This window comes from Phascolarctos cinereus, unplaced genomic scaffold (genome assembly GCF_003287225.1).
Source record: "Phascolarctos cinereus isolate Bilbo 61053 unplaced genomic scaffold, phaCin_HiC Scaffold_3;HRSCAF=262, whole genome shotgun sequence".
NCBI lineage: Eukaryota > Metazoa > Chordata > Mammalia > Diprotodontia > Phascolarctidae > Phascolarctos > Phascolarctos cinereus.
The window spans coordinates 132,233,051-132,809,766 of record NW_027555736.1 but is presented as its reverse complement, the minus strand read 5'-3'; the positions used below and the strand labels follow the sequence as shown (position 1 = coordinate 132,809,766).

The window sequence follows — 576,716 nt, the reverse complement described above, 5'->3', positions numbered from 1 at the left end:
CACAAATGGAAACTTTGTACTTACAGTTTTGATGGCAAACTGACCAGGGCGCCATCTAATTCTAATGTAGCAATCATTGAAAAGTTGGGTTGTATCCAGTGCATTAACTGCTATTTTCTAAATCTCTTCAAAATATTACTTAAGGTTATAAAAGAAATTTAATTTCTATTTGGAAAGGTGGTTTAGTTAATTGAAATTTTAACCCATGTTACCATTACAGTATTGAACTCAGAAGAGAAATAACACACCTAGTAAAGATTTTGCCTCTGACTCTTACCGGCTGGGTCACTTATGCTCTTTGCAAGCCTAAGGAGGCTTTATTCGTTAAGTTATGGACAGGTTCCAATTCCCTTTATGCCTCTACACTTGCTTTGCAGATCTAGAATGTTCTCCAGTCAAAGGTTTAATCAGGCATGCTGCTATAAGGCCACTTACCTTTGTTGTCTGAATTTATTGGGTTCTAATAAGTTAGTCGGTGTGAAAATTAAAATTATCATTGGTTGTTTTGTCAACTTCTTTCTAAAAACATACTGCCAAATGGAACACAACAGAAATGTGAATGATATTTTTGAATGAAATTATTTTGAAATAACTTTTCTACTCTCAGATGACTTTATAAACATGTGATCGTGAGCAAAGTTCAGAGAGGCAGTTGGGTTTAACAGAGTGTGTGGCAAGAGGAAGACTTGGATTCAAATCTTGCCATTCCCACAAGCTTTGTAACCCTGAGAAAGGCACTCTACCCCAGGTAGAGGAAACTAGGGGTTCTTTGGGCATTCAAATAAGGTTTACCTCGAATGGTTGAATGATAAAATTCACGTATAATTTAATCCAATTCAACAAGCATTTATTAAGTACCTGTGAACAAAGCACTTTGCCAAGTGATGGGGACACAAAGAGAGAAAGGAAAACAGAACCTGCCCTCAAGTAATTTACATTCTACTGGGAATAAACTTGTAGTTCTCTGAACTGGAGAAAGTAGAGACAACTAAATAAATACCATAGATAGATAGATAGTGTTTATTTACATACATACACACACAAAGTAATTTCAGCAGAAGTGCTAACAACAGGTGAGCTGTACAGAAAGGCCTTATGTAAGGGGGGGGGGCACTTGAACTGACCAGTAGATACTTCTTAGAGAATGAAGCACAACCTCAGCCTGTTAGTAAGTGATGGCCTGTACTGTAAGCTATTTGAGGGCACGACCTATTTTCCTTTTTGTCTCTGCATCTCGATCATTTAAAACATTTCCTAGTCCTTAGTAGGCATTGTTTTATATCTGTCTGTCTATCTAAGTATATGCTTGTTAATAAATACTTGTTAAGTGTATTGCAAACCGTTAAATAAATTGTTAAATGTATTACATGTGAACTTTATTAATCAAATATTCCAGATGAGGACCTGGAATTAGACAGTCTACAATTTCAACCATCAGGGTACAGCTATAAGTAGGTAGGCTTTTAGGCAGGGACGCTCTGATAAATGTTTAACAGCTGGCTCTGTGGGGGTGGGAGGAGGAGGGGAAGTGTTCACCAGCGACATTTTCAGGTTTAATTTGCATTGTTAACATCTTCTCTATCACTTTCTTAAGTCTAGAAAATTTAAAAAAAAAACAATAAATCAAGTGCTGATTTGTAGCATTGGCTGGTTTCTGAGGAATAAATGCTCATGCTAAAAATTTATCAGTGGGCTCTCAAGAGCTTGTAAGAGCTGGTTTCAACACACCATTGTTAGGAACCAGTTGTGAAATCAGTCATTCTGGATCTTTAATGGTCACCATAAAGCCATAGTCATATTGAAATCACATAGTGGCACAAATAAAGATGTATAATTCAAAGCCTGAGGATTCTGATGTGGTGGCCAGGGAATCTAGAAGGCAAAGTTAGGAACTGGGACAAAAGGGCTGAAGTATCAGGTCTTTCAGGAGGACAAAGCTGACTGAGGTCTTTTATACCGAGGCAGCCAAGGTTTATCTGATAGGTCTTTCCTGGCCTGGTTTTATGGGGGCTTCTCATCTCTGATGAGATATTCACTTCTGTCAGAGGGCAGGGGCTACATCTTTGGTACGTACAAGGAAGATCCCAGCATGTCTGAGACTACTCAGTTCAATGGAAGGGAGCAATCATGATCTGGAAGGTGGGGTTCAGGCCTCCTAATTGGAACTTTCTCCTTCCAAGATTAAGACAAGGGTTTGGGCTGAAGGAACCTTGAACTGGGCATGATGGTAGTTGAGTTTGATATACCATAGGATATTACTGTGAAATAACCCAACACAGAACAATACCAATTCAGTTAGGAAATCTGTGAGTCGAGGTTACCTTTGGACTTCTGTATCATGAAGCTAAGTGATGAACAACAAGATTGACTCTATTTTAGAGTAACAAACCAAACTCTCCTAGCAAACCAGATGAACTCTAAAGTAGAGTCAATCTTGTTGTTCACAATTTATCTTAGTGATACATGATACATATCATACACATACACACACCTGCACACACGAGTTCACTTGTGGGAGTACGCCATTGATGGTTAAGCACATTTATTTATTTATTTTTAGTGGCCAAATAGAACTTTCTCCAGTTCAGAGAATCACCTGGCACTACTGCAAATCAATCCAGCCTGGCAGAGTGAATAAAGAGCTAAACTTGAAGTTACAAAGGCCTAGGCTCAAGCCTTGTCTCTGACACATGCTACCTGTGTGTGACTCTGGGCAAGTCACTTAAGTCTCCTCAGTGCCCAGGCGACTCTCTAAGACCAAAAACTGTAGCACAGTTGTTATGTTGGTAGAGGGAGTTTCCTCACCAGGAACTATCTACACCAGTGAAATCATGGGTCAGGACAAAAGTAAATAAATCAATTTCACTGTCAATATGGTAGAGTGGAAAGAATGCTGGATTTGGAATCAAGTCTAATCTCTGATATGACCTAGCTGTGTGACCCTGGGCAAGTTACTTATGCTCTGCCTCAATTTTCTCATTTGTGAAATAGGGATAATAAAATTGGTACTACCCACCTCAGTGATTGTAGCAATGAATTTTAAACCTTAATGTATGATGAAAATGTGAATTATTATTCCTCCAAATAAACAAAGCAATGAAAGGGTACCTGGGATACATTCAGATTCTGAAAACTGTTTTGATGATTTTGAAAGCAAGAAGAACGGATGGATACCTATTTGGGTAGAGGGTGTTCTGACCATGCCTCAACCCTGCTCAAATAGTTTTAGTGACTCTCTATTACCTCTAGGATAAAACACAAAAATCCTTTCTTTGGCCTAAACCAGGACTTAAAGCCCTTCACAGTGTAGTTCCAGCCTATATTTTCAGATTGTTTTTACATTATGCACTCTTTCACATATGTTCTATGTTAATCTAGTTATTCCCTGGGCAGCAATGTGGCAAATTGGATAGAGAACTGGACTTGGAATCAAGAGGACCCGAGTTCAGATCTTGACTTAATGGATATGTGATTCCAGACAAGTCATTCAACCTCTCTCAGCCTCAGTTTTTCTACCTATAAAATGGGGATGATCATAGCACCTACCACAGGGCTATTGTGAGGATCAAAGGAGATAATATATGTAAAACAACTTTTCAAACCTGAATAGTAGCTCCATATAAATTAGAATTATAATTATTATTATTAGTTTTCCCCATACAAAATATTCCATTTCCCCTCTTGTTGATTTTTCAGTCCATCATCTGTGCTTGTAACCCACTTCCACCTCACTTCTGCTTCTTGGAATCTCCAGCTTACTTCAAAATTCAACTCAGGTGCCATCTCCTACACAAAGCCTTTCCTGATGTTGGTGCTCTTCCTAGCCATTCTTTAAATGATTTTCTATTTACTTATCTGCTGTTGTATCTGTGTCCATGTTGGATCTTCCTAGTAGATTGTCAAGTGCTTGAGAGTTTGGACTACTTCTTTTTTGTCCAGTCCCCTAGCATAGTGCCATGCACATAATATATACTTGATGATTGCTGCCATTTATATAGCAATTTAAGATTTGAAAAACATTTTACATGTTTTCTCTCTCTTGATCTTTACAGCCCATTTCACAGATGAAGAAGCTGAGGCTAAGCAAGGTTAAGTGACTCGTCATGGTTCACACAGGTAGTGTCTAAGATATGATTAAAACTCACATCTTGTTGGCTTGAAGTCTAGTGTTCTAACTGCTATACCACCTAGCTGCTTTACAAAATGCTTGAAGTGAGTTGAATTGAATTAGCTTCCAAAGTCTGAAATGCCATAAATGGTTCTCCAAATATGAGCTGAGGCGATGTGCATATTTGGAGTTGTAGACAGCCATACTCCGTAATTCTGGGCAATCCTCTCCCATTACTACTGTTTAAATAGGTACTGCTGTTTAAGATGTGCATAATGAAACCTGCCTGCCTTCTAGAAGTGCGAGGATCAATAAAATGATGTTGACAAAGCACAAAAGAGAGAATGACACACTTTTGGGCTCTGGAACCTTATTAGGTTATTGAATTTTTTACTATAGTTTTCATTCATAGTGTACTTGGTAAAAATTTATAATGGGTGTAGCCTGTACAGAAATTTTAAGTTTACATTTTCTCCCTATATTGCCCATATTTTTCAGATAGCAAAATAAATCTGATCTCATTTTTTCTTCTAAATTGCCCATACATTGTTACAAACTCCAGGAACATAATCACATAGCTATGTGGAAGGCTGCTGTGCCAAATTAAAACACTCAGCATCCCTAAGCACTGTTGGCAGCCTCCATAAGTACATTTAACAACACTAGCCCCACTGACATGAATAACCCTGAATGCGGTGACACTGACCTCACTACAAACAGAGAAACAGAGGATCTCAGGGCTTTAGATATAACAGGTGCTCAAGAAATGTGTGTTGAATGAATGAATAAATGAAAGCACCTAAATTATTCAGAATAACTATAGATTAATTTCACATTTTGGTCAGCACTTCACTTGATTTTTCCCATGTAGACAAAGCCCTAAGAAAAATGGCTGAGATATTTTTATTAGATCTATGTGGCTATACAGGCACCACCACGAGGCTATACTATCCTAGTATTTCCTAAAAGATACTCAAGGAGACTATCCCCTTTCCTGCCCAAATGTTATATCATGGACTTTTTAATTTCAGGAAAAGCCATGTTATTTGTAGGAGCTCTTGGGATTTTCCATTGCTTTTGTAGAACACTACGGGTTTTTTTTTTAGATGATGTATTAATTGTGGGCTTTGTACCAGGGCCTGGCAGAGCAGGGAGGCTCCTTTCCTGCAGGCAGAGCACATGCACTCTCTGGAGCACATGTTACTTCAAGAAGGGCTTAGGTCTCGGAGTGTCAAAGAAGCAACCACGTAGACAAAACGGGGAGGGGAGTGTCTGCACCACACAGACACAGCCCCTTTCATTCAAAGCCAATGTACCTGAGAAGGGGAGGGAGAAGAGTCAACAATATTTCATAAAGAGAGAATTTCCCCAACTCCTTTTTATTCTTGGCAGCAATTTCATGAAAATCTGAGAAGAGACACGGAAATGGAAAAAAAAAAGATTCCAAGTTCCACTCCAACTCAGAGGTGATTGTTTACCCAAGTAAAAAAGTCTCTGGTGAATAATTTCATTTATAATTAAATCTAATAATAAGCCAGTGTAGTTAAATTAATTTTGAGCTAATTCCACTGGAGCTGCATGTCCTGGTATCACTTCTGAACAGGAGGATTCAGTGTAGTCCAATCTGACTCACTCATTTACTTCCCAATAGCAGCCTCTGGGGATGGATGCGCTTCAGGAGCCTGATAAATAAGTGTTATTATAAGCCAGATAGTATACTAATGAAGTGTGCTGGGGGAAAGAATGCCTGCTGCATCAGTTCCAGGCTATAATTTCATTGTTGTCATTATTGTGAAGTTACTTGTGGGGCTGTGTATGTGCTGATCACACAGGAGAATGGATTTTCACGAGCAGTCTTCAATCCACATCCCAAATTTGTGCAAAGTTTCTTTGTGTGAGATTGAAATAATCTAAGACAGGAACAGGCAAGGCAACAGGGCTGTGGGCTTTTGTTCACTTTTCTTAGCTTACTAGGTTGGACCTATTCTTCGTTCTTGGAGCTTCATTCTTGGGGGGTAATGCTATGCCTATCCTATGACCACTTACCCACTCAAGTTCTGCTTCATTCCTTTAGCTTCAGGTCTGATTCCCTGTTAAAATGTGGTACAGCGGTGGGGCAGCTAGGTGGCCACAGTGGACAGAGTACCATCCTTAGAGTCAGGAGGAACTGAGTTAAAATTCAGCCTCAGACATGACACTTACTAGCTGTGTGACCCTGGGCAAGTCACTTAACCCTGACTGCCTCACCAAAAAGAAAAAAAAATGTGGTACAGCAGAAAGCCCACTCTCTGGAGTCAGAGGACCAACATTCGATTACCGCCTCTTACATACCAGCTCTGTGACTTTGGACAAGTCATTTACTCTCCAACCTTTGGTCTCCTCATAAACTAAAACAAGAGGAGATGGACTTGATGCTCCCTGATGTCCCTTCCAGATCTATGGTTCCCCTTGAAAGGACTGACACCTTAAACCAGGGGTGGGGAGCCTGTGGCCTTGAGGACCTAGAGGGCCTCATGTGACCTCCAGGCCGCCAGGTTCCCCACCTCTGCTTTAAACTGTTTTTAGCCGCTTTGGTGTAGTGGAAAGCACTGTAAACTTAGATTCAGGAGAGACCTAGGTTTGGATCTCATTTCCAGAACTTGCTGTCTATGTGACAATGGGCAAGGCATCCCACTTCTTTGAGCCTTATCTGTAAAACTGGGATTTATAATAATACCCAAGACAACATTACATAGTGGGGAGAGCCAGCCTTGGAGCTAGGAAGATATGGGTTTGAGTCTGCCTCTCACATATACTGGCTGTGTGACCCTGGGCAAGTCATTTCCTAGCGCTCCAGGTAGTTCTCTGAACAGTTTACAGAGAAGGTGCTGGTTAGTGGAGGGAGTTTATTCACTCAGGAGTTGCTTACAACAGCAAAATCCCAGTTTTATATCCCTAATACTATTGTTAATGTTTACCTCAGAAAGTTGTTGGGAGGAGCAAACAAGGTAATGTGCTCAAAGTGCCATTAATTGTTGGTTATTGGCATTTGTATTTTAGAGTGAATAATATTTTGATGCCTTTTTGAGGACAGGGAAAAAGCTAAATGGAAGGGTGGGAATAAGGTTTCCACAGAAGGCAGAAAAAAAGAGCACATCTGGGAGGCTCAGGGTGCCAGGGACAAACTTCACTGACTTCACAATTTTGTGAAGATTTCCTTCAGTCCTTCTGAAGGACAGCGTCCAAATTCTTCTCTTGTTGCATTTGAAGTCTCCCCCTGCCCAATCCCTAACTCCTGGTTCTTAAGCTCTTATTTACTGGCCTTATTTAAGTAGTTTTAACATTTCTCCTGAGCTGTGTTTATGGTCCAACTTATTGAATTATCCAGAAATCGAGGTCAGAAGTGATATCTTGCCCCTAGGAGATAGTAACAGCATAAATCATAGTGTTTGAGTAATTAAGACTGAAATGACATACAGCTGGTGGCCATTAATATGCAATAAGTAACTATCTTTGTATTTGCATAAGCACATTAAACACACTTTGTTGTTTGTTTGTTTGTTTGTTTTTTGTCTAATATCTGCCTTGAAGAATCAAGATTGACTTGTAAGAAGAAGGCTTTTGCTAGTATCATTTAAAGAGCCCAAATTAATTTATCCTGATACCGAAGGCTTACGCTTATCAATAATTATCCAGTTTTACTCCCTCAAACTTAGCTACAGATGTGCGGCTCTTTTGAGCCTAAATTGTTTACTTGTTATTCTATTTAGGCATCTTTTTCTGCGGCTTACAGTGCCATGGATAGTGACACTCCCCAGTGTGATTTATTGTGAAGGGAATTACAGTTCCATTCATTGGAAAATGCAGAAGAGTCACGGGAAAAAGGAGCCGTAATCCTTTTTGGCTATGAGGAAGACTGGGGAGCTTGACATTTAGGTTCCTGTGCAAGATGTAATTTCCAGCTGAATAGCTCAGGCACGTATCCAGCTTTTATTTTGGCCCCAACTGTGTGTTAAATGCAACTGACATCTCTTTTAAAAGCGCCTCACGACAATCAGAGTTGATGTGGCCGTTTTGTTTCCAGCCAGAGGAAGCAGCAGTTACACCAATAAGGAAATTGTGCTTATGCACGAGTGTAGTCTTGAGCTGGACTGAAGCACATGAACACAAGTGGCAGGCAAGGGTAGCAAGAAATCTCCACAGGATTTCCATTTAAAGGCTTAAGAAGGAGCGCGGAAGGGCCATGATAGAAAGGATAGAAGCGTTTGCTTCGATTTGTAGAAAAAAGAAATGCTAAACCCATCAGCAACCTGAAAAAAATATTAATGATTAAAATGTCAGAAGCTTAGGGAACGTGTCCTTTAAACTGAAACACTATAGGGAGATTCCTTGAAACAGCCCTTTACCATACTGAAGCTAGCCTACAATACAGAATATTACAGATGACCTCAGCAGAAGGCCAGCTTTGTTTGCACAACTAATCAAGTGGCATTTGGGACTTCATGTCTGTTGTATACTTGCTGCTGCTTCCTAGGACCACGAGAGAAGCAGTGAGGAAGAATGGAATGAGTACTAACCAGAGTCAGAGGAACTGGGTTTAAATCTCACCTCTGTCATTTATCACCTCTGTGACTTTGAGAAAGTCACGTAAACTTTCTAGACCTCAGTTTCTTCATATGTAAAATGAGAGGTTAGGGTTAGATAGCATCTAGGGTCCCTTCCAGTTCTAATTCTACAAACCTGTGCTATTTACTCATATTTGTAGCCTGAGTTGTACGTATTTTTATTTTTATATTGACCCTATTTTACTGTTACTTAATTCAGTTTGACATAATATAATTTTCTTTAGCTGTTTTATCTTCCTCTTTAAAAATTTCAAGTACTCTGAAGTTAGTGAGTTTATATATCGGAGTACCTTCTTGTCAAGAAATTTTCTTGAACTTGGGTGCTCAATTTATTGACAACAAGTATTTATTAAGTGCTTATTATATGCTAAGAACTAAGGATAAACCTACAAAATAAGACAGTTCTTACCCTGAAAGAACTTACCTTCTAGGAAATGAAACATGTTCACAGATAAGTGAAATGCACAAAATAAATTCAGTGATAGGAAGGGGGGATGTCAGTGAACGCAGGAATAAGGAAAGGTATTTTAAAGTAGGTGGCAGTAAGCTGAGGCTTCCAGGGCTCTGGGCATTCCAAGGGCCAGAAGTGAAGAGGCATGCAGTTGAGCCTTGGGTGTGCTACTCAAATAGTGAATCAGTTCATCAGAGCAGCACATCTAAGCCTAGGACATTTTCCTCTAGGAAGCAATGTATCTTGCTGGACAGAGAAATGCTACCAAGAAAGAAAACTAAGTAAGTTAAAACCAACCAGCTCTTAATCGAATCTATGGTTTTATGAACACAAAGAATCAGTTGGGTGCACACACAGGAATGTGCTGGCAAATGTTTAACAACCAGCTCTCAAAAAAAACCCCCAAAAACCAAATTCATGCAAGACACACTTTCAAGTTTAATCTTCACTGTAAAAATTTCTTCATTGCTTTCTTAAGTCTAGGTATTCAACAAAACAATAAATCAATGTGGATGTGGAGCATTTGCCCAATTTCAAAGGGTTCGGCTCCGGTGTGAGATGGCTGTAAGTAGCATATCATTGGGCACTCAAATCTTCTAAACTAGCCTTCCTCCTACTAGATAACAGCTGTTTCCAATTCACTGAAGAATGCCTTCAAACAGATCCATGGACTTGAGAACCACCAGAACTCACAACAGACCCATAATCGGTTTCTGATTTAGGCAGAATCTTCCATGGATATTGCAGGCCCCTCCACATTCAAATGTCTAGATGCCTTTCCTCTCCTTCTACTTTCTATAAAATTTTAAATAAATCTTTACTAAAATTGCCATGTCCTTGAATGAGTCCCTCCTTCAGATTGTACATACTGTTCTGATTGTAGAACTTCAAGATGTCCTCTTGTTGGAGCTAAGTCTTTATGTGAATATGTATGTATTTAATTAACCAGAGGCTCTAGTCTCAATGTGCCGTGCAGTTCTCTGTGAGTTTGTACTGCTTCTGCTCCACGTGCTTTCCTCTTCACTTACCTAGAACTAAGTTCCTAAAGCACAGGCCCCTGTTCTGTTTAAGTTTGCTTAGTTAACACATCAATCAATAAGCCCAGCACTTCACTAGACACTGTGTCAGAGTCTGAAGGACATTATTCAAAGGAATAGCAATGATAATAATGAGTCTCCTCTCTTTTCCAAGAGACATCATATCTGTTTTCTCTGAAAACTTTGCCTCCTACTCCCTAAAATGATTGTCAAAGACCCTGAATTCTGTGCCTTTGCAAAGCAAATGCTGATAATCATAAGATTTTGACTGCTATGCTCATGTGCCATGGGTCAGAGTCATTTAGTCCTCCGGTGTCTATTTCTGGAAGCAATATTAGAGAAGCTCCTGAGTAATCTTTGGCAGAAAAGCAGATTGAATAAATGTGATGAGTTTCATCTGGTAATAAGGATAACTGAGTTCAGTACCCAACAAGGCAAAAAAAATTGGAAGTAGATCAGAATTTAAGTTGGCCTTCTAAATTATGCACTGAGTGTTTCACACCATGTGGATCACACCACAAAAAGAGTCCCTTCAATGTCTCTGGGTATGGGTTATGTGCTGTGAAAGCCTGATCATTTATGTTTCAGTTAAAGTTTTTTTTTTAAAGTATATTACATGTTCCTACATCTCAAAAGATCTAGGTCCTAGTGGAAGCTGAGCTAGACATTTATCAAAAGGACACTCAAGGTAAAGCCAATGCAATTCTCTATTCTATGTCCCCCAAATATTTTAACAAGTTTTATGGAACAACAAGAGAAGCAGTGTGGTATGGGGATAGATGGCCTGTATTGGAGTAAGAAAGACCTCTGTTTAAGTCCCACTTGTGATATGTACTGGGTTGTGTAACCCTTAGACAGATATTTAAACCCTAAGTACCTCCAGGCAACTTTCTAAGATTATATGTTACAGTGAGAGAGGTTCAGATTTTTAAAAGGAAGGAAGGAAGGAAGGAAGGAAGGAAGGAAGGAAGGAAGGAAGGAAGGAAGGAAGGAAGGAAAGAAAGAAAGAAAGAAAGAAAGAAAGAAAGAAAGAAAGAAAGAAAGAAAGAAAGAAAGAAAGAAAGAAAGAAAGAAAGAAAGAAAGAAAGAAAGAAAGAAAGAAAGAAAGGAAGGAAGGAAGAAAGAAAGAAAAAGGAATAAAGAAAAGAAGAACGGAAAGAAGAAAGAAATTGCATAGCATGGTCAATTATTCACCTTGGGTATGATCAGAATAAGAGTTTGAATCTGAATGGGAGGGTAAACACATGTATGCTCAGAGTATTTTAAAGAAGTATCTCAGACAAGTGTGGCAGCATACTCCTCTAATAACAGTTACCCTAGGATGCTGATGCTGGCAGATCTCTTGAATTCAGGAGTTCTGAGCTGCAGTAGGTTAAGCCTACTATCTACATTGAGTTTGGCATAAATACGGTGAGCCCCCACCAAAAGTGGGGTACCAGTAGGCTCCCCAAGGAGGAGCAAACTGTCCCAGGTCAGGAACAGAGCAGGTCAAAGCTCCTGTGCCATTGAGAGTGGGATCCCATGAATAAACCCTGTTCTTCCAGTCTAGGCAAGATAGACAGTCTTTTAAAAAAAGTAGGGAGAACTCACTTTAAGGAAATTGGGCACCCTGAAATCTAAGCTGATAAAATAGATGAATTACAAAGGGTTTTACCATGGCTGCTTTAAATAGAGATTCTATGAATGTTCCTTCGTGGAAAAACTAGAAATGGAAGTAAAAAGAGTCAGTTTCATTTGAAGATCAATCAGAAAGTTTTTGCTTCTTTAAAAGCTATTGCTTCTTTAAAATTATGATGTAAATATAGGAGGAGGAAAAACAAAATTTAATTTACAGTTTTTCAAAAATTATCAGAATTATGAGAAGCAGAGTTGCAGAGTGGATAGAGAGCAAGCTTCTTGACAGAGGACCAGAGTTCATGTCCTACCTCTGATACAGGCTGTTGATGTGACCCTGGCCAAATTAATTCAGCTCTTTGTGTTCTAGGCAACTTTGCCAAGACTTAAAGTTGCAGAAGATATTTGTAATTCTGGAGGGAGCAGCAGTCTCTCCCTACCTTTGGAGAGGCTAAGGATCTATTGCAAGGTTTGAGCTGAAGGGTGGAGTTTCTATCACAATAGTAAAATTTTTAAATGCTATGCAAAAAAGCAGGAAAAAGTGGACACAGATGCACAGATTAGGAGTTAGCAGGGGGAGAAAAAATTGGTGTTGATTGAATCCTGGCTCCATCAGGTGAAAAGGGATTGGATTCAGTCAAAGGGACTCACTTGAGGACCTAGAGGGCCACATGTGGCCTTGAGGCCGCAGGTTCTCCACTTCTGACCTAGGTGCACCTAAGGTTATAGGGGAGCTTGCACGTATATCATTAACCTGAGAACAATGGCCTAGATTCACATGGATCCCTTTCTCAGTTAATTTTGAGGGACTTAAGAATACAGATCATTACTTTAAAAATCATCATCATAATTTACTTTCACATTCACATAGCTTATTAAACCCTTAGTTAGATCTCTGACCAGTTTAAATTCCATGTAATTAAGCTAGCCAATGACATCTATCCAATTTGCCCTTTCTAAGCAATTAAGGACTTACATGAATAAAAACAATTGAAGGATGAGCAGGCAGATTTCAGAAAAACCTGGAAAGACTTGTACAAACTGATGCAAAGTAAAATAAGCATAACCAAGAAAACATTGTATGTAATATCAGCAACATTATTTGATGATCAACTATGAATGACTTAGCTCTTCTCAGCAACACAATGATCCAAGACAAGTACACAGGAATCATGATGGAAAATGCTATCCACATCCAGATAAAGAACTGATGGACTCTGAATGCAGATGAAAGCATAACTTTTTTCACTTACTTTATCTTTTTCACAGTTTTTTTTCCTTTTGATGTGTTTCTTCTTTCACAACTGTGACTAATATGGAAATGTTTTACATAATTGCACATATATAACCTCTATCAAATTGCCTACTATTTTAGGAAGAGGGGAGGGGAGGGATGGAGGGAAGGAGAAAAATCTGGAACTCAAAATCTTGTAAAAATTAGTGCTGAACCCCAGTTTTTGGGATAAGAACTCACTATTTGACAAAAACTGCTTGGAAAACTGGAAAACAATAGGACCTAAGCTAGGTGTAGACCAACATCTCATACCATATGCAAAGATAAGGTCAAAATGGGTGCATGATTTGACATAAAGGGTGATATTATAAGCAGATTAGAAAAGTAAGGAATAGGCCACCTGTCAGATCTATGGGAAGAGGAAGAATTCATGACTAAACAAGAGACAGAGAACACTACAAAATGTAAAACAGATAATTTTGATTATTTTAAATTAAAAGGCTTTTGTAAAAACAAAACCAATGCAATCAAGATTAGAAGGAAAGCAGAAAGCTGGGAAACAATCTTTATAGCAAGTATCTCTGATAAAGGGCTCATTTCTCAAATATATAGAGAACTAAGTCAAATTTATAAGAATACAAGTAATTCCCCAATTGATAAATTGTGGATATGAACAGGCAGTTTTCAGATGAAGAAATTAAAGCTATCTGTAAGCATATGAAGTGCTCTAAATCACTTTTGATGAGAGAAATGCAAGTTAAAACAACTCTGAAGTACCACCTCACACTTAAAAAAAGGTTGACTAATATGACAAAAAAGGAAAATGATAAATGTTGAAGAGGATGTAGGAAAATTGGAATACTGATGTACTGTTGGTAGAGTTGTGAACTGATCCAACCATTCTGAAGAACAATTTGGAACTATGTCCAGAGAGCAACCAAACTGTGCATACCCTTTGATCCAGCAATACCACTACACTCTGTGTCCCAAAGAGATCACAAAAAAAGGAAAAAGACCCACATGTGCAAAAATATTTATAGCATCCCTTTTGTGGTGGCAAAATATTGGAAATTGAAGGGATGCCAATCAATTGGGGAATGGCTGAACAAGTTGTGGCATATGAATGTAATGGAATATTATTATGCAATAAGAAATGATAAATAGGCAGATTTCAGAAAAACCTGGAAAGATTTGTATGAACTAATGCAAAGTGAAATGAGCAGAATCAGGAAAACATTGTACACAGTATCAGCAACATTGTGTGATGATCAGCTATGAATGACTCAGCTCTTCTCAGTAACACAATGATCCAAGACAAGTACAAAGGACTCAGGAAGGAAAATGCTATCCATATCTAGATAAAGAACTGATAGATTCTGAATGCAGGTCGAAGCATATTTTTTTCACTTACTTTATTCTTTCTTGTGTTTTTTATCTGTTTCTTCTTTCACAACTGTGACTAAGATGGAAATATTTTTTACATGATAGCACATGTATAAACTATATCAAACTGCCTACCATTTTCAGAAGAGGGGAAAAGAAGGAGGGAAGGAAAAAATTTGAAACTCAAAATCTTGTAAAATGAATGTAAAAAATTTTCTTGACATGTAACTGGGGAAAATATACTATAAAAATGAATGCTAAAAATTGAGTTTGATTTTTTTAAAAATTGGTTTTGAAGTACTATCTAAATCAGGAAATAATTTAAAAAGAGTGAAATATTCTTTTTGTGCTGAGTTGTGTAGTGCAATGGAGATGGGGGGGATAGCAATTAGTCAAGAAGATGGTTGGATGAGAGAGATGCAGGTGTGTGCGTAGTGGGAAGGAGTAAGCCCAATCCTCAAGTGAAGGAACAGAGGCTGTTTAAAGGTTCTGTACAATGATTCTGGCTCTGAACTGTACCTCAGAGATTTGCCCTGGATTTAATCATCTTACCTTTTATATAGAAATAGAGGGGGCCAAAGAGGACATGAGGACACTTCACCAGCTTCCTGGATTCTCAGCCAGGGGAGAGTTCATGTCTCACACTCTGATTAACACTATCTTGCCTGTCCTTTCCACCTGGCAGACAAAGATGCTGGCTATCCGACTGGAGGCAAGGTTTACTTAACACAATTTTTCTCTATCCTGACCACCTCCCTATCTGCGCATTTATAGCCACCTTGGCCTGTTTTTTTTTGGTTTTTCTGGTTTTTGCTTGTTGTATAGCAATTTTAAAATGTCTTATTACAACAAAAACTCTACCCTCTAGACCCTGCAACAGATTCCCAGTCTTTCCCAGGGCAGGAAGAGAATGCTGCTCCTTCTAAAACTACAAATCCCAGCATCCTTTGCTAGCCTCTGGACATTTCTCTTTCAACCTGCAGAAGTTTGTCCCTCCTTAAGATAGATGGCTAATAGAGTGATAGATAGATGATAGATAGGTAGAATATAGATAGATAGATAGTTACATAGATAGATACATAGATAGAATAGATAGATAGATAGATAGATAGATAGATAGATAGATAGACAGATAGACAGATAGACAGATAGACAGATAGACAGATAGATAGATAGATAGATAGATAGATAGATAGATAGATAGATAGATAGATAGATCTCTCTACTTGCAGACCTTTTAACTTTAACACTTGACTAGCTTTGGGGAAGAGGACGGTGTGGCCTGTTCTGAATCTGCCATTCCATGATTAATTTTAAGTTTATTTCCCGTTTCATTTATGTTTGTTATGTCTCATAGCAGCCAGCTCCAAACAACAGATTAAAATCATTAACATCTGCGATTTTGCATCAAAATGTACAATAACTGGGCAAAGGAACAAAGTTTTTAGGGGATTTAGTATGGTGATGTAGACTCTGAAGTTAACCTGCTGTGTGACCTCAGGCCAGATCTCTAAGGGACGTTCGGCTCAGAGACAGAATCACTATACAGAACCCTCAAAAGCCTCTGTTCGTTTATCCAGTGATTATGTTTTTTCCTTCCCCTTATACACATACCTGCATCTCTCTCTTTCAACCATCCTTTTGACTTACTCTTCCTCCAACCCCCTAACTGCACTGTGCTGCACAGCTATAAATCACTGTGCAATTTAAAGCATATTTAGTGTGTGTGTGTTTTCTCAGCATAAACGGATGTTTTTGAAACCACTTTCCCTCCTAATAACTTTCTTTTGTTAACTTCAAACCCAATCTTTTCATAAATAATGCATTTGCCCTCTGTTGTCTCCATTACAAGTGTCAGATATCTCCCTGTTTTCAGCTGGAGCAGAGTGGCTTCTTCTGAGCTCACTTTCCTGTTTCTAATGGCCATTATGCTCACCTTTCACTCTGAACCATTTTAGCGGCTGGATACTCTGCTCATGTGTCTCTTTGATTATTAGTTACCCTTTTTAAAAAAATGTAACTTCCACTTTACATTTTTCATCTGAAGAACTAAAATGAATCAATAATCTCTGTTACCATCTCTTCCCTTCACCTCTCAGATATCAGTGATCATGACTGCACAAGAAGTTAGTTCACGTGGGTTGCAAAGGGAAACACTCCAGATCAATCCAACCAGAGTAAAAGCAAAGCACCTACAAAAAAAAAAAAAAGAAAAAAGAAAAGATCACATCCTAGCAGTGTTTGCAATGGTTTAGGATGAAGCCAAGGCCATCCCCTTTCTTTTTAGAGGTGTCAGAAACAATCCCACACCTCCTTCATAGTTGTTTCAATTAAATTTGTACCTTCTTATAAACCATCCTATATTCTAATTTCTCCCATGGGAACAACTGAATTGAACTCAGCAAACATTAAATATCTGTGTACAATGTACAAAGGCACTACACCAGGTGATTAGACAGTTGATGGTGACAGACAGATAGGTGATTGATTAGACAGATAGGATGGATCATAGATCTAGAGCTGAATGTCTTCTAGATCAAAAGTGGCTGTCAGCAGCCCACAAAACTCCCTAATGTAGCCAGAACTAGATTAAAATGTCACTGGGAAATGTTTAACAAAATAAATAAGAAGACAATAAAACACAGATAATGTTAATTTGTTGTTTTCTAAGTCAATATTCAGCCCACAGGGATCCCCTTTCTATCTGAGTTGGACTTCACTAATCTCACCCACCTCCCTCCTTTTACTGGAGAACACAGAAATTAAGTGACTTGCCTAAGGTCACACAGATGCTGTGTTGCATCCCCCTTGACTTAAAACGACACTAGAAATGTCTGAATCCCACTTTGAAGTCCCCAACTTCATCATATTTTCCCCATAACTTTCTGAGAACCCATTAGTACAAAATTCCTGCACCTAGGCTGTTGATGCCTGCCCAAAACAGTTTAGAATCTACTATCTCACTTCCTTTTTTCCCTGATTTCAAGCATTGTTTACTGGGTCCTGTCAGCTACAATGGTGATGTTAGCTTTGCATCTGAAACTATAAAAAGAGCTTTTTATTAACCCAAAGCATACTATGTATACGTATAGGTTTAGGCATGGTGGAAGTGGGGGTGAGGGTGGGGAGGAGGAATAGTTTTGAGATAGCTTGAAAATCCTCAGTATATAGTAGGGAGTGGATTACAAATTATTTCTCACAAAGAATTCCAAACAGTGCATCACTCTTCATTGACTTGGGAATCCAGTAAAAGTGCATTGCAAAGTGGTATTTGCCTGCATGGAGAGTTAACCTAAAATGTTTTAAAATATGCTTCCAAGACACTGTACTTGTATACTTTTTTATTTGCCTAGGATTTATTCTTTAGATCCGAAACAGAACAGTTAGAACAGAGTTGAGATAAGTTGCTTCTGTGTTTTAAACAGTCACTCCCTCTCCTCTGTTTTACCCAACCCACTCCTCTGCCAAAGTCTCCTCCACATCAAACAGCACAGAGCCTCTGACAAAATAAGAACTCACTTCCTTCTTTCCCTTGTTCCTTCTTCCTTCCTTTTTTTTTCTTTCCTCAATCCAGCCCTAGCCCAAGCTATTCCATCTTTCACTCATTTCAGTCTAGTCAACAATCCTCACTTTCAACCGGGAGTGCAGAGCCATGGCATAGATGTGGAAGGAAAGGCCATAGCTGGGAGTTGGGAGCAGGGGAACTATCAGGAAGAAGGAAGGAAGACAGGCTCAGAGGTAATGATGGAGCTGATCCTGTGATTAAGACAGTGGGCAAGGGAAGAGAGGTTTTCCCTATGGCAGCTCTGTGCCAATGGTGTCATGGGAAAAGCACCAGACTTAGAGTTAGGGAACCTGGGATTAGTCCCAACTTTGCCAATAACTAACTGCATGACTTTGGGCATGCCACTTAATGTCATTGGTGTTCATTTGCCCCTTTCTTCATTTATAGGTTCCTAAGTACATAATTCCCATGAGTCCATATGAAATTTCTTTGGCCGCTGGTACATTTTTTAAACATTTTTATTTGAAGTTTTGAGTTCCAAATTCTATCCTTCCCTCCCTCCTTCCCCTCTCCCTTCCCTGAGATGGTAAACAATCAGATATAGGTATATATATATATATATATATATATATATATATATATATATATATATATATATATATATATCCAGTTATGTAAAACATTTCCATATTAGTCATTTTGTATAAGAAGATTCGAATAAAGAAAAAAAAGTGAAAAATAGCATGCTTCAGTCTGTATTCAATCAATATCAGTTCTTTCACTGGAAGCAGACAGTATGCTTCATAATTAGTCCTTTGGATTTTCTTGGATCATTGTATTGCCGAGAATAGCTAAATCATTCATAGTTCTTCTTCAAAAAATATTGCTGTTACTGTGTCTCTTGGTTCTGTTCACTTCACTATGCATCAATGTAAGTCTTTCCAGGTTTTTCTGAAATCATCCTGCTTGTCATTTCTTATAGCACAACAACATTCCATTACAATCATATACCATAGCTTGTTTAGCTATACCCCAATTGCTGGGTATCCCTTTGATTTCCAATTCTTAGCCACCACAAAAAAAAACTGCTATAAATATTTTTGTACAAATAGGTCCTTTTCCGGTATGTATTTGGGAGATAGACCTAGCAGTGGTATTGTTGGGTCAAAGAGTGTGGACAGTTTTATAGCCTTTTGGGTATAGTTCCAAATTGCTCTCCAGAATGGTTGGATCAGTTCACAACAACACCAACAGTGCATTAGTGTCCCGCACTGGTGCATTCTTGAAGATCTCAATCACAGAGATCCTGGAATTCCTTCATCTAATTATGAGTTCACCTAGAAAAGACCTTAGCTTAAAAAGGCCAATGTCCCCCATTGCATCTAGGACCATCACCAATGGTCCTGTTCTATATCGTGCCACTGGACCCAGATGGCTCCAGATGACAAAGTGAGGCTGGGGACTTTGCACAGCCCTCCCTCACTTAAATCCAATTCACTTGCAAGCCATGGCATCACCTTTCTGATGTCATGGTCCTCTTCCAGAATGAAGGACAGACTACAGTTCACCTGGAATAAATCCTGAAACTATCAATGAGCATATCTGAAATATGAATCAAGTTCAAAATCCTTCACTTTGAGATGCCCTGAATTTTTAATAGTTCCTTTATATCCATGATCAAGGGAAAGGGGATTCTTTACTCTTTCAAGCATTATTTGGTCCCCATAACTCAAAGCTTACATTACTTGGCTACATAAGTTATATTTTATTCTGAGTTGGGTGTAACCTTGCATGCAGAAGCTTGGGGTGGAAAGCTGTTTCAGATTTCTCCATTGGGCACCTCGCCACACGTACATGTTGTATTAACTGCCGACAGCTATGCCCATCTAGCTGGCAAGTTGCAAGCCTCACAAACTGTTCAAACCACTTACAAATGCTCACTCTCTTTTTCCTGCTTTAAGACAAATATGTTGATACTGCATGTCCTTTATGTCAATAAATATTCAAAATCTTTCCCCAAAACTACAGTGGTGAAAGGGAAAAGGCAGAGTTCATAGAGCCTGAAACAACCTCAAAACCTAGGCTATTTTAATGGCTGTAACTGGAGATGTCATTGCATATATATTATTATAACATTATAACATATCATGTATGGAAAAGCTATATCATGGTTATCAGAAAGTCATAGGTGACAATGGTCATATGGGTTTGAACGGAACTTTCAAACCAGAGGGTAGATTCAGGTATTTTCCATACTTAAAAGGCAAAAAATTTGTGGGTCCAAGTATGTCTTCAAAGTTTCCTTGTTTTCCTTGTTGTCTCTCCCATCCAGACACACTCCATATTTACCCTTGCCCTTATGCTTTTACTGATTCTCTTCCCTTATCTTCCTTTTTTAGTACAAAATGTCTTACATTTAATATTTATTGGTTGATTGTCTTCACAGGTCTTTAATCTCAAAGATTTTGAATAGTCTTCTATAATCTATACTATTAACAAAACAAATTCCACCTCACTCAATTAGTTGTGAAGCTCAAAAATAAAGGCAACCACAAATGCTTATTCTAGGCATTTAAAGTGATAATAATGCCTCCAAACCCTTTGGACCACTGGTGTGTCTAAGGTACTCCATCTTTTGCTCTAAAAGTCTACCTGCAGCCCACCAAATCCTCACCCTCTAAAGCCTAACAGACACGAAGTCAATGAACATACAAGGGGGAACCTTCAGAAGATATATTTGACTAATTTTACAAGGTAAGGGGTATAAGGGAACCCCATTTCTTTCTGTCACCATTCCAAATAAAAGAAGAAATTATTTCCAGGTCAATCTTAGAAAATGTTTTTTCTTCTCTTACAGTACTATATTCTTTCTTTGGCTTTAATTTCCTTTCCTCGCTGCCCTTCTAGAAATAGCTCTACAAATATTTGCAAAACAAAAACACAACTTTCTTCTTTTGTTCATTATTCATAATCATTCCCCAGTTTTTTGGAGGAGAGTCTGTCTGGGCTTTCAGATTTAATTTTACGGTCTAGCAGTGATCTTTCTCATTTTTTATCCCTCTCTTCCTCCCCATTTTTGCCTATTCTCAGCCACACCTCTTCCTCAAGTGCACCCATTAAATAAGTATTTGTCTAGTGATTTTGACTAAATTAGAGTACTGAACAAACACATGCTGATAATGTTTTATGGTTAGCTTTGGCCGTACTTACATTTTTTTGGTTTGTTTCTTATGTATCTATTTTTTTCTTAGTTGGATTGACGTGATATAGATACTCTGGAAAAAAAGGTTCATACTAAGTTCATACTAAAGATGAGGGGAAAGGGAGAGAATTGGTAGATGGGATGAAGAGAAAGGAAAGGAACTGATAGACAGGAGGTGGGAGGTATAATACCTGTTGAAGTCATTTGCCCAATTCTAACCACATACCTCACACCCAATAGGCCTGATGCAAGTACAATATGACTATTGTCATGTTCCAGTGATACCACAGGCTCCTTAACTCTATGAGGAAGGCAAAAGAATCAGGAGAATGTATTGTAAGGAAATACAGTGTTCTTGTGAACTTCAGGAGAGGAATTAGTGACAAGGAAGATGAATACATCAAACATGGTTGCTTTTATTAGACTTCACTAATGCTTTACTCCTTAAAATTACTTTGTATTCATTTGAATGTGCTTTATATTTACTTGCATGTATGTGGTGCGCCCTCAGTAGAATGTAAGCTTTTTGAAGAGAGTATTTCTTTTTTTTTTTGTTTTTTGTTACTCCATGGTCTTGTCTAATGCCTCGAACACAGTGGGTATTTAATAAATGTTTGTTGAATTGAATCGATCTTTGGGTGACTATACAGCATAAGCATAGTTGAGTAATGATCTGGCAGTGTGCAGAAGGAGCAGCCATCCTTGATTGGGCAAGGGTGTAGGTCAGATTTGTAAATGCACTGGACCCTAGGCTGATGAACCTCCTTCGGGTAGACCAGAAACAGGAAGGCTAGCAGCTCCTCATCTAGATTAGAGATAATGTCAGAAGGCATGGGGCCATGGGACCAGTTGATCAATAAACATTCACTAAGTGCATACTAAGCACTGGGGATACAAAAGAAGGTAAAGGACAGTCCCTGCCTCTGAGAAACTTATGACCTAAGGGTGAAGACAGTACATAAATAATTATGTACAAACAAACTATATGCGGTACAAATTTGAAACAATCAACAGAGAGAAGCCACTAGAGAATTAAGAAGAGCTGGAAAGTCTTCCTGTAGACAGTGGGATTTTAGCTGGGACATGAAGGAAACCAGAAAAGCCAGGAGGCAAAGATAAGGAGGGAAAGAATTCCAAGCATGGAGGACAGCTAGTGAAAATGCCTGGACTTGGAGTGTCTTGTCTGAGGGGAGACGGAATGTCTTGTTTGAGGGATAGCAAGGATATCACTGGATCAGAATACAAGGGGTGGGGGTGGGGAAGGTGAAAGGGAGAGGGTTGTAGAAGGAAAATCCAGTGAGATTTGAGAATAGAGTGTAGGGTTAGAGAGAGAGATAGATGTATATAGCTTAAATCTAAGCATGTATTTAATTTGAGAGCCATCTGGGTGAGCAATGGACAGGATATTTTATATTCTGAATAAGTATATCCCTTGTAGTTTGTAACTTAATTTTCCTTCTTAAATAAAACACTGCCTAAACTTCCGATGCTTGTTATGGGGAAGAAGTAGGGAACTTGGTACAGAATACTGGAAGCTACAGGGATTGAATGGTGAAACACAAGTCTGAAGTGCTAAAGTAAAGTTTAGCCCAAGATCCAAGTCAAATAGTTTCACCAGAACCAGCCAGGGCTTTGAACTAGTTAGAGCAAATGAATCTGGGCACAGATTTTCCCTCTGGGAGAGGTTTAGATGTAATCTGTACCCCCAGGAACAAATGGGCTGCTCAGTGTGTTCTTATATGCCTGGGTGGCTTTACCCTCAAGGTATAAACACGTGGGAAAATCTTTTTTGGTTTCTCTCGATGAAGCAAGGCAGATACATTCAGCTTAGATTGAAGGTTATCTAGTCAACTAATCATAGCATTTATAACTAAAGGAACCTTGAAGATACTTTAGCCAAATCTCCGAGGCCTATAGAGGGATTTTTTTCAAAGTGATGCAATAGTAATCAATTGATCAATCAGCATGATTAATCACCTAGTATGTATCAGGTACTGATACATATGAAACATTTGAGCATATGAAGACAAAAAAAAAACCCAAACAAAAAAAACTTGCCCTCAAGGAATTTATAATCTATTGGAGGAGACAACTTGTACCCATATAATTATATACAAAGTAAATACAGGCAGCTTTTTGGGGTGAAGTCAGTATCTTCTGTGAAGGGGTCAGGAAAGGCTTCATGTAGAGGTGGCATTTGAGCAGATTTTTAATTCAAATCCAGCTTGTGTGACTCCCAAGCCTGGTGTGTGTTACAAGTTTTTGAGGCAAACCTGACTTCTGGAGATGTAGACAATTGTCAACCTTCAAACTACGAACTTTGAGCCACTGGGTATAAGTGGGAATCAGAGATGAACTTGTCCTGAGGCCTGTTAGTAGATTTTATCATGTTATTGGGGAGAAAAATTTTAATAAATTTCAAGGCATTGTTTAGAAATTGTTATGATGTATCATTTTTCTTCCTTTATTTGTATAAACTAGAACACAATATTTATGAGAATTAAATATATATCATATGTTTATTTGTTTTGTTCATGCACATAACTTTTTTAGCTATGAATCCCAAAGGACAAAGTATAGTGCTAACACCCTGCAAAACAAAATTTGAAAAACCAAGCTCAAAATATACTGCTTTCAGCAACTCTAAAACTTAAAATTAATAGAAAAAATGTAAAAGGTATCAGGCAGTTCCAAAGTACCACTGTCATCATTAGTTTTATTGGTGGGAGATAGCCATTAACATTAGCTGTGAAGCTACAAAATGCTGAACCAATGGTAATGGGTCTCAAATAAACAAATAATAATAATAATAATAATAATAATAATAAACAGAAGCAATGCTATTGCCAGTAGCATGGGTCTTGCTTTTCTATTTTTGCAGACATTGAATCACCTTGTAACCTCATTGTCATCCTGTGGCCTGGGCACTGTCAGGAGGTGGGGAACAGCCACATTTCCTTTAACTAGCTCTCACTTGGAATATCACATGCTGCTAGACCACTAGCAAACGAAAAAGTCTGCGGAAGGGGAGTTAAAAAGGAGACAGCGCTTTTACTTCTTCCTGCTTTTGCTTAAATGTCTTCTGATTCCCAGTAGAAAATTAGTCCAATATAATACTCCTTGATCATTCCTCCACTACGTTCTTAGACTGCCCCATTAGCAGCTCAGTTTCAGAATAGGTCCTGTTTCCTTGCCGGTTCACTCTGGAGGAATGTGAAGGAGCTTTCTTCAGTCAGACTTATCTTTAACTCCCTTCCATGCACGAGCTAATTATTTAAAGAAAAAGACAAGCTCATTTTCTTTTGAATTGCTGGTCATTACTGTTGATCTACTGTTTGCTATTCAGCCCATTTCTGCTGTACTCTGTATAAGAAAAGCTTGTCCAAATATTTTTCTTGATCCAGTTTTCTGATTCATCGTGTGCAGGAACTGCTGTAATTTCATCTACAGCATGACTCAGACAGAGGTACAGTACATAGGCCTTGTAAAAGGAGAGAGCCCCCAAAGTCTGTCCTGGTAGGAAAGTAGTGCAAGTCAGCTGCAAATGCTTTTACCCTGTTGGAATCAGCCAAATGTTTACCCTCAATAAACATTCTCTCCAAATTGACTAGTCTCAGATTAAATCTCTTTTGTCTAGGATGATTAATGGAGACCTGAAAGAAGCCTATGCAGAAGAGTGTGAGGTGCACTTTGTACCTTTTCCAAGGTTGTTGGGTGTTTGGGGTTTTTTTTAATTAAATTCATTTGCATCTCATAAATTACCTTGGCTGCAAAATGAAATACTCTGCTGCAATAGACAGGGAGTATGCTCCACTGAAACTATTCCCTACCCCAACCCCCATCCCACTCTCCCTTACTTTGACACAGGGGAAAAAACCCAGGGAGAAATTCCGAACTTCTCGGAAAACAGGAGAAGGGAAGTAACTGAGTGAGTGACCTAGATTCTCCATCTTAAGGACAGACAGGTAGAGCCCACTTATCTTTTTTAAGGAATATCATCAGCACACTGACATTTCAGAATGATACTTAGGAGAAGTAGGACCCAGACACTTATGTCATGTGTTTCTCTCATGGTGAAACAATGATTTCCTCATCTAGCAGGGTTTTCTTTTTCTGAAAATCCACAAAGAAAACAAGTTGTACTTCTGTTTCAATTTCTACCAAGAGACATATAGGAAAGCTTAACAACACAGCAGCATATGAGCAGCTTGAGCCCAGGTTCTTTTGTCATTTGGCTTTCCCAAATAGAAATGAGTGTCCACAGTGGGCATGTTTTCAGGCTAGCAAGGAGGGCACCCTAGTACTGGGCCGCCGCATAATTGTTTTGTAGTACTGATGAAGTAGTGATGTAGTACTGATTTAAAGGTCAATGTAAACCCACTTGGATGACTGGATATCAATGAAATGACATGCCTGTCCCCCTCTGCCTGGGACAGGCAGACTTCAGACAACTGTCTGAATAAATAGGCAGATCTCTCCCTGGGTCCTAAAGGTCAACCACCTGGGGTTTTCCTGACCAGAACAGGGCTCTGGGCTTCCCCCAGAGAAAGGGACCTGGCCACCTGCTGGCTTAGATTCCCAGAGCTCTGATGTAGAGGCCAGCTGCAGAAGGGCCCTGGCTGATCCCTGGTGATAGCTTCTGAGAGTGGGTCAAGGGGGCTCCTTCAGAGGAGACAGCTGCTTCTGTATCAAGGACGAGCTGCTGAAGCCCAGGGCCAGGCACACTTCAGGGAGACAACTGGCAGAAAGGAATTTTTTAGGCAATAAATACATCGATTAATTTAGTTTGATACTGACTTGCCTTTCCCGTGAGCAATTACTATTCTTCTAATTATTTAGATCTGTTTTTTTATTTCTATAATGATTGTTCTGTAGTGGCATTCATATATTTTTCTGTGTATTTTGGTAAATAGACACCCAAGTATTTTACACGAGCAGAGAATTGCTAGGAGAATTGCTAAGAGGATCACCCCAGATGGCATTGAGGAAGAAGGGAAAGGAGGGAAATATCCCCATTTAAGATGAGGAAACTGAGGCACAGAGAGGCTATGTGACCTGCCTGAGGTCCTCTAGATGGCTAAAGGCAGAGCAGGGGACTAAAGGTTGAGTCACCTGCCTCGAACCAAGAAACAAAACCACTGGATAAGGTGGGAGGAGTACATTTTATCCTCCACTTCCTCATTCTCTGCAGAATTTGGCTATTTTGTATCAGAAGACAGAAAATAAATTTAAGGATCACTCCTGCCCAAATCTCATTTTCTCCTGATTCCAGAGTATTTGAGGTGACTAAGTGTTTAAGGTCACAACAGCACACACCACTCCCTACTTCCCAATATAGCTGAGAAATACGCTCTTGCCCAATAATCCTCCTCCAGAGAATGAGGAGGCAGAAGGTTCATTACAGAATTTCTCAAGTGATGGGAGAAATAGTTCTGAGAGATAAGACTTAAGTGAAATAACACCTCCAATCCAAAGCACTGTTAAAATCAAAGGGCTCTGTGGCAGTTAGTCGTTACAGTGGTATGACTGCTTCCTCCACAGTATGGTAATTTTTCTGGAAAAATGCCCATTTCAATAATAATAATAACATGAATAACAATATCTATATAGCACTTTAATGTTTGCAAAACTTGTTCCTCACAATACCACTGTGAGGGAGGAAATACAAATATTATTTCTATTTTACAAGTGAGGATACTAATCACATAGTATCAGAGATAGAATTCAAACCCAATTCATGACTCCAAGTTCAATCCTTTTTCCATTACCTTCCACAAATGATTTAAAGAAAATAAGATGAATTTGAGGAACTGGAATTATCTGCTTTGCAGTGGGGAGCATGAGAACATTTGTTTGCTAGTGGGCATCCTTACTTGGGCACTAAAAATTGTCAGTAAACTTGGGTTTTTCATGCTTTTGCCTCATCTCTGTACCTGTTCCTTTCAGGACCTAGGAACTTGACTATTCAAGAGTTTGTTTTCTTGGTTTCAATATATGAATCTTAGATTATAAACATACATAAGGCAGGAACTTTTTCTACACAGTCCTTGTTGACTACAAAAAGTAGTCATGTCTTTAGGATTACAGCATTTAATGTTGTAAGGAACCTCAGAGATCATGTAATCCAGGTTCCTTATTTTACTGAGACCCAGAGAAGCTAAATAAATTTGCTTAGAGCTGGAATTGGATCTGACTCCAAATCAGGACTGTTTCTACTACACCACACTTAATAAAACCTTTTCTGTAGATGTTAATGACCTAGGGGAGGCATTCTGGTAAAGTCAGTACAGTTAAGACTTTTACAGCCAGTATGCAAATGGAGGCCACTAACCCTAGGAGAGGTCAGCATTCTTAATTTGCCTGTAGCACAGTATAGAAGACTAGATTTGGAGACAGGAAAAACCTGAATTCAAATATTGCCTCTGACACATTGTAGTTCTGCTATATTGGATCTTTTTCCTCTGAACCCAGTTTACACTACCTACCTCCAGAGATCTCAAAGCACTATATAAATATAAGTAGTTATTATATATGTATATCATATTTATATGTGTTATATCATATACATACAGTATTGTATTATATGAAGGGATGGCTGGATTTTGGGTGGTGAAGAGGCAGCCATGGAATGGAGAAAAGAATACAACTCCTGCCACAGGATTAGGTTTGGTACTGAATCATACATTTTTCTCTTCCGTTTCCGTTTTAGAGCACAGGGGATGGGTTAAACAAAAAAGTCTGTTATTTCTGTGTTGAACAAAGCTCAAGGTTCAGAAGGGGAAGGAACTTGTATCAAGTATAGTTACAAAGGACAATATCTTAAAATGTGCTATTTGAGACATAAAGTAAATGGGGGAAAAGGTAACAGGAAAACCCAAATAACTTGGAATTTCTTCTCTTAATTTGGAAGACAAGCAAATGTAAACCTTGCAAGTGAATTCAAGGTCAATGTATGGTATTTCAATCATTAGACATTCATAGATCAGCAGGTTAATACAAAAGCAGTCTCTGTAGATGAATTACATCCAGAAGTGTTATGTTAGTCCTTGAGGTTGACATTGAAAGGGTTCAGTTATCATAGGAAGAGTGAGCCTGTTTAATTTTGATAGGGGGCTTAATTATTTTGATAAATACTCTTCAGGTTTAACACTTTCACTTCAATTAGGACCGGGAATGAGATCCTTGCAGAATCCCAGAATCTCAAGGTTGGAAGGGACCTCAGATGTCCAGACTCCACCTGAATAAAACTCTCCTCTGCAGCATGCCCATGCCCAATAAGGGATCATCCAATATTTGTTGGAAGACCTCCAGGGAGAACAAAATCACTACCTCAACAAGGAAGCTTCTTCCATTTAGGACAACTTTAATAATTTGCAAGTTTTTCCTTTTATCGAGCCTAAAAACACCTCTTTGCAACAATCACCCATTCCTTACTCCTCATTCCGCCCTCTGAAGCCAAGTACAGTGGATCTTTTTAGATTCTGTTTTCTCTGACAAGCAGAAGGATCTTGACAAAAATGGCTAATAGAGCATTGATACCTAAGATAAGTAGGGAGATGATAAGAAAGCACCTAGCTTATCAAGTTTAAGTCATGAGACCCAGATGAACTACATCCCAGAGTACTGAAAGAACTGGCAGATGTGATGACTGTCAGTAATCTTTGAAAGATCATAGACATTGGGAGATACTCGAGAATGTTGTCCTGATTTCCAAAAAGGGAAAGAGAATGGAGTCTGAAAACTATAGACCATTAAGTCTGATTTTCACTCTTGAGAAAAATTCTAAAACTTCTTATTGAAGAGATGGTTTGTGAATATCTAGAAGAGGAAATGGTGATCAGAAAAAGCCAGCACAGTTTCATCAAGAATAGATTATGCCAGGCTAATATAATGCCACCTGAGTCTGAATTCATGTCTTTGGCTGTTCTATCTTGCTGTTTGGATTCATGCCAAAGTATGTCCTGCAATCACCTTTGCCTCCTGGATTCTCTGCTCTCCTTCAAGATTCAGCAGAAATCCCACTTTCTATAGGAGGCCTTTCCTGGTTCCCCTATCCCTACCCCTCCATTCTATTACTAGTGCCTTGCTTCTGAGATTAACTTCCACGTACTTCGTGTGTATCTTTTTTTGGTAACATAATTATTTCCATGTAGTCTCCTCCATTAGAATATGAGCTCTTTGAGAGCAGGGACTAAGTTCTTGCCTTTCTTTATGTCCCCAGCACCTGGTACATAGTAAGCACTTCATAAATGCTTGTCACTTGGTCAAAATGATTTCTAAAGTTCAAGTCTAACGGTGTCACCATCCCTACTCAATTAAACTACATTGTTAACCTATTATCCCAAAGAGAGAATATCACCTCCTATAATTCTTTACAACAGGGCCCCATCCTACCTTTCCAGCCTTATTCTACAGTACTCTCCTCCACATACTCTTTGGTCCAACCAAACTGGCCAACTTCCTGTTCTTCACAAACAATGTTCCATCTCCTCTCCTCAGGCCTTTGCAGGGGCTGTCCCCCACTCCTGGAAGCGTCCCCTTCCCATGCCTCTTGAAATCCCTGGTGTTCTTAAAGATTTAGCTTGAGTCACCTTCTGAATGAAACCTTTCCTCAATCTCCTTTTCTCTCTCTTCCCACCAATATCATCTTGTTTCTGTTTTGATTTCTTTTTATAGATCCATGTATACATCCTCTTCCTCACTGGAATGTATGTTCCTTGAAGGCAGGGACTATTTTCACTGTTGTCTGGTGCCTGGGCATACAGTTAATTGATTATTGTTGATTAATAGTGCCTAAGACTAGGGATGTGATAGTCTTTTGGGGCCACCCCACTCAGACCTCTTTTGGAGTATTGGGTTAAGCTCCACATTTTAGGAAGGACACAAATAAGAGCGTCCAGAGCAGGGTGATCAGAATGCTAATGGGCCCTGGGATCTTGCTGTCTGTGGCTCACTTGAAGGAATCCCCTTAGCCTGGAGAAAAACTCAGCCCCCAACCCCACCTAGCCACCAGTTACCAACCTCTTGTGGATATTTTTCCTTCCTGCAGAATGGACCACTACCAAGAGGCAGATATGCCGAGATCCATCACATCTCGGAACAGCTAGGTGGTGCAGCGGATAGACCATTGGGCTTGGATTTAGAAAGACCTGAATTCAAACTGGGCCTCAGACATTTACTAGCTGTGTGACCCTGAGCAAGCTACTAAACCTCAGTTTCCTCATCCCTAAAATGAGGATAATACTAGTACCTACCCCTCAAAGTTGTTGAGAGGACCAAATGAGATAATAATTGCACAGTGCCTAGCACATTGCAAGCACTATATAAGTATTAGTTGTTATTATTATTATTATTATTATTATTATTGATCAGTTTCCTCATCTGAAAAATAAGGATAATAATAGCACCCATCTCCCAGGGTTGCTGTGAGGGTCAAATGAGATATTAATTGCAAAGCGTTTAACACGATGCCTGCTGGCACACGGTAAATGCCATACAAATGTTACCTATCATTATTACCACCATGGCTAGCAGATTGACAACAGGTCCTTGCCCCTCCTCATCTACTCACATTTTCTAAAACGTGACCCTCTTTCTCTCACCTGCACTTTAGTTTTTGTTATCACTTGAAACTTTCTCATAATTTGTGTTTCAAGCAATGGTATCAGGCAGTTAAAAAAAACATTTTGGTCAAATTTTTCTGCTTTTAGATTCATTACATCTCCTCGGCATGTTGCCTGGGACATGACTTGATTTAGAAAGACAAGAAATAGTACAATATAGCTATATACTGCACGTAGAACATTAAAATCAGTATTATATAAAAGGTAAATTGTGGAATATTCTTTGCTTTGTAAAAGGATCCATCCAAAGAATTCCTTTAAATATCAAGTGTATATTACTTAGGATTTGACTTCACAAACATTTGATTTACACACAATTAATTGTTCTGAAACACTCTGACTATATAAGTGAGGTACACGTGCACAAATATTTCTCTGGTCCATTTTTACATAGATTCCTTTTTCTAAACATCCTCCTATAGAGAAAAGAAGGGTAAAGAAAAAAAGGAGGTGGGAAGGTATAGGGAGAAGGGTCAGGGGAGTGGGGAGAGAAAATGGAATTCAAATGCTCTGAACTTTAAAGAAAGGGCTCTTCTTCCCTCCTAGGTCACTCTGGCTCCTCACGTGAATCTTACATCTCCCAGCAGCTGCATCGCATTCAGCTCACGGCATCCTCAGAAGCGCCCTAATAAATGCATATCAGAAAAGCACTCTGCCCATAGGGACCAATTTCTTTTTCCATCACCTGTGTCTTCTCAACACAAAATTAAAGGAAGAGGCAGGTAATTGAGGCTTCCAGAGTTCCCTTGCTGCCAGGGGACCCCGAGTCCAGGCAACTTCTGGCCCCTTTGTCACTTCCATGGCTGCAAGGAGTGTTTGCTACTGATTGCTCCTGTTACTCATTAAAGAGTGAATCCACCCCCAGCATTGATTCCAACAGGGGGCCATTGTTCAGAATGTGCTGGTGTTTTTAGTACCTGGCCAGAATAATCTCTTCTTCCAGGGTCCCTGAGGCTGTATTCCTCCCTTCCCCCAAATACAGCTACCTGCACCAAGGGGATGGAAGAAACAGCAGCCTTCAGCTACCAAAAATTGGGGGAAAAAATCACAACACATGCCGGTGCATGTGTATAAGAAGATATTAGCTAACATTTATATAGCACTTTAAGGTTCATCAAATGCTTTATGTACAGTATCTCATTTCATCTTCACAAACACTCTGGGAGGTAGGTTCTATTGTTATTCCATTTTACAGATGAGGAATCTGAGGCTGAAAATTTTGAAATGATTTGCTCTGGTTCACATTGCTAGTGAATGCCTGAGGTAGGATTCCTACTCCGGTCTTCTGACTCCTATTCTATATATGAAGTCAAGAGTCAGCATTCTTTGCTACTTTCATTTCAATAGATTGGCAAAAACTCCTTGGCTGAATGGTGTACACAGAGGAGTTAAACGTGCTGCTGGGAATCCCATACACCCACCACACAAGAGTACAATATAATTGGGAAATATTAACTAAATAAAAATACAATAAAATACAGGAAATATCAGATTTTAAAACTAAGTCAATATGCTTCCTGTAGGATACTTATCTCTGTATTAGCAGCCCTCATTTCTATTTGAGAAGGACACCACTGATGTTTAGGAATACATCTTAAAATGTTCTTCCAAACCCATAGCTATAACTAGAAAAACTTTCACCTGGGATAAGGTGTATGGTAGGGAGAGGTGAGAAGAGAGCGGTGCTGCCTGGTGGAGATACCAAGGAAAGAGCTGCTGGGTAGGGGAGCATGGGATGAGGAGGCCAGTGCAGGGCGGGCAGGGGAGGATGGGTGGATGAGGCTGGAGATGGCCACCACAGCTATCAGTGTATTGGGTTAGACAGGGAGAAATTCTCTCCAGAAAAGTGCTATCAGCACCTTTTAATCTTCCTCTCTTTGGCAAAATCCCTGCTGTCCCAAGCTAGTTACAGCTCTGCCTAAATCTAAAATTTATTCCTTTCTTTTTAACCTTAGTTATAAGAAGCAGACCTCCTTCCCCTCATCCTCGCTGCACAATGCAAGTTAGCCTGGTGCAAGTGACCTTTTGCTAACCTCAGGTTCCCTCCATGAGAATCTGTCTGTTCTCTCTGTCCTGGCCACCAAAAAGAACATTATCTCTGATAAGTTCTCTTAGCCCCAAGTTAACTAATGGCCACCCAACCCTATCAGCCAAGTGTTATGAAAGGAATGCCGGTATGGCATCAGAGCCCTGCGTCACAGGACACAAAGGAGCCACCCCAGCTCTGACATCAGGGAAGGAAATGCCACATTTGAGTCAAAAGCATGGCTTGAGACTGGAAGCCTAGCTCTAGGAAAACAAATGCTTGCAATTCAGATTTCTGTGTTCTGTTTGGCTAAGTATCTGTTACCAAAGAAAACAAACTCCTCTGAGTGGATGTCTCTAAGCAGGTTTATCTCCTTCTGGAGGAGGAATAATCAGCAGGCGCAAAGTGGCAGAGGAGGGGAGCCATGTGCTACCAGCCTAAGCCAAGCTGCCAGAGCTGAGGATGTAGCAGGCCTGAGCAGCCAGCCAGCCTTCAGCTCCACAGGAGGACTCCATTCTCACCTCCCCGGCTGGCCCCACATAGCGGGAGAGGACCCCCACGCACTCCAGGCTTAGGTCTGGAGCGTTTCTGTCCTGATTAGTCACAGTGCCAGGTATCATCAGAGTTGCCTGGCAGAGAGTTTGGAAGCAAAGCCGAGAACAGATGCAGAACACAAGGAAGACCAACTGAGGGGATTTGCTGAGTCCAACATTGAGATGCTGTGTTGAGAAAGGGGGTTTGTTTAAAGGAAATAAAAGATTCCCAACTGCCTTTCCCCCCCCCCCCAGGAAGCAAAGATACTTCTGACTGGTAGAATCAGACAAATTAAATCAAACACAGGCTTAGCACTTCTGAGGGATGACATGAAAGATGCTTTGATACCACAATTTCTGACTTTTTTTTTTTTAGGCAATTGGGGTTAAATGACTTGCCCAGGGTCATACAGCTAGTAAGTATCAAGTGTTTGGTCTGAGGCCATATTTGAACTCAGGTCCTCCTGACTTCAGGATCGGTGCTGTATCCATTGCGCCATCTAGCTGCCCCCAATTTCTGACGTTTTGTATGAAGCCCATCCAGTGTAAAAGTATTCTTCATTTCTACTGATTACAATTGTTAAAGCAGAGACACATTGACATTCTGAGGAGCTGAGCCCAAGGAGGATCCCTTAATCCTTAGGGAAACAGGTGGATATTAGCACAGAGATAGGACCAGACAGCCCTCATTAGAATGGCTTTTTAAAAGCCTCAATCTCTCTAACAATCTTTAAATACAATTGCCTCTCCAATTTCTCCTAAGTTATTTTTACCATCACCCCTGAAGTATTTGTGCTTGGCCTGACTCTGAAGGGCCTACCAATCTGTCAATTCCCAGTTGTCTAAGTGATTTGCCCATACAACAGATGATTCTAATAAACTTAGTCTCCATCCTTCTGCTGTTCTGCCAGCTTGTCACGGAGTAGACAGTCTGGTTGGGCAGCTGCTGCCCCAGTGATGAGCTCCCAACGAGGAAGGAGTGGACAGGGGTACAGAACAGGGAGAGGCTGTGAATGAGGACATGGGCAGGTGTGAGTGACTGTCAGCAAGTCCTGGATTTCCCACGCTATAGGTCGTAGACTCTACTAGCACATACAATAGAAATGGCTTGGGATAATTCTTTCACAGGCATCTTGGAAGAGAAGGCAATTCTGCTGTTCTTAGCTCTGCAAAGCAAGGAAAGATTAGAAGGGAGTCAGAATTTGCTTGGGAGCAGAGGCTTCCCTGTTGTTGCTGACTTCTTGAAGTCCGGAAGAACTTACTAGTCATGTGACCCTGGGCAAGTCACATAACCTCTGTTTGACTCAGTTTTCCTAACTATAAAAGTGAGGATAATAATAGTTCCTATCACACGAGGTTGTTGTGAGGATCAACTGAAATGATATTTGTAAAAAACACTTAGCACAGTGCCTTGGACATAGTAAGTGCTATACAAGCACCTGTTCTCTCCCCTCTCCCCCATGGGTAACTAGAATATAGAGTATATTAAACGAGACTGAAGGATTAACAACAGTTGGAGAAGGAAACGGCAAACCAGTCCAGTACCTTTGCCAACAGAACCCCAAAAAGGGTCACAAAGAGTAGGACGAGCTTGAAAGCGACTGAACGCCAACATAGACCCAGGATCTGGATGGTCAGCTCCTGATAAACTCACGTCGACTTTCTCTGTGACCTGGAATACCCTCTCTCCCAGCTAAAGCGGCTGCTTCACTTGATTCTGCCCACCTAGTTCTTACCCTTCTCAAAAGCCAATTCAAGATTCACACCCCTCACTAATTCTTTCATGAGGGGGGGAAAGAGTATGGGACTGGGTCATAGACCTAGAGTAGGAAGGGACCTCAGAAGTCCAAACCCTTCATTTTATAGATAGAGAAACTGAGGCCCAGGGAAGCTGAGAGACTTGTTCATGGTCACACAGACAGTAAACATCAGAAGTGGGTTTTGGAGTCAGGTCTTCTGCTAGGTGGCACAGTGGATAGAATGCCAGCTGGAGTCAGGAAGATCCAAGTTCATATTCAGCCCCAGATACCTACTCGCTGTGTGACCCTGGGCAAGTCACTTACCCACTGCTTGTCTCGGTTTCCTCATCTGTAAAATGGGGATAATAACAATAAAAATACTAACCCTACCACACAGGGCTGTTGTGAGGATCAAATAAGATAATAATTGCAAAGTACTTAACACAGTGCCTGGCACATAGGAAGCACTATATAAATGTTATCTACTAGTATTGTTATTATCATACAATTACCATTATGTCATATAACATAATATGTAGTATATAATAATATGGGGCAGATAGATGGGCTCAGTGGATCCAGTACTTGGAGTGGATTCAGGAAGACCTGAGTTCAAATCCGGCCTCAAATATCTACTAGCTGTGTGACCTTGGGCAAGTCACTTAACCTGTTTGCCTAGGAGGCAGCTAGGTGGCTCAGTGGATAAAGTGACCAGAGTCCAAATCCAGTCTCAGAATACTTACTAGCTATGTGACTTAACCCATGGGAGAAGGAAATGGCAAACCACTCCAGTATTTTGCCAAGAAAACTCTATGGACAGTATGATCCACAGGGTCATGAAAAGTTGGACATGACTGAACAACAAAAAATATGACTAAACTGTGTGATCCAAGCAAGTTGATTTATACCCTGGGCCTCAGTTTCTGTGAAAGGGTGATAATAACATGAAAGGGAGAATCAAAGATGATAGACTCCCAGTATTTTGAAAAGTAGAAAGAGCTTTCCAGATGAAAGGTGTTAACCCCGGACTCTGCAGAATAGCTCTTCTTCCAAGTTCCCTCGTCTGCCTCTTACAGACTCTGTACTCTTTCTTGTCTTTTATGCCATGTTTCTATTCCTCCCCCAACTCAGTCTATCACAATCAGCAGGGATAGCCTTCTACACACAGTGGGCCCTCAGTAAATACTTTTGCCTGCCTGCCTGACCTTGGCCAGGCCAGTCACTTGGTTTTTCTGTGTCAGCATTTCCTCTCCTGTAAAGTGGAGATAATACTATTAACTGAACTCATGAGGGGTCTGTGCAGGAAAACGAACAAAAGGCGAAGCCCTTGGCAAACCTAAACAACTCTAAATGCTAAATAATCAAAATGCATTTCTACTCACCCCCACCTCTCCTTCAAAATACAGACTGGAGGTGAATGTAAATGATCAAAGGAGGAATAGGGACAGACCTAGTGGGACAAGGGGGATGGGAGTGGGAGGGAGGCCAGGCTTGTAGCATATAGAACACTGCTCAGGGTGCAAGGAAACAGGTCCAGTGTTTGGTGTGAAGCTGACATGGGTAACCACAGCAGCAAAAACCCCCCTCAAATTTCACACTCTCTACAGGGAAATATACCCCGGAGATATTAGTAAGCTCTATCTCAAGAGGTCTTTATCACACCTTCCTTCACCTCCCCCCCCCCGAAAATACTTACACCAAGGTTTCATGCAACCAAATAATTTTTCACAAGTGCAATGTAAATATGCTTTGATCACTGATACTTTCCTCACACCCTTCATCTTGTCTAGAAAATGGCCCCTCAGCCTTCCCCCAGTGTCTGCCAGGAGAGGAAGGAAGGGAGAAAAGGTTAACATATTGAAAGAGCTATCAAAGTGTCCTATGGCTCCGAGGAAAAAGCCAAGAATGATTAGATTCAACTCATTTAGGTGCAAGGAGGGCTGCAAAGAGCACAGGACTTCTGAGAACAGGAATCTAGGTCACCTATGATCAGAGCCCCTCAGCAGGCACATTCTCGGCTAAGTGAACTGAACATTGTCACAGAGATATTTCACCATCACAGGAGAACAGTCTAAAATGTAGGGTGGGTAGTTTTTTTTTTAAGTTAGCTTCTTCCAATCTTCCTCATTAAAACATATTTTCAGATAACAAGCACCTCCCTTCCTCACGTGAATACATTTTGTAAAGATGGTTTTTAAATGCAAGGGCCCCTAGGAGCTAGTCTATGTGGTTTTCCAAGTGTGTCACTGGGCAGATATAACCCTTCTGCATCTCCAGATACTGACAGGTTCCCTTTCATATCCCTTTAACTTGCTGAAATTTCTCAGCAAATTTGATGTCTGGTTCAAAGTCATAGAGAGCATTAAAGGGACAGTAAAATAGGTTTTCTCTGAGAAGAGGCTAAAAGGAGGCTAGGTTTGTTGATCCTGGAGAAAAGAAGCCTCACCCATGGCTTAGGCTACCTTCAAGTACATGAAGAATTTTTTTTTTAAACTTGAGATATACTGATCGGCTGTTCCGCATGTTTGCGGGAGACAACCAAAGGAAACAGGCTTATATCAAAGCAGAAGAGATTGGTATTGGACAGAAGACAGAATTTCCTGTCTTTTATCAACCTGAGAAAACTCTGCAGTGAACTGCGTAGGGAATTGTGAATCTCCATTCCTACAGATTATGCAAAAGAGAAGAACAATCTGACCTGGAAGGTAGAGGTGCCTAAAGGCTAGAATTAGTCTAGACTAGGAGTTCTTCACCTTTTTTTTTTTTTTGTATTAGGGACCCCTTCTCAGAATAATGGTTTTAAATTCATAAAATAAAACACCAAGGATAACAAAGGAAACCAATTATATCAAAAATACAACTATCTAGCTAGCTATTATACATTTAATTCACAGAACTCAGATTGAGAACCTCAGTTCTAGATGGTCTTGAAAGCTCTGTAGAACTTTCATATCCTTGAGAATATAATAATTCTGTGATGTGAAGACTGAAGAAAGAGGGACTTCCCCAAAGTACTACAAGTACTATTATACATTTAATTCACAGAACTCACATTGAGAATCTCAGTTCTAGATGGATTTGAAAGTTTTCATGTCCTTGAGAATATAATAACTCTGTGATGTGAAGACTGAAGAAAGAAGGACTTCCCCGAAGTACTAGAAGGGTGACATAATTGCTTTATTATCTTTTGATTCCTAACAAAGAGGTTTTAAACTTGAATAGCCTGAGGCTCGGTCTTTCCTTGGAAAGAGTGAAAGTGATGCTTACTCCTAGGCTTCAGAGAGCCAATAAACTGGATTTCCTTGATCCGGAGTTATATCAGAAAGTGATGGTTAGGGGTTCACTCTCTCACTACCATCAGTATCTTGGTTATTGACCACAAGATATGCGTTTAAAACTAATAGCTACTAATAGCTACAGGGAGATGTCTGAGTTTTCTGTGGGGTTTGTTTATACAGGATAACATTTGACATCATCAAGACTCGGTCGGATAGGGACTAGACTTATGATTTCTTTGGTCTAGAGAACTTCCAGATTAGGAATCTCTTTCTATCAATCAAACCAGCTCTTTTTTCTGCAATTTTTAATCTTAGAGAGATGCCTAGAACCCTGATAGGTTAGTGACTTATCAAGAGTCACACAGCCAATATGTGACAGGTGGTAGTTGAACAGAGGTCTTCCTAGCTCTGAGGCAAGCTCTCTGTGGTGACACCATGCTGTGCCCAGCTGAAAACATTCATTTTGCTCTTCCTCATTCCAGTACATACTGCAGCTCTCCTCCTTCTCTCCCTCCTCCTTCAGATATTCTGAAACAAAATATTTGAGTGATTTGAGTCCCTCAAGAGATCAAAGCAGGACAAATGCTCAATTGCAACTTGAGGGGGCCCATGCCTGCAATCAGGCATTCAACAGAGACATCCATTTGGAAGTCCTGACAGGCCTGTCAAACCCTACAAAGACTCACACGACAACTGTGGGAGTAACAGGTGTGAAGAACAGCAGGAAGTCAGCTTTGTGGTTGGCAGCCCCCAAAGGACACATTCTGTAGAGCTGGAAGGATGAGGGGGTGAGTGTGGGGGATAACCTGGGGTTAAGCAAGACATAAGGAAAAAGCTATGGAAAGAAAATGCAGTGGGATACTGTCGTTTCAAACCCACCCTGCGTGCTATCGGGATGTTTTGTACTATCTCCTAGACATCACTCCAAAGTGATATGTTTTTTTCCCCTTATGTCTCGTGTTCTAGAGATATGAAACCGTAGTTTTGATCATGGTGGAACAGGAGCTGAGAACCACTTACCCCCCAGGAGCTGGTGGAGGGAGGGAGGAGGGCCACATTTTGCAGCCAGCCACCAAGGAGGGGCCTGCAGTCAGAAGAAAAACTAGATTTCAGTTTCAGGAGGCCCCACCTCCTTTGGAGGTGATATGAGGTAGTGATTAAAGCTAGCATGCTAGTGGAAACTTCCCTAGAGGAGGAGGAAAAAAAATCAACCTACTACCTAGACAAGTGGAACATCAGTCTTGCCCTAGGGTAGGGACTGTTAACTATTACTTCCTGTAAGGGAATTACTACCTATTCGACCTTGGGCAAGTCTGAACCTCTCTGAGCCTCAATTTTCTCATCCGTAAAATGAGGGGCCAGGACTAGATGTCCTTTATGTTGTTTTCAAGCTCTAGAACTATGATCATAGGATTCCCTACACCCCTCTATTGTAGGATTCTACAATGCCGGGCACAGCAGGTTGGAAGGGCAGGTGGCAGGTCCAATAAATACGGATAAATGCTTGACTGATGGACATGAAGAAAATCAAGCTGCTCAGTTTTTTGGTCAAAGACCAGTGAGTTACTCCCTATTTATGTATCTACAGAGTCATCCACACAAAGTTCCTGCTCCTCCATTGCCCTGTGGCCACCCAGGATTTTGAAATCGGAGGTATTACTTTTCTAAAGACATCCGAGCAGGTTCTGCTCGCTGTCTCATAGGGGCTGTGGTGGTTAGTGGCACACTTTCATGAGCATGGTTTACCTGGGAGGTGGCAGGTAATGACAGCTGTCCTCCAAACCAGATGGGTAGAGGCCTGGGGCACACAGACAAACAAGATAGTGCCAAGCACCACTTGTAAGATCCTAATAACACTTTGTATTTTAATAGCCCTTTTCTCCCCAAGGCTTCAAGAACTTTTACAGACATGATCTCATTAATCTCTCATCTCGGGTGAGGTCGATAGATGGCCAGTGGCATGATTTCCATTTTCACAGTGGGAGGGGAAGGAACAGCTGAGGTATAAAGAGACTCATCAGCCTCACAGAGATGGGGTTTACCCACACCTAAAGCAGGCCTCTGAGAATAATTAAAGTGAAAAGATTAGGTATTAATATTAGGCATTAATGATAATAGGTGGAAAGATTGGGCATGAATATCTAGCTTTTGCCGTGTTACCTGCTGGAACACAAATACAAGATTCCTATCACTCCAAGATCCCCTTTGTATATTCTTGCCACCTCGTCTTTCCTCAGCCTGCTTCCTCCACCTGGAATGTACTTCCTCTTCCTCCTATCTGAGTCCAGGAAGCTGAAACATGTATTCTATAGCTAGAAGGTGGCCGAGTTAACACTAGAACTTGAGTTTCCTGTTTCCTAGGCCAGGGCTCTTTCCATTACATTTTGTTGCTTATCTTTACATGTTTAAAAGTTTTGTCTCTCTATGTACCTTGCCCCCAAAGTCTTAGTGCTGTTTGAAATTTTAGAAGCTTCCTATAACTGCTTGGGCAGCTAGATGGCCCAGTGGATAGAGTGCTGGATCTGGGATCAGGAAGACCGGATTTCAAATCCAGCCTGGTACTTACTAGCTGTGTAACGCTGGGCAAGTCACTTAACCCTGTTTGCCTCAGTTTCCTTATCTATAAAATGAGCTGGAAATGGCAAACCATTCTAATACCTTTGCCAAGAAATCCCCAAATGGGGCCATGAAGAGTCAGACACGACTGAACAACAACAAAAATATTTAAAAGCCTTTCATTATTTATAATTATTTATTTATTTATAAGATAATTATTTATAATTAATATTTAAAAGATTTTTTGAAACCCCTGCCTTGCAAGCTCCTCCCTAGGCATAGGCTGTATACGGAATGGGCATTACCTCAGACAAACTTGACACTTCGGAAAGACATCCCGGGCCACCGCCAGTCATCTTGACTTATGTCTTGCCACTGGATTTTGATGACTCTGAACAGCTCTGCTTCACTTAAATCCAATTCACGTGCAAATTATGACATCAGCCTCCTGATGTCATTAGTCCTCTTTGAGAATGAAGAATGACCAACAATCTGACACTTACATGTGTACCCAAGAGGATCTAGCATGGAACCTTGTACATCATGGACACTTAATAGATGTTCATTGAGCTTTTTCCTCTCTTGCCTTACCTAAATCCCTACCCTCTACTCTTATAGCAAGTGGTAGACACCTACCTCACCTTTTTGGACTGAGGCTATTAAATATGAACTCCTTCAGTCACCTTCCCTCATCCCTCAAAACTTCTCTGCCTCATCACCCACTCTATCCTCTTTTTCTCTGGTCACAGAAGTATCTTCACTGCTCACTAAGGTTAGATGCTCTATTTGTACTTTTTAAAGTCTCTTTTTATCATGAACTTAACAAGCATTAATAAACATGACCATTTCAGCATACGAAGAAAAAGAGGATTTATATATGAAACCATAGATTTAGGTTACGTAGTTTGCTTTTTTTAAAGTGCATATTAAATGTGATGTGGTAGTAACAAAATCACCCAGTTTGTGTCCCCATTGTGAACTTCTTTTGGTTTCCTTCTGTGCATTTGAAAGATGCTTTATTGATACTTTTTTGTCTTATTTCTCACTACCCACTAACTCACCTCCCCCACAGAAGCCTTTCTTTGTAGCAGATAAATCAACACCTAGGCCACATCTGAAATATGTCTCATTCTGTACCTTTAGTTAGACATCTCCCTGCCAAGAATAGGTAGAATGTTTCATCATCAGCCTTCTGAAGCTATGAGTAGACACTGACTACTTTAGTAACGGATCAGAATTCTGTAGTCTCTTGATGTTGTTTCTTTCTGCAGGATTGTGATCATCATGCAAGTTGATCTGATTCTGCTCATTGTATTCAGTACTAACTAGTTCATGCAAGGCTTCCCATGTTTCTCTGATTCAGTCATATTCATCACTTTTTATGGCACAACAATATTCTATTACATTCATATGCCATCATTTTTTTAGCCGTTCCTCAATTGGTTGGCATACACACCTTGTTTCCAACTCCGCTTCAATGAAAGGAGATAATGCAAATTCTTCTATATAGTTGAGTCTTTTCTCTTTGTCTTTGACATCCTTGGGATATATGCCTAGTAGTAATCTTACTGGGTCAAAGGAAATGACTTTTGGTTATAACTCTAGATTACTTTCCAAAATGGTTACCAATTCATAGCTTTATCAAAGAGAATGAATTGGGGTGCCTGTCCCCCCATAGACAGACCAACAATTGTTATTTTCTATTTTTGTCATCTTTTGCCAGTCTGATGGGAACGAGGGTACATCTCAGAATTGTTTTTATTTTCATTTCTCTTACTACTAGTGGTTTAGAGCATTTTTTCATGTTTTTTTGATAGCTTGCATTTTTTCATTTGAAAATTGCTTGTTCATATCCTTTGCCCACTTATCCATTGGGGGAATAACTCTTATTCTTATATATTTGTATCACTTCCCTATATATTTTGGATATTGGTCCAGGAAAGAAATATACTACAGAGTCCTCCCCAGATAATTGATTCCCCGCTAATCCCAGGATAGGGTCTGGATGTGTAATTTTATTCATTAGGTAGCACAGTGGATAGAGTGTTAGGACCAAAATCAGGAAGAGCTGAGTTCAAATGTGACCTTAGACAATTACAAGCTGTGTGACCTGGGCAAGTCACTTAACCTTTGTTTGCCTTAGTTTTCTCACCTATAAAAAGAGGATAATAATAGCATCTATCTCCCAGAGTTGTTGTAAGGATCAAATGAGCTAATAATTGTAATGTACTTAGCACAGTGCCTGGCACATAGTAAGCGCTTATATAAATGTTTATTATTACTATTATTATTCATTCATATATGGAATTTTGGGTAAGGAAACTCCCTCTAACAGTATAGGTTAGCACATTTTTTTTTATAACTTATGGTCTTAGAGAGTTGCCAGAAGCATTTATAGATTAAATTATTTTCCCAGGGTCATACTGCCAATATGTACCATAAGTGGGACTTGAGCCTAACTGTATTGATTTTGCCTCTGCAAGAGCTTTTCAAAGTAATTGAAATCGTCCATTTGATCTTTTCTGACTGCCAGACTCTGCCACCTACCCCCACCATACTTGTGAAAGGTATCTCCACTTTCCTATTTTATGATGTGATCTTAAATATTTAGGTCATGTGTCCATTTGAAGCAAATTATGGCATATGGTATAAGATGTTGATCTAAAGCTAATTTATGCTGGACTACTTTCTAAAACTACAAAGCAGCTATTCTACTGCTACTCTTGCTCCCATTATTTCCTGTCTCTTTCAGGAGCTTGCTGCAGTTATATCTCCCCTGTCATACATCTTCAATCTTTCCATCAATGTTGACACTTTTCCATCAGCCTATAAATGTGGTTAGGAAGGTCTCTCCAGTATGGTCAATAATGCTGTAACACTTGTTTTGAAAATATGAATTTATTCCAATGTAATTGATATATTAGGGAACAATTTAAATATAATGTGAATTTCAAGTTTACCCATGCATAATTTCCTCCAAGAGAAATAGCAAGAATAAAGAAAACTGTCTGTTTCAAAGTAAAGTGCCATATTGTTTGTATGGCTTCTGGGCAGAGGTGGACTGGTCCTCACTATTGTAGTCTACCTCCAATCCTTCACCTTAGGCCTTGAGAGAATCCAAGTGCAGGCTGAGCAGCAGCCCAAGGCCTGTAGACACAGCCAATTTATGCATTTCTTTACCATTTAACATATGTGAAACCGTGCTACCATGTTTAAAGGTTCCTATCTGTGTAAAAACATATCACTGACAAAGTTTTTAAGTATTGTGCCCCTACCCTCATTTTGCCTATGAATTCTATGGTTTTTACTGCTCAATTTTACAATTTTGTCAAATAGGGACTCCTTTCTCCAGTAGTTAATGTCCTTGAGTTCTACCTATAATCTTGGTCCTATTATTTCCTGCCTCTTTCAGGAGCTCCCTCCAGTTATATCTCCTCTTTCATACACCTTATCTTTCCATCACTATTGGCCTAATCAGTGATTTTTAGGAACATATATATTGCATTATAGAAGAACTGACTACTAAAAAAGCCTTCCTTTGACCCTTTTACCCCATATAGCTACCATGCCTTAAATTTCTGGACAAAATCATCTATGCCCTCTACTTCCTCACCACCCACTTTTTCTTCAGTCTCTCAAAATCTGACTCCCATTTCTGCCCTTCTATTGAAATTGCTCTCTCTGAGGTCAACAGTGACTTCTTAATCATTAAATCCAATGGAAAATTTTCAATTCTTATCTTCCTTGAACTTTCTGCAGTATTTGATACTGTGGGAGGATACCTCTATTTCCTTGGCTTCTGAGACACCATATTCTACTTGTTCTTCTTCTCTAACTGTTGCCTCTCCATATCTTTTGCTGGCTTCTTGTCCTGTTCCTGACTTCTTATATTGAATGTTCCTCAAGGTTCTGTCCATGGCTGTCTTCTTTCTATACACTCTCAGCTTTAACCACCATTTCTATTAGATTACTTCCAAATGGATATTTCTAGTTCTGATATCTCTACCTAGTTATCCCACCGAAATCTCAAATTCATTATGTCTAAAACTGATGTTATTTTCTTTTCTTCAAATTTTCCTTTTCTGTTGTTATTCTCTCCCTACACCAATCATTGCTGATACCATTCTTTCCCACTCTCACTGTCATTACCTTAATATGGCCCTCATTACTAACTGCCCAGACTATTGCAACAGACCCATTTTTCATTTTCTCCTCTACCCACATCTTTCATGTTCTTTGCAAACTACTTCTCCTTATGCATTGAACTAGTCATGGCACTCTTTAGCTCAAAACAAAACAAAACCTTTAAGTCCCATGTTTCTCTGACTGAGTCATATTTGTCACTTTTTATGGCACAATATTCTATTACATTCATATGCCACTTTTTTTTAGTCATTTCTCAATTAGTGGGCACACACTTTGTTGGAAAACTCTGCTATAATAAAAAAGAGCGGGATGAGTTGAAAATTTGTGTTCCCACACTACAATTCTATTCTCTCTCTTTTACACTCACCAATAACTGGTTGTGTTTTATCACCATATGCCCATTAGGGGAGAATTAGCACTGGAGAGAGCCATTTTTGTTCATTGTTCTTTTCACTATTTTGAAGATTTGGAAGTCTTTGGATGATATTTTCCCATTGTTATGCTCATGTGTTAGCTAGTTTGAATTTGGTATTCTAATCTGATTGACTAAGTAACTTTCACTCTAATTAGAACAGTAGGGTTTGTTCTTAATCTGCAACCATTTAATATTCCCTCTCATTAATTGTACAAAAATCTCCATGAATATGTAGATTTGTAAGAGAAGAGGAAAAAGGAGGTTATTTGACCTTGAAGACACATGTAAAATAGGTGTACATTCACCTACCCTCTTGCCTTGCTTTTATTATGTAGATTCAGAAATTTGTATGGCTCCAAATCAGGCTATTGTGCATTATAGGCAATCTTGTAGCCACTTAGAATTCAGAATTCTGATGAGCCACAGAAGTTTTAATAATTAGTGTGGTATTTACAGGCAAGCTGCTTGCTGTAATTTGCATGTAAATAAAAACGTATCTGTGAAAAGCAACCAGAAGTGGAATGCTAATAAAAATGTACAAGGAGTCAAAGGGAAAAAGTGGAAATAATTGAGGAAGAAGGAGTTAAGTGTCTCCAATGGAGGCATAAGCACAAGCCTTTAAGGAAACTTGCTCATTTTATGAGCTCATTTTGCCTTGCAAACAGTCCTAGCTTTTTTACTTCTTCACACCTGTATACCTTGCATCCTCATTAACCAAAGCACACATTTTAAAAGTATTTCCTCCCCCAAACACCCTCATCACTTGGAATGTATGGCTTTCTATGATTAATCCCAGCTGACTTGGAGAAGGACACTTCTCAGCACCATCCTAAGTGTGGGAACCAATTCCCTTCTTGGCGTCTCCATTAAATTGTTGAGTGCCTACTCTGTGCATGCAGCATGGTTCCTAAGTTATAATAAAAGGATGCTCTGGAATAGTTAGCCAGGGTTTCACACCAATATTTGTCATTGATGAACCAACATCTTACCTACACAATTATTTTATGTCACTGGAGGTGTCTGATTATGGGAAGGGAAGGCCTGATATTTGGTTTACTCCATTTTACATATTTTGATTAATCCTTGTCCCTAGCAGCTAAGTACCATGTAGAGATAGATGCACAGGTAACATTGAGACAGGGTTTTCTGAGACTGGAAGGACTTAAGGAACTAGCAGCTTGGTTTCTCAGTTTGTTCTGCCTCTGAACTGAAAGAGGGGCAAATTAGACCATTTATTTCTTTTTATCTTTGCATGCTGAGCAAATGAAGACTGAAACATTTGAACTGCTAGTCAGCTGTTTTCAGCTGACATATTTTACATTCTTTTTTGTTCTCAAATGACACTTGGAGAACTCTCCCAGTTAACAGAGCTTCACAGATGCCTAAATTATGGGGGGAAATACTAAGACAAATATTTTTCCATTGTAAGTAAAAACAAAAAGATATGACCTTATGTTAATATAAGAAATGTTTATGTGAGATAATATTAATAGAGAAAAGCAGAATATAATATGCATTCTAATTGAAACTATGTAAAACTGTTTCCAAGAAGCAGAATGGTACAGTAGCTAGAGGACCAGCCATGGCATCAGGAAGATCTAAATTCAAAACCTGCTTGGAACACATATTAACTAGAGGGGGCTGCTTAACCTCCCAGTGCCCCATGGGCAACTCTATAAGATAATAATTCACCTTCCAGTTACAAGCCATCATTGCTAGAGGAAGTTTTCACACAAGGAGTGCTTTTCTAGGTTGAATTCACAGTTGTGAACCCTCTCCCTCCCCACCCAAAATCTCCACATTCGTCAATAAAGGCAGGGAGGTAAAGTACAGGAAACAAGTTCTATAGTCTTGAGTTTGCTTTCATTTACTTTTTGCCTATGCAAAGTTAAGTTTTAAGTACATTAAAAATTATTAGACCTCAATGACTCAATATGAATCTATGATACTGACTAACAATTTCAGGCTTGTTATGTTATTTCTAACGGTTACCCACTTTCCTCACAAAGTTTCAATCACCAGGTCCTTATGGGCTGAATCAAAATACAAATGCCTGATGTTTCTGCCAATAGACTGTCCATGCACTCCAGCTTTTCCAAAGCTACGTTGCATCAATTTAAAAGGACCCTATGTCAATCTGCTTCAAAATGAGCTACTTTTTAAATGGGTTAGTGTACATTTTGTATCGTGTCACCAAATTACAGTGCCTAAGTATAAAGAGGAGGCATGGGAAACTGGAAAGAGTATTAGCCCTAGAGCTGGAGAATGTGGCTTCAGCCCCTGATTCTGACTCTCTCAATCTGACCTTGGGCGATCACTTCATTTCTTGGCTCTCTATTTTCTTATCTGGAAAATGAGGGAGTATTCCCTTCTAACTCTAGATCTATGATCTTATGTTTAGACTTTAAGCATAGAAAATACTATGTCCACTCCTTAAGATTACCTTTTCTTTTCCTCTGGCTCCATTATGCTGATCTACCTGTGAATAATTGAGTAGGGTCTTAAAAGAAAAAAAAAGCTAATAAAAAAAAAACTTGCTACCACTTTTTTTCCCTGATAATCTTTTTTTCCTCCTCCCTCTCCAACTCCTCCAACCAATTTTATTCATCATTGATTGTCCTTGATCCCTCCCCAACATGACAGTACTTTTTTTTTTTCAGGTATGGGTTAAACTAGATGACCAATAAGTTCTATTCTAAATCTGTCATTTTATGATTCTGAAATGTAAGGATTATGTAGGTCTTCTGACATTGTTTTCAGTTGACTTCTGTCCAGTTGGCTGAAGTAGACTGTACTAGCTTATTGATTGATCTTGTTTTAGCGACTCAACTTTCAGAGACCGATAAAAACACTAAAGAAAGTCCATGAGAAAGGAAGGGGAGGATGTTGACAAAAATATCAATGATAAACCAGCAACAGTGACTTAAGGCTGTTTTCATTTAAATTTACATGTGTTAATCTAATCCTTGAACTTCCTGGGCTCTGACCCTATAACAAAGCTTTAAAAGTTCAAGATTCATCTGAAATAATTTCTTTCTAACAATTTAGGTTTTTGTATTTTAGAGGGATTTTTAAAAATTATTTCCTCCAACCACAGAAAAGACCGTGATAAATTTGCATATGGAGAGGCAGTGTGGTATGATGAAATAGTCACTAAATTTGAAGTCAGAAGATCTGGTCTAGAATTCCAGTTCTGCTGTTTAATAACTGGAGGTCCTTGAATAAATCATCATTCTCTGGATCTCTCTTTCCTCAGCTATTAAAATGAGAGGGTTAATCTAGATCAGCAGATCTCGATTTTTTTTGGTCTCAAGACCCCTGTGCAATCTTAAAATGAAAACTTCTTTATTATTATGAAAATAGCTTTGACCATATAGGTGCCCTGAAAGGATCTCAGAGACCCCCCAGAAGTCCCTACACAACACTTTAAGAATTGCTAGACTATATAATATTCCTTCCAGATCTCAATCCCAAAATATTTTTAAAACCCAGGACTGTCAGTAAGAGCACAGCATCTCACGCATACCATATGGTATGGCACCTTATTTACCAATCAACTCAACCCCATAAGTCAAACACTCAAAAGCAAAACATTTCCTTGGCTGTGATACTGATTACACATTGTAATTGACACTTTTGGGGCAAATGTCTTTTGTTTCAGGTAGCTTTTAGTGCTACCTGCTGATGGCTCCCTACATCAAACAATCAATAAATTTTACACTTGTGAATGACCTTAAGATGTTGCTGATTTCTTACTCAGGTCCCTGAGGCAAGGATAAGTCAATTAGGAAGTACCTCTGGAACACTAATTCTGGAGTCCACGACCATCTCCGCTAGTACCACCAGTTGGTGCAATGTTGTCAAAATCAAAAAGGGTACAAAGTAAAATCAATAGCACTCGCTGATCTAGTAGTAGTGCCTTGAAGTTAAATATTGATTTATATCTGAGGAGGAAGTGATGTAATGCTTCCAAATGATTCACTTTCTTGGGGACAGAGAGGAATGTAGCATCTAACACCTTTTAAACTGGCTGGATTTACTTGTCTGGCAGGGTATGGGGATGCCTTTCTGAAGACAAGGAGCTGGACCAGCTAATCTCATAAGGTCTTTTCCAGCTCTATGAATTCTGAGTATTGGAGAAGACTAGTTTTCACAGTATAATACAAGGGTTTCATTTGAGAAAGCCAGAAATACCAGACAGATTCAATGAAGAGGCTGGTTTATTTTAAGGAGCTGGTCTAGTTATTCAGGCAGCCAGGGAGCTCTGTTTCAGACTCACAACCATCCTTGGTACTTCAGTCCAAGGACTAAAAGATCACCTGGCCTGTCCAAAATAATTCACTTTTGAATGCCAAAGTATAAGATTTTTACTCTCCCCAGCCCATTGTGGGCTCAGCCTATATACTGAGTCCTCAGAGCTACCAGATTTCCCCTTATAACCGTTTGGGTTTTGATTTTTCTATTTGAGCCTCTTTTCCATGGCTATATAAAGGTATTTAGATGACCCAGAGCTACCTTCTCCCACAACCCTGTCTATTCTAGATCCACTTCCCATTAGAAGGTTCACTGCTAGGTCAGTTCCCCCATCCCTCAGCTGTTTTGGGGTTGCCTTTTCATTTATCATGGTCCTGGCTAGAAGCTAGGACAAGTGATAGGGAAGAGTACCACTGCCTATGCATATGCTTTCTGGATGATTTGCTGTTTTATCTATACTGTTGTTTTTCTTTACTAATGTGGATGAATTAAGAGTTAACTGTGACTGAAAGTCAACTCTCATATGGAATGTTCTCTGGAAGTTCTCTAAAAAGTCAGTCTCTGATTCCTTTTCTGATTCCCTTCTAGGTAATGACTTTCTCCTGTGCCTCAGAGAGCACTTTGTTTTACACTAATATAATATTGGTCTTCTAGATTAATGCTTAGGGCAGCTAGGTGGTGCAGTGGATGAAGTACCAAGCCTGGAGTCAGGAAGACATCATCCTGAGTTCGAATCTGCCCTCAGACACTTACTAGCTGTGTGACCCTGGACAAGTCACTTAACCCTATTTGCCTCAGTTTCCTCATCTGTAAAATGAGCTGGAGAATGAAATGGCAAACCACTGTGGTATCTTTGCCAAGAAACCCCCAAATGGGATCATGAAGAGTCTGTCATGACTGAAATAACATCAGTGTTAATGCTTTATCCCTCTACTAAACCGCAAGTTTCAGGAAGGCAGGGACTATCTTATCTAAACTTTGAATCTCATCTAGAGGCTGAAGCCCAACCTACTGTGCTTTGTACACAGTAGGTTCCAAATACACATTTACTGCTGAAGGAAAGTCTTACTTCTTCTATTCAACAATCAAAGCTTTCTCAGTATATTTTTTAAAAAATGTTGTTGTAATACATTTGTAAATACATTCCTATACCTTGGAGTTATTTCCAGAAAAGTTTTTCGGTATCAGTAGGGGAGGGTTTTGTTTTTTTGGGTTTTTTTTTTTTTGGTATAGGAAAAAGCCTTCAAAGAGTTCTTTCATCCTTTGAATTTGGTATGGGCAGCTTGAACAACTTAACAGAAATTGTTTTTTGTTGGAGGAATTATTCAAGGCAAAAATCTGAGAATAACTTTATAAGTAGCTATGATGGTGCAAGATCTGGCTGGAAGAAGGGAAATAGCCCTTGAATGATAAGAAAAGGAATCCTGCTGCTGCTTAGGAAAATCAAAGCCCAACTAACAAACCAACAGCTCATGGAATGACCTCCCTCTTTCTGCTCGAGCTCACCAGCCTTTATGTAAGGGACATGGTACAAGAAGCAAAAGTACAAAATGGAAAGAAACCCCCAAAGTAAATGCTTAAAATGAAATAATTTCAAAATGACAATATTCTGCACTCCTTTAAACTGCACAAGAACAAACGGAAAGTGCTTTTTCAATGGAATGACAGAATTCAGCCTTTCATCCTCAAAGGCCTCTCTCTCTCTCTTTTTTTTTTGGGTAACCTTTCCCCGCTTACATCCTTTTCATTATTTCAGACATTCTTAGAGGATGGTGTGGGGAAAAAAAGGGGGGCCTTTCAACTTTTACTTGTTTGGGCAAATGTGGCCTGGATCCAGGACCTCTTTGTTCCGGCCAGGTTTGAGTTCAGGAGCATAATGAAGATTCTCTGCTTTCTTCCCTGCAGTAAAAGTCTGGGAAAATCATTCTGTAGCTGCCTTCCCCGGCCCCAAAGGTAACAAGCTGACCCTGCCATCCTTTTTTCAACATTTGTTAGTGGAGAGTCATAAAATGACCTATACAGCTGGTTAGCATTTGATTCCTAAAATAAAAAAAAAATTCATACAAACCTTATAGCAAATCAGAGACTCCCAAATCTCTGCCCCATGGGTAACATATAAAAAGCTCTCAGTCAGGGAGAGGTTTTAATGGTTATATTAACCACCGCAATCCAGGTAGACTGAGGAGGCCCAGGATGACTCAGGCAAAATTCCCAGGATTTCAGGATCAAGGGCTAGTTATTATTCCCATCTGCTTTAAAAAAAAAATTCTTAGACCAAAGATTCTTAAAGTGATAGAACCAAAAAGGGAGGGGTGGGTGTCAAATATATTAAGTGAAAGGGTGCATAAATCCTTGGAAATATAACATCAGAAATAAAGAATAGGGATAATAAAGGTTAAATTAAATCAGGAGTTCTTAACCTTTTTTCTGTCCTAGTCTCCTTTGGCAGTCTGGGGAAGCCTATGGACCCTTTCTCAGAATAAAATAGAACACACAACATTACAAAGAAACCAAAGTATAGTGAAAATAAATGCTAGAAAGAGAGAGTGAAAGAGACAAAAAAGAGAGAGATGGAAACAGAGAGATGAAACAGTAACACAGCCAATCAATCCACATTTATTAAACACCAACTATGTATCAAGCACTGTACTAAGTGCTGGGGTTACAAAAAGAACCAAAGACAGTCCCTGCTCTCAAGGAACTTTGAATCTAACAGGGAAGACAACATGCAAACAAATATTTATGAAGCAAGCTATATTCAAGATAAATAGGAAATAATTAACAGAGGGAAAACATTAGAATTAAAGGATGAGATTTTAGTTGGAACTTAAATGAAGTCAATAGTAGGAGCAGAAGAGGGAGTGTTCCAGCGATGGAGACAGAAAGAGAGAGAGAGAGAGACAGACAGACAGATAGAGACAGAGAGACAGAGAGAGACAGAGAGACAGAGAGAGACAGAGAATCTGTGAATCTGTTGTACCTGTCTAATCTTACTGGGAGCATGAGGTTTCCTGCCCAGGTAGGTGAGGTTTAAGTTCCATGAATGAATGAACTTTACCTAGGGGATTCACTGTCTTTTGCAGCCATCCTACAAAGTATCATCTGATAAGAGTCTCCAGAACTTTAAGAAATTTGTTTTGGTTTTAAGACACCATATATTGGCTTATACTGTATTTACTTGTGTACATCTATTTCCTACTAGAATCTGATAGAATATAATCTTCCTAAAGGCAGGATTTGTCGCTGTTGTCATTTGTTTTTGTGTCCCCTGCACTGAGCAGAGTGTGTGTGTCACATAGCAGACACTTAATACTTGCTTATTGATTGTTTGACTATAAGCTCCCTGAGGACAAGGACCATATTCATACCTTCTTATATCCCTTCAAGAATTTGCATAGAAATTTTCTTTTATGACACACTTAAAAATTTTTGAACACAAACACACATACACATGCAGAGCCTAGAGGATGGCAGGGCCAGCTTGTTACCTTTGGGGCCAGACAAGACAGCCATAGAATGATTTTCCCAGATTTTTACTGCAGAGAATCTTCATTATGCTCCTGAACTCAAACCTGGCTGGAACAAAAAGGTTCTGGATCCAGGCCACATCTGCCCAAACAAGTAAAAGTTTAAAGGGCTCCCCCTTTTATTCCACACCAACTTTTGAGAATCCTTTTGTCTTTTGCTCCGCAGTGTCTCACACAATGCTCTGCACATAGTAGAGCCTTAAGAAACGCTTGTTAGATTGTACAAAATGGTAGATACTCAGCACAAAATTGTTGACTGGATAAATGAATGAATCATTTCACCCCCAAAGTGGATCTTAGAAGTAATCCGGTAGAGTTGAGGAAATTTAGGCTCAGAGGAATGATAATAATATGACTTGCCCATGATAATGTGGCAAGTTAGGGGTACAGCAGAAACTGAAATACAGGGTTCCTTTCCTGACTCCTAGACCAATTGACATCCCACTATCCTAGAAGGCCTACCTGTGAATGAATTTCCCAACATGATTGAGAAAAAGGACTGGTTTGATTGATTTTCCTCAGGTTAGACAGCAAAGAAATGACTAAGCTATGACTCTGACCCAGTTTCCCAACTCTACACGCAATAGCTCCTTCAACTGGATCATGCTACCACATGCAGTCCTGTCTATGGAAACACCAGTGGGGTGGTTCCCCTATAACTAAAAAGGGAAAGACACACAAACAAGCCTTGTGATCTTGGGCATATCATTTGTCCCACTTTGGGCCTATTTTCTTGTTTGTAAAATGAAGGCAATTGTACAACAGCTAAAGGCTATCCCTTCCAGCTCTGTCATTCTTTGGCTCCAAGAATTATATGCAAACATGGGAGAAATAAAAGCAAAGCTGTATGTGATCTTTCCCTTGCTCCCTATCCCAAAGTGGTCAAATAAGCCAAACACCCACTGGCCTTCAGACATCTCCTCTCGCTCAAGGAATGTGCACTAATCTGAACCTAATCTCTAGATTCCTGACACGCTTAGACCAAATGTTTTGGGGAGTGTGTGGAGTAGGGGGAAGGGAAGGGGCGTTACTGACCTCCGTGTAGGGAGAATCTTAGCTAGCTCCTTAGTGCCAAACAGAGAACATAAACCAAAGGAAAATCTAAACATTGGAGGCTGCTCAGAGAAACTGGCAACTCTGTCTAGTCTTCACTGCAGACACCAACCTGGCTGGGCTGAATAGTTGGGGAGGCTGGTTAGCTTTGGGGCTGGTTGAAGAGATCTTTCCTTTCCCAGAACAGAAGAAAGGGCCAAGGTCAGTTTCGTTAAGGACATTCCCAGCCTTGATCTGCCCCTCTTGGGAGAGCTGGGGGGGGGGGTTGGGGAGAAGGCTTATCTGAGCCTGAAATGAACCTCTGAACCTTTTTAGGCTCATCCATCAGGAAACTCCTCCTCTGCCCTCCTCCAGAGCTGTCTCAAGGATTATATACCAGCACATAGGTAGTTACCATTTGAAAGTGTACCTTCCCCTTGAATTGGGCCCTATAGTTGACACACCCTACAATTATGTCTTATGTTTTAACGGGTTTTCCATTGTGCCTGCCTCTTCTCTCCATTTCTCCTCGGTTAATTGCCGGGTTTGTCCTTCACAGTTCAATGTTGTCATGTTAAGCCCTATTTGCCTCAGCTGCTAGGCCCAGCTTTTTTTTTTTTTGTGGCTTCAGGAAAGAAAAACCTTTGTTGCTCCTGGCAGTGCCCTTGCCATGGCAAATTCACTGGGATTTAAGCACACAAACTCTAGTCCATTTCTGTACTCATTTCACCCTTACCTCTTGCCCAACTCTGCATCCAATAGAGATTTCTGTGTACATTTATAAAATAATGGCAGTAGGCTTTTCATCAGTCAAACAGGGCAGTTTCTCTAAGCTCCCCAAAAGTCACTTGGGTTGTACAACCTCAACAAAGCAGGTAGTAAAAATTCCCCTGACATCAGAGTGTAATAGGAAAAGCACTGGCCTGAGTCTGCAGTCTGGGGTTCTAATCTTGGTTCTAGGGACCTCAAATGAGAAAGGACCTTTCAACAGCTATATATAAAAGGTGAAAGTTGCCCCATCCTTATCCCTCAGGGCTATCACGAATGTCTGGGCATTTTCCTGATGTTGGTAATCAGTGGAGGAAGTTTATCTAGAAATCAGCCTTTGGGTATTTGAAACTGGTGGAGGACAATGTTACTATAACAATCTAAGCTGACACAGTGAATGAAGATGTGACTGTGAAACCGAGGCAACCTGGGAGCCCCCAGAACAGACATCTGGGCCTGGATGAAAGAGGGGAAAATAAGAATCAGGGTGGGGTCTGGAGGCAGCTGTCCTCTGACTGTCGTTGGCTGGAGTGATTGTTCCCAGTACCAATCCCCATGGAGGAAAATCGGCCTTTGGGGGATTGTAATGATGTAGTCCTGGCAGATCTAGGGCCTCTCTCTGTCTCTAAATGAGGAAGGAGAATGTGGAGGGAGGGAAGGGATAAGAACACAAGAAAACTTAGAGCTTGGTGAGCAATTGAGCTTGAAGGCATGTATGAGTAAGTAAGTGTAAGATATTATCTTGCTGAACGATCTTGAAATAATAATTTTTCTTTTTAAAAGATTTTTAAAAACATAATTTTTTTTCTGCTAGGCAATGAGGTTAAGTGACTTGCCCAGGGTCACACAGCTAGTAAGTGTTATGTGTCTGAGGCCCTATTTGAACTCAGGTCCTCCTGAATCCAGAGCCAGTGTTCCTGCATAATTTCTTTTTCAAAAAAAAAAAAACAGTGTTTCAGAAAAAGTTTTCAGGGTGCTTTACAAATATCTCATTTTATCCTAACAAACAACCCTAGAAAATAAATACAATTCTTAACCTTACTTTACAGATGAGGGACCTAGGGCAGACAGGGTTAAGTGACTTCCTCAGAATCACAGAACTCATAAAATGTCTAAGGATGGATTTGAAGTCAGGTCTTCCTGATTCTAAATCTAGGGTTGTATCTATTGCATCACCCAACACTCTCTCATCTACTTTCTCTGGGTCCCAGTTTCCTTGTCTGTCAAACAAGGTTGGCTCTTTTTCTCACAAGGTTATTTTAAGGACTTGCTATACAAGTATAGCTATACAAGCATAAAGTATAGCTATACAAGTATAAACTGCTATATAAGCATTAGGTATAAGTGTTCCATAGACCTTGAAAGAGTACCAACAACTACCATTCAAATGTAAGCATAAGGTGCTACTTGGCCATTGGTTCTTGACCTCTGAACCATAGATCCATGGATTCCACGCAGTCATTGTGAGAGGCCTGTGGATTTGTATATGTACCAGCTATCTTGTTGAATGATTCAGTAGGATAAATAAGGAAACATGCCTTCTACAGATTGAATAAATGTCTCACATTTGCATACTGTCATTTTTCAGATGTATGTAAATGCTAGTGAGATTAATAAAACACAAAATAACATAGTATTTTGTCATCATGTGCTTTGCCACTAAGTAATTCTGTAACAGTACAACTATCAGGTCCTCAATTTGACATTTAAATGGGGTTACCTACTGAAAAAGGGCAACTAGCTGGTACAGTGGATAGAGTGCCAGACCTGGAGTTAGGAAGACTCCTCTTTCTGAGTTCAAATCTGACCTCAGACACTCACTAGCTGTGTGACCCTGGGCAAGTCACTTAACCCTGTTTGCCTTAATTTCTTCATCTTTAAAATGAGCTGGAAAAGGAAATGGCAAACCATTCCAGTATCTCTGCCAAGAAAACCCTAAATGAGTTCACAAAGAGCAGGACACAACTGAGAAATGATGGAACAACAAAAAACATACTCAAAAAGGCTGGAATCTCCTTTACTAAGAAGTTCCCAGGAGAACTGACTCGCTGAGAATTAGATTGCCAAGAATTCTCAGTAATCATCCCCTTAAGTCACCCAGTCCCCTTCCCCATTCTATACCCCTACTCTTCCTTTTGAAATAGAACCTGAGAAGATCTCAGATCCCATGCTGTATTTACTCATGTATTTACACATTATATCTCCAAGTAGAATGTAAGCTTCTCAAAGAATCAAAGAAGAGACTTCTTGTGATTCCCATCTTCATATCTTCAAGGCTTAATGAAGTGAATTGAATGAAAATGAATTGAAGGGACAGGATTTGATCTTACAGTTTCTAGTCATTACTCACAGTACTAGAAGCAGGCATTACCAGCAGCCCAAGGTCACCCACTGCCTTATCCCCATCCATAGAACATGTTCTCACTCACCAATTCTGTTCAACTCAGTACTCACGCCTCACACACTCTAACTCTCTCACTCTCTGATCTCACCTCAGTGTACTCCCAGAACATACTCTAACCACAAGCCCTAACTTTTCCTTCATGCCACCATGATCATAGTGCCAAATCGGACTCCCAAATCACCACTGACATACCCTGAAGCTACTTCCTAACGATCCCTCTCCTGCACAACTGTGGAATTGCAGACACTTGTTACTTGAAGCCACCCAGGGGAAGGTGGGTGTTGGGAAGCAAACTTTCTATGACTGGATATAACTATTTTTCTTTATCTCCTCTGTAGACCACATTGCCCCAAGGTCCTGATACTTAGGGTATATCAAACTGCTTCCTTTCACTTGGAAAAGAGTTTAAAAAAAGTGCTGTTCATCTAATGTATTAGTGGACAAATGGTCATTTACCCTACCAAGAATGACAGATCTTTAAATCAATTTTGCCTTTTCAGAGTGAAGGATATAAAAATAGGATCTGGATAGTGTGACTATAGATTCTTTTTTTCTTACATAAGCCTGAAAGTTCTGAATATGTCTATATACGTATCTGTATCTATCTATGCATAGAAACATACAAATATATATATATACACATATATGCATATATATGTACAATATACCTACATAGTTAACTATTTATATAGAATTACATACACACATATATCCACTTGACTTGTGAAGGATCTGCTGGCATTAAGTGGGGATACAACATGGTCAACCTACAGAGAATGTCAGGAACCCCAGTTATACATTTGGTTCTACGGGTGCCCTAACCCCATTTCCTCATTAGAAGAGAGGCCCTCTGGAAAGGGTGTGTGAAAGAGAAGCACTAAGCCCTGTTAGCCAAAGGAAACTGTTAAAAGGAACACAGATTCCAGGTCTCATGCTGCGCTGCTGTCCCTGGCTGGGCTGTATCAAGGAAGGAAGGTTAGCAATAAAAAGGCAGTGAAGCTATCCACCACTTTTCAGTATAAGTGATGTTATGAAACACAGTCTGGATTGGCTGGTTCCAAAAAGAACATTTCATGCTGCATTAGCTCTGTTGTGTCCCTATTACATGAGGTGTTGCCAAGATACAGCATCCCATAGAGCCTAGTGACAGGCTTGGCCCATGTTGTAAATCCCCAAAGGGAAGCTTATTGAGTGATTGTTAAACCAGCCTACCTGAGGTCCATTCAAAGTTCCTAAAGTTAGCTTGCTCAAACTGAAATTGAATTTTGGGCATAAAAGGTTTATTTTTATAGGTTTTTTTCTGTTTTGCCATTTCAACTGAATCCCATGAATTATTGCAAAAATAATATCGATGGGAAAACCAGTCTCATAGGATCATAGGATTTGGAACTGGAAGCATCTTAGAGATTTTCTATTTCAAGCCTTCCATATGATTGCAACCCAGAGAACTAAAATTATTTCCCTAAGGTTACACAGGTAGTAAATGACAGAAGCAGAATTTGAACCTATGTCTCAACTCCAAATATAATGTTCTTTCCATTATACTTTGAGCTCTGTAATTACTTTATAGCTACATTGCATAAGTAGCTCCTTTACTAGATTGATGGAATCCAGTCTAGGCTTAGAGTAGACACCCATAAAGATTGGCATTGATCCCCCAGGAATACTGTGGTTTAGGTCCCTGGATTTAGGTCAGAGAGGAAGAATGAAGATGATTAGTTCCTTGTTAATTAATATTTGTGTTAAGCTGGTTAAGTAAAGCACAGTAATGGCCTAGCCATTTGAGCCTTGAGCAAATATTGCTACAACAAGTTACTAGGCCTTTGCTTCCCTCCAGGGTCTTCTTTTTTTTTTAGAAAAGCCACTCTTACTTGAGGGATTAGAGGAAATGCAAAGGGTCTTAATCCACAAGGAAGAATAGGTGTTTCCTGGGCAAGTGGTCTCCTAATCTAGAGTTGATTCTGACCAAGGAACAGGCCTCTGGGTACTGTTCCTCCTTCACCTATGTGGGGTTGGTAAGCCAAAGAAGAGGGGCTTAGGGAGTTAGTACTGAGTGGAGCAGTCTTGTGGCTTGAGGTGGTGGATGGGTGTGGCTCTCATAGGAAATAGTGGACACCCACACAAGGTTTAAATTCTGTTGTTGGTTTTTTTGTGTCGGTTTTTTTTTCCCCTTTCTCTCTGGTGAGGCCAAGAAAATTTCTCAAGCCAAAGAAGGACACTATCCTGAAATGAAGGCCCAGGGTGGACTAAGGTTCTTGTCTCATTTCCAACCAGTTGTTTGTCCTGCTTTCCCTTACATATCAAGTTAATTTTATAACGGAGGGATGGTAGCCACAACCAGAAATGGCTTATTCTGAGGACTGACTTCAAATTGGCAATGCTCCTTGAAGTGGGGAGAATTAAAGGTTCTTACATTTGAGGCTATAAAGGGACATACAATTGGCCCCACAACAGCTTGATGCTCACCTCATGCCACCCCTAGGCCCAGCCCACATGATGACCCAGGCCTCCAACAACATAATGCATGCTGACGAGGGAAGAAATAATCCCAGTGTATGCTCATACGAGCCCTTGCCCATCCTACCAGGGGGGAACCAGGCTCAGGATATTGTGGTGGTGGTGGTGGTGGTGGTTGGTTATACATTTACACATATTTTCCATATCAGTGATCCCCTTTAACCCAGGTACCAATTTGTTATTTATATCTTTATATGCATATCTCATTTCAGTCATACTTCCAAGTCTTCCAAAACATGGATTGCCAGGGGTGTGCCAGAGCCAGGTCAAACTAGCTTAGTAGAGCCCATTGTTAAATGTTCATTGCAAATATTTCTACCTCAAAAATCAGCAAGGACTGAGGAGAGGAGATATGCATGTTTGTTGTTCATTCAATTATATCTGACTCTTCATGACCCCATGGACCATAGCATGCCAGGCCCTTCTATCCTCCACCATCTCTCAAAGTCTGTCCAAACTCATGTTCATTGTTCCTATGATACTATCTATCTCATCCTCTTCCATCACTTTTTCCTTTTTCCTTCAATCTTTCCCAACATCAGGGTTTTTTCCAATGAGTCCTGTCTTCTCATTATGTGGCCAAAGTACTTAAGCTTCAGTTTTAGTATTTGAATATTCAGTATTTGAATTCCAGTGAATAGTCTGAATGAATTTCTTTAAGTATTGACTGAAGATATCCATACAAAATTATAAATAACAAACAGTACAAAACCGTACAGAGTAAGAATCAAATGAGTAGTCACTACAAGAATTCAATGAGGGCTGAGAAGTCAGGTACCTCTTTGCGGAAGAGGTAGGAGTGGAGTCGAGTCTTGAAAGGCTTTCATATAAATAGAAAAAGAAGGGAAGATATTTTAGGTGCAAAGTTTGTTGTTGAATCATTTTTCAGTCATATCCAACTCTTCATTTGGGGTTTTCTTGGCAGAGAGACTGGAGTGGTTTGCCATTTCCTTGTCTGGACCATTTTATAGATGAGGAAACTGAGGCAAACAGGGTTAAGTGACTTGCCCAGAGTCACACAGCTAGGAAGTGTCTGAGGCTAGATTTGAACTAATGAGGCTTAGCCTTTCTGATTCCAAGCCCAGTGCTCTATTCACTGTGTCACCTAGCTGCCCCATACATGCCTTATTAGTCCTTAACTATTCACAAAAATAAACAGTCTTGGCCTGGGGTATTCTGGCTGGCTTCTGTCAGTTGCTCTTAGTTAGGGGTGGTAGTACATAACCTCAACTATAGATAAAAGGTCTATTAGCTTGCCCTCGTCTCAGAGAGGCTTTCTAGCCACCACACCTTAGTAGATGGGAACCAGAAAACCAGGGTCTGAACAACAGAAACCTGATAGGTGGTAGTAGTAGAGATCAATTTGGCAATAACGAATCAATCTGTTTCAACACAGAAGGGTTTTCTTATAGGACACTTATGGGGACATAAAATTGGAGAGGAAGGTAGGAGCCAGACTGTAGAAGTCACTGAATACCACTTTTTCCCCTTGTCACGTTGCTTGTCTTCCATCCCATTACCTCAAAGTCCTAACTTTGGATAGGTAATGGATAAACAAAAATCAGTAGTAATAGATTGGTAGTTATCAATGGATCATCTTGTCATGGTATCCAGGTAACAAATCTGCATTTTAACAGGCTTTTCCGGAGACAATGCCCTAAGCCAGAGGAGGGACTCTTGTGCAAGGTATAATAATAGATAATATTAATAGCTAACATTTATGTAGCACTTACTATATGCTAGGCACTGTGCTAATCACTTTATAATTATTATCTCATTTAATCTTCACAAGTCTGGGAGGTAGGTGCTATCATTACCCCCATTTTACAGATGAGGAAACTGAGGCAGGCAGAGGTTAAGTGACTTGCCCAGGGTCACACAGCTAGTAATTATCCGAAGCCAAGTTTGAACTGAGGTCTTGCTAACTAGAGACCCAGCACTCTAACCACTGCACCACCTAGCTGTCACTATCATAGTGTTGACAGGATTGACAGCTGCCAGGGTATTACAGGCACTGGGTAATAAGGCTTTTCAGTGTCCTTCAAATCACACCAAAACATTTCCTAGTTTTAGGGCTGTCTCTGGCCCTGAGCCCTGCAGGGTGAATCGTAGGACGATAGACGTAGAACTGGAGGGGATAGGAGAGACCATAGAGTCGGAATTCTTCACTTTATAGAGAAGGAAACTAAGCTCCAGAGAGGTAGATCACATAGCTAGGAAACAGCTGATGCAGGATTTGAACTCAAATCTTTCCAACTTCCAGACCACTTCTTCATCCATTGTGCCAACTAGCTGACTCACACATGACTGGACTAGAATCCAGCCTTGGCTTAGAGTAAACACTCCTCTGGCTTGGCATTGATCCCTGAGGACGGCTGTGGGCTCTCAAGTCCCAAAGATTCCAGGGATCCTTGGCATTAGGTCAGAGAGGAAGAATGAAGACCATCAGCTCCTTGTCAATTAAGGTTTGCATTAGGCTGGATGAGTATAGCACAAAGTGTCCTGGTTATTTGAGGCTTCAGCAAACGCTACTCTCTAAAGTAACAAGGCCTTTGCATCCCCCCGGGGTCTTGCCATTTAGAAAAGCCACTCTTGCTTGAGGGCTAAGAGGAACACAAAGGGTCTGAATCCACAAGGAAAGAGAGGGAAGACTAAATATTTCCTGGGAGTGCAGTCTCTTAGTCTAGATTTGATTCTGACCAAGGAAGAATTGGTTATTGAAGTTAAAATAATAGGAACAGAGGCAGCAAGTGACCACTCCATCATAGAGTTTCTGATAGAGGCGGGAAAAAAAAGGAAAGCCCAGTATAATCTGACATGCACACTATCTTTTTAGAAAGTGCTTTTCTAAGGATTCAGAGAAAGGGCAGGAAGGATTCAATGACCTAATATTCTGCAGGGGAAGTTGGCACAAGAAGGATGATGGAAAGCTCTTATAAAGGAAATTCTGAAGACATAGACAGAAATTATACTGCTTAAAAGAGACCATTGTGACAGAGCAACTAGAATGAATGGCTGGATCAATGAATGAATGGAAAACATTTATTAAACCCCTATTGTTTGTTAGGCACTATATACTAGGGATATAAACATAAGCATACAAGATAATACCTGCCCTTAATGAGCTTATATTCTGATAAAGAAGTTAACACACATGGAGGAGTGGTGGCCAGGAAAGTCAGAGCAAAAGGTTATTAAAAGGGTCATTTAAATGATATGCCCTTTCCAGAAACATGAACACATGCTAGTGCTCATTTGAATACTGCTCTTAGAGCTAGTATTGGAAGGGGGTGGGGAGAAGAGGCTATGCTCACAGCTGCATGATATGGAGATGGCCAGGAAGTTGTGTTGCGGGTCTTGATCTGGGTAACATAGAGTGAAGTCCCAGGGTTTGGATCTTGCCTTCTAGGTCAGAAGTGGAAAATGGAGTACAGATTATTAGATCAGGAGAATGCTATAGATCTGAATATACTTAGGTTTTAACAAAGCATTTTTAAAAGTCTGTCAATCTATACTTGTGGACAAGATCTAGAGACTAGAAGATAGAATGGAGAAATTAGAGTGAGGCAGAGCCAAGATGGTGAAGTAAAAGCAGTGACTTTCTTGAGGTCTCCCCCAAACCCCTCCAAATACCTATAAAAAATGGCTCTAAACAAATTCTAGAGCAGTAGAACCCACAAAAAGACAAAGTGAAACACATTTCCAGCCCAAGACAACCTGGATGGTTGATTGGAAAGGTCTATTGTGCTGGGATGGCAGAGGAGCACAGTTCAGTGTGGGACACACTGTTGGCAAAGACCTGGCCACAGTGAACCTGGAGCAGGCCTCAGGGGATTGAATCAAGGGGACCTGTGGCAGTTTCCAGACTTCTCAACCCACTAACACCAAAGACAATTTAGAAGGTCAACAGGAAAGTTCTGGAAAAAAAAAACAGGAAAGGTCTGTTGACCTTGGTGAGAGAGAAGCTTGGTCCCAGCCCCAGTCCTCATGCAGCCCTGGGGCAGCAGCTGTTTCCAGATCTGGCCCACAGATTGAGTGGGAATTGAGTCAGAGGAGGATTACAGGGATCTCTTTGCTGGTGCTGAGGCAGGATTCTCTTGCTTTGCCTGTGCTTGGAGCTGGGTAACAGTTCTGGGTGGTTGAACTGGGGCAAGGAGGAGCACTGGCATGGTAGAGCTTGTGATGGCAGTACAGAGAGAATCCTCCTCACAGTTCCAAGGCAGAAAAGAGTGCTTGTGGTCACTAATAGACCTGAGCACAGGCCAGGAAAGGTGTAAACACCTCACCCTTGATTATACCACTTGGAAGAACTGAAAATTTCTAGGTCCCTAGAAGCATCTCTGAAAACAGCTGCACAACACCCCCCCGCCCCCCGAAGCTTGGGACAATACATTCTCCACACTGGAAGCAGACCCCTACCTTAACAAAGAGTAAAACTCAAGTGATTGGCTGGGAACATAAGCAAGCAGCACAAAAAAGTCAGGCCATAGAATCTTACTTTGGTGACAAAGAAGATCAAAACATACAACCAGAAGAAGACAACAAAGTCAAAGCTTCTACATTCAAAGCCTCCAAGAAAAATATGAATCAGTCCCAGGCCATGGAAGAGCTCAAAAAGGATTTTGAGAAACATGTAAGAGAAGCAGAGGAAAAATTGGGAAGAAAAATGACAGTGATGCAAGAAAATCATGAAAAACAAGTCAACAGTTTGCTAAAGGAGACCCTTAAAAAAATACTGAGGATAGAGTGCACAGTTAGGTGGATTTGGACAGGTACTGTCAAGGGATCATTAACAGGTCTATCTCAACTTGAAAGGATGTCTCTAGTGGTGTGCCCTGTGATCTATCCTTAGCTCCATGGCATTTTTAATCCATGATTTGGATAAAGTCATAGAACCTATGTTTGTTATGTTTTGTTATATTTGCAGATGATACAAAACTAAGGAGGATGACCATTACCATCCTGGATGACAGTCATTCCCCTCCCAGCTCTGCTTCTGGGTCTCTTGGTTTTGCTACCATAACTCAGCTGCCTTCTCAAGCTGGAAGTTCCATCCCTCTGCCATGCCAGCCCCCTTCTCCCATTGCTGAGTTCCTTCTTTGACCTTCATTTTGGGATGGGCCCAGGCTGATCAGGCTTTTTTTTTTTTGTCTAGGCAATGGGGTTAAGTGACTTGCCCAGAGTCACACAGCTAGTGTTATATGTCTGAGGCCGGATTTGAACTCAGGTCCTCCTGAATCCAGGGCCAGTGCTCTATTCACTGCGCAACCTAGCTGTCCCCTGATCAGGCTTTAATATCCTCCCAGCTGTGCTTCTGGCTTTCTAAACTTCACACCTTTCTCCTTTTCAGCTCCCATTTATGTGTAGCTTTTCCTCATTGGAATATAAGCTCCTTGAGGGCAGGGACTGTCTTTCTTTTTGCTTATATTTATATCTTCAATACTTAGCACAGTGCCTGGAATATAGAAAATGCTTGATAAATGCTTGTTGCCTTGCCAAAAAGATCTTCACTGCTCCAGGTTAGTATTCTAGAATTATAAGATGAAATTTCACAGGGAAAAAGGTAAAGTACTAGATATTTTAAAAAAATCAACTTCAAAAGTACAAGATGGGAGAGCTATGGCTAGACAACAGTTCATCTGTAAAAGATCTGGGGATTTTAACAGACTGAAATCTCAATATGAATCACCACATGAAAGTGAAATGTCAGCTAAAAAAAGCTAGTGCTCTACTGGGCTGTTTAAAGAGAAGTACAGTGTCCAGAATGAGTAAAAGTGATAGGCCTACTGTGCTCTATCCTGGTCAGATGCAATCTGCTGTAATTGTCTTCCTTTCAGGGCACCATATTTCAGGAAGGACATTTACAAGCTGGAATGTATTCTGAAAGGAGGAACAAAACCAGTGTGAGGGACATATAAGAACTGGAAATGTTAATCTGGAGAGAAGAAGACTTGGGGGAGAGATGAGAGCAGTTTTTAAGTTTGAGAAAAGCTTTCATGTAGACAGATTCAACTTGTTTTGTTTGGCTCCAGAGGGCAGAAGCAGCAGTAACGGCAAGAAATTGCAAAGAGGCAGACTTAGGCTTGGTGAGGGAAACATTTTACTGCAATTAGAAGCAGGGATGTGCTGGAGTCAACTGGAACTGGCTCAGGAGAGCCAATTGTTAAATTTTCAAGGTGAGCATTCATACATTGGAAACTGGCAAATGCCACAGATTATGGCTTGATTTATTGTTCTGTTGATTGTCTAGACTTAAGAAAGTGATATAGCAAATATTAATAATGCAGGTTAAACTTAACTAAAACACCAAAAATGTATCATGAGTACTTTTTTTTTTCTTCAAGAAAGCTGACTGTTAAACATTTATCAGCACATCCCTGATTAGAGCTTTGCAAAAGTGGAATAGGTTGCCTTGCATCTTACCCTTCGCTGGAAGCTTTCAAGCAGAGATTTGTTGACAACCTCCCGGATATGGTGTAGAAGGAATTCTTAGTTAGAGATGGTTTGGAGATCTTTTTGAACTCTTGGATTCTGTAGGTTCTCAGTAAAAGAGACTTCCCCGAAGTGTAAAGGAGGGAGCAAGAAGATAGAAAAAAGCAAGAGACAAATAAAGAAAAGTAGAAATGCTAACACCAACTGAGTCTATTCCTACATTCTTCTTGGCTCACAATCTAGTCAAACTCCTCAAAGACCCCATCACTCCTAGAACTTCATTTTAATCACATGAGTGATTTCCCTTTATTTACACTGGGAAAGAATGTACATGTTTTAAGTGACCTTTATAAGCTCTCCTTGCCATTATCAATGTAATCAAAAAGTAGCCATTAAGATCCTGTTTGTACATGATACTTTAATAACAGTGTAAAACAAACAAATAAACAAAGCCCAAACATCTTACAGAGACAAAGAAGGCAGTGTAGTGTGGTGAGAAAGCCACTGGACTGGGAGTCAGTAGCTCTTTATTCTAATCCCCATTCTGCTTGTAACTGGCTTCAAGTCATTTAACCTTTTGGAGCCTCAGTTTCCTTATCTGTAAAATGATGGAGTTAGGTTAAATAAGGACCTAAAATTCTATGTTTTTAAGTCCCCTCTGCCTATCAGCATACAATTCAAGTCTCTTACAGAAATTTTCTACAGAAGAAATAGCTAAGACAAAATAGAAGCCACAACCTAATTCATAAGTAGACAGTATGATACCCATCAGTGTGATTTGAGGTAGAGGACAAAGTTAAGTATAAGTGACAATTCATGCCAGTTGTTGCTGAGTTTTGGCTGGCAAACTTGATGGGGCTGGCAACTTTTCAAAAGTGGTGTGCCAACTTGTTGACCTCTATGGGAGGTGGCTTTCAGTGGTAAAACAACCAGGCTTACTCTCGGGTGTTTTGGGGGAAGAGGGAGTGTTCAGTGGTGAGTGACTAGCAGACAAGTGGGTGGGGGCTTCAAGGAGAAATGTAGTTGGAAAAGTGGTGGTGAAGGAAATGCGGTAACAGTAACTGGCTGGCCAAAAATTGACTTCTGCCCCATCTTTGGCACACGGTTTGCTGATGCCTAAACTAGGGCAGTTGCCAGAGGTCTCTGAAGAGAGATTCCAAGGAAGCCCACGCTTCTATCTCCTTCTTGGGACAAGAGGGAAAGATCACTGGGTTCCAGGTCTGACTGCATCTTTGGTATCCCCAGTGTACGTTAGAACCTTACTCCTATCTTAGTGGATCGGCCTCTGTGGTTGGCCACAGTCCTGGATTGGAAGGCTGGCAGGTGAGTCATGCTGGGATCCAACCAGAGTTGTCTGCAAACCTCATTAACTTTTCCATACGCCCACCATGTTCTCTACCAGGCCCTCTGTGGAAGTACGGACACACTCTTTTGGGCCAGTGCCTCCCAAGCAAGGCTCTCAAAGCAAATGCCATAGTCAAACTCCTCCCTGCCTCTCAGGAAGTATCCAGCAACAGTTCTTTTCATTCCCAGCATGCCTCCTTTCCCTATCCCCTTCTTTGCCACCCTCTTCCAGCCCTCCTCCTCCCTTCCCTCCCCCACATACACACCCAAGATCTAAAAGTTACAAGAACAAAAATTCTAGGACTGTCCTCTGGTGCCGGGAGCCTGGCATGCCCACACCTTAAACAGGGCAGGGCCACAGCTACATGTCTGGTCTTGCTGGCCAGAGTGTGGGGAAACTATTCTTGGACCCTTTCCGAATGCTGGAACCAAAGACTGCTGTTGTGGCATTCATATTGGTCTCTGCCCCAGAGCAGTGGTGAACTAAACAGAGATTCTTGATAATAATACATATGCTTTTTAAGGATAAGGAGGGGAAAATCAGCACCAGGATGAATTAGAAAAAGAACATTAAAACAATTATGAATAGCTTTGCATCTCTATCACTGACTAGTAACTTAGATAAACCATTATTCAGAGGATGTTGACAATCTACAGAAAACAGACTCATGCAAAGATCCAGCAGTTTCCATTTTTTCTTCCAAAAAAGAATCCAGGCCATGTTACCTAATCAAGGTCCCACATTTTCTGCAATTGCAAAAACAATAAACAAGAGGTTTTTTAGAAACCACCCACAACTGGGCCCAGAGAGAAAAGTGAACCTCTCTTAGTGAATGAAATTGCCCTGCCTGGAGGAAATAACAACTAATATGAACATGAATACTTAAGTGGGATCTGGCCTGTAGATTCCACCTGAAGAGAGAATTCTGACAAAGATGAATAGAGAGCATTTGCACACACTACATTAATTGTGCAGCTATCAACTCCAGACTCAACACTACATTCCCAGGGAGGAATCTCTCTCCTTGATCTGCTTCACACCCAGAGGACACCCATAGGCTATCAACCTGGAAAAAAAAAAGGCAAGTGGGAAAACAATCTTATAATGCTATCTGGGGCTGACACCTTTGAGAAAGTCTTTCCATCTAGACCCTACCAGTTACTGGGTTTTCATAACAGGGAGATGAAAATTTAAGTGTTTTCCCTCCAAAACTTCACCCTAAATAAATCTGTAAAGGTTCTCTTGGGCCATTCAAAACAAAGCACCCAAGAAGCTTTAGCCAGAGCAGGAATTGTGTCTGCCACAGCACAACATGCAAGGAAAGGCCTACAGAAAACATCTTGGGTTTTGGGGAGCAGTGATGACAGCCCAAGAAGCTTTGTAAAGAAGTGATACAGAATGAGGCTAACCCTGGAGGCCACGACCACCTGTGTTCCCTTCAGTAGATGCTACAGACAGACAGACAGACAGACAGATGCACACACACACACACACACACACACACACACACACACATAGCTTTGTCTAATGGCTAAAAAAAAAAATAGCACTGAGGTTCGGGATTACCCTTATAATGCTCAAGTCTCCAGGTGCCCAAACTTTTCAGTGGGGTGAGAAAGAAAAGCAAGCCAATACCCCATCCCACCTGATTTCTCTTGCTGCCACGAAAACAAAAAAGAAAAATGAACGATCTTGTGATGCCTCTGCCCAAATAAATAAGCAGGATAACAAAGTTGTTGCCTGAGTAAATAGCCAGGAATAAGCTACATTTTTCAAATATTCATTTTGGAGCATTTTAATGTGTATTCAAATCTCTGGTGGCAAATACACACACACACAGAGAAAAAGAAGTCCTTTTTTTTTTGTACCACTTACTCATCAGGACTGGCCACCTGACTAACCAGAGGCCCCTGGAGTTAAGAACCTCTGTTTCAGGATGCCAAGCCGCTCAGAAATTGTGCTTTGGGCTATGAACACTCACACAGAGCAGACATGGGTGGTAAAGGCTGGGGTTTGCTTCTCTTATGGCTCCTGACTTTGTCAGTATGATTCAGGCTTCCTATCATTTTCATTCAAAAAATAGGAGAGCCTAGATGGAAGGCAGGGAAATGTGGCCAATTAGGATCTCCCATCTAATTATACCCACCCAGTTATGGGTTTTGAGAACTCCTGTTTAGAGTGGGCATGGCCTAGAGGAGTTGGGGAAGTGCCCATCATATCCAGGGGCTCCACCATGCCTGGGAGACTCACCAGCATGCAAATATAGTAGGGTAGCTGCTTCTGGGTAAGAGGAACCACATAGGCCATGGAGGGGAGACACAAGGGGACCTGAAGGCAGCAGCAGGACTGATGGAAATGATGAGCCACATGCAGAACTAGGCTGTGGATTATACTGCATCCATGTGGCCCCTGGAAAGAAGGAGTGAGTACAAGATGGAAACACTGAGACACATGTGAGTCTGCTCCAAAAGGGAAGAAGAATGCCAAATTGCAGGACAACAGGGCAACCCAAAGGGGATAAAGATGGTTGCAGCAGCAAATCATGGCACCATGGGCCCATAAGAAAGGGAAGATGAGTCACAGAGCCACAATGTGGAGGAGTAAACCTGCATTATGACTTTTACTAACAGAGTCATGTGGACTGTACTGGTCTGAGAAAGACAGGAAGGTTGATGCTCTAATAACACTAAGCTACACAGTGTGTAAGCTGGAAGGCCGATACAGCTTCCTGGAGGAAGTAGAAGGGTTTTTCCTGATTTTTTATGGGTTCAACTATATGTCCTTTCTGTATTTTGTTATGGAAATAATTTCCCTCCCATATTTAATGCTCTTATTAGACTGAGTGCTGATAGAAGAACCTAAAGGCCCATTATTTAGAAGCCAGATATTGACATTCTTAGAGTTTCCCTGCATGGGAGCATGATTCAGAGAGATCTTCAGAAGCCAAATACTGAGGTTCTCAGGGTTTCTCTAGTTGGTGGCACAAACTAGAAATCTTTGTATAATACGCACATCTGAAATTGTACCTGTATCATTGTGGCAAGAGGGGTACTCTGATATCAGGGTGATATTCTAGAGAAACTAACAAAGAGAACAGTGATTAAAGGTGCTATGGAGCACAGGAAACAACAGTGTTCTAGACTGACCCAAGTGTTCAGGAACATTCTAGGTAGCAAATGGTCATGAGGACAACCATGTCTAACTAAAAAGTGGGCCCATTCTCTAGCCATGTGGCAATTAGTATTTGTTGTTTACTTGATTAATACTTGAAGTTGATACTGTTCATTTTTTCTTTTGTCTTAGTTTTCCCTTGATTACATGTAAAGTTATTTTACAGAGTCAATCAGTCAGTTAGCCGATAAGCATTTTGACTCCAATTTTCTGTTAGGTGAACTTAGCAAAGAGGAAATTGGTCCACAGCTACCCTTAGAAAAGTGGAGGAACAGAACAGACCTTAAAGCCAGATGTGGCAGTAAGTCACAGTAACGATACCTGCAGATCCCAGACTAGATCTGTCATACTGGAAACAAAAATGCAAAAAAACCCTCTGCTACAATGAGAATATTTTTATTGTTCATTAGGAAGAATGCCAGGGATTTCCATTGTAAAGAGAGACAGACAGACAGCGCAACAGAGTCAAACAGACAGAAATAGAAACACAGAAAGAGACAGCTAGAGACATATAGACAGAGTGAGAGAGAAACAAAGAGAGAGACCAACACAAGGGAGAAAGAGGAGAGAACATTTATTAAGAACTTACTAAATGCCAGGCACGGCCTCATCACTAGTTGGGATAACTACTTTTTCCCTTCTCTAGTGTCTTCTCATCTTTTATCCATTCTGCACACTGCTGCAAGATGAATTTTAGCATAAACTGAACCATGTCCTTCCCTGCTCAGGAATCTATAGGATTCTTCCTGTTACCTCACAGATGAAGACCTGGCTTTGCCCTGTCTAACCAACTGTATTTTCTGCTACTTGAACAGGAGAAAAATATACCAGCATGAATTCTCCACTTCAATCAAACTGATTTTCCTAACATGTCCATACACTTATTACCTCTCATTGCATTGCTTAGAATGCCTTCTTTCTTCTGTAAATACTACTCATTCTTTCTAATCTGACTTAAATCCCACCTTTTCCACAAAACCTTACTTAACCATTCCTTCAAATATTGATCTTGAATTATACATAGAACAATAGAGTTAGGTTATGGCTGGAAAGGACTTTTGAGATTGCTCTCTTTTTAGAGATGAAGACATTGGAGTCTAGAGAGGCAAAGTATCTTTCAAAGATCACACAGGTTTGTAAGTAGCCGCTGGGATCTAAACCCAAGTCCTCTGGCTCTGAACACAATGCACTTTCATGGAGTCACAGATTTAGAACTAGAAAGAACCTTGGAGGTCATCTAATCCAACCTGTTCATTTTACAGACGAGGCCCAGAAAGGTTAAATATTTCGTCCAGGGTCACATAGGCAGTAAATAGTATTTGAATCCAAGATGTTCTGACTCTGCTATAGTTATTTCATGTGTCTTCATTTTCTCTCTCCTTAAAACTCAATGATTAGTTTCCTTGAGGGCAAGGACTATGTTTTCTCTTGCCTTTCCATTTCCCCATGGAGGATATGACAATTCTGGTCATATAGCAAGTGCACAATAGATTATGTGTAACCTTGATGGATTGTTTATATAGCTGCGGCCATTTATGGAGACTAACTCCTCAATTAGGTCCTACAGAAGATTAATGAAGGTTCTTCTCACATCTTGGCATCTTGGAAATGATTCTCCTAAAAGATTAAAAATTAAGAATGTCCAGGTGAGCAAGCATGACCAGTCGGTCTGTAGGGTGAGATATGTTCTTCTACAGTTATGATTTGAGGGGCACTTGAGAGATGGGAACTACCTTCCAAAACACATATCCCATAAGTCTCCAAAATCTTGGAATCACAAATGAGTTAGACAATAAAGTTTTTGTTTTTATTTTAAATCTCTAAAATACTCAAATGGATTTGAGATCTCATCAATCTGTGGGTTTTGTCCAATGACACACATAGAAACCAATTCCAAGCCTGTCCATCCTATGTGATTCTGGTCCATATCCTCCCAGAAGTTATTTGCATGGGCTCCATCCAACATGCTAGAGGCCTTTCTCACTTTAACCAGACATTGTGAAGGTACCAGTGGAGTACTTTGCTTATCTCCCTGTCATTCCTTACTCTTGCCATGTGACCAGCCCATCTTCTTTTTCTGTCATACAATTCTTTGATAACATCCTTACTCCTTTTCCAAGTTCCTCCATTATAGAAGTGGACATTTTTGGTGAGCTGTTTTATACTTTGTCTACCATTTATTATCAGACGGTTTCTGAACAAGATTATTTCTATTGTCATATCTTCCAAGGAATCTTGATTGATTTTGCTATATGGATAGGAGATACATTGTTTAAAAGAGCCTGTAAGGTAGTTATTTGTGGTAATCAATAAACAAGAAACAAGATGGAATCATATTCTCTACAATTTTCAGCCAATTATGAGATAGTAAAGATATGATCCATTTTTAATGTAATTTCTGAAAGCCTTCTTGTTTTCTCTAGTAACTTCACTAATGATACCTCAATTTGCATATAGATGACCCTAATAAAAATTTTGTATAGATTATAGAGTTGACATATAAGTTGGTAAGAGTGATTGATGCTTTCTTGGTCACCTTTTTATTTTGTTAAGTAACAAGAGGGTCTGAGAGCTTTTTCCCCTACAACTCTGGTATCTTTCCTTTCTTAGATCCTTTATAAATAGTCCCTCAATGACCCCACAATTGTATCATCTAGTATGTGATATATATATATATATATATATATATATATATACATATATATATATATATATTATTTTTTCCACACACACATATCTTCTCCAACTTGGCTTCTTTTCCCATTTTTTTTCTTAGTGTTATTTCTATACCCTCTATAAGCACTTCAGGGACTGTGGTGTAAAGATCCAAGTGTAGTCATTCCACTGTTGTTGATAAAGGAAATAGTTTGTTCTAATAATTTTTGCAAATGTATTTCTTTTTTCCTGTTTGTAGTCCTCTTCCCATTTTTATCCTTGAATGCCCTTGGGATGACTTGCTAGGTTTTCTTTAAACTAGTTTTGCCCTCAATTGTTTCTTTCTGTTTGTATAGTTGAGATCTCCAGAAGACCCCAGTTAAAACGTATTGTCTGTGATCCTCTTCCATTAGGACATAAGACCATAATCACTTAGATTATCTAGTTGATACTTCGATCCCTGAGAGGAGGACATGTAAGATAAATAATTTCTTTGGTGGGAGAAAGGGAGGAGTCCCACAAACTATGGGAAATCAGGGTTGGGGGATAGCCTGAGGGTCAAGAAGCAGGACCCAAGACTATGGATAAGTACTTTGGGTGACAAACTATCTACTTACTTCTGCCTAGAATCAGCCCTCTTAGCACAATCCTCTTTAGCTACGTTGGTACACAGGGAAAGCATCACAAAATATGCCCTCACATCTATTTTAAGAATGGAAGGCCAGAAAGAAGCACAAATAAGCAGGTCAGCTTTGAAAGCTATATGCTGAACTTAATAATTACTGAAAAAGAAAAGCAAGCTGGACTTACAGAAATCTGAAGTTTCATGTACAGCCCTCCTATTTTATATCTATTTTTGTATCTATATTATTTCTGTGTTTATTTTGATATAAATTTTTATTTGTTGTTTGTTAAGTTCAGAATGAAAAAAAATTCTTAAAAATTCCTCACCTCAAATTTTTAAGAAAAATTTAGTTGAATGGAGAGAGAGACCTTGGGTACCCCTGAAGATACTGTAATAGAGGTAGATTGGTAGAAGAAGACAGGCAAGTCAATGAGGAGTTCACTCGGCCACTTGGGAAGAGGAACATGAGGGCATCTGGTAGTTCTTGTTTCACTAATTATTTTTGCTTCCTAGGTGCTAAGCTCAGTTATTGCTACGCTGCTGAAGGAGCATACGTGTTGTTAACCCCCTCTGAGTTGTGGGCCCTGGTAGCCTAACTCTAGCCATAGTTTTATCTGTTAGTAGGTCAGTTGAACAGTCAGAAACCTACAGGATCTGCTTCTCTTTCTTCTTCCTTATTAGGAAAAGACACTCATTCCTTGTGATTCAATGGCCTGTTTCCCCAAAGCCTGCTTATATTGGCTATTGCCAATTTGTGTTGAGCTCTGGTGGTAAGGGAGCTGTGATATCAGTCAGTGGCTGGGCTGGTTAAAACACCTTGGACACCACTCTTGCTGAGCCCTTAGAAGGTAAAAGCTATATGAATTCACCACAGGACCACTCTAATTATTTGGGTTTTACTAACCCACTGATACTGTGTCTCTCATTAGAGTCAGACCCATTAAGTTCAAGCAACCTGACCCTCAAACAATGAAGAACTTTGAAACAATCCTCCAGAGCTCCAGGAGAGGGAATTTTTTTTTTTAAAGTTTGAGCCAGAGATTGAGCAGAACACAAAATGACCAGTAGAGAGGTCAGAAGGCTATGCTTTTGATGTACATATATGTGCAACAGATAACTAACTGTTCTGGGTGAGAGCTCTCAGTCAGTATTCAGGGCTTCCTGTTACTTATCTCTAGTTTCAAATTTATCTTCCACACTGATTTGAATTTTAAGGCAACATTAAGTGAAAAAGGGTTTAGAGGTAAATATTCACTCAATGCCACTGGCTTGGAGGATTCAAAGGAAAACCATTGGTGAGCCCTCAAAGTGATCTGGGACCAGAACTTCCATGACAAGTAGGCAACTAAGTTTCTTGTAGAACAAGTTAATTTGATGTTTGGAGTGTTAAATTTTCATTGAGCAGGATGTCAATGGGCAATGGCAAGGAGAGTTGGGATTACAGGGAAGGAAGAAACCACACTAATTAAATAAATATTTCTTGGACAATTACCAGGAGGCATCATGGTACAGTGAATCACACAAGTATCTCACCAACTTTCGAATCAGTACACTTGGGTTTGAATTCCAGCTCTGACATTACAAGTACCAAGTTCTGAAATAAGTTGAGGGATAAAGCATCTTTAATTGAGAGAACAGAGTAGCAGGAGGAGATAGGTAAGGAGGTAATGTGAGGTGGCAAGGTCTGGTCATCAGATTCCAGTGGCCCCTGGCAATCTGGGCAAGGAAAACCACTTCATTCTTCCTGTTTTGCCCTCCATACCGTGAATTCCAAGGGAAGGGGGCAAGGACATCAGGAACTTGAGATCCAGCTCAAGCTGAGTAAGAGGCCATTCTCTGCCTCATTTCTTACCTAGCCTTAATCACTGAATGGGCATTGCCTCAGTCAAACTGGGACCTGGGAAAGACCTTAGGTCTCCCACTGCATCCACGGCCATCTACAGTTGTCCTGATCTATATCTTGCCACTGGGCCCAGATGGCTGTGGAGGAGAAAGTGAGATTGGTGACTTTGCATAGATCTAATTCACTTGCATATCATGGCATCACCTCCCTTATGTCATGGTCGTCTTTGAGAAGGAAGGACAAATAGCAACAGGTTCCTTTACAAGGTAAAAACCCAGGCTACGGGATTTAAGGTGTGGTTCAGCTCAACCAAATGGAGAGCTTAAGAGTAGGAATGCAATGACATTACTGAAATTCTGACTTTACTAGGATCATTTAAGGGAGTGGCAAGTAATATTACATTTGGTATAGATAATTTCTGTTTTTATATTAACAGTTATATTAATTTTAATTTTCTGTCAAAAATGGGGAAGCCACTTGATTTCTCAGTGCCTCCTTATATGTAAAATGCAGGGGTGAGGAGTATCTATCTAACTGGGTTATTTTGAGCAAAGCATTTCATAAATTCAAACACATTATATAAATGTGAACTAGAAGAATTATTGTGGGTCACCCAAGAGGTGGTGTGAGTAGGCTGCAACAGAATAAAAACCAAGAATTGTCCAAAAGAAGCAGCATAAAATATGGTCCCAGTATTTTGTAACATCTGTATTTAAGAAATTTTTTTTTCATTTATTCATCAAGATGTGTAACTGGAAAAGGAGGTAGGCTAATGGGAAAAATGAAGGATCCCTGATAGACTCCATTGGTATCCAAGCAATGTCAAGAGAGCTGGACAAAGATTCCCAGCACAATGGGCAGCCTCACTGTGGAAAATTATCACAGAACGCAGGAAAGCACCTCACTGGAGAAGGCATGGCTAGGTTGTGCTCTGCATCGTTTAGACTTCTCAAACTGAAGTCCTGTAGACATCTTAAGCTTAGCATGTCCAAATCTAAACATGTCTTTTCCCCCAAACCCTCCCCCCTTCCAAATTTTCTTTGTACCACCATCCTCCCAGTTACTCAGTCCCCAAAACTAGGTATTATCTTCAACTCCTCACTGTCTCACTCCCCCTCTTTGTCATTCAAGGCCCTTCATAACTTTGTCCTTTTCTACTTTTCCAATCTTCTTATGCCTTACATACTACCACATACTCTTCAATCCTATGACACTGGCCTCCTTGCAGTTCCTCAATGAAGACGCTCCATTTCCCAACTACAACTGGAATTCTTTCCCTCCTTATCTCCATATTGAGGGCTTAGCTATTTCCATTCAAATCCTAGCTAAAATCCCTTTTACAAGAAGGACTTTCCCAATCTCCTTTAATGCTAGAGCTTTCCTTCCACTGACTGCCTCCAGTGTATCCTGTACATAGCTTTTTTTGTACACAGTTGTTGCATATTGTCTCCTCCATTAAACTGTGAGCTCCTGAATGTCTTTTGCCTTTCATTGTATCCCCAGTGCTTAGCTCAGTGCCTAACTAGTATATAGTAGACGCTTAATAAATATCTATTGACTATTTATACAGAATTAACAAGATCTGCCAATACCGAGAAATAACCATATCCTGGGTGACTCAATTACTCAAACAAGCCAAAAAGTGTTTTAAACCTTCTCTCTAATTTCATTGACTGGAGAAAGGTCCTATATAAACTATGAAACAGGTAGTTTTAAAGGGAACTGACCACTTTTCTCCATATGATCCAGGGTCCAAGTCCTAGATCTTTTTTCTTTCTTCAGCTCATTTCCCTCACTTTTTTTGTTCAATATGCTCCTATTAAAGAACAAAATAACAACAACAATAATAAACCTCTGCGTGCTCAGAGCATGAGGTTCAAGTGATATTTCATTCCTTATCCCCATTATGTTTCTTCAATATATCGAAATAAAATTTTGCTAATTCATCTAATGAACTAGTGATATAATTTAAATCTGATAATTATAAAATAGACCATAGTAGAATAAATCAAAACCCAATTTTTATATCATTGTATTCTGTGATCTATCAATTCCATAATAATAATGCCTAGCTTTTCTGTAGTACATTAAGGGTTTTTTTTTGGGGGGGAGAATTAGGCAATGGGGTTAAGTGACTTACCCAGGGTCACACAGCTAATAAGTGTTATATGTCTGAGATTGCATTTGAACTCAGATCCTCCCGACTCCAGGGCCAGTACTTTACCAACTGCACCACCTAGCTGCCCCTAGTACACTAAGGTTTGCAAAATGCCTTATGTGTTATTTTATATAAAATCAAATTGTGCCTAAAAAGAATTCCAACCACATTTTAAAATATAAATATAAAATGCAGAATATAGTCATATAGAAAAATATGTAAAATATAGAAATATACAAAAACAAAAATATGAAAAAATCTAAAATACAGAAAATACCATCTTTTCTCTATGTGGTAATAAATTCTTTGCATCAACAAATTTTTCCTGATATACAAATTTTGTCCTCTTTATCCCAGTTAATTTTGCTAGTTAATCTTATCCTTTTCTGGCCGGGCATAAAAAGATGGATCAGTTAAAATGTTAGATTTAAATGAAATACACAATTAGAACCTTGAATCTGAAATTTCATGAAGGTTTTACTTTGACACTAAAATTGTCAGCTTTTACTTGCTTCCTTTACAGACAGAGAGAAAGAAGAGGTGATCTCTCTCAGTTCTTTTGGGTTTTTGTGATTGTCCAGAAAAACCTCATTGTTATTTTGGTCCTATCCTGTCTTGCCACAGGCCTCCTGGACTTTGGAAATTTCCTCCTTTCCTCCCCTCCCTGCCTCCTCCCCACTTCCTTTTTCTGGAAATTTACATGCCAGATTGACCAGCCAGTTTCCAGTGTGTCCTTGCCTAGGACGTCAGAGATGAGAAACCAATCAGGTGATACTGAGCAAGAATCTCTCCCCTCCCAAAGCCCATCAAGAATCATGATCCTTGTTCGTATTACTGGGCTTTACTGGTTGTATCCCTTCACTGGCCCAGAGGAGAACGCTTTCATGCAAGCCCTGGTTTAGAGATGACAGCATCTTTCCCTTGCTGTCCTTTTCCCCATATTCCCAACCTTTAAGCCTTTTCTTGTGTGATTTAAAATACATTGGTTTAAAAAAAAATGTCATCTTAAGCATTTAGTGGTTGATCTGATTCTTTTATGAAACTTCCTTTAAGTCCTCAAATGACCAAAATGGATTGAAATGTCTTTATAGAGAGTACCTTCTCCAAACTAAATTAATCTAGTACACTAGCATTCACCCACTAAAACATCTGAAAGATTCATATACTTGTCTGTATACACTTGCATGAATTTTTTAAAAATGTAAATCACTAATTTACTTGTGGGATACTGTGTCTTTTAGAAGTAGTATTAGCTAAGGTGAAGTTAAGCTCATTTTCTGACTTTTTATTGAGGCCTAGCTTTGACAAACCTTGCTGCTGCTATCATTACTCAATTACTCTCGCTGGTCATCTGTTTCTTTTCACTGCCTTGCTCCATTCCCCTCCTCCATGTGTGAAGACTCCTCTGCCTCAACTGAAGTCAAGTCATAGAAATACAGAATTTCAGAGTTAGAAGGGCCCTCAGTGGCCCTTCTAGTTCCAACCCATGCCCCATAAAGAATCCCCATTACATGGATGTACCATCTGATTTGTGGTCATCCTACCTTCTTTGCCTAAAGAGCAAAAGCTCAGCTGCCTTCCAAGGCAAGATGTTCCACCTCTCTATCAAGCCTGAGTTTGCCTCTTTGCTGCTTTCACCTGCTGCTGCTTGTTCTACCTACTGGGCCCAAACAGATAAGTCGAATACCATATAAGAGAGTCTTTTAAATACTTGAAAACGGCTATCACGTCCTCCCCCAGCCTTTTCTTCACATGAAACATCAATTCCTTTAGCCAGTACTCATCTGAGATGGACTTGAGGGATTTCCCCATTCTCGTCCCCCCCCCCAGCTTATATCCTTTCTATAATGCAGCACCCAGAAATGAAAAAATCAGGGGAGAATACTGTAAAACTATCACCACCTTATTCCTGGAAGTTGTACTGTGTAATGCAGCGCAATACCGGATTAGCTTTTGTTTTGGTCACCATATCACATTATTAGGACAGCTAGGTGGTGCAGTGGATAGAGCACCGGACCTAGTGTTAGGAAGACTTGAGTTCAAAACCAGCCTCAGACACTAGCTGTGTGATCCTAAGCAAGTTGTTTAGCCATGTTTGCCTCAGTTTCCTCATCTGTAAAATGAACTGAAGAAGGAAACGAAATGGCAAACCACTCCATTATCTTTGCCGAGAAAATCCCAAATGGGGTCACAAAGAATAGGAAATCACTGAAATGACTGAACAAGAATAATCACATTATTGGGGTCGAAGTCCACTAAAACCCCTGAATCTTTTTCAGATAAATTAATGACCATGCCTTCCTATCTTGTTCGCATAAAGATTTCTTGAACCAAGGACTTGTACATTTATTCATATTAAAATTTCATCCTAATAGATTCAGCCTGTCTTAAAGCCAATTTCGTAGGAATCAGTACTAAACTCACAAGTTGGCATTTTCTATTCTCTTTTCTTTTTTTGAAAATTGGGTCAATATTTGTTCTTTATTCCTGCAGTGCTCTTTTGTTCTCCACAATCTTTTAAATGTCATTGACAATGGTTTAGCATTTAATCAACAAGCATTTATTAAGCATCTACTATTGTGACAACCCAGGAGAAACACAGAAGAAACAAAAGTGATGTGGATTGCCCAAGATTATCCAACAGAACTCAGACTAAAGCCCAGGCCTCCTGATTCCTGCTCCACTGAACAAGAGCACCAATGAACGTGTGAAGGTTTGAAGCAGATGAAAGCCTTTTAACCCTGGAAAACCACTCCTCACCTGGAACCTCTTTAGAGTTTCCATTTTAACTTTCATTTTTCTTTCCCCATCAAAATGTAGATTCCTTGAAGGTAGGAACTGTGTTTTGGCCTTTCTTTGTATGCTCTGCACTTAGCACATAATGCTTAATAAATGCTTGTTGACTTGACAAAAAGTTAACTTGATATAACTCTTTAAGATTTACAAAGCATGCAGGGGACACAGGAAAAAAAATGAAATAGTCTTTACCCTCAGGGAGTTTATGTTCCGTCTTGGGGAGGCAACAGTTACATAAATAAATAAATACAAAACATACACAAGGGAAACACAAAGTAATTTTTTAGGGGGACTAGTAGCTGGGAGAGTTAAGGAAGGCCTTATTTTAGGAGGTGGTACTTGAGAAGAGTTTTGAAGATAAAGAGGGGTTCTATGAGGTTGAAGGGAGGTGAGGAGGAAGAACATGGTAGATATGGGTACCAGCCAATAGAAATGCCTTGAGATGGAAGATGGAATGTTTTAAGTCCAGAACAGCCAATAGTCCAGTTTGGCTGAACTATAGCATACATGAAGAATAATATTCAATAAGTTTGGAAAGACAGACTGGAGCCAGATTGGGAAGGGCTTTGGATGTCACACAAGAATTCATATTTTATCCTAGTGGCACTAGGCAGCCACTGGAACTCTTTGTGGCACCATATGCTTTGGGCCTGTCACTGATAGCTATCTGCAAGAAGGATTGAAAAAGGAAAGGACCGGAGGCAGAGAGACCAACTAGGAAGCTATTGTAATAGTCCCAGCAGTAGGTGATGAGGGCCAAGCAGAGGTTCCCAAACTTATTTGGTCCACCACTCCTTTAAAAAAATTACTCAGTGCCCACCTGGAGATCTCCTTTCTCTAATGCTTTAACAAAAAAATTTGCTTCAAACTACTGCCTTCTGTCTGTCCCCCTCACCCTTGCATTGTTCCAGCACTCCTCCAGGAGGCAGTATTGATAGGAATAAAAAGAGAAAATTAGATAAGATATTGTGGGAGTAGAATCAACAAAATCTGGAAAATGATTAGATAGGTGGGGTAAGGGAAAAGAGTTAAGGACTCTGAAGTTGCAGACCTAGGAGAGGACCAGTTGTACTTATGGATTTTTCATTCTAGCTCTTTATATTCCTTCTCTCTCCCTCCAAGGGAAGAAGCCTATTTTGACCAAAATTGACTCAACAATGCTTACAAAATAGGCTACAAAATAGGATAAAATGTCTAATTTGAAGGTTTTTTCACATCACAAGCATTTTCACATATTCACATACTCAAGTAATTGGAAGGTCTCTAAGAAACACCTTTAAACTAGGTTAACAAGTCTGCCAGACGTGATGACTTAACCTGATTCACTTAATGAGGTTCATTTTCATTTGAAGGCTAAAAGCAGTATTAATGAGAACTGTTGTTCCATTTCCATCTACGAACTTCTTGCCGCTTTATCCCTAACTAATTATAATTTCAAGGGATGTTGGTATAGGCTACTCCTCCATTTTGTACTCAAGGTTTGGGATACCCAGAAGGTGGCCAGCTACAAATACTCTCAGGGTTCTAGGGATAACCCTGAGGATTTGTATTTCTAGTGATGCTGCTCACAAGCCCCTGTAAGTGTGCTTCTCACCAGCAATGAACCAAGACATATTTTTGTTGTTGTTATTGTTGTATTTTTTTTTAGTAAAGGTATTTATTAAGATAGTGTAGTAAGGAAATATGGTATCAGAAAGAGTCCAGGACACACTCTCTCCCACAAATACACACAGTTCCATGGCAAGAGTGGGCTTAAACTAAGAATACAATGACAGCAGGGCAGTTAGGTGGCACAGTGGACCTGAGTTCAAATCTGGCCTCAGACACTTGATACTTACTAGCTGTATGACCCTGGGCAAGTCATTTAACTCCAATTGTCTCACAAAAAAAAAGCAAAAAAAAAAAGATACAATGATAGTGAGGAACTTATGTAGGATACACACATGTCAAAGGAATAACTGATAAGTCCTTATGCCTTATGGTATGAAGTCCTTTTCCTGAGTCCATGACTGGCATTTTTTCTTCCCTGATGTTATGCTCCTAGAATTGGCCAATCTCAAATGACTGTCTTTCTAAATCCATTAGTCCTCAATATGTCACTCTGTTCCCAGGATACCTTATTCCAGAAGGACATGAGGCAGTTAGGTGGCATGGTGGATAGAGGCCTGGGCCTAGAGTCAGGAAGACCTGAGGAAGAATTCAAATATTACCTCACACACTTACTAACTGGGCAAATAAATTTATCTCCATCTGTCTCAGTTTCCTCACTGATAAAATGGGGATAATATTAATACTTACCCCACAGAGTGGTTGTGAGGATAAAATGAGGTAATATTTGGTAAGCGGTTTGCAACCTTAAAACACCATATAAATACTACGATTATTGTTTATTATTATTATCATTATTTCTTAATGGTCCAGCTTCTCTGATCCCAGTTGTATGCCACTAATCCATTTTCTTTGATGGTAAAGTCGATGGGTGGGGAAAATGATTAGTTCTTTCTCAGGGGCCCTACACCAATTCTAGAATCCTCAACTCCAGCAACTAGAGCACTTCATAAATGTATTATTCTCTGCTTGACCACCTGCCATTCTTATACATAGGCCTAGAAGTATGTCTGATTCTCCATTCACAAGATGTTTCTTGTCTGCCATCACGAGCCTTAATCCAGTGGCCCAAATCCTACAACTCTTTCAAACTGATAAATGACTTACACATTTTTGGGGGGGATGGTAGGAAAATTCCTTAGCACCTAGTTCATACTACTGATTGAGTGATTCAGTTGAGGTATCTGGACCTTCTGTGATTATATTAACTAAGACAGACGAAGAACTGTCTTTTTTACTTTTTTTTTGGTGTTGGAAAGGGGAAAATCTGTGCAGGCTTTTTGGAACCTAAAAGCCTTTCTGTAGATGAGCAGCATGATACTTGCATGATAGTGGAAAGTGTGCTGAACTTGAAGTCCAAGAGTCTGAGTTCTGGTCTAGACTCTACCAACTTACTATCTGTATGACTTTGGGCAAAAGTCAAGTAACCCCTGGAAGCCTTAGTTTCTTCATCTGTAAAATAAGCAGCTCTAAATCTGTGATCCTTTGATCTTCCTCTAGAAGCCTTTCAGCTACAGTCTTGTTTGTTTGGCTTGTAAGAACAAGAAGAGAAAGAGAGAGGATGAAGAAAAGGGAATTAACCTCTCAAAAATTATAGTGACCAACTCTCTAGAGTTCACGTGCTTCTTTAGTGCTCATGTGGTTAGGCAGCTGGGTGTGATTTGTGGTCTTCTTCCCGAGATGAACCTCCACAATGTGGTCATTCCTTGTGGGTGTTTTCTTCCTGGCCTGCTGTGGGTTCAAGGATCTCATTGGTCCTTTGAGGGCTAGAGGAAGGGAGTGGGAGAAAAAGGAAGAGAAAGAGCTCACAGACCCTGGGACTAGAGCAGGGAGGAGGCCAAAGCTTTCCGGACTTGAAAATGTTGATGTGACTATAACAATCTCAGCAGGAAGGATTTGAATCTTATGACTACCCTATTTGCATGCTTACAGAGATGACTGGTTTGTCAAAGGAGTGAAAATGTTGGTTAGGGAAGTGACCCCCCTCACTGACCTCGAATCATTTTCCCACCTGCTAAGGGTTGAGCATGAGGGGTTAGAGATGGGGAACGGAAGGGTGATTTGTGGCTCAAAGTCAGGAAAGAACCATGAATTATTTCAGTTGCCAAGTGGTATTCCCCTGTGGTGAGCTTCTTGTAAAAACTAAGCACCGAAACCTTATGCGTCCTGTCAAGCAGGGTCTCACCTCTCCTCCTTTCTTGTGACCAGTCATCTGTTAAACTGAGATATGTGGGGAAGGGGAGAGAAGTATTTCTTTCACTTGGTTGCTCTGATTTTGACAGGCATATGGAAACCCTTGGCTCTGATTTATAAAGCCACTGTGGTTTTCCACCTGAAGCATTAAGCTATTTGATGAAAACTTTTTCTCAGGTAAGTTTGAGTCATTGAAGCAAAACAGCCTGAAGTGAAGAGAGGCCTGTGATGTGGGAAAGGAAGCCTGGAAAACACCAACCCGCACCTGTCATGGGCAGCCGACCCCAGGAGGCATTTGAATGGGTGCATGCTGCCAGCTCCAGCCTTGTGCAGGATTTGCGGTGCATTTGCCATGAATCTCTTCCAGAAACGTTCCCAGGAAAGAGGGGGCCCTGCTTATCAGGAGGTTGATGGAGTGGAATCGACTCTATCTGACAGACAGATGTTCTCTGTGATGTTTTCCATGTGCACAGATTAGAGATATGCTAAAATGACAGGGCAGCAGTTTCCATTGTGCAATCAGAGAGAATTATGAGGAGGAACAAGTCACTGCACTCCCAGGGCTCTGATGACATGTCTATTCCAAGCAATAAAAAGGTCATTTGGTATCATTGTCAGGGCTATCAGCACTACAGTCTGAGTAAAGCTGATGATGTCACTTAGGCCTGAAAACCCCTCCTCTGATGAAGTATACTTAACACTTTAAATCTTGAATGCAAATATGTTTGGGGAGCCTGGGTGGGTCTCGTTGGGGTTTTTTGGAAAAAACAAACAAACATTCAAGGGACTTGAATGCCAAACTGACCATACACACATTTGTGTATCACTGCAAAGAGTTCTTGTTAAACTGTGGGTCTTTGGCTACAGACAGAGCCTTGCAGAAATCCGAATAACTGGTCCTTGTCAGTGAGACAAAGAAAGGGGACAAACCTCATGAGTACCCAGCATGCATGCACAAAAGCTGCAAACGATGCATTGGACTTGGCAGCCATGCCAAGTACAGGGAGTAAACATGGACAGCAAACATCTGGGACTTCTGGGCAAGTGATGATTTGGCAGAGAGGAGAAACAGGATTCTGCTTCTGACAGTTTTCTGTGAAACAGCCTCTAAGTTACTTGATTCAGAATTTAGAAACACATCAAAGACACCAGAGTCTCCAAGACTGGGAATGAGAGTCATTAGTTGTGGAAAGGAGCCAGTTCCAGTAGGCTAGTGAAATGCATCTTGATGCATCCTGGAGGGCAGGGATTGGGTCTTTCCCATTTGGCTTTATCTAGTACAGGTAAAATACCTAGTAAATGGGGGTGGAAAAGGGTTGGGAAATGTTTTTCAGAGTTTAAGCCAGAGACTTCATAGTATGGTATGTGGTACCACCAAAAGTTAAATGACTTGTCCAAGGTCCCACAGTCAGTGTCTGAGGCCATATTTGAACTTAGGTCTTTCTGACTCAGGCCCAGAGCGCTTTCTCTTGTGTGTGTGTGTGTGTGTGTGTGTGTGTGTGTGTGTGTGTGGTTTATATACTATTATATATTTATTGTTACATGTAATATTATATTAGTACTACATATATATATACACACACACACATATATACATCATGTTGTGTTTTGTTGTTTTTCAGTCATCTTTGACTCTCTGTGACCCCTTTTGGGGTTTTCTTGGCAAAGACAAAGGAATGGTTTGCCATTTCCTTCTCCAGCTCATTTTACAGATGAGGAAACTGAGGCAAACAGCAGTTAAATGCCCTGTCCAGGGTCACACAGCCAGTAAGTGTCTGAGGCCAGATTTGAACTGACGTCTTTCTGACTCCAGGCTTCGCGCTCGATCTGCAGCACTGTCTAGCTGCTTCTGTCAAAGACTAGGATATTTCCCCATATACTGATGTCATCCTGTGCGTAGAGAATGGTGAGAGTGCAAAGATACAGCCTAAATAAGAAGGACTCCATCTTACAAACTTGGCACTACCAATGTAGTCCTCTCTGCTTTCCAGGGCTACACTGTTCCCTTATATTTCTTTGCATTTACTTTGTCAGTCATTTCAGTTGTGTCTTACTGACCTCATTAGGGCTTTCTTGGCAGAGATACTGTAGTAGTTTGCCATTTCCTTCTCTAGCTTATTTTACAGATGAGGAAACTGAGGCAAACAGGGTTAAATGACTTGCCCAGGGTCACACAACTAGTAAGTGTCTGAATCCAGATTTGAACTCAGATCTGCCTGATTCCAGACCAGGCCCTCTATCCCCTAGCTGCATTTACCTGGTGTGGTTTTAAAACCCCCTTCAATGAACTATTCATTTCTTTCTCATAGGAATTTCAGAAACCAGCAGACATCTTTTAAAAGCAGAGCCTTAGATGGACAAAATGAAGCATTTCTTCCATATGCTAGAGGACAAAGCATGAGGTTACTTTCTGGGAGGATAATATCTATGACCTTAATTAGGACATACCAGGGGTTTTTAAGGTTGAAAGCCTTAGGCAATCTTCTCATTAGCCTAGTTCAAGTGTGAGGAGTTCCCAAGGCTATTTCAGCACACATCGATGTGGTAAAAAGGGCATTGGATTGGAATCAGAACACCTGAGCTTGAAGCATGGCTCCAGCTATGTTATGTCCTAATGTGTGACCTTGGGCACAATACGTGGGCTTCAATTTCTTTATGTGTAAAATGGCTGGATCTCACAACCTCTGAGGTCAGCTTAAAAGCAGTGATCCCATGTTGTCTCTCTTCTCTGAACTGTTCTAGCACTTACAGTCTGGACATCATTTAGCACTTAGCACTGGCCACGGAGTCAGAGAAGACCTGAGTTCAAATCCTGACTGACATTTATTAGCTACTGCCTCTCTTAACCTCAATTTCCCCATTTGTAAAAGTTGAATAATAATAATAGCACTACCTCAGACGGTTAATGTGAGGATCAAATGAGATAATGTTTATAAAAGATTTGTAAACATAAAAGCAATAGGCAAATATTAGTGGTCTTAAGGCAGCTAGGTGGCACAGCGGATAGAATGCCAGGCCTGGAATAAGGAAGATATGAGTTCAAATCTGTCCTCAGATACTTACTAGCTGTGTGACCCTGGGCAAGTCACTTAACTGCTGTCTGCCTCAGTTTCCTCATCTATAAAATGTGGATAATAGCACCTACCTCCCAGGGTTGTGGAGAGCATCAAGTGAGATAGTATTTGTAAAGGCTTAGCACAGTGCCTGGCACATAACAACCACTTAATAAATGTTTTTTCCTTCCTTCCCAAAAGACTGTTCCTTCTTTATATCCACTACAGAGATTGACACAATGCTGGGCACTGCAGGTACTCAATAAATACTTGTTGATTGATTGACACCCTATTATGAAATTATTATGAGATAAAAGGCAATGGAGTGAATAACAACTTTATGGTTTCAAAATGCCTCATATATCTTATCTTATTTGTTCCTCATTAGCACCCTCCCCCTTTAAAGTTAGTAGCATAAGTGTGATTCCTATTTTACAAATGAAGAAACTAAGGCTCAGAAAAATGAAATAAATGACTTACCAAAGATCACAGAGCCCCAGCAAGGGGGGTGGTTCAGGGGGAGCCAGAATTCAAACCCAGGCCTTCTGACTCTCAATCTTTTGTTCTTTTGAACTATAAACAATGAAGATTAAAGTTAGAATGAACAGGATGATCAAGTCTGGAGGGGTCAGAATAAGACTAAGCAAGAGCATCCAATTAAGCATACAGAGAAATGTTTGTTTTGTTCTTTCTCTACAACGAAATGATAAGCTTAATGATACCTAAATTTAAATCTTCAAAAGTATGTACATTTTAACAGTATGCACATTGAATTAATTAGATCCTTTTAGAAAAGGCAAAATGATAGAGCAGGATGGGAATTGTATTAGGAGTTTGAAGACCAGGGTGGTAGTCTTTCAACTAACTAATAATAACAATAACAATAGTTAACAGTTAAATAGCACTTTATGGTTTTCAGAGCAATTTACAAATATTATCTCATTTTATCCTAACAACAACCCTAGAAGGTAAATACTACTATTATCCCCATTTTATAGATAAGGAAAGCAGAAATTAAGTGACATGTGAATTTGAACTCAGGTCTTTCTGATTTCAAATCTAGCACTATACATTGTAGTTGCTCAAGAGCTTTGCAACTTTTGTCTAGTAATTTAACTTTTTTAAGTCATGTGTTCCTTATCTATAAAACAAGAGGGCTGAATTAGAGGATATCAAAAGTCACTTTGAGTTCTGACGCTCTACAATGAATCCATCACACAATTTTAGAAACTAAGGTTGTAGTTATTAAGTCATTTTTCAATTATGTCTGACTCTTCATGACCCCATTTGAGGTTTTCTTGGTAGAGAAACTGGAGTGGTTTGTCATTTCCTTCTCCAGTTCATTTTACAGATGAGGAACTGAGGGTTGACTTGGCCAGGGTCACACAGCTAGTTAAGTGTCTGAGGCCAGATTGGAGCTCACAAAGATAAGTCTTCCTGACTCCAGGCCCAGCACTCAATCCACTGCTTCACCTAGCTGCCCTAGAAACTAAAATAGGTGTATTTTAATTCGGAATAACACTGATGATTCATTTGCTCATTGTTGTACAGCTTAAACCAGAGTTGTCTCAAAAAGCTGCTTTCTAGTTAAATTTTTGAGAGTGGCAATGGAGTGCATGGGACATGAAATCAGAAGATCTAGGCTTGAGTCCTAGCTCCATCACTAATTTTCCTCACTTCATCATTTACAAAACTGGAAATAATAATTGCACTATCTACTATATAGTGTTGTTACAATTAGCAAATGAGATCATGGGATGCTAGAAGGAACTTGAGAAATCATGTAATATAACAACCCCCTTTTATACATAAAGTAACAGATAATGTTTGTAAAACAACTGGAAAGTCTAGAACTCCATAAAAGTAAGCTATGATTATCTATCTATCCTGGCTGAAGAAAATCAGTTAAGTACTTTTATTTATAATCTAGATAAGAAATTTCAGTGGATTTATGTCTTCAAAATGTAAAACAAACAAGCATTATAATGTAAATATGAAGACCAAATAGTAATCAGAGAGACCTGGTTGAATAAGACTGCCAAGGTCAAAGTGAGATAGCACATTTGGAGTTTTCAGCCAAGGTTTTTAAAGTGTGCATGTATGTATACATGTGTGTATAATATGTTTGTATATATAATACATGCAACATATATTGTAATACATATAAGAAAATCCATACTCTTCTCCTTAGTTATAGCTCAACAAAAAGTCTTTGCTTAAATAGCAAAGGAAAAGAATATTTATTTGAAATATTATAAGGTGCTAGTGAACATGTAGCTACCACAATTTTGCTTCTGAGAATTCCGTTTTAACCAGAGTTCTATAGGTAACAGTGCCTGACATATAAATAGTGATTAATAAATGCTTGATTGATTCATTATACCTTGTTTTCTACTGACAAACATGGTGCCCTCTGCTTCCCGCCTGTCATGTACAATTACTTCTGCAAGAGATCATTTAAAGGGGTGCTTTTGCTAACGTTTACTGAAGTCTATTTTAAAATGGTCATTACCAAGGTTTTTCTCTCTTATCATTTGTCTTTTATTATCCCCCAGTCAAGTTCCCAACTTCCCTAGAACTTTGCCACCATAACTTACCTGCCTTCTGGATCTTCTTTCAGTGCTTGGAGTCTTCTTACCCTGGAACATCCATGTCTCATGGGTCCACGTTGACCTTTTTCTCCCATTGGTGAGCTCCTCCAGGGTCTTTCCACTTTTGTGACAATCCAAGTGAACCAGACTTCATTCCCCTCACAGCTGTGTTTCCGCCTCTTGAGAATTCATCATCATGTTTCTATCTTTGCTCCACCCTACACAGTTCTGCCCCTTTTTATGTGTAGTCTTCTTTCATTAAAATGTTAAGTTCCTTGAGGTCAGGGACTGTCTTCGTATTATTTGTATTACCATGGTGCTGGCAAGGTGCTAGGCAACTAGTAATTGCTTAATAAATGCTTTTTTTCTTATTGTCTGCCTGATTAGTCCTATTTTACCTAATTATTTGATACCAAACGATTCACCAAGTGATTGCTTTTCACTTTTTGAAAGCAAAAAAGCCAAACTATAGGTACTTGAGATATGCTTTAACTGGTAAAGTTGGACTGAGTAGATCAAATCTATTTCCTCCTGTTTCTTCATGGGAACACAGATTTAGAGAAGGAAGAGACCTCAGTGGCCATTTATTCCAAACACTGCCCCCATTTTACAGATGAGGAAATTGAAGGCTGGGGAGGCCAAATGACTTCCCCATGGTCATCCAGATATTGAGCAGTAGAGCCAGTACATGAACTCAGGTCCTTTAAATCCAGAGTCATCACTCTTTCCATTGGAACATATTACCTCCAAGTAGATCTCAGGAAAACCCAGAGGCTAGAACTCAGGGTTCCATAATAACCCTCAGTAATCTCTGTTTGTGCTATGGATTCTGAATAGCAAGACAGAGTTTGTCACCGGAGCTCAGAACATTTATGTCTCCTCTTGGTTGTCTCTCTTAAGAAGCTGAGGTTGGAGATTTGTCTTAAAACCATCACTGCATTGCAGTATAGTTTGTTGTGTACTGTTTCGTTTCAGAAATTGAAGTCTTTCTCTCTGTATGTATGTAGATGTATACACACTCATATACATATATACGTATATATGTGTGTGTGTGTGTATACACACATATATAACTGTATATATACATTATTTGCATGGTGCCATGAGGCCTGCAGCCATACAATATCTATACAGGACTTGAATTGACTAGAGATCAAATGGAACTTCACACAGCTCTTGCTATTTTGTATTATAGTTACGTACTGTATTTATGAATTATTTTCTCCTATTAGATGATAAACAGTACGAAGGCAGTCATATCAACTTTGTTTCTCCTCCAGCACTTAGCATAGTGGGACAATAGGCATGTATTATTTATTGAATCTTATTTTTTTTTTGTGGTTCATCTGAACAACTATCTGTACAATCAATACCTTTAATTATACTGCATTATGGTAGAGTGATTTTAGTATAAGCTCTGTTACTAACTTGCTGTGTGATCTTGGCCAAGAGCCTAAACAGCATAGGATCATAATTTAAATCTGGACAGGATATCCGTCTCCTGGCTATCCCACAAATAAGACACTTTATGTCTCAGCTCCAAGTATTCTTTCTGGCTGTCTCTCTCCACCCCCACCTCCCATGCCTAGGATGCCCTCCCCCTGCAGCTCCCTGGGTTCCTTTAAGTCTCAACTAAGATTTTACCTTCTACAGCAAGCCTTCCTCAACCCTTCTTAATTCTCATGTTTTCCTTCTGTTAATTATTTTCTATTTGACCTGTATATAGATTGCTTTGTATGTATTTGTATGTACTTGTCTCTCCCGTTAGGTTGTAAGCTCTTTGGGGATAGGGAATGTCTTTTGCCTCTTTCTTTATCCTTAGAGCTTAGCACAGTGCCTGGCACATAGTAGGCACTTAATAAATGTTTATTGATTTAGTCTCTTTCATTTGACAGATGAGAAACTGAGGCCCAGAGCAGTTAAAAGACTTATCCAAGGCCACGCAGGTAGCAGAGTCAGGACTGGACCAATCCAGGACCAGGATTGAATCCAAATCCAGGATCTTCTCTACTGTAACATGCTAATTCATTCAACAAGTTAGTGTTCATTAAGTGCCTGCTATGTAACAGGAATGGTGCTAAGTGCTGGGTATATAAAGGCAGAAGGAAATAGTCCCTGTCCTCAAAGAGCTTATATTTTGCTGAAGGAAAAATGACAGATAGACAGATAGATAAAGCAAAAATAAAATACAAAGTACAAAGCAATCCTGGGGGACAAGAATTCAAGGGGCAAATGGATGAGGAAGGGGGTGAAGGGGCAGGGCCTCGATAATGTTTGAGCTGAGCCTTGAATGAAGAGAGGGATTTTAAGAGAGGACAGGCACAGAAATGGAAACTAGAATGTTGTGTCAGGAACAGCAAGCAAGTCAGTTTCTAGAAGACACTGTGAAAAGAGGAGTAATGTACAGAGTCAGATTGTCAAGGCTTTAAATGCCACGCAAAGCCATGTGTCATTTACACTGGAGGTTAACAGTGAGCCCCTGGAGCTTCTTGAGCAGGGGAGACGCATGGTCATATTGCCTCAGTTTCCTCAACTATCAAACAAGGGTAATACTATCTGTAGCATTATCTACTTTAAAGGCTTGATATAAAGTTCCAAGTGAGATCAGACATGAAGGTGATTTGAAGAGTTAAAAGCATTGAATAAATGTAAGGTGTTAATGCAAGTGACCAGATTAAGCTGAAAACATCAGCTTGACATGATGTTTTCTTTTAATGACTTAGTGAGTTTCACCATATGCACACAGTCTCTCATGTGGGTCTTTCCCCAAAGTCCACCTCAACCACTCTTGAGGGCAAAATTCAGAATACTTATTTTTATTATTTTTGTGGGGGCATAATTCACATTTGGTCCTACTATTTATGGCTTCTGGAGAAATTGATTCTCACTCTGCTACTTTCTGTGGTTTCCTGGGACATGTTGCCATTCTGTAAATGATGTTTTAGTTATTTTTTTGTTATTGTGCCATGAAGCCTGCAGGCGCTGGGCACCAGGTGCTGAAAAATTAAAAATTATCATCCATCACCATCATCAAAGAAAGGTGGTGTAAGATGGTTGCAACAGGTCCCATATTTCCTTAAGGAATTTGGACTCCTGTCAATTTAGCTCTTACTATGATTGAAGCTAAGAGCTTAAGTTTTTCTTTTCTTGATACCATACAGTTTCTCCACTCCCATGCTACCATCATAGTCACAAATTTTTTTTGGTGCAAAAATTTAATAATTTTGTATGCTGTTCTCAGTGTTGAGCACACAGTAGGTGCTTAGAAAAGCTGTCAAATGAGACGAGTTATTTCTTGTACTTGGAGTGTGGCTCCTAAGAATAGCATATTGTTTGGAAGCTGAGTTTTTATCAACCTAGAGACCTTAATTAAGACTTCCTGTTGCATATTTTTAATTGAGTTAGTAGCAGAAGAATATTTTTAGCATTGAAGTGATTATTCTGTGTAGCAGATACATGTGTCTAAATATACTTGGTTTTCTATATAGGGCACAATCTAACTTCAGAGTAGAATTCACAAGCGTTAAGGTATCAGGTAAGAACAAATTGGGGAGAGCATTTAATATAGACTTTTCATCTCTACTGGGTATTTAATTTTGCCCCTTCATATCACTTTTCCCCTTCCATATCTTTCTTTTGTTTTACCCTTTTGAGGGGTGAGTAGGCAAACTTTTCAGATTATTTATTTGGGTGTTTGTAGTTTCTTATTATAGTTGAATGAAGTTACCTAAGCTGAAGTTCTTGGACAAGTCACTTAACCTCTTTGGGTCTGTTTCCTCATTTATAAAATGAGATTAGATTAGATAATCTTTAAAAATCTCTTCCAAGGGGGCAGCCAGGTGGCGCAATGGATAGAGCACCTGCCCTGGAGTCAGGAGGAGCTGAGTTCAAATTCGGTCTCAGACCAGACACTTGATACTTACTAGCTGTGTAACTCTGGGCAAGTCACTTAACCCCAATTGCCTTGAAAAGAAGAAAAAAATCTCTTCCAGGTATAATATCCTATCACCTATAACATTTTACCCAAACTATCATAAAAAGAGACAAGCTCTAAAAAGAAAATAGTGGTTTTTAAAAAGGCATTAGAGTATTGCAGAAATTTACGATTAACATTTAGGGATGTATCAAAGAGCATAGTTTCAGATTAGAACCCTAGCTGGATTATAAGAAATCTGGGAAACATTTCCAAGTGTCCAAATAAAATTCTAGCGTTTTTGAGGAAAGAGTATATAGCAAAATCTTTCTGTTAACATGTAGTAAGAACTACCTTAGGTAAAAAGCAGACTTTGTCTAATGGGACATATAGAAAATATAGTTTGTAGACTGTGACTATTTATTACTGACCTAGTTTAAGATGTGCATTATAAATTCTTGTAAGGTCATTTATCTTAGAAAGAATTTACAGTGGGCGTTTGAATATACCTTATAATCCAGATTTGCTCCAAAGGACCCCCAAATTTCTATAAAATATCAATAACCTTGAGCTATTCTTAAAAGATTTTCCACCCCCTCCAAAATAGGTATTGTAAAGCCAAACTCATCAATATGATACAAATAAAAGATACGGGAAAAGGCAGAAATGTTTTAAAGTAAGGTAATTTGTTCAAACATCTTGCCAGACACAGACACATCAGCCAAGGGGGAAAAAAACAATTCTGATTATTCTTTTGCTACTTACACTATTAAATTCTGTTTCTTTTTAATCCTACTTAGTATGTTTATCTTTAGTGTGACTTCACTATTTTTTCAGTTTTTCTATTAAACATTTCAACTACAAAGACCACTTGTAAAAAGTCATACAGTATTTCTACAGAAACTGCATATTATCTCATTCAATTAAGGCTTGCTTAATGATCCTCAGTGCCCTAAGGGTTCTCTTAACCTTGAAATACTCATTTAGCATGCTACAGTGTAAACAGAGATTGGTTTCCTTTCTCTATAGGTTTTCTAAGTACTGAATCAATAGTCATCATTTCCTCAGCAGAATCACCACCACCATTATCAATCAAGATATACTGCATGCCACCCACCCATCCTCTCTGCCTATGGAAACAAAATTCTTCTACCAGTTGTGTTGCACTGGCATCAGCAAAGTCAAATGAAGGTTTGTGGCTTCCATTTTAAGTTACAGCAAGATTACAGCTTTGCATAGATACAGAGAACTTGGAGATGTGTACTATAACCCAAACAGATCAATTTATGTTTCTTTTTTACACATGATTGTCAAATATTAATTATATATTTTTAAGGAGAATATGGAAAGTAAAATAGTACACAAGATTAAAAAGTAGGTGCAGTAAATGGTATCTCTACTTGAGGTTTATATATTTATTACCTTCCTTCTACATGAATTCTAAATGTTTTTTGTTTTATAAAATAATGAAATATTTATTTCTTCTCTTCTACTCCCTTTACTTTTCACATAAAGAAAATTTCTTAGCCACTTGGAAATGAGCCAGAGAACTCCCAGTGGGTAGGATTTGCTCATCTGTATTTGAGAATACATCTTTTGTTTACTGCTAATCTTAGTCTGTGGTAATAATTCCTTGTCAGGTAGCCTCAGATTTTTCCATAAATTGTTTTAGCTCAAATTGAAAGATTCCATATCTTAATTTTGCAGTGATCCCTGGAAAACATCTCTACTATTAATTTTCTGGCTATGGCCCATGTTATGAATTTACTAAAGTTAAACAAAAGCTCATTTAAACAAAGTACAACTCTCTTTTTTTTTTTGCTTACTGTCTTAATAAGATGCAGGTTTGCAGGAATTTCCTATATTCACTGAAGACTAAATGGTTTCCAGTACTTTATATGCCATAATATCTTGGTCAGTGCACAAATATAAATTTTCAATCTAATTATAGCACAGTACTACTTTCATAATGAAACTGACACCAAACAAAAGCATCAAGTTGTTTAAGATTGTTCTAGTCAAAAAGAGCCAAATTGGTAATTTGCATTTCTAATAGTAGTAGTGATTTAATTGCTGGAAAGAATTATTCTCCCATCTGCCTTCCCCAGATAAGTTGGCAACAGCAGAAAAGGAAATCCTTAGGATTTCCTATGAAATAAATCAATCTTGTGGAAGTGATGTGAGCAAAAAACATGAAATCAAAATTCAGAAAAATATTTTTAAAATTTTTAAAAAAAATCCAAAGATGGAATATTTTTACTTTTAGAAGCGTCAACAAAGGGCTCTTCAAATTATTTATTATATTCTCAAGCATGGAGTCCTATGTTATTAATATGTGTCACCTAAAAAATCTGAAATGAACAGCACACATACTATTTCCACCTGGGCTTTGAGATTTTTTTTAAAGGCCAAACCTCTTTAACTAATTATTTTAGCTTAGAACAATTAGCAAGGAAAAAGAAAAAAATATACCAGAACATCATATTTAAATATTGATTCCTGGTATTAAAAAAGTCAAGACACACATTTTAGTCTATGTGAAACATTCTATAGACCCAGGAGGGGTGTAATTAATTAGTTAACTTACTTAATAACCCATGCACAATTAGAGGTTTAATAGTTTTTGATATTAAAAATAGTGAAAGTGGTAATGGTGGTGATGATCATGACATTATATCATAAACACAATCTTGTTTAATTAAATGTATTCTTGTTTTTATGGAACTAGATATCTCAACATTAAAACAATTATACTTTTTATAACAAAGTAGTTGATTCTGGAGAAGTATCAATGAGATTTGCATGAAAATATTTTGGATTTCCTGATAAAGCAAAGGAAACATCTGAAAATAAGACGGTTGTCCAAAGAACATAGCATTTAACAATTCCTTCCTACTGGGCTCTGTTTTTTGTAAAGACCTGGGTTCAGATCCTGTTCAGACAGTAGCTGTGTGATGATGGCAAATCACTTAACATCTCTGGCCTTCAGTTCACTCATCTGCAAAAAATGATGGGGCTGGACTCAAGGATCTCTAAGATTCCTCCCTTTCACCTCTAGATCAACGATCCTATCATCCAAGGGTATTAAACCATATGTGCAAAAATCAGGAACACAGTGATGATTGAGTACAAAGAGGTTTATACAAACTATAAGTACATTGATATGGGGGAGCTAGGTGGCGCCAGAGCACACAGAGCACTGGGCCTCTAGTCAGGAAGACATGCTTCAGATGATTACTAGCTGGGTGACCCTGGGCAAGTCACTGAACCTTGTTTGCCTCAGTTTTCTCACCTGTAAAATGAAGGAAAGGCAAACCACTTCAGCATCTTTGCCAAGAAAACCCCAGATGTGGTTATGAAGAGTCAGATATGACTTAAAATGACCAAACAGGAACAATACATTTACTGACCTTCCCATACCCCACTGGATATTTCAAAACACATTTGCACATGTTTTTACTCAAATATTTGGGAGTTTCTAGTTGAACTGCAATTGTATAATCAAGGAATGGAGTGATTAAATCAGTGAAGCTGATCTTGACTATGTGTTTTTGTTTTTGTTTTTTTAATTACAGAAGTAATGGCCTGGGCTTAGTATTTGACCAATAAGGACGGCACATCATGTCAGTTCAGCTACAGTCCTTAAGTTTAATAGCCACCATACCAGTAGTTCCTTTCATGTTGTTTTTATAGATAGATGAACTATCCAAAAAGTTTATTAACAAACATGTACAGTAAGTTGCATCACTGACTTTAATTTAAACATCTAGTAGGTTTTTTTTCCATTTTACAAAATGTACTTGGTTAAGACAATGAAGAGGAAATACATTTACACTTCTAAGCAATCACAGGGTTCAAGCTCAATAGTTATTCAACACAATAGCAGCTTTGGGAACAAAAAGGGGTACAGTTAATGTGTTTCAGAAATAAATGTATACACCCCAAATGAATGTCATAATGTCTTTCAAAAGACCAATGTACTCTTAGAAAATACTTTTGTTATACAAAAATTAAAAATCCTGGGTTATTAAAGGTTCTCAAAATTCATTGTGTAAATCAGTTAGAACCTGATATTCTGTAATGCAAACAGTGAAAGCAGTGATAATCCAGGCCTCTGTGGTAAGGTGAGTGAAAGAAGAAAATATCTTAAATCCTTGCAAATCTAATTCTTAATTGCATATAAAAATGTTACTAATTACGTCCAAGTCCTTTAGCTTAGTAGTCTGCACTGTAGTCAAATGCACTAGTACATTTGGTTGTATTATGTACAAAGCCTAAGGTACCATGCTATCCTGCTTTTAAAGACAGCAATAACATAGGTTTCCTCAGCAATAAAATAGGTTTCTTTTTCTTGTCAAGAATTCTCACTTGGCCATTTTATCATGTCACCTTCAAGTATGTATCAGCTAATAAGATGGTAAACTTGTTTCTGCATTGGAATAGTGAGAATAATTCTGAAAGAAATACAAAGCTGTTTTTTAAAAATGTAGCTTTAAAAAATCCATCATTTCTGAGGAGAAAATAAAGTATTTTGTTCTTTGAACTTCTAGCAAGTATTTAAGGAGGCCTCATTAGCAGTTAAGTAGGAGTAAACTAAAAGCGTTAAGATGACAGAAAAATGAAGTGGTCAGGCTTTTGTATAGAAATATTCTCAAAAAGAGACATCTTGAAGAGAGTGTATTTACAAATTCACCACAGTAATTTACATTTTAATGTTTAATCGTATTAAGCTGGGTTAGTGTTGCTCTAGTTAAGAATTCTCGTACATAAATCATCTAGAAAAAGATACTTTGACTACTACTTAAGTAATGTTTTGTGATTTAAGTTTTTCATAGTAGAAAGAATGCCTGATTTTCAATCAAAGAAACATGAACCTGATTTTCCTGTTGACATATTAAAAACTAGCTTTGAAAGTCTCAGTAGCATTATTTCATTACTCTGTTTTAAATTCAGAACAGCAAAGATGAATGCATTTTCCCCCCTAAAGAATGACATGCAGTGGCCCATAATCTGATCACTATGCTCATCTTGAAATAAGAGAAGTATTTTCTATACTAGTCAGACAAGCTAACATGAAGTACTTCTTTGGCAAACAAAAGGTAAGTTTACCACAGATGCCCCACTGAAGACAACTGATATGGGTTGGAGATGACATAGGGATTTAAGATACAATCAGTCAGAGCATACCTTTACTGTATCAACCTCCTATATACTTTTCTCTTTAAAGACTGATATTTAATTTGTACAATAGCTGAGCAACTGAACTTTTGTCTGTGAATTGACGCTCCTCAAATAAACTTCCTTGGGCACATCAACAGAAGGCCAGTTTAAAACTAGTTCCCTTCAAAGCAACAGAGCATTAAGGGTCTTGTTTCAAATGGTTTTTTTGGTAACCACTTGATCACTAATGCAGTTATTTGAATAAAAATGTAAGTGCCTTGATTTTCACTAGGCTGTTGTTAGCTATCACATAATTTCTTTTCTTAATTTTTTTAAATTGCCCAATCTGTAATGAACTCTCATCCAAGAAAACAAAATCTAAAATATGTACATGAATTTGTTTTTCTTTGCACTGTATTGGACACAATTCTAAAATACAGCATGGAGGGCACTATTTCCCAGGATATAACATTATGTCTAGCAGAGGAAAAAAATAAACAGCAGGGAATCTAGCATTAAATTTTCATACCCGACAGCACCAAGGAAGACAAATTATTATACCCATTTTTCATAAATTAAATTCTGGATCTATACCAGCAATTACAAGTTCAAATTCCACAAGGGCTGGTACTGTTAGGCATCTTTCCCGGCTTTCAAAGGCCAGTACTAAATTTAGATGCAGGAAAGCTGTATGGTTATTGGGCACTTTGTTATTATTGTCTAATTAAACCAATGTTAATAATGGACCTTTAATTTCACTTGATTCTTGAATATCAGGACAGTATATTTCATAGACACAAATCTCCACTTCAAAGCTACTTACTCCTGACATATGGCTGTGGAAAAAAAAATAAGATGCTGCAACATATCTATAGTCACTTAGACACATGGCACCAGCCACCAAGGCCTGAATCACATTTGTGAAACATCACGCCATATTTTTCACCCACTAACATATGTACATGTAACAGGTTACATCCACAACCTCAATTGTTCCTAAAGAAGTGTCCAGGGCACATGCTGCAGTTTCAATACTGATCTTCAGATCTATTATACTCTATGCTTTTGAAATGCCAAAGCTGAAAAGACCAAGTTATGAAAAGGAAAAGGAAAAGGAAAGTAAGAATAGTGCAAATAAAGTTGGAACACACATGTCAGGCTTCTTTCTGCCTTCATCATTCCAAAGTACTTTCTGGAGAGCAGGTGGTGTTATTGTGAAAAGATCACACATTTGTCAGTAACTGTGTAGGATTTCAGCACTGTTAAAACCTAGCATTTCAAATATAGGACAATTAATAAAATTTCATAAACCAAATAAAATCTAAAGCTCCTAGGTACTTTGAAAATGAACATGGCCATTCAAATGTGAGTGCCTGTGGTTAGTCCTTAAAAACTGACCTTCTAGTCTTGCCTTTTGAAAACTGCAGAATAAAATACTTTTACAGTAACCAAAATGCACACCTGGCAGCAAAGACATATTTAAAATGCCACCACACTTTCAAAAGAAGAGCAGAGATGTGTGGCACAAGAGGACTTCTATTGCCAGGGCATATTCTCAGGGGTTACCAGTTAATAATCTTTCTGTAAAAATCAAACTGCAGATCTTTGCACTTTCCCTGTGGCATTTTAAAAACACAGCTATGGGTAAAAATTAAGATAATTTAAAACATAATATATTAATAAAAATATACTATAGGACAATATAGAAAAATGATACTGCATATTTTTTTAGTTTTACCATATATAGGTTGAGGACTGCTATTCCCACATAAAAAAAATCCAAAACTGATCAGATTTAATCATGAACCACACAAAAAAGGGCACTGAATGCCACATATTTGTATGGTTGTCTTTCCCTTTCTCACTTCATTGAAAACGTTTAAATCTGCAGATTGTGGGATCTAATCCTTTTAAGACTCAAAGATTCCTCAGAACTCTCTAAGAATATCATCCTGGAGTATAAGAATATTTTATATTCAAATGGGCTGTTTTCTAATATTAAAAGGTGCATTTATTATCAGCATCTTCTCTATAAAGAACTTCCACCACAAAAAAGGGCAAGCTTAAGGCTCTTATTAATAAACTTGCATAAATAAAAACAAAGTCATGATTTTCTACAGGCTAAACAATCAGTTCCCTGGTGAGCTTTCAGAGGAGCCTAACCTGAGAAGTAGGCTATCCCACAAGTAGGCTTCAACACAAACCCATTTCCTAATGAGACAGTGAGGTTCTTTACAGCGTGGTAAGGAAGAGCTAAGAGACACTGACAAAGTTTCATTTGAGGGAATCGTGGCAGTTTTCTTCTGGGGAACAGAGAGCAGAGAAGACCAGGCTTATCATTGGAAGTATGTGTGTTTAAAAATTAATTTCATTATATTATCAAATTGCAGTTCTTCAGGGAACTGGAACTCGTTTTAAATTAGATTCAGGGAGACGCATCAAACTAAATAGCTTACATATGAGACACACTCACATAAAAAGAAAAACACTGGAGACCAAAGCTCCTTAAAATTTTTTGGATTATATTCCAACTTGGGAGGAGGGGAGAATGCATTCTACCTCTACAGCTCAATCATTACATTTCCAAAAGATTTCTGCAGTTCATCCAAATTTGATAGGGTAAGATTTAAGTGCCTATTAGTGTTCCTGACTGGGCACTTCTGCTGCTTTGGCACATAAACAGTATTCCAGTATCCAATGGGATATGCAGTCTAATACAGCTTTAAGCTGGCAACACTCCTGAGTAGTTTTAAGTGTTTATCAACTCAGTAGGTCAAAAGTCTGCAGACACTGGGTGGAGCAGCAGTAAGCTACAAAACTCACAGTTGTCCTCCTGGAAGAAACAAAAAGGAAAGAGAAAACATATCAACTGAAGATAAAGTAAATTAGATTTCTTGTAATACAAACACTTGCTCATTGTTAAAATATAAGGTGAGGCAATTTTAAAAAAATGAATGTAAAAAAATACATTCATTTGTATTTGTTTTTGTTGCTGTTGTTAGTAATTATTTCACTGTCTCTGAGTTAACAGTTCAGAGACGACCAGTCTCTTTGGTATATTCTAACTTCCCTTTAAAAAAAAAAATGAAGGATTGATCACATGACAGAGGCTTCTTTTGAGAAATAATGTCACTTTGTGACACAATAGAGAACACTCCCAGCTAGGCAAGTGTGTACAATGTAGCATTTGAATTTGTATGATGTCTCCCCACCCCTGCCTCTTAGAATCCTTAGTTTCCCTCAAGGCTTAACTTTATTATTCTAGATTAGGAGTTCTTTTGTTATCACCCTTTGGCAGTCTGGTGAAACCTATGGATCCCTTCTCAGAATTATGTTTGTAAATGCATAAAATAAAACACCTAGGATTACAAACAAAATCAATTTAGTTGAAATATAGTTATCAACATTTTTTTAAAAAAGTTAATAGATTGAGGTGTTAGAACCTCTCTAGATGTTGATGCTATCTCTCACCTCAAATTATTTTGTATTTACTGATCTAAGTGTTACACCCACTCATAGATTATATAAACTCTTTTGAAAGTAGGGGCTGAATTTTGTTTTATCTGTGTAGGACCAAGGCCTACTAAAGTGCCTTGCAAAGAGTGCTTAACAAATGCTTGTTTCACAGAACTGAGATGATGATATTCGAATAAAACTGTTTTTAAAACACTTTTTCATCAACTTTACAGGTCCCAGAACACCTAGGAGGAATGTATCACAGATTCTTTTGAGTCAGCAAGGAGGGACCTAACAAATCATCTGCCCCAACTTTCCATGCAAGGCATGGATCTCTTTTGCAACATTTGAGAGGACTGGGCACCTAGTTTCTGCTTGAACACTCAGTGATGGTGAACTTGCTTTTGTAATTATGCTCATTCCACTGTTGGACAGCTCTAAGTGTTGGAAAGTTTTCCTTCTGAGTCAAAGTCTATCTCTCTTCTATCCACTTGTACTAGTTCTAATTTCTAGAGCTACTGATTTAAGTCTATACTCTCTTCCACGTGATAGCCCTTCAAATATCTGAAGGCAGCTATGACATTCCCTTGCTTTTTTTTCTCCCAGTGTAAACATTTCCGATTTTGTCATCTGTTTCTCATATGTTTTCCAGAAAACTTATCCTATTTGTCCTCAAGTTTGTCTACATCCTCTTTAATTGGTACCCAAGACCTTATATCAGCCAACTGCCTATCAGATATCTCAAACTGGATGACACACAGATAGATATCTCAAACTCAACCTGTCAAAAACAGAAATAATTCTGTCCCCAATCTTCCTAACCTCCTTTTCCTGCCCAGGTACTACCATCCTTTCAGTCACCAAGCTTGGTGTCACCCTTGACTCTTCATTCACACTTCTCCCATATATCCAGTTTATTGTTAAGTCTTTTCATTTATATCTTAACAACATTTCTTGCACATAACCAACCCCTTCTCTCCAAACACATAACCACCACCCTTATAAAGATATTGTCACCTTAATGTTGGAACTTGTTCAATAGCCTGCTGCTTGGTCTCTCTGCTTCAAATGTCTTCCAATTCTAGTCCACCTTTCATTTAATTGCCAAAATGATCTTCCTAAAGCACAGGTCTGACCAGGTCACTACCTACTTAAAACACTCCAGTGGCTCCCCATGACCTCCGAGATTAAACATAAAATTCTGTTTGACTTTTAAAGCCCTTCTCAACCTGGCTCCTTTCTTCCTTTTCAATCTTCTTACCCTTTACTCTCCTCCATGTACTCCATTCTTCTCACAGGGCACTCCATCTCCTAACTCCATGCCTTTTGATTGGCCGTCCCCCAAGACTGGAATGCCTTCCCTCCTCACCACTCCGCTCTGGCTTAATTTAACACAGCTCACATCCAACCTTCTACAAGAAGCTTTTCACATTCCCCTTTCCTTCCCTCTGAGATTACTTTTCATTTTCACTATCTATATCTTGTACATATAGAGTTGTTTGCATGCTGTCTCCTCCATTAGAATGTGAATTCCTTGAAGTCAGAGGATTTGTTTTTGCCTTTCTCTGTATCCACAATGCTTAGCACAGTACTAGACCCCACAGTAAGTGCTTAATAAACGCTTGTTGACTAACTGAAAATACTTCTTGTAGGGTCTAACTAGTGTGGAGAACAGTTGAATTTATTACCTTGCTTGAACTGGATACTTCATTTCTATGAATGCAGTGTAAGATTGTAATGGCACATTTAAAAACCTGAATGAAGGAGCTCTACACTTTGTACAGCTTTGTGCAGTTTTCCCTGATCCTCTGAACTAAAAGTATCCTTTACTGCTTCACACATTCCATCCACCCTTTATCTGGACTGCTCTCTTGGCTCATTATCTCATTAATATATTTATTTTTTTAAAAAACTGTGTACCTCTGCAGCAGAATGCAAGTTTCTTGAGGGCAGAGGCAGTTTAATATTTTGTTTTTGCATACTGAACACCTTATACTGTGCCTTGAACCTAGTAGGTACATCATAATAATTGTAAATACTAGGCTTCAGTTTTTGTACAATGATATCATAGACTAGAGCAGGAGCAGGCAAACTATAGCCCACAGGCCAACTCTGGTCCACTGCCTGTCTTTATACAACCCAAGAGCTAAATAACTCTTCTTGGCTTGTCAGTCATATAAAGACAGGCAGTGGCCTGGATTGGGCCCACAGGCCACAATTTGCTGACCAATGGACTAGAGGCTTCTAAGATTCTCCCACTGCTAAAATCTACTATTCTCTAACATGGTGCTTCTAGTCTGCTGTTGGCTGCAAAATAAAATAATTATGCTTATTAGACCCATGTCTAAAATAAGAATGGGCTCTAGAAGGGGCCTGAGGGATTGTCCTGTTGTTAGTTAAGTATAAAAGTTATGTTCTATCCTAAAAAAAAAACCCCTCAAAACTCTTCACTTAACACTGTTACCCTCCTTAAGCTGCTATCTCTCCACTAACAAACTGTTAGAAATATTCTATGCCCTACTTCCTTTTCATCTACTCACTCCTTAATCTTTTGTGATCTGTCTTCTGTCCTTATCATTCTATTGAAACTTCTGCCTCTGAGGTCAACAGTAACATTTTTATCAGCAAATGGTAGAGCAGTGGATGGAGCGCTGGGCCTGGAGTTAGGAAAACTGGAATTCAAATCTTGTCTCAGACACGCACTAGCTGTGTGACCCTGGGCAAGTCACCTAACTTGTCTGCCTCAATGTTCTCCACTGTAAAATGAGGATCACAACAGCACCTACTCACAGTATTTTTGTCAGGATCAAATTAGGTAATATTTGTAGCATTTAGCATAATGCCTGGAACATAGTAGAGGCTTAATAAATGCTATTACCTTCTTCCCTTCCCAAATAAAATGGCCTTTTAAAAGTTCTCCTCATCTTTGACTTATCAAGAGCATTCAACATGGTTGACCATTTCCTCCCAATTAATAATTTTTTCTTGCCTTGGTCTTGTTGACTATTTATTCTCATGGTTCTCTTCCTTTTCTGTCCTGATTGATGGTTCTCCATCCTCTTATCTCCAAGGCTTCATCTTTGGCACTCTTCTCTTTTCTCTCTATAGTCTCTCGCCTACTAATCTAACTTACTCCCATGACTTTAAGTTATCAATGAAAACTTCGATCCTCAACTAATAAAGATTAAATTATCGTCATTGTGGCTTACTTCCTAGGGTAGAAAAGTGAACTAACACTGACTATTGTACAGTAATTTAGATATTAGAAATTGGGATTAATATGAAAAGACGCTAAGAAATACAGAAAGTACTTGGGAGTTTTCTTTTTGAATAAATTCCTGGTAAAAGCTTGATTTCTCATCTCTCTCTTTTTTTTACTTTAGAGTAGAAAAATTCAAATTAATTGAGGGTTCTAAGTTTTATTGCACACTTCAAAAATGTCATTATAATGAATAAACACAAGCAAGCTATTCTCACAATAAAATTCAACTAAAATTTCAGACTTAGATAATACTTTCACTAAACTTTATAAGAGAAAAGACAATTTATATAGAAGTAGCCTCACAATTTGTGTAGGAAATATTAAACATCTATGACATTTTAAATTTCAACAATATGACCAATTTGAAAAAGATCTACAATCTATATACAGTCTGCTTAAGCTGAAAATCTGATAATCAGAATCTCTAATGAAGAACAAGTGGAATACTGCTTTCTTTACAAGTCACACAGCTTTCCTAAGAAAGCATTTCTAAAATAACATTTATGTAGATTTTTTGGCTTCTGACCAAATTTAGACTTTGGAACTTGTTTTTATTTCATAAACTAACATTGCTTATGATCAGAAAAGTATCTACTGCAGAGACTCAGCAAGAGATTCAGAAACATATCTTTGGAAAGATTATACATCTGCTTGAGTGAAACAAATGCAACGAATTCTATTTTTCTCCTTTAACATTGCTGTTTGAAATGTTTTAAGCCAGTAATAAACAGACTTTTGGTATTACATAAATTTGTTTCCTACTATTTTGTGTAAGCTATCACTACTTCAGAATGATTCTACATTAAGTCATTAATCATGAGTAACAGAGTCCTCATATTTGCTGTTCTAGGATTAATTTATAAGTTTATATCAAATCATATGTGAGTGAAATAAGTCTCAAACAAATTAGTCTGAAATGCCAACTACATTTTTGGGAGTCTGCTGGCTAAACCTCCTTTTCTTTCTTCTAAGATAATTATGCAAATTGTAAATCATTTCACAGAAGGGATACATTTCACACCTCTACCCTTGATTTTTTAAAAAAGAGAGTCTTTAAGTAAAAGAATCCAAATCTACAAAGAGTTAGGATTTTCACTCACTAACGGCCCAGTGTTCATAGGATAATCATCCCTTTCAGATAACTGCTGCTATGGTTCCATTTTTGTACTAATAAGCCCCCAAACCTTATAGATTTTCTTTCAAGTAGGATCTTCAGATTATTTTGTTACTCTTGATCTTATAACAAGACATACTGCTACAAGGGCACCAACTGTTCAGTTGCTGAAAAGAATAGTTTTGATGGTAAAGCCCTGGATGATTCCATAAGAATTATGGCACCTGGCTGTGTGATGCATGACAGAAGTAATTTTATGTTAAAAAATAAGTCCTGTAGTAAAGAATACAAGGTAGCAAAAATAGTATGAAGAATATCTGACAAATTTTTTTGGATCAGATGAAGTGACTAATCTAACAGAGGCAGGGCGGCGGGGGGAGGCACATTTAAATTCCATTAAGAAGATGAGAACAACATTTTTAGAACTGTTACTGACTGAATGTGATTGGCACAGACTAGATTTCATGAAAATAAGAAATGTAGGTACCTGTAAACTCACTGAGTAATTAAAAACAAAAAAGGCATTATCCCTGCCTCATGTATATATATAATGCATACATATATATATATATATATATATATGTATATATATATATATATTCGAGTAAGCATTTATATAATTTAATTTGGTTGAATTAGCTGCAAACCAGTATGTGTGTAATATGCCAAACTCAGGTAATAATTTCCTTTTTTAAAAGCAACAGTCTCTTGAAAGGTCAAATTTATATTACAGACAAAATGATATAAATGACAAGAGAATCTGAGACATACTCACAAGTGATATATACATGTTTCTCAAGTATGTATTGATGGTTAAGTTCCCTCACTAGACATGAAGAGTAACATATTTGGGAAAATAAGTACAGGTAAAATAAAACATAAAGTGTCCTGTTTAAAAACACTTGTGTATCCTTCCACCTGTTTTTGGTTTAGGGAAAATATTTTGTCTTTCTATGTTTATACTATTTAGATAAAATTATTAGTTATTTGTATTTGCATTTTTAATGAGTTCTCTCACTTTTTGACATAATAATTGATTCATCTGAAGAGGTGTGCTTTACAAAATCCTCTGCTTCTAAAATTATTTTTTGTCCCTAAAAATAAGTAAGCAGTACAATTGTGTATACATGACAACAAAGTTCTAGTGATAAGTCTTTATGAATTATACAAGAACCACACTATACTGGAGTGTTTCACTGCATACAAACCTCAATTAAACAAATCAGCCCATTTCACTATCATTTTGGTCATTTAAGTGATACTATATTTATATCTGTAGATATATGGAAGTATATGGTATGGCTAAATTCAAAATCGGATAAACGTACAAAATTAGGGCTAAGTGGACACCTACTCTTAAGGTTGCCTATTTAAAACCATTTACCTGAATCAGAAGTGCTAGCACACAGAAGGAATTGCTTAACTTAGGTTCCAATTGTGAAATGTGACTTGTACAATTAAAACACTTTATAAAATGCCAAATACATTTTCATTTGGTAGCATCAAAACAGAAGTTCTTTACTTAGAAACAAATTAACACTGGTTTTGGGAATGCGGTCTAAAATAGTTTAATGCATTAACTCGCTAATTGTTATTCTCTGCTGTGGACACTAAATGATGTTTGGTCGACTAAGATAGTGATGAGTATTTATGTACGCTATTGGTATTTCATTTTGCTTCACAGTTCTTTGTGTTAAATTTAGTTTGGAGTCAACAACTTTCTAGAATTTGGTATTTTGGAATAACACACATTTTTTTTTGGAGGGAGAGTCTTAAATGCCAGCTTTCTACATTTATTTAGATATTAGGTGATCCAATATATTATTCTATGACAAGCAACACAAATGTTAGTGATTTTAAAAATGAAACTTATCAAAACCTTTTATAGCATATGACATAAGAACACAATTGATTTTATTTTCAGCAGTAAGACATCAGAGATTTAAAGATAAGTATTTGGTTTTTAATTACAAAAGAAAGTACTCTAAATGACCATGATAGAAACTGTAGTGAATTCTTTTATTACAATCTCCATGGCAACATGGGAAGAAACATGGCCTAGTGGACTGAGATGGAAGCCACAAACTCTCAATTTTAATCCCTATCCTAGCCATTAACTCATCGTGTGGCCTTAGGCAAGTTACTTTGCACCTTGGCATCTATAGCTTCTCTGCTACAAAATGGGCAATGCTGGTCGAATTCATTGAAATGTCACACCGTTTTAAGTGCTATGCCGCAAATGTTAATTTTTGCTCGATTACTAGTATTAAATCTATATTCTTAGGTTACAAAAGACTACATCTGACCTTCCAGGATCCAATTGCTTGTAGCTTTTTGGAGATGTATTTTTCACCTTAGCAGACAGAGGTAAATGTAAATGTAAATGTAAATGTGCTTGGCCGCTGCAGAATGAAAGAATATTGAATTCTTCTTCATCTCTCTCATTACAGGGAACATAAATGTGATTTCATACTGGAAGTCTCTCTCACTTAAAAAAAAAAGATTACTATAGGAAAAGTAGTTGGGAAAATCTATTTTTAAAAAATAAGTACTAATTTTTTTTCTATTTAGCTTCTTGGGGGCCACCTTGATTATATTTATTGTTTGAATTTCATAATTTCTATTTCACATTAGTAAGCAAGGATCACCATAGCTCTAAAGGACTAACACCTCTGATAAAGGCAAGATTCTTAAAAAGATAGTCTTGAAAGTAGAAGGATAATAAACACCATTTATATATTTCCTAATTGTTCATCTCATCAACCTGGGTTGTATCTTTTTAATAAGAAAATATACTATAACATACAAATTTTAAAAAGAGGCATCTTATTAGTGTCTATGGAAAATATTACACAATATTTTCCGATCAATGTTTAATTAAAACTGCTTATACATTAACATCTTTCTTATCTGGAAGTTCATTATCCAGAAACCTTACCAATCACAAATACGGCCCCAAACTTGAAAGACACTAAATAAGGATTCTGAGTTGGAGGGATAGATGTTATATAATTCATATATTTTGTTTATGGTAGACCACTTCTAGCCCTCTAGCTAATCACACAATTCTATCAAACTTGGTCATGTGGCTTCCCAGGCCACAGCAGATTAAGTCACAAATTAGAAAGGAATAGGGAAGAACTCCTATAAAGAAGTATACTGACACCAGGTAAAAATGACAAGAGATACTTGGGCAGAGTCAGGGCAATTAGTCCTAAAAATTCAAAAACATAATACACTGTGACTAAGTTTTGGTTGGAAAAAACAACTTTAGAACGCCCCTGTAGTTCACAGAATTTTTAATCGAAGAAAAGACCTTGGAGACTATACAGTCCCAGATAAAGATATCATCATAATATTGTACAATAATTAATATAAAAATTATGACAGTTAGTAGGAAAAGGTCAAATTATGCATGGTATATATTGAAATTTTATCTTATATTGTGGGTGGGCATTAAAGTCACAATGAGAGGTAAAAATCCTGTATAGTTAAAATTACCTGTTTCCTATAGCAGGTCTCCAACATTCTCTAGGATATTAGAAGCATTGTTACATTGGGATGAAGATTGGCCTGAAAATTGAGTGGATGAGGTGCCAGTGCTCACCTGCTAAGCGCTCTGTTATTGCCCCTCTTCTCTTTCTTTCCCCTTTCTTTCCCCTCTCTCTGCCTGATGCAGAGAAGTGTTTAGGGGATAGGTAGGTAGGTGGAGGATGAGAATAACGAAATCTATTGGTGGGGGAAGGGGATGACTGCTAGGAGAGCAAGAAGGTACAATGATGTTTCTAATATCAAACTCACTCTGAGACACAAATACATCCAGTGGCTTCTCAAACTCTGTTGCCACTCCTTCACCAAAGGCACTCACCTCATGCTTTACTGAGAATATATAAGCTACTCGTGAAATAGCCCCCTTCATAACTTCCCGTCCCTGAAATCATCTCCCATTCTCTCCTCTTTTATTCCAGGTATCCTCACTAGTTTCAAAAATACACCTAGCTGTGTGACACTAGTCAACTCACATAACCTCTACCTGCCTCAGTTTCCTAAACTGTAAAATGGGTATAATAATAGTACCTACTTCCCAGGGCTATTGTGAGAATCAAATGAAGTATCTGTAAAATACTTAACACTGTGCCTGGCACATAGTAGGTACTTAATAAATGCTTGTTTCCTTCTTCCCAATTGGGCATTTTGAACTAGATATTTTATAAGCATCTCAAACTCTGCGTGTCTGCTCATCATACCTGCCCAGCCCCTTGCTCCCCATAGCCTCCCTCTTCCAAACCTCTCTATTTTTGTTCAGAGGACTACCAGCTTTTCAGTCACCCTCTGGGTGCTCAACCTTGAAGTCATCTTTAACTCCTAGTTCTCCCTCCCCTTACATATTCAATTAGTTGCTGAGTCTTGTCATTCTACCTCCAGAGTAAGTCATGTCCAACTCCTTGTCTCCCCAGCATGGCCACAAGCCTAATTCAGGACCTCGTCAGTTCTTGCCACCCCTATTTCACAGATTTCTCACTGGTCCTCCTGTCTCAAGTCTCTGCCCTTTCCCATCCACCTAGCGCACTGCTGTCAGGGTGTTAGTCCTAAAACAAAAATTCTCTGCTCAAAACACTCCACTAGCGCCCAATTTCCTCTAAGATCAAACACAAACTCCTCTTTTTTGGCATTAAAGCCTTTCACAGACTGGCTCCAACCTGATTACAAATCACTCTTCCTCCTTCACTCTATGGTCTAGGCAAACTGACCTTTCTGTTCCAAATGCATAACACTCTCTTGTTTTTGTGCCTTTACACAAGCTGTACCTCTCCCTCTGTCCCATGTCTGGAATGCAGCCTCTCCTCATCTTAGCTCAAGTACCACATGAGTCCTTAACCTGATCTTCCCAGATGCTAGTGACTCCCCTCAAATGGTCTTTTATATATTTTGTCTAAATATTCATATTTATGTAGCTGTGGTCTCCCCAACAGGGACAAGGCCCATTTTACTTCTATCTTTGTATCCCAGCACAGTGTCTGGCACACAGCATATGCTTAATAAATGCTCGCTGATTTATGGACTGAATTGCCCATATTATTTATTTCTCTCTCTCTTTTTTCCATGCACATATAGTTATGTAAATTAACTGTGCGTTTGACGTGATTCCCATTATATTCCTTTTTAGAATGTATATTTTTGACAAATATTTGCATTAGAGACAAGAAAGGTATAAATGTATACGCATTTTAAGCTAATTAAATATCAGCAAAAAAATCTTACGTGGTGATATCTGTAGACAGTAACATGAGACTTCCTTAATAAGGCAATTTTGAATTGCATTTATATGTTGTACCTAAAAACAAGCCTAGGCTAACTGCAGAAACAAGCAAGAAATATATGGATGGGTGGCAACATGTATACATGGAATGAGTATCCACAGCAATGACAACAAAGATCCTCATGAATGTCTGAATTGCATTAAAATGATGATTATAAAAAGTTTTGAAATGAGACAAAGTAAACTCAATTTGTCTAGAAATATAGAAGTAGTTAATTAATTGAACATTTTAAACGCAGCTCCCTAAATCTATAAAATACATAAGCTAAAGGTATATTAGTGAATGTTTAAAAAATTGTCATATCATGACTACATATGTATAATCTATATCTAACTGCTTGCCATCTCAGGGAGTAGGGAAGGGAGGTAGGGAGGGAGAGAATTTGGAACTCAAAATTTAAAAAAATGAAAGTTACACATTTTTACACATAATTTGAAAAAAATATAAAAATTTTCATATTAAAAACTATCATGTTATTTTTAATAAAGCATTTTATTTTTAAAAATCTCTGTGCTTTTCTTTAGTGAACACACATCAAATATCAAGGCACTTAAGGAAGGGTTGAAGAGGTAAAATAGAAAATAAAAACCCAACACCCCTTCTCCCCGCAAATTCCAGGGTGTGGATTATCTGATGAGCCACACGTTCATTGGTTAGTAATATCTACTACCCCAAAGGGCTGGGTTAGCTATCTTATATAACTTATTTTTTCTTTCTTGGCATCCCTGACTGCCTAGAGGCTATTATGAACATGAAAGATGAGTAAGAAAAAACATAAAGAATAATCTAGTTTACATATTAACATGCTGAAAAAAATTCAGCATATTACAAAAAAAGATCTGATAAATAGCACTAGTCTTGCTAATATTAACAATATTCTCATTTCATTTAAGATACATCTCAGAAAACATATTGTGGACTTTTAAGGATGATAAGTTAAATGACATTCTTTTATTCTATCTAAGTTTTTCCTTGTATTTGACCCCTGTGTAAGGCTGAAATCTCAGTGTACATTTTGCTGTAATTACCCCTGATGCAGCCCCGCCATTGGTGTCTCTCTCAGGGGAAAGAGCTTTGGGTAGACAATAGTAAACATCGGCTCACTACAACGGTGACAATGTCCCAGAGGGCAGTGTAGCAGCTCCAGGAGACTTTTGGGTAATGAGATTGGAGACAGGAAGTTCAAATCTGGAAGATAAGATAAAACCATATAAATAAAATAAAAGAACAATTTTAATCAACATCAGTTTTTTTAAATGATACTTTCCTTAATTACCAAATATGTTCAACTTCATTAATGGTACCATGTTTATTCTCTTTGTTGTTTGCTATGACATTTTTGTCTTAAGTAAAAAATGGACACTATTTGGAAGTGAAAGTATTTCTATATTTTTAACAGAAAGATGAAAACAAAAACCACATTTTAAGAATGACCAGAAATAATACCTATGGACATAAGAAGAAAGAAAAATAAAGATAAAAAGTTATAGAAGTAAATATAAACATTTCTAGGTGTGAATTCACCAGGAGAATGCATTAAAGATTTCTAAGAGTCAGAAAAAATGACTAGTATTGAACAATGATTTATCAAGTTCACTAAAGCTACTTACTTATTAGTTTAAAAAATGAAACTGTATTATATTTATTTTCATAAGGAAAAGTTGGAATATTATAAAGAAAGCAAAGAATAAAGAAAAAATTTTAATCAATTAGCCTGTCCTCAAATTCTCCCAGAAGTTGTCACTAATTAAAGATGGTACTTGTAATACTGATTTGAGTTTTACGAAACAGATTTTTAAAGATGCAGCTTAAAGCATGATCAATTTTTACAAAAATGAAATTTTTAATGGATCACTATTATCAAACGAAACCTAAAATACATTTGAATTTGTCTTCAAAACAAACACTAATTACCTAGATATTTTCTTTATATTTTCTCTATGGATAAGGATTCAACAAGAATTCTTTAGCAAACTGTAATTTCATCATAGTTAAATCTGTTTAGGTTTTAAAAACAATTTTGATCTATATTAAAATTTACTATGAACTATGAATACATGTGCCTGGCCCTTTTTTATATAACAAAAGCAAAAGTCAGTGATTTTAAAAGACCTGGCTTTTGAACTACTTTTCCTCTTTAATGTTATCTATTGTTTTCCGAAAGAATCCTGAGTATCACTCCCACAAATACTGTAAAATCCACACACACCAAATATTTTCCAAAGCATGAAATCCTTCAGTTGAATTTGAACATGAGTATCTCATGTGCATGCTTTAGAACTAGAAAAGTCATGGGCCAGTTTTCAACAACGACTTTCAATTGGGGCAGAACTAAAACATCTCAGTTGTCAAGCTGTTCTGAAACAGCCAATGGCTCTTAATGTTTCTTTTTCTTTATGAATACCAAGATTGTCAGTTATGAGCAGGCTGAAAAGCTAGGAGTAAGCACTGTTGGGAGAAGCATTCCATTTTGCCTTAAGGATACACTCTTTTCAACTACTTTTCCAACTGAAAATTGGTCTTTCTCCACTTAAGTCAGTGAACAGTTTAAAGTCTTTTCATGTGGACTAAAATGTTTCCAATTTCTTTTGCATTTAAACCAGTCAAATTTTTACTTCTTATTATTGTCTTCTATAAATGAAGACATTTATAGGATTGCTATCTCTGTCTGCAATTAGGGATGAAAGGATCATCAGAAGACTTATAGTCTTTTCCACATTATGCATTAAAATAGAAATTGAAACAAAACCTTTTCCCCCTTTAATGTAAGAAATTTAAAAAAAATCCAATATACCTTTTATTAACTTGTAATAGGTGTTATACAGACTTCTCATGGCTAATTCTTGTAGAGGCAGGACATGATCTGTTTCTGTCCCTATAGATTTAACCTCCGCTGGGAGGAAAACAGTTAATTGCCCTGATGAGAATGAAAGCAGCTTCACCTCTGAAACTTGAATGGGAGAGCCACAGCTGCAGAGAAACAAGACATTCACAAAGTTGTGACCATTAATTTTTAAATGGCAATAAAAATGCAAAAAACAAAAATATATTTAAAATCAATGAGCTGTGCTTTGAGTACATAATTTTTCAAAACAAACAGATGCTAACCTGATTTTCTTAATAAAAAACCTGAAAACAAAAATATAAATTCATCAGGTCACTGCTTGACTAAATAAACACCAATTCCATAAGATATCTGGACACTTGCAACAAAAGTTGTGCAAATATTAGATTCTGTTTTGGACAATTAACCTTAAGAGGATCTAGACATTTTGCTTTATTCACTCAATTTTATTGTTTTTAGTACACTGCTCCCCAAATAAAATAGTTACTCCCTTCTGATGAAAAAGAAAAAAGGGAGGGATAAAAATGAGTAAAATCATGGCTTCAGTACCTTGGCTTACTATGAATCAGTCACCTCAGGAAAAACTGGATTTACAAAGAAAACTGAGTTTTAATAGCACTGGATATCTCCACTGGCTTTCTGTAAATCCTTTAGAAAAAATAATTACTGGCACAAATAAATACAAAACAATTTCTATTCCTTACATGTTGCCCCTAATTTAGTGAAGGGGAGCAATGCATTAGTGTTCTTTAATTGGAAAGTTAGTAAACAATTTTATTATTGTTGCCCTTTGTCTAGGATTATTAGAGTGGACAAAGCATCACATTTTTTTTCATTTTTAAAAATTCTGTTGATGTCTTTTGTTTATTACAAGTTTTTTACTGATATGCCCTAGGTCTTCCAGAACATTCTCTTGTAACAACAAAAAATAGTGAATGACAGTGGCTAAATCTGACAACACATGCATGATTATATACCTGCAATACCTGAGAAGTGGGAAGGGTTTCAACATTTATTCTCCAGGACCAAGACTGCTCATTGCATGCTATCTGAATTCAGATGTCTTTTAGTGTTGTTTTCATTTACATTTTCATATTCTTTTTCTTTAGACAAATATTATGTGCTAATAATATCTTGGCTCCCCAGAACACAAAATTAGATAAAAATTTACATTAGCCAGAAGTAGACAATGAAAGAAAGAACATATTGGATTGTTAATCAGAAGATTTCAGCCCCAGGCCCCGATCTGAACCTACTAGAGTGTAACCTTAGACAACTTGTTTAAAGATTCTGGATTTCAGTTCTCATGAGGAAGCTGGACCAGAGGATTTATAAAGTACATGCAGCTCTAAAATACTATTATTTTAAGAATTTTCTACAGGGAAAATTTGACAGACCAGAGAAGACATCCTCACTGTTAAGCAATGTTTCCTTTTGGCACTCATTTCATTTGATAAGTATTTGGGTACCTGCTATGTGAAAGATACTATGCTAAGGAATCTTTTGGGGTGTACAGAAATGTATAATATATGGTCTCTGGATTCAAGTTTACAATCTAGTAGAACAGATAAGTCAATGCCTACTAGAAGCAATCAAATTAGCAACAAGCATTATTAAGTACCTACTATGTGCCAGGCACTAGGAAGACCAATTAGGCTGGGGAGCAATTCACATAGGGAAGAAGTATATTGGTATGATCTAAAATGAGCCATCAATATTTAGCCAATTCTTCAGGTCTATCATTATTTTTGTTGAGTTTTTTTTTTTGTAGTAATATATTGTATGTCTATGTGTCTTGGTAGATGCTCAAATATTTTATACATTCTGTTGTTATTTTGATTTCTCTTTTACTGCTGGGTTTTGTTGATAAATACAATTGGTAATATATGAAAATGCTGATAATTTATGTGTTTTTTTATTCTGCAACTTAGTTGAAACTATTATTTCAATTAATTTTTAGTTGAATCTTTAGAGTTTTCTAGACAGACCAAGAACTCTTAACTTGAGTTCCATGGAGCCCCAAGGTGGGTATGGATAGATTTCAGGGGGTCTGTGAACTTAGATGGAAAAAAAAGTCTTCATTTTCACTACCTTCTAACAAAAATTTAGCATTTTCTTCAATAATGAGTACAGGAAACAAACTATAGTAGTATTAGCAGTACCTGTACTAGAGACAACCAATAGAAATGGCAAATACTTTTGTATCACATTACAGATGTTGAAGATGTCCTGAAATATTACTAATGCTAATCACTATTTCAAAAGAAGAGCGGGTTTATAACTGAAAAAGAGAAGTTTCTTCATAACTGAATAAACCTAACCTGGTATCTGTATACTCTGAATAATAGCTAACATTTATATACTCCTTTAAGGGTTACACAACACCTTTCATATACTCTCTCATTTAATCCTCACAGTGTGAGGTAGATGTTCTCACTGATTTTCTAATGATGAAGAATGTGGCCTATTCATGTCTGCCTATCCTATGGATCTCTTTCATAGTTTATCAAAAGCTTGCCACAGGGAGTCTCAGCACACTGGAGGTCATCCTTATTTTCTCCTAATGTAACAAGGGCACAAGTCTGTTCACTCATTATCTCTTGTTCTCTCCATCTGAACAGCCCATCCTCTCTTCCAAGCAAATATCTCCTTGATAACACCTTTTATTTCTAATTGGTCTCCTTAGAGTTCCTTGTTGGTCATATTTTAAAGCCTACATAATTTCTTTGCAGGGAGCTGAATTCCAAATCTTACTGCTGTATGTAATACTGTAGAATGCTGGTATTTAGAAGATGGACTTATGATTTCACGGGAAGATGGGGATCAGTAAAGAAGCTTGCAATTTCATGAAAGTAGTCCAGCCAGTCCACTCTCCTGTAGCAAGCATCTTTAAACAGGAAGCAGTGTGTTAATAGCTGGAGAGGCAAAAACAGTCCCTGGCATCAAGCTTCCATTCTAATGGAGGAGACAACATGGAAATCAATAGCAATAAAACATACAGAGAGAGTAGACCCAAGGTAACCTGAAAGGAGAACTATTTAGCAGCTGGGGGCATTGGGAAGGGCTTCTTGCAGCAGGTGAGCTTTGAGCTAAGCCTTGAAGAAAACCATGGAAACAAGATGGCAGAAATGAGGAAGAAGAGACAGCTAGGACAAAGGCATGGAAAAGGGAAATGGAGTGTCATGTGCTAGGAAAAGCAAGTAAGCTAGTGTACCTACATCACTGGTATGTAAAAATAAAGTATAAGAACCCTGAAAAGGCAGGAAGGAAGAGATCAGGTTATGAAGAGTTTTAAATTAGCAATAGAGGATTTTATATTTGATCCTGGAGGTATTAGGAAACCACTGGAATTTGCTGAGTGGGGGAGGGGGGAAAGATTTGTGCTTTATAAAAACAAGTTTGGCAGCTGAGTGGAGGCTAAATTGGAGTGGGGAAAAACTTCAGGCAAGGAGACCAATTAGAAATTTATTTTAATAGTCCAGGTGAGAAGTGATGAGCTTCCTGAACTAGTGTTATAGCTATGTGATTAGACTTATCCCCTCAGTTGAGGACCTTACCTCATAATTTTCCAAACTTCTCATACCTTCCCCAAATCCCACACTCCCCCAAACTTTCAGGTAAGGACTTTGCCTCATATTTCATTGAGAAAATTGAGGCTATTCACTGAGACCTCCCTCTTTCCCCTTCCTTCTCATCTCATATCACTCATGTTTTCCCCTCCACTATCTCTTTCACCCCTGTCTTGCATGAAAAAACGCACTTTTTTTTTTGGTCAAGGCAAACCACTCTACATTCACAGTGATCCCATTTCTTCCCATCCTCTCCATTAAGTTACCCTTGCTTTTATCCCTAATCTCTAATCTTCAGGCTCTCCCTATCTTCTGACTCCTTTGCTGTCTACCAACATACTCATATCTTCTCAATCCTGGGAAAAAAAACCCCAACCTTATTTAATCCAACTATCACTGTTGGCTGTGTTCTGAGCTGTGTCTCTTCCCCTTCTTAGCTAAACTCCTTAAGAAGGCTATTTTACATTATAGGTTTCCAGTTTCTCTTCGCTCAATTGTTTCTAAACCCTTCATAATCCTTGCCTAGATCACTGGAAGGCTCCTGCTAGGGCCATTCATTCTATTGTGCTACCTCATCCTCTTAGGCCTCTCAAAATTCCATCCTAGTTGCCTTGCAACTTGGTATGCCTCTCCCCCTTCCCAATTAATACCTTGGGAAAACTCCACCTTGAGGTCAAGTCTCTACATAGGGAAAGGGCCCAGAATCACTGCTATTCTCCACTAGCAACCTGCCTCACATCCGTATCTAGTCCCCTCAGTGAAGATGATAAACAATCACAAATAATTTCTCAATGATCAATACTCCCTACCCCCAACTCCATCATATTCTCCCCAACAGTGATTATTATCCTATACCTATCATTGTATAAACCCTGTTTTCTGTCTCCCACTCACTGCTCCCTTATTCTCATTCTCCTCAAACCAGCCCCTCCCTACACCTTCACCTCCTACTCCAATCTGCCCATCCCTTCCACTATGCTCTCAGGAATGTCTGTGCCACAGTTAAGAATGCGTCTTCCATCTTCTTGCACTCCCTGAAACCTGGCTCCCTCCTGATGATACAACTTCCCTGTACACCCTTCTCAACACTGATTGTACTTTCAATCATAACCCCCAATTCACTGGTTGCAGTAGGGGAGTTGGCAACCCCTCCACATGCTTAAGTGATTCCATTCCTTCTAGTCTTCTCCAGCAGGCTTCCTCCTCTAATACCCACTTTCCCATTAGTCTCTTGATCTACTATTTGCTTCCCTACTTCCTACAAACATACCCATGTCTCTCCCATCCTCAAAAAACCCCTCATTTGATTCATCCATCCCCAATAATTATCATCCTGTATGTCTTCTCCTCTTTTTCTTGGCTAAACTCTTCAAGAAGACCCATCTGCATTAAGTGTTTCTACTTGCTTCCTTCTCACTCTCTTAACTCTCTGCAGTCTGACTTCTGACCCATCATTCAACTGAAACTGCTCTCTCCAAAGTTACCAATGAGCCCTTACCTGCAAAATTCAATGACCTTTTCTCAGTTCCCATCCTTCTTGCCTCTCTGCAGCCTCTGACACTATCCATCACGTTCTCCTTAATATACTACTTCTCTCTAGTTCCTACTTGTCTTCCTTCTCTTCCTACGTATCTCTTCTCTTCCTACTTGTCTGACTCCTAAGGTTCCTTTTTCTGAAGCTTTATTCAAGACATGCCCAAAAACCGTGGGTGGCCCCCAGAGTCTGTTCTGAGCCCTCTTCTCCCCCTTTACTATTTTACTTGCTGATCTCATCAGCTCCCATGTACTTAATTATCATCTCTTTGCAGATGATTCTCAGACCTGTTTGTTCAGCCCTAACCTCCAGGCTTGTATATCCAATTGCCTACATTCACCATCTCAAACTCAACATGTCCTAAACTGAAGTTATTATCTTTCCTTCCAAACCCTTCTGACTTCCAAATTCCCCTATTACCCAGTGAGGGTACTGTCCTCTTCCCACTCACCTAGGCTCACAATCTAAGGGAGCATCCTTGACTCCTCCCTCTCTCTCAACCCCCATATCCCATCAGTTCCCAAGCCTTGTGGTTCCTACTGAACATAACATCTCTCATATAAGTCCCCATCTTTCTTCTGACACTGCCATTACTCTGGTGCAGGGCTTCATCACCTCATGCCTGGACCACTGGTTGGTCTTCCTGCCACAATTCTTTCCCTAGTTCAATACATTTCCACTCAGTTGTCAAACTGACCTTCCTAAAGTGCAAATCTGACTATCTTCCTTCCTTCTCTCCCCCTCCCATGCAATAAACTCCTGTGGTTCTCTCTTAGCTTCATAATCAAATATGAAATTCTTTGTTTGGCTTTTAAAGCCCTTCATAACCAAGTCCCTTCCCACCTTTCCAATCCTCTTACACCTTACATTCCATAATTTAGTGATACTGACCTCCTTGCCATTCTTCGCACATGACACTACCATCATCCTACTCTGTGCATTCTTATTGCCTGGAACTCTCTCCTTCTTCATTTCTCTCTTCTTACTTCCCTAGCTTCTTTTAAGTCTTAGCTAAAAACTCACCTCTGCAAGAACCATTTCCTAGTTCTCCTTAATCTTGATGCTTTCCCTGTGTGAATACTTCCAATTTAATCCATTTATATCTTGTTTGTACATAGCTATTGCATTCTGTCTCCCTGATTAGACTATGAGCTCCATGTGAGCAGGACTTTTTTTTCTCCTTTTTCTCCTTTTCCCCCCAGCACTTATCATAGAACTTAGCATATAGTAGGGAGCTTAATAAATGCTTCTTGCTTGTTTGCAAAAGTGTGGGACACTGCATGTATTGTCAGTTTTTTCAGTGTTGATTTGTTTTACTGATTTTTCTTTCTTCCTCCTCTCTTTTTAAAAAAGAACAAATAAGGGATTCCTCTCTGGGAGGAGTGAAGGTGAAGCGAACATGGGAAAATTTAGACAATGTAAAAATAAAAGATACTAATAGTTCTTTTTTTTTTAAAGACAACACAGAGAGGTATGTATCATGTGTTCTCCTTGAGAAGATCTGGTGTGTTCCTAGCTTTACTGACAAATTGCCCAAACATTCCAGTTTATGGTACCTCAATACGATTCTGCTAATCAATCAACTAATAAGCATTTATTAAGAGCTTATTATATACAAGGCGCTGTGCTAAGTGCTAGAGATAAAATGTTAAAAGTGAAATAGTATCCCTAAAGAGTTTATATGCTAATGGAGGACATAACATGTACATACATAAATATATATACAATGAATACAAAGTACTTCTCCACCCCTCAGACGGGAGGAAATGGGTGATTCTTATGCATTAGTGCCCCTGTGAGTCTGTTCTCATTGGTGCTTTTTTCTTTCTCATAGGTAAGCCAACATGTGCTCTTGAGACCTCTGGTGCTTCTCAATGGTTTTTGCTCACTGCTTTGGAGATGCTTCCTTACATTTTGAGACACTTGATTTTTTCTTTTTTTTTTTAAAGCTTCTTACTTTTCTGGATTTTTGAGGCTGCTAGAAATCTGACCTTTAGAGGTATGAGGCATTATTGTACTTTATGGAAGTATGTTTTCCTGTTTTCATAAAATCCGAATGTAAAATAAGTTACAAAAACTGAATCAATTTCATTAGAAAAATTCAAGGAAACAGGAGTATAGTGCTGTTCAGATTAAATAATGGCTAACAGCAATGATTCTGGCCTTAGTCAAACACAGATCTGTTTATCGCTACCATTAGGACTGAAGGATTTTGGACATGAAACACATCTGCTCCACATACTCTTTCCTGTTTTTGGATCTACATTAGAGCTGCCTCCTTGTCTTTTGATTGTTTTCTTTTATCATATGCCTATTTAGTAATCTTTTATTCCTAAAACTCTAATGTTTTATTTAAATCAAAATGGTGCCTATGTTAGCCACAATACATGCCTTTGTGACCCAGTGTTTCCTACTTTTGTTTTCCTTTTTTCAATGGACCCTATCATATATTAGGAGAAACTTAAGATGCATATGATACAATCCACATTTTTTTCAAAACTCTGTTAGCCTTTGCCACTTCCTCAGAAAACTTGAAGGCATTTGTTCCTTTCTGACAGATCTTATTTTTCCCTAAAGGACCATTTTCATTAAAACAACAATAAGGCACTAGTAGCTCTCAAATATTTAGTTCACTTTAGGGTCCATATACATCCTAGGCCTACTTGACTGAACTGCAACATAGTCATTTTTGCTAGTACCCCAGTATTTTACCACTTCATTTCCCCCTTGGTCATGTAACGGGATCTACTGGGCTAAAAAGTGATCTATATTTATATACTGCCCCAACAACTTATATGTTATCAATCAAAAATTTATTGAGCATCTACTGTGTACTCAACCTAAATATATAACATAATGCTTGCCCATAAGGAACTTAATATCTAGTTTGGAAACCTGACTGAAACACACAAAATGAGTAAACAATACAAGACCAAACTGTCTAGTATAAATTATAATGGTGTAGGGAATTTGAGAAATCTAAAGTAGCCACAAAAGTCTATAGAAAATGTGGGACTTGGGATAAATCTTGAAGGAGTTTGATGAGTATAGAGAGTAGAATATTTAAAGACATAACTAGGAATTTTTGTACCTTGAGGTAAAACATACCTAGGATATAGTACAGAGCAACACAGAAGGCAACCTGGTAAAGGAAGGGGATGTACAGTGTCACAGAGTGAAGCAGACATTCCTGTGGGATAAGACTCCTGGATTCAGTGAGGCCAGTCTGCTCTCCCACCCCCCAAATTAGCCACTTGGTAATTATTGCAACTAATTATTCTTGATAAGTAGGTGCTAAAGTAATTTCTCCCTGGTACTTCTTTGTGTTAATACAGTTACAGAAACTTAGTTACATCATTCTTAGAGGCTGCGAATGTTAAAATACTGTGGGTTGGGTTTTTTCCCCCCCTCTCCTATATGCCAATATAATCATAGACCAAACACAGGACTGATATTTGATAAATTTTTACATTAATCCAAGTTATTTAGTTAGATACATTTCTTTGGTCTTCCCTGACAAAAGTATCTTTATGGAAATAAACATAGCTTAGAGGTACAAACTCAGCATATATAAAGACTGGTTGTTCTAACTTGTCAGAGTAAGACTTTGGTAAATTGACAGGTACCTTGATTGTCCTGGGTTAAATTCCTAAAATGTTTTCCCTCTGTTTGATAGATTTGTATTAAGTTTTTGATAAACGCATTATTGTACTAGAGATACACTAGATTTAACAGCTGATGGGTTGATCCTTTTTTGAATGTTGTAATTTTTAACTTTAACTTTTCTTTACCCTCTTCAGACACAACCTACAAGTTACTTCTTTGCTACTCAAAAAATTTTAAGAATTTTGTGAAGCTTTTTCTAATTTAACGTGCTTAAGCTTATTTAAATTCCCAGGGGTATTTTGGACACCATTTCCTTAGCAGTTTATCATGTCTCTTTTTTATATGAGAGTAACTCATAAATGCATTGAAACATAGTGCATTGGAATATATAAGGTCATATGAATGCAATTCTCTTTTCTTCTTTTCCTTAAAATTTTAACTGCTAGGGGCTAAGTCTTTGCTGTAAGTAATTTATCCAGATACTTTCCGAAGACAGATATCATTGTTGTAATTATTAAATCAACAAATGAAAATAAAATGTAAATTTAATTCTTATTCTAATTTAGTGACTTCTGTAGTGTGGCCAAAACTGACCTTAAGTGATAAGTGAACAATTTATTAAATGAAAATAATAAAAAAAACTCTGATCCTTCAAGCAGTTTCTAGAATTTTTTTTGTCATTATAGTTAATCTACTTTGAAAATGCATAAATGTAATTAATCATATGAGTTTGAGGTGCAGCAGAACATTCATAACTTTTAGATTAAACTCAATCCCTCCATAAGAAACCAGGTCTTCTCTTTTCAGTTCTCTCTTTGCTCTTATGTGACTTCTTGTTACTTCTCTGTCATCATCAGGCAAGGCTGTTGATATCTCAGCCCCCTATAATCTTCTTCTCCAACTCTAAATTATGAAAGGAAGGAATCCAGGGCTGGGGCAAATACTTTACACTTTCATTCCTCTAGTATGGTCACTTTCACGGAATAGTTCACCCTAGACCCAATGGCTATGGTCTGGGAAAGTCCCAGGAGAGGAAGACTTTTCACCATTTTTATCTTACTCTTTTTCCCTTGGGTTCCTGACCTGAGGTTTTTTTTGCCTCACTCATCATCTGGGACATCTACAACCTTGGCTCCTGGAAATTCACATTCTTTCTGTTTTTCTCATTTTCTTCTCCTCTTCTTCTATCTTCTCTCAAGTCACTGTTTCTATTCCTGGCTTGTCTGCCTGAATCAAATATTACTAGCCAGATTTTCATCAGATTGCTCAGCTTCTATCAGTGAAATTGATTCTTCTACCTATGGCTATCTTGGCACTGATGTATTACTGTTTCTTCTCTATCTCTATCTCAGGTGATGAGTCACACATGGCCTATGTTTGGGTCCTTCTTACTGGTAGTGGATCCTGTAGACTTACATTTTTTGACATAATTACAACATGTAATAGGTATATAGCAATATCAATAGTTTTCCTTACTATCACACACTGACTTCCTGGATTAAGGTAGATTGGGTGAAGTGTGCATAGAGGAAATCTGGGATGAAATTTTGATTGAGGGACCACAGTATAACATATCTCAAGGAGGAGAAGATGCCAGAGTCATGTAAAAAATCTCAGACCATGTTAACACTGAAAAATGCAACTGAAAGAATATCAGTAACTAACCACATATATGCCTATACTCCTATCTATAAAAAATCTTTATGAGTCTTATTTATATATGAAGCAAGGGTATCTTTGATGAGGGTACTAGTAGTGAACAAGTGGGCTTTCCAAAATATTAAACAACGGACCAAAATTTTATCATTTCACAATTAACTGAAAGATGTAAAAAAACTCCACATAAATCTCATGATTATTGTTTCCCAATTACAAAAAAAGCATCTCATTTGGTGGAACAAAACAGCACTTTATAGGCTCTTTCACAACAGTGTCTCTCATCCATACATCTACATAATCAAAGATTTCTTGGGAAGTATAACTATAGAAATAAATAACCCTCTGGCAACAAATATAAAGCAAGGCAGGCAGGCAGCAAGCATTTATTAAGCACCATGTATCAGGTACTGTGCTAACTGCTAGGGTTAAAAACAAAAGAAAAATAATCCCAGCCCTCAAGGAGCCCACATTGTAATGAGAGGGACAACATGCAAACAATTATATACATAGCTCCTTCCCCTTCCAGTCTTCTTATACCATACTCCCTACCATACATTCTTCAATCCAGTCAGTGACTGCCTTGCTTGTTCTTCCAGAAATAAGACAATAAGCTCTGGGCATTTTTTTCTGGCTGTTCCCCTAGCCTGGAATGCTCTCCCTCCTCATCTCTGCCCATAGTCTCCTCAACTTTCTTTACGTACCAATTAAATCTCATCTTCTACAGAAAGCCTTTCCCAATCCTTAATTTTAGTGTCTTCCCTCTGTTAATTATTTCCTATTTAGTATGTATACAGTTTATTTATACATAGTTATTTTTTTTTGTCTGCCCCAATCAGATTGTGAGCTGCTTGAGGGCAGAGACTGCCTTTTGTCTCTTTTTGTATTCTCAATGTTTAGCACAATGCCTTAATAAATGCTTTTTGACTAATACGTTTATCAGCTGACTAACTTGCTACATGCAAAATATATATTAAATTGGGAGTAATCTCATAGGGAATGTACTAGCAATAAGTGGCAGAAGACAGAGATAAGGAAAGGCCTCCTCTGAAGGTAGGTTGAGATAAGGAAGGAAAACATTCCAAGTATAGGGGACAGTCGGTGAAAATGCACAGAGTCAGGAGATAAAGTGTCTTGTAACAGGAACAACAAGGAGGCCAGAGTCACTGTATCATAGCGTACATGGAGTGGTAGGAAAGGGCTTGGTTATCAAGGGCTTTAAAAGCCAAACAAAGAATTTTCTATTTGATTTTGGAGGTAAGAGGGAACTACTGGAGTTTACTGAATGGGGGTGAGGGAGGAAAGGAAGATGGTCACACCTATATTTTAAGAAAGTCAGTCTGACAGCTAAGTGGAAGACAGACTAGATTGAGAAAAGACAGACAGGGAGACCAACCAGTAGGCTATTGCAATAGAGACCTAACTGGCCTGTTCCTCAGACCTCTACGTAAAATGATTTTCATGTAATATGAATTTGCCCCTACCCACCCACTACACTTAGTTTATATAACAAAGGCATATACAAAATAATACCTTTATTCAAGTCATAAAATGTACTAAAATGCAGGCATATTAAATACTGTACGATGATAATAAACAGAATTATAAAATGAAAGGCAAAGTTGATGATAAAGCATGTATAGTTCTGTACCATAAAGTTAACATATGAGTGCATTATATTGCTCCTTCCTCACCCACTGCACCTAGCCTTTATCACTGGTGATTGGGAGGGTGACTTTTTTAATGAAGTTATCAAGAGATGTTTGGACAGTGGCTCTCTTTTTTTCTTCATATTATCCTCAACTAGTCATTGAACTTTTAAAAATTTTGAAAAATTTGTATCTACCTTTTCAATAAAAGAAAAAAATTCACTCAAATGATAAAATGCTTCTGCCAACTATTTCACTGTAAACCTTTTTGGTTCGACCTTGAATTCTGAAGCTTCTCTTTCTTCTGCAATCTTTGTAGCTAGCATTCAGTTAATAGATTCTTCTTCTCTAGAATAGCACTTTCTCTCTGTTTTGAAAAATAACTTGACCTCACACAAGCACTGCATTTTACATGCTCCTCTATCTAAGCAGCATCCCTTCACTATGACACCGCATAGACTAAGTTCACATGCTATCAATGTTAATTTTTCTCCTCCCTCATGTTTTCTAGTTATTTTCATTTCCAAGTCTATTGGATTATGCTTATGAGGTGGTTCATGTTTTCCCAATATTAGGATGACTACTGAACACAGGGATAGGCACAGTATCACTCACTATCTGCAGACACAGGAGAACTGACTCAAAGATGCTTCTCAGCTTCCCACCATCATTTATGCTACCTGTATCATACAGCATCTTATTTTGGAATGCAGACTTCTTTCAGAATTCTTTACATAAAGTCAAATTTGTGTAATGTGAACGTACATAAAGCAAGAACTACCTGTAGTTGAGGCATGAGGAGATGAAGCCCTGCATCAGGGTGATGGCAGTGTCAGAAGAAATATGGGGGCTTATGTGAGAGATGTTATATTAGGTAGGAACCACAAGACTTGGCAACTGATGGGAGATGGGGGTTGAGAGAGAGGGAGGAGTCAAGGATGCCCCCTTAGATTGTGAGCCTAGGTGAGTGGGAAGAGGACAGTACCCTCACTGGGTAATAGGGGAATTTGGAAGTCAGAAGGGTTTGGAAAGAAAGATCATAACTTCAGTTTAGGACATGTTGAGTTTGAGATGGTGAATGTAGGCAATTGGATATACAAGCCTGGAGGTTAGGGCTGAACAAACAGGTCTGAGAATCATCTGCAAAGAGATGATAATTAAGTACATGGGAGCTGATGAGATCAGCAAGTAAAATAGTAAAAGGGGAGAAGAGGGCTCAGAACAGACTCTGGGGGCCACCCACGGTTTTTGGGCATGTCTTGAATAAAGCTTCAGCAAAGGAACCTTAGGAGTCAAGACAAGTAGGAAGAGAAGAGATACGCAGGAAGAGAAGGAAGACAAGTAGGAACTAGAGAGAAGTAGTGTATTAAGGAGAACGTGATGGATAGTGTCAGAGGCTGCAGAGAGGCAAGAAGGATGGGAACTGAGAAAAGGTCATTGAATTTTGCAGGTAAGGGCTCATTGGTAACTTTGGAGAGAGCAGTTTCAGTTGAATGATGGGTCAGAAGTCAGACTGCAGAGAGTTAAGAGAGTGAGAAGGAAGCAAGTAGAAACACTTAATGCAGATGGGTCTTCTTGAAGAGTTTAGCCAAGAAAAGGAGGAGAAGACATATAGGATGATAATTATTGGGGATGGATGAATCAAATGACGGGTTTTTTGAGGATGGGAGAGACATGGGTATGTTTGTAGGAAGTAGGGAAGCAAATAGTAGATTGGGAGACTAGTGAGAAAGTGTGGATATTAGAGGAAGCAGTCTGTTGGAGAAGACTAGAAGGAACAGGATCCTTATACACATGGGGAGGTTAGCTTTGGCCAGAAGAGCCACCTCTTTATTTGAGATAGGAGTGAAAGAAGAGATAGTGGCGGGGAAGTCTTCTGAGTGATGTGACATGAAGAAGAGCAGAGAAGATAGAGCTTTGAGTAAATGGCCTAATTTTTTTCAGTGAAATATGAGGCAAGGTTCTTGAGAAACTGTGTGGAGAGGGAGCCATACAAGGTTTGAGAAGGAATACAGAAGTTTGGAAAAGCCACTGTCATGAGTGGGATAGTGAATTGATTATGTTTGTGCAAAAGGATTGCCTTGAAGCAGTGAGTGTCCATTTGAGATCATACAATATAAATTTGTAATAGATTCAGCATGGTTTTATTATTTCTTCTAGCTTCATTCAGTATCAAGTAAATGGGAGTAAAGGCAGCAGAAAGTGGGAGTAAACCAAGGGTGGGATCTGGCATCACAATATCTTCCACTGGATATTGTTACGGTAAGGGAAATGGGATTAATGAGAAAAGGACAGCGTACAGTGAACTGGTTCACCCAGGGGCCAAGATGGCAAAGGGAGGAGATTGTAGACAGTGTAGGGATGATAGCTTAGGAAAGAACTGATGGGTAGATGGAGTGGAGTTTATCAGGAGAAAGAACGGGGTTTGGAATTACAAGGCAGAAAGAGAGGTGGAACGACAACAGATTTTGCTCAGGTAAGGAAATTTCAGGGTTTGTGAACATGATGGTAATGGCAAGATCAAGGATATGATCATCTCTGTAATGCAGGCGAGATGGGAAGGAGAAGTAGGTCCTAGGAAAAGAGTAAGCAGAGGAAAAAGAAAGAGTGTTTGAGGTATCAACATGAATGTTGAAACTGCCTAGTGTGAGGGCAGAATTGGGAAGAGAAAGACAAAGAAAAAGCCAGCCAATGAACTCTATGAGAAAGGAGGAGAATGTCCTAGAGGATGGTAAACAATAGCCACCAGAATCTTGTTTGGGTAATAAATATAGACTGAATGAACTTCAAAGAAGGAGAGGTTACTGAGTGATTGTGGTAGAGGGTGAGCCCAGAAGTGGCAAGAAACATTCCAATTACTTCCGCTGACTGGTGAGTTGGACAAATGTACAACCACTGCTGGAAAAGGTGGCCAGAAAAGCTGTTATGAGGAAAAAGCCAGGTAAGTATGAGGAGATGGAGGGAGCAAGACAGAAAATTGTTTGCGATGACAGCTAAGTGAATTCTCCTATTTCCCCTTTGGGGTCAAGCTTACTCTTTATAATTTTGTAAAAACAATTTTTGATTTTTTGTATTTGCTATATTTAGATTGTTGAAGTCATGTATAAAGTTTTCTTGGTCTTATTTTACTTCACTTTCTATCAACTCACCCACGTCTTTCTGTTTCTCTGAAGTCATCATATCACATTTCTGGTAACTTATTTGTATTACGATAAATTTATGTACCATAATTTGTCTAGCCATTCCTCAATAGATAAACATCTACTTTGTTTCTAGTTATTTTCTAACATAAAAGTGCTGCTATAAATATTTTCAAGTGTAAGGAGTCTTTCATCAGTGATTTTTTTTTTCTATATTCTTAGCAACAGTTTCTGGGTCAAAGGGCATGGATATTAAAAATATGCATACATTTTTAGTTCCAGATTCACTCCTTTACTCTACCCCTCCTCCACCCATTGAGAAAGCAAGAGGGGCTGCTAGGTGGCACAGTGGATAGAGCACCGGCCCTGGAGTCAGGAGGACCTGAGTTCAAATCCAGGCTCAGACCAAACACTTGACACTTACTAGCTGTGTGGCCCTGGGCAAGTCACTTAACCCCAATTGCCTAAAAGCAAATAAATAAATAAAAAGAGAAAGCAAGAAATAGGAATACCTGTTATACATATGAAGTCATTCAAAACATTTCCAAATTAGCCATGTTGCGGGGGGAAAAAAAGCAAGAAAAATAAAGTAAAAAGCAGCACTTCAATCTACACTCAAAGCTCATCAGTTCTCTCTTGAGGTAGACAGCATTTTTTTTATCTTGAGTCCTTTGGAATTGTCAAGGAACACTGTATTGATCAAGAGTAGCTAAGTCTTTCACAACTGATTATCATTACAATGTTGCTGTCACTGTGTACATTGTCTTCCTAGTTCTGTTCACTTCACTTTGCCTCAGCTCATCAAGTCTTCTCAGGTTGTTCTGAAACCAGCCCTTTTGTCATTTCTTACAGCACAATAGTATCCCATCACATTCACATACCATAACTTGTTTAGGCATTCCCCAATTGATGGGCATTCCCTCAATTTCCAATTCTTCTTTATTTTTATTTTCATTTTTAGGAATGGGCATTTTAGATACTTTATTTACATCTGTGTTTCCATCCATGTAACCTTTATAAAGGGTAGCCATCCCATCAGAAAACACACATGCACACACACACGCACACACACACATACACATACACGCAATAAGCCATTAATTCACTTGTGGACTCAGACCACTGAAACTTCATTATTTTGTCACTCCAAAGTTCACATCTTATTCCTTTTCTCTTTTCCTTTGCACGATCTGATACGAATTATGAGCTCTCCATAAGGATCAGTCATTTTTTTCTCCCCAAAGATTGTTTACTGGCCCATTTCAGTTGCCACATAAGTAGAAGCATTGATGTGTTATGGCTGAATCTCTTTTCTCCTGATCCTGTGATGAGGAGGATCCTGTGATCAAGCTATATAGTGTTCCTTATTGTGAGGCAGTGGGACGTAGAAGAAACAACAATAGATCTAGAGTCAAGAGAAATGTAGGCTTGAATCCTATTTTACTAGTTGTGTGATCTTGGGCAAATCATCTCTATATGTATCAGTCTTCTCATCTGTAGAAGAACTGCTACATTTCTGTTAAGAGTTTTTACAAGGAAAGGATGAGGAAGTTTTTATGAGTAATATGGATATGTAAGCTATTATATTATTATAACTATAGATGATCTCTAATGTTTCTTTCAAATATAAATTCTATGACGTGACTACAAATTTCTTCTAATGTTTCTTAAGGAGACAAATAGAACAAAACTTGATGTGTGTTTCAATGTTATTTCTTCCTTCACAAAAAGTCTGTTTTTTTTTTAACTCAGGGCTCCTAAGACATATTATTTCTTTTCCTTTTTACTGTCCTACCCACCATCTGGTAGAGGAACAAATGAGTAGTGGAATGGTTTTAAAAAAGAGAAGTAAAGAGCTTAAAGAAAAAGGCATTTAAATATTTCTGAAACAATCAGGATTTTGTGTTTGAAGCTAGAGAAAAGATATGACCTTTCATGAATGAATTTTAAAAAATGTATTAAACACATACTATGTGTCAAGCAGCGTACTAAGCATTACGGAAAACAAGAGAAAAAAGCAAGAGTCTCTGCTTGCTCAAGAAATTCTCACTCTTATTGGGGGAGACCCTCCACACAATAAACAAAAAGTTCAGCTGCAGGGTGGATAGGAAGGTTTAGAAGTTCTAAGGGTACAGTGGCAAGTAGGTCAGATAACAATGGGGAAAGTGTTAGATGGGGAAGACAGTGAAGTCTGGAGAACCTTATGATGCAGTGGCAGTACAGGTAGTAAAGCTTAATGGTCCTTTATTTCCCCAGAAGGAACAGAATTGGTAACGCCTAGGTCACCCACATTAAATCAAGAAACCCAGATGGCTTATGGGTACTTCATCCCAGGAGGGCTCAAGGAAGAAAAAGTAAAGAGACAGGATGCCCCTGTGGTGATGGGTCTTCCCATCTAGCCCAGCTATCCAGGATGGACTCTGGGACGGCCAAGAAAAGAAAAGAAGGAAAACAAGGTGGAAGGGTGTGCTCCCAGCGGTAGGGGGTCTTTCCACTACCTGGTTCTCTGGGTTGGGTTCTGGGAAGACCTGAGAGAGATGGCAAGAGGAACTTGAGAGAACTGTTACTCCTAAGGTTCCCATTTAGCAAGAGGGAGAAGGACTAGATCTGTGATTTCACTGGCATTGGGAACTCCCTCTACAAATGTAGTTCAGCACCTTTTCTCAACTAGTCTTAGCTAGTTGCCTAGGACACTGAAATGTTAAATGATTTGTGTGCCAGAATGCGTCAAGTGGCTGGTCCTGAACCGAGGTCTTCCTATCTCTCAGGCCCAGCTTTCTATTCACTATGCCAAACTGCCTCTCATTATCTCTTAAACTGATAAATGAGAAAAGAAGAGGAAAAAAGAAACATCATCTCATGGCTGACTAGTTAATTTTAACATCTGACAAATCTACAATGGAACCAAATGTAAAAATACTTAAGTAAAAGGACAGGCATGCTATTTAGCCAATTTCAGTTTTTAAATAAAATGTAAACTTGCTGAAGAGACAGATGACATAGAGGATGAGAAGGGGTGGTTGAGCTGTGAGCTGCATCAGATATGAGACCAAAATACTCAGCGTCTACTTTGTTCTTAATTCTGTGTTAAACATGAGAGTTCTTTCTTATGATATAAATTTTATATATATATATATTTATATGATATATAAAGTATCAGTTTAAGGATCATTATCATAAGATTTTTATCCTGAAGAATAATTTTAAAAAAGCCATTTTAACCAAAAAAGGGGAGGAAGGAAGCAAGAACATGTTAAAAGCAGAGGCAGAATATGTAGGTAAAGAAGTATAAGTAAAGGAGCAAACATTATAATATGGAGAAAGAGGGGCCAACTGGGTAAAAAAAAAAAAGAGAAAGCAAATGGTTAAAGACTTCAGAATTCTGATTGCCATGAGTCCAAAAGAATGGAGACGAAACACGCCATTCACCTCCTGACAGATGCAAAGAGGAACTTAAAATGCAAAAGGTAATACACATTTTCAGACATGCCCAATGTGGAAATTTGTTTTGCTGCACTATTCAACCATGTATCAAGGTCTTAGTTTTTGTTGCTGTTGTTGTTTTCCCTCAGTGAGAGTGGGGGTAGCGGGAGAGACAGATTAATTTGAAAATAAAAATAAACCCCAAAGGATATTTATGCTCTGAAACACTTTACTTATTTCAATATACTTTTCTGCTATACAGTGGTGCTGCTCTGAATTAAAACTCAGGTACTGAACCATACTGCCAAAGAAGAACTGTGAAAATATACTGTATCTTGCTACTAAAAAAAAGTATTTTGATTCACTATTTCAATTTCAGAACAAGTATTAATATTACCATTGGGAGTAAATGTGGAACATTTATTGAAAAAATATATTTAAAATGGAAACAATTTATGTTGAAAATTACTATGTTGAAAATACATGGTATATAATAAATAAAATAAATTTTACAAAAGAAGGTAGATGGATAGTGCCACAGAATCATAGAATTCAAGAACTAGATGGAATATCATAGATTGTCTAGTCTAGGGGTGTTTAATCATTTTTTGTTTATAATGGACCTCTCCGGAAGTCTGATAATGTCTTTGGACCCCTTTCAGAATAATATTTTGTTGCTTACATTCATAACTGAAGGAAATGTCAAATTTTAGTCAGAGGTTAGTGAAAATAAAGATGTAATACTTTTTCCCATCCAGTTCAAGGACCCCATGAAACCCTGCCATACTCTTAGGTAAATCAGGAAATATTCTATTCCTATGGTCTCACCCTCTGCACAACTCCCCACCCCCACCCCTGCCTCAACCAATTACTGTACTCAAAGATTTACTTAGGGATATTTTTATTGGCTAGCTAGATGAGAGAGTGGGAATCATGAAGACTTAGGTTCAGGGGTATGCTACAGCCTATTCATACTGCCTTGTGAGAACTGACTGTTAAATTTCTAGTGTGAACACTGACACATTAGAACGTAGTAATGATGACAAATCAGGGCTTGATTTATTGTTTTCTTAATTGTCTAGATTTTAAAAAGTAAATGAGAAAATGTGAGCAAGGCAGATTAAAAACTTAAATGTGTATTCTGCGTTCATTTGTTTCAAGAGCTTATCGCTAAGCACTTACTAGCATACTATTTGTCTGAGTTCAATTCCTGTAAATAAGAGAATTAAACTTGATGACCTCAAAGGTCCCTTCTATCTCTAAATCTATGATCCTGTGACTTTTTCAGTGTATAAAAGAATATAAGTTCTAGCATATCTATATAATTAGTCATTTTTCCCTATGGATTTTTTATGTTTTCTGTTAGTAACACAATTGTGTTGTCATGTAAACAGCTATGGTATAGTGGGAAGAAAATTGAATTAGGGGTCAGAAGAACGGGGTGTGCATCTTAGCTCTGCCAATTATTAGTGGTATGGTCATGAACAGGTAACATTTTTAATTCTCAGTTTTCTGATTTACAAAATGAGGATAATGACATACTAACTCCCTCATGGGTTGTTGTGATCATCAAATAAGTTGACAGACCATACATAATGCATTTTGTAAACTATAAAGTGCTATATAAGTGTGTTATTTATTAGGATAATAACCCTTTTCTTTAATATTTCCAGAATCTACTTCTCCAGTGGGGGGCACTCCTTCCCTGACATAGATCACAGATCCTCTGGAGTTTGATATATGGTTTCTGAGAATTGCTGTGGTTAAAAAAAAAATAATTAATCACCACACAGACAATGTGATGATGATGAACCTCTCCACCTGGGCTGGCTTCTCCTTGGACAACAGACAAACTGTCTACTGCTGGGTTGGCATTTGAAGGCTTTCTAGCTCCAAAATGCCTGTCAAGCTTACATTTTGCTAACAGAACTCTCAAGAAACTATAGGGTTATTACTTCAACAACACAAAGAGACGTTGGAATGATAAAAATTTAACACACAAAATTCACTTAAGCAAGACACTTCCTAAAATCCAACAATTATAACTGTTTATTTTCCATGTAAAAAAGTAGATGTTTATTTTCTTTCTTTATATAAACAGGCAGCTGGAAAAATGATCCTTGGACGATCAATTTCATTATCTATTTTTTTATATTAGCCACATGCTCTAAAATTTTACTTTCTACCCAATATTTTATGTTGTAAAAATAATAAAAAGAAACATTAACACAATACGCTATAATTTTTTTTTATAGAAAACACTACAAAATAATATATTCCAAATCAGCCATTTGCAGTTAACTTTTGTGTAACTATGAATTAGGTGAACTCTGTGCTTTTGAACTACATTCTGAGATCAAGATTCTAAAAATTCTAACTCTGTTTCAATCACTGACTTTACATTAGCCTTGGGTAAATTGATAAATTTGAACTATGCCACTTTTCTATGTCCTGAATTTCTAGCACAAAAATAAAGATAACACTCACATAGTTGCTATAAAAATGGACAATACATAAACATAGTTCCCATCTAAACATACAACTGTTACATACAAATAGCTAACCTACCTCTTCAGTAAGAGTTTCTCTTCCTTCTCTGCTGACACAGTATCTAGCATCTTGGGAGATTTAGGTTATCAGTTAGTCATACATATTGATCAAGTAAGAGACAACTGGCTTGCTTAGACTTGGATAGATGGTGCTGGGACCACTTTGGTATTCTTGTGAGAGGAACTGAAGCAGCCAAAGATATAGCAGAGCCAGCATGGACGTTGTTGGCTTCGCCTTTAGTGCTAAGGTTGAAGCAATTCCTTTCCTTGGCAAATTGTTTTAGCAATGAACTTTTTTTTTGCTTTTTTGTTTTACCAAAAAGCACCAATATTGATTCTAATTAGCTGACTGGTCACTCTGGGTTATTAGAATGAAGTTCTGTATTGGGGCAATATTTAACATGCTAATTTAAAAATGTTTCCAGTAGGGATGGTGCTAGATAATACACTTGTGACTGTAGTAAACATGCTCTGTAGTGCTGTACAGGAGGAAAATTACTAAATTCATGCTGGATCTTCCAGTTTCGGTGAATTTGCTATAAGTGAATTTGCAGTAATGCATCTGAATTTATTCTTCTTTTTACCAGGAGGTATTCTAAATAGGTGAGTATCTGAATAAAATGTTTAATGCTTTAAAATGTTTGTATATGAAATTCCTATCCTTTTTGGGAGAGTTTCTAATTATCTTTGTTATATTAGTAAAAAACATTTCATATTAGAACTATCGATAGTAGAAACTTTTGGAGTTATACAATTATTGATTAATGAAGCAGAAGTAAAACTGCCCATGCAAAAAAGTTTAATTATTATATATAATATGAAATTAATCTTACCCACTGCAACCGATGACCTTATTATATAAATAGGAAGGCAGGCCTTTCAGGTGAATGTTGTTATCCACATAAACATACTGTAGCTCTCGAGATCGACCTAAATCTGGGCCAAAAAAGGATATGATAAGACAGGTAGCTCTGGTATAATGGAAGGAACACTGGACTTAGATTTGCTGTAGGATGGCATAATGACAAGAATATTAGATTTGGATTTGGAAGAATTGCACCCATTCCAGTTCTGCTCCTTATGACTTGTGTGATCTTGTGAGAGTTATATTAACCTCCTTCCGTTTCAGTTTCCTCAAATGTAAAATGAAGGCATTGTACTAGATGACCTTTAAGGCCCCTTCTCACTCCAAATCTATGATTCTTATGAGTTCTGGTTCTGCCATTAGCATAGTGCATGACCTTGGTCAAGTCCCATAACCTCTGTGAGATTTGGTATGCTCTTCTGTAACCAAGGAGACTTGGACTAGGTGGTAAAGCTGCCAAGTGCTGTCATTTTTTCTATTCTAATGACAAGAGACAAATACCAAATAAGATAAAGACAGAAACTGAATAAACAATATTAAAATGTGCCTCTATTCCAGATTTTAAAAATCGTTATTGAAAAGAATATGAAATAGCACTGTTCAATTCAACAAATATTTATTAAGCACCGATATGAAAGGAACTGACTTAGATACTGAGGATGAAAAAGATAAAAATTAAAGTCACTGCCCTCATGCAGTTTATATTCTACCAATAATAATGACTAACACTTGTATATTGCTTTAAGGTTTGCAAAGTGTTTTACATATAATATCTCATTTAATCTTACAATTTTATAGGTGAGGCAACTAAAGCTCAACAAGGTTAAATGAACTGCCCATGGTCACAAAGCTAGTACCTGTCAGAGGCAAAACTGGAAACTAGGTCTTTCTTCACTTCTAATCTAGTGTTCCTTTCACCACATCTTATTTTTTGCCATAGATAAAAATCAATAAAACTTATTATAGCACCACATGAAAACTTGGAAAATGAGCATTAGGGACCTAAAACTGGAATATGGCTCTGAAAGGATTTACTTTGTTCAAAAAGAACATGATAGGTCAAAGGAGAGAGTGGTATTGTATATTTAAAAGGTATGATTAGTAATCTAGTGTTTGACAAACCCAAAGATCCAAAATTTTGGAACAAGAAATCACTATTTGACAAAATTGCTGGGAAGACTGGAAAACAGTATGACAAAAACTAGGTGTAGACCTCACATCATATACTGAAATGAGGTTAAAAGGGTCCATGACATAGACATAAGTAAATTATGGTGCACTGAAGATTTTTCCTGTCAGAATTACGGATAAGGGAAGAATTTATGACCAAATAAGAGATGGAAAACATTACAAGATTAAAATGGATAATTTTGATTGCATCAAAAACTTTTTAAAGTTTTTGCACACACAAAACCAATGCAGCTAAAATTAGAAGAAAAGCAGGAAGCTGGGAAAATTTTTTAGTGTTTATCTGAAAAAGGCTTCATTTCTCAAATATATAGAGAGAAATGAATCAAATTGATTTGAATATAAATAATTTCACAGTGATAAATGGTCAAAGGATATCAACAGGCAGTTTTCAGAAGAAATCAAAGCTATCTCTAGTTACATGAAAAAATGCTCTAAATCATTACTGATTAGAAAAATGCAAATTAAAACAATCTGAGGTACCACTTCACATCCATTAGATTGGCTAATACGACAGAAAACAAAAGTGACAAATGTTGAAAGGGACATGGGAAAATAGGGACACTAATGCAATACTGGCGAATTTGTGAACTGATCTAACCATTCTGGACAGCAATTTGGAACTATGCCCAAAAGGTTATAAAACTATGTATATCCTTTGACCCAGTAATACCACTAGCAGGTTTGTATCCCAAAAAGATAAAAGAAAAAGGAAAAAAGGACCTATATATATATACAAAAATGTTTGTAGGAGCTCTTTGTGGTGGCAAAAAATTGGAAATTGAGGGGATGCCCATCAATTGGGGGATGGCTGAACAAGTAGTGGTATATGATTATGATGAAATACTATCATGCTATAAGAAACAATGAGCTAGAATTCAGGGGAAGGGACCCTGTGGCCTTGAGGTTGCATGTGGGCCTCCAGGTTCTCAAGTGTGTCCCTTTGACTGAATCCAAACTTCACAGAACAAGTTTGTTTGAAGTTTAGATTCAGTCAAAGGGCCACACTTAAGGACGTAGAGGGACACATGTGGCCTAGAGGCCACAGGTTCCCCATCCGTGATGCTCTCAGAAAAACCTGAGAAGACTTACATGAACTGATACAAAGTGAGATGAGCAGAACCAGGAGAACACTGTACATAGTGTACATACGATGATCAACTGTGAATGACTTGGCTATTCTCAGCATTATAAAGACCTGAAGGACTTAGAATGAAAATACTCTTTTCTCTCCAGAGAAAGACTGAAGGAATATGAATACAGATTGAAGCATACTTTTTTTAAAAATTTATTTATTATTCTTGGGTTGTTGTTGTTGTTGTTGTTTTGAATGTGTTTTCTTTTGCAATGTGGCTAATGTGGAAATATTTTGCACGACAGCACATATATAACCTATATCAAACTGCTTGCCTTCTCAAGAAGTGGGGAGATAAGAGAGGAAAGGAGAGAACTTAGAACTCAAAATTTAAATGAATGTTAAAAATGTTTGTTTACATGTAATTGAGAAAAAATAAAAATAAACACCATATGTACCAAAGAAAGGCATGATGTGAGAAAATTCTAGAATCAGATTAGGAAAGTATATTAAGAACATGTGGGTATAGATCAACTAAGGTAGGAACAGAAGCAATATTGCCCATGGTACATATTATAAGCTAGCCGGACATAAAGAGAAATAGCTAAGGAGTACAGGAAATATTGAACCTGTCAAATAGGAATAACAGAGTGGGGGGGGAGCTTAAATTATCCCAGTATAATAAAAGCTCCTCAACAGCAAGAACTGTATTATTGTCATTTTATCCTCAGAGCCTAAATTATTATACTGCCTAGCAAAAAAGAAACATTTCATAAATACTTGTTGGATTGAATACAGACTAAGGACAACTGCTGAAGATTTCTCTCTGCCAAAGGCAAAATAGTTAATAAATTATTCTTGACTTGCATTAATACTAATTTTATCTTATAAAAGCTGGGGAAACCAATGAAAGAAATCTCTCGGGGGGCAGCTAGGTGGAGCAGTGGATAGAGCACTGGCCCTGGATTCGGGAGGACCTGAGTTCAAATCCAGTCTCAGACACATAACACTTACTAGCGGTGTGACCCTGGGCAAGTCACTTAACCCCACTGCCTAACCAAAAAAAAAAAGAAAGAAACAAAGAAAGAAAGAAAGAAAGAAAGAAAAATCTCTCTATTAGAAATTGAGTCTTACCTACATGAAGGAATGGCTCACTGGAATGGAACTATGGGAGCCTTAGGTAGAAATCAACATTTAATATTAGAATTTGTATCAAAAAAGAAAAGAAAGCCAAGTATAATCTAACATGATTTCAGGAGAGTAGAATTTAAAGGGTTCAAAGAAAGGACAGATAGACTCCTATGGAATAAAGTTCTATAGGTGAAGTCAGTATAGAACCAATGGGAAAATCTCAAGAATGACATTCTAAAAATATGAAAAAGGAGCAAGTCTGTTGAAAATTAAAAGAAATGTCTGACAAAATTAATATGGGTGTACCAGGAACTCATCAACTACATTAGGTTTCAAGGAGATATATTAAGGAAAATGAGAGCAAGAGGATGTAATGGAAAGTGAATGACAAAAGGCATCGGACAATGTCAGGAATGTTAATGTTCAGATTAAGCTTAGGCAATCAAGTAAATTTAAGAACCACATAAAGGTTTTTGTTTTAAGTTATAATGACCAAAAGAGAAGGACAAAAGAAAAGAACTGTACTGCTGTCTTGGGGAGGATGAGATGATAGCAACAAGGAAGCAGAGCTGCTCCAACACTTATTTTGCTATTTTTTTTCATTTTTTTCCCCTATCCACACATATAATCTTTGGACTGGATTAAAAATGGCTAACAGGGAATAGGTTTCAAAGATAAGCAGGGAGATGGTAATGGAACATCTTGCTCCTCTGCTGAATTCAAGTCACTGAACTCAGGTCAATTATATATATCCTAAGGTACTAAAAAAACTGTATGATGTGATTTTTGAGTGTCAGGAATTGTCAGTGATCTGTCAGTGATTCCAAGGAGAATAATAGAGATACTTCAGGAGGGCAGAAGGGAAAGATCTCAGTTTTCATAAAAAAAAAATAGATTCTTCATAGTGCTCTCCAGTATCTTTCTTCCTCCCCTTTCCAGAGAGATGTCCCACATAACATATAGTTGGTTTTTTTTTTAAGAAGGAAAGAAAATCAGCACAACTGACTCATATACTGAAAGTCTGACAACATGTGTAATGTGTAATATCCATAGATCTTCCACATCCACAAAGGGGTGGGCTGGGGAAGTCTTCTCATATCTCTTTGTTCAAGTCATGTTTGATCTTTATAATTTGTTAACATTCACTTTAAAATTTTTTTGGTGTGTGGTTCTATTTCCTTTGTTGTAGTTACTGTGTACATTCTTTTCTTAAGAGAATCGATTCTACAAACTCTAAGCATGATACTAACTCTTGGCAAAATTCTACATAGTTAATGAATATAGAAAAGGAAGCAATGCCTGAAAAGTGCCAGCATGGCTTCATTAAAAAATGTCATGACTGACTAGACGGAGAGGGGTGGTCAGGGGAATAGTACTGTGAAGTAGATTTGGAACTGGCTGAATGGCTGAACCCAAAGAGTAGTATTAATAAAGTTTGATGTCACCTTGAAAGAATGTCTCTAGTGGAGTGCCACAGAGATCTGTCTTTAGTCCTATGTTATTTAATAGCTTCATCATTTACTTGGATTAAAGGTGTAGGTATCAAATTTGCAGATGACAGAAAGCTGGGAGAGATAGCTAACAGTAGAAGATAGATTCAGGATTCCAAACAATCCTGAGGGCTTAGACTATTGGGCCAAATCTTAGATGAAATTTAATGTCTAAATCAAAGTCTTATACTTAGATTTAAAAAATCAATTTCATAAGTAAAATATTATAAGAGGTGTAGACAGAAATCAGTTTATCTGAAAAAATACCTAAAGGTTTTAGGGTACTGTAAGTTGACTGTAAGTCAATAGTTTGATATGGGAGCCAAAAAAGCTAATGAGATTTTAGGCTGCATTAAGAGAAGAACGGTCTCACTGTACTCTTCTACAGTCATACAATGTCTAGAGTATGATGTTCAGTTTTGGGCACCATATTTTAGAAAGAGCATAATCTTGAGAGTCTATAGAGGAGGTCATCTGGGGCAGTGAAGGGCTTCAACTAGGATACATACAGATGTATATATAACATAGAGAACAGAAGACTCTGGGAATACATGATAACTGTGTTCAAGTATTTTTTAAAGGGTTGTCACATGAAAGGAATACGATTTGTTCTGTTCACACTTAAGAAACAAAACAAAAGAACACTGGGCAGAAACTACACAGAGGAGGGTTTCAATGACTATTACAAGGAGAAGTTTCTTTATAACTATAGCTATTAAAAAATGGAATGGGCTATGAGGGGTAATGAGTGCCTCACCACTAGATTTAAATTTTTTTTCATTTACTTAATTAATCTTTACTTAATTAAACAATTACATCTGAAATCTAATATTCATTTTTTTAGGAAATATTTTGAGTTCCAAATTCTTTCCCTCCCACTCTTTCCCAACCCCTTGAGAGGGCAAGAATTTGATATTGATTATACATGTGAAGCCATGCAAAACATTTCCATATTAGCTATGTCACAAAAGAAAACACACACACACACACACACACACACACACACACACACATGCACAAAACCAAGAAAACATTTTAAAAAGTATGCTTCAATCTGTACTCAAAATTCAACAGTTCTCTCTTTGGAGGTGGTTAACATTTTTTTAACATGGGTCCTTTAGAACTGTCTTGGATCACTGTCTTGATCAAAGAGGCTAAGTCTTTCACAGTTGATCATCCTTACACTATTGCTGTTACTGTGTAAAAAGTTCTGGTACTGCTCACTTCCCTTTTCATCAATTCATGTCTTTCCAGGTTTTTCTGAAAGCATCCTGCTTGCCATTTTTTTTTTAGTGACCTCCTAGCTTTTATTACACATTTCTATAGGTCTACTTCTCATAATAGGTAGCCTTTTCTTTTTTTTTCTTTGATATAAATTTATTTTTAGTTTTCAACATTCACTTCCACAAGTTTTTAAGTTCCAAATTTTTACCCCATCTCCCCCCTCCCCCCACCCCAAGATGGTATGCATTCTGAATATCCCTTTCCCTAGTCTGTCCTCTCTGCTATCTCTCCCCCCTTCTCTTACCCCCTTCCCCTTCTATTTTCCTGTAGGGCAGGATAGACTTCTGTACCCCATTTCCTGTATTTCTTATTTCCCAGTAGCATGTGAAAACATTATTTTAAACATATGTTTTTAAAACTTTAGGTTTCAAATTTTCTCTCTTCCTCCCTCCCCACCCACCCTCATTGAAAAGGCAATCTGCTTGCCATTTTTAACAGCACAATAGTATTCCATTACCATCAGATAACCACAATTTGTTCAGCTATTCTCCAATTGAGGGGAATCTCCTCAATTTCTAATTCTTTGCCGCCATGAAAAGAGCTCCTATAAACATCTTTGTACAAATAGATCCTATTGTGATACATTTCAATCTTTCAATTGTTCTGGGTTAGACCTGACTCAAGTCAGTTCCCTAGTAGTTTAGGCTCTATATTGGAATGAAATGAGACACTCATGTCATTCAGCAGTTAACCAAAGAGATTCATTTAGCCATTGGACAAGGATATTCAACAGGCATATGCATGAAGGACACAGTTACTTGATTCAGCTGCATAAAGCTCACCTGTCTCTGAGTTGCCTATTTTATTCCACCAGCCAAACATCAGAGCCATGCTGAAGTCCTCCTGGTGAGGTCACCTGAAGTGATATCTACTGCCTAAGCCCTTAGTCCCCTGAACTAATCAATAAAATCCTAAGGATGATCTTGATACCTTCAAAGGAAAAATTAGCCTAACCTGTAGGAGGATGTATGTTAGGATATCGCTCCCACATCAATATAATGTGACAGCCAGAAAAGTTAATATAAACTTAGGCTGCATTAATATAAATATTTTACCTAAAGAGAGGGAGGTGATAGTTCCATTATATTCTACTTTAATTAGACCACATCTGTAGTAACATGTTTAGTTCTAGGCATTACATATTGAAAGGTCGCTGACAAGCTTGAATATATCCAGAGGAGGCCAACTAAGATATTGATCAAACCAGAAATACAATATGAAGATGAACGAAATGAAGGATGTTTACCCTGCAGATGAAAAGATACAGAGTGGATGTGATAGCATTCTTGAAAGATTTGAAGTGTCATTTGGGAGAGGGATAAGACTTGTTTTGCCTGCCTCTGGAGGAGAAAACTGAGTAGAAGTAATAGGGAGGTAGATTTTGGTTAATATATGGAAAAGCTTCCTAACAAGTACCTGTTTAAAGATGGATTACCTCAAAGGGAAGTTAATTTCCCATAAGTAGAGGTCTTGAAGTAGATGTTGAATGATCACTTATTGAGGATGTTCACAAATAAGATTCATTATTTGTGTAGAAGCTGGGCTGGATAACCTTTTTGGTCATCTCTTTTACCATATGTGTATACAGTATTATAAGCACTTCTGCAATTATTTTTTTCTGTATTTCTTTGTAATTAACAAAGTATTCTATTTGAAATACTCTATGTGAAAGATGGAGTGGTGTCAAACTCAAAGAGAAACAAGGGCCACTAAACCATATATAAGGATTCTTATAGGTGCATGTTGACTTAGAAAACCATACATTAACATTATTTATATTTTATTTATTTTGTTAAACATTTTCCAATTACATTTTAATCTGGTTCAGGCTTTACTTGGGAATATTGTAGGCAGTGCTGTGGCCCACAGGTTGTATGTTTGACTACTCTGGTGTAATAGGCAGAGTGCTGGACTTGAAGTCAAGAAGACCTAACTTGGAATCCTATCTCAGACACTTTTTAGCTATGTCACTTAACTAGGCAAGTCACTTAACCTCTCTCGGTCTCAGTTTCTTCATCTATAAAATGGATATATTAGCACCTAACTCAGGATTGTAGTAAGGATCAAATGAGGTTACATACATATGTATATGTATGCTCACACTCATATATATATATATATATAATTATATATATATATATGTATATGTATATATGGAAAGAGAGAGAGAGCGAGAGTGAGAGAGAGAGCAGGGCAGCTCCATGACACAATGGATAGGGTGCTAGGCCTGAGGTCAGGAAGACTCTGTGAGTTCAAATCTGGCCTCAGACATTTATGAGCTGTGTGACCCTGGGCAAGTCACTTAACCCTGTTTGCCTCAGTTTCCTCACCTGTAAAATGAGCTGGAAAAGGAAATAGTAAATCACTTCAGTGTCTCTGCCAAGAAAGCTCAAATGGGATCACAAAGAATTGGACATGACTAAATAACAAAACAATAACAAAATTTATAAAGTGCTCTTCAAACCTTAGAGAAATATATATACTAGTTATTATTACTATGAAGGGAAGTTTTAAAAATGTTTTGTAGTGATTTAAGTACCTATTGACTTTTCCTATCTGATCATAATAGACTATACAAGACTATATTCTTAGGTACATTAAAAAGCATACTGCTTTAAGATTAGGCTTGACATGACCCAAGTTAGGGTTAGATTACAATTTATCTTTCAGAGAGTAATGCTTTCCTCTTTCTATTTCCTATTAGCATATGGAAGCTACTAAAGCACAGAGCTTTCAGGAGAGGGCTCTGAAATTCTATTCAAGCTGACACAGCACAACTTGCTAGATAGGCTGGAGTAGAATTAATTACCTTGCAAGAGAACAGGCAGCAGTGGTTATTCTGTGACAGTCTCATTATGACACTAGCTTAGTTAATTTAATGTAGCTTATCAATGCAGTTGTCAATCATCATTTAATTGACAGATTGAAACGTACTATTTGATGCTATTGACAAACAATAGTATTTTATATATGGAAAATCTGTGAGATGTTTTTATATTTTTAAAACCTAAAAATCTGGTTACCACAATTAACTTTGGAATAGGCTATTCATTCACTAACTAATAAGGTCAAGATTTTAAAAAAGCATCATAAAACTGAGGTAACAACTTTAAGAGGTAGTTTATTTTTTCCTTCTATTAATGTTTATGTGTCGATACCATGTAATATTTTTAAAAGCCCTATTTAAGAAAAATACTAGGCATGTGAACTTTATAAAGTAAGGAAGTTCTCCATCTGCTACAAAGAACTTTTTCATGTGGCTTCTGCAAGTCCTGGATTCTGTCTAAAACATTTCCACTTTCCTTCTTTTAGACTCCCAGATCAAAGAACTTTCTTTCAGAAATAAGCAAAAGCTATGATTTCTGAACAAACTCCATTTTTATTTTTTTAAACCTCAAGGCATTAGCATATGTATTCCACATGGCTGAAGATGGAACAAAAAGGTCTTGTGTATCTGTGCTGGTGTTTTTTTAACCATATCAGGAAAGCAAGCATGGAGCAACAGCATGTACTGGATAGACTAAAACCTTTGTTTATCACATAGGGACCATTCTAAGACTCATTTATTTTATAAAAAGGTGATTTCTCAATAAAGTGAATGGAAAAATACAGTCAAAGTACCATGTCATTCAATGCAATGGGCCAAAATAATTTGTATGGAATAATACATCAATTTTTATTCTAGTTCAAATAAAATAAAAGCTGAATATCATATAACTATTAGTAACAGCAACAAAAGCATGAGGTATGGGGTTTGTTTACTGTGAATAAATGGCACTCTCCAAGTCCCATTTCTTCTAACAAAACTAAGAATAATTTACAGCAAACTTCCAAAGTCTTTAAAACAAATCTTTTAAATATCTATCAAATAAGTCTTTTGGGGGGTAAAGAAGGACCTCATTCAGACTGGAAACACAAGAGCTTGATCTCACTAGTAAATGGTTATGACCTGCTCTGTTTCCAACCTGGGTTGGTTCGTCCTTCTTTAGGTAGTCTAGTGGCTCACTGCTCCTGAGGGCTCATCATATTGGTAACAGACTTGGTATGGATAGCAGATGACCTAGTCCACTTGAGAGATCCACCAGCCTCATCCTCATGTCCCCTAGTTGAATGGATAACAGATATTCACTTGGATATGTCTTTTGCAAAGATTTATCTTTAACCACTTGAGATAAAGAAAGATTCCGAAATGCTCTAGGTTCTTTTTTAAAAATAATTTTATAAAATAAATATATTATAATTATATGTTATTATATATACATATATAATTATAATTATAAAATAAAAAATATTTTAAACTAAATCACTGTTACAAAAGCAGATTATTTAAGTTTGATGTACTTAACTTTATAGATAATTAATATTTAAAAACAAATTTAATTAAAAATTAAAGTGAATTTTAGTAGTCAAGAGTTCATACTATCCCTAAATTAAACCCTAGAAGAGTCCTTGCTTTCCTTTGTTATGGCTGACAAATGACCAAAGCAGATATTTGTTTCTAAAAGAAAATAGAAATATCTCTAAATACCAAATAAGTTCCAATTTACAGATTCAAGAAAGATGAAAACAAGCACAGATGGGAAAAGAAATCATGCCTGTCTTCCTAACTTAGCTCTGAAACATGCAGTAATGTGCTCTATCAGAACTTCAGGACAGGTATCTGTGCTTTGCATCCCACTCCAGTTCTTTACTAAAGTTCGGCTGATGTTGAGTTTTAGAAAGGGCATGCTGGCCCTTATAATATCTATCAATTTAATGAATTCAGGAAGCGAATGGCAGCTTAATTAATGGGCAAACTTTACCTTTTTTAGGGGGAATCTACAATACTTACTTGCTTCAAGAGTCCAAATACATTAGTCACTCAGCCAAAACAAACAAACAAATTCCAAAACATTCATTAAGTGATTACTATGTGTTAGATGTCTGGAATACAAAGAAAAGGAAAAACAATTCCTGCCCTCAAGAGTTCACATTTTAATAGGTGAGAGAAAATATAAATAACTAGGTATATACAAGATACATAAATAGTAGATGGAAGGTAATCTCAGGAGGGAAAACACTAGCAGCTGGAAAAGAAAGCCTTTTTGCAGAAGGTAGTGTTTGAAGGAAGTTAGAGATATCAAAAAGCATTGGAGAGGAGGATGAGCATATCAGGCATGACGGACAGCCAGTGAAACACTATGGAGTCTGGAAATGCAGTGTTGTGTGTGAGGAAGAAAAGAAGAACTGTGTTGCTGGATCACAGAGTATATGGAAGGGAGCAAGGACTAAGAAGACTGGAAAGGCAGGAAGGGGTCAGATTATGACAAGCCTTACATTTCAAACAGAGGACTTTATATTTGATCCTAGAGGTATTGGGAAACTACTGAGTAGGGGAGATCAGATTTGCCTGTACACTAGAAAAAATCACTTAGGCAGCTGAGTGTCAGATGGATTGGAATGGCAAGACCAATTTATTGCAACAAATAGTCCAGGTGAGAGGTGCTGAAGGCCTAAACTAGAGAAGTTATTGTACGAGTAGAAAAAAGAAAATGTATATATGGGATGCTGAAAAGGTAGAAATTACAAGATTTGGCAATGGATTTCATATATAGGGTGAGTAAGAATGAGTAAGCTTCCACACCTAAGTGACTGAGAGAATGGTAATGCCTTTGACAGAGATAGTGAAGTTGGGAGGAGGGGAGGATTTAGAGAGAAAGATAATAACTTTTATTTTACACACATTGAGTCTGAGATGTCTGAAAGGCAACTGGTAATGTAGGACTGGAGGTCAGAAGAGACAAAGGCTAGATGTGTAGCCTGAGTGTGCCTGTGCTCATGCCTATGCTCATTCATTCTTCCATTCTCTCTCTTTCTGTCTCTCTTTCTCTCTCATTCATATGTACATATCTCCCTCCTTTCATATCTATATTATCTACAGATGCCTATATATATTATTATATATGAATAGATATTTATAGATATAAATCAACGAATCATACCTGTAAATAATATAAATGAACCTACAAGAGCTGACAGGATCACCAAGTGAGATGGTATAAGGAGAAAAGAGAGAGGGCCCAGGATAAAGCCTTGGTGTACATTTGCATTTAGTGGACATGGATTAAGAACGAGCAAAGGACACTGAGAAGTGCTCAGAGAAATAATAAGAGAACTAGGAAAGAGAAGTGTAATGAAAAAGCCAGAGAAAAAAAGAGCAACCAGGAGAAAAATGTGATCAGCTATATCAAAAGCTACAGAAAGGACAAGAAGGATAAGGGCTGAGAACAGTCCATTAGATTTTGAAATTAAGAGATCATTGGTAACTTTGGCAAGAATAGTTTTAATTGAAAGATGAGATCAGAAGTTAGTTGACCGAGTGTTTAGAAGATAGTGAGAGGCCAGGAAATAGAGGTACCCAGGATAGATAACTTCCTCAAGGAATTTAGCAGAAAAGGGGTGAAAAGACATAGAATGTGAGCTATTGTATGGATATTTCATCTGCACTTCTGCTACTAACCCTTGTCATCTCCAGCTAAATAACAATAATAATCGCTCACATTTATAAAAGTTTTGGGCTTTGCAAAGCACTTTACAGATTTCTCATTTGCTTCTCACAACAACCCTGTGAAGTAAGTACTTTTATTATTCTTTTTTTTTTTAACAAAGAATGAAATAGTATGAGAGGAATTAAGTGACTTGTTCAGAGTCACACAACTTCAAGTGTTTAAGGCAGTGTTTGAACTCAGAATTCCTTCTTCCAAGTCCAACAATCTGTGCACTACACCATAGCTGCAGAGGGCCTCAAGGAATACGAGGATAATTGTTTTGTAAGAGTTTATTCACTGATGAAAAGGAAGCATTCTGTCACATTAGCAATTAGGCTGCTTATATTCTAAGCCACCTTCATGCAAGACAGCCATACATTAAGATATCTGTTGTCATTAAACTATAGATGACTATAAACAACAACTCAGGCCCCTCAAAATATCTTTTTAGAGCAAAATGATTTCTACCGAATGGTTCTACAGCATTCCAGGAACCCTAATTACTACTAGGCCATGTCTCTAGCATTATCTGTATGTGAATGGTAGGCAGCAGTGAAGTAGGCAATAGATTTCAGGCTGTAATTAGGAGAACTAAGAGAAGCTAGAGTAAAGCATAATGGACTAGTATGGAAGTGGACTGAACCTGGGGCAGAATCTAAAAGCCAATGGATCATTTAGATCCTCTGGTCTGTAACCAGGTGAAGTAAGGGCACTAAAAATTTTGGGGAAAAACTCATAAGTCAATGCTAGGTATAAGCAAGAGTTGGGATAAAAAGGATGAGGACTAGGGCAAACCAAAAACTAGGTGCAGCTAAGTGAGGCAGTGGATACTGCACTGGGCTTGGAATCAGGAAGTCATCTTTGTGAGTTCAAATATGGCCTCAGACACTTACTAGCTGTGTGACCCTGGGCAAGTCACTTAACACAAGACCCTGCATGTCTCAAGTTCCTCATCTGTAAAATAAGATGAAAGAAATGGCAAGTAACTCCAGTATCTTTGCCAAGAAAATCCCAAATGGGGTCACAAAGAGTTGGACATGATTGAACAACAACAACAACAACAAGACAAACTTTAAGACAGATAATAAGCAGACAGATAGGAGTTAGGAAGACACAAATATCAAAGAGGAGAGAAAAGCCAAATGTCAAAATTTGAAAGTAATGATTAATCAATCAATATTTATTTAGTGCCTATGAAATGTCAGGTACTTTGGAAATTATCCCTTTCCTTAAGGAGTTTATATTCTATCAGGGGAAAAAATGTAAAGGAAATTTGTTTGAGGGGAAACATTTTCGAGGGGATAGCAACTAAAGGGGATAAGGAAAAGTCTCCTTTAAGAGAGAGAATTCAAACTGAGGCTCCAAAGAAGTCAGGAATTCTAAGAGGTGGAGATGAACCAGGAGTCAATTAAAAGCATGGGGATAATCTGACCAAATGCACAGATATGGGGGATGAAATGAAGTGTACAATGAAGAACAATTAGGTCTATTTGACTGGACCACAGAATGTAGGAGTGCGAGTAAAATATAATAATTCTAGAAAGGGAGGTTGCTACCAGATTGTGCTGGGCTTTGAATATTAGAGGGCTTTGTATTTTATCATTAAGGCAACAGAAAATCCCTGGAGCTTTTTAATCTAGGCAGTGATATGGTCAGAACCTCAGCTTTTGGAATACCACTCTGGCAGGTGTGTGGAGGATGGGTTGGAATTCTGAGACAGAGTAAGACATAGGGAATACAATTAGGAGGCTACTACAATAGTTCAGGCAAGAGGTAACGCAGGTCTGACCTAGGACAGTGTTTGTGGGAGTAGCAGGAAAGAGAAAGATATAAGAGATGATGTGTAGGTAGAACTGACAAGATTTGGCAACTGTTTGGATATGGAGGTGGGGGATGGGGAGAGAGGGTGAGAAAATGAGGATGACTTAAGTTGTAAAGTTAGGTGGCTTGAAAAATGATGTTCCTTCAACAGAAAGAGGGAAATTAGGAATGGAGGGAAGATTGATAGGGAAAGATAAGGAGTTCTCTTATGGATGTATGTTTGAGATGCTTCTAAGATATACGACTGGAAATATTCAATAACAAAGTTATAATGCAGGATTTGAGCTCAGGAAAGAGAATAATATTACATGCATAGAATAGGGAGTTATCTTCACAGAGATAGCTAAACCATGAGGCCTGATAAGATGACAACATCATCCATCAACAGCATTTATTAAGTGCTTACTACGTGCCAGGTACAAGGGACATAGGCACAAAAATGAAACAGACCCTGCCCTCAAGAAGCTTACATTCTATTGGGAAAAATAAATACAAGATAATATGGAGGGAGAGGCATTAACAACTAGGCAAATTGGGATGAATATTTCTATAGAAAAAAGATGGTACGTGAGCTAAGCTTTGAAGGAGACTAAGGATTCTAAAATGCAGAGGCAAGGAAATAGTATATCCCAGGAAATGCGGACAGCCTGTGCAAAGACAAGTTTAGTGGAGAGGTAGAATGTTGTGTGTGAGGAACAGCAAAGCCAGCCTGGTTGGACCATAAAACATATGAATGGAAAGTAATTTATAGTAAGGATGTAATGGTGGATTGGAATTAATTAATCTTTAATGCCAAACAGAGGAATTTGTATTTGATCTTAAAAGAAGGAGGGAGCTGCTGGAATTTATTGAGCCAAGGCAGTTATATGATCATAACTGGGCTTTAGCAATAGCAACTTGGCAAAGGAGGATGGACTAGATAGGGGAGAGATTTGAAGCAGAGCAACCAATTAGGAGGCTAATTGTAATAATACACAGAAAGGCGATGAGGACCTGAACAAAGGCAGTAGCTGTTTGAGTAAAGAAGAGATAAATGTAAGATATTGTGGAGGCACAATTTATAGGACATTTGACTGAAAATATGGGAAAAGAGTAAGCTAAGGATGACAAGAGTGACTAGGGGGAAGGGGGTATCCTCAACAGAAATAGGGAAGTTCAAATATACATAGAGAAAAGAGCTCATGACAGAGTTTTACACATATTGAGGGGGCAGGATGATCCAGCAAATGAGAATGAGAAGGATCCATCATGTAAGAAGAGAAACAAAAGTGAGCAGTGTCATAAAAACTTTCAGTATTTAGAAGTAGATGATTAACAGTGACAAACTCTAAAGAGATGGAAGGTTGAGGATTAAGAAAAGGTCATTAGGGGGCAGCCAGGTGGCACAGTGGATAGAGCTCTGGCCTTGGAGTTAGGAGGACCCGTGATCTCAGACACATGACATTTAATAGTTGTGTGACTCTGGGCAAGTCACTTAACCCCAATTGCCTCACCAAAAAAAGGAAAGAAAAGAAAAGAAAAGGTCATTAGGGTTGAAAACAGGAATCAGTGAAAAATCATTTATTAAGCAACATGTGAAGCACTGTGCTAAGGTCTGGGTATACAAATACAAAAATGAAGACAATTCTTGCCCTCAAGGGGTTTATATTTCAATAAGGGAAGATAAAAAATGCCAGAGAGGAGATAATTTGGCTTGAAAAGTTACAGGAATGAGTAGAACTATATAGAAAAATAATGACAGCCCCTTTCTGAAAGCACTAGCAAAGTGGATTTAATTATGCCTCCAGACCTAGAATATGGGGGAGGAAGAGTACAAAGGGACTTTTCTCCAAATGCAATGGCCTCTGACACTTTTGATCACTCTTTTCTTCTTGAAACTCTCTTCAATCTGGGTTTTTGGGACACCACTCTCTGCTAGTTCTCCTCTTATGTATTAGACTGCTCCTTCTCAGTCTCTTTTGCTGCATACTCATTCATTTCAGGCCCTCTAACCATAGGTGTCCAATTAGGCCCTCTTCTGTCCTCTCTCTCTATACTGCTTCACTTGGTGAACACATCAACTCTCATGGATTCACTTAGGTTCTCTATTCTGATCATTCTCAAATCTATTTACCCAATCACGCTGCTATCCTCCTATCTCACAACTCCAACTGCTTTTCAGACATCTTGAACTGGATGTCTAATAAACATCTTAAATTCAACATGTCCAAAATTGAACTCATTATAATTTTTTCCTTATCATTAAGCCCTTTCCCCTTTCAAACATTCCTATTACTGTTGAGGACAACACCATGTTCCCAAGTCCCTCAGGCTTGCAACCTAGGAGATATTTTGGACTACTTACCATCTCTCACCTCCTATATCTAATCTTTGACAAGGCCTATTTACTTCACCTTTACAACATCTCTCAACTATGGCCCCTTCTCTTCCCTGACATTGCCACCACTCTGATGCAGACCTTCATCACCTCACTCTTGGGCTATTGCAATATCCTTCTGGTAGATCCATTGCCTCAAGCCTCTTCCCACTCCAATCTATTCTTCATTCAGCCACCAAAGTGATTTTCTTAAAGTGCAGGTCCAACCATGTCACCCCCTTACTCAATAAATTCCAGTGGTTCTTTATTGCCTCCAAGACCAAATACAAAAGCCTTCGTTGGCTTTCAAAGCCCTTAGTAACCTAGCTACTTCCTAACCTTTCCAGCCTTCTTACACTTTACTCCCCATCATACAGACTTTGATCCAATGACACTGGCCTCTTTGATGGTACAAAAATAAGATAATCCATTCTCTTGCTTACTTGGACATAAAGTAAATGCCCTGTCTTCTATTTTGTCAATAAAGTATGAGGCAAAGTTCTCTTCTGAGAAGGAATAGGAAGGGTGTGATATGGGAGGCTTTAGAAGAGGAGCTTTGGAACTGTCACTTTGGGGAACATGATAGAAAGTCAATTAGGGAACTATAAAAAGACCAACATATAGCAGTAAAGGTAAAATTAAGATGGGATAACATATTTGCCATGTACCTACTCTGGTACACTTGTTTAACTTCTGCTAGCACGACAGTAAGGAATCAGGAGAAGTCAAAGGCACAAGCATTTTCTCTGGTTGTCACATATGCCTGGAATGCTCTCCCTCCTCTACTCTGACTTCTGACCTCCCTGGCTTCCTTTAAGTATCAACTAAAATCTCACTTTCTGTAGGAAGCCTTCCCTAGTCCCTCTTAATTCCAATGTCTTCCCTTTGTTGATTATTTCTCATTCATCCTGTACATAGCTTGCTTTGTAAATAAGTTTGCATGTTTTCTCCTTCATTAGATTGTAAAAACTACTTGAGGGGAGGAACTGTCTTTTGCCTCTTTTTGTATTTCCAGGGCTCAGCACAATATCTGGTACATAGTAGGCATGCATATATGTGTATGTGTGTGTGTGTGTATTTTGTTGTTACTGTTGTTGAGAAGATGACTGCAGAATAAAGTTAAGTAAATATAGCTGGGACTGGCCTAGATGGAGTGGGAGGAAAAGGAAACCACCAATCAAGATTAAATGTTTAAGAGATCACTAGTAACTTTGAAGAGATCACTTCACTTAAGTGATGAGGTTGCAAGACAGATTAAAAATAATTTAAAAGTAAGAGGAGAGAAAGTGAAAGTGGTGAGCATAAATAGTTCTTTCTAAGATATGGGACAATTGCTGGAGGGTAAGATAAGGTGAAGTGTTTTAGGATGTTGAAGACATGGGCATGTTTGTAGGCAGTATGGGAGGACATTGTAGTAAGAGAGAGATTAAAAATTAGAGAGAGAGAGAGAGAGAGAGAGAGAGAGAGAGAGAGAGAGAGAGAGAGAGGGGAGAGAGAGAGAGATAGAGGATGGTTATAAGGGAAATCTGCCAGAGAATATGGGAAGAGACAGGACCAACGGTACATGTAGGGTACAAGGGCTGGCACTGATGAGCATAAGGGCAATTCTTCATCATAGACTGGAATACAGGAGGGAATGGGGGATGATATCAAGGGTTTTCTGGATGTAGAGAAAAGGAAAAGACAAATACACTGCAAATAGCCTCTATTTTTTCAGTGAAGTATGAGGCAAGGTTCTCTTCTGAGAGGGAATGGGTAGAGTATAGTATGGGAGGCTTTTAGGAGAAAAGCTCTGGAACCGCCACTTTGGTTAATGCGATAGTAAGTCAATGAAGGAAATATTATAGAAGTGAAAGTCTAATTAAGAATTACATATGTCTAGTGTATCAGCTCAGCAGAGTGTATGATTTTCTTTATCACTGAGGGAAAGAATTAGGAGAAGTCAAAGGCAAAGCAAATGAAGAATAGGTTGAAGGTACCAGAACCAGGAAAGAATTTGGAAATGCTGTTTCTTGCTTTGGGCTCAACAGCTGTTACATATTTTCTGTTTAGAGAGAAACCAACCCTAGCATGGCTTATACAATGTTCTGTAACAGTGAAGAAAATAAATGAGAGCACTTGGCTGAGATGAAGAGTGTGAGCATGTATGGGTTTGTAAGGATGGGAAAAGCAGCAATTTCGGGCAGGTATACCCTCACCAGCAGACAAAAAGAATGGTGATGGCAACCAAAGTGTCCATGGGGCTGAGTGACCCTAATAAAACCCTGAAATAAGGATATTAATGTGACCACATTATGTGGTCTGAAAGAATGTCTAACACTTCACAGGATTATTCCTGGCACCAAGGGGGAATACATGACTGAGGAAACATGAAAACAACATGGTTACTCACACTTGCATTCCTACTCATGAAGACAAATAATCCTTATCTGCTTATGGCTTTGGAAAATCTGTGCATGGGCTTATATATACCTGCCCTATAAGATGGTGATTAGAGAATAAGGAATATTCATTCTTCAGAAAAAAATGTCAAATTGTTTCTTTTCCTTTGTCACATCATTCCCATTCTTGATCTGTTTACTTAGGAAGGCTGCTTGTTTCTGAAAGTTTTCTTTGTTTAATTAGCTTTTTGAACAAATAATTTAATTGTTACTTAGGGAACAGTAATTTCCAAAAAATTATGAAAGTTAACTGTTGGTTGATTAAGTGAATTTAATTTTTCCAGTGTTTTAAAGAGTTCTTGAAGAGATTTTCGAGTTGGAAAATAAAAATAAAATATATAATGTGTTGGCCAAAGTTTCTTTTCTTCCAAGGGAACAATGACAGTTCATTGCCCTCAGAGATAAATTATTCATAAAGAAAAAAGAAAAATGCTTTTGTGAATAAAAAAGCATCAGAGTTATTATGACAACTTAAGGCTCTTTAGGGCTTCATATTTCAATTTTTAAATGGCCTTTTTTTGTTTACAAGTTAGTGAAATAATTCAGTTCTCAGTGAAAACAAATGCACTGCTTATCCTAGAGGCTTATGTTCTTTGACATATAGTGAGTCAAATTAAATCACTTATGAATCTATGGTGGATAATATATTACTATTAGCCACATGAGATTTGTAATTCAGCAGGTGGTATAGCCTATTATAGAAACCTTTAAAATAATACAGTTTTTTATTTTTAAATTTTTTTGGTCTGGCTCTCTTACTGATTATAGCATCTTGGTATTTTAGTAAAAATTCTAGTGTTTTAGTAAAAGGAATTTATCTCTTTAGTTGGAAGTCAAGTTTTCATTAGTGTCCACCTTTTTTTTTTCTAAACATGCCACATCCTTTGTCAAATAAATTCAATTGGATTCAAATAAATGGGTTAACACGAGTTTTGTAAACTGGGGCAAGTTACAAAGGCCTTTCTGATCTTTAGTTTCTTCTTGTATAAAAAGGGGAGTCAGATTTTGATAGTACTTTTATTATTTACTTCACAAGGTTGTTGTAAGGGTAAAGTAAATGGTAAAGTGCTTTATAAATGTGATAGGAATAAGGCATTTTGGGTAACGCCTAACTCAGGCCAGTCCAGTGATTTGGGTTTGGGGATTAAAATGCAATAAAGTACTTATAGATCATGAAATGCAATACAAACAATTCTACTGACAAGAGATTAAAAGAACCAATTTTAAAAGGATATCAACTCAAATACAATACTGCTCTTTTCTTCTACAAGTCCTCATGTCGACCAGCCATCTTAGGTCAGAAAGGCATTCCCAGAAGGCTGCAGAAGCTCAAGAAAATTTTGGATACTAATTTCCCTTGGCCTTGACCTTTTATGCCTTAGAAAGCAAGAAAATTCAATAGCTTCCTCAACCACTTAAAGGACCAGCCCACATCAAAAAGGTCCCATTATGTAGGGACTAGACCTATGATTGATGACTCTGGAGGAGAGAATGAGGCTAATGACTTTGTGCAGCTCTATTTCACTTAAATCCAATTCACAAACAAATCAGACATCACCCTCATGATATTATTGGTCCTCTTCAAAAAATGAAGGACAAACTACAAGGCTTATGACTTCATTGATGACCTTGTAGATGAGGAAATTCTAACTTTAACTCTCTCAGTTTCTGTCTCTAGCTGTCATTGCATATCAGCATCTTCTCTACAAATTACAGTCTTAGCTTCTCAGAGCACTAAGAATTGTTAAGGATTGCACAATAGCTAAGAATTGCTGTGAATTGCTAAGAGTCACACAACCAGTATGTGTCAGAAGTTGAACTTGAACCCAGGTTTTCCTGGCTCTGAGGACAACTCTGGAAACATTATGCCACTCTGAGTCTCCTTATATATGTGAACTACTACTACTGCTATTAATATTTCAATTTCACTTTCAGAATACTTATATCTTGTCACATTTCAAACTTTAATATAAAAATCTATTTAAAAATTAAAAATATGAGAATATTTGTAGAAGTGCCTTCTGGGTATAAAAAGATATTTCAACAGCAAAAATAGAAGACTTAGGACTTAAAATACGCTTTCTTTGTTAAACAGTAATGATATATTGTATATTATAAAAACTGAATAAATGTGCTTAAAGAAAACAAAGAATAAGCTTCTTTCCCCCAGATAGTGAAATATTTTTAATAAAAATTTATTGACAAATGTAATCACTTACCAAGTGGCAAAAATGCAAGACGGTTCCCAGCCATGGAGAGTTCATTGAGGCTAGGAAGCTGGCAAAGATGGCGAGGTACACACCACAAGTGATTTCGGTCCACAGTTAGATACTGCAGAGAAAGGCACATATGAAGCCTCTCTGGTAAAGTTAGCAAACGATTGGTAGAGATGTCTAGTGTCTGCAGCTCCTTCAAATCTCCAACCTCTACAATCAAAATTAACATAAGATAGCACTCTGATTAATTTTATTTCCACAAGCACAATGAATAAATGAAAACTGAATTAAATCGATTCAATAATAAAAGACAGCAAGTAGTTAACTATCAATAATAAAGCACACAATTTTAGGAGAAATGCAAATACTTCTGAAACAATTAACCTGGATAGCTTCTCTAAACTAGATTGCTAGGATTCAATAATAGTTTTTAGGTGTTGATGTGGAGCAATAGGGGAAGTTGAAAAAACAAAAGGCAATGAAGCAGAGCCAGAACTGTGCTGAGGTAACTTCAGTTTCTTTCTGGTCACTTAAAAATTACTTACCAAGATCAGAGTAAAAAGAAGGAAGGGTCTTAAATGGTCCACCTAGACTGATAACTGTTGCTTGCAACTGTGAAATAATTATTTACTGTTAAACAAGACATGAGAATATAAATTAAATATATACAAAGACATTTTGGAGAATGTAATCATGTACCTAAATAATAAGGTGATAATGGCAAGATGACAGAATATGAAGTGGGTGAAATTAGCTAAGCTCCTTCATGGAGGATATGAGTTTTAAACAACATTTTGTATAGGGGTCACATGGCTTGGCACTCTCTTCACTGTAATTCATAACCATGTCTTTTTAACTCCCTTATTTAAGTTCAGGAAGATAAATAAATATCTAGCAGATAAACCCTACAACAAACAACAAACAGCTGGTCATTGGTACATTTATAATCACTTCTCTATTAGTGGTGATGGATTTTGAGTAATTCACATTCTCTTGCCCAATAACTTTTTTTTTGTTTTTTTTGGGGGTTTTTTTGTTTTTATTTTTTAAATTAACTTATTTTGAATTATCAAAATAACTTCCATAAGCTTATGAGTTTTAAATTTTTCTCCCCCTTCCTCCCCCTCTTCCTCCCCAAGATGGAGCACAATCTGATATAGGCTATACATATACATTCCTATTAAACATATTTTCACATTAGTGACATTGTAAGAATTAGAATTAATAGGAGGAATCACCAGAAAGAGGAAACAAAACACAACAGAATAAAAAAATAGCAAATAGGATGCTTCGATCTGCATTGAAACTCCATAGTTCTTTCTTTGGACGTTGACAGTATTTTCCATCATGAGGCCTTCGGAGATGTCTTAGATCCTTGTGTTGCTGAGAAGGGTTAAGTCTATCAATATTAATCATTGAACAATGTGGCTGTTACTGTGTACAATGTCCTTTTGGTTCTGCTCATCTCACTCAGCATCAGACCATACATGTCTTTCCAGGTTTTTCTGAAGTCTGCCTGTTCATCATTTCTCATAGTACAATAGTATTCCATTACATTCATATACTACAACTTGTTCAACTATTCCCCAGTTGATGGGCATCCTCTAAATTTTCAATTCTTTGACACCACAAAAAGAGCTGCTGTAAATATTTTTGTACATGTGGGTCCTTTTCCCATTTGCATGATCTCTTTGGGGTATAGCCCTAGAAATGCTATTGCTGGGTCAAAGGGTATGCACATTTTTATAGCCCTTTTGGTATAGTTACAAATTGCTCTTCAAAATGGTTGGATTATTTTACAACTCCACCAAAAATGCATCAGAGTTCCAATTTTCCCACATCTTCTCCAACATTTATCATTTTCCTGTTTTGTCATGTTGGCCAATCTGATAGGTGTGATGTGGTACCTCAGAGTTGTTTTGATTTGCATTTCTCTAATCAATACTGATTTAGAGCATTTTTTCATATGACTATAGATGGCTTTAATTTCTTCATCTGAGAACTGCCTGTTTATGTCCTTTGACCATTTATCACTGCCCAATAACTCTTGAGATCAACAACCTATTTCAAGATGGCTAATTAGATAGTGTAAGGAATGCAGTCTTGGACAGTGAAAAGTTTTTCTTATGTTAAGTTAACTGACCACTTGGCAAATCAAAAATACCCTACCCAACTAAGCAAATCAATGCATTTTACTGACTGAAATCACTCCAGTTGGAATATCATCAAATTTTTGATTTGGTTAAGATGAAAGAAAACAGAAAAAAAATACATTTGTTCATCACAAATACTACAGATGATAGATATTATTGATGTGGGTATTCCTTCCATGACTTAGGAGATCTATGGCCAGAAAATTGAGGAGAATTATTAGAGGAAGTTTCTTGAAGTACACTAACTGTGACTCTGTGGACCTTGCCTGATACAATATTAGTCATCATCACTAGTTAAGCCTATTTTGTTTATAAGATTTTCAACAACTGTCCTTCACACTAAAATTTCTCATCCAATGCCCTTCTCATCCTTCTTACCTACCAAAGCCAAAACTAGATAAAAAAGACAATTATCTTACATGTTATTTTTTAGATAACTAAATCCAATATTCCTTTACATTTATTTTGAGGATATGGTTTACTTTCCAAATTTCAGGACACTGTCTCTCCTCTCAAGGATAACTTTTACATCAGTCAGAGGACCCTGCCTGTAAAAGGTGCTCCTGTGTGACCCTGGGCAACTCACTTAACTTTGACCGCCTCACCAAAAAGAAAAAAAAAAAGAAAAAAAAGAAAGGTGCTCAATAAATGTTAAGTGTGACTTTCAGGTAATATTAATGAAACTGTGAAATAACTCTAAGTCTTTAACTGACTAGCCAGTTTTTAATGGTATAATCATGTTTTTGTGATCAAGTCTAATAGTTTATCATTACATTATTTGATGACAAACTATTAAAAGATAAGCAATCATCAATGAATCAATCAATAAACATTTCCTAAGTACCTACAATGTGCCAGTCACTGTGCTAAGCACTGGGGATACAAAAAGAAGCAAAAGACAGTCTCTGCCCTCAAGGAGCTTACAATCTAGTGATGGATCCAACATGCAAACAAATATATACAAAGCAGGCTACACATAGGATAAATAGGAAATAATTAACAAAGGGAAGGCACTAGAATTAAAAATCATTGGAGAAAGCTTCACGTAAAAAGTGAGGTTTTAGTTGGGACTTAAAGGAAGCTGGGGAGATCAGCAGTTAGAGTAGAGGAGGGAGAACATTACAGGCATGGGGGACAGCCAGAGATAATGACCTGGAGGATGAACTGGTTTGGGGAGACTAGAGGCAAGTGGACCCATCAGCAAGCTATTGCAATAGTTCAGGCATGAGGTGATAAGGGCCTTCACTAAAGTGGTGGCACTGTCAAAAGAGAGAAGGGGGCATATTAGAGAGATGTTGCAAAGATGAAATTGGCAGGCCTTGGCAACAGCTTAGGTATGGGAAGAGGTGAGGGTGAGCGGGGAGAAGGTGAGAGACAGTGAGAAATACAGGAAGACTCCAAACTTGGAAGCCTGAGAGGATGATGTTGCCTTCTATAGATTAAGAGGGAATTAGGAGGTGGGAAAGGTTTAGGGGAAAAGCTAATGAGATTTGTTTTGGACATAATGAGTTTAAGATGTCTATTGGACATCTAGTTCCAGATGTCAGAAAGCCTGCTAGAGATGTGAGATTGGAGGTAGACAGAGAGAATGGGGCATGAAAGGTAAGATTTGAGAATCATCAGTACAGAAATGGTAATTAAATCCATGGAAGCTGATGAGATTACCAAATGAAGTAGTATTAAGGGAAAACAGAAAAGGGCCTAGGACCTAACCCTGAGGGACACCTATGGTTAGAGGGCATGATCTTCAACAATTATTGAGCATTTACACTGTGTTTTATGCTAAAAATCCATAGAAGTATAAAGATATGATCCATACCCTTACAGAATTTACAGTCTAGGTGGAAAGAGTGGACATAAGATAAATAACAATACAGGCAGATGTTAAGTGACAAATGAGTAGCAGCATAGACAGTAGGTTTGTGTTGAGCTAATCTCAATAGACATAATGAGATACTCTGGAGAAACTCCTTTCATTTTTTCTAACCACCAAAATATGTCTATGAGAAGCAAAAGGAATCTAATAAGTCAAAGATAAAACATCTTGAATGCGGGCTGAATTTTTACAGAAAGCGTTAAGTGATTGATTTAGACTTGCATGGGTTCTTAAGCTAGGGTCTGTGAACTTATTTCTAAAAAAAGTTTGATGACTCTTTCAATATAATTAGGTTGTTGTTGTTGTTGTTGTTGTTTTTAAATCCTAGGTATTTTGTGCATGTAAAACTTTTTTTTTTCTGAAAAGGGGTCCAAAGGCCTTACCAGACTACCAAAGGAGTCCATGACACAAAAGGTGATGATGATGATGATAACAATGACAGCTAATATTTATATAACACTTTCTATTTACAAGACATTGTGATAAGAGCTTTACAATTATTAACTCACTGATCCTCACAACCCTAAGAGGCAGGTGCTATTATTATCCCCCTTTTACAGATGAGGAAACTGAGGAAAATGGAGATTACATGACTTGTCCAGGGTTGCACAATTAGTAAGTATCAGAGACTGGATTTGAACTGAGTTCTTCCTGACTCCACGCCCAGCATTCTATTCACTTTGCTACCCAGGAGGGAGAATCTGGTGGGTAACCATATCCTCAACATAAATATAAAGGTATATTAGAGTTAGGTATCTAGAAAATAAAATGTAAGAACTACCCTTTTGTTCTAGGTTTGGCTTTGGTAGGGGGAAAGGGCATTGGATGAGAAGCTTTAATATAAGGGAAAATTGTTGAAAATCCAGTAGTAACGAATCTAGTGGTACTGAATGATGTTATATTAGGAAAGGTTCACAGAGTCACAATTAGTCTACTTCAAGAAATCGCTTCTAATTTTTCTCCTTAATTTTCTGGCCATAGATCACCTAAGTCATGGAGGGGAGTAACCATATAAATGATATCAAACATCTGAAGTATTTCTGATCATAATGTGATCACTCCTCCAGTTACACATTTGCCCTGATTCCCTTTCCTTCCTTTTTTTTTTTTTCTGGCTGACTAGGTTATATTTCTGTGTTAGTAAGAAGTTAGTGAATATGATTTGACCATTTTGATATGTTTACTCTGATTAAGAGGATCTTTCTGGAATAGGAATATATGCAGTCTCAAATCAAATCATGACAGGATTAACACAGATTTATTAAGGACTAAACATTTTCAAGGAAAGTCTACTGGTTCCTGTGGGATTTTGCTATTGCAGGTTTATACTCATTCTTAAGAAATCAGTTATTATCATATAATTGGATATTAGTATTTATTTTCTTGATAATAAAGTTAGTATTTAATCATTTTCTTTGCTGACATAACTCAAAAATCTCTGACTTTTTTGAAGTTCACTTTATCTTATCAACCAATTCACATCATAGTAGAGTTTACTAAGTAATTAAAAATCTTTCTTTAGTAGCTTAAAACTGAATTTACTAAGATTTCTGGGGACATCCTGTATAACTAAGAATCATGTCAATAATATTTTTACAAATTTATTCTATTCCATGACAGATTTTCAAATGTACTTTGAAATATCAAATTAATAGTACCTCATGTAAAAAGGGCAAAAAATAAATTTTTATTATTATAAGTCAAGACTAAGAGATAAGTGTAAGATATCCTGTGCAAAACCAAAGACGCAAAACTTTAAATACTTAATCATTGACCTCAGAGTAAAAGAAATAATATATTTATTAACATAGTATATGATTATATATAATTGTATATTATTACATATTACAGTATATACATTATTATATATTATATGATATAATTATATAATATATAATATATTCCTAATGTATAGAAAATAATCATCTTAATATATAGAAAGTTTCCTTTGTTATAAAAATGTCTGGCTGTTTAGTTTTTGCTCTGGTTGGTTGGTTGCTGTCCTTTGTTCTCAATGAGGACCAAAAAGATATCACTATGTCAGAATCAAGTTACAGTGTGTGCAGCTGTGGCTGATCAGACCAATATGAGCTTGGAAGGCTCTACACACAGGTGGGGCATAAATAGGCCATGTGAACATTTGGGGTGAATTCTCCAAATTTGTGCATCTCAAGTTTCTTTTGAGTTACTTCAATTCTGCTTTGCTCATACAGCACAACACCTTCTTTGATTAGGGCACGCTATGCCCATTCCAAAGTTCTTTAGAGAGACCTTGAGAATGTCCTTGTATAGCTTCTTTTGACCACCATGTAAACACATGGCTTATGTGAATTTTCCATAAAATAGTCTTTTAGGCAAGCATATGTTTGGTATTTAAACAACATGACCAACCCACTTGAGTTGCACTTTCTGCAGGAGAATTTGAATGTTTGGCATTTTAGTTCAGGAGAGGACTAGAGTTTTTGCTCTATAGTTTAAGTAAAATCCTATGTATAATATGATGGATAATTAAATAGTGATTATCAATAACAGAAAGCATATTTGAAGAAATAAAATCAAGCAAGTATTAAGTAGATAAAATTAAATATTTAAAAAATATGATCATTTTGTAATAATCCACAAATTCAAGGATATTCATATATACTACATATGTGTATATATTTATGTACATGATAGATATGTGTATATCTATGTATGACAATAATTACCTAAAATGTCCTTGCTGGGCAACTGTAGTCAAATGTATGTATGTTCTAAGAGACTTAAGTGTGGAAAAAAATAGGTGTCTGATGAAGAGTCCAAAAATCATGAACAAGAAAGAGATTTTCGATAGCAAAAAGTATTCAGCATAAACCAAAAGGAGACTCAAATTCATCAAAAATTTCAACCCTGAGGAGGTCAATTAATCAATTAAATAATCGACAAACATTTATTAAGCACTTACTATATGCCAGTCACTGTGCTCAAACGGCTTGTGCCAGAGAACTTATGCTTCTGGGAAATAATACTTGCTTCACATGCAGCTTATATTCTGAACGTATGGATCAAATGATACTATATGTAAAGTGCTTAGCACAGTGCCTGGCACATATTAAGTACTTAATAAATACTTGCTTGCCCCCTTCTCATTTCCCTTCCCTTATCATCTTAGGAAGAGGCTAAAAATGGGGTGCTTAGTTTGAGTAATATGGCCTATGGGACCCAAACACTTTTCATTTACTAACACTAACATGTTTCCTAATTCCCCAGTAGCTAATATCCTGCTTCCACAAAACTACTTTGCATTTGTTTCGTACGTGTTTATTTATGTACATGCTATCTATTCCAATAGAATGTAAACTACTTGAGGGTAGTGACTGCTTTACTTCTGGCTTTGTATTGCCTAGCACATTAAGAGAACTTAAAAAATGCTTGTTGAACTGAATTAAATTGAATCTTATGGTAGGCAAACTCCCAAATCCTTCTCTCCTAATCCTAGTAATTCAAAGCTACTATCCCTGTAGTAAAAGTTCCTTCCTCCTATATCTTTCTCTGCACTCTTATTCTTATACACCTCAGCTCTCCATTCCACATTCCATATCATATGGACAGTTTATAAATGCATATCAAAATTAACATTTACTAATTTACTAAATACAAAGCACACATACATATAGATAGTATACATTATCCTTATCAAAGTTGTATACGGTAGCTCATCTACATAGGTCAGGAGAATCATAATACATAACATACATAGCCACAACATATATAAAAATTGCCAACAGTAGAACAAATTCACAAATCACATGCAATGTATAATAGCACAATACAGCAAAGTAAAATATGTAGATTAGACATACAGGTCATATATAATACATGACATAAAAGAAAGGTACCTAACATAGCCAAAATATAAAGGCCATGTGCCATATACAACACACACAACAATGTTGTGTACTGCATTCCAAACCTGGACATTTTATTCATATTACATACTGAGGTTCCACATGCATATTATATGTACTCCACTAATGTTCACTATCTACCTATATTCTTTCATTGCTCCTGGAGCCTCATAAGTCAATGTTGCCTCAAGCCATATCATATGGACATGCCAAAGGTCAGTTATGCAACCTTAATATCCTGAGACTCTTTGGCCTACAGTACCAATCCTAGTCTCATAGATGGCCTAAACTGATGATGGCTATCTTCAGTGCTGCCTCTTTCCATTCTTGATCAGGTAGATTCTCTGAGTTTAGCATTAATTCAGGGGCACAGACATCTACTATACTGGGTCAGTCTTGTTTGCTTTCCCTGACCATCAAGAAAAGATCAAAATGCTACATCTGAATTATGATCCAGATATTCTCCATATGGGCTATTCATCTGGGTCCAAAAGTCTCTTCAACTGGTAGGCAAGTTATTCTCAGGGCTGCTTGGTTGGTTCTCTATTGCTGCTATCCTCGAAATCATAAAGGAGCTCAACTAACTATTCTATGGGCAACAGGAAGTTATGATACATTGTTTTTGTAGGACCCTAACCATTCTCCAGGGCTATTTTCTAGACTGGCAGATTTTTCAGTCTTTTACTTACCTAGGGGAAGCAGAAGGAGAATAAGGAGGATGATATTCTACTTGTCTGCTATCTTACTTCCCCCCCCGCCCAATGATCCTAAGATTTCATAAAGGGCCTCAATTCTCTGGCTGGAGTTCTTGACATCAAATTTGAAGCATTTATACCATTGCATGTTTCTTTCTAAGTTTTTTTGACCTGAGGCCACAAGCTAAGGAAAAATACTTCTTCAATTGGTCTCTCAGTCAAAGGATGCAGTAATGGTAGTGAGTCTCCAAGTCTTCTCCATCTTCTAAGACTCCAAAACACAACTCAACAGGCAAACGTGGCTCTCGTCCAAAATCAGCCAATATGAAGTAGAAGACGTTTTACCATTCTGGGTGGTATTATAAGCATGAACAAGAAATTCCTCAGAGTGACTTTACAGATTTTTCTGCTCAAGCCTCGAGATCTGTAGCATGTTCTGCGGCATGTAATTAAAATGATCTGGCTGTAGGTCTCCTTGAGGATGGCAAGGCACAGCTCCAGACCTCTGATTCCTGGCAATCCAACACCTCCTTGAGCAGCTTGTCCTCATCCTTCACTTGTCAGAAAACACTATTTAGTTGCCAAATGGAGAGATATTGTGGCCAAGGGAAATACTGGTAAAAAAGAATAACTCGTTTGTAAAATCTTACAGAGGAGGGATGGAGCTAGACTATACTGCTCAACCTATGTTTTGTCTGCGGAAGTTTTCTGGTGTTTTATGGGAACTAATATGCAAATGAAATTTCCCTATTACTCACTGTCATTGAGTGATGTGAATTTTAATGCATATTATGGAATCTGAAATGGTATAAAGTATGGTTTGGTTGGGGGGGGGTCAAGGAGGATATAAAGTGAGAAGCCTCTAGTTGAATTATTCTTAAATTCTGTGTGAAGTTCCAACTTATGTGTTACGTACACGCAGGGCAGGTTGGGGCATGTTCAGCTATAATCAGTCATGCAGTGAAATGACAGGTAGCATACTGTTTTATCAGTTTGTTGGTGGGCATTTGGTAAATATCCTTATTGTTTCTAATCTTCTTTCCATGAGTGTTTCCGTACTTTATAGCTGTTGGTATACATTACTTAAATTCTTAGCATGACTCAGGTGCCAATGATCCAAAATAGTTTTGTTGAACCAACTTTTTTTTTTGGCTTTTAGGCAATTGGGGTTAAGTGACTTGCCCAAGGTCACATAGCTAGTAACTGTCAAGTGTTAGGTCTGAGGCCGGATTTGAACTCAGGTCCTCCTGACTTCAGGGCCGGTGCTCTATCCACTGTGCTACCTAGCTGCCCCTGAACCAACTTTTAAATCTTAAAGATGAAATTTTACTCTTCTAGTAAAGAAGACATTTTCTCTAGCTGTCTCTCATGCCTGGAACACTCTCCCATCTCCACTCTGGCTACTGACTTCCCTGTCTTCCTTTAAGTTCCAACTAAAACCCACCTTCTACAGGAAACCTTCCCTAACCTCTCTTAATTCCAGTGCCTTCCTGTGTTAAATTATTTCTATTTCTCCTGTATATAGCTTACTTTATATGTATTTCTTTGCATGTTTTCTCCCCTATTAGATTGTAAGCTCCTTGAGGACACGGGCTATCTTTTGCCTCTTTTTATATCCTCAGTAGTACCTGGCACATAGTAGGCACTTCACAAATATTTATTTATTGATTAGTTGGTTGTAAAATAGATAATAAGGATAAGGGCCAGGCCTCTAACTTGTGCTATATCAGTTGTGCCAAACTATTAACAGGCCATATACACGGATTTCAACTCATGCCATGTACACTTCCTATGATTTAGAAAGAAAAAAAAGATCTTTTAACAACTAATCATCAGTAATCAACAAACATTTATGAGATGTATCCTATGTGTAAGGTATTCTGTTAAGTGCTGGGGATAGAAAGAAAGGAAAAATAGAGTCCCTGTGCTTAAGAAGCTTACATTTTAATGGGAGAGACTATATATAACAATAGTTTGCTATTTCTGCTGAACAAACACATCCAAGTCTAAACACACACATCCAAATCTACCATTAGCTATAAGATCTGTTTTCTACAGAGAAGAACTACATGTATCAAAACTACCAGAAACTTGGAAGATGAACCTGATGATTTATATTGCAATGACAAGGCTTAGAGAGACAAGGTAACAAGGTTGTGTTGCCCAATTTGAAGTAATTTTTCCGCTTTTAGATCCTAATTTCAGACCTAAATAATCTTGTTAGCAATCTTGACCTATCTAAAAATCAAGTTGAATCTTTAGCTTTTAGACAAAAGGATGGAATCTGCTAGAAGTGGTGTATCAAAATATCTTCAAACCATGATACTTCTTATCATAAGCTTTAAATAATAAAAAAGAAATATTCTTGGCATAACTGTGGGAAATCAAAAGTTACAATGCCTGGGCTAGGATTACAACCTAGGTAAACCAAATAGTTTTTTTGTTTTGTTTTGTTTTTTGTAAATGGTGGTGGTGGAGGCAGCCCATCTAAAATGTCTTTAAAGGAAAGAACTGATTCCAAGTAAGAAAAACATGGTAAGATAATCACTAATTAGGCCAGAAAAAAATTTTCTTACTACAAGTGCCTATTAAAGTTGGTTCAGTGAAACATATTGTCAAGAAAATAGAGAAGAATGACAAAAGTGTTCTTTATCTGCATCTGAAAAGTAAATTTCCAAGAATCAGTAAGGCTAAAATGAATGGGAGAATATTTATGAGCTTTTAAACAGGGGAAGTGATGAAATATAAACATTTTATAGAACAACTGAATCAAACTGAAGAACTAGAAAAAAAACTTTAAAAAGTGAGCAAAAACTTTTTGAGAAACTACAAGGTGAAAATTTTTTAAATAGCTATTGTTTTCTTTTGTTTTTATATCATCTTCCTTGTACAAATATAACCCTTTTCTTGCTTCTACAATTGTGGCAGGGAAGCAGTTCAGCAAAACTAAATAACACATAAATTGAGTTTGACCATATATGAAATGTTTCATACCCATAGTCCCATACTTCTGCAAAGAAAGGAAGGAGGAAACTTTTCTTTTCTCCAAGGTCAAATTTGATCGTTATTAGAGAGCAATCAATTTTAATTTTGCTATTTCTGTTTTTTCTATTTCCATTGTTGTATTTTGTATATTCTATTCCTAGTTATTATTTCATTTTGCATCAGTTCATAAAAATCTTCCCTTGCTTCACTATAATCTTCATATTTATTGTTTCTTATATGGTAGAATATTCTATTACATTCGTATGTACAATTTGCTTACCCATTCTCTATTAATAGGTATCTATTTTGTTCCCAATTCTTTTCTACTACAAAAAGTGGGCTATAAATATTTTGTTGTACATGGGAACCTTCTATTTTTGCAATTTTATATGTGTAATCCAGCAGTGGGATCCTTGGGTCAAAGAGTATTGTGGAAATATTAGTTACTTGCTTACTATAATTCCAACTTGCTTTCCAGAATGGTTAGACCAATTTATAGCTCCACCAATATTTTATTAGTATGTCTACCCACAATTCCTAATTAATTAACATTATTTCCTTCTTTTGTCATCTTTGACAGAAGATTGAGCATGAAGTGATCAGAGATACTATGATTTTTTTTTCTAATTATTTCTTATTATTGTTGACTTGGAGAAATCTTTGATATGATTGTTTATTGTTTGCAATTATTCTTTTGACAACTGTTAGATCACTTGTTATCTTTTGAAATTCACAAGATGGTTCTTGGTCATATACTGGGTATCTCAAAAATTTTAAGTAAAATTTAGCTTAAAACTGAACTAAAACTTTTGGGATACCTTGTATTTGTGTTACTTTATACATCTTGGATATGAAGCTCTAATCAGAAAGATTTGATAACAAAGATTCAAGGCAGAAAATTACCAAGAAAGGGTCAATAATCTTGTCAAAAGTTATCACCATCATTATCATTATCATCATCATTATCATCAAAAAATATATCACCCAAGATCTATTTCTTATATTCACATTTGAACTTCTTCCCACAAAAACTTAACTGCTATTAGTGATAAGCATAGGGAAGAATGTCCACAATGGAAAAATGATATCAAGGCAAGAAGAGTATAAGAGTTCTAACTGACTGTGTGAGTGCTGAGAAAGGTACTCTATAGATGATTCCAAGGAAATCTAAAATTAAATTTAAAATATAAAACGGTCATTTCTATGAAAGCAGCCTAAGTCTAAAGTCACATCTGAAATAAGCACAAACAATATTTTAAGTTTCACCCATTTTGATGGGTATGGCAAAAAAAACCCCAAAACTTTTTTTTTTATCATTGTTGTTTAATATGGTAAGCAGCATTGCCTCTTAAAACAGAAAGAAACAGTGCAAGGAAAAACTAGTTCAAAGAAAGTTTTGAGACTCAACTAAGCAAAGCAGTCCTGAGGGCATTTAAGGATGATTTGGAAAGAGGACAACAAATGAAGAAAAGATTTGCAAAGATTTTTTAATAACAAACTCTTTTTACCAATATAGCCATTGATGCCCCACATTTAGAACATAACATGACAGTTCTGGTCCTGTTCATGGAGGAAGTGAGAATGACAGTCAAGCAAACAAAGACAGGAAAAGTCATTAGAAAAGACCAAGCATACACAGAGAAGGACTGTGGTGACACAGTTTTAAAGGTAAGGATGGCTTGATTTTCAAGGTGTCTGAAGAAAGAGGAATGATACCAGATGTGTGTGTGTGTGTGTGTGTACACACACACACACACACACACACACAACATATATACACACACACTTAAATTCAGACTTTATTATTAACTAACATCATTGAGAGAACATCAACAACTACCCATCCATAAGCCTCTAACTGTATAAAATCTTCATGAAAATAATCTCCATATCCATTATGGGCTCTTCTAATGAGTATTAGAGGGAAGATGTAGATTTTTTGCAAGTGATAGTCCATAGTACATTTATCATCATATAAGTGACTGAAAAAAGTAAAAGACACAGTATCCTATGGTATATAGTTCATAGTATTTAATTTTATAAAGCAAAACGTGACCATAAAGGCTCTCACAGAATCACAGAATTGGAAGGGATTTCAGTAGCCATCTAGTCCTGAAAACAATCTCCACTAAAACTTTCAGTCTCTACTTGGAGACCTTCATTGAGGGGGAACTTACTAAATTCTAGGGTAGGTTATTTATATTTGTACAACTCAAATTGTTAGGAACTTTTTCTTGATATCAAGGCTAAATTTATCTTCAACACTTTATTCTTGTCTATCCTTGCAAGCAAACAGAATAAACCCAATTTGTCTTCCACATGACATGCCTTCAAATACTTGAAGATTTTTCTCAAACCCACCCCCTCAGGTCTTCTCTTCTTCATACTAAATTACATTCCTAGTTCCTTCAACATATTTTATGAACTGAAAGATCTTCATAATCCTGGTTTCCCTCTTCTGGACACATTCTAGCTTATCAATGTCTTTTTTCAACTGTGCTGTCCACAAATGAACAAGATGTAGCTTAATCAGGGCATGGTGCAGAGGGGCTATCAAGAAATCTCCCCTAATGGAAGTCAGTTGCAACAGTGTTTTTTGAAGCCCCATCCCCATCTTGAGCATGAAGCACACAAAAACCCCTGAATGTTTTTCTGCCTTGTCCATTTTGTACTTGCGAAGTTGTTTTTTTGAACCTAAGTCTTTATATTTATCCTAATGAATTTCATTTTATTAAATTCAGTCCTATGCTTTAGCCTGCCACTCACTAAGCTCACAAAGTCCTTAATAAATACCTCTTGATAACAAAGATAAAGAATCCAGAAATCCTTAAAATGTATATTTTGTAAAAATATACCTTAGAATGAAAGAAAAGAATAGCAGTCACCAAAATAAAGACACAAAACAAATATAAAGAAGGATGATTTTAAAATTCTGATAGAAATATTACTCTCTGAAATAAACAAGAGAAAGTATAATTGGAAATGTTATTTTTTTACGTCTGAGAAATACTAAAATACATGAGCTCCTTCTTCATCTCTGTAAGAGTTAAGAAAAGAGATCCCATAAGCTTACAGTTCCTATTTCCCTAGAAGAAAAAATTTGACAAGATTAACTCAGTAGAGCCACTTAAATTGTACTACTATGCTCAAAATATTCAATAATTTCAATTTTCAGCTATTTAAAGGCTGAAAATGATTTAATTATTATCACACTGTAATTTACTATAGAATTGTCAAGACAATAGCATAAAAATATCCTAGGAAAAACAATTTTAAAAGAAGACAGTAAGTACCATTCAATAAACCTGATGATGCACACTAAGTTAGCAAAAGATTTAAATGGGGAGAGGAAGGAAGCCACCCACACCATGCCAAACCAGTGACCACATATAGTCAATAACAGGTTTTGCTATTTTCAAACACTAGCTTTTTCTGGTCTCACTGTTTTTAAAAACAATTTTCACATTTTAACTCCCAAGCACTCCATAGTAAGGAAAACTGGCAGGGAACCAAAAAACTTAAATTCTAATACTTAAATTTCAGATTTTGGTGTATAAACATTATTTTCCCCATTTTCCTTCTCTCACATTTAAAATTCTCAACTTTTGGCCCCTCAATTTATTAGATCTAAAAGGATAGGTTTTCAAGTTAGATCTACTCCTGCAGCAATACTACCACTGTTTGTATTTGTAAATGGCTCTACTTTTTGGCCTCTTTGCAGATAAATATAATTATCAGCATATTATCAGGTCAGCTCTGTCCAAATGTTGACTTACTGATATCTAATTTTTAAAAATCAGCACACTTTAAAAGACTATTGACACAAATGTCAATGTGTAGCACTTGAATGAAAATGAACAGAACAACACAATATATTGGAAAGTACTGTGAGACTTTCAGGCTTTAAGAACTTGGTTTTGGTAAGTCTGAATGGCAGAAAAAGACAATTGGATAGTTCCCACTTAACTAATATCAGAGTTAACATCTTTCACTTCTTAGAAAGACTTGAAGAGATTTCACTAACCACAGGCTAGGCTGGTTAGCCTTTTCCATAGTTACCATCCAAAATCAATTGCTGGCCCTGGTGCTGATGTTGCAGATACTCTTGTTGAGGTAAGAATACAAAACTGCCTCTGATTATGGCACAGCTTTGGTTGCTGAGGACTGTTTACTGGAGTTAGTTGTTCCATCTATTTTGGCAAGGGGCTAGGTCTGTAACAGCAATAAGAATCTAGTAGGGTGCCACACCCACTGTGAGAAATTATACTAGTCTCCCTTGGTCATCTTAGGATTCTACAGTGTGCAACTCTGGGATAGTTGGGTTACAGTTACATACCTGCAAGACATGGGTTCTTTTTAAAAAAAGGATTATAAATTATTATTTTATTTTTTAGTTCAAGAAAAGGCTGCAAACAATATGTTAGTGGCTGGAGCAGAATTCCTTATGCCTCAGCTAAAGTAAAAAAGGTAGAGGTAGCGATTATGATGTCAGACAAAGCAACAGCATAAATAGATGTAATTAAAAGAGATAATCAGGGAAACTACATTTTGATAAAAGGTACCACAGACAATGAAGTAATATCAAAAGTTTTTATAGCAAGTTTCTCTGATAAATGCTTCATTTCTCAAATATGTAGGAAAGGGAGTCAAATTTATATATAAAAAAAAGAACCATTTCCCAATGGTCATAGAATATGAAAAGGGAATTTTCAGAAGAAGAAGTCAAAGCTATCTATATAGTCATGTGAAAAATGCTCTAAATCACTATTGATTAGAGAAATACAAATTAAAATAACTCTAAGCTACCACTTCATACCTATTAGAAATAACAAATACTGGAGGAGATGAGGGAAAATAGGTACACTAATTAACTGTTGGTGGCATTGGGAAGTGATCCAATTATTCCAGAGAACAATTTGGAACTGTGCCCAAAGGGTTATAAAATTGCATACTCTTTAAACCAGCAATACCACTACTAGGTTTGTACTCAAAAGAGATCAGAGAAAAAGGGAAAGAACTTACATGTACAAAAATATTTATAGCAGCTCTTTTTGTGGTGACAAAAAATTGGAAACTGAGGGAATGCTCATCAATTGGGAACTGCCTGAATAAGTTGTGGCATATGATTGTGATTGAGTACTTTTTGTGTTATAATAAATGATGGGGAGGATATTTCAGAAGGAATATGGCAAGACCTATATGAACTGATACAAAGTGAAGTGAGAAAAAACAGGAGATCATTGTGTACAGTAACAGCTACATTGTAATGTTGATCAGCTGTGAAGGACTTGGCTACTCTGATCAATGCAATGATTCAAGACAATTTAAAAGGGCTCATGATGAAAAAATGCCATCCATCTCCAGAAAGAGAGAATTAATGAACTCTGGGTGCAAACTGAAGTATAATTTTCTTGCTTTTTAATTTTTTTGTGATGTAGCTTATATGAAAACATATTTTGCATGATTTCAAATGTAAAAACAAGTTAGCAACATTAAGAACAAGAATTAAACTTTATAAAAAGTCAAAGATAACAAGGATTGGGGAAGAGAGAAGAAAGGAGTATACCAGTACTGTAGGAGACAGGAAGACCAGATCCTCTCATCTGTATCTGCTCCAGAGGGGACTGATCATGAATTCAGAGCCTTTGGCCAGGGCACATAATGGAGCATACAGTAAGGGGAAGTCAGAATTCATACAATTCTAGGGACTACAGTTTTAGAAAAACATCAAAGGACAGCCAAAATAGTATACCCAACCAAAGCTCGAGGGTTGAAATTCTCCTTGGATCACTGGCATTACTTTTTTTTATAGAATTGAAGCATAGAAATTTCATAAGTTCCATCTGACATATTTTAGCTCTTATGAAACATTCTTGTAAAATCTTTGCATTAAAGAATTCTTTCATCACTTTTCTAGCTTCTTGTACTTTGCTTCAAGTTTCTCTGAATATGCATTCAACTTGTAGGCTGCCTGTTCAAAAGCTGCTACTTATTCATCAGTTAGAGTGATCTGATCCAGACAAGAATGAAGTGATGCATATTTCAGACATGAGTGCTAAAGGTTTCTACTTATGAAACTATGAATTATGCCATGCAGGTTGCCCAACATGGACAAGTTATAGTGGAGAGTGCTGTCAAAAGGTGATCCACTGAAGAAGGAAATGGCAAACCACCCTAGTATCTTTGCCAAGAAATGCCCATGGACAATTCTAAAATGGTTAAAAAAAAGATGACATTGGAAGGTGAGCCTTTCAGGGCACAAGATGTTAAATATGCTACTGGGGAAGAGTGGAGAACAACTACAAGTAGTTACAGTACTAATGAAGTGGCTGGGCCAAAGCTGAAAGGAAGCTCAGCCGTGGATGCATCTGGTGATGAAAGGAAATTCTGATGTTGTAAAAATCAATATTGCATAGGAACCTGAAATGTAAGATCTATGAACCAAGGTAAGCTGGATGTGGTCAAAGAAGAGCTATTTAAAATCTTAAAAGATGATGCTGTTAAAGTACTGCACTTTATATGCCAGCAAATTTGGAAAATTTAACAGTGACCACTGGTTTGGGGGAGAGTGTAAAAGCTGGCTTGAAGCTTAGCATCATAAAAACTAAGATCTTGGCAACTGGTCCCATCACTTCCTGGTAAACAGAGGGAGAAGAAATAGAAGCAGTTTCAGATTTTATATTCTTGGCCTCAAAGATCACTGCAGACTGCAACTGCAGCCATGAAATTAAAAGACACTTTGCTCCTTGGAAGGAAAGCTATGGGAAATCTGAACAATGTGCTAAAAAGAAGACGGGGCAGCTAGGTGGCAAACGGATGAAGCACCGGCCCTGGAATCAGGAAGACCTAAATTCAAATCTGGCCTCAGACACTTATTAGCTATATGACCCTAGGCAAGTCACTTAACCCTGACTGTCTCAAAGAAAAGAAGAATCAAAGAAAGAAACAAAGAAAGCAGAAACATCCCCTTGCTGATAAACATCCATCTAGTCAGAGCTATGATTTTTCCATAGAAATACATGGGTGTGAGAGGTGGATTATAAAGAAAGCTGGGCTCTGCAGAATGTTTATTTTTGAATTGCAGTGCTGGAAAAAACTTTTTTGAGAGTCCCCTGTATAACAAGGAAATCAAATCAGTCAACACTTAAAGAAATTAATTCAGGCCATTCACTGGAAGGTCAAATATTGAAGTTGAAGCTTAAATATTTTAGCCACATAATGTGAAGACAGGACTCATTCTGGGATGTTGGGAAAGACTGAAGGCAAAAGGAAAGGATATAGTAGAAGATGAGATAGATAGTATCATGGAAACAATAAACAGGAATTTGGACAGACTTTGGGAGATAGTGGAGGCCAGAAGGGCCTGGTGTGCTATGGTCCTTGGAGCCACAAAGAGTTGGACGTTGACTGAACAGTGAAATATAAAAGAGGTCTTCTACTAAGTCTTTAAACATTTTGAAGGTACCAGTGCAGAACTTGGACTATTAATCAGTTAACAAGCATTTATCACGCATTTACTATGGGAAAGGCATTATGCTAAGCGTTAGGGATACAAAGAAAGACAAAAATATAGTCTCTGATCTCAAGAAGTTTACATTCTAATTGAAGAGACAACATGCAACCCCCCCCCCCCCACACACACACTTACAGATATATACAGAATAAATAGAAGGTAATTTGTATTTCTTAACTCTTGTTATATAACTGGCCCACCTCCTTTTCTGGTTACTCACTTACTGGATATTATCTTTTACAGGAAGTAATGTAATAAAATGGATAAGACTGATAGACTTGAAGTTAACAAGAGCAATTTTGTTTCAAATTGTACCTGTGATACGTATTTTAGATGTGTGATGGGGACAATAATAACTGGAGTACCTGACTCACAGAGTTAGTGAGACTTAAATGAGATAATGTAAAAAATAGCAGTTTGCATTCTTTAAAGCACTACATAAATATTAGCTATTATTATTACATTATTTCTTGCAGCAAATTATTATTGTTACATGTTCTAGCCCATTTATGCCCACCACAATTCTGGCATTGCCCTTTGAATAAGTTACAATTCTGACCGTTCAGAGATTGAGGTGTTTTAACATCACTGGAAGAACAATGGTATTTTAAAAATGAGTTCGTTTCAGATAGCAGCTTGAAATCACTGAAAGTGATGCAAAGTTCCCTAAATCCAATTCAGCCTACTCCTTTCCTCCTATTTAATGCTGAGCCCACTGTATAATCTCAGTACCCATCCAAGACTCATGTACTGATGGACTAGCTCACTATGCAGTTTATCAAGCTTTGTATCATAATCTGAGCATAGTTTCCAGCAGGATATCTGGATCTTTGGGTACCCTAAACTCAGCAGTTAAAAACCAAATTTATCATATTATCCCCAAACTTTTGCTTTTCCTCCTCTTCAATTCTGTTTATGGCACTAGTACTCTCTCAAACAACCTGGCCTTGAAACTTTAAGAATCATTTTTGATTTATCTTTTCCCCTCACATCCAATATCCAATTAGCTGTTAAATTCTATTATATCTAATGGTACAATCTCTCTGAAATTAATCCATTTTTTCCTATTGCCACTGCTACTACCTAAAATTCGATGGTTTAGTGCCTACATTACAGTATCCATCCTATACACTGCTGCCAGAACAAAAATCTTCCTAAAATATAATTCTGATTATCAAATCCTCCCTACCCAACTCCCCTCCAGCATCACATCTCACCAATATCTCAAACATCAAATGATTCCTCATCACCCAGTGAATATATTCACTCACTTGACATGTAAGATCCACCATAATAAGGCCCCAACCTACCTTTAACAATGGCAACAACAAACATTTATTAAGCACCTACTATGTGTTAGACACTATGCTAGATACTGGTGATAAAAAGTAAAAAAAAAAAATTAAATAGTCCCTGTTCTCAAAAAGCTTATGTTCTATCAGGTGAGAAAACATGTACATACAGGGTATATGAAGAATAAATAAAAAATAAGTGCATGATAGAGAGGGAACACTAGTAGTTTGGTGGGTCAGTAATGACTTTATGTAGAAAATGGTATTTGAGCTGAGTCCTGAAGGAAGTGATAGATTCTCTGAGACACAGGTGAGGAGAGAATGAGGATAGCTAGCGCAAACACATGAAGATGGAAGTCAGAATGTCATGGATAGGGAACAAAGAGAAAGCCAGTTTGGCTTGTCAATAAAGTGTGTGTGAAGACATAATGAGGCTGGAAAGATAAATTTGGGCCATATCATAAAGTATTTTAAGAATAAAAAAGGAATATATGTCTATATTACTTTTCCAACCTCATTTTTCCATTATGCTCTTTTATGCATCCTATGCCTAGCTAAATGAGAGTATTTGCTGTTCCTCAAACATGCCCACACTTTCCAACCTCTGTATTTTTGCTTATATTTTGTTCCTTCTAGCAACAGGGCCCTCCTCCCACCTTTTATGAAGCTTCACTTATTCATTTTCCATCTTCTTTTCAAGGTACAACTTAAATGCCACCTTTTTCACAAAGCATTCCTGTATGTCATCTACCATAACACTTTTATATCTCTATTAATACGCTTTTATATTCTACCCTACATTATATTTGTTTTAGAAGTAATTAAGCTTCAATGATTTCAAATGTTTTTATTTATTATATCATTTATTAATAATTAGCCTTTTTTGAATACGATAATTTCTCACCTACAATTTCAGTGCTTTTTTCAATTATGCATGCTACCATGATATAATTATTTATCTAGACATATATACATATGTATGTACATACACACAAATATATACACACAAATGTATATGTAACTCAAGGGAAAATGAATATTTAAATAAAAATAATGATTTATATAAGCTTAAGAGGAATTAGAATGGCAAAATGGAATTATGAAATATACATAAAGTTTCACCTTATTTATTTGGCAGCTGTATGTAGAATGCAGTCAAGAACCAAATGAAGCAAAGAAAGAAAAAGAAAAAGAAAGAAAGAAAGACTCAATTGCCAAGTAGAAAGGAATAGACCTTAGATATCATCCAGTCTAATCTTTATAGATAAGGAAACTGGGGTTCAAGAGAGAGGAAAGGACTTAATGTCATACAGTTAATAAAACAGACCCAGGATTTAAACCCATCTTCTAAATCCAAATTTATTCAACTTTTTCACCTCATTTCACTGTCCAATCCTGGTATTAATTTAGTTGTACTTATTCAGTGCCTATTATATAGAAAGCAAAAGATTCTTTGAGACTAAAACCTATCTTTAGCTGCTGAACTGCTCACTAAAACTACTAAAGTCACAAAATAAGAAAATGTGTAGGGAAGGAAGAAAAACATTTCTTTCATTAGCAATTTTCATGGTGTAGCTTACTGATGAACTTTTCTCTCTTGTCAGTATAGTGGCAAATTCAAAAATTCCTATGTGCCCACATAATATAGAAGTCTATAATATTATAAGGAAGATACATTTTCAAAAGCTATGGTTCCAATTTATAAGAATCTTTGATTCAAGTTTAAGGTGCAAAATCTTATTTGATTATTGAAAATAAAACCTGTTTGAAATAATATTTACATAGCAAGGATCATGTGAATAAATGATGAGATAGTAACAATTAACTTCAACTTCATCTATCATAAAATCATCTCCCTATGGAAATGTTATTTACAACTTAAAATTCAATAAAAACATAACTTTTTGAGAGAATGAATGGTTTCTTTGTTTTTGTATCCTCAGTATCTAGCACAAGCTTTTGCATGCTAGGAATTCAAATGTTTGCTGAATTGAGCTGAATACAATAACAAAGTAAAACAAAAAAAAAGAGAGACCATCAACCAAAGTAATTTAACAAATGTAACACATTCTTAAATATTATAATTCATTTAAAAGCAGGAGATATCAAGTTTCTATCGCACATTTTTTAAAATGTGAAAGTTATATTCTGAAAGGTATGGATTAAGGGCGTATTATGTGCCAGGCACTGTGCTAAGTACTGGGGATACAAAGAAAGGCAAACAACAGATCCTGTTTTCAGGGAGACAACACGCAAATAGCTTTGTACAAACAAGATAAATGTAGGATAAAGTTAATCCTTTTCCTCTATAATTGGAAAAATGTACTAAAATATTTTCAATTTACCCTTTCAATATAAATTCCCAAATTAACGGCTCAAGAAAAAACTAATCACATGTCAAGAACTAGGTGAAATCACAACTCTGAACAAAAAAGGAATAATTTTTTAGTTTTCAAATTTTTTGATAATTTGTCTTCCTGTAATGCAATTCATACACAATTTTCTTTATAGAATACTGATGATCTTTAGGAAAAACCATTACAATTATTTATTACATAAGATGCCAAGAATCTCAATTTTTAAGATGATTTATAAATATTAATTTAACTTCTGGTACACTATATAGGAAATATTTATCCAGTGGCATACAAAGGGAAGAAATGAAACATATCAATCTTTTTGGGGGGGACTTGGTCTCCCTATCTCACCCTTGCTAGAAGTATAGAGACTATTCATGGGCTTTTCCCATGGCTGATATACAAAAAAGCCATAATATCCTCTATCAACCTGAGCCAGTTTGCCAGTTTTGGTGCCTTCTACTACTGCAGGCTCACCATACTGGTTAGTCCATACTACATATAGTGTGGAAATCTGATTAGCTTTAGCCCTACAACAGCTGAGAACTAGCAAGCTTAAGTGATCCACAGCCTTGGCCTCCACAGAACCAGGGATTAGAGGTCAGCTCTACTATACTGAGCCAAATCCTATTAATCTTAACAATCTTGTTATATGCTATCTGCCTCCAGAGAGAGAAGTGAAGAACTCTGAATGTAGACTGAAGCATATTTTTTTAAACTTCCCTCATTTTTCTTCTTCTTCTTTTTTTGGTTTGTGTTTTCTTTTGCAACATGGCTAATATGGATATGTTTTACATGACTTCATATGTATAATCCATATCAAATTGCTTGCCTTCTCAAGGAGGGGGAAGAGGTGGGAGGGAGGGAGAGAATTTAGAACTCAAAATTAAAAAAAAGAATTAAAAAAATTTTTTACATCTAATTGAGAACTATTTAATGAAATAAATAAAACTATATTGAAAAAAAAACCCTAATCTGGTTATAAATGAAACCAGAAAACAAAAGAAAGTTACAACAAAATAGGACAGATTATGGGTTTTCCTTGGAGAATCAAATAAAGGAGTTAGTAGGTTGGTTTTATCATGTTATCCAAAAGCAACAAAAAGCATAATTTCATGGGATACTTGGTCACCACATATTGCAATGATCATGCTAAACATCTGCAAAAAGGCCACTGTGAAGTTAATTGCTTCTTACGTGTGAAGATCTATTACAATGAAAAGGTAGGGAAATTCTAGAAAGAACTTAGGAAGAGCCTCTAAATTCAATCAATATATACTTTAATACTCAGTGACTTCAATCCAAAGATTGATATAAAGGAAGACAGAGATAAATGTTTTTTTCAAAATATAGCCCAACATAAGAAAGAAAAAAAAAAGACCTAAAAGAAGTCAAATTGGCTTTGCAGGCTACATACAAGACTTACAGTTATACATGACAAATACTTTCTTCAGGAAGAAAATTATAAACCACTGGGACAAAGAAAGAAATGAATAGCATTACACAAAATTACAATGACCATATTAATGGACAGGAAATATCCAGTTACTAATAAGGGAATCATTTCAGACAAGGAACTTGTTAGAAATAAGAAAGAATTCAATGCCAAATAAGAAAAATAAGAATAATATAGCAAGCAACAGACCTATTTGAACAAGCTATTCATGCTGAAAAATAGGAAATAGATAAAAGATCAGACATAAAGACAACATAAATCAATCAACTAAACAAGGCAAAGAGCCTAAAAACTACTTCATCTCTTTGCCAAATACAAATATATGGCAGTTAAGGGCAATATCACTTTAGAACATAAAGTATAAAATATTAGGGAGAAAGATGATAAAAGATCATAAACAGTATTGCCCAATAAGAAAATGAGAAGTAGAGTTATATTATGATGATAATCAATTATGAAAGACTGAGCTACTCTGATCAATACAATGACCCACAATTCCAAAAGACTCATGACTAAAAATGCTATTCACTTCCAGAAAGAGAACTGATGAATGAGTAGAAAATGAAGTACATTTATTTTCACTTGCTTTATTTTTCTTGTATTTGTTTTTCCTCACAAGACCGCAATATGGAAATGTTTCCCATGACTTCATATGTATAATGGGTACTGAAAATATCAAAATTAACATTACCTCTAGTCTCTTCTGTACCGATTCTGATAGTGTAATTTATTATATGCTGTATTGCTTTTGTTTGTTTGTTTTTTTGGTAGGTTTTTTTTTTGCTTTTTCGTGAGGCAATTGGGGTTAAGTGACTTGCCAAGGGTCACACAGCTATTAAGTGTTAACTGTCTGAGGCTGCATTTGAACTCAGGTCCTCCTGACTCTAAGGCCAGAGTTCTATTCACTGTACCACCTAGTTCCCCCTGTATTGATTTTTATACTTGAATCTGCATCATTTCCCTGAGTTGAGCTCAGGAATTCTGTTTTCCCTCTGAGTTAAGTTTAAATTTATAATTGATGGGAAAAAATGTTATCTACTACACCTTCATCTTCTGGGAAAACACCAAAACACCTGATGTTATATTTTAAATCCAGAAGCTAGCTCTAAGAAAAACACTGTTTCTGAACTGTCCTTGAACCGCTAAAGAAAACCTTATCACCCTAACAAATCTTTCTAGGTGTCAGGGAATCTGCTAACTCAGGTCCACTAACAAGGTCTGCAATATGCATATGGGTCCCACAAATCAACTGAGCATTCCCCTTTGATAAAAGTGGGGTGGTTACTAGCCCCACATGGATTCTAGCCCACTCTTCTTGATACAAGCAATTATGTTATCCTCATCTCCACAATGCTTTCAGCCCTGTAACAAATTGCATTGTTTTCCCCATCTACTCAACTCTGTTGATTCTCCTGTACTTTCCAAAACTATATGAAGGGCTAGTAAGCTTTACTTCATGGTTTTTAGTCACTGAGAGATATCATTGACCCAATTTATTGGTTACTGCTAGGTTAACTAATAAATTGTTTATGCTTAGACCACTGTGTCTCTGTAACAGTATGAAATTGCTCATCTTCTCAATAGATGGAAGAATTGGTGGAGGGAGAGAATTTGGAAAAGAAAAAAATATTAACAAATTAACCAAAGAAAATAAAATTACCTATTTATGACTTTTACCACTGACTTTTTAAAAAAAAATTCTTCATATATTTTAGATGTCATGGTACTTGTCAGATATGCTATCAATATTTTTCCCAATGTTAGTTTTCTTTTCATTATAACTTCTGTTGCACAGAAATCTTTATTTAAAATATAGTCAAGCATATCTATCTTGTCCCCAATTATTCTATTTTTTAAATAAAGATCAACTTCCCTTCTCTAAGATGAAAAACTTTATTCTATTTTTTCTTTTTTTTTTGTGAAAAAATCTAAATCTCTCAATCAGTTGGAATTCATGAGGGTACATGATAAAAAATAAGGAACTAAATCCCTTTTCCTACCTAAAAGCTATCACTATTTCCAAATACATTTGAGATATTATTCTTTGCTCAATTTATACTTCCTATAGGTTAATATAACAAAGCTATTGTATATACATTCAGATGATTGGGTATATATATATATTGATGCTGGTGTATCACCTGTATTCCAAATATCTTTTTTTCTATTCCCTCCCCCCACAATAAAAGACAGCCTTGATGATAACTACTTCATAATATGTTTTAAAGGACATGGAGTGCAAAGTCATCATTATCAACATTACTCTTGATATAATTTTTTAAAAACATCACTCTCACTTCCTAGTGACCTTTCTGTTGAACAGAACAATCTCCTATAACAAATATAGTTAAGCAAAACAAATCAAACCATTAGCCATATCTGGAAAAGTATGTCCCATTCCTTACCTGTCTATGCTTTCTATATTATCTACCCAAACTTTGCTGATAGGACGAGGTGCGCTTTACCATCAAGCTCTCTGAAACCATAATTTGTTACTGTATTACTCAAGAGTCCTAAAGCTTTCAACATTATTTTTATTTACATTATTGTAGTCATCATGTAAAGCATTCTGTTTCTGCTTACTTCACTTTACATTAGTTCATATAAGTCTTCCCAAGTTTCCCTTAAATCTGTGTTCATAATTTTTTCATTCTATTATATTCACATACAATTTGTTTACCTATTCTTTAATCAATGTGTACCCATTTTCCCTTCAGTCCCTTGCTGTTACAAAAATTTCTGCTATATCCAGATTTTTTCTATTCAAATCTACCCTTTCCCCTCTTCTTTTCATTCCTTTAGATGGATGTGTGTGTATGTACATACATATATATATGTGTATATATACATATACATATATTATATTTGTATATACTTATTTGTGGTATTGCTTGATCGAATATATAGTATGTTCACTGTATAAATTATTTGCTGTATAAATTAATTTTAGCATAATTCCAATATAGAATGGGTTAGATCAATTATTAGGGAATACATACCTTTCTTCTCACATCTCTATAATATTAATTATTTTTGTCTTCTTCATCAACCAGATGAATATAAGGCAAAAGCTATGAGTTCTCTTAACTGAAATTTCTCTTATATTGGGATTTGGAGTAATGTTCCACATGGTTGTTGATGGCTTGCATTTCTTCCTCTGAAAACTGCTTATTCTTATCTTTGACTATTTATTTCTCTATTAGAAAATAACTTTTTTTCCTTATAAATTAGTATCAATTGCCTTTGTATCTCAGATATTAGATGTTTATCAGGGAATTTTTATAGTGACAATTAACCAATTAACTATTTATCTTCTAATTCTAACTGTATTGATTTTTGTCTCTGCAAAACCTTTTGAATTATATTTAATCAAAATAGTCTGTTTTATCTTCTACAATCATATTTATTCCCGTAGTCACATTTGTGCAAGGTGACCTTCTAATCTCTTAATGATGAGATCTTTTGTATCTAGGTCACCTATCCATTTGGATTTTATCATAGTATGTGGTGTAAGATGTTGGCTCAAACCTCATTTCTGCCAAATAGATGTCCAGTTTTCTCAACAGTTTTCATTAAATAGGGTGTCTTTATTCCCATGGTTCGTGAATCCATGGATACTTTACTGAATCCAAGGATACTTGGATCCACTGATTCCAAAGTCTTGCTTACTTATTCTAGTTCAGTGATCTACTTTGTTATTTTTTAACCAGCATAATTTAAGACCTATTAATATTAGGTCTATTCATTCCTAATTTTTTCCTGCATTTCCTCCCTGAGTTTCTTTTTCCTTTAATTCTTCCAGGTGAATTTTTTAATTTGATTGGTAATAGCACTAAATCTGAAAATTAATTTAGGCAATATCATCATTATAATTATTTTGGTGACTAAATCACAGGCTCTAAATATCTCTTAATTATTTAAGTCTTTCTTTACTTCCATAGAGTATTTGTGGTTGTAGTCATGAATGATTCTTGGTTGATTCCCAAATATTTCATGTACTGTATAAATTTTTAAAAATGGAACATCTTTTTCTATTTCCTCACGCTGGGCTTTGTTAGTTAAACATTTTTAATAAAGGATTTAAACTACTACTAGGTCTGTATCCCAATGAGATAAAAAACAAAAAGAAAAAAGGACCTATATGTACAAAAATATTTATAGCAGCTCTTTTATGTGGTGACAAAGAACTGGAAATTGAGGGAATGTTCATCAATTGGGGAATGGCTGAACAAGTTGTTCTATATAAGTGTGATGGAATGCTATTGTGTTTTAAGAAATGATGAACAAGATGCTTTCAGAAAAACATGGAAAGACTTTCGTGAAATGATGCAAAGTGAAATGAGCAGAACAGGAGAACATTGTAGACAGTAACAGAAATATTCTATGATGATCTACTGTGAATAAATTAGCTATTCTCAGTAATATAATGATCCAAGGCAATTCTGTAGGACTTATGATGAAAGGTGCTGTCCATCTTCAGAAAGAACTGGTAGAGCCTAAATGTAGATTAACGATACTTTTTATTTACTTTATTTTTCTTAATCTTTTATCTGTGTTTTCTTTCACAGAATGACTTACATGGAAATGTGTTTTATATGACTACACATGTATAACCTTTGTCAAACTGCTTGCCTTCTCAATGGGGTGGGGGGAGGGATGGAAAGAATTTGGAACTCAAAGTTTAAAGAAAAAAATAATGGTAAAATTGTTTTACATGTAATTGGGAAAAATAAAATATTAAATAAGAAAAAACCTACAAAAAAGGTTTAAATTTATATCTCACTACATTGCTGAAATATTATTTCAACTAACTTTTTTACTGAATCTATATGATTATAAATAAAACATTATAAGAAACTATAAACATAAGAGTAAATGTTGCCTCATCTTTATCTATATTATTTCCCAAATTTCTTTTTCTTGTCTTATTGCTCGTTAGCATTTCCAGAAATCTATCATGTTTTAACCCTATCTTTAATGGAAAGGCCTCTAGTATTTCTCCATTACAAATAATGCTAATTCAGGACTTCTGGGAGCCAAGATGGTGGGGTAAGCAGTAAATAGCTGTAGCTCTCCCACATTTACCTCCAAACAACCATAAAATAGTGCCCCAGAACAAACCCGGGAAAAGCAGACCCAGTGGAAAGATGGGGTGCGGTCCTTTGGTCTGGGAGAGTCGGAGGATTGGCAAGAAATGTCAGAATCACTAGGGTAAAAGGTGAGCGTGGTCCAGAACAGGAAGTATTCCAGCAAGTCAGCAGCAAGCCCCACCTCAGCAAACCATAGAAGACTCTCTGAGACCCTGTGTGGTGGTGCAGGCAAATGCCTACACCAGGATCCACTATGTGCCTTAGCATAGCCAGGGGAATTGCCAATTCCAGCTCTGAGAACTACCAAGTATTTCAGTGTAGCTCTGGGTGGGCAGGCATCCTCTAGGGGCCAGACTTCCATGTGCTTCAGTACAGCCCAGGGCAGAGGGGCAACTTCCAGCTGCCTGACCACCCTCTGCTTTAGTGCAATCCCAGGTGGGCAGGCATTTGCCAGTGGCCAGACCTCTTTGTGCTTCAGGGCAGCCCAGGGCAAACAGTCATCCTCCAGGGGCCAGATCTCCACAGCTTCAGTGTAGCCTAGGGGAAATGCAAAAAAACTCCACCTGGCCTCAGCCTATGCCAGATACTACCACTAGGACCCCAGCTCAGCACCAAGTAAGCTGCCAGACCCCTACAGTCTCCAGCTGCCAGCACCTGAGGCCCCAGCACACAAAACCAGTGACCAGGTTCCTGGCCTCCACACAAGAAGCAGGGGACAGTGCCCTCTGTGCTCCAGCATGAGACCTCAATTTTAAAAGCCGCAAAATAGGCAAAGAAGAGCAACGAGCAAAAAAACCCATTGACAATAGGAAGGTACTATGGTGACAGGGAAGATCAAAACACAAACTCATAACAGGACAACATTGTCAATATACCTACATCCAAAACCTCAAATGGGAATATTAGTCTCAAGCCCAAAAAGCCTTCTTGAAAGAGCTCCAAAAGGATTCTAAAAGTTAGATGAGAGAGGCAGAAGAAAAATGGGAAAAGAGAAGTATGCAAGAAAGAGTCAACAGCTTGAAAAAGGAGGGACAAAAACTGACTGAAGAAAACAATTCCTTAAAAAATATATTTGGCCAAATGGGAAAAAAAATCCACTGAAGAAAACAACTCCTTAAAAAGTAGAATTGGCCAAATGGAAAAGGAGATACAGAAGCTAACTGAAGAAAATAATTCCTTAAAAATTAGAATTAGGTATATAAGCTGACTTTGATGTGATGATAAAAAAAATTAAGGGGTGAAAAAAAAGGATTGTACTGGGAAAAGAGGAAAGAGGGAAGCAAAATAAGGTAAATTACATCACATGAAGACGTGCAAAGACCTATTATAGTAGATGGAAAGAACGGAGGTAGATGAGCATTGTTTCAGCTTTACTCTTATCAGATTTGGCTTAAAGAAGGAATGACATTCACTTGGTTATGGAAATCTATCTTACCCTGCAAGGAAGTATAAGGAGAAAAGGGAAAGAAAAGGAAGGGAGGTTGACAGAAGGCAGGGAAGCAGTGATCAGAAGTAAAACACTGGTTAGGAGGGAAAGGGAAAAAGGAGAGAGAAAAAATATAAATGGGGGAAAATAGGATGGAGAGAAAGACACAATTAGTAATCACAACTGTTAATGTGAATAGGATGGAAGCAGATAGCAGAGTTGATTAAAAACCATAATTCTACAATATGTTATTTACAAGAAATAAATCTGGAGCAAAAAGATACACACAGAGTAAAGGTAAAAAGCTGAGGCAGAATCTATTATGCTTCAGCTGAAGTAAAAAAAAAAGAAAGCAGAGGTAGCAATCCTGATCTCAGACAAAGCAAATGCAAAAACAGATCTAATTAAAAGAGATAAGGAAGAAAACTACATCTTGCTAAATAGTACCAAAGACAATGAAATTATATCAATATTAAACATAAATGCACCAAGTGTATAACATCCAAATTATTAGAGGAGAAGTTAAGTGAATTACAGGAAGAAATAGACAGCAAAACTATAGTAGTGGGAAACCTCAACCTCCCCCTATCAAAACCAGATAAATCTAACCACAAAATAAAAAAGAAAGAAGTTAAGGAGGTGAAGAAATTTAGAAAAGTTAGATATAATAACCTTCTAGAGAAAACTGAATGGGGATAGAAAGCAATATACCTTTTTCTCAGAGACACATGGCACCTACACAGAAACTGACCATGTACGAGGGTATAAAAACCTCACAATCAAATGCAGAAGGGCAGAAATATTAAATGCATCCTTCTCAGATCATGATGCAAGAAAAAGGCCATGGAAAGATAGTCTAAAAATTAACTGGAAACTAAATAATCTAATTAATCCTAAAGAATGAGTAGATCAAACAACAAATCATAGAAATAATCAATAACTTCATCCAAGACAATGGCAATCATGAGACAACATACCAAAACTTCTGGGATGCAGTCAAAGCAGTTCTTAGGGGAAATTATAAAATTCAAAATGCTTACATGAATAAAATAGGGAAACAGGAGATCAATGAATTGGGCATGCAACTAAAAAAGCTAGAAAAAGAACAAATTAAAAACCTGCAATTAAATGTCAAATTAAAAATTCTGTAAATCAAAGGAGAGATTAATAAAAATGAAATTAAGAAAACTATTCAGCGAAGAAATAAAACTAAGAGCTTTTTTTAAAAAAAAGAAACCAATAAAATGGAAAAACCTTTAGTTAATTTGATTTTAAAAAAAGAAGAAAACCAAATTACCAGTATCAAAAATTAAAAGGGTGAATTCATCACCAATGAATAGGAAATTAAAACAATAATTAGGAGTTCTTTTGCCCAACTGTATGCTAATAAATCTGATAACCTAAGTGAAATGGATGACTAATTACAAACAATATAAATTGCTCAGATTAAAGAAAAGGAAAAAAATACTTAAATAGCCCCATTTTAGAAAAGGTAATTGAAGAAGCCATCAATGAACTCCCTAAGAAAAAAATTGCCAGGACCAGATGGATTTACAAGTGAATTCTACCAAACATTTAATGAATGATAAATTCCAATACTATACAAACTATTTGGAAAAATAGGTGAAGAAAGAGTCCTACCAAATTCTTTTTATGATATAAGTATGATGCTGATACCTAAAGTAGGAAGAGCCAAAACAGAGAAAGATAGTTATAGACCAATTTTTCTAATAAATATTGATGTAAAAATTTTAAATAAAATATTAAGAAAGAGATTATAGCAACTTATCACAAGGATAATACATTATGACCAGGTGGGATTTACACCAGGAATGCAGGGCTAGTTCAATATTAAGAAAACTATCAGCAAAAGTGACCATATCAATAACAAAATTAGCAGAAGTCATATGATTATCTCAATAGATGCAGAAAAAGCTTTTGACAAAATACAACACCCATTCCTATGAAAAACACTAGAGAACATAGGAATAAATGGAGTCTTCCTAAAATGATAAGTAGCACCTACCTAAAACTATCAGCAAGCATTATATGTAATGGGAATAAGATAGAAGTATTCCGAATAAGATCAAGGGTGAAACAAGGATGTCCATTATCACCCCTGTTATTCAACATTGTACCAGAAATGTTAGCTTTAGCAATTAGAGAAGAAAAAGAAATGAAATTAGAATAGGAAACAAGGAAATAAATCTATCACTGCTTGCAGATGACATGATGGTATACTTAGAGAATAGTAGAGAATCAATTAAAAAAACTACTTGAAATAATTAACAACTTTAGCAAAGTTTCAGGATATAAAATAAACCCACATAAATCATTGGCATATCTATACATTACTAACAAAACCCAGCAACAAGAGATAGAGAAATTCCATTTAAAATAATTATAGACAATATAAAATATTTGGGAGTCTACTTGCCAAGCAAACCTAGGAACTATATGAACACAACTACAAAACACTTTTCACAAAAATAAAGTCAGATCTAAGTAGTTGGAAAAATATTTAGTTGCTCATTGGAAGGTTGAGCTAATATAATAAAAATGATGATTTTATCTAAATTAATTTACTTATTCAGTGCCATACCAATTAAACTACCAAAAAAGTATTTTATAAAGCTAGAAAAAACAATAACAAAATCCATCTGGAAGAACAAAAGGTCAAGAATATCAAGAGAATTAGTGAAAAGAAATGCAAGAGAAGGTGGGCTAGCTGTACTAGATCTAAAACTGTATTATAAAGCAGCAACTAAAATTATTTAGTACTGGCTAAGAAATAATGTGGTGAGTCAGTGGAATAGGTTAGGTACACAAGACACACAATAGTCAATGACTATAGTAATCTACTATTTGATAAACTCAAAGACTCCAGTTTCTGGGATAAGAACTATTTGACAAAAACTGCTAGGAAAACTGGAAAACAGTATGGCAGAAACTAGGAATAGACCAACATCTTACACTATATACCAAGATAAGGTCAAAATGATTTAGACAAAAAGGGTGGCACCATTAGCAAATTAGGAGAATAAAGAATAGTTTACCTGTCAGATCTATGGAGAAGCGAAGAATTTATGACTAAACAGGAGATAGAGAACATTATGAAATGCAAAATGGATAATTTTGATTAAATTAAATTAAAAAAAAGTTTTACACAAAAACAGTGCAACCAAGATTAGAAGGAAATCAGAAAGCTGGGAAACAATTTTTACAGCCAGTGTGTCTGATAAAGGCTCTTTTCTAAAATATGCAGAGAACTGAGTCAAATTTATAAGAATACAATTATTTTCTAAATGATAAATGGTCAAAGGATATGAACACACAGTTTTCAGATGAAGAAATTAAAGCTATCTATAGTGATATGAAAAAATGCTCTAAATCACTATTGACTAGAGAAATGCAAATTAAAACAACTTTGAGGTATCACCTCACCTATCAGATTGGCTAATATGACAGAAAAGGAAAACGATAAATGTGGTAGAAGATATGGAAATATGGGAACACTTGTACATTGTTGGTGGAGTTGTGAAATGATTCAAACATTCTGGAGAACAATTTGGAACTATGCCCAAAGGGCTATAAAACTGTGCATAGCTTTTGATTTAGCAATACCACTACTAGGTCTGTATCCCAAAGAGATCATAAAGAAGGGAAAAGGACCTACATGTACAAAAATATTTATAGCACCTCTTTTTGTGGTGGCAAAGAACTGGAAATTGAGGGAACATCCATCAGTTGGGAAATGGCTGAACAAATTGTGGTATATAAATGTAATGGAATACTATTGTGCTATAAGAAACGATGAGCAAGTGGACTTCAGAAAAACCTGGAAACACTTACATGAACTGATGTTGAGTGAAGTGAACAGAACCAGGAAAACATTGTACATAAGTAACAGCATCATTGTGTGATGACTAACTTTGATAGATTTAACTCTTCTCAGCAAGGACAACTATGATCAGCAATGATCTAAGACAACTCCAAAAGATTCATGATGGAAACTGCTATCCACATGCAGAGAAAGAAATACAGAATCTGAATGCAGATCAATGCATACTATTTCCTCTTTTTTTTTTCTTTCTTGTGTTTTTTTTTCCTTTTCACAAGAAGTTTAATATGATTGTACATGTATAGCCTGTATCAGATTGCTTGCCATATTAGGGAGGGGAGAGGGCAAGGAAGGAAGAAGAAAAAAAAATTGGAACTCAAAATCTTAATAAAGTGAATGTCGAAAACTATCTTTACATGTAATTGGAAAAAAATAAAATACTATTAAGTAGAAAACAAAAGAAACAATGCTAACTCTTGGTTTATCATATTTAGAATAAATCTTTATTCCTATGTTTTTAAGCGTTACCATCATGAATAAGTGTTATATTTTGTCAAAGGTTTTTCCTGCATCTATCTAGTGATATAACCATGTGACTATTTTTTATAATAACATGATTTACTCTACTTAAGATTTTCCTAAAGTTAAGCCATCCCTAAATTCCTGGTATAAATCCAACCTGATTATAGTAAATAAAACATTTAGAAGATAATGCCGTTGCCTTTTTGCCAATATGTTATTTAGTTTTTTCTATAAATATTCATTAATGATATTGGTCCATAATTTTCTCTACTTTACATCTTTGGATTAGGTTCAGGACCATATCTGTCTCATGGAAGGAGCTTGATAAGGTACCTTTTATCTCCATTTTTACAAACAATTTTTGAAATATAAGAGCCAAACATTCTTTAAGTCTTTGACAGAATTAATTTGTAAGTCTACCAGAGATTTGAGGTATATTCCCTCTTCTGTGTTCACTTATATCTTGTTCAATTTCTGCTTCTGATACTAGGTGATTCAAATTAACTATTTCTTATTCTGATAATCCCAGCATTTTATGTTTACAACTATTCATTTAATTTATTGTATTTAGTTTTTTTGGCAAATAATCTGGTATAATCATTTCTTAAAATTTTATTTCTTTTCTTTTCCTCTGTTGTCAATTCCTCTTTTTTATTTTGGTAATTTGATTTTCTTCTTTCTTGTTTTGGACTAAATTAGCTAATGGCTTTTCTATTTCAATAGTCTAAAAAAAACAGCCCCAAGTTCCTAGCTTTATTTATCAGCTCAGTGTTCTTCTTTTTAATTATTTGTCTCTTTTTTGTTTTTCAATTTTTATTTTTGTGTGTAAATGGTTTTTGAAAAATTTGTTTTTTTAGTTTGCTTAGAAAAAAAGCTGACTTCTTCATCAATTTAGTTCAGGATCTCGTCACCCCTCACCTGGATTACTGCAATCACATACTAATTAGCTTCTGCCTCTAAACAACCCCAAATCCACATAGTTTGCAACATGATATTCTTTGGACACAAATGTATGTCTTCTCTTTCCCCTCACGTTCTTCCTTCCACCCACTCAATAAACTCCAGTGGCTCCCTATTTCCTCTAGGATTCTTATAAATTCCATTGGCATTTAAAGTCCTTCACAACCTGGCTGAAAACTACCCTTTCTGCTTGGCATTATTCCCCTTCTTATACCCTTGGCATATAGCAGAATGGGTGTTTAATATATGCTCAACTAATTGATACTCTCCCATTTAACTTCTCCCAATTTATCTCTTTCAGTGATTGGCACCATCATTTTCCTAGTCATATAGGCTGAAACCTGGGATTTATTTTTGGCATATTCCTCAGTTCCAACCCCTAGATCTGGCTGGTTGGTTGGGTGCTCAAAAAGGACCAAAATGATATCACTATGTTGAGGTCAAGGTACAGTGTGTCCAACTGTTGCTGATCAAACTAATAATATGAGCTAAGAAGGTTCTACCACAGATTGGGCACAAATAGTCTGTGTGAACATTTGAGGTGGAGATGTCTCTAAATTTGAACATCTCACATTTCTTGTGAGCTACTGCAATTCTGGTTTGCTAATAGGACACAGAGCCTTCTTTGATATGAGCACACCATGCTGGGCAATCCTGTGCCAGTGTCTCCCACTTCTCACAACTAATTGCAAAGTTCTTCAGAGAGACCTTTAGAATGTCCTCATATAACTTTTTCTGACCTTCACGTGAGTGCTTGCCTTGTGTGAGTTGCCTTGTGTGAATTCTCCATAAAAGTTTTTCAGGCAAACGTACATTTGGCATTCAAATAACATGGCCAGAGTTGTTGTCAACATGATGGAGTTGCACTCTCTGCAGAAGAGTTTGAATGCTTGGCAATTCAGTTCAAGAAAGGACTTCAGTGTCTGGTACCTTATCTTGCCAGGTGCTCTTTAGAATCCTCCTAAGACAATTCAAATGGAAGCAATTCAATTTTCTGGCATAGCACTGGTAGACTGTCCAGGTCTCATAGGCATACAACAATGAGGGCAGCACAATGGATCTGTAGACCTTCAGGTTAGTAGGCAGTCTAATACCTCTTCTCTCCCACATTTTCCTTTGGAGCTTCCCAAAGATAAGCCAACTCTGGCAGTGCATGCGTCAACCTCCTCAGCTATGTAGACATCCCTAGAAAGCATACTGCCAAGGTAAGTGAACTTATCTACAGCATTCAATTTTTTTTATTTGCTATAAATGATGGTTCTACATATGGATGGTCTGGTGCTGGCTGGTGGAGAACCTCTGGTTTTCTTTGAGGCATTTTAGCCTCAGAGGCTGCACTCAGTGCACAATCATCTGTGAACAAAATATTGTGCACCAACTCTCCCTCCACTTTAGTCTTGGCCTGTAGGCTTTTCAAGTTAAATAATTTACTTTCAGTGTGGTAGCTGATCTTGATATTATTTTTGTTCTTACTGAAGGTGTCCGACAACACTGCTAAAAACATCATGCTAAAAAGCATGAGAACAAGCACAAATCCCTGCTTCACCCCACTGGTGACTGGGAAAGCATGAGAGCATCATCCATTACCCAGAACCCTTGCAAGCATGCTGTTGTAGAACTAGCATATGATATTAATGAACTCTGGGCAACCAAAATTTGCTGTGATCTTCCACAAGCCCTCAGGACTGACAGTATCAAAGTCCTTGGCCAGATTAACAAACACTGTGTACAGAATTCTGTTCTGCTCCTGCATTTCTCCTGTCAGGCAGAAAACACCATATTAACCATTCCTCAGCCTTTCTGAAGACACAATGACTCTTGGGTAGATGACCATTTCCAGGTAAAGGATCAAGAAGGTCTCTGGGAAGAATCTTGTCATCAATGACTAAGAGAGAGACACTCCATACCCTGGGATTGTCACATGATAGCCTATTTCCTTTTCCTTTATAGAAATGGATAATAAAGGCATCCTTGAACTCCTGGGGGATAATCTCTTGCTATATAACCTGGAAGATTTCAGTCAAAAGCTGACTGAATGAGTTCCACCTGCCTTATAAATCTCAGCTGGAACAGAATCATCATCAGGTGCTTTGCCACATGAGAGAAGCCTAACGGCATTCAAAACCTCTTCTTCAGTTGGAAGTTCAGCTAAAGAGGGATTGACTTCAACCTGAAGTATACAGTCAACGGCTTCAGGATTAATTGATGACAATCTGCAGAGAACATTATGTAAATGGTGGGCCCATCTCTTCAGGTCAGGTCCTTATGACTACTCAATGTAGCTCCATCAACGCTGACTAGTTGAGATGTACCATGAGTCTCTGGCCCATAAACTCCTTCAGGGTATCATAAATGCGTTTTGGATTGTGACTATCAGCATAAAACTGAATTACATCTGCCATCTTACTGAGCCAAGAATGCTGTATCTAAGCTTCACTTGCACTTTACTTTTAGTTGAGTTAAATGCTGCCTTCTTAGAGACTGATGAACTATTTGGTAAGCCCTGTGGAGTTCTCATTTTTCATTTAGCAGCTTCTGAATTTCCCTATCCTTTTAGTCAAATCAGTCTTGATGTTTGCAAGTGTCTGGCCCAGATGAGTATTTATGGTGTTGTACACTGAATCTCTGAAAGCTACTCATGCCTTATCTGCTCCACTGTTGCCAATCATGTGCTGGCTCAGTTTTCCCTCCACGTTAGCAACAAACTGTTCATGCATAGAGAAGCACTCTAATCTGTTGACATTAAATCTTCTGCTAGTCATCTTGCCTTGGGGCTGCTACTTTCTTGAATGTGAATGTTTAGTTTGGAGAGGTTTGGAGAGAATTGGTCTAGCACTTTGCACCACACATTGCCTTTGTCACTTTCATATTCTAGTTCTTCTCCTTACGATGAAATAGTCTATTAAATGCCAATGTTTTCTGTGAGGGTACATCCATGAAGTTTTATTGTTGTTAGATAAATGGAAGACAGTGTTGGTGATGAGAAAGTCATAAGACACACAAATCTTCAGTAATAAATGACTATTGCTGTTGCTGTTTCTGACTGCATTCCTCCCATGGACTCCCTACCATATTTAATAGTTTGTGCCAACTCTGGCATTAAAGTCAAACACTATTATAAGCTTGTCCTCTTTTGGTACATTGATGATGAGGGTCTCCAGATCTTCATAAAATTTTTCTTTGACCTCATCAGAGTTTGTCATGGTGACAGGTGGCATGGCACTTTTCTGCAAGTGGCAATAACATTATTATGAGTCTGTCATTTACTCTTTTTGGGAGGCATACAAACTTGTTGACTAGATTAATTTTTATTGCAAAACTGACATCAGCTTCATAGAGCTTCTCATCACTGTGGCTACTCCAGAAAAACTGAATCCAGCTCCAACTTCACTAAGTTGGCTTTCATTTGCCAGCTTGTTTCGTTCAGGGCTACAATTGGGATGTGATACCTGCTGAGTTCTCTCACAAGAGCTGTTCATCTTCTAGGTCTAGTGTATTTCGTGCTATCCACGAGCATGTTCACATTGCATTTATCAATAGTGAGTGGAATCATCTTTGCAAATGTTCTTGTACAATTTTTTGTATTTTGGTCATGGGTTAAGATCTCTGCCTGCTCTGGTAAGCCGGCCAGGGATATGTTGAGTGAAGCAGAAAATTTTTAGGACAGCTTTTCTAGCCCCTTTCTCATGCCAGGAGGTAAGCAATGCAGTCCTTAAAAAAGACTGCTCAAGGGGCAGCTAGGTGGCACAGTGGATAGAGTACCAGCCCTGAAGTCAGGAGGACCTGAGTTCAAATGTGGCCTCAGACACGGAACATTTACTAGCTGTGTGACTGTGGGCAAGTCACTTAACCCCATTGCCTAACCCTCCCCCCCCAAAAAAAGAGACTGCTCAAAGGGGCAGCTAAGTGGTGCAGTGGATAGTGCACTGGCCCTGGAGTCAGGAGGACCTGAGTTCAAATCTGGCCTACGACACATGATATTCACTAGCTCACTTAATCCCAACTGCCTCATAAAAAAAAAAGACTGCTCAGACATCCAGGGAGCTGCTAAATCCCACTGGTGCTTCAGCCCTATGAGAACCACCTGTGCTCAGAGTTGTGATTATAGCTCCCACTGTATCTATACCTGCTACTTCATCACTTGCCTATTGCCACAGGACTTCGAGGTAGGTAAAAATGGTAAAATGGTATTCTGACTTGTGATTGGATTTCAATGAGGCAGAGTTGGGAGTTCTTGGCCTCACTCTCTCTTCCTGAGTCATTAGAGTCCAGTGCCAAAACAAAAGTCAGGATGACTGGTGATGAGTTGGGATGTAGTGGATAACCTTGGCATCTTCAATTTCTAACCAAGCTCTAAGTGTTCCACAGCACCTGATTCAGCTGTCTTCGTGCCTGTTGGAACAAATTGTTTTCATGTGCCCATTCCACTAGGGGAAATCTTCACCTGCTTGGGGTAGACAACCCCCTAAATCACTGATGGGTTTGAGGCTCATTGGTTACTTTCAACCAGGTTTTGCTCATCTGCCAACAGTTTACTAGGGGTATGGTCACTATGCATGCTACAGCTTCTTGGAGCCATAGATGAGAGTTGGCTGACCAGGTATATACCAAAGGTGAAAAGCAACCCTGAAAAGGGCTAGGCAGCCCTCATACCAGAGGTACTGGTCTTCCCTGAACATTCGTATACCCCATCTAATTAAAGAATCAATGACTACTAGACATGGTGGGATCTTAAGGATGATCTAATCCAAAACTTTCAGTTTACATATAAAGAACCTGAGGCTCAAGATGTTAAATAAATTTTCCCAAAATTATATGGCAAGTAAATGCCACAGCTAGGACTTAAACCTGGTTCTCTAGACTTCTAGTGTGGTGCTGTTTCTACTCTGCTATGCTTAATTTTACCTTGGGACTATCTCAGCTTGCACAGGTCACGAAGGACTGAAACTTGCTTTTAATAGATTGTCCCATTTTATAACTCTGAATTTTTTACATACCTTGGCTTTCTTTATATCTGTGCATAGGAGAGTGGAAATACCACCATAGGCATGAAAGCAAATGAAGCAGGTGCTGTGGAACACTTAGAATTTGGTTAGAAATGGAAGATGCCAAGGTCATTCACTGAACCCCAAACCATCACCAGTCATCCTGACTTTTGCTTTGTCACTGGATTCTAGAAAACCCTGTAACAGATACTCAATTGATATTTACTTAATGGAAATCCTTTCTCATGATGATATAAGAAATTTGTTTTTCTAATATTATTATGAGAAATTTTATTGGTGGTTTGCTTCTAATTTGTTTTATACTTCCCACTTTCCTTCTATACTTCGATGCAGCTGTTATCACAGTTTATGCAATTCTTATCCATATCTGTCCATAAATAGAAGATCTACCCAATTCTCTGGAGGATTTTTCTGGGTCTTTTAGTATTTCATGGATATCAGTACTGCAATGCCAGTGGAGACTGATCATTTATTATCCCTTTCTCTCCCTACATAAAGAATGGAACTCCTGTTCTGAACCTAATTGTCTCTGATGGTACCTTTTTCACTAACTCTTAAGGACAAGTCTTCATTTTGGTAATAATATTGCAGACTGTTTAAAATTACAAGGCACTTTAGAATTATTTAGCATGAGATATGCTAAATTAAACTCATTTTTTTTAACTTTGATAACTTGTAAGTTTTTATTTTAAATGTATTTTACTTGCCTGACAGCAGTTGTATAAAACTATGGTTCCACAAAATTTAAGAATTTATAACTCATCCATAACATGGATAAAAAGTCTTATTTCCCTAATTACTTATACATTTCAGTTCAGTGGTGAAGTGCACAATAAAAAACAAAGATTTAACCGACATATTAACACATATTTTGTTATGAATCTATGTTACTGAGAAGTTCATATATTCTTTTATGTTAAAGAAAGAAACTTTCAGCACTCACACATTTCCTACCAAACATAAGTACTATAGAAATTTGCCTGACAGTATTAGTGAAATAGAGTAGTCTATACACAAAAATAAATTTCCTTTAGGGATAAGAAAACAAGTCTTCAGACTAGTAATTTTTTTGGCCTACAAAATAGTACTAAAAAGTGGTAATACTGTTTTCTTGGTGCCAGTATGCTGTGGTGTTATGAATCTTTTGTTGTACTCTAAGAAATACCATATTACATTAACAAAGCAGCTTTCAAAAGTCCCTCAACAGGCAGGAAGTAACCTAGAACTGTGGAAAGAAAATAACCATAAAACTAGTAAGCAGACAGAGAACAGTGCATGGTTCTATGTGGATAGATGAGTCATTTTGATATTCACTATAGGTCATATTTTATACAGAAACTTTAGTTTTAAGCAAAATTTCCAGGAATGGATTTACATTTCTTTCAAACACGATGCCTGCATTTCTATATCCATAATTTAAACTGGCAGTTTAATAAAACAATCATCCACATGGTAATTCACCAAGTAAAACCAATTTTACAAATACTATTTTTACTTTTCTCCCAAATTTTAGAGGATATTTAATACCTGAAATATTTCATATAAAATCTTCAAAGATGCACAAACCAAGTATGATCTTCCGTTGTTATTTTATGTATTTCTAGAATCACTGAAAGTTGGATCTGAAAGGAATCCTGGCTCTCATGCAGTTAAACTTTGTTCTGTTTCACAGAGAAGAAGACTAAAAACCAGTTTTATGACCAAGTACCAAATCCAAAGTACTTTTCACCGCATTTCACTGCCTTTTCAACGAGGTTGCTCTTGTGCTTTGGTACAATGGAATGCTGGATTTTGAGTCAGAAGGTCTGAATCCTGGCTCTACTCCTCACTACTTGTGTAATACTTTGGGAAAATCACAACTTCTCCAGGTTTGAGCTCCTCATCTGTAAAAATGAGGGGGCTGGACTAGCTGTCTTGAAAGTTCATTACAGCTCTAAATCTATGATCTTATGACCTTTTAAAAAGAGAAATTGGTGGAACTTAGAGAAAATATAAGAGGCACATCAGAAAATTCATTCTAATGTTATCCAGCAGATTAAATGGAGCTTTTTAGTATATAATTGGACAAAATAGTTTCTAATAACTCTCTTTATTCCTCCTTTGTTTTGAATTCTATTTCATTTTTTGATACTGATAATTTGTTTCTTCTCTTTCTAAATTTCAATTAGCTAAAGGCACATCCCTTTTGTAAGCTGATTTAAACTCCTAGTCTTATCAGTTCTTTGAGGTTTCTTCCTTTCAATTTTATAAATCTCTTCTTTGATTTTCAAAATTTCTATTTTTGTGTTTAGTTCATGTTTTTAACTTTTTTCCAGGTTTTTTTTTTGAAGATGCAAAAACAATTCACCAATTTTTTTTCCTTCTCTCTTTCTAATAAAAGTGTTTAGTGTAATCCAAATTTCCCCTATATGGTGTCTTTGGCTATATCCCAAAAGTTCTGATATACTATCTCACTGTTATCATTTTCTTTAATGAAATTATTATTGGGAGCCAAGATAGAAGAGTAGAAGTAGCAACTTAGCCAAATTCCCCCAACATTCTCCCCCAAACAATTTTAAAATAATGTCTCAAATCAAATTCTGGAGTGGCAGAGGAAACAAAAGGTCAGAGTGAGTTATTTCTCCAGCTTAACACAACTCAGGAGGTTAGCAGGAGAAGTCTGTGACACTGCAGTAAGTGCTGTCCAAAGTGCCAGTGGTAGATGTTGGAGACAGCTGTGACAGTGGCGGCAGCAGCTTTGGTAGCTCTTAGACCAGAGATAGTAAGGAGAACAGAAAAAGATTACTGGGGACTCTGAGCTGACATTGGTTACAGAGATTGCTATAGTTTGGCAACCTATTACTTATACACAGTTCTGGGTAACAGTTTCAGGGCACAGAGAAATGTTTGTAATTGGTCATAAGAGAGTAGGGGCCCTGGTCACAGTTCCAAGGCAGAGAAGAGCACTAGTATTTCTGGCTGCAGGACAGTAGGGGATCTGGTCACAGTACAGCAACAAGAGGAATACTAGTGCTTACAGCTGTTAGGTGGAATAGGTGTCCTTCCTGGGTAAAGACCAGAGCACAGACCAAGAGAACAGTGACCACACCTCTCCCTGGATCATACCACCTTAGAAGCACTAGAAACTTGCATACCCTCAGAACTAACTCTGAAAACAGCACCATGAAAAAGCCTGAAGATTGGGACAATGCCTCCCTACCTCTAGGTGAGTAGAGCTCAACTTTAACATAAAGTTCAAAGTCAAGAAATAGGTCAAAAAAAAAGAGCAAACAACAACAACAAAAAGAACTTGACCATAAAAGGCTACTAAGGTGGCAGGAAAGACCAAGACATAAACTCAGAAGGCAACATGAAAGCAGTTACAAGCAAAATCTCAAAGAGAAATGATAATTGTACACAAGGCCAACAAGGAATCCCAAGAATTCCTGGAAGAATTTATAAAAGAGACCAATGAATGCGAAAAATTGGGAAAAGAAATGAGAGTGATACAAGAAAATTATTAAAAGAGAATTAACAGCTTGGAAAATAGAGGCACAAAAATACAAAGAAAATAACACCTAAAAAAACAAAATTGGCCATATGGTAAGAGTCACAAAAGTTCACTAAAGAAAATAATTCCTTAAAAATTAGAATTAGACAAGAAGATGCTAATGACTTCAAGATCAAGAAACAACAAAACAATGTCATAATACAACAGATAATCAGGGAAACTACATTTTGCTATAAAGGTAGCATAAACAATGAAGTAATTTTTACAGTACGTTTTTCTGATAAAGACCTAATTTCTCAAATAAATAGGGAACTGATCAAATTTATAAAAAAAAAAAGAGCCATTTCCCTGACTGATAAATGGTCAAAGGATATGTTTTCAGAAGAAAGCAAAGCTCTCTATAGTCATATAAAAATGCTCTAAATCACTAAGGATTAGAGAAATACGAATTAAAACAACTCTGAGATATCACCTCACACCTATTAGAAATGAGAAATGCTGGAGGGGATGTGAGAAAACAGGTACACAAATGAATGCTGGTGGAGTTGTGAATTGGTCCAACCATTCTAGAGAACAATTTGGAATTATGTCCAAAGGGTTACAAAACTGTGCATACCCTTTGACCCAGAAATATTGCTACAGGGTCTGTTCTCCAAAGAGATCAAAGAAAAAGGCAATGAACCCATATGTATAAAAATATTTATAGCAGCTCTTTTTGTGATAGCAAAGAATTGAAAATTGAGGGAATGTCCAGTGATTGGGGAATAGCTCATCAAGTGGTAGTATATGATTTTGGACTCTGTGCCAATTCCTGGCTCTGTGTTCTGCCACATTATTAGATGGGCCAAGTAGAGTACTGACCTTAATTTCCTGGCCTCCTAACAGTGGATTTCATCTCTCTTGTGTGGCTAGGCTCAAGCTTCAATATTCCCAGGCAGAGTTCTGTGGCTATTTGTCTCCATCTGGGGAAGTGTCTTGTTCTTCCTGAGTTCATCTAGTTTCACTGGCAAGATCTTCGTCCAAGGCTAGGATTTCTGACTGTCTTTTTGTATAGTCCTGAGTTGAATGAAAGAACTTACTGTTTCTCTTTGTATTTCTTGATTATTTTTCCATCTGGTATCCTTTTAAAATCACTGCTGTTCTATATATGTAAGAGAAATAAGCTCCTCTTGACCCTATCATGAAACATCTTATCTTGAACTCTCCTTATACTGGTTCACTGTGAACAATACCTCCTTTTCTAGATGTTCACTAGTCACAGCTTCAATATGTTATGAGTGTGTGTGTGCGTGCGTGTGTGTGTGTGTGCGTGCATGCATATACTTGTGTCTAGGAATAAATATACAATGGCATAACGTTTGCAGAATCCATTCTCTTCCTTTTAAAAAAATCTGGTATATCTTAACCTTCTCCAATATCATAGTCATTATTCAGTAAGGATTTATTATTAAGTATCTAGTATATAGTAGGTGTGGTACTAGGTACTGGAGAAACAAAAACAGAAATTAAACAATTCTTGGAGGAGCTTGCATTCTACTGGAGATAAGATTTACAAATATAAGTATATACAAAGTGAACACAAGTTAATGGTGGCAAGGGATGGGGAGTAAATGATGCTAAGCTAGGAGGATCGGTATAAAGACTTTATATATAAGATAGTGCTTGAACTGAGCTTTGAAGGAAACTAGGGATAAGCAAAGATTAAGAAAGAGTACATTCTAGACATTGGGATAACTTGTGCAAATGAAGTAGGCAGATGTTGAGTATCATGTGTGAGGAATAGCAAGAAGGACAGTTTCCCTGGACCATATAGCATATGAAGTAATATAATGCATAATAAGCCTGAAAATATAGGTTATAGCAATATTGTAAAAGGTTTTAAATGCAAGAGGAATTCTTACTTGATCTCAAAGGTAATAGATAGCTACTGGAGTTAACTGAGTCAAAGAATACCATGAACAGACTTAAGCTTTAGAAAAATCACTTTGGTAGATGTGCAGAGAATGTATTGGAAATTTAATAGACTTGAGGCAGAAATACTAATTAAGAGGCTATAGTGAGCCTCTGGGTCACATGAGCAACAAGATGGTGAACTAGAATTTCCTCTAATCCCCACAACCTCTCAGCCATCTCTAAAATAGAAATTATGTGCCAAAGATAAAGTAACTCCAGCTGTCTGCATATTCTAGGACACCTAGAACTCAAGAGAAGGTGTTAAAAAAAAACCCCAAACTCACGAACTAATGCTTCCTTACTCTGAGCTCATTCAGCTCACTCCCCTACCTTCCATGCTACTGCAGTGAGGCTGCACTACCAGACCCAAGAACATGACAGAGTTTTACAGCAAATCCCATCTCCAGAGCCTAGTGCCTTTTCCCTCTTTCTAGTGCCATGAGACCCTAGCTCCAGAAATTTGCCCTGGTTGTGACAGACTACAAGGTGTCCACAGCCCCACAGAAGCAAAAGCCTGCCAGGGGCCACCATCCTGCAACACTACTACTGTAAAGCTCTGAACTGCTGGTGCTAGAGCAAAGAACTAATGACTAGAGGGAGCAAGACAAGATACCAGGGTAGGACACTGTGTGTTCTAAGGCATTCCACTAAGAATAAGGGAAAGAGTAGAACATCCAGCTGAGGCCAGTTCTGACTACTCAAAAAGTTAGGTAGGACAGAGACTTGAACTGTGAATTGCTCAGTGTGATGCTTTGAGATCTAGCCCCCAAGGAAACCACAAGCAGAGCAGAGGGAGTCAGAAATTCTGTGATAGAGAAAATAAGGGGTGGAAAGACTGAAATTACCAAAGATTTCAGAAAGAAGAAATCTCAAAGACCTTGAACATAAACAGATGAATCAACAGGAACGCAAGTAGCAACAGAAGGAAATATGGCCTTCAGAAAATGAGTTCAAGTATCTATGAATAAATATTGCAAAACAAAGAAAATGATTCAACACTTGGTGAAACAGAGGATCCTGTGGATTTTGAGGAAAATATGGGACTATAACATGCTGTTCCTAAGTGGTTCCAAAGAAAAATGAGAACTATAAGAATAAAATATATGGCTTGCATAGCAAAAATACTCAGAATAGAGAAATTAGAATCTGTAATGGCAAGTCTTACCAAAGAATCAAGAGAACAATAGATTAGGAACGCAAATACACAAAAGTGAAGGACATGATGCAAAAAACAGTAACATTAAAAGAAAGTATACTCACTATGCAAGCAAAAAAGAGGCTCCAGAAATATTCCAGATGAGAGGTAATGAGAACCTGAACCTACGCTATTCAAGAAAAGAAGAGATGGATAAGAGATGTTGTGGAGGAAGAATAGAGAAGATGTGACAAATGACTGGATATGTGAAGTAAAGGAGAATAAGAAGGCCAAGATGATTACAAGGTTGTAAAATTAGGTTACTTGAAAGATGGTGGCACCCTTGACAGGAATAGGTAAGCTTAGAGAGGGATGGTTTTGGAGGAAAAGATAATGACTTCTCTTTTTTATATGCTGATTTGCAGTTACCTACAGAAAACAGTTTGAAATGTCCAATAGGTACTTAGTGACGTTATAACAGAGATCAAAAGAATGAATGACTATGATTGGATGTTTGTGTGTGTGTGTGTGTGTGTGTGTGTGTGTGTGCTTATTCAAAAGCTGTTTACTAAAAGAGAATGCATTCTTTACATGTTTACAAGTAAAGGAACTTAAAACATTAACATAAACAGCAATTTTAAAGGAAATAATACATCAGTTTATGTTTGTTTATTTTTAATCAAAACTGATTTTCTTTGGGTTGGGGTGGGAAGGCTAGGTTCCTTGAAGTAGTTATGAATTTGGAAAGAGAAAAACTCATGTAACTTCATCTACATTTTCCTGAAATCTGCACGAGTCCATTTACTTAAAAAACACACTCTTTGGATGGGTGCCTGGAATACCAAACCTGCCCTGTTGTGCATAGTTTTATTCCTGTTTCTAAATTAGGAAACCAGATTGAGCTATGTCTATGCCAGCATTGGAACAGAAAAGGCTTGAGATCCTTAGTTTGTATCTTTCCTTCAAAGTCAGATCATATGATATTTAATCATTAATTAGAGATTGCCCAACTAATTTAACCTAATAGAAAGCAACATTAAGAAAAAATGAAATTAAAACAAAGAAAAGTGAAAATATACAACAAAGTCCTTTTTTGATAATAATCAAAAAGATGAAAACAAATTAATTAGCATCATTTAAGATTTAATATCAATGCCTGTTTTTAGAAAAGCAAAGTGCTGAAGTCTTTTTTTGAGCAGTTGAAAGCTATTTCTTTTACATGGCAATAGGAAAGAGAGGCAATTACATGCCACACTTTATGAAACTTTAACTGAAATACTTTATGTAAATTGCTGTTTAGAAAAACTAAGAAGGGTATTAAAGGAATCTTGACTGTAGAAACACTGAGTAGTTCAGAAGTACACAATCATTTATATGAAAACTAAATAAAGCTCCTGTATTTTTATGACAACTTAAAATAACACATAAAAAGAGAGGAAAAAATATGTAATTTTTCAAGTGTAAAAATTTTACTTGCCTTTAGTAAATCAAACTGCTTAGCAAAAAAGAGACAGTGGTAATCATTTAAAATCCCTAAAGTATTTTAGAAATATACTACCATCTGATCTAAAGCTAAAAATCTGCTTTACAATTGACAATTTGGGTCTGTTATAAAATTATTTCAATGATACTTATATCAGATGCAAGCCACTTAATACTGACTTCAAAGTACTATAATTTATTTTAATTCTCTCCAAGAGCAAAATTCAAATGACTATCTTATTTATTACAGAAGTTTATGCTCTTTACAGAAATAATAAATCTAGGAGTAAAAGACACTGAGTAGGAAGTTTCCTCTACAATATACTCAACAAGTGATTCTGCCTCTAGCCTTTGCATGAAGAAGAAATGGGGAGTTTACCTTTTCAAAATGCAATCTATTCCAAGTTCAGATGGCTCTAATTGTGGGGGAATTTTTCTCATATTAAGCCCTGACTTATGATTTCCTCCCAGTGTTCTTATTTATGCCTTCTTAATTCTGTAGAATAAATATAATCTAATATAAGGCAGCCTTTCAAATACCTCAAGAAGGTATCATGTTCCCATCAAATCTTTTGTTCTCTTGCTTAATTATTCCAGGTTCTTTAACTGAGATTATCAATTGAAGGCAAACTTTTTAGTTCTCACCCCTAATTCTTATCACCTGTTTTTGGATGAACATTCTTCAATGTTCTCTCTAAAATAGGATACTTACAACTAGACACAATACTCCATATGTGATCTGACAAGGACAGAATACTATATCAACCATAGCAATAACACCTCTGCTCTAGATACTATGTTTTTTAATTAATGCAACCTAAAAATCAGCATGATCACTGGTGTTGGAACCAAGAAGATCTAAGTTTATGTCCTTCCTCTCATATATACTGGATGTGTCACCCAGGGCAAGTCACTTAACCTCTCAGTACTCTCAGCAACTCTAAAAAACTCCTGATGGAGTTTATAAGGAACAGGAAATCATAGGTCTGATTCCTGCCTCTGCCCCCTCCAAAAAAAATAAATAAATAAAAAACAAAAAACTTTTTCCACATGAATTGTAAAACCATGTCTCCCCAATGTTTTTGCAGTTGACTTTAAACTACTGTTCACATTTATCCCTACTAAATGCTTTATAGTTGGTTTATCCATTCTAAGGTCAGTATCTAGATACCTTTTAAAAAATATGTGTATAGATACATACACAAACATGTATGTTTTATTAAATAGGTTGTTAGATTTATAAACTATATCACAAAAGCAGTTTCTTATTTTTCACCCCATCTCTCTTTTCATCAGACAGGCTTAATTTAAAAAAAAAAAAACCAAAACTTTTAAAATAATTCTACAATAAGGGCATTATATGTACAGCTTAATTTACATTTATTCCAGCAATTTTTATATACTTTCTCAAATGTGAATCTTTCTATTAGATTTTGAGCTCCTTGATTGAAGGGCACTATGATTAAGGAAGACCAGGAAAAGCTTCTTCTAGAAGGTGAGACTAGCTGAAAATTGAAGAAAGCCAGGAGGTAGAGATGAGGAGGGAGTGCCATGTATGTGGGGCTGGCAGGAAAAATGCCTGGATTTGGGAGATGCTGTATCTTTCGTGAGGAACTGCAAGAAGGCCAGTGTCACTGGATCACAAAGTACGTGGGGCCAGTAAGGCAGGAAAGTTAAGGGGGGAAAGATTATGAAGAGCTTTGAACTTCAGAGAATATTTTATATTTGATCCTGGAAGCAATGGGAAACTACCATACTTGACCGATTATGGGGGATGACATAGTCAAACTTTCACTTTAGGAAGATCAATTTGATAGCTGAGAGGAGAATAGATCAGACTGAAGAGAAACTTGAGACAGGGAGGGCACCCAGTAGATTACTGTAATAGTCCAGATGTGAGGTGATTAGAGCCAGCATCAAGAGGCTAACAGTGTTAAATGAGAAAAGGAAGCTTATATGAGAGATGTTATGAAAGAAGAAACAAAAAACTTGGCAACTAATCGGAGGATGCTACCAAGGTTTTGAGGCTAGACGATTAGGAGGATTGTGTACCCTCAATAGTAATGGGAAAATTAAGAACAGGGGAAGGTTTTGGGGGAAAAATAATAAATTCAGTGTTGGACATGTTGAGTTTAAAATGTCTACTAGAGATCCTGTTTGAGATATCCAGTAGGCAGTTAAAGATGCATGAATAAAAGTAAGGGGGGACGTTTAAGGCAGAAGAAATAGATGTAAGAATAATCTGTATAGAGATGACAGTTGAATCTATGAGAGCTAATGAGATCATAAAGTGAAATAGTATATAAGGAGAGGAGAAAAGGGCTCAGGAAAGAGCCGAAGAGGATACCTACGGTTAGTAGGTATGACCTGGACAATGACCCAGCTAAGGAAATTGAGAAGAAACAGTTTGTCAGGTAGGAGAGCCAGAAGACAGCAGTGTCACAAAAAGCTAGAAAGAAGGCAATTTTATGGAGAAGTGGGTGATAGTGTTAAAGGCTGCAGACAAGAATTGAGAAGAGGCCATTATATTTGGCAAGTAAGAGATCATTGGTTACTTTTGAGAGAGGAGTTTCATTTGAATCACGAGATCAGAAGCCAGACTGCAGAGAATTAAGTAGAGAGTGAAAGAAAAGGAAGTGGAAAAATCAATTGTATATAGGCCTTCTCAAGTTTAGCCACAAAAGGGAGAAAAGATACTAGAAAACAGCTAGATAGAATGAATGGTCCAAGTGAGACTTTTAAGGATGAGGAAGACAGGAATGTTTGTAGGCATCAGGGAAGCAGCCACTAGAAAGGAAGAGATTAAAGATTCATCAGAAAGTAGGTAAGATGGATGATTCAATCTGCTGGACAACACAGCATGGCATGGGATTACTTGTGCATGTAGAGGGATTCACCTTGACAGGAAGGGCCACCTTTTTAAGTGAGACAGGTAACGGAAGATGTAGTAGGGGAAGGCACCTGAGTAATGGAAGATGAGGACAAGGGAAGAGAGAGTTCTATGGGAATGGCCTCATTTTTTTCAGGGAAATATGAAGTAAGGTTCCCAACTAAAAGGGTTGAGAAGAGGAGTCATGAGAGGTTTAAGGAGGGATGAAAAGTTCTGGAAAAGCCTTTGCAGAGAATGGAATAGTGAACTGGTTAGCGAAATGTAAAAAGGCTTCCTTGCTATAGTGAGGGCCCAGTTGAAATTATGTAACAAATTTCTAGTGGCTCCATTAGTACAACTTTGTGCTTTTCTCCATCTTCTTCAGCAACACCGACTAAGAGCAAAGACAAGGGATGGTGGGGGTAATGCAAGGCTGAGGCTTGGTAGGGCAAGATCTTCTATAGGATAAGGGGTCAAGGAACTCAAAAGAAGATTAAGACAGCTTATACCTACCTGATCCTCCTTGTCGTTATATCCTTAGTGGAAATCATGGAAGGATCCCATAATTGCAAAACAAAATTATGTATATAAAACATAACAAATAGCAAAATAGATATTTTATTTATACTTTCCATTGCAACCGGGGTTCTCAAACTATGGCCTGTAAATCACTAGTAAAGGTCTTTTAAGTCATTCCTTGTAATACGAAAATTCATAATATAGAACTATTTGTGTATTTTATTCTGAAACAAATTAGTATTTACCTAGTAATATACTCTATTCTTCTAACTGTCTGATCACTCCTACTCAGTCTCCTCAGCTGGATCTTCATTCAGATTATACCCACTAATCTCATTCCTTGGCTATCTTCCCTTCTTTCTTTATATTATTTTTCTTGGTGATTTCATCATTCACATGAGTTCAATTGCCACCTCTCAGCATAGGAGTCCCAGATCTACCAATACAGCCCTAATCTCTCTGCTAAGCTACAGTTAATCTCCTATCAACCACTGCTTCTTGGACATCTTAAACTGGATGTACTGTAGACATCTCATATTCAACATGTCCAAACCAGAATTAATATATCTTTTCCACTAAACCTTTTCCTCTTCTCAATTTCCCCATTACTTTCAAGGGTACCACCATTCTCTTAGTCACTCATGCTCACATCCTATATGCCATCATTGACTGCTCACTCATATTCACACTATCTATTCAATTTGTTGCCAAGTTTTGTCATTTCTATCTTCCTTGTATATTCCCCTTCTCTCCACTCACCTAGCCATCACCTACCACTTTACTTCCTCACTTACTACCTTAGCCTTTTGATTGTTCTCCTTGCTGTGTCCTTCTCAACTGGAATCTATTCTCCACTCAGCTGCCAAAGTGATTTTTCAAAAATACGGGTGTGATGTGTAACTTATAATAAATTGCTTACCATCTTGGGGAGGGGAGATGAAAGAGAGAGAAGGAGAAAAAAATTTGAAACTCAAAATCTTATAAAAAAATGAATGCTGAAAACTACCTCTACATGTACTTGGAAAAAAATAGTAAAATACTCTTTACAAAGAAATAAAATACTATAGAATCTCGGGTGAAAAGAAGTAAAGGTGTGACCATGGCGTTCTCCTACTCAATAAACTTCAGGTTCAAATCCAAGATCTTCTGTTTGGCATTCAAATTTCTTTGCAATCTGGCCCCTTTTTGCCTTTACAGTATTCTTACACTTCACCGACCCTTTATATATATTACAATCCAGCTGCATGGGCTTTCTTGATGTTCCTCAAACATAGCACTCCGTTTTCTTGCACTGCGCCTTTCTACTGGCTGTCCCCTATGTCTGGAGAAGGCTCTCTCTCCTGTCTATCTCCTCCTGACTTCTTTGGCTTCCTTTAAAACTCAGCTAACTATATCAAACTACATGCTGTCTTGGGGTGGGGGACAGGGAGAGATGGAGAGAAAACTTGGAATTCAAAATCTTATGAATGTTGAAAACCAAAAATAAATGATTTTTAAAAAACAGCTCAAATCGCATCTTCAGCAGATTTTTATGCACTTCCCACTACTAATACATTCTTTGATATTAATACATACTAATACACTGCATATATCTTGAATAAACAATTTTCTTCTACATATTGTCTCCCCAAGTAGAAACAGCTCATTATGGCTAAAATTGAGTTTCTGCCTTTCTCTGTAACCCCAGCATTTAGTATAATGTCTTGAGTAAACACTTAATAAATCCTTACTGACTGACAAACTGTTCTATTGATTTTTCATCAAAAAAGTGCAATTTCCCTCCTTTCTTCTGGTGTATTTTGTGTATGTTTTTGTCTTTATGTGCAATGTCAAAAGAATAACATTTTTTGCTAAACACATTTGATATCATTTTAAGTGATAAAGGAGTTTTTACTTTCTAAGTCAAATTACTAAATTACTAATATGGAGTCACAGAGGCAAAATAACTTGAAAGAATATTTAGCAGAAATGAATATTTACCTAAATGTTTTAAGATTTTATAGTGAAAAGCAGAAGAAGGAGACTTCTAGGCTATTCCTTGATTCCCAAAATTTATACCCAACCTTCAAACATTAATCTCTCCCCTGAACTATAATACATAGTCCAGCTGCCTGCTAGACACTTCTACTTAAATGTGTTGCTATTATCTCAAACTCAGTATTTAAAAATGGAATTTATCTTCTTCCTCCCTCATTTGACTCCTTGGCCATCTCCTCCTCAGCTATCATGCTACCACAACAATACTTCTCTCCCTCTTTCCAGTTATGAAACAATAATTAAATTAAGTCTATCATTCCTCCTAAAAAAAAGTATGTCAATCTACTCTCCTTTGGCTGACCTCAAAATACCTGTAATTTTCCAAGTCACAATATCCCTCCTTGGTCACCCTACATCTGTGTGCTGAGACCTTTCAGAATGTAAGCTCCTTGGAAGCAAAGCCAAAGTAGTAGGAAGCAGAAAGCAAACCATTGAACATGTGTCCCCCCAAAACCCTCCTCCAAATAGATGTAGACAACATCCCGGGCAGAATCCTTATAGGGAAATCCAGAAAAAAATCATAGAGAGTCATATGTTTAGCTCAGGTGAGCCTAGGAAGACAGAGCACATATCTGCAGGCCCTGAGAGCAGAATCAGGCCAGGAAAACACTATGCTACATGTGGAGCACTGCAGCATGCAGGGCAAGTGATGGCCAGGGCCCCCTTAAGGCATGGCACTGCAATGGGGATAAGTGGCAACTTGCAGCTTTGTCACCCACTGCATTGATCTGGGTCACAGAGTCGGGGTGGGTTAAGAAGGGGGCCTGAACCTGGAGAGGAAAGTGCTGGGGGTACACCAGGAAAAGAGGAAGTTCAGATGCCAATAGCAGCAGCAAGGTGACTCAGACCCTATGCACAGAGCAGTCTCAGCTCTAGCAGTTAGCACAACCTATAAAGGAACGACCATAGCAAGGATCTTAGAGTAAAGAACAGCTTACAGATCTGTCACTCTGAAACAGCAAAACTACTTAGCTTATAGGGGCCAATTCCTGCAGCTGTCCACTAATGTTCAGATCCAAATCCAGGCCAGGAACTTACAGAGCTCAGACCAGGGGGGCAGCAATTAGACTTTGCCCTGCTTCTGACCACTTGGTAAACATTGAAAGCTTGCAGGTCCCCAGACTGCAATTGTGATTCTGAAACAAGACAACAGCCAATATCCCAAGAAAGCAACAACAGGATCAACCCACACCTTCCCTCTAGAAGTCATAACATCAAGTTTAAATTCAGGAAGTACGCTGGAAGAATGAGTAAACAAACAAACAAAAGAATCCTACCATAAAGAGCTACTATGGTGGCAGAAAAAGCTCATCACAAACCCAGAAAAAGAGAATAACTCCCAAATATCTATAAGCAAAGCCTTGGAGAAAAACAGTTTGAGCACAAACTCAATTAGAATTCCTGGAAGATATGAAACAAGAGCTTAAAAAAAGTTAAAAAATTTTTTTTATCGATGACATAGAGAATGCTTGAGGAAAAAAAACTGGAAAAGAAACAAGAGCTATGGAAAAAAGAACTGGAAAGAGAATTAATGTTTGGTACAAGAGGCAGTGCGAAAATACCTATTTTCTATTTGATTTTACTCTATAAGTGATTTTATTCAGTAACCATAATCTGTGCACTATGTAACAAACTTAAGCCTTTTCTCTGTCTCTGAGTGTAGAAACTCATGAGTTCAAAGATTCAGTCTCCCCTCTCTCTGAAGTTTAAGGCTTAAGCTTTCCCACAATCACTGTTAAAGAAAAATTTTGTTCCCAATACTCTCATATAACATTATCTCAGCATACCCTGCAAGGCTTGTGTATTATCCCTGAGAAGCTGGACTAACAGACCTTGTCCCATCTTTAGCAACTAAAAAGGTGGTCTTATCTAATCCCTTAGCTGCCAGTGAGTCTACATACCTGGGTCCCTATCAATAACCACAGGATGCAGCTGGGACCTATAAATTCACAAAAGCATTCCTTAGAGATAGAGAGAGGTGGTCTTCATCTCACACATATGCTATGCCCATTTTTGTTGATACATCTAATCATGATCATTCACCCTTGTGATACTGGCTGATTACATGGTTTTTGTTCTGTTCTTTCTTTTATGCTTGTAACAATGAGTTACATCTTCAATTCTGGGTCTTTGGCATAAAAGAATACAAGTCACTGACTCCTTAACAGGTACGATGTTCTATTAATAAATGTTATCTTGCTTGAAAAAATGTGCCTCAGTTTACATTTTTATTAAATTTCACATGTGACAATAAACTCCTTGAAAATGAGACTGGATCAAATAAAAAACAATCACTCCATGAAACAACAAGAAATATGAAAAAGGAGGAGGAAGAAGAAAGTTATCTCACAGAAAATACAATTGACTTGGAAAGATAAGAAAAACCTTAAGAAACACTGGACTATCTGAATGCCACAATCAAAAAAAGAGCCCTGACATCATATTGCAAGAAATCTTAAAAGAAAACTGCCCATATCATTCAGAACCAAAGTAGAAACAGAATCTACCAGTCACCTCCTGAAAGAAACCCCAAAAGTAAAACTCTCAGGAACACAATAGCCAGAATCCAGAGCTTAGGTCAAAGAAAAAATACTGGGAGCAAGCAGAAAAAAAGAATTCAAGTACTGAGGAGCCAGAGTAAGGACCATATATGATTTAGCAGCCACTACTATTAAGGAGCAAAGAACTTAGAATATGATATTTCAGAAGGCAAAGGATATGAGCTTAAAGACAAGAATAACTTACTTAGATAATAAAAATATGCAAGTAGACATCTATACAATGAAGGAGGAGATGGGGAAGCATCTGATAGTCATCTGAGCTAGTCAAAGGAAAAAAGAATACATACACACAGAATTAGGTATACATTTCATTCAACAGAGAAATAGGAGGAAAAAGGAAGAAGGAGGAAACAGGGAATTAGAGGGAGGGCAGATTAAGGCAGGGATCAGTCTTAAGCAAAACAAACTTTAAGCATGTACAAAAATATTTATAACTTTTCTTGAGGTGATAAAGAATGAGAATCTGAAGGGATGCCCATAAATTGGGGAATGGCTAAACAAGTGATGGCATATAAATATGATAAAAAAAAGACTGTACTATAAGAAATGATGAAGATAGTTTCAGAGAAACCTGGGAAGACATATGAACTGATGTAGGATGAAATATGAACAGAAGCAAGGAGGACAATTTATACAATGACAACAATATGGTAAAGACAAACAGCTTTGAAAGAATTAGAAACTCATTAGCATAATGATCAACCACAATTGCAGAGGATTAATCACAAAACATGCCAGGTGGACTCAAAAGTTCAGACTGAGACAAAAGTTTTTGGACCTGGCTAATGCAGAATTTTATTTTGTTTCACTATACATGTTTGTAATGCATTTCATTTTATTTGGTTTTCAATTGAGGGAGTCAGGGACAGGGGTAAGAAAGCAGATTTTTGCTGACTGAAAGAAATAAAACATAATTTTAAAAAGAATGTAAGCTCCTTGAGGAAGGAATTTCCTCTGATTTTTATTTGTATCCTCAGTGCTTAGCACAATACTTGGCACACAGCAAGTGTTTAGTAAATTTTATTCATTCTCTGAACTCAATATGCTGTCTTCATATATTCTCAAAGGGTGAAAATGAATTCCCTCTTTCCATATCTCTACCTAATGAAATCTCTGTCTTCATTTAAGGCTGAATGATTAGCACAAGTGTCTGGCACACAGTACAGCCTAAGATGCCACTTTTTCCCACAAACCCTTTGCTGATTCAACCCAACTTAAGTACTCCTTCCCTCCTCTAACTTGTCCAAGTTTTTAATTTAAGAACTACATTTTCTCCTATCACAGCCTACCTTGGAATATGCTTATCTGTGTAAATGCCATAGTTTCCCAATAGAATATAAGCTCCATGAGACAAAAAGGAATGATACAACAAACACTGAAAAATATAGAAATATAAAGTATCTCATGTCAAAAAGAAACTGGCTTGGAAAACAGATCAAGGAGAAATAAAGTATCATCAGACTCTGAAAGCCATAACCAAAATGGGAGTCTAGACATCATATTTCAAGAAACCATGAACAAAGCCTCTTAGAATAAGAAGGGAAAGCGAAAATAAAGAGAATCAATCAGTCACCTCCAAAAAGAAACTCTAAAATGAAAACTCACAAAAACATTATAGTTAAAATCCAGAGCTTCTTGGTCAAAGCAAAGTATTGCAAATAACCAGAAATAGTTCTATTACTGAGGAGGCACAAGGAGGAGCACACAGTATTTAGTAACCACAACCATACAGGAGTAGAGAGCTTGGAATATATTACAAAAGGCAAAAGATTTATAGGCTTATAATGAAGAATAACTTAACCAACAAAACTGATGATAACCCTAAAATCATCTTGTTTTGTAATTTTTGTTTTGCTTGTTTACTATTTTATTGATTGCTTTTTCTTACCTCTTCTTTTTAATCAGGTCAACTAAAGGTTTAGCATTTTTGCTAACCTTTTCAAATAACCAGATTTTACTTTTATTATTTCTATAGTCTTTTTAGTTTACAGTTTATCTATTTCTCTTCTAATTTTTAATATATTCTTTTGTGCTAATTTCAGCTTTATTTGTTGGCTTTTTAGGTTTTATTTGTTGGCTTTTTAGGTTTTTTTAAACATATAATTAATCTTTCAATTTTTTGTTTAGTTAACAGATTTTTAGGGATATAATCTTTCCCCAAGTGGTAGTGGTGTCCTAAAATTTTTAGTATGTTGTTTTAACATAATTTCATACACAATTACAATTTTATGATTTGTTCTTTGATCTACCTATTTAGGATTTCATTGTTAAGGACAAACGTGCTCCCTGATGGCTATATTTATTGCCTTATGGTCTAAAAAAAGATGTTTTTATTATTTCTGTCCTTTTCACATTTATTGGAACTATCTCTGTGACCTAATATACAGTCAATTTTTGTAAAAGTTACATGGGCTGCTGAGAAATATTGTTTAGCAGCTCCATTTAGAAGATACCACAAATCTTTTCTTATAGTTTTTCTTTCAGCAATCTACTCAATTTTAGGTTTTTACTTTTTAAAAATTTGTTCAAAACTGAGAGATATTAAAATCCCTGGCCACTATCATATTCTTATCTATGTCTTCTTGTAATTTAGTTAATTTTTCCTTTATGAATTTTACACTAACTTATTTAGAGAATATAAGATTGCTATGGGTTTGTTATTCATAGTTGCTTTTAGCATAATGTAGTTTTCTTGTTGATCTCTTTTTATGTTATGTAGTTTTGTTTTTGCTTTATCTAAAATCATGATTGTTAACACCTGTTTGGTTTTTTGATTTAAATAATGCATGGCAAATTATGTTCCAACCCCCATTTTTATTTGCTGTATGTCTTTAAGTGTTTCTTGCAAGTAATTGATTGTAGGCTTTATTTTCTCATTTAAACTGTCACATACCATCTTATTGGACTGCTTAATCCATTTACTTTTAAAGTTATGGATGTTAGATTTATATTTCTCATTTTCTCTCATTTTTTTTTCTTAATTAGGCTTTCCTCCCTCCTTTTTCTCCATAAAGGATATCACTTAGTCTCTTCCATTACCCTATTCCCACCGACTCTCTTCCCCTCCACCTTCAACTGCTCTTCCCATTCAGTTTGTTGCTTTTCTCTTTAGTTTTAAAGTTTTGCCTAACTTGTTGATTTATTTTTCTTTTCTAATTTTTTCCTTATTTTTTCTCTCAGTTAGGTAATCAAGTAAAATTCACCATCATCTTCTACCCTTCAACTTGTTTGTGTTTTTTCTTCTGAACCTTTTTTTTTCTAAAAAGGATTTCTTTCCCTCATTTTCTTCATTATTTCTCTTCGCTCTCTGTGTACTCTAGACTTTATTTTTTTTATTTCATGGTCCTACTTATTTATTTCTTCTTTAGTTCAGGAATTTCTCATGCAATTAAAGCTTTGGAGGTCCCTATTTTGAGTTCCTTCTAAACATTTTCTATTTTAGTGCCTTGTAGATATTGCTCCCATATCCTTTTTTTTTCATCGTGCCTCAATATTAGAATTATAAATACTTGGAGGAGATAGGGAAGAAAGTGCCCTATAATAGATATTTTCCTGTGTCCCTGATTATAAAGTTCATTACTACACCCTGCCCTTTATATGATTATTTCCCCCCATTTGCCATGAAATCTCCTAGGTCCATGACTTCCCATCCTTATGGCTGCCAGTTTCCCTTTCCCCCAGGAGCACTAACTCTCTTTCTTCTGAAGCAAGATGCTGTCTATGGAGGCAAAACATTTTCTCAGAGATAATGGTCTCTCTAAGCAACAAAGCCATTATAAAGTTCCCTTTTCTTCCCACACAATCTCTTTCTTTCTCCCTATGGGAACATTTTGCAGTTGGACTCCCTCCTAGCAGAGAATCAAAATGTCTCCTTTTCTTTCCCCCTATTTTGATTCCTGCCTTTGTTACCTCACTGAATCTCCTTAGGCCATCTTCTTCCTGAGAGACTACAGGAGTTATATTCCCTTCATTGCTTACCACTGACTTTATTAGGCTATATTATACATTACCCTTTATCTTGTACCTCTCCTGTCCTCTTTTAAGTACCTTCTCATTCTGCACACAAACAAAAACATAGACTCATCATATATAGGTGGTGTATTATGAAATTTATGAAACATATGAAATGTTTCAGGTCAATTCCTCCACCCTCAATTCTTCTATTTAAATCATCCTTTCACCTTTATCTCTGTGTACTTTTAGAAAGAAATCTCCCTGTAGTTATTTTGTCATTTTTGTTTTTTAGTCTACGGGTATTTTTTTCTTGATAATTCCCACCCTCTCCCCAGGTTATTTATTACATTTATGCCTTCCTTGGATTTTCTACTTTTTTGTATTTCTATCACTTAGAGTTTACAAATTAAATAATATGGTCTTGTCTGGTTTTCTTTGTAGAAATGCTTCAAATATCTATTTTTATTAAAAGTCAGTCTCTTTTTCATTGAATTTTAGGCTAAGGTTTGTAGGGTATGTCACCAGGGGCTAAATCTTGAGGTCCCTTTTGTTTTTCAGAATGCATTATTTCTTTCTTTCTTTCTTTGAGGCAACTGGGGTTAAGTGACTTGCCCAGAGTCATATAGCTAGTGTTATATGTCTGAGGCCAGATTCGAACTCAGGTACTCCTGACTCCAGGGTCAGTGCTTTATCCACTGCGCCACCTAGCTGCCCCTATATTCCACTCTTTCTTGCAGTTTATGGTAGATACAGAACAGTCTTGTGTTATTTTAATTTCCTTTCTTTTAATTTTTTAATTAATTATTTTTAGTTTTCAACATTCACTTCCATGAGATTTTGAGTTCCAAATTTTCTCCCTCTCCCCAAGATGGTGTGCAATCTGATATAGACTCTACATATACATTCATATTAAACATATTTTCACATTAGTTATGTTGTAAAGAAAAGTTAGAACCAATGGGATGAACCACAAGAAAGAAGAAAAAACAAAACAATAACAACAAAAAAGAGAGTAAATAGTATGCTTTCATTTGCATTCAGACTTCAAAGTTCTTTCTCTGGATGTGGATAGCATTTTCCATCGTGAGTCTTTTGGAGTTGTCTTGGATCCTTACATTGCTGAGAAGAGCTGAGAAGTTAGTCATCGCACAATGTGGCTGTTACTGTGTACAATGTTCTCTTGGTTCTGCTCACTTCACTCAGCATTAGTTCATATAAGTCTTCCGAGGTTTTTCTGAAGTCCACCTGCTCATCATTTCTTATAGCACAATAGTATTTCATTATATGCATATACTACAACTTGTGCAGCCATTCCCCAATTGATAGACATCACCTCAATTTCCTATTCGTGGCCACCACAAAAAGAGCTACTATAAATATTTTTCTACACGTGGGTACTTTTCCCTTTTTTATGATCTCTTTGGGATACAGACCTAGAAGTTGTATTGCTGGGTCAAAAGGGATGCACAGTTTTATAGCCCTTGTCATGTTAGCCAGTCTGATAGGTGTGATGTGGTACCTCAGAGTCATTTTGATTTGCATTTCTCTAATCAATAGTGATTTAGAGCATTTTTTCATATGACTATAGATAGCTTTAATTTCTTCATCTGGGAACTGCCTGTTCATATCCTTTGATCATTTATCAATTAGGGAATGACTTATACTCATACATTTGACTCAGTTCTCTATATATTTTAGAAATGAAGCTTTTATCAGAGATACTGGCTGTAAAAATTGTTTCCCAGATTTCTGATTTCCTTCTAATCTGGGTTGTGTTAGCTTTGTGTAAAATCTTTTTAATTTAATGTAATCAAGATTACTCATTTCACATTTCATAATGTTCTATATCTCTTGTTTGGTCATAAATTCCTCCCTTCTCCATAAATCTGACAGGTAAAGTATTCCTTGCTCTCCCAGGTTGCTTATAGTATTAGGCTTTATATCTAAATCGTGTACCCATTTTGACTTTATCTTGGTATATGGTGTGAGATTTTGGTCCATGCCTAGTTTCTGCCATAGTGTTTTCTAGTTTTCCCAGAAGTTTTTGTTAAATAGTGAGTTCTTATCCCAGAAGCTGGAGTCTTAGGGTTTATCAAGCAGTAGATTACTATAGACATTAACTATTGTGTCTTGTGTAACTAACCTATTCCACTGATCCACCAGTCTATTTCTTAGCCAGTACCAAGTAGTTTTGATGATTGCTGCTTTATAATACAATTTAAGATCTGGTACAGCTAGGCAACCTTCCCCTTGCATTTCTTTCCATTAATTCCCTTGATATTCTTGACCTTTTGTACTTCCAGATGAATTTTATCATTTTTTCTAGCTCTATAAAATAATTTTTTGGTAGTTTGGTATGACACTGAATAAATAATTTAGGCAGAATTGCCATTTTTATTATATTATCATGGGTAGGCTGAGCTAATGTAATAAAAAAGACAGTTTCCTTTCCTTTATATCTGAAGTTCTTTCTTCTGGTTGCTTTCAGAATTTGTTGTCTGCAACTGAAATTGCAAAATTTAACCACCATGTCTTTTGGACTTTAAAGCACAGGGCAGTTTCTGGTGGTGATCTGTGGATTCTTTTGATAGGCACTTTGTTTTTTGTGTTCAGAAGTTCTGGGCAATTTTCTTACATTATTTATTGCATTATAATATTTTGATTTTTTTCAAATTTTAATGTTTTAGGAGTTCTAAAGTTGTCTCTATGTATCCTATTATGGAGGTCATTATGTTTTGCTTGCATAGAGATCATGATTTCTTTTAATATCAGTGCTTTTTGCCTCTCTTCTTCCAGACTGTCCTTCACTTCCATGATTCTGCATTCCCAATCCACTGCTTTCTCTTTTGTTACTTTGGTAAGATTTGCCACCGCAGATTCAGTTTTTTAAAATTCTGCCAATTATTTCTGCCACACAGGTCATAAATTCTGTTTTCTCAATTCTTATTTCTCTCTTGAACCATTAGGGAACATTCTCTTCGGAATCCAGAGAATCTTTTGCTTTATCAGATATTGATTCATTTTCCTTTGTCTCTTTTGTTAGAGCTATTTGAAGCCCTTTAGATGATCTGTTGACCAAATTCCCTTCTCCTTAATATCTTCCATCTAGGTTTATCACCCTGTGCTCAAATTTCTTTACTAAGACTTCTTCCTCCTGAGATTTTCAGTAATTTTAGTCTTTTTTCCCTCATATTCCCTTCTTGTTCACTTTCTGACTCCTTCCCTCTGAAAGCAGCTTCCTTATGGGCTAGACTTCAAAACACTCTGAGATTCTTCCCACATTGGAGAAATCACATTTCACTAACCTCAATCTCTGTCCCATGTGACTTCTAGGGGGTCAGAACTGGCCTTAGCCGGATGCAAGTCCCCTTTCCTTTAGGTCTGATAAAGCCCCACATACATGCTGTCATCTTGCCCTAGTTCTTACTGTTTTTTAATTCTCAGGTTGACTGAAGTCTGCTGGTATACTATGCTCATAAACAGAGAAAGCTTTCCACATTTTTATATCTCTACCTCTGCAGCACAGGGTAGGGATAGGGAGAAAGTTGAGTTTGGCTGCAAGCCTCTAGGATGGGTTGTGCAACTCTACCAAAGCATAGCAGCTAATGAGGGAGAGAGTGCTGAATAAGTCAGGGATAAGGGAGTAGCTTCTTATGCTGTTAGTTCATGGATTTCTTACCTTAATATGGTTCTTGGTGTCTTAGATCAAAAATGTCAAACACAGTCCATGGGCCCACAAAACTTTCTCAAGAGCAGCCTGATTCAGGGTCAAATGTAATTGGCAAACATTTAACAAAATCAATAAAAAATATAATAAAACATAGATAATGTCAATATGTGCCTATGAGGATCCTTATGTATATAGTTTAGTGGACCTCATTTCTATTTAGGTTTAACACCACTGTCTTAGATCATGACAAGAACTGTAATTCTACTATTTCTTCTGCATAATTCTTATTTTGGAGAGTTTTAACAAGTCATGGTAATAGGAGAAATTGTCTAGTCCTCCATCTTGTTTTTCATAAGACCTGGTAGTTGGGAATATTCAAGCAAAGCAAGTTAAATCAACTCTAAGGTTCCACTTCATACCTATTATATTGGCAGAGGATAAAAAAAGAAAATGACAGATGATTAAAAGGCTACAGGAAATCAGACATATTAATGCACAGTTGGTGAGGCTATCGATTAGTTCAACCATTCAAGAAAGCAATTGGGAACTATGCCCCCAAAGGAAGTCAACTGTCAATACCATTTGACCTAGCAACACCTCTACTAGGCTTATCCAAAAGAGATCAAATAAAAAGAAAAAAGGACTCATATGATACATGAATATTCACAGCAGTCATTTTTGTGATAGCAAAGAACTAGAAACTAAGGGCATGCTGATGAATTGTAGGAAGGCTGAACAAAATATGGTACAAGAATTTAATGAAATATTATTCTGTTATAGGAAACAGTTTTAGAGAAAACTTGTACAAACATAAGAAATTATGCAGAGAGATGTGAGAAGAACCAAGAGAGCAATTTATAAAATAACAATCTTATAACCTTACCCTGAGGCCTATGTACTGATTGGTGAGTCCTTGTCCAGAATCGTCATATCAAGAGAAGGTCCAGCTATGCTGCTTACTTCACTTTCAGCTCACACTCCAATCTGCTCTACCTCCACAATGGTTGCCTTGCTCCCTTGCTTACTTTCCTTTCCTCATCACCTCCTACTTTCCCCTTCCCCACTCCTCCTCATTCCAGCTCCCCTTTATGCCTTGTTTTTCCCTATTAAAATCTAAGGCCCTTGAGATTAGGGGCTGTGTGGAATATAGTAAGTGCTTAACACTCTATCTATTTGTCTTAAGAACTTTGATCAACACAATAACCACCCAATGGTCAATCACAATTCCTGAGAACCCATGAAGAAGCAAGTCACCCATCTCTTAACAGAAGGTTGATAGTCTCAGGGTACAGAATGAAATACATTTTTTGGACACGGTCAATGTGGGAATCAGTTTTGACTATGTTTATTTGTTACAATGGTTTTGTAACAAAGAAAAAAGAGAGATAAAGGAAATAGAAAAAATAAAGAAAAAATGATTTTGTTAATTTGTCAAATTAAATTTTTAACTATTAGAAATGATGAGCAAGCAGACTTCAGAAAAACCTGGAAAGACTTGTATGGACTGATGCTGAGTGAAGTAAGCAGAACCAGGAGAACACTGTACACAGTAACAGCCTCATTGTATGATGACTAACTTTGATAGACTTAGCTCTTCTTAGCAATGCAAGGATCTTCCAAAAGTCTCATGATGGAAAATACTATCCACATCCAGAGAAAGAACTATGGAGTCTGAATGCAGACCAAAGCATACTATTTACTTTTTTTCCCTTTTGTTTTGTTGTTTCTTCTTTCTTGTGGTTCCTCCTATTGGTTTTATTTCTTCTTTACAACATGACTAATGTGAAAATATGTTTAATAAGAATGTATATGTAGAGCCTATATTGGATTGCACATCATGTTGCGGAGGGAGGCAGGGAAGGAGGGCGAGAAAATTTAAAACTCAAAAGCTCTATGGAAGTGAATGTTGAAAACTAAAAATAAATTAATTAATGAAAAATAAAATAAAATAAATTTTTTTATTTAAATTTTTTTTTCACAATGAAGATGCTCTTTAATTTGAATTTATATATTATGACTTACCCTGGGATCTCTTTACAAATGTTATTGGAGGTATTACAATTACATTTTTTGAAAGTGCAACACAGAGAATTAAAATGAAAGAGAGCAAGAGATAACACGGTAACATTTACAATATTTTGGAAAAGCTTTTTAAAAGAGTGGGAAACAATGATAAAACTCCTTGGGAGCTTGTGTTCTTATACTTTACTATCATGGCTCCAAGTAATAAAAACTAGAATAAAGCTTTCTGGAAAAAAATTTCCCTTTGAACCTGTAAGTAAGCATGCATGTGTTCAAACCACATGAAATGGTCCTATTTCAATGGCTTTTAAAAAAATATAAATTTACTGATTTTTAGTTTTCAATATTTATTTCCACAAGATTTTGAGCTCCAAATTTTCACCCCATCTCACCCCTCCCCCTACCCCAAGATGGCATGCATTCTTAATATCCCTTCCCCTAGTCTGTCCTCTCTTCTACCTTTCCCCCCCTTCTCTTATGCTCTTCCCCTTCTATTTTCCTGTAGGGCAGGAGAGACTTCTGTACCCCATTTCCTCTATTTCTTATTTCCCAGTAGCATGTGAAAACATTTTAAACATATATTTTTAAAACTTTAGGTTTCAAATTTTCTCCCTTCTTCCTTCCCCACCCGCCCTTGAAAAGGCAAGCAACTCAATATAGGTTACACATGTGCAGTTATGAAAAACACTTTCATAGCAGACATGTTGTGAAAAAACTAACTCTATTTCCCTTAATCCTATCCTGCCCTCCCATTTATTCTATTCTTTCTTTTGACCCTGTCCCTCCTCAGAAGTATTTGCTTCTGATTACCCCCTTTCCCAATCTGCCCTCCTCTCTATCATCCCCCTGCTCTCTTGTCCCCTTCTCCCCCTATTTTCCTGTAGGGTAAGACAGATTATGATACCCAATTGAATGTGTATGTTATTCCCTCTGTAAGCCAAATCCTATGAGAATAAGATTCACTCATTCCCTCTCACCTTCCCCCATTTCCCCTCCACTGTAAGAGCCTTTTCTTTTGTTTTTTTGTGAGATAATTTACCCCATTCTACCTCTCCCTTTCTTCTTCTCTGAGTATAATCCTCTCTCATCCCTTAATTTTATTCTCCAGATATGACCCCTTCATCTTCAACTCACCCTGTGCTCTCCATCTATCAATCTATCTATCTATCTATCTATCTATCTATCTATCTATCTATCTATCCATCCATATAATTTTTTCCTCCAACTACCCTAATACTAACAAAGGTCTCATGAGTTATAAATATCATCTTTCCATGCAGGAATGTAAACAGTTCAACCTTAATAAGTCTCTTATGATTTCTCTTTCCTGTTTACCTCTTCATGTTCCACTTGAGTTCCACTTGAAAGTCAAATTTTCTATTCAGCTCAGGTCTTTCCATCAAGAATGCCTGAAAGTCCTCTATTTCATTGAATGATTATTTTTTCCCCTGAAGGATTATACTCAGTTTTGCTGGGTAGGTGATTCTTGGTTGTAATCCTATATCCTTTGCCCTCTGGAATATTATATTCCATGCCTGCAGTCCTTTAATGTAGCAGCTGCTAAATCTTGCGTTATCCTGATTGTGTTTCAGTAGTACTTGAATTGTTTCTTTCTGGCAGCTTGTAATGTTTTCTCCTTGACCTGGGAACTCTAGAATTTGGCTACAATATTCCTAGGAGTTTTCCTTTGGGGATCTCTTTCAGGAGGAGATCTGTGGATTCTTTCAATTTCTATTTTGCCCTCTGGTTCTATATCAGGGCAGTTTTCCTTGATAATTTCTTGAAAGATGATGTCTAGGCTCTTTTTTTGATCATGGCTTTCAGATAGTCCAATAATTTTTAAATTCTCTCTCCTGGATCTATTTTCCAGGTCAGTTGTTTTTCCAATGAGATATTTCACATTGTCTTCTAATTTTTCATTCTTTTGGATTTGTTTTACAGTATCTTGATTTCTCATAAAGTCACTAGCTTCCAATTGCTCTATTCTAATTTTTAAGGAAGTATTTTCTTGAGTGATCTTTTGGACTTCCTTTTCCATTTGGCCAATTTTGCTTTTTAGGGCATTCTTCTCCTCATTGGTTTTTTGGACCTCTTTTGCCATTTGGGTTAGGCTATTTATTATTATTTTCCTCAGTATTTTTGGGGGTCTCCTTTAGCAAGCTGTTGACTTGTTTTCTTTCTTGCATCACTCTCAATTCTCTTCCCAGTTTTTCCTCTACTTCCCTTACTTTTCAAAATCCCTTTTGAGCTCTTCCAAGCCTGGGGCTGATTCATATTTTTCTTGGAGGTTTTGGATGTAGGAGCTCTGACTTTGTTGTCTTCTTCTGGTTGTATATTTTGATCTTCTTTGTCACCAAAGTAAGATAATATAATCTGACTCTTTTTGCACTGCTTGCCCATGATCCTGGCCAATTAACTTGAGTTTTAAACTTTTTGTTAAGGTAACAGTCTGCTTCAATGTGGAGAATGTACTGTCCCAAGCTTCAGGGGTTTATACAGCTGTTTTCAGAGATACTTGTAGGGACCTGTAAATTTTCAGTTTTTCCAAGGTGTTATGATAAGGGGCGAGGTGTTTACTCCTTTCATGGCCTGTGCTCTGGTCTATTAGTGACAAAAGTACTCCTTTTTGTCCTGTAACTGTGAGGAGGGTTTCCTCTCCACAGCCACTACAAGCTCCACCATACCAGCGCTTCTCCTCACCCCAGGACCACCGTCCAGAACTGTGACCCAGATCCAAGCACAGGAAAAGCAACAGATTCCTGCCTCAGCACTGGTAAAGAGATCCCTGCAATCCCTCTCTGATGAGCCACTGGATTCCCCCTCTGTCTGTGGGCCAGAAGCTCAGGAGGCAGCTGCCCTGCCCAGGACCATGCTCTGGAGAACTGGAACTTGAGACCCCACGTTCTTCTCTCAGCACCGCAGAAACAGACTTTTACCACTGACCTTCTAAGTTGTCTTTGGCATTCGTGGATTAAGGAGTCTGGAAACCACCACAGCTGCCTGTGATTCAGTCCTCTGAGGCCTGCTCCAGGTTTGCTGAGGCCTGCGTGCCCACGCCACACTGCGCTCCTCTCACAGGCTAGCATGATATACCTTTCCGATCAACCATCCAGGTTGTCTTGGGCTGGAAATTTTTTTCACTCTGTCTTTTTGTGGGTTCTGCTGCTTTAGAATATGTTTAGAGCCATTTTTTTATAGGTATTTGGAGGGGTTTGGGGGACAGCTCAAGAAAGTCATTGCTTTCACTCTGCCATCTAGGCTCCGCCCTCCAATAAATTAAATTTTTTAAAAAGAATTTAATCAATTTACAGTCAATATAAAAACTCTTCCATCTAAAAGAGCCTTGGAAATGTCCTCTTGCCTAATGAAAAGCATACGGTAAAAACATTTTAGAAAACCTTAATGGTTCATATTTAGAGTAATTATTTTTCAGAATAAGAAACTAAAAAACTGTGCATTAATATGTCAGATTTCCTACTTAAAAAAACCTAAAAACATGGCAGTTGACATCTTAAAAATAAAAAAAATCATTATTAACTGCAGAATTTTAAAAAATCATTATTGATGTCTTACTACAGTATTTTGTTAAAGAACTGTGAAATCTGACTAGTGCATCAAAAGCTCCAGCAGTTCCTACTGAGTTATAAAGACATTGAGTCCAGACTTAGTGACAGGCTGTCATCTGAAGACTAACCTTACCAAATTCAGAGAAGATCATCACCAAAAGCAGATGATGTTTTACTATCCACAGTAGCTCACAAAGACCATCTGCTAAGGTGGGGAAACTATGGTCTGCATCAGTTCTAATGATAAGTATTTCCCAACTTAAGACCAACTTAAGACCAATCCTAGTAACATACATGCAGAATCCATTAATGGATCCAGCTTCTCTGGCTCAAGAGACCTTTCAAAGCAGGTGCTCTACTGACACAGTCCTCAAAAACTGACATGCTATGAAAGCATTCAAGTAGAACTAAACTATAATGTTCTATATTCTCCAAATATGTGATGATATACTAAATACAATACAGCACTCTACTTATTTTGGCCTACATTAAATATAAACAGATATCTACTGAAATGAAAGACAAGACAGCATAGAATTAGCCTCAGAGTTAGAAAAACTTATTCAAGTCATGCCTCTGACACATATTGGCTAAGTGACACTGGGCAAGTTATTTAACCTCTCAGAGTCCCAGGCAACTTTGTAAGACTATAAGTTCCAGAGAAGATGTTGATCTGCATTAGTGGAAGAGAGGTTTTTCAGCTCCTCACAATAACAAAATAACAGCTGAGATGTTCTGCTAATGCGCCTACAAAATCCACTGAAATATATAATTGTGCCAAATTTATAGATCTTGAACAATCTTTTATAACTTGAAATAACCCCAACTTTGGATGCTGAGGATACTGAAATCAATATTGCATTAACATAAAAACATTAATATAATACAATTAAACATTGGGTCTTCATCTCATACTAGGTTCACAGTATGGGTATCTTAGATAAAATAAATGCCAATCTCTTGGATTTGACAAGATTTAGATCCCTAGTAACTAGAAGTGATAACACTAAGCCCAAATGGAACTAATTTTGTTTGGTACATATACTCAAATGGATTTGGAGTTTCTCTCCAAAGAGATTGAAAGGAACCATATATACTTAGCCATCCTATGAGAATCTTATCTATGTCCTAAAATTCACCAGTGAGGGTCCACCTAACATGATGTATGTTTCCTCAATTTCTCCTGACGACTCAAAGGGACTAGTGGAGCAATCTGGCTCTCTACCTGTCATTCCTCAGTTTTGCCACAGGACCCATCTTCTCTTTCTGCTATACAATTACTTGAAGACATTTTCCACTCCTATTCTTTGGAGTTTCTCATTGTATATGTTGCAGTCTGCTCATACTCACCTTGTTCCTTTATATTCCTTTCTGTGTAAAGTTAATCATTAGTTCTTCAGAAAAATAACAGAAACACTCAAAATAATACTGTTCAACTAGTATTTGATAATAACCATCAGGTGAGGCATGAAACAGGGAGATGTATGCTCACCAAAATATTTGCCACTGAGATGGAGGAAATCCAGCAGAGTCTAGATTGAGGAGTGATTGTCAGTGAATCAGTGAGGTCTTCTATATGTTCCTGAATGCGGATGACATTGCATTGATCACAACATGCTCCAAGGCACAGCACTCTCCTGAAGCAGATCTCTAAGCACTCAAATGAATTTGGTCTTTACATACACACAGGGAAGGCCAAAAGGATGAAGAATAACTACTGCCCAGATTTAAAAATGCATCTGATTAGATGCCCTGTAGAACTTGTCCAACACTATGTATATCTAGGGCAAACAATAAGCTGGGGCTGAGTTGAAGAGGAGGTAGAGAGGAAATTGGACTGCTTGTAAGGAAATTACAAGTAATTTTACTGCACCTAAGCTTCACATCACAGCAATGGCCCATCTTATCAAAACAGACATTTTACTGGAACTACTAATATGGCAGTGAGACCTAGAACATATCCTACTGACTAAATAATTGGTTTGCTTTGTTTAAAGTATTTATGGTTTGGGTTTCATCTTTGGTACTAACATATACTGTCTAATTTCAATGACTTGCAAAGTAAAACTACTATATTGTTTCCTTTTTTTTAGTATTAGAACTTCAATTTTTAAAATAAATCACCCTTCATTAGTGAGGTACTTTTACTATTCCCTCTTAGTAATAAAGATTAAAACCTGAAAGAATGGCAAATATGGATGCATAAAAGAAAAATACAGGATTTTGTATGATACACTTACTACCATTTTTTAGTATACATCTCAGCTAATATTTAGTTTAATTAATTCAATAAACTTTAAAAACTTAGTATGCACAGGTTAGACATGAGGAAGGGAATGGTGCAGGGAAAGACTGGTACACACTTTAAAATAGGTGCTCCAAAAAAAGTATATAAGACACATTTCTAAGCTTAATCTGCATTACTAACATTTTCTTTATCACTTTTAAGTCTAGACAATCAACAAAATAAACCTTAATTTGTAGCATTTGCTGATTTCCAAGGTGTATATCTCATACCGAAAATTTAACAGTGTAAATGCTCAGAATAAAAATTTAATAATCAGTTTAGCTTGTTCAAACTGGCTCTATTACACCCCTGGGCTGTGTAACAATAAAGATGGAAGTCATATTACAGTCAGTTAATCAATAAGCATTTATTCAGCTTCATCCATGTGCCAGAAATTGTGCTAAGTGTGAGAGATACAAAGAAAAGAAAAGAAAAAAAGACAGCCTCTGCTCTCAGGAAGCTCAGTCTATTAAACAACATGAAAACAGTTATGAACATACAAGACATATATAGTTTAAACTGACGATAACAGAAGAAAGATGCTAGCATTAAAGGGGATCAGGAAAGGCTTCTTGTAAAAGGAGGGATTTTAGCTAGGACTTGAAGTCAGGGAAGCTGGGAGACAGAAATAAGAAGGGAAAGCACTCAGTGAAAATACCCAGTCTGGAGACTGAGTGTCCTGTGAGAGGAAAAAAAAAGAAGTCTGTTGTCACTAGATCACAGAGCATACAGAGTGTAAGGAGACTCAAAATATAGGAGGGGGGAAAGCTACAACGGTTTTGAACAGCAGAGGATTTAAAATTTTATCTTGGAGGCGATAGGAAATTAGTGGAGTTTACTGAATGGGGAGGGAAGGAGTGTGGGATGGTAAGACTTGTACTTTAGGAATATTGATTTGACCACTGAGTAGAGGATGGACTAGAACAGGAAGAGATCTGAAGCAGGGAGATGAACCAGAAAGCAACTACAATAGTTCAGCTGTGAAGTAATGAATGCTTACACAAGATGGTAGCAGTGTCAGAGAAAAAGGTATATATATGAGAGATACTGGGAAGGTAGAATCAGTAGACATTGCCAACGTATTTGATATAGGGAGGGAGGAGTAGAGGATGACACACCTAGGTTGTAAAGTTGGGTAATTTGGAAGATGGCAATATTGATAATAGTTGGAAAGTCAAGAAGATGGAAGGGTTTAGGGGAAAACAAAATGACTACAGTTTGGGACATCTTGACTTTAAGACATACAGTTCAAAAAATGTCCAATAGGCAGCCAGGGATGCTAAACTGGATGTTAAGGGAGAGGTTAGGAATGGATAAGCAGATCTAATCTAAGAACCATCAGCATTGAGATGATTCCATGGGTGCTGATAAGAAAGAACTGATAAGAAAAACAGTATAGAGACAGAAGAGAAGAGAAGAAAAGAGGGCCCAGAGAAGAGCACTGGGAAATATCCACAGTTAGTGGAAGTGCCTTGAAGATCCAATAAAGGAGACTGTGGAGGAGTCCAACAGGTACATGGAATTCTTATTACAAAGGGTTGGAGAGAAAATAAGAGCATTGGGTACAAACATTTTCCCCAAAAATTTGACTGTAGAGAAGAAAGAAGGGTAAAGTAGGTGTCATATTTTTAATATCTTTTATGAAGTCATTCATTTGCTCTCCTCCTAGTATGGCTGGGCCAAAGCCAGTTGGCTAGTCTCTTTGTTGATGATGGCTGCTATGTCAGGAAGCCCTGTATTCCAATCTCCTACAGATCAAGCACGTGAACCAAAGTAATAGGGCAAGACACCAGAAGCTGAACTAAACAAAAACATTTACCCACAAGTAGTAAGAGCTTGCATAATGGATTACTGAGGGTATAAAGAATTACTGAGGGCCAAACTTCAGAATGCTCTCCTTCAAATTATTAATTTTAATGGATCTGTTATCCCATTGGTGTGGATATTTTCTCTGTGGGTATAGATAAACTGCCCCTATTTTTTTTTATCCTATGAAATTCTTGCCCAAATATTTCCATACATCTTCCATCTCCCCAAAATATGGAAGGATTTTCTTTGGTTCTTTTAGGATTTTTTCTGGGGGGTACCAATCAACATAGAGTCCTAGAGCTCACTGTTAAGGGGGAGAAGATGGCATATGTAAGCAAATGGTTTCTTTTTAAAATAAAATTTTATTAGTATACTTTTATTTTTGCATCACCTACATTTCCCAGTGTAACTCCTTTCCTTTCCCAAAGTCATCTCTTATAACAAAAATTTTCTAAGAAAAACCCCAACAAAAATAAATGTTTCCTGTAAATCTGAATGGCCACAATGTCTAAGGAGTGACAGTTGACATCTAACATATTTAATCTAAGGAATCAAGGACCTTTTACAATACCTGTAGGGTTTTTTCCTTTTCTGTTTTTTTTTTAACTAAGGTTTTAATATATCAGTTTTCTTTACTGATTTTCAAATGCATATTAACAATTGAAGCAAACTATAATATAAAGTCTTATTACAAGTATAAGAATCCTTTATTTTCAACTAGTATCAAGCATTTTGCAAGAGTATGGAAAATAATTAAATTACAGGACATCAATGCCAATATTTTCTAATTGTGGTTAAGTAATATAACCATATCAAAATTTATTTTAATTATTCCTCATTACATAACATTAGGCCAACCCAATAAGCTTTCACTCACTAAAACAATACTTAACTACAACATTATTGGCTGAGTAAACAATCTTATTTTAAATAAAGTCCTACAAGATGCTATAACTTACTTATAATCAACATGTATATACAAATAATAAATTAAAGAACAAAAATAAGTATCTTTTATGTGTGGACAACATTTATTTTTGAGAACTACACATTCATTCTAATACTCAAAAGCCTTTGGTTTTAAACTATGCTCTCTATCAAATGATTTATATCAGTGATCAAAACATGAATATAGTCTATTCTTCTGGGGAAGATAGTTTCTGGAAAACAACACAAATAAATGTACTGAATTAAGGCATAAAATGTAGTGAATAACGGCACAAAAACACAGAGAAGAGCTAACAAATAGCCATTAATAAATACAAACTACTAAGTTGCCAGACTGAGACATTAAAATATAATATTGGAATTCCTTTCAGTAACAATAATATATAAACCCAAGTTGTGTAAGAAATTCAAGATAATTAAATTAACTCTGTGCCACTCTTTAAAAAGAGGATAAATATCATTTCTAAAACCCCTTTCCTTTTTACTTACAATGGCACAACCATTCTCATTCAGGCTATTGTCACTTCATAAGGACTGTAGCAATGGTCTCCTACCTCTCCTTTCTGATTCTTTACTCAAATGCTAGAGTAATTAGATACTTGAAGATAATCAACAAGTCTCCCCAAGTCTTCACTTTTTAGGCTAAATATTCCCAATTTTTTTGACTGATCCACAAAAGATACAAACTTAAGATACTCAATTATCTGATTTGCTCTCTACAAACACCTGAATCTCCCATTGAGATGCTTTTCTGCATGTCTTTGGCAACAATGGAGAACAACACCAGCATTTTAAGGGTATTTGCCAACCTTGGCTGTCCACTGGAATCACAGCATTAGAAAGCCACAAGACTGCAGTGTAACAAATTCTGGACTTAAAATCAGGAAACCTGGAATTGAACTCCAAGCTCTGTTCCTTACTGCCAGGGTGACCTTACCTTTTATTGCTAGTTAGCAGTGTCTTAGACAATAATGCTTCCTTAATATTTGCTGAAAGGGCAGCTAGGTGGCCAAATGGATAGAATGCCAGGCCTGGAGTCATAAAGATTCATTTTCATCTTCCTGCGTTCAAATCTGGCCTGACACTTACTAGCTGTGGGACCCTGGGCAAATCATCTAACCCCATTTGCTTCAATTCCTCATCTGTAAAATGAGCTAGAGAAAAAAATGACAAACCACTCCAGGTACTTTGCCAAGAAAACCCCAACCCCAAATGGGGTCATAAAGAATTGGACACAACTGAAACAACTTGACAAAGTTTGTTAAAATGAAGCAATAAAGTCATATAATTGTGACCTTACATTTCTATAGCACTTTGAAGTTTACAAAGTACTTATTCTACTCAAAGTCTGTAAAATAGATAATACAAAGATTATTATCTCAATTTTACTGGTGAGAAAACTGAGTCTTGAGAAGTTAAGTGACTCACAGTCATATAGCTAGGAAGTAACAGAATAAAGACTGGAACCTAAGTTTGACTCTTAAGACATTACAAAAGATAGTTAAGAGAAATCCAATTAACTAAAAAGATGCAAAGACGAGATATAAGAGAGAGAAAATTTATTTAAATAAATAGAATAATCAGATGGAGCAAAGAAAAACGCAAAGAGGCACCTCAACCTCCCTGGATCTCAATTTCTTCCTTTGGAAAGTGAGAAGGTTGGACTAGATGGTCTCAAAAATTCTATGATTCTATTACTTAGTCACTAACGAGCCATGTGATATCTTTAGATCCTTCCATATCCTATGAACATCACCATTAATAATCCTAGAATTTTTAAGTGATTCAAAATGCAAAATAATGTCAAGCAATGACGAAAAAACTTATATTCTCTAAGCTTAATTATTTATGCCCTCATTTAATTATACAGCTAAGACAAAACCTGAGAGGAACAAAGTTATCTACCAGTCTGCAAATATATGGGCTGGCAATGAAATTTGAAATTAATTTTAAACACTCTGTTAAGTGATATAGCACTACATTAGAAACAGGAAAATTGAAATATGAAGATTGAAATTTTATTATCAATGTAATGTTCTTCCCTCTATAAATATATTATGTAAAAATTTGACTTTTATATGTCACTTCATTTCTTAAAAATGTCATATACAACAAATTGAAATTAATCTGTTTCTTCACTTTAGTCAAATAAAACACCATTTGAGCATTTTTATTTATTTCTCTCATTCTCACTAATTGTACTTTCTTTTATATGTCATCTCTATGCCTAGAACCATCCCTTAGTTTTAAATCCATCATGATGATTTGGTCAAAATGCAATATAAAATTTACATCTTCCATTTGAAACTTAATCTATTACAGGAAATATACTCTACCTAATTATATGAAGTACAATGATTGCATTTACACTCAAAGTATCACTAATACCACCATTTCTTCTTTCATATTTTTAAAAAATAAAAAATAGTTGAGTAGAGTATATTGTCTATTAATTTTTTTCTATCGAGTCTAAGATTTCAGAAAGCTGATTAAAATTCTATGACCTCAATATACATTTATCTTATTATATAATTCAGTTCAATTGAACAAGCATTTATTAAGAGCCTACTATGATACAAAGCAGAATGCTAGGCATGGGGGGAAATCCCAAAACATTTCTTGATTTCAAGGTGCTTACATTCTATTGAGGGGACACAATATTTATGGAGATAAACAGAAGGTCATTTCAGCAGGGATAAAGCACTAATAACTGGAGAGATCAGGAAAGACTTCTTATAGAAGGTAATAAACTTTATAAAAGCTAGAGACTCTAAGACACAAAGATAAAGTGGAATCACATTCCAAGCTGGGGGGAGAGAAAGGTAACTATCCATGTAAGGTTACAGAGATAAGGAATGGAATGCTTATTTCGGAAAAGAGCTAGTAAGCCAGGTTAGCTAGAAAGTAGTGTGTGATGAGTAGCCATGACCTGGGAAGCAATGGCCAGACACCAAGGGGCTTATGGTTAACTAATCAAGAAAGTGGAAAGATGGGCTACAACCAATCTTTGCCACAGTAGCCAATTATAAGACTTGTCATCAATACAAGCACACCGACTTCTCCCCCTCTAACCCTTTTCTCCCTGCGCAAGCTCTCAATCTCCCAGGTTCTCAGCTCAGCATGACTCTGGGGCAGTGACTGTGATTAAGAGTTATTTTAGGGGCAGCTAGGTGGTGCAGTGGATAGAGCACTGGCCCTGAAGTCAGGAGGACCTGAGTTCAAATGTGACCTCAGACCAAACACTTGACACTTACTAGCTGTGTGACCCTGGGCAAGTCACTTGCCAAAAAAACAGAGTGATTTTTAAGGGGGGAGCATTTTCATTTTGGGTGAGACTGTAGGAGTACTACAGGAAAATAGATGGGTTGTGAGAGTTTACAGATCTAATTACATTATCATTCCCACAAAATTTACCTTTCTTCCAAGCTACACTACTACTGTCAAGAGTATCATCATCCTTCCAGTCACTACGGTTCAAAATCTCAGTATCATCCGTGATTTCTCACTCTTCCTCACACCATACCTCATATCACTCCTCCGTTGCTTTTTCTTTATTTATACTGCCATCACCTCAGTTCAAGACCTTATTATTTCCGTTCTGAACTACTGCAATAGCCTCATATTTGGTTTCCCTGTTTTAAGTCTCACTGCTTTTCAATTCATTATCTACAGAGGTACAAAAATGATTTTCTTAAAACACAGGTTTAACCAAGTCACTACCCTACTCAATAAGCACCAGTGCTACCTGACTGACTTTAGGACCACATATCATTTTATTTTTATCTCATCCTTTTAAAATTTCCATTTTCTTGCCTAAGTTTTATAAAGCATGTGAGTACTGTTATAATGTAATACATACATAATTTATAAATAAACTTATACATATGAGCTCAAAAATTTTTTACCAATGAGTGAGAAATCAAAAAAGTTTGGAGACAACAGTTCTATACAAGTGGTGATAAAAGCCTGAATAAGAGTCCTGGCCAAGTGAATGGCAAGAAGGGAATAAATATGAAAGATGTTAAGCAAGTAGAATTGGCAAAGCTTAGCAAATGATTGGATCTGTGGGTTGATGAGAAGAGTGAAGGATGACTTTCAGGTTTGTGAATCTGGGTGACTAGAAGATCTTGGTATCTTCAACAGAAATAGGTTAGTTTGGAGGAAAGATGGGTTTAGGAGATTGCTTCATTTTGGATATGCTGAATTTGAGATAGCAATAGTACATGGAGGTAATGATGTGCAGTAGGTCTTGGCAAAAAAGGATGGAAGCTTACAAGAACAATAGGAATGGACAGACTGATTTTGGAGTCACCTATACATAGATGAAAATTGAACCCATAGTAACTAATGAGAGGACCAAGAAACAGTGGGTAGGCTGAGAGTAGAAGAGGACCTAAGCATAATTTAAAACTGAGTGTCATCCTGTTGTCATTTCAGGGTTGCTTAACAAAATAAGAGAAAAAAAAGACTAGCATGCTGAGAATGTGTTAAAAGGACTTATTCATAAGACTAGTTACCTTATTATTTTTAACTTAAGTGTCAAATATACTTAAAATTCTAAGTAAACACAAATCCTTTATGAAGCCAAAGTTCAAATTCCAACACTGTGGTTGAATAAATCAAAAGAAAAAATTTCTAAAACAGACAGTGTACTTTTTAATATATCATTTTAAAAATAGCATTTGATGGAAAAAATACAGTCAAAATAATTTAACATACAGGAATAAAAGCCTCCAAAAACATGGTTTAGCACAGAAACATCAAATAATATATTCTATTCTGCATGTCCCTTTTTGGAAATAAGCAAAAAAGGGGGTAGGAGATAGAGAACAATATAGATGTATATTTAGAAGGCAAGGGAAAATGTCTTAAGCAAACCAATTTATTTAAATAAGAATTTATTATTAATAAAAAGTTAAAGATCTTAGAGTTGCACCTCTAACCTCTAAAAACAGTATTACATGCATTCTAATCCTATAAATTGCTATCTTGGCTAAATTTCACATTAATTGTTATGAACATCTCCTTTAAAGGTTTAAAATACTGACTTTTTCCATAATATTTAAAAACAAATGCACTTTACTGCATTCCTAGATACCAGATATGATAAAATTTAGTTATCATTAAATTTTATGCTAAATATGAAAGGACTGTCCAAATTCCTATTTTGTGGTAGACTTTTATTTATTGTATTGATTTTTTAATAGGCAATCAAGTAAGGGTCTGAAATTAATTTCTTTAAAAGGGATTTATTATTAAAATGATACTATAGCTATTATAACAAGATTTTATATTTAGACAAAGGCTATCCGTTTTCTTAAAATGTCTGGACAACTTTTATAGTCATGAATTTGAATCACCTTTTGAAGGTGTTTGAAAATATTACAAAGTAATATTTCTACAAATAATATTGGATTTTAGTGCTTTATAGAGATGTAACATGACTTAATCAAATGCTCAGTAAACATCACTATTAACTCCAATTTTTATTTTTATTTTTACCACAAGCTCTTGATATGAATTTGATTAGGTCCATATGAGCAAACAGCTCAACACAATTAAGCAAATATTTATTAAGCACCTACATATACACATACATATATATATATATATGCATATGTATGTGTGTGTATGTGGGGTACATATACACAAATACCTGGCGCTATTTTTTAACTTAATCAATTTCTCAACATGTTAAATGGAAGAAAATGCCACCTTTTTCTATCTTATTAAAGTTGTGATAAATAATTTTTGCAAAGCCACAAACAAGTAAAGTCAGGAATGAATGGCGTAGCTTTTTTCTACACAAAGATTTTCTAAGAATAGTGCACCTAAAACGAAGAGAAACAAAATATAAAACTGCATGAATACTGCTTGTAGTTTCATATCAAACCACCTCTATGTGTTTTCAGGAAAAAAAGTGCTATTGGTCATGTCAGCCATATTCCTTAGCAATCCTCTTTAGAAGCTTTATCTTCAAATAAAAAGGACAACTGTGTAAGTGTGTAAATACATGAGCAAAACTGGATTTATAAGAGTCTAACCCTATAGTCTTAGACTGTGACTCACCTGGAGGTAAGAATTTTAGTTGGTTATTAGCTAATCGAAGGTGACGTAAGGATCTTAGACGACCAATCTCTGGGCAGACTATTTCCAAGGCATTGTCACTCAGATCCAGACACTGGAGCTTTACAAGGGAACCAATGGCTTAAATGATACAAAACCAATAAAAAAATGAATTTCAACCACGTTCAGATCTTGATGGGATTATTCTATCAAAAATATTTTAGTATTAATATCCATGTCTGAGTTGATTGTGAGATAGTAAAGCATAAGTATAATAGAATATTACAGAAGTGAACACTCACAAACTCAAAATATACCCAAAGAGAAGAAATAAAAATTAGAAATGTAAAAATTCAGACACAACAAGACACAAAAGGTCATTTTTTTCTGAGATACTGCTTTTATTTGTACTTGGGATTTAATTTGGACTAAATTACATAAAGTCTAAAACAAATGAGGAAACTTCAAGGTTAAAAACTACCAAATATAACCAAAGTATTAAGTAATAATTGGCATTGGGGGAGACTGGGACTCAGGATCAAGGTTTACTAATAAAAATGCTATTTCGTTTTTTCTTCTCATGTAATTAGGAAAATCACAGCACTTAGGTATATTTGAAATTTTAATAGAAAGGTAATAAACTTAGTTCACATGAGAATGAAAAAAAGTGTATTAAGAAAAGCTACAGTAAACTTCTTTGCGGGTTCTGGCAGCAAGCTTCTTCTGAAAACAACAACAAAAACTACTTTACAAAGCAAAATCAATGCTAGTTTGTATATAGTACAAAACTGCAAAGGAACTTACCTTCAGGTACAACAACTATATTATTTGAATGAAGGTACCTAGGCAAAAAGAGAAAGCAAAATTATAGCTGGTTCTCTCCAGTGTTTTGTTAGATCATCAATTAGCAAAATATTTATTTAGAAGTTTATTAAATAGGCAGAGATCAGGAGTCTTATTATATGAGCCTTATCAGATCATAACCAACTACGATAAAACATAGAATCTACCATTGAATGTATTTTCACATTCCATTCAGACTATGGTACCAAGAACCCAAATTTTTCTAGTAAGTTGTAGCTATTGCTGATCACATTAAAAATCATTCACAAACACAACAATTACTTGCTCTAATAGCAAATCTTTAATCTATGAGTATACCAAAGATCTTTTATGAAAATGAGGAACTTACAGAATGGATAAATTGAGGGGGAAGGAAGGAGTGATTCTTCATTTTATACCAGAATTCATCAAATGGTTTAGTTCCCTTACTCACAAAAAATGGTCAGTTTACAAAAACTGGATTTACATAAAATTTTTAGGGACACACCTATGCATAAAACTACAAAAATTTAATATATACCTTTTAATTTGTGATGGAATCATAGAGTAATCACAGAATACATTGTTCAAGGATGTCCAGTATGTCTAAGCAGTTGCAAGATGTGAATCAAAAATGAAAAAAGTAAAATTTGTGTCTGATTTACAGCACCCTCAGAAATATTAAGCCACTCTAGAATATAATTTTCTCTGTCTGAAATAAGCTTTAATAAACAAGGAACTAAATCCTTATTTTCTAAAATTTAAATATGTTGACAAATCCAGGCAGCTCTAAGCACAGGAACAATTTTACAGCTAAGCATCTTTAGTACACTCTGGTGGTGAATAAACACAACTACAATCATTTGAACATCATGTAACCTTTCTTACAAGGCTATTTAATAACTGATAATTATAAATTAATATAAGATAGAATATCTACAGCATTAATTTAAAACATAAACTAATTTTGGTAAACTATGTAGTCAACATTTACATGGTTTTGTTTCTACTATTTTTTTTAAACAGATCAATAATAATTTATATCTTCCCAGCAGCTACTAGAAAATACATCTATTTTCAGTCTAACTATATTACTGTGATTTCTTCTTAATTTTCACAAATACTAAAAGAATTTTGATTTCCTTTGGAGATAAAGGAGAAAAGTGCCCATATGGGGACTAACAAGCAAAAATGTAGACAGGAATTTGTGTTAAGTCCTAGCGTACTGCTTGAAGCACAGCCTAAATTGAATTATGCTGGAGCACGTAGTTCAGCGACAGTGGCAAATTTGAGCCCAGGCCTTACCTGAAAACCCAACGCCACATTCACTATGTGAAAATGCCTCTTTCCAAATGCATTTATTTTTTTCCCAAATAATGCCTGTCACGCCTAACAATTTAAGGGAAAGAAAAACCGAACTTTTAGGAAACCATTGTCCAGTTAATTAATAAAATCATACTGGACTGCCAAGTTTCTAGTTCCAAAATAACTTAAACAAAGGTATATTTCTAGCATGTACTTTTTTTGGTGTGTGCTCAACATTTTCCACCTTTTATAACACTCCAAACATTAATTCTAGGCAGGATTTCCTGCCTCTTATCAAGTAAAACTGGACATTCTTTGTGCCAAAAGACAAAACACAAGTAAGTGAAATGCACATATACAGCAATGTTTCATTAGCACAAAAGCCAAGACACCCAACTGAAAAATGGGGAGCATAAGAGCAGTTTTATGCCGGCAACAAAATTGTTGGCTATTTTCATGTCTATTTTGTTTACTCAAGGCCTATCTAAAAGTATGTATCTCAAAATATCCATATTTTCTCCATTCAACTTCAGCTACAAATAGAGGTTACATGACCTTGCCATCACCCACAAGTTTAATGTCTTTATTTATGAGTTCCATAATTCCTTTATTTGTTCCCTGTTTTTTAAAATCATTCCAACTTTCCCTATGTCTTACAACCCTCTAATCCTGTTCTTCATCCTAATGATGACTTCCATTCCCTCTACCTCTCAGTTCTTTCCTAGGCATTCATCCCAACACTGACTACACTATTCGTCCTCCCCTAGCTCTAACACCTTGATTAACTAACTCAACTCTACACTATCTTCCATCCCAGATTCCACTGTCTTATCACTGATCACATCTTGACCACTTCTATCCTGGATTACTCCCACCAACCTACCAACTTTTCTCCTATTTGCTTCCTCCAAATAGAGCTGGAGGAAGTTGTGAAATGTACAGATTTATGTTCTACGATCTCATGTGGGCTCTCACTGCAGCTGGGTAAACATTCTATTCCTCCCTAACAGATCTGCTTTTCCATTCTCCACAATGGCTGTTCCAAACTTCTTTCCTCAAACATCCTATGCCACTGCCCCTTTCCCACAGCCTCAATGCCAAACCTTCCTTATACTTCATTGAAAGAATTGAGGCCAAAAAAAAAAAAAAGAATTGAGGCCATTCATTGAGAGCTCCCTCTTCTCCCCTCTTCCTGTCTCCACATCTTCTTTTACTATTTCCTCCTTTCTGATCTCATCCCTTTCTGACTCCAAAGCAAATTGCCCCACTATTATCCCTATTATCTCTCATCTTCTCCTTATCTAATGCTTATCTCCTAATCTAATGCTTCCTTCCTTGATGCCTACAAATAACAGCACTCCCATTCTCAAAAAAATCTTCACTTGATTACACAATTCCCACTAGGTATTTTTCCATATCTCCCCTCACCTTCATTGCTAAACTTAAGAAAATCATTACAATTGGTGCCTCCACTTCATTTTCTCTCACTCATTTCTAAACCCTCACCAATGTAGTTTCCTAACTTATTATTCAACTGAAGCTTCCCACTTCCAAGTTACCAATGATCTCTTCACTGCCAAACCTAACAGTCTTCTTGACCTCCCTGCAACATGTGATACTGTAGATCATCTCTTTATGGATACTCTTTGCTCTTCTGGTTTCAGGGACACTCTTGGTTCTCCTGCTACCTATCTGATCATTTCTCAGCCTCCTTCACTGGCTCTTCATTTATGTTATACTCTCTAATCATGGGTAACCACCAAGGCTCTATCTATCCTAGGCCCATTTCTCCTTTTACTTACTCTATACTATCACTCTTAGAGATTTTATCAGCTCCCATGGTTTCCATTACTATTTTGAAGCAGAGGAATCACATCTCTATTTCTAGCCTATAATCTCTCTTCTGAGCTACATTCATGAAATCTATAACTGCTTCTTAGATGTCTTGAACTGGATGTCTCATAGGCATTTCAAACTCAACATGTTATAAACATAACTCATTAGCTCCTCTCCCCCTTTTCCAAACTATCCTATTACCAATGAAAACTTCACCATCCTACCAGTCACCCAGGCTGGTATTCTTGGTATTCTCAATGTTTGAGAATCTTAAGTTCTTAAGGATTCCTTGATACACCATGTCTTATAGTCATCTTTTCTCCACTCACACAACTCTTACTTAGACTACTATCTCTCACCTGGATTATTACAATAGTCTTCTGCTTGATCTCTCTGCCTTAAATCTCTTATCATTCCAATCTATCCTCCCTCTACTCAGCTGCCAATGTAATTTTTCTAAAGGGTTATTATGAACACATTAGCTCTCTGCTCAAGGAGCTCTAGAGACTCCTATCACCTCTAGGATCAAATATAAAGTCCTATCTGGCATTTAAAGCTCTTTATAACCTGGTCTCTTCTTTTTTTCAATTATAAATTCATTTTTTTCTTATATATTTTTAATTCCGAATTCATTCTTTCCCTCTCCCTTCTCCCACTCACTGAGAAGGCAAGAAAAATCAAACTCATTACATATATATATATATATATATATATATATATATATATATATATATACACATATATATGTGTGTGTGTGTGTGTGTATGTGTGTGTGCATGTGTGTGTGTATATATATATATATATATATAGTTACACATTAGCCATGTTAAGAAAAAAAAAGCAAGAAAAAGAAATAAAGAGAAAAAATGCACTATAATCTGTACTCAGTTCATCAGCTTTCTATTTGGAGGCAGATAGCATATTTCACCATAAGTCTTCTGGAACTGTGGTTAATCATTGTGTTGATCAGAGTTCCTAAGTCTTTCAGAGTTGATTATATTTACAACATTGTTATTACTGTATAATTGTTCTCCTGGTTCTGCTCACTTCACTTTGTATCAGTTCTTCCCAGGTTTTTCTGAAACCATCCCATTTCTCATTTCTTACATAGTATTTCATCATATTCCTATCCCGTAACTTGTTTCCAGTTGATAGACATCCCCTCAGGTACCAATTCTTTGCCACCACAAAAAGAGCTGCTATAAGTATTTTCACACATATAGGTCTGCTTCCTCTGTTTTCAATCTCCTTGAAGTACAGACCTAGTAATGGTATCAATGGATCCAAGGGTATGCACAGTTTAATAGCTTTTTGGGTATAGTTACAGATTGCTTCCCAGAATGAATGAACTAGTTCACAGCTCTACTGATAGCTCATTAGTTTTTCACTATTTTCCAAAATTTCCTCCAGTATTTGTCATTTTCCTTTTTTGTCATCTTAACCAATCTGATGGTTATAAGGTTGTAACTCAGAGATGTTTTCATTTGTATTTCTCTAGTTATTAATGATTTAGAGCATTTTTAAATATGGCTATTGGTAGCTGTGGTTTCTTCTGAAAACTGCCTATTTCATATCCTTTGACCATTTATCAGTTGGGGAATGGCTTTAATTCTTGTAAATTTGACTCGGCTCCCTATACAGTTTAGAAATGAGACTTTTATATCCACATCCAAAGAAAGAACTATGGAGCTTGAATGTAGATCAAAGCATATTTGCTATTTTTTCTTCTGTTTTGTTTTGTTTCCTCTTTCTTGTGGTTCCTCCTACTGGTTCTAATTCTTCCTTACAACATGACTAATGTGAAAATATGTTTAATAGGAATATATATATATATATATATATATACACACACACATATATATGTCTCCTATATCAGATTGCATGCTATCTTGGGAAGGGAGGAGAGGAAGAGGGAGAAAAATTTAAAGCTCAAAAGCTCACGGAAGTGACTGTTGATAAATCAAAATAAATTAATAAAAAAAAGAATTGGAAATTGAGGGGATGTCCATCAACAGAGGAATGGCTGAACAAATTGTAGTATATGATTATGATGGAGTGCTACTGTTCTGTAAGAAATGATGAACAGGACACTTTCAGAAAAACCTGGAAAGACTTACATAAACTCAGCAGAACCAGGAAAATATTGTACACAGTAACAGCAATATTGTATAATGATCCATTGTGAATGACTTGACTATTCTCAGCAATACAATGATCCATGACAATTCCAAAGAACTTATGAAAAATGTTATGCATCTCCATAGAAAGAACTGATGGAATCTGAATACAGATCAAAACATAGTTAAAAAAAAAAAGAGAGAAATGAGACCTTTATCAAAAAAACTTGCTGCAAAAATTTCCCCCTAGTTTCCTGCTTTTCTTTTCATTTTGCATTGGTTTTATTTATGGAAAAACTTTTAAATTTCACATAATCAAAGTTATCCATTCTACTTCCCATGAGCCTCTCTATTTCTTGTCTCAGCATGAACTCTTCTCCTATTCACAGATCTGACAGGTAATTTCCTTCATGTTCCAATAATTAGTTTATGATATCACCCTTTATCAAGTACCTATTTTGAACTTATCTTGGTCTACAGTATAAGATCTTGGTCAATTGCTAGTTTCAAGCACACTACTTTCCAGTTTTCCCAACAGTTTTTGTCAAATAGTGAGTTTTTGACCCCAAAGCTGGGGTATTTAGATTTATCAAACACTAGGTTATTGTGCTTATTTGATTCTTTATATTGTATACTAATCTGTTCCACTGATTAATCTCTCTTTTTCTCAGTACCAAATTGTTTTGACAAATACAGTTTTGTAGTATAGTTTGAGATTTGGTACTGATAGGCTCCCTTCCTTCTTATTCTTTTTCATTAATTCCCTACATATTTTTGACCTTTTATTTCTCTAGATGAATTTTGTAATTTTCTCTAGCTCTATAAAGTAATTCTTTAGTAGTTTGATTGGTATATGACACTGAATAAGTAAATTAATTTAGTTGGTGTGGTCATTTTTATTACATTTGCTCGACCTATAATGAATATTTCTCTAATTATTCACATTTGTCTTCATTTGAGCGAACAGTGCTTTATAATTGTGTTCATACGATAATATGACCTCACCTTATTTTCCCAGCCTTCTTAGACATTATTCTTCTCCATGCATTCCACATTCTAGCTACACTGGCCCATTTGCAGTTCACGGCACAAAACAATCTATCTTCCATCTCTGTACACCTTTATGCTTGTTATGTTCCATGCCTGAAATGCTCTGCCCCCTTACCTCTATTTCTTAATTTCCCTAAATTCTTTTAAGACTCAACTCAAGTCCCACCTTCTGCAAAAGGTCTTTCCCAACTCTCATAGTTGTTAATGCCTTCCTCTTTCAGATTATCTTCATTTACTCTGCACATTTCTTTTATATCCTAGTAATTTACATTTTATCTCCACTATTGTGATATATGTTCCTAGAGGGTTGGTACTGTTATTTTGCTTTTTGTTGTATCCCCAGTTTGGCTCATTGTAAATGTTTAATAAACACTTGTTGATGAATTATGAGTTAAGACAGATAAAACATAATAAATGAAATAAAAGGTACATTTTAAATATATTAGATCATTAGTGTGATCACTCATTTGAAAAGGTATCATTAAGACTTTTGAATTATGAGAATTATAAGCTGAAGAAACATTTCCAATGTTTCAGAGAAAGAGTTGTTATTTTAGCTCTTCTTTTAATCAAACATTAGTATACATCATGGCTAATAAGAAATTTTAAAAATCCTATAAAAACAGAACACTGATCTGACAAACAAGATACCAGAGAAAGTAGTTCTCAAAATAACTCTCTCATCCTATAACTTCAAAACCATATGAAATGCTCCAAATATGTAGTAATTAAAAATTATACCAAGAAGAAGAGAGAAATGTCTCCATACAATGTAAAGCCTTCTCAAATATCAGCAGAGGGCTGAGCTATATGAAAAACCCACTTACCCTAACCATCTGCCATTGTTCATTCCAAGACCAGCCTGAACAACCTGATAGACTCTGGCTGTGGTAGCTTCTACTCTGTTCCCCACTCCTCACAATTCCCCATTAGACCTCTCAACGGAGAGAGGACAATGAATTTGTTCAGCCAAAAGAGTGGTCATGTATGGAGGAGGTGAGAAAGGCCTTGAAAAGCAGAGGTGACAAAGGAAAAATGCAAAATCAATTATGGTGTTTTCTCCCTAGAGCTTCCACCCAGCATGGAGCCACAGTAAAACTAGGTGGCACAGTGGACAGAGAGCTGGATCTGGAGTAAGGAAGACCAAAGTTCAAATCTGGACGCAGTCACTTACTAGGTGTGTGACCCTGGGAAAGTTACTGTCTGTCTCAGTCTCCTCACCTATAAAATGGTGATAATATAATGGCAACTACCTTCCAGGGTTATTGTGAGGATCAAATGAGACATTTGTTAAGCAGTTAGCACAGTGCCTGGCACACAGTAGGTGTTTAATAAATGCTTGCTTCCTTCCTTCTTCCTCCTCAACTCCCAACTCAAGAATGTCACGAAAGCTGTATGGCCCTTATGACGTGGACAGAAGAAAACATAAGATAGAGTGGAAGGGAGAGGAGCACAAATAGCTCCAAAGCCTTATTCAATGGACTGATTAGAAGAGATGGATGGAAGCAGCAAGAAGACTGGAAAAAGACTAAATATAAATAGAAAAAAAACCACAAGGATTTTTTTTTTGGAAAAGCAATTTCATTGTCGTAGGAACTCCAATAAGAAACTTCCTCCATCAAAGCAGATCAGCACCACTGCTGCAACATATTGTCTTTAGAAAGTCACTTCAGATACTGAGAGGGTAAGTTGGTTGCTCAAGGTCACACAGTCAGTATGTGTGGGCCTTGAACCTAGATTTTCCAGCTCTCTATCTATTATGCCATTTTGCCTCTTTAGAAGTAAGGTCAGAAAAGAAGAAATCACCCTACTCCCTTTTTTAAATTAAAAAGCTAGAAGTTCTTAGATAAGCCAGCAGTGAGACTCATCATAGGGGAAAATGAATAAAAAACTTATGTGAAAACACAATGAATAAAATATTATGCAGTGATGGAAAGCAACCTGAAAACCCCAGTGAAAAAGCAGGCAAGACAATGAATTTTATCTAGAAACAAAGGAAAACAATCTCACATTTCCATCCACTTTCAGATATTTCAAATTAGATGTCCAGTAGGTATCTTAAACTAAACATATCCAAAACAGAACTCGTTATCTTTCCCCCACACCCTATTCCTGTTACCCTATTACAGTAAAGGGCAACAACATCTTCCTAATTCCTCAGGCTCACAACAGAGGAGTCATCCTTGACTCCTCGCTATCTCTTACACTCCCCCATATCCAAGCTGTTGCCAGTGCCTGCTGACTTCACTTCTGCAACATCTCTTGAATTCTCCCCCTTCTCTCTGGCACTGCCACCACTCTAATGCAGATCTTCATCACCTTACTACTGGACTACTGCAACAGACTGCAACAGACTACTGCAACAGGGTCTGCCTGCCTCTACTACCCCTTCTTCAATTCATTCTCCACTCAGCCACCAAAGTAAAATGTAGGTATGACCATGTCACTCCCCTATTCAATAAAATCCAGTAGCTCTCTATGCCTCCAAATCCTCTGGCATTCAAAGTCCTTCATAATATAGCCCCCTCCTACCTTTCGATTCTTATATCTTGCTCCCCACCATATTCTCTCTGCTCTGGCTTCTTGGTTATTCCATAAACAGGACACTGCATCTCTTGGCTCTGTGCATTTTTTCTGAATGTCCCCGAAGCCTGGAATACCACCTCTTCTCAACTCTACCAACTGACTTCTCTTGCTTCCTCTAAGTCCCAACTAAAATCTCATCCTTTACAGGAAGCCTATCCCAACCTCTTCAAATTCTAATGCTTTCCCTCTTTTAATTATTTCCTATTTATCCAGTATATAGCTTGCTTTGTATATATGTATTTTTTCATATTGTCTCCCCCATTAGATTATAAGCTCCTTGTGGGCAGGGACTTTCTTTTGTCTCTATATCCTCAGCATTTAGCACAGTGCCTGCCACATAGTATGTATTTAATAAATGTTTATTGATTGATTAAATGTGTAACCTAGCAGTTTTCAGAAGAAATCAAAGCTATCAATAGTCACATGAAAATATGCTCTAAATCACTACAGATTAGAGAAATGCAAATTAAAACAACTCTGAGATATCATGTCACACCTATCAGACTGACTAACACGACAGAAAAGGAAAATGACAATTCTGGAGGGAATGTGGAAAAATGGGTACACAAAGGCACTATTAGTGGAGTTGTGAACTGGTCCAACCATTCTGGAAAACAATTTAGAACTATGCCCAAAGGGCAATAAAACTGTGCCTGCCCTTTGACCCAGCAATACCACTACTAGGTCTGTATTCCAAAGAGATCAAAGAAAAGGAAAAAGGACCTATTTGTACAAAAAATATTTATAGCAGCTCTTTTTGTGGTAGCAAAGAATTGGAAATTGAGGGGATATCCATCAACTGGGAAATGGGTGAACAAGTTGTGTTATCAATTGTGATGGAACACTACTGCACTATAAGTGATGAAAAATGCTGTCTACCTCCAGAGAGAAAACTGATAAATTCTGACTGCAGACTGAAGCAGGTTTTTAAAAAATTTATTTTTAATCTGTGTTCTCTTTTGCAACATGGCTAATATGGAAAGATGTTTTGCATGACCTCACATGTATAATAGAAATAAAACTGCTTGCATTCTCAAGAAGGGAGGAGAACTGAGAGGGCAGGAGAGAATCTGGAACCTGAAATTTAAAAAAAATGATTGTTAAAAATTTTTTACATGTAATTGGGAAATATTTAACAAATAAAAAGAATTTTTTTTTTTAAAAAAGAACGTGGGGGCAGCTAAGTGGTACAGTGTATACAGCTCTGGCTTTGGAGTCTGGAGGACCTGAGTTCAAATCCTGCTTCAGACACTTCGACATTTACTAGCTGTGTGACCCTGGGCAAGTCACTTAACCCTGACTGCCTCATCAAAAAGCAAAAACAAACTAAAAAAATGTGTAATTTGGGCACCATGGACTGAATATTTAGATATGAAAGTTCAGCCCAACAAAGAGAAGAGTGTGCCAATCTGCAAAAGATACAAATAGAGAGAAAAGTGGGCAGCTGGGTGGCACAGTGGATAGAGTACCGGCTCTGGAGTCAGGAGGACCTGAGTTCAAATCTGCCCTCAGACATATAACACTTACTAGCTGTGTGACCCTGGCCAAGTCATTTAACCCCACTGCCTAACCAAAAAAAACAAAACAAAACAAATACAGAGAAAAAGACAAACAAAAACACAAATAGAACATATGAAACAAAATTTGAAAACTGAAAAGTCTGAGGTTAGGAAGCTATTTATACATATGGATATACATGTGTGCATGCATATATTCATATATATTTTATACACACACACACATATGTAGACACAAGAAAGTGATCTATTAAATTAATACAGAGAGAAAAATTTCCAGTATTTTTTTTCATAACCCTATCCTGTGATTTCATTGATGTAGGGATCTTCTAGTGAAGAAACTCCCTCTACCCATGAAGACTGGTACCTCTTCTATAACTACAGTCAGAGTTGCCAAGAGCATTAAAAGATTAACTGACTTGTCCAGGGTCAAAAACCTCAGTCTTCCTGACGTGCAGTTAGTCTCCAAACACTAAGCATTGCTGCGTCTCCAATTAGAAGGAATGCAATGACAGTTTGAATCAGCTTAGCATAGATTTGAAGCTGAATTAAAAGCTAACAAAGAATTCCTGAGGTTGGGCTGGACAATGGAAAAGAACCATAATAAGCATTACATAGAAGTAGAAAATTTCCAAACATTTGGAAGGCACTAACTGATCCAGATCTGAAACCAGTATCCCCTGATTCTTCAACAGCAGATAGAAAAACTAGGGGTTTTCCAATTACCTAGGGACTATACACAAGGTGCTAATTTTCTCAGTAGTTATAGGAGATTCTGAGTCAGGGTTCTCAACAGGGACTGATAATCAACAGGAAAAGCAGCCCAGGTGGTAAAAATGGCAACATATTTAAGGAAGTTTTCCCATCTTTTCAGGGACAGAGATTAGAGATGCCCAGGAAATTGGAACTATGAAGCCATGAACTTTGCCTGGAGAAATGCCAGTTAAAAATGTAGTCTGCCTCAATCACACATGAAAGAACAATTCAAGGTCCCATACTAAACCCACAAAGAGTTTATATAGAATTCAGGAGCCAAAAGGGCAATGGGAAATCTAGACAGAATAACAGAGAAGCTCATTTCGATCAGTGAAAAAAAAGATAAAGAAAAGCTTCTATATTAATAACGGTATCACAATTCTGTTTTCTGAATGTAATCAACATGAAATGCCCAAACTGGCAGATACAGAAGTGGATGTAGTCAACTAAAACAATGTTATTAGACTGTCAATAAGTTTTTGCGTTATATTTCATGTTGCTTTCTTCCATATCTATTAAGTACATCTATGCTTTTTTTTTTAACTGTAATTATAAGAATGCTTTATAGTGGTGTCACATTTATCCATCTCAGTATTATCATTTTGGAAAATATTATAAAGTTGTGTTGTTCAATACTGTAGATCCCAACAAATTCAATTCAGCAAAAAACATTCTATTTTGTGTTATGGTTGTTTGTTGAATTAAATTTGTTAAAATCTACAAAATTAAAAGTTAATGCTATAGATATAGTATTGTGACTATAAAAAAGCAACCAAATCAACTGACATAGGAAACAGAATACCATATTTCAGGGGAAAATGCCAATTAGTTTCAGGATATCTCAAATTTACTCATTCATTCAACATTTATTAGGCTTACACTGTGTGTGAAGTTCTGTGCTAGATACCAAGGTAGACAAAAAATTTAGATCAGACAGTCCCTGACCTTCTTTAACAAATATTTATTAAGCAATTACTAATGTTACTGTGCTGGGAGCTGAAGATTAAAAAAAAGAAGTGAAACAGTTCCAGCCCTGAAAGTTCTTTCTTGGATCACAATACAGAGCTGTAAGGGACCTTAAAGTCTAGTTAGTCCTATTCCCTCATTTACAGAAGAGGAAGCTGAGGCAAAGATAAGTTAAGTGACTTGCCCAAGGTCAGTCTGAAATGGAAATAGTGACTCCCTTCATGAAGCTTATATCCTAGTAAGAGGATAAAACACAAATCAAGATAGTTAATTTTTTAAATTGCATGTTAAATGTATTAAGCAATTGTGTAGCACTTTTGTGTTGGGTTGGTTTGGTGTACGTGTGTGTGTGTGTGTGTGTGTGTGTGTGTGTGTGTGTTTTTGTTTTTTTGGTGGTGGGAAGCTTATTTAAAAGGAAATCATTACTAACCAGAGGAAATCAGGGAAGGCTTCAAGGAAGAGGGAATATTTGAGTTGGACATTAAAGAATGGGAGGGAACTCAACAGTTAAAGTGACATCTCAAATTGAATATGTTTTAAATGGAACTCATTATTCTACTATCATCCCAAACCCACTTCTCCAAATTTCTCTACTTCTATTGGGTGTATCAACATCTTTCCAGGTGCCAAGGTCACAATGTTAGAGTTAGCCTTGACTCTTCCTTTGTCCTCCATTCTCAAATAGTTGCCAATTCTTGTTGATTCTACTTCTGTTAACATCTCTCAAAACCATCTCCTCCTTTCCATTCACAAATTCACTGAAGTAGTTTCAGCCTTCATAACTTCTTGACCAGAGTATTGTATTAGCCTCCTAATAAATCTACACTCTTCCCTCTATAATCCTTTCTACGTAGAGCTGCCAAAACAGATCTAACTATGTCATTCCCCCGCCCAAAAAGCCTTCAGTAGCTCCCTATTGACTATAGGATAAAATACAAACTCCCCAGCCTAATGTACGAAACGTTCCTCACTATGACTATGTGTTAGGGCTAATTCTAGCCCCCAGTAATTAGTTTTAGTCAGTCTTAAAGATGTAAAACACCCCCAGTTAGAAAGTACTAAACAAAAAGTCCTAAGCAAATTTTAATAACTATATTATAATGTTGAGTCTGCAGAGTAGATCAGGATGATTAAGAGTTAACTCAGAAAATCAGTCCATGAACAAACTCAATGACACCTTTGTTCTTTGTTTTGCTATGAAGCCCCTTATGAGGTAATGGCTACCTATGTAGAAGAATGAAGCCCTGGGCTCTGTGAAAGTTTTTCAGAGTCCAGGCAAGGCCATGAAAGCCCGACACCGATTTCTAAGACAAAAGGCTCTAAAACTTACAAAGTGAACAACAGGGTGAGTGAGCCAAACTTTCTCCCCACCTATTTCCTTTTTTTTTTTTTAATATGTGACCATGTAGGTGGAGAGAAGGTGACTAACATGAGAAATACTGTGGAGACAGAATCTACAAGATGTGGCAACTTTACTGATAAGACAGTGGCACATTTAATAGAAACAGAGTGTTAGGAGGAATGGGTTTGAGGGTAAAGAAATTAGTTCTTTCTTTTTTTTTTTAGAAATGCTGAGTTTGAAATGTGGAGATGTTCAGCAGGCAGTTGATGTAAGATTGAAGTAAGGCTCTGATACAGCCAAAGGCCCTACATCTGAATCCCAGCTCTGCTATTTATAGTAACCTGTATGACTATGGGCAAGTCATTTGCCCTCTCAATATATCATCTATAGAGTGAAGGGGTCAAATTAAATCAGGGATTCTTAAACTTTTTTTTGTATCCTAGAATCTTTTGGCAGTCTGGTGAAGACTATAAATCTTTTCTCAGAATAACGCTTTTAAAAAATTGAGGGAAATGCTAAATTGCCTTCAATAAAGGTTACTGAAAATAAAAATTACATTTTTTTACCATTCAAGTTCAAACACATCTCTGAAATACACAATAGGTAGGACTCACAGGTTCCAGGTTGAGAACTCTTGGATTAAATGACATTTAAAGTGACTTCGAGCTCAAAATCTCTAATTGTAATCACAAAAATGTTTTAATTCAATGTAGGAACAAAAGCCAGTGTGAAAAGGGTTAAGAATTAACAGTGAGAACTTGGAAGCATTGGATATAGATATTATTTTTGAGAAATTCAGTAATAATGGGCAAGATAAAAATGTGTTAGAGAGAAGAACTAGCAAGTCAAAGGAAGGGTTGGTTTTTTTTCATTTTTGAAGACTGAGAACCTTGAACATATTTATAGGCAGATGAGAAGGAGCCAGTGATTGAAGATATATGACAGAGATATGCTGGAGCTAGGTTCTGGAGGAGTCAGAGGAAAATGGAATCAAGGATAGCAACAGAGGTATCCTAGTGGAACATAAGCTTATCTTCTTTGTAACCAGAGAGAAGGAGAAGAAAGGGGTGTGAGGATGGTGAGAAATTTTGAAAAATGGAGGTAGAGCTGAGGGAATTCATTCTGGATGGTCCTAATCTTCTCAATGCATGGGAAACTAGAACATCTCTTCAATTCTGCAGGTTTTAGAGAAAAGGAGAGAAAAAAAGATATCAACATCAATAATAGTAGAGTAGGTTAAGAGGGGCAAAAAATAAGGTCCCAACTTAGGTTATATAACAAAAATGTACTGGATACTCCAAACAGGGGTGGGGAACTTGTGGCCTTGAGGCCATATGTGGCCCTCTAGGTCCTCAAGTGGAGCCCTTTGACCGAATCCAAACTTCACAGAACAAACTCCTTTAATAAAAGGATTTGTTCTATAAAGCTTGGACTTGGTCAAAAGGCTGTACAAGGACCTAGAAGGCCACATGTGGCCTTGAGGCTGCAGGTTTCGCACTCCTACAAGTCTAAGAGATACATTGCCCTAGAAATAATACCTACTTTCTCTAGCCATAGGAAACCTCAAGATTCTTTCAAAAGTCAAATTTCATGAGTCTATGGTTAAACAAAGAAAATACATTTGAAAAGAGCATTTACTTTAAGGTCTATCAGAAATAGAAATCAAAGCACTAAGTCATTAAAAATCATTAATTAAAGTGATATATTCTATTACTAAAAGTAACTTATGACTATTTATACTACAATATATATATTTTTAAAGAAAGTTAACACTTACAATTCCACAAGGTTTGGGAGCTTCTGAGCAAGATCTTCTGGCTGGAAAAAAAAAAATTCAGGCTTTACTGTTTTTAGTTCAAGGAAAAAGCACATAAAATTTCTAGTTATCATAAATACATGCTACTATACTAGTATTAAAATAATAAACATATCGTGAAAACTGAATATGACCGTTCAGGTTACTAAAGTTTTGTTAGGTTTGCACACTACGTTTTGTCAAGAATGACACTTTTTACAGCATAGTATAGTTATCAATATATGGGATGTCACTAAAAAGATAAACACATTTTAATAGTCGTGTTTTCGTGAAAACCATTTTTTGGTTTGTAACTGTGGTCACTGTTACTATTTGCAGTTCCATTTATTCATTGAATTTGACTAAATAAATATTAAGCTTCTAGCCTGATACAAGGTACTGATGGAGATTCAAATTCAACAAACTCAAATTAAAATTTAAAGAAACAATTTATTACACATTTGGATCTAGGACAGAAACAAATTCTACATAAGGCATGATCCCTGACCTCAAGGACCTTACAATCTAGTTCAGATATTTAAGACTGGTACAATTTCAGGTGCTCACAAAATTATAAGGGTTCAGAGGGAGAAACAATCCCTTCCAGCAGGCTGTGTAAAGATATAACACAGTATCTGGGTTTTAAAGAACACTCAGTATGTCAATATGCAATGATGAGAACTGCACAGCATTCCAAACCAGGAAAAGAACATGAAAGGCAACAGGATGAGAAAGAAAGCATGGGACAATGTTTAGGAAAATAGCAAGTCGTAACAACTTTTTTTTTTAATTGCATTTTATAGTTAGATTCAAAGACCTTCCCCAAATATTTACATGTATTATCAGGGCTACTCCAATCTGATTGTTACTTTTCTAAGTGGTTTGTGCCTCCCCATTTCACAGGGTTACAATATTTCTTCCTTGCTATCTACATGTCTGCAGTCACATCACATGATTAAAACAGGACACAGTCACTAGATAGTGAAATATTCTCATGAACAAACAATGAACAGATCCTCCCTTCAAGGAGCTTACATTGTACTAGGTAGTTATACCATATACACAGAAATATAGATAAAGTAATTGGAAGGTGAAAGCACTAACAAAGGAAATGGGGAAAGGTTTAGTGTAGGAAATGGGACCTGAGCTTAAGCCTTAAAGGATGTTAGTGACTTCTAAAAAGCAGAGATGAAAAGGTATATTCCATATAATGGGGCACAGGCAGAGTATCAGATGTTAATTTCAGGGAACAGCTACTAGCTCTGTTAGAGTGGAATATAAAATTTTGAAGGGGACTAATATGATATTTCCGAGAAAGTAGGTCGGGTTGTAGATGAAAATTTGAGTAGGACATGGACATGGTCCCACCAGTGCCTTAGGAAGACTAATATGGCAGATGTGTGGTAGATGAATTACAGAAGGCAGACAGGAACCAGGGAGACCTAAATTATGCTATTATATTAGTATAAGCAAGAAGTGATAAGTATTTGAACTAGGGTAGGAGATGTGTGAATAGGAAGAACACAGCCACAAAGATGTTTTAACGAAATGTGGTAATCAATTAGCTATGCAGAGAAAGGGAAAGAAAAGACCCAAGAATTACTCCAAAGTTTTGAATTTGGGTGCCTGGAAATATGTTTGAGTCCTCAACACAAAAAGAGAAGTCTGAAGGGGGAAACAACGTTGGGAAGTTTGGAGGAGAAATAAGATGATCAGTTCCATTTTTAATAAGGGTTTAGAATACTTGCAAAATAATGGCTGAAATTTAGAAACTGTTTAAAATTGGTGAAACTCTACATGTTATCTCATCTGCACCACTCTTGTTGAAAAATTTTTCTCCCTTTTTCTCCCCCCACCCTCCCCAAGATGGCGCACAATCTGACATAGGCTTTACATTTACATACCCATTAAACATATTTTCACGTTAATGAAGTTGTAAGTAAAAATTAAAACCAATAGGAGGAACCATCATAAAGGTGAAACAAAACTCAACAGAAGGTAAAAATAAGTAAGAGCGATTCGACTTCCATAGTTCTTTCTTTGGATGTGGATAGCATTTTCCATCCCGAGGCCTCTGGAGATGTCTTAGATCCTCGTAATGCTGAGAAGGGTTCAGTTTAACATTCTTAGTCATTGCATAACGTAGCTGCTATTGTATAGAAAGTCCTCTTGGTTCTGCTCACTTCACTCAGCATCAGACCATACAAGTCTTTCCAGGTTTTTCTGAAGTCAGCCTGTTCATCATTTCTTATAGCACAATAGTATTCCATTACATTCATATACCACAACTTGCTCAGCCATTCCCCAATTGACGGACATCCTCTCAATTTCCAATTCTTTGCCACCACAAAAAGAGCTGCTATGTATATTTTTGGACATGTGGGTCCTTTTCCCATTTGTTTGATCTCTTTGGGATATAGCCCTAGAAGTGCTATTGCTAGATCAAAGGGTATGCATATGATGTTTGAAGCCCTTTGGGCATAATTCCAAATTGTTCTCCAAAATGGTTGGATCATTTCACAACTCCACCAACAATGTATTAGTGTTCCAATTTTCCCACATCCTCTCCAACATTTATCATTTTCCTGTTTTGTCATGTTGGCCAATCTGATAGGTGTGATGTGGTACCTCAGAGTTGTTTTGATTTGCATTTCTCTAATCAATAATGATTTAGAGCATTTTTTCATATGACTATAGATGGCTTTAATTTCTTCATCTGAGAACTGTCTGTTCATATCCTTTGACCATTTATCAGTTGGGGAATGGCTTGTGTTCTTATAAATTTGTCTTAATTCTCTATATATTTTAGAAATGAGGCCTTTATCAGAAAGACTGGTTGTAAAAATTCTTTCCCAATTTTCTACCTTCCTTCTAATCTTAGTTGCATTGGCTTTGTTTGTGCAAAAACTTTTCAATTTAATGTAATCAAAATTATCCATTTTGCTTTTCATAATGTTCTCTATCTCCTGTTTGGTCATGAATTCTTCTGTTCTCCATAGATCTGATAGGTAAACTATTCCTTGTTCTCCCAGTTTACTTATGGTATCAGCCTTTATATCTAAATCCTGAACCCATTTTGACTTTATTTTGGTATATCGTGTGAGATTTGGGTCTATGCCTAGTTTCTGCACTCTTTTTCAAATGTGTTTCCTGTAAACAACATATTGTAGGATTATGGTTTTTAATCCATTCTGCAATCCGTTTCCGTTTTATGGGAGAGTTCATCCCATTCACATTCACAGTTATGATTACTATCTGTGTCTTTTTCTCCATCCTTTTTCCCCCTATTTATGCTTGTCTTTCTCCTTTTTCCTTTCTCACCTTCACTAGTATTTTGCTTTTGACCACCGCCTCCTTCAGTCCCTTTCCCTTTTTATTATCCCTTTCCCTTTTCTTCCCCTTTAGGCTTACTGCTGCTTCCCTCCCTTCTTTCCCCCCCTCCCTTTTCTTTCCCCTTTTCCCTCCTACTGCCTATAGGGCAAGTTATATTTCTATACCTAACTGATTATATTATGCCCTTCTTGAGCCAAATCTGATGAGAGTAAGGTTCAAACAATGCTCCCCCCACCCCAGCCTTCTTTCCCTCTGCTGTAATAGGATTTTGTGTCTTTTCCTGAAATGTAATTTACCCTTGTCTGCCTCCTCCTTTCTCAGTACCTTTTCTAAGATCAGACTGATCCACTTATTTGGATCCATTTAATCCACTTGATTAGATTTTTTTTTTATCATTTCATGAAAGTCAACTAATATCTACCCTCTTTATGTATACTCCTTTAACAAGGTGTAATAACAATACAGTTCTCAAGGGTTGCAAGTCTCATATTCCCTTGTAGGGGTTTACACAGCCCCCCCCCCTTATTAACAACATATTGTATCCTTCTGTCCCATTTACCTTTTTAGGTCCTTCTTGAGTCCTGTACTTGAAGATCAAATTTTTTGTTGAGCTCTGGTCTTTTTATCAGGAAAGTTTGGAAGTCTCCTATTTTGTTGAATATCCACCTCCTCCCTTGAAAAATGATGCTCATTTTTGCTGGGTAATTGATCCTTGGGTGCATTCCAAGCTCCTTTGCCTTACGGATTATCATGTTCCATGGCCTGCGGTCTTTTAATGTAGAAGCTGCAAGGTCCTGTGTAATCCTGACTGTGGTTCCATGATATTTAAATTCTTTCTTTCTGGCTGCTTGCAGCACCTTCTCTTTCATCTGGTAATTTTGGAATTTTGCTATTATATTTCTTGGCGTTGTCAATTTGGGATCTCTTTCAGGTGGTGATCGGTGGATTCTTTCTATGGTTATTTTCCCTTCTGGTTCTAGGACTTCTGGGCAGTTTTCCTTTATGATTTCCTGAAAGATACTGTCCAGGCTCTTTTTTTCATCATGATTTTCAGGTAGTCCAATAATTTTTAAATTGTCTCTCCTGAGTCGATTTTCCAGGTCGGTTGTTTTACTGATGAGGTATTTTACATTTTCATCGATTTTTTCATTTTTTTGTTTCTGTTTGACTGATTCTTGCTCTCTCATAGAGACATTAGTTTCCATTTGTCCAATTCTAGTTTTTAACAGATTGTTTTCTTCTGTTAGTTTTTGTACTTCCTTCTTCAACTGGCCAATTGTGTTTTTTAGGGACTTGTTTCCTTCAGCATACTCTTCTGTTAGATTTTGTACTTCCTTCTTCAACTGGCCAATTGTGTTTTTTAGGGACTTGTTTTCTTCAGTGTACTCTTCTGTTAGTTTTTGTCCTTCCTTCTTCAATTGGCCAATTGTGTTTTTTAGGGACTTGTTTTCTTCAGTGTATTTTTTTTCCAACTGGCCAATTGTATTTTTGAAGGACTCTTTTACCTCTCTCATTTGACTATTAAAATCCTTCTTGAGCTCTTCTAAGAAGGCTTTTTGGGCTTCAGACCAGTTCATATTCCCTTTTGTTGTTGCAGATGTGGGTTTGTTGACAATGTTGTCCTCTTCAGAATTTCTGTCTTGATCTTCACTCTTCTCATAATATGAAGCTATGGTACGTTTCTTTTTACTCATGGTGTTTCTTTATTCCCTGGCCTTTAAAGAGATTGAGCTCTCCTGCTGGGGAACAGAGGGTACTGACCCAAGCTTCTTGTGTTGGGAGCCTAGGTCTTGGTCACTGGCTTTGGTTCTGGGGCCTCTTATGCTGGGAATTGGAGGCTGTAGGTTTCTGGCAGCTTACCTTGTGTTGGGCTGGAATCAGCAAGGCTGGAACTTTCAGGCAATTCTAGGTTGCCTGCTTTTCCTTTCCTTTAGCTTTCTTCCGCTCCTTTTAGATGGCTGCTGCAGGATGTTTATCTGCCTGGGGCCCCCTGCAGTGTTGTCTCCCTCGTTTCTGCTAATGCACTGGGAGATTCCTTTGTGGTGGAGTGCCGAGGCTCCTGGTGGTTTTCTGAGCTGGTTTCCACCGGTTCCCCACCCTCACTGAGGCACTCGGAGGTCCAGGTGTTGGTGTTTGCCTGCTCTACCACCTGGGCTTCAGGATTTCTTCACAATTGGAGGCTTCAGGGCTCCTACAGCTCACCTGGTGTTGGGTTGGAATCAGCAAGGCCGGGGCTTTAGGAAGCCTTTAGGTTGTTTTCTTCACCTCCTTTCAGATGAATGCCGCAGGGTACTTATCTGCCTGGGGCCCCTTGTTTTTGCTGAGGTACTGGGAGACCCATTTGCTGCACTGCTGCTCCTTGTCTTTCTTCTAGTTCAGGTGTTCCAGGGTTTTTTTTTTTCCTGGGGTAATATTTTCTGGGTTTTCAGAGGTTGATAGGGGAGAGTGAGAGTGACTACCTTTTCACTCCGCCATCTTGGCTCCCGGAAGCGGAAGTCCATCTGCACCACTCTTAAACAACCCTGTGAGGTAGGACCATAGGTATTATCATATCCATTTTACAGATAAACAAAAGGGCTCAGAAAAGTTCAATGACTCATATACATGGTCATATAGCATGTCAGTGGCAGGGTTTAAACAAAGGTCTTCCTGACTTTCAAGACAGTATGGTATCTACTGTATCTCTAAATACAGGAAGGTTATGATCTGTATCAGAGAAGGGAATACTCTTTTAAAATATGACAGAAACTGCTAACCTCAGTCAATTAAAATATATGCTAGAAAGCACCATACTTATACTAATGGAAAGACTTCATTTTTAGTGTTTCCATCCTGCTTTTTAATGTACAGTATAAACCTAACAAATTCACTATAATAATTTCTGCCATTTAGACAGCACTTTAAGGTTGACACAGTGCTTTACCTATGTAACTCAGGTCATACGTGTAATATCTCAGCCAGGTGAGGTAGGCACTATTATCCTCATTTTATAGAACTATTGCAGAAGAGTCAACAAGTACTTATTCAGTTCTTACTATGTGTCAGGAACTGTGCTAAGTCCTAGGGATACAAAGAAAAGAGTGCACGGTTCTAATGAGATAATATGTAAAATATGTACCTATAAGATATTTACAGCATGCATTGCAGGTAATCGCAGAAGAAAGTACTGGCTGGAGTTGGGGAGAAACACGGCAAAAGGCCTCTGGAGGAGGTTAATATCTGAGCTCTCTTAAAGGAGGCCAGGAAGGCCAGAGATGAGGACAGCAAAGATTTCAAGACAGGGGAAAGTGAAAAAGCATGGAGTAGGGAGATGAAATGTCATACCAGGAACCAAAAATAGGTTGGTGTAGCTGGATCATAGAGTATATGGAAGGGAGTAAAATGTAAGACTGAAAAGGTAGGAAGGAGGCAGGTTGTGAAGGGCTTTAAATGCCAAATAAAGGCATTTACATTTGATCCTGAAGGGAATAAGGAACTATTCAAGTTTATTGAGTAGGGGAGTGATATGATCAAACTTATACTTTAGAAAAATTATTTTGGCAGCTGAATGAATGATGGATTAAAGTGGAAAGAGACCTGAGGCATGAAAACCAATCAGAAGTCTATTGCAATAGTCCATGAATGAGGCAATAAGGGACCTACATCAGGGAGGTGGCAGCGTGGGGAGAAAAAGGAACACATATGAGATGTTATAAAGGTAGAAACAACCATACTTGAGAATAGCTTGGATTTGTGAGATGTGTGTGTGTGAGGAGTGAAGGCTGACACTGCGGTTGTAAGCATGATAGGGAAATGGTGATGCCCTCTATAGTGATAAGAAAGTTGGGAACATGAGAGGGTTAAAAGGAAAGCTAATGAGTTCTGTTATGGACATGCTCAGTTTGAAATGCCTAAGGGACATACAATTCAAAATGTCCAAAAGTCAGTCGATGAAGTGAGACTTTAGCTTAGCTGAAGGGCTAGATATATAGATCTGGGAATCTTCTTTGTAGAGATGACAATTGAACCCAAAGGATCTGATGAGAATACCAAGTGATACAGAGGAAGAAGGGAAAGAGGACCAGGACAGAACCTTAGGGGACACTCATAGTTAGTAGGCATAGTCTGGATGAATACCCAACAAGGAGACTGAGAAGGGTGATGAGACAGGTGGTAGGAGAATCAGAAGAAAACAGTATCACAAGCAGTGTCAAAGATTGCAGAGAGATCAAGGAGGATAAGGACTAAGAAACGAATATTATATTTGGTGGTTAAGAGATCCATAATTACTTTAAAGAACATAGTTTCAATTAAATTATGAGGTCAGAAGTCAGACTGCAGAGAGTTCAAGAGCACGAGCAGAGAGGAAGTAGCTGTACCAAGTATAGATAGCTTCCTCAGGTTTAGCCAAGAAGGAGAGGAGATATAGAATGATAATAAGATGGAGGTAGAGATGGCTAGATCAAATGAGAGGGTGGGTTGTTTGTTTGTTGTAAGGATGAGGGAGACACGAATATATTTGTAGGCACCAAGGAAGGAGTTGATAAGAAAATAAAAATCAAGGGATTGGGGATGATAAAAAAGGCAATTTGATGGAGAAGATAGGAGGGATGAAACATCTTGAGTTTGCCTTAGCAAGAAGTGCTACCTCTTCATGTGAAAACAGGAGTGAAGGAGGATTTAGGGGAGGAAGACAACTGAGTAATGTAAGATGAGGAGGAAGGGAGAATATGACGCATACTGGGAATGGCCACAATTTTTCAGTGAAGTAAAAGGTGGGATCCTCACGTGAAAGGGTAGGAGGAAAGTTTTTTGGGAATGGGAAACAGGCTGAGGAGAAACAAGGCAGTTTGAAACAGCTGCTTTGCTTAAGTGAAAAAGCAAATTGATTAGGGAGGTGCAGAAGGATTGCCTTGCTTCAGTAAGGGCTCAGTTTAAGTTATAAAACATTAATTTGTAGTTGACCCAGTTAGAATGGTTTTGTCATTTTCTCTACCTCCATTTACCAGCATGTGAAGAGAAGCAAAGGATGTAGATGGTGGGAATAACAGAAGATTGAGATTTGACAAAGCATGATGTACAAAGTATGTACATACACACATATGTACACCCCACACATATGTGTGTATAAAATATATACATATGTATATATAGTATGTACATGGTTGTTTACATGTTGTCTTTCTAGCAGGGTCTGAATTTTTTGTATCCTCAGTGTTTAGCACAGTATCTAGCACATACTAAGTGCTTTAAAAATGCTTACTGACTGACTCGTGGGCAATTACAAAAGTATATCTGAGTTAACTCCAATCAAAGCAAATTGAATACTACCACTGGAGTTGGATAACTTGTTCTGTTTATTAGTCTTGTGAAAAATTTGCTTAAGTTGATGTGATTTTTATGTATTTTTGAGCACATCACTGAATACTCAGCTACCCACTTAAATCTGTTAAAAGTTTCTTCACTTCTGGTTTGCTGGTTAAAAGAACATTTTTTTCTGTTTATAATTCTCTTAATGCAGGTTAAAATATAATCTTGTATTTCTTAAGATCACTGTTGTTTCAATTCTAAAACTGCAAAACTCTTCAAAATCTTTTGCATATCTTCTTGTGGGCATAAACTTCCAAAGAATAGTCATCAAAATACAGAAGCTTTTGGATCATTATCTCATATCCTTTTGAGTTTGAAGAACTTGCTACAAGCAATCTAATAGAAGCCTGGAGTTCTTTACCCTCAAATATGGCTATTTAAAATATCATTAATAAAATGGACATAGTATAGAAATAGGCTCTTCATTCCCCCCACTGGCCCCTGGATACAATGGATTAAACAGGAATATATCAACTAACTAGATATACAATCATAGAAGATTTCTATGTACCATTCACAGGTGAAGATGGAAAGGGAAGGAGGGGTTTCCAAGAAGGAAGGATTTTTTCAGTTAGATATCTGTTCAAAAGGGTTTGTCATAATTTGCTCACTTGCAGAAAACAAGATATGATGGTGGTTGTCTTTCTTTTCTTGAAGATAGCTGAGTGGAAAGATTTTAAATCCTATAACATATTCCTCAGTTTTTCATTTTAAGGACAACCTTATTAAGCTTGAAAAGCAGCTTGGCTGTTTAATTTTGCCCTCCCTCCTCCCTGTACAAATTACCTATGTCAATGATACTCACAATATTTAGAGTCACTTAATAAAAAGTGGTATCAGAGAGTCAAGCTTACTGTTTGTAACTCTATCTTACTCATTTAAGAAGGCTGCTGTGGTGGGTCTTTCTAGATTATATTTTCTTGATCCAGAAGCTTCAGTCTGAGCTGAATAGACTGCTTTTCCTTACACACTAACTTAATGAAATTCTGGAATACATTAAATGTAAATGTAAAAATGTAAAATAAATTAAATCACTCCAATATTATACAGAGATATAGTCACCTGAACTTGTTATTGGGGACAGTCATAGATATCTCATTCTTGGTAATCAAATGATGATAATTCAGATGATTCTTCATTCACTCAACGAACACTAAGTACCTACTATGTACAATGAATTATGCTAAATTCAAGGCATTATAATAAAGTAGTAATATTAGCTAATGAAGGACTGACTCTCTGTTCCTGAGATTTCCAATTATGAAAAACTTCTATTTTCCCCCAGTATTTTGCCATCAATTGTCCTGAAGACCTTTAATTTCATTGGCATCAGATAATCCAAGTGTGGAAACACCCTTCACTAATGCACATCAGCAGCATATCTGTAAATAATTTGTCTTAGAGGGTTTCTTGAGGATACTGAGAGGCTGACTTATTTGCCATTGGTTACCCAATTAAGTATGTTGCAGAGAAAGAACCTGAATCTAGCTCTTCCTCACCCTAAAACTAGTCTTTTTATCCATGAAATACTCTTTGGTGTCAATATACATGCTAAAATCTCTTCTGACAATTAGCTTCTCAGATACTAACACTATTATTCATCTATTCAATTCTACAGAATATTTTTCCCCGTTATTTTTCACATTGAAATTGTGTTTTTACTAGAATCAGTTTATTGGCCTTAATTAAATGTAATTTTACTTACTTTACTGCTTTAATTTTTTTAAACTACTAGCCTATGTGCCAAGAATGCAATCCACACAGGAAGCCAAATAGGCTAAGCTGTGGCTGCCACCTTCTGACGCTTCACATTATTGCTCTCAAGTTCTCTGTACATTAGAAACATAAAGAGCATGGAGGGAAATATCTGCACTGCTCCTTTTGCTACTTACGTATTTTAAACCATTTTAATAAAAGTTACTAAAATAACTTACTGGAAACTACTGGGTTGATAGAATTTTTGGTAATTATGATATTATACTTCAAAATAAAGTGTTGGATTACAAATGTGAAGATAGCTAACATTCATACAATATTTTATGTTTTACAAAGCACTTTACACATTATTTCATTTGATCTTCTTGGCAACTTTGTGGCAGTTTTTTAAAAAACAATAGAGATTTTCAGTATATAAATGACAGTTACTACATATAGGATATACCTAATACATACTCCTATGTTCCCAGATGCAATAGTGATATTCTTATTTTATGGATAAGGAAAGTAAAGCTCAGAAAACACTAACTGACTTGCCCACAGTCATACAACTAGCAGCAGAGGTGGTATAATAAACCCAGGTCTCTCCTAATTCCAAGTCCAGCACTTTTTCTACCATGATGCCTTTCAATAATGTTCTAATCATTCTAATCTTGACCCAAGTAATTTAATTTCTATTCTGAGGTTTTCAAAATTCCAAGTACTTATTTCAGTACTTTAAGGAGCTATGACTTCATTAGGTGAAGATATTCCCTTTACCAATACCGATCACAAACCTTCTGCATCTTTACTTAGTATTCTGGATTTTCTATGGCCAAAAAAGTTGTCATTCTATGGCTCATTCCAATTCCATAGATCATTTCATTTCCATGGATAATTCAATCTGGTGATAAGTCTTTCCGAAGTTAGCTAGGCTGGTCTTCAGATAACCAACAAGACTTAGAATCTAACATTGGGCTCATAAAAGAAGCTCTTCCTGATTTATAGGGCTTTCCAGGGGACCCAAGGTCACTTCCATGCCATGAAGTAGTTATAACATATTGTAGAAATCTCTGCTATCATTTCCTTTTAAAAACTGTTACTTTGAACAGCATAGTAATAAACTTCATTCAAAAAAGTCCTAACAGGCACAAGAATTCATAAGACCTTTTAAGTAGTTGTGGTAATATTAAATTCTGACTATAACAAGAATTAAAAAAAAAATAAGAGTTCCTACTAGGAGGAATACTTTCCAGATGATCTGGTCACATCATGTGCATAATTAAGTGTTCTTTTTAACGTTTAGGTTTCTTTTGCCAAATAAGGAAATAAAATTTAGTAGGTTTATACCTTTGATATAAAAACTTTAAAGACTGACAAGCAATAGTTTGTTAAAAGAGAAAAGAAAACAAGATCAAGCTATGCATTGAAGTTCTGGAATACAGAACCTCATATTTACAATAGCCTGATACATCTGAGATAAAGAAAGCCTGATGTCATGATCAAATCACACTTCAGAGTTGTTTCCTTTCCAATGTATGACTTTAGCATCTCATGTCAAATAAGAAAAATTCAGGTTATAGAACATTATACTAAAGAGTGTTAAGATTCTGAATTCTGTTCTCATTTGTCCAACTCAAAAGACGACTTCAAGAAAGGCAAAAATCATTGAAACCGACAAGAAAATGAAGTTAAACTGCTTTCTAAACTCTAAAATAATGACTGTCTCATTTCCATAGCAGAAACAACACAACAGTGCAGTAGAAATAACACTAGCTTTGGAATTTAAAAAAATTGGATTTCAATTCTCCCTCTGCCACTTATTAGTTATGTTACCAAGGATGAGTCACTATACCTACTATTTTACTCTTGGTCCCTTACATGTAAAAGGAAGAGCTTGGACTCTCTAGCATCTTGAGGAGTTCTTCAACTTCATTTCATTCACTGAGCACTTACCAAACACAGGAACTGGGATAGGTGCTGAAAAATGCAGAAATATTAAGAGAAAGTCCCTTCCCTCACGGAGTTCACAATCTAGCAGGGGAATATATAAACAAATAATTATAATATAAAATATCAAAATATAAGAGCAATGTAAATCAAATACTGTGCTAAGTCCCTTTAAATTCTAAAATTCTACAATCTCAGGAAATGTCAAACTGATGAGCTAGCAAAATTTTCAAAAAATTTTCTCTGAATGTAAAAGGGGGCAGGCAACTATCTTATAATTATGGTTACTACAGAATTAGTAAATGTTGTAGAACAGCATTTATTAACAACTTTATAAAAAGGGGCACAAAATATCATAAATTTATTCCAAATCAAGATCTTTATTAAAGTCCTCTTTTAATGACCTACCAAGTCATGAAAGTGATCCTGAGTTTTCGGTTATGTTAGTGAAACACAATTCCTGGCAGTGAAAGGTTCAAGTACAGACCTGGTAACAGGTTATATCACTGTCCTACTAGCAGGCTAGCCTAGCTAAATTTGGAGAAGATCATGATCAGTTTAGCTAAATGGTTTTTAATTTTTCAAACACAGCAACTCTGTAAAACTGAGGAGTGGCTGGAATCTACATTAATGGAAAGGGCACCAATACCAACAAAACCACAAATCATGAAGTGCCAAAGTAACTAACATACCTAAAAAGCATCAAGGTCATTTCAGAACTCTAAAATAAAAATCTAAGATCACAGAGTAATGCACGGGAAGTTCACATTTCCAAAAGCCTGGCTATTATACAGTAGAGATGCATCACTTATTATGATTATTTTTCATATTTATTATGGTTATATGGTTTTTCTACATAAGTACAAAGATATTTTTAAGAGAAAAAATGTTCTATATTAAGAATGGAAGCAAAGTTGAACAAGCTGTTTACTCCTAAAATGTACTTTTCCAGATCTTGTTTTTAAATTATCAACTAAATATTACTTTCAAAAGAGGTAAAATAAATCTTTTAGATTCTTTGTGCCTATGGGAAATGCAATTAATGGGAAAGTATAAATTATGTAAAAGTAAATGAGTTAACTAGAATATTTCCTATTTTAACAATCACAATAATAAAGTAGATCAGAAATAGTGAGTAAAGTTATCATATTGTGAAATTGCTGCAAGCTAGGCACACAGATAATTACATTTCTTCACTGTTAGACTGGAGATGCCTTTAAGTAAACTAATAACATATTGAAAGGGTCCCTGGAGATAGTATAAGGGCTATGTAATAATAAAAATAACAGCTAAAATTTACATAGCACTTTAAAGTTTGTTTAACCTTTACATGCATAATTTCATTTGGGCCTCAAAATAGCCTTGTGAGGTAGGTGCTACGTGGAAAATTATGGAAAAATGAAAATTATTTCACAGGACATCAGTAAATTAGGAGCACAGAAGATTTAATGAGGCAAATGTAGAAGGGTTAAAGCACATGGGTAAATTTTTATTATACAAATAAATTTCATTGAAGACATACAATATTTAAAACTCTTTGGATTTTTGTTATTGTGAGAAAAATGCTTTCAAGAATCTACCCCAAATACCTAAATTACTGAAAGTATATCCATTGTATATCCATTAAGATGATGCAAGTATTTGGGGCCTTGGGTTTATTAAAACCTAAATTAAAGTCTGTTGGAGATCCCAGAATCATGGACTTTCAGAGCTATAAAAGCCTTTAGTGGCAAGCTAGTTCAAGCCATAATTGAAATAGAATATCCTCTTACAACATATCCAACAAGTAGTCATCCAATATGATCATGCAAATAGCCTACTTATGGAAGAGATAATAAAACAAGATATTTTCACAAAATTCTGGAAAAAAGGGAAAAACCCTGAAAACAGGCTACATCACAAATTTTTAAAACAAAGTTCTGGATGACTATGCTACAAATATGTTTTTGTCAAAAAAATTTCTCGAACATTTAAACATAATGTCCCACAACTCCTTGTAAAGTTTTATTTCTAGGGTGTCTACATTCCACTACACTGAGAATCAGATGACAGCCCTGTTGCTACTACATTCATTTCCACTAAATTTCATTTAAGTTATCAAGTCATACACAAGAGGAAAAACTAGCCACAAAGCAAACTGGCCTAAGTTTTAAGTTTTCCATAACCTAAGCAACAAAAGGACAAATTGTTACAACTTCCTCTTTCCTGTAAGGTTGAAGGTACCTTTAAATGTCTAAAAAAAAAACACCTTTACTAATATTACAACTATGGGGATTATTATACTGTTAAATCCTTAGGATCCAGACAATCATTTTATATTCAGTTATATTAATGTAAAAATTGCTTTTACAATACCTATTAAAGGAGTCAGTATTTTTATTACCAAAAACAATACCACATACATCAGAACAAAGTTACAGATTCAACATTATTATCAGGACATTGTTTTGTCATAACATACTTTTCACTGTGTCTGGACTGTGACATACGGTTGTGTGGACAACCTGCAGGGCTGGTATAACAGTATATAAGTCTTGGATAGGTATTGAAGATGAACAAAGACCTGAATTCAGTACTGAGTAGGAGTAAAGGAGCCTAAAGGGCCTTAGAAAATTTCAGTTCTGCTAATGACCCTCAGCTTCTCCCTGAAACAAAGTCTCAACTTTTTAACATCAAAATTCTTCCTATGATGCTGGATGGCTATGAATCATGGAATACCACAATCTTTGAAAAATTAAAGTTGCTGGTGATACATATGTAATTGAAAAGCACAAGGCAGACAGGAGAAGGCTACAACATATTATTAAAGAACTGGGGAAAAGAAGCTGTGTAGATATGTATGACCAGAAAAAAATATAGGTCTATCACGTAGCTAGACATACTGCACAGAATATGTGCTCCACTGATATCCACACAATGTCAAGAAGTCTGCAGGAAGGTCTTCAACACAATGAATAGAACCATTGTGAAGGATTTAATGAATTTGGGGTGGGGGGTGGGGACCACAAGAAAACAAGTCACACAGGATAAAAAGGCAACAATGAATTGTGAATTAAACCAGTAGAAGATGTATTCATTTGGATGAGAAATCACAGATCCATCCAATTACACTTTAAAAATGAAAAAAAAAATCCACGTGGTTCAGGAAAATAGGAAAAATAATCAAAGAACATCTTTGCAAATCAGACAAATTATATGATAGAATTAAACTAAATTTGAGGATCACAAAGAAAATATTTCTTTAGAAAGGAAAAGGTTTTTTTAGCTGAAGTGACTTGAAGGAATAAGTCCATCTCACACAAGTGGAACTAAGATAAATCACTTAGTCTTTTCAATCAGTCTGTTTATAAAAATTTAAAAAGAAAATAAAGAATGACAAAATATCAGTGCTACATAGTACCTTGAACATTATCCAATCAAATGTATATATTTTGCGGATAAAGAAACTGAAGTTCACAATTAATAATAATAACAATAATAAATATCATTTATATAGCACTTCAGGGTTTGCAAAGCATTTTACAGATATCTCAGTTGATTCTCAAAATGATATCTGCAAACTAGATATATTATAATCTGTGTTTTACAGATGAGGAAACTGAAGCAGGTACAGGTTAAGTGACCTCCCTAGGATCATATCGCTAATAAGTGTCTGAGGCTGGATTTGAACTCAGATCATCCTGATTCCAGGTCTAGAGTGTTATCTACCCACCACTTAGCTGCCTTATATGAAATAACTTGCCTAGAAAGTTAAGTGGCAGAGTGGGGACTCACAGATTGTTGTGCACAACTAGTTCACTCAGCTACAGAGCCTACCCAGGACCTAAGATTTCCCAATCACCTGAAGAATCAAGACCAGCCTGATCTTTCAACTCCCAGCACACATTGATGAGGTGGGAGAAAGGATGGCAGCAACTCCGTTTATTTTTAGCAAAGCACTTACTTATATAGTAAAATAACAGGAACTCTTTCTCAAGTTACAATGACGTATAACCCATGCTGTGCTCAAGGACAGTGCACGCACAGTCCGTGCACATATCTACCACCAATCACAAATACACTGTTACTGACTAATGAGTAACTAGGGAAGTTAGAGATGCACAGAATGGAGCACCGAACCAGGTAACCTTTGCTCATAGATCAATCACCTGAGAGGGGCCTCCGCCCATCAGTGAGACCTCATGAACAGCCTGTGGCCCTCTACATCCTTACAGATCTCCAACAACAGATCTTCTGAATTCAAGTCCACTAGACAGGACAACTATCCTACTTAATATATTTTGATAATTGATTGGGTGATAAAAACAGTATGCTGGTTAGATAAATGGCACTTATTTCAAAAACACAAAAAATTCAAAATCCTTTAGTCACATAAAATACCTACAATATTAGGCCAACTATTTAAAAGTCTAGATTGTAAGACATATGTTCCTTTAGTTCACAACATAGTTTTGGAAGGGATGACTTCAAGATCAATTTCTGAAGCTTCTAGTACCATGTACATAATATTGTAGGTCCTGAATATGTATATTTGTTGATTTAATAAACATAATAGTATTTGACGTGTGATATTTAGCCACTGAAGAACAATGGGCTCACACTTTTGGGAAATATTTGTATAATACTGACTTATGTACCTTCTGTTCAATTATATTATCTTGCAAAGATACCATGTATTCACTGACATTAAAATTACAGGGGAGACACAATTTTAAGAAAACCCTCAAGGACAGGTCCCAGTTTATAAAAGATTGTGTTACAAAAGTTCATTTGTACGTTGGTCACTTGAAATTTGGGACAAATTTTTTTCTAGAAATAAAGTTGGCAGGTCAGCACATAAATACTTAATTTACGAATTACATAGAATAAGTAAAAGTAACAATAAAGATAACAACAATAATGGTAGCTAGCAAACTTTAAATGGTAGCAAACATTAAAGTTTGCAAAGTGCTTTACAAATATTATCTTATTTGATCCTCACAACAACCCTGTCAGGTAGGTGTTATTATTATTCCCATTTTCAGTGGATGAAATTGAGGCATAGCAAAATTAAGTGACTTTCCCAGAATCACTCAGTTTGTAAGGGTCTGAAACACAATTTGAACTTGGGTCTTCCTCACCCCAGATTCAGCGCATGCTATATCCCCTGCACCACCTAGCCGCCTCTCCTAGTAAAGATTAACTACCACAGTTAATAGTGTTCTATATGAAAATATATTCAGAAAACTGCCCATTGCAGTGACATCAAGGATTCTCCAAATCCAAAGTACTAAAGATTGCTCCTATAACCTGAATTAAAGGCTCCATTAAAGTAGAAGCTGAAGAACTACAACAGGGACACAGATATATGGTCTAGGAGGGTAAGGGAAGTTGGAGTCTCTTGCCAGGATAAATTAAGGCCTCCTATCTCTCCCAAGTCATCTGTTTTCTTTCTTTTTAGACCTTGGGATTAGCCTGCTAGGTGGCAGAGTAGATGGAATGCTGTTCCTGAGGTCAGGAAGCCCCAAGTTTGAATTCTGCCTCAAAGGGTTGTTGTAAGGATCAAATGAGATAATAAAGTGCTTTGCAAACCTTAAAGTACTATATAAATACTGATTATTAATCACCACTCCTGTTACTTCTACCCAAGGTTTCCTGTCATCCTAAGACTACTGTAGAAAAGAATGCAGTATTACAGCTTTCTCCCAGGACACAGAATTTTCAAGGTGATGTAAAGGCTTTTACTCCAATAACTTAATCTCAATAACTTTACTCAATAACTTAATCTATGTATAGTTAGGATGGAAGACACATTGAATTTGGATGCAGAGGATCTTCTTTTGAATTTCAGCTCTGCTACTTAGTTTAAATTATCAGTTTACCTCTTGGGATCTATTTCCTCCTCTGTAAACTCAGGAGATTGGACAAGATGATTTGGATGACTAGATGATCTCTTGACTTCCCATGCTACTTCCAGCCATGACTATTGCTCCAATCTATCTCCTTCTTAATCCATCCTCTATACAGCTGCCAGTGATTTTCCTAAAGCAAAGATCTGACCATGTCACTCCCATATGTAATAAACTCCAGGGATTCCTCGTTCCTTTAGGATCATATACAAACTTCTACCTCACATGTAAAGCCATCCACAATCTAGCTCCAACACACTTTTCTTCTTTGTATCCCCAGAATTTAGCAAAGTGCTTTGCACACAGTAGGTACTTAAAAAATGCTTGTTGACTTGACATTTCCAGCCTTTTAAACAACATTCTCATTCCCATATTTTACAGTCCAACTAAACTGGTCTTCTAGCTGTGGCTCATATATGATATTCAACTTCTCAGCTATGTACCTTTACATAGGCTACCCACTCCTCCCTACCTGTGCCCAGAATGTACTTACTTGTACTTACTACTTATTTTCACTCTTTGAATCCTTTTTTTTTTTTAACAACTCAGCTCTGAGCTCTTAGAATTTATTACCACTGCTGATCCTCCCAGCCACTGGAACTTCTTTTCCCTCAAATCACTTTTTTATATATACATATACGTATATATTTACATACATATGTGTATATGTACCTGTACACACACACACACACACACACACACACACACACACACATATTGTCTCCGCCAACAAAATGGAAGTTCTGTAAGGGCAAGCCTATTTCATTGTCTTTGTAACCCAAGTGCCTAACAGGATGCCTTACACACAGTAGATGCTTAATAAATGCTTACTGATTTGACTGATTCAAGGTTCATACAATCAACTTCTATCACTCTCTCTCCCTATTTGTTGCTGTCATCTTCCAAACTGCAGGTCATTCTTTCAACTTTTTAAACAACTTGAATACCTGGCTCATACCTTCTACTCAATCTTATCCCCTTTTACCATACTCTCAAGACTCATATATTCAGTTTAGCAAGTTCTCTGACAACCTGACAGCACATTCCTCAACTCCAGTGATTTTCCTTCTCTTTTCCTCCTTCCCTTTAGGCACCCACTGACAAAGTCAGACCTCACCTTAAAACCTCACCATCTTTGGGAATTGTATCAAGTTCAAGATCAAGAAATTATAAATTTTACTTTCTAACCACTGCTTCCTATACTACATTAAGCTATGTCTCCTAACACTCTTATTGACACCAAATCTACTTTTCATCCTTGGTCAGGATTGGCTTCCTGACCAATCCATATCATACACCAGCTTCATTTGCCTCCTAGAATGTACTGTGGCATAATGGATAGAAAGATGGTCTTGAAGACCTGATTCAAATCCCTTCTAGCTAGGTGACCCTGGGCAAGTCATTTAAACTTTCTTGGCTTCTGTTGCCTTTTCTGTAAAATGGGAATAATAAGAGCATCTCCCTCACAAAGCTGTTGCAAGGATCAAATGGAATAATATATGTGAAGTGCTTTGCAAACCTTAAAAGGCAATATAAATGTTAGTTAATTGTTATCAGTACTAATCCTGGACCTTAAGGATTTCTCACTTTCATTTCTACTCTCTACTCCCCTGTCCCTCTGACCTGCTGCCCATCAAATTGACTTGATTTCTCCTGCTGCAAATTCATAATATATAATTCCAGATAGGCCCTAATTGCTACTCAAAATAGTACTACTCTACCCTTATGGACTTTTCTAATTTACCACAGGAATTACTTCATGCCTTTTCATCTTTCCTTTCACCTCCAAACACCACTTTATCCCTACATTTAGAGTAAATAACTTGTCCTACCACCTTCCTAAAAATATAGAAAACATCTACTATGTACTCCTTTAGCAGCCATCCTTTATTTCTCAAACTTTCTCAGCATTACTACCCTTTCTTTCCTCCTTCCCTTTGGTAACAGAAAAGATATTCCAACTACTCCCTAAAGCTAATCTCTCTACCTGCACCCTTGCTCTCATTCACTCCAGACCTTTCTCAAACCTCAATCCAGCTGTCACTGCCCTTACTATCATGCTCTTCAATCCCTCCATCATTTGCTTCCATCTTACAGTAAACATACTCACGGGAAGGAGACAGAGGAAAAAGTTAGAGAAATAAAAGAACCAGGAGCTCTGAAGCCAAGGAAGGAGAGAAGAGCATCCAATAGGTGGTTAATAAAGTCAGAAAGTGAAAAGGTTCAAGGAGGATGAGGACTAACAAAAAAAAAGTTACCGTGGAGAAACTAGTTTCAACAGAAAAGTATGGAAAGACTGAAGAAAGCCCAGGTAGTGATGAAGTGTGGTGTAAATTTTTTCAAGAAGTTTTACAGTGAAGGAAAAGAAAGAGATAAGATAGTAGTTACACAGGATAGAAGGATCAGGGAAAGCTTTTTTTAGAAAAGGGGAAGGCTTTTTAAAACCTCTCTTAAAGGAGTAATGTCACAATACCTCCCTTCTCTGACCCCTATCATTATTGGTGACCTCTCTATTACATTATAAGTCTCTTGAAGGCAAGAATTACCTTTTCTAAACCTTTTTATTTCCTCCAATGAAAAACACAGTACTCCCTACATATTTAATAAATGTTTCTTGTAGCTTAACAGTAATAAAAGTTCTATAATGTAACATTCACACTTCATTTCTCATGATAAAAACACTTCAACATAAGAAAGCCAGGCTAAAAATTGTTTGTCACATGGCACTTGTATGAATTCTTTTTATATCTGAGATCACTGTACTTTTCCAAACTTATTCCAAAATACCTCCCTCTAAGTATTCTGTCTCTAAATTGGACTACTTATCAACTCTTTACACATCCCACACTAGTAACTCCAGGCTTTTGCGCACACCCTTTTTCTGCCTAAAATGTCCTTCCCCCATTTGTCTAATGAAATTCTAATCTTCTGCATCCAGTCCAAAGGTTACCTCTTTAATGATGACTACCTTGATCATTCTAGTCGGAAATGATTTTTTCATCTACAGATCTCATATGTACTTATGATCTGTTTTGTATATGTTTATTTGTCTATGTGTTATATCCTCTTATTAGAATGTTTAAACTCCATCACAATTGGGACACTTTATTTCTCTTTATGTCTTCTCCAAGACAAATGTCCAGCATACAGTAGGTATTTAATAAATGTTTGTTAAATTTAACAAAAATTTTGAAAAAGCTCAAAACAAAAGGACAGAAAAGTTAAGTTACAAAAGTCTAAAATGATTGCTGTAATACTGGAACTCAAAATAACACTTACTAAAAATGTAATGCTACTAATAATATACTAAGCCCTGAAAATAAAAGACACATAAATGTTCACTGCTTGAGACGGTAAAGATAAGGAAGGAAGAGGGGGGAGTGGGCCTGACCCATGATTTCATGGGTATAGAGAACTTGTGATTAGCACATTCCCCCTGTTCTTTAAATTACAGTCCTAAAGAGTTGCTCAGACACTTCGGAGGTTAACTGACTTGCCCTGGGCTACATAGCCGGTATATGTCCTCTGTAGTCAGTTCTCTGTCCCTGTCACTAAATGTTTCACCACACTTTCAGGTCACTATTAATATTCAACATATATTATCTTAATTCTTAACATACATTAACCACATATCAAGGCAGTATCTCCTCAAATGGGAGGGCAAAAAGATAACAGGATGTGAAGATTTAATTTCCAAATGAATAGTCTGTTGAAATGAGAACAGAATGGAATGATTCACAAGGAAACAATGAAACAACATAAACCGATCCTATTAACCAAATAAGAAAATGCTGTGAATTATGTATTTGTATTGCCCATGTACACCATTAGATAATTCTCTTTATAAAAATCCCTAGAACAAAACTCTGATTTTGGTCAGCATTAATTTATAAGTAAATATTTAAAAATAAAATACTGTTTGCACTTATCATACCAAGGTTGTAAGGGAGTTTCTTTTCATATAGAGTCTTTCCAAGTACTGCAGGCCCTCATCTTTCAGTAACTCCATTGGAAAATGGTGTAGATTCCTGTAATTTAAGAATAAATTCTTGTGCTTTTCCAGCTTCGCCACAGAGATTGTCTTACAAAGTTCTGATGCCATGACTGAACCTGTCCCATCAGCCACATTACAGCACTACATCTTGTAAAGTACGGATCTAAAGATAGAACAAGAAAATTTTTAAATTACAGTTGATCTCTTATAAGCATTTATAATACATCATCATATAAATTAGTGTGTAAAGTGGCTTACATCCAATATAGGAAATAAAGACACTAAAAAATTAATTATCCTATCCAAAGCTTTTTCAAAGTCTTTTGCAAACTCTAAAATAAAATTTACTAAAAAATTTACTTTTTCACTTTTCTCAATCATCAAAATCTTATATATATATATATATATACATATATATATACACAAACACACACACACACACACGAACATATATATCTCAACATAAAGTTTTATAAATAAAGTCACAGCTTAACCAAAACAAAATGATCAGGACATTTAATTCAGCTAGAAAAAGGTTTTTTGTATTAATAAAATATGCACAATACCTTTTTTGAAAGATTCAAACTATTACACACATATAAACACACACACACACACAAAGGAAACTTGTAAAAAATTAAATCAACAAATTCTACTTTTTTCAAAATAGCTCCTTCAACATATCTAAAACATTTTAATAAAACTATAGGATGTGATCAATTTTCACTTATTCATCCCACTTATATTTTCACTTCCTAAGTACTATCTAGTCCAATTTTATTTTGTTTTTCCTTTTTCTTAGTTTTGAGGGTTCTTAGGAAGAAATGAGCAAAGGACAAATCCTGGGAATCACAGTTTTGTTTGCTTATTTTTACTTGAATGACAGAAGGATACTGCACTGGGAGGCAAGATCAAAGTTCTAACCTTCCCCACCATAAGCTACTCCGCTTCAGCTACCTTCTCAATGAAGTTAATATTTTACGGGACCAGAAGAATGAACTGCTTTAGATCCCTTCTAGCTCTGAGACCTATCACATACTTTCATTCATGTTAACTCCATAAACATCTAAGGAACTGCAAAACAGAGGTACAAAGAAGTTGCCTTTTCTCCAACCTAAGAATTTCAGCTTGATTTCTTTGATTACTCTTTCCAAATTCCTTTTGAAAATAAACTCAAGGTTTTGAAAATCATGAATTTGAGCTTACTTAAAGCAATCTACACATTCAGAGTGCCTCATTAAGCTACTTAACAAAAAATGTATGATCTCTCAATGAATTTCATATTCTTAATCCATAGTAATAGAGAAATCCCCACTTCTAATAATTAACGTAATTTTATTGAAAGGCAACATATGAAAATTCACATATATTACTAGTACAACACAAGAATTCAACATATTCCAATATTTCTGATATCTGATGATTTATCTAAATCTATGGAATATGTGGTTTTTTGTTTTGGTTCGGTTTTTTTTGGTGAGGAGTTTGGGATTAAGTGACTTGCCCAGAGTCACACAGCTAGTAAGTGTTAGGTATCTGAGGTCAGATTTCAACTCAGGTCCTCCAGGCTCCAAGGCCAGAGCTCTATACACTGAACCACTTAGCTGGCCCTGGAATATATTGTATGACCTTAAACATACTATTTCTTTGAGTCACAAGTCCCTTTCTGTAAAATGAAGGGAATAGATCATCTTTAAGTTCCTTAACAGCTCTACAATGCTAAAATTTTATATAGAACGGCAATCTTTATATTGCAATGAGAACCAGTCAAATGGAAGGGAATTGGGAGGAGAGCTAGAACACCTATAATAAGTTTCAAGGCAGAAGAGAGTGAAGCCAGACCATTTTTCCTTTGGCCTATGTTTATAAATCTATCCTACTTCATCCTAGAACCTCACTGCCCACACTGCTGCTTTATATTATTTGAATAACAAGGAAAACCCACTCCAAATAGAGAGTCAGAAAAGTCCTATACACTTAAGACTATGGAGTGATTTATTTGAAGCTCTCCAAAGCAAGTATAAACAAGCTATAACACATAACCAATAAGAAATTTCATTAAAAAAAACAGAAGTAAAGGGAATCAAGAAACTAGAATAGGAAGAGAAGATCGGATAGTCATGTGGCAGGAGTAAGGAATGACAAGTTGGCAGACCAACTGTTCCACTGGTACCCTCACAAAGTCAGAAAGTGAGGAAGGCCTCCAGTGTTTGGGCAGTCCCCCATGACGATTTTTGGGAGGACATCAATAAGAATTGCTCAGGATGGGCAGGGGTGGGTAGGCTGTGATCTTCATCAAAGGAGGAAACTACTGATCTTTACAGAATTTACACAGATTCACAGATACAGATGAAATATTCAGTATGACTTCAATTAGCACTTCTGTGCAGGTGACTTCCAAATCAAACCTAACTAATCCCATTTTATTCAGTGCTGTATTTCCAACTGTTTGCTGGATAGAGATGTGCCTGAAACAGTTTCCTACCTGTCTGATCATTCCTTCCCTGGATCTTCATCCAGGTCACACCTTCTAACTATGGGTATCCTATAGGGCTCTATACTGGGCTCTATATACTATTTCATTTTGTGATCTTATCTGCTCCAATAACCTCTCTATTCTAAGATCTATTAATACAGCCCTAACCTCCTAAACCACTCCAACCGCCTTCTGGACATCTTGAACTGGATATTCCATAGCTTAAGCTCAAAACTGAACTTATATCTTTTCTTCAAATCCTCCCTTCTTCCTAACTTTCCATTTAGTAGTAAGGGCACCAACATCTTCCTGGTCACAACCTAGTCACTCTCTCACCTCCTATATCCAATCAATTACCAAGTCCTTCACAACATGTCACATAAGACTCCTTCTCTCCCCTCTGACACTGCCAATTACCCCAGTACAGACCCTTATCACCTTACACCTGGACTATGGCAATAACCTACAAGTGAGAGTCTCCTTGTTTCAAGTCCCTCTCCATTCCAGTCCATCCTCCACTCAGCTGTCAAACTGATCTTCCTAAAGTGTGGGTTTGAACATACAGCCCTCCCTGACCAATTCAATTAATTCCAGTGGCTCCCAATCACCTCCAAGATCAAAAATAAAATCCATTGTTTGGCTTTCAAAGCCCTTCATAACCTTGTTCCCTCCTACCTTTCCAGTTTTTTTTTAATACTTTTATTCATCTCCATTTATTATTCAATCTAGTAAAACTAGCCTCCTTGCACAATACACTCTATCTCTCCACTCCAGACATTTTCATTGGCTGTTCCCCATGCCTGGAGTGTTCTCCCTCCTCATCTCTGCCTGCCAGATTCCCAATTTTCCTTCAAGTTCTGGCTAAAATCCTTCCAACTATAGTAAGGTTTTTTTTTGTTTTGTTTTTTACCAATCCTAATTTTGTTGTTTTCTGTTGTTTCCCCCAGTAGATTTTTAGCTCCTTGACATTAGGGAATTTTTTCCCTTTTCTTTGAATCCTCAGTGCTTAGCACTAGTTACAGTGCCTAACACATAGGATGTGTTAATAAATACTAGACTGTTTTGGCACTTCAAACATGCCTAAAAATTCTCCCCAATGAACTATTCCTCCTAACTTGTCTATTTCTGTTAATGGCACCACTATCTTTCCAATTTAAGAACCTTGGAGTAATTTTTTTAACTTTTCCTCTTTCACCTACACTCATCCAATCAACTGCAAAGTTCTATTACTTTTACCTCTGCAATCTCTCACATCAGGCCACTCTTAACTCTCACTAAAACACCCTTAGTTCGGGCTTTCATTTCTTCTTCCCTAGACTGCTGTTACAAAGCTTATAACTGGCCTTCCTGTCTCCAAGTTGCCCTTTCTAATCAGTCTTTCACATCAATGCCAAGTAATCTTCCTAAAGCATTGCTAAGTTATCACTCATCTACTCAAAAGCCTTCAGTTAGTCCCTAGTGTCTGTTAAATAAAGTTTAAATTCTTGACTCTGCCATTCAGTCTAACTCCAGTCTAACTGTTCAGTCTTATCTCATACAATTTCTTTTTGGATAGTCTATGTTCCAGCAAAACTGGACTACTTTTTGTTCTTCATTCTAATTTCTGCTCTTTCCTATCTTTGCAGCTTTGTTCAGTCCTCTATGCTGGGAATAAATTCCCTCTTCACTATTTCCCTCTGTTTAAGTTCTTCCTTTTTCAAGGTCCTTCTCATATTCCATCTTCCCATTAAACTTTTCCTAATCTTCTTCTCTCCTCCACAAGTAAAAGTGATCTCTCCCCTAAAATTTCTCATAGCACTCTGCCTGGGTCTTTTCTTTGTACTTATCTTTCTCCCTTGTATTGTGTACTTATCCTTGTTCCAGCACCCCAAAGGTTTGTATCCACAGACTCTAGCATATAGTAAATAATTAAATGTTTGTTGAATTAAACTGAATTCTCTAGCCCAACATAGATGAGAAAACTGGAGCCAACTGGATCAAATAACTTGCCCAAGGTCCCACAAGTGAAAAGCAGAACAGAGACTAGAACCTAGCCTTCCTGACTCTCAAAAGCACTGATGAGCCCTATTAATTTCAATTAAAGGTCTCTAAGATTTTTCAATTACAAAGTAGTCATATCAGTGGGTTTAAGAGTGATCAATGCCAAAAATAAGATCACACAACACTAATAATACCTATTACTGTTCCACTAATTCCACAGCAATCATAGGCAAAGCACAGCCTTCATTTATATACTAAAAAATACACTACAAACATTCACTTCACTACTTTTTAGTCTGTAAACTTTCTTATTGATGATAAATAAACACTACTATTAATCACTTACAGGCTATATATAGTCCACACTATGAAAATTCAGGTCTTCCAATAGGTTGCCTTCTGAACATGTTTCATTGTGTTTTTTTTTTTACTGGAATGAACTTAGCATAATGCCTGACATATAGTAGGTATACAATAAATGTTGATTGATTGATTTGAATAGGAATCTGAATATTTCAATTTGGAAATAAGGTCAAATATGATGAGAAAATTATAGAGGGTATTCATGCCGTGAACATACTAAGAAATGTGGTTTTACACCAAGTCTCTGAGGACAGGATAAATTAGAGTCATTTTTTCCTGAGTCTGATAACTGTGTAAGTCATTTCAGGGTCAAAAAGTAGGGCTATGTGATAAAGACAAATGAGTTTAAGTTTTTTCAATAATTTGGAGGCAAATTTTGTAAAAACAAAAAAGATATAATGTTCCTGCTTTCACTATACATCTAGATTAAGACCAGCACTTTTCTCATATTTTAAAGGGAGTGGGGGGAAAGTTTGGACTAGTTCACCAAATAGCTCTAAAATACTATGACTTTTTAATTAATTCATATTCTCTAGAAGCTTTTACCAGAGAACTGAGAATGATACACAGGTCATTCTAGGTGACAGAGACATGGATATGGAGTCAAAACATGTGGTTCAAATCTTGTTTCTGACACTTAACTAACAGAGTTGATCACGGACAAGTAATTTAAAATCTCTGTGCCTTCTGTGCACTTCTCTTCTCAGAATACCTTCCATCTATCTACTCTCTCTCTATATATAATCTTATTTGTATCTTGTTATTTACAGGCTGTCTCTTCAATTAGAATGTAAGCTATTTGAAAACAGAAACATTATGCCTTTGTTTCCCCACTTCTTAGCACAGTTTGGAACATAGTAAGCACTTGTGCTTACTATGCTGCCTGACTCATCTGTAAAATGAGATGCTTGAATAAGGCCTAGATCTGTGATCCTATGAAAATATATCCTCTTTAAAAAAAAAATCAAACTCCTGTTAACTCTTCCACCCCACCCTATCCCTATTTTAAAAGGGGAAAAGGAAGTGAACAGACTTTTACTGAGTGCCTATTATGCTCCAGGCACTAGGCTGAGTGCTGCTCTAGGCACTGTGCTGAGTGTTTTTACAAATATTACCTCATTTGATCCTTACAACAACTCTGTCAGGTAGGTGCTATTATCTCCATTTTACAGTGAATGGAAATGAGGCAGAGAGAATTTATGGACTTGTCCAGGATCACACAGTTAAGTGTCTGGATTTGAATTAAGAAGCTGTATTTGAATTCAGGTTTCCTGACTTCAGGCACAGTACTCTATACTCTATGTGACCCAGCAGCCTAAAAGGAAAAGACTTTTTTTTTCCTAGGTGGTCATCTGAAAGGAGTTCCTTCTCTAGAAAGAAGCTTCACACAAGAGACCTCAAGGCTATCACCCCTCCTAATTAACACTACTACACCAGCCAAGCAACTCCACATCCTCCATTCAGGAAAAGGGGTGTCAAAATGGGTAAAACCATTTATATTCCCATACACTCAAGAGATATACACTTTCATATGACAACCCTTTATTTAGCATTACAACATGAGCCAACCAACTCCAGGGATATCAGCATTTATATGACAATTTACACACATACACACATACCTTCACAAGAATTGCTCTAAATTAGAACTATTATAACCAATTCCAAGGATGTTGGCACATGTCTAACTATACAAATACACACACACACACACATCCTTCACTGACAGTTTTCTAATTACAACTCCAGGGGTGTCAGCATGTGTTTGACCATTTACACACACATACACAAAGTCTCAAATTAGCAGTACTACAACTAGCCAACCAACTGCAAGGGTGTCTGTCAGCATGTGTCTAACCATTTACTTACACACACACACACACACACACACACACACACACACACCCCTTCATGGACAGTCCTCAAATTAGCACTATTACACCAAGCCAACCAACTCCAGGGGTGTCAGCATATGCCTGACCATTTACACGCATACACAGAGAGCCTCAAATTAGCACTATTCCAACTAGCTAACCAGTTCCAAGGGTGTCTGTCAGCAAGTGTCTAACCATTTACACACACACACCCCTTCATGAACAGTCCTCAAATTAGCACTATTACGACTAGCCAACCAACTCCTGAGGTGTCAGCATGTGTCTGACCATTTACACACACACACACACACACACACACACACACACGCACGCACACACACATCCTTCACTGACAGTTTTCTAATTACAACTAGGCAACAACTCCAGGGGTGTCAGCATGCGTGACCATTTACACACATATACACAAAGTCTCAAATTAGCAGTACAACTAGCCAACCCACTCCAAGGGTGTCTGTCAGCATGTGTCTGACTACTTACACACACACACACACACACACACACACACACACACACACACACACCCCTTCACGTGACAGCCCCGCAGTCAGCAGGCCGGGCGCCTCCAGGGAGGGGGGCGCTCGGGCGGAGGGCGGGGGTGCGGGATGGGGAATGAGGGGGGCGCTGCGGGATGGGGGCGCGGACAGCAGCAGGCGAGGCCCGGCCGGGTGGGGTCAAGACAGACGGGACCTGGAAACGGCTCTTTCCAGTCAGTCCCGGAGGGGGCGAAGGCTCTGGGGGAGACACCCGGGAGCCGGGGGCCGCCTGGGACCCGGAGCCCCTTGTCCTTGGAAAGCAGCCCCGCCAGGCGGGGGCGGAGGTCCGGATTTGGGGGCGGCGGAGCCGAGATCCGGGCGCGGATGCGAGGACGAGGAGGAGGACGAGGAGGAAAAGATACTCACATCCACTCCTGGCCGAAGCCCGCGGCTTCGGGCTGTCCCCTAGACGAGGCTGAGCTCCCCTAGGCGAGGAAGGCGGGGAGGGGAAGGGGCGGAGCCGTGTGGTCTGGGGGCGGGGGCGGGGGAGGGGGAAGGCGCGGTGGGGGCCCCCAGCTCCGAGTGATTCACGCCCCCGGGATCCGCGCCCGGAGGGGCGGGAGAAAGGAGAGGGGAAAGGGGTGGAGTCAGGGCAGGGAGCTAGGCGGGAGGAGGCGGGGCAGGAGGAGGAAGGAAGCCTCGCGAGAGCGAGACACCCTGGTTCTCGCGGTATCTGCTCACACACAAGAGCGCGACTCTTCCGCATCGTCCTGTAGTTGTCTGTGTTGAGTGCTGTAATCTTTTCTGCGCTACTTTCGTGTTTTGTTACTGCTCCGATGATCGGAGGTCCCTGTTCCTCCGAGCCGCAGGGTTTGGGAATGGGTGTCTGCTGACTCAGCAGCTGCTGTTCCTCGCAGGCCCTCCCTCCAGGATCGTAGAATGGCGCCCCAGGCAAAGGAGGGAAGGGACACCTGGCTGTGAAAGCTGCCCCCCCAGGGCCCGTGCTGGTTGCTACCGTAGCGCTGGCGAGCTGTTTGTGCCTTCCCACTTCAGGACCAAAACATGGCCTCTCTTCCCACTTAGGGTACAACCGTGAATGACAAATTTTACCAGTACAAGAGAAACATAAAGTAATAGGAAGCATTTTGTTTTTCAGTTGTGTCCAACTCTTTGTGGCAGCATTTGGGGTTTTCTGGGCAAAGATACTGGAGTGAGGCAAACAGTGAAGTGATTCGACCAGGGATACACAGCTAGTTAATGTTAGAGGCCACATTTGAACTCAGGAAGATGATTTTTCCTGTCTCCAAGCCCAGTATTCATTCTATCGACTGAGCCACCTAGCTTCCCCAAAGGGAAGCATGGCTGACTGTTAAGTGCTTAACACAGTGCCTGGCACGTAGGAGGCGCTATGTAAGTTAGCTAGTAGTACCGCATAGGGATTCGGCATCGGAACCAGAGAGACCTGGATTCAAGTCGCCCATTTGATAAATATGGTCATTTCTTAGAGCCCTGGGCAATGCTCTAAGACAACAAACACAAGTTTCAGGACCTGCATTAGTAAAGGGAGTTTCCTCATACTAGCAGTTCCTAATACAGATGAAATTGCATGTCCAATTCTTATCTGTATTCTAAAAAAGCATAGGTGAATGTCAAGTGCAGTATTTCTCTGCAGAAATCTACTTGGAATGGAAAGAGCACTGAACTTGAAGTCAGAATTATGCAAAGCAAATTAATAGTTGGGTGACCTTAGACAAGCTGCCTTATTTCTTGAAGCCTCGATTCTGATATGTGTAAAATGAGAATAATAGTACTTAAATTATGTAACTGAAAGAGTGAGAACCTAAGTATATGTAAACTCCTTTATGCCTATCATGGGCTTTTAAAACATAAGCTTTTACATAATGTTCACTGACCTAGCAAAGAGTCACAGATTGGAAACAGCAAAGGGCTGTTTCTAACCCTGTCATTTTATATATGAGGAAACATGATTCAGGAAGGATAAGTGGTTTGTCCAGTCAATGCCCTGCTACAGAGTTAGCGTTTGAACTGGTTGGTGCTTTTTTCCCACTAAACTCTGAACAACCTGCCTCCAAGAACTTCAGTATCTTTTGGATGAAATATGACAACAATACGTATATTTATATCATATGTTAGGAGTAAAAGAACTTTATATACATTGTATCATTTGAGTCTCAAAAACAATTCAGAGACAGGTTAGTAGTTATACCCCTTTAACATTTGAGTGAAGGGAGGCAGCAAGGTAGCGCTAGTGCATAGAGCACGGGCCTCATAGTCAGGAGGACCTGAGTTCAAATGTGACCTCAGACACATAACAGTCACTAGTTGTGTGACTCTGAGCAAGTCTCTTAACCCCAATTGCCTCACAAAAAAAGAAAAACACATTTAAGGGAGATCCCCATAGGTCAAGCGATTTGCTCAAAAAGGTACAAAACTATTAAACTGCTTCAGAGAGATTATAACCCATAGACTAGTTCCAATCCAGTGATATCTGCTACATTGAGAGTATACCGCAGAAAGGATAGTGGCCTGGGACTGACAGATAAATGCGATTCTTAGACAGATTTTCACTTCCCTTGCGGTGAAAAAAATTAACACTAGGTTGGGAGAACAAAGTCTTAAAAGAATAAAGCAGTAGGGGCTTGCATTTCCATTTTAAAAAATCTAATGTGAGCAAAATCATTTTTCTTTCAAAACGTGTGTAGCAAAGGTCTCTGGATACATGAAAATATTAATAAAATCGATTATTCAAAATTTACTCCTTGGAACTAACAACCACAATCAATGGCGTTTCTCATCAACATATAGTATTATTTCTGTTTAGATTTTTAATAATAATAGTAATAGTAACAACTCTTGTGGAAAAATGCTGGATCTAAAGTCAGAGGAACTAAGTTCAAAACCCTGCCCTACCATTCACCATCTGAACTGGGTAGGTCAATTAACATCTCTGTGCTTTTAATGCCTGCTTTAAAAAAAAAAAAATGAGCTTCTCCAGTTCTAGATCGATGCTCTTACAGCACGTAACATCCTGATTTGAGAATTGCCCGTTTAGTGTCTTTACAATGCTAAATAATAGGATTTAAACATCTTTACAAAGCACCTACACATCTCGGTTACTAATTTTTAAACTCTTAAAATTAGTTTATTTTTTCAAATGATGTGATTTGGCTTTAAGGAGAGGCCTAGCAAATAGAAAGCCAATCCCCTTTTAAAATTCCCGCCTTAGGTTCCCAAGGATTGGGTCACAAACTTTGACTGGAAAGGGTACTTCAGGTCTTTTGTTCCTTATTGGCTAAAGCTGCATCAATCACTTCCCTGATCCTGAGCTTTGTGAAATAACGAGTTGCTTTTCCGGGATATGGTTGCCCGATTTTAGTTTTAAGCTGTTTGAATTTAGTCACTTCCGTGGACATTAATCTATATAAAGAAGTATAAAATTATAAAGCAGCAATTAAAGTTGCCTGGAAAGCTGCAAATAGACGGCTGTGCAGTTTGCCTCACAGTGAAGTGGAGCAGCTTCTCCGAATCCACTGTAAGTTGATAATGGGATTTATAGCAAAGTTGCCTGTTTCTTGAAGTTGTCCAGGATTTCTCTCCAATTTTAAAGAACTGTTACCGCTGTCAGACGTAAACCAAAGTAAATGAATTGTTAAAGGACAGGAGTCAAAGGAAATCAAGAAACAAGTTTTTTTCTGAGGGTACAAATTTCTCTTTACATTCAAGTGTTGGGGGGTGGGGTGGGGAATATTGTATCTAAAAGCAACTTTTAAAATATTATAAAAAAGAATAATGATTATCTTTGACCACCTTAAGGTACTGTTTTTGTTTGTTTTGGCTTGCTAATATTCATAAGATCACATGTAAATATATACTTTTAAATGAAAGGGATATTTCTTTCCATTAAATATATTCCAAATAACAAATAGGAAATACATTTATAACATGTTTTGCTACAAACTTATAAAACGAAATGAATATCAGAATAAGACTTGGGTCTTGAAATTGTGTGCCCCTTTTTATCCTTAATTCAGTGTTTTTCCCCCTAATTTTTGTTTTTCTCCTGTGACTTTGCCTTCTATAAATAAAAGGACAAATCTGCCAAATAACCGCGAAAGAAACCAAAATGAGAGGACAGAAGCAGATTTATAGCTAGAAAGTTATAACTTTTCAGTATAAAAATTATAATTCTTAAAAGATAAGGCTATTTCTTGAACCAATTTGTAGCTCCTAGGGTATGCTATTTTAAGAACATTTCACATACATTCATTCTAGACATTTTTGCTGGGTATCTACTGCCTTCAAAGTACTGTAGTAGGTCCTACAAAATGAACTTTAGGCACAAGCCCTCATTTCAAGAGCTTATGGTCCAATTGAGATAAACACAAAACATTTAAATAATAGTACAATAGAGTATTTAAATACTACATAGGTCAGGGAAAGAAAAGATTAGCACAGTCTGAAATGCTTAGAAAAAGTATTAATTGGTTTAGGAAATAAACTGAGCCTTGAAGGATGGGTAGGATTTAGAGAGATGGAGAAGAAGGTGGAGGGCATTTCGGATTAGGCGATGAGAAGGGAAGTAGTGGCAGGATAGGGGTGGATGGAGGAGAAAGAATGTGAACAAAAATCTGATTTAGTAATATTGAAGATCTGACTGGCTGGAGTGGAGAATTCTTCATGTTGTGCATTGCTGAGCAAGATTCAGGCTGTGAAGAGTCTTGAGTGGCAGGCTGAATGATGAGTTGGGACTTTATGCTGTAAGGCAATGAAAAGCTGTTGAAGGTAGGTTTTTTGTTTTTGGTGGGGTTTTGTTTTGTTTTTGGTCATTTTTTAAAAAAGGAATCATACAATGATAGCAGGTTTCAACATTTAACTGGCCGAAGTATACAGGATGAGTTGGAGAGGAAAGTCTAGAAACAAGGAGAGACCAGTTAGAAGTTATTGCAACTGTAGAAAATGGCAGATTAATAATTGATCTTATAAACCTCTATGTGTTTTAATGTTTAAAAGAGCAAACGCTTTTAATAGACTCTTGGTTGAATAAAATAAATCCTGATGCATCATTTTTTTTTTCATTTCAAAAGCATCTTTAGTGTTTTGCCATTGAAATGAAACAAGATTTATTTTCATTTTTTAATAGTAACACCTTTACCAAGGTGGAGAGACAGGTAAAAATGCAATTATTCAGTAATAATTATTGTCCTTTTATATTTAACATAAAATTCATTCTTCCTTTCCCTTAGAATTACAATATAAGATTTTTTTGGTGCAGTATAATGATATTGCTGATATCTCAGTAAAGAAGAAGCTGTCACACTTCGAGAAGATTGATTCCATGACCAGGTATTCATGTTCAAACTGTAGACTAATACTCAGCCAGAGCCAGCAAAAGGAAAAATTATGAAATAATAGATACTTGTCTTCAGATCTTGGACCTCCAGATTCATTTGGCTTTTTACTCACTTTGTTCCCTATGTCTCCCTTCCCTCTGCCCCTGTAGGCACCATCATCCCCATGTCAAAACCTGCTCTGGAGAAAGGATCTTAGAACCATTCAAATTAAACTGATAACATCCTTAAAATTACTCATTACAAAGGGTAGTCTGAAAAACGACCTTTAAGCCCTTAAAGTAAGTAAATGAAGCTCCAACTGTGAAATTTCTAGTCACTCAGGTTTGTAAACTGAGTCATATTCGTTCTTCCCTTTTTTCATCTCCCAAATCCAGTCACTTGTCAAGTATTTTTGAGTTTACCTCCACAACATCTTTTGTATTTGATAGACATCACCTTAATTTAGGTACTCATTCCTTTTACCTATAGTATTGTAATATATTGTAATACCTTCCTAATTGGTGTCCCTGCCTCCAATCTGTACCCCCTTCAGTGCATACTTCTGCCAAATTAATGTTCCCAAAGCATAGGTCTGGCCATATCGTTCCTCTGCTGAAGAAGTGATTTCTTGTTGGCCCTAGAATAAAATACAAAAATCTTATATTTGGCCTTCCATGGTCTGGCTCTAACCTCCCTTTCCAGACTGATTCACCTTGCTCTATTCCAGGGACTCTGTGTTCTAGTCAAAGTGACATCCTTGCTTTTCTCCACCCATGACCTTCCATCTCTTGCCTCCATGCCTTTGCTCTCTGTCTTTACCCCGTCACCTCCACCTTTTGGAAACTCTAGCTTTCTTCAAGTCTTAGTTTCAGTGTCACCTCCTGCATGAGGCCCTTCTTGGTCCCCCAGTTGTTGGTACTCTTCTTCCAATTACTTTGTATTTATTTTGTCTAAATTTGGATTTATTTCTCTGTGTATTTGCCCTCCTCTTCGCTTCACCAGCAGAATATAAGCTCCTTGAGAGCAAAGATCATCTCCAGTGCCTAGAAAAGGCTAACACAGTCCCTTTCACATTCTTAGCACTTCATAAATGCTTGTTGGGTTGAATTGAATCAAAGGCCCCAGTGGCCTCTTGATTTCATCTTTCCCACCTTGACAGAGGGTCTTTTCCTGATCTCCCCTTGCCTGCTGGTCACTTCCATGAGTTCTTGATCTGGCAACCACGGGAGGGCAGTTGTATTTTGATATTCTTTTTATTATTGGATTGTGTGTTTTTAATGTTTAATTATTAAGTAGTTTTTTTCTTGGGTTTGTAGTTTATAAACTGCTATTGCACTTAAGCCAAACATGGCCTTAGTTCCCGAAAAGCCTCAAAGAAGTTAAGTGACTTGACTAAGGTCAAAGCTAAAATTCAAATCTTTTTCTAAACATAGACCTGAGTTTCCTACCACTCAGGCCATATTTGCCCATTGGGAGAGTTTTTGTCAGTAGACTCCCTGAAATTCAGATAGAGCATTCTCAGATATTCCCTGGGGAGTTAGAAAGACCTGTTGGACTCTTCATTTTCCTAATCCCACACATCCAAGTCCTACACATTCCTTCTTCATGTGATCTTTTGCAGTTCAATTTGATTCAACAGACATTTATTAAGAGCCTATTTTGTGCAAGGTGCTGTGTTTGGCCTTGGAGTCAGAAAATATGGGAGGCAGCAAAGTAGAGGAGGTACAGCCCTGCCTCTGAGAAAAGAAGGCTTGGAGTCACATGCTGCCCTTAAATGCTTTCTGCTTGCCTGTCCTTGGGACTCCATTTCCTTATGTGTGAAATGTGGAGCTAGGGATTAAATAGATGCTCTCTGGGGTCTCTTCCAACCCTAGAAATACCAAAGAAATCTCAGCCCTACCCTAGCTAGCAGTTTCATGTGCTTGAGATGGCATTTAGCCTCTGTTGGCCTCAGTTTCCTCATATGTGTAATGGGGATAATAATGCTTTCTCTACTTCACAGGACTGTTGTGGAGAGAGCACTTTGTAAAGCACTCTAAATATGAGATATTATTATTATTATTATTATCTTCACCACCACCCCTTAATTTTAGTACTAAGTATCTCACACTTGTACTATGGCAGTAGTTCCCCTAATTGTTCTTATTGCTTCCAGTCTCTTCTCCCTGTATTATATTTGAATAATAACCTTATCAATTTTCCTACAACATCACTTAGTGATCCTATCAGTCTTTACCTTAAAAGTCTTCAATGGTATCTTTCTGATCATCAGTCAAAATTCAAAGTCCTTAGTTTGGCATTTAAAGCTCTTTACAATCTACTGTCAGTTTACTAACCTTATATTCCACCTTTCCCCTAAACATACCATTTGCTCAAGCCAAACAGGGATATTCATGATTTACTTAATGTGGTTTCTGAATTTTCTATACCTGGAGTGCCTGTGTGTGGTACAATTGAAAGCCAGAGAACCTGGGTTTAAATTTCTACTTTGCTACATAGGTAGCATAGGTAGACAGCTCATTTAACTTCTCTGGGCTTCAGTTTCTTCATCTGTAAGATTAGGAGGTTGGACTAGACGACCTGTAAAGTCCCTTTCACTTTAAATCACTTCTAGCACTTCTCACTGTTCACCCCTGTGTTAGCAGCCTTGCCACTTTGGAGATGCTGCCACTCTGAGCCCCTCCGAGTTGGTGAGTCTTTAGCTCAGACCACTATTTCATAAGGGGACCAGGCCATACTTACTTCACACCCAGCTCCACTTATTCTTCAGACTTCTCTCCTTAACTGTGCATTCCCCCACCATCCCCACCCAGCTTTCCAGCTCTGCTTTATGTGTTATTTTCCCCCCTTAAAATGTAACTTTCATGAGGATAAACACATGCATTTGTATCCCCAGTGCATAACACAATGCCTGATACATCAGAAGCTGTTAATAAATACTCTATCTGTTTTTCTAAAACTGTCTCCACTCCCATCTTCGTATGAAATCAGTTCATCCTTCAAAACCCCGTAAAATGCTACCTAGTGCATGAAATATGCCAATCTCACCCTCCTCTGAACTTCTTCCTATAGCTCTTTATTTGTCCCAGTCTTATGGCACTTGTCACATACTGCTTTGTATTATAGTACATTGAGACTATATTCTAGAGGATCTTAAATACAAGACTAGGTAGTGTGGATGTTATCTGGGGGGCAACAATTACTATTTGAAAGTTTCTAACTTTGAGGTGACAGGATTCCAGAAGTGCTTAGTGTAAGGAGAAATTCCCTAATAATTATAACTATCCAAAAATAAAGTGTTTCTTTTGGGAAAGAGTACATTGCTTCTCTCTAGAAGTTTTCAAGGAAAGGTTGAATGACCATTTATGGAATATATTATACTGATCTTAAGATCATAGATTTAAGACTGGAGGGGGGCAACTAGGTGGCACAGTGGATAGAGTCAGGACGACCTGAGTTCAGATCTGGCCTCAGACCAAACACTTGACCCTTACTAGCTGTGTGATGCTGGGCAAGTCACTTAACCCCAATTGCTAGAAGGAAAGAAAAAGAAAGAAGGAAAGAGAGAGAATGAGAGAGAGAGAGAGAGAGAGAGAGAGAGAGAGAGAGAGAGAGAGAGAGAAAAGAAAAGGGAGAGATTAAGTGATTTGTCCAAGATTGCACAAGTGGTAAGGGATAGTGTTCTGACTATGAATTGTTTTCAGTCTAATCTACCATACTGCCTTTGAAGTGAATTATTCCTCAGGTCTGTATTGAACTAGATGACCTCCAAGGTCCCGTCTAATTCTGGAATTCTGTGATTCAGAATTCTCCCTTAGTAGCTTATTAAGCACTTTGATGGTAGGGAGCATGTATTTTATTGATCTTTGTGTTTCCTACACAGTTCCTTGAACATAGTAGGTGATCAACAAATATTTGTTGAATGAATGAAAAGTGTTTATTGACTACATTATTCATTGTTGCTAAGGTAAAAATGAAGTTAATGGTGTTCTGATAGCAATAGAAAAAGCCTATGGATTCTATGACAACCACAGAATTCAAAATTTTCACTAAAAAATTCTAAAAGACAAAACAAGCTTAGAAAATATTTTAATAATTTGAAAAAGTATTTTTGGATAAGCCAGTAAGGTAAGGTTGGAAGTATTGTAACTAAATCAAGACCAGTAGGAAATTGGGTAATCATGATCTGTGTGACTGTTATATATGGATTAAATAGTACCTATTTGCTATAGTACCTATCTTACTGAAATTTGTACATGTGCTACTCTTAATATTAAAAGGTAAATGAATATTTCTAAAAGTAGCTTGATGAGTTGCTATGATTTATGACTTTGAATGTTTTTGTAATGTTCAAAATTAGAAGACAGATAACAGAAAATGCAAGAGGATCAAGAAACTCAAATTTCCAGTCACCTAACTGAAACCAAGGATGCCCTCTGTACAAGATCTAAACAGATTCAAAACGAACTGCCTAGTAATCCTATTGCAACCTCCTAAACAGAAACTTCTGGAGTGTGAACAAAAAGTAAAGTTTCATTTCAGCATTCATGAAGTAAGATAACTTCTTTCATGCACATTTTATCTTTAATGAATTACCTGCTTTCTTATTTCAAGCTGCATCTGCCTGACAGCCATAGTGGGTTACTAATGGAATCTAAGATAATAATAATATCTAAGATTTATAGAAGTACTTTGAGGTATGCAAAGCACTTTATATAGATTTTATAGTTTGAACCTTACAATAATCTTGTAAAGTTGGTACTGTTGTACCAGTTTTACAAATGAACTAACATATACCCAGAAAGTATGAGTGATTTGTCTGAAGCCTTGCAGCTACAATGTTACGGCTGAGATCTGAACTCAGATTTTCTGCCTCCAAATCAGTATTCTTTTCCTACACCATGTTCGCCTCCATGCCCGTTAAGGTCAACTTCTGACTTTTTAAGAATCTATGATTGTTTTTGTCCAGTTGGTACAAAAGAACTAAACTAAAGAAACTAAAGAACTAAAGAAAAATTGGGGTTATATTAGAGGACAAACCAGGGAGCAGAGTTAGGGTGAAGTCTTTGTCTATCTTGGTCAAGGTTCTCATAGTAAAAACCATGACTGGAATGCCCAAGTCCTGATGTATAATGTAGTATTGTCACTGTTCTCATGCTCTTAGAAACTTGTATTAGGGACACTGTAAAGGTAAATTTAAACACTAAGAAATATTTGAACCTTTTTATAACTTCACTTCCCCTAAAATGCTTTATTATACTCACCTACTATCTGCCCTCTTCTTTAGTCTGCCACTACTCTAGAAAGCTTCAGATGTAATCCAGGTTTCTTCCTCTAGGACCACAGGGTAAAGCTTAGGAAAAATTCTACCAACATAGCAAAAATTTGAACTCAACTCTTTAATGTTAGATTGGAAACTTGGGTGTTCCTGGATCAATCACCAAGCTGAGTTCAAGTTCTTATTTTAATATTACCTAATCTTAGGCAATTCATTTAACCTCTTTGGGCTTTAGTTTTCTCATCTGTATATTAGAAGATTGGGCTAGATGACCCATACAGCTCCTTTGAGGTCTAAATTTATGAACCCTCTCTACCCTCTGTAGCTATGACTAAGGGTAAGCAGATAAGGTGCAACATACACAAGGGCATAGTAAGGGACATTTTTAACATTACTTTTATTTATAAAATTCGGGGGGGGGTTGTTTGTTTTTGCGAGGCAATGGGGATTAAGTGACTTGCCCAGGGTTATAGTATCAAGTGTCTGAGGCCAAATTTGAACTCAGGTTCATCTGACTTCAGGGTCGGTACTCTATCCACTTTGCCACTAGCTTCCCCTAAAATTCTATTTTCCATGGCATATAGGTATTTGTCTTAAGTTAAATTGTAGTGTACCAGACTGAAAGCATAATGCCTCTGGTGGGCAGTAAGTGGCAGACTTTGGTTTTAAACGTTGCTTAAGGTGCTCAGTGCATTGTTGCAGTTCTGACAGTGTATATCCTAGCAGTATTCTCTTCAGCCTCTCCCACAACTCTGCCTTAACCTCTGTTTCTTTCACACTTGACTCCTACCTTAGCCTTCTTTCATTGACCGGTCTAAACCCCTTCTCTAATTTCTGTCAAACACTGGCTGCTGCTCTAGGAATGTTGTTCTGATAGACCATAACCCTGAACTGACTGAGAAGTCATTTGAGCCTTGGGAAAGAGCTTAGACTGGATATAGTTAAAAGACTTAGAAACCTTCAGACACTGTGGGGTCTGGAAAATAAAAAGCGTCTCCCTTTTCTTATATTGTAATGTTGATTGTTGATCCTGCTGATCTTGTTTGCATCAAAGGCTCTAAGTCTCTGAATTATTATACTTTAATTGCGCACTATGATTGCCCACTTCTAAATCTTAAAATCTCTTAGATCTTAAAATCTTACAATCTATAGAAAGCTCTATAACTGTCACAAGAGTGTGACATCAAAATCAAGCAAATAATGGAGAAAAATGAGAGTTGAGGGGTAGTTAAACCTTAGAAGTGACTATTTCTTATTAATTATTGTATTTTCACTCTTTTTCACATTTTAAGCCTATTTTCTTTGTGTGTGTGTGTGTGTGTGTGTGTGTGTGTGTGTTTTGTTTTATTTTGTTGGGGGTTTTTTGTGAGGCAATTGAGGCCAAGTGACTTGCCTAGAGTCACACAGCTAGTGAGTGTTATGTGTCTGAGGCTGAATTTGAACTCGGGTCCTTCTGACTCCAGGGCCAGTGCTCTATCCACTGCACCACCTAGCTACTCCAGCCTGTTTTCTTAGAAATCTCTTACAGTGGTCTGTCATAGAAAATGTGAGAGAAAAATTTAAAAAAGAGCTCACCTTTACAAAGGTTATAGAAATAGGGGTATTTGTAACATAATAAGAGAATTCATATCTCAAATACAGTCTCAGTGGTTTTTATTATCCTTATTTTCACTCCACTACAATGTGGCTTATCTTTCTCTGTAGTTTTTCTGTCCCTACAAACTTCAAAAAGAGTTCTTAGTTTGAAACCATATGCAATACAGTAGTGTATATGATATGAATAAGTGAACTCAGAAAGCCAAATGAAACTCTCCTCTATTGGAAAAACCCCTGTGACATGAGGTTTTCTTAACCTGGGGTTCACAGATACCACTTCCTCCTACTACAGTGTCCATGGAAAGATTTCAGGGGTCTATGAACTTGGATGGGACAAAATCAAATCTTTATTTCACCTTAATGAGTTTCCTTAATCCTATGTATTTTAGGCATTTAAAAATATTATTTTGAGAAGCAAACCATAGGCTTCATCAGAGTGACAAAGGGTCCATGAAACAAAAAAAAAGTTAAGACCAAACTAAGCAAGCACAGCCAAACTGAAGAGGCAACCTGACTTTTGTGTCTTTAGAATTTAGATTCTTTACATGGCTAAATATTTATACGTATGTGTGCGCATGTATTTCTTCTCTAATAGTATAAACAAGCTATAAAAGAACTGGTGCGTGGTGTGGCACTAACAAGAATTTGTTATGGAGACCATCATTGGAAACTAGCAGAAGCGCATGTTAATTTGGCTCGAGGATACCTACAGCTGAAAGGTGAGCTCATTACAGATGGATGGTTAACTAGTTCCTGTCCTTTCTACAAAGTTATTGGTTTGAACATAACTAGATGAATGTGGATTTGGGTTATCTCAGATTTAAATGTCTGTTCTCTTGGCACACATCGAGATGACATTCCAAAGGAAATTTGAGAAAGAGTGCAGAGTATAGGGAGAATATAAAGATTGAGAAGTAAAGAAGTAAAAAGTTCAACTCTAGTTATTCTTTCCATAGTCTTTAAAATAAGGTTCTTAGGAGAAAATAAGTTTACTGGGTATGATGTGAGTTTTTAATGTGACTACTATTCCTCTTATAATCATCACAACTTCACTTAACACCTGATAATGTATTTTTTCATATTATTTTCTAGCTTTCATATCCTTGCCTCCTGTAACTAGATTATAAACTCCTTGAGGGCAAAGACTGTATCTTATGATATTTTTTTGTATCCTCCTCTGAACCTAGCATAAATCTAGGCACATAATTCTCATTAAAATACTTTTAGCTTGACAGATAAATATGGGACTTATACAAAATTTACGACAGTTAAAGGTCTATAAGAATCACTATAATAATAATGTTTCTTTAATTTTTTTGGCTTCTTAAAAATACTCTTCTTGTATTCTAGACATGGGTATATAATTAACTTCATGTTTTGACAACCTTCTGGGGATTAGAGGTATAATTCTGTGTAATTAAGAACGTAAAGCTCAGAGAGCATTGAAGCATGACTCTTTAATAGAAATCATGGCTATTTCTCTTGATTTTAATGGGGTTCTTTAATGTCATCTTCATAACATTGTCACTCTAATATTGTAAAATGAGTCAGTAGAAGAAACTTGAAATATATACATTCCAGGCACTTAGTGGTTGTATTTTTGCTGCTAGTCTGTGCCACGTTTACTTATTACCACATGAGAAATATGTCTATCAGATGATTCAGATATTTTAATGCCTCACAAAAATTTTAGTGGTAGAAGATTCCTTTTATAGATGGAGAAACAGAATTTCGGGGAGGGAGAATAAATGATTGGCCAGAATTATATTGGAAACCTTTACCAAGGGAATTAAAATTTACTCACATCTAATTTCTTGTTTGGAATGCTATAGCTTTTAAATGCACCATTTATTTTCTAATAACTTGTAATTCTTCATACCTCTAATTGTGGAGAGAAATCAAAGAAATTCAATTCTAGCTTGTTTTTATTATCTTGTTTTTAAAAAAGATTCTTTTTTAGTAGAATTTTACTTGAAGACTTAGAGAAACACATTTCCCTTTTATAGTCATGAAACTGTTTTCAGATAAACTGTAATGAAGGTTTTGCCTGAACCTGCCCAGCTGTGCTTCATGCTGAGATGCTCAACTCTGCTTCTCAGAATGAATTACCATGTGAACATTAATAATATAGGAAAGAAACATCATTACATTCACAAGTCATTCACAAATATATTCCAGTTCATTGATATGAAAGAAAGACTTAAACCTCTTTTGTGTGTGTGTGTGTGTGTGTGTGTGTGTGTTCACAGGACTCTCATTACAAGCAAAACAACATGCAGAAAAAGCCAGAGAAATTCTCCTCACCAATTCATCTTTGCCTGAAGAAAGCATAGATATTTTCAGATGTTCAATTGACCTTTTTCATACTTTGGGAAGAGCTCTAACTGAACTTCAGAAGTATCCTTTTTCTCCTTCTTCTTTGTAATTGGAGGCCCTGTTCATAGTTTGTATATTTAATTTTCAAGACCAAATAGTCAAGATGATTCATAAAATGGTACATAAAGGACTAGGAGCCAGGATAGACTGGGAACTGGTGATCAAGAATAAATGACTGAATATAAAATTATCCTTAATGCAATTCAGATTAAAGGAAGCCTCACAAAATTTAACAAAAGCTGAGAGACTTTCAAAGGAGCTATTGGACCATGGAAAACTTTTAAAGGAAGAATGGGTAGAAATTCAAGCCAGGATCAAGTTGGCTTTTGCACAGTAAGTTTTGAGTTTTGGTTATTACAGTATAATGGTGAAGATCTGCTAGTAGTATTTATCTTCATAAAGTAGATGCCTTCTTACAAGATTATTCTTGGACTCAGAGTCATTTCCAAGTAGTAGAAGAGGAGAAGAGCAAAACTGTATTGTAAATCTAATCCCAGAGTTTCATTATTAGTAGACTCTGATTAGACCTGCAGTACTCTCCAAGTTTATCCTTATATAAACCCCTCCCTCTACTCTTCCTTCTCTATTTCATCCTCCTATGATTAAATGTTTGGGAATGGATAACACATAGTAGGCATTTAATAAGTACTTGTGGAATTGAATAAACACATATCTCATAGTCAAAGGAATAGAAAATGTGTTCTTGATGTCTCTACAAATAAAGAAAATGTGTATGTATGGTAGCACACCCACTTTATAATCTGATGATCAGGTTTGCATCTCTTGTTTTCTTTCCCCTAATGGTATTATTCTATAAACCAGGGGTTTAAACTATGGCCTGAGGGCCAAATCTAGTCCCTCTGCTTGGTTTTTACATTTTTAAATAAAGGGAGTTTTTTGCATTTAAAAATATTAAAAATATTCTTAGTTCCTGGCATTGCAAAAAGAAGCCAAAGGTTAGATTCGTGGGCCATAGTTTGCTGACCTCTACCTAACTTTGCACCTGCTCCCTGGCTCACAATCATACTCTGTTCTCTCTTGTCATTCCATTTTTACCTGTGTTTATTACCAAGCCACAATTTTCTTCCTGACACAAAGATTCACATGCAGCTGGGACTAGTCTCTTATGCTGCACCTACTTAATCATCAGTATCAAGAGAATATCTTGATGTACCTAAATACTCCTGGGGAACTGACAGCTGAAAGCCTTCCTGCGCTCACATATTCTCAGATGCACACCTGTTCCTCTTTTATGAGCATCATTAGGGTCATATTCTTGCCATAACTTGACCACCACCTTCATCTTCCTCTCCTCTCCATCTATATTTTAAGAAAAAGTCCTGTTAAAACTTTTAAATTTCATGTTAAGTTTTCCAGCATTATGTGATCATGGTGTTCCATGATTCATAGCCATATGATATCACCAAAAGAATAATGATGTTAAAAATATGGACCTTAGAAGAAGGGAACAACTTGGAGTCAATGAAATTTCCCAGATCTGATCCAGTCCATTCATCTCTATACCACTATTACATTCTGAGTTCAACTCATTGTCCATGTAATGTACCCATTCATCTATACATTATACTCTGGGCAATATTCTTTCTTCATTCATTTGTTTTTTCTATGAGAATTATTAAATTGATATCCTTTTAACTATCATTCCTGGAGAGCTTTCCCTTCTCCCCTATTAATTATCTCATCATGGGGACACCTTCCCCCACTTTCTCCTCTTGCACCCTGGTCTCACATGAAGAGTCAGCTCATCTCCTTGCCAAAGCTAACATCACAATGTGCACCTCTATCCCATCACCTTCCATGGCACTGGATATATAAATTAGTTTAGGTTAAATTGTTATTTTTATTATATTGATACTGATTGCCCTAGGGGATTCTTATAGGGTGTAGTCACAGAAAACAGAAGGAGAACAGTGGAGATACGTGGAGCAGCTGAACTGCAGGAAGGGAGTGTGAAGGTGTTGAGGAATTACAGACACAAGGCCACAGAAATGTCCTTGAAATTATCTCTACCCTGGAGCAGGGCTGCTTAGAAACTACTGGGGTATGAGGAAGGAACAAGATTTCTTAGGAGCACTTAGAAATTTCTGGTTGGAGCAGGATAAGGGCCTAGAGTTTCCTAGAGGTTGACACTTGGTATCCCCAGCACCTGGGACATAGTAGGTGCTTAATAAATCTGTTGACTGATTGACTACCCTATCCTTTCCCCAAAGTATAAATACCCAAATTATAGAGAAGAAAAAAGACAGTTTGCATCTAAATACTCACAGGTAATTGATATGTTTATGTTTTTCAACATTCCAAGTTCAGTTTTTTAGGGAATTATATTGATTTTCTTATAATTTCCTAAATCATGATGGGTGCACCTAAATTGTATCATCAGACCATTTTTTTAATCCAAAAGGGAAAGATGTTACTCAAAGATATGTGCCTCAGAAGAAAGACACTTATTAATACCTATGTGAGCTGTCAGATATATTTATACTTGGTGAGGTAGGAAGCCATCTTGTCATTTCCTCATTGCCAATCCAGCGTCACTTTTTACCATCTGTCACTATATCATCATAATGCCCAGTATTTTCAATGCAGTCCTAACTTGGACCTGGAATTACATTTATCATCCAATGTCAAGTTTTGCAATTCTGTGGCACCTGATAGTGACCTCAGTGAGACTCCACATGGAAACTTCTCCTGCTTATTTACCACCAAAAGGAAATGCTTTAGGAATATGTGTTCAATTCCCTTACAGCCTTTTCAGATACTTCAAGACCCTTTTATCATTCCTGGTGATCTCATTCTAGGTCTTTGACCTAAGACTGGAAATCAGTGTCCAGGAACAACATGCAGTCTTCTTTGTTTTTTCTTCCCCTTTTCGTTTCATTTCTTTAAAATTTTTATTTATTTTTTTTTTTTTAGTTTTCAACATTCACTTCCACAAGATTTTGAGTTCCAAATTTTCTCCCCATCTCATCCCTCCCCCCACCCCAAGGTGGCATACATTCTGAATACCCCTTTCCCTAATCTGCCCTCCCCTTTTATTTCCCCCCTTTTGTCATATCCCCTTCCCCTTCTATTTTCCTGTAGGGCAGGATAGATATCTATACCCTATTGCCTGTATATCTTATTTCCCAGCTGCATGTGAAAACTTTTTCCTTTTTTTGTTTTTGGCTAGGCAATGGGGTTAAGTGACTTGCCCAGGGTCACACAGGTAGTAAGTGTTATGTGTCTGAGGCTGGATTTGAATTCAGGTCCTCCTGCACCCAGGGCTGGTGCCCTATCCACTGCGTCACCTAGCTGCCCCCAAAACAATTTTTAACATTTGTTTTTAAAACTTTGGGTTCCAAATTTTCTCCCTTCCTCTGTCCCCACCGAACTCATTGAGAAGGCAAGCAACTTGATACAAGTTATACGTGTGTAGTCATGCAAAACACTTCCATAGTAGTCATGTTCTGGAATACTAACTATATTTCCCTTCATCCTCTCCCGCTCCCCATTTATTCTATTCTCTCTTTTGACCCTGTCCCTCCTCAGAAGTGTTTGCTTCTGATTACTCCCTCCACCAATCTGCCCTCCCCTTTATCATCGCAACACTCTCTTATCCCCTACCCTCCTATTTTCCTGTAGGATAAGATAGATTTCCATATGCAATTGAGTGTGTATGGTATTCCCTCCTTAAGCCAAATCCAATGAGAATAAGGTTCACTCATTCCCTCTCACCTTCCTCCATTTCCCCTCCACTGTAAAAGCCTTTTCTTGTCTGTTTTATGTGAGATAATTTACCCCATTCCACCTGTCCCTTTCTCCTTCTCTCAGTATAATCCTCTCTCAACTCTTAATTTTATTCTCCAGATATCACCCCTTCATCTTCAAAACTCACCCTGTGCCCTTCATCTCTCTATCTATCTATACATGTAATTTTTCCCTCCAACTACCCTAATACTGACAAAGGTCTTGTAAGTTACAAATATCACCTTTCCATGTAAGAATGTAAACAATTCAACCTTAATAAGTCCCTTATGATTTCTTTTTTGTTTACCTCTTCATGCTTCTCTTGAGTCTTATATTTGAAAGTCAAATTTTCTATTCAGCTCTGGTCTTTTCATCAAGAATGTTTGAAAGTCCTCTATTTCACTGAATGTCAACTTTTTCCCCTGAAGGGTTATATTCAGTTTTGCTGGGTAGGTGATTCTTGCTTGTAATCCTAACTCCTTTGCCCTTCAGAATATTATATTCCAAGTCCAGATCCTTAATGTAGAAGCTGCTAAATCTTGTGTTATCCTGATTATGTTTCCACAATACTTGAATTGTTTCTTTCTGGCTGCTTGCAATATTTTCTCCTTGACCTGGGAACTGTGGAATCCTTGGCTACAACATTCCTAGGAGTTTTCCTTGGGTCTTTTCTCTTTTGGGTCTCTTTCAGGAGGTGATGGGTGGATTCTTTCAATTTCCATTGTACTCTCTGAATATCAGGGCAGTTTTCCTTGATAATTTCTTGAAAGGCTCTTTTTATGATCATGGCTTTCAGATAGTACAATGTTTAAAATTATCTCTACTTGGATCCATTTTCCAGGTCAGTTGTTTTTCCATTGAGATATTTCACATTGTCTTCTATTTTTTCCATTCTTTTGGTTTTGTTTTACAATGTCTTGATTTCTCATAAAGTCACTAGCTTCCAATTGCTCCATTCTAATTTTTAAGGAAATATTTTCCTCAGTAACTTCTTGGACTTCCTTTTCCATTTGGCCAATTTTGCTTTTTAGGGCATTCTTCTCCTCATTGGCTTTTTGGACCTCTTTTGCCATTTTGGGTTAGTCTATTTTTTAAGGTGTTATTTTCTTCAGTATTTTTAGGGCCTCCTTTAGCAAGCTGTTGACTTGTTCTTCATGATTTTCTTGCATCACTCTCATTTCTTTTCCCAATTTTTCCTCGACTTCTCTTACTTGCTTCTCAAAATCCTTTTTCAGCTCTTCCATGGCCTGGGACTGATTCATATTTTTCTTGGAGGCTTTGGATGTAGGAGCTTTGACTTTATTGTCTTCTTCTGATTGTATGTTTTGATCTTCTCTGTCACCAAAGAAAGATTCTATGGTCTGACTTTTTTTGTACTGTTTGCTCATGTTCCCAGCCAATTACTTGAGTTTTAAACTATTTGATAAGGTAGAGGTCTGCTGCCAGTGTGGAGAATGTACTGTCTCAAGCTTTGGGGATTTTGTACAGCTGTTTTCAGAGATACTTCTAGAGACCTGTAAGTTTTCAGTTCTACCTTTCCTGGCCTGTGCTGTGATCTGTGAATGACCACAAGCACTCTTTTATGCCTTGGAACTGTGAGAAGGATTTTCTCTGTACTGCCACTACAAGTTCCACCACACCAGCACTCCTCTTCACCCCAAGACGTCCACCCAGGACTGCGACGCAGATCCAAGCACGAGCAAAGCAAGAGAATCCTGCCTTAGCACCAGCAAAGAGATCCCTGCAGTCCCTCTGTGATCAGCCACTTGATTCCCCCTCAGTCTGTGGGCCAAGAGTTCCGGAAGCAGCTGCTGCCCCAGGGTTGCACCAGAACTGGGGCTGGGACCAAGCTTCTCTCTTACCACAGTCCCAGACATTTCCTACTGACTTTCTAAGTTGTCTTTGGCATTTGTAGGATGAGAAGTCTGAACACCACCACAGCTGCCAGTGATTCAGTCCTCTGAGGCTTGCTCTGAGTTGGCTGAAGCTTGTTCTTTGCCTGTATGCCCATGCTGAACTGTGCTCCTCTCCTAGCCTGGCGTGATAGACCTTTCCAATCAATCATCCAGGTTGTCTTGTGCTGGAAATTTGTCTCACTCTGTCTTTTTGTGGGTTCTGCTGCTCTAGAATTTGTTTAGAGCCATCTTTTACAGGTTTTTTGGAAGGCTTTGGGGGAGAGCTCAAGCAAGTCACTGCTTTCACTCCGCTGTCTTGGCTTTGCCTCCCTCCCATTTCACTTTTTTAAAAACATATCTGGGGGTATAGGTAGCAGCTAGGTGGCACAGTGGATAGAGCACTGGCCCTGAACTCAGGAGGACCTGAGTTCAAATCCAGCCTCAGACCAAACACTTGACACTTATATATAGATGAATCCTAGATCCCAAGTAAATTTGTCAGGTTGCAGTGTACATCATTTTCTGTTACATCCTGTATCTATTTCATAACCAACAATACCTAGAATTGACAGCAGATGGTGCTCCTGGTATTCTTATATGTGAAATAACGAAATGTTAAATGATTTCAGGAGTAAAGTTGGAGCCTTTCAGCTTAAGTTATTCTTTAAATTGAGCTGAAATTTATTAAACTTTGACTCTCCCTCAATTTCTATCTTAATTCATGACTTTTTGGTTCCCATGGAAAAGTTATGATAAAAATTTGTATAGAACTTACTGTGTACCAGGCACTGAACTAAGTGCTTTACAATTATTATCTGATTTGATCCTCACAACAACCCTGAGAGTTAGGTTCTGTTATTATCCACATTTTACAGATGAGGAAACTGAGGCAACCGGGTGAAATGGCTTCCCTAAGAACACACAACTTAAAAATGTCTGAGGTTAGATTTAAACTTAGGTTTTCCTAAGTAAAGGTTTTTATTGAGTTTGCTTTGTCTCTTTATTGATGGTAGGATCTAGTTCAGGGGTTATTAACCACTTTTGTGTTATGGATCCCTCTGGCAGTCTAGTGAAGGCTATAGACCCCCTCTCAGAATAGTTTGGTTGTTTTTTAAAAATTTAACTTAATTTTCAGTTCTGAGTTCTCTCCTCCTATCTCTACCTCCTTCACTCATTGAAAAAAATCAAGAGAAGAAAAAAAAGTGACAAGTGTTTATAGTCAAGAAGGACAAATTTTTATACTCAACTGGCCCTGTGCCCCCAAAATATCCTTCATTTTTCACTCTGAGTCCATCACCTACCTGTCTGGAAATGGATAACGTGTTTCATTATGAGTCCTCTGGAACTATAGTTGGTTCCATTGTGTTAATCAGATTTCCTGTCTTTTAAAATTTTTTTGCCTTTTCAGTGCTGTTATTATTGTATAAATTATTCTCTTAGTTCAACTCATCTCAGTTTGCATCAGTTCGTACAAATCTTCCCAGGTTTTTCTAAAATTATTTCCTTCCTCATTTCTTACAGTATAATAGCATTCTATCACATAAATATATCATAATTTACTCAATCATTCTGTAATTGAAGGGCATATTCTTGGCTCCCAAGAAAAGAGCTGCTTATGTACATATAGATCTTCTTGTTTCTTTGATCTCTTTAGGATATAGACCTAGTAGTGATATTGCCGAGTGAAAGGGTATACACAGTTTAATAGCTCTGGGGATGTAGTTCCAAATTGCTTTCCAGAATGTCAGGACCAATTCATAGCTATAGGAATAGTGCATTAAAATATCTGTTTTCCCAGTCCCTCCAACATTTGTCTTTTTCCTTTTTTGTCAGTTTTTCAATCTGATGAGTGTGAGGTAATACCTCAGAATTGTTTTACTTTTAATTTCTCTAATTTTGTATTAGTGATTTAGAACATTTTTTCATAAGGATTGATAGTTTGCATTTTTCTTCAGAAAACTGCCTCAGAGTGATGTTTTAAATGCATGAAATAAATACATAAAATAAATTCCCTTCTAATTCAACTTTAAATTACAGTCGTTCCCTGTGCCTTTTAGATATCCTTCACTTGTTTCCCCTTCTTCTGACTAGGTTTTTTCAGTTCTATAAATCAGTGTAATCATTGGAGAACAAATCTGAAGAGTCTTTTATTTCTTGGCCATGGAGTTGTATTTTGTTTCTGAGTAGAGTTTTTGTTTTTGTTTGCTTTCAAAATTCAACAAAGTAAACCACTGAGAAAAGTGGAAGGGGAAGAAATACCTCAACCTTTTGCCCCATATTAATAGTTATCTTCTGGCCTCTCACTTTTTTTCAAAATTTTTTGGTTATTGGCCAGTTTTTATGCCTTCTTGTGCATTTTAAAAGTATGGCCTATAAAACTTTAGGGAAACAACTCCCCATTGAGACAGTTCCTCTTTTTTAAATTAAATGTTTTTAATAAACAAAAATCTGCTTTCTCTGTTTCCTGCCTTTCACCCTTCACCTTACTCCCTATTGAAAAAGAAACAAAAACAAAACCCCTCTTACAAACATATATAGTCAAGAAAAACAAATTATCACATTGGCCATTTCCAAAAAAAAATATGTCTTAATCCGTACGTCGAGTCTACCAGCTGTGTTTCAGGAAGTAGATAGCATTTTTCATTATGAGTCATTTGGAATTATGGTTGGTCGGTTTTTCATAAGTCTTTCACAGTTTATATACATGATAATTTACAGTTATTGTTGGCACTTTATAAACTTTTTTTGGTTCTGCTCACCTCACTTTGCATCAGTTTATACAAGTTAACAGTTTTGTCTGAAACCAACTCCTTCATTATTTCTTACAGCACAATAGATTTATATACCATAACTTGTTCAGTTGTTCCCCCAAGTGATAGGCACTCTATCAGTTTCCAATTCTTTGCTATTGCAAAAAGCTGCTATAAATATTTTTGTACATTCTTAGTTATGGTGTATTTTTCTTAGCACTAATCCCTCTCTTAACCTATCTTTCCTCTTCTTACCTCTTCTTACTTTTCCTCTTTTCTTCATGTTTCCCTTTTGAGTGAAATGTATTTCTGTACTCATTTGTGTACTTTCTTTTTGACAAATTTATATAAAAGTGGGGTTCAAATGTCACCCATTCAATGTTTCTCTTCCTCATTTGTATAGATTTCTATTTGTACACTCTGATTATGTCAGATAATTTCCTCTATCCTTCTCTTTTTTTCCCCCCTAGTGTGATCTCCTTCTCCATTTCCAGTCCTCTTTTAAGATTATCAAAACATAATAGAACCACTCCCAAATCTGATTAGACTCTCTCTATAACTTCTGATGATGATAGGGTTCTGAGGGGACACATGTTATCCCTCCCCATAACAGAATATAAAGTATCCTTGTTTGGTCTCTTATGTTTACTTCCTCACATTTACCCTTTTATGTTTCTCTTGACTTCTGTGATTCCACTTCAGAGTTTCATTGTAGTTCTGATTTTTTCATCCTGAATGCTTAGAAGGCCTTTCAACTAAAGATCCACTTTTTTGCCCCATAGGGTGAGTAAGTTATTCTTACTGAGTACATTGCTGAGTCAATTATTCTTGCATGTAAACCAATTTGCTTTGACTTTTGGAATATCATATTCCAATATCTCTACTCATTTAAAGAGGTGGTTGCAAAATCATGTGTGATCTTGCCTGTAGCTCTTTGATACTTTAATCCTTTGATATTTTTTTGAATGCTTGCAATCAAATCTGGAATATCTGGATTTTGCCTCTTATCTTCCTTGGAGCTCTCATTTTGGCATGTATTTTAGGAGGTAACCAGTGAAGCCTTTCTGTTAATATTCTGCCCTCTGATTCTAAAAGATATAGGCAAGGAATAAGTAGTAGACTGCTGTAACTTTCCCATATTCACCTCCAAACAACCATAAAATAGCTCCCCAAAATAAATCTTGAAACAGCAAAACCAGCAAAAAGATGAGGTGAAACAATCTTTTAGCCCAAGAAACTTGGAAGATTTGGCAAGAAAGTTCTGTCTCACTCAGGTAAAGGGGGAACACAATTCAGGACAAGAAGTGCTTCAGAGTAGCCCCGGGCAAACAGGCATCCTGTAGTGGCCAAACCTCCCCATACTTCAGCACAGCCTTGGGCAAACAAGTAGACAGCCAACCCTGTGGGTACCTAAGCAAAAAAGCAGCCTTCAGAAGACAGACTGCCATGTGCTTCAGTGTAGCCTCAGGGAAATGAAAAGTCACTCCACCAGCCTCCGCATAGGACAGATACCGGCACTAGGACCCCAGCTCAGCACCAGGTAAGCTGCCAGACCCTGACAGCCTCCAGCAGTGCCAGTTACTCTCCCTTAACACAGTACCAGACACAAAGGTCCCTCTGGGGGCCTCAGGGCAACATTAATGCAACATCAGGTAAACAGCCAGGGCCTGCAGCCACTGGCATAAGAAGTCTGAGACAGTGCCCTTCCACTCCCAGGAACAGAGCTCAAATTTAAAAGAAAGGGAAAAAAGCCAAAAAAAAAAGATGACAAAAAAAGAATCTGACCATAGAATGTTATTATAGTGACGGGGAAGACCAGGATACAAACTCAAAAGAGGACAACAATGTCCAAACCCCAAAGAAATATGGGAAGTAGTCTCGAGCCCAGAAAGAACTCATGGAAGAGCTCAAAAAAGCTTAAAAATCCTGTAAGAGAGGTAGAAGAAAAATTGGGAAAATAAATGAGAATGATGGAAGAGAATTATGAAAAAATGAGTCAACAGCTTGGAAAAAGAAAATAACTGTTTAAAAAGTAGAATTGGCCAAATGGAAAAGGAAGTCCAAAAGCCAACTGAGGAAAACAACTTCTTAAAAGTTAGAATTGGGCAAGTGGAAGCTAATGACCCCATGAGACAGCAAGAATCAATCAAATTCAAAGAATGAAAAAAAATAGAATATAAAATACCTCACTGGAAAAACAGCTGGCCTGGAAAATAGATCTGGGAGAGAGAATCTCAGAATAATTGGATTACCTGAAAGCCATAATCAAAAGAAGGACCTGGACAGCAACTTTCAAGCAAAACACTCAAGGGAAAAGGTAAAAGAGAGAGGACAAATAGGAGGAGGAGGGAAATACACAGTTAGTAATCATAATTGTGAATGTGAATGAGGTGAAATCTCCCATAAAAAAAGAAACAGCAGAGTGGATAAAAAAAACCAGAAACCTACAATATGTTATAAGAAATACACTTGAAGCAGAGAGAAATACACAGAGTAAAGGTAAGGGATTGGAGCAGAATCTATTATGCTTCAGCTGAAGTTTAAAGAAAAACACATGTTACAATCCTGGTCTTAAAGAAAGCAAAAGCAAAAATAGACCCAACTAAAAGGGACAAGGAAGGAAAATACATCTTGCTAAAAAGTATGATAGATAATGAAGTATTATCAGTACTAAACATATATGCACCAAGTGGTATAGCATCCAAATTCTTAAAGGAGAAGTTAAGGGAGTTACAAGTTCATGACCAAACAAGAGATAGCATGATGAAATGTAAAATAAATAATTTTGATTATATTAAATTAAAAAGCTTTTGCACAAACAAAACCAATGCAGTCAAAATTAGAAGGAAAGCAGAAAGCTATGAAACAATCTTTATAGGAAGTGTCTCTGATAAAGGCCTCATTTCTAAAATATATAGAGAACTGAGTCAAATAAGAATACAAGCCATTCCTCAATTGATAAATGGTCAAAGGAACAGGCAGTTTTAGGATGAAGAAATCAAAGCTATCTGCAGTCAGATGAAGAAGTGCTTTAAATCACTTTTGATTTAAATCAAGTGCAAATCAAAATGACTCTGAGGTACCACCTCACACCTATCAGATTGGCTAATGTGACAAAAAAAAAAAGGGAAATGATAAATGTTGGAGAGGATGTGGGAAAATTGGGGCACTAATGCATTGTTGATGGAGTTGTGAACTGATCCAGCCATTCTAAAGAGTAATTTGGAACTATGACCAAAGGACAACCAAACTGTGAGTGCTCTTTGATCCAGCAATGCTGCTACTAGATCTGTATTCCAAAGAGATCATAAAAAAGGGAAAAGGACCTGCATATGCAAAAATATTCATAGCAGCCCGTTTTATGGTGGCAAAATGTTAGAAATTGAGGGGATGCCTATCAGTTGGGGAAAGGCTGAACAAGCTGTGGTATATTAATATAACAGGATATTTGTTGTGCAATAAGAAATGATGAACAGGCAGATTACAGGAAAACCTGGGAAGCCTTGTATGAAATCATGCAAAGTAAAATAAGCAGAACCAGTAAAACATTGTACAAGTATCAGCAACACTGTGCGATGATCAACTATGAATGGCTCAGCTCTTCTAAACAATACAATGATCCAAGACAAGTACACAGGACTCACGAAGGAAAATGCTATCCACATCCAGATAAAGAACTGATGGACTCTGAATGCAGATCAAAGCATATTTTTTTCAGTTACTTTATTCTTTTTCATGGTTTTTTTTCCTTTTGATCTATTTCTTCCTTCACACCTGTAACTAATATAGAAATATGTTTTACATGATAGTACATGCATAACCCATATCAAATTGGCTACCATTTTAGGAAGAGGGGAGGGGAGAGAGGTCAAGAGAAAAATTTGGAATTCAAAATCTTATAAAAATGAATGCTAACAATTGTCTTGACATGTAGTTGGGGAAAAATAAAAGACAGGCAATTTTCTTTTATGATTTCTTAAAATATGATAGCTAGGCTTTTTATATTTTTGGTCATGACTTTCAGGTAGTCAAATGATCCTTTAATTATTCCTCCTCTTTCCAGATTAGTTGTTTTTGCTATGTGTTAGTTTATATTTTCTTCTATTTTTCTAGTCTTCTAACATTGCTATATTTCTTGTCTCATGGAGTCATTTTCTATTTAGTCCATTTTAATTTTCAGGGAGTTTGTTGCATAGGTAAGGTTTTGTACCTCTTTTACTTAGCTGTTAATTTCTTTCCAATTCTTTTTTCCATAGCTCTCTTTCTTTTCCATTTTTTCCCTTTAGTACTCTTTTAATGTATAAAAATGTTTAACTCTTAAAAACTGTTCATTTCCCCCCCCCCCAAGGATTCTAGTGGAACTTGTGCTCAGGATGTGTTTTTCTCTGTGACTTTACTTATAGATACTTTCAAGTCATTCTCTTTTTCTTGGTTTGTGTCTTAAGCTTTTCTGTCACAAAAGTACCTCCTTATAGTGGGATTATTTTTTTTTTATCTGCTTATTGTTCTAGACCACTTCTTAACTTCAGATTTGATATTAGGGCTTGGCTCTGCATACTTCCAATGAGAATATTTGGGCTAGTCCTGCTGTTGCTTTCTTGGAGTATTGAGTTTTGTGTTATTCCAGGATTTCAGGGACAGTTCAAGCTGAGGACCTGGAAGCTTTCAGTTTTCCTAAAGTTGTCTGATTCAGGGCAAAGTCTGATTTCTGCCTTCCTAGCATGAGTTCTACATATTCCTAACTTGGGTTTGAGTTTGAACAACAGGTCTGTAAGGCTTGCCCCAGTTGAAATTCCAGGAGACTACTGCTGAATTCAGCCACTGTCAGTCTATTTGATAGCTCTACTTGTTCATAGTGACAGAAATGTGTGCTTTCTTTTGGTCTGGAATTCTGGCTCTGATTACTTTGCTTTAGATTGGGCTAGAAGCTAGAACTGCAACCCTGCTCCACCTTTCAGGTCAAAGGCACATAGCTGTTATTTGCTTCTGAATTTACCCTATGTTTGGTACCCAACATAGGGCCTAGACTGTTTTTCATTTAAAGGCATAGGTCCCATCCTCAGTCTAGCCTACATCTGTGACCTGGAATTTGGAAGTGAGCAACAGAGCTGCTAGTTAGTACCTATTCCTGTACCCTGTACAGGTTTAGGTTTCTCCATGGTGGATTTTGGACCTCTTCATGATCTGGTACACACCTTCTCCCTTCACTGGAATGGTCTGTGGGGCCAGTCCTAGCTACTTTTTATCCCCAGTGTCTGCAGGCCTCTGTCTATTTCCCTGTGCCAATCCATGTGGGAAAATGATTTAATATTATTTTTTCTTGAATTTCTTAATCAGTACTCAATCTAGTGTGTTTTCTAGATCTACTTGGAAGACTTGTGGGATAGAGCTAGTTAGACTATATTTGTTCCTTCAACACTGTCATCTTGGCTTAACCTCTCAAAACAAGTCCTATTTAGGAATATTTTCATCTTTCACTATAACATTTTTGATGGCCCTTGTGCCATTATTTTACATTAGTTATTAGAGGTATCTAAAGCTTGTTCAAAATTCCCTTTGACTGGCATTCATCCTGTGTTTTATCTCTTAAATACATGTTTTTTTTAAAAGATATTTTCTTGTTTTCTTCAAGCATCTTCAATAAGTTACTCATTTGTCTCTCAGAATTTAAAAAATATTTTTCTTTTAAGGCTTATCCAGGAAACTATTAGATATTAAAATTTGTTCGTTTAGTACATTGGGATTGCTGGCAACATCAACTATCTTGAATTTATTTTTATTTATGAAATTGTTTTCTTTCTGCTTCCCTCTGCTGTTAAGACAAGATCTTATTATTCATTGCTTCTTAGTGCTAGGAAGACGGTATGATTAGAATCAGAATCTTAGATTTAGAAAGGTCCTACTTGATAGTCAAACCTGTATGTGAAGAATGAATCAGCTTTCTAGCTGATTAATAATAATTGAAGATCTTCAGTTATAGGGAATTTATTACATCTATAGTCAACCTATTCTATTTTTGGATAACCTTAATTGTCATCTCTATATTTCAGTATTTTGATGCATCTGCCATGTCATTAGTATGTATACTTTTCAAATGCAGCTCACAACCCATCCTGTGCCTCTTCATCGTATATAATTCTTATCCATGACTTGTAAATCTCCTGTAAGGGGCCCATCCAAGATGCTGGAGGCCTTCTTTTTCTTCTTTCTTTTTTTTTTTTAAATACTTTTGTTTTTATTGATATTTATTTTTGTATTACAGACTTTTATGAATTGCTCGCCATTTGTGACAAAGTAAAAAAGTTAAGTAAAGCTAATAATACAGCAACTTCAACTGAGAGTTCAAGAAATATTTCATGTCTGTAGCACCTCTAATCTCTATTTTTTTTAATTAACCGAAACCTATTTTCTTTCCCTCTCACCCCATACCCCATTGAAAAAAAAAAAGAGAACAGAAAAGAAAAAAAACAAATTTCTTGTAACAAATATATATATATATATATAGCTAAGCAAAGCAAATTCCTCAATGGCTGTACACAAAAATATATGTCTCAGTACACCAAACCCAGTACTTCAAAGTTGGTTTGGGTTTTTTACAGTATTGTATAAATTGTTCTCTTGCTTCTACTTGTTTCGGCCCTTCATAAGCCTTCTTCAAAGAAGAAGTCCTCAGTTTATGTAGAGCTTATTCTCAAAAACTTTATAGAGATGGGAAAATAGGCATATGGGTTAGAAGTTAGGGATATCTCCTTGATAATTTTTTTCAGTATCAGTGTCCATCAGTTTTTCTTTTTTAAAAAATTTATTTATTTATTTTTAGTTTTCAACATTCACTTCCATGAGCTTTTAAGTTTTAAATTTTCTTCCCCTCCCCCCACCCCAAGACAGCATGAAATCTGACATAGGCTCTACATATACATTCATATTAAATATATTTTCACGTTAGTCATGTTGTAAAGAAGAATTAGAACCAATGGGAGGAACCAGAAGAATGAAGAAATAAAACAAAACAACAAAGGAAAAGGAGAGCAAATAGTATGCTTCCATCTTTATTCAGACTCCATAGTTCTTTTTCTAGATGTGGACATATTTTCCATCATGAGTTTTTTGGAGTTGTCTTAGATCCTTGCATTGCTGAGAAGAGTCAAGTCTATGAAAGTTAGTCATCATATAATGTGGCTATTACTGTGTACAATGTTCTCCTGGTTTTGCCCACTTCACTCAGCATCAGTTCATGTAAGTCTTTCAAGGTTTTTCTGAAGTCTGCCTGCTCATCATTTCTTATAGCACAATAGTATCCCATTACATTTATATACCACAACTTGTTCAGGCATTCCCCAATTGATGGGTATTCCCTCAATTTCCAATTCTTTGGCACTGTAAAAAGAGCTGCTATGAATATTTTTGTACATGTGGGTCCTTTTCCTATTTTGATGATCTCTTTGGGACACAGACCTAGGAGTGGTATTGCTGGGTCAAAGGGTATGCACAGCTCTATAGCCCTTTGGGCATAGTTCCAAATTGCTCTCCAGAATGGTTGGATCAGTTCACAACTCCACCAGCAGTGCACTAGTGTTCCAATTTTCCCACATCTTCTCCAACATTTATCATTTTCCTGTTTTTGTCATGTTAGCCAGTTTGATAGGTATGATGTGGTACCTCAGAGTAATTTTGATTTGCGTTTCTCTACTCAGTAGTGATTTAGAGCATTTTTTCATGACTATAGATAGCTTTAATTTCTTCATCTAAAAACTACCAGTTCATATGTTTTGATCATTTGTCAATTGAGGGATGACTTGTATTTTTACAAATTTGACTTAGTTCTCTATGTTTTAGAAATGAGGTCTTTATCAGAGACACTGACTGTAAAAATTGTTTCCCAGCTTTCTGCTTCCTTTCTACTCTTTGTTGCATTGGCTTTGTTCATACATAAAAGTTTCAATTTAATGTAATCAAAATCATCCATTTTGCAATTCATAATATTCTCTATCTTGTTTGGTCGTAAATTCTTCTCTTCTCCATAGATGTGACAGGTAAGCTATTCCTTGTTCTCTTAGTTTGCTTGTAGTATCAGCCTTTCTATCTAAATCACATACCCATTTTGATGTTATCAGTATAGGGTGTAAGATTTTGGTCTGTGCCTAGTTTCTGTCATATCATTTTCCAGTTTTCCGAGCAGTTTTTGTTAAAGAGTGAGTTCTTATCCCAGAAACTAGAGTCTTTGGATTTATTAGATGGTAGATTACTATAGTCATTGACTACTGTGTATGTAACCTTTTCCACTGATCCACCACTCTATTTCTTAGTCAGTAGCAAGCAGTTTTGACGATTGCTGCTTTAAAATACAATTTAAAGTCTGGTATAGCTAGGCCACCTTCCCTTGTATTTCTTTTCATTAATTCTGTTGATATTCTGGACCTTTTGTTCTTCCAGATGGATTTTGTTATTGTTTTTTTCTAGTTCTATAAAATAATTTTTTGGTAGTTTGATTTGTATGGCACTGAATAAGTAATTAATTTAGGTAGGATTGTCATTTTTGTTATATTAGCTCAGCCTACCCATGAGCAACTGATGTTTTACCAAGTATTTAGATCTGACTTTATTTGTGTGAAAAATGTTTTGTGACTGTCTTCATATAGTTCCTGAGTTTGTTTTGGCACTTAGGCTCCCAAATATATTATAATGTCTACAGTAACTTTAAATGGAATTTCTCTTTCTATCTTTTGCTGTTGGGCTTTGTTGGTAATATATAGAAATGACGATGATTTATATGGTTTTACTTTATATCCTGCAACTTTTCTAAAGTTGTTTATTATTTCAAGTAATTTTTTACTTGATTCTCTAGGATTCTCTAAGTATACCATCATATCATCTGGAAGGAGTGATAGCTTTGTTTCTTTTTTGCCTATTTTAGTTCCTTCAATTTCTTTTTTTCACTTATTGCTAAAGCTAACATTTCTAGTACAATATTGAATAACAGTGGTGATAATGGACATCCTTGTTTCACCCCTGATCTTATTGGAAATGCTTGTAGCTTATCTCCATTACATATAATGCTTGCTGATGGTTTTAGATAGATGCTACCTATCATTTTGAGGAAGAGTTCATTTATTCTTATGCTCTCTGGTGTTTGTAATAGGAATGGGTGTTATACTTTGTCAAAAGCCTTTTCTGCATCTATTGAGATAATCAGATGATTTCTGTTAGTTTTGTTGTTGATATGGTCAATTATGATTATAGTTTTCCTAATATTAAACCAGCCTTGCATTCCTGGATAAATTCTACCTGGTCATAGTGTATTATCCTTGAGATAAATTGTTATAATCTCTTTGCTAATATTTTATTTAAAATTTTTGTATCTATATTCATTAGGGTAATTGGTCTGTAATTTACTTTCTCTGTTTTGATTCTTATGTTTTAGGTATCAGCACCATATTTGTATCATAAAAAGAATTTGGTAGGACTCCTTCCTCTCCTGTTTTCCCAGATAGTTCATATAGTATTCAAATTAATTGTCCTTTAATGTTTGATAGAATTTGCTTGCCAGTCGCTTTCTTTTTCATCATGGCTTTCAGGTAGACCAATAATTTTTAAATTATCTCTCCTGGATCTATTTTCCAGGTCAGTTGTTTTTTCCAATGAAGTATTTTGTGTTTTCTTCTATTTTTTTCATTCTTTTGATTTTGTTTGACTGATTCTTGATGTCTTATAGAGTCATTAACTTCCACTTAGTTCTAATTTTTAATGAAATATTTTCCTTCAGTTAGCTTTTGTACCTCCTTTTCCATTTGGCCGATTTTATTTTTTAAGGAGTTCTTCTCTTCATTACCATGAGTAATATCAGTCCTACCTCTATCTTTCTTACATCTGTCTCCTTTTATCCTCTCAAGCAAGTATCACCTAGTACAGGTTCTCATCCCCACTTGTTTAGATAATATTAATATCCTTCTAAATTATCTCTGTGTTTACAGTGTCTTTGCTTTTTAAACCACTTTCCACATAGCTACCCAAAAAATACTCCTAAGAGTGAGGTCTGACCACATCACCCCTGATAAGAAAACTGTCAGGATAAAATGCAGGCTCCTCAGCCTCACATTTAAAGTCCTCCACAATCCAGCTCCAACTAGCTTTTACAGACTGTTCCCCCTTTATCTATTCCATGTTCTTGCCAAAATGAAACACTAGTTGTTTCCTGAACTCAGCGTACATCTGTTTTTCTGTGTTCTTACGACTAACCCCTCTGCCTATAAAGAACTCACATATGTTTTTAAGAATGCTTGTCTTCAAGGTTCCTCCCTGAAGTCTTTTTTAGACCACTCTCATTTATTAATTCTTCTCTCTCATAACCTACAAAGAGAAAAGTATTGGACCTGTGATTTCATTGATAAAGGAAAGTCTTGGATGAGGAAACTCCTTACCAATGGACCTCAGCACCTGCTGCATTTTATAGTTTTTGAGAGTTGCCTAGATCACTGAGAGGTTAAGGCACTTGTCTATTTAGTTAGCAGGGGCCAGAAGGAGGACTTGAATACAAGTCTTCTTGGTTCTGAGGCCACGTCTCTATCCAGTATACCATGTTGTATCTCATAATCTACAAAATATAAGGTATATAAGTATGATAATCAAGAATACTTCCTAAAACATAGGAACATAGACTTTGGGTTGATGTCAAATGTCACAAAAGGAAAGAGCATTCTAGTCAGATAGGGCCCTTTGCTGTTAGTAAGAGAAACACACTAGCTAGAAAATAGTAGGATATCTCTACCAAATGGGAAAGTGAGAAACTTACTCTTACTCTTCAAATTACCTTGCATTTACTTACGTATTGTGAGAGGGAGCGTAGCATGATTGATATAAAGCTGGTGTTGGAGCCAACGCAACCTAGGTTCAAAGTCCTACCTCTGACACAGTTGAGCTGTGTGATCCTGAGCAAGTCACTTAACCTCTTAAAGATCTAAGCAATTCTCAAAGATGAGAATTTACAGAGAAGGTGCCAACTTCATTGGTAAAGTGCACTCCCTCAGCCTGGAGATCCCAGATTCAGTCCCTTTTCTATACATGTCATGTCCACCCATAGAAAGTAAGCTCTTTGAGGACAGGGACTATTTCATTTTTATTTTTATATTCTCAGTGCCTTTCTCCAGGGCCACCTTTCTATTTGATATTTCACCATATCTTTCCTCACTGCCTCAATCATTTGGGAGTATCCAATATCAATGAAATCACAGGTCCAGTTCTTCCTATATCCAGTGCCTAGAAGAGTGCCTGGAACGTAGATAATTAAATTGATTTAACAAATGGAAATTTATTCATGTAAAATGTTATATTTATTTTATATAGTGTCGCTAAACTTGGGATCTTTTTTTTTGGTTTGTTTTTGCTAGGCAATGGGGTTAAGTGACTTGCCCAGGGTCACACAGCTAGTAAGTGTCAAGCGTTTGGTCTGAGGTCACATTTGAACTCAGGTCCTCCTGACTCTAGGGCCGGTGCTCTATCCACTGCACCACCTAGCTGCCCCATGAACTTGAGATCGTATAGGTATGCTAATAGGGCAGGAACTCTGGCCCTGCTAAGTTGAATAGGCTCTTGGTACATTGCCAGGAACACATCTGCTATCTGAGGACTAGCTTGGCTAAATGTAGGAAAGTTCATCCCCAAAAGGTTGGCCACCAATGATTTTTTTTTACCATGACAACTCATATGTATGTGCATGTGTATATCTGTATAAAAATATATTTGTATATATATGCACATACATGCATCTATACATATAGTGACACATATACATATATGTGTATATATACACATGTACATAACATATACATATATGCATAATCCACAAAAACTAATAAAGTTTGTGCAATAGAAACTTGAAAGATTTGAAAAGTAAATAATCATATTTTACAAGAAAAAAATTAAACACAAATCTTAATCTAGCTTCTTCCTTCCTCAAACAAGCTGTAAGAGAAAGAGTTTTACAGTGTTGTATGAAGCACTCATTAATCAGTACCTTAGGGCCTCTAGGGGAGAAGTTCCAGGACGAAAAATGTTAAATCTTCCTCAGCAAAATCTACTGGTCCAGGAGGTCACAAAATGGTGAGAATATAAAGTGGGAGAAATCGGAAATAGGAAAGCCAATTAGGAAGTAATGCAGTAGTCTGTGTGAGATGTAATAAGGACCTGAACTAAAATTGTAGAAGTAGGAGCGGTAAGGAGGTGACTAATTTAAGAAATATTGTTGGTGGTAAAATTGGTAGGATTTAGCAACTGATTGGATATTAAAAGTGTTGGCTAAGGAAAAGTGAAAGATGAGCCTGGATAACAGGACAATAGTGATGCTATTAATAAAAATGGAGAAGTGAGGAAGAAGAGCAAGTTTGAAGAGTATGAGATGATTTGATTTTTGGAAACGTTGGGATGTGCAACAGAACAGGTAGCTGGCAAAATGGGGCTACAGTTCAATTAATGATATTCTTTTTTCCATTAATATAGAGGAAAGCCTCAAAGCTATTTTCACGAAATCAAACAAAAGCAAAGCCTATCCTTCATTTATATAACTGGATAATGGAAAGGGGTCAGTTTTTAATTAGTTTCTCATTTGTGCCATAGAAAAATCTCACTTGCCCCATTTCTAATTTATTTGATTCTGTTGCTTCACTGTCAGTGAAAATCCTATAAATCATCTTTCCTTTTGTTCTTATATACAGTCTTCTCACACATTTCTAATGTTTTTTTTATTCTACTTTTGTCATCATAGCAATGATAAGGTTTAATTGCTGGTTCCATCACAGATCAATAAATGTTTGTTTATTGCATAGTGAAACAAATCTGCCACTGCCATATTATCTTTTGTAGTTCATTTGAAGATAGCTTCTCATTCCATGTTCTTTAGAGCTACTGCAGCTATATTTTCATTCAATAAAATATGTTTGCCTTTAAAATTTGGGCTCGCCAAATATAACATACTGCATTGCTCTGTTGTTCAAAAATCTTTATCTTCTCATCTGTTTAAGTATGTTTATGAGAGCTATCCAAATACATTATGGACATAATAGGCTTATATCTATACCATGGAGATGTTAAGGAAAAGTACTCCCTAGTTTTACATGTGAAAAAAAATTAAATAGCGGAAGGTTATAAGGCATTTTCTGTTGATTCGAGTGGGTCAGTGATTAAGTTAGGAATCAAATTTGCCTGTACTGATTTCCTGGTATACACTGAACAACCAACTCTAATATTGTCTTTTGAAACCTAGAACATTCATATTTTCCATGCCTGTTTTGTATTTTTAAAAACTGATTATTGTGTTTTAGGTGAGAAGCCAGAAAAACAAAAGTTGGTAATATCTGAATGTTTCCATTTCTGGAAGCTCTATTAATTCTAGAACCGTGTTACAGCATGATAGCAGTGACATATTTCTCTGTGCAGGTTAAATAATATATTTCAAGTTATTCTAACGGACATCACATTAATAGATGATAATAAAACCCAATATTTCCTTATCATCCTAACTTTTGTTTATATCCTAAGAACCTGAAAAGAAAATATACTAAAGTTCTCCCTAGATATAATGTATTCTAGAAATGAAAGGAAGTCTTTGTGGAATTTTTCTTTTGTTTGTTTGTTTTTTAGGCAATTGGGATTAAGTGACTTGCCCAGGGTCACACAGCTAGCATGTGTCAAGTGTTTGGTCTGAGGCTGGATTTGAACTCAGGTCCTCCTGACTTCAGGGCTGGTGCTCTATCCACTGTGCCACCTAGCTGCCCCAGGAATTTTTGTGTGATATAAAAAAACAATTGAATAAAAGTCTCTTAATTTAGGGCAGTCACAGCAAGAAATCATCTGGGTTACATTTTATTTATAACTCTTTATACTCAATATGCGAAATTCAGTTTGAAAATTTTTTGTTGCAGCTTTTCATTCATGGAACATATGCTTACAGTTTTGTATCACCAATGGAATGAATAAATAAGTGCAATGAAGGCAGGGACTATTTCATTTTTGTTTGCCAGCATCTAGCATAGTGCCTGGCCCATAATAATAATTAATAAATGTTTACTATGTGAATGAGTGTGCTTCAGACAAAGAGGCCTTCCAGTAACCCACATTACTTTGTCCCTAGCACACTAGTCTTCTCAAGTCTGCCTTTGTACTGTACATTTACATTTCATTTGTGGGCATTCATTGATATATCAAGTTGCTTTTGTGTAAAGAAATACCTTCTATTTTTGTCTCTTAATAAAATTTAAACAGGTCCCTCATATCTTAAATAGAAGAGTATTGTGAAATTTGTTGCTTCCAAAACAGTTATGTAATATGAATGAGATGTATGTTTTCAAACATGGGAAATATATTGATTTGTTTGAATTAACTACACTTCTTCACTACAAGGGAGTGCTCAGTGAGGATAGAGAAGAGGAGAATTCATTCAGAAGTGACATCAGTGTAACTAAAAGAGTATCAACAAAACATGTATTTTTTAAAAAGTCAATAATGAATAATTTAAAAATCTAAGTTGTTTAGTGGAGAAAGTATACAAAACATATAACATTAGAAATTCAAATTGTAATCAATGAAGGAGTATTTATTAAACATGGACTATGTACCAGGTACTATGTAATTCCAGGAACTAGAATTACAAATAAATAGTGACCCTACTCTTAATGAAGCTTACATTTTGTTGGGGATTCCTTTGTAAATAGCTTTTCCATGAATAGATTATTGCACTCATAATTTTTCTAGTTAAATTTAGCTTGTTCAACATTATAATAGTCAAAGGAACTATTAGCAAGTATAATCAAACAACTGGAAAAACATATTCCTGTCTTTAAGTTTGTTCCACATATGAATTTAATGTCCTAAAAATAAAAGATTAAGGTAGAAAATTAAGGCTTGGAAACTTAATCAGTCAACAGAAATGCAGAATTTCTCTTTGAGCCATTACTTATGTACATCATAATTTCTTAGCCATTTATGTGCCTGAGAAGTTTGCTTTTAATCCTCAAATCAGGAATCCTTGGTTAAATAGAATATTTGAAAAATTAGCTAATAAAATCTATTTCCTATCATTCAACAGTCTTCAAATTCAATTTATATTTCTCATGTGTTGTAGCTAAAATTCTCTCCCTATTTATTGATCGATTTTAATTAATAATCTGAATGTGATTTTCATTTTATTGCTTACATTTTGTATCCTTTGTCCCTTCTACCTTAGCTGAAGGGATAAATACAAATTGTCATTTTCTCTGTTCATCTCAGTATGTACTTATCTGTTCAAATTAATACGCAGTAGTTTATAGAAAAGATTAGGTCATTGAAAGACCCTCAGTACATAGCACCTTTAAAAAATTTTTATTAATGTCTTCTATTTTTTATGCCATCATAGTAATCTCGAATTTCCCCACCAACAGAGCCATCTAATAATATTTTTTTAGAGAAGAAAAAAAGTCAGCACAACTGATCAATGTATTGAAAAAGTCTGAAACCATGTACAATATATAACACTTCTGGGCCTCCTACTTCCATGAAGAGGTTGGTTGGGAGTATCCTCTAATATCTCTTCAGTCAGGTGGAACTTGATCTTTTATAATTTTGTCACATTCACTTTTGATTTTTTTCGTATATAGTTGTTCTTTCCAGTTATATTGTTGGAGTCACTATGTATATTGTTTTCTAGGCTCTGCTTACTTCACTGCATTAGTTTGTATAGATTTTCCCATGCATCTCTGCTCTTTACACATACCATTTCTCATATCACAGTAATATATTCCATTACATTCATGAACCACAGTTTGTTTAGCCATTCCCCAAATGATGGGCATTTACTTTGTTTCCAAATGCCTGGTAGAATGCTTTTTTTCTCACTTTTTGAGAATAATTTGTGAACTATGGTTACTAACTATTCTGTAACAGTTTGATAGAATTCCATCAATACTAGTTTTTTTTTCCTTTGGTAGTTCCTTTATACATAGATTTATTTCATTTTCAGAGATTGAATTATTTAAGATTTCTCTCTGGTCTTCTTATAGTTTAGATATGTTATATTTTTGGAGTTATTTCTTTTGTAGTCTTAATTTTGTTAGCATGTAACTATACATAATACATTCAATATATTCTGATTATCCTTTTTGTTCTGTTTTGTTGTAATTTCACCATTCTCATTTGCTAATTTACAGATTCAATTTTTTGCTCTCTTCTTTTTAGTCAGATTCTCTAAAGATTTTTTGATTTTACTGGTCTTTTCAAAGAACTAGCTTTTAGTTTTATTTATTATGTTTGTGGTGGGTTTTGTTTCCAAATTTCCATTTCTCCTCTAACTTTTACTATCTACTGTTTTGTGCTTATTTTAAGTTTAGGTTTGTTTATTTGTTGGCCTTCTAATTTTTTAAAATGCACAGTCAATTCATTAATCCTCTCTTCTTCTATTTTTTTAAATGTATATTTGTAAGGATATGATTTTTTTCCCCTAAAGAATCCTTTAACTGCATCCCAGAAGTTTTGGTACATTGTTTTATCATTGTAATTTTCTTTTGCTTAGTTACTAGTTGTTTCTGTAATTTGTTCCTTGATGCAATCATTATTTAGGATTTCATTTTTAAACGTGTGTGTGTGTGTGTGTGTGTGTGTGTGGAGTGTGAACCAATTACTATTTTTATCGCATTATGGTATATAAAGGATGTATTAACTATGTCTGTCTTTTTGTATTTTTTGCAATATCTCTGTTCCCTAGTACATGGTCAATTTTTGTAAAAGTTCCATTGGTGCTGAGAAATAAGTATATTACTTTTAAGTCTCATTTAGAAGACACCATAAGTCGTTTAACTTGTTTTCATAACGATTTGTTCAGTTGCATATTTTTTTTGTTTATCTCTCTTATCTAAAACTAAGAGATATAAAAGTCTCCTGTTGCTATTGTGTTTCTATTTATGTGTTCTTGTAGCTCAAATAATGTTTCATTCATGAATTTGGATGCTAAGGTGTTTGGAGAATATAAGTTTATTACTGGCATTGATTTGCTGTCTATACTTTCAGCATAATGTAGTTCCCTTGTTTAACCTTTTTCATTTTTTAAATGTTTGTTTTTGCTTTGTCCTATTGCATGATTACAACCCCTGCTTTTTTTTTTTATTCACTTGATGGATAGTAGATTTTCCCCCCATTCCTTTAGTTTTATTTTATGCATGCCTTTATTTTTCAAATGTGTGTTTTATAAACAGCAGATTATAGGGTTTTATTTTCTTATTCAAGCTGTCACTATTTTTCATTTTATTGGCTTATTTAATCCATTCCCATTCAAAATTGTGAGTTAGGTTTATATTTTCCTGCATCTATCTCTAATTTTGTTTTTATCTTTTCAAGTTATTATTTTTCCCACTTTTGACATAAACACAGTACTGTTAATTTAACTGTTACACAATTACTTTAATCCTTTTTTAAGATGACTCTATACCCACTGTCTTTCTTCCCTTTAGGCCTAGTCCCTTACTTGTTATTCCTTTCCCTTTGGGATTTTGCTTATTAGTTCTCTTTTCTCTCCTGCTTTTATCTTATTACATAGTTCTTTCTCCTTTTTTCCTTTAGTCAAGTAACTTCCCCTTTCTCCTGTCCTTCAACTACTCTTATTTATTTTATTTTATTTTATTTTTTGTGCCCCTTTCCAGAAGGGATTTCTTATTCTCTTCATTATCCATCTTCTCTTTCTGCACACTGTAGACCCTCATTTTCTAATTCGTGACTCTTATAATTATCTGGTCACTCTCTCTGTTCTCTGTGTTCCTCATACAATCAAAAGGCCCAAGGTATCCATTCCAGTCTCTCCCCTCTAGGCAGTTTCCGCCACTGCTTGTAGAGTTTGTCCCACAGATTCCCCTCTTCCATTATATTTCACTCCCAGAACAATGCCACTTATGGGTATGTGTCTTAGAGGACATTGCCCCATTGTAGACATCCTTCCAGACTATATCGCTATTTATGCAGCCCATTACTGATATATTCTCCCCTGGTTACCCCCTTTTCTTCATTTGCTTCAAAATATCCTCAGCAGGCTCATACCCTCCTACTCCTTCAGGTGCCAGTTGCCCTCAGGAGATCTAACTCCCCTCACCCCCAAGGTAGAATGAGTAGGTTTTTCAAATACCAAATCCTTTAGTCTACACACAGCTCATTATTCCCATTTCCCTTCACAGACCATATCTGTTCACCCATAAGAGCATTTGTCAGTGGAATCCCCTCCCATCACCAAATTAAGACCTCTTTCCTTTTCTCCCCACCCCCTCCTTTTCAGTCTTTCTCACCTCCTCCTAATGTACTCTCCTGTAGGCTCTTCTGAGAGACCACAAGAGTCACCTTTCCCTCATTGCTAGCCCTTGATTTGACCCTGACACATCACATGTTCCTCTTTGTCCCCCATCACTTTCTCTCCCCATGTGCCTTCCTATATTGTAATATAGTTCCACCAAAAAAAAAAACCTATAGGCAGGTTGTCAGTAAGTTCTGTCCATAATGCCCCAGGCACATCTCTTCACTGTTATCTCCATCAGACTTCTGCCTTCATCCTTGTTTCCTTGTGTGTACATTAAGAAGGAAGTTTCTTACTGGTCTCTCTGTTGTCACTCTTCCTCTCCTTGCCTGCTGCATTTATTCACTCCTGCATTTCTATTGTTTGAGGTGTTCAAGAAGCAAATAATCTCTTCAGTTCAGTTTTCTTTCCAAAATTGTTTCAAATACCTCTTTGTTATTGAATGTCCATCTTTTTTAATCTATGGTTAAGCTCAGATTTGCAGAGTAGGTCAACCTGGGCTGCATCATGAGCTTCATTGCCTCTTAGAACACATTATTCCATTTCCTTCCATAGTTTCTGATGGATGAAGAACAGTGTTACATTGTTTTCATTTCTTTCCCTTTGTATTTGAAAGTCTTTTGATTGCTTGTAGAACTTATTTCTGAATTGAATGTTTGAATTTAATTACTATAGGTCTTGAAGTTGCTACTTTTTCTGGAAATGATCTATAAATTCTTTCAGTTAGTATTTTATTTTCCATGTTCAGAAGTTCTGGGCATTATTTCCTAATTCTATTATTCCTTACATTATGATGTTGAGGTTTTTGTCCTTTTGTCTTCTTCTGGGAGACCTACAATCCTTAGGTTGCCCTAAGTGACCTTTGCATAAATAGAAATGGCACTAGCTAGATTCTGAGCTCTTTCCTTCAGGCTTAGTGGAGTTCTGCAAGTACACATACACACATACGTGCATGATGTCCTGTCCTGTGGCGTTGCCTGACCATACTGCTGTTGGGGTTGAGCAGAGGTCTGCAGCCTAGATACGAGGTCGCCACAAGCCCTACAAAGAGGGAGGGGGGCCTGGGGTGCCAGGTTGAGTTTTGTTGTAGGGCCATGTAGTGGATCCTCTGGTCTACTAATGCAGCCTCATTGTAGATAGTGTAGGAGTTAAGAAAGGAGTGTTAAATGAGCTCTAAGTCAGTGAGCATCCTTTTTTTGTTTGTTTTATTTTGGTTTTTGTTTGGTTTTGGAAGAGGGGAGTTTTAACCTCCTTTTGGATTCTGGGTGTCATAGAACATTAAAACAACTGAAGTTGCTTTGTCTTTGGCTCATAATTTCTTTTTTGGAAAGGTTTGAGAGGTGTGAGGATCTGACAAAATGTTTCATCTGCCATCTTATTGCTTATGTCTACACAGCACTTTTAAATCAAGTTTTGTGATGGTGGTCTTAGGGAAATTATTACTTTTAAATACAACAAATTTCTCTAGTAATAACACACAATTTTATAAGCAATACTTTAAGGTTTACAAAGTGCTTTGTGCATATTACCTCACGTAATCCTCCTTGAGGTAAGGCCTATTATTTCCATTTTATAAAAGAGGAAGCTAAGTTCAGGAAGGTGAAGGAAGGGGGGTCACCTAGCCATCCAGGGTCTGAGGGCAAGATGTGAGCCCAGGCCTTCCTGACTCTAGGCCCAGCTCTCCATTCAACTTTGCTAATTTCATTTTTGATAGATTTAATTTTTTATAAGAGCTTGAGGGCATATGGTCTCACAGGGAAATCATTTTTCACACCCCTAACAGCCAGGGCAGCTCTAGTAACTCAATTTCCAGACCCCTTTTCCTGTAATGCTGTGTCTCTAGTGGAAAATTACATTGTAGGAACAAGAGTGGGAGGCAGGTTTCCACTTTGAATTCTGACCTGGACACTTTTTAACTATTGTGGCCTGAGTAGGGTCAAAGGCAGGACTAGAATCCTTCTCAGTGCCTTTTCCTAAAATTGGCATGATATTCCAATTGAGCAGAAATATTTAGAACCAAATTACTTAATGTTTCTCGCCCTTGCCAATTTAATTTTTGAGGTTAGACATACTGGAGGACTTTAGAAGGGTCCTAGGAGGAACATTTCTGTCTAAAAAGAATGATTTTTTTTCCAAATCTGTAATTTTATTGGTATAAGAAACCCACAGGAGCAAATTCCCTCTATCAATGCAAGTCAATCAACAAGCATTTATTAAGTTCCTGCTTTGTGCCAGGCATTGTGCTAAACACTGGGGATACAAAGAAAGGCAAAAACCAGATCCAGCCTTCAAGGAACTCATAGTCTAATGGGTAGATCAGCATCTTCTCTTCAGTATATATTCTTAGAGAGTTGCCTAAGGCACTGAGAGATTAAACAACTTGCCCAGGGTCACACAGCCAGTAGATGTCAAAGTCAGAACTTAAACCTAGGTCTTCCTGATCCAAGACTCTCTATCCACTATGACTAACATATCTCTCATTAGAAACTGTATATCAAAATAAGCACTGGGAGTGATGATGATGATGATGATGATGATGATGATGATGATAAAAGTGGCTTCAGTGTTTTAAGGTTTGCTAAGTGCTTTACTGATATCTCATTTTATCCTCACAACAACACTGAAAGGGAGGTGTTGTTATTACCACCATTTTACAGATGAGGAAGCTGAGGCAGACAGAAGTTAAGTAACTTGTGTAGCATCATACAGCTAGTGTATTTGAGGCTGGATTTAAGCTCAGATCTTTCTGACCCCAGGTCCAATACTCTACTGAGCTATCTAGCTGCCCTCAGAAGACAAAAACACTTGAACCTAGATCTTCTTAACTTTGAAGCTGACTGCTATACCATGCTCCCTCTGTGAAAGCACTGTTAAGAATTATAATGATATTTATTTAAAACAAAAGGTATAAGTATACAACATGACTAGGGGGTCTATTATGGAACTAATTTTGCTTAGAAATACCTCCAAATGAGTTTTTCAAATACATGTTTTGTGAATATTGAAAGAACATTTCATCAAATGTATCTTTCTTTAATGTATGTGTGTATGCACATATGTGTGAAAGGAAGAGTCATACATTTGATGAGCCATTCTAAAATATCAGATAAATTTATAACTCATTTGGGTTAACTTGAGAAGAAGCATGGGATAGTGAGTAGTAAGGAAGGAAACCTTAGGTTCAAGTACTAACCCCTGACAATTGAAAGTTGGATGATCATGGACAAATAACTTACTTAGCTTTTCTGAGCGTCAGGTAGTTCTTAATATATTAATTTATAGATGAGTTGTCATATACATTAATGGAGTGAATTCCTATGTAGCAAACCAGAGATTCTTGATTTATAGACTAGTTTACTTTTTTTAATTTATGGAATAAAACAAGCATTTCTATAACATAGTATAATAAAAAAAAAGATGATTGCACATGAAACTGCAAATCTATGTACAACTTGCTATTTCTTTTAAATATATAATAAAATTATCATATAAATTTTGGGCTTTTTCCTTTTTTTTCTTCCTCTCACTCCCTCCCTCCTACCCTAGACACAGATATGTATATGTATGTGTGTGTGTGTGTGTGTGTATACACACACACATATACACATACATCTGTACATATATGCATATATGTGTATATGTGCATATATGTGTGTATATATATGCAAAGATGTGTAAAATCATTCTATACATCTATTAATCAGTTCTTTTCTGGATGCAGATAGCATCTTTCTTCATAGATCCTTTGTAGTTAATTTGGGTATTTATAATAGTTAAAATGACTCATCCACTCAAAGTTGTTCTTATAATGATATTGCTGTTACTGTATACAACGTTCACTTAGTTCTGCTTACTTTGCTTTTCATTTTATGCAAGTCTATCCATGTTTTTCTAAGATCATCATTTCTTATACCACCATAATATTTCATCACAATCACATACCACAACTTGTTCAGCCATTCCCCAGTTGATGAGCATCCCCACAATTTTCAGTTTTTTGCCACCATAAGGAGAGCTGCTATAAATATTTTAGAACATATAGGATTTTTCCCCTTTTCCCCTAATCATCTTTGGAAATTGACCTAGTGGTGGTATTATTGCTGGGTCAAAGGGTATTTGCAATTTAATAACTCTTTGGGCATAATTCTATATTGCTCTTCAAAATGTTTGGATCATTTCACAATTCCACCAACAATGAATTGGTGTCCCAATTTTTCCACATCCCCTCCAACATTTGTCACTTTCTCCTTCAATCATTTGAGCCAATTTCAAAGGTATAAAATATTTCAGGGTTGTTTTAATTTTCATTTCCCTAATCAGTAATGATTTAGAGCATTTTTTCACACAACTATAAATGTTTTGATGTCTTCATTTAAAAATTGCCTGTTCATATCCTTTGACCATTTATCAGTTGGTCATTATTATTGGTTTATCAATTGGTAATTATTTATAAATTAACTAGTTTACTTGAACATGAAATTGGATATTACTTGACTACTAGTCATCAACTTCCTTGTGACCTAGTATTCCAAATTCCAGTTATACTTTTCTATAGTCTCTTATCTTAAGAAAAGGAGAAATTCTAATCTGTAAATCAGCCAATATAATATTTTTATGGCTTAAAAATACTAGTTTCTCCCCCACCTTTTTTGTATTCAATGATTTACAAGCTTTTATTATTTCTTTAATAAAAAAAAGTAGAATCACCCAAGTGAGATCATGTTGACATTTATATTTGTGTTATTAGTATTCTATGACTTATACAGACAGCATTAGAAACAAAAGAACTATTCATTTAGGCAGTTACTCCCTTGGCAAAATCTGTGTCCTTTATGGACACAAAAAGGGGGAAATGAATATTTTTTCCTATTCTGAAATATTCCGGGAATAATTTGATTCCTTTAAGCTTAGTTATGTGGGAAAATTACAATTCAAAATTCATTTTTGAAACCATATGTTTGTTTCTTTATATTTATGAATTACTTAAAGTTTTATCTGTTAGGAATTTAATGGATAAAAATAGAAACTTCTCAGACAAGCTTTAAAAATTCTCCATAATCCAGATCTAACCTATCTTTTCAATCATATTTTATATTATATACTCTTTTATATATTGTATTCTATGCAAGCTGGACTCCAAGCTGTTAGTGAACTGAACGTGCCATCTTTCACCCCTGCGCACTCTCCCCAGCTGTCCTCTGTGCTTGAGATGTGCTTTGGCCTCATCCCCATCAGCTTCATCTCTCCCATCTCATCTATACATTTTAGAGTCCATAAAGGCTTAGTTCAGATGCCAGTACATCTATAAAGCCAGCTCTGATATCCCCCAGTAGATTAATGCTCTCTCCTTTCTCCATTTATCTTGCTTTAAGTATCCCCTTATAAATATCTCCCAGCAAACTTTTTGGAGGGCAAGGGCTATTTCATTTTTTAATGTGTATCCCAAAGCCTGGAACTCTACCCTGCACATAGTCAATGTCTGATAATTATGTGGTGAGTTTAATTGAATTGAGCCATTAACTTTTAGCCATATGCTACAGTGCCTTTTCTAAAATTAGAAATCTATGGAAGAAAGTCTTAAAAGATTAAAACAAGATGTGTAGAGTTTCAAAGGCAGGGGTTCTTAACCTTTTTTCGTGTCATGGGCCTGTTTGGCAATTTGGTGAAGCCTATGAACCCCCTTCTCAGAATAATGTTTCTATCCAATGACACTGACCTTCTTGCTGTTCTCAGTCTCAGCTCTGGGCATTTTCTCTGGCCGTCCCCAGACCTAGAATTTGTTCCTCATCTCTTCCTCCTGGCTTCCTTTAAGTCCCAACTATCATCCTGCCTTTTACAGGAAATCTTTCCCAGTCCCTCTTAATTGTAGTACCTTCCCTCTGATAATTCTTTCCTACTTATACTGTGTTTAGTTTGTATATATTTGCTTGCTTATGGTCTCCTCCATTCATTTGTGAATTTCTTGATGGTGGAAACTGTCTTTTGCCTCTTTTTGTATCCTCACTGCTTAGCGCAGTACCTGTCACATAGTAAATGGCTAACAAATGCTTATTGACTGACTAAATGCATAAAATAAAGTATATAGGATTATGAAGGAAATCAATTATATTGACTTACAGTTAATTTTTTTTTAGAAAAACAAATTCATGGACCTCAAATAAAATCTCCTTTTCTAAGGAATATTTGCTGTCCAAAAACATTCTAAGTTTAAATGGTATTGTCATATTTGCTATGGAACGAATCCAGAGTCAGGATTTCCCTTAATTAGCTGCATAATCTAAGACTAGTGGTCAATTGAACTATGGTCTTCATTTAGTCCTGTTACTATCCTCTAATAATATATCAAATTTAAATGAAGTATTTGTCAAATTATGGATGATGTACCCATTTAGAAATTTTTAGCTATCAGTTTATTTCAAATTGGCTATCTGAAACACAAATTAAAAGTTTACCTTAATACTTGTCAGTAAGTTGGGCACTAAATTTCACTAAAATTGGTCAGTTATTTTGAAAGTTATTTTGGAGTGAATAATCATACTATAAATGCTTAGTGGTTAAAATGAAATGAAGACTTTAATACATTCATTACTTTGTTGCATTATGTTACTTTATACATCAATAGTATTATCCATTTTAAAGCTTTCTTTTTGTTTTAATAAAAGGTCTGTACTAAGAACAAATAAAGCAAGACAAATTCTGCACCACTATGAATTCTTTGTAAAAAAAAGTTACTAATTGTCCTTGAAAATTTTGAGAAATGAATTTTTAATGCTTTATTATAGCCATGTAGGATATGGTGATACTGTATATAGAAACAGATGCTGACAAGACAGCTTCTCATTATGAGTAATTCTGGGAATGTTTCCATAGTGTCACATTAACTTGTGAAAACTTAGCCCACCACTATACAGCCTTTTTTCAAAAAATTCTTTTCAGTGTTCTGCATTTTAAGAAATAATTTATTATTTTTATTTTTTTAGGCTGTACCAGATCCAAAAGAAATCAGAAGAGGCTCTGCCCTACTATGAAGAATCTTTGAAATATATTGAGAGTAGTAAAGGTGAAAAGAGTCAAGACTGTATCCCAGTATTGAAGGAGATGGCAGATGTGGAACAGGCCCTGGGAAATTATAATTCAGCAATTGACCATCTTGTACAGGTAAAGACAATGGACTGCCAAGTATGTATCTTTTTTTTTTTTTGAGGCAATGGGGGGGGTTAAGTGACTTGCCCAGGGTCACACAGCTAGCTAGTAAGTGTCTGAGGCCAGATTTGAACCCAGGTCCTCCTGACTCCAGGGCTGGTGCTCTATCCACCGTGCCACCTAGCTGCCCCCTGAAGGCACCTATAAAATATTCAAATTATAATACCTCACATTTGTATAGCACTTTGAGATTTGCAAAACTCTTTCCATACAACCTTTCATTTGTTCCTTATAATAATTCTGTTGTGAGGTGAGCATTATTATTATCATCCTTATTTTACAAATAAAAAGACAGAGGCTCAGAGACTACGGTCAATATAGCTCATAAGTATCTCAGGTAGGATTCAAATTTAGGTCTTTCTGACTCCTGACTTAAAGTTCAACTCTATCCACTGCACCACACAGGTTCACAAAGAGTCATATAGAGTAGTGGTTCCTAGCATGTCACTTTATACATAGAAGGCTCTCAATACATGTATATTGAATTATAATTGAGTTTCAAACATATATAACTCTATCATTACACCATGCTAGGAATAATTAGGTTCATAAAATTTTAGAACTGGAATGGATTTTTGGAATCTTCTAGTCCAACCCTTTCATTTTATAGTTGAAGGAAGTTAGGCGTAGAGTGTTTTGCCCAATTATCTGTAAAATATATGCAACTGATAAATATTGTTTAATTACATTGATTTGAATCCCCTATATGTTTAGTAAACATACAGTGGGAGATGCCTCTTCCAGCTTAGAACCTTTTTAGAGCTTAATATGTGTGGGCATAAAAAGTCCTTGTTATTTTATATCGTATTAGATATGAAATTTAAATAATAAATTACATTTGCTAGATATTCTTTTGCACATTAACTTGGAGCATTGCTAGTCATGCTAATCTATAGTTATTCTTCTCCATAAATTGAATTCTGTTCAAATGTTAGGATTTTTATGAGTATTTCTTTTCATTGCAACATTCCTTCATGTCTTTGAATTCTTAGACCATGTTTTAAAATGAAAATGTATTTCTCTGATATTTTTATGTTCAATTAAAAATTCATGATCACAGTAAGAATAACAGATCCATTGATTTCAACTGGAATACAAAATGGCTGGTCACCTGCAGATTACTGAGAAACTTCCTCATACCTTATTCATTCTGCCATATCAGTATAGTTATCCCTTCCACATTGCCGGGATTAGAGGCATAGCACAGTGCCCCCATGATCTGGAAAATCCACATAAAGTTTTTTGGCCCTCTCTTCCTAACAAAGAAGAAATCTGAATTTTTTTCTTTTTCTTTTATGGAGTTTTTACATTATCTTATTGTAAAATTTGGGTTAAATATTTGGGCATGACTCCGCATCATCTCATGGCCTTTGCCTGTCATCTGCAGCTTCTGTGAAACTCCTCAAAATTCTTCTTTTATTTCTTATGCTGACCCACAATATAATGAAACCATGATGAGGAAAGTCATAATATGGAAAGGATAACTATATTCTTTCTATTGTGCCACAGATAGACTGCCTTTTTTCCTCCTGTCTCTTAAATCTTCAAGGGCTGAGCTCAGAGTAACTCCCAACGTGTCATTCTCAGCTTTATCCCACTTTATGATAAAGTTCGAAAGGCTTTATATAGATAAATTCTCAAAATCTACATAGCCATTTGGTGAGAAACATTTTCAATTTAATTCACTTCAACAAATATTTATTTTTAAAGCATCTACCACTAAGGTAGGCCCAGAACAAACATAATAACAATACCAAAGCAATCCCTGTCCTCAAGAAACATTCAACTATAAAGATACAAAAAGTATGTTGTAAATATGAACTCTAATTATTAAACATTTAGCAAGGCTACAGTTTTTGTTAGAAACTCCTTGTAAGTTATATAAAGGTACAGTGTGATTTCCTCTTTCTTTAAAAAAAAAAGATTCCAGTCTCATAGAGTCAGAGTGCATTTTACTAAATGCACATAAAGGAATATTGTTCTTTTTATGTTTCTTCCTCCTCCCTCACCCCACCTCCTGCTTTAAGACTTTTCATTCCTTTGTGGTGACAGAAATGCCCAAAGAAAAGTGACCATTTTTCTCCACTGCTTAAAAACATTCCAAGATATATTGGTATCAAAAATGTGAAAGAGGACTGCAATAAAATGGGACCTACTGAGCTACTATACAGAGAGCTCCTCAAACTGGACAGCTGATGAATGAGCTAGTTCAATAGCCATCAGTTATTGCCTGGCAGGTAGTTGTGAGAAAGCTGCACAAACATCATGATTTCTGGAACTCCTCATGACAGAATTTGGCAATAGAAACTTACTTTCCTGCCCCTCCCCCCCAAAAAAAGTCATGGTATTTCTTTTCTGTTTCTGTCTTGTAGATATGTGTGTTATGAATTCACTTATTGCCTTCTCTTGTCTCTATGACTTGAACCACATAGTTCTCCTTTCAGTTTTCAATGAATTTTATGTGCCAAAAACTAATTAAAAATTCCGTGGCAATAGATTTTGGGGAAAAAGAAAGAAAGAGACATGATATTTACTCATCAGTTGTTCTGAAGATAAATAATTGTGTCAGAGAAGACCCTCAGAGCATAGTGAATAGTTAACAATATCTACCTGTATGTAGCAAAATAGCATAATACCCATCAAGTAAATAATTAAAATGTGACAATGGTTCTATGAGGAATTCATTCCACAAGAAGATTATTTTTTCTTTACAAGTATTGATGAAGCCCTCAGAATGACTTAACAGATTGAAAACTGGTACCTAGCTACAGTACTTTCCCTAAAGTCTCTCAGCATAGCTTTTTTCTTTATTTTATTTTGTTTCTTTTTTAGCAAATACCCAAATTTAGATGACACCTACAAGTACTGTACCATATAAATGAAGGGTAGCATGATTTAGTAGAACACTAGGAGGGAAATCATGAGACCTAGGTTCTATTTCTAATGACCTTAGATGCTTCAATTCTCTAGGTGTCAATTTTCATATTGTACTATGAGAAGTTTCTACTAAATTATCTACAAGGTCCCTTCCAACTCTTAAAATTCAAAGATTCTACATGAATTTAACATCCAAGCCTGACATCTTTTAGTCTTAATTTTTCGCTTAATGTACATTACTATATAGTACCTCAGTGCTATAGTACTGAGTACCTCAGGGGGAAATCATAGGTTTATGTGTCTAGTCTAACCTCTTAATTTAATAGATTAGAAAACTAAATCCCAGAAAAGTTAAGAAACTTTCCCAAGTTTACAAATGCAGAGTATAATGGAAAAACTTCAAAAGCTTTTCATTTCTCATAGGAGGCTAAAACAATAGCCTCTTATTTGGTCTGCCTGTCTCAGGCTTCTCCCCACTCTAATCCCTTCTCCATACTGCTGCCAAAGTGATATTCCTAAAATCTGGAAGTGTCATGCACACCTCCTTTTCCCTATTCAATGTTTTTCCATTATATCTAGAATTAAATATTAGTTTCTCAATTTGTCATTTAAATCTTATCATAACCTGGCTTATTCCTACGTTTCCAGGTTTGTTCCACATTGTTCTTCTCCATGTATTCATCATCTGGACTCATCTCTGTTCTGTACCTATGATGCGTCATCTCCTGTCTCTATTCCTTTGAACAGGTTGTCCTCCATGACTGCAATGTGCTCTCCCTTCTCACCTCTGGCTCTTAGAATTTCTGATTTCCTTCAAGATTCAGTTAAAATGGCACCATGTATTGTAGCCTTTCCTAATCAGGTGCTAGTTCATTCCCAAACCTCCCTGTATTTATTTCATATATGTTATGGATAATACTTATAAATATATGCATATGTTATATCCTCTGTTAGAATGTGAGCTCCTTAAGGACAAAGACTTTCACTTTTGCTTTGGTATTCCCAGTGCTTAGCATAGTACCTGACTCAAGCACTGAATAAATGCTTATTTAATAATTGATTAATTGGATCTAGAGCCTCAGAACCTTGATGCCTGTTTGACCTTTGGAAAATCAGTTAACCTCTCTAGCCCTCAGTTTCCTCATTTGTAAAATGAAGGGGTGAGACTAGATGACTCCTAAGGTCTCTTTTAATACAAATAAATTTTATTCTTTCTAACAGAATCAGAATTTGTTTGCTTTTAACATTTTAAATTTATTTTTAAAATACTGAACTTAACAAACACCAAATAAAATGGGCATGCCCATATACAAAATAGAAAAGAAAAAGAGGATCGCACATGAAATTGAATATTACATGTAGTTTGCTTTTCCTTTTAAGTATATAATAAATTCAAGACATAACTTTCAAACCTATCTTGCTTGTTTGTATTTCCTTCTGGCTTTCCTTCTGTTCTCTTCTCTGCATTAAAAAATGCTATAATGATTTTTTTTGACAACCTTTTGGATAGCCTTCTGCTCTCCCCAACTTCCTTTACAATTTGAAACAAAAAAAGAAAAACAATATGCATAGGCGAGCAAAACAAATTCCCACATTGCCCATGTGTAAAAATGTATGTCTCATTCTGCTCCTATCATCTCTTTATTAGGAGGTAGAGAGCACTGCTCATCATTACTTGTCTGGAATCTCAACATTCTGTTGGTCATAATTCTTAAGTCTTTCAAATGTAAAATGTAAAATTGATTTTAATACTATTTTTGAGACTTAAGCTATCATGGATTTAATACTCTCCTAAACCTTTTAAGTCCAAACTCCTTACCTTTGTAACCTCAACCTTCACCTATATTCCAGAGAAACTTGCCTAAAGGCCAACTTTTTGTCTAGTAATTACCTCCACTTGTGAATTGAATCTCCACACCCTTGTGTCTTTGTAACCTCACCCACACTACCCACTTAACTCAAATTCAAGTTAATTTCAATTGTGAGCCCTAATTTACTACACCTAAATCTTGCAGATCCTATCATCCAAGGATTACTCCCATCTTTCAATGAGGAAGTAATGAGGAGGAGCTGAGAGGACTCTTAACCCACCTCCTCATTAAAATGTCTATCAATCCAGATTATCATGGTGTAATGTCCTGAAAAGTGATTAAGAAGAAGTGTCAGGAATATACAAAAGAACTATACTCTACTATACAAGAAAGATCTTAATATCAAGATAACCATAACAGTATGGTTATTGATCTAGAGCTAGACATCCTGGAGAATGAAGTCAAGAGGGCTTTAGGAAGCGTTGCCAACAATGGAGCTAGTGGGGGTGATGGAATTCCAGCTGAGCTAATTAAAATCCCAAACCATAGTGCTGTTAAAGTACTACACTCAATATACCAGCAAATTTGGAAAACTCAACAGTGGCCACTAGATTGCAAAAGATCAGTTTAGGTTTCAGTCCTAAAGAAGGGCAATGCCAAAGAATGTTCAAATTGCTGAGCAGTTGTGCTCATTTCACATGCCAGCATCATTATGCTTAAGATTTGCAAGCTAGGCTTCAGCCATATGTGAACCAAGAATTACCAGAAGAGCAGGTTGGTTTTTGAAGAGGCAGAGGAATTACAGGCCAAATTGCCATCATTTGTTGGAATGTGGAGAAAGCAAGGGAGTTCCAGAAAAAGAATATACTTCTGCTTCACTGACTACACCAAAGCCTTTGACTGTGTGGATCACAGCAAAATGTGGTGTTCTTAAATAGATAAAAGTACCAGGTCATCTTTCTTGTCTCCTGAGGAACCTGTATGTGGGCCAAGAAGCAACATTTAGAACCAAACATGGAGCAATCGATTAGTTTAAGATTGGAAAAGGAACACAACAAGATTGTATATTGTCACCTTATTTATTCAATTTATATGCAGAGTATATCACATGAAATGCCAGGCTGGATGAATCAGCCAGAATTAAGATTGCTGGGAGAAATATCAACAATCTCGAATATGCAGATGATACCACTCTGATGGCACAAAGTGAAGAAGAATTTAAAAACCTCTTTATGAGGGTGAAAAAGGAAAGTATAAAAGCTGGCTTGAAGCTTGACATTAAAAAAAAAACCTAAGATCTTGGCAACTGGTGCTATCACTTCATGGCAAATAGAGGGAGAAGGAATTGAACCAGTGTCAGATTTTGTATTCTTGGGCTCGAAGATCACTTCAGATGGTGACTGCAACCATGAAATTAAATGACACTTGCTGCTTGGAAGGAAAGCTATGGTAAATCTGGATGGTGTACCAAAAAGCAGACATCACCTTGCTGACAAAGATCCATATAGTCAAAGCTATGGTTTTTCCAGTAGTGGTGTATGGTTATGAGAGTTGGACTACAAGGAAAACTGAGTGCTGCAGAATAGAAGCTTTTGAATTGTGGTGAAGACTTTTAAGAGTCCTTTAGACAACAAGAAGATCAAATCAGTCAATACTTAAAGAAATTAATTCAACTCAGGCTATTCACTGGAAGATCAAATACTGGAGCTGAAACTTAAATACTTTAGTCACATAATGAGAAGACAGTTCTCATTGGAGAAGACCCTGATGTTGGGAAAAATTAAAGGCAGAAGGAAAAGGGGTCAGCAGAGGTTGAAATAGTGTATCATGAAAACAACAAACATGAACTTGGATGGACTTTGAGAAATAGTGGAAGGTAGAAGGCCTAGTGCACTGTGGTCCACAGGTTCATGAAGAGTCAGACATGATTGAACAACACCACCAAATGATCAGGCCAGTCAGAAAAAGACATACTGATGGCATTGGAGATTTTGTTCTGTCATCTTGCTAATTGTTATCAAAGACCCTGTCACCCCTCATTCAGGGTCTTTGGTCATTGAGAGAGGCCATTGATACAATTTCTTGGTTATTGCTAGCTTAATTAATAAATCGATCATGCTCAGAAATAACTTTGTCTCTCAATTTACCTTAATCTCTACTATAACACAAAGTTGTTGTTTTTTGCCATACTTATTATGAAAACTGTCCTCCTGGTTATACTCACTTCACTCTGTATTGATTTATACAAGCCTTCCCAGGTTTCTCTAAAACTATCCTTTTTACTAATTCTTACAGCATAATAACATTACGTTATATTCTTATACCATAATTTATTCAGCCAATTCTCAGTGGATAGGCACATCTCTGTCCCCTAACCCCCACCCTGCTTAGTTTCTAGTTCTTAGCAATAACAGAAAGAGTTGTTATACAAAGTACACACAGGTCAATCTCTTTGGAATATAGGTTGACTAGGTCAAAGGCCTGGATCAACTCACATCTCTATCAAGAGAGCATTAGTGCACCTGTTTTCCCATAGCCCCTCCAACAACTGTCATTTTCCATTTTTGTCATCTGGAGCTGGAGGTAAATAAAACTTCAGAGTGGCTTTTATTCATATGTCTCTAATTACTAGTGATTTGAGTGCTTTTCTCCATTTTCTGTGGATAGTTTGTATTTCCTCAAATGAAAACTACTTGTTCATATCCTTTGACCACTTATCTATCTTTCAGAGACTTCTCTTATCATTAAATACTTAAATCAGTTCCTTATGTATTTTGGGTATCAGACTTATATCAGAGAAACTTGCTCAAAGGTTCCCCCCCACCCACAGATATTAACTATTTCTCTTCTAATACCAACTTCATTGATTTTGTTCCTACAAAACATTTTAAATTTTATGTAGTGAAAAAATTATCTTGTCTTCTGTGATCTTCTGTATCCCTTATTGGTCATGAACTCTTCCCTGATCCATAATTGTAAGGGTATTTCCTTTGTTGCTCCTCTAATTTATTTTTGATGTGACCTTTTATGTCTAAGTCATATATCCATTTGGAGCTTATTTTGGCATATGAAGTGAGATACTAATCTAAAACTAATTAATTTTATATTGCTTTCCAGTTATCCAAGCAGTTTTTGTTAACTACTGAGTTGTTTACCCAGTAGTTGGGTTCTCTGAGTCTATCAACAACATACTACTTTGCTTATATTTTCTGTATGTTGTATACCTAACCTGTTCCACCGAGTGACTTTTCTGTTTTTTAAACTAATACCAAACAGTTTTGATGACTTTTTGCTTTGTAGTAGATTTCAGTATTTCCCTCCATATTCTTGACCTTTTTGTTCCTCTATGAATTTTGTCATTATTATTGTTATATTTTTAAATCAGGTTGTGTGATCTCAAATACAGCTCTCATTACATTACATCACCAGCTTATAGACTGAATGGGCTATATCATGTTCTGCCATAAATGAAGCCAAAATCTTACACGTTACATTTTGTGTGGAAGAACTAGAGGTGAGTCTGTCCATAAGGTAGATGTCAAGCATTGTGAGGTCAATAACATACATCAGCATTCAGTGGAAAGAGTCTTGAATTTGTATTCATGAGATCTTGAAGGCAGAAAGACAGTAGAAAAAGCACTGGATTTGATAAACAAAGGTTCAAATCCCATCCATGCCACTTAATACCTGTTTTATCTTGGGCAAATCACAACCTCTTTGGGGCATGGTTTCCTTATGTGAAGAGGTTTTACTAGGTGATCTCTAAGGTTCCTTCTAGATTTAGATTTATGATTCCATATACCTATGCTTATTATAGTTAATTGATCAATTAACATTTATTTAGCACTCACCATGTGCCAGGTACTGTACTAAGCACTAGAGATACAAAGAGAAACAGTCCAAACCCTAAAAGAACTTAAATTCTAGTGGAAAGGACAACGTGTGTGTGTGTGTGTGTGTGTGTGTGTGTGTGTGTGTGTGTGTGTGTGTATGTGTATATACATATACACATAATACAGTACAAATGATGCCAGACTGTAGCTCATGATAGATATTAGGGCTGAATATAGAAAACAGGATGGAAATTATATTAGACCTATGGGTCCTGATGAGGGTTACCAAGTAAAAGGGCATAGGACAGAGCCTTGGGGAACCCAAGTTAAGAGGCACTATATGGAGAACCAAGAAATAGAGGTGCAAAAATTCAGGGAAGAAAGATGTCTAGGAAGAGAGCATAGTCAACATTGTTAAATGCTACAGAAAGGCCACGAAGTCAGTCAGTTAAGAGGCATTTATTAAACATCTATTGTGTTCTGGGTACTGTGCGAAGTGCTGGGAATACAAAGAAAGATGCAATAAAAAAAAAAAAGACCAGTCTCTGCTGTCAAAGAACTAACAATCTAATAGAGGAAACAATAGGCAAATATATATGTACAAACAAGCTGTATACAAGATACATAGGAAATAATCAACAAAGTCAAGACACTAGAATTAAGAGGGGCTGGAAAGGCTTCTTGTAGAAGGTGGAATTTTAACTGAACTTTCAGGAAGTCAAGGGGCATCAGGAGATAGAGATGAGTAGGGTGAGCACTCCAGGTATAAGAGACTGCCAGTGAAAATACCTGGAGTTAAAAGGTGGAATGTCTTGTGTGAAAAAAAGTAAGAAGGCCAGTGTCACTGGGTTGCATAGTTTGTAAGAGGAAATAAGGTATAAAGTACTAGAAAGATAAGAGGGTGTTGAAGGACTTTGAATGTCAAATAGGATTTTATACTTGATCCTGGAGGTGATAAGGAGCTATTAGAGTTTACTGAATAGAAGGATGACATGGTCATATTTATGTTTGAGGAAGTTCAGTTTGATAGCTAAGTAGAGGATAAACTGGAAGAGGGAAAGATTTGTGGCAGGGATACCAACCAGAAAGCTATTTCAGTAGTGATTAGGTGATGAAGGACCTCTCCAGGGGATGAAAGTATCAGAGGAAGGAAGGGGGCATATATGAGAAATGTTGTGAAGGTAAAATTGATAAGCCTTGGCCAAAGAATAGATATGACAGAATGGAGGATGTGGGTAGAGTCCAGTATGATACTTAGGCTGTGAGCCTGGATGACTAAGAGGATGGTTCTGCCCTTGGCAGTAATAGGAAGTTAGGAAGGGGTAGAGGGTTGAGGGGGTTGGGGGGAGGATGAATATAATGAGTTCAATTTAGTATATAGAACATCCAGTTTGAGATGTCCAGTTGGAGATATGAGACTGGAGGTTAGGAGAGAGGTTAGGTCTGGATAAGTAGCTCTCAGAATTATTTGCATAGAGGTGATACTTGGATCCATAGAAGCTAATGTGATCACTAAGTGAAATATTATAAACAAAGAAGAGAAGATGCCTTAGAACAGAGCCCTGGAGATCACCCCTGATTACCGATTGTGACCTGGATGAGGATCCAGCAAAGAAGGGGTGGTCATACAGGTAAAAGAAGAACCAGAAGAGACTGGTGTCATGAAAGCCTAGAGAGAAAATAGTATTAAGGAGAGGGTAATCAACAGTATCAAAGCCTGCAGAGAAGTCAAGAATGATGAAGATTGAGTAAATGCCATTAGATACGGCAATTAAAAGATCATTAGAGAGAACAATTTCAATTGAATAATGAAGTTGGAATCCTGAGAATAAAGAAGAAATTGAGTTAATAGGAAGTAGGAGCCCTGATTGTAGATGGCCTTCTCAAGGTGTTTAGTGACAAAAAGGAAGAAAAGGAACTATAGCTAATGAGGACAGATGATCAAGTTATAATTTTTTTGAGGATGGTGGAGACATGGGCATGTTTGTTGGCAGGGAAGCAACTTGTAGGGAAAGATTGAAGATTAGTGAGAGAGTGAGATGATGAGGAGACAATATTGGAGATGATGAGATGGAATGGGATCACTTGTGCTTATAAAGGAGTTAACTTTGGTAGTTTTCTTGAGGTAGGGGTGAATGAGGAGATTGGTGGAAGACATTTGAGTAACATGAGATGATCAGGAAGACAGAAGAGGAAGCTCTTAGCAAAAGACCTCATTTTTTTTCATTGAAATATGAGGCAAGATTCTCAGCTGACATGGTAAGAGGAGGGGAACTATGAGAGGTTTAAGGAGAGATGAAGAAGTTTGGAAGAGACACTGTGGTCAGTTGGATAGTGAGTTAGGAAAGGTCTAAAAGGTTGCCTTGCCTCAGTAAGGACCCAGTTTAGATATGTGACTTAAATTTGTAGTGGTCTCAGTCAACACAGTTTGATGAATTTTTCCATCTTTCTTCAACAGCAAGTTAGTAGGAAGAAGGGCAGTGGGTGATGGGAATAATCCAAAGCTGATGCTTGGTAAGACAAGATCATTGATAGGATAAGAGGACAAGAGACTCAAGAAAAGAGTTAACTAGTTCACTGAAGGGTCATGATGGGGAATGAAGGAAAATGTAGCAATGGCCTGGCAAAGAGCTGAAAAGTAAGACATTGGAGGCCAAGGTGAGGAAGATCTCTTAATTGCCAAATCCAGTGGTCTTTTCTCAATCCCTATTCTTCTTGACCTGTCTGTGGCCTTTGACACTGTTGATCACTCTCTTCTCCTTGATACTTTCCTCTCTATAGGTTTCTGGAACACCACTCTCTTGGTTTTCCTACCTGTTAGACAGCTAGTTTGCTGGATCCTTATTCAGGTCTAATCATAGGTGATCCACAGGATTCTGTCCTGAGCCCTCCTTTCTTCCTCTGTACTATTTCACTTAATGATCCCTTCAGTTCCTATGGATTTAATTGCCATATATATGTTGATGATTCTCAAATCCACTTCTAACCTCTCTGTTGCCCTCTAGTCTTTCATTTCCAATTGCCTTTCAGACATCTCAAACTGGATGTCCTGTAAATGCTGGTGGGTCAGCTTGACTTAAGTCTGTCCCCACTTCAATCCATCCTCCATTCAGCAGCCAAAGTGATTTTCCTAAAGTACAGGTCCAACCATGTCAACTCCCTACTCAATAAATTCCAGTGCTCTCTATTACCTCCAGGATCAAATTCAAAATCCTCTGTTTGGCATTCAAAATCCTTCATAAAATTCCCCTCTCCCTACTTAACAGTCTTCTTATACCTTACTCCCCTCCCCTCTTACCCCAAGTATTCTGTGATCCAGTTATACTGACCTCCTTGATATTCCTGACACAAAACATTCTTTCTCTCAGCCCCAAACGTTTTTCCCTGGCTGTCTCCCATGCCTGGAATGCAATCCCTCCTCATCTTCACCTCCTGGTGTCCCTGGCTTCCTGCAAGTCCCAGCTAAAATCCCAATTAATTATTTCCCATTTTTCCTGTATAGAGCTTGTTTGTATATCTTCCTTGCTTGTTGTCTTCACCATTCGATTGTGAGCTTCTTGAGGGAAAGGAATAGGTGTATGAACAATGACAGACTGAGGTTCAGAATCCATGTGATGGTGGGAGTTTGTTCATCGTATCCCCAGTGCTTAGCACAGTATCTGGAACATAATAGGCACTTGATAAATGTTTATTGACTGACTGACTGATAGGGTTTGAGGTTGCAAGGTGGAAAGAGAGAAGGGATGACAACCACTTATGATCAAATAAGGGAATTTGAATTCATGAATATGAAAGTAGAACACCCCTGAGTGATGGCAAGATCTAGGGTATGACTGTCTCTTCCAGTAGCTGAGGTAAAGTAGAAGAGTAGGTAAAGGGAAATGATTAACTTAAAGAACTGGAAAGTTAGGGCGTTTGAAGGAATATCAGTATGTATTTTGAAGTTCATTCATATGACAGGAGGAGTTATAGAAAAGAGAAGGCCTATGCATAAGGCACTGAATTCGTTGAGGAAATATGGCAAGCGTCCTAGATATCAGTAGATAACAACTACTAACTTTGATTTGGGTGGTAAATATGGATAGAATGGATTTCAAAGGAGGAGAAGTTACTGAGTGATAGAGATGGAGACTCTGGAAGTGACAGTGGGGAGCAAGAAATATTCCAACTCTCCCACTTTGACCAGTCAGGGGTTATAAGTCAAAGTACAATCAGTGCTGAAAAAGGTGGTCAGGGAAACTGTGTCATTAGAAGGGTGTCAGGTCTCAGTGAATGCAAGAAGATGGAAGGAATGGGAAAGGGAAAAATTTTTAAGATGAAAGATTTGTTACCTGTGGAGAAGGCATTCCAAAGAGTACAGTGGAAGAAGTGGGTAGCTTTAGAATGGAATTTGTGGAGGGTTGGTTTGAGGGAGATGAGGATAAGAGAGCAAGATAGTGGGACAGAGAATAGGTGTATGAACAATGACAGGCTGAGGTTCAGAATCCATGTGATGGGATGAGTTTGGTGGGGTGGGAGTTTGTTCATCGTTTTGGAGGAGGGAAAGATGGTAGAGAGGTACTACCCCAGGAACAGGCTTCAGGCCAGGCAACTGGTGGAAGGAGAGCACCTTGAGGATTGAGAATACATTGTCAAATTTGGCAGTTAAGGTATCATTGGTAATTTTGGAGACAGCAATTACTATTGAATAGTGAAGTTATTCATGATACTTCAAGAAGTAAATAAGAGGAAAGGAAATAGAGGCAATGAGAATCGGCAGGTATTTATAAGAGTTTGTCTGCAAAAGAGAAAAGAGATAAAAGAACATTAGAGGATGGTAGAGTCTGGTGAAGTTTTGGTTTTTTTCCCTCAGATAAGGAAGCCCTGGACATCTTTGTCAGCAACAGGGAAGGAATTAGCAGATAGAGTGATAGAGACTTAAAGGTAGAAGAGGGGAATGATTGAAGAGGCAATCTGCTGCAGAAGATGGGAGAAGGATAGTATCAAGGCTACATGAAGAGGAGCCTGACCTGAAGAAGAGAAGGGCCACGTTGTCAAAAATTATATTATGGGATCTTGAAATGTCAAAAAACAAGAAAGATGGAGCTCATGGGAAATAGCCTCTATTTTTTTAGGCAAAATATTAGGTGAGGTCCTTAGCTGAGAGGATAGGGAGAGTAGGAGGTTTAAGGAAAGAAGAGGAGGTTTAGAATAGCCTCTGGGGGGAGTGGGATTTGGGATTAATTAGGGAGGAACAAAACCATTGCCTAACTACTGTGAGGACCCAGTTAAGGTTAAAAAAAAAATTACATTTGTAATGTACCCAGTCAGCCTAGGTGGGTATAATTTTTGGTTAGAGTGTATCAAAGATCAATGGTGAATCCAGGACAAGGGGGGCAAAGGATTTGAGAGGAGAGGAAAGAGTGGAGTTGAATTGGTAAACTAAGGGTCTAAATAGGAAAGGGAAGAAAATTAATTCAGAAACGGGGTTATGGCTTGAGGAAGTCCTGGATTGTGGTGAGGACAGGTAACACAAAGATGAGCTAGAATTGAGTATGGTCATGGCAGTGGAATACTTGTGGGGAATAATGAACTGAAGATGTGACTGTCCCTCTTTTTTTCTGAAGTGACTAGCCAGGGATCTAAGTAGGTCATGGGAGTCTGAGGAGATTGAGGAGTTGGATCTAGACTAAAATCCAAAATATTTTGCTTTCCTTAAGTCCCTCTAAAAACTCAAAAGCAGAAACAAGATGAAACATAATTGTGTTTTTTGTTCACTTTAGGAGAGAAAGGACAAGCATCCAAAGTGTCTATTTTTTGGTGCTGACTTAACATTGTGAAGTTATCTTCCTGTCCCATCAGAGAAGCTATAGTTGATATCAGGAACATTTTCCTCAGGTTCTGTCTCAAGTTTCTAGAGGAAATATGCTTTGTTTTTTATTCTTATTTTGCTTTTAGGATATCCTCTGCACACCATTGCTTTTCTTTGGGTGATTTCATTTAATTGGACAGGTTTCCAGCTTTCTTTCTTTACTCAATTAGGAAGCAAACAACTTCATGCCTCTAGGCTCAAGTTGCTTCATGGGAAGGCTTCCCTACAAGGAATAGAAGGGAGAGGGAATGTAGCAGTGACTGGGCTGTAAAATGACCTTCCCTTGTACACCAGAGCTAGCTTCCAGCTGATTATTGCCAGGGCAAGGTTGAAAAACATTCAGCTTAACCAACAGTCACAGAGTGAGGTTGCAAATTACCTAACTTATCATGATGATGAGCTCCGTCTTTGCCATAATTCTAGGTCACTAGACACTGTAACCTCCTTGACATTCAGTAGAAAAAGTAGTGTTATTTACACAGCATAGGTTGATATCTTGAACTTTCAGCAAAAGATTTCCCTCAAAGCCCACTTAATTGCAAAATAACAAAGTTTCTATTGGCAAGCTACTCTTTCTTTTATGACTCCCTATGTAAGTGAGGCTGCCGTGGGAAGTTGTTTTATTGGTGGTGATTTGTCATTATTTAAATAACTAATCAAGAATACTCATCTTAATAGGTATGTTCTTCCAAGAGCTTATTATTGTATCTATATAAACTTAATGTAGATTCCTCCAAAATCTTCTGCTCAAAAACTTCTCTTGTTATGTTTCCTCCTTGATTTATCTCCAAACTCTGCCTTCCTTCCCATTACTTCCACATTACTCCCCTTAAACTTCTATTAATTCAGAGTTATTTAAACTTTATGATACTTTGCAAGGAATCAGTTTACATTCAGTATAGATGGATTTAAATGATAGTTTTCTCTCTCTTTGGCTACTTATACTTTTTTCTCTAAAGACATAAATTCACCAATGGAAAACCAAAAATAAGCATCTCCTATATTACTGAACAGAATCTTCTAGACTAACCAAAACCAGTCATTGACTACCACTGAACTGTAGGATGGTTCTCTTTAATCTTTCTAAATAATAAATAGAAAAACCTCTGGGAAATTTAAAAGATTGGGCCTGATTGCCTGCTGCTATTTATAAAATTCTTTTTATCAAAGGTTGAATTAATGTGTTGTCTCAATGTGTAATTTGAAGTTATAACCTGTATTTTATGGTAATGTCCTGAAGCTCTAGCACTTTTAAGGTAATTTGCTTTATCGTTTAAATTCAACAAATATTTATTTAGCATCTGCTTTGAGTAAGGAATTATGCTGGGTTCTGAGAATACAGAGAATTTATATAGTGCATTTTTACAAAAATCATTCTAACTGTAATTTTCACAAGCCAACTATAAATATGATTTAAATTTTTTTTGTGGTTGATTTTTAGGTCTCTTCCTTAACCGTATAAGTGAATGGTATGTGAGATATATTCCAGTGTAAATCCAGTCCATTGAGATTTTTACAGATATGAAAGGATAAATCCTTACAAAGAGTTACACCTAAACTAGAGAAGATTTTATTCACCATATGTTGACAATGAAATTTCTCAAGGGTTTATCATAACAGTTGTTCCACGGCATTTTAGTAGACATCTGCTAAATGTTTATTGAATGCTTTTACACCTTAAAATAAGCAGGCTGTTGAATATTCCTTAAGGAGTTTATGTGAATTTTCTTGAAGTCTAACCTTCAGTATGACATCACTTTTTAGACTCAATTTTCAAAGAGTTTTCACTTTTGATAGATAAATAAATAACTGTGGATAAAATTTTGACAAAGTAAGCTCCTTGAGAGCAAAGTCTGGGTTTGGTTTGGTTTGGTTTTTGTTTGTTTGTTTGTTTGTTTTCTTTGTAGTCTTACTACCTTATAAATAATAGGCACTTACATGCTTATTGGATTTGATTGGATATACTGGGACATCAAACAAATAACTGACCTAACTGTATCTTAATGCTTCTATATGTAAAATGGATATAATAATATCTTACCTTTACCTACCTTGTATAAATGTGAGACATGACATAACATCAAAATACTTTTAGGTCCTTAGAGATTAATGCCAAGATTTTATTCCAAAAGTCTATTTTTAAGTTACCTTACGAATTGAAAAATCGAATCACATTTTATAAATGGTGGCTAAGTTGGTAGGAGCCTATTTAAACAATAATATACCCAAAGGGAGACGTAGCATGGTGTAGTAAATAGGGAACAGACTTTGAAGCCAATGAGTTGGTTCAGGTACCACACACTAATATAAATACATGCTAACAGTGTGACTCTGCAAATGTCACTTAACATAGCAGTGATGCAGGCAAAAGTGTTAAGACTAGTAATTGCAGAATTGTTGTTGATATGCATTAGTGAGAGTACCCTGTAGAGTTAGAACCCTGACAGAGTTAGAACAAACCATGCCTAAAGCAGAAATCCCAATTACGACATCCCCACATGTGTTTATACAGCTTCTACTTGAAGACCTCCCTAGATGGGAAATTCTCTTCTTTGCAGGGCTGCTTTTAGAAAGTTTTATGTAGAATTCAAATATTGCCTCTCTCTCTCTGTAACTTTCACCCACTGCTCCTAGTTCTACTTTCTGGACCCAAGAGAAAAAAGCTTAATAATTTCTATTCCGTATGAGAGTCCCTGAAATATATGAAGAGAGCTAACATGTCATCTCCAGTTCCCTCAACTAATAATATCATGATGCTGAAGTTTGAAGCTACGTCAAAATCATAAAATTCTTATGCCCCAAGGGCTATAAAACTGTACATACCCTTTGATCCAGCAATAACACTGCTAGATCTGTATCCAAAGAGATCATAAAAAGGGAAAAGGACTCACATGTACAAAAATGTTCATAGCAGCTCTTTTTGTGGTGGCAAAGAATTGGAAATTGAGGGGATGCCCATCAATGGGGAATGGCTGAACAAGCTGTGGTATCTGAATGTAATGAAATATTATTGTGCTATAAGAAATGATGAGCAGGTGGATTTCAGAAAAATCTGGAAAGACTTACATGAACTGATGCTGAGTGAAGTGAGTAGAACTAGGAGAACACAGTACAACAACATTGTGCAATGATCAACTATGATAGACTTAGCTCTTCTCAGCAATACAATGATCCAAGACAATTCCAAAAGACTCATGATGGAAAATGCTGTCCACATTCAGAAAAAAAACTATGGAGTCTGAATGCAGATCGAAGTATACTGCTTTCACTTTTATTTTATTTTTTCTTTCTCATGGTTTGTCCCTTTTGTTCTGATTCTTCTCTCACAAGATGACTGATGTGGAAATATGTTTAACATGATTGTACATGTATAACCTATATCAGATTGCTTGCTGTCTTGGGGGAGGGGAGAGGGAAGGAAGGGAGAGAGAAAATTTTGGAACTCAAAATCATACAAAAATGAATGTTGAAAATTGTCTTTACATGTAATTTGAAAAAAAATACTATTAAATTCAAAAAATAAAAACCCATAGGGTTCTGTGGGATATTTAAAATTGCAGCATGCAATTAAAAATAGAAACTTTGAATCTAAAGGTCCACCTAGATCTCAAAATGACATCTGAAAATACAGAGCTGCAGGTTATTGAAAACCCAAAAATGAGAGGGAAAGGTATATGAGAGGTTAAAGGGATATTAAAAGTGACCCAAAAATCATAATTATATATGCAATAATCACAGATAGCCACACAAATTCGTCCTTGAAAATCCAACATAGAAACTTATTTCAATGAACTCAGTGTTACACTAATATTATATTATTTTCAGGCTACAAAATAAATCTCCAAATATTAACAGCTTTTTATATCATAATTACATAACCCAAGAAGCAAAATTAGAAAGGGAAATTCCATTCCAAATAACTACAAAATGCATAAAATATCTTGGGATCATCCTACCAACGCACAGAAGAGACTCTTGTAGATTCAGTTACAAAGTGCTCCTTAAATAAAGAACAACTTTAAAAGTTAGAGGAAAAAATAAAATAATAAAAAAAAATTTAAAAAGAAATATTGGGGAAGCATTCCCAAAAAAAAGCTAGAGGAATATTCAGTGCTCACGGCTAGGCTGTGCCAATATAATAAAAATGACAATACTTCCAAAATTAATTTACACTTTTAATCCTATACTGATCAAATTACCAAAGGGATACTTTATAGAATAAAATAATAATTCATTTGGAAAGACAAAATATCTAGAATATCAAGGGAGATGGTGAAAGGAAGTAGAGATAAAAGGAGAATAGCACCTCCAGACCTCAAACTATATTATAAAGCAGTAGTCATCAAAACTATCTGTAACTGGTTTAAAAATAGAAGGATAGATCAGTTAAATGGACTAGACAGGAAAGAATCAGAAATAATGTAATTCAATGATCCAGTGTTTGATAAGATGGCAAACATAAATTACCTAGACTAAAACACCTTATTTGATGAAAACTGCTAGGAAAACTGGAAAGCAGTCTGGCAGAAGTTAGACCAACACCCTATACCACCTTGCATAACACATTCTAAATAGATATTTGACCTTAATATTTAAAGGTCATAGTATGAAAAAAATTAAAAGAGAAACAGATCATATACTTCTCACACCTATGGGTAGGAGATGTGTTCTTAACCAAACAAGAGATAGAGGCAATTACAAAATATAAAATAAGTAACTTTGATTACATGAAAATGAAAAATTTCTGCATATACAAAATTAATGTGCCTAGGATAAGAAGGGAAGTGGTCAAGTGGGAAAAAAAAAGTCTCTATGTCAGATTTCTCTGATTAAGGTTTGGTATCCAAGATATATCAACAATTTATATTTATACATACATATATATGTATATTACTATTACCCATTTCCCAGCAGATAAGTGGTCAAAGGATGTGAATAAAAAGTTCTCAGAAGAAGAATTGTAAAGTATTCAAAATCACATGAAAAAATGTTCCAAATCACTAATAAGAGAAATACAAAACAAAACACCTCCGAGGGTTCATGTCACACTCTGCAAATTGGCAAAAATGACAAAAATGTCAGTAACCAATACTGGAAGGGTTGTGGAATAACAGGCACAGTAATACATTGTTGGTGAAACTGTGAAATGGCACAACCATTTTGGAAAGGAGTTTAGAATTCTGTAAACAAAGTAGCTAAAATGCCCATGCCCTTTGAACCAGAGACTCTATTACTGTGCTTATACCCTGAGGCAGCCATTAAGAAGAAGAGAGTCCTCATATACACCAAAATATTTGTAACAGCATTTTTTGTACTAGCAAAGAATTGGAAACAAAGTAGATGTCCATCACTTGAGGAATGGCTAAACAAATTGTGGTTCATGAATGTAGTGGAATATTATTACTGTGCTGTATGATGAATTCTGAGGAGCATGTAAAGATCTGGATGAACTGATACAGAGTGAATTGAGCACAACCAAGAAAACAATATTCCTAGTGATTACAACAATGTAGCTGGAAAGAACAATACACACTGAAAAGTTCAAAAGTGAATGTAATAGAATTATAAAGATCAAGCAAGACTGGAATTAAAAGATATGAGAGTACACCCCTAACATACACCTTTGTGGAGCTCAGAGGACCACAGGTGTTACACATTACACATTTTTTTTCAATGGCTTTTTCAATGTGTCAATCAGTTATGCTGATTTTTTTTCCTTTCTAAAAAATAGTATTGGTTATTTGGGATGGCTCTCTGGGAGGGTGAGAGGCAGAGATGCTTGGGATAATGATGTAAGAAACAAGAAATCAACAAAAACATATGAAAAAAAGTCTTTTATATAGTTATAATGGCCTATACGCAAGTACATCTGGCATGCAATGATAGTGCATTAGACAAATGCAAAATAAAGTGCTCTAAGTCTGAATGGGGAAAGTTGTCACCTAAGTTATGAATAAGAAAAGACTTCATGGAGGAGACAACATTTGAACTGAGTTTGCAAGGGTAGGGTAGGAATGGCGAAGGTAAAAAGGAGAAGTCATTCTAAGCATATGGAACAGCCTGAGCGAAAGCAAGGAGACAGAAGAGGAAGCATGTATTTGAGTGCTCCCCCAAAACTTCATTTGGTCAGAGTATGGAAAGAGAGTGAGTGTGAGATACCCCTGGAAATGATAGCAGTACCTTATGAAGGTTCTTGTACACCAGGCAAAGGAGTTTGTATCTTAATTGGTAGGCAAGAGGATGCCTGTGCAGATTTTGTGCACTGAAGATTTTTAAATCCCCAGATTGAACTAAATATACCAGTCTTTACCTTTTGCTACAAGAATGACAGCTGTTACTCAAACAAAAATCTCTCCTGAAGAAAAGCACAACTCAAATATAACTCACTTAATTTACTCCAAATTTTTCATTCTCTTTTAAAGCAGTTTTTATTTTCCCCAAATGACAAGCATATTATCATTTGACACTTTGTAACTAAGCTTTATTTTGATCCTTGAAAGTTTAGTATCAATCATGAATTTCAGAAGTCTTTTCTGAAGACTTGCCTTTTCAGGTCAAGTAAAGACCCTTAACTAATTTGGGGTCCTTGAAGTTACGGATTTAGTTTACACTCTGTTGTCTAAAATAATAAAGGGATCCAGATGTATCTATCTTATCTATTTATCTGTGTCATACCACCAGATTATGAAAGCCTGTTTTGTATAGTATATTGTGTAAAATCTACTATTAGCATTTATGGGAGAGATGTTAAAAACAACACTTCCAAGTGGCAATTTGGTGGTAGATTTGGAGTTAGGAAAACCTATATTCACATTCCTCATTAGATACTACCTATCCCGTTGATCTTGGAGAAGTCACTTAGTGCCTCTTTACTTAAGTGAGGCTGTAAAATGGGGATAATAATAGCAATCTACTTTCCAGTGTTGTTGTAAGAATCATATATGTGTGTGGGTATGTACATATATGCACATGTGTGTACATATGTACACATCTATTTAGTATTTTTCAAACATTAAAGCGTTATGTAAATGTTAGCTATTACTATTAAAGACATTCTTAATTTTAAAGGTATTTTAAGCTCATTTACAAGCTATTAACTCTGGCTTTGTATTCCTGACAATCTGAGACAATTGACTCAGCTGAGTGTAACACAGTGGTTATGCCAGCAATGTGTGGAGTTGATGGATTCTTGAACTAGTCAACTAAAACGAGAAAATACTCTAGTATAGGAAAGACTAGATTTGGAGTCAGAAGACTTGGGTTTAAATCCCAGTTCTTTTACATTCTGCTTATAGTATTCTTGGGCAAATCATGTAATTTCTCTGGGTTTCAGATTACTTACCTGCAAAATGAGAAGATTGGATTACATGATTTCTAAAATACATTCCAGCTCTAAATCCTAAAATCCTGTGTTCCAAGGCCATAAACTGCTTTCCTTACCCAATTTGTTGTTATTGGTCATACTTCATTTTCGAAGCAGACCCCAGTGACATCACCAGTGATGTCTTGACTTGTGCCAATCTCAAAAATATGTGCTCTTGGTCATGATGGGGTTAGTCTTCATTCATAGTTCAATAACTATTTGAAGGCGACCAGGATTGTGATATCATTGATATAAGCTGGAATCTTCCAGCAAGAAAGCTACCTCAACGATGTAAATTTGCCCCTGTTCTACAACTTTAGAGTCTAAGATAGTTGTCTAGGGTACTGAGAGATTACATGATTTGCCTACCTCTGTGCACCTGGCATGTTCCAGATGTAGAACTTGAACCTTAGTCTTCCTGACTTTGAAAAAGCCTGCTCTCTGTCCACGGGATCTTTCTGGTTTTCATTTTTTAACCACCTCTTATATGTAAAAATCACCATTCACCATGCCTCTGCTCACTTTAGTTATCTAACTTGGAATAGCCCTCCTTTTTTTCCACTACCCTTCTACCCAGATGAGCTAGTGGTAGTTTGTCCTTTTTTACATGAAGCCTTCCAATACTACTCCAGCCACAGTGATTTCTTATTCCTCTCAATTTATTCCAGTGATTTTATTAATTACCTATTCAATTGACAATTAATCATTTGCTCCTGCGACATCTCTTGTATTGTTACCTTGAATTGTTTTCAACTCTACTCTTATCACATATTATTTTGCTTTATTTTCCCATTACATTGTAAGTTCTTTGAGGACAAAAACTAAGACAATGTGTCAATGGATAGAGTATTGGATTCAAAGTCAGAAAGACCTGTCTCAGACATTTATTGACTGTGTAATGATCAGTAAGTCTCTTAAGGTCTCTAAGCCTTGTTTTGCTCACCCATAAAATGGGGATAACAAGTTCAAATTAGAAAATGTATGTAAAATACTTGGAAAAATTTAATGCAACTTTATTGTTATCATTATTGTTTTGTGTTTCCTTGTATCACCCATAGAATGAACCACAGTGTACTATACACAATAGGTCTTCATAATAAAGAAGCAGTATGGTAAGTGTAGTATAGGGGGAAAGAATGTTGAATTTGGACTCAGGAAAGATTGAGTTCAAATATCACCTCTGGCACCTACAAGATATGAGATTGGTCAATTTGCTTAACCACTCTAAATGTATTTCCTAATCTGTAAAATAACGAAGTTGGTATAGGAGAGCTCCAAGTTCCTTTCAGTTCTAAATGTGTGAATCTTAAGGCTTTATGCTTATCTCTGTAAGGACTGTCATATCTTTTAAAAGTTATGTCATATAAACATAACTGTTCCCTCTGTTCATGATGACAGGCACATCACATCACCCAGGATCAAAATCCTTCCATAGAAGAAGCCGCAGACTCAGCACTCTCAATTGCCCATGCTGCCATTGCCTCTTCAAGACCTGAGCACAATGGTGAGAGAGATTGTTAAAAAAGCAAAGGGCACATGCATACTACCCATACCCCCTACACATACGTCTATCTATGATACAGTTTCCTAAGCTGATTTTTAAATGAGTTGAACAGAAGGCAAAACTTAGCTGCAGTGCAGCTGAACAGGGCAAATTTCTGTGAGTCTTTCTTATTGGTTTGTTTAGTATTTCTGGCAATGACATTCTGTTCTTTATCTGGGCACACTGGAGGCCTTTGATTTATATCCCTGTGTATTCTCCCTCTGATACTTTTCCTTTTAAGTAGGAGTTAATCTTCCAGGAGAGTAGGAAAGACAGCTCTTAGAGCTTCCCAGAAACTGTGTGCTCAGTGTTGAACTTCAGAGGAATTTGCTTTACTTGCTAAAGGGGTCTATTTTTAAAGATCATTGTGTTGTTGGCACAGCTGCAAATGACCCAATAGATAGACTCCTTGCCTACTGAAATCCTGGCTTCAGAATTCCCCAAAGAATTGAGCTTTCAGTTATGATACAGCATCACAATTAATAAGATATCCAAGGGGGGGGAAAGCTTCCTGTGACACATTTTTTTCTGGCTTTTACCCAGTCTCATGTGTGGTGTGCTATACTTTTGGAATTCTTGGATTTGGCCATGGGAGAGAGATATGAACTTAGAGAGTTACCCATAATGATAGTGAGGATGAATTTCAGTGGCACACTTATTTGTTTGAAACTTCATATATACAAATAATATGAAAACACTGGGATATGTTCCGATATTTAGAGAAAGGGAAGATTAGGGTAAGAAAAATCATGAAAAACCAACCAAAATATTTGCATGTATGTATGTATAAAATCTATTATATAAATTATATTGTATTTTATATTATATAAATATGTTTTATATTATTCACTATTACATAAATATATAAATAAATTGTTGTTGACTGGCTGATCACATGGGTCAGAAAACCCAAATAGGTGCCTGGGAATCTTGAGGCAGAGGGAAGGATAGGACAATGGTGAAGATAAAGTTGGGGCAGAGATCCTTAGCCAGATTAGACACCAGATCCTAGAACTAGAGATAAATGGACACAGATACGAAACTAATGACTTGTCCAGGATCACAAGGCTATTAAGTGTCTGAGGCAGGATTCAAGCTTAAGTTTTCTTGTCTCCAAGTATATAGCCCTTTATGATCCTTTATCCACAACTCCACTCAGCTGCCAAAACAAGACTGGGTATGTCACTTTTGCAGGATTTATGTGAGGCATTATGATGCAGAAAAAGCCCTGGGTCATGTCTTTTGTCAGGTTTTTCTATCCCCAGGAGCTCCATATTTTAGACCATTGTTAGCCTCATGTAACCTTCCTCAAGGAGCAGGGGCCATTAGGTGGTAGGGATAGGAAGACAAGAACCCACATCACTCTAAACAGATTTACTTCTGAGCCAGCCATTTGAGTCTAGTATAATATCTTGATCACTCCAAAATCAAAAAATTTCTTCTACTTGTTTTCTGATTCCTGAATTTCCTTTGGCAAGTAAAGATGAACAGATAAACAAAATAACAACAAAACAAAATAAAAGGCCTTTTATTGAAGCAATATAGATGCTTCAGTGGATCTGTGATTTCATTTTTTTTCCCTCCAGTGCTGAAAACAGAAATCTATCCATGCCTTCTCATCCTGTGTGATTCTTGTTCTTAGGATCATACATAGAGATCATAGATAGGATCTTAGGATCATAGATAGATAGAGAACTGGAAGGGACCTTATACCATCTGACCCAGCTCAATTGTGTTACACAGAAACTGAGGCCCAGAGAAGTGGCTTTCCCAGAGTCACACAGATAGGAGAAACAGAATTCAGACCCTAGTCCTCCAATGTAAGACCCAGGGGTTTTTCTGTATCATAATGCTTCACATAAATCCTGCAAAAGTGACAGATACATCCAGTCTTGTTTTGGCAGCTGGGTGGAGTTTTGTGTAAAAGGTTCTTGGAGTCAAGAAAACCTAAATTTGAATCCTGCCTTAGATACTTAATAGCTTTGTGATCCTGGACAAGTCATTTAATCTCCATCTGCATTAATTTCCTCATCTAAAATTGGAATGATAGCACCTACCTCCCAGGGTTGTTGTGATGATCAAGATACATAAAGCATCTTATAATCCTTAAAGCACTCTATTAATGTTATCTATTAGAGGCTCATCTCTAAGTTATTAATCTTCTCAGTTCTATCCATTGCTACTCTCTTCCTCTTGAGATTACCTCCTATTTATACTGTATATATCTTATGAGTAAATCGTTGTTTATATGTTGTCTCAACCATTAGAATGTATGCTTCTTGAGGGCAGGGGGCATGTTTTTACTTTCTTTATATTGTCCTTGCTTACTGCAGTGTGTGGCACGTAGTAAGCATTTAATAAATGTTTATGATTTTAACTAATCAATAGATTCACTGGCTGTCCATTGGGTATCACTCACTCTCATTAAATTAATGTATATCACCTCCTTTTCCAGCCTTATCTGTTCTTGTTCCATATCTTTCTTGTCACTTCTACACTGTCATCACTGGTAATGGATTGTAGCCTGTTTGTCCCTATCATAAATGTTTCTGTGATGTCATCATGCAGCATAGCAAGTGTCCTGGGTCAGGAATTAGAGGGTTTGGGTTTGAATCTTGGCTCTGACACTGTATACTTGTGTATGACCTTGGGCAAGTCAGTGAACCTTTATGACTCAGTGTTTTCCTCTGAAAAATGAGGGATTTGAACAAGGTGACCTCTGAGCTTCTAACTCTAAATCTTTGATCCTATGACATTCAGTCCATCTGACAGATGTGTAAAAGAGAGCTTTTTAAATCAGCATAGGCCTAAAACCTAAAAGAAATAAGGCCTTTTGGACAAGTAGAAATGTAATCCAAAAAAGTGAGAGGATACAAAGTCTGGGAACTGTATTACCCATAGGCTATATCATTGCACTGAAGTTCCTGAAGATATGGGAAGGGCTGCTGAAAACTTGATATACTGGTAAACTTTTTTTTAGGCCTAGATTTCATAAGATCAACCTATAAGGCAGCTGGTGATGTGTAGTGGATAGTGTCCTGGGCCTGGAGTCAAAAAGACCTGAGTTCAAATGTGCCCTTAGACATTTAGTAGCTGTGTAATCTGGGCAAATAACTTAACCTGTTTGCCTCAATTTCCTCAACTGTAAAAAGAGGACAATAATAGCAGCTACCTTGAAGAGTTATGAAGCTCAACTGAGATAAGATTTGTAAAAAAAAAAAAAAGAAAGAAAGAAAGCACTTAGTACAGTGCCTGGCACATAGTATGTCTTTTATAAATGCTTATTCTCTTCCTTTTCCCTTCTCCCTACAAGGGTATGTAAGGTGGTCTGTAAATAATAACCTGAGGCTGGCTGGCTTCCCAGAGCAGCCCTTGTCAAACTTTGTATTAACATATCTCACCAACACTGTCAAGGATTCAAGACATTTGCCTTATGTTTATAACTTTTCTCACAAGGGATATTAAAATAAAATAGTTTTGAGGCCAAGTACATTTCAATATAAACCTTCTGAAGGCCAAACAACACTACTCATAGTCAGCCTTGTTTGGAAGTGTTTCCTCTTACTGCAAACTGCATTCTTTCCAAGCTAGGAGTTTTAGAGCACTTTGTAATGTATTGCTAACCAGCATGACAGGCTTTCAGCCTTCTATACAAACCCTTCAGAAGGGTTAGGTTTTTTGGTAGCTATTGCATGTTTCTGACTCATACTGAGTTCAAGATAGATTAAAAGCCCCAGGGTTTTTTGTATGTGTGTTTGTTTTTCCATATGCATATGTCAAGCCAGTTCTCTCCCATGCTATTTTATGGTGTTTATACCTATTAAATATTTTATTTTATTTAATTTTGGGGTTTTTTTCTCAGTGTATAGCACATAATAAATGCATGTTGAATTGAATTTCTGTCCATCTTTCCAGCCTATTAAAATAGTAAGACTGTTGTGCTTGTAGAAATGTAAGAGATCTTTCTTGAAAATCAGCTAGTACAACAGCTTCATTTTGTGAACTATATACATCTAGTTACTGTGATTTCTGTTACCCACCAACTAGAGTCTACAATCACAGAATCATAGATCATATGTTTAGAATTAGAATGAACTCTAGAGGTGACCTAGACCCACTCCCCTTATTTTACAGATCAGGAAACTGAGACCCAGAGAGGTAAGGTGAGTTGTCCAAGGTCACACAGATGATTAAGTAGAAGAGCTGTGATTTAAATTCAGGTCCCCAGACTCCAAATCCAGTGCTGTGTTCACTACACCATGCAGCCTCTCCATCATATTAATTACTTCTTCTAGCTCTTCCTGTTATCTGAGAATTGGTAAGTCAAACTACTATGTATTCATACAAGTCATTGACAGAAATGTTGAACAGAACAGGTCCAGGGTCAGGACTAAGTATAATACCTTCCTCCAAGTTGACATTAATCATTTCTTTCTTGCTTAGATGTTGCTTAGAAAGTTGATTCAAAGTTACTTCCAGGTAAGAGAGACAGCTAGGTGATGTAGTGGCTAGATGGCTAGGCCTGGAGTCAGAAAGACCTGCATTCAAATATGGCCTTAAATACTTACTAACCGTGTGATTTTGAACAAGTCACTTAATCCCTGCTTATTTCTATTTTCTCTTCTGTAAAACGGAGATTACTATAGCATCTACCTCCCAAGGTTGTTGTGAGGATCAAATGAGATCATAATTATAAAGCATTTAGCACAGTACTTGGCACATAGAAGTGCTATATAAATGTTAGTTAATATTATTGTTATCGTTGTTAGCTTAAAAGCTAATTACTACCCTAAAATATTTGAGCATCTTACCTATAAAGTAAATGCTACCTCCATTTTAGAAAAAAAGGTAATAACTACCACTACTACTAACTCTCCACTCCCCAGCTATAAATACATTTTTGTCCGTGTTTCATTTCATATTAAAAAATGTGATACTGAACTCAAGAAGCTTACAGTATAACTGGGCATTCAAAACATAGATGGAGGAAATGAGAATAGTTACAAAGCAGTGTATCAAGAGATAAGAAACAACTTGGTATAACCAGAAGAAATGAATGATCAGAGAAGGTTTATAGAGCAAAATGGAATCAAAGTGGGGTGGCATTAATCTAAGAAAGTTCTCTACAGGAACTAAGTCCTGAATAAAATTGTAAAGAGTTGAAAATATCAATTGGTGAAAAGGAGTAAAAAGCATTTAGTTTTATTTCTTATGTTGCAAATACCACAAAAATTGATCAACATTGTTAATTAGAAGACCTATTTCTACCTTAGTAGAAGACCTTTTTGCTTGTTTCCTGTTCTGACTGACTAGAGAAAACTTCATTTAAACATTTTTCTAAGCTTCTATTCTATGGGAGAATGCTGTGACACGCAGTGGGGAATCTACAAAAATTAAATGAGATTCAGTGTCTGCTTTCTAGGAATCTGTAGTTAGTTCCTGCTCTGCAGTTCACTGATTTCATATTTATAAAGAGGTAGTATTTTTGCCCATTCCCAGTTCTGGTTTTACCAGATCTACCTGAGGCTGCTACCCAAGGCCCTCTCAGATTGGAAAGGACCACAGAGGCTATTGTGGTCCTGACCAATACCTAAGCAAACATCCTATCACTTCATTCAGTTTGAGGCCCTCCAGGGATGAAGACCTCATTATTTCCCAAGACAACCAATTACACTTTTGGACATCTTTAGTCATTAGGAAGATTTCCCTTACATTGAACTGAAATCTGCTTCTCTACAACTACCTGAGTAACCCTGTGTGAGGGACTTTTACGTAATATTTAAATCCAGTGCAACTTGTCAGTTTTCCTGTTGTTTGATGATTGAGTACTCTTGGGTTAATGCCATGCTAGAATATGATTTTTCCTGTCTTAAATTCCCAAGTGTTCTTAATGGTTTTTCATTTAGTATAGTGTATAGATTACTTTCATGACAGTTACAAAAGATAATTGTCAAATTTTACATGAAGAGTTCTCTTTTAATTAAAACTATCCCCATTGTTCTAATTTTTTTCCACCCTTAGATTGCCTTAGGACAACCCCAGGAAAATGAGCACTGTGTCACTGGGATTTATTTTAATTAAAAGCCACCTGACCAGAGATCTGCCAAATTGTAATCATACCTAAATACCTTTTCAATGAAACATTCCCTTATTTTTGTCTATATATGTCCATGGATAGCAGAGTCCATTAAACTCCCTGACGGAATTAAGTAGGTCTGAATTCTCAAATGAAATCATCCACAGGGATACTTTGAAATGGGATGGCATTGCTACTACACCGTAAAAACTGATTCTCATGAAATATAGCTGCTGAAGTGGGCCTAATTTTTTTAATCAGAGTCTCAAAGGAGGCCTTAGAGGTCTCCTAGTGCAACCTAGACCTAAGCAGTAATTTCCTATACATCATCCCTCCTCCCCCTCCAAAGTAGTCATCCAGCCTTCACTTGAAGAATTCAAATAATGGGGACCTCACTATCCTTTTAAAAAACCTATTCTACTTTGACACTTCTCTTTTAGGAAATATTTCTTAAATCGTGCTGAAATGAGCACCTTTGCAATCTCTACTTGTTTTCTCTTACCTCTGCTCTCAAGGGCCAGCAAAACAAATCTAGTCCTTACATATGACAGTTTCTCAAATACTTAAAGACTGCTCTCCCTAAGTTTTACTCTCTCCCTGTAAGAATCTGGGGCATAGTTTCTATTCCCATCACTACCCAGCTTTCCCTATTGATGGTTTCCCTATTCTCTAGTTTATCAATGTCCTTCCTAAAATGTGCCACAACTGAACATTGCCATCTAGAGTTAATCCAATAAGGACAGAGTATAGCAGGACTACAAACTTAATTGTCCTTAAAAACGATGCTTCTGTAAATATTGACTGAGTTTTTGTTAGATTTTTTAGGCTGCTACATCACACTGCTGGCTTATATTGAGCTTGTAATCAGCCCACAAGATTTCTTTCACATGAGCTGTTGCCTGGATATATAAACTTCTCAAGCCTATACCTAGTATCTTGAATGTTTTAACTAAAATGTAAGATTTTACACTTAGCACTATTAAATTTAACTACAACAGTTAGTCATCTGAGTTTATCAAGATGTATTTGTATCCAGATTCAGATACTTATCAAATGAAATTTTATAAGCTATTGCCAATTTCAGTCTAATACAATTGGCAATTTCAGTTGCCAGTTTCATTTAAGACATTGACAAAAATGTTTAATAGAAAAGCCAAGGACCTTTCATTAGACTCCTCCCTCCAGGTGAACATCCATCTATTAATTGTCACTCTATAAGTCCTATCTATCAACCAGTTCTTTTACTTTACAACCACTTTACTCACATCTCTTCATCTCAGCCACAATGATACATGAAAAACCTAGTCGTATGCCATGCTGAAGGCCATTGAAAAGGCACCATGGTGCTTTTTTCTATTAGCCTAGTAACTTTCTAAGAAAATTAAATGAGGTTTATCTAGCATCACTTTTTCTCGATGAACCTGTGCCAGCTCAGAGTCAGTCAATAAGCACTGATTAAGTACTTAACTATGTGCCAGGCACTGTACTAAGTTCCAGGGATTCAAAGATGGACAAAAGATAGTACACACCCTCAAAGAGCTCACAGTCTGATGAAGACAACATGCAAACATATAAATACAAACAAGCTATATACAACATAAGCACTAAAATTAAGAGGGATTGGGAAAGGCTCCCTGTAGAATGTGATATTTTAGCTGGGACTTGTAGGAAGCCAGGGACAAAAGGAGGTAGAGATGAGAAGGAAGAGCATTCTAGGTATGGAGGATAGCCAGGGAAAATGCTTGGAGCTAAGAGATGGAACATCTTGTGTGAGGAGCAGCAAGAAGGCCAGTGTCACTTACTCACAGAGTTCATGGTGGGGAGTAAGGTATAAGATGCTTGAAAGGGGAGCGGGGGAGGTATGTTATGTAAGGCTTTGAACACTAAATCAAAGATTTTGTATTTCATCTTTGGAGGTAATAAGAAACACTGGAGTTTATTGAATAAAGAGATTACATTGTTAAATCTACACTTTAGGAAAATCTCTTTAGTGGCCAATGAAGGATTGATTAGAGTCAGGAGAGATTTGAAGCAGGCAGACCCACCAGCAGGCTATTGCAACAGTCCAGGCATGAGGTGATGAGGGCCTGTACCAGAATGGTGGCAGCTCAAGAGGAAAGAAGGGGGCATATTTTAAAGATGTTACAAAGGTGAAATTGGCAGGACTTGGCAATAGATTGGATATGAGAGATAGCAAGGAATAAAGAATGGCAAATGCATTACAAGCCTGAGGGATTAGGAGGATAGTAGTGCACTCCATAGTAAGAAGGAAGTTGGGAAAGGGGTGTGGGGGTAGGGGGAAGAGGAATGAGTTCCTGGTTAGTTTAAGGTGTCTGTAGGACATCCAGTTCAAGGGTAGAGATGGGAGACTAGAGATCAGCAGAGAGATTAGGCCTGAATAAGCAGATTTGAGAATCATCACCATAGAGATGACAATTAACTCCTTGGGAGCTGATGACATCACTAAGTGAAGTGGTGATAGAAGAAAAAAAGAAGAGGGCCCAGGGCAGAACCCCTTAGTACCCCTACTGTTACAAGGAATGACCTGGATGAGGATCCAGCAAAGGAGACTGAGGAGCAGTCTGAGAGGTAGGATGAGACCTGGGAGATGAGAGTGAATGACAGTATCAGAGGCTACAGAGAGATTAAGAAAGAAGAAGACTGAGAAGAGGAGTTTTGCTGAAAAAGGCTGAAGAAATATGGAATGATAATCAGCATGGATGGAAGGATCAAGTGAGTTTTTTGTGGATGGAGAAGACATGGGCATGGGTATTCACGAAAGGCCTTAGCTTGAAAAGGCCAAGGTCTCCTGCTGCATCCAGGACCATCTCCGGTCATCCTGATCTATATCTGGCCACTGGACCCAGATGGCTCTGAGAACAAAGTGAGGCTGGTAACTTTGCACAGCCCTCCTTCACTTTAATCCAGTTCACTTGCATGTCATGACATCACCTCCCTGATGTCATGGTCCTCTTCAGAACAAAGGACAAAACAGCAGCAGCAAGATGTTGCCATCTGCCTTGCCCCACCTCATGCATCATCCCACTGCCAACTCCTCCTCCACTCTGACCCATTTTCTACTATTTGAGAATGGTAATCAACTCAATGATAGCATGGCTTCTGGAAGGGATGTGACAATCCACTGCCCATTTCAGCATAGATAGGCGAGTAGAGTCCATAGAAGGAGGTTTTGGTCTGAGTAGCAGCAGGGGACTGTGAGAGTGGTCTTCCCCCATTAGATTGTAAGCTCTTTAATGGCAGGGAGTCTCACATTTGATTTTTATCCACAATGCTTATCACAGTGCCTGGCACCTAGGTGCTTAATAAATCTTCATTCATTCACCCATTCATCTACAGCTTTTCCCTTTCTAAGCTCTCATAAATTATCCCTTTAATAATGACTTTCAGAATTGCCAGAAATTGAAATTGAGCTCATAGGCCCCTAGTTTAAAGAACCCACTTTCTTCCATAATTGACTGTTTCCAAACGTTTAAAAAAATTACTTTTTAATAATTACTTAGTAGTTCTGCAGTCTTGGTTACAAAATCTTTCAGAATTCTGAGATATAGTTCACCTGAATCTCAAATCAGCTTGGTTACTCATCAACCACCTCCTGCTGGGAGGATAAAGCCACTAACCCCAAAGCCTCCATTGAAGGAGGAAGCTCAGCTCAGAACATCTCATCTCTCACCTATCTGACCTACTTTGGGAATTCTCTGACTTTTTGACCGTGCCCCAGAAAACTCATTAATGGGAAAACCTCCTCAGGATATCCAGCAAGATCCCATCAATGTTGTTACTGTATCACGATCCTCTGTCCCTCTGCTTGAAGGGTGGAGCCATGAACTCCAAAATTGCCATTTAAGAAGGGAGGCCAGCTCAGAACAATTCACTTTTCACCTGTCTGCACTACTTTAGGACTTCTCTGATTTTTTTCACCCCCCCATGTCAGATAACATCCCCCTCAACCTGCTTTTCAACTTCCTTGTTGTTTTTGTGTGTTGTCTTCCCCTATTAGATTGTAAACTCCTTGAGAACAGGGACTCTCTTTCCTTTTTGTCTTTGTATCTCTTGGGCTTAGCATAGTGTGAAGGTGGCTTGATGCTCTCTTACCATCTCCTTAGTTGCATACACTTTTATGGATTTATAATCTCACTTGTTTTGAGCACATTTTGTTGTTGTTCAGTCATTTCAATTGTGTCTGACTCTTTATGACCCCATTTGGTGTTTTCTTGATACTGGATATTGGAGTGGTTCACCATTTCTTCTCCAGCTCATTTTACAGATGATGAAGCCAAGGCAAATAAGGTTAAGTGATTTTGCCCAGGGTCACACACCTAGTAAGTGTCTGAGGCAGGGTTGAACTCAAAGTCTTCCTGATTCCAGGCCTGGTGCTCTATCTACTGCATCACCTAGCTGCTCATTTTGGGTACATATTACTCTCTAATCTATGCCTTCTCATCCTTGCAATTTCTCTCTGTTGTCTCTCCATAAATTCTCCATAGAGAGTTTCCCTACTGTACTCTGGATTCCTTCTTAAAAATGTGTTGTAGATATGAATGAGTGCACCTTTGAGGCTCTCCCTGTGTTATCCCTCATTCCCAATACATGGTCAACTTTTTTGTTCTATCTTTTCCTGCATCAATATCATTCTTCTTAATAAAGAAAACAATCAAAATAGGAGTTGAATAGTTTTGTCATTTCTTTCATTTATTTTCATCTATCCTTTCCTTGATCTTCCTCTGACCTCCAACAAAACTAGAACAAAAAAAACCTTTTTGCTTGACTTTAACTTCCTTTGCAAGCTTCAGTTCACTTCACTTGAAAATAACTACATGGAAAAAGGAAAGAACTACACAGACTCTCTGTGCAGTTACTTTTCCTCAATACCTACTAGTTATAAATGCAGTTGGAATGAAAACATGGAAAGACTGATGACACTGGGAGTCAAGTCAAGCACCTGTGCTCTTGTGGATGCTAATTTCAGATTTGCAGACTGATTCACTCTCCTATATTTTAAAAAATGATCTAACCTTCTGCAGAGGTCCATATCAAGTTGCTGACGATTCAAGATCAGCTTTCTAAAGTAGAGAATATCCTATCTTGGACACCATGTATAAGAAGTTCAAAGGTTTTTTTGGCCACTCGTGGCCTCCAGTGCACTTAGTTTCATGGAACAAATTCAGTCATTCAAAGGTAGAGTCCTTATAAATGAGCCATGCTTACCTTCCCCATGGAAAACTGTTGCTAAACATCCACAATGGCATACATAAAAGTATATATAATAATTTTCTGTGGCTAAAGGATTATAGGTGTCATTTATAAACAAATGATGATGATGATAATTAACAATTTATTAGGCAAGCAATATAAGAATTATAATAGATTAATAAACTGATGATGAAACAGGTTAAGTGAATTTGTCCATAGTCATACAACTAGTTGGTGGCAGAGTCAAGACTCAAAACTAGGTCTTCTAATTCTAATCCCAGTGTTCTCTCTACTCTGCCACACAGTTCAGAAATGATAGTTATTTAACTTCCACAGAGCAGTTGGTATTTTGTGACAGAGAGGACAACTTAATTATATTCTGTTTCGTAAATAGATTTTGTTTTGTTTTAACATATGTGCAGCTATACTTCAAGCTTTAAAGGATGAGGGCTCAGGGTACATAGGAGACTAGAGAAAATAGAACAGGAGGTAGAAGTATACCAAATACAAACTTAACCTCTTTCAAAATGTTGTCCACGAGCTAACTCTATACCCAGGAAAGAGAGGATAAATTGTCTTCTAGCCTCTTTCACCTGCTTCTAAAATTCAGGCTAGTTCTTTTAGTTCTTCATGTAGTTAAGCTACATTATGGATTAGATAAGTATTTGTTATCTGATTAGAAAATGTAAGCACTAATCATATCTATGGAAAAATATGTTCCAAGTTCCAAAACCAGTGTACAAAATAACTTTTGGACATAAGCCATTTTTAAGTTAATGATAGTGGGAGAGGGTAAATAGTGATGCCAAAAAAAAAAAGCAAAGAAGGTAACATACAAAGGAGAGCAGAAGGTAGTTTAGAAGAGGACAAAGGCAGGACAGTGTTAGTACTATCACTTTAAATCTTGATAAACAAAACCTTCAACTAACCAGGTATTAGTCAAACACAAAATGGTGTTAGTCAAACTCCTCTGCCTTTTATATAGACTTATATCATACTGTACAGTAAAAATTAATCTTCACAACTAAAAAAGACCCTGAATAATCAAGGAAAAGAAGACTACTTAAATCTGAGTTAGCCAAAATATTCAGTTAGTCATAAATCTTTATTCTATACCAAAGGTTCCCAAACTTACTTAGCCTAGCACTCCCTTTTAAAAAATTACTCAGTGCCCCCCTGGAAATCTACTTTCTTTAACCCTTTAACAGTTGGGTTTTTTTTTTAATTTGCATCATTTCAAACTACTACCACCCCCCTGGATCATTCTAGTGCCCTCCCAGGGGGCAGTCTCATCCACTTTGAAACCTATGTTTCATAGCATTCTGATTAAACCTAATTTTACTAATATTATTCTAACCAGATGAATAGATGCTATATTGATGCTCAGTATTTGTTGTATTTAATCAAATAAAAATTGTTTCAGCATTAAGTAAAACAACATAATCATTCCAAAAATCAATTAAGAATTATGGTTGGTATGTAAAAAATGCTCCAGATAACTAATAATAATAGAAATGAAAAAGACAATGCCAGGGCACTATCTGACACCCATCAGACTGGCAAAGGTAGCAAAAAAGGAAAATGACAGTTGTTGGAGGGGCTGTAAAGAGAATAGGAACAGTAATGAATTGTTGATGGAGCTGTAAATTGGGAGATTTTTTCTGGAAAGCAATTTAAAACTAAACTCCAAAAGTCACTAAACTTGCATACTCTTTGATCCAGTGATAACATACTAGTTTTATACCACAAAGTAAGAGACAGAGGCCCATTTATACAAAAATATTAATAGCACCATTTTTGTTGTAGCAAAGAACTGAAAATAAAGTGGATGTCCATCAGTGATAGAATAAACAAACTATGGTATATGAATATAATAGAATATTATTTTATCATAAGAAATGATGAAAAGGAATAGAGTTAGAGAAACCTGGGAAAACTTGTATGAACTGATGCTGAGGTCAACACAACTAATTACAATGATCACAGCACTGGAAAAGAAAACAACTAAAACTCTTATCAATGCCTAATCACAAGTCCAGCAAATTAATGATGAAACATGTTTCCTACCTCTTCGTGGAGAGATAAGAGACTATGGGTATAGAATGAGATGTGCATTTTCAAACACAACCAGTACAACATAAATTTGTCTTGTTTATCACATGGACCATAGGATCATAGATTTAGAGAGGGAAAGGTCCTTGAGGGCCATTGAGTCCAACTCCTTCATTCTAGAGAAAGCTGTGACAGAAAAAGGTTAAGTGACTTGTCCACAATCACACAGTAAGTGGATAAGGTATAATTTGAACCCACACCTTGCTGGCTTCGAGTCCAGTGCTCTTTACACTACATCACAATGTGGAGGGCTTTTATTGGGGGAACAGAATTATGAGAGTACAGGGGAACTAGTGATAGTGGTACAAAAAAAAAGAACATTAATGAAATATTTTTTAGATAACATAAAAGAGATGAAAATGAAGTTTGAAGAGGACACAGACAGGGTGATGTTAGTTCTGCTATGTTAAATTTATACATATATACATATTGCGCATATATATATATATTTTAAAAAACAAGCTATATGTAACAAACTATAAAAACAAGCTACATACACACACACACACACTCCTTATTTATGACCTTTTTTATGGGCAGTTACTCCTACAATCCAATGGAGGAAAAGTACAGTATCAGCTAGTACTGGCGTCATGGAGTGAAGAACTATTTGTTTTCATTTATCTCCCCCTCCCTCCCCAGCCTTGCCTTACCCCCATCCTCCACACCAACTAATCCTTTTTCTGTGAGCCTTAAAAAAAAATCAGGAATAAGGTCAAATGGAAGTTCTCCCTTCAAACACCAAAATTTCATTTTCATTTTAACCTTTTATTTTTTGGTAAAAAACTTTCCAAAATGTGTTATATACTTCCCTGCCTTAAACAGGGGACAAAATAGAATTTAACCTTTTCTTGAAGCCTTATGGTTGTTATCATGAAAATCAATTAAAAAAATCATAAAACCATTTTGGTGAAAATCAATACAGTAATGCCCTTAGGACTTATTGCCACGTTTGCTATAGCTTTAGGCTGTGATGCTTTTTGAGTTCTTGTATCTGTGTTTTATGGTCCTTTTTCTGTCTCATCCCTCTATCAGCTGTCACTTCTTGCTGCTATCTGTGTGCCTGCCTGTATCTGTCTTCCTTACCAGCTCTAAATTAACTGCATCTAATCAAAATGGCTAGAAGTTTTCCTAAGAATAGCAGTCTGAAAACATATGAGACATTGATGGTTAAACTAACAATGGAATCTCTCTTGACTCTATGGCCCAAAAAATTACTAAAATGAAAATTACTAAGTTATGTATCTAATCTAAGGAAACTTTATCACTGTATCTAAAAGAAAAATAAATAGGCAGTGAATTTTGAGTATTTTTTCTATAAAGAAATTGCTTAATCTTTAGTGTATGAACTTTATATACTCATTTTGGCTGTCCAGAAACCTTGTTTGCTTCCTTCCACATTCTTGGCTATGTCCTAGATAAGATATAATGATTAATTACATCATTATGCAGTCAGACAAGTTATGGTTCATTAAAAATAAACAGACTCTTAGATTGCTGGCATCAGTAAGGAACCAGTATTGTATGGTCAGATCCTAATGACTATCCAGTATTAAAAAAAAATGCATGTTGATTTCCTGTCTGGAGGATTTTTGTTTCTCTTGTACAAATTGTCATATTTATGCCTTCTTAAAGAGAAAATTAAGATGTATGAAGGCCTGGGAAAACCAGTTTGACATACTAGCTTCATGGTCATGCGGCAATTCACTTAACCTCTCAGCTTGATATGTAGCTTCTTTATTATGTGTTAAAGTAGGAATAATAATACCTACTCTGCCTATTTCATATGGTTATTGTAAGGATGAAATGAGATGTTGTATAAAAATGGGCTTTGAAAACTTGAAAAATATTGTTAAAATGTGATTATAAAATGAATTGCAAACCGTAAAGATACTATATAAATGTTAGCTATTATTATCATAAATCTTTTCATCTCATTCATTTCATTGGTGGGCTTGTTTACTAATTTTCAGATAGATCATCATTACCAAAAACATGTTATTCTAATGTTTTTCTTTTCCTTCCAAATCTGGTGGCAGTCTTCATTTTTTTAATTTTTTTTTTTCGTAGATGTGGCAGAGCAATATTTTCAAGAAAGTATGACTATCCTTAAGAAAGCCAGAGGAATAGCCAATGACAGATTTTTTGCAATTCAAGATGAATTTTGTCGTTTTCTTCGGACTACTGGTAAACTAAAGGTAAGAATTTTGGAATGGGATTAACAGATTTCAATTCAAAGGCTTTAAGTGCTGATTTTTACAATGGGAAATCAACTTGATCTTCAAAAGACTGTTTCAAAATGGTTAGAAGTATCCATAAGAACAGCAGTCTGAAAACATGAGACACTGATGGATAAACTAATAATGGAATCTCTCTTGACTCCATGGCTGGAGCTATAGCTGTAGTTGGTATGTAGTAATTAATAGTGTGAAAAGAGAACCCTGTTTAAGACCATAGAGGGAAGTAGTGCATTCATCTGAAACCACAGGAGTAGAAGTTCTGATTCACTGACACTTGTCAATCAACTACACGATTGTGCTTTGTCACAGAACATGAAGATGGACCAAACATTCAGAATTTGTATTAATTATGAATATGTATAGGAGCTATCTGACCATTATCCCTAAAATTTAACAACTTCCAAAGATCCACGTTATGCCACATTTTTATTTTAAAATCAAAACAAGTCTAGGTTTTGTGTGACAAATCTTTATTACCAAGCTGGCTTCCTTTGCCACTTTGTCTACTTTTTGAGTCACCTACACCCTGCAATAAGTCTGTATGTGTGCGCGCATGCATGTGTGCATGCATGCATATACACCCATATGTGGAAAAGAGGAGCTCATTTTCATACAATATTGTCCATATAGTATTCTATTACTTGAAGAACAAGTAAAGTATGGCAGTGAAGTAAAACTTCTGCCCCCAGATTCATTCCAAAGCAAAATATAAATGAATTTTAGATAGCCTGCTTTTTTGGATTATCTGTGCCACTGGTCTTCATCAGATAAAGAGTTGAAGATGGTCTTATTGATCCCTGCACCCTAAAATCTAACCCAGAGTACATATAAGCCATTTTGATCAGCTTTTAGAATAGAATCTCTGATTACCATTGGCTGTTCTGTGCTATGGTAGCAGGCTGATATCTCATCCTTTTTTAACAGTTTGTGGCCTAAAATTTTGCTACATATACTAATATATATTGAAGATAATCCTGCAGATAAACTGTTTGAAACACTTTATCCTTCACATTTCAGAATCACCCTGTAGGTTAGAGGTTTCAAATATTTCATCTGTATGTAAACACTGCTATAAGATTCTGAATTTTTAATTTTATTGTGTCATTCTCTTGCTCAGAGTCTTTGACTGGCACCCTGCTGGCTATAGGACAAAATCAATTCCCTTAGCCTTATATTTAAAGCCCTCTATAATCTAGCACCAACCTTTCTAGATTTTCTTTGCACAGCTTCCCTATACAACCCCTTTCCTTCACTCAAACTGCTTTACTCATTGGGCTTGCCCATCTAGATTGCTCTGCCCACTTCCCTCTATCCAGATCTTTAAAGACTCAGCACAGTTTCACCTGCTTTGTGAAATGCTCCCTGATCCCCCCAACATAGAGTAATTTTTCCTTCCTGTAAAGCCATAACTAGGAATTTTGTTGAGCATGGAAAGGTAGGAAGGATGAGGAGAAAAAGACCATAAAACACCTAGAAGTAGGTAGGGGTGGGGGAGTCCACGCCCTGCCATGTAGTATGGGCCAGGGAACAATCTGTGTGCGACAAGGCTGGAGGTTGGCATACAGAAACAGGGTGTCTGCTGGCTTCCTAGTTTAACTAATTATTCATGATAACTGGGCACTAAACTCATGTCTTTCTATGCTGCAGAAAGAGTGAAAATGCTGTCAGCTCTTTCCATACCTTCCAACAAGCCCCACCCTAATTATGATTCTAGTTTCCTCCAAACTCTTGAAGCACTTTTTAGCTGTAAAATTCATTTTGGCAGCTAATCATGCCTTAAGATATACTCCTCTCTTGTTGTGTATTACTTAAAATATTTTATTGTTATTTAACTTTTCCTGTCTCACCTACCCAGTGAGATTATAAGCCCTTTAAGGGCATAGACTATTTTATGCTTCTTTGTATTCTTGACTAAGTGCAAGGTGCAGGGCCTTTGCCAGTCATCTTGACTTTTGTCTTTCCCCTGGACCTCTGATGAGTCTGGAGGAGAAAATGAGGCTGATGAGTTTGTTCAGCTCTGCCTCACTTAAATCCAATTCATTCACAACTCTATACACCACTCGTGTGTTGTTATTAATCCTTTTTGAGAACAAAGGAAAAACAACCAATTGCAAGGAACTAGTCAGGTCATTCTTCACTATGTGCCTTGTACATAGTCAATTAAAAACATTTATTAATTTGATTTTTTTTCTATTTTGTATGACTCAGAAGCTAAGTATGCAAGTCATTTGAAAAGAGAACTCCTAAACTCTGTTCCCTTCATTGGCCATATACAGCCAGTTAGTCATTTCCTTTGGAAACACTTGCAGACTCCACTCTTTCTCTGATGTTCCATTCATTTTCAACAAATGTGTGACACGCTATCAGGCAAGCAAAATAGCTAACAAATCTAAGAACAGATAAAAAAAAATGAAGCCAAGCACAATTTCTTTTTCTTAAGAGGTTATTTCATTCTGTTTAGCAGAAATTTTTGATATTGGTAAGACCATTAAATGATTTGTTTTATTATTGTGCATATATCAGCAGGCCTTTGAGTCTCCAAAATAAGGCCCCTTTTACTAATGTGTTACATAGTAGATAGAGATATACTCCTCTGAGTCAGAAAGACAAGGTTTCAAGTCTCACCTCTGGAAAAATCACATCACCTTTTAGTGCCCACAAGCACTCTTTCTGACTTTGAAGTACAGCAGAAGGGATGATCTTCCTTGGAAGAGGAAGCTCCTTATGTGAAGCTTCTCCCACAAATGAAATCACACTTCAAGTTTAAGAAAAAATTCTACCTATATTTCTGAACCCATGAAACTCATTTGAAATGTGTGTGTGTGTGTGTGTGTGTGTGTTTAGGACTAGACTTGTACTTTCATTGGTAAAGGTTAACTCTCTGTACCAATGCAGATCTCCCATCTGCTCTACAACTTACAGTCTTAGAGAGTAGCTTGAAGCATGAGAGGTTAACAGTCTCACAGCTAGTATATGTCATAGGTGGGATTTGAACCTCAAGTCTTTCTGACTCTGAGACTAGGTATCCATATTGTCTGATATACAGAAATGCATCTATACATATAGGTGTATGTGTGTACATATATGTAACATGAAAGTATCATTCATATATGTATATATTTGAAAATATTCCATAGCTAGTTCGTGCAACTTATAGCTAATCTTCAGTTTAACATATCTTTTAATAGTTTCAGGGGCAGCTAGGTGGTGCAGTGGATAGAGCACTGGCCTGGATTCAGGAAGACCTGAGTTCAAATCCGGCCTCAGACACATAACACTTACTAGCTGTGTGACCCTGGGCAAGTCACTTAACCCCATTGCCTAAGCCCCCCCCCCCAAATAGAGTATGAGATTCAAATGTTTTTTGACAGGATTTTGTCAAGTTCCAGTACATAGTGTAGGAGATTCAAATGTTTTTGACAGAATATTTTTCCTAGCATTTTCAAGTGAATAACTATAGAGATTAGCTAGGAAGGCATTATTTCATTATTTTCTGACCAACTCTAGGTTTGTTTTTTTTAATTCCATAGCTGGGATTAAAATATTCCAATAAATTAAACCAAACAAAAATGTCATGTCATGTTTCTGTGTTTACTTTTAGTATCTGAAATTATTTATGAGAAAATACTCTGGAATGCATCCTAGATTTTATGAAAGCATCCAAATTAGAAAGAATAGCTTACAGATTTTTTTCCTATATGAGTGGAAGAAGATCTTTCAACTAAAAATATTAAATTATTTCACTACTCAATAAAAATGAACAAATGAAATACCAAAATGGGCTTTCCTTCTAATTTTGTGGCTTCATTCTCTTTATAGAGTTATATCATCCAAAAGTCCTAGACCACATACTCACATTTTAAAAAATGTAGTTGTGCATTCCTGTCTCTTGTTTAGATGAAGAATATTATAAGGTATTTGTACAAAACTTCATTCTTCCAAAGAGTAAAAATACATAATATTCTTAACAGTCAACTTGCTCTTCATCAACTTCTGAACCTTTCCAACAAAATAGTTTTTTATTCCTTTTATAGAGAGCAGCTCAAATACTGAAGGAGTCACTAGATGCCAAAGTAGCAACATTTGGGGATGTCAGTCCTGAAGTGGCAGGGACTTACTGTTTCCTTGGAGAAGCAGACCTGGCACAGGGAGACCAGAACATGGCATACAGGAAATTTAAGAAGGTAAACCTAATAATAAGTCAAGACAAATGCCTACTTACTCCTCCCTCAACATTTGTTGGGGGGGGGGGGTGAGAGGGCGGAGTGAGAACTGGAGGGTGGAGCTTAGGGCTATGGAAAAGCTTTATTTTAGTAAGCTGATATCACCTTTGATCTGAACAAACCACAGATGATATCAACTTCTTAGCTAGTAATCTTCTGCAGATTTCATTTTTAACTGAATCTTATTCTTAGAGAACCTTCTTATTAGTTCTGAAAACATGTAAAACATAGAGACCAAGAAGGAAGGGCTTACTAATATCTAACAAGAGTGAAAGAGCCAACTCTAGCACCAAGAGGGACGTGTTTACATTTATAGTGTCTCAGCTTGCACCTAGACCTGAAAAAGACAAACAGAACAGACCAAAACACCATTTCTTTGAGTTACAGGGCCTAAAGTGGGGGGGGGGGGTGTTGGGGGAACAGTATTGAAATGTAGCCCTTCCCCCACCCAGCTCAAAGCATGGTGCCCATGCTGTGGGTAAATGGGACCTTAATTCGCCCCTACCTCTCATGCTGTCTGTTGGTTGCAAAGGCAGTCTCCCACATAGGTGCCTCCATCTCAGGTGCTCTTAGATCTGGGCACATGCAAAAGCCAGTTTATAATTATAAGGATTAATTCTCTGTGTAGCAAATGCAGGGAAGAGAATATCCAGAATTTAAGTTAATGTAAAATTAAAATATATAAAAAATAAGTTAAATAAAATGTGGACCCTAGACCTAAACATAGCATTACAAAGTTTGTAGTGAGGTTGGTTGGTTGTCTTTTGATTTCTAGGGCTGTTGCCAACCTCTGTGGAGAGCACTGCTATTGAAGTTGCTCTTAATAACCTACAAATCTAAGAGGATAAGGAAAACTAAGGGTTGTAGCTGTTATAGGTCCCTGCTCATAAGCTGCTGGTCCTAAGCTACACACCGTTGCTTATTTCAGGGATTACCACTTTTCTATCACCTGACCTCTGCTCTTCGAACAAATCTGTCTCCATGAATCAGGATTGAAGTAGGAGAGGGGTGATGGAGTATATAACAGCTATCCTTAGGTATCGGGAAGAATTCAGGGATAAATATATAGGATAACAGACCTTGGAAGCTTCATAGTGTCAGGCCCACCCCCACCCCACACCCACACTTTTTCAGATGAGGAAATTGAGGCCCAGTGAAGTTAAATGCATTATCAGAGGTGGGATTTGAACCCAAATCCTCTGACTCCAGGTCTCATTCCTTTTCCACTGTACCACCCTCACTGCCTCCATGTGAGATCTAGTCTTAAAGGACAGACAGAGGCCTAGGGAAATAGTCACATAGACTCACATTCATTATTGGTTTCTAGGAGCTAAAGATCAATTCATTTATAAGTAATTTTTGGAATGAGCCCTGGCACAAATAAAAGATGGCAACCTTTTATTTTTTCAATTTATACATTAAAATTCTATTAATTATAAACTCCAAACACAATGTCTTCAAAATGTGAAGGCAAAAAAGACATAAGCTTATCTAGCAGTTTACCAAAATTAGAGAAAGACACTGAAACATGTATTTATGTTTTGTGTATTGTGTGTATGTATGTTTACACATATTATATATACATACTACACACACGCACACCCCCCATATAATCATTTTACTTAATGTAAGGCCAGTGGCTGGCTCATCAGTGAACATGCAGGACACGAGTGATTACTGAAAGCAGGCTCTGTTACATCTGCTGCTAAATGGGAACTTTTTCAAATGCCACATTTAGCATTTGGGTTGTGTGAAGCCAGCAGCTCTTAAAGTTACCAGCTAAGTGTGGATTTTCTGCTATTTGTATCACAACAGCAGCTGCAGTTCCTAAGTTTCCAGCTTAGTAGCCTGGAATCCACTTAACTGTAGCTTTTCCAGATGTATTCTTGTGCTGAATGGTCTAAAGTATGATTATTAAGGGTATGAAAAACAGACCAAGGAAGCAAAGCAGAAGGTGGGATTAAATTACTAAATAGCATACCAGATCATTTATCTGCCTGTAATGAAAACACAGGGATTCTGTTGGCCTCCAAAGGGAATTTCAGTGCTCAAAATCAAAACATTTTTCCATTATAAAACCCTGGTTTTTCTTCTAAAACAAGTATAACTGCCATCATTTCAAGGTAGGTGACAACATTCAAAAAGAATTCATAAGCAGTCTTACAGTGGCTACTGGAGAAAGGTGTTAAACACAAAGAATTCTGTTTTATAATACAAATTGATGTTGTGAAACATCAACACTAATTGTGAACATTAACATTATTTTTGAGGTGTTTCTGTGTGTGTCTCGAAAAAATACACAAACTTGACCAAGAAAAAACACATTGATAAAGAAAATTTGAGACCATGGTGTGATTTTGACTTAACAGAATGTTAGAACTGGAAAGTACCTTAGAGATACCAAATCTAACCCTTGTTAGAACTGTGGAATTGTTATGGAACATCCAAATATCAAGATTTCTGGTGGTCTCTGCTCATTTTGCCTGAGTCACTGCCTGTGTTTTTAAAGTAAAATAGAAATACATTTAATCAGGTCACTAATGAAAACATTTGGTGTGAAAAACTACTAGTATATACATTTACTCATTCCTTCATTAACCCAGATCTAAAACCTTCATTTTATAGGTGACAAGATTCAGACTCAGATATGCTAAGTGCCCAAGGTCACACATCAGGGTTGCAGCTGAGTAGAGACTTCAGCCCAGGTTTCCTCTGTTCCTATCCATTGATCATGCTTGTCCTCTGTGCTGTGCTGTTTAGTAGTTACTCAGCTACTTAGAGGGTCCAAAAGCAATTAGTGTACACTGAGGAACAGAAATGTACTTTTGCCCAGATTGTCCAGGTTAAGATGGTATCTAGAATTTTCAGGGACTTAGATACTGAAATAACTTTGAACACCTATGTTCATCTATGAACATTAAGTTCATAGATGAACGATCTTCATCAGATACTTAGCATATCCTTAAGTAGGTTGTTCCAGTGCCAGAAAAAAGTGATGTTCAATAAGGGCAAGGGAAGAAGATATACTTGGGAAAGAAAAACTAAAACTAAACATAGATCAATGGACTTTGTAAGAGTATGTATGGCCCATTGGCAAGCCAAACAAGCCACTGCATATTCTTGTATTATATAGCTCACAGGTAAAAACTTGCCAGTGTCTCCCCTGCTTCTACCCTATCTCCATCCAGATGACTCATTCTCCTTGCAACAAAACAATTTCCTTCAATAGTCTGTTCTTCCCCCCTTAAGTCTCCCACAGTACAGATGTCAAGTTCCCAGAGGGCTGCAGGTGGACCTGTAGCTGGGAAGCATATTAAAATATAATTGGGGAATATTTAACAAAATAAACTTAAATGCAGTACAACATATATGTCAATTTGTGGTTTTCCAAGTCAGTATGTGACCTGTAGGGATCCATCTCTATTTGAGTTTGACATGACTACATAGTATTCCCTTCCCCAACCTGAAAAAAATCAAAGCCGTTTGTTATAGGCTTCTTCTCTATCACTTGACATCATCCCATATTATCTCCTCCTTTACTTCAGTCTCTTTTGAAGAGGTGGCCTTTCTCACCAAGGCTAATCCCTTTGCATGTACCCTTGATTCATTTCCCTCCTTTATTCTCCAGCATATTGCCCTACTACTCTCTCCCTATATACTAGTTTCTTCCCTACTGTCTACAAAAACACCCACATCTCCTCCATCCTTAAAGGCCCTATCATTCTGCTAGCTATCACCCTATATTGTTCCTCCCTTTCTCAGTCAAACTATCTGCAGTCACTTGTATCTACTTCCTTTCCTCTCATCTTCTAAACCCAACCACATCATCAAACTGAAAATACTCTTTCCAAAGTTACCAATTATCTCCTGATTGCCAAATGAAATAGCCTTTTCTCAAGCCTCATCCTTCTTTATCTCTTTGCAGCATTTGATACTGTTGACCACTTCCTCCTGAATACTTTCTCTTCCTTATGTTTCCATAACACTGTTCTCTTCTGGTTCTCCTCCTACTTATCTCTTCCTTCTCAGATTCCCTTATTGGATTATCATTCATGTTATGCCTCTAAACTGTGGCTCTATCCTGGGCCTTCTTTTTCTTTCTTCATTCTTTCATTTGATGACCTTATAATTCCCATGGATTTAATTATCATTTCTATGCAGAAGATTCCCAGATCTATATGTCCAGCCCTAGTCTTTCTTCTGAGATTTGGATCCACATCACAAACTGCTTCCTGGACATTTGGAACTAGATGCCCTATAAGCATCTCAGACTCAGCATGTGCAAAGTTGGAGTTGTTACCTTTCTCTTCAATCTCTGCCCTCTTCCAAACATCCCTATATTTCTTAAGGGTACCACTATCCTTTTAAATCACCCTTGATTCACTAACTTAGTGTCTTCTGTCCTTGTCACATACTGAGTCAATTGCTAAATCTTATAGTTTTTACCTCAGTATTTCTCACATATATTACCTTATCCCTTCTCACAATGCCACCACCCTGGTACAGGCCCTCATCACCTCTTTCTTGCAATAGCTTCCTAAAATCAGCAAAGTGTTTTCCTAAAAGATCTGATCGTGTCATTCACCACCACCCACTACACACACACTCAATAAATTCCAGTGGCTCCCTATTACTTCCACAATCAAATATAAACTCCCATTTCTCATTAAATGCCTTCACAATCTGGCTTCATTGAGGCTTTCCAGCCTTATTACACATTACTTCCTTCCACACATTCTTCAGTCTTACTATGCTGATCTACTTATCTTCACATACAACACTCCATCTTCCTTCTCCATAGCTTTGTACCAGCTACTGTCCTATGCCTGGAATTCTCTCTCTCATTGCTGATCCTTGGAATTCTTGATTTCCTTCAGAGACTGTGTAAAAGTGCCTCTTTCCACATGAGACCTGTATTGGATCCCCCAGTTTCTAGTGCTTTCCTTCCCTTTCCCCTCACCAATAACCTTATTTTGAATGTGCTTTGTATATACCTATATAAATGTATGTCATATCTCCCATTAGAATATAAGCTGTTTAAGGGCAGGAATGGTTTCACTCTTGTCTTTGTATGCCCAGCACATACTACATATAGCAATCACTTAATAAAATATTTATTGAATAATTTTTAAACGCTTGGTTTTTATGGTGTAGAATGTAAATATAAGTGACTTGACACATTTATTTCACAGCAGATAAATAAAAAAAAAGCTTAGCAACATTTTTAATCCATCTGGATTCTTTTCATTCCAATTCTATATCAACTTCAAACCAAAACGAGAAATTCACTTTGTGTTGCTGAATCCAAAGAAGGGTTGCCATTTGAATCCTTGGTAGGAAAGATTTGGAGAGCAGAGAATGCAAGCTATTAGAACTGTGGAACATCCAAACATCAAGATTTCTGGTGGTCTCTGCTCATTTTGCCTCAGTCACTGTCTACGTTTTTAAAGTAAAATGGAAGTACATTTTACTCGAACACAGAAGAAATGAAATTATGGCAGTACATATTTTATAATTAATTCATTTTGCATTTCTTGCCTAATGTCACTATAGACATTTAAAACTTTCCCCAGTCAGGTCACTAATGAAAACATTTGGTGTGAAAAACTACTACTACATACACTTACTCATTCCTTCATTAAGCAACCATTTATTAAGGTGCCTACTGTGTGCCAGGTATGAGGCCAAGCATTTGGTAAACAAAGACAAAACAAAAATATAACAAAATTATCCCTGCCCTTAACTAATTTACATTCTGTTGGATTAATAGAAAGATTATCTACCCTGTCTTCTTTATTTAACATGACCTTCTTGACCATAGTAATCATAATTTCAGCTTTGGTTATATGTTATCAATCTGTTCGATTTTCTAATCTGGCATCCTTTTAAGACTGTTTGAGCTAGATTTTAGCCAGAGACAAAGAGCATAATTTCCCTGGGTGAGAGATCTAGAAAACAGAGACGTTGCATGCGTGTGGCTTTTCGATGCTCCACATAGTTCACAGAATGGCAGATACATCCTGCTCTAATTGTCCTGACCTTTTGGTTTTGGAGTAATAGAGCTACTAAGGAGCTATCACCAGCTTCAGCCACCAAGAGGGTCAGAGAATCAGGACACAGACTAATGATGATTTTCATAAACTGTGAAACACCTGATCATTTTTATGGAAGTGTATGGTGAACACTGAAACTACTAGGGACTACTTGGGTTTTCTCTCCTTAGAGTTTTGGAAATTTTAAGTACAGTGAAACAGAAAAATACATTTTGTAGACTGTCACTCAAGCAGCAAGTGTGTATTAAGCACCTGCTGTGTGGCCAAACACTGCTAAGTACTGGGATACAGAGACAAAAACAAAACAACCCCTGCCCTTGAGGAGCTTATATATGTATATGCACATTTGTATGTAGGTCTATGTATATATAGACATATATACACACATTTGGGAAGGGAAAGTCAACATGTACACATATAAATGTATATAAAACATAAATGAATACAAGGTAACTGGGGGGGCAGGGGGCTTTCAGCTGGTGGGCTCGGAAAAAGCCTCAGGAAGTGGCATTTGATCTGAGCATTTTAATGCTATGGTAAATGAGTTAACAGAAAATCATGCTAACATCAGCCCTTCTCAAAATGAACTGCATCAAAGGCTCTCATAAATATGTAAATATAGTAGACAGTATATATTTAAAATTAAACATGACCTTTTAAAGCTGAGTGGAGGTATTTCTTGTTTTGTAAGAGAAAGGAAATAAAGTCTATTTTGGTAGGAAGTGTCATCTGCTAAAAAAAAAAGCCTCTGATGGAATTTTTGGATACAAAAAAAAATTGCAAGATTCTTCTCTGTTATCCTAAAACAATAAATAATTTTCTAAAGTTTTTCTATTTTCAAGGCCATAGCATTCTACTCAGTCATTAACCTGATGCCAAGTGAAAGCATATTCCTTCAGTGCAGGAATGAATGTTAGACAATTAGCAGAGAGAGGACAATAGCAGCCAGGGACAAACTTCAAAAATGGCATTTCCAGATGAAAGCCATCCTTGAGCTATAAATTCTCAAAGGCCAAGTCTTTTTGCAAAGATATAGTATTAGAAACCAAAAACTTTTTAAAGTTCTTAAAAAGCTCATTTTTACCAGATTTGTTCTTTCCCAAAGCATGAACTTTAAACAAAACAGCTGCATTCCTGGAGTCTTATCAAGACTTGAGTAAAACTTCCAGAGACTTGAGCCCATAAAGGATACAACATTTGGTGGCTTGATGTATAATTATCTTGGGCATATGAAAATGGCAGCAGAGAGAGAATAAATAAACAAGATCTAAAATTAGTCCCCAAATATTGTTTTAGCTGTTAACTTTAACCCTATTTCCACCAATTTTTTTCTCAAGTAAAGCTGTCAAAATGTTTATAAACTCATTTAAATTTCACTCCCCTTTTGTGTGTCCAAATTCTGGTAGGAATACTAAGATTGAAGTGACTAAGGCAGGAAATAGGAAGGAGAAAGTAGAGGCCAGGTAATCTACAAATGGATAATTCACCCCTAGATTACTAGAAGTTACAATTATCTATATAACAATGAACATATGATTCTAAAAGGCTTTAGAAAAGTCATTTCAGGTTCTGAGCCTCAGCTTCCTCAACTGCAAAATGGGTAACTGGACTTTATGATTTTTTTATATTTCTTATTTTCCAGATAACAATAATAATAGCATTTATATAGCACTTTAAGGTTTGCAAAGAGCTTTACACATGTTAACTCATTTGATCCTCACAACAATTCTATGAAGTAGATGCTATTATCTTCATTTTACATATCTAATATTCTTTTATTATAGGATATAAATATTGCACATTACAAAATTATTCTTGACAATTAAAAAAAGTTTCATATTAAATTTGTGCTAAAAGGCTGTGGGTGTTCATTTAAACTGAAATGAGATAAGTGCTAGGTAGAATCATAATAGCTTTATTTCAGCTACTGTGGTCAGTGACAATATGCTATCTATTGCTATTAATTTTTTTAAACCCTTCAAAATGTCTGAAGAATTATTCATTTCTGCATTGAAGTAGAGAGAGCTATAAAATGAAATAATATGTGTAAAGTACTTTGAAAAACTTAAAATGCTATATAAATGCTAGCTATCATAAATGAAATGTTAAAAGAAAAAAGAACACAAAATCAAGTCAGCATATCAATTACAAGTAGGCATAAGTGTACATTAACAAGAATAGAAAGAGAATATAGATAGAATGATGTTCATTAATCTTAATTTTTTATTAGATGCTTTTTTAAAGAAAAACTTCTTTTTCTTAAGGTTAAAGAAAAAGAAGTCATTCTGGTCAATAAATAGGATTGTAGATGTAACCAGCATTACAGATGAGGAAACTGAGAGCTAGAGAAGTCAAGTGACTTATCTCAGGTCTTACAGGCAAAGCTGGGATTTGTACTCAGGTCCTCTGATTTGTCTCAATGTATTAAGCTGCCTCCCAAATAATTATAGCTTATATTTATGTAGCATATTAGAGTTTTAAAAGTGCTTTACATAATTTTATTTGATCCTTATATCAATCCTATTAGGTAGGTATAATATCTTCATTTTTAAAATATAGAAACTGAGTTTCTGAAGAAATTAAGTGATTGCCTAGGACTCACATAGCTACTGAGTAGCAGGACTTAAGATCCAAACCTGGATATTTTAAGTACAAATGCTTTGTCTATGATGACATGCTGCTTCTTTAAATGTTCCTTTTTTAAAAAAAAATTTTAACACATAGATTCCTTAGTTTTCCAAATTCCCAGAAGGAAATTTTGTTTCTTCATGGGAGTATTCATGGTCATGAATTTAATCATGTAATGGCTATATGGAAGAGAGTCTATCATTCAGGAGAAATGTTAGGTGCCTACAGTTTTATTTTAGTTATACTTCCATATTTAACTTGGTAAATGGTTTATTTTGCAGTGTCTTCAGATTCAGACTCTCTTGTATGGCTCTCAAGATAAAAGGACAACAGCCACCCAACAGACTCTTGACTCATTATCAAAGTGAGTTTGAATTGTCCTCTATGCTGCTTCTTTTATAGTTGTCTGTTATGTTAACTGTTTGAGAATTTCAGATAAGATGGGTTATAAAAAGTCTTGCAGAAATGAACAACTTTCTATTTTGGAAAGGTCCTTGAGTTTATGTTACTAACCCACAAGTTGTGTGGGATCAGATCTTTTGAAATTCCAGGGACAGAACATCACCTTTGCCCTTATTTTATCTGAAGAATTTAGCTCTTTGCTTTAAGTGACATCATAAGAACACTACAGTCTTTCTCTTTCTTCAGGTCAGTAACACAGATTAACAGAGAGTTCAATGGAGAGCATTCTTGAGTGTCCTGAGCTTCTCTTTAGATCTTAAGGCTGTTTTTCATGGGGAGCTCTGGAGATGTGTTAAGGAAGCTTTAACAGCCCATCATCTAGTCCCAATCTAATCTCAGACCACTCCAAATCTTTTCTTATACACTGAATGAAGGAGCAGATCCTGTCTGTGAATAGCAGCCATTAACTTCACCCAAACTTCACCAAAAGTTATGAATTAGATAAAAAGAGCCTGAACACTTGCAAAAGAAATACAGGAGACAAAGGAGTCAGGACATGGTATAACAATAAATGCAGTCTGAAGTTCTTTTTCTGCAGCAGAGATGATAACAGTAAGGCCTCAAGAGATATCACACTAATACTTGAAAACAATCTTTGTCAACTGTTTCATTCAGGAATTTGTCATTTAAAGCCTGATCAATAACTGAATATCATCTCAGTGGCAACATGAAAAATAAGAAAATTAGGAGGAAAGATGCCTGTGTTTATCACTAGTTTGCCATGTTCTTGGCTTATTTACATTCCTTCTGTATCACCTTATTTAAATATAGCTTTGGCAGCTGCTAGAAAAGTAAAGTCAGTAATTAAAGACTGTATTAAGTAAATCTTGTAAATATTAAAGACTGTATTTTGAGAAGAACTTTGCTTACCCAGTATTTCTGCTCTTTTGCAGGATTCCAGAGGGTACAGCAAGACAGAAACAATCTAATAAAGCAAGACCACCATTTTGTGCTGTTGTTCCACAACACACCATATTAGGAGGGACTAAGACAAATATATATGACTGATATTTCTTACCTTCCCCAGTGTGATTTGATTTTGCCATATAACCAAATGTTTATGTTTTAGGTGCCATGCATTCTCCAAATAGAAGAGTAAAGAGTACAAGATAATCCACTGCCCACTTATTAAGTGCCTGCTACGTGTATAGCACTGTGCCACAAGAGTACTTTAAGAATGGCCTCACTGCCATAACATGTACTGACAGGGAACAGTGACATAGTGAATTGCCTAGGGGTCATGTTTTTACAGTTGACTATCTTTGGATAGCTTGGTGTTTTTATAAAAGAATTGGAATCACTTCAGAGTTTTTTTTCCGTGCTGATGGAAATTCTTTCTACCTAATCCTTTCAACATTCAAAACTGCCAAAGCAATAAAAGAAAATGTTTTGAGCTTTAAGCTATAGCCATTTATGTACTTCTGATTGAACACATTAGCTTATTGTACAGGTTTGGAGCAATAAAATCCATAAAAAGCTTTTTTATAAGAAGGCAATAGTGACTGAGAATGAAATGCTAATAAAAAAGGAACTTGAAACTACCACTGTAGGAATGAGCATGTGTGTCTTTTTCCCAAATGCTTGACCTTAAGCTTATACCATGTTTGATTTAGAGGACCTGAAGGAGCTTTTGTGCCAATGACAAAACTCAACTTTCAGGTAATACATTAGAAGTTCTGCTTGACTCAAGCCTTTAATGTGGTCCCAAACTGCATGGACTCCCCCTGTCTCACCAAGTTGGTCTGTAGTGGTATAATTCTCACTGTGCTCTCAGACTCAGTAGCCTTTGCTAGCCAGGAAGCATTAAAGATAATGGTACACAAACACCATAGTTATCTCTCTTCCTCCCTGCCCACCAGTTTAGGGACTTTAGCACTTAGTAACTTAAGGGGAGATATCCAATACTTAGCATTTCATATGCTTCTTAAAGCCCTAGTATACCTTAAGAAATCCTTGCCTTTATTCCCAGAAATTAGACACCCAGAGGGCTCCCCATCACTTTAAGGTGGCTGCAGAAATTTTTGAATTTTAATTTGCAAATCTTCTTTTCATGTCTACAGGAAATAGTAGTGGCAGAAACATTAGTTTCTCAGGTTGTAGAAGTCAGGGAGAAATGAAGAAGCAAGACCAGTTCATTGTCCAGACTGCCATGAGAAACTAGGTCATCTCAACTGATGACAGTAATGACAATCAAAAAGTCTATAGTGGTAGGTAGCTTTTCTCCCCTAAATCCTATGGGGATGAAGAAACCCAATGCTAGAATGATGTAGTTGGTTCTAAGGAGAAGATTCTCTGGAATTCATTACCCTATCACCTAGAGATAGGGGGAATATGAGAGAGAGAAACTTTTCCTGCAAAAAGAAAGTATGAGTAGAAGAGAGTGGAAGTAGAAGGCCCACTCATTTGTCATGCACTTCTGATGTGGATTTCACATTATCTCTTCCCTCATACAGAGTAGCCAACTTTAGACTCATCACTTTGGGGAAGATTAAGGGAAGAAAAAAGCAGATGAGAGGATTAGTGAGGGAGGGATGTAAAACAGCAGGTACAAACCTGAAAGTCTTCAAGAAAGGCTCCTGAAGCCTGCTTTGAGGGTCCAGAATGTCCATGAAAATTACAGCTCAATTAGTCTTGATTCAGAAGACAATAGGGAGATTGAGTCAGTGCTGGTGAATATGGCTTTTTGAGATCCGGTTCTACCTACCCTAATCTTAGAACAGACCTGCATCAACTCCAGGGTTTCCTAGTTCCATTTCAAATTAGATCTGCATCTTGTAGTTTTACTCCTTTTGTGGGATGAAATTAGGAGGGAAGCACTGGAGGTAGCAAATTCATCCTTTTTCTTAAAATTCTCATTTGTGTAATTTTAGTAATTGCTTATTTTTCCCTCTACATCTTTTTTTCATCTTGGTTCAATACTAAATGCCCATGGTTACAAATGTGGGCTTTTAAAGAAATGTATCCCCAAACACTAATTTCTTCCTTTTCCATTTCTTCTATATTATCAGAATATGAAATGGAAACAGATCTGAGTTCATCTCAATCAGTCTTAATCTCATGAACCCCTTCTTCAATCTACTTGTCATCCCATCCTCTGCTTGAACACTTCCACTGATGGTGCATTACTTCACAAAATAGTCCATTCATCCTCTCACTAATTTTTCTCATCCCTCCCATCATTCCATGTCCTTTCCATGTTATCACCCTTCTGCTCTTCTTTCCTAGCCTTGTTTCTACTCTTCTCATCTCTTCTTTGTCCAGATTTTCCTTCTCCCTCTCATTCCGATTTCTAGGAAAAAAATTAAATGCCATAAACAGACCTTCAGATAGAGAATTCTCTAACCCAAGGAAATCCCTATGGGGCCTTTGCTCACCTTCACCTCTCACAAAGAATGTGTATTGACTGTATTTGGATGTTTCCCAGACCTCTCCCAGTAAGCAGATTCTACTGGTGTTACTTTTCCCTTCCTTCTTTGGACCAGAAGTCAGGGTTGTGAGTCTTTTTAGATGTTGATCAGACCAATAAGACTCAACTACTGAAATTGTCTCCTTTTTAGTTTCAAGTACTGAGAATACTGAGAAAATTTCATAATACTGAGAAAACCCAAAACATACAAATTTCTTTTCATTCTTTAATAATGGAAATGGGAGGAAGGCAGTGAAAAAAAGAGCACAAAATACCAGTAAGATGTATGTTGCATTATAAAATTACACAAATGCAACTTGCATTAACTGAATTCTGTGCACGATTAGTACAATTTGACTATTGATGCCCAAGTACAGTTGATAACAGGAAAGATTTTCAAAACTAACATTTTTATAGACTTTTTGATTGTCATTGCTGTTATCAGTTAAGATGACCTAGTTTCTCATGGCAGTCTGGACAGTGAACTAAAAATAATCCAATTATGGCAATGTTTACGACATTGAAAATATTTATCAATTCTACTAATAGGGACAGAAGGAGAAAATCTTCTCTTAGAATTCCAAATGAAGTACCAAGGATTATAATCCTTTATTCCTTCAGGCATACATGTACCAGGCATCAACTGATAAATCCAATATGAAAACTGATTATTCAGGCCAAAGAAAATTCTTTTGTTGTAATTCTCTGGACATTTGAGGGGGAAAAAAAATTTCTACTTTGACTGGGCAGATAATTGGCTGCATTTTCCCATTTACCTTGAGGCTAGAAGGGGACCTAGATATTTCCAATTATGGACAATTTGTTAAACAAATGTTGCAGACATCCACAGCAGGCTCCAAGTATATTCTTCTCTTTGTACACTTGCAACATCCCAACCAATCTTAAGTAACATAAAAAAATGATAAAAATCTTTTATAATTTAGGAGAACTGGATAATCAACTAAATGTCTCATGAGTACATGCAAAAAAAGCCAGGGTCCAAACCCTTAAAGGGCTTCCACTGCAGTTGGAAAACAAAAACTATAAATCCCAAAAACTGCTTTAAAAATCATTTGTCTGGGTGACTAAATATGTAGCATAGCGACAGGCTATATGAAAATCTGCGTTGGGTTTAAATAAAAATGTGAAATCTGAACTGTCTTATCAGAACTTTCTTTTGGGTCCTCATAGAAGAAAATATTCTATAGTAAATCTATTCTATAACATCACCTACTATAAGAATACTTACCTTCCTTATAGTTGTTATAGTTGTTTTTGTACAAACAGGAAGGAAAGTTTCTTCAGTGTCAGTGCCCACCATTCCCTAAATTCTAAGACTTCATGGAACTCACCGTCCTAACTGGAGAATCTGAACCCCTTTTCACTTTTGCGTCAATCCTGAAAAAAAGACTATAGAAATGCAAGGCTTACAGGTCATAAAGCTGTTTTGTTTTGTTTGTGAATAACCAGTCTGTGTTGGGAACTCCTAGTGAGGAAACCTTCTATACATTCAGATCTGCACCTAATCAGTTCTTAAAGATTTTCCTGGAGGCATGGAGAGGTTAAATGACATCACTCACCACCACCATCTCCACCCCGCAGTTCACACAGCCAGCATGTATGTGTCTGGAGCAGTACTTGAATGCAGACTTGTCCTGACTCCAAGCTTGACTTTTTACCTATGATGCCCCATCTTCCCAAACCCTGTCTTTATGGGTTTTTTAAACAATGATTCTAGGTGAAACAGACATTCCACCTGTACTCTCTTCTGAAAGGTTTACAGACCATATGTATTACATTTCATTTTGAAATTTCTTCATGTTAGTGATTTTCCCAAATTCACCCCATTTGGCAGCCTCTGAAGTTCTGAGTAACTAACAAGTTCTGGCTCAAAACTCATGTTTTATGTTTATTTATTGTTTACATACTATCTATTTTGAACAGACTTGAGGCATTAGAAATCCCTCTAAGTACCTTTCACCCAAGTTGGGAATATTTGCTGCAATAAGAACATTTACATGACCACATGCGCTTAGTAAATTACTTTAATTATTGTTTAAGTAGCAATAAAAACAAAAAAAAAACTTTGAAAAGCATTGTCTTTGATATCAACATGAAGGATCTCTCATTCTAATCTGGGGCCTAGTGAGTTCTTTTACTGTTTGATATTAAATTTTCATTTGTCTCATCACTCCTGATGTGTTTTTCCCTACCTGAATCCAACGTCTTCTGATATTGGAAGAGATAGATAGGACTCATAATAACTGCTAATCTGCAAAACAGTTTCTAAACATGCTCTTCAGAGGTCTTTTTGTGTTTTTTTTTTGTGTTACACTTCAAATAATCATAGGTTATGTCTACATAGTGGCAGATAAATCCACTGAAAAGTGAAAAGTTCCATAAGTCAGTGTTGTGTTTTGCCTGAACACTGCAAAATTACAGTCTTGACTCATTTTTGTGTATGTGCGTGCGTGTGTGTGTGTGTGTGTGTGTGTGTGTGTGTGTGTGTGTTTAATGAAATTGACTGCTCTTCTGAATAAACTGCATAGGTGTGTTTGTGTTGGCTACACTCAGCTATTGTGCTATATAGTCACACAGTTAAAATAGGCACAAGGTGTTCCTAGGTGATATGGCAAAATAACAGTAACATTTCATGTTTTGACTGTTAAGCTGCCAATCCTGCCACTGTTTAAGGATATTTTCACTTCTTTGAAAAGTGTATTTCAACTTCAAGAATAATATTAAATTTTTAGAAGTCTGCTTTGGAAAAGAGAATAACTAAATATGTCCATGTCATTTTTAAAATAAACATAAACCTTGAAGATGGTCAGCTAAAAGAGTTGTGTAAGAAAAAAGCTTAAGACAGAAATGATCTCTCCTAGGAATAAAACAGACTGTCATGATGGATATTTTATGAAGAATTCTGACCAATATTTTGATTATATCAATAGTACAAACTGCAACTAAAATTCTCACACACTTTTGAAATAAAACTTTTAAGCAGAGAATTGATTCTAGAATAATGAGCTATATTGTCATTTCATTCCAGGCCACACGAGAGACAGTGTGGCAAATGGAAAGCACACTGGGTTTGAAGTCAGGAGATCCAGCTTCTGATCCCAATTCCAGCTCTGCTACTGCTTTACCACCTAGGTGACATCTGGCAAGTCATTTGACTTTCCTAAGCCTCATTTTTATCATCCACCAAATGATGGGGTTGAACTCAATGGTCTCTCAGGCCCTTGCTAGCTCTAAAGCCTATGATTCTATGCCAAAGAAAAAGAATGCAATAAAACACTGCAATTCAAAGTAATTATCCACCTTTCTCTACTTCCATTTATACAGAGAGGGCTATTTAAAAAAAAAACATCTTAAAAGCTGGACTCATTTAATATGTATCTCTCTATAATAAGCAGATTAGGATAAATGACTTTTCATAAATCTTATGTTTCAGCTATCAAAAAAATGGTTCTAAAAGGATACCTTAAAGTGATTAAAAGCATGATTTCTATGATCATACACACATTTTAGATTAAAATATTTGAACATGGTAAATCTAATTTGAAATGCAATTACAACCAAAACTCAAGATAATTTGGCACTGAAGTTGAAATTGCACTTAGGCCTTTATTCCTAATATCTTACTCCTATCCAACACAGTTCCATGGAACCAATGCAAAAGGCACAAGAAACATAAGGAAAAAGCAACCTGTCTCCTTGTTTAAAATATTGATTGTTTTTCTTGATGTTACGACCGTGTGCTGCTGGAGAGATTATTTTATGAGATACCCTTGTACCTTTAAAGATAGCAGCTTTTGAATCGTATCATTAGGGCATATGATAAAAGCTGAGCCACTAAAAACTCAGTGATTATCACATCTTTATCTCCACTCTATCTTATCTGTACACATATACATCTCCTCAGTCTACAGCATGGAGCATTTTCAAACCTACTGCATCATTCCCCAGTGAGTTTGTACTACACTGTGATCTAGGAGCTGCTACCAATTGCTCCCCCACCAACCCCCCTCAATTTTTAAAATTTTTTAACATAAGTTACTTACTTTCTTGAACAAAATTACTAATTACTATTTATTTCTTCTCAAAATGCAAAACCTCCACCTTTATTCATCTTTGAGTTTGGAAAGGAAAAGACCTGAGTAATGGTAGTGAAAGAGATTTGCCATCTGACTGTCACTTCTTTAAGGTACAATATTTTACTTTTTACAACTACACTGCCAACCTTTCACCTAATGTTTTGTTTCCACATTAGTATCATTTATATCATATATGATGTCATATTATAGGTTCATTTCATATACATTTTAAATGAATATCATTAATATCGTTTGACTGAAGCCCAGTCAAACTTCCTTCTACAAAAATAATAGTAATACCTGACACTGATATAGCATATTCTACTTCAAAGTCTTTTCCTCACAAAAATCCTTTTAGTTGGCATATAAAATCTCCATTTGATAGATGATAAAACTACAATTCACTGAGGTTACATCTCTTGCTGAAGGTCACTTAAGCTAATAAGTAGTAGAATGCAGAACTGAACCCCGGCCTTCCAATTCCAAATCCAGTGTACTTTCTATAGTACCACGCCACTTTTTAATACTTTGTTTATACCCCCTCGTGTTATAGGCATTTATGCTAATTATATCAGAATTATCTTTGTACCTCTTATATCGCTAGTGTATGTATGAAGAATTGAACTGAATTAACTAAATAGATTATAAACTCCTTGAGTGCAGGGACCATGTTTTGTTCATCTGTCTTTCGTGACCTTGCACAAAATAGATAGATGCTTAGTAAATGTTTGTTGGTGTTGAATGTGAGGATCTGTGAACTTCATAAAAGTAAAGAGAAGTTTAAGCACAATATGATTTGAACTAAGCTTTTCCTATGCTAGGGTTATGATGGAACCAGTGGCACAAAGCTACAAAACAAAACATCTTGACTGTCTTTATGCTCCCTGAACACCCCATACACTATAACCTATACACATTTCTAGTCTTTCAATTCCTTAAAGCTTTACAATACAGAACAGGCATACTGACTAAAAATATTGCAATGGAATATTTAGTTGGTCACTCTATAAATAAATATGACATTTTTAAAGTAAGGAAAATTGAAATCTGTTGGTTCACATCCTAGAACAGAATTTTCCTTTTATGGCAAATTAAATGTTTTCCTGAAAATAATGAACTCAACAGCAATTTATAGTTATAATTCTTTTCCTGTAAAACTGTCTATGCTAAGCCTAAAAGTGCAATGTTGTCTCTTGCAAAGACACTCAAGTTAATTGTCTATTTTTCCCTAGAATGTTAGCTTATATGATATTAGCACATGCAAATGAATTAACCCTTAAATGTTATTTTAATATCGTTATTCTTAAGCATCTTACTTATAGATAAGAGCTTTTCATTTAAATAGATGTCTGACATTTCCATGGCCAAGGACAAAACTGATAAACTATCTTAGGTAATGGACAGAAAACTCCAGTTAAAAAACTCTTAAAGATTAGAGAAATAAATAGTTATTTTTTTCAAAATTCTCAAAATTTCAAAATATGCTACATATTAATATGACTCCTCCATGAAGTAAATTTAAAGTGTTAGGAGTTCTCTTTTTTCAATTAATTTATGCAACAAAAAGGGTTTAGGATAAGCAATCCCAACTTGTGAATTCCTTTGAAAAATGAGTCAATTAAAACTATCAAGTGTGTTGGTTAAAGTACTGTATAAGATGCTATTAAAACTCAATCTGTTTGAAATTTCAAAACCAATGTCCATCATTCTCCTCCTCCTCTTCCTTCTTGTCTAGATAGAGGACAGCAATTTTCTTTTCATCAGAAATCACTGACCTTTGGTCTACCATTCTCTGTAGCTGTACTGTTTTATCAAACTTAACCTTCTCTGTGACTTGTTCGCCATGAGCCTGGTTATCTTGAGCAGCAGAAACCTGAAAACTCACACTTGCTTCTCTGTCCTTTTTGCTTTCATTGTCTCTCCAGTCACCATCATCAGACGAAATGTGAAGTTTTGCTTCCTTCCTTGCAGGAAAGAATATGGTAGTTTCTCGTGTGCCTCTAGCAGTGCTGGGGGTTTCTTCTCTATTAGTCAGATCCATCTGAAAAGTAAACGAAGTTTCTTTGGGCTCCAGTTTAATATGTTGTATAGACTGGCTGCTCTCTACTAACCCTTCTGGCTCAGAGATATCACCTGAGCCTGTCAGTATGAAAGTTTTAGAAATGGACCCATGGAAGATGATTTCTTCAATGGTTTGAGTTTCTGTGGGGCCTAGGTGAATGTGCCTGAAAGGTCAGCTAACACTTGATGTTATTGCTGCCTCTGATACATCTCCTGCAATACCTTCCTTTGGATATTGAGAGATAAACTGGAAAGTATTTTTCTCAAACACAAGAGCCTCTTTCTGACTTAATTTGTAATTTCTTATGGATCTGTTTGTGTCTGAGGAACCAGCTGTATGAAAAATGCCTCCAGATTCACTAAACTCTCTATTATGAGAAATTGGCCCATGGTGAACTATCTGTTCAGTTGTCTGAAATTCTTGGGGACTAATTCTAATGTGCCTGACTGGTGTACTATCTGATGACTCTTCTATATGAGAATTATCTCCTTTGAGGCTGAATTTCCTGTCAGAGAGAGGGTCACTGAAAACAATCTGTTTGGTATATACTTCTTCGGGATCTAATTTAAGGAGCCCCACAGAATTCTGGGTGCCTACTGACCCTTCTGTCTGGGAATGATCTCTGGTTCCTCCAAATTTACCTGCTTCAGAAATGGACCCATGTAAAATAACTTCTTGATTAGTATGAAATTATTTGGAACCTAATAAAAATTGTCTTAAAGAGTTGTAAGTATCTTTGGAAAATTCTTCCTAAGACCTTCTGTGCCACCCATGTCTTGAGATGTAGAGAAAACACCTTTAGAAATGATTTCGTCAGCCAATTGATTTTCTTTAAGACCCAACTTAGAATGTCTCACAGACCTACTGGTACTTTTGAAACCCACTATCTGATTAAGTTATCCCCCCACACTTACCTCTACCACTTCTGAAGTGGGTCCTTCATAAAAGATTTGCTCCGTCCTCTGAATTTCAGTAGGGCCTATTTTAATATGCCTTACAGACTGGTTTATGTCCTCTAAGACATGTGATTGAGCAAAACCTCTTGGGCTGCTAACTTCCACAGTTGCAGAAACTGGACCTTGGCAAAAAACGTGTTCAGCAGTATAATGTTCTCCACCACCACCATCTCTGGCACTAGATGAACTGTACATTTCTCTGCTGGCCCAACGCTTGGATTTAATACCGGAACCGGAAACTTCTATACCACTTTTACTATCTGGGCTTTCGGGTTCCTGGGCTTGGTGTTTTTCAAAACTATCTACAACTGTTGACTGTAATATTTTCTCTACTTTGCTAGAGTTGTCTTTACTTAGTTGTTCCAGGTCAAACTGATTTGCATCAAGGGTTTGCGAGAGATTGACTTCAGCAACAATCGTGACTGATCCACCATCAGTGGTTTTCTCAAGTTTTTTAACTGAAATATTGCCAGCATCCCCCTGACTCTCCTTAGTGAGGACAGACAGCTCCTCTCTCACACTTTCAGGAAGGCTCCCTTCCAGCTGCCCAATTGTCTCTACCAACTGACGTTTGGGATCTTTGGAGAAGAGTTCCTTAATTGAGGTCTGGAATTCATGGGGTATTTTAATTTCTTTTTCAATGACAATGGATTCAGCATGTAATTTGTCACCTTTTGGGTATTCCTTCTGGTTACTGAAATCCACATCCTCTTCTGGAGAAAAGATTTCTGATGTACTTGAAAATTCATCTCCAGGCAAATTGCTTCTCTTTCTCCTTTTCTCCGTGCTCTGTGAAACTTCATCTTGCCAAGAATACTTGATAGTTGATTCTTCCTCAACATGAATTTGCCCATACACAGAATCTTCATCTTTGTCATAACTCCCAGAATACTCATCTGGAGTAGAAACAAAGTATCTCTGCTCCCCTTCAGAGTCACCTGCTTCAGTTACTTCTTCAAAGTGAGTTACGTTCTGATGAGGTTGCTTTGTCTTTTTAAGTTGATTACCTGAGAAGGCAATACTTGGTTCTTCATCACCTTCCTCATCACTGTAATGCCTCTCTAAGCCTAGAGAGACATCATCTACTTCCTCTACTTCAAATGGTGTTGAAAAGTCAACCTTCTCATCAGTTACATATCCCAGTGGTTCTTCAACAATCTCAACATTAACTACTTTCGCTCTCCCTTCTCCTCCTTTCAGGCCAAGATTTATTATATCTCCTATCATGCTTTCTGCCGATTTCCCTTTAATCTCTACTTCCTTAGCACCCTTGCTTAAGAGATGCTTCAGGCTGTCTTCATCTGAAACATCTATCTCTTCAAGCAATTTAGACTCCACAATAATCTCAGTCTTTGCCTTCCCATCACCAGGAAGTTCTTTCCTTTCCATGTAAGTGACTTTTGTATCCAGAGAAGGACCAGCAGATGTTTCCATATCAGAAGGCTGCACAAACTGCTGAAGAATACTGGAAACAATATTTTCTGCTACAGTTTTTCTTGTGGAATCTTTGGCGGAATCAACAGCATCACTAGTATTGACCTTGAACTTCAACCCTCTCTCATCTGTCCATTTAGTTTTACTATCACCGGCATCCTCTTTTTTAAATGTTTGTACATCTTTTACTGATAATTCTACTTCGATATCTTGTGGTGTTTTTCCATGCCCTTGCCCCTCAAAGCTAACAGGTATCTGTATTTCTCTTTTTTCTCCAAATATTGTGGTTCTCTCCCTGGTTGATTCACCTCCTTTAGCCTTTCCCTTCAATTGCATACTTTCCCTCTCTCTTGCTTCCTTATCTAGTTTAGTCATTTCTTCCCATCTTAAATTTCTTTCCTCAGAAGCCTTTTCTTTAGAGTCAAACATTTTCTCCTCTTGTCTTGGTTTAGTTAGTTCCATTTTATGTTTTTTCTCCTCTGTAGACGCTCTCTCCTCTGTTTTCTTTCCCTGAAGAACACTTATTTCACGTGATCGAGTGCTTGCCGATGTGCTTGTCCTTACATCTTTATGTTGTTGGCTAGGTCTTTGGGCACTTGCCGATTCTTTGGTTAAATATGTGGTGATGCTACTTCTGTTTTCTGTTTTCTGTCTTTCAGGAATCACTTTCACCTGAGGTTCTGCACTTCTTAAAAGGCCATGTGTTGTAGGAAGTGTTCTGAGCTCACTATGATCTTTTGCGGTTCTTTCATACAAGGTTTCTTGTCTAAGAGTGGAAGAAGAAGAATAGCTTGGACCCAGGAAATCTTTTCTTGGAGCACTTCCAGTTACTATTGTAGCCTGTGGTCCAAAGAATGTTGATCGATTTGCATACGGTGCTGAGATGTTTTTATTTGATGAGGTTATTTTCTCCCTGGAGAATATATTCCGTTTGTTTTCTCTTTGTAATATGGAATTGGTATACTGGCATGGTATATTCTTGATTTCTGAGGAAATTAAGCAGAAAATGCACCAAAATGATTATAGTCATAGTACTGTTATCTTAAAAGTAATATAATACCAGGGCAGCTAGGTGGTGCAGTGGATAGAGCACTGGCCTTGGAATCAGGAGGACCTGAGTTCAAATCCAGACTCAGACACATAACAGTCACTAGCTGTGTGACCCTAGGCAAGTCACTTAACCCCAACTGCCTCACTGAAAAGCAAAAAAAAAAAAAAGTAATATAATACCAAAAAAATCAATATAATGTTATATAAGTCAGGTTCAGTATTTCAAGGACAGAGACAAATCTTTACACTAAGATGATCTAATTACAGAGTTTACTGAATAATATACAAACCATGCGGATTTTTCACTTACACCAGGAGGGTATGAGAAGATGTGTTTATTTTTGGTCTGCCTAACTGAAACTTTTGGGACATTCACCTTTGTCTAGCTTGGGAAAATAAGGCTACTTACTTATTGTTCCCATAAAGTTGGCACTTTCAAGACAATAATAACCCAGCCACAAAATGGCCCAGTTTTGTGCAGTTTTATATTGAATTTGACAAATTTTGTGCAGGTTAAGTAAAGCTAAATACAGGCCTTAGTAGAATTCCTTTGGAGTCCGCAGCTACACTCATGGGTATTCCATGGTCACTCTCTATCTGCTTTTCTCTAACCGTATATACCTCATAGGACCAGGGAGAGGGGAGAGCTAAACAACTTGCATCAAACACAAAAATTTCCAAATCCCAGCTAATACCTCATAATAACTATACTACCGAACTGCTGTAATTAAATTCAAAATTACAAATAATTTCACTATGAAAAAATGCATTTCCTCAATCATGTTCTTCTAGCATTCACTTACTCTAACAACAACAACAATACAACAATTATTTATGGGGCATAGAATCTGCATGAGGAAAAACATAACAGTGCTTACCAATTGTGATAAACCTCAAATCAAAGCCACTGCTAACCAGGAAAAGTAGAAATCCAGATAGGGTAAGGGTTTCGCTTTTTTTTAAGATAAAATACTTTAAATGGAAACAGTTAATTCTGTTAGGAAACAACGATAAGAAACAAACTAAAAAAAAAGTGACACTCCTTGTACTTTCTCCATATGATTGAAAACCTTTTCAGTCTTGATGTCAAAAGGCATAGGTAATCTGAATAAATTAATTTAAAAGTATGTTTCTCTTGAATTACCATGTATTCATTAAGTCAACAAATATTAATTAAGAACTTACTATGTGCAAATGAAAAAGGAAAACCCACAGATGAGACAGCTTTTATAATTTCATCAGCTTTTCCTAATTGGGTACATTTTGTTTACATTCAGTTTTAGTGGGGGAAAAAAACAGTTTTTCTAATGATAGGGGTTTTAATTAAATTATTTATTATTAAATACTAATTACTACTACTAAATACTAATTACTCTTCCTACTATACTAAACACTAATGATTAAATGGCATTATACATTTTCATATTTCTAAAAGAACCTAAGACAATTTTTGATAAATTATGATAAACAGCTTAATAAGTAAATTTCCAAACGCTACAGCTAAATATTCAGATAGAAATCTATTTGACAAGGTCAGATCCTACCTTACTGAGAGATTCTCAGTCTTGTTCTACCAGGTAATGATAGTTCAACAAAATATGGCCCTATGGGGAAATCTATCTTCTTGAGGGGACTTTTGGGAAAGAGAACATACGGTAACAGAAGGATTTGGAAAATCCAACACAGGAAAGAAATAATCCAAAAGTTTAAGCCAAATTAGATAATGTTTCTGAGGCAACATTGAGTACACACACACACACACACACACACGTATGTGCCTGTGAACAGCAATACCTATCAGTAGTATCATCACTGAATGAGAACAAGTGTTTTTACTTTCAGAGGTTCCACTGGCCCCTATACTTATAATAGTCCCAATACCCTAATAGCTAAGAGGTAACAGTGATTGAACTGAAATAATAAATCAACTCTTCAATGTCCTCAGTTTTAATTTTGTTTTTATTTCATTTTATTCTGAGTGACAAACGAGGTAATCCACAACAACAAAATGAAGCCTCATTCTCTGATGTATAATAACAGGATATCCCCTTTGCCCGTAGCCTTTCCACATTTATCACATTCAAAATGTTTCACATGCTCCCTGGCATAATTTTACCTGTTTTTCATAGAATTGGACTGTGTGTCATGTGTTATATATATGTTATACATATTAATGTTACCAAATATGTTACACATTACATGTGTTACATATATCAGTATTCATAAAAGCCAGTAAGCATATGCATAGAAGCATGTCATCCATAATTCAAGTAAATCTCAAAATACAACAATGCAAAATTCTTTTTTTTTCATTTTGAGGGCAGCTGTCCTCATCCATTCTTTTCCTGTTTCCAAACTCAGAAGACAAGGTTGCTCTCCTCTGAGTCTAGTCAAATATGTAACTCCAGTTGCACCCTTGATTCCATCATTTCCATTTCCTCTGGAACCAATCAGTCCCTTTCTTTAATTTTCAGTTTCTTTCTCTGTACTCTTTTTCTTTTGCCTACAAACATGTTCAAATCACACCCATCCTTTAAAAATAAATTTCCCATATTTCTCAAGGTATATTATACATATCCATCCCCCAGTTTACCACAAAAATTCTGGAAACCATAATTCATATGTTTTGTTTCTACCACCTCACTATCTACTCTACTTTTCAATTCCCAGAAATCCAGCTTCTATCCCCACCCCTCTTGCTGAAATTACTTTCTCTGATATCACATTACCTTCTTAATTGTCAAACCCCATGGCCTATTTTCAAACCTCATCCTCCTTGCCAATCTCCAGATTTAAAACTATTGATTCTTGCCTTGCTGAAAATTTCCTCCTTCAGCTTCCCTAACTCTAATCTTTCCTGGTTGTCCTGCTACCTGACAAATCTTTTGCTGGATCATCTTTGTCCTCCTATATACTAACTGAAGATGTCTCCAGAAAGTTTTGTCCTTGGGCTTCTCTCTTCTCCCTAAACTCTTTTACTGATGATCTCATCCACTTAAATTGCTTCACTTATCCTCTCTATGAATACAATATCAAAATCTATATATCTAAGCATATTCCCAACTATCTATTGGTCACAGGATCACAGATTTGTAGCTGAAAAGAAACTTAGATTGAGTCAAACTCCTTGTTTTACAAATGGAAAAAAACTGAGGTATAGATAGATTAAGTGACTTGCCCAGGGTCAACCAGATAATAAGTGTAATGAGGTGAGATTTGAACCCAGTTCTTCCTAGACTCTTCCTAATCTATTGCTTTACCCATTACATCATGCTGCCTTGATCATCTCCATCAAGATGTCCTGCTGAGACACCAAACTTACTATATCCCAAACCAAATTCATCTTCCCTAAACCTTCTCCTCTCAACTGCCTTATTTCTATTGATGGCAGCACTGTCCTCCCTTCTACCAAGGCTTAGAATCTCACAGTTATCTTTGACTCTTCTAATTCATTCCCACATCTAGTCAAATGCCAAGTCTTACCAATTCTGACTAGACAAATGTTCTCGCATTTCCTGTCTCCTTTTCAATTCTCACTGCAACCACCTTAGATGGACCTTATCACTTAGACTCCAAGAGAAATCTCCAAATGGTAGTCTCAAGCATAGTCTCTACTCTATACAACCTCTCCTTCACAAAACTATCAATATAATCTTCCTAATGTACAGTCTGCCTATGTCACTCAGCTGCTTGAAAACCAGTGAGCTCCCTTTTACCTCCTAGATATAGTGCAAACTGCTTAGCCTAGCATTTGAGGTCCAGCTTACCAACTCCAGCCAAATTGCACCTCTGTTCACTCACACAGTGACTAGCATGTATGTTATCTCCTCCTTTTGTTATTTCTCTTTTTCTATAGGAAAGAGCATAGTCACTACTACTTCCTCTCTAAAACTACTTTTGATTTCCCTAGAGAAAAATAATTTCTCTCTCATCATAACATCCTACAGTGCTTAGTGTAGTCTGCTTTTATCCTCACAAAATTCTGTTAGATCAAAATTACTTGCATCTTCCCTACTGGATTATAAACTTTTTAGTGCTCATTTTAGCAGCATATATGTAGAATATCAACTCTTTGAAGACAAGAGTTGTGTCATTTTGCATCTTTGTATATCTAACCCCTAGGACAGTACCTTGCACAAAGCAGGCATTTAATATTAATATTTGTTGAACTGAAATGAATATTTTGTCCATTTCAATAGCCATCCCAATCATTTAAATTGGAAAAATCTTTATATGTGCAAAGTGCATAGAACAATTACTAAATTTAAAAAATTGCATCTAAATCACACTGTATAATCACCATTTATGTTTTCTTCTTAGTCATAGTTTTCAATAGCTTTGTTGTCTTCTAGAAATTAACTGCATTGCAGATTTCTTAAGGCTTCTTAATCTCTTCCTATTTTTATCCCTGAGAGTCCCCTTATTTGAAAAATGTCTGATCTAATAAGAAGCCCAAGTCCTTAACACTCCAGCCCATTGTACTTTGTTCTTGGAATATTTTCCAAGGAGTGGTTAGGGAGGCCAATCCATGATAAGCTCAGGACCAATCACAAAAGAGTGTGATTTATGTATGTATGTATTGAACTGACCCAAACAGAATTCATTATTACTAATTGCAGGTAGTGCTTATGATGGGGTTCTATGAAACCCTGAGCACTCTCTCCCATGTAAGTGTTGTGCAGGGAGGAAAAGACTACAGAATCTATTTGCCAAGAGATATACATGGCCAAGTTGGGAGCAAAATGATCAAACAGTGGCTACAACCATCTTTCCCTTTATTTTCTACCATGGTGACTGAAGGAAGAGGGGTACAAAACATTGTATAAAACATTCTAGAAAGATGTAAATCAAAGCATTTTGAAATAAAAAAAAGTTTTGGCACCTAAAATTGATAAGGTTCAGTTTTTTAGATAATTTAGTTCTTAACATTTTTTTAAAGTATTTTGTCTGGATCTTTCTTTTGCCTTTATGAAATTGTACCTTTATCATATTATTTATGTAAATGTGTTTGCACAAATGCCTTATCTTCTCTACTAGATTATAAGCTCATTGAAGGCAGGGACTATGTCAATTTCTTTCAGTTTTGTATGCACACATGCCTTATCTTCTCTACTAGATTATAAGCTCATTGAAGGCAGGGACTATGTCAATTTCTTTCAATTTTGTATGCACACATGCCTTATCTTCTCTACTAGATTATAAGCTCATTGAAGGCAGGGACTATGTCAATTTCTTTCAATTTTGTATGCACACTCCCTCATACAATGCCACATATATTTTTTGGAAAGGGGGTAGACAGACCTGCAAGTTCGATGATATAGGGACCTCTTAATAAGAAAACTTTCCTACTGACGCAGATGGCTACCAGGTCCATTATACATTAAGAGCATTGCTTAGGGTGCTGTAGAATTGTGAATTGCCCAGGAGTATACAGCATATATGTGACAAAGGGAGAACCTGAACCCAAGACTTACTGACTCCAAGGGCAGCCTTTTATCCACCACATCATGCTACAAATATTTAATACATTTTAGTTTGAATTTAGTATTTTATCCATTTCAATAGTATTCTAAATTATTACTACCTAATTATAAATGAACCATATATCATTAAAAAATCCTATTAAAAAGAAAAAATGAAATTTTTGCTTTATACCTCGTGGAACATTCTGTATGTGCTCAGTCCATACTAGTATCTCCGGGTTACTTTCTCCTTCCAATAAAGCTCTGTGAAGGGAAAAATTCAATGCATTACTATAAAAACAATGAGGCATGTTCCGTTTATTAATTCATTATTTAAGATTTGGCCAAGTGCACAGTTCAGTCATGGTTTTGCAGGGTTAATGCCTGAAAAGGTGACTCCATGAAAAGAACTGCATTCTAGGAAATCTCAGTTTTTTATCTGTATGCTTTTTTCATTCCTTTGTAACATGAGATATTAGGTTATTACTCTCTGGCTAAACACAAGATTTGACAATGTGTAAGAGATACACATTTTTAACAATCAAAATCACATTGTTAATTATAAATAATTACAAATTTACAATGGAAAATTATTTGAAAATTTTTCTTCTTGAAAAAATGTCACTTAGAAATGCTATCAGAGGGAAGGCATTCTCTACCTCCAATCACTGCCAAGGCTTACTAATTCTACTTCCACAATATCTCTTGCACCTGTTCCTTTCTCTCCTCTAACACAGTCACAACTCTAGTTCACGCACTTATCACCTTTCACCTAGGCAGTTGCAAGAGCCTCCTAACTGTTTTCTCTGATTCTAGTTTGTTTCCTCTCCTACCTATACTCCACAAAACTGGCAAAATAAGCCAGCTAAAGCACAGGTTTTTCCATGTCACTCTGTGTTCAAGAACCTTCACCAGTTCCCTATTACTTCTAGAATAAAATAAAAATACCTCACTCAGTTTAGCATTTAAAGCTGTTCGCAATATGGCTCTAGGCTTAACCACACTTACTTCACATGATTCCTCTTTAGGCACTGTAAGTTCCAGCTATACTAGCCATTCCCCAGATTTGGCATGTTATCTTTAGCTTTTGTGCTTTCCTAGAGGCTGTCCTTCCTGCCTGTAATGTACCCCCTACCTCTTCATTCCTACTTCTTATAATCCTTACCCTCCTTCAAGTTTCACCTTAGGTACTACTTCCTGTGAAAAGCCTTCCTTGCCTTTTTCCTTGAATTGTCAATGCTCACTCTTTCCTTTAGCCTGTTTTTAATTTAACCTTTTACACACTTTATCCCTCAGGAGAATGAAAACTCCAAAAGGAAACGGAGGAGGAGGAAAAGGAAGAGGAGAAGAAACAAAGAAAGAAAGAAATGAGGGGGAGGAAAGAAAGAAATGAGGAGGAAAGAAAAAGAAACAAAGAAAAAAAGGAATAATTTTGACAACCTTGGATATATATTACACCAGAACTCAGAGCAGATGTGTGTATGCGTGTGTATGCATGTGTGTGTGTGTGTGTGTGTGTGTGTGTGTATCAGAATTTAAGAGATCTTTGGCCAGAAAAGAGATAAGTTTAAATAAATTCATTTCTTTGAGTCACATTTATATTTCTGTTATCAATTTATTCTAACATAATTTATTAAGTTGATACTATATTCAGAGTATCAAATTAGGCTCTAGTGAGGTACAAAGAAAGAATTCTTGCCCTGACACATCTTACAGTTTAGTAAAAGAATAGGAAATATGCAAAAATTAACCAATATAAAACATAAGTGTGCAAACCAAGTATAATTTAAGGTCTGCGGGAGGAAGATTGTTCCTGACTAGAGGAACAAAGAAAAGTTTTGTGGATGTTGTAGCATTTGAATTGTGATTTAAAGGATATATTTGTTTGGACTGAGATCTCTTTGGTCTATTAAAATATTACTCCCTATCAGTGACAGATAATGTTGGTGAATTTCACAAATAACTCTGAATTATGTATCTTTTCATTTCCCATGGAGACTCAACCAGCTTCAGTCAATATTTTTAGTATCTTTCTAATTGTGCAAAGGATTATACTTGACAACAAAACAAGATAATTACCTAATAAAACTACTAAAGCTGTTCCTTATTTACAGAAGGGGTTAGAGAGTGTGTGTGTGTGTGTGTGTGTGTGTGTGTGTGTGTGTGTGTGTGTGTGATGTGTGTAAGGGATATCTGGATCTATGATTTCATTGGTATTTTGCATTCTAAAATCTCCCTCTGCTAATGCAGATAAGAAACTTATCTGTAATTTGCAGTTTCAGAGATTTGCCTGGTGCACTGAGATTATTGCCTGTGGTTAGAGAGCTAGAATGTGTCAGGGCAGGCCTTGAATCAAGTTTTCTGACTCCAAGACTAGCCCTCTATCAGCTTTACTGCATTGCCTTTTCTAAGAAATTAGCCCTAAATTTGTATTTAGCTTTATCATATGCAAGACTCTATAAAGTTTTCTTTGTTTTTTCTTTTTGGAAACTTCCTATCTCACCCAGGCAGAAGTGCAGACCTGGTCCCATTCTGAAAAGTACTAGAGTTTTTGACTTGCTCCATTTTCTAACCTGGGTTGGTTTGTTTCCTTTTAAATTGTTATCATGGCATTGAGAAAGAAATGTTATTACGTTTAAGTCAATCACATGCACAACTGTAAATCAATCAATATACATTTATTAATTGTCTACTATGTGTCAGACACTATGCTAAGTCCTGGGGATACAACAAGAGGCTAAGGACAGTTTCTGCCCTCAAGGAGATTAGAATTTCATGAGGGAGAAAATATGTAAACAAACATATACAAAGCATCTAGGTGGCACAGTGGACAGAATGCAAGCCTCAAACACTTACTAGCTACGTTTCCATGGACAAGTCACTTAGCCCTGGTTGCCTCAGTTTCTTCATCTGTAAAATGAACTGGACAAGGAAATGACAAAGAACTCTAGTATCTTTGCCAAGAAAATCTCAAATGGGATCAAGAAGAGTTGGACATGACTGAAAAATAACTGCAAAAAAAAAACTATAGACAGGATGAATAGGGGATAATTAACAGAAGGAAGGCACTGGAGTTAAGAGGCATTGGGAAAGACTTTCTGAAAAAGGTGGGATTTTAGTTGGGACCTAAAGGAAGGTGGCAGCTAGGTGGCCCAGTGGATAGAGCACTAAGCCTGGACCCAGGAAGACTCATCTTTCTGAGTTCAAATTTGGCCTCAGACACTTACTAGCTGTGTGACCCTGGGCAAATCACTTAACCTTAACTGCCTCAGTTCCCTCATCTGAGAAGGAAATGGCAAACCACTACTGTATCTTTGCCAAGAAAACCCCAAATGGGGTCACAAAGAGACAGATCCAACTGAAGAACAACAAAGGGAAAGCAAGGCAGCTAGGTGACTCAATGGATAGAGCACTGAGCCCGGAGTCAGGAAGACCTGAGTGCAAATCTGGCCCCAGACACTCGACCCTGGGCAACTCACTTAACCTTTGTTTGCCTTAATCTACTGGAGAAGGAAATGGCAAACTACTCCAGTATCTTTGGCAAGAAAATCCCCTATAGTCAGTACTGGCATGAAGTCATGAAGGGTCAGATACAACTGAATGACTGAATAAAAAAGGAAGGTCAGGAGGTCAGTGGTTGGAGCAGAGGAGGGAGAACATTCTAGGCATGGCGGCCAACCAGAGAGAATTCCCTGGTGGAGAAATGGAGTATCTTGTCTGTGGAACAGCCAGGAAATAAGTGTCACTGGACGGAGGAGTACATGTCAGGGATTAAGATGTAAGAAGACTGGAAAGATAAGAGGGGACCAGGTTATAAAAGGCTTTGAATGCCAGAAAAGGCATTTTGTATTTGATCCTGGAGGCAATAGGAAGCTACTTAATTTTACTGAGTGGGGGGGGTAGGGATACCACTGAACCTGCATTCTAGGAAAATCACTTTAGTGACTGTGTGGAGGATGGGTTAGAGTAGGAAGAGACGTGGGCAGACAGATTCAGGATGACTTCTAAGTTGCAAGCCTAGGACTGGAAGAATGGTGCTGGCCTCTATAAGAATAAGAAATTAAGAGGCAGGGTGGGTGAGGAAAAGACAATGAGTTTTATTTTAGAAATATTGAATTTAAGATGTCTAAAAGGAAGTTGGAAATTCAAGATTGGAGGTCAGCAGAGAGACTGAGGCAAGAAAGGTAGATTTGAGAATTATCAGCATAGAGATGGTAATTAAATCCATGGGAGCTGATGATCATCAAATGAAGTAGGGAGAAGAGAAGACCCTGAACAGAACCCCAAGGGACACCTGTGGTTAGGGAGCATGATCTGGAGGAGCCTACAAAGTAGAGAGAGAAGGAGCAGTCAGATAGGCAGGAGGAAAACCTAGAGAGAAGAGAATACCAAGTTGTAATCAATACAAATTATGTAATAATCTTATTTTAGATCCTCTCACAATAAAAAATGATTACTTTGGACAAAAACATAAACCATATTAAACCACATCTCAGTTATTATGTTTAGTTCTGGGAATCATGCTCTAGGAATGGCATTTGTACATTCATGGTCCCAAGGAAGGCAGCCCAAATACTGAAGCATTAAAAGACTATGCTGTATGAAAAACAGATGAAGGAACAAGGGCTGATTAACCTTGAGAAAACTGTCAAGGAACATAACTATCTTATGAATCTGAAAGGAGCACTGATACAATCCTAAGGGATCAGAGGCCCTTCCTGGGTAAGGGCCAGAGTGCACACCAGGAAGGCAGTGACCACACCTCTCCCCAAATCACACCACCTTGGAAGCACCAAAAACTTCCAAACCCCCAGAAGTACCTCTGAAAACAGCAGTGTGAAAAAGCCTGTGCCCCCTCCACTCTCCATGCCAGGAACAAAGCTCAACTTTAAAAAAAGTTCCAAATCAAGCAATAGCATGGAAAAATAAGCAAACAATTAAAAAAGAACCTGACCATTAAAAAGTTACTATGAAAACTCAGAAGAAAGACACTGAAGTCAAAACAGTTACAAGGAAAGCCTCAAAGAAAATCTGAAGTGGACACAAACCCAACAAAAATCAATAAGTGTTAGAGGAAAAATTAAGTAAAGAAATGAGAGCAAAGGAAGAAAATTATAAAAAGATAATTAACAAATTGGTTAAAGAGGCACAAAAAACACCAAAGAAAATAACACCTTAAAAAACAGAATTGGCCAAATGAAAATAAACAGTTACAACAAGAACTGAGGAAAGAATTCACTGCAGAAAGTAATTCCTTAAAAATTAGAATTGAGCAAATAGAAGCTAAAGACTTCATGAGACATCATGAAACAACAAAACAAAGTCAAAAGAATGAAAAAACAGAAGAAATGTTAAATATCTCATCAGAAAAACAACTGACCTAGAAAACAGATTGAGGAGAGATAATTTAACAATTACTGGACTACTTAAAAGCCATGACCAAGAAAGCACCTAGACATCATGTTTCAAGAAATTATTAAGGAAAATTGCCCCAATGTTCTAGAACTAGAGGGCAAAACAGAAATTGAGAAAATCCACCAATCACCACCTGAAAGAGATCCCAAAACAAAAACTCCTAGAAATATTATAGCCAAATTCTAAAGCTCCTAGATAAAAGAGAAAATACTTCAAGTAGCCAGAAAGAAACCATTCAAATACATGGAGCCACAGTCAGGATCACACAAGATTTAGAACTGCCATGTTAAAGGAATGACGAGCTTGAAATATGACATTCCAGAAGGTAAAACAGTTGGGATTACAATCAATAATAATTTATCCAAAACAAGTGAGTATAATCCTTCAAGGGAAAAAATGGATATTTAATGAAATAGAAGACTTTCAAGCATTCCCAATGAAAAGACCACAGCTGAAGAGAAAATCTGACTTTCAAATACAAGACTCAACAGAAGCACAAAAAGGTAAACATGAAAGAGAAATCATAAGAGACTCAATAAGGCTAAACTGTTTACTTTTCTATATGGGAAGATGATACATGTAACTTCTAAGAACTTTACCATTTTTAGGGAAGTTAGAAGGATTTTATATAGAAAGAGGGTACATGAGTGAGTTGATTATGTTGTGATGATATAAAAAATGGATATGTGAGAAAGAAGAAGGGAAAAGAGAGATAAGAGTGGAGGGAAATTTTCTCACTAAAAGAGGCATGCAAGGAAGAGCTTTTACAATGGAGGGGAAAGGTGTGGTGGGGACAAGCAACACCTACACTTCACTTGCATCTAATGATGAGCAAGATGGTTTCAGAAACACCTGGGAAGACTTATGTTAACTCATACAAATTGAAGTAAAACCAGGAAAATATTGTACATAGTAACAGTAATATTGTAATAATGATCAACTGTGACAGACTTAGCTCCTCTGATCAAGACAGTGATCCTAGATAATTCCAAAGGACCCATGTTGAAAAATGCTATCAACTTCCAGAGAGAGGACTGGTGAACTCTGAATGCAGACTGAAGCATTCTTTTTAAACTTATTTTTCTTGGGTTTTTTTTTTTGTCTTATATGACTTCACATGTTTAATTGATATCCAACTGCTTGTCTCCTCAAGGAAGGGGTAGGGGCAGAAGGGAGGCAGAGAATTTGAAACTCATTTTTCAAAATGAATGGTAAAAAAATTTTACATGTAATTGGGAAATATTTAATGAAATAAAATATAATGAGAAAAAAGAATTTGAAGAAAGGTATTAGATAAATTTGGTCTGTTTGGCCCTAGAGGCTAGAACTAGGAATCATGAGTAGAAGTTGCAAGGAAGTAAATTTAGGCATGAGGTAAGGAAAAACTTTCTAACAATTAGAGAGATCTAAAAGTGGAATGGGTGGCCTCAGGGGACAACTACTAAGTTCCTCTTCATTAGCAAAGGCTGGACAGCACTTGTCAGATAGTAGGAATAGGAATAGATAATAGGAATTCTTTTGAGTATGAATCTGATTAGATGGATAATGAGTCCTTTTCAACTCTGAAATTCTATGATTCTGTATCTTGCTCTGTAAGTATGGCAGAATTGAATTCTAAATCAGTTCCTCCATACTTTGAAATAGCTGTGATTTCACCTATTTGGGTTCTCTATTCAATGATTAAGACAATAACCCATCTTTATCCTTCATGATTTGTCCATGTCCCACAAGATTGTCCACCTGTAGATTTCTTGATATCAATGGGCAAATGGGTACCAATGAAGCACAAAGGTTGTTTATAGGTTTTCTCTTTGATTCATGTTACCTGCCCAGTCCATCCATCTCCTTTTCAGTCTTAACTGGTATTTGATAGTACCTTTTACACTTCTTCTGCTCAATTATCCATGGTAATTTGGTATAGCTTATTCATGATCACCATCCATCTTTCTACTTTGCCCTTTAAGTGACCTTCCCTGTTAATTATTAAGAGACTATAGTATTACAAACTTTTCAATCATATAATGTCACAGGAAGAATACTAATGTTAAAAAATGTGTTTAGCTTTATGGAGAAACTTGAAGTCATACTATACAATGTGCCAAATGTAATCCAGCCTAAAATCTTCCTCCTATTCAATTCTAGGACCAATTAATTGTTCATCTGTGGTATCTCATCTAAGATATATATGTATAGTGGACCGCACAACATAACATGCGTAACAAACATTCTCAACTTCCCCACACACACACACAAAAAAGTCAAGAGCTATGTCAAATGCTCATGAATGGTACTTGCTTAGGAAACTCTGAAATGTTCCAGGGATAGATCAGACCAAAGCAAAATTATTCACTAATAGGAACATCTGGAGGACTTCACCACAAAAAAGGAAAACCACTTCATCTTGTCGTAGTATCAAACTTCTTTCAAATTAGTGAACATCCTTGGGAAGTGCATATTTCCTTTTTTAAGCTTTTCTTGATATTTTTATTCAGAAGACTAAATAAAGTTTCCTGTGTTATGTATCTTTCCAGAAATCTTGTATTACTCTGATATGTTTGTATACATACTTGTGTGTATATGTGTGTGTATACATATATATGTATATAAATATGTACGGGAAACATTTTGTTGTAGTACTTAATATTGCATTTTGTTCTACCAAATATACTGTGGCATCATAGTCAACAAATAATAAACACAGTGGGTTACTGGATTCTCTAGAATGTCATTTATGGAAGTCTATATGCTCCCTTCTCATACTATTGTAAAGAATTCTCTCAATGTGTGTGTAGATTATTCTCATCAAAGTTTTGTAAAAATAGGAAAGTACTTATTGATTTTTTTGACAGCTTTATTTCAGTAGTAATAATATCTGTGATTATTTGGCATTACCTCTCCTTTAAGATGTCTTAATAATGGCTCATTAATCACAACATTGTCTCATTAATCTCAAAATTGTATCACCTACAGTTTGGACCTCATCTGTACATACTTGGTTTAGTCTAACTGTTCTCTGTTTTCTTTAGAGTCATATTTATCTCTTTACGAATGTCAGGGGGGACTATGATATTAGATTCTATGTGTGGAGAGCTGCATTGATAGAGATTAATTTATTATAGCAATCTTAGCAGATCTTTAATATTTTTTATCTCCTTAGTGTCATCTTTACAATTTCATCCTTAAATGTTTTCAGGACAATCTATTTTAATTGGGTTTAGCAGTAAGTGTTCTGTAAACTTCTTTCTCCCTCTACTACTTCTCTCCATTCTACAAGATAATAATGCTCAAAATCCCCCATCATCCTCCATAAGATTTTATAAATAAGTTTGTATTCTAAATCAATAATGTCCTTACCTCTATAGCTCTCTGCTTGGCAATGAAATCTAATGTTTGCTGGCTAAGGGTGACCCTTAGAAAGTCACTTAAGGGGGCAGCTAAGTGGTGCAGTGGATAGAGCACCGGCCCTAGATTCAGGAGGACCTGAGTTCAAATCTGGCCTCAGACACATAACACTTACTAGCTACATGCCGCTGGGCAAGTCACTTAACCCCCACTGCCCAAACCAAAAAAAAAAAGTCACTTAACCACTCTGCACCCTTGGCAACTCTTAAAGACTTGAAGTTGCAGAAAAGATGTTAACCTGCATTGGTAGAGGGAGTTTCCTCATCTGGGAATTCCCAATATGGATGAAATCACAGGTCTAATCTCCGTCTCTAGTCAGAAGTCAGTCAGTGTGCCAGTGACTTGTTAATAATTAGAGACACAAAGGAAAGCAAAAACATAGTCCTTGCCTTGAAGGAGCTCACATTCTGGTGGAAAAGATGACATTCAAATAACTGAATAAAAAATATATCTATCCATGTGAGTGTGTATGTATATGTATGTACACACACACATATAGTGCAAATGGAAAGTTATTCCTACATAGTGCAACAAGATACTATAGCAATTATGCAGCTAAATCAAGTATATATGCTTAATCTCCTTGATTAACGCACGCACGCGCACACACACACACACACACACACACACAGAGAAAGTTAAAAATCTAAGTCTCAGTTGGTCCTCAGAGTAATAGTTGTACTCACAGTGCTGCTCTGAGGAAAATATTACCTTAAAGCACTATATAAATACAAGCTGATAGTATTATTACTTGCAAACTAGATTAGTGAGAAAAGATGATTCGAAAGTTAACTCAGTTAATTTTAATAGTTACTTTTTCCTCACTGCTACATAGTCTCCACTGAAATATGATCTCTTGTATTTTAGGGTTTCCTTCTGTCATTTTTAAAGAAATGTACAATTCTGACAAAGCAATACAATTCTGACTTTGATCTTTAATCATTGAAAAATGTATTCTAGATTATATTTACAACAGCACTATTTATCTCTATGGAAGGAGAGATAATTCTCTTCCCACAATCCTCCTCCCCACCCACCAAAAAAAGAATAAAGTACTAACATTTTAAAATTTAAAACAAAATATATAAACACACATCATTTAACATAAGTTGTTACCTTCTGCTATTCCCACCAATCCCTAAAAGATCAGGCATTTAAAAAAATTTCTTAGTTACCATATTTTGCTCCAGCAAACATATCAATTTAGTTTTAGAGTGCAAGAACACTTCAGGGATACACAATGGATTTATTTCTGGGTATTTACAATTATAATTTAATTGTGGCAAATGGATCCATGACCATTATTATTATGTAGAATGTCCCCAAAGTTTTAAACTATTAAAGCTTAAATTACATTCCATACTTCTTGGTGCAACTGAATGACTTAGTTTCTGGTGATATTATCAGTACTGACTAAGCCAAGATGGATAAAAAAAACAACTTTCACCAGAATTTGAGCATTGGTTTTTATTGTTTGCTTTTTGGTCTACACAATCCCAAATACAGGGGGTTTTTTCCAGTAAGTTGAATAAAGTAGAGCTGGATTCACCATGTCATCTAATACTTCTAATGCCATGAAGAAAATACCTCTAACTATGTCACAAGCCTTTTTTTTTTGTTTTATATGATGCAAAGTAATCTATTTGAATGAATTCTCTCTTTCCAGCTGGGTTTCAGAGTTGCTCAGTTGCTTAGGGCAGCGAGGCAGTGCAGTAGATAAAATACTAGGTCTGAAGTCAGGAAGTTCTGAGTTCAAAGACACTTGCTAGTTGTGTGACCATGGATAAGTCACTTAACTCCTATTTACCTCAGTTCCTCATCTGCAAAATGGAGACACACTGGAGAAAGAAATGGCAAACTACTCCAGGTCTTTGACAAGAAAACCCCATAGACAAGTCCATGGAGTCACAAAGAGTAGGATACAACTGAATGACTGAATAACATACAACCTCTGAGTGCTTGGCTAGTTTTGGGGGCAGCTGGTGGTGCAATGGATAGAATGTTGGGTCTGGAGTCAGGAAGAGCTGGGTTCAAATCCAGCCTCAGACACTTACTAGCTATGTGAACCTGGGCGAGTCACTTAACCTCTGCTTGCCCTAATTTCCTCATCTGTAAAATAAGGATAATAATAGCACCTACCTCCCTGGGTTGTTGTGAGGATCAAATGAAATAATAATCGTAAAACACTCAGCACAGTGCCTGGCACAGAGTAAATATGATGTAAATGTTAGTTATTGTTAGTAGTATTCTCTAAGCTATACTGCTATCCCACTAGACAGTTAACAAACTACAGTCATTTCCTGGAATGGTCCTCCTTTTAGATTCTGGTATATAACAAAGATATAATTCTAAATTATAGCCTCTCTCTCCAAGAGAAATGATTTTATCAAAGCAAAGGAAGTACAGAGAAGAGCTAGATGGGAAATATCTTCTTTCATTATTCTCCCTAACCCTTCTTCCTGCCTCTCCCTTGCCTACCCAACCCCCAACACCACTCCCCATCAATACACACAAAAAAGCTTCCACTTAGGCTCTTCAGTGTCTGATATAGGACCCTGAGAAAACTAAGAGAAGGGTGATTTTTCATCACTTAATAAATAGAAGGATGTAAATCAGGAAAATGGAGAATTTGACTGAGGATGTTTGACTGCTGTGATGACAACAGTCGTTCAGTTGCTAGAGAAGTGTATGAAGTCATTAAAAATAAGTTCCAAGAAATACACTGGATATGGCAAAGGGCACCAGGAACCGTAGCCAACTTAGAGCTGACAATATGACTACTGAAAATGAACTGCAGTAGAAAACAGAGATCCCTCAAAGTCTAGGTCGGAAGAGTGACTCAGTGTTGTGTGACATGTCACACAATTTGTTTCCATTCATTTAAACATGATTTCACCTTACAAATAAGATAATGAACACCAGGAGAGAAAAAAAGAAGGAAAAGGAAATTTGAAGGAAATACATGCTGTTTGTATTTTTCATGGAATAAATGTCTGGGAAAAAAATACATATAGAAGATAGTTCTACAGAGAAGCTAGTGGAAAAAAAAGAGGATTAGATATGTATTCCATGTACATTATATATATTTGTGTGTGTGTATAGGTGTGTGTGTATGTATGTGTGTATATATATACATACATAATGAAATGCCTTCTCTCAGGAAGATAAGTTTATATTTCCAGATCTTCACATTAAGTAAAACCATTAAGTACAACTGAAACTTGGCGTTCTTTTGACCAACCTGTCATATATAAATCTAAACAGTGTGACATACAAGTTCCCAGATGGATATAATTTTACTTGCCGGACAAATAACTGCATCAGCATTATAGAACACACTTTCAAGTTATAGATTTTCATCAGAAAGGATATGCTCTTTTATAACATATTGTATCAGCAAAATGAGTGGTGCCCTAAATAGTACACAGAGGCCTGACACAGAGACTTAATGATAGTAGCCAAGTTCTATTTCAGACTCACTCTCTCAGCCAACTTGTTGGGAAGGGTTAGGAGTATACTATAGCAAGGGTAAGGAGTGCCTTTTCTTGCTCAATTTTGATCTAACTGACCAAGGACTGGTTTGGAAGGGCTACAGAAATTCTGCCTATACCCTGCAAACACCAGTATTCTGAACAGTCTCTAATCTGGGAAAAGAGAGAGGAATAAGCATACGAAAGACTAATGCTGGGTAATATCTAGGAAAGGATATTCACAAATAAATATTTGTCTAGCATTCCAGGAAAGAGAAACCAAAAGGTCCAAATTATCTTCTTGGTAGAAAAAGTGTAAATATATAGATACAGCTCTGTGTGTGTGTGTGTGTGTGTGTGTGTGTGTGTATAACAGAGAGGGAGAGAAGAATTCCAGTAATATATTGATTAACTGGGATAGTTGGTGAATGGGTGGCTCTAAGTAACTATTCTAATTAGTTAGGGATTAGTTAGGCTATTTATGCAGTTAAATTGCCAGGACAAGAATATAGGGACCTACGTCTGAGACTCTGTTTTTAAACGATTAGAGTCGTATTTGTCTATCTTTCAATTACATATATTTAGAAATATAACACTTTGCAAATTTTCTATCTGGTAGATACAATCAATCTCAGGCTCAATATATTTTGAAAAAGACCTCTTTAAAATATGAAATTAAGGATGTCTTTTGTGGCTTTATCTAAACATAATAAACCCAAAGGGCAAAATAATAGCTATCCTCAGATTTTTCTAGCTGAAAAAAGAAAGTTGATTAAAAATTAAAAGCTTAAATTATAACATTAGGGATAGCTCTAAAAGACAGTGGGGTGACTGAAAAGAGATGATATAAAATATAAATAAACACCAACTTGTCCCTAGTCTTTTATTTAGAAAATGAATTTATTTAGAAAAATGAATCTAAACTAGGCATTGAATCAATTTTTTCCTTCTGATCAAAACTGTGCTTCCTATAGGTCAAAAGCAAGAACAGAAAGAAAAAAGCTTAAGAAGTTTTCAGGAAACTAAAAAATGATCAATAAATGGTTTGTAACCTAATCTGCAAACCAGAGATGATACAGATTTTCCTGTATTAGCCACAATTTTAAGAACCTTATTTTATGACCCTTGGCGGTTGTAAATAGCATATGAATGTCCTTCAAGGTGAATCCTGAAGGGTTTTTTGTACAAGTCCTCAAATCTTTCGGGGCTGCATCAGTCTCTTTGATTTAGGATCACAGACTTAGAGCTGGAATGGACCTTAGAGGTCATTCGGTCTAAAGTTTTCCTTTTGCCGATAAAGAAATCCCAGCCCAGAGATGTTAAGTGAATTACCTGAGATTACCTAGGTAGCAAATGGCAGAGCTGGGATTCAAACCGAGCTTCTGTGGCTCTAGGCCCTTCCATTGTGCCATGTTGTTACCTCATCAAGCTGCCAGACACCCTAGGAGCCCATTTAACCACTGAACAAGGATGCTACTATATTTCCTTCTCAGGAACACTTCAGCTTCATCCACAACACTAAGTTTTCTGAAGTAAAGGTCTACCATAGAGGTGTCACACATGTTATCTGGCTGCCAGTGCAGCCCATGTAACTGGGAAATATTTATCAAAATTAACAAAAATATGATAGAAAACAGATAATGTTAATACATGATCTTTTAAGTCAATATACAGCCCATAAGAATTCTTATGTAAGGTTGAGTGGTTCCAGTTTGATACCCTTGGTCTGCTAGATGCAGGGCTTTTAATGTGATGGATATTCTACTAACTATTCTATGGTTCCCAGATTACAAGAGAGAGTAGGTATTTTTCCATATAATGTGAACTTGTAATGTGATCTTTTACTTGTAATGCATCTTTATTAGACAATTGCGAAATTTCTAGTTTTTTTCTTCAGTCCTTTCCCCTCACTCTTCACTATGTTTACTCCTTAGTCTAGGCCTTCATAGTCTTCATATTTTTACCAGGTACTTCTCTCCTCCTCCCACCAAAACCAAAAGCAAAATCATCAATGGCTTCATATTGCTAACAGCACAAAAGCCAAACCACTCAGTCTAGAATTCAAGGGTCTTTACCATCTAGCCTCAACCTACCTTTTCAAACTTATTTCCATTTCCCTAAAACCTCTGCTAAAGCCATCCCAACTTATTCTCTGCTTTCCCAAATGTGTCTTATGCTTCCAGCTCCCCATTTTGCTAATACCACTTTTCTCATGCCCTCTCTCCTTCTTTCTGCCTATTTAAATCCTCTTTTTTTTTTAAAAAAAGAGCTAAGTCAACCTCCAAAGTCTCCATAAAGTACTCTCTGAAATGTCTAAAAATAATGCTGCCTCTTCTCAATTCCCGTAGCAACTGTCTACCATTAATCTGGCAATTAATTATGCACTGCCTTGTGACATTTCATCTATTAAACAGTGACCCTGGGAAAATTCCTTAATTGTACTGAACTTCAGTTTACTCATCTGTAGAATGAGAAGAATAATAGTTATATTACACGTCTCATAGGGCTGATGTTAGGATCAAATGAGATAATACATGTAAAGTACTTTCAAAATGTAAAGGGCTATATCAATATCAACTACTGCTTTTTTAAACTGTTATTTAAATCTTGAATTGTTAGCTTTTCTTGTCTCTTCAACTATGCTATGCACTCTTTTAAGGCAGAGACTCTTGTCTCAAACTTGTCTGTATGTACTACAGTGTATAGAGTATACTACTGTAATACAGTACGTATACAGTGCTTCCTTTGGTGTCTTGTACATAACTGGCACTAAATGTTTGTTGATTTTACTTGACTTACTACTTAAAGTAGTTATTAATAGACCATTAGTGTATTCTTTTTTCAGCTAGGTTTTTCTGTAAAATGTTCCTTGTGATCCATATGCCATTATCTGCCAAGGGATAGATAAGTAAATGACCACATCTCTATAGCCAAGATTAAAAATACTTAGAACAATCAAAAATAAAATAGACTATAAGTTCTGACAAGCTAGGAAGAATAAACAAATTCTAATATTTTTGTCTGGCTTTCAAACAAATAAAAAACCGTTCTTAAAGCCACTAATGGCCTCAATGTCCCATTTAATAAACTATTACATATCAGCGTGAATAATATTTACATTTCTATTTGTTGTGTTCAGTTATTTTTTAGTACTTAGTCCGCTAATGTCATGTCCTACATTTCTTCAGTTCTTTAAAAGTCTCTCTTCGGATTCCTTCCTTTGACGTAGGATTAATTTTTAAATGGCTGTTACCGTGGTTACATTATAGGGAGGCACAGTGGGAAGAATACCGACCTGGGAGCCAAGAGACTTGTAAGTAAAGTTCTAGTCTTGATTCTGCCACTAATTGTGCAGCCTTGGGTAAATCATTCAGCCTCTCTCACCTAGAAAGTGAGGAGGTTGAACTAGAATCTGAAGCTCCTTCTAGCTCTAATGTTCTATGAATCTGTGATACTTCAACATCTCTCTACAACTCACTAAACCTAAGGAAGGTCCCTCTGATCATTTGAATATAGGTATAGCTAGATGGAAATTAGTGAGTTTTCACCTGTGGCTGCTAATATTTCTGGCCTTTCAACTTTTCCTCATAAATCTTACCTGTTTTTATATCTCTTAACCTCATCTCCAGATTACCATTAGATTTATCCTAAAGGTTTACTTGGATATTCTTTATTTCTGTCCTTAACTAGCTGAGTAATCTTGAGTAAGTCCTATCACTTCCTTTGAACCTTAATTTCCTAATCTGTAAAATAAAATTGACCTAGATGATCTCTAAAGTCCCTTCCACTTTGGTATAAAACCAGCTACTTTCAACATTAAGTATCGTCTGCTTAATTAGCCATCTTATATCACATGCAAACCCATTCAGCTGAATAGTGTAATGTTATACAAGCTTAAAGAACATATCTTATGTTGTTATGTCTTATATTCTTATGTTCTTATATCTTACATTCAAAGGGGTGAAGGAGAAATGTTTCTGAGTCATTCTATATTCCAAGAGGTAATGGTTAGCAAAAACAACAACAAAACAAAACCCAGACTATCACTTTGCTTAAATGATTATTGTTGTTTCTCCTTCATTCTGGGAAAAGGATCATGACATTAGGAAGATGATGCCTTGACTTGCAAGTGAACTGGATTTAAGTGAGGGAGTGCTGTGCAAAGTCACCAGCCTCACTTTCTCCTCTAGAGCCATCTGGGTCCAGTGGTCAGATATACATCAGGCCAACTGGAGATGGTCCCGGCTGCAGCGGAAAACCTTGGCTTTTTTAGCTAAGGTGTTTCCCAGGTCTCAGTTTGACTGAGGCAACACCATTCAGTGATTAAGGCTGGGTAAGAAATGAGACAAAGAACGGCTTCTTTCACCCACTCAAAAAAAATCATTCTGGGAGGGGAAGATCCTCAGGGTTTCTGGCCAAAAGAGGAACAATTTCTATTTACACTCACTCAGAGCCAACAAGACACAAACAAGGACTAAGTGAGCCTTGGGCTGGGACCTATAGCTGGCCTGTCTATGAGAGCCAGAATGATTTGGGTTTAAGGCATTGTTCTTAAGAAAGAAATCTAGCCCAGTAAACCCCAAGATCTCTTTTGCGGAGACAGTACTGAGAGGGAAGAGGACTAAATGCAGTTATATTTAGGTCTTAATGGAAGTCGAGGAGGGGCAGATTTAGATTACTTATCAGGAAAATAAAATAAGTGCCCACATGATAACCGGAATCAACCAAGCGATAAATGCATCACTAACAAACTCCAAAGGAAATGAGAACAGATAAAAGTAAAAACACATCTCAGAAGAACAGGACAAGGGGCAGCTAGGTGGCACAGTGGATAGAGCACCGGCCCTGAAGTCAGGAAGACCCGAGTTCAAATCCAGCCTCAGACCAAACACTTGATACTAGCTGTGTGACCCTGGGCAAGTCACTTAACCCCAACTGCCTTTAAAAAAAAAAAGAACAGGACAAGATAAATAAACAAAAATTCAGAAGAAACTAACATCCTAAACTATCTTTAGCAGTATTTTAAAAACTCTTTTCTAGTTCAGATGTTTGACAGGATATACATGAAGATAGGGCCAATACCATCAAATGCAAGAACTAGAACAGACTTTAGAGATCATCTTGCCCAATCCCTCTGATTTTACAGATAAAGAAGCTTAGAGAGAATAATGGAGTTGTCTAAGATCACTCAAGTGGTGAGCAGAAGAATTGGGAATCGAACTCAGGTCCTCCAACTTCAAATACAATGTCCTTCGCACTGTTCTATACTTGAACTTGATATAAAGCTGGTTCCTAGACAAGTAAAATTTTATTGTGTATGTCTTTATATAAAAGCCCTGAAAAAAGATATACCCATATTCTGAATCATATGATTCTGAATCATATAATATAGACAGTAGGTGTGAGTTTGACATTAGAAACATAATTGTCCCTTTTAATTAACAACAACAAAACCTCCCTCAGGTGTGATATCCAGAGAAACACAGTTGTTCCTAACTCCTAAAATGCCTGGAGATCCACAAATGAATGATTTTCTACCTTTTCTCTCTTCTTTCCTCAACTTGCCCCCCAGAAACATAGTAAGACTGTTTCTGGAAGTAGTTGACTGAAGGGTCATCCCTTTGCCAAGTTTTGCTACAAGGTCCAGAATTTAGATTTATGCCAAGGTCTGAAACATACCACATTAGTGAAATACTTCTTCTTATGGATAATGTCTGCCACTCAAATTTTCAGTAGGATAAGTACTTTCAGTTAGGCATTTTAGGTAAAGTTGTCACAATGGGGAAAAATTGAGGTAAATTAGAATGAAATCATGAAAGAAAAAAGATTGTAGTCTCATTATCAGTAACTGTCAAGAATTTTAAAGAGTTGAGCCCATGGGAATAGCAAGACTGTCAGAATTCACTTAGCTGTGGCTTCCATGGGAATTTTACGTATACCAGCGCTGTTCTTTGTAAAGCAGAGCTGTAGAAAAATCAGAAATTTCACATTTTGGAGGGATTGTTAATCAAGATTTCTGAAGAACAAATACCACCTTGAAAAATGAAAAATAAAAGAACTGCACTAAATGGACTTTGGCACAAACCTGAATATTCATTTATTCTTATGAAATTTTAGCAGACTCACAAGAAACAAGGCTGTCTGTGGCCCTGAAACATAAGATTTAGAGCTAGAAGGGAATTCTGAGGTCCAAATTCTCTATAAAAGGAGAGAAGTGATTTGCCCAAGGTCACAGTGCAAATTTAATGGCAGAATCAGGACAAGCATCCACCTCTTAGGCTGATGTTATTTTCTACCTCACCATTCTGTCTTCCAGAAAGTAACACAAAATGTGGGGGGGGGGGGAAAGTCTAGAAGGTATGTTGAAATCAGGTAATCACAGGTGAAAACAAGGACATCATAAGCGCATAAATCATTTTAAATGGCTCTAATCCTTTACTTGCGTATGATAGCAACCCATTACTATTTAATTAATGTTCATTTGTCTGCATGTAATTACACTGTTCCATATCAGTGTTTTCTATCTTAAGCTGTAGGTACTGAACACAGTGCAGGCCAATACTCCTGATGAGGGTTATGTCATATAGATAAGTAGGCTTATATTTGTGCCAGGCTCTTAGGTATGGAGATTAGATCTCCCTTTAGAAAACCATATGGAAAAAATGAAGAATATGCAACCAGTTATATTAATCATTCATTTCCCTGAAAATGCTGATGGCTTCCTAATTTATTTATCAGAGAGCAAAGTCAGCATGACAGTTGAATTATGAAAGATCATCAATACTAAGAAGTAAACTCTGCATCCTGTGTCAGCTGCTTATTGTTTTAGCAACAGTGGCTAATGATAAATGCCTCAAAAATAGCCCAGACTCTAGAGCTCTCATAGACACCGTCTGTGTAGTCTCAGTATTCTCAGCAGAAAGAAACAAACAGCCCAAAGCCCAATCATACACAGGGTATGTAGGTCTCCTGACTCCATCTCAGTGACCTACCATTAGCAAATGGTAAAAAATTTAAACACTTTTGTAGTGAAACGCATCAGTAAAATAAACCATCTTACCCAATGAACAATATATCAAATACGAAGTCCTCATCAAATACTGAAAGTGAAAATATAATCTGACCTTTCGGAGTTTTACCAATTAATTTGTCAACTCATTTTAAAATGAGCCATTTGGTTTATAACTGTTCAACTCCAAGGAGTTTTCAAAGGTATGATGGGTGCCTGGCTTGGGAACAAAGGAAAAAGAAAGTCTTGTACTTGTTACAGAGATACACTCACACAGTATACTCAAAGAGTATATCTCACCTCCACGCTAGAGTACTACCAGGACTACCTGCTACAAAAGGGGAACAGGTTATTTTAAAGTCCTTATAGGGAGTGCTGGGACATTTTCCCCATTCTCTCTTTCTGACATTTGAGTATGAGGACAATGAGGTAGGTTTGCCCTAAGATGTGCATGGCAATGGATGGGGCTGGCAACTGGGAGAGACTGGAGAAGAGAGAAAGGGATGGAAGAGCAAAAAGGGAGAGCAGAAACAAGTGGGGCAGAGGAAGAGAAATCTGGAGGTTTTGCCCTCACTTTATATAGGGAAAGGACCCAGAAAGATGGGAGAACACTCAAACTCTCACTCTCCTGGCTTGACCAACTGGTGGGACAGACAGCCATGTTAAGGACCTGCTAGGAAGTTAGAAAGAGAAACATTCAAAGGCCCCACTCTAAATCAGCAGCAGAGAATGGACCAAGAGAGAACCTAAGGGAAGGAAGAACCCTATGCTAGATAAGCCCTTAGATTTGAGACGAAATGATTTAGGGTATACACATAACTTTGGTACCAAGTGTAACTCATTCAAGGATTTTGGTCTTGTTTTTCTTCTATCAATAAAACTTTATAATGTTGTAAACTGCATTTTCACAAGTGAGAATTCAGTCTCAGTATATTGGGTAGGAAGTGGCACGGTACCGCGCGCACGCACACACACACACACACACACACACACACACACACACCTTTTGCTTCTACCTCCTGGGTAGAAGCTGCAGGCAAACAGAATGAGAAAATTCTCTAAAGGGTATTAGAGTCTCTAACAAAGCAGTTATACACTAGTGACAATTCAATTTAGAAGTCAACCACAGCAAAGCTATCAAGTTGTGGACTTGATAATGTCATAGGGTAACATCTCTACCCTGAGTTGTCTTGAATAATTTCCTTTTTGAAAACTACATAGCTTGTATGGGACTACCATGCCCCAGAGAACAATTTCCCATCCTGATTACTCTCTATGAGGGCTCATCAAGATGACCAAAAGTACAACCTAGCCTCTCCATTTATTAAAAGAAAATTATTAATTAAAGCTTAACTTAGAAGCCTTTCTGAGAGAAGGAAATGAGAAAGAGACCAAAACTATAAACTTTCAACACAACTAAATAAATTTTAAAATCAGTCTTGCTTTTTATAAACATCACAGCAACCAAACAGACCTCAATAATCAAAATAATGGGTAGGATTAATAATAAGGTAGTGTGGAAGGAAGTGATGAATAGGATTTGGCGTCCAAAGGCCTTGATTCCAACAGCTGGATGACCATGAACTAGTCACTTCATACCTTTGGACCATGGTTTTACCATCTGTTTACAGTGGAGGCATGAATCTTTGCGGCTTCTCAAGAGCAGAGCTATTTGTCCGTGTTCTTTTCTAGTACTTTCTCAAAGGAGCCCTGGGATAATTTGCATGACCCAGACCAGCTACTCTGGGAGAAAATGAGAGTGGAAACATAAATGTAAAGAGAATTGGCTTACCCTCTTCAAGCTCCTTAAGATTACATGGAAGGTACTGATGCAAGGGTAGGACATACCACTTAGAACTGGGAGAGGGAAGAGATAAATAGGGCAGATTCACCTTAATTAAGCTAGCAGTGGAAACAGACTTAATTGAGACAGTAGAAGATAGTTCCCATAGCATCTGAAGAATCCTTTGTTTATGGAGTATGGTTAAGACATTCAGTTATGAAAAAAAAAATTAAGTAGACTAGAAACATTTTGGCTCCAGAGGCACGAAAGAGATATAATAATATCAGCAAAAACTTTGGCTGGGAGTTGAGAGGTGAACAAATGAACAATGCAACCTCTCCCCTTACTGGAGCCGTACTGCTCCACCCAAAGAAGGGGCAAAAAAATTCTCCTGGCTCTTATTTACCATGTAAATAAGACCTGTTCTGTATGACCTCTTTCGAGCTTGAGTTGCTTACGAGGACAACTAGGACTATCATTGGGGAGTGCCAGATATTGACATTTTCATGCTTCCTCTGAGTGGAGTAAACAAGCCAGAGGAGCTTAGAGAACTCTAAAGTATAACCATGCCTTTGTGTTAGGAAGTAGCCTCTGTCACATCAGCCATATGTAAAAGGGAAGTTTGCAGCTAGTCAGTCTCTAATGTCAAGGGATCCAGGGTTCTCTAATTTTTCCCTATGAGTTCTGAAAGCTTTATCAAAAGCCCTCTCAATTCACCTGAGAAATTTTTCACTAGCTCTACCTACGGTCCTCATAACAGCCAGAAGAGAAGTATATCTACATTATACAAGTGCATTATACATGAGTGCAATATGTGTGCAGCATAATGGTGTACATATGTCTGCAGTTCCATCCTGACTTCTCAAGTTCATCATTATTATTGCTGTTGTCCTTGTTGATAACAATTTTATTGCAAATAACTATAATATACCCAATGTTTTACAGCTTACAAATCCCTTTCAGATATGTCTCATTTGATCCTCATAACAAATCTGTTACATAAACAGTAAAAGGATTTTCAAGATGAGGAAACTTAGGTTCCTAGATGTTGTGACTCACACAAGATCACACAGCTAGTAGACAGTGGGACTAGAATAGAAGCCAAGCCTTCTGACTCCCAATTAGGGGGGAAAATAGGGACTGGGCCTACAATTTCATGGAACTAGGGAACTCCTAGGTAAAGAAACTCCCACCAATTCAAGTTAGCATGCTCTGTGCAACTTAAAATCGTGTGTGTATGCATATGTATATATATATATATATATATATATATATATATATATATATATATATATATACATATATGTGTGTGTGTGTACATATGTGTGTATATACATATATATATATATGTATATATATATGTATATATATATATATATATATATATATATAGAGAGAGAGAGAGAGAGAGAGAGAGAGAGAGAGAGAGAGAGTTGTCTAGATCACTGAGAGATTAAGCAGCCTCCCCAGGTTCACAAAGCTAGTATTGCCAGAGGCAGGATTTGAAGCCATGTTTTCCAGGCTCTATAACCAGCTTGCTATCCAACCTATCCTCCTCCTTTCTCTCTCTCTCTGACCCCGAATCACGTACACAAAATAGGGAATAGTTCTTCCCTTCTAACCATGCTCCATATGAAGGCACCTGTCCTGATGACAGCCCATTGACTTACATTTCAAGTAGGAAAGAAAACTAGGATTCCACAATTTTCCATTCATTTTTGGCTACTCTAAATTTAAGACATCTGCTTAGGACTCCAAAATAATTGCCTTGTGTATGCTTTGGAGATATCTTGTACGAAGCTAAATCTTCAGAGTTGAAACAAAACAGAGGAATGGGTTAAATCTATCTAGTGCATCTGAGTAAAAAAGATAGGAAATCTGTAATCAGTATTGATGAAGGAGAAAAAAAAGCTAAGCAAACCAATTTTCCAATGTGAACACTAGGGAATCCATTGGATAATTTACTTGGCATTGTTTCATTTTGACTATGCAACTCTGGCCTTGAAATTCAAAGAGATGCTTTCTACCTTTCAAAATGTGGCAGTGATAATAACAACGATGTTTTCTTAAGAAGAAAAATGTCTAGTGAATTTGATACTTCTATCTTCAAAGAACAAAATATAACACTATTTTTCCTTACCGGTAAGTTGCAACTTCAAGATTTAGGCCTGTTTTCACTTGTAATAGTTCCTGGTAGTCCTTTAGTCGATCTGTCAGGGTCATGGTCAAATTCTGCTTTTCATCTTCTAGGCAGTCAATTACTCTCTAAACAGAAAGAAGGGCTTTTACGTTGGGGGGGAAATGTTTTACTGAATCAAAAACTCACGCTGACAAATTTCAGCCACTATATGAGAGAAAACCCATTAGAGTTTGTTAAATATGCATGCCAGACTGATTTTGAATATTGCATCCTATACAAATGCAAATATTTTAATAAGGGGTTGAAATAAAAATCTGAAATAAAGTAGATTTCAATTGGCTTAAATGTTACATATTACTGAGAATACAGCAACTTTTGTCAACATTATGCTTTTTTCAATATCATTTTTTCTAGTACACTATACTAAAGAAGGAAATTAATTCAGTGAGTCAATCAAAATGCAGAGAATCGAGTCCAGATTAGAATTTAGAGATCAAAAAACTAATTTTTAGAAGTTTAAATTTTTTTTTAAATTTGTAAAAGTTAAAAATTTTAACAAGTCCCCAAATCTAAATCAAGAATAAAAATTCTTAAAATACAAAAACATGCTATCCCACAGTTATATACATATAAAAAATTTATACTACAAATCCTATCATATTTTAAAGTCCCAGTTCAGGTAATATATTTAGTAACTGATTAAAAATAAATTTAAAAGTTAAAAGATTTAATTATACCAGTTAACATTCCTGAAAATTGAAAACTTAGCTCTTGCATTTGCCAAAATTATTGTTCTTTAACTCAAATGTAAACAGTACAATAGTTTCATTTCTGGCATTTTATGATTTTGTGCTTCTTAATGAATCTTAAATTGATTTTCTACCTGGAGAAAAAGAGTGACAAGGGTAAGATTTCATAAATAGAAATAAATTCATTTGGCATTCAATACTTTCCTTTTAAAATTAAAAGATATCATTGTTTCTTAATTCTAAATGACATAAAATTGCTCTTTTAATCACTTACATTTGTAGTACTAAATCAGACACTTGTTAAAGATTAGAATTAGGTTTCCTTTTCTATGATGCTATAGTTGCTAATAAAAGGGACTTGCTAAATTAGTTCCTCAAAACAGAATGACAATTTACTATCACAAATTCAAGAATTGATCCCAATAATGATAATCAGATAAGCAGGGGTGGGCTTTTTTGTACCCCTTATATCATATAACAATATTCTGTTTTAGCAACAGTTATTTTAATCACTTTAAAAAAGACAAACACAATTTATAAATTTGATAAAGTTATAGTAGCACAGTCTTAGATCTATCATCTAATGGAACCACTTTATTTTACAGATGAGGAAACTGAGGTCCACTTAAAGAGGTTAAACGACTTGCCCAAAGTCATACAATTAATAAATGGCAGAGCTGCGATTTGAGCCCAGTTCCTACAATTCTATATACCTCTCTCTTTTTCAAAAATTTATTTTATTTTTAGGGGCAGGTAGGTGGCATAGTGGATAGAGCACTGGCCCTGAAGTAAGGAGGACTTGAGTTCAAATCTAGCCTCACACCAACCACTTGACACGTACTAGCTGTGTGACCCTGGGTAAGTCACTTAACCCCAACTGCCTAAAAAAAATATATTTTATTTTTAATTGATGGAATAAAGCAAGCAGTTCCATTACATACTATGTGTATATATATATATGTGTATATATATATATATGTATATATATATATATACAATAAAAAGATGACTGCACATGAAACTGCAAATCTACTATGCATAACTTGCTATTCTTTTCAAATATGCAACAAAATTATCATGTAAATTTCTTTTTTTCCCTTTTTTTCTTCCCTCTTCTTTCCCTTTTTTTTCTTCTCTCCCTCATCCTAGAGATGGCTACCATTAGACACAAATAGATACAGCTGTAAAATTATTCTATACATACTTCTACTTATCAGTTCTTTTTCTGAATGCAGATTACATGTCTTTTATAATTAATTGGGGTATTTATAATAATCAAAATAACTTATTCACTCAAAGTCTATTCTATATACCTTTCTCTTTCTACCACAACATTTATGTGTTATCTCCCGAAAAGGGCAGGATTATTAGTGAACAGGTCAAGCAGGTCATAGATGAATGAAGGTAGGAATCTCAGTTTCCTCATCTTTAAAATGAGGGCTTTGGATTAGAGATCTCTAAGATCCCTTCCTAACTGGAAAAAATTCCCTCCAATTTGTCCAATTACATTACTGATTCATGAGAGTAAAGAAACCACACTCTATGGGGATTTTGCGTGCCTTCTCATCCCCAATGCCCCTCCCTCTTGTTTTTTTACAGAAATTTAAAGGTCAGGCCAGAAAAAAAAAAAGAAATCTTGGGTCTGTTGTATAGAGATTATGTTTTGTTAATCCAAAAAGAATTAACTCTCTTTTAACAGTACTGATTGATTCAGCACTCTGCTGTTGATAAGCATTACAAAAATGCTGACAACACACAAATGAGACATTTGTGTTCATATTCTCTAATGCACATATCACGATCCATTCAAGAGAACTGATCGGAAAGATTTTCCAGACATACTTCAATACCCTTAATCAAAGAATTTACTCAATACAACTAAGTGGATTAATACATTTTGGAAAGATTTTTCTATTTTACGCATACAGGATTTTCTGGTTAACAGGGACAGCTAGAAAACCCAACTGGTCAGCATTCCTGTTAATCAAGGTTTTGTCATATCAGCTTTATGACAAAAGCCGTTTCACTAATTCAGAGGGTCTTATGCAACAAGAGGTTTTACAGGCAGCACCATAGCCTGTTTCTTAATGGTTGCTGAACTCATAAGTTTAGGGTTGGGGTACCCAATTAGATCACAAACTGAGAGGAGGTACCCTGTATTAAACTTTGTATGCCTCAGGGAACACATCATAGCATTGGGCATATGAAAGATACTCAATAAACATTTGCTAATTTGACACCAGACTGGAGATATTATATAAGGTTTGTTGTCATTTAAGCAAAGGAATAAAACTCTTAAAAAAATACTAAAATGTTTTTTAAGGAAGGCTAATCTTAGTAATACAACAATAATTGTGATTATATATATTATACCTACATTTGAAGTATTTTTACATTTATTATTTATTCATAAGAATTCTGAGATTCTGTTTTCTCCAGCGTAGAAATGGAGATACTGAGACACAGAGAAGTTAGCTGCTTTGCCTAAAATGATGAAGCTAGCTTCAAGCTAATGTTTCCCAAGTCTCCTGCCTCCTCAAAATTTTTCATTTTTCTCTTGCCTAAAAAGGCCACAAAGTCAAAACGGCACAGTTTGCTGCAAACTGATCTTGTAAAGTGTGCAGTTACATAATTTTAAAATTATCACCTCAGAGAACCACTGGGGAACAATCAGGATTATTTACAAAAACGTCTGGTGGAAACTGAAGGAGGATTGTGCCAACTGCATCCTATGCTAAATAACGTACAACTCTAGGAGTTATTTACTTGTAAGAAAGTATGATTTTTACTTTTCCTATATATTAACTGCTTATATTAATCAAATGCAAGAGGTAGGGTATGATCTTGTAAAAATGTCATACCTAGGCATTATTTTTCATGATTCCTTAGAATTGAGTAGAGAGAGTAAAATCTGACTGAAATTTCTAACATCCAATATTATAACCGATTAAGCTATTTATCACATATTCCTGCCATCCCAAGAACAAATAAGGGAGTTCCTCAATATATAGAGCCAAGTGATGAACCAAATTTTTTTTCTTACAAATTAAGATGGGGAGATACATTTCCCTATATGAAAAACTCATAGCTTCCAAAAGCCGACCCTGACACAGCTGAGAGAGCCCCACCCCCACTCGCTGGATGGAAATGGCTGGGCCATTGCCCAGTGCATTTCTCAAAGGTTTCCTCCTTTCTCCGCCTCCAAACACAGACATGCGTGCAAGGGCGGATGACAGACCTTCCTAGCATTTGCCCCTAATTTGGTTTTCTCTGGGATCGTACCCTGGTATGAACGTTCTCTGGTGATTAAGCACGTTTGCCACTGAAATAATACCCTTCGATAACAAACCAGGGGATCACTATACACTTCCCTCTAAAGAATCCTACTCCCCAAAGCAAAGTTTCATTCCCCTGAACCTTTGGTGCAATGACTCCGCCCCAGGGTGGCCAGAAAAGTCGCCGACTCATGGACTGCTGTGGGGGAAGGCTTGGCTTTCCATGTTGAGATGGAGATGCAGAAGAACCACAAAAAGCAGAGACGTTATCCCAAAACCGTCCCGAGGAAACGTAATTCAAGCAGAGTGGGATAATGGAAAGATGTGGGTGTCAAGAGATCTGAATTCGAGTTCTTTCTGACATTTCCTAGCTGTGGGATCACTTAACCTTTCTGCGCCTCTATTTACTCATCTGTAAAATGAGGCTAATCCCACTTACATGCTCTCCTTACAATGTGTTTGGGGGGAAAGTGCTTTGTATGTCTTCAAGTGTTATATCACTGAGTTTTTATTACACACCTGGTTCTCTTCCATCTCCAGGTCGTAGTTTTCCCTCATCCTCAGGAGCTCTTCCTCTAGCCTCTGGCGCAGCTGGTCCAACTCTTGCGCCTCTCTGTGCAGGGACTCCACTTCGAGCTGGCAGAGCCGCTTCTCCTCCTCCGCCTCCTGCCGACTCTCCTGCCCCAGCCTCACCTTGTCCTCCAGCTCGCGCACCTTGTCCTGGTACAACTGGAAGGTCTCCTGCCAGGACTCGGACACCAGGAGGGCGTAGCTGTCGTGCACCTCCCGCAGATCGAGCTGGGGCTCCCGGGGCGGCTGGCGCGCGCGGAATCGCATGGAGTAGGTGGACACCTGCTGCCGCAGCTCTCGCACGTCCCGCGCGTGCCCCTCCAGCAGACGCTGGTGCTCGTCCTGCAGGCGGCCCAGCAGCCCTTCCAGGGCCGCCCGGGCGTCCAGGGCCTCCTTCAGCTGCAGTCGCTGCGCGCCCAGCTCGGCGTCCAGCTGGCCCCGGACCGCGCGCGCCTCCCCGCTCAGCCTGCGCAGTTCCTGTAGCTCGCGCCACAGGCTGTCCCGCTCCTCCTCGGCCAGGGACTTGTCCCAGCTAAGCTCATCCAGCTGCTGCCTCAAGCTGCTCACCTCCGCCTGGTAGCGCCCCTGCCATGCCGCCCACCAGTCCTCTTCCCTCTCCGGTTATGCAGCTCGTCCAGGAGCTGCTGGTTCTCCTGCTCCAGCTGCCGCACCCGAGACACATAATCGTACAGGCGGGCGTTGAGTTCCTGAAGCTGAGCTTTCTCATCTCCCCCAAGCAGCCTCCAGTGTAGCATTTTGGCTTGGTTTTGGGGGGGCGGTGGAATTTCGGGATGAGAACTGTGCCCCTCCTTTCCAAGATTTGACCCCTCCCCCCACTTCTCCTCTTGCAGCAGAGGTGAAGATCCTGCAGCTCCGGAGTCCTACAGACTCTGGAGCTACCGCTGGGAAAGCAACATGACATAACGGAGGATTGGGTGGGGTTCGGTAAGGGGGCCAGCAGGGAGCTGTCTCCTTGGCCAGGGTCTCCAGCCAATAGCAGCTTTGGACGAACCCCGACCGCTATAGCCAAACAGCGCCCTCTGCGGGAATGACCCACCACGAGACCCAATTCAGAACTGCACTTCTAACATCTGTAAGAGTGGAACATGTTTCAACCCAGAACAAAACCCCACTAGTAGTGGAGAGTGAAAGAGGGTTTGGGGGTGCAGGGAAACTGGCCTCCTGTTGGTGACACATATAAACACACTAAAAACAACCATCCCATCTGCCTGAGTGAGTTGGTCTCTAAGGCTGACCCCATTACACCAGATTTGGTGAGTCTAGCTCTGGACTTAGAAATAAGGAATATCCAGATAGCAAGTAGCGGAGCCAATATTCAGACACAGGTCTTAGGGTACAGATTTAGTGCTCTTACACCTACGCCAGCTGAAGCAGTGAAGAATAGTGAATGGAGAGCCTTCCTTTCCTTTCTTCCTTAACTCTATGCAGTCTAGCTTCTGACTCTATCATTCCACCAAAACACTGCTCTCTCCTAAGTCACTAATGATCTCTTAATTGCCAGATCTAGTGACTTTTTCTCAATCTTTATTCTTCTTGACCTCTTTGCAGCCTCTGACGTTGCTAATAATTTCATTCTTCTTGATTTTCTCTAGATTTTCATGATCCTGTTCTCCTAGTCTTCTCCCTATCTGTCTCATCTCTGTCTCCTTTGTTGGATCTTCATCATCAGACCTGTTAAGAGTGGAGATCCCCCACGGCCCTCTTCTCCGTTTATACTATATTGCACTTAGCAATCGCGTGGGCTCCCACGGTTTCAATGGTCATCTTTGCTCTGCTGATTTCCAGAGCTACTTCTACAACCCCAACTTCTCATCTCCAGTCCCACTTCTCCAACTGCCTTTTAGACATTCTCCAATTGATGTCCCATAGACATCTTAAATTCAGCATATCCAAAATGGAACTCATTATCTTTCCCCAAAATCCCCCCACGCTTCCTAAATTTCCTATTACTGTACAGTGCACCACCATCCTCCAAAGTCACCCAGCCTTGCAACCTAGGTATTATACTTGACACTTCACTGTCTTACATCTCCTCCTCTCCCTGTCCCCATATCCAATCAGTGGCTAAATCCTGTTGTTCCTACCCTTATATTATCTCTCATGTATGCCCCCTACTCTCCTTAGACAGTACCATGACCCTGGTGCAGGCCCTCATTACCATATGCCTGGATTATTACAATTGTCTGCTGGTTGTATATCTGCCTCAAGCTTCTCTCCACTTCAATCAATCCATCTTCTTAAAACACAAAATCTGATCATATCACTCCCCTACTCAAAAAACTCCAATGACTCCCTATCACCTCTAGGATAAAATGTAAAATCCTCTTTGGGGCTTTCAAAGCCTTCATAATCTAGCCACTTTCTACCTTTCCAATCTTCTTACACCTTACACCTTTTCCATGTACTCTGTGATGCTTATCTCTTAGCTGTTTTTCAAACATCTATCTCCCAACTCTGGGCATTTTCACTGTTGTTCTCTGTGTCCAAAAGATTCTCCCTTATTTCCATCTCCTAGCTTATCTGCCTTCCTTTAAGTCTCAGCTAAAGTCTTACCTTCTGCAAGAAGCATTTCCAGTCCTCCTTAATCTTAGTGCCTTCTCTCTGAGATTACCTATAATTTATCTTGTATATACTTGATTGTAGAACAGTTGTTTGCATGCTGTCTCTAACATTAGACTGCAAGATACTTTAGAACAAAAGCTGTTTTTTGTGTTTTGTTGTATCCCCAATATTTAGTCTAGCACCTGGCACATACATAATAGATGCTAGTTGATAATATAATAATGGTTGATAAATGCTAGTTGATTGACTCTCAGCCAGGAAGATCTGAGTTCAAATTTATCCTGACATATATTGGATATGTAACCCTGGACTAATTATTTGACCTCTCAGTGTTCTAGGTGATTCTTTAAGACAATAAGTTACAATGAATGCAATGGAATACTATTGTGCTGTAAGAAATTATGAAGGTAATGGTTTCAGAGAAATATGGAAAGACCTGTATGAATTGATACAAATTGAAGGGAGAAGAACCAGGAGAACAATTTATGCAATGACATAGTGGAGGATGAAGCATAGTTTCTTCTCTTTCCTCCTTTCTTTCTTCCTTCCTCTTATTTTTTTTGGAATTAGTTAAAGTGGGAATTTGTTTTGTGTGACTATGCATATTTGTTTTGTTTTGTTTTTGTTTTCTTTGCTAGGCAATGGGATTAAGTGACTTGCCCAGGGTCACACAGCTAGTAAGTATCAAGTGTCTGAGGCTGCATTTGAACTCAGGTCCTCCTGACTCCAGGGCTAGTGCTCTATCCACTGTGCCACCTAGCTGCCTCATACATATTTGTTTTGGATTTTGTTTTTCTTGCCTTCTCAATGGATGGAGAAGTTAAGAGGTGGAGAGAATTAGTAACAAAAATTAAAATAAGATTGAATTTTTTAAAAGACTATAAGTTCAGGTAACTAAAAGTTACCTGAATTAGTAGAGGTGGTGTCCTCATCTAGGAATTAAAATTTACAAATGAAACAAAATGTCTAGATCTGTCCCTATACCTACCATTGTAGGTGTATGCTTCAGTAGAATTATTGTATACTTCAGTAGAATTAGAGACTCCTTTCACTTATCTCACTTGCTGTGAACAAAATCACAACATCAAAGTTCCTTAACCTCCTTAACAAGCACACCTAAAGAAAGAAGCAATAGTCCTAAGACTATTAGAGATATAACTTTCACTGAACCTGTAGTAAAGGTTCGTGATAGATTCTCATGGTATAGACATTGAGGCACTTCTAACAACATGGTCATTGCATGTAAAACTTGCTTCATCATTTCCCTTCCGAAGTGGGAAAAGTCCCAGCAAAAGCACAGTAACTCAAAGACGCTGGAAAATACTTCCTAGGGACTGGTCTGTAGCCCTACTACTTCTCTCTCTTGCAAGGTCCCACTTGACTCTTTTCCCTTATTCCCCTTGCTTCTGTGTCTGTGTCTGCATTGTTACAAAGGCCCAGTTTTACCTACATTTGTAAGGGTTGATTGTCTTTCCTACTGCAGGCAGCCTACGTTGGGATGAACATATCAGAGCAAAACTCCTAGTACAAGTGACCATTCCTGGTGCCTCCTTGTCTCTGCAGCTGTTGAACTGCCCTTTTTGTTGTAGAATGTTAACATTATCATAGCCTTAGTTTCTTGCCCAGGAGAATACAGAAAAAAACTAGAAGGTATTATCAAAGACATCAGCTGTTGCTGACCTTGAATCCAGAGGTCATTACCATCTTGTCTTTTGGTGTCCTCTATTTCTAACACTTGAGGTAGTTTACAACACTATCTGGTACCTACATTTTTCTAGGGACACATACAGCACAGGATAAGCCTCTATGGTAACAGGAACCCAAGAGCATCAGTGCTCTGCCCTGAAAAGTTCTCACCTATCTTTCTTTGCCTCCTTTCAGCAAAGCAGCTTCTACAGCTTCTGTATAAGAGCCATTTTATAAAATCATAGGATTTAGAGTAAAATGAATCTTAAGGGTCTTATGATGTGCAACTAGATGGCAAAGTGGAACTAGGTGCAACTAGGTGGCAAAGTTTGAATCTGGCCTCAGACACTTAACTACCTGTGTGACCCTGATCAAGTCACTAAATTTCTGTCTGCCCTAGTTCCTCATCTAATAATAGCATCTACCTCTCAAAGTTGTTGTAAAGATAAAATAATATAATTTTCATGAAGTGATGTGCAAACCTTAAAGCTCTATATAAATGCTCTCATCATCAATATAATAATTATTTTTATTAGATCACAGTTTTAGAGCTAGATACAACCTTAGAAGTCATTCGAAACCACTCTTCTCATTTTATAAATGAGGAAACTGAGGCCCAGTGGGATTAAGCAGCTTGCCCAAGGTGGTGCAGGCAGGAAGAAGCAGATCGCTATAAGAACAGCAGCCCAGAGGCCCAGTTTTGCCAAACTTTACATACATCCTATAGGCGAACTCAGAGTGGGAAAAAGTCTTGTGCCTTTGTTATGCCTGTCAGTAACAGCTGCTGCCAGCCTGTTCTCAAAGCTCTACTTTCCTGCCTCTCTGTTTTATGGCAACTGTTGTCTGGTCCCTGCTGAACCCCTTTCTGATCTAGGAATATAGAATGGAATAGCAGTGTCACCCTGTGGCGTCCCAGCCCAAACTGGGCCAAAGAAACTCTTGGAAAACACTGTGACATCACAGTACTTAAAGATGTTCATTTTCATTTCGTTTAATTTTTATTTCCAAAGACATTGGTATGAAATACAAATAGCCCCAGGCTAGGGAGGAGAGAACATTTTCTGAGTTAGCCCACCTAACAGCCTCCTTAGTAAGAGGCTTAATGTCCTAGCTACCAGTGGAGGGGTATTATTTACTGGAAAGGTATTTGTGAAAACAAAATTGTAGGCAATTGGGGTTAAGTGACTTGCCCAGGGTCACACAGCTAGTAAGTGTCAAATGTCTGGTCTGAGACCAGATTTGAACTCAGATCCTCCTGACTCCAGGGCAGGTGCTCTATTCACTGCACCACCTAGCTGCCCCAAAGTTGCTCTTTTGACAGCCATTTCTATCCTCCCTTCACACCATTCTATCCTATCTGCATAGCTATTTTTAAGGGAAATTCCTCTTGTTTTTAGAGCCTATATTTGGTCTTATTTTCAATATTCTGACCAACTAGAGAGGTGTGTGGTGTAGTATCATCTACAATTCCAGTGACCTGAGTTATCTCCCTTCCCTCTCTTTTTTTAAAATCTCTCTTTTCTATATTTTCCCTTCTTTCCCCCATTGCCTACTTCTCTGTTTGTCTTTCCTCTTTCTAAGACAACTCAGTCCCTGACTCTCCAGAGTAATTTTCTACATCTACCCTGACCACCTTCACAGGTTGGAGATGCCTTTATCCCTACAGTCTTCTCCTCTGATTGATGAGTTCTTCCTTGGAACCTCCATTCAAGGAAAAACCCATGCCAACTATGCTTCTAACCTGGATTAATCCTGACTTTCCAGACTTTTCTAACTTGCCCACATTTTTCAGCTCCCTTTTATGTATTTTCTCTGCCTCCCTCCCATCAATAAAAATGTAAGCTCCTCCAGGGCAGGAATTGTCTCTCTTTTTGCTTGTATTTGCTTGTATTCCTGGAGTGTATAGGGCATCCAGGGAGGACTAGCCCCTCTGGTGTGAGGGCTTGCTGAGCCCTTTCCAGGGCTGCTCATCTACCTTTAGTGTCTACCTCTCACCCAACTCTCACCTGTGGCTCCAAGAAGCTATAGCATGCACAGTGGCCACCCACGTAAAATTGTCTTGGCAGATGAACTAAACCAGATTGAGAATAACCGACAGGCACAGTGAGCGAGAGGGATGTCTACCCCAAGTATGTGAGACTTCTCCCAGAGGAATAGATTGATGACAACAATTTGTTCCAACTGCCATGAAGGCAGACTGAAGCAGTCACATTTAGAGTTTGGTCAGATATGAAAGACACCAAGGTCACCCACTGCATCCTGGGCCATAGCCAGTTGAACTGACTTTTGTCTTACCACTGGACTTAAATGGCTCTGGAAGTAAGAGTGAGGCTGATGACTTGTGCAACTCTGCCTCTCTTAAATCCAATTCACACACAAGTCAAGATATCACCCTGTGATGTCATTGGTCCTCTTTGCAAGCAAAGGACAAGCAACAGTTTTGTATTCCCAGTGCCTGACACACAGTAAAACTGTTGCCCACAACCAGATAGTACACTGAACAGAAAGGCATGAAATAAGACATGAAGAAGTGGGCCAGGTGGAGCAGAAAAACTGACTCAGTTTATTTTTCTGAGGGTACAGGATATATAGAGAAAATCCATCCTAACTTCAAACAGTCCTCCCCGTGAGACACTCCCAAAACATCTGCTAAGGATGTGATAACATACATTTCCGCTGTATCAGAGTTCCTAGATAGAGTTGTAAATTCCAAGGCTTTTTCCTGGTGCCTGTATAGAGGAGTGAATATGTAAATCCAAGGTTCAAAGAGTGAGAAGGAATGTCTCAGGAACCTCCTAACAGGGAGAGATTAATTATTGAGCCCTTTGGGTAAAAGCCTGGGCAAAGGTCAAACTCTGTTCTGGATCTTAAACCCATAGCAGACTCTTAAGATTGGCCCTCAATAAGCTCCTCCCTTTTCGCATTAGCAAGCAGCTTGAGGTGGCAAACATGCATTCCCAACGCTGTGATCCTTGATTTAAATAAGGTAACAATACAGGGGATAATAACACTACCCAAGAAAATGCATGAAGTAACAAGACAGGTAAATTCTTAAATATATTGATCGCACTTAATTTCTCTAAGATCTCTACAGCCAGATTTTTTGGGTTGGGGAATGACTGTCTGCAGTCTCCTGGGTGGCATTTAGAATTGTGCCAGGCCCCCAGTAGGCAGGCACTTGTCTCATGAGATATTAGGATCTGAAGCATCATAGGGTAGCAGGATAATGTAAATATATGAATATCTGTAATCACATTGCAATAGCAACCTTGTTTTCAAGGGTTCTAACTTATTTGCTAAATACAATACTGATTGTTCTAAGAAATTGACTTTATACACAATAGCTTCTTGTGCATTAAGTACTAAACATACTAAACCTAAGTCATATGCAAATTATGCAGTTTAGATTTCAGATTGTAGCATAATAGATGAAACAGCAGTAGATACAATAAAAAAAAAGCAACAATGATTAAACCAATAATAAGGAGACCAATAAATTGTTTTGATTGACTTAAAGAGGAAGTAATAATTTGAAGAACATGTTCACCAGAATTCTGAAACTATTCATGTAAAATGTTGGTAGGGAAAATAGCAAATGATGATTGTTCTACCAAAAATACAATATAGTCATTATTAATATATTGTTTGAGAGTACAATTGACACAAGTAACATACTATTCAAAAGTAGTATTGGATTGAATAAAAGTTACATATCCATAAGATAAACTGGTATTAAAAACTGATATAACAAGGAAAAAACAGGATTCAATATTGTTGCTAAATTTTGAAAAACATATAGGTGTCCTGGATGCTAGAGATCTGAGGGTAATTGTAATCTTGACTTTATCCTGGAGATAGGGATCTTCTTGTCTTCTGAATATACAGGTGTTATTAGTGTATGTATAGTCCCAATTTGTCCATACGTGTGAGAGGTTGCATCCAGGGTGGAAAAGGAAAAATAAGTCCAGTGCTGAGCACTCTGTACATTACACACTTGAGCAGAAAGTAAAGCTACTATTACTAAAAATACAAGTTCAGGAGTCTTTTATCACTCGATGAGAGGGAGCTTTCACTGGACCCCATGTGGGAAGGTGACTTGTCACTGTAGATTGACTCCTTTTGCACTTTCCCCGAATTCTCATACTCTGCATTGGAGCTGTGAGTTACATGCTCTGACATCTTTTTCTGGACAGGTTTATCAAAGATTTCTGAAAATATATGAGCACACCCTCATCCCCTTATTAGTAATGGATCCGGTAATGGATCTGGGCCTCTGGATGTTTTTAGGCTGGAGTGTACTCATCTTTGTTAATATTTAGAAAATTAATAGCCAATTATAAAAATTAATAGCCAATTGTCAAAAATTAATAACCAATTATCAATGAGGGGTAGTAGCCCAGATTCCCCCCCTTTTTTTTGAAAAGAATAATTTTAATATCTTTGTTTTTAATTATATAAAATGTTTGTGATCAGAGAAGTGTTATAAAAGGCATAAAAGGAAGAAAATGTTTTGCTAATGGAAGCTCCTCAGGAGCATTATCTGTTTTGATTCGTTTAAGTACACTCATAACTGTGAAGGCTTGTAAAATATGATTGATCACATATTTAATTGTACCACTTGTTTGTAAAGTGGCAAAAATGAAAGAAGAAAAAGTATTAATTATAACATGAATATAAGAAAGCTTTTCAAAAGAAGGCATATAGGTTACATCCAATTGTCAAATATGTTTGGGAGAAAAGCCTCTTGATACATTTGAAACAGGCTGTTAATTAAAAAATAATCATTATTCTTTATACTATGTTTCTAATACTGTAGGAGTTTATTCAAAAATAGTCACAAAATGTTTTCTTCTCTACAGTTAAGGTTGTTGTATTGGCAGAATATAGTTAATAAAAGGCTCAATAAAAGCTTAATAAAAGTTAAGTGGCAGCATTGTAGTTAAGAATCAATAATGGCATTGCTTTCAGTATATAATTGTGTATTAGTAATATATTTTAACTTTGCAGTCTCTATATTCTGAGAGACATAAACAGATTACTTGTTATCAGAAACAACATTAATAGGCTCATAATATCCTGCTATACCTGTACTTAACCCATCGATGAATGTCATGGGTGCTGAAGGAATGGGGTTAAATCTAACAATCTTTTTGAAATACCTATGAATAATTAGTAAAAAAAGGTTAATATCTTAAGAAATGGTAAGTAATTATCAATATCAATATGACCAGAAAAAATAGTAATAGCAATTTGCCAATTCTTTAAGAGGAAACAAGAGTGTCTATTTGCCTTTTATTATAAGGTTAATTAATAACAGAAAGTAAATTTCCTGTAAGTTAAAAATTGTAGGGGACACTGGAGTACTAAGAATAGCACCTGGTACCTCTTCATTTAAAAAAATATGGGTGAGTTGAGCTTCAGGAATTTTTCTGTTTGACTAAATAAAGCTCCTTTTTTGCTTCAGGAGTTAATGTCCTAGGGGAATTTAGATTAGGATCTCCTCTAAATGTAAAAAAGAAATTAGCCAGTTGTTCTGTAGTAATTTGGAATGATGGTCAAAACTAATTAGTATCCTCTAAAAGTTTTTGAAAATTCATTAAGTGCTTCACTGTTGTTTCGTGACAATATGACCTAGGTAGGAAAATGGAGATTTTTCTTAAACTTTTTCTTGGGCTATAATAAGCCCATATTCTTGTAAAGCTAATTGAGGCTGAGGAAATAAATGTGTGAGTTTTCAGTGGAACAGCTACAAAGTATGTCACTATATAGTGTATTATTTTTGCATTGAGAAATTTTTTCCTAATTGGTTGTATAGCTTTATTAACAAAATTTTGACACATTGTAGGGCTGTTTTTCATGCCTTGAGGAAGGACTTTCTATTGAAACCTGGTTGCAGGGTGTTCTGCATTAACACTGGGTATTGTAAAAGCAAAACAACATTTGTCAGCTTCTTGCAGTGGAATAGTAAAAAAGCAGTCTTTTAAATCAATAACTATCAAAGGCTAGGAAACAGAATTCATAATGGGTGAAGGGAGACTTCATTAATAGCTCAGAGGTCATGAAGCATCCTCTATTTCGATGACTTCATTTTAATAACAAAAACAGGTGAATTCCAAGGATTTGTAAAGAATTCTGTATGTCCTTTTAAAAGTCTTGCTCAACTGATTGCTTTACTGTAAAAAGCTTCCTTTTTGTCAAAAGCCACTGTTTCACCCAACCTAAATAACAGCTCCCCTTAGATGTAAAATATCTTGGCCCCACAAATTAAAGGAAATTAATTGAGTTTCAGCTATCTATTATTCTACTTAGTTTAAATTCATCTTAAAATAATTGATTAGTGGTGATCTACTAGGCAGGCTAAAGTTAATTAATATCTTTAAGAGTTTTTAAAGAATCTTGCCTATTTTGTAATATTTTGGGGGTCTAATTGTAGACTGTGAAACAATATGTCTAAAGTAAGCAAAGGGTGGTTTCTTTTGTGCCTTATCAGGAGTAATTATAAATCTTTGAGACTGAAGAGCTTGTTAAAGCTCACACATTAATAAGGAAAGTTCGCTAAGTTTATCATCCATATAATAAATTATTTTTGTCTGGGAATATTTTTGCCCAACAGGTTTAATAGTGTTGTGAACAAAATTTTTGCACATGGTGGAAAGCATTCCTTAACAGGAAAACTTCAAATACTAATTTAATAGAGATGACTATACCCAACTTAAAACTCAAAACAAAATTAGTTATAGTCCTAAGAGTCTTTTACCTTAAGCAGTAAGTTTCACTAATCATGGCTTAAGGCCAGATATAGTTAATTTTACTCCCATGGAGCTGTAATAAGTGACAAAGATTTACCATAACTCACATACATAAGAGATTTCACTTAACATCTTTCTTTCTCAAATTTAAACTTGTTCTGGTAAAAAAGCCAATTATTAGAAGTCATTTCATGTAGTTGCAGCTGCTCAGCAAGCTAAATTAATTGTTTAGGAACTGCATAATCCTAACAAGTTCTCTCTCTCTTCTCTCTCTCTCTTCTTTTTTTTCTTTTTCTTTCAGGGCAGATGACATTGCCCACAACAGATAATTTCCAGGAGCCCTGGCAAATTTACAAAGTAGAGGGAATTGCCTTGTGCCCCTCCTTTTCACTCCTAAGTCATTAAAAATTCTAGGTTTTAACATTAAAACAGTAACTTCAAATAACTTAATTAACAATCTGGTAATTTTCGTAAGTGATAGTCAAATTGTTTTAACTATGGGCTGTTCCTTAATTACAGGTAAAGATGGACATACCTGACTTTCTAATTGACAGTTATAAAACATTACAAAGCAAGATTAACTGGACTTGATAAAATAATTTAGCTGATTTTTACAAAGCTTTCCCACTGTCTTTCAGTCTTTTTTAATTCACATTTTAATAACATCTAAATTATTGAAAATTGTTTGACATAATACAAAACAATACAAAAGTTTACCAATTTGTAATGATACTAGATTTTTAAAATTTGAAACAAGCATATTACTAATTTGAATGAGCTAAATTATCTTTTGATTGCATTCCAAATACGTAAAGAACTATTCTCATTCTGTCTGCCACACCCCAACTTGGCCAAGGTTGGAATGCAAGAGAAAGGAAGAGAATATTTTCAACAACTTATCTTTGATAATCTTTCAATTTTACACCCAAAGCTTTGGCCAGGGCTTTAGAATGCAAAAAAGAAAGAGAATTTTTTCCTAACAATTCTCAAAAAGTTTCAAAACCTTTTTACTTTCAAAACCTCTAATCATGCTGTGCAAATAAATTATACCTTCCTTAAGCTTGCTATACATACTCCCCTCTCCTACATGCTTAAACTTATTTGCCTAACTAATTTTAAGTCCATGGGCACTTCTTCCCCTCTGCTTTCTGCCCTTTGTATCGCCTTTTCTAACAAGCCCTTGCATATAAATTTTCTCCCAGGCTGTTGTTTAACTGAAGGTAAATGTACATCTTTCTGTCGCTCAAGGGAATGCACATCTCTCTATTGTTTAACATAATTCACATCTTCCCCTTCCTCTTCAACTATGCTCAACTGGTCCTCAAAGGCCTTATGCATTTCTTCTTCCTCTTCTGTTCCTGCCCCCTTATCTACCCGAATCACTTTCTCAGCTACTAGTAGTTGCTTGCCTACAATCTCCCATTTCTCTAAATCAATTGTTCCTTCTTGTGGAAACCATGGGCAGCATTTTTCTACACTTTCTAAAAAATCCTGTAGCTAAGTGTTTGGAATAACTAAACTTCTTTCTTTCACTATTTTCTTAGTAATCTTAGGTGATAATCTCTATCTCTTTTTCCACGTTGTACCTGACCCATACTTTTGATCTTAAGGGTGCCTCTTAAGACCGAAAGTATGTATGTGGGCCTTTCGAAAGCGACACTATTTCTTATGCTCTAAGTACCGAGCCTGTTTCTAAACTTTTCTTCTAAACTTTTTCTTATAATTTCTAATCTCCCACTTAAGCCTGGTGCTAAAGGATAATGTGTAATGACCATCGTTCCCTTTACCTTAATACCGCAGCGTCCAGCCACTTAAGGACCTTGTTTCCTGGCATAGTAGCCAGCAAGGGGTTCTTTTCTTCTCCAGAGTGTCCAAGGGAACCAATGTTTCTCTGACTTTTCTCATCACTGTTCGATGTGCCATTTGTTGCCCAAAACCAGATAGTACACTGAACAGAAAGGCATGAAATAAGACATGAAGAAGTGGGCCAGGTGGAGCAGAAAAACTGACTCAGTTAATTTTTCTGAGGGTACAGGATATATAGAGAAAATCCATCCTAACTTCAAACAGTCCTCCCCGGGAGACACTCCCAAAACATCTGCTAAGGATGTGATAACATACATTTCCGCTGTATCAGAGTTCCTAGATAGAGTTGTAAATTCCAAGGCTTTTTCCTGGCGTCTGTACAGAGGAGTGAATATGTAAATCCAAGGTTCAAAGAGTGAGAAGGAATGCCTCAGGAACCTCCTAACAGGGAGAGATTGGAGAGCCGTGCTTCTTAATTATTGAGCCCTTTGGGTAAAAGCCTGGGCAAAGGTCAAACTCTGTCCTGGATCTTAAACCCATATCATGCTCTTAAGATCGGCCCTCAACATAAAACTTAATAAATGCTTTATTTAATCTAACCCCCAATCCCTAACCTTGCAAGCCTCTATTTTTTCTTCTCTTGGGTTTTCTTCTTGTTTTTCCTAATACAAAGATAACAATCACTGCTAAGCCCAAAAGGGCTAAGGTGCTTTGCCCTCTTTTCCTCTAAGGGACCCATCTCAGATCTTGGATCAGGTTCAGAATCCTGATCACACAGAAGATTCAGGCTCTTTGGCCCTGTACATCTCTACTCTTGAGTCCTGGGGAAAATAACTTAAACCTTAGATTTTTAAATAATGTATAGGGTCTCCCCAAAGTGGAGAGCAGTAGAAAGATACTCAATATACCACGTAGATAAGTTATGGGACAGCTATTTATTTTTTTCTATACAAAAGAAATAATTCAGAAACACAAATTCAAGGCAAATATTGACAAAGACTTAAAACAGGAAGCAACAATTTATAATTATACAGTAACTATTATAACTACTGTATAATCTCCCAAGAGGTCAGGACTTATCCAAACATGAAGAGGTTTTTGAGACGGTCAAATAGGCATTTTACATTTCACCGTGGCTCTGTACTGTCCAAACAATTCCTACCAGTTCCATGTGTTCTGGAAAGTCAGCCTGAGGTTTGGGCACATCCTCTAGCAGTTGTCTTCTTCTCCAAGAAATGCTATAGTAAATGAAGAGAAGGCATTCCTGCAACAACTGAGGATCTCTGGTCTCTCAGACTATGAAGAGGGCCTCCAAGGCTGGAAATATCCATCTCAGGATCACTTCTTGGCCACTCTTTGCTCACCCTACCAGGTCACCTTACATTTACTAGTGCATGAAGACTGTAAATTGGAACTGGGTAAAAATGACAGTGCCTACTTCCCAATTTTGGATTATCAGAAAAGGGATGCAGGCCTAGTTATCCTAAAGATAAAAGACTTCTCCGAAGTGAAGTTCTCAAATTTAAAAAAAAAAAGTCTCACAAATACAAATATGAGAGGTATCATAGAGAGGTGGAAATAATACTAGAGTAGGAGTCAGAAATAAGAGGCAGCCTGGGCTCCAAGATGCAAGTTTCAAGTTCACTCATCTGAGTCACATGCCTTGGCTGCTATTTTCATACCACCACCATATGTCTGGAGAGAAATGAAGGCAGCATCCTACTCACTATGTTATAGTACAGTTTCTAGCCATGTGTCCTGGAGAGTCAAAGGATACAAAAAACAGAGGGTAGAGGCACTCCTTTTTTAAGGTATAGTGACTAAGTGGGCCACTCCTTCTGGTTCAGTAGCCAGTCTTATCTAATGAAACTTTTTTTTTATAATTATGTCATGGTTTTTATTTATTTATATTTTAATAGTATTTTTTCCCAATTACATGTCAAGATAATGTTTAGCATTCAGTTTTACAAGATTTTGAGTTGAACATTTTTCTTCTTCCCTCCCTCCTCTCCCTTATTCCTAAAATGTAGGCATTTTGTTATAGGTTATATATGTGCTATCATGTAAAACATATTTCCATATTAGTAACAGTCGTGAAAGAAGAAACAGATCAGAAAGAAAAAAAAACACAAAAAAGAATAAAGTAGGTGAAAAAAGTATGCTTCAATCTGCGTTCAGGATTCATCAGTTCCTTATCTGGATGTGGATAGCATTTTCCTAGCTGAGTCCTTTGTACTTGTCTTGTATTTTTGTGTTGCTAAGAATAGTTGAGTCATTCACAGTTGATCCTGTTTGTTTGATTCTTGATATCTCATAGAGTTATTAGTTTCCACATGCCCAATTCTAACTTTAAAAAAATTTATTTATTTATTTTTAGTTTTCAACATTCACTTCCACAAGATTTTGAGTTCCAAATTTTCTCCCCATCTCTCCCTCCCCCCACCCCAAGATGACATGCAATTTGATATAGGCTCTACACATACATTCATATTGAACCCGTATTCACATCTAATGAAGCTTTGACAGAGCCTTCTCATCTTCACCCATCAGGAGTAAGGGACCAGACTTTTCAGCATTTGCTGTGTCATCCCAAAGCCACAGATCCTGCAGAGGTGAGTACAGGCTTCCTAAAAAATTTCCTGGAGGCTATAGGATGGCCTCTGTGGGCTCATCCTCACACATACTGTGTGGAATACAACCTCTTCTGAAGTGAGATTAATTGATAAAGAATAAAGAAGAATGCAGTGGCCTCATCTGTCTTCTTTCTGCGTAATAATAAAAACTTGTATTTGTGTAGCACTTTATAATTTACAAAGTGCCTTTTATCTTTTTATGTTATCTCATTTGATTCTCACAACAATTCTGTGAGTGGGGCAAGTGTTTTATCTGTTTTATAGGTGAGAAAATGAGTCTCCAATAAGTTAAAGTCTTGCTTGAAATCATGCAGGCAATAACTGGCAGAGTTGGGACTAGAATCCACCCTTCTGACTCCTACTCTAGTATTATTTCCACCTCTCTATGATACCTCTCGTATTTGTATTTGTGAGACTTTTTTTTTTAAATTTGAGAACTTCACTTTGGAGAAGTCTTTTATCTTTAGGATAACTAGGCCTGCATCCCTTTTCTGATAATCCAAAATTGGGAAGTAGGCACTGTCATTTTTACCCAGTTCCAATTTACAGTCTTCATGCACTAGTAAATGTAAGGTGACCTGGTAGGGTGAGCAAAGAGTAGGCTTCAGAGCCAGGATGACCTGCCTTCAAATCCTACCTTTGACCTATAGTGGCAGTTTGGTCCTGGACATATCACTCAATCTTTCAATGTCCTCTGCAAGTCTCACTGACTATAAGTTCAGAGAAAGTACCAACTTTCACTGGAAAAAGGAATTCCTTTACCCAGGAATGCCAGTGAAATCGCAGGTCAGGACCCTAATCCCTTTTTATAAGTAATATCACTTTCAGTCAATCAACAAGCTTTTATTGTATCCATATGACATATGTATTTAATAATGTATAAAGATATATTGCTAATTATATCTTTGCTCATAAAGATTTCGTAAAAATGTGAAAGGAAGCATAAATAGGCTATTATTGATGTTCACACAATAGCCTTTTATGGATAGTAATACAATCTGCGATTCCATTCCTTTGGTATCATTTTCTTCCTGAGATACTGTTATGTTGTAAAAGGATCACTTAATCCTTTCAAGATTGTGTAGCCTGCAGCACAGATTTCCTCTGTGTGTACTCGGTCTAGTTCAGTCATTCTTTCTGACTTCAGCTTCTAAAATGAAATTTCTATTTACTCACATAGTAGCACACCAGGAAAAACGGTGTTAGATGGCAGCCAAGCATAATTGCCACGAGAGTAAGACTGGGTTCAGGAAGCCAGCGTACACCTTGGAAGGAAGCCAGACAAATGGTAAAAGGTGATGCCTTTTACCAAGTCATTTAACTCTTCTCTTCCTGCTGCAACTTCACTAATTGCTGGAGTAAGTTTTGCAAGGGCTATAACTGAATCCTAGAGAAGGAGAGAAACTAGGTTTACAACTATAACTAGTGCTTTGCGAAAGGAACTTAGACATGGGTTCTTTCATTGTTGTTTCAAGACCTTTAGTAAACCTGCTCTGCATGAATGCTTTGAAATTTTGATGCTTGTAGGGTATTGGAAGACCATGGGAGAGACAAAAAGATTCTGTGGTTCACAGGGAATACTTTTAGGTTGGGGCAATAGTCTGTAGAGATTATTGCTAGAGAGAAGTCTCCAAAACTGAAGTTAGCCCAAGAACTCCATTGAGCTGAGGAGCTCAGAGATGAAAAATACTTTGTGTCTAGATTATGATGTGCATTGGTTGAATAGTCTATACAATTATGTATATACAATGTATATATATATATATATATGTATAGTACAGATTAAAATTTTAATTCTTTAGAGATTGTCATTTTTCATGATTTGTGAACACAGCTTTGCTAAGAGTACAATGGTATTAATAAAGTCAATTTTTGTTTCAGAGACCTCTTAGAATTCTTAAAAGCACTATAGAATTTCTCAGATTCAATCCAGCCCCTTAGATGAATAGTGATAGGGAAAATAGTTACAACATACTGATATTATACACACACTATTAAAGTTTAAAATTGCGCTGAAATTATTACATATCACATATGTGTACATATATGTATGCATACATATATGTACACATATATGTATACGTGTGTGTGTCAATGATCTGGGCTTAGAGCTGAACTGAAGGATGAACATAGATTGAATTACATCTGGTAAATTACACAGTGCTTGTAGGAATTCTAAGCTGTCTCTGACACAAAACCTCATTTTGTCAACACCACTGTACTCTTGGTAATGCTGTATGATTATGAATCATGGAAAAATAACACAGTCTCCAAAGAATTGAAGTTGTAATCTGCACCAATGGAGAAACAACCAATAATGGAGGAACTATGAGTTCACAGATCCATGAAAGTATTAAAGATAGCATGAGTTATCTGTCAAATTAATTTCTGCTCAGTGTAACATTTGGAGTAAACTGCATGTGCACTTGGTGGGAATACTGGGTGATATTTTACCTTCTACAGGAGCAATTGCAGTTCACACCTGTCTCATTTCCGGAAGGCTTACAAGCAGATGGGACTTCACCGTTCCATTAACAAGCAAGGTAGTGCAGTTTATAGTTTTGCCCACCAGGTGGCGAGCGGCTCCATCCCCTAGCCTGGGGTTTTTGTCAGTTTTATCACAAACACAAAATCTGCCCCTGGACACATGCACAAGCAGCCCAAGCCGTACTGCTTCAAAGGGCTGGGCAAAAGGAACCTCTCACTGACCCAGGTCCTAAATGAATCTATGGTCCGATATAAAATATGGTTCGATATTATTAAAATATGTAAATTCCTGTGGCACTAAACTCCAACCCTACATCTGGGAAATTTCCTGCTCTCTGTCAGCTCTCTGTATTGATGATTCACAGGTAATCAACTTCTCTTTGAGTCCATGGTTTATTAAACATGATAAAATAAAACTGTCAAAAAACCATAAAGCATGTCACAAGTGTAGTGCTCCCATTCTTCCAGTCCTCTACAAACCTCTTTCCCCTTAGCCTCTTGTTTCTTTGGGGTGTCTGGAAATAGCCCCACAGCATGTGCTCCCATGGGTCATGGAAGGAATTCAGGAAAGGGTTTCCTGTTTGGGACCCCTCTTGGCATCAGGCACTAGAAACACTTGAAAGCAGGGGCAGTATAGGGAAGAGTGCTGGTAAAAACTGTCACTTGCAATCTTCTTCAAACTTTCAGTTGCTTCAGAAAATCAGAGTGGGGCCAGGGAAGGTCACTCTAGCCTCAAAGACCGTCAAACTGTCCTTTGCACTGCATCCTGAGGGATTAGACTTTGAAGACTTCCCAATACCTGAGGTTTTAGACTTTGGAGACTCCCCAACACTATAAGAGTAGAAAGGTAGGTTGAGGCTGGACTCAGCAAGAGGACAGGTGTGTTCTCATTACATGAGTGGGATACAGGATATACTTGAGGTGCATTCCACAGAATTCAGCTCATTGATTCCCGACCATTCAGAGAAAGATCTAGGAAGATTCTTCTACCTATGATGGAAGATTTCAGAAACCATTTCAAAGAAATGTTGGTTAATGGCATCATCAAAGAATCCAGCAATCCTTATATATCACCCATTGTGGAAAAGACATGGATGCTTTTGATTAGCAAACTTTAAGCAAAAGGACTGAAGTGGACCAGTATAATATGCCCTGGGCGCAAGACGCCCTGGACTGTCTGCTAGGCAGCTGGTGGTTTTTAGTCTTGGATATTACCAGATTCTTATGTCTGAGGAAAATAAGGAAAAGGCTGTTTTCATCTGTCCAGCTGGATTTTAGCAATTTGAGTTAATGCCCCAAGGTATCCCTAGGGCACCAGATACTGTTTCTGTTTTGTTTGTTTGTTTTGGTTTTGCTTTTTGGCAATTGGGGTTAAGTGACTTGCCCAGGGTCACATAGCTAGTAAGTGTTATGTGTCTGAGGTCAGATTTGAACTCAGGTCCTCCTGACTCCAAGGCTGGAGCTCTATCCACTGCGCCACCTAGCTGCCTCAGCATATGATACTTTTCAAAGACTAATTAAGAAAGTGATTGGGGTTGTTAACCATCTAGAAGTGTTAGAGAACCTTGATGACACCACTGCCTCCCTGTCTTTGCATCAGCTGCTGAAGGTTTCAGAAACTTTGTCTCTTCACTAGGTCTAGACTCTGTGTATACATTGGTTCATGCTAGTCAGATCTAGCTCCCAGATCAATTCATCTCTCCTGTTGCCATTCCCTGTTTCCAAAGCTAGGAATGCAGGTCCTGGCAGCTGCTCAGGGGATGAGGTCCTTCTAGCCATTTCCTTCTCTGGCTCATTTTACAAATGAGGAAACTGAGGCAAATGGGGTTAAGTGATTTGCCCAGGGTCACACAGCTATTAAGTGTCTGAGGCCAGATTTGAGCTCAGGAAGAGGAGTCTTCCTGACTCCAAGTCCAGCACTCTATCCACCACAGCTTTCCTTGCCTGTGCCCTCAGTGGTGGCTAGAAGGTCTCTCTCAGACGTTAACTATAGAGGCTGTGACATTCAATTGTTTCAGTTCCCAAAGTCTATCATGAAGAGTTAGAAAATGACTGAACGTGACTGAACATCTACCACCTCTCTTGGCACAGAAACCCAATGCTTAATCAGAGGGCCCCAAGTCATAAACTGACGCCATCAAGTCACCATCATCTTTTGGCTCTGAGGAAAAATAATAAAAACTCAGAGTTATTAGTCAGTTAAAGAAAAGAAGGCCAGAGAAGAAGAAAATGGTAGAATTAAGGCTCACTTTGTGATAGTGTTTTAAAAATGTTTTGAGGACATCATCTTTTTTGTTCCTCAAAAAATCTGTTAGGTGGCAGTGCTATCCTCTTTTACTCCCCTTTAATGGATAGGGAAACTGAGGATCAGGGAGATAAAACTACTTGCCCTGAGGTCAAATAGCCAATAGAACATTTTGCTGGGACTCAAACCCAGTCTTCTGACTCTAAGTTCAAGACTTTTCCTATTGTACCACTGGTTTCCAATCTTTTCAGATTCAATTCAGATTCAATCTAGTCAGACTAGGTCCCTTCCTTCAGAGAGAAGAAGGGAGATACATAGATGAAAACCTAAATAGGGGAGGTATGCTTACCCCATATTCCCAAATTTGTAAAGGCTCCTGCTCTGTTCTCTTTGTTTACTTCTGAGTACAAAACAGATCAAATCCAGATGTTCAAAAGCCACATCAGGTCAGCAGAGATGATCAACTCCCGACTGGAGCTCATGTGTGCCGTGTCATCTCCTAAGTCAGGACAAAGGGATCCTGGGTGGATATATCACAGACTACCATATGTCCTCGTTCTATCCTTTTTTTTTTTATAAGAAGCATCAATAAATAATAGGTAAATTCCCTGTTTGAAACCAATTCTAGTCAACAAGCATTAATTAAATGCTGACTTACTATGTGCCAGATATTTTTGCTAAGTTCCGGGGTTACAAAGAAGGGCAAAAACAGCCCCTGCCCTCAAGGAGCTCACATTCTAATGGGGGAGGCGACATGCAAATAACTATGAACATACAAGATATATCGTGGATAAACTGGAAACAATCAACGGAGGGAAGGTGCTAAATTTAAGGGAAACTGGGAAAGATTCCTGGGGAAGGTGCAATTTTTTAGCGAGGACTTGAAGGGAGCTATGGAAGCCAGGAGGTGGCGATGAGGAGCTAGAGAATTCCAGGCATGGGGGACAGCCAATGAAAGTGCCTGCCAGAGTCTAGAAATGGTGTGTCTTGTTTGAGGAACAATCACGAGGCTGGGGGCCGTTTCCAGTCATCCTGATTTTTATCTTGCCACTGGACCCAGATGGCTCCAGAGGAGAAAGGGAAGCTGGTGACTTTGGATAACCCTCTCTTACTTAAATTCAATCCACTTGCAAGTCATGGCATCACCTTCCTAATGCCCATGGTCTTCTTTAAGAACAAGGACAAACAACGACAATCAGGAGGCCACGTCACTGGATCACTGAGTACGAAGTGGGGGTTTTAAGATGTAAGAAGACCAGGGGCAGCCAGGTGGCACAGAGGCTAGAGCTCCAGCCTTGGAGTCAGGAGGACCTGAGTTCAAATCTGACCTCAGACACTTGACACTTAACTAGCTGTGTGACCCTGAGCAAGTCACTTAACCCCAATTGTCTCACACACACACACAAAAAAAAGATGTAAGAAGACCAGAAGAGGAGGGAGAAGTTATCAAGTGCTTTGAATACCAGAGGATTTTATACTTTGATCCTGGAGAGAATTGGAGCCAGTAGAGTTTATGGTGTGGGGAGAGGGGAGGAGGGTGACATGGTCAGACTTGCTCTTTAGGAAACTAACTTTGGGAGGATGAACGGTGTGAAGGATGGACTAGAGTGTGGAGACACTTGAGGCAGGAATGAAAAAGAAAGTTATTGTAATAGTCCAGGTTCAAGGTGGTAAGGATTGATGAGGGGCTGCATCAGGGTAGTGGCTGTTTCAGAGGTTAGAAGGGGATACAAGGGAGAGATGTTGCTATGGTAGAATAAACAGGACTTGGTGGCAGACTAGAAACGAGGGGTGAATGAGATTGAATTTAACCTCTTTCTTAAATGTTGAATCCGACCAAAATAGGCACTCCTTTTCAGATCTTCCCATAAATTTTGAGGCCCTTCACATCATACTGATTGTACTATTAAGATTCATTGATTGAGAAAATACATAATGATGACTAGCTACTGTGAATTCAGGCTTCTAAATGAATTTGTATTCAATTTTATTAACCACAGCAGTATTTACATGTCTTTGAAAATATTAACATTGAATTTTTGAGACAGAATTATGTCTTAACTCTACAGAAAGTAAGTTTGATTATTAATGGATTCATTCCCAGCTTCAATCTTGCCAAGGGTTGGCAGCCCATAGGTGGGAATCACTCCACTCCACCATTAATAGTAGGGAGTGTGAATTTGGGTTGTTAGAAGGTTTAATCTCCCATTAAGATGCAAATTCTCCTGGGGTGGGTAGCACTTCAAGCCTTATTAGTTATTTACACCTTAAAGTGAGTACATTTATCGGCTTCTTTCTGGAGATGAGGACTTGATTGGGGTGAAGAGAACATGAAGATATTATGCGCTTGAATGTCAGTATGTGGGGGAGGATGTTAGGGTGCGCTAGGGAGGAGGGAGGAGCTGTGGAGACAGAACATTTTAGAAAGAGAAACCAAGAGGTAAATTTTAACTGTTCCATAGTTTTACCTTCCCACAAAAGGAGCAAAGAATAGAGGAAAGTGAGGCACTGAGAGCTTCATCCGTCAGGCAAAGTTTTATGTGCAATATGTCCCTGCCCAGCTCCACCTTTGATCGACTCAAATGATAGTAATTCCACGCACTCCACCCTTCCCAATTCTGTGGAATGTTTCTGCTCATCATATTTCCAAAGGGATGAAGGAAATCCATGGAATCTCATCAAACTACAGCAATATTTTTCAAGAGGGAGAGGTTTGGGATCAGGGCAAGGAGGTTGCAAAGGAGTTCCAATGTGAGACGTGCTGATCTGTCTGTCCCCTTGGTAGACAGTAAACCTGAGGCATATGGGGAAAAATAAGAGAGAGAGTCCTGTAAGGCTCCATCCTGAACCCTCTGTTCTTCTCTGTTTACACCGATTCCTTTAGGGAGCTGATTTACTCATAGGGCTTCAAATAAATGAGGATAACAACCAGATCTACATATCTAGTTTATGAATCAGCCAACAAGATTTGTAAAATAGAGCAAGTGCATGCGGAGTTCTTCTATTTCAATAGCATCTTTTCCCATTGTGATATCCCTTTGGATTTGGTGTGGATATGGAGTTAGGTGGAGAACAGACATACAGACAGACCAGCCCTAGGAGAAATGGGAAAGGAAGAAGCATTTCTTAAGTGCTTATCTACTATAGATCTGTTTGGTATATCGATAAAGTCCATGAAAAGTGAAGAGTTATATACCATGCTACTACATGCCATCTTGACAGAGACATAACTAGGGGAGGGCATTCAGCACTTTGTCACATAGTGCAAAATTAAGAGGGCACTGGAAAGAAAAACTTAGGGCTGCAACTATCTCAGGGTTTCCCCAGAAGAGAGAGACAAGAAATGAAGAACCACCACATGTGTTAACCCTGCAGTGTATGGGACAGACTGACAGTTTTGGAGTCACAGGACATGGGCTATTCCATGGTCATATGTTGTTAATTCCAGAAACTCAAGGACCTCAGGTGTTGAGAGTAAGTCTAACACTCATCCTCACCCACCTGGTATCTTTTCACCCTGCCACCCTTGTCCATGCATGTATAAAATCCTGGGCACTTGTCATAGTTGTAGGGGACATACACAGCTTGGACAACTCACAACTTAGAAACTATAGGTCATCAACATCCTTTCTCCTTTCAAGAAGTGTTCTGAGTCACTCTGCTGTTCAAATGGGCTGATGGGCTGGCTCTGTGCAGGGCTCTTTGCAGCCAGGGTATCTCTGTTGGTCTAATGACTTCAAAAGGTCTTGTTCCCCCTCAAGGCAGGCAAATGATACAGTGAACAGAGCTCTGGGCCTGGAGTCAGGAAGACCTGAATCCAAATCCATCCTCAGATACTAGTTATATAACCTTGGGGAAGTCACTTAACCTCTGTCTGCCTCAGTTTCAGCTATAAAATGGGAATAATAACAGCACCCACCTCCCTGGATTCTTATGAGGATCAAATGAGATAATATTTGTGAAGTGTTTAGCACAGTGCCTGGCATATGGTAAGCACTTGGTAAATCCTTCTTCCTGGCACACAGTAAAAATCTAATAAATGTTTGTTCATTGGCTGACTCCTAGGGTATAGTATCTCAGATGAAATAGGCCAATCTGCTGCTTCATTAAGTCAAGAAAGCTACTTGAAGACTGTGCCCACTCATCCTTAGGTTCCACTGCTGCTAGGCTCCACTGGGAAGTGGGTTGGCAGTTCAATGCCTGGGCTCTTCTCCCGGCATGGTGTCTCTGCTGGAGGGGTTGATCTGCAGATCCCTAGGGCTTATTCTTCAATGGGCAGTTGTAACCTTTTTTCCTCTTTTAACCAAGGACTAGACTGAGGGGCACTGTGGTCTCTTCACTTGGAGTGTTCCAGCTGTCTTTTAGGTTAGAGGGCTACAAAGATTTTTCAACCTTTAGTTTAGGAGTGACAGAAGCTACTTCCCTTTGACTTTCTTAAACCCTCAATTCTGTTACCTACAGACCTCAGATTTTACCACCTCCAAGCAAGAAGTAGGGAAAGACTGCCTAAATTTTCAACACACTTGCTCAAAATCTCCTTCTCCATAAAACTCTCCATGTTGTCTTACGGTGATTTATTTCAGTTGAGTAATTTTCACTTCCTGTACTCCTTTAGGGATCTTATGTAGATGAGAATCCTATGTAGATGAATGACCCCCATTAGGATGTGAGGTCCTTGAGATCCAGGGAGTTTTTTCCCCTTTTTCTTTGTGTTCAGAGCTTATCATAGTGCCAGGCATATAGTCAGTATTTAATAAATTCTAGTTGATTGGTTAATTAACAAAACAACCTAGGTGAAGAGATAAGGCAGCTTTCCTATTACCTCTCCCCTCACTCAGAGACTCAGAGCATTTTTTCCACCTCCCAGGTTAAAAAAAAAAAACACCAGAGAAATGAGAGAGTCAGATTTTCTCTATTCAAGTCTTGTATGCAAAAATACAGTACTTCTGGCTCAGTAGCCAGAAGGATTTTCATCACTGAGAAATTAGAAAATATTTGCTTTGAGCTCTAAATTGGGGGGGGGGGGAAGGCCCTTCCATCACAAATTTCTGGAAACAGACTCACCAGGCCTTCATGTGGATTGGCAACAGGTAGATATTGTACTTGCTCTAAGAACTTTTTGGAGCCCTTCTTGGGTAGTTCCACCTACCCTTCTCCATTATTCTTATATAGATGTCATGGCTGTAAAATTTGAAGACAGCACGGAGTCTGAAGAGATGAAACAGATTGACAGAGTAACGAACCACAAAACCCCCCAAAGGTTGGAAAGACTGATCAAATCTAACAGAATGAAAGTTACAAGGGAAAAATAAAACATTCACAAGTACAGAATGGGGGTGGGGGACAGTTTAGATAATATTTCCTGTGGAAAAAAATATGGCTACTTTACTGGGAGCTGGGTAGAAGGATTAGACTTGATCTAATCACATGGCTTTTCCTGCTTATTCATTTACCCAGGATGTGGTGGGAAGCAGCCTCGTGTAATTTGAGTAACTTCTCCCAAGGGGCTTGCTGAAGTCAGGACCAGAGGTGCGTTGGAGACACTTCAGACTGGCTCAAGACAGTCAGTGGTTAAATTTTCAATGTGAGCATTTATACCTTGGAAAAAGCAAGAGCCTTTTTTTTTTAAATTAGGGCTTGATTTATTATTTTGTTGATTATCTAGAAATAAGTGATGAAGGAAAGTTAATGCAGATTAAACTTGAAAATAGGTCATGTGTATATTTTGGTTAAAGAGAGGAAAACTTTCTTTTGAGCTTGGTTTGTTTGAGAAGGTTGTTAAATATTTCTGAAAACACTACCGATCAAGACACTAATTGGTAAAGGCGGATTGTTATTGGAGGGAGGGGATCTGGGGTCCTTTGTCAAATTTCTAGATTTATAGGAAGTATTGATATAGTCAGGAACATACTACTAAGACACTGAGGAAGAGGGGACATTAGACTGTGATGAAGACCAGCTTGGATGAGAGAGAAAGGGGTGTGGTCTGATCTATGGGCAACCTGACCTATAAATAATTTTTTTTATTATTGAATTTGTGAATTCTGAACTTGCAAAAGGAATTTGCCTTGTATCTATCTATCTGTGTATGTTGTTTCCTTCAGTAGAATGCAATGTTAGAAAGAAGGGGAAAAAAACCCAAAAATAACCCTGCTACAGATAGCCACACAACTTAGAATTCTCTAAGGGTCTTACATGAGTCTACAAAGTCAACCAGATAAGCACTGGACCAGACATAGTAGAACCAGGTTCTTATTGTAGTTTGGCCATTACCTAGCTGTGTGAACACATGCTACTTCTCTAAACTTCTGTTTTCTCACCTGTAAACAGAGGGGATTAGACCATGTGATCTCCGAGCTCCCTACCAGCTCCAACATTCTAATGTTCCATGTCTTCTGAAATCTGCCAGACATGCATCTTATAACTATGCCCAAAGGGCTATAAAACTTTGCGTACCCTTTGACCCAGCAACACCACTTCTAGGTCTGTATCCCAGAGAGATCATACAAATGGGAAAAGGACCCACACATACAAAAATATTTACAGCAGCTCTTTTTGTGGTGGCCTATTGAGGTGGAAATTGAGGGGATACCCATCAATTGGGGAATGGGTGAACAAGTTGTGGTATATGAATGTAATGGAATACTATTGTGCTATGAGAAATCTGGAGCAGGTGGACTTCAGAAAATCCTGGCAAGACTTATATGAACTGATGCTGAGTGAAGTGAGCAGAACCAGGAGAACATTGCCACATTGCCACATTGTGTGATGACTAACTTTCATAGACTTCACTCTTCTCAGAATGCAAGGATCTAAGACAACTCCAAAAGACTCATGATGGAAAATGCTGTCCACATCCAGAGAAAGAACTATGGAGTCTGAATGTAGATTGAAGGCTACTATTTGCTCTCTTTTGTTGTTGTTGTTGTTGTTGTTTTCTTTCTCATGGTTCCTCCTACTGGTGCTAATTCTTCTTTACAACGTGACTAATGTGAAAATTAAAGGGAAAAAAAGGAAAAAAAAAGATATGAGTCTTATATACCAATACAGTAGGCAGTAGTTCACATAGATGGGACAAGATATTTGTTGCTAAATACCAAAACTTTGATCTTCCACTGTAACATAAAATAAATACTATGTGTTATTATCAATAGTGGAATTTAATGACATTAACATTTTTTAACCAGTCCTGTTATTTTGTTGGTAAAGCAAACTCCAAATGAGGAAACTTTTTAATGATACTTTGCTTTTTCCCCAATTATATATAAAGACAATTTTTAGTATTCATTTTTACAAGATTTTGAGTTCCAAGTTTTTCTCCTTCCGTCCCCTCCCCTCTTCCTAAAATGGTAAGCAATTTGATATAGGTTACATATATGCAATATATATAATATATATGTAAAATGTATTTCCATATTAGTCACAGTTATAAAAGAAACAGACCAAAAGGAAAAAAAAACACACAAAAAATAAAGTGAGTGAAAAAAGTATGATTCAATCTGCATTCAGAATCAACCAGTTCTTTATCTGGATGTGGATAGCATTTCCCATCATGAGTCCAAATGAGGAAACTTTTTATTAACATAGAGCTATACCTTCTCTGAAACTCAAAATCTTAGATTTCAAGTGTCAACAGCTAGAGTATATCAAAGATAAGGAGGTTGTTTGGGATACTGGATTAGTCAGATTCAAAAGGCCTAGGATCAAGTCTCACCTCTGGCATTCACATAAGTAAATTTTAAAAAAACCCACACAGTATTTTGAAATATCCCTCACCCCTCCCTGCTCCCTGCACAAGGTGTGTCCTAAGCAGGGATGGGTTACAGCCAGTTCATTCTGAGCATATGTACCTCAGAAATCAGCAAACTGTAAATCAAGGCTTGATTTAGGGTTTTGCTGATTTCTAGACTTCAGAAAGTGATGGAAAAAATATTAATAATGCAGATTAAATTTAAAAGTGTGTCATGCATATTTTTTTCTTCTGGAGAACCTGTTTTTAAACATTTCCCTGAACACTCCTGGTTCTAGGTAGCTGCTATTTCACCATGGTAAAAGTGGGATCTCCTCCTTCATCCCTTAATTAAGGAATTGAAGCAAAAAAGTTTTTTGATCCCATAAAAGTAATTCTCCATCATTTTATGATTTTAAGTCCCCTGGTTTCATCTCTGGTTATTTATTCATCAGAGAATCATAGAATGTAAAATTTGAATTGACATTGTAATTCATCTAGTTCAGCTTTTTAGTATTGTTTTCTTCCCTTGCCCTAGTCCATTTTGGGGATAGTGAAAGCCTAGTCATAGCATCTGGGTAAAAGGGCAAGTGTTATGTTAAGCTTTGTCAAGAATGGTAGAGGAATCAGTCACTCATACTTTAGGGGGACACACATACTTACATGCCCTAGCCTTTACTTTTATTCAGTGATATCTGCAGAACAGAGATGTGCTGGAGTCATGTGCAATTGGGTTCACAAGCTGATTGTTAAATTTTCAGCATGAGCATTTGTACTTTGGAAATCAGCAAAGACTACAAATCAGGGCTTGATTTATCATTTTGTTGGTTGCCTAGACTTGAGAAAGTATTAGCAATGTGTATTAAACTTAAAATTATGTTGGATACATTTTTTTTCCAGAGAGTTGGTTCTTAAACATTTACCAGCACAACCCTGCCCTTAGGTAATATATACAGATTCCATAGCTAGTCGGTCTCATGAAGATTGAAAAAGAAGGCTACCTTTGGCCCTTTAACATGTCCTAGTTCAATGCCCCAGGGGCATACCTCCTCAGTTGCATGCCCATACATGGCACTAGTCAACGGCAGTGCAAGGCTAACCTTCCCCTACTTTTCTTTTTATACTTTCTTCTAGGCCAATATCTCTGAACCTCCATCTTTGATTTGGACTTCTCAATGTTTTAATTGGTGAGGATATGAGAAGCTAACCACTCTCTGGTTCCAGATCTTCTGTTTGAGGTCATTTAGCTTCTAAAACTAATCATAGCCTTGCTTTAGGGATAGTTCCTTGATATGCAACCTAGGCTTATGTGGCATTGAAACATCATTTTATCATATATAGAAGCAGATGTGTCAGACATAGTGGTGGGTAAACAAAAGCTATACAAATGCATATACATATTTCTTTTAATGAGAGCATGGGGCCGTGAAAAATGGGGATTTTACCCTTGTGATTGTATCCTGCACATCAAAGCTTTTTTAAATTGCTAGGTAAAGGAGAGTGCTTACTAACATGTATTTAGGAATTTGAAAAGGAGTTTCTTGAGCAAGGGTGGTCACCTGTAGTTACAGGTAAGCTATTCAAACCATCCATGACTCAGTATGGAACAGCTGCCTTTTGGGTCTAAATTAGCTACCTCAACATCCCCAGCCACTGTGATAAAAAGAAATTCAACTATAATTTTAAATTAAACTGCCATTTTTAATAAGAATCTCAAACAATCATTTAATCATTGCTGCATTCTCATTTTCCAAAATGAAAATGTAGGATGCCAAAGAAATTAGAAGACTGGCATAGTCATAAGCTTATTCATTTTCATCATATATTACTTTAGTAGTGAATAAAAATGAGAAGCAGACTTCCCCACCCACCCACCCAAGCTACAGCATGAAGCAAATGAGTTTTGTGAAATGACACTTTGAGCACGTCTTGCCAGGAAGCCCATTAGCACAGGGAAATCCCAGCAGAGCCCAGGACAGTGCAATAAAAGAAATAAAGATGGCAATCTGCTTAGTCACCTGAGGAGAAATACTGAAACATGCTAAAGAAGAGGCCAGATAATCGGGTGACCTAGTGAGCCTGGATTAAAGAAGACATTTGACAGGACAAGACATGATTTTCTGCTTTAGAGGATACGTATATATGGGTCACCACCCAAGTTTATGAGATATATGAGAAAGCCATGAACTAAGAAGACTACTATTCCAATAATGAATTGATAGGTTAGAAAAGAAGTAAAGCTCGTAAGAGGCATTTGGAAAAGCTGCCCATGGAACCCTTGCTGTATGTACCAGCAATAAATTCCCGTATGGAAAGGTAACAACCCAAAGTGCTAGTGAGGGCAGCTAGGTGGTACAGTGGATAGAGTGCCAGGCCTGAAGTCAGGAAGACTCTCATCTTCCTGAGTTCAAATCTGACCATAGACACTTACTAGCTGTATGACCTTGGGCAAGTCACTCAACTCTGTTTGCCTTGGTTCCCTCATCTGTATAATGAGCTGGAGAAGCAAAAGGCAAACCACTTCAGTATCTCTGCCAAGAAAAGCCCAAAGGGGTCACAAAGAGTTGGACACAATTGAAGCACTGAATAACAAACAACAGGAGAGCCACTGAGTCCACAGGAGCTGTGATATTTGCTTTCCTTCTCTGGACCCATTACTGGGGGAAACCAACCTCTGAATAGTGGTCAGTTCTCTCTAATTCTCTAGATTGTTAAACCCCTACCCCAGAGCCGAATCCCTGGAAACGTAGGTTTGGCTTATATCTGGGCTCTTCCCCAAAAGGAAGCATAAAGGTAGTCAGTGGGCTTTATAGATCAGGCAGAGAATCACCATGTATTTGCTTCACACAAAATAAATGCTTAAGACAGAAATGATGCACAGGTACATATTAATAAAGACTTAAACATGAAGCAGTGACTTAGCAACTTCTGACAGCTGGAGAGTGATGCCTAAAGTAACCAAACATGAAATGATTTTGTGGAACTGGTGAATAAGCATTTCACCTTCTCCCTTGACTCTACACCTTCTGGATTGTTTCCTCTGGCAACAGGGACTGGGTGCTTCCTCCTCCTGTCCATGGTCACCTTCTCCAAAGTGCCTTGCAGTAGCTACAGGAGACCCTTTCCAAAGTGTGTGCAACACTGACTAAGAAAACCAGAAATTCCTGAAGTAGCCATTCTCCAAAGGTTCATCTCTCAGGATCAATACTCAGGCACCTATTCTCAGGAAGGGAAACATCAAGTAGAAGAGGTAACCAGAAATCCATGACCACAACACATTTATTCCAAGCTGCCATAACTTCTAGAGATGGGGGAGATAGTGAGCCCCTCTCGTCGAGTCTCACAGAAAATTCCAGAAAGAGATTTATATGCTACCCATCCTAGAGAGCTGAATAGAAAACCTTGTAGAATCAGCAGGCTTTCTAAGTGAACATGTGGGCTGGCAGAGGCAATTTGTTGTTGTTCAGTCATTTCAGTTGTGTCGAACTCTCCAGAACCTCATTTGAGGTTTTCTTGGCAGAGATACTGGAATGGTTGCTATTTCCTTCTGCAGCTCATTTTACAGATGAGGGAATTGAGGCAAACAGGGTTGAGTGACTCACCCAGGGTCACACAGCTAGTAAGTGTCTGAGGCCAGATGTGAATTCAGGAAGATGAGCCTTCCTGACTCCAGGACCAACATTCTATCCACTGCAGCACCTGGCTGCCCAGAGAGCAATAAGACTAATTTAATAATAACTGACATTCATATAGCACTTTAAAGTGTGCTAAGCTCTTTTTTATGATCTCTTGAGCCTCATAATAACCCTATAAGATGGGGGCAGCTAGGTGGCACGGTGGATAGAGCACCAGCCCTAAAGTCAGGAGGACCTGAGTTCAAATCCGGCCTCAGACCAAACATTTGACTCTTACTAGCTGTGTGACCCTGGGCAAGTCACTTGACCCCAATTGCCTAAAAGAAAAACAAACAAACAAACAAAATAACCCTACAAGATAGGTCCTCTGGGTATTATTATTCTCATTTTACAAATGAAAAAACTAAGGCTCAGAGATGAGTAAGTGACTTGTTCATGGGGAGTAGGTGTCAGGTAAGAACTATGGAAAGAAGGAGGGCCTGGCATCCCGATCTAGCCCCATGTTTATTAGGAAAAACTTTTGCCTATTAGGTGGCATATAAATAACATATGAGATTTTTCCCTCTAAAAAGAAATTTGATTATAAATAAGATAAATGCTTTGCAGTTAGGATCTTTTAACATCTAGCTCTGGCCTACCTTTCCAGGTTTATGAGGCATTATTTGATTTCCCACATCCATACCTTTGCACAACTATCTCCCACTCCTGGAATGCACTTCCCTCCTCTCTTTTGACTCATAAAATGTCAAATGTGCTTCAGTGCTCAGTGTGTGGACTACCTACTATAGGAGGAAATAGTTAATAGTACTATCACTAGTTAACAGTGCTTTCTTCCTCTCACATCAGCTTGCATAGGCTTTTCTATTTATATGCTGTATCTCTTTAGCACAGTGCCTGGCATCTAGTAGGCACTTAAAAAATGTTTATTGATTCATGTATGCTTCAATCTAGTTACAATGGATTCCTGGCTATTCCACAAACAAGACACTCTATCTCTCAGCTCTGGGCATTTTCTTTGGCTATTCCCCATGCCTGGAAAGCTCTCCCTCCTTCACTGTGACTACTGACCTCCCTGGCATCCTTTAAGTCCCAACTAAAATTCCATCTTCTACAGGGAATGTTCCTCTGCCTCTCTTAATTCTAGTGCCTTCCCTCTTTTAATTATTTTCTATTTATCTTGTATATAGCTTGCTTTGTGTATATTTGTTTACATGTCTCCATCATTAGATTGCAAGCTTCTTGAAGGCAGGAACTGCCTTTTACCTCTTTTTGTATCCCCAGAACTTAGCACAGTGCCTGGCACATAGTAGGCACTTAATAAATGTTTATTGATTGTTTGAAATATGAATTTCCTGAGGATAGAGACTATTTTTTGGTTTGTCTTTGTGTCCCCAGTACTTAATACAATACCTTGCACTTAGGAGACATTTAGTAAATGCTCATTGGATTGTGTTGGCTAAAATGATAGTAATGCCTTGAGTTCTGCAGAAGAAAAGTGATACTCAATATAAATGTATAGTGGTGGTAGTATGGCATTTTATTTATCCTTCCAACATAAATGTCGGGAAGGAAGGAAGCAAATGTGATCCACATGCTACAGGCAGGAAAATGGAACCATTTAGAGGTTGAACAACTTGTTCAGTGTAACAGAGTGAGTCAGAATGAGTCAGGGTGTAATGGAAGTACAAATGAGATCTCTTGAATCCTAAGTAATGAGCTTTTTCCAGTAGGACCCACATTACTGTTCACGATAAAGATCATAGTTATAGAAGGGTAGTAGCTTTATTTCTAGCTCTCTTATTTTGTGAAGAAAGGCCAAATTTACATGCATTCCAGCCCACTGTTAAAAATTGAGACCACAGTTAACTCTAGGTGAGGAGAGCTTAAGAAAGAGAACCTCAATAAAGATAGCCAACAAGCATTTATTAAGTGCCTACTGTGTGCTAAAACTGGGGATACAAAGAAAAGGTAAAAGACAGTCTCTGCCCTCAGGGAGCTTTTAGTCATTATAATGGGGACCACAACATGCAAATAACTATTTGTACAAAACAGCTATATACAGTTTAAATTGAAGATAGTTAATCAACAAGTAAATCTGAGTCAATATGTCATCTTATACAAATTTATATTTACAGAATTTCAGTTCAAAAAGAACTTTAAGATTTGAAGACCATAGGGTTCAATGCACACCTGAAAATAGATTAGATTCTTTTTATTAGCATTTTCAACCAGTGATCATCCAACCTTTGCTTGAAATCCTCCCATGAAGAAGCTACTACCTCCCAAAGCAATCCATTTCCCTTCTGGCTAGCTCTAATCATTAATAATTCTTTTCCTTTCATTAAAAACAAGTAATTATCATATTTAGTTTTGAAATTCCTCATTTTGTAACATTTGCAATGATCATTGTGTTTTATTTGCTTGTATTAAAATTATTTTGTACTCCCAGAGAAGATGGCAACTTATACAGAGGGAGAAAAGGAATTGTACAAAGGAAGACTCCAAAAGAAAAGATAACAGATCACTTTTAGAGATAATCCAAAAAAAATGACTATCCCATGTGTAGATAGTAGAGATTAGACTATGTCAGGAAATACTTTGAATCACAGTCTGAATAACCGTCTTCTCTCCTGGAAGTAGTAGAAGCTATAAATAGTCATATAAGGTAATAAGATAAAATTGATTTTCCACATAAGATGCTACTGTTGAATACTTTTTTTTTTGTTTCTCATAATCGAAAATTTATGATGTACACCTAATATTCCAATTATGAGGAAGAGGATGTTCCTTTAGTCACAAAATCAAGATTTTTCCAAAGCTTACTTCTATAAATTCTCTAAAATGTTAAACTATGTCTATAACTTCAGCCTTCCTGATCAGTGCTACAGTGATAGAACAGTAATGAAACAGTTAAATGGGAAATGAAACAGGAAGGTAGTGCCACGCAATTAAATGTGGAGAAAGAAATTATGGGAACTATACTATGAAAGAATAAAGTCTATAATTACAATAACAAACTAAATTTGCAAATACTAGTGTAAATATTACAAGGCCAATGGTAAATTGCAGGTTTATAAGCCCATCAAATAAACAGGAAAACAAAGCATAAGATCACAATAACTATAGCTTAATTTGTATAGTGCTCTGCAAGCATTATCTTGCTTTTTTTTTTCATTTTCAAAACAGTGATGTGAAGAAGATTGTATAACAATTATTGTTCCCATTTTCTGGATGAGCAAACTGAGGCCAAGAGAAGTAGCACAAGTGGCCCAAAGATCCTCGTAAGTGGCAGAGCTGCTTTTCCCACTATTCCACAATGACTGAAAGAATGACGACCAATGTATTAGGAATCTGCTAAAGTTATCTCCTTTAGATATCAGAGGGCATTATGTTACATTTATCTGCATTAATCCAGGATTAGTCCAAAACCTTACCATAAATAGATTTATAACCAACTTTACAAAATAAAAAAGGAGAATGAAATAAATACATGGTAAAACCGTGATTCATTAATCACCCAATTATGCCTAGCACAGTGCCTTGCTTACTAAAAAAATTCTTTCTGTCAACAAAGCTATTTAATTGAGCTCTCAAAGAAATGTATAACATTAATTTCTTGAACGATCATAACAGCAAACTCTGATATATCATTAATGAGCAAGACATTCTCTTCTTCATTTTAAAGGCAATCTTACTGTGCTCCTTTAGGCTAAATGTATGCAGAAAATTATTTAATACATTTGCTTTAAAAAAGAATTAATAGTAACTTTTATGGTTTAACAAGCACCAAACTGAAGGAAGTTTTTTTCGCTTTCCATTTTCCACCCTGTGTTGGAGAGCTCTCATGGAGTAGAAGGAGCAACTAGATGGCACACCAGAGCTTGGAGTCAGGAAGACCTGAGTCCCAATCAGACTTCAGACACTTCCTAGCTGAGTGACCCTGGGCAAGTCACTTAACCCCACTTGCCTCAGTTTTCTCATCTGTAAGATGAGCTGGAGAAGGAAATGGCAAACACTCCAGTACCTTTGCCAAGAAAATCCCAAAGGGGTCAGGAAGAATCAGACACAAGTGAAACAACTGAGGAACAACAGAGTAGCAGAAATAGTCCTAGACTTGAATCAAGAGAAACCTGGGTGATTTTGACTCGCTTGCTCTGTGACCATGGAGAAGTCACTTTATCTTTATTCTAAGGCCCAGTTTTCTCGCCTGTAAAATGGGGAAAATAGCAATATCTGCCTTTGTGGGGTTGGTCTGAGAATCAGATAAGGAAACGGATGTAAATCGCTTTGCAAATCTGCCATGTAATTGTCAGCTACTGTTATTGTTGGTGCTATTATACAATAGATTGTTTTCGTTATGTGAGTTCAGTCTCACTTCTCAGAACAGCTTCGAAACTGGGGAGGGGAGATTGGGAAAGAAGGGGGAGGGAGGGAGGAGGGAGATGTTTGATGCAGAAATTTTTGCAATCGCTCTTCTGGCCTCTAGATGGAGGGTTTTACACACACAGTGCCTCCGCCGCTCTTTACATAACTCTTTTTGGCAGCTGGACTACAGAGGCATGCAGTAACCCTGCAGAATTGAACGGGAACAGATCTGAGCACAGAGCTATTGTTTGCTTCCCACTCGACACGGTCTGTAGTTTGCAGACATGATCAATTTTAGGGATAAATTCTTGCCTTTTTTTCAAACTTGAGTTTGCAGAAGGCAGACCTGGAGGAACACACACAAGTCAACCCACTGCTGTTAGGCCCTTCCTATGTTTGCTTTTTTTCTTAGATTCAAATGACATCAAGTTAAATCTGTGGAAATGCCCCACCCTGCTCCGTATCACCTACAGGGGGAAAATGGAAATAACTTCTTTGGAAATCTCTTCTCTTAATTAACAATCCCACTGTCTGGGGCTGCTGTAGTCAATAATCCTCAGGTACAACATTTATACACTTACTATTTATAAACTCTGGTTGTTTTTCTTTTAATAGTGGATGGTAACTAGAGAGATCATAAAGAAAACTGTTAGATTAAAAAAAGAGACGGACTCCCCCCCCCCCGGCCCTTTTCCCCCTCAGAAGTGTGTGGTTGTGGTTCTTCTAGAAAAACCAAGGACCTCGGTGCTATTTGTTTTACTCCTCTGAACTCAAAATAAAGGACAACCCCCACACTCCCTGGTCATGCCATGTTGATTCATTGATTCATTAAAGAACCGTATGCGGATTTCCTGTAATCACTTAAAGACCTCTTAAAGACCTATTTATATTTCATAGAACAAAGAACTCCAACCCCACTGAGAAATGGGCAGACTCCTTAGGATTCCTTCTTAAAGACTGTCCATTTCTTAGAGTAGAGAATCGAAAATGAGGAAATTGAAGTTTCCTCTGCTACAAGGCAGTGTCTCTTAGGCTTTTTTCAATCTGTGGACCACCTACTCTGTTTGATCATCTTGACATGGCAAAACACATTTCACCTAGATTAATAGGGAAACCAGGACTTGCTTTTGAGTAGTTGAAATTAAATTTAAATAACAAACACTTATTAGGAACCCCCTACATACATGTCAGGCACTCAGCTAAGAGCTGAGGATAGAGTTGTTGTTCAGTTGTTTTTCAGCTGCATCTCACTCTTTGTGACCCATTTGCGGTTTTCTTGGCAAAGATACTAGAGTGTCTTGCCATTTTTTTCCTTCTCCAGCTTGTTTTACAGATGAGGAAACTGTGGCAAACAGGGTTAAGTGACTTATACAGGGTCACACAGCTAGTAGATATTTGAGGCCAGATTTGAACTCAGGAAGAGTCTTCCTGACTCTAGGCTCTTTCTCTATCCACTACACTACCTAGCTGCAGAGACACAGGCAAAAACATTTTCAAGGACCTCATTCTATTGGAGGAGCAAACAACAGATAGGTAAATGCAAAAGAGGTAAATGGGGCCAGTGATCTCTGAGGTCTTCTAACTTCAAAGATCTGTATTGAAATACTTCAGTATTCAAAGGATCTGTAACTTTATCACTGTGAGTACCTCTTCTGCCAAAAACCAGATTGCACTACAACAAGAAACGGTTTTATGACTTATGGCCAAAAAAAAAAAAGATTTATCACCTGATGGCAAACCCTGTGATGATGAGGCTCTCTCGACTTAGCCAGGCTGGCCCTTGAATTCTGTTGTCAGGTGCTACTTGAAGCCTTTCCAGATTGGTTGGACCTACCAGAGCTTGCACACTGTTGCCGTAACTCTCAAGATCCTAGGTCTACCTCCATGCCAAGATGATACGTCACAGCAGGCCTTTGGAGGATATTTTAAAGCTATTAATCAGAATAGCACAAAATTTGATTTATTCATGCCAGAAATAAAAATAAGATACAGATATGGTCATATTACAAATACTAATACCACAGGAGGTCAGTCTGATAACCACTTCAAATAGGGCTCTACAAGTTTCATTTGGTTTTAGGAGGCAACCCAGAAATTTAGGAAGCAGATGCGAATTTCAGATTTCAAAGAAATCTAAATAATCATACCTTTCTTTACCCCCAAAAAAGAAGAGGAGAGAGGAAAGAAACAGCTTGTTGGGATAAACCAACAGTAGCTCCCAACTTCTCTAATCTCTAATTAGGGGTTTTCTCTCTCTCTCTCTCTCTCTCTCTCTCTCCTCTCTCTCTCTCTCTCCTCTCTTCTCTCTCTCTCTCTCGATATATATATATGTATATATATATATATATATATATATATACATATATATATATTTATGCAGCTAGGTGGTACAGTGAATAGAGCACTGGGCTTGGAATCAGGAAGACTCATCTTCCTCGGTTAAAATCTGGCCTCAAACACTTACTAGCTGTGTGACTTTGGGCAAGTCACTCAGCCCTGTTTGCCTCAGTTTCCTCATCTATAAAGAAGAGCTGGAGATGGAAATGGCAAATCACTGTAGTATCTTTGCCCAAATGGGGTCATGAAGAGTTGGACGTGACAAAACAACAACAACTAACTATATAGAAGAGTTTTAAAGCATCTCTAGAAAGACTAAAGACCAGAGCCAGCCTTTGCTAATTACCTTGTACGTAACCACCTTATATTTATTTTGTATATTTTTATATATTTATTTTTATATTTCTTCTGTATTTTTATATGTTTTATATATAAAGTTTTAAAATATATTTTATGTTAAAATATATATTTTAAAATATATATTTATAGATTTATTCTATACACACTTGTATATGTACGTGTTATCTCCCGCTGATAGAATGTAAGCTCTTTGAGAATAGGGGTTATTTCATTTCGGTATCTATCTCTCCAGCGCTAGCATGGTGTTTGGCATAAAACAAGTGCTTAATAAATGTTTGTTGACTGATTGATGGATCTGGCTTTCTTGAACCTCCATGCCCACACACACACACACACACACACACACACACACACAGAGGAGATATCCAGGCATTTGTAAGTTTCCTGACTTCCTCACTTTTATAGGTGCCTACAGTGGGCAGAGTCTCAAAGACTACAACCTGACTGGAGCAGGGCCGGTGGGATTGGAATCTCCACTTGCTACTTGGCTGCTCTCCAGGTTACAGCGATAGTAAATCTAAGGGGTCATCTCCAAGTACGATGTGTAGTTTAGGGCAGGGCTACCTCAAAAGTTAGGTGCCAGGATAAAATTATGACCTGTTCCCCAGGATTTGTACTGACCTGACCCAGAGAAAGTTCCCAGAGAACCTGGCTGGACTTTGGGAGGACAGAGGTAATTCTGAGACAGAAGGCAGTACTTCAGGGTTATCACACAGCAGCTGCTGGACAGCTATCTGTTTTCCTCTTCTGCTTCCTTTTATCAATAGTCAACAACATTATTGATCTTATATTTGTGTAGAGCCTCTTATCACTTCCTCCATTGTCACTTTTCAGCTTGACCTGCCCTAGTAACATCTCTCTGAAGCTAAACCAAGGAAAGGGGCAGTGAGGTGTTAGCATGCAAACCTGCTAGACTGTGTGTGAGCATGCAGTGTTACCGTCCCTCTTTATGCTGCCCCCCTCATCAGGTGAAGGATATGGAGCATAGATGTGGGACCCACCAAAACCCTTGGCAAAGAGAGAGAGACAGATCAGTTGAAAAAGTGGAGTTTGAAAATCTGCTGCCATGGGCTTAGGAGGTAACTAGAGGCAAATCCCTTTTTGTGATTTAGACTCTCTCTCTCTCTCTATCTGGTATAATAATAGCTTCTTCACGTGTTACTTAAATCATTAGCATTTCCCAAGTTCTTTGAGCTACTTCAGACGAAAGGCAGAATACACTTGCACCATCCTATATTATCATATACTGAAATATCTTTATTTTCTGGAAATAGTTGAATGGAGAAAATAAGTTTCAGAAAAGGTGACTCACTTCACAGTGACACGCACACTACTGTCAAAGTTTCTTCACATAAGTAGGTTCCCAACTACAATTTATTTTTTCATGTGGATTTATCAGAAAGTTGCTAGATGAATATTAGTTTACTCTGCTTGATTTCTGAATTCCAATTACTATGAAAAGTGTAAGTTTCTTGTATGGTGTCTAGCATGGTGCAGTGCATAAATTAGTACAGGAAAACCATGCTTTTTGATAATAAAGAGAGGCAGAAAAAGAGGAAGAGGATAATGATAACCTAAAAGTCTAAAGAACAAAGGACTTTTAAAAAGTTGTTATTGAGTCATTTAAGTCTTGTCTGACTCTTTGTGACCCCATCTGGTTTTTTTGTTTGTTTGTTTTGGCAAAGATACTGGAGTGTTTTACCAATTCCTTCTCCAGTTCATTTTACAGATGAGGAAACTGAGGCAAGCATGCTCAGGTGAGTTGCCCAGGGTCACATAGCTAGTAAGTGTCTGAGGCTGGATTTGAACTCAGGAAGATGAGTCTTCCTGACTTCAGGCCCAACATTATCCACTGCGCCACCTGGCTGCCTAGGAATTAGCTCAGCAATAACATGCTTTTTGATAATAAGGAGGAGGGCAGAAAAAGAAGAGGATGATAATTACAACTGAAAAGTCTAAATAACAAAGGACCTTTTAAAAGGCATTCTTCAAAATCATATCTATAAATGGCATCAGCTAGGTGTTGTGGAAAATGCACTAAATTTAGAATCAGAAGACGTGGTTTCAAATCTCAGCTCTTACTGTTTACTATATGACCCTGGGCAAGTCATATAACCTGAGCCCAAGTTCCCTCATCTATAAAACTGGGGAATGATGCATTAGATGATCTCTGAAGTGGCACAGTGGAAGAGCTCTGGGCACTACCATTCAAATCCAGCCTCAGACAATTACTAGCTGCTTGTTTTACAATCATATAATTCCTTGAGGAAGGGGAAATTTCATGTGGAGGAAAAGTACCAAGTGTTTTGCTAATCTCTTCTTAGCACAGAAAAAAATTATCAGAATTTTATATATAACAAATTCATATAAGTGTCTGAGGCCAGATTTGGACTCAGGAAGACTACAGGCCTGGTGCTCTATCCATTGCACCATCTAATTGCCCATGGATGTGTGTTTATACATATACATGTACACACATATCATAGATATTTCTATATGTATCACATAGATGTTTTGAACCTATGTTGTACTTGTGATACACAGTAACTGTGTGACCAGGAACAGGTCACTTATTATTGCAGTGCCTCAAATGTCTCTATAGGACTATATATTACCAGTGACTTCCTGATCTGAGTCAGTGAAAGGAGATTTTATACTGGGATTTCCTCATTTTGATGAAATTACATTTGTACACATATGTTTTATGAAAGATATTCGTTACCGGACCATATCTTTATCATCACACAGTTTACTAAAAGAAGTAGAAAATGCAAGATCCCACTATGCTTGTTTATATATACTTTTAAAAAGCAATATTTAACTTAGTAAAGTAAAACAGCAGCTTAAAGGTTCTCTTTTACCAAGGGGTCTCCCATCCATACATCAAAATTGCTCATCAAAATTGCTAAATATGTAACAACAGAGATAATCTTGTTCAATTATCATAACTAGCAGAACAAGTATAAAACTAGGGGGGAGTAGGTTCCCCCAAAGTGTTTACTACTGTCAGAGAGGAGATCCACAGCAATATCCAGGTTGAAGAGGGAATCCACGTGTATGGTAAGGTACTCCAGATGCTTCTGTTTGCAGATTATATCTTGAAAGTTAAATCAAGCCCTGGAATGTGTAGAATGTCTTGGGGGAAAAAAATCTGTCACCACTGTAACCACTTGAAAGAATTTGGCTTAATTGTCCACATAGGAAAAAACAAGTGCATGAAGAATGTTTATTGTCCAGATTAAGCCAAGCAGTTAGATAGACAATCTATACAGGGTGTCCCAAAAGTCTTCAAGCACTTTTAAGCTTTAATTGCCATTTTTCTTGTTTACTTGTGTTTGACTCTTCATGATCCCATTTGGGGTTTTCTTGGCAAAGGCACTGGAATGCTTTGCCATTTCCTTGTCCAGCTCATTTTACAGATGAGGAAACTGAGGCAAACAGGGTTAAAAGTGACTTGTTTAGGGTCACACAGGTACTAGGTGTCTGAGGCCAAATTTGAACTCAGCAAGATGAATCTTCCTGACTTCCACTCAGCCACCTAATTACCACTTACCATTCAATAACTAATAACTCTGTTCAATAAGCTATTAAAGCTTAAAACTGCTCCGAGACTTTTGGGATACTTTGTATATCTTGGACAGAGAATAGAAATGGACAAGTTGGGCCTATAATTAGGCGAAAAGGAAGACAGCAGGCTGAATTGCCTTTTGGAAATTACAAGGCTCATGTAATGATCTCAAACTTCTTACAGAAACAAAAGCCTATACTTCTAACGTCAGTGTTCTACTAATGGTATGGAATACCTGAAGGTCATGGAACATGTAATCTACATAGAGATAACTTGAATATCACATAGAAGGCAATGGAGGACATGGTAGGTATGAGAAGGCTATAACATGTAACAAAGAAGTTCTAAGAAGAACCAGACTAAAGGATGTTATCAGAAAGACGCAAAAAAGACAGGCTGATCAGGAAGGTGAGAGTGAGGTATAACCTTTTGGACAATAAGTGTGCTCCATTCTTATCCTCATGATATCAGGAGAAGGCAAAGAAAGTTTCCAGTAGGTTTTATGGACATCCTCCCCTCCCGTTGAACTTAAAGGAGGACATGGACAAGAGTCACATAGGATGGGCAGACATGGATGAGTTCTGATCTGCATAAGTCACTGGAGGGTACATCCACATTGATGAAATCAAAGCTCCATTGGAATAGTTTAGTATACATACATATGCATAGATTCATACACATTTATCCTGAAATGTGTTATTTTGGCCGAGCCTGTTTTTTTATTGGTATTGGGTACTCCCTTTATGAGCACATGACTAATCTACAACTAGAGAGTTGCCTTGACACTGAGGGGATGAGTTGCCCAAGACTGGCATATGCTGAGATGGAGTGTGGCATGGTAGAGATAAGTAGATAGATGGATAGATAAATAGATAGACAGATAGATAGATAGACAGATAGATAGATAGATAGATAGATAGATAGATAGATAGATAGATAGATAGACAGATAGATACATAGAGGATACCCTTTATATACAAAAATCATGGACCCACCAGCAGCAGGATATAATCATTCTATTCAAAATCTTTTGCCTTAACCCTCTGGGAATCAAGGGCACACATAATGTGTCCCTGATGGCAGCCCTTAGTCCACTTCTTAGAAGGTCCTTATTTGTTATATGTTGCTGACTTGTCATGACTCAGCTGTCAGGGGTGAAGGATGTAGTCAGTGGCTGTGACAGAATAGGGCTAGATGACCCATAACTTTGACCTCTCCAGTCTTTTGCTCAAACCATTTCAACAAACCAACAGAGCTAACCAGAAGCTTGCTGAGGCTGAACATTAACGGCTCAAAGTGCTAGCAAGAAGAGTAGTCTCCTTTGATTTCACTAGAGCTCACTTGATTCTGATTGGGCTGACAGGCAAGGTAAGCTTCCAGCCTAAATGATCATTGCCTTAGCTTTTAATTATGACAGCTTCCCCTTTAAGGGTCTGCTGCCAACAGCATGAGTAAAAACAGAAGTCTAGATGCACCTGCAGCTGAAGTCACACTACAAGGTTCCTGCTGGCTCAACGGCAGCTTGGATGAAAAGGAGCTGGGGTCAACTTGTACTATTTGGCTTGCTGGCAAGTTGTATTGGCCCCTTATCTCCCAGGAAGTGGAAAGATTAAGTCCCGGAGCTTGCAGAAGGGGATTGTGTAAAGAACTGGAGGTGGAAGTAGCTCTGGGCAAATCCTGCTGCTGCTCCTGGCAGGCAATGCTGGCGTGGGCTGGAGCCTGGATATTGTGAATGGATCTTGGACTACAGCTCTGGACTCCTAGAGGATGGAGGGGCGGGGCAGAAGGGAGGAGCATAGTAGGGAATCAGAGAGAGGGTGAGCCTATTATTTCTCCTGGAAACAAAGCACGGGGCTACCTAGATTTCTATTTACTGCCTTGCCAATGGTTTGCTCTTTGACTATGGCCCCTTCCATCCTTCCCCCCCCCAGCATTGATTGCACCAGATTACACTTTTAAATCTTCGAGCACACTGAGATGCCCAATATGAAAGGTAAAATTAACTGTAAAACTTTAATGATCTTATGAGTTACTGCAACAATAATAACACGATGGAAAAGGTATGGCAGTAGATAGTCTTCCTAAGGGGAAGGAAAGAGCTAGAGCCCATTGTCTGAAGTTACAAAAGAGAGGAACAAGGCAGCATTGATGGTGGGTAAGTAAACATTGCCCTCTGTATACCTAAGTAGTGTGTCAGTTCTTCAGCAAATAAAAGCCAGCTGCTGGGGGTCCAGGAGGAATATATTCAGCCAAACAAAGAAACCAGTAAAGTCACAAGGATGCTAATGTCCTTAGAAGTGTGCTCTTTCTTCTCCCAGTTCTCCCTGATCTCCTCAGCCCATTTCTCATCTCCTCATCCGCCTCACCCAGCACACACACCTTGACCCTTGACCCTTCTGGGTAATGACCTCTTCCTTCCACGTTCAGTTTCTAAAGAAAGTCCCTCATCCTTCTCAGGTCATCCTTCTCCACTGGAATACTGACTAAGAGGAGCTAGGTGGGATCAGGAAACCCTCAATATACAACACACTCATGTAATCTCCTTGACTGCATCTCCAGGAAATCTTAAGATTACCAGCCATGATTAAATCCAAGATCACTATTTCTTCCAAATTTGGCTAAGAGCCAGCATTTCTTCCCTTTCCAACAAGTCAAGAAACATTTTTGGAGTGCTTACTATGAGCCAGGAGGTGCTAGGAATATAAACACAAACAAAAAGAAACAAATGGAAGAAGATAATACATAAAAGTGAGGGCGTGGTGAAGTTCTGACAGATAGCTAGGAAGCTGGGAAATGTTTCTTTCACAATGAAGACACTTTGATGCTTGGCTATAAAGTTTGGATAAATGCATCACTTTGGAATGAGTGCATTAAATTTAGTGGTATTAGCTGGAAAATAAGAGAAACAATGTATTTGGTAGGTCACGAGTTCATGCCATTTAGGATCATAGATTTGAAGGCAGAACAGACCCTAGAGATCGCCTAGTCTAACCTCCTCCTTTTATAGATGAAGAAACTGAGGCTGCCAGGGATTAAGTGACTTTCTTAAAGTTATATAGATCACAGAGCTTGATTTATCCCATGTCAGCAATCCCAAAGTCAACAATCTTGCTGCTTTTAAATAGCTCTCATTGTTTTCTTATGGATTTGAACAGGACTGATGGCCATTGTACAAACTGAACCAGTTTGGGAGGTAATGGGTTTCCCCTTACTAGAGATCATGGGATCATAGATTTAGCGCTGAGAGGGACCTGAGAGGCCCAAAAGTCCAGCTCCTCCAATTTACAGATATAGAAACTGAGGCCCAGAGAGGTTAAATGTCTTATCCAGGGTCGTAGAACTAATGAGGCAATATTTGAACTCACCTCCCTGATTCCAGCGTTAGTGGCCTATTATACCCTGCTGCCTCTTTAGGAAAGCACAGAGAGTCAATTCTCCGGGATCGTTAGGGAAGGGATTCCTCCGGAGGCTGGATTTGGCGGCTTCTGAAGGTCCCTTTCAAATCTAAGATTCTGTGACATCTAAAAAGGGCTTGGCTCAGATGATCTCAGGACTGGTTTGTTACTATATGTGGGCTAATAAATTTTCTCTAGAAGGCTCCTGGTGCACATAGGGGTAGCAGATGAGCCAGGAGCATGTATAACACCTTATTGTTTCTTTGATCATCTAGCAGAGTGCTGAACCCTGAAGGAGTGGGAGACAGAGAAGGTGTATTTTGGTGGGGGAGGGGGTGGGGACTGAGCAGATGTAAGCTCCTTGAAGGCAGGGACTGTACTGCTTTGTTTGTATTTGTATTCTTAGAGACTAGCACAGTACCAGGCACAGAGTAGGCACTTTACTGACTGACAGCCTGGCTACAACTCTCCAATGTCAAAGCAAGAGGAGACTTAATCCAGGCCTTTCATTATACAAATGAGGAAACTGAGGCACAGAAAATCGAATTGAGTTGTTTACAGTTTCAGAGCAGAACCAGAATTCTCTGGGCAGACCCTGGTGGAATTGATCAATCAATCAATCAATCAATCAACAAATATTCAGTGCTAGACCTGTACTAAAAGAGATACAAAGGAATGCAATACAGGGTTTTCATCCTCTAGGACAGTGGTCTTTGAACCTTTTTGATCGCAAATCCTCATCATTAAAAAAATGTTAAGCACATGATCTCAACATATACTATGTATATTTATTTTTAAATTATATACATATACTAATGTACTAATATATTATTATAATACCCCAAATTTAGGGTAATTAGCATTATATAACAGCATTTATTTATACAGTGCTTTAAGGTTTGCGATGTGCTTTACTTACATACATCATCTCATTTCATCTTCACAACTGTATGAGATAGGTATTATTATTATTATTATTATTATTATTGCCATTTTGCAGATGGAGAAATTAAGGCCGAGAGAGGTTGTGACTTGCCAGGTGTCACAGCTAGTACAGCCAACAAGCATTTATTATTAAGAGCTTATTATGGGCCAGGCTCTTTGCTAAATGTTGGGAATACAAATGTAAGCTAAAAGGCAGTATCTGCCCTCAAGGAGCTTATAGGCTAATGAGGGAAGACAACACAAGAAGAGAAGCTGAAAAGGTGAGTTGTGAGGATTGGGGGAACTGGTAAAGAGAGTGGTTACTGGCATAGTTAGAGGAAATCCAAAGGATCAGGGCTACAGCCTAGAGAGGAATGAAGATATGACCTCCTCTTTAAAAATGGAAGTTCTGGGAGGAACCAGCCAATTACAGGAAGAGGCCACAGGAGTGGAAAGTACTTCTAGTGTGAGGAGTGCAGGGGTAAGTGAATTTCCAGGATAAAGATGTTTCTGTTGTAGAATTTGAACTCAGGTCTTTCAGGCTCCCAGTTAATTAAGTGCTCCATCTACTATTCAACCTAGTTAACTTAGGATGAGCTAAAAAATGAAATAAATATTTTTAAAACAATCTTATTTTATCCATTAATTTACAAAACCTTTTTATTTTCATTAAAATATAATACTTTTGGTACGAACATGATTGAATATGCTGCATTATTTTTAAAAGCTTGATTTAAACTTTTGAATACAGTCATCTGAAGGTCTGGCTCTAAGTTCAGTTTATGGTTTTAATGTCTGCCATTGTTGAAAAAAAAAGCTTCACAAAGACACATGGATCCAAATAGGGAAAAATGCATCATTGGCTGTGCTTACCAAATCATAATACTCATTTTTCAATCCTTTGCACCAATTAGGCAAAGGCTTTTCTTTAGATTCAACTAGTAAAATTCTATCTTCCCTGGTGTTTATAGGATCATAGATGTCATGCTGGAAGTGTTGTATTCCAACCCTTCATTTTAGAGTTGAGGAAACTGAGGGGTTAAGTGTCTAGTGTCACAAAGCTAATAAATATCGGTGAATTTCAAACAGTTCCTAATTGGAAGTAGTTGCATGTTTATATTTTTAACAAATGGTCTGAAACTCTTCCCTTGAAAGATTTCTAAGTTAGTAAACTTGACCTATTTTTGAAGTGGGCCTTTATGAGTTTTTATAATGGGCATGTCATTTTTGTTCATAATAGCTTAGTTTTTAATGTTTTGATTATTGTGGTGGCTTTCTACTATTATATGCTAATATTGTCAAAGAACAATATGCAGATAGGGTGAGGTTTACCATTAATAATAGGAAAGGTAAATCTATAACTAAAACAATCTTGATGATTTTGAATTGTTTTGTTAACATCTTTGTTTTGAACCTCTTAATGCGGTGGGCACCTTAGGAGTAAATGACCAGTTATGCCGTTTTCTTATTCATTTGTGCTCTCATTATTAATATCACTTTCAATCAATGGTTTCTTTGCAGGAATCTTTCGAGCCACTTCTCCATTTTGTGAGATTTGGTTTAGTTAAAACTACATCATACAAGCCATAAATATGCTTTACTGGGCACAGGTGAATTGTAATAGATTGCAAAAGGCTGAAAGTCAACAAGAAAATGAAGGCACCACTGTCAAACTCTCTGCCATATAGAATTCTCACTTTAAAAAAAATACATTATCCTGTATATACATGACAGATGGTTGTTAATATTTTTAAAAAGGGAGCCAATGTGTATGTGTTGTATGAGTAGACTTTCTAATGTTTTCTTTTTGAACAGCAACGGATGATCTTCTGCAGCTAGCTTTGGAGGATGCTGTTCTAGGAGATTACACGGTAACCTAACTCAGTAATAATACTAGCTCATGTTTATATAGTTCTTTAAAGTTTGCAAAACCCTTTACAAATATTATCTAATTTGATCCTCACAACAACCCTGGGAAGCAGGTGCTATTATTATCCCTATTTTAAAGGTGGAAAAAAAAGGAGGCAAACAGAGATCAGATGACTTGTCCAGGGTCACACAGTTAGGAAGTATATGATTCTGGATTTCAATTCAGGTTTTCCTGACTGCAGTTCAGCATTTTCTCCACTGTACCACTTAGGTGCCTAGGATAGGGGTATTGACATTAATAATGACAGTATAAACAATGTATGATAACTGCCAAATGATTGACACAGGCAGTCAATTTCAAAGGAGTCCAAAGGACAGATGGATATTTTGTCTGTGGTGATCTGGAAAAGCTTCTTGGTGAAAAAAATAAAAAGCCACAAAACAACCTGGAAAAGGTGGGCCTTTAGGCTCAGCCTTGGCTCTTGCAGAGGCTTTCAACAGGCTAAAAGGAGGCTGGTGGAAGAATTTCCGTTGTAGGGATTCCTGGGCCTCCAGGAGACTGGGAAAAGAGGAGGTGGGGATTCTGGAGACCAGCTTCACCGCTTCATGGTATTCATCAGTTCTGTGAGCCCTGAGCCTGTATTTATACACACATTTTCTAAGCTCTATCCTTTCCACTCTTCTTGGCCTAACCCCCAGAGGCCCAGCAGAAGAGAGAGGGGAGAGCCCCCTTATTTGGTATTGGAAAGAAAGGGGAAGGAAAGGTTATCCTCAAATGCCTGTGGCATTTAGTCATTACAGCAGTACAATTGTTTGCTCAGAACACCAAGTTAGCGATTCAGGCTCAAACCAGTAGGTGGCGGTGCTTATTAACATCTCTGGAAAATGGCACCTGTTCATCTAGCAAGACTGGGTAAACAAATGATTCCAGTTTCTAGGAGGTTTTTGGGGGCAAAGTAAAGTAGGCAGAAGAAAAAGCCCAGATGATTATTTTAATAATTAAGAAAACCTTTCGAACTTATTTTTAGGAAAAATTCTCCAGTGACTTTTTAAATGGTGATTTAAATATGAATGTTAAAAACTTCGAGGCAAGATCAAAGTGTGGGTTTCAAGTTAATTCCCGGAGGCTAATGTAAATGTAAAGAATAGTTTTTGGGGGGATAGGAGAGTCACTGAGGTAACCTGAAGTAAGCCTTGTGATCTGGGGTGAAACATGTACCTATCGAGTATAGATCTGTGAAATCACTGATGTGAATATTCCTTTGACTGGTGCAGAGAGCAACCTATCCCTCTCTTTCTCACATGTGATATTTATCCATGTTGACCCACCAAATCTCTATATCACATCTTTCCAATGTACTGGAGGGTTTTCTCTAGGTCTTTTTATATCCTGTGGGTATCAGCGCAGGACTCAGGACAACCACACAATATGAAAGCCTACCCTACCCCCTTGGGCAGGGGCCCCAAAGGATTAATGTAGGAAAGTGATTGGGGATTCTCAGACAAATGGAAGCCAAAAGCCCTAGATATAGCACTAGAGCCTCCTGGGTTAACCTGCTTCTGGGAAGTATTTTTAAGGTATATAACACTGCGCTAGATGAGGAGTCAGAAAACTAGGGTTCAGATTGAGGCTTGCTGATTACTACCTGTATGTCCTTAAGTCATTCAATCTTTGTGGGTCTCAGCTTCCTTGTAGAAAAAATGAAGGAGTTTGACTTGATGGTGTCAATGTCCAGCTTTACATCTAAGATCCAATCACAATAAGATGACCTGGGGTGAGCAATACTTTACATTGGGCAAGTCCTAAATCTGGGACTTAGAAGCAACATCCTTCAAGTGCAATATTCAAAGGGAAAGAGTAAAGCACACTTGCTTTATAAATGCATGTACCGATAGAAAAAGAAAATTCTACTCTCTATGACATATAAACATTTATTTTAAGACTTGCATTGTGTTTGTATCTAAGTACTATGATGTGATAGTGCTACCAGTGTTATTTCTTTAGAATGAATTCAGTTGCTCCCCAAAGAGGTAAAACAATGTTCATTCTTTCATCAAGGGTGAGGGTAAGGGTGTAATTGCCAAATCTTGCTTGGTGCATATAAGTATTTTGCCCTGGTTCTGCCCAAGAGATATTTTGGAGATACCTCCAAAGAGGTTCTATTCTCTAGTACCTGTAACACTCTAGAATGTTCCAAAAGAATGTCTTCCCAGGCAGAATGCTATGGTAAACTTTTATTTTCTATTTTCAGTGTGTTTAAGTCAGCCTTTTTGTTCGACTATGCAACCCACACACCGATACAACATCCTCTTCCACCCCCTCTCATTGTTCCATCTGTTCTCTGAGAGTGTACCAATAATTTTCACACACAAGACATGTTTCAAGTTTCTTCATCTGGAAAGAAACTCATTTTCCAGGAAACACAATTATTGCCAACTTTTAAAAAAAGGAGTTAGAGATTCATGCTTACCTTAGGCTTAGTGTTGCTAATTTCACTCCTCTCCTCAAAAAATAAAGTGATTGTATGCAAAAATTAAGCCCAAGAAGTGAAATTGTTTTTATTTGTCCAAGAAAAATTTTGGAAGGATAAAATAAAATAAAATGTATTTTTCTTCTAAAAGTTTTTAGGATTTACTTATCTTGTTATGTAATATATTTCAGGAGAACGTATATAAGAATATGTTCTAGATCATTACTTTCCAGTCATTGTTGTATTAGCTACAATCTACTTCATGATAGGAACAACTTGGTAAGCCATAATAATAACCAACCTCATACAGGGCTTATGACTTGCTTGGTGCTTTGTGGTTATCTCGTGCCATGCTTGCTCTTAGATTTGCTCAGTGCAATGCAAAAATGAAGGACTTCCTGACACTAGTCCTTCAAATATTATTTCAAAATGCATCACATTCACCAGAGGAAAAAAGGGTTTTAGTAAGAAGCCAAGGCTGTCAATACAAGGCTAAGACTGCCACGTGGTTGTTATTTGCTCTCACATTCCAGAATTCTAGGTCCCCATGTCTCATGCCAGAGAGACTCAATGAAGGTATGGAATGTGGCAGCAGGGCTGGCTGCCTTTTCTGCTGTTGCCCTGTTAACTTGAGAAAAAATTTAGAGCTTGGGATTCTACTCTCTTCCTTTCCCAAGCTGACTGAAGGGTGATCACCAGAAGACAGATTCTATAAGAGTTATTGAAAAGGCAGTTTCACCTGAGATTGAGGATGCATTGTTGATAGTCCTAGGTACAGGGCCTTATCTAGGAATGTCTCTATAGGGGCAAGTACTACATATCACACCTGGGGCAAGAGCCTAAAAGATGGGCTTAGTGGAGACAGATGAGTAAGGATAATAGAAGGGAGGAGGAAGGAGGCAAATAACTCATCCCCACCAGCCTTTTGGTAGATCCCTGTTTTAACTAATTGTTCTTGCTCACTGGGTGCCATGTCACTTCTAATGATGATGAAGGACTATAAGTGCTGTTAGTGTCCTCTAAATTTTGTGCCCTGTGGCAAAGCTCCAGTTGTCCCACCATAGTTATATCTCTGTTTATTTAACTACCTCCCCCAATGGTTGATGAGAATTAATTATCAGTTGGGAGTCAGGAGGCGGTGGGGTGGGAGGAGAGACACTGGGATTCTTTGTCAGCTTCTGGATGAGTAGGTAGTAATATCTTAGGGAATAAATGATCAAATATTCCTAGGAATCTGCAAGAGCTGTAGAGTTGTGGCAGGAATATCTATTACCTCAGCTACAAATAGGGAGGGTAATACTAACTCTCCATGTAACCTAGGACAGAAGTTGAGCTACAACAAAGAAATGAGCTATATTACCCTAGAGATGTACAATGAGGTGGTGTCTTGTTGGAGTAAAAGCAAGTAGGTCATCGTTATTGAATTGTAGAGTTCAGTTCACGGAGGGGACTAAGATAGAAGAAGATAATGTAATTATACTCTTTTTATCTTTCCAGTGTAATGTAACAGTAAACTGCTGCCCAAAGGTTATATCTACATGCCCAAACCATGTCTATGCTATACCTTGAGCTAAGGAATGACATAGGCAAACCTGCATTTTAGGAATATAATTTTAGCAACTGTGTGGAGAGTAGATTAGAGAGGGGAAAGACTGGATGTAGGAAAACTAATTGGAAGGGTTTCTCATCTTGTGTGATTTTTATCTATGCAGAGGCAGCTAGGTGGCTCAGTGGATAGAGAGATGGACCTGGAATCAGAAGGGGCTGAGTTCAAATCCAATCTCAGATATGTACTAGTTGTATGACCCTGGGCAAGTCCCTTAACTTCCCCCTAAGTTTCAGCTGTAAAATGGGGATAATAGCAACATCTACCTCCTAGGATTGGTATGAAGATCAAATGAGATAACATTTGCAAAGTACTTAGCACAGTGCTTGGCACATAGTGTTTAATAAATGTTTATTGCCTCTCTTTCGCCCTCCCTTTCCACCTGAATTCAAGTTATGACTCTACTCTGTCAAAGTACCAGCTAGATAGCCACTCTCTTCCTTCATTACTACTACTTGTCTCCCTCCATTACTACCCATATACCTGTTCTTACAAGCAACACAGGAAAGTATAGGGCCTAGGGCAGGGGTGGGGAACTTGTGCCTCAAGACTACATTTGGCCCTCTAGGTCCTCAAGTGCAGCCCTTTGACTGAATCCAAACTTCACAGAACAAATGCCCTTAATCAAAGGACTTGTTCTGTAAAACTCGGACTCAGTCAAAGGGCCACACACAAGGACCTAGAAGACCACATGTGGGCTCAAGTCCTTAGGTTCCCCACCTCTGGCCTAGGGTGAGCCCCCTGGTTTTCCATACCCTAAATACAGGTCAGGTTGTAGCTCAAGGCATCTCCAGAAACTATACAGAATGAGCATTATTGAATAAAGTTACCAAAGAGAATGACAACCAGAATTCAAGCAGTTAGCTGAGTGGTAGCTTATGTCATTTTGAATAAAAAAGCTGATCTAGTCTTCCACTTTGTCTTAGTGAATTCTAGGTGTTGTGTTTTCTTTTTTAATTTAATGATATGCTTCCACAGTACCACTTAAAGTCTCTGTCAGGAGATATGGCTATAGTTTAGTAAGCAAGTCCAACAAAGTTGTTGGACAAGTGTTTGCCAGGGGCCAAGTATGAGCCACACCATTAGGTTTACCTGTAATCGGGGGTTTCAGCTTTCTGTCTATAGTTCAGTCATTTAGGGCTTGCCCTGGGCAAAGTTGTGAAGTCATTAAAACCAATCTTTGGTTTTTCCATTTTGAATTCATTCTTTAGTTAGCCTCATGATTCTCCTTCTCATCTGCCATCAGGATCTTCTGTCATTTGTCTATCAAAATCTTCTTTTTGTATATGGGACCATTTTTGGTTAATATACCAAATTTTTTTTTAATAAGAACTACGATTTCATTGGCAAAGGAAACTCCAAGATATGGAAACTCCCTCTATAAATGCAGGCCAGCCTTTTCTCTGCAACTTTATAATCTTAGAGAGTTGGTTAGAGTGCTGAGATTAAGTGACTTGCCTAGGATCACCTAGCCAAGATATCAGATAAGACATGAACCCAGATTTTCCTGACTCCAGGCTTTTATCTACTATACCGCAAGGATTCTCATCAAGTGAATAGGATTATAATAATAAGCTTATCATGAAAGTTATAATTTTAGAAGTATACTTTCTCATAGTAATTTGGTTCTCTAATCCTTAGGTGAATAAATTATTCCTGTGCACAGCCTGTGTACCCTATCTTCTCAACCTTGTGGTTCATGTTAAATTTTATGAATCCATAATATAGCATTCAGTTTTCTTCTCTTTCCCATCCTCTGATAGTCCATTCTCAGTTTCTTTTCTAAAGTACATATTCGACACCATTTTTGATTCCATTCCATGGTGGGTTTCCAGGATTGCTGAGAAGGGTGTCAGCCACCATCTGTTAAATGGCTTTTCAACTTGGGAATACAAGAAGTTAACTTGACATGGAAGCTAGTGGTGAATCAGACAAAGAGAAATTTGTTCAAATAATCCCAAGGATTTGATTATTGCCTTCTAGAATAGTCATAGTTTCATCCATTCAACAAATGTTTACTGAACACCTACTACATACTATGCCTGGGCCAGGGCATAGTATGAGGAGTAACAAAATTCCCAGGGCAAGTTTAGTGCCATTCCTTAATTGAAGCCATTGTGCTCAGATCTCTTTATATGGGAATGATACTCTGTGCAGAGATACCAATGTATGGTTACTATTAGACTAGAGCTTCAGTCTGATCTGCTTTTGTTCTCATATAGCAAACCATTCCCCTAAGTTCTCTCAGGCTAAAAATGAGAAATTTCATGATAGAATTGTGTACTTGTTTCTTTTTTTTAGCTTAAATTTATTTTATTTTTAATTTGTGGAATAAAACAAACATTTCCATAACATAGTATATAAAAGATGGTTGCACATGAAACCACAAATATGCTATATATAACTTGGTATTCCTTTTAAATATGCAACAAAATTGTCACGTAAATTTCTTTTTTTCTCTTTTTCCTTCCCCTCCCACCAATGGCCACCATTAAACACAAATAGATACATATATGTAAAATCATTCTATACATACTTCTATTTATCAGTTCTTTCTCTAGATGCAGATAGCGTCTTTCTTCATATGTCCTTCGTAGTTAATTTGGCTATTTATAAGTCAAAATAACTTATTCACTCAAAGTCATTGTTAAAATGATATCGCTGTTACACAGTTACCATTGTACATATATATATTATCACCAGTCAACAGTACATCTGCATTGGTGAACATAGGCATCCTTCCTAAGCAATGGTGGAGAAGCTAAAGTCTCATCAAACAAACAGGAATGGGATAGAGCCAGTAAAAGTTTTACCAAAGCTTTTTGAACTGGACATCACTTCTTCCATGACTTAGAAGACCCAGATTTTAGGCTATCCAGGCTAATGAGTTCTTACTAATTTAAGATAGACATGCTATTTAGTGTCTCCTCATAGCAATCCCACACCCACCTTTTGGTTTTCAAAGATTCCTGTCTCCAGTAAAATTTATGGTCAGTACCTCCTCTACCACCTATTAGGCTATTGAAACTATCCACAGAGTCATTAAACAGGTTTGTACTTGCCTAGCTTAATGGTGCTACTTGAGTAATAGGTAGCTTTGGCCTGTGGAAATCCTGAAATGATTCCATTTGCTGCCTCTCAACACTATGTACTTAGATGATGGCTTTCTTACAGAATCCTGAAAAGCGAAGGAGTCCAAACTGCCCTAAATATCATCACAAGCCTGGAAAAGAAAGTCGCTTTCCAAGATTCCAGCCAACAATGTGATCTCTTACTCTAACCTAGTTTAAACTGTCAACATGTAATATTTATATATCGGTTATTACATGAGGGGATAAAACGACGTCTGATGCTTTGTCTTTTTTTGTCTTTTTATTCCCAGAACCTAGCACAGTGCCTGGCATATTTATTCAGTCATTTTCAGTCATGTCTGACTCTTCATGATCTCATTTGGGGTTTTCTTGGCAAAGACACTGGGAGTGGTTTGCCATTTCCTTCCCTAGCTTATTTTACAAAGAGGAAACCGAGGCAAACAGGGTTAAGTGACTTGCCCGGGGTAACACAGCTAGTAGGTGTCTGAGGCTGTATTCGAACTCTGAAAGTTGAGTCTTCCTGACTCCAGGTGCAGTGCTCTATCCATTGTGCCATGGTGCTGCTTAATGATACTTGTGGATCGATAGATTGAGATAAGATAACCAACTTGACAAATGCCTTCAATCTTGGACCCTTTCGTTCAGATTTAAATCATGTATGTCCTGTCCATTAAAGAATGAAATGCTGTCTATCCAGTTAGCCCTAACAGCAACATAGTCACCCTAAAATCCACAGAACTGGTTCCAGAGCCAAGAAGACCTAGTTCAAGTCCTACCTCTGGCAAATACTGACTGTGTGACCTTGGGCCAATCACTTAATGTCTCAGTGCTTGAAGCAATTCACTAATACTATATTTTGCAAAGAACGGTTACCTGCATTGAGTTTCTCTATCTGGGAGTTCTATATCAATGATCCAATTAGATCCAATCCCTATCCCTATCTCCGTTATACCTAGCTTCATTTTCTCTTTCCCTAATCTTCTTTCCCACTATCTTTGCCCATTTATATGTAGCTTCCTTTGGCTCTTCCTCATTTTCCCCAACTCCATTTAAACAATATTTGAGCTTTCCTCTTTACTAACATGCCACTCCCAGGGTTCAGTTGACCTTGGATTCTCAGAGGCTATACCACAAGAAAGAAAACTCTGATAGGTCCTACCGAACTAGAAAGGCTTTAATTAATTGTCACAGAATTTGTCACCTGAGGTCTAGTTTAGCTAAATCTGGAGATGTCCACCATCAGAAGATTGCTCATCAAGCAATGGAATTGGTGATGGTGGTGGCTGAGGCAGCAATTTACTAAGATTACTTTACTAAGGCATGGATCTATGTCAGTACAGGAAGTACTTATGATGATGAGGGGCAGTGGCTAGTAGTGGGAAAAGCACTAGATTTCAAGTATGAATGTCATGATTCAAATCCTATCTCTGCTAGTTCCTGGGATTTTGGCAAAATCCTTCAATTCATTGAAGTCTTTCTTCTATGTGTCTGCAAGCACTTAATGAATGCTCTCCCCCCCCCCAATCTGTGAAATTAACAAAATTATTTTCAAGGTTCAGCTCAAGAACTTATGAAATCATGGCACTTTTGAAGTTTTAAATACAAACCCTCTTGTGGTCTAGCAGAAAATCTTCAGTAATTATCTTGGTCCCTTTGAATACTTTTTTGAATTTTTGAATATTTTTGAATTCGAATATTTTTTAAAAAATAGTTCATTTTTCTTAATTTTATTTCCTTGATGCAATTTCAACATAGGGTGTATAATCTAATGAAATCATACCTATAGGGCAGTACTTTGAGGTTGTAAAACACTCTCCTATGAATACAAGGTCCCATTATGAAGGAATTATATGATTTTAGAGCTGAAAGGGACCCTATAGAGCCTCTAGTTCTCATTCTGTCATTTTGTAGATGAAAAAAATGAGGCACTGAGAGAAGTGATTTGCCCAAGGCCACAATATTAGAACCAAAGTCTCCTGACTCATAAGCCAGAGTACGTTCCACTACATTATACTGGGCTTCTTCTTTTCTTCTTTCTCTTCTTCTTTCTCTGTCTTCTTCCTCCTTCTTTAAACAACAATAACCACAATGAGCTACCTTTTAATTCTAAGAACTGCTTTGGGACACAACAGTTCTAACTTCAATATTCTCCATCGTTGCTATGGTTCATAAATTGAAAGAATCCAGCGTGGCATAGTTTAAAAAGGACTAAATGCCAATCAGAATACCTGGGTTCAAATTTTAGTTCTGTCACTTATTCCTTGTGTGACCTTACACAAGTCACTCATCTCTCTGGGCCTCAGTTTCCTCATCTGTCAAAGGAAAGGATTGGGCTAGATGCCCTCTTGAGTTCCTTCTATTCCTAAATCTATCATTCTAAGTAATAATTTAGGGGGAAGATATTTTTCTTATTCACTCATTCACTTTATAAGAACTGACACATACTGGTCAGTGAGGTTCAGCTTCTCGGTACATTCATCAATGCTTCCTGTTGATTTTTTTTCCTTGTTGCGCACAGTATAATTTGGGTTACCACATCAGTCAGAGTAACAAGGTTTTTCTGCACTAAGGACACACAGTCAAGGGAAAAAGAGAATATTGACGGGACCAACTTTGGCATGTGACATTAATGCTGAAACTTTCCAATATAAATGCATTCTCTCTGTTTTTCCCCTTCAGTCAGTTCAACAGCGCACCAATTACTAGTCATTGTGGTAAAAACAAATAAGGCTTCATTAACATCGCCTTTCTGATGGTGGTAAACAAGTTTATTTACACTTGAGCACTGCTGAAGAATAAGTCATAGAGAAAAGTTCGTGGTAGGTGGCCGTGCCTTTTTCATTAAGGCCAGCTTTTACAAAATCACTGGGAACTTGGTTAGACAAGCGGCTATTCAAGTAAGCCCAGGGTTAATGAAAGTACGGTGTTTGTGCTTGTTACACGAGGGACAGCAACACTTGTAATCATGGATGGTCACATTTTTATTTAATGATATATGTCTTTGCTCTTTGCTAGCATTCTTTCTTAACCTCCTGTGACCTTGTTCTCCTTGCAATGGCTATGTGCAATGGATAATTTGGATTTATGCAAGGAGAGAACATCTCCCTCACACCTACTGTTCATAACCAACTGAAAGATATATATTTGATTATAGGATGGTTCTCACTACTAGCAAGACAGGTCAGGACCATAGATTTAGAATTGGAAGGGACCTTAGGAGTCTTCTAGTTCCACTTCTTCATTTTATTTTATTTTATTTTATTTTGTTTATTTTTTTTTAGTGAGGCAATTGGGGTTAAGTGACTTGCCCAAGGTCACACAGCTAGGGCGGATCAAGTGTTTGGTCGGAGGCCGGATTTCAACTCAGGTCCTCCTGACTTCAGGGCTGGTGCTCTATCCGCTGCGCCACCTAGCTGCCCCCCCCACTTCTTCATTTCAAAGATTAGGAAATTGATCCAGAAAAGTTAAATCTCTTGACCAAGGTCACACAGGTACAGCTGAACTAGAACCTTTGCACTTTGACTTTTGCGCTTCTGGCCACAAATCAAGTGCTCTTTTTATTTTATGTGAGAAAGAGTCTTTCAAATGATCATCTAGTTTTGGGGAGCGAGGTAGTGGTTACATGGGAAAGTAGCAAATAAAAATCAATCAGTCAATAAAAATTTATTATGTACCTACTATATGCTAGTACTTACTATAAGCTAAGCCCTGGGCATACAAAAAAAGGCAAAGTATAATTCCTTGCCCTTAAGGAGTTTACAATCTTACATGAAACCTCCGAACTTATTTCCCTCTTTGATATTAGGAAACATTGGTCCTACAGAATAGATAATGAAACATGCCTCCTTCCTCTTGGCAGAGGCAGGTAAGGGGAGGAGGGCTACAGGGACAGAATGTTACACATACTATCAGATGCAGTCAGTGTATCCGTTGCTTTTGTTTAACTATTTTTCTTTGTTGAAAGGGATGGTTCAATTCCAAGTAAGTACATGTGTGTAGGAGAGAGGGAACAGGGCATAGCCAGAAATAAGTGTGATGTAAAAACAAAAATAAAACTTATTTTTAAAAAGTATAATGCAGAAACTAAAAAAGAAAAAGGAAAGATTTTGTTTACCAATAATCAAAGATCTTCATTTAAATACTGTACTACTACAACAACAGCAAAAGAGAGTGGAAAAGGCCAAGTCACTACAGTGAAGTTTAGTATCTAAAGCTGAGAAATAAGGCAAGATACCTTGTAAACAAAAGTACATACGAATGAAGTCTTCCATGGCTACCATTCTTCCAAGTGTTCTTTTACTGAACTAACAAAACGGGGAAGAGATGTGAATGCAGTTCAAAAATACTGATCCTGGAACCTAGCTATTCTTCTAAAACTGACACAATCCTTTATCCTAATGCAACTATAAAATGATGTTATATCCAAGAGATGCAATGAGATTCCCTGAATAGAGGTCCAGTCTTAGAGTCGGGAATCATAGATTTAGAACTTAAAGAATTTTAGAAGTCATCAGTTCAAACCAATCATTTTTCTACATGAGGAACCTAAGACCCAGAGAGACCAAATTATTTGCCCAAGGTCATATAAGCTATAAGTGATAGTAAAGGATTTGAACCCAGATCTTATGACTCTAAATCCAGTTTGATTTCCACTGTACCATTCTATGTGTTTGTCTCTCTCTGTGTCTCTGTCTCTGTCTCTGTGTCTCTGTCTCTCTCTCCATCTCCCACCCTTAGCACACTCAACAGAGTACTAGGGGTCAGCCAGAACCTTAGCTCTTCACAGTAGACCACAATAATCCATCTGGACTAATTGTTTTTGTTGTGGGGGACTCTGCTCACCTGATCAGATGATACAGGCAGCCCTATTCCTGCCTGATTGGCAGATCTGGCCAATTCGTCTTCCCTGGATCAGTCTCAGAAGTGGGTCCAAGACCCTTTCCATGAGTCTACCATGGCAGCAAGGATTCAATTCCAGTCATCTGAGGCAAGAGGCCACAAGGTACCAAGATGAGTTAGAAAGCCTGAAAGAGGTAACTGGAGGCTCTCCTGCCTTGAGACCTTAGGGAGGTCTGTCTAAGCAGTTTAGTAAAACCAACTGGCATGTACTCCATAGCTGACAGCATATGTATTATTATATATTATTATATGCACACACATCATATATATACACACACACACACATTATATGTGTGTGTATGTGTAAGTGTGTGTGTATATACATATATATATGTATATATACACATATTATTATTATATACGCAAAGTCCCTCACCTCTGAGGAAAAGGTGGAGAGGGCCATGCATTTATTATTCAAAGACCAAATTTACTATCTTAGTTGGGGCTCCCCAGGCTTCTCATGGCCATATTTGTTTCCTATCATGCTCCAGCATCTTGAGACAGGAGCATTAAGTGGCAGGACCTGCTTTTAAGCATTAGTCAATCAGTGAGCAAATATTTATCAAGTGCTGACTGGTGCTAGACACTGAGCTAAGAACTACAGATACAAAGAAAGGCACAGTCCCTTCCCTCAAGGAGCACACATTCTAATGTGGAAAATGACATGTAAATGACTAGGTACATACAAGATATACACAGAGAAGGTGGAAAGTAATCTGAAAGTGGAAGACATTAACGGCTGAGGGAGACCAGGAAAAGCCTAGTATAAAATCAGGCTTTGAACGGAGCCTTGCGGAAAGCCAAGAAAATTAAGAGGTATAAGTGAGGGGTCAGAGCATTCCAGGCATTGAGATGAGAGATGGTGTCCTGTTGGAACCAATGCAGGTAGGTCATCATTATTGAATTATAGAGTTCAGTTCATGGAGGGGACTAAGGCATAAGAAGACAATGCAAAGCTATACTCTTTTTATCTTTCTGGTGTAATATAACAGTAAACTACTGCCCAAAGGTTATTTCTACGTGGCCAAACCATGTCTATGGTATACCTTAAGCCAAGGAATAATGTGGTCACATGTACATTTTAGGAATATAATTTTAGCAGCTATGTGTAGGATAGATTATAAAGGGGAAAGACTGGATGTAGAAAAACTAATTAGAAGTGTTTCTCATCTTGTGTGATTCTTGTCTATGCAGAGGCAGTGAGGTGGTTCAGTGGATAGATTGCCTGGAGTCAGGAAGACCTGACTTCAAATTCAGTTTCAGATATTTACTAGTTGTATGACCCTGGGCAAGTCACTTAACCTCCACCTGTTTACCCAACTGTAAAGTGGGGATAATAATAGCACCTACCTCCCAGGGTTGTTGTGAAGATCAAATGAGCTAACATTTGCAAAGCACTTAGCACAGTGTCTGGCATGCAGTAGGTGCATAATAAAATGCTTATTCCCTTCTCTTGCATGTCTTCCTACATGCCTCCATTGAGGATATATCTAATGCATTAGAGGCTTTCCTCTAGGCTTTTAATAAAACTTTATGTATGTCCTGACAGAGAGGTAATGGACTCAGGGTACGCAATGAGACACACAGTTTTTGGACATGGTCAATTCAGGAATTTGTTACAAGGATTTTTTTTTCCTTTTTCCACAATGAGTTAAAGGAGATGGGAGAGAAAGAAAACAGATTTTTGTTAATTGAAAAAAAATTAGTTTAAAAATACGTTAGGAAAGACAATCTAAGAAGCTGTCAGAATTCATGGAAAATAACAGCCAAAATTGAACAGGTCCTGAGGAGCCTAACATAAATGCCTTAGCAGACATGGGACAACAGAGGAGAACAGAGTAGCTTGCTTTGCAAAGGGGAAGATATTGGGGGGAGGGGTTTAGAAGAGGGGCAGGTCAAGGAAGCAAAATCACAGTGTTCCACATGGAAATCTGAATTTTTACCTGGCAGAGAAACAAAAGAAAGTGTGAGGCAAAATCACACAAGCCAGGGGGTCACTTCAGGCAGGAACTACTGTCTGGGGTTCTTCACTTGGTTGACCTTGCCTTCCAGCTGGAACTACTGAATCACCTTTCTTTGGCAGCAATGTCGGAGCTGCTGAATGTGGCACAAGAAGCCTGGGTTGGTGTAGTTTGGGTATAGGTTGCTGGTCAGTCAGAGGTAGCTCTCTCTTATCCCTCCTGACTTCATTTCCTTCTCCTTATCCAATCATCTGTTTTTCAGGTGATAGCTTTATGATACTTCTTCCACATAAGACATCATTGGCAATATGTTTCAGGCACATTCTGTAGAAAAGTAATAATGGGATATTCAGGCACAACAAGATAAGGGAAACATCTGAATGGCATAAGGGATTATCTGTTGTCCCTCAAATCATACCATATCAATAGCTTTCTCTTCCATCTATGGGAAAAGCTCCCCTGATGACAATGATGCCATTTCTCAGGCTTATTATTTCTACCAAAATCCAACAGTAGATGCCCACCATCTAATGTATTTTTCATGAATCCACAGGAAAGTCAGTCCATCTAGAAGAATTGTATTTATTTATTAATTTAATTTATTTACTACTTTATTTAATCTCTTTACATTTATTTTGTATCTACTTATACACGGTGTTCCAAAAGTCTTAGCGAAGTTTAATGTTATTAAAGCTTTGGTATACTCTGTAAATGTCCCTGTTGTCTCCCCTTTTAGAAGGTAAGCACCTTGTGAATAGATTGTTTCACCTACTGTAATTGTATCCTGAGAGTGTGGCCCATAGTACACACTTAATAAGTGTTTGTTGATTGATAAAAGGATGTCTAATGTACTCCCAGGCCATGGTATCAGGAGCTTAGGAAAGGGAACTTAGGATTGGGGGGGGGGTGTCGTGGGGGAAGGGAAGACAGGGCAAAGAGAACAAAGACGTGATAGACCAGTAAGTAATCAGCATAATGTAGAAATGAATAAAATCTCTGAATGTGGTGGGGTGAACGAGGGCTTGCACTACAGGTCTAATTAGCATCTTGAATCAAGCTAGGGAAAGCTTTTTGGAGAAGTAGAGCTTCAGGCCATGATTTAGAAGAGGGCATGACTTCTCTAGCCCTCCCAAAGACTTCACATTCATGGTTCTGGGAAAGAAGAAGGGAGTATGAAGAAACCAAATAATTTCCCCCACTCCTTTCATCTTTCTTAGGTCAGGAATATTCCCACTCATGGGGAGAGGTAGAGCTCCCTAGACTTAATGTCTGCTCATGCAGGCAACTCGGAGGATAAAATATTGTAGCAGTTGCCTGTGTGGAATAAAGTGTTCATCATATACCCAGACATGGCTGTTCCTGCATGCAATACTCATTCAATCCCAGGCTGTTAACTCCAGGGGTCCTTTCCAAGCCCTTCTGTGGCTATATCAAAGTGACTGGGAGATTTTAAGGCCTGGATCTGGATATATGAACAATGCCCATGACCATAGTCAAGTTTCAGGGTCATGTTGCCACAGACAAATGCTTTAAGCATTTGTCTGGATTTTTTTTAAGCCATGTGGAAGCTTTGGTCTGACTTTTGTTGAATCCATATGTACTTTATTTTATGCAATAGATGTGTTTGTTTCTGAAAAGCTGTGCCCTGAATTTTTATTGAAAGAATTACACACTTTCTATGGTAGGAGAGCTCACTATTTAAAGGGGTGGTATGGCATTTTGGAAGAAGAACCAGGCTTGTAGTTAGGAAGACCCTGAGCTGAAATCCCATTTCTGATACTCACTAGCTATGGAGTATAGGCAAATCACTTTGCCTTGCTCGCAAGCCTCAGTTTTCTCTTCTGTAAAATGAGGATAATGATATATGTGGTAAAAACCCCTCAGGACTGTGGTTAAGATCAAGTGGGAGATGATGTTTGCAAACATTAAATTGCGACATCATCAGCTATTATTATTTGTAATGTAAGCAACCACCCCTAAAGTGCATGTTGTAGTTAGTTTAAATTTTTGTGTACCATGGTAATATCCTTGACACAGACTACAGTTTGTCCCACCCTGTTTACCAGACTTTTGCTACTTCTTTATCCTCACCATCTTTTTTTTTAATCTTCATTCATTCTTATCTTTATCTTCAATTTAGGGAGTCATAAAGGCCATGGGTGATTAACTGTTGTTGCTGGCTTCTCCTTTTATTTTAAAGAACACTTTCATTACATACTCTTCAAGTCCTAATTGTGCTCTCTGAACTCCAATTTCTCCCCTCTACAGACCATTATTTAAATGGCTGCTAAACCAATATTTCTAAGGCACAGGTCACTCCTGATCTCAAGAAGTGTCAATGACTCCCTATTTCCTCTAGGATAAAATACAGATTCCTCAGTTTGGCATTTAAAGCATTTTATAATCTAGCTCCAGCCTAGATCTTTTCATAATTATTTCCCATTAATCTCCTATGTTCCATCTGACCTGGCCTGCTTGGTGTTCTCTAAGTACCTTCCATCCCTCACCTCTGTTATTTGGCATGGGCTGCTCCCATAATTGGAATGTTCCCCCTCCTCATTTCTCTCTCTTGGAATCCTTTGCTCTCTTCAAAGTTCAAATCACATTCCACCTCCTACGTAGTTTCCTGATTTCCCCCCAATAATTTATACTTCCCCTAATATTATGTTCACGAATCAGAAAATAATCCTCAGTAGACTCCGTGTCCTGATTTTGGGTTCATAAAATACGATAACTCTGCCTGACTCTTCCAAATATTATTATTTGCAATCGGGTCAAAAAGGCACTAATATTTAGAAGTCTTTCATTTTGTATCCTGTAATTTGTGACCATCCATTACAGACACTCTAAAAAGTATTTCAAACGATTTCTACGATAAAAATTTTGTCAAAGTTTCATTTAAAGCGAAGAAATCCTTCAAACTGCTAATATAAAAGGCAGAAATTATGGTGTTAGAAGAGTCACGGGAAGGTAAGCAACTAATATAAGACTGATGGAACTGTGACTTAGTGCAGCCATTCTGGGAAACAATTAGGTATACTCTAAGAAAAGTCACTAAACTCTTCATGCCCTTTAACTTAACTATTCCACTACTGGGAATATAACCTTAAGGAGTTGCCAAGTATTCCATGTCTACCACATCTCTCACATCTGTCCCTTTCTCTCTTCTGACATCTACTGTAGATCCTCATCATCTGGACAATTACAGTTGCCTCTTAATTAGCCTCTCTGCCTTAGTTCCCTCTCCTCTCTAGTCTATCCCTTATGCAGCTGCCAAAACAACATTCCTTTTTTAAAATTTTTAAACATTTTTATTTAAAATTTTGAGTTCCAAATTCTATCCCTCCTTCTCTCCCTCCTCTCCCCCTTCCTGAGATGGTAAGCAATCAGATATTGGTTATACATGTATAATTATGTAAAACATTTCAATATTAGTAATTTTGTACAAGAAGACTCAAATTAAAGAAAAAAGTGAAAGAAACAAAGTGAAAAATAGCATGCTTCAGTCTGCATTCCATCAATACCAGTTCTTTCTCTGGAGGTAGATTATATGCTTCATCATTAATCCTTTAGAATTGTCTTGGATCATTGTATTGCTGAGAATAGCTAAGTCATTCACAATTCTTCATCCAACAATGTTGCTGTTACTGTATACAATGTTCTGGTTCTGTTCACTTCACTCAGAATCAGTTCATGTAAGTCTTTCCAGGTTTTTCTGAAATCATCTTGCTTGTCATTTCTTATAGCACAATTATATTCTATTACAATCATATACCATAGCTTGTTTAGCCTTTCCCCAATTAATGGGCATCCCTTTGATTTCCAATTCTTAGCCACCATAAAATTGTGCAAATAGGTCCTTTCTCCTTTTGGGGGATGTCTTTGGGATATAGACCTAGCAGTGGATCAAAGGGACACACAATTTTATAGCCCTTTGGGCATAGTTCCAAATTGCTCTCCAGAATGGTTGGAGCAGTTCACAACTCCACTAAAAGTACATTAGTGTCCCAGTTTTCCCACATTCCCTCCAACATCCAACATTTTCCTTTTTTTTTGTCATATTAGCCACTCTGATAGGTATGAGGTAGTACCTCACAGTTGTTTTAATTTGCATTTCTCTGATCCATATTCCAAAGCAATATTCTTAAAACTGGGGTTCTTAATCTTTTTATATCATGGTCTGGTGAAGCTATATCCCTTCTCATAAAATGAAACATACAAGATTACAAAGGAAACCAATTATACTGAAATACAGTTATCAAACTAAAAAGAAATTCACAAACTCCATGTTAAAAACCCCTAGCATAAAGCATAAGTTCAACCATGTCATTCCCCAGCTCAAGAAGTTCCAGAGGCTTATTGTTGCTTCATGGATAAAATACGAACTCCTTTGTCAGGCTTTCAAAGCCCTTTGCAATCTGGCCTTTCCAGGCTTATCACACATTATTCTCCTTTATACTCTCCACGGACTAGTGAAAGTGCCCTACATGCTTCTTGGCCTTTGCACAGTTGGTCCACCATGCCTGGAACACTCTTTACTTCTTAGCCTCCTTCAGTAGTCAGCTTGATTATCATTACTTACATAAGGCCTTTCCTAATCTCAGCTACTGGCTGGTGCTTCTTTCTCTCACCCCAAGTACTCTGTGTTTATTTTAATATCTATTTTTATTTACTTGTATGTATTTGTGTTATTTCCCTCAATAGAATAAATTATCAAAAAAGATTTTTTTTTTGCAAAATTCATAACATAATTGTGAAGCAAAAAAGTCACCTAAAATTCACTTTGTAAATATTTAGGATAAATGGAAGACATCTTTGTACAGGAGTAATTGATACTAATTTACATATTTGTGTACTTGTTATTTCCCCTCATTAAATGCATCTTAAGATCTTTGAGGTCAGGCATGATTGCATTTTTGTCTTCACATCCCCAGTGCCTAACACAACACCTGTCATACAGTAGGTATTTAACAAATGTTTGTTGATTGAGCAATTGAAAGCGGCCAAAGACAGAAAAGTCTAATTAGCACAAAAATATTCAAAGCTGCAATTTTTGTTGTTGCTGATGGAGATGATGAAGCACATATTTGTTTTCAATATAGAGAAGTAAGGGAAATTGGGGAGCAGAAGGCTTCATATATTTTTTAAAAATATTATTTGTTTATCTTTAACATTCTTTTTTTTTTTTTTAAATGTTGAGCTCCAAATTCTCTTCTTCCCTTCTGCCCTTCCCCAACCTATTGAGAAGGCAAGTAATGTGATGTAGGGTGTATGAGGTATTCAAGGAGGACTAGTATTTCTGGTGTGAGGGCTTGCCATGCCCTTTTCAGGGCTGCTCATCCATTTTTGGTGTCCACCTGTTGCTCAACTCTCACCTGTGGCTCCAAGAACCTGTAGCATGCACAGTGGCCACACCCTAGTAAAACCATCTAGGCAGATGGGCTAAACCAGGTTGAAGGTAACCAACAGGCTTCAAACACTTTGGTGAGTTAGGGAGATGTCTACCCCAACCATGTGAAGACTTTCCCTGGTGTAATAAGTGGATAAGAACAGTTTGTTCCAACGGCCATGAAGGCAGCTGAAGCAGGTGGCGCAGCGTGCTTAAGAGCCCGGTGAGACATCAAAGACACCAGGTCATCTACTGCATCCTGGGTGATTGCCAGTAATCTTGACTTTTGTCTTGCTCCTGGACTTTGACGACTCTGGAAGAAAGAGTGAGGTGACTTTGTGCAACTTTGCCTCACAATTCACACACAAGTCAAAACATCATTCCTGATGTCATTGGTCCTCTTCGAAAACGAAGGATGGACAAGAACAAACAAAAACAACAATGTGATATCAATTATACATATGAAATCAAGCAAAATATATTTCCATATTATCCATGTTGCAAAAAAAGCAAAAAAAATAAGGAAAGTGAAAAAGTATGCTTCAATCTGCACTGGTTTATCAGTTCTCTCTCTGGAGATGGGTAGCATTTTCTATCATGAGTCCTCCATAATTGTTTTGGATCATTGAATTGATAAGAATAGCTGAATCATGCATGGTTGATTATTGTGTAGTATTGTTGTTACTGTGCCCAATGGTCTTCTGGTTCTGCTCACTTCACTTTGTATCAGTTCATGTAAATCTTCTTAGGTTTTTCTGAAACTATCCTGCTTGTCATTTCTTATAGCACAATAGTATTCCACCACAATCATATACCACAACTTGTTCAGTCATTTCCTAATTGATGGGCATCCTCTCAATTTCCATTTCTTTGCCACCACAAAAAAAGCTGCTATAAATATTTTTGTACATATAGATCCTTTTTCTCTTTTTACCATCTATTTCTTCTGAAAATCATTTAACTTCTCCTCCAAGAATTTGGATGCTATACCACTTGGTGCCTATATGTTTAGTATTGATATTACTTCATTGTCTATAGTACCTTTCAGGAAGATGTAGTTTCCTTCCTTATCTCCTTTAATTAGGTCTATTTTTGCTTTTGCTTTGTCTGAGATCAGGACTGCTATCCCTACTTTTCTTTTTACTTTAGCTGAAGCATAATAGATTTTGCTCCAGCCTTTTACCTTCACTCTGTGTGTATGTCTCTGCTTCAAATATGTTTCTTTTAAACATATTGTAGGATTATGGTTTTTAATCCACTCTGATATCTGCTTCCATTTTATAGGAGAGTTCATCCAACTCACATTTATAGTTGGGATTACTAACTGTATTTCCCTCCATCCTATTCCCTCCCCTATTTATACTTTTCTCTCCCCTTTCATCCTGTACCTCCTCAGCAGTGTTTTGCTTCTGACACCACCTCCCTTCTCTTCTATCAGCTCCCTTGCTTTTCCTTCCCCTTTTCCCTCCTACTTCTGTCCCCCCTTTTCTTTCCCCTTTCTACTCCTTCCCTAAAGAGTAAGATAAATTTCTATACCCAATTGAATGTGTGTTATCCCCTCTTTGAGCTAAATCCAATGAGAGTAAGGTTCAAACAATGCTCACCCCCTCCCTTCTTTCCTTCTACTGTAATAAGGTCTTTTACACCCCTTCATGTGATGTAATTTACCCTAGTTGGCCTCCCTCTTTTCTCTTCTCCCAGTACAATCCTTTTTTTTTCACCACTTAATTTTTTTATATCATCACATCAAAGTCATGTTATACCCCCATCCTCTGTCTATGTATACCCCTTCTAATTGCCCTAATACAGAAATAGTTCTCAAGAGTTACAAGTATCATCTTCCCGTGTAGGGATGTAAAGAGCTTAACCTAATTAAATAACATGTTTTTTTTTCCTTTCCTGTTTAACTTTTTATGCTTCTCTTGAGACTTGTATTTGAAGATCAAATTGGTCTTTTCATCAGGAAACTTTGAAAGTCCTCTATTTCATTGAATGCCTATCTTTTCCCCTGAAAAAGTATGCTCAATTTTACTGGGTAGTTGATTCTTAGTTGTAATCCAAACTCCTTTGCCTTCTGGAGTATCATATTCCAAACCCTCTGATCCTTTAATGTAGAAGTTGCTAAGTCCTGTATAATCCTAACTGGGTTCTATGATACTTGAATTGTTTCTTTCTGGCTGCTTGCAGTATTTTCTCCTTGACCTGATAATTCTAGAATTTGGCTAAAGTATTCCTTGGCGTTTTCTTTTTGGGATCTCTTTCAGGAGGTGATCGGTGGATTCTTTCAATGACTTTTACTCTCTGATTCTAAGATGTCAGGGAAGTTTTCCTTGATAATTTCTTGAAAGATACTGTCCAAGCTCTTTTTTTATCTTGGCTTTCAGGCAGCCCAATAACTCTTAAATTATCTCTCCTGACCCAAAGTTTTTTTTCCTTTTTTTAAATTTTATGAATTTATTTTGATTTATCAATAATCACTTCCATATGCTTTTGAGTTTAAAATTTTTCTCTTCCTTCCTCCCCACCACCCTCTCCAAGACAGTACACAATCTGATATAGGCTATACATTTACATTCCTATTAAACATATTTTCACATTAGTGAAGTTGTAAGTAAAAATTAAAACCAATAGGAGGAACCATCAGAAAGAGGAAACAAAATTCAACAGAAGAGAAAAAAAATGATAGCAATTCAACTTCCATAGTTCTTTCTTTGGATGTGGATAGCATCTTCCATCACGAGGCCTCTGGAGATGTCTTAGATCCTTATATTGCTGAGAAGGGTTAAGTTTATCAATATTAGTCATCGTACAACGTGGCTGTTATTGTGTACAACGTTCTCTTGTTTCTGCTCACTTCATTCAGCATCAGACCATACTAGTCTTTCCAGGTTTTTCTGAAGTCAGCTTGTTCATCATTTCTTATAGCACAATAGTATTCCATTACATTCATATACCACAACTTGCTCAGCCATTCCCCAATTGATGGGCATCCTCTCAATTTCCAATTCTTTGCCACCACAAAAAAGAGCTGCTATGAATATTTTTGTACATGTGGGTCCTTTTATATGATCTCTTTGGGATATAGCCCTAGAAGTGCTATTGCTGGGTCAAAGGGTATGCACATTTTTATAGCCCTTTGGGCATAGTTCCAAATTGTTCTCCAAAATGGTTCAACAAATGTTAAAAAAATTGTTTTCATATGCAACTGGGAAATAAGAGATACAGGAAATGGGGTATAGAATCTATCCTGCCCTGCAGGAAAATCGAAGGGGACAGGGATAAGAGTAGGGGAGTAGAGATAGAAGGGAGGGCAGATTAGGGGAAGGGGTATTCAGGATGTATGCCATTTTGGGGTGGGGAGAGAGATGAGATGGGGAGAAAATTTGGAACTCAAAATCTTGTGGAAGTGAATGTTGAAAACTAAAAATAAATAAATTAATAAACAGACAAAAAACCCCCCTACATATCAGCGTTAAAAAAAATTATTATCTCTCTTGAATCTATTTTTCAGGTCAGTTGGTTTTCCCATGAGGTATTTAACATTTTCTTCTATTTTTTCATTCTTTTGATTTTGTTTGAGTGATTCTTGATGTCTCATAGAGTCATTAGCTTCCACTTGCCCAATTCAAATTTTTAAGGAATTATTTTCTTCAGGTAGCTTTTGTCTTTTCCATCTGGCCAATTCTACTTTTCAAGGAGTTGTTTTCTTTAGTGGATTTTTTTTTCCATTTAGCCAATTGTGTTTTTTAAGGAATTGTTTTCTTCAATCAATTTTTGTCTTCCCTTTTCCAAGCTGTTGACTCTCTCTTGCATACTTCTCATTTGTTTTTCCAATTTTTCTTCTACCTCTCTCATTTGACTTTTAAAATCCTTTTTGAGTTCTTTCAAGAAAGCTTTTTGGGCTTGAGACCAATTTATATTCCTCTTTGAGATTTCACATACAGGCATTTTGATAATGTTGTCCTTTTCTGAGCTTGTGTTTTGATCTTCCCTGTCACCATGGTAGTTTTCTATGGTCAAAGCTCTTTTTTGTTTCTTGTTCATTTTTGGCCAATTTTGTGGCTTTTAAAGTTGAGCTCTTTTCCCGTAGCACAGGGGGCACTGTCCCAACCTTCCTGGGCTAGGGGTCAGTGGCTACATGTACTAGGGCCTCAGGTGTTGGTGGCTTGCTTACTATTCTATGGTGGCCTGGCCTCATTGTGCCTGTTGTTGCCTGGGTTCCAGGGCTGGCAATTTGCCTCCAGCACTGGGGTTGGAGACCACATAGCTGGCCCACTGTGCCCCTGGCCTGCTAATCTAAGACCAAGAGGTCTTGTTTGCTGATCTGTGCTAAGGACCTCCCAGTGGCTTGCCTGGACACTATTGTGCTGGATTGTACTCCCCTTTTACTCAAGTGAGACAGGCCTTTCCTGACATCCTTCTAAGTTATCTTAAACTGGACAATTGTTTCACTCTGTCTTTTTGTAGGTTCTGTTGCTCCAGAATCTGTTTAGAGGCTTGATTTAACAATGTTTCTGAGGGAAACTGGGGAGAGCTCAGGCAACTTCCTGATTCATCTCTGCCATCTTGGCTCCTTTTTCCTTTTTTTACCTTTTTGGGCTACAGACCTAGTAGTAGTATTACTAGGTCAAAGGGTATGCATACTTTTATAGTCCTTTAGGTGTAGTTCAAAATTGTTCTCCACGATGGTTGGATCAGTTCACAGTTCCACTAACAGGGCATCAGTGTCCCAATTTTTCCACATTCTCTCCAACATTTGTCATTTTCCTTATCTGTCACGATAGCCAGTCTGGTAGGTATGAGTTGGTGCATTTCTCTAATCAGTAGTGATTTAGAGCATTTTTTCATATTACTATAGATAGCTTTGATTTCTTTTTCTGGAAATTGCCTGTTCATACCCTTTAACTGTTTATCAATTGGGGAATGATTAATATTTTTATAAATTTGACTCAGTTCCCTATATATTTGAGAAATGAGGACTTTATCAGAAAAAACTTACTGTAAAAATTTTTCCCAGTTTCCTGCTTTCCTTCTAAACTTAACTGCATTGGTTTTGTTTGTGACAACCTTTTTAATTTAACATAAGCAAAATTATCCATTTTTTCCTTCCTGATATCCTCTCTATCTCTTGTTTGGTCATAAATTCTTCCCTTCTCCATAGATTCAACAGGTAAAATTTTCCATGCTCCCCTAATTTGCTTATGACATCACCCTTTATGTCTGAATAATGTACCCATGTTAACCTTAGCTTAGAATATGGTATAAGATATTGGTCTATACTTAGTTTCTACAAAACTGTTTTCCAAATTTTCCCAGCAATCTTTGTCAAATAAAGAGTTCTTGTCCCAAAAGCTTAGATTTTGGGGTTTATCAAACACTAAATTACTACGGTAATGCTATGGTCATTTACCACTATGTATCCATTCCACTGATCCACCACTCTCACTCTTAGCCAGTACAAGATTGTTTTCATCATTATCACTTTGTAATATAGTTTGAAATCTGGTACTGCTAGGCCACTTTCCTTCACATTTTTTTCATTGTTTCCCTTGATAGCTGCATATGTTTTCATACTTCATTTTGTTATTAAGTTTTGCTGAACCATCCTTCGTTAAAAAGAATTCAGTGAATTTGTGCATGTTTATCACTATCACATTTTTTAAAAGCATCAATAAAACTAAAAAAAAGTGAAGGGATCTACTTCTTCCAAAAACTTATAAATCACGAGGTTAGATGAATGAAGAAAGACCCCTAATCCTGGAAAACCACTCAATTATATTCAACAAATATTTATTAAGCATCCAGTATATACAAGGCACCATTAGAAACAAAAAAAATACAAGGGAATCCAGATAGAGAGAGATCGTACCTATGGTTTCCATGGTATAAGGAACTTCTAGCTAAGGAAAATTCTTCTATCAAAGTAGGCCAACACCTTCTCTGCAACTCAGAGATTTAGAGACAGAGGTGTTAAAAATGTAGCCCATGTGGCCACAGCATTTGCAAGTGTAGCCTGAATGAGATTAAAGTGTAATTAGGAAATATTTTACAAAAATAAAAAATGAACATAGGTCATATTAATATATAGTCTTCTAAGTCAATTTGTGGCCTGCAAGGATCTCTGTATTTGGCTTAGTGGCCCCCTGTCTCTATTTAAGTTTGACACCATTGGCACGAGAGAATAAGTGACTTACTTGGAGCCAGAACAGCCAGTATGTGTCAGAGGATTGACTTGAGCCTGGGTTTAGCCGGTGAAAAGATAGCAGGTAACAGATGAAATGAAGAAACAAAGGTTCGATCTTCCACACATGTCGACTTATTAAGCAATGCCTAGCGCATGGGTGGGGAAGCTGCGGCCTCAAGGCCACACGCGGTCCTCTAGGTCCTCAAATGTGGCCCTTTGACTGAATCCAAACTTCACAGAACAAATCCCCTTAATAAAAGGATTTGTTTTGTAAAACTTGGACTCAGCCAAAATGCTACACCCAAGGACCTAAAAAGCCACCTATGGCCTCGAGGCTGCAGGTCCCCCACCCCTGGCCTAGCACATAGTAAGTATTTAATAAATACTTATTGATCAATTGGATGTGGGTTATATATGTAAAGGGTCAAGGATTAGTTTCCAATTTTAAATCTGGGTAACTAGGTGCCATCAACAGAAAGAGGGAAATTAGAAGGGGCAGGTTTTGGAAAGAAGATGATTAGTTCAGTTTTGAACATGCTTAGTTTAAGGTATTAGCAGAAAAATCCAAAGGCTTTTTCTCCATCTTCATATATTTTGACCTCTCAGTAGCCTTTGACATTGCTGACTACCCTATCATACAAGGCACTTTCTCTTCCACATATTGTTGTGACACTACTCTTTCCTGCTTCTCCTACCTGCTTCTGACTACTCCCTCTTGGTCTTCTTTGAGAGACATTATCCATGTGTCTTTCCCCTAGCTGTGGGTGTTCTCCCAAGGTTCTGTCCTGGGCTCTTGACTCTTCTTCCTCTACAGTCTTTTTCTCAGTGATCTCATCAATTCCCATGAGTTCAATTATCATCTCTATGTAGTTGACTCTTAGATCTATCTATCTATCTATCTATCTATCTATCTATCTATCTATCTATCTATCTATCTATCTATCTATCTACCTATCTATCTATCCATCGATCTATCTATCTAATTTTATCCCTACTGTATCCTGTGCCCTAGACCCATGTCGCTAACAACCTATTGGATATATCCAACTTGATATCCTATAGGTCTCTCAAATTCAATCTGTTTCAAAATAAGCTTACTACATTTTTCCTCAAGCCTCTCCATCCAAAATGGCACTAGCTTACCTTTCTAATCTTATTTTACATTATTCCTCTTTATACATTCTATATTCTTGTCCAACTGGACTGTTTGTTGTTCAGTTGTTTTTCATTTGAGTCTGACTCTGTGACCCCATTTGGGGTTTTTTTGGCAAAGATACTGGAGTGGTTTGCCATTTCCTTTTTCAGTTCATTTTACAGAAGAAGAAACTGAGGCAAACAGGGTGAAGTGACTTACCCAGGGTCACACAGCCAGTATCTGAGACCAGGAAGATGAGTCTTCCTGACTCCAGGCCTGGCACTCTATTCACTGTGTCACCTAGTTGCCCAACTAGCCTACTTGCTGTTACCCAAATTGGTCATTCTATCTCCTGTCTCCATACCTTTTCACAGTCTGTCTCCCCAATGTCTAGCACGTATTGTCTCCTCACCCCCACTTCTTGGAATCTCTAGCCTCCTCTTTTTTTTTGTTTGTTTATTTTGTTTGTTTTTGGTTAGGCAGTGGGGTTAAGTGACTTGCCTAGGGTCACACAGCTAGTAAGTGTCAGGTGTTTAGTCTGAGGCCAGATTTGAACCCAGGTCCTCCTGACTTCAGGGCCAGTGCTCTATCCATTGCACCATCTAGCAGCCCCTCTAGCTTCCTTTAAGGCTCAACTTGTGTCAGATCCATTGAGATGCCTTTCCTGGTACCCCAAGTTGTTAGTTATCTTTCTTGCCTCCAGTAATCATATCAGTTAACATTTGTATCCTTACCTCTCTCTCGCCCAAGCAGAATGTGAATTCTTTGAGGGCAGGAATAATTTTTTTTTTCTGTCTTTGTATACTCAGAATGGAGCACAATACCTTATATATAATAGGTGCCTAATAGAACAAATCGTTAAGGCCATCAAGTCAAACCCTTTCTTTCATGTATAAGTAAAATGAAGCACTGAGGAGTTAAGTGATTTTGCCCAGTCATAAGGCTAGGATGTGTCTTAAGTGGGATTTGAACCCAGCTTTTCTTTTCTCCAAAGCCAATGTCTTGTATTTTCACCATGTCACCTCTCATTGTTTGTTGAATTAGATTAGATGTCCTATGGGCAGTTTAAAATGTGGGGCTAAAGCTCTGGGAAAAGGTCTGGATGGATATATAGATAAGGTATATGAATAGAGATAATAGTTGAAACCATGGGAGTAGATAAGCTTGCCAAGGGAAAGAATTCATAGAATTAAGAGAAGACAGTCAAGGACAGTCTTAGAGGTGCAAGGACAAGCTTAGGGCATGGGAAGAAGAACAAAACTGAGGAGGTATAATCAGAAAAGGTAGGAGAAGGACCAGGAGAGCACTTGAAAGAGATCAAGGGAGATGAAGATTGAAATTAAATCACTGGGTTTGGCATTTAGGAAGCTATGAGTGACCTTTCCTCAGTGAGGAAGCCTAATTAGTTTGGTGCCCTGAAAGGCTCAAGGTAGATGCCAGATTCCAGAGGATCGAGGAGTTTCTTATGCAGGCAAAATTAAGCAGATGTTAGAGTAATGTTCTCAGCAACTTTGTCAATGTAGAGCCAGTAGTAATTGAGCTAATACATTTTCTTTATGTATTTGAGTAAAACAGAAAATGTTTTCCATGCTCTACTTTGCTTCAAAAATTTAGTTATTACTTTTATTTCTGAATGTCCTAGTTAATTCTATCTTTCCAATGGACTCAACAATTCTTAGGCTTTTGTTTGTTTGTGAGGGGTATGTTGTAGCTACAAGGCTTAACACCTTTGAGATTACAAAATCTTGAATCTAGAGCTGAAAGGATCTTAGAGTCACCTGGCTCTACCTCCTCATTTTGCAACAGACCCAGAACAATTCAATAATATCCTCAGGGTCACAATGGCTAGAACGTGGCAGAGCTAGGATCCAAACTTAAGTTCTTTCCTCTACTTTACCAGATGACTGAATGAAGTATGTTTTTTGACTGAGGAATGAATAAAATGAAAAGCCACTGAGCCCATCTGCATACATCAAGGGAGATGGAGAAAACAAACATGTTGCCCATTCAACCAAGAAGGATGCTTAGCACTAAGAAGTTTCAGAAGCAAATAGGCCATTTAGCATTAGGGTAGGCTCTAAACACTGAATGAACAGCAGCGAAAGCTGAAGAAAGAAGGATTTCCTGGCCCAAGCTAACTAGACTTGACTATCTAGGCCAGCTCTAGGAGGGCAAATCAAGTTATATGTTCATTCCCATTTCTATTTTAGATTGTGAAGCTTTGTTAAAATGAATATTATGGGTATAATTGAAGAACAATATTTATAGCTGCTCTTTTTGTAATGGCAAAGAATGGGAAAATAAGAGTTCCCACCAATTGGGCAATGGTTGAACAAAGTATGACATATGAATATAATAGAAACTATCATGCCATAAGAAAAGACAGTTTCAGAGAAACATGGATAGACTTGTATAAATTGATATACAGTGACATGAGAAGAAATGGTCAGTCTTCTGGGTAGGAATTATTCACTTTGTAAATGATATAGACACCTTCCCTATCTATCCTTTGCTCCTACCCCATGATTCCTTTCGGCTGCTTCCTAATTGTAACTAGTCAACTCTAAGGGCTATTTCCTCTCTCTCTCCTCAGTTTCATTTCTGAGCCAGTTCTTACCTAGGTAGACAAGATCACCAGATTTGGTTTACCTGCCTATTCATATTATCCTTTGTTTTCTATTATTTGCCAACTGGTCTGTTCTATTAACACAACTAATAGAGAGCCTAGCCTAGCTGGCACTGATGGCAATGAGAAAGAGTGACCTTGGCATCATTTTTAGGGGGAAGGGAATTACAAAGAACATGGAGCAGAGGGAAACAGCATACACTTTGGATTTGGATTTTTTTAAAATGAATAATTCAGTGGCTATGCCAAGGTTGCAATATTTTTCTGTTTTCAGTAAGATGTGAGAAAAGGAAATGAATTTTAATGAAATGTTTTGGTTTACTTTATCTGAGACTCTTAGTGTAGTGGGATTCCCACGCCCTAAACAGATGTCAGCTGTTTTATCCTCTCTCCTGCAAAAGACAGAACAGCGTGTGGCTATCACACCAGGACTTTTTACTTGCACCCCAGTTCACTGATGTTTCCGAGCTGACCCAAGAACATGAGACTGATATACATAATAATCCATGTGAACATCCCAGCCTTCCAGAAAACTGTGGGATTAAAACTACAAGTGATAATTATAATGTCTCGCCACTGCCTTCCACATCATCCCAATATGTCTCCATAATGGGAGAAAAACACCTGTTGGGGGTTTCTGAGGGCTTGTATATCCCTGCCCTGAGGTGTACAGCTCACTCTTTGGCAGACAGCCCATGGCTCCTTGAGTGACTGCTCCCAGGAAGAACTCAAGCTTAATGCAGGGGAGGTATCTAGATTCTTAAAACAATATCTTTTCTTTTGGTCGGGGGAAAAGACATGGAGAAGTATGGGAAGAAATGTTTCAAGTTTCCTTCACAGGTGAAAAAGTCACCAGAAGAAGGTGATGTCAAACCAATCTTGAGGCCCATGCCAAAACATGACTTAATTTATTGCTGATTGCTCAGTATTTGTTTAAGAGCAGAAGTTGTTGGAGGCAGACTTCAAAGTGAGTTACAACTGATTGATCATAGGATCCCCTTGTAAATGAGCCCCTCTAACTGAAGTAAACACCTATTTAAAGTGAGTTCTAATCATTCAATTGAAAAGTATCTCTTGAGCTCCTACCTATGCCTAGCACAATTCTAGGTTCCATTGAGACTACAAGAGAAGTAGGAGACAAATCCTTGCTCTTCAGAAACTTATAATCTGGCTGGGAAGACAAAATTTGCGCGTGCTGGAAACAGTTAAGGGGGAAAAAGACCCAGCAGAACAACACCAGAAAGAACAGAATCAAATTCTAAGTTGAAGGGATTCCCTCAGCCACTACCAACCAAGCCATCATGTATTCTATTGCCCTGATCATGACCCTGAGTGAATATATGAAAATAATAACAGTTGTGAAAAAAGCCATCTTCTAAAGATGTTATTTTGCCCTGAAGATCTAGCAATAATATTCTGTTTAGATATGTAACATTTCAAAGTTCTCAAACTATTTAATAAATATATATTATTCCTCCAGATTTAACAGGGAGTCATGAGCCCCAATTTTATCGGTAAGTTAGAAGAGCAACCAGATTCCAAATCTAGGCTCTCCTACTGCCGAGCCCCTTCTCCCCACTGCCGCTATGTCAAGATTCATTTCCAGGGGAAGATAATTCCTCACATTTAGGCAGTGTTTTAAAAGTTTGCAAAATATAATCAAATTTATATAATCTCATTTAAACTACACAATAACCCTGTGAGATAGCTAGTACAGCCCATTTTATAGATGAGGAAATCAAGACTCAAATCAAGTGAGATTTAAACGTAGATCTTCCTGACTCCATATCCAGCACTCAATCTACTATGCCACGTTGAATGTTCCAGTTTTGTCAGTGAGTTAGAGAAGAAATTAGAATTCCAAATCTTGACTCTCAGAGAACAGTTTCAACTACTGAACCCCTTTCCCAATATTCCTACTATTCAGAGACTCATTTCTAGGAAGACATAATAATTTACATGTATATAGCACTTTAAAGTTTGCAAAGAAGTTTCCTCACAATCAGTCCTGTGAGATAAGTAGTATAAGCACATATTATTATCCTTCTTTTACAAATAAACTGAGACTCCTAAAGTCCAGGAGACTTGCCCAGGATTGTAGAACTTACATCCGAGGAGAGATTTGAACCCAGATTTATTGACTCTGGGTACAGTCCTCTATTCACCCTCACACTGGGATCACAAGATAAGTAGGATTAAATTTTTTTTTCAAAAAGGAAGTCTTCTGAGACAGTACACATAGCTAGAGAAAGAACAAGGAAAAACAATGTAGAGATGTCCCTTTTACCCTTTCCTATTATTTTTTCTCTGGCTTGGCCCCTCAGCTAATATAATATCCTACATTTCTTCAAAATCCTTTAAAAGCTTCTCTGTGGGAAAGTTTTTCAGAATGGTCTGCCCTTAAAGATAGCTGGTGTTGGAAGAAATGCTGTTCATTACTCTGTTATGCCCTACATCTCCCTAGAATGAAATGCCTGTGGCTTCTTTTGGAAAGGTCTTTATTTCACCTGCAGGGAAGTGGAATGCAATTATTCTGACCCAAGAGGTAGTGAGTTCCCAACCTATGGCAGTCCTGTTTACAATGGAGTCTAAAAAAGGAAGATATACCTGACAAAGATCTGGTTCTAGTAAAGAGGTGGGAGAAAAGCAGAACCTAATCAAACAGTCTTACCTATGTCCTTTAAAACCTTTGGCCCAGCAAATAATGAATAAAAATACCTGTCAGAATTGAAGGGGATGGAAGAGGATACGGAAACAAGAGGACACATTGGAACACATGCTAGCTTTGGAGTCAGGAACATATGTTTAAATCCTGACTCTGGTACTAACTACCTGTGTGACCTTGGACCTCTCCAGACCTCGTTTTACAAAATGGCCTCCAGGGTCAAGTCCAACTCTAAATCAATGATCTTATCATCCTAACCCTAATGCCCAGACAATATAAACCAGCAGAAACTTTATCTTGAAACTGTGACTATAAACACTGAGTTAGGGGATTCAATGGATAGAGTGTTGGACCTGGAGTCAATATCTGAGTTCAAATGTGACTTCAGATACTTATTTTCTGCGTGACCTTCAGCAAGTCATTTAGCTTCTGTCTGTCTCAGTTTCCTCATGGGAAAAATGGGTTGAATAATGGTATGGACCGCCAAGGCCTGTTGTGCGGATAAAATGAGAAGATATCTGTAAACAAATTTGTAATGCAAAGGCTTTGCACACCTTAAAGCACTATAGAAACACGAGCATTATTATGAAATCATTGGCCCATTTAGCTTAATAATAGGCAGAACAGATCACACGCGTAGTGCGACTTCAGGTGTATCCCAGAATATCTTTATCAATCTGCCATCATGCCACCCTCCATTCTTAGGTGGCCTGAAAATCCTGCCAGTAAAACCATGCTATTTTTACTTCCATTTCTGAATAGTGAATGTTATACACATGCTACATTAATATATCTGCACACTAAGATGAGAAAGTTAATCAGATGAGCAAATTGTCACCTTGGAAGAAGAGAGCACCTGTCTAGACATGCAATCCCCACATATTGTACTTATGACATTAATTCTTTTAGAACCTAAGTATCAGATTTGGATTGATCCTTATTAAATTTCATCATATTGGATGTGACCCAAACTTCTAACCTATCCAGATTTTTGTTTCCTGACTCTCCTGTTCACTGTGTTAGCTGTACCTACCAGCACTGTGTCATTTGCAGTAAACATACCATTGATACCCTAAGGTACAAAAAAGATAGAACTCATGATTGTGGCTTTGTATTTTCCCCTTCATTTTCCATTAGTTGTCAATGAAAGATAGATTTGGGGTTGAGGAATATGCTCAGATAATGTAAGGGACCAAGGCAGAGGGTTACAACAGGTTACAAACTCTTCTAGGAGTTTAACAGAGTAAAGCAGACTTTTCTTGTATATCAGTCTGTCTAGTAGGGGTGGGGAACCTGCAGCCTTGAGGCCACTTGTGGCCTTCTCAGCCTTCAACAAGTTTGGATTCAGTCAAAGGGCCTCAGAGTATGGGTTTGCAGAGTACGTGGTGGAGAGCAAGATGTAAGAAATCTAATAAAGGTGGGGAAGGGCAAGTTATGAAGGACCCTGAATGCCAAACAGAAAATTTTATATTTGATGTTGGAGGTAATAGGGAGCAACTGGAATTTATTAAGTAAGAGGGTAACATGGTTAGACCTGCTCTTTAGGAAGATCACTGGCAGCTAAGTGGAAGGTAGACTGGAGTGGGGAAAAGATTTGGGGTAGGCAGACTAACCAGCAAGCTATTGAAGTACTCCAGGAATGGAACTGGGGAAAAATAAAATTCCAAATAAAAGCTAAATATAAACAAATAAAGAAAGAAAGAAAATACTCCAGAAATGTGGTGATCAGGGCCTGTACCAGGCTGGTGGCAGAGTCAGAAAAGAGAAGAGGGGATATTTGAGAGATTTTACAAAGGTAACATCAATAGGCCTTAACAATAGATTGGATATGGGGGAGAAAGGGCTGAGAGAGAGTGAAGAGTTGAAGATGACACGTAGGTTGTGAGCCTGCAAAACTGGGAGGATAGCAGCACCCTCAACAGTAATGAAGAAATTAGGAAGAGGGGAGGGTTGGGGGAGAGAGAAAATGAGTTGAGTTTTGGACATGTTGAGTTTAAGAGGTCTACAGTATTTTGAGTTTGAGTTGTGTAATAGGCAGTTGGAGATGTAAGAGTAGAGGTCAGGAGAGAGGTAAGGGCTAGATAAGGAGATCTGAAAATCAGATCTCAATCCATGGGAGCTGATGAGATCCCCAAGTGAAGTAATATAGAGGGAGAAAAGGAGAAGGCCCAGGACAGAACCCTGTGTGGAATATAGTTAGGTCAAGTGAAGTTGGGTGAGGTTAGGGATTACCACGAGTCAGATCTAGCTTCAGACACTTACCAGCTGAGTGACCCTGGGCAAGTCACTTCACCCTGTTTGCCTCAGTTTCCTCACCTGTAAAATAAACCGAAGAAGGGAATGGCAAACCACTTCAGTATCTTTGCCAAGAAAACCCCAAATGGGGTCACAAAGAGTCAGACATGATTAAAACAACTGAATAGCAACAAAAAAAAATGTTGATAAAGAGCAGAAAAGTCCAGAGTGTGAACTGGGTGTGAGGCCTTGAGTGATGAGCTCCGGAGGAGCAAAGCGATAGCAAAGGCAAGATATTTTGTGTAAGCATCAGTCGTTCTTCACGTTTGACCCAGACTTCTAGGCTGCATGTTTCTAACAGAGAAAAAAAACCAACAACCCCCCCCAAAACCCAAAATATTTGAGTCCATAAAATTGTAGTTTTACAAGAGAACAGTAGCACCTAGAGGGAGCCAGAAGTCTCAACCAGCTTGCTCACCTTCGGATTCTGGGAGGGAAGAGTTCATGTAATGGGAGGCAAGAGAACTAATGTAGCCTCAGTTGTATCTAATTTGCCCCTCCCCCTCCCCAAGTCATTAACAAAGACTGACACTGAACTCTTTATCAAAAAAAATCTTGTTCCCTGAGTGGTGATACAGGATAATTATCTCAGCATGCAATCAGCACACCAATCTTCTTCAAAGCAATTTGTGACAAGCATATGCATTTTTAAAATAGATTAAATTTTCAAGAGCCTTCTTACTCTTAAACCTGGTCAGAATGTATTTAAAACTCACCTGGTGAGATGATGCATAGATCTCTAAACTGCAATTCTGTCTCATTAGGACTTATTTAATTGAGGCAAGCAAAGTCATATTGGGATTGTCCCAGCAGAAAACCTTTTATCTCAAGGCAGCTGTGTCTTACGAGGCCCTACACGTAAACAAAGCAAGGCTCTCATTCACCTTTCTCTCTCCTACTTGTAAAAGCCAACTGCCTCCTCTCTTCTCTCATTTGTTTTCCTGTTATTGAGGAAATTACTCACGGGGTGTGCTTATTACTGTTGAGATACTCTGCCTTCTTGTGGGTGTGTGTTGTCTGTGTGTTCAAATGTGGGTTTGGGAACTTAGGAAAGCAAGTTTCTTTAAAAGACTATGTTTTTTTTTATCATTGTCAAGAAGACAGCACCACACAGTAAGCACCGTTTATCTGTCAGGCACTGTGCTTGCTGGGCACTAGGTACATTGTTATTATTGTTGAGTTATATCTGACTCTTTGTGATCCCATTTGGGGTTTTCTTGGCAGAGATACTGGAGTGGTTTGCCATTTCCTTCTCCAGCTCATTTTATAGATGAGGAAACTGAGGCAAACAGGGTTAAGTGCCTCACGCAAGGTCACACAGCTAGTGTCTGAGGCCAGATTTGAATGCAGGAAGATGAGTCTTCCTGAGTCCAGGCCTGGCACTTTATCTACTTCTCCACATGGCTGCACTACACACACACACACACACACACACACACACGCACGCACAGACAAAAACAAATCAGTCCCTGCCCTCAAGAAGCTTACATTCTACTTAAGGCCCTTGACATCATATGCTCTTTATTGATGAAAGGGTAAGATCTTCCAGCACTCCTTAGATTAGCAGTTCTCAAAGTATCCTTGGGACATTTCCCTGTGGAAAATACTGTTTTTATGAACCCCAAAACATTTAAACTTCTAGTACGGTAAAAATAGATCTAACCCACATAAACAAAAGCTCTCTGGGGATGGGGTCTTCAGTAATTTTTTTTTTAGTTTTGTTTTGGCTAGGCAATGGGGTTAAGTGACTTGCCCAGGGTCACACAGCTAGTTAAGCGTTATGTGTCTGAGGCCGGATTTGAACTCAGGTCCTCCTGAATCCAGAGCTGGTGCTCTATCCACTGCTGCCCCTGTCTTCAGTAATTTTTAAGAGTGTAAAAGAGTTCTGTGACCAAAAAGTTTGAGAATCATTACCTTAGAAGACTAAAACTCATAAAATAATAGGAGGAACCATAGGGTCATCTTGTTCAACCTCCTCATTTTTCAGATGCGGGAGATGAGGCTTAGGACAGTCAAGTGGCTTGTTCAAGGTCATGCAGTTGGTAGGTTGTAGAGTCAGAATATGAGTCCCCTTACTTATTATTACTTATTACTTTCCACATACCTCCTATTATATGCTCTTTATTTTTTTGTTTCCCATATGTTAGTTTCATCTCTGTGCCTATTTGTAAGCTCCTGGAGGGCAGGACCATGACTTGCATCCTCTACTGAGGCCTAGAATGTTATAAAATACATTGTAGGCTCTGTCCATGCTTAAGACCAAGCAAATAATCGATAAGCATTTTTAAAGCACCTATAGCTGCTATGTGCCAGGTACTTTGATAGAAACAAAGACCAAAATGAAACATGCAGTCCATGCCCTTAGGGAGCTTCTGTTCTATCAGAGGCAATGGCATGTACACATATCAATAAACATAACATAATTTGGGCACCCTAGAACCTGGAGGGATCAGGATAGCCCTCATGCCAGAAGGGATATGTAAGCTGAGTCATGACAGAAAGGTAGGTCCCTTTCCACTGCGATATTCATGGGTTACTCTTTGTTGACTGATTTATTAACTTGGATCCCAGGGATGTACACAGACCATTTTGGGGTATTTGTGAAGAATAATTAATATGCTATTTACATATGCTAGTTAAACCAGGAGAGGAGTCAGGGAAACACTGAACAGAAAGGAGTCCACAAATAGCCTTTGAGCAGCCAAACACGTGCTCAGCACCACGTAAGCAACTTCGGGATTCTTTGCTTCCAGTCTCCAGCCAGTGGAGGCTCGGGGCACAAAGCTCCCAGTGTGACCTCCCCTCCCTGTCATTTCTGCGGTAGGTTTCCTTGATTCAGCAAAACACACACACACACACACACACACACACACACACACACAAATACAAAAACGAAACCAACAGGTTCTGACAAAAAAAAATCAGAGGGTGGTTTGACATCTTTTACTTGTCTACCTCATCATCCCCATTGCTATTTTCTAGTATTTGAGCTATTGCTCATCTCAGATGTCATTCAGGGATGAGTAATAGCCGATTCTGATTAGATGCGCTCAGCATTACTGTAAACGAGCTGGTGCAAACTTAGAACACAATCATATGACAAATCACATGCTCCCTCTCTCCTCCAGGAGATATCCCTCTCACTCCTCCACTATAGTCAAAGATTCAGTGTATCATATAATCCTCTTTGAAGGGCACAAGTTATATAAACATCACCAAGTTCACACTGTACTAGCCTGGAAAAACAGTGGAAAATGTCTCCCCACTAGATACCTTCTCTTTTAGCTGCCAGATCCCCAGGGCATGATATGGGGAGTCCCAGAAAATAGAACTGAGGGACTTCTCTGGCTTCAGGACCAGAGGCAGCATTCACTGAGACTTTCTAGAGTCCAAATACCAAGACTTCCAATGTTGATTGTAAAGGAGATGGATTCTAAGTCAGCAGTTTGGACAACTGTTCCTCAGGAAGAGAAGTCCTAAGTGTCTACCTTTAAGAGTTGTGAGGTCTAATACAATAATGAGCACCCTTACTCTTTCTGACTCCTTGTGATAAATCAGATAACAAATGGGCTAAAATGTACCTCTCCATTCTCTACTCTTCAAAGGGTTTTTTTTTTAAATGTAAAAAATTTAAGGAATGATTTTACCTGAAGACAAATTATTTCTCAGTATATAAGCACTTGTAAAATGTGCTTATATACACACAATTTATATGTTATTTGTAACTAATTCATCTACTCATTAAAGTAATTTATCTAAGTACCTCTATTTTGTAATCTTTATTAACCTAATAAGAAAGAAAGAAGGAAACAAGCATTTTTACATACCTGTTTTGTGTCAGGCATTGTATTAAGCAGCTGGTCAATGCAGTGGATTGAGTGCTGGGCTTGAAGTCAGGAAGACCTGAGGTCAAATTCAGCCTCGGGCACTTACTAGCTGTGTGACTCTGGGTAAGTCATTTAACCCCTGCCTCAGTTTCCCCAAATACAACATGGAGACACTAATAGCATCTGCTTCTCAGGGTTGTTGTGAGGACCAAGTAAGATATTTGTAAAACACTTAGCACAATGCCTGGCACGCAGTAGGTGCTATAGAAATGCTTATTTCCTTCCCCCTCTATTAAGTGCTTTAATTTTTTAAAAATTTTTTACAAATATTATTTCATTTGATAGGTGCTATTATCTCATCTGGTAGGCACTATTATTATCCCCATCTTACAGCTGAGGAAACTAGGTAGGGCAGACAGAGGTTAAATGATTTGCCTAGACTTACACAGCTAGTAGTAGTTACTGTATATTCTCAGAATCACAGAATTCTAGAGCCAGCATCCACCTTAGAGAGATGATATAGCCCAACCTTCTCATTTTGCCAGTGAGGAAACTGATAACCAGAGATACTCAATGACTTTCCCAAGGTCACATAGCTGGCTATTGGCAAAACTGGGACTGGATTTGAAGTCCAAGGCTCTTTTCACTTTACTATGATAATTAAAACAATGTTTCTTTAAACAGTATTATTTAATTCAAGCTTTTCACTGATTCAAGTAGGCCTTCTTGCTAATTAGTCCAAATGAGTGATGTTTGCTATATTTTCTGCTGATGCATGAGGCCAGTTGAAGTGAAATAACTCCCACAAAGCAAGATACTACATGAAAGTCTTCACAACAAATTTAATTGTATAATTCTATCCACTTTTAATGGATATGCTACCACTAAAATTAGGGGCAGGGGTATAAGTCAAGTAAATTGTTTTCCATTGTTCACAGGGTGAATTTCCTAGAGCTTTGGACCGCTGCACCAACCATGAACCACTAGAGGGACCAAGAAAGAGATGTAAATTGTGCTGAAGAGTTATCTTTCCTTTTATTTTCAACAAGCAGGGTCTTCACACTTTTCAAAGATTGTTCTTACAAGGCTTTCAGAGATCTCTTATAACTGATAGCTAAAGAGGTGAAATTTTGGGGGGAAGACAAGATACAAAATCATTGCTACATTTCCACCTCAAATTTAGGGAAAGTACTACAGTAAACACCAAATGGATGTGACCTAAATATAAAAGTTATCATAAAAAATGGAGGAAACTGAAAAAAGGTACCTTGAACAATTATGGCTAGGGAAGGAATTTTTTTGAGCTAAACAAAGGACAAAGATGATTATAATGTATCAAATGGACAGTTTTGATTATACTGAAAAGCTTTATGTTAATAAAAAGTAATACATGCATCCAGAATTTGAAATAGTTAATTGGGAAAAACTCTTTGAAGCAAATATTTCTGATAAAGGTAATGGTATCTACCAAATAACAGTAGTATTTGCCAAATGAGTTAATACCTATTAGATGAGAGAATATTTATAAAAAAGCAATTGCGGGAAGGGGAGAGAATAAGCATTCATATGGTACCTACTATGTGACAGGCACTATGCTAAGCATTTTACATAGGTATGATATTCAAGACATATAGGGAATTGAATCAAATATATAAGATCCAGAGCCATTTTCCAATGGTTAAGAGATCAACGATTATGAATAGTCACTTTTCAAAAGAAATAATGTAAGCTATCAAAATTTATATGAAAGAATACTCTAAATATCTAATAGTAAGAGAAACTGAAATAATTCTGAAGTTTCAAGTTACACCTATCAGATTGGCAAAGATGACAAAAAGACGAAAACAATAAACATTGGAAGGGATATGGGAAGATAAGCACACTAATTCACTATTAATAGAGCTGTGGATTGGCCCAATTGTTCTAAAAAATGATTCTTGGAATCATACTAAAAAAGTTATCCTATGATATATACCCTTTGGCCCAACCAGGCATAAATCTGAAGGAGCCAAATAAAGGTAAAAAGGTCTTGTATATACAAAAATATTTATAGCATTACTTTTTGTAATAAAACTAGAAGGAAAAGTGGGTGTCCATTGATTGTAATGACTGAAGAAATTATGGTGTATGACTATAATGCAATATCATTGTACCATATGACACAATTAATAAGAACAATTCAGAGAAACTCAGGGAGACTATGAACTGATGCAAAATGAAGTAGAACCATAGCAATGATTTATATAATGAACATCATAATGTCAAAAAAAAGCAATATCAAAAAACCTCAGGACTGTGGTGAATGCAACGACCAATAATAACTTCTGAAGACTTGACGGTGAACCACGCCTCCTGCCTATTGGCAGAGAGATGATAGACAGACACTAGTTTAAGACACTAGGTTAAGGATGAGGCAGGCATACATTTGCAGATATGGCCACTAATGTGGTTATTTGTATGGGACGATTATTCTTGTTTCTTATCAGTGAAGGTCTAATGGTGGAGGAGTAGAGTCATTGGGACATAGCAGTGATATGAAAGAAAGAACATCAATAAAATATATTTTTAAGTTTAAGGAGAGGAAAAACTCAGGGATATGTGGGTGAATAAGAGTAAAACATATGTCTAAATATGATGCATGACATCAGGACAAGTACCACTTTAACTTCTCCTTGGTAAGTGGAATTTACATTCCTACGTGTAATGAAATGTTAAATTGCTAATAGTCTCCCTTGGATTTTGCTACTTGCTATGATGCCTTCTATGATTTTTATCAGAGCTCAGGCATATTGCAAAAAAATCACAATTTGTGCTCATCACTATGTAACTCCCTGATTATTCTTCAGGAGTATATTCCTAAGATTACTGACAACATTCTATAAAGTGGAAAAACTTTCACATGCTATTAGAGTAAAGATTATAAACATTTACCAGAGGCCTGCAAAGATCTCATTAATGTGAGTTCTTTCACCACCTGAATAGTCTGAAACACATTCATGCCTTCTTAACCTGTGTAACCCTTATCCATGTCCTCCAATACATGTTACACAGGAAGTCCATCCTCCATGAAGTGGGCTTCTTTCAAGTCTCTTGATATAATGCGGATACTGATGGAACACATGAGCTATTCATCTGCAGTGGCCCTCACTATGGGACCAACCTACCTGCTTTTCCAATCATGCATGCCATTCTTTTCTTCAGTGGGTATGCATTTTTTTGGTTTTTATTTATTTTTACTTGTGTTAGTCTTTGCTGTTATTTTTTTACACTACAGTTATGTCCCTATATACTCTTTCTGCCCTCTATCCACTCTAACCCTCCATTGCAAGAACAGTAAAGTAAAAACAACCAAAACGGAAAATGTGGTTATCTCCACATACTACGTTTGAGGATTCTTTTTACTCCAATCCATTCTCCAGACAGCTGCCAAAGTAATGTTCCTTTTTTTTAAATATAAATTTATTTTGATTTTCAACATTCACTTTCACAAGTTTTTGAGTTCCAAATTTTCACCCCATCTCACCCCTCCCCCTACCCCAAGATGTCATGCATTCTGAATATCCCTTCCACTAGTCTGTCCTCTCTTCTATCTCTCTCCCCTTCTCTTATCCCCTTCCCCTTCTATTTTCCTGTAGGGCAGGAGAGACTTCTGTACCCCATTTCCCGTATTTCTTATTTCCCAGTAGCATGTGAAAACATTTTTTTAAAAACGTATGTTTTTAAAACTTTAGGTTTCAAATTTTCTCTCTTCCTCCCTCCCCACCCACCCTCATTGAAAAGGCAAGCCACTCAATATAGGTTGTACATGTGCAGTTATGTAAAACACTTCCATAGTAGACATGTTGTGAAAAACTAACTCTATTTCCCTTAATCCTATCCTGCCCTCCCATTTATTCTATTCTTTCTTTTGACCCTGTCCCTCCTCAGGAGTATTTACTTCTGATTACCCCCTTTCCCAATCTGCCCTCCTCTCTATCATCCCCCTGTTCTCTTGTCCCCTTCTCCCCCTATTTTCCTGTAGGGTAAGACAGATTTCCATACCCAATTGAATGTGTATGTTATTCTCCTTAAGCCAAATCCTATGAGAATAAGATTCATTCATTCCCTCTACCTTCCCCTTTCCCCTCCACTGTAAGAGACTTTTCTGTTTTTTTTTTGTGAGATAATTTACCCTATTTTACCTCTCCCTTTCTTCTTCTCCTTGTATATTTCTCTCATCCCTTAATTTTATTCTTCAGATATGACCCCTTAATCTTCAACTCACCCTGTGCCCTCTATCTATCTATCTACATATACATACATATAATTTTTTTCCTCCAACTACCCTAATACTGACAAAGGTCTCATGAGTTATAAATATCATCTTTCCATGCAGGAATGTAAACAGTTCAATCTTAATAAGTCTCTTATGATTTCTCTTTCCTGTTTACCTCTTCATGTTCCACTTGAGTCCTGTATTTGAAAGTCAAATTTTCTATTCAGCTCTGGTCTTTTCATCAAGAATGCTTGAAAGTCCTCTATTTCACTGAATGACCATTTTTTTCCCTGAAGGATTATACTCAGTTTTGATGGGTAGGTGATTCTTGGTTGTAATCCTATCTCCTTTGCCCTCCAGAATATTATGTTCCATGCCCTGCGGTCCTTTAATGTAGAAGCTGCTAAATCTTGTGTTATCCTGATTGTGTTTCCACAGTACTTGAACTGTTTCCTTCTGGCAGCTTGCAATATTTTCTCCTTGACCTGGGAACTCTGGATTTGGCTATAATATTCCTAGGAGTTTTCCTTTGGGGTTCTCTTTCAGGAGGAGATCTGTGGATTCTTTCAATTTCTATTTTGCCCCCTGGTTCTACTATATCAGGGCAGTTTTCCTTGATAATTTCTTGAAAGATGATGTCTAGGCTCTTTTTTTGATCATGGCTTTCAGATAGTCCAGTAGTTTTTAAATTCTCTCTCCTGGATCTATTTTCCAGGTCAGTTGATTTTCCAATGAGATATTTCACATTGTTTTCTAATTTTTCATTCTTTTGGATTTGTTCTACTGTCTCGTGATTTCTCATAAAGTCACTATCTTCCAATTGCTCTATTCTGATTTTTAAGGAAGTATTTTCTTCAGTAATCTTTTGGACTTCCTTTTCCATTTGGCCAATTTTTTCTTTTTAGGGCATTTTTCTCCTCATTGGCTTTTTGGACCTCTTTTGCCATTTGGGTTAGGCTATTTTTTAAGGTGTTATTTTCTTCAGTATTTTTTTGGGTCTCCTTTAGCAAGCTGTTGACTTGTTTTTCATGATTTTCTTGCATCACTCTCATTTCTCTTCCCAGTTTTTCCTCTACTTCCCTTACTTGCTTCTCAAAATCCCTTTTGAGCCCTTCCAAGGCCAGGGACTGATTCATATTGTTTTTGGAGGCTTTGGATGTAGGAGCTTTGATTTTGTTGTCTTCTGGTTGTATATTTTGATCTTCCTTTTCACCAAGGTAAGATAATATAGTCTCTTTTTGCACTGCTTGCCCATGATCCCAGCCAACTACTTGAGTTTTAAACTCTTTGTTAAGGTACGAATCTGCTTCCAGTGTGGAGAATGTACTGTCCCAAGCTTCGGGGGGTTTGTGCAACTGTTTTCAGAGATACTTGTAGGGCCCTGTAAATTTTCAGTTCTTCCAAGGTGGTATGATAAGGGGCGAGGTGTTTACTCCTTTCCTGGCCTGCAACCACAAGTACTCCTTTCTGTCCTGTAACTGTGAGGAGGGTTTTCTCTCCACAGCCACTACAAGCTCCACCGCGCCAGCACTCCTCCTCACCCCAGCACCGCAGCCCAGAACTGTGGCCCACATCCAAACATGGGCAAAGCAAGAGATTCCTGCCTCAGCACTGGCAAAGAGATCCCTGTAATCCCTCTCTGATCAGCCACTGGATTCCCCCTCAGTCTGTGGGCTGGAAGCTCGGGAAGCAGCTGCCCCCCTTCCCAGTGCCATGCTGTTGGGGAATGGAGCTGAAACCCCGCCTCCCTTTCTCTGCACAGACAGAAACAGACTTTTCCTACTGACCTTCTAAGTTGTCTTTGGCATTAGTGGATTGAGGAGTCTGGAAACGTCCACAGCTGCCTGAGATTCAGTCCTCTGAAGCCTGCTCCAGGTTTGCGGTGGCCTGCGCGCCCATGCCGCACTGTGCTGCGCTCCTAGCGCGATACACCTTTCTGATCAATCATCCAGGTTGTCTTGGGCTGGAAATTTGTTTCACTCTATCTTTCTGTGGGTTCTGCTGCTTCAGAATTTGTGTAGAGCCATTTTTCATGAGTATTTGCAAGGGTTTGGAGGAGAGCTCAAGCAAGTCACTGCTTTCACTCCACCATCTTGGCTCGGCCTCAAAGTAATGTTCCTTAAATTCATACCCGATCACATCACTCCCCTACTCAGAAAACCTCAGTAACACCTTACTGCCTCTAAGATAAAATATAAATTCCTCTGTTTGACATTGAGAGCCCCCAAAAAAAGAGTTTTAAAAGCCTTTAACTGTATGGTTCCAACCAATGTTCCCAGCCTCGTTATACATCACTCCCCTTAAACACTGATCCAACCAAACTGACCTCTCTGTTCCTCACAGATAACATTCCATCTGCTAATATTAACTACGACAACAACAGCAACAGCAACAGTCACATTTATATAGCGCTTTGAGGTTTCCAAAAGACTTTACAAGCATCATCTCATTTTAAGTCCATGATATCCTTGGGAGCAGACGCTATTATTATCCCCTATTTATAGATGAGGAAACTGAGCTAAACACAGGTGAAGTGATTTGCCCGTTATCACACAGCTAGTAAGTGTCTGAGGGCCAATTTGAATTCACCTGACTTCAGGTCTGACGCTCTATCTCCTGGGCCACCTATTTGCCAACACCTGTCCGCTTGCCTTTGCTTTTGCCATCTTTCATGCCTGGAACACACTTCACCTCACCTCTGACTCATAGAATCCATCTCTTCCTTCAAGACGCAGCTTCAGCTCTACCTTCTACATAAAGCATTACCTGATCCTCCCACTACTAGTGTCCCTCCCTCAACTACCTTATATTTAGTTTGTATTTATTCTGTTTAACTTCTATATATATACATTATTTCCTGTTATAGAATGTAAGCTCCTTAAAAGAAGAAATTCTTTCTTTCACTTCTCTCCTTCCTTCCTTCCTTCCTTCCTTCCTTCCTTCCTTCCTTCCTTCCTTCCTTCCTTCCTTCCTTCCTTCCTTCCTTCCTTCCTTCCTTCCTTCCTTTTTCTCTTTTTTTTTTCTTTTCCCAAATCTGTGTTTCCAGTGCTTAGCACAGTTCCTGGAACATAGTAGGTTTTTATTAAATGTTTGTTAATTGATTGCCGTGTGTTCATCCAACCTCTAGATTCAGTGTTGGTCATTTGGTTTTTTCCAAGTTCAGTTGTCTTTTTGTGCTATTTTAATTTACATTATTATAGTCATTGTGTGCATTGTTCCCTTGGTTCTGCCTACTTTGCTCTGCATCAGTTCATGAGTCTTACCATATTTCTCTGAATTCTTCATATTTGTTTTTTCTTATAGCTCTATAATCAAAATAATATCTCATTACATCCACATAACACAATCTGTTCAACCATTTCCTAATTGCTGTATACTCACTTTGTTTTCAGGTTTTTTGCTAGTGCAGAAAGTGCTGCTTTGAACATTTTTTTTCTTCTGTTTCCTTGAAAGTATTATGCCCAGGAATGGGGTTGCTGGTTAAAAGGAATCAACAATTTTGTGACTGTTCTCACATAATTCTAACTGAGCATAATTATCTATGATGATATCTTTTTTGTTTTTTTAACATTAATTTATTTTGATTTATCAACAATCACTTCCATAAGCTTTTTAGTTTTAAATTTTCTCCACCCTCCCTCCCCACTTCCCTCCCCAAGATGGCAGGCAATCTGATATAGCCTCTACATATGCGTTCCTATCAAACATATTTTCACGTTAGTCATGTTGTAAGGAAGAATTAGAACCAATAGGAGGAACTACCAGAAAGAGGAAACAAAACAAAACAGAAGAAAAAAAAAGCAAATAGTATGCTTCGATCTGCATTCAAACTCCATAGTTCTTTCTTTGGATGTGGATAGTATTTTCCATATGATGATATCTTTTATATGACGTTTGGGGTACAATTAATTTTTGGCAATAGAGTATAATCTATTTATTGATGCCATGTGTTTCTTCATTGCCTTTTGGCTGACCTGCAATTGTTATTCCTTAGAGATGATGATAGTCCATGATTCACTGCTACATAGCACCACTGCAAGAATATTGGTGTTAAGAAGTTAGACTTTGACTTCATTTAGAAGCTTGGGGATTTTAGAAGTGGTTAATTACCAGGTTACCAATAGATAATTTAGTTTCCTCAACTGTAAGATAGGGGCACACAGTAGATGCTATATAAATGCTTATTCCCTTCCCCCAAAGACAGCTATGAAATCTATGATTTTAGAAGTATTATGGTAGCAAAGAACAAAGAGCAAGAATTGAACTATTAATTTTTACTTATGGAATTTGTGCCCCTTCTCTATAATGCAGGTCTTCTTAGCCTTCTAACAATTTATGACAATCTCCTTTTGTGTCTCCTAAGTTCTCCCATTTCTAAAGATATCTTCTTAGCTCACCTTTTATGTTATCTAATGTTAGGTAGGCCCTCACTGCTGTATGCAAAGCCTTTTAATCTTCTATGATTGACCCTTTCACACACTCTCCATAGTGAGTATTCCCAAATCCTTACTCTCCCCTCACACCTACTAGATCACCTCCTCCTTCTTCCTCATAACTGAGCACCTTTCCTCTTTACTGAGACAAGAGAGTCCATCTCAAAAAGCTTCATCATAAGTCCTCATTCTCTCCTTTACTTCATTTTCTGGTAAATCTCCTAGCCAAGGCTAATCTCTTTACTTGTGCTCTTAATTTCATTCCTTTCCCTCTCTGCTAATTCAGTCTTCCCCCTTTTTTTCTCCCATTTTCAATCTCTGATCAGCCTCTGGATCCTTCTTTGCCATCTACAAATATCCCCCCAACCTTTAAAAACCAAACAAAAAACAAAACATCCTCTGTATCTTGCTATTCCCTCAAGCTACCTCTTTTCTTGTTCATAGCCAAACTTCTTTTAAAAGTAGCCTATACTCATTGCCTTTCCCCCCTCATTTCTTGGTCCCTTGCAGTCTGTCTTCCAACCCTACCACTTCACTGAAACTTCTCTCTTTCAAGTTAACAACAATCTCTGAACAAACCAGTGATCTTTTTTCAGTCCTCATGCTACTTGTCATTTCTATAGCTTTTGATGTCAACCACCCTCTCCCCTTGGACATTCTCTCTTCTCTTGGTTTTTATGACACTCTTCTCTCACTGCTGTCCTATCTCTCCGACCACTCCTCAATCTCCTTTGCTAGATCGCTGTCATCTTTCCTCCCCCTTCTTTTCACATGGGCACCACTCAAAGATCTGTACTCTATATTCTGTTCCTTGGTCACTTCATCAGTTTCCATGGGTTCAAATAATAACTCTATGCCAACAACAATTAAATCTATATATCCAGCCATATCATTCCTCTAATTCCAGGCCATTATTACCAACTTCTGGCTAGACATAGCAATATGCCTGGAATAGAGCTCATCCTTCCTCTACATCCATTCTTCCTCCATACTTCACCATTTCTGTTCATAGTACCACTATCCTTCCAGTTATCCTGTTCTAGTGTACCCAGTAGAAGACCTGGCTCAAACTTCTGGAACAAGAAATGAGAAGCTATAAGACACAAACCCACAGTATGAGAGAAAAAAAAAACACAACAGAATTTTTCCATTAGTGGGCAAGTTACTAGAAGGAAGCAGGTGGATTTCTTGACTTCCTAATTACTCCAAGCTCTTCCATTTGATTAGAAGTTCAATTCCAGAGTATCACTATAAGTTGGGAGAAACTATGTAAGTCTCTGGGGAAAGGTCTCTAGGGACTTATCGAGGGGAAATATCTTAATTGTCTATAGGCTCAGGTAGGAATTTTTCTGAATTCTTTGCTGTATATAATAACTATTATATGTTCAAATGTCATTGGAAATCTTGGTTTGCTTGCAGAAGAGATAATTTAAAATGCCCCAGGGGAGAACTGAAACAAGTCAGATTCTTATGGTTCCAGAGAAACCTTTGGATGTGGGTATGATCCAAAGAGGAAGTATTAAGTTACTGAGAAATCTCCAAGATTGGATTTAGCTCTGGGAATCCCAGATTCTTTTGTAATGGGTGATGGGTTACATATTCAAGCTGGTTTGACTAATTCAATTTTTAAAAACATTTTAATTTGGTAAAAACAATACAGTAGATTTTTCAGGGTGTAGTGGGGTTTTTTGTTTGATTTCTCCTTTATAAAGCTGTATGATGCCAAAAGAATACTTAGAAATTTTCATTTTTTCAAACACTTATTTTGGTGATATATAGACACATCTATATTTCTGTTATTGTCATGAGTAATTAATGAGATGGCACTTTAAAATATTCAATATGTTTAAGCTACCTCTTAAGACTACCATCTTTTACCCATTTTAATTTAATTTTTAAAATTTAACAAGTATCTATTTCTCCCTCCTATTTCCCTCTCTTATTGGAAAAGAGGAAAAAGAAAAAAAACAAGACCCTTATAACAAATATGCATAGTCAAGGAAAACAAAATCCCACATTGTCCATGTCCAAAAAAAAAATGTGTCTTGTTCTGAATTTGGAGTTCATCAACTCACTTTCAAGGCGGGTCACATTCTTCATCATCTATCTTCTGGGATTGTGTTTAGTCATTATATTGATGAGTTTTTAAGTCTTTCAAAGTAGTTTGTCTTTACAATTTTGTTGGTATCATATAAATTGTTCTGGTTCTTCTTACTTCATTGTTTTTGCATCAGTTCCTATGAATCAACAGTGTTTCCTTTTTTTAAAAAAAGCATTACTTATGCTTTTTAAAAAATCACTTGTAATATCTCATTGCTAATCCCAAATATCCTAGTATAGTTTAGCAATTTACAAATTTAGAGAGTGGCATAATCTCTTTTGATTCCCCTGTTCCATCTGTTACCATTTTCTATACTTTCATAGTTTCATGATTTCATTGGTTTTGGTAACTTTTCATTACTTACTTTACTCTTTTCATGAGTTTCTGTGATGCCTTTCCCCCACTTCCATGCCCCCCCCCAAAAAAACCCCTCACCACTACCACCACCACCTAATGGTCAACTTTGTGGCCATGAGACTTTCCAAATTCATCAGCATTGGTCCTCAGATCTCACACACACACACACACACACACACACCCCACTCTAAAATCTTTATATGAAGTTTGAGCTTTGTTAACATAGCCTTGGAGAATCCAGGCTCACTTCCCTCCCTACACCATGGTGAGGCCTTATAGTAACCATATTTTTTGTTTGTAAACAATTCCATATGTAAACTTGTCTAGATGACTTTTATAATGCAAATCCATTGGGTTGTTTTAATTCTCCATCAATTGTATATACTCAATTTTCATAGAAATATAATTTGATCTGCAAAGTCGGGAATATATTTTTCTAGCACTTGACTTGAAGCTTATTATAGGTATCAGATGTTCTTCTCAGATTCTGCCTATGTCAATTATATCTATCTTGAGTAGTGTCAAGTCTTCTTAATTAGCTGCTGATACTGTCAATAATGTACTGTCTAAAGCTACTGCTCTAGAAATGAGTTAAGTTCTCATCTTTCATTACTTTTTTTCCTCCAGCTATTATTCATTCAAGGTGTCCTTTGAATAGGACATTCTAAAATATTTCCATCTTTGAAAGAGTGACTTTTATTTATTTGTTTAAACACTTCCCTCTCTCAGGCTACCTTCCTTACTGCTCACACAGTTGCCCTGCACCTCAGGAACCAGAAAGTTTTAGAAGCCAGATTTTAAGATATTCTTCTAATGCAAAACTTCACTCTTTCCCAAGACCATTCAATCTTAGCTAATCAGAATTGATGTTTTCGTCTCAGAGAAGTAACATGAAGAGGTCACCACCAACTGGGTTTTCCAGAAAAGTTGTTCTCACTGCAGTGATGATGGCCATCGAACTCTGTCCTCTGTCCAGGAGAAGCCCAGGAAGTCATGGTCCCATCACCTCTAACTGCAAGGGTCCTTTAGCTTCTGACACAAGAGAATAGGAAAGGGCTCAGAGGGTGTTGTCAAAGATGCCCCTGTAACTAACCTTGTGACACAGTTTTATCAATGACAGACTTTATGATTATTCAATGACTGAACACAGTCATTATCATGGGCAGCAGGGAAGCTGGTAGCAATAGAAACTTTTCAGCTGAGACAAATCTGAAGAAGTTGGTGAGTAGGGCTTGCTACACATAAAACCACCTAGGAATCTATACAATGTTGAATGCAATATATTGGGAGAACCCCTGCAGGCTAGACTTCATTTTGCCATAACCCCTAAAGGGGGTTTGTTGATCCTGATCAACAGACATAGATACCATTTTCTACTTCTGGTCTTTCAGCTCTTTAGCCAATATTCTGATGACCAAAAGTGGCTTCTTTGCACAATGATTTGGTCTATGCATAAGCAGAGACCTCCTAGCTTCATTTTTTTTCATCCAAAGCCCCAAAATAAGGAGACTTGAATAAACCCTTGGAATTTGTCCACCATCACAGCCCATGATAAGGCAGGTCTGGGAAGAAAAATACTATCTGGCTGAACTCCAGGGAAGTCCCCCTACCCAGCTGTCAAGTGTCTGGCAGCTGCTGAAGGGCATGCTCTCAAAGTAGCCATTCAAACTACCTGCTCAGAATTCAGCAAGAGCCAAGCCAGATGACCAAGAATGAGGCACTTCTGGGTAAGATAGCTTCCCCATGCAGAGAACGCTTGGCTTTTGGCCCACTTGGACATCCCTATGGCATCATCTGGTGCTTCCATAAGATTTACGGCCAAGACACTATCCTCCCGGGTTAATTAACCAGATGAAGCTTTTCCCCTCTTTTTTTTTTAAAGCTAGCCTCTCTTTGGGAATGTGACTTTGAATGATTTCTGTTCTCCTAAGTGATAAGACAGGCTGTATACTGGGCCACACCTTCCATGCTGTATGATCGTCCAACATTTCCCTTCAAGAACACCGAGAGGTGTTTTATGACCTGCTCTTTTTTGGCCTAATATTCCAACCACAATAGCTGTTGCCTTCTAAGGAGGAGGGACACTATCACAGAATTGGCCAGTATCTTCTGCTACTTGCCTAGGACTTCTGGTGTAACTAGCTAGACTTGATAAACCAGTTTGTGCAGGGATTCTGTGATTCAGTCCAAGACAAGCCACCAAGAAAAAAAAAACAGTCAAAAACAAAAAAGATCCAACAAGAAACTCTATTGGTTCTCACCAGATAGTGTGTCCAAATAGAGACAAATCTCAACAAACAGCTGAGGCCTCTCCTGACTCTCTATGGATCAAACCAATCTTGTTCCATACCCATAGTCCAGTCCAGAAGAATCCATACATTTTGAGCTCTATCCCAAAATGACAGCAGCTAAACAGGACCAACAAACTGTAGAGAATGCATTCTTATGTTGGGTATTACTAAGGAACTATTCAGGGAAGAACCTGGCCAAGGGATTAAGGGGCAGGAGAACTTAGAGATTCTGTGATGATGGAGATTCCTAATCTGCCCTTTTCAGATCTCCCCAAAATCCATTATGTGATGCCACTTGTTTCTGCCCTTCCAACTGGAATTTCTAGGAGACTGAGTGCTCTATGTCCAGACTTCTGCAGGCTGAGAAGGCTCAGACTTTCTTTAAACATGGAAATAGCTAAATGGCAATAAACACCCCATATATCCTGGACAAGCTAGTGGCCACTCATGGTTGGCCCTTATGATTGCAGCTGGTGACTCAGGAAAATATAGTCTCGTGTACCAAGTGGAAGAATGTGAAAAGTACCTTACCCTAGATGTAACTCAATCCTTTGTATTCCTGATTGTCTTGGGGATCAGAAGCATAATCCCAGTAATTCTTGGAAGGCACTACAAATACTGATGGCAGAACTTTAGGCAAGGGACCACATGACAGCCTGCGTCTCCAGAAACCATTTCCCCACTAGAAGTCCCAGTACTACTCAGGATTATCAGGGACAAAGATATTGCCTCCATTCAGACCCAGTGACTATGCAGCTAATTTGATTCCTTGAATCCCCATCTCCTCAATCTACATTTTTTTCACTACCTAAATTCGAGAAGAAGAACTTTATACTTCCTAGAGAAAAAGATGCCTAGGGGTTGCATCTCCTTTCACCTTCCTTACTAGGATCTCGATGTAATTCCCTGTTACAATAATTATATTATTTTAAGTCTAAATACAATTTAGTGGTCTCTCAGGTCTATATGGTTCCCTCCTCTCCTGCTTTAAGAGTTTATTTCAGCCAGAATTAGGAATAAAATCACAATTGCTCCAAGCCCCCAGTTAGGAAAATTCCTAACATTTAGGCAGAGGTTTGGCTTTCTGCCTTAATTTATATTTACATACATTTCTATTTAACCTTCAGCCTCTTTGTGGTTGAAGCAAAATTCAAGTTACTAGAAATATCTGGGCAATAAAGCATCAGATTACATTAATATTTCTTTTGATAGACAGGCACTCAGAGAGGAAGTTGGAGGAAAATCAGAGAAAGATGCTGAGATACTGGCAGGAGACAGCAAGGGGGCTCGGCTTGTCAGAGCTGGAAAGAAATGGAAAGAACTAGCAGTTTAGGGCCAACCAGCAAAAGACAGAAGAGAAGATAAAACTGAATCATGGAAGAGAAGGAAGATATTGAGGAGGGCCATTGGCCCTCTAGACATCTCTGAGCAGGTTTGGGCTGATGCCACCAATTGAATTCATCCGCTCAAAGACTGAAGGAAATTCCAAGGAAAAGTCTGCTTTCCCTCCACTTTCTCCTCCCCCACAAACATTCAGATGTAACATTGATACACAAAAATGTAAGAACGATGTTTTTTTTTAAGATATCACAATACCAAATATTCCTAATCTCCAAATTACATGGAATGAAAACTTCATGTACAAGCTTAGGTACATATCATGTTATAGCAGTTCTTCCAAGTATACTTTCAGTGGGCCTAAAGAGACTGAATTTATATCCTAATATTTTATTCAACTGGAAAAAGCCATCATTTTTCCCACTTCTGGTACAGTCCATAGAACATTAAACATAGAAGAGTAATAGCAGGATAGCAATTTGTTTATGGACTGTTTCTACCTGAATTCTATCAAAAAGATCAGAAGAATGAGGTAATAGTAATAACAATACTAACAATAATACATTTATGTAGTGCTTTAAAATTTCCAAAGTGCTTTGTATGCACTCTAATTTTAAAAAATATATTTTACTTTTACATCAATTAAACCTCTCCCAATATCCTTCCTTTTTCCCTTCACAAAGAATTGTCCCATATAACAAAGAGTATTTTTAAAGCGAAATAGGAAGAAGAGAAATAAAATCAGAAAAACTGATCAATACATCATAATATCCCACACCCTTGGACTTTCCATTTCTGCAAAGGAGTGGGAGAAGTGTCTTGGAGTGGGAGAAGTGTCTTATCATATCTCTTTTTGGGGGGCCCATGCTTGTTCTTTGTAATTTTGCAACATCACTTTGTTGTTTTGTGGTAGTTGTTTTTTTTTTCATCCCACAAATGCTGTTGTAGTCATCGTGTATATTGCTTCCTTGGCTCTGCTTACTGCACTCTCCATTAGTTCATAAGTCTTTCTATGCTTCTCTGTATTCATAATTTTTGTTGTTTCATTCAGTACATTCCATTTTATTAATCCACTACTTTCATGTACGACACATTCTGTAATAGATGGGTATCTTTTTTTGTTTCCAGTAGTTTGCTAGCACAAATAATGCTACTGTAAATATTTTGGTACATAGGGCTACTTTCTTCTCAGCATCCTCCTTGGGATCTCTGAGTCAAAGAATATGGACATTTTAGTCACTTTATTTGTATAATTCCAAATTGCTTTCCCAAATAGCTGTACCCATTCACAACTCTACCAACAATGCATTAGTGTGCCAGCATTCCCACAATTCCCCAGCATTGACTATTCCTACATCTTGTCATCTTTTCCAGTTTTCTGGGAGAGAGGCAAAACCTCAAGGTTTTGTTTTGATTTCATTTATTTTTCTCCTATTATTAGTAATTTGAAATATCCTTTCACATTGTTGTTAACAGGTTGCAATTCTTTTAAGAAATGCATGCGTTCTTATTTGATACTCATAACAGTCCTGTAAGGAAGGTGTTATTATTGCTCCCATTTTACAGATGAGGAAATTGAGAATCAGAGAGGTTAAGTGACATAGTATCACACACTAACAAGTATCTGAGGTGGGTTTTGAACCCAGGCCTTCCTGATTCCAAATCCAGAACTCTACCTAGTATAGACCTGGGAAGTGCTGTGAGTCTTCCTTCTGCCAGGAATGTGTGTATGGGTTGAGGGGAGAGTTGGAAGAGGTAATTGAGGAGTAGATTCCTACTCCCAGGAGACATTTGGAGGTGATTTGCCATCTGGAAAAGGGCCTGAGTATTGCTACTTAATTATTTGTTTCTGATTTACCTTGCTTTCCTGTTTTGATTAAATTTCTTTTCCTCCCTATTACTTCCACATGTTTTATTCTGGTGTGATCTAGCAGGTCTACATTTGAAGGGAAAAATGAGCCAACGAGCATGATATGTGAGAAGTCCACTATGGTTGAATTTTCTCTGTATATGCTAAACACTCAGATTCCAGGCCATGAACTATACAAAGAAATGGGAGACAGCATCTGGTGGACAGGGCTGACTGCTGAACAGAGCCCGAGTGCCACAAACTGATAGAACTCTTTCCAAGCTTGAATTCCTGTTGCTTATCCTTTCCCAAACCACTGGAAGTTTATTCCATAAATCACATCTTGCTAGCCCCCTCAAATTTTGTGGATCCTGGTTTTGATTTTGTTTCCATTCAAGACGTCTCTTTCTACCACTAGACCATCAGTTCCTGGACCTGGAGCCCAATAGTCAAACCAGTTCTGGCCCTCACCTGTACTATGAGCATTAGCTAGAATTTCACAACTCTTCTGAACTGGGAAGGCATCAACCAGCACCATACAATCAGGGAAGCGACCAGACTCTACTTAGGTACAAAGCTGGGGTCTTTGAAGAGATAGTTCATTCGTGGACTTTGTGTCTAAGACTTCAGGAAACTTGCAGTCCAACCCAGAACACAAACATTTCCCAGAGACACATACAATATAAAGGAAAACAAATTTAGACACACAGTTCTGTTTGAAATAGTTCTAGACATTCTGGCTATTGCAATGAAACAAGAAAAAGAAATTGGGGGAATACAAATAAGTAAAGAAGAAACAAAATTATTACTTTTTGCAGATGATACAATGGGGTATTTAAAGAACTTTAGAATCAACTAAAATTAATTGAAACAATTAATAACTTTGGCAAAATTATAGGATATAAACTAAATCTACACAAATCATCATCATTTCTATATAATACCAATAAAACTGAGCAGGAAGAAACAGAAAAAGAAATCCATTTAAAATAAAAAGAACATATAAAATACTTGGGAAACTATTTACCAAGATACACTTAAGAACTAAACAAATACAACTAGAAAACACTTTTTCAGTTTACAGAAATAAAAACAGACCTAAATAACTTGGAAAAATATTACTTGCTCATGGGTAAAATGAGTCAAAATAATAAAAATCACAGTACTACTTAAATTAATTTACTTATTTAATGCCATGCCAATCAAACAACTAAATAATTATTTTATGGAACTAGAAACAAATAATAATGAAATTTATATGGAGTCAAAAGAAGGTCAAGAATTGCAAGGAAAATAATGGAAAAAACCAAATGAATGGGAATGAAGGGGACCTACCAGTACCAGATCTCAAATTACTATTAAGTAGTAATTCTGAAAACAATTTGGTACTGTTTAAAAAATAGAGAGATCAATCTTTGGAACAGATTAGTACACAACATTCAGAAACAAATGAATCTAGTAGCTTAGTGTTTGATAAATAAAAAGACCCCAGCTACTGGAATCCTTATTCCACTGAGTTCTTACTATTTGACAAAAACTGTCAGGAAAATTGGACAGCAATATATAAGAAACTAGATTTGAACTAACACCTCATACCATACACCAAAATAAGCTCCAAATGGATCTCTGGTCTAGACACAAAAGGTCATTAAAGAAACATGAGAAAAACTATGTATCAGATGTATGGATAAAAGAAAAGTCCATTACCAAATAAGGAATAGAAAGGACCACACAAGACAAAGTGGGTAATTTTGATTATGTAAAATGTAAAAGGTTTTTGCACAATCAAATCCAATGAAGCTAAAATTAAAAGGGAAACAAGTATGAAAAACAAAACAAAATCCTTGCAGCAAGTTTCTCTGATAAACGTCTCATTTGCAAGACATATAAGAACTGATTCAACTGCATAAGAACAAGAGACATTCTTCAACTGATAAATAGTCTAAGAATTTAAACAGGCAATTCTCAAGAGAAGAAAGCTGGGCTATCTATAGCCATATGTAAAAACGCTCCAAATCACTAATAATTAGACATGCAAGTTAAAGCAGTTCTGATGTTTCACTTCACACCCATCAGGTTGGAAAAGATGACAAATGTTGGAGGCTCTGTGGGAAACCAGGCACATTGATATACTGTTAGTGGGCTTGAGAATGGGGACTATCATTCTTGAAAAAAAAACTAGTGAAAAAGTTACTAAATAATCCATTCCTTTTGACCCAATTACACCATTGCTAAGGACTATCCTCAAAAGAGATCAAAGAAAGAGGAAAAGGTCCTTTATGTACAAAAATATTTATAGCAGCTATTTTTGTAGTAGCAAAACCGGAAATGAAAGATATATCCATCAGTTGGGAAATGGCTGAACAAATTGTGTTTCATGAATGTGGCAGGATACTATTGTGCTATAAGAAATGATAAAATAAATTATTTCAAAGTTACATGGAAAGAGTTCTATGAACTGATGTAGGGTGAAGTGAGCAGAACCAGAAAAAACAATTGATATTATGACATCATTATTATAAAAACAAATTTGAAGATTTTTGTTAACTAATGAAGAATGAAATGAGTAGAACAAGGAGAATGATTATACAATAACAACCACACTATAAAGAAAAACAACTTTGGAAGTTGTTTTGAAAGCATATGAACCATGGTGACTTAAATGACTATCTATATTTCAGAGGACTGATGATGAAACATGCTATCTGCTTCCTAATTGAGATATGACAGATTTGAGGTGCAGAATAGGACATATGGCTTTTGAATGTGACCATAGTAGGGGGGAAAAAGAAGAGCACCCATCCTCTGCAGCATTCACTTGGTTGTTTCTCTTTCTTCAAAAACATCCAGATCTGTCACAAGAGTATAATTGGCCAGACTACAAGACACCAAAATCCTGCTTATTTTAGTTTTTATGTACTGGCTTCAGGCTGATCCAGAAGGAGAGAAGCTAGTATAATTCTCAGGACGATCAGCCCTTACAGGTCTTGCTGCCCTTACAGGTCAGTTGCCTATAACTGTGCTAACATAGAAACATGCCTTCATTAGCATTAGAAAGTTCCACTAGTCAAATCCTTCTTTGGATGCATAGATCCTCCTGCCACTGCAAAGCTAAAGGATGTCTCTAAGGATAAGCTGAGTGGAGAAAGCAAGTAATTAACTCTTATTTCACCAGAATGCTTCAATAACTATTACTAATGCAACCTTCCAACATGGTGGGTAACATGATTTTATGGCATATACCTTGCCTCCCAGCCCTCCTTACATGACTGTAGGCGTCTCTTATTCTTTATATTCCAGTACCAAAATTCATAAATTAAAGATTTATAAAGCAAATCCCACATTCTAATTAACTCCTATTTTATATTTGATTTCTAAATAGCCATATGGGGCCAAAATGCCTTGGAGTCTAAGTTGAAGATTTTGGGTGATGTGACAGGAAGTCTTGTAGCTACATGATATATCCTAGTAGTGTTATCCTTCCCCATCAGTTCCATCAGTCCATTTTTCCTCCACAGAAAACTGTAATATTTTCCAGAGTATGGATTCTTTCTTCTTGTTTTTAATTATTCTGATATGCCCCTTACACCTATATCCAAAATCATATGAATTTCTCTCATTCCTGACTCTATGCTCAAAGACATATTCCCCTTTAGAAAAATATTGCATCACTCATCCCAAATTCTCAGAGGAAGAGGAAAAGAGTTTCCTTTGATCTGAGTATCTTCAAAATTCAGTAGTGACAGATGACATGCAGCTAGGTAAGATGGATAGAAGGTTGACTCTGGAGTCAGGAAGACAAAAGTTCAAACCTTACTTCCTAGACATACCAGCCATGTGACCCTGGGCAATTACTTAACCTTTTAGTGTTTCAAACAGCTCTACAAAACTATAAATTACAGAAGCCGCTGATCCACATCAGTATTCCCTATTCTGATGAAATTACAGTTTTGGACCAAAATAATAATTAAAGTAATGATATAATGGGATGTAATAAGGCATAGTTATAAGAGTGTTAGGTTTTTAGTCAGAAAGACCTGAGTCTTAATCCCACCTATGACATTTATTGAGGGTAAGCCATTTACCTTTCTGAACCTTAGTTCTGTAAAATAGAGAAAATAATACTTGTGTTAGATACATCATGGGATTATTCTAAGGATTGAATGGGATAATGTAAAGTGCTTTATAAACCTTTAAATGCTATTAAAATTCTGGCAATCATTATTAATTCAGCAGGGCTGTAATATACTTCTTGGTAAATGCTGCCATTTAAAGTACAATGATCTCTAATTTTAAAAGCTCTCAAATTTGAGGACTACTTTATATAAAGTGAATCAATTCCACATTATACCACTTTTCTAAGTTTGGAATTCTACAAAGCAATCCTGAGGATTCTGAAATATATGGTTTACTTACAATGAAGCAAACCTATCATGATGTTGTATAAGTCATACAATAATAGCTTAAGAGCTAGAAGGGATTTTAGCAATCATCAAGACCAATTCTTTTATCATCTACGGTGAATGGGCTCTGTGGTTCCTTCTGGTCCAGACTCACATTGGCAGGATAGATGCCTAGAGCAAAGCTACTACTTCTTTCCTTAAAATGTCCAGGGGTAACTCTGACGGGATAGGTACTCTTTATAATACAATGGCTCTTGAACCCTGTGAGTGTGTTGCTCATAATTTATCCAGTTGACATGATTATCAATTCACTAGTTGATCTGAACTCAATACCAATTAACCAATTAGTATCAATTAGCTTTTATAAAGGGACATTTATTGAGTTGACATAGCAAGAGTTGAAGCACATAAATCTCCCAAATGGGAGCCCATTCTCCTCTAGTGCCTTGTCCCCGGAGACAGGGACTACCACATTCTCCTCAGCTATCACTGCTAAGTTCACTTCTGGGTGTGGCACAGCTAACGGACAAGTCACTACTTTGCTTGTCAGATAGGATGTCTTCTTGGCTGCTCAGTCAATCCACTGCTCTGTTAGGTCAAATAGATCACTCCTTAGGGATAGCACCTTACTAGAGTTGCCTATTCATCATATTTGTCTATGGATTCAAGTTATTGGACCTCTGGTGGACTTTCTTGACTTTCAAAGCTCACAGGGTTGTAATCGTTCCATTCTACCTATAATACTCATTCACTTAAAATCAGGAAAGAATAAACACAATAGAGAGAAAAATAGTAGCCCTATGGGTTTATGACCACATGCAGGATGGATGAGAGAGACAGGGCCTGAGGCCTTCCCATCTGGCTCCCTCAGCTCACAACAGTTTTTTTTTCCTTTTCACTCAAAAGCTGACAAGACAGAGAAAGAGATTTCATCCATCTAAGACTTTCGTATGCAAACTCAGTTTTGACTCAGCAGCCACTTAAAAAGCTCTCCATACCCATGAAGGAAGTTGGAATGAAATAGTTGAAGGGAATGTGGGCATGATCTGAAGCAGGAAAAGGATACCTGTCCATGATGTCTCACTTGAAGCGGGCTCACTGAGTCTCCACTCCAGTAGATTGCAGCAGGAAAAGCATATTATAAATTCCTGTTGGCGAATTTCCCCACGTGCCCCTTATACTCACAAAGAAGGAAACTGAAGCCCAGAGAGAGAAGCAGCTTGCACTGCTATTACTACTACTACTACTACTACTACCACTACTACTACTACTACTACTACTGCTACTACTACTACTACTACTACTGCTATCACTATTACTACTACTAATGGTAAAACATGGTAGTGAATCCAGGTTATCTGATACAAAATTCAGTAATGGTTTTACAACACTATGATTTTTGCTTCCTCCTCACCCGTTTCTTGTCTTCTTCTATGTTCTCTATTTTCACTAGCTCTCAAAACACTATTTTGCACATGTACATTACCTACTTTTAAAAATTTAAGCTTTTCCATGCTATCCACATCCAGAGAAAGAACTATGAGTCTGAATACAGATCAAAGCATACTATTTTCTCTCTTTCTTTTTTCTTTCTCATGGTTTTTCCTGTTTGTTGTGATTCTTCTTTTACAACATGACTAATGTGAAAATATGTTTAATATGATTGTACATGTATAGCCTTTATCAGATTGTTTATTGTTTATCACCTTGGGGAGGGGGAAGAAATTTGGAACTCAAAATCTTATAAAAGTGAATATTAAAAACTACCTTTACATGTAATTAGAAAAATAAAATACTATTAAGTAGAAAAAAAATTTAAGCATTTCCTATTCTCCCTTGCCTTTTTTTGAGTTTGTACACTAAAATATACACGTAGATTACTAGGTAAGCATCAGCAAGCAAAGTGACCGCATATCCTCACTCTTCTGCTACTCAGCGATCTTCCAAAATGGTAAGACTTCTAGTGCTAGCATCTATTTCCGTATAGAAATTGTGGGTACATGGTGGCATAGTAGATAGAGTGCTGGTCCTGGAGTCAGGAAGATCTGAGTTCAAATCCAGCTTGAGATCTTTATTAGCTATGTGACCCTGGGCAAGTCACTTTATACTATGTGCTTCAGTTTCCTCATCTGTAAAATGATCTGGGAGAAGGACATGGCAAACCACTGTGGTATCTTTGCCAAGAAAACCCCAAATGGGGTCATAAAGAGTCATACACAACTGAAACAACTGAATAACGACAATTTCGGTCATTCAGTTCAAAGGTAAACTAGGCAGCCACCCTTACAGTGTGATTTGAAGGTACCACAGGGCCCTTCCCTGTCCCAAAATAGCTCTGCCAGCCACCTATCTAACCGACCTGAATTTATCACCACTACAGGTAGTCATTTGAATTAAATAACAAAAGCAGAGGTACGGCCTATAAATTACTGTATACATGTCACCTAGGGGAGAAGGGAAAGTCCTAGGTGCCTCCCTGAGCCCGCTCTCATTGGGTGTCAACAGGAGCCTCCTTTGATGAAGATAGATTTGTCATCCAGCTGTCTAAATGCCACCTTGGAAGGAATGAAAAGTCTGATTCCCGAGAAGATGTGAAGGAGGTCATATTAGGTAGATGGTAGCAATTAGTCAAAAGTGGCTTCTGGGAAACTCTGGCCACTTCAACTAAGCCAAAGAAATGTCTCTTTAGGAGGCTGGAGCCATTTATTGAAATGGTAGTCATGGTGCATGTTGGGATTAAGTGCATAAATCTGATTATTCTGGAGATTGCCTCCTTTGCAGTTGAATTATGGTACCAACAATTTCTGTTGCTTCCATAGAGTTCTTGGCCACAAAGCCTGACAAACCAGGTAGTGTAAAGTATTACTATGCCCATTTTACAGATGAGGAAACTGCAGATCAAAGAATGACTCTTTTTCCAAGTCATACAGTGAACAAATGATGGAGCTCTTATTTGAACGCTAGGTTTTCTGACTCCAAGTGCAGACTGTTTCATAGAGTCAATAAGTATTTATCAAACAGTTAATTATCATCATAAAACTTTAACCAAAACTATACAGGATTTATAGCACACATACATCTTCATCCATGTCAGAGCACTGAAAGTCAGAAATGGGAATATTTAGTAATAAGTTGGGTATAAACATTGGCCAGTGAAGAACCACCTAGAATTTTCTGTTCTTTCTTTGTCTTTGGGGCAGAGGTGAAGAAATAAAAGAAAGAGGAGGATGGGAGAGGTTTCTGTCTTTGCTTTTTAAATTACAGAAGATATAAATTTCATTCTTGTGAACAATCAGGCTAAGACGTGGAGGCAAAAGTCCTCAACTTAGCCACAGAATACAGATGTCTACATCTAGAATGGACAGGAACAGTATTAGCTTTCCAGACTGGCTACTCCATTCCTGACCTGATTACCGTAGAAGGAATCACTTGTTTGGAACACAAGCAAAGTTATCTGAACAGGTGAGGGAACTCACTTGCTCCTTAGCTCTGTGCTAAAAGTGTTAGCAAGGATGGGCCACAGGTGGTCAGAAATGATAGAAGCTCTGAGTTTCAGTTTTCAGGGGGGCTTAGCAAGGAAATTGGTTGGCCCACGAGCTAATGAAGGCTTTTAGTTTCTTCCAGTCTGGTATACATGGACATAATCATATGAAGACCAACAAATTAAGCTTTAGGTGTAGATATTTCAATTTCAGGCCTCACTTAAATTCTTAAGGCCTTAAAAATGATTGTAGGTTAAACAGTAGGTGTTTTTTTTCTTGAACTCAGGCTTACTCAGTTTTTGTACTTGCCAGTCAAGGTTATTTACCAATTTATTATATTGAGGCTCCCCTAAATGCTCGTTTTGATTTTCTCAAGCACAAATAACTGTGTGAGAAATTATTTCCCTGATGAGTTTCTGAAATTCGAAGACTCTGCCTAGCAAATACCTTTGAAAATGTTGAAATAGATTTGGTTTAAACCTAAGTTGATAGTTCCAATAATACCCCACCAGCTTTCTCTCTTTCTTTCTTTCATGTGTGAGTACCTGGACTTTCATTTGACTTAGTAATTTTTTATCTTCCAGCTGCTGATTTCAGTTAAAATAAAATATCCCAATACTTTCGTGTAAGCTAATTTCCCTGTATGACTACACACATAAACTTCTTTGACATTTCAGATTTATGAAATTTATTTCTTTGAAAAAATGTATTGGTCCTTGAAAAGATAACTATTCAATTCAATAAACATTTATTAGATGCCTACTGTGCACAAGATGTTATATTTATTGTCATACTGAAAGAAAGTAATGCATTGGTTTCTTCATAATTGGAAAGGCAATGTGATGTTAGGGGGCTGACCTTACCATCAGGAAGATGGGTTCAAGTCCAGCCTCTGATACATATGTGATTGTGGGCCACTAACAATCTTTATGAGCTTCAGTTTCCTTATCTATAAAAGGAAGGAGTTGGAATGGATAAGGGCCCTTCCGACTCTAAATCTTTAATTCTGGTCACACTGATCAAAGTTGCCCGCGCTGATGAAATCACAAGTCTAGATTTTTCTTATCACTGCCTTGAAAAAAAAAGATTTATGAATTGTTATAGTTCACTATAGGGCACATGTATTTAACTCCTTCTGACTATATTTTTGTGATGATAGTATCATAGCCTTAGAGCTAGAGAGAACTTGGAGAATATCTAGTCCAACACCCTCATTCTACAGATGAGGAAACTGAGGCTAAGATTAAAATGACTTGTCAAAGGTCACACAAGCAGGAAAGCAGCCAAATTCAGGTCCTCTACCTCTAAAGACGATGCTTTTTCCACTTGTATCATCCTAATCTTATATTTTCTTTAAAATGGGTTCCATATCTTAAAATAAATTGTTATTATGAAAGTATTTTGTGTTAGTTTTTCCCACTTCCATTGCCCTACTCCACAGAATAGGAATCCATTCAGATGCATCAGGATGACATGAGAGGGACCCTGTGTTCTTGAAAGGTAGGCCAGGAGCGACAAACTTTGCAGATCCTCCCAAGCCAGAAAGGCTTCAGTGATGGGTCTGTCAATAGACTGCCCTCTGAAGACCAGCCTACAAAATTCCAACCTGGAAGGTCACCCACCAGGTGATCAATGATTTGGATACAATCACTTATAAAACCCATCCACTAAGGTTTAAGGGCCAAGTGCATGGTTTGTGGTCTGCACTGGTAGAAGGAATGCCCACAGATCTTTAGAAAAATGAAAAACGCATTTTTTGAAAGCTAGATACCACAGTGGATAGAGCACTGGGCCTGCATTCAGGAAGACCTAGCTCAAAAGGCATGACATAGTCAGACCCGCATTTTGTGAGTATCAATTTCACTGTGTGGAGGATAGATTGTGGAGGGGAGAGACTGCATGTAGGAAAACTAATTAGAAGGGTTTCTCATCTTGTGGGATTCTCGTCCATGCAGAGGCAGTGAGGTGGTTTTGTGGACAGAGTGCCGAACCTGGAGCCAGCAAGTTCTTGTTTAGTTGTTTTTCAGTTGCATCTGACTCTTTATGACCCCATTTGGGGTTTTCTTGGCAAAAAACGCTGAAGTGATTTGCCATTTCCTTCCCTGGCTCATTTTACAGATGAGGAAATTGAGGCAGACAAGGTTATGTGACTTGCTCAAGGTCACACAACTAGTAAGTGTGTGAGACTGGATTTGCATTAGCAGATGAGTTTTCTTGACTTCAGGCCCAATGCTCTATCCACTGCACTGCCTACCTGCCCTGAAGTCAGGCAGACCTAAGGAGATCATGTTGGTATCTGTTCCACAGGGTTGTTATGAGGACCCAATGAGACAATATTTGTAAAGCACTTAGCACAGCATCTGGCACGTTTGTGTTTGTGGTGATGGTCAGTCCTGTCTGACTCTTTGTGACCCCACTGGGGTTTTTCTTGGCAAAGATACTGTAGTGTTTTGACATTTTCTTCTCCTGTTAATTTTACAGATTCAGAAACAGGGTTAAGTGACTTGCCCAGGGTCACACAGTTGGTAAGTATCTGAGTCCAGATTTGAACACAGGAAGATGAATATTCCTGAATCCAGGCCTGGCGCTCTATCCACTGAGCCACGTAGCTGCCTTGTCTGGCACATAGGAGGCACTTAATAAATGTCCCTCCCTTTCCTTGTCCCTCCCCTTACGGGGCCAATTAAATTTTAATCATCTCAAAATAAATTATTTTAAGCTTATAAAACTGAAAGAAAACAAATATGCATGTTGTATTTTTGCACATATTTTTCAAGGGGGTTAAAAACCACACTGGATGTTGAAGTTGCACAAGAGAAACCTGTCTGCAGCAGCTCTCCACGGCTCTCAAAAGGCATAAGGCATTGCTAAACATGGCTGCCTTTTTAAACTATCTCAGTGGAGAGGACTGGAAATCATAGTTTAAACATAGCCCTGGAAAAGAATGAAAAGTAAAGTCAACAGGGATTTAGGAAGATGTTGCTAAACACGTAGGATCCCTGTAACTATGATTCTCTTCACCACAGAAAATAACCAATCCACGCCCTCAGATTTGATAGACCAACAGACAGCAGTGAACGAGGGTTACACTTATACGGTGCTTTTCATGCTGGAATCAAAAAAGGACTTCATGGGCTCTGTGTCAATGAGCCGTGGTGCAACCACAGACGTGAAGCCACCTCCGAGGGAAAACAAGCCCAGATTTCAGCCAGAGCATTCCACAGTGAGCATGTGTGGTTTCCACAAGGCAGCTTGAAGCATTCTCTATTTGATCTCTCCCATTTCCTGACAGTCCAGGGCACTTCCTCTCTGAATCATAAGTTTGGCACTTGATCATATTCAATTGAGTCTTTTATTAAATACTGTCTTACACTTTTCTCTGTTTCATAAGTTGAATTTTTGTCTTAGCAATAAAGTAAGCTATAAGTCAAAACTTGTTTCGTGTGTATATATATGTATATATATATATGTATATATATATATGTATATATATATATATATATATATATATGGTGTGCTCTTCATGCCACCTAACACACAGTAGATATATAGTAGACACTACAATTTAGCAAGCACTTATTAAATACCTACAGTATGCAACTCACTCTGCTTAGCACTGGGGTTACAAAGAGGAAAACAAAATCATTCTTGCAGTTAAGGAGTTCAGGTTCTACTTAACAAGTGTATTGCTCTTTGAGTTCTGGTTTTGCATGTCTTGCACTTCTGCCTTCGCACAGACTGGCATCTGTGTCTACAGCACACTACTTTCTAATCTTTACTTCTTAGAGTCTTTAAAAATGTCTTCAAGGCTCAGATTACATACCACCTTCAAGGGGAAGATTTTCCTGATTCCCCCTAGTTGTTAGTCATTTCTTCTTCCTCAAATTGCCTTGTAATTTACTTATATAACAGGGAACTGCCAAGGAGCACAGTCCTCATGAGCATATGCAGTATCCTTTGCTGATTCAATTCCCACATGAACTTTGGAGCAGGCGTGGACATTCTATCACTGAGTCCAATCCACTAACTGTAGAGTAAAGAGAGTTTTGACTGGTGGCTGAACCAGAATTGGGGCACATTCAAAAGGCAATAAAGTCTTTTTACTTTTCCTGCCTGGCTGTACTTGAGCATGTAGGCAAGGAGTATTGTAAGTTCTTGGTAGGAAGGAAGGCACGTGGCCCAGGAGGGCATTGCTCTGCTGTAACTTCTGTCTCTTGTATCTATTCTTTCCTGATTTTAAGTGAAACACTGCAGATTGCTAGGAACTTATGAACTTCAAAGAGTCAGAATAGTAAACCACCACAGGCCTGGAAGCTGGGATTTGCAGTCAGTGGATGTAAGACCAGCACAACTCGGAAGTGGATTGACCCACCTGAAAGTAGAATGCTCTATCCATCAGCTGTGCTGAATTCAGAGGTGAACTTGATGAAGAAAATGCTTTGTTGAAACTGTTTTAAGTCTGAGCCCATTCTTCCTATAGGAACTGAAGTGATAGATGGGACAGTATTACCCCTCAGTTGAAGAAAATGCTTTGTAAATGCTATTCTTGCTATATCTTTACAGTAAATATCCCTTTGTAAAAGCCAATTTTTTTAATTGTTTAAATGAAACTGGAACGCCAATAATTGGTGGTTAACATCGAGGAGAACATGCTAGAATAGGGGTTGAAGATGATAACATTATAGAAGAATCACCCCAGCCCCTTAGAGGTATCCCTAGAAACTCGAAGGAGGAAACATAGCTAGCTTTTCTCTGGGGAACCTGATTCATTAGTGTGAGTGTGAATTGGGATAAGGATCTCCACGGTTTTTGATGACATACTTATAGGATTTCATTCAGTAAAATAAAAGCCCCTTAAGGGCAAAGGCTATTTTTATTTTTGTCTTTGTCTTCCTAGCTCACATTACAAAGACTTGCACGTAAAAACAGGTATTTGTCTCAGTGGATGGAGTACCCACACACATGAAACTATGAATTTTTTTGAAGTGTTAAAGGATTTGGACTTTGGAGAACATAAAAGTTATGACTCTTATAAGCAACAAAACAATGTGATTCATTTTTCTGTTTTATAAAATGATGAGATTAATTTTTTTAACAACCATGTCAAAATTCTATACTTAAGACTATGATGTCCCCTTAAACTCTTAGTAGGCTATACACTCATTCCAAGAATGCAGTTATTTTTCAAGATATTGAAATTCTTTGGAGTTATGTTTATTTCCATCAATGGTCACAGCTTTGGGTTTTGCTTTTGCCTCTGCTTTTGCCAGAACTAAAAGAAAGCTATGACTATTGTATAAGTATATATATGGGGAACTAAGGCTAGCTATTGGTACATTCAGGATGAGACATTACTTGAAAGAAATAATACACTACATATTCAATAAAAATATCCTATAACCTTTAGAGAGAGAAAATTTTAAATATTTTAAAGTGTTTCCCAATATAAAATAAATTTGTACAAGTAAATATGGTATTTATTATTTGGCAGGGGCATTTGTCTCTGGGCATGCAGGATCTACTTATTTCACTTAGAAAATATCCCCCTAGTCAATTATTAAAGTCCTCAGTGTATGATATTCAAAAAGTCGCAGAATCTCTTAGCTGAAAAGGGCTTAAAGTTAGTATAGTTCCTTCAATGTGTGTATGGGAAAATTAGGGTCATAGATTTGAAAAGACTTACCTGAGATTGTATCACGAATAAGAGGTAGAGTTGGGTTTGGAATCTGGGTCTCTGAATTTCCAATTGATTGCTTATATCGTGATACCCCACAAGCTTTCTGTTAGGTTGAATTTTAGGAATTCCTGAAACCAAGATAATATCACAATCAGTGGCCTCTCAAATGTTGGTTAGAGTGGGGATATTTTAAAGCCACAGTTGTCAATATCTGAGCTCACTAAGCCATGATTCCTTTAAAACAACATTTAGACATGGCTGCCATCTCAGCATCTCCAACTTCAGGGCTGCTAAAATCCCAGATCAAGCGAATATTTATGTCTTTAAGGTATGTCATTTGAATGTGTGAGAAAAAAAAATTGATAAAGCACTTACTATATGCCACGCGCTATTCTTTAAGTTATACCACTTTGGTGCTCCCATAACCCGTGATATCACAGGCTACCCTCTAATTTTCCAGAACATTGAGCTGGTCCTACATCACAGCATGTCTTGCCCATGAATGGCTTGATTTTGTTATTTGACAGTCTATCTTATCAGTGACCTACTTTCAAAGGCATAAGTGTCTGTGCTGCATTGACTGCCCAAGGGGAAGGTGAATGACTCAATAAAAGTCCTTCAGATATACAGCAAGCTGTTACATTTGGAAAGCAGCACTTCTGGTCACTGGTATTTTAACCCAGTGACAACACTGCCCTCATATTTGCCCGGCCACTACACAGAATTCCCAGAATCTTCGCTTCCAGAGAACACAAACACAGGATATCTGACCTATCAATCACTGGTCACATAAAGTAGGCCTTTATTAAGTGCCTACTATTTTCTAGATGTTATGAAAAGTTCTGGGTATATAAAGACAAAACCAAAACAATCTCTGACCTTAATAAGAAGTTTACAGATTAATGGGGAAATAATATGTAATTATATACTAAGTACATACAAAACAGATACAAGGTAATCTTCAGTGGAGAAGACGTTTGCAGCTAGGGTAGGGTGAACCACAAAAGTCCTCTTGAAAAAGACTGTGCTTGAGCTAACTCTTAAAGGAAACCAGAGATTCCAAAGGACAGAGAAGCAAGAAGGGAGTCCATTCCAAGTATGGGGGACAGCCTTTGCAAAGACATGGAAACAAAGATAAAAGTGCTGGGTGTGAGGAATAGCAGGAAGACCAGTGTGACTTGACTGTAGGGTGTAAGGAGGACAGTAACATGTGATATGCCTGGAAAGGGAGGATGGAGGCTATATTGTGAAAAGATTTAAATACCAAACCAGGAAGTTTATATTTGATCCTAGAGATAATAGGTTTCCACTAGAATTTATTAGGTACAGGGGTGACATGGTCAGATTTGTGCTTTAGGAAAATTGTTTGGCAGCTGAGTGGAAGATTGATTGGACAGGGGAACAATTTGAAGCATGAAGACCAGTTAGGATACTATAGTTCAAGTTATAAATGAAGGCGTCCTGAACTAGGGTGGTGGCTATGTGAGTGGAGAGAGAGTTTGGATGTAAGATTTATTTTGGACTATATATAATGAATTATAGTAAAATCTGAGAAGGAAAAAGCTAAGGACGAAAAGGTGAACAAACAATGTTTCATGTTTTTTAACATGTCATTGGAGAGAAATAAATTGATTAGCATAAAACCAGAAAATCACATTTTACCTTCGTATTCATAAATAGCATGGCATAGTGAAAAGACCAGTGAACTCAAAAGCAAATTTGGGTTGGAATCCCAGCTTTCTGATTGTGAACTAGTTACTTTATTTCTTTCACCCACAAAAAGGGGAAAATTATAACACCCATCTTACCCACTTCACAGCGTCATTGTGAGAAAAGTATTCCATATGTGAGAAAATTCCACTAAAATTTGATTTGTTATTATATAGCTCTAAATACCTTCTCATCCAAAATTGTTTTTGACAGGTAGATAGTATCTCATTTCTCTCCCCCTCCACAACAGACAGCCCTTTGAGGTATGTAACACAGGAACTATAATCACCATTTGATAATGAGGAAACAGGAAAGCTTAAAGGATTTGTCGAGGGTCAGACAGTCTAGGTAGGGGAAAAGCTAGGGCTAGCTCTTCTGCTTTTTAGTCTAAAAATATTTCCACTATAACAAGTTATCTCCTTGCTTTCTTACCATCTTCTGCACTCATAAGCTATCATATCATATAAGTCTATTCTATCTCAAAGATAGGAATCAGATCTATGATTTCATTTCTATAAGGAACTTTCAAATAAGGAAACTTTCTCTACCAATATAGGTTGGTACAGAGCTTCATAGAGCACTGGAAAACTGACCCTTGCCTAGGGTCACACAGTACGCATCTGAAACATGGCTTGAACCTGGGTCTTCTGGTTCCAAGGCCAGTTCTCTATCCACTGCAGCATACTATCTCTCCTGTTCTATATTATTTGATATAAAACAGAGAGTGTGCAAAAATCCTTCTTATTCAACAACTTTCTAAAGCAACAGAACCTCACCACAAGGGAAAAAACTAGACTGAGGACAGCTTACCATTTCTTGGATGGAAGAAGCAATTGGTTTTTGTTTATAGATTTTTAATTTTACAAATCCAAATTATCTATTTACCGTTTTGTGAACACTTCTGTGCTTTGCTTGGTTAAGAATTCTCTCTTTATCCAAAGTTATAAAAGGTATTTCTTTCCATTCTCTTCTAATTTTTTGAATGATGTGACCTTTTACATTTGGGTTACATATTCATTTGGGGGCTTATTGTGGGGAATGATGTAATATGCAAGTCCACACCTAATTTCAGTCAAACTGTTTTCCAGTTTCCCCAGTCATTCCTGACAAATTGGGTTAAATTAAACACTGGGCAACTATTTTCAGTTGCTTTTGGTTCTTGCTTTTCTGATCGGTTCTGCTGGTCTACTTTTAAAATGGTACCAGGTAGACTGATTATTATTATTTTTAATTAGATCTGAGATTTCATTAGCATAAAGTGCTGGTCTTACAGCCAGGCCCTAGGCAAGTCGCTTAACCTTTGAGTGCCATGGACAACTTTCCCCATAATATTCAGAAAGTGAGGAGGTCCATTAGATTGGGATTGGATCTGAGTTTTCCTTGGTATGGGAACCTCCAGATGGAGACACTCCTTCTATCCCTACACGTAGATACTAGCTCTGCAGCATATTTAGACAGCTAGCTGCCTGGGGAATTGAGAGCTTATGATTTATCCAGGGTCACATCTATAGCATGTGTCAGACGTGGGCCTTATTGTTCAGTCATGTCCTACTCTTTGTGACCCCATTGGGGGTTTCTTTGCAAAGATCCTACAGTGGTTTGCCATTTCCTTCTCCAGCTCATTTTACAGATGACGAAACTGAGGCAAATAGGGTTAAGTCACTTTCCCAGAGTCATATAGCTAGTAAGTGTCTGAGGCCATATTTGAACTCAAGGAGAGAAATCTTCTTGACTCCAGGACCATCACTCTATCTGCTGTGCCATCTAGCTGCCTGTGTAACCTGATTCCAAAGTCAGCTCTGTATTCACTAGTCTATGTTGCCTCTTTAGGATATAATGGCTTTAAAACATAGTTTAAAGTCTGGTAATGCTATGCCCCCCCTTGTTACTTTCTCCCCTCGACTCCACCCAATTATTTCCCTTGGAATTCTAGGCCTTTTGTTACTCCAAGCAATTTGTTTTTCAAAAGGAAAACATAAAAATGAATTTCCCATGCAGCATAGTTTGTTGTTTGCTGATTATTGGGTAAAAGGCAGTTAGTACTATGTTCTCAGACAGAATACTCACTGAATACAAAATATAAATATATTGGGAAATCTGCTATTAAAAACACAAATCTAATAATAACACTGCGCATTTATATGGAGTCTAAACACAATGATAGACACAACAGGATGTACAAACCCCTCCTCTCTATCCAGACATACCATTTCATGCATGACATATTTTAGCAAGGAATAACCAGTCATTCAAGAATCCACAGCACTTCCAAAAGTCAAAAGTCTTGCTGGTGGTCATGGTCAGTTAGGTACATACAGTGGGAAACATTTTCTCTGGAACTTATTCTGGTGTAGGTGAAAGTAGGAACTTCTTTCAAGTTGGAATTTTTTGGGGTTTTTTTTTCAACCACTGGATGGGAGAGGCATTGCTTGTAGGGCCAGGTTTGGATGACCTCCCCAGACAGACAGGGCAGAAAAATTCCTATCATGTCAAACCACCAGTTAGAATTCTTACAAGTGGCAGGATGGTGAAGCTCTGGGTTCAAAGGACCCGAGTTTAAATGCTATCTTTGATACAAACTACCAATGTGATTTGGTACGAGTTACAATCTCTCTATCCCTCAGTTTCCTCATTTATAAAATGAGAGTCTTAGACCAGATGGCTTTCCCACTCCAAAAACAATGATGAACTCTTTATTTGTAAAAGTGCAAAAAAAAAATGCAGGTGTCCTCATTGTCCATCCAGAAAATGACCCATTATCATTTGGGTATAAGATCATTGGATTTACAATGGCAAACAATCTTGGAGGCCATGCATCTCAATTCTTCAGTTTTCAAGTTGGGAAACAGGCTAAAGGAATATAGAACCAAAGAATCTGAGAGATGAAAGACACGTCAATAGCCATCTAGTCTAACCCATACATGAAAGGAATCCCTACTATCACATTCCAAACAGGTGGTTGTCCAGTATCTGCTTGAATAACTTCAAGAAGACAATGAAGGGACTTGAAGACTAAATGATTTAACCACAGACACACAGTTCTCAAACCTAGGCCTCTGAGTCCTCTTCCCCCCCCCCAAAAAAAAACCCCCCAAAACAACCCAGTTCTATTTTTTACCATTATAAATCATAACACTGGCCTCAACTGAGCCCTATTCTCATGTTGAGCATAAATCTGATGTCCCCACATAGCATAAAGAAATGAAACATTCAGGGCATGAATGGACAAAGGGTTTTAAACATCATTTCAAATTTAAAGGAATTTTGGCTTTTATGAGGGTCATTAGAGCAAACACACAATTCCCCCTCTCTCATCTGACTTGCTGATTTCCATTTGTTCCCTGAATAAGAGTTTCTTTCCCTGACAAGAAATGGTGATATCCCTTCTCTGGCACAATTGACAACATAAATAAAAATAGATAATGTATTTTTAAAACCTACAGCAGATTGTCATGGCAATAAATAATTGTATCCTGTTGTCATGGCAACAAAGACTGTGACAACTGAAGCCTATATGAAATTCATCTAAATTTAGTTGTTTGAAAAGTGTTAAAAATTTGTTTGTAGTTCTTTGTGAACTTTATTTAAGGTTGCTGGAAAAAAATGTTAAAACCTTTCATCTTCCTTCATAATCATACATATACATACACAAGTATGTATGAATATACTTACATATATGCATATGTGTATATATGTATGTAATCATTTTTAAAACTTTTGAGATTATCTGAGTTTCAGTTGTCTTCCAAGTTATGAGAACCTGGTTTCAATTTTTTCCAACAATGGTCTATATCCTTTCATGTACTGTATTTTGTAAAAATGAGAAGATCAAATGAAGACTCTCTTTTAAAAAATAATTCATACTAATTTACAGAGCAGCATAGCCTAATTCCTTTTTTTCCTGGCCGCTAACAACATAATGTTAATGGAATAACAAGTTACATTAGCTAAACCACATGGTAGCAAATTAATAGCTATTTTCTATACACTTGGCTCCATTTTTAAAAAGGCTTTTTTTAACTGCATGAGATCCAATGTGTCATTAAAGAAAAAATACAAACCGCAGAAGCAAACTGTTATTATTCTCTGACACAGTCAACTCTCCCCATTGACTTCAACCAGCAGCTTCCCCAAATGACAAAATAAATGACATTGTAGAAAATGGGAATTATTTTTAAAAGATCTATAATTATAGTACCATTAACAGAATTCTCTAAATCCAGAAATAATTGCATGAGTAGGTAAAGAAAACTATGTCTTATTACTGTAGTTGTGATATGGGAAACTGTCTAATAAAGTGAGACCTTTTTCATTTGCTTCTAAGTAAATATTAAAAAATGAGAGGGTTAGTCCCTTCCTGATCTATGATTTCTCCATTGTTTTTGCTATAAAGACATCCTTTCTCCAAACTCTCACTCTAAGTGTAGAATCTAGTCTTGCTATAGTCACTAGGATAACTTTTCTGGTTCTTAAGCTACATAATTGTTTCTTTAATGTTAAAAAATACAATTATATATATACACACACATATATGACTATGTTTGAATGAGAATATATACTGTATATTGTAAGCATGAATATATAGAATGAAATCTAAAAAAGAATCTTTCACTGAGTTTCTGGGGAATAATTTTCTTCATTTAGAGTTTTCAAATACTGTTCATTAAGAAAGAAAAGAAAAAGAAAATTTAGGCCATTTTTGCCGACAGAAGTTGGTCATTATATTCAGGAAAAAGGAGGAATGAAAGAAAACAAGAAAAGTAAAAAGAAAGGAAAGAAGGGGAAGGATGGAAGGAAGAAAAGAAGAAAGAAAAAAGAATGAACTAGGGAAGAAAGTCCCAACTTACACCTTGTACAGATTTCCTGAGCAAAGATGGACAGTTTCTTTTCATCTATATTCAGCCACAAGAGTTAACTTCAGGGGCAGCTAGGTGGCGCAGTGGATAGAGCACCGGCCCTGGATTCAGGAGGACCTGAGTTCAAATCCAACCTCAGACACATAACACTTACTCGCTGTGTGACCCTGGGCAAGTCAGTTAACCCCATTGCCTAGCAAAAAAAAAAAAAAAAAGTTGAGTTGTTTGTAGGTTGTTTGTAGGTGTAGTGGCTGCCCTATATTTTATGTTAATTATGGATTCCCTAACTTAGGAATGTTTTCCTTTTGTGTTTTTCTTTAGGAAATAAACAGATATACTATCTAAATACTCTTCAACAAACTACCTAAGCTAGGTACTTTGAGTAATATACTTGTAGAATGTTGCTGTAAATGTAACACACCCTATTTATCTCCCCCCCCCCAAAAAAATCCTTTGTCATTTTCTTCAATGCAATGCTAAATGTAATAAAATTGTCTTTCATGTATAGGACATGACTAAAGATAGTATCTATTACAGTAGAAAAATTCTTTTTTTTGAAAGAAACTAAACCAAAATGATCATATTGTAATATAGCATATCTAATTTTTTCTGATTTTAAAATTCTATTATTAAATTGTCTATAGTATTATAGAGGGGCAATTATTGTTGTTTTGTTGCCATTATTATTATTTGAATTTTAGAATAACAAGCTTTTTTCAAAGTATTTTCATATTTATTATATCATTTTATCCTAAAAAAAATCCAAAAAAAAAAGACCTTATCATTCTTATTTTATATGTGAGAAGACTAAGGTGACGCATGGTTGACAGCAGTACTCAGACTAAAATCCAAAAATCTTCCAAGCCATTGTGCCAGAGCAGTAGCTGATCCCCCACATTTTTTAGCTTAAAGGCCCTTTTTAATGTAAAAAAATATTGTGGACCCAGCCTGATGGTAATTATACTATTAGCATGAAAAGTTAATATGAATTCAATAATACTTTTAAATAAATTACTATTTCATTTAATCATAAGCACACGCATACATATATATGTGCCCTTTTAAAAGTAACAGAAACATGAAACATTATTGTCTCATACAGAAGGTATGTTAGCTCAATTAATGAGACGGCTGGTGTTCTTAGAAATCAAGGTATAACCTGAAATGATGGTCTCTCAGGGGATCTTGTGTGCACAGGTTTGGAGCCATTTTATTTAACCCTGTTTCTCCAGATAATACAAAAAGTCATTTATATTTGCCATCACAATATAAAACTTTGTGGGAAAGGGCAGTGGCACCAAATTTAGCTTCAAAATTGTTTTAGTTAGCCTTACAAAAATTAGTTTGCATTCACTGATTATTACAGAGAAGCAGCTGAGAGAGTGATGTATAGTATGAGGAAACTGGCTGAGAGATAAGAATTTGGCCATGGATTCCATACATGGATAATTGAGACTTGACTCTATATGGAACACTGACAAAAAAGGAAACAATATGTTCATGTCCATTTAAGATTGCATCAAATGTTGTACCCAAACAGATGCTTTCAAGGTCTGTGATAATTTACTATTAAGTGCTTTTAAAAAATTGTTGGTTTTGTCATTATTCCTGAATTATCACAGCCTCTGGCAAAAAATGTCTTCAATAAGTGGAGATTTAATACTATGATTTCCAACTTTATAGAGTGTCTTTATGAGAATATTTTGTTTAAACAGAATTTCTATGTCTATTGAAAAATTATTGTTGAAAAGACTATCTACAATGTTGCTCAATTTCCTTTATACAAAGATCCATAAGATAAATTCCTGGTTGTTTAATTTTAGGAAAATCTTTGTTGATGAATGTATGTACTTTCTTTCTACATAGAAGAACTTTGTAATCCAGTACTGTATATCCAGACTTTGCTTCCCCTATCCCCCTTTTTTTTTAACCCTGACAGAAAACTTAGATTCATTGTTCAAATTCCTATAATCTATATTCAGCTTGGATGCCTACAAACACCCACTCTTTCTGCTTCCTTCGAATTGTCTCTATTCACTTTTATTTAATTCAGTTCATGTGACTTGTACTACCTTTGTCATCTGATGCCATCTCAAATCTTTTTGGAAGTAGATGGAGTAGGAATCACAAACAAATAAAATATACAAAGTATATTTTTATTGAGCCTGGAATCTTTAAAAATGAAAGGTGTTTTTCATAGTTTTTTGCTTTTCTAAAACAGAGAAGCTGTCTTACAAAGACATTGAATTTCTCATTAAAAATCTGTTTTATTATATCTTTTACTTTTACATTACCTATATTTTCCAATATATCCCTTCTCCTCCCTACCCAGAAAGCCATCCCTTGTAACAAAAAATAAAAAAGAGGGAGAATAACATGCAGCAAATCTAATCTACATGCAGAAAAAGTCTGATATTATCAGCAATTTTCTCTGCCTATGACCCCACCATCTTTAAAGAAGAGAAGAAGGTGCCTTTTCATGTGTCTTCTTTGAGACCAAGATTGGTCATTCAAATTTCACAGCATTCAGTTTCCATTGTTTTCTTTCTGCTCTTCACTTTTACATTATTGTAGCCATAGTATATATTTGTTTTCCTGGCTCCACTCGTTAGACTTTACATCAGTTCAGAAAAGTTTTTTCATGCTTCTTTACATTCTTAATATTCCTTATTTTTCATAGCACATTAATATTCCATTATATTCTTGCCTGCAAACCTCATAGAGTGTCTTTATGAGGATCAGAGGCTTATATTCTCTTTATCAGACTCATAACATAACTTTTTAGCTGTTACCCCAGTTGATAGGCTTCTACTTTGTTTCCAATCCCTTGCTACTATAAAAAAAGAAGTGCTAATGTGAATATTTTGGTGAATATAGGACCTTTCTTTTTTCATTAACTTTTCAGAATCCAAGCTTTTTAGCTATACATCTACAAGTATTATATTAGCAGTACTTTTCATGATAGAATGAAACAAAGAAGATTGCCCGTTGATTGGGGAATTGTTAAACAAAATGTCATACATGAAAACAATGTAATCTTATTGTGCTGTAAAAAGAAACCAATATGGTGAATATAGAGATGCAGAGTGAAATGATCAGAGCCAGGGAAAAAATAAGTACAATGACAACAAAGCAAATGGAAAGAATGACCACCACAAAAGAATCTGAGCTGAATATTGCTGTGGAAAAATTGGGATACCAATTCACTATCAGTGGAACTGTGAACTGATCCAGTCATTGTGGAGAGCAATCTGGAATTATGCCCAAAGAGTTATGAGACTGTGTATACCCTTTGACCCAGCAAAACCATTATTATGTCTGTTCTTCAAGGTGATTAGGGAAAAAAGGAAAAGAACTTAGATGTTCCAAAAGATTTATAGCAGCTCTCTTTATGATGGCAAAGAATTAGAAATTGAGAGGATGCCCATTAATTGGGGAATGACTAAATAAGTTGTAATATATGAATGTAATGGAATACTATTGTACTATAAGAAATGATGAGCAGTCAGATTTCAGAAACACCTGGAAAGACTTACATGAACTGATGTAAAGTGAAATGAGAAGAATCAGGAAAATGTTGTACATAGTATCAGCAACATTGTGTGATGATCAACTATGAATGACTCAGCTCTACTCAGCAACGCAATGATCCAAGACAAGTACAAAGGACTTACAAAGGAAAATGCTATCCACATCCAGATAAAGAACTGATGGATTCTGAATGCATATTGGAGCACACTTTTTTCACTTATTCTTTTTTGTGTTTTTTTTTCTTTTGATCTTTTTCTTCTTTAACAACTGTGACTAATATGAATGTTGCAAAATTATACCAAGCAAGTTTGGCCTCAAAAAAAGAAATACAAAAAGATACCTCTTCTTGTTCTTTTCAGAGGTCAAGGCAGTGGGTATGTGATGTTGTGGAGAACATCAATTGTTTTATTAGGTTTGCTGATTTTTTTTAATCTTCCTATTTCAAAAAATTTTCTTTTCATGAGTTGCTTCTCTAGTAGCAGGGAGTAAGAAGGATAGAAAAGGAAACCTAGTTTGTGTGAAAACAAAATAATAATAACAATGAACTCTTTTAAAATGAAGGATTTATTTAAAGGAAAGATAAAAAAGTTATGATAAGGAAGATAATTGAAATGAATTGAAATTTTATATGAAGATTTGGGAAGTAGCCTCAAATTTAGGTGCTTAACCGGATCTTCTCCAAACCTCTCAAATATGCAAAATTAGGCAGGATATCTTACAAAAAAGAAACCTTCTCCACGTTCTGGTATTTTTTTTTACCTCTGTTAGAAATAACAGAAATAATTTTTATTTTTGAATTTGGACTTAGGAAGAAAAGTAGTGCTTTTGAAAAACTAGAATGAATTTCACTCAGTACCTATTCTCATAGGAAAATAGTTTGTAAATTAATGCCTCAGTAGAGGAGAAAATATTCTTCTCTCCCTTCTTTACAAAGGTAGGGGACTATGGGTATGGAATATTACATGTACAGTCAGACTGGTAATGTGTTAGTTTCACTGAACTGCTCCTTCCTTCCCCTCCTCCCTCTAAAATTCTCTGGTTTTAGGGTAAAGAGAAGAGATATGTTTGGAAATTTTAGTCATGTAAAAATAACAGATCAATAAAAAAAATTAAGTAAAAATATGACTGAGTAAAGGTAAAGAAAAAGGTGAAAACAGATTGTAAAAATCAATTCTGTAAATTTTTTCATATGAATAGAGAGGCTTGAATGACATAATTCTTGGTGATTTTAGCTGATGTAAAAAATGGAAAAATAGCTGGAAAATATAGCACTCCTCTGATTATGAAAACAAGAGCAAAATTGGAAAGTACAATAAAACTAGAATTAAGTTCATAAGAATAATAAGGGAAATTGCTACAATTACAGAAAAACCAAGACAGAAAATGACTTGGAATTGTTAATGTTCTTTCCAGAAATATTGAGGGGATACTTTTCATCAGTACGCTTTTCATTATATTTTGGAACTCCATTTCTTAGGTGTTCTTTCCATTTCCAAAACCAATGTTTTACTTGCAAGAACAAAAGGTAGTTCTTTACAATTTGTTCAAAGTAGACAATCATGTTATTATATATTAGTAAGAATACAAACATGCCTACTCTGTTTTATTATTAAAATGTTTATGAATATTTACAAAATTATTTTTCATAAAGACAGAGAAGAAATGGTATCAATGCCCATATTTGAAATTAATGATATAATAGCATATGCTATCTGTAGACACTTAGAGGGAAAATGTCCTCATACTTTCAAAGGAAGTATTCTATTTATTTTACAGCTTTAACTTTCAAAATATCATGATTATCACAAAATATCATAACTTTTAAATCCATTCAGATCCCATGGTCAGTTGGATTTGTTTTTTAATTGTGGCTAAAACATAGAAGAAGGGAAGAGAATATTTTATTTCTGAGAATGACTAATCATCTGAACACTGGAATGTTGAGAAAAAAAGAGAAAAGAAAATTTATTAATGGTTAATACTTTAACTATTGAATACCATCCACAATCCAGCCACATGGCACAATAAGGCTCTTCTCTATAAACCATGTTGAATAGAATATAAACAGCATATGAGTTTTAATGTAGGCATTGGGAAAGATATAATTGTGCTATGGAAGGGAACAACTTTTTTCAAGCCTCTGAAGTTTGAGAATATTGTACTGTAGCTTCAAGTAGGAATTTTCTTTTAACTTTTAAAGTTTTGTACAAAAGAAATTTAATTGTCATAAATGGAACTTTGTAAAACTCATTTGCATTCCAAAATACATTGTTCTACAACCAAGTAGAGATTTTAATCTACAAAAGGTGCTAGAATTATGCATAATGGCTTGGATTAAAATGCAGCATTTAGGAATACAAACACTGATAGTAGTAATGTAACAGATGCATACAATTCCCCAAATATTGTACTTTTTAACTGATTCAAGCGACATTCTAGAATAGTGATTCTTAATCTTTTGTGTTGTGAAGCCCTTGAGAAGTCTGGTGAAGCCTATGGACTCCTTTTTAAAATAATGTTTTTAAAGAATTTAAGGAAATGTTAAATTTCATTTAGGATTAGTGAAAATATTTTTCCCATTCAGATATACAAATCCACTGAAGTCTGCCCCAGATTTGGAACCGTTCCTCTAATTTTATCTATGTGACTGTTACCCATGTTATAGTATAATTTTTTTTAAACAAATTAGAAATCAAAGCTTCAGAACCTTCAGGATCTCCAAGTGGTAGTAAATTTCTTGCATCACAAACTCATTTCCAGAGCAACATTTCCAAGGGAACTGTCATAAAGTTCTAAACATTTCTACACAAGATATAAAATCTAAGAAACCTTGTCATCTTTTCTAAAATAGATTCTCTCCCCCCACCCCCTCCTATTGTGTCAAGGCTAGAAGAGCCTCTTTCCACAGCAAGTATAAGTCTTCCCACTTGGATCTATTTGTTCTATAAGATAATTAGGGTAGCAGAGAAACAAAGAATGGTTATCAACAACACACTTTCCTTAGAAGAATGGAAGTAGTTATGGTACAATAGAAAGAATTATGGATTGAGACGAAACAGGTTTGAATCCTTACCCTGCTATGTCAATCAACATCCCTGGATCTCAATTTCCTCATCTGCATAATTTCATCTCCTGCCTATGTTCGTTTGCACAGAATGTTTCCCATGTCTGAAATGCACACCCTCTTTAGCTCTGCCTCATCAAATCCCTAGCTTCTCTCAAAGACCAGCCAGCATAGGGGATATTTCCTATTCCAAGCCTTTTCTGATCACTGTGCCCCTAACTGTTATGCTCTCCATCCCTTTAAGTCATTACTTTGCATATAGTTTCTATTTTTTCATGTTATATCTCTCTGTCATACACAGACACACACACCTTCCACCAGTGTAATGTAAGCTCATTAAGGGCAGGGTCTGTTTTCAGTATCCTTTATATGGTATTGTTGTTCATCCATGGTTTGCAGAGGACCAATGACATTATAAATAATGGATAAGAGGTGATATCTTGACTTGCATATAAATTGGATTTAAGTGAGGCAGATTTGCACAAAGTCCTCGACCTCACTCTCTCTTCCAGAGTCATGAAAGTCTAGCAGCAAGACAAAAGCCAGAAGAACTAGTGATGGCTCAGGATGCAATGGATGACCTTGGCATCTTTGACATCTGACCAAGCTCTAAGCACCCCACAGCACTTGCTTCAGGCACAAATTGTTCTCATCTGCCCATTCCAACAGAGGAAATCTTCATATGCATGGGGTAGACATCCTCTTAATTCACTGACAGATCTGAAATGTGTTGGTTACCCTCTACCTGTGTTAGCCCATCTGCTAAGATGGTTTGCTGGGGTGTGGTCGCTGTGCATGCTACAACTTCTCGAAGCTGCAGGTGAGAGTTGGGTGACAAGTGGACACCAAAGGTGGATGAGTTTATCCTTGTACAGTAGGCACTTAACAATGTTTCTTTAAATAAAAAATATAATATATGCATTACTTAACTCATAGGGTTGTTATGAGGAGCAAATGGGGAGTTATAAAAGCACTAAAAGCGCTTTGTAAACCTTCAATCCTCTACAAAGACAGATGTTGTTATAATTTATTGTTCCACAGAATGTGGAATTCTGTGGTCTTTGGGGTCTCTTGGGCTCTACAGGTACAGGAAGGCTTGCAATCAATTCTATCAGTTTTCCTTCTTTCTTTAGGGAAAGGATAGGGATTGACCCTGTGATTTCATTTTTATATGGTCTCAAGTAAAGAAACTCCCTCAATCAAAGAAAGTCAGGAGTTCTCTGCAAATTATAGTCTTAGTTGGCTGATATGTTGAGGGTTTTAGTGACTTAGGGTTCCACAACCAGTATGTGCTAGGATTCTTTAAAATATGTGACACAAAAGAGTTTTCCTCTGTATGCAATTTTTTAGCTTTTAGGATGTATGTGAATTAGTGAGGCTCCAGAGCCCTTCTTACCATAAATTTGTTTTATTTTATATAAAATTTATATTTTGTAAATTTTATATTACATATCTTGTATCTTATGTAAATTTGTCTTCTATTTTGTGGCAGACAGTCAGGAAACCGTCTTTTGTAAATGCCTTATAGGATATTGTATATGACTTTCTATCCTAAGAATGCTGCCACTCCTTTTTCAATTTCTTAGTCACAGTTGCTAGAATCCCAGAATTTAGCATTAGAAAGGCTGCTAAGGATTATCTGCACCATTTTGCAGATAAGGAAACTGAGTCAGCCAAGATTACACCGGTAACTGTAGCAGAACTGGGGCTGTAAGCTGAAGTCTTCTGACTTTCTACAAAGTATTTGTCTTCAAACCAACTGGTCCATTAGGGAATCTGTTAGCAACTTGCTTTAGAAGAAAACCCCTTTTGCTTTCCAAAGTCAAATACTTTGGCCAGCACCGTGTTTAAAAGTCCTATTAATTCATCTCTCTTTGTGCCAGGATCTGTCCAATTCTTGGCCCAGGACTAATTTTCTGTCATCTCCTTGTGTTCTTTGATACTTCCATGTACCTTTATCTCACAGAAGAAATGTCTGTTTGCCTTCATCATTTTTTTTCCTTCTTCAAGTCTGTTTAGCCCACTCGTCTCTATAGTCACTGATTCAACTCGTTTCTCCAGGGAGGATTCAGTCTCATCCACCTTGTCATAAATGGAGCCCAGAAAACTTTAATGACTGTTTTTGTTGCAAGCCATGAGCCACAGATGCTGCAGAAGGGAAGAGGGTTGCCAAGCTCTTTGTAGGCAAGTTGACTCAAGAAATTTTGATGTTTTCATCTTTTTGAAACTACAGTCTATTCTCTGATGGATATTCCTACTATATTATCTACCAATAGAGTCAGCATTTTATCAGGCACACCAGAGCACACTTTTGCTGACAGAATGTAAAATAATTCTGTAGTTTATTCTTTATTGTGACAGTTGGTTTGGCTACTGTGATAATTTTGTAACTTTTTTGAAAGTTTCTTCTTTGGTGATATTTAAAATGCAGATAAATAGAGGAAAAGAAGTTCATTATCTAAATGCTTTAGATGACTCTGATTCAGTTTGTTCATGTAGAAAGCTACTTAATGTTTTGGGCAACTTTTATCATACCCTAGCCCATTTCTGCGTTTACCACTGCCCAACTAGAATTCACCATAAAGTACGCTGTTTTTTAAAAAATTGTATTTTTTTCAACTCCATGTAAAGATATTATTTAACATTCACTTTTTAAAATAAAATTTTGAGTTACAAATTTTCTCCCACCTTTCCCTCTTCCCTACCTAAGATTGTAAGCAATTTGATATAGGTTATATATGTGCAATCATGTAAAACTTACTTCCATGTAAGTCATGTTGTAAAAGAAGAAACAGAACAAAAGAAAAAAAAAACACAAAAAAATGAAGTGAAAAGTTTGCCTTGATCTGCATTTAGACTCCATCAGTTCTTTCTCTGGATGTACACAACGTTTACCGTCATGAGTCTTTTGGAACTGATTTGTATCATTCTATTGCTGAGAAGAGCTAAGTTGATCATAGTTGATTACTGCACATTGTTGCTGTTACTGTGTACAATATTCTCCTGGTTCTGCTCACTTCACTTTGCATCAGTGCATGTAAACTTTTCCAGGTTTTTTTCTGAAATTATCCTGCTCATCATTTTTTTTAATAGCATAACAGTATTCCATTACATTCATATACCACAATATCTTCATTAATTCCTCAATTGATGGGTATTCCCTCAGTTTCCAATTCTTTGCCACTACAAAAAGCTGCTATAGATATTTTTGTTCATGTAGGTTCTTTCCCCTTTTTATGATCTCTTTGGGATAAAGACCTAGTAGTGGTATTGCAGGATCAAAGGGTAGGCAGCTTGATGGCCTGTTGGGCATAGCTCCAAATTGCTTTCCAGAATAGTTAGATCAGGTCACAACTCCACCAACAATGCATTAGTGTCCCAATTTTCCCACATCCTCTTCAACATTTATCATTTTCCTATTCTGTCATATTAGCCAATTTGATAGGTATGAGGTGGTAACTCAGAATTGTTTTAATTTGCATTTCTCTAGTCAATAGTGATTTAGAACATTTTTTCATGTGACTAATAGATAGCTCATAAAGCATGTTCTAGGATAAATCTTCCTGTTGCATAACTTTAACCTTTGCCAAGAGATTTCAGGATCCATCACAGACGGGCCAGGGCAGAAGAGGCTTTTTGTCCCTATGGAAGTAGACATAGATCCCAATTATAATGAGTTAAAGAGTGCCATCTAAGCTGGGTAACTTCACAGAATGTTGATTGGAGGCTCATTGCTATTAAATAATTCTCATTGCTTAACCTCTGCTTAATATATTTGTGTACAGAGAGATACAGTCATTGCCAGATGGACTCAAAATCTAAATGACACAAACAGGGGAAAACAGAGCCAAATGGAAAGAACACACAAAATATCTCTTAAGATTAGAATATGAGTAATATTACTATATTTATATAATATGAAAAAGCAGAAAATTCAACAAACATTTATTAAGCTCCTACTATGAGCAAGGAATAGCACTAGGAATTAGGAATGCAAAGATAAAACCAAGTCTCTGCTTAGATGAGCTCATATGGGTGGGAGTGGGACGACAGAAGAGGTGAAAAGGGAGTGGAGTGGGATGATACAACTGGTACACAAATAAATAAATACAAAGTAATATAAAACAATTTCAAAGAGAGAGATAACAGGTAAGGGAGGGGATACTCAGAAAAGGTCACATGTAGAATGTGGCACCTTAGTTGTGCTTTGAAAAAAGCTAGGAATTCTAGGAGGCAAAAGAAGAAAAGGAGACAATCCCCTTGCAGGACCCAGCTGTGCAAAGGCATGGATGGAGGTGGGCAGTTGGTTGTCGTACACAAGGAATAGCTAGTACTGAAACAGAAAGTATATGAAAGTCTGCATGTGAGTGCTATAAGAAACAACGAATATGGTGAATATAGAGAAACATGGAAAGACTTACATGAGCTGATGAAAAGTGAAGTAAATAGAACCAAGAAAACATATGCCCATTGATTTCAATGATGTAAATGGAAAGAACAACCACTACAAAACAATTGAAAATGAATGTTGCAAAATTACAAAGATCAAACCATTTCCCAAAGAAGAGCTCTGAGGCGGGGCTGAGCCAAGATGGTGGAGTGAAAGCAGTGACTTGCTTGAGCTCTCCTCCAAACCCCTGCAAATATTCATGAAAAATGGCTCTAAACAAATTCTGAAGCAGCAGAACCCACAAAAAGACAGAGTGAAACAAATTTCCAGCCCAAGACAACCTGGATGATTGATCAGAAAGGCGTATCGCGCCGGGCTGGGAGCGCAGTGCAACGCAGCCTGGGTACGCAGGCCGCAGCAAACCTGAAGCAGGCTTCAGAGGACTGAATCTCAGGCAGCTGTGGCAGTTTCCAGACTCCTCAATCCACTAATGCCAAAGACAACTTAGAAGGTCAGTAGGAAAAGTCTGTTTCTGTCAGTGCTGAGAGAAGAAGGTGTGCGGTCTCAGCTTCATTCCCCAAGAGCATGGCGCTGGGGGGGGGGGGCAGCTGCTTCCTGAGCTTCCAGCCCACAGACTGAGGGGGAATCCAGTGGCTGATCAGAGAGGGATTACAGGGATCTCTTTGCCAGTGCTGAGGCAGGAATCTCTTGCTTTGCCCATGTTTGGATGTGGGCCACAGTTCTGGGCTGCGGTGCTGGGGTGAGGAGGAGAGCGGGCGCGGTGGAGCTTGCAGTGGCTGTGGAGAGAAAACCCTCCTCACAGTTACAGGACAGAAAGGAGTACTTGTGGTTGCAGGCCAGGAAAGGAGTAAACACCTCCCCCCTTATCATACCACCTTGCAAGAACTGAAAATTTATAGGTCCCTACAAGTATCTCTGAAAACAGCTGTACAACCCCCCGAAGCTTGGGACAGTACATTCTCCACATTGGAAGCAGACTCGTCCCCTTAACAAATAGTTTAAAACTCAAGTAATTGGCTGGGATCATGAGCAAGCAGTGCAAAAAGAGACTATATTATCTTACCTTGGTGAAAAGAAGATCAAAATATACAACCAGAAGACAACAAAATCAAAGCTCCTACATCCAAAGCCTCCAAGAAAAAATGAATCAGTCCCTGGCCTTGGAAGGGCTCAAAAGGGATTTTGAGAAGCAAGTAAGGGAAGTAGAGGAAAAACTGGGAAGAGAAATGAGAGTGATGCAAGAAAATCATGAAAAACAAGTCAACAGCTTGCTAAAGGAGACCCAAAAAAATACTGAAGAAAATAACACCTTAAAAAATAGCCTAACCCAAATGGCAAAAGAGGTCCAAAAAGCCAATGAGGAGAAAAATGCCCTAAAAAGAAAAATTGGCCAAATGGAAAAGGAAGTCCAAAAGATTACTGAAGAAAATACTTCCTTAAAAATTAGAATAGAGCAATTGGAAGATAGTGACTTTATGAGAAATCAAGACAGTAGAACAAATCCAAAAGAATGAAAAATTAGAAAACAATGTGAAATATCTCATTGGAAAAACAACTGACCTGGAAAATAGATCCAGGAGAGAGAATTTAAAAATTATTGGACTATCTGAAAGCCATGATCAAAAAAAGAGCCTAGACATCATCTTTCAAGAAATTATCAAGGAAAACTGCCCTGATATAGTAGAACCAGAGGGCAAAATAGAAATTGAAAGAATCCACAGATCTCCTCCTGAAAGAGATCCCCAAAGGAAAACTCCTAGGAATATTATAGCCAAATTCCAGAGTTCCCAGGTCAAGGAGAAAATATTACAAGCTGCCAGAAGGAAACAGTTCAAGTACTGTGGAAACACAATCAGGATAACACAAGATTTAGCAGCTTCTACATTAAAGGACCGCAGGGCATGGAACATAATATTCTGGAGGGCAAAGGAGATAGGATTACAACCAAGAATCACCTACCCAGCAAAACTGAGTATAATCCTTCAGGGGAAAAAATGGTCATTCAGTGAAATAGAGGACTTTCAAGCATTCTTGATGAAAAGACCAGAGCTGAATAGAAAATTTGACTTTCAAATACAAGACTCAAGTGGAACATGAAGAGGTAAACAGGAAAGAGAAATCATAAGAGACTTATTAAGATTGAACTGTTTACATTCCTGCATGGAAAGATGATATTTATAACTCATGAGACCTTTGTCAGTATTAGGGTAGTTGAAAGAAAAAAATTATATGTATGGATAGATAGATAGATAGATAGATAGATAGATAGATAGATAGATAGAGGGCACAGGGTGAGTTGAAGATTAAGGGGTCATATCTGGAGAATAAAATTAAGGGATGAGAGAGGACGATACTTGGAGAAGAAGAAAGGGAGAGGTAGAATGGGGTAAATTATCTCACAAAAAAAAACAGAAAAGAAAAGTCTCTTACAGTGGAGGGGAAACAGGGGAAGGTGAGAGGGAATGAGTGAATCTTATTCTCATAGGATTTGGCTTAAGGAGGGAATAACATACACATTCAATTGGGTATGGAAATCTGTCTTACCCTACAGGAAAATAGGGGGAGAAGGGGACAAGAGAACAGGGGGATGATAGAGAGGAGGGCAGATTGGGAAAGGGGTAATCAGAAGTAAATACTTCTGAGGAGGGACAGGGTCAAAAGAAAGAATAGAATAAATGGGAGGGCAGGATAGGATTAAGGGAAATAGAGTTAGTTTTTCACAACATGTCTACTATGGAAGTGTTTTGCATAACTGCACATGTATAACCTATATTGAGTTGCTTGCCTTTTCAATGAGGGTGGGTGGGGAGGGAGGAAGAGAGAATATTTGAAACCTAAAGTTTTAAAAACATACGTTTAAAAAAAATGTTTTCATGCTATGGAAATAAGAAATACAGGAAATGGGGTAGAAGTCTATCCTGCCTACAGGAAAATAGAAGGGGAAGGGGATAAGAGAAGGGGGGAGAGATAGAAGAGAGGACAGACTAGGGGAAGGGATATTCAGAATGCATGCCATCTTGGGGTGGGGGGAGGGGTGAGATGGGGTGAAAATTTGGAACTCAAAATCTTGTGGAAGTGAATATTGAAAATTAAAAATAAATAAATTTATATTAAAAAAGAAGAAGAAGAAGAGCTCTGAGAATACACTTCCCCCACTTTTTTGCAAAGGCTATGCAACACCACATATACTGCCAGATTTTTTTAATGTGTTGATTGGTTTTGCTGGTTCTTTTCTCCTTTTCTTTTTAATAAAAATAAATCCTTTTTTATATGGCATGGCTGTCTGAGAAAGGTTTGAGGAGGGATACAAGGAAAAGTTTAGGCAATGTAAAAAAAGATAAAAATAAAATATACTTCTTATAAAGATTGATTATTTATTTTTTAACATTCTTTTCTTTTAAAATTTTGAGTTCTCGGTTCTCTCCCTCCTCTAGCCCCTCCCCCAATCACTGAGAAAGCAAACAATGTAATATCAATTATACATATGAAATTATGTAAACATATTTCCATATTAGCCATATCACAAAAGAAACTAAGGAGAAGAAAATCATATTTCAATTTGCACTCAGAGTTCACCAGTTCTCTCTTTGGAGGTGGATAGCATTTTTTTTTTTTATCATGAGCCCTTTGGAAATGTGTTGGCTCACTGTATTGATCAGAGTAGCTGAGTCTTTCATAGTTGGTCATTACAACACTGCTGTTTCTGGGCGTAGTGATCTCCTGGTTCTTCTCACTTCACTTAGCATCAGTTCATATAAGTCTTTCTATGTTTTTTTTTCCCTGAAATCACTCCCCTCATCATTTCTTACAGCACAATAGTATTCTGTCACAATCATAGCCTACAACTTGTAATGCCATTCCTCAACTGATAAGCATTCCTTCAATGTCCAATTCTTTTCCATCACAAAAAGAGCTGCTATAAATATTTTTGTACATATAGGTCTTTTTTCTTTTTTTTCACTGATCTCTTTGGGGTACAGACCTAATAGTTATATTGCTGGATTAAAAGAGTATGCACAATTTTACAGCCCTTTGTGCATAGTTCCAAATTGTTTGCCAGAATGTTGAGACCAGTTCACTATTCCACCAACAGTTCATTATTCTATCTATTTTCCCTCATCCCCTCCAGCATTTGTCATTTCTGTTACATGTGAGGTGGTATCTCAGAGTTGTTTTAATTTGTCTTTACATAATCAATAGAGATTTAGAGCATTTCTTCATATGACTATAGATAGTTTTGATTTCTCCTAAAAACTACCTGTTCATGTCCTTTGACTACTTATCAATTGGGGAATGGCTCTCATTTTTATAAATTTGACTCAGTTCCCTATATATTTGAGAAATGAAGCCTTTATCAGAGAAACTTGTAAAAATGTTTATATTATTTCATTGGCTCTGGTACCTTTTAACAAAATGTAGTTTCCCTGATTATCTCTTTTAATTAGGTGTATTTTTGCTTTTGCTTCGTCTGAGATCATGATTGCCACCCTTCCTCCCTTCACTTCAGCTGAAGCATAATAGACTTTGCTCAGGCCCTTCATGTCAACTGTATGTATGTCTTTTTGTCCCAAGTTTGTCTTTTGTACACAAAATTTTATTGGACTCTGGTTTCCAATTCATCTTGCTATCTGGTTCCATTATATGGCTGAGCTATTCCCATTCATGTTTAAAAGAAAGTATGCATATAACCTGACTAGAAAGGAGGAAAAGATTATGTAGATCCCTCAATACCAGTCTGAGACATTTATGTTTTATCATAGAGGCCATAGGGAGCCACCAAATATTTTCAGATTCAGTGCAACCTGTGTTTTGGGAATATCAATTTGGCATCAATGTGGAGAATAGATTGGACAAGACACAGACTAGAAACTCATTTGGAGACCATTGTAAAAAGTAGTTATTATAACCACACAGAATATTTGTTGGTATACAACTATTCCTATAAAGCAGGAAAAATAAGATTAATTGTCCTATGAGTGATAAGGACTATATATGCATTTGAGGATGAACCTTCTTTTCTCTTCTCAAGACTTCTATACTATCCCTTCCTTTCCCTCTCAGCAGAAGTCTGCCTCATACTTTATTGAAAATGTAGGGACTATTTGGGGCAGCTAGGTGGCACAGTGGATAGAGCTCTAGCCTTGGAGTCAGGAGGACCTGAGTTCAAATCCGGTCTCAGACACATAAAAACTCACTAGCTGCATGACCCTGGGCAAGTCACTTAACCCCATTGCCTCAAAAAAAAATGTAGAGACTTTTTGCAGTGAGCTCTTTCTCCACTCTGCATCTCAATATCCCCAAACATCGTCCCCTAATCTCTCTTCTAGATGCTACAGTTTCTGGTAGAGGTGGCCCCTCTCCTCCCAATAGTTAACCCCTCTATGTTACTCTGGATCTCTTACCTTCTGTCTTCATATATCAGGTACTTCTCACAATAACCTTCTTTTCCTCTCCTCAGTTCTGTAATCTTAAGCAAGTCATTTAACTTCTGTGGATATCAGTTTCTTCATCTGGAAAATGAGGAGATTGGTCTCAGTGACCTCTCAATGACCTATGTTCTTTTCAGATATAAATTTACTATTCTTGATCCTACCTCCTGGCTTCTTCTCTTTTACCTCCAAACATGCACAGGTCTCTCCTACCCATAAAAACTCTTACTTGACACTATCATTCAATCTAGATAGTGTCCTACATCTCTCTTCCCTTTCACAGTCAAATTCCTACAAAAAGCTGTTCACATTTACTACTTTCTCTTTTCCCTCACTTCTCTTCCTCTTGCAATTTAGCTTCTGACCTCATCCCTCATAGAAAACTGCTCTCTCCAGAATTACCAGTGAGTTCTTCACTGCAAATCCAACAGCACATCATCCTTGATATCTCTGAAGCATTGGATATCTTTGGACAATGTCCTCTTAGTTATTCCCTCTTCTCTGGGTTTTCATAATACTGCTCTCCCTTGGTTCTTCGCCTACATATATCACTATTGCTTCTAAGTCTCCTTTGCCAGATCATCATCATTTCCTGCCTCCATGGGTGGGTGCACCCCAAGGCCCTTATCTTCACTCTCTGTGTTATTCTACCTACACTTTCTCAATGATCGTATCAGCTCCCATAGGTACAATTATCATACCAATGCAAATAACTCCCACATCTATATATCTATCCCTAATCTCTCTCCAGGGCTCCATTCCCAAATCACAAAAAGTGTATTGGCCCTTTCCAAATGGATATTCTGTAGGTATCTGAAATTCAACATGTCCAGGACAAAATACATTATCTTTCTCCCAAAAATCCCCATTCCTCTTCCTAATATCCCTTTTTCTGCCTAGAGAATCCCCACCCTTGCAGTCATCCAAGAACTTGAAGTCATCCTTTATTCATCACCCTCCTTATCCAATTCTTGGTCTTACTTCCACAATAAGTCTTACATTTGTCCCCTTCTCTTTGCTCATATGACTAATACCTTAGTCTAGGCCCTCATCACCTCTTAGCTGGATTATTCCAGTAGCCTCCTAACTGATCTTTCCACTTCAAGTCTCTACCCTCTCTGATGCATCTTCCTTATAGCTCCCAAAGTGATATTCCTAGAGCTGGCCATGTCATTTCCCTACTTGAAAAGCTCCAGTGGTTCTCTATTACCAATAGCATCAAACATAAACTCCTTTATTTGGTAACGAAAACCCTTCACAATCTGCCTCCCGTCTATTATTTATTCCCATTCACACACACTAAGATCCAACAAAACTGTCCATTTGTTGTCCTTCACACACAACATTCCATCTCCCATCTCTGGGACTTTCCATGGAGACTGACTCCATGCCTTGCTGACCTCCTTCCTCATCTCTGTCTTTTATAATCTTTAGTTTTCTAGAAAATTCAAATCAAGAAGCACTTTGTCTATGAGACCTTTTCTAACCTCCCCAACTGCTAGTCACTCCACCCTCCACCAATGATTTTGTATTTACTTCCATAAATTTTGCATTTACGGTCAGTTCTGATATAATACATGTTCAAAAATGCAAATTTATTTTATACATTTTGAGCATAACTCAAATTTCTAGCTTGTTCCTTTAAGATTTCTTCCTCAAGGAAGAGTGAGAATGCAGAAAATTGCACCACTTTACAATAACTTACAAGCAGCCCTTCTGAGACCCACTTCTGAAAGCAAAGTTCATATCTTTGTCAAAGTGGAGTGCCTTTGTCTATCTTCTGGTGTAGGAGCTTGGAGTGAAGAAGGGCTGGTCCATGCCCCAAGTCTCACCTCATCCCCTTCCACTTTAGCCTCCAGCTCAGAGGATGGAAGTTCAGGCCCGCCCAACTTGCTAGTACAGCCTGGGGCATAGGCCCTGGTAGGCGACATGGCCACTATTTATTGTAGTATTTGTGTATCTCTTTGTCCTTTAATATATAAAACCATGCTGCCAATTTTTGTTAGGTATTTTATTATTAGTATTTATCTTTTGTGTGTGTGGTCAATAAAGAGGTTTTTAAGAGTTGTACCCCAACCCCATTTTTCCCATAAACTCTGTAGTTTTTATTGACTGATTTTGCATAGTAGGGTGCTTGAGGCGAATATACATGCCATGTTATAATAGAACTGCTTGTATTTATGTTTGTACATGTCATTTCCCCAAATAAAACATAAGTTCCTTGAGGGCAGGGATAGCTTCATTTTTGTTTTTGTATCTGTAGCATTGAACATAGTACCTAGGTCTTCGTGGGCACTTAAAATTCTTCTTATTGATTTATTAGTTGATATGTTAACAAATCACCAAATGCCATGGAGTTAAAGGTTCCTTGCTCCTACCAAGTGCACAAGCCAATTTGATAAATTGGCTTATGTTTAGAGAGTTGTTCTCAGAATCTGAAAAAGCTTTATGGTGGCCCTGCTTCTGACATATTCTGCCTGTGAGATCCTGAGCAGCACCCCTAAGCTCCCTAGGCAACTCTTTGAACTATAAATCACGAAAACAGTTGCTCCAAACACCAAAGAAATTAGAGGTTTGGACCAAAAAAGGTTCTTAGCAACTCGGGTTTGTGTAAAACTCTTCCACAAAAAGCTCAACTTTTACTCCTCACCCTCATCCCCCATGTCTAATCTGTTGTCAAATCCTGAGATTTTACTTTCCTAACATCTCTTATTTATGCCCCCTTTTCTCGTCAGACACTGTCACCACCCTGGTGCTGGACCCAATCACCTTATGCTTGTACTAATACACTGGCTGCTAGTTAGTCTCACTACCTTAAATCTGTCCCTACTTCTGCTCAGTAGTCCATCCCTGCTCAGCCTTCAAAGTGAGCTTCCTAAAGCATGGTTCTGATCATGTCACCCTGCTTCCTACTCAATCAACTCCAGGGGCTCCTTACCACCTACAGTATCAAATATAAAATCCTCAGTTTGACATTCAAAGTTCTTTAAAACCTGGCCCCTCCCTACTTTTCCAGGCTTCTTACACCTTACTAGGCCCACTTACTCTGATTCAGTGACACTGGCCTCCTTGTTCTTTGAACAAGATACTCTACTCCCCCAAATTTGGACCTTTTCACCTGTTATCTCTCATGTGAGGAATTCTCTCCCTCCTCATCTCTGCCTTCTGGTTTCCGTGGCCTCCTAGTCCAAGCTGAAATTACAGCTTTCTACAGTAAGTCTTCCCAGATCTCCTTCATTCCCACTGTCTTCTCTCTGAGGTTATCTCCAATTGATTCTACATATAGCTATTCACTTTTTGTCTCTCCACATTAGGCTGTGAGCCCCTTGGGAGCAGGTTCTGTCTTTTGTCTTTCTTTGCAACTCCAGGGCTTAGCACAGTGTCTGGTAAATAGTAAGTTGTTGTTGGACCTTTGTATTTGAAGCATACCAATGACATCACAATGTTGGGGTCAAGGTAGAGTGTGTTTGACTATGGCTGATCAGCCCAATACAAGCTCGAGCTCAGAAGCCTCTACCACAGGTCAGGCATAAATAGTCCACTTGAACATTCAGGATGGAGATGTCTCTAGATTTGTGCATTTCATGTTTCTTTTATACTATTGTGATTCTGCTTTGCAGCACCTTCTTTGATGTGGGCACACCATGTTGGGAGGCTCTGGCACAGGGCCTCTCACATCTCACAGTTGATACTGAAGTCCTTCAGGGAGACCTTAAGAGTGTCCTTGTACTACCTTCTGAACTCCATGTGAGAGTTCTCTGTAAAATGATCTTTTAGGTAAACATACATAGTCACTTAATAAATGCTTATTAACTTTACTTGTCTTAACCTAGAGTAATTATGTGGCATGCAGCCCAGCCTGGAATAGGTTTTGACCTGGTGTATCAGTTCTGAAACATTTCTATACTTGATCAATTAAGGGGTGTATATACTTTCTTCCAGGCCTTCCAGGTTCACATTGAGTCCAAACTAGAACATAATCTAGTTCTCATATGAAATACGGAACTTGCTTCTTAGAG

At 37.3% G+C, this 576,716-nt stretch overlaps 3 protein-coding genes across 3 annotated transcripts; 1 reads left to right on the top strand and 2 right to left on the bottom strand.

Moving 5' to 3' along the window:
* Window positions 1-98,074: 98,074 nt before the first annotated feature.
* Window positions 98,075-286,466, bottom strand: LRRC28 (leucine rich repeat containing 28). Its single transcript, XM_020964020.2, has 10 exons — window positions 286,359-286,466; window positions 278,686-278,908; window positions 256,519-256,559; window positions 241,249-241,286; window positions 240,448-240,585; window positions 159,021-159,227; window positions 137,457-137,559; window positions 115,447-115,622; window positions 113,681-113,840; window positions 98,075-102,332 (listed from the first exon to the last, which is right to left on the bottom strand). Exons 2-10 carry the CDS (start codon window positions 278,851-278,853, stop codon window positions 102,260-102,262), a joined length of 1,104 nt encoding a protein of 367 aa, XP_020819679.1. The 5' UTR covers window positions 278,854-278,908; window positions 286,359-286,466; the 3' UTR covers window positions 98,075-102,259.
* Window positions 286,467-289,257: 2,791 nt separating this feature from the next.
* TTC23 (tetratricopeptide repeat domain 23) lies at window positions 289,258-388,250 on the top strand. The gene is given in 13 exon segments (XM_078151165.1): window positions 289,258-289,485; window positions 291,197-291,296; window positions 295,644-295,752; window positions 295,754-295,835; window positions 298,753-298,876; window positions 300,407-300,554; window positions 300,741-300,866; window positions 334,204-334,381; window positions 357,560-357,665; window positions 373,174-373,301; window positions 377,378-377,527; window positions 386,529-386,611; window positions 387,603-388,250. Coding segments are annotated over 11 exon segments (1,332 nt in total). The 5' UTR covers window positions 289,258-289,485; window positions 291,197-291,296; window positions 295,644-295,660; the 3' UTR covers window positions 387,718-388,250.
* Window positions 388,251-392,142: 3,892 nt separating this feature from the next.
* Window positions 392,143-433,880, bottom strand: SYNM (synemin). The gene is given in 6 exon segments (XM_020963994.2): window positions 392,143-396,253; window positions 397,189-399,650; window positions 405,370-405,440; window positions 428,396-428,520; window positions 432,939-433,600; window positions 433,603-433,880. Coding segments are annotated over 6 exon segments (3,816 nt in total). The 5' UTR covers window positions 433,745-433,880; the 3' UTR covers window positions 392,143-395,899.
* Between the last annotated feature and the right edge of the window lie 142,836 nt (window positions 433,881-576,716).

Coding starts and splice junctions, on each gene's coding strand:
- LRRC28 (XM_020964020.2), bottom strand. CDS start 278,853: ATGGCATCAGAACTTTGTAAGACAATCTCTGTGGCGAAGCTGGAAAAG. Junction 113,841..115,446: donor CTATTACAAGTTAATAAAAG/GTATATTGGATT, acceptor CTTATCTTCCAG/ATTTGAACTTCCTGTCTCCA. Junction 102,333..113,680: donor ATGGCGGGGCTGCATCAGGG/GTAATTACAGCA, acceptor TGTTTCTTCCAG/GAGGACAACTGTGAGTTTTG.